At 38.6% G+C, this 576716-nt stretch overlaps 4 protein-coding genes and 1 pseudogene across 15 annotated transcripts; 3 read left to right on the top strand and 2 right to left on the bottom strand.

The window, feature by feature from the left end:
• Positions 1 to 40065: 40065 nt before the first annotated feature.
• On the top strand, positions 40066 to 91271 carry ASZ1 (ankyrin repeat, SAM and basic leucine zipper domain containing 1). The gene is made up of 13 exons (XM_047763319.1): positions 40066 to 40210; positions 40614 to 40713; positions 44467 to 44589; positions 46998 to 47109; positions 74142 to 74253; positions 74789 to 74923; positions 76881 to 77005; positions 78365 to 78440; positions 79450 to 79506; positions 80466 to 80575; positions 86847 to 86952; positions 87774 to 87887; positions 91087 to 91271. The coding sequence occupies exons 1-13, from the start codon at positions 40106 to 40108 to the stop codon at positions 91237 to 91239; spliced, it is 1428 nt and encodes a 475-aa protein (XP_047619275.1). The 5' UTR covers positions 40066 to 40105; the 3' UTR covers positions 91240 to 91271.
• A 35136-nt stretch (positions 91272 to 126407) lies between these two features.
• On the top strand, positions 126408 to 175091 carry WNT2 (Wnt family member 2). Of its 2 annotated transcripts, XM_047763631.1 has the most exons (6): positions 126408 to 127300; positions 129390 to 129616; positions 134929 to 135206; positions 151877 to 152141; positions 169693 to 169815; positions 174775 to 175091. In XM_047763631.1, exons 1-6 carry the CDS (start codon positions 127218 to 127220, stop codon positions 174777 to 174779), a joined length of 981 nt encoding a protein of 326 aa, XP_047619587.1. In that variant the 5' UTR covers positions 126408 to 127217; the 3' UTR covers positions 174780 to 175091. The 2 variants fall into 2 exon arrangements, with proteins under 2 accessions (XP_047619587.1, XP_047619586.1); XM_047763630.1 differs by lacking the exon at positions 174775 to 175091 and having other exon boundaries at positions 169693 to 170544.
• A 4386-nt stretch (positions 175092 to 179477) lies between these two features.
• LOC125117322 (heterogeneous nuclear ribonucleoprotein A1-like) lies at positions 179478 to 181530 on the top strand (annotated as a pseudogene).
• A 27663-nt stretch (positions 181531 to 209193) lies between these two features.
• On the bottom strand, positions 209194 to 468649 carry ST7 (suppression of tumorigenicity 7). 11 transcript variants are annotated; one of them, XM_047762918.1, is made up of 16 exons: positions 468277 to 468483; positions 323470 to 323552; positions 316122 to 316281; positions 306198 to 306252; positions 305454 to 305569; positions 303576 to 303651; positions 301478 to 301546; positions 299419 to 299573; positions 297142 to 297239; positions 265332 to 265446; positions 247831 to 247903; positions 246269 to 246371; positions 229616 to 229766; positions 220111 to 220203; positions 217103 to 217242; positions 209194 to 209541 (listed from the first exon to the last, which is right to left on the bottom strand). In XM_047762918.1, exons 1-16 carry the CDS (start codon positions 468425 to 468427, stop codon positions 209446 to 209448), a joined length of 1734 nt encoding a protein of 577 aa, XP_047618874.1. In that variant the 5' UTR covers positions 468428 to 468483; the 3' UTR covers positions 209194 to 209445. The 11 variants fall into 11 exon arrangements, with proteins under 11 accessions (XP_047618874.1, XP_047618878.1, XP_047618876.1 ...); XM_047762922.1 differs by lacking the exon at positions 468277 to 468483 and adding an exon at positions 409711 to 410112; XM_047762917.1 differs by lacking the exon at positions 209194 to 209541 and adding an exon at positions 215246 to 216297 and having other exon boundaries at positions 468277 to 468649.
• Positions 468650 to 498232: 29583 nt separating this feature from the next.
• Positions 498233 to 550336, bottom strand: CAPZA2 (capping actin protein of muscle Z-line subunit alpha 2). Its single transcript, XM_047763275.1, has 10 exons — positions 550090 to 550336; positions 522711 to 522774; positions 521145 to 521196; positions 516974 to 517037; positions 511392 to 511598; positions 509616 to 509695; positions 505905 to 505983; positions 503848 to 503919; positions 499907 to 499969; positions 498233 to 499175 (listed from the first exon to the last, which is right to left on the bottom strand). Exons 1-10 carry the CDS (start codon positions 550126 to 550128, stop codon positions 499035 to 499037), a joined length of 861 nt encoding a protein of 286 aa, XP_047619231.1. The 5' UTR covers positions 550129 to 550336; the 3' UTR covers positions 498233 to 499034.
• Positions 550337 to 576716: the final 26380 nt, after the last annotated feature.

The following is a 576716-nucleotide window of genomic DNA, read 5'->3' on the forward strand; positions in this document are numbered from 1 at the left end:
CGAAGGTAGCCTGTTAACTCCACCTGACTCGAGAAACGCCATCATCAACTCTTGGAGGGCATCTAAGCTTTCCCAGGTGTGGGCGCCCTAGCTTCCCTGAGTTTTTGCTGTGTGGATTGTGTGCCTGTCTCATGGTTTTTAAAGAGCCAAACCTTTAATTCCTGAATCCTAGTGTGTAAAAGCAAGGGCATATTGAATTTAAATTGAAAAATTCAAATGAAAGTAAAAATTTTGCTCTGATTACTTTAATGCCTCTACAACTAAGGCAAGGGTGTGTACTTGTGAATTACCGTATTGTTGACTTGTGGTCACCCAAACTGTGCTCTTCATAATAACAGGAAGAAAGGAACACATATTTAAATTAATGAATGGGTTCAGCAGTTCTTCAGAGCTCCCCTTTGCATTTCAATGTCACCTTTTTTTTTTAATCTTGAAGTGAGTTTTATAAGCATTTAAATTATATTACCCTAAATTTTAAAGGAGGGAAAATAATACCAAAGAGATGATCAGATTGCAGAAAGTTAGATACCAGGGGAGAACTTAAAACATTTCTAACTCAACGATCCCTTGCTTCAAATCCTGTGCCTGTGTTTTCCTTTCTCTGAATGGAGTACAAACCTAGGCTCTGCCGTCATTATTGACTTTTCCCAGGTATGGGATTGAATTTACTTCATCCACTCCCCCACCCCGACTCTACTGTTTGCTTTGTAACTGCTAATGCAAGCCATCAAATGTAATACACACATTTTTGAAATGAAGTGGTAATCAGTTGCTCTTTATTCTCAAAGAGCAAGTGACAATAAAGAGATTAAGAATTAAGTACCAAAGATCATAGAATCTGACCCAGTGATGTGCCTCAAAGAGACCCCAAATATTTGTCAATCTTTGTCCTTTGTCTGGAAAAAATAAATAAAATAGTGACTATTTCTTGAGTTCTTACTATTTTACTATCTTACATCAGGCATCACCTCATGTAAACCTTAAAATTATCATGTAAATAGATGTTCTCTCCAATTTTCAGTTCAAGAAAGAGACAAAAGAAGTAAAAAAATAATAAAAAAAAAAAAGCCTGTAATGGTAGAGCTAAGGCTTAAACTCGTGTCTAATTCCAAACTACCACTCCTATCTGTGTGTAAGGTTGCTTCTAATCAAATCATCCCCCATGTATTTATATACTATCACCTATCACTTACACGCCAAACCAGTCTTTCTTCTCACATTCGTCTCATGCAATCATAACTGCTAGACCTGTTCAAGAATGAGACAAGAAAGCAGAAATCTGCAAAACAAGAAAGAAGCTACTGGAATTATACATTTTAAATAATATCTAATTATAGTATTTCATTTTAAGAGTGTGTACACACATGTGCATAGGAAGACCCTAGACTTTTATCGTAAAAAATTGCATCCCAAGTTTGTTCCTGGCATAAGACTTCAGCCTTATTCAGAACATTAACACGGTTAGCTGACAGGAACACATGAACTAATTGAGTCATGATAAAGAAGGCTTGCAGCTAGGTACATACCTAATGTGGCAGTGTAGACACTCTCCAGGAAAATGTTCAAATATGGCTGAAGGTCATGACTGAAATCTTAAATGTGTCTCTGAGTGTCAGGAATAGGAAAGAAATCAAGAGGCCAGGACAAGACGAGAAGGCGGTAGTAAGAAACAGTGAAGCTCTTGGCTCCAAGCTGCTCAAACATCAACTCACAAAATTTTATAATATATTTAAAGGCTTATATTTGGTAAGCATTTACCATGTATGTAGGGTGCCCTGCCAAATACACAAAGTGTTTTCCCTTTTTCATCCTTATAACACCTTCACAAATCAGGTGCCTTCAGTATCCATATATACTATAGGTGAATAAACTGAGGTACAAAAAGTTTAGTCATTTTCCCAAGCAAGTTTCACAGGAAGTAGTAACAGAGAAAGCTGAGATTTGAACCTAAACAGTCTATTGCCTGAGCCCAAGCATTTAACCACTACACAAACTTCCCCTACAGAATTTCCTAATGTTTTAAGCAGAACTGACCTTTAGTACAGATTAGGTAGCCATTTATATGGGCTTTTTTTTAATTCTAAAGTACACATAACATAAAATTTGCTGTCTTACACCATTTTTAAGAGCACAGCTCAGTACTGCATTCGTATTATCATGCAACCATCACCACCATCACTGTAACCCTTTTTATCTTGTAAAACAAACACTATACCCATTACGCAATAATTCCCCATTCTCCCTTCCCCCCAAAAGTAGAGACAACCACCTTCCTACTTTCTTGTTTTTATAATTTTGACTCTAAGTACCTCATTTAAGTGGAATGATACAGCATTTGACTTTCTTCTGTGGCTGGCTTATTTCACTTAGCATAATGTCTTCAAGGTTTATTCATTTGTAGCATATTGCAGAATTTTTTTCCTTCTTAGGCTGAACAATATTGCATTATATATATATATATACATATATATATGTATATATATATATATATAAAACATTTGACTTATCCATTCATTTGTTGGTGGGCACTTGGGTTTTAGTATTGGGAATAATACTGCTGTGGATGTGGGTCTAATGGTGTGGCATCTTTTTAAAGGAATATTTTTAAAAAGGCAAGAAGAGGAGGAGGAGGAAAGGAAGTCAGCGTTTATTTAGTATCTGCTATGTGCTCAGCAACGTGTCATGTGCTTCCTCAAATGACCTCTATATATGAAAGCTTATGAGATAACTTTCATATGCTCCTATCATACATTACTCACTCTGCACTCAGACAACAGCCGAAGTTTTGCCACTAGGTACCACCAGAGAGAAACTGCACTCTACGTATCCATTATGTTCAATTTAGTTTGAGTGTGTTCCTCAGATTCTTCCCTGAGAATGATCTGTTTTGTTTTGTTTTGTTTTGTTTTGTTTTTTTGTTTTTGTTTTTTTTTTTTTAGGGCTGCACCTGTGGCATATGGAAATTCCCAGGCTAGGGGTCACACTGGAGCCTCAGTTGCCTGCCTATGCCACAGCCAGGGCCACACCAGATCCGAGCTGCATCTGCAACGTACGCCACAGCTTGCAGCAGCACAGGATCATTAACCCCATGAGAGAGGCCAGGGATCAAACCTGCATCCTCATGGATACTAGTTAGGTTCTTAACCCCCTGAGCCACAACAGGAAATCCAAGAACAGCCTTTAATAGTGTTAAATAGGTAGTGACCGTGAGTACGCTAAAACCTGGAAAAGTGTTAGGAGAAAGGAAAAACTTCACAGTGATGACCAAGGATGCAAATACATATTATAGTCTTACAAAGATGTTTCAGACCCAGAGAGAGGTGTCCTGGTACATGACTTGGCCAGATCATCATTTATTTTCACCACTTCCAACATGATGTTTGGTCTGACAATTCTGTTTATAAACACACAAGCACACATACTGCTGTTTACGTACATACATAACCTTTCTTCCCCACAACCTCCTTGGAGACAGGCATTGTGTCTTCTGTTTTCCTTTCAACTCATCTCTTATTTAGTAATATTGTGTATAATCAAACAATTTTCTTTTGGGGTCACTGACCTAATAGTATAAATGTCATCCTAAAGGGGAAATCTGAAGATGCTCAAGAGATGAATCATTACCATTAATCTCTCAGCAAGCAAGAGCTCAGTGCTAAGGCAGGGACACAGAGTAAAAGATTTCCAACCTTCAAAACTCAGAATCTACAAATGGTCATCAAAGTTCCCTGAAGTAGGTAGTAGATTATAGTGGAAAGGGCTTGGGCTTTGAAGTAATAAAAGAGCTAGCTCTTCAATCTTGGCACCACTGCTGACCTTACCTTGCTGTGTGGTCTTGGCTAAGTCACTTAACTTTTATGTGTTTCAGTTCCCTTTTCTGAAAATAAGAAGAATAATGCTATTCTCCAAATGTTGTTGAATGTATTAAGCCATGTGGAATTCCCTTGTGACACAGCAGGTTAAGGATCTGGCATTGCCACCACAGTGGCCTAGGTTGCTGCTGTGGTGCAGGTTCAATCCCTGGCCCAGGAACTTCCATATGCCACTCCCCCCCCCCCCAAAAAAAAAGAATTAAGTCATGGTCTTTCTACTTTAGCACTATTGACATTTGGGGCTGGCTAACTCTTTGATGTGGGGTGGGTAGTTGCCCTATGTATTGCCAGAGGTTTAGCAGCATCTCTAACTTCTATCCACTGGATGCCAGTAGAACCACCCCCTCCACCCAGTTGTGACACCCAAAACTGTCTCCAGAGATTGCCAAATACATTCTGGGGGGACAACTGCCTCAGGTTAAGACTCACTGAGTGAAACTAATACATAATGCCATTTGCAGCAGCATGGCCCTAGAGGTTATCATACTAAACAAAGTCAGAGAAACAGAAATAGAAACTTTTTCAAAAATTATACAAATGAACTTATTTACAAAACAGAAATAGGCCCACAGACATAGAAAACAAGCTTTTGGGTACCAAAGGGGAAGGGGGTGGATAAATTAGAAGTTTGGGGTTAACATATACATATTACTATACATAAAGTAGATAATCGATGAAGACCTACTCTATAGCACAAGGTACTATAGCCAAAATTTTTAATAGCCTATAAGGGAGGAATGGATAGGCAATGAGATTCTGCTGCATAGCACTGGGAACTATATCTAGTCACTTATGATGGAGAATGATAATGTGAGAGAAAAGAATGTATGCATGTATGTGTAACTGGATCATCTTGCTGTACAGTAGAAAATTGACAGAACACTGTAAGCCAGCTATAACGGAAAGAAAATCATTATTTAAAAATAAAAAAATAATAAAACAGAAAAAAAAAAACCTATAAGGGAAAAGAATCTGAAAAAGAATATACATATATATATATACACACACATATATATAACTGAATCACTTTGCTATAAACTTGAAACTAACACAAATTGTAAATCAACAATACTTCAACATAAATAAATAAATAATGTGATGTATACATAAAGGGCTTAGAACCTAATAAGCACTCCATAGATTTTAGAATTTATTGTTACATTAAATTTTAGAATTTATTGTTACATATCACTGATGATAAATCAAAAACCAGTGTAGCACTGCAAAATGGACAGCTACAGAAAAATGAAATGCCCAATGGCTATCAGAATTCTCAGGAACATTGGGCTGTCACATTCCCTCTGAAGTTACTTGCTTATATTTGGACTAGATGAAAGGGGGAAATTAAGGTACCCTTTCATCCGTAAGATAATTTTGGTTTAGAGCCAGAACTATGTTTTTTTTTTTATTTCATTTTATTTTTTTGCCTTCTAGGGCACCTGAAGCATATGGAAGTTCCCAGGCTAGGGGCTGAATCAGAGCTGCAGCTGCCAGCCTACACCACAGCCACAGCAACACCAGATCCAAGTCAAGTCTGCAACCTACACCACAGCAAACAGTGTTGGCAATGCAGGATCCTTAACCCACTGAGCAGGGTCAGGGATTGAACTAGATCTTCAAGGATACTTGCCAGGTTCCATCCCACTGAGCCACAAAGGGAACTCTCAGAACTGCATTTTCATTTCATGGAAACATTTTTACTCCTTTTGTATTGAAATGACATTTGAAAGCTCTAGTTTTCAGTTCCTCTAATTTTCAGCTCATTACCAGTGATATATTCTTAACTGTATCCAGATGGAATTTGGCACCCTGATGGGTCTTCTGTAACTTAAAAGTATTTCCTCGTAAGGGAAACCTTAATGATTCGATCTGCACAAAACAGGAGCTTCTTAATGCTACTAATGAACTAGGACAATTATGAATAATATTAAAAATATAACTTGAATGTATAACATGAATATAAAAACTAATAAATCAGAGATTTTTGAACACTGTTATTTACAGAATGTTTCAGTTATTTCTATTGGTGATATTTTCATTTTTCCTAATGAAGCTTTTTTAGAAACAAGAGGATTTACAACACCAGATTAAATTTTCATTGATAATATCATCCTAAAAGACAGATGTTCTCTATAGAATTAAAATTGTGGCTTAATATATTTAAACCCTAAGAAAAATATTCCTCAGATGAATTCATAGTGCTACATAAAGGAATTACATTTATAAAGACAGTGGAGCACGGTAACTATAACAGTAGGGTATTTGCTTCTTTGTAACTATTTCCCCAAAAATAGATAAGTTATAATTAAAAAAAAACTTGTAAATCAGGACAATGTTTGAAATTTGAAAAATAGGGGAGGTCCTGCTGCGGCACAATGGAATCAGCACATCTCTCTCTGCAGCTCCAGTCAGACACAGGTTCGATCCCCAACCCAGGACAGTTGAAAGATCCAGCTTTCTGCAGCTGCTGCATAGGTCACAACTGTGGCTTGGATCTGATCCCTGGCCTGGGGAACTCCAGATGCTGCAGGGCAGCCAAAAAAGACAAAAAAAAAAAAAAAAAAGGAAGACAAACTAAGTGGGAAATTATTATTGCATCTGGGAACTAAAAGTAAGTATGCATATCTTGGCTGTGTATTATTCTCACAGTCTGATATCTGACAGAAGTTGATATCCAACTTCACCTAGGGAAAAAAAAAAATCCTCCCCTTACCCCAATTTTGGAAGAGTTTGTCATTCAAAGGCTTATAGAATTATCATGGAAAAACATCATGGTTATTATTTTCAGGTATAATTTTTTTCAGAAACATTTATTTGTCATTTCTTATACCAATTCATGATTAAAGCCAAGGACACAACATGAAGTCAGTTACTCAAGGAAGGCTGTTCAGCCTGGGAAATCAGAAGAGAAGAATTCCCAGGTTCAGAGTTTCCTTTCTGTTTTGCTTTACCCTGTATAGACAGAGTCTATGAGGTTTTGTTGTTTTAAATACTGTGCTGGCTGCTTATTGATCTACAAGTTCACTGTGAATGGCGAAACTATGGTGATTAATCCATATGGTCAAAAGGACAACCAATTCCTGATTCAGTGACTCTGCCTCTTTGGTCTCCACAGCCTGCATCCCCGTGTCTCCCAGAGTGACTGGAACCTCCCTCTTCAGAGGCTATTGAGAGGCAGCTCTGCTGAAATGATGGTGAAATACTTTAGAATTCCTATTTACTTATGCAAAAATTATGTTTAGTGATAAGTATGAAAATCGTCTAAATCCTTTTCAGAATAAAGTGTCTCATGCTAACTAAAGAAAATCAAATTGGAAAATATGTATCATAGTTTTCATCTAAACAAATTTGACAGTTACAAAGTTTTACCTAAAACTAATTGAAAAATTTTATGGCAAATTAAGTTTAGCATGATCCTGTTTTGCAAGAAAAAATTGTGTGTTGTATGTACTTGTTAGCTCCAGAAATAATATTACATGCGTCAGAAAAATCCTATAAAGTTGGTAATTTTATTTTCACCATCATTCCATTTTACACATGAAAGAACTGAGGTACAGAAGGTTAAAGGCCAAGTTCAAGAAATAGAGCTAGAATTTGAAGGAACCTAGAGAATGACTCCAGAGCTGAGCATTTAATCGAGGGGCTCTGTGTATAACTGGACCACATAGAACTGTTTTGTTTGCTTAAGAGGATCTAACTTTCACAGTTTATCCACTTGCTTCACTGTTTAGGTTAAAACAGGGACTTGCCACAAAGGAGGTTTTGGGGTTTTTTTCCCTTCTTTTTCTTCATTTCTTCGGAATCCACTGAGTGGAATCTTCATTATAGGAATGTAAAGTAGGCAGGTATCCGTGGGGGAAAAGAGGAGAACAAAATTTTTCCTTCTTCTTTTTCTTTTGAGATTCAGCATAGTTAGAATCTATTTGATCAGTTGAGATGACTCCAACTGAAATGCTCCAATGTGGACACCATGGGTCTATGGAGAACTAGACACACCATGAGAGGAAAAGACGATGTCAAGGCCTTCTGCTTGGTGGGAGATGGGCCCCTTTGCAGCTGAATCTGGAAGGTTGCCTTTTCCCACCCACCATGAGACACTGGATGGGCTTTGGCAACTCCTGGAAAAACGCTGGAAGTGCAATTATAATGTACTCTTGGCTGAGACTAAGTAGGGGGATGAGTTTCATCTTCTGCAAACTGCTATGACGTGCAGAAATCTGATCCAAGGCAGCAGTGGGCATGGGTGCATCAGACTCCGACAGGACCTGTTTTCACCAGTGACACAACGTTGTGGTTACAGGGGCTCCAGCAGCAGAAAATGAGGTGGAATATGTGACAGCAGACTGGACAGATCCTCCATGTTCTCCATCTCTCTGGTGTGTGGAGACAGAAATAAGTGCTTTGGATGATGAAAACCCTGGGGTTCTTGGACATTTTGGTGGGGGGGGGAGGTTGGAGGAAGAAAAGCATCCTGTGAAGTAAAGTGACTTTCTGACTTCAATCCACAAATGTTTCTGGAAAGCCTATCTTGCTTCAGTCTTTTGCCAGCAAGGGGAAAAAAGTAAAGAAGACAGAATTCTGCTACAACTTTCAAAGGGCTTTTTAGATCTAAATTGTTACTTAACCTGACAAAACAAAGCATTAGTTGCCAAGCCCAAAGGAAGTCACCAGGGTCCATCACTTTCATTCCTTCTAGATTCTGCAAAATCTAAAATCTACAGCAACTCCTTAAATTCCCTTCAGCTCCCTTTCTTTTCCCCCCACTTCAGGGCTTCATTGTTCCCCCACTTCTAGTTTTAGGATATAGTTACAAAGAAAAATACTTCCATGGTATTAGTTTAAACAGTTGACCCACGAGTTTCCCCTACCACTAGTTCATTAGAAGGTAATATTCTGATATAAATCCTATGAGTGTTAACGTGTCTTATGTAAACACCCATTTATACAGCATTTCATTTTTTTGCATGTTAAGAGCAGTATTCTTTTTTTTTTTTTTTTTGGTCTTTTTGCAGCCACACCTGTGGCATGTGGAATTTCCCAGGCTAAGGGTTGAGTCAGAGCTGTAGCTACTGGCCTATGCCACAGCCACAGCAATAATAGATCCAAGCCGAGTCTGCAACCTGCACCACAGCTTGTGGCAATGTGGGATCCTTAACCCACTGAGCGAGGCCATGGATCGAACCCGCCTCTTCATGGAGTTGGGCTTGTTATCACTGAGCCATGACAGGAACTCCAAAATCAGTAATTTTTAAAATGTAAAAATGCAGGGTAAAACAAAATTGTTAGAGCTCTATTTTGGCAATTTTTTTCTTAAAAAAAAAAAAAAAACGCATAAAACCTCCAAAATATAAGTGTCTAGGTCCTGCTTGTCCAGAGGACCCTATAAACTCCTCAGTCCTCTTAGAGGCCAGGCAAAGGACACTGGCGAGGCAGCCGCAGTTCTCACAGCCCTGTCAATGCAGAGCCCTCCCCCTAAACAAAGCAGGACATCCACTTCCCATGTCCCTCAGGACCCATGGGGGTACTTCTCATGTTCCCTGTCAGATGACCTGCACGCCCTCAGCACTACCGAGGAACAGAAACCTTGACCCTTTCTGCACCTGCCAAGTGGTTGGCACTGTGGGAACCCAGTAACTGACAGGTCCCTGGAGGAGAGCCAGACCCAGGGAACACCCCGTCCCATGCCTCAGGCTCCTGGCCAACTCAGAGCCAGCCACCAGCTGCGATTGCACTGCTGTTTTTCAAGACCCAATTTGGTCATGATTCTAATTGTCTTTAGGAATTCTTTTTATTCATACCTATCAAATAATATAGCACATGACTCTTGGAAATTATCCGTCTGGTCCAAAACGGGGTAGGGAATAACAGCCTATTCAATTATTACATTGTATCTTTCTTGCTTTAGGGAAAGTGAAGATTTAAAAAACTGATGCAAAATAAATTTAGATTTAAAGATCTGGTAAAAAACGTGGGTTGAATAGTGATTCAGTCACCTGAACGTGTTCTCATACAAACCCAAACAAATTAGAGGCTTACAACCAATCTGGATAAATCAAGAAAAAAATGGAGGGGTTTTTTTGTTTTGTTTTGTTTTTTTCCTGGTATCTGCTTCTATGTTCACTGATAATTAAATTTAAAATATATTTTAATTTGTCTGTGTAAAAAAAGCAAATTTTAGATCCTCTCATTTCAAAGCTTATTGTCTATCAGACAGCATGGAATTAGGGGTTTAGAGCTTCTCCACTGGGAATTGAGAAGTGCTATTTTGTGAAATGGAGGAACAAGAGCTCTCATTCATTACATCAGGTTGTGAGAATTAAATGTGTTGATATAAGTTAAAAATGTAACAAATTATCTAACACAGGATAAGTGTGTGTGTGTGTGTTTCAAATTTCACATCCTTAAATTAGCAATTCACTGAAGGCTGAAGTGGTTTTTCCATGATTTTTTTCTCCATTAAAGAATGAAATGTGTATGGGATAATTCTTTTAATGTACATCTTCTCAACAAGTTTTTTTGTTTATTTACTTCCTTCAAAAGTACAGGAAAATAAAACTCAACAATAAGAAAACAAAGAGCCCAATTGAAAAAAAAAAAAAAAGCCAAACAGCTGAACAGACACTGTACCGAAGAAGAAGTGCAGATGGCAAATAAGCATATGAAAAGATGTTCATCGGCATTTGCCATTAGGGAATTGCAAATGAAAACCACAATGAGATACCACTGCCCATCTTTTAGAATGGCTAAAATCAAAAAAACTGATGATACCATTCACCGCTAAGGATTGCTGATACGATCGCAAAATGGTACAGCAACTTTGGAATACAATTTGGAAGTTTCTTAAAAAGCCAAGTATAGCCTTACTAGACAATCTAGCAATCACAGTTCTAGGTGTTTGTCCAACTGATTTGAAAATTTTTATCCACCTAAAAATCTGCACATGAATGTTTATAGTAGTTTCATCCATAAATGCCAAAACCTGAAGTAAACAAGATATATTTCAATTAGCAAATGGGTAAACAAACTGTGGTGCATCTAAACAATGGCATACTACTCAGTAACAAAAAGGAATGAACTATCAAGCCCTAAAAAGTCAGGGACAAATCTTAAATGCACAGTGCTAGTGAAAGAAGCCAGTATGGAAAGTCTATATACTGTATGATTTCAATTACATGCATTCTGGAAAAGGTACAACTATACAGAGATGTTACATGGGTTAGTGGTTGCCAAGAGTTTGGGGTAAGGAGAGGTTTATATTACTGAAGCCCAAGGAAAATTTTTAGGAAAATGAAGCTATTCATTGTAATACTGCAATGGTGGATATATGACACTACGCATTTCTCAAAACTCATGGAACTTTACAGCACAGAGTGAACCTTAATACCTGAGAATTTTTTTTTTTTTTAATTATGTAGGATGTCAGGAAGAGGGGAATGTCCCAGATGGAATACAGAATATAACAAAAGACTCTAACAGTATTACAAATGTATGAAAGAACCTCACCCAAAGGAGTCAGGGGTAGAGGCGTGTGGGAGAAGCTTCTGGACTAAAGGACTTTGGAAATAGCAGAGTCTGTAAATCTAAAGGTAAAAGAGTCTATATAAGCAATCCTCTAGTTGATAAAGTTTTATCCCACGGAGGTACAGGTTAACAATTCTGAAACCACTGTATATTTATACTGGAAATGAAGAGTTAAGGAAATAGATAGTGGATAGTGGAATTCAGGTTTCTCACTGTTAGAGTAGGAAGCTACAGTGGGAAAAGATTAGAATGATCCTTATGGTAATGGATTAGTATTAGAGCCACCAATATTAACTCATTATTAGTTTAATAAAGATACAGAAGGTTATATTTAGAATTATTTCTAGGCATGTATATACACAAGTTAGTATACACATATATATTTTCTTGTTCCGTCAGCTGAGATAGTCTAGAAACTATGACATCTCAATAGCAGCCACATATCCTAACACTCAAATCTTGGTATTAAATATTATCCCTCAATAAAAGGAATAGCTTCCTTTTAGGACTGGGAAAGAAAATATACAAAATGAGCTTGAAAAATCTTGCAGTGCCAGAAAGCAAGAAGTGCTTAAAAAAAAAAAAAGACAAAACAAAAACTGTAATTATGGGGTATTTCAAAGGAATCTAAGAGTCAGGTAGAAGCACACACCAATGGTCAAAGCCAAAAAATTAGAGCCATAAAATAATTAAAACTCAACGGAATTATGACTCAAGTATAAAATAAATATCCACAAGTCCATGCTGACATAAATAAATGATTGAGTAAATTTATGGAAGGGAATAGACACATTTTCTGCACAGAAGAATTCCACATAATTTCTGTAGATACTTCACTCTCAAGGAGATGGAGCTCAACTCCCAACTCAAGTGTGGGCTGTGCATACTGACTTCCTCCCAAAGAGTTCAGTATCAAGAGGAGAAAGAGTAATTTTATAGAGAAGGAGCCTGACAAACACTGTTTCAGCCAGGTGATCAAGGCCAGCATCAACAATGATAGGTCATGTGGATGGAATGTACCCTTGATATTAGGTGATGAAAATGGCACTTTATCTCTGCGGTCCTTCTCCCTAAAACTCACAGCCCTAGTTTTATTACGAAAAAGTATCAGACAAATATCAGACTAAGGTATGGACTTCAGTTAATAATGTATCAAGATTGGTTCATCAATTGTGATAAACGTACCCTATATTGGTAATAAAAGGGGAAAATGCATGTGGGATAGTATCCGTAGTATCTTCACAATATTTTTGTAAATCTAAAGCTATTTTAACACAAAATTTTTATTTAAAAAATAAGGAAAAAAATCACTGATTTTTGGCACATTTTCCATGCAACCACAAATTATAACAATTTGGACCTTTAATAATCTTTGATATTTAATAGTAATAGATCAAGACCAATCAGATCCTTTTATCTCTCATTGAGAATTTTCAAAATTAATGCTTCTGGGAGTTTCCATTGTGGCTCAGTGGTAATGAACCTGACTAGTATCCATGAGGATGTGGGTTCGATCCCCGGCCTAGCTCAGTGGGTTAAGGATCTGGTGTTGCTGTGAGCTGTGGTGTAGGTCATAGATGCAGCTCGGATCCCACATTGCTGTTGCTGTGGTGTAGAATGGTGGCTACAGTTCCGATTCAACCCCTAGCCTGGGAACCTCCATATGCCGCGGGAGCAGCCCAAGAAATAGCAACAACAACAACAAAAAAGACAAAAAAAAATTAAAAATAAAATAAAATAGTTTCTTTGTGAAACAACTAATATTTTAAGATGTTGAGGTTTAAAACATGCATCTTTGTTCCTCACTTGATCCTATTTTCATTTTCCAATCTGAATCAAACCCACTGTATTTCCAGGAAAAATGAAATGCAGGAAATCAATTAGCATTGACTTCCTAATGTGCTAAGACTTTCGTGTGTTTTCCCACATTTAATTCTTGTAATAACCTTATGAGATAATTATTCGTCTATCACTTTACTCTTCAGGAAAATAGGATTCAAAAGAATACTTAACATACTTATCTATATAGCCTTTTATCCAGTAGAGGTATACCTGGGTTAGATCACAAGCCCACTCTCTGACCACACGGCTGTGGGGTAAAATATCATGCAGTGAACTAAAATGATCAAGAATAGGAAACTGTTGAATTAATTCCCATTATATTTTAACATGATATAGTAATATATGATATATATTTCCATTATATTCACTGAGAAAAAAAAAATAAGTTTTTACTGTGTAGTATCAGCAAAATAATTTGTCCTGGAAAATTCGGCTGACTTCTTTCACATCACACAAATTTTCTGGTATTTATAAGAGGAGGTTTTGTGTGGTTGTTTCCTTGAGTCTCGGGAGGTCCACTATACAAAGCAAAGGGCAAGGAGAGAATTTCAGAGCAACACGCTCTTCTCACCCTTCCTACACTCAGGAGTAGCCCAGCTGCTAGGACACCGCTCATTCAACAGTTCAGGCCAGAGCTCAAACCAATGTCCAGAGTCTGTGGCTGGCAGAAAGGGTTAAGGTTAAACGATGTGTTTGAAGAGTAAAGAAAGTTTTGTTGTATTTGAACTTGAAATTCCATACGGTTATCTGTAAATAATGACACATACTGGGTTTTGTTTTGTAACATTGCACAGAAATATTTAAAATTACCTCTTTTTTTGGACTTTTGTCTTTTTTAGGGCAGCACCCACAGCATATAGAGGTTCCCAGGCTAGAGGTCTAATCTGAGCTGTAGCCACCGGCCTACGCCACAGCCACAGCAACCCGGGATCCGAGCTGCATCTGTGACCTACACCTCGGCAACGCCGCTGGAGATTTAACCCACTGAGGGAGGCCAGGGATAGAACCCACGTCCTCATGGACGCTAGTCGGGTTCGTTAACCACTGAGCCACGATGGGAACTCCTAAACTTACCATTTTTTAAAATCAGACAAATTTTAAATTCTTGTTTGAAATCATTCTTTGAACTAGTTGTGATTACACTGCCTGTTTCACAACTACGTAATTAACAAAGTTTTGCATACAAATAAATGTGCATTTTTGGATGCTTGTTGGCCAGCTGGAAAGGTCATTGTGAAACAATCCTTCACCCATGTTTTGGTATGTGCAAACCATCCTCTTGACCTTTGTCCTTAGTCATTAAAAAACTATCTTCACTTTTCCCCATACAATTCTACATTGATGAAAATTAGCATATTAATACTTAGTTTTCCTCAGTTCAGTTATACCGGAAAACATTTTAAAAGTTTTCATGTGCTATATACTTAAAAAAACTGTCAATTAGCAAAATGCTTTCAACTTTTGGTAAATTTTCAAAATTTACAGGTACAAAAGTGAGAATAAAAAGATGTATGGGTATGGGTTATTCGTATTGCAATTTACTTCCGGTCATTGAAAAACCTTTGGTGTTATTATAGATTTTAAATATTTGTAATGCATAATGAGGTTTAAATAAGTGTAAGTTAATATACTTAAATCAATTAATAAACGACAAATAAGTTTATCTTTCAAGTTTTCATGTATTTAGCTATGTATCTCAGGAATGATTCTCGTGGCGAGCATATCACAATCATTTGCAATTAGTATAAATTAATTAATTCTAACTTCACCAACCCTTGATTCCCAATCCTTCTCCACCTCTACTTCTTTTTTATTTTCCTTTTTCTTTTTATGGCCGCACCTGCAGGATATGGAAGTTCTTGGGCTAGGGGTCGAATAGAGTTGTAGCTGAGACCTACACCACAGCCACAGCAACGCCAGATCTGAGCTGCATCTGCAACCTACGCAGCAGCTTGCCACAATGCTGGGTCTTTAACCCCCTGACCGAGGCCAGGGATCAAACCCACATCCTCATAGATACTAGTTGGGCTCTTAACTTGCTGATCTGCAATGGGAACTCCCCACCTCTGCTTCTTAAACCCCCTGATATTTACAGGAATATGTCAAATCCCTAGGTATATGGGGGAAGGAGAAAATGTTGATACCTGAAGCTTAAATAACCAAATTGTCTTTCTTACTACTGAATTATCACAAGCAACTGGGTCTTCTTCAATTTCTTCTTCTCCTGCTCACACCACAGTAATTTTCTAGAAAAGATTGGGTTCATAGTAATTTAGCAAAGGAAAGCTGGAAATGCATCATTCTACTAGTCTAAGAAAATGTGATTATTTCAGAAAAGGAAACCTAAATGCATGCATTTCAAAAAATAAGCAATGGTAATTCTAATAATGAATTCCTACTTCCAGGTGTGCCTGATTTCTAAGCACTGTGTTAAAAAAGAATCACAGAGATAACACAATTCGTGTATTGATGCACCTCAGAGTGGTGATACAGATAAACTGGGCAAATGTAAGCTATATTGTCTAATAATAGCAGAGAATGATTTCGTACTGATATCAACTTTAACTCATATGGCAATGAATTCCAAATATTTTTGGAACCCTCATTATTTAACTAGCGTAGTTTCAAGAAATAAATTATGCTAATTCCTATCAAGCATTCACTTTTATTAAATCAGAAGAGTTGCAGAGAATGCTATGAGATACATGTTTTAAAAATCCTGATGTATCGGAGTTTCCGTGGTGACTCAGTGGTTAACGAATCCGACTAGGAACCATGGGATTGCAGGTTCGATCCCTGGCCTTGCTCAGTGGGTTAAGGATCCGGCGTTGCCGTGAGCTGTGGTGTAGGTCGCAGACGCGGCTCCGATCCCAGGTTGCTGTGGCTGTGGCATAGGCCAGCAGCTGCAGCTCCGATTAGACCCCTAGCCTGGGAAACTCCATATGTCACGGGAGTGGCCTAAGAAATGGCAAAAAGACAAAAAAATAAATAAATTAATAAATAATAATAATAATCATAATCCTGATGTATCTATGAACAGCACATTTACTTTGGGGATTATTATAGGCATGTATACATTTTACTTGGATCCATTCATCAGTGTAACATTTTTAAATACACCACAATTTTGTAATCCTGCCATTTCTTCTACTTCTAATACACGGAGAATCTCAAAAAATACAAAATGGCTCTGGCCTCTGCATAGCTGGCAGGCTCTGGCAGCTTCAAGGCACCATGCTATTCTCTGGGGACAAGAAGACACAGTCCTTGCTCTCAACAAGCTTCTCATTAGCAGAAAAAGGAACCCACTACAAAAATATCTATTACAGATAGCAGAATAAAATGAGGGCCATTCTAAAAAGGCAAATAGCCATGAGAGTCAATGGAACCCAAGAGCATTTCCAGTTAAGACTTTGAAAATGGTTAAGAGGAGATGTCATTGAAGATGGATCATGACAGACAAGGAACAGTCAGAAATGAGTGAAAAAGATATGAATGGAGAGGGACATGTTCAGAACAGCACCGTTTGGTTGTTGTGTAAAAAGTAGAGGAAGAAGTGAGCATGGAATATCAGGATGGGACAGAGGAACACACGGCAGGGTAAGGAGTCCACTCCTCCTGTCGATGGCAAAAGAAAGCGAGCATGGGGTTATGTTGCATTTTAGAAGGATAAAACTGAACTAAATATACACAGTAGCCTAGTGGAACAGGAAGAGGTGGTGGGAAATCAGTGAGGAGGTTGTCACGTGAACCTAAACCTGAAGATCCATCACTCTTTGCCTAACCAGAAGAATTTCCTTTTTCCTCAGTCCTGAAGACCGACCCTTTCTTGTTTTCTCCCCCCACTTTAGCTATAAACTTACATTCAGGGAGTGATCTGAAGACATTCTCTTTTGTTTAGTGTTTTGAAACACTCATTAAGTCTAGGGGTTTTTCATCAAAGGTAAGATTTTCCTTCCTTATCCAGCTTGATTTCTTTATAAAAACTAGATCTTATCCTACTATATGCTAATTACACCTAGTCAGGAAATTCAATACCAACTTACAATACCAGGAAGCATTTAGTCCAAGGCAACTAAGTGGCAAACGTGATTGCTTCCAGTTACCTCAATAAAGTTGGTGCTAAGAGTCCCTCAAATCAAAATATTTTTTTCCACTGAATAAATGAATAGGATTAGCTCTTCCAAGAATGAAGTTATATTTTTAGTTTTTCCTTTTATTGAAGAATTAATTTAAAAAAAATTCTTACAGATAAGGTTCACTAAGAGGAAGGAAGGAATTCCTAGCATTTGGGATAAGTAGTATGGAGATTTCTCTTCCCAAAGAGTTTCTCACTGTTCCTGTACTTCAGAACAATGGCATTATTCAAAAAGAGAAGGCAAAAATCCAAGCTGCCACTTGACTTTTTATTTAACAAAGGTTACCTGCAAGCTGTCCTGAGCTGTTAAATTTCAGTTTATCATACCATCTAATGTTTTGAAAGGATGTTTTATTATTGATTAAACAAAGTTAAAGGTGCAAGAGAAAACATCTTAATATACCTACAAAAACTGTATTTAAACATTCCCTCGAGGTACACTACAAAAAAGAAAGAAAAAAAAACCTGCTGCATTGCACTTGATTTTCCTTCAATTGTTTTAAAACCCAAATTGCTTTATTAATAAAGCTACAAACTATACTAAACAACCCTGTGTATTGAAGTAATGACCAAACAACTGGATTAAGGTATGTATGGAAAATAGACACATAAACATATTTACAATTGAATTAGAAACTCAGTATGAAAGGAGTCTAACTAATCAGCATTTCCCAAAATAAGAGGGAGCATTTTAGACATATAACCTCAAAATACAAATAAATTCATATTTTTCAATATAATCACTGATTCATAAACTTAAAAACTCAAAGTATTAATTCATTTGAAATTGATTAACTAAAGCAAACATACCTATAAAAAGTAAAATTTATACTTAGATAAATTAGTTCAAAGTAGAATAATCAAAGAGAAAACAAAATAACCCGCTTTGTAAACATTTCAGAGAAGAGTTTAGATAATTTGAATCAAGACCTGGATGCCTTTATTTTCATCTTTCTTCCTAGCCTGCCCTCTGCTGGCAAAAAAGAGAAAAGTGAAAAGTAAAGCCCCTTCACACAACATACTGAAATAAAACATTTTTAAACAAAAATGTATAGAGTTATACAATTTTTCATAGGATTAATTTGCCACCATATTTTTTACCACTCATATGTGAATTAGGGTTGGAGTAAAAAATGTTTGGAACTTGGAAATATTTCACTATTTTACATAGTTCAGATAAAGAATTGTTTTAAAATAAAAAAAATCTAAACATGTCAGAATGAGAGATATGTTGTATCATTTATATCCTAAGAGACAGAAACTTTCTGCTGCTCACAACAGATTTAATTTTGTATTGAGAAAGTCTGAAAATATTAAGAGCTTGTCATTTCCTAATCTCCTCCTTTCCCAGAAAAATAATGCTATTTTTTTTTTTTTTTTTTAAGAATGAGAGCTGGGCGATAAAGGGGCCAATCACAAACTCAAATTTTCATTTATGCTGGGGTTTTATAAAATATGTGAAGAGCTCCTTGTAGATCTGGCACCCAGTATGCACTCAATGATAACACATTGTTACCTTTTGGAGGGAAACTTGCATCACACACTGCAGACTTATTTTGACTTCACTAAATATGCAAGACTCTTTTGCAGCTGGTACTACTATGACCTCAGGTTTGTGCAACTTTTGGACCAATGTAGTACTTCCTGTTTTATTTTTCTGTGGTAGAATTGGTTCGATGTCCAGTCGACTGAGATCTTTTTGGGTTGGGATTCACTGTTTTTCATTCTCAACATTAATAGGAATGTTATTCAGGGGGAGTGCATGCAACCCTCATTAACCTCTGTCCTGGCTCACAGTGATCCACTAATCAGACTTCTCTGTATGCAGTCATTCAAACAATTACGAATACAGTTAATAATTAGACTGGATGTTTAACTACTGTGTAACTTGTCAGTAAGGATGTAAGGATATATATGACACAATGTATCTCTCATTCTGACATGTTCAGATGTTTCTATTTTTATTTTAACAAAGTCCTTTATCTGTGCTTATTATGAAAATTCAGACCCATTAAATACACAATAGGGCAGTCCTGTATTTTAGGTACCTGGAATTTTTAAACTTGTTTGTGGCCATTTTTTTTCCTTTTAAAGTTAACTTTTTTGAAATGCACATACATACATAAAGGTGCACAATTCAATATGTAGAGTTTGACGATATTTTTGCAAAGTGAATACACCCAAGTGATTCCCACCAGATCGAAAAATAGAGTATATACCAGCAAAACAGAATATTCCCTTCTGTCACTTTTTAACCTCATATCCTCCCTGCAAAAACTAATATTCTAACTTCTACCACCATAGACTGGTTTAACCGATTTTAAATTTCACATAATTGGAATTCTACAGTATATTCTCTTTAGAGTCTGGCTTCTTCGTTTCAAATTACGTTTCTGGGATTCATCCACATTGGATGTCCACTCGTTTTAATTGCTAAATAGTATCGCATCAAGTTTGTATATATTTGAAAATTTTATCCATTCTATTTTTAATGAATGATTGGATTTTGCAGCTTTTGCACTTCTTTTAGGAGTATCTAGGAGTAGAAAACCTGGGTTATGAGTTTTTCATATGCTCAGGTTTAGTAGAAATTGCCATAGTTTTCCAGTGTATTAGTATCAGTCCATGATTTACATTCTACTAACAGCATATGGGAGTTCCAGTTATTCCACATCAAAGATAGCACATGGCATAACCAGTTTTTTTTCTTTTCCTTTTTTTAATTTGGGTCATTTTGGTAAGGGAGTAGTGGTATCTTATTGTGGTTTTAAATCCTATTTTCTGATTACTGATTTTTGAGCCCACTTTTATAAGTTTATTGGCCAAATGAATGTGTTCTTTTGTTAAACTCATCTGCTCATTTTTTCACTAGATTATGTGTTCTCTATTTTATTGATTTTTTAGGAGTTCTTCACATATTCTGGGTATAAGACCTTCATCTGATATAATAAACATAGTGCAAAGATTCTCTTCCTTTCTGTGGTTGATTTTTTGTTCTCTTAATGACATCATTTGATGAAAGAAGTACCTAATTTTAATGAAGTCCAATTATTAATCTTTTCCTTTAGAGTTGAGTACATCTGTTAGAAATGCACATGTGTCTTCTGGGCAAAATCCAGGTTTACTTCTCCAAGCATTTTGGCTTCTCAAGTCCTGGCTGCTAATCATATTAAGCAAGGAAGGCAAGGAGTAGAAGATATACAATGTCTTCAAATATCTGAAAGGCTATCAGGAGGATGAAAAATTAGGCTTGCCCTGCATAGCGTTGTGAAAGAAATAAGACCTTGGGTTGGAAGTATCAACATAAAAATGTATATCTGACTAGTCTAGTAATAAAAAGTGTCACTGAAAGTGCTGACGTACAGATTGATGCGTAGTTTGCTGAAAATGTGAATTCTAACAGATAACATTTAAGCCCACCCATTGGGCTTTAAAAGTGTGGTTATAGCATGTGGTATAGAATAGAACAGTTGCCCTCTATACCACCAGCTTAACGAAATTAGGGTTGAGGGAATTCCCACTGTGGCGCAGTGGAAACGAATCCAACTAGGTATCCATGAGCATGCGATTTTGATCCCTGGCCTCACTCACTGGGTCAGGGATCCAGCATTGCCATGACCTGTGGTGTAGGTCACAGATGTGGCTCAGATCCCACGTTGCTGTGGCTGTGGTGTAGGCCAGCAGCTGTAACTCCAATTTGACCTCTAGCCTGGGAACCTCCATAGGCTGCAGGTGCAGCCCTAAAAAACAAAAAGAAAGAACTGAAGAGAGAAAGAGAGAAAGAAAGAAAGGAAGAGAGAGAGAGAGAAAGACAGGAACAGAAAAAGAAAGAAAGAAAGAAAGAAAGAAAGAAAGAAAGAAAGAAAGAAAGAAAGAAAGAAAGAAAGAAAGAAAGAAAGAAAGAAAGAAATTAGGATTGAACTTCCATAATACCCTTATTTTTCTCCTAACAGAACTCATAAATGTTTACAAATTGTTATTTACAATGATTTATATTTTCAGTCTCTAGGACCTCCACTTTTTAAAATAATACAGTAATTCCCTTTACCTTAAATTTTCATTTTGAAAGTTTATAAGGGAAAATCTCTGCTTCTAATAGTCCAGGATTTGTCAAATAAGATTCTATTTATACTAAGCATGGGCTTCAGAATTTAATTCCAGTCCTTTTCCCTTTCTATTTTCATCTACCAAGAAGGAAAAAAAAAATTTCCGTTAACTGATAACATGGTAGCAAATGTCCTTCCATCCTCTGTTTATTCTAAAATGCACCCCCCAACATATTCTCTACACATTCTCCTACAGTTCTATGAATCTCTCGAAGTTCAGTAATCAAAAATACACAAATATTTCAAGGGAGAACGTTCTACTAAAATAGTATACTCTCCTGCTTAGGCAGTTGGACCCTAGAAATAGACCTAGTTCAAATTCCACATCTATCCTATTCTAAACCATGTCACTTAATATTGGAGAGAGACAATAATATTATCTACCCTCTTGGTTGATGTAAAGATTAAATGAGATATTACCCATAAAATACTTAACATAGTGCGTGGCTGACAGCATATTCTTATTTTTTAAAAAAAGTATACACGTTTGATATTATTCAGCCTTAAAAAGAATAACATTCAGTACATGCTACAACTTGGGCGAAACCTGAAAACCTTATGCTAGTGAAATAAATCAGACACAAAAGGACAAATACTAATTCCATCTATAGGAGGTATCTGGAATATGCAAACCCATAGAAACAGAAACTAGAATAAAGGTTACCAGGGTGTGGGGGGAGAGGGAAGTAATGAGTTATTGTTAAATAAATGTAGAGCTTCTGTTTGGGATGATAAAAAATGTATGGAAATTGATGATAGGGATGATTGCACAACATTGTGAATGTATTTAGTGCCTCTGAATTACACCACTAAAATGGTTTAAATAGTAAGATTTATATTATGTATATTTTACCAAAATAAAGTTAATTAAATAGTTTTAAATGTGCCATAATTTTTACCTTTCCAAAATCTGGAAGGAAAGTCTATTGTGACTTTCATAAGATCACGTCCTTACAACGATAATTCGGATTCTTTCCCCCCTTACACTTTATCTTACACTTAGCATACCAAAGTTTAACTCTTCTTTCTGTCGTCCTTCTCAGCATTCTATATTTTAAAAATCTCTTTGTTAATTTTTTCCATATCTACAAATCATTTATTATGTGATTGTGAACTTAGATATTTTAAGGGCCTCATCTATGAAATTTTTAAATTAGCATCAGCACTTCACACAGAGAGAGCCAACTATCAAACGTTTCCTTTTTAAATAAGTAACTGTCCTGACCCTTGGCTGCTGGTTTCTAAGTCAGCTCCTAAATAAAGTAAAACTTTCCTTCTAACCCCATAGCCCCGTCGTGTGTGTGTGTGTGTGTGTGTGTGTGTGTGTGTTGCAACGTGTGTGGGCAATGGAATGGTGGGGCACAGCAAGAAGGAAGACTTTGTCAAAGGTATTTTTTTCTAACGTTAATAAGTTACGTCTATTTGTTCCTCTTTTTTCAGATAACTATGTATCATTCCTCTGAACTCAACTTGACTGGGTGGCATGATTTCCCATTACGTAAATCATACTGTTCATCTGCAAATAAATTGTGTTTGCTTAAATGTTCAACAATTATTCCATTCATTGCAAATTCTATCAGCTTCACTTACCTTGAAGTAAAAGTACGCAATCTGTAATCAAAAAGGACCTCCACTGGAATGCTTTGTAAGGATCAATCACACAGAAGTTATTTGTAATGATAAGATATATACTTAGTCAGCTAATAGTAACTGGTTAATGTGTGCTTGGAAAATGAAGTCCTTCATGAGCACCATCCAGCCAAACTATTTCAGATCTTAACATTTTTGAGCATTTCCTATTCCTAGTCAGATATTTTACAATAAATCCTTATTATTATCCTTGTTATGAATATGTATTTTAGAATCCTGAATGTTAACAGACTTTGCTTCACAAAAAGCTTACATATTACTAGTAGCACTTAAGGGGCACCTGAAAAACTAGAGACAAAAAACCATAATACTCTGAAATAGTAAAAATATATGCTCTTCCCCAAAACCTAGTTTTCTGTTACCAGAAAGTATTCCAATTTTTTTTTAGTTATATAACTTTAATTAACAGGAAAAAAAATACAAAACATTAAACTTAATTTTAGCTAAAGGATTACATTCTTCAAGTTTTACCAGACATCCTTGGGCTAGCAGTCCACATAAGAGATCATACACATTTATCCATATTCAGCTTTCAAATACTCTCAGTATAAAGACCGTATTATAAGAGCAACTAAGCCTGATCAAAAGATGCATTCATCATGGGAATTCAATCTATTGTCCTATCCATTTACATGAGTAATCAAGGAAATTTGCTTAATATAAGAATAACCTTATGTAATAGGAATATAAGGTTATTTATTATAACAAGAAGAATAACCTCCTTAGTATAAAAATGTATATTAAGGGAAAGAGAGGAGTAAACCCTATTGGTACAATTAAAAAAAAAAAAAAGGCAGTGTATTGCAGTAGTTAGAAAATGTGATCAGGGATCTTAGGTCAGGTTCCATAGAAGTGCCTGAGATGAGTTTGAGCTGGGTATATTCTCAAAGTGAAGGAAATAAGATAGGTCAGGGGATACAGGAAAGTCACTCAGAGAGAAGCTAGTTTCAGTCCCACCCCACAGGAAAGCTCTGGGGCACAAATTGCACCACAGAATTACCCTCACCTTGAGGTAAGTGGTTGGTCCTGTGTAACCCCTATAATCTAGTCATTCGTCAAGAGCTTTTGGTAGAGATGGGAGGAATCAGTCTTCCAGAAGAGAGGAATTCGCTGAGCTAGCAGCCCACAGTCATGTCAGCTGGAGGATGGGATAGCCAGCAGGGTAAAGTGGGTCCAGTTACACCATGAATACCTACTGCAGGTTCCAACTGATCAGGCTTTGAATCCCACCACATAGCTCTTAGCTATACAACAAACTTTCTAACCCTGGGGTTTTTTTATAAAATTGAGGAGAATAATACTTATCTCTCAAAGCTTTAATTTTTTGATTTTTTGGGGTTTTTTTTATTATTATTATTATTTTTTTTTGGTTTGTTTTTTGCCACACCCACAGCATGTGGAAGTTCCCTGGCCAGGGATTGAACCTTCATCACAGCAATGACTGGAGCCACTGCAGTGACAACGCTGGATCCTTAACCTGCTGTGCCACAAGAGAACCCAAGGTTGTTTTGAGAATTAAAATAAATAAATAAATAAATGTGTGTGTGTGTGTGTGTGTGTGTGTGTGTGTGTGTGTGTATAGTACTTGGTCTGGTCCTAATAAAAGTGCTCAATAAATAAATGCTTTTAAAAATGCTAAGGAGCTAGAAGGCAAGAGTATTGAAAGAATAAGCATGGTTTCTTTCAAATGGATACGGTGTTTGACAAACTACCAATAATAAAATAGTTTTATTCCAACAGAGCATTACACAGTAAAGGTGTTCTTACTTGTGTTTACAGATGTCCGTGTAAGCCTCAAGTCTCCAGTGACTCCGTGGTAGTTCTCAGTGAAAGAGCCAAAGTGGTGGGGTGAGTGGTGTGATTCTCAGGAGAGAAACAGCCTTGCTCAGAAGATATAAGATAATCAGCAGAAGTGGCAACATCCAGCAGAAGGGAAACAGAATAGGAAGGAAAGAGAAAACGGTTGGACCCATGCCATAGCTGAACCTAACTTGTTTGTGAGGACATAAGAAACATGGAGTAGGGTGGGGGTCACCTGGTATAAGCCTTAGGTTAGGACCTGAGAGGTAGGGTGGTAGCAGTAAGAGTTAGCTAAAGAAGAATAGCAATAGATCCCTAGGGACCACGGCTCTGTCATATGTATTGATGTTGGACATGTGTGACCAGCTTACTACTACAGAATCAGGGAAAATATTTGTGATTGGCATCAACTTCAGTAGGCTTGCCTGGAGCACTATTCTACAGTCTTAAGATATGTCAGGAAATAAAGCACAGAAGCCTGCTATAGGAGCTTATACTCTGGCAGGGAATAAACATAATAAAGAAGCAACTACTATACCACAGTATGTTGGTAGTAACTACTATGGAATTAAAAAAAACATGGAGCAAGGCAAGCCATGTCAGAGGGTGAAAGAGGAACTGGGAGTATTAAATAAAGTTATCATGTAAGGTACAGCATGGAATACAGTTAACAACACTGTATTGTATGTTTAAAAGTAGCTAAGAGAGTAGATGTTGAAAGTTCCCATCACAAGAAAAAAAAATGTGTAACTACCTATGTGTGGTGATGGATGTGACCTAGATGTATCATAATAATCATTCTTTATATATATATAATATATACATACACACACATATATATATTATATATATATACACATATATATAAAATCATATGTTAGACATCTAAAACTAATATATTCTATGTCAATTATACCTCAATTTTAAAAATATAGGATAGTTATGATAGATCTTAAGGAGAAGGTAAAATCTGAGCAAAGACATAAAGGAAGTGAAAGCATTACTTTCGTGGATATCTCAGGAGAGTTTTCAGACAGAAGAAAGAGCTACAGCAAAGAGCAGAAGAGAATCTAGTGTGTTTAATAAAAACAAGAGAGAAATGAGCAAGGAGGAGAGTGAAATGAGGTCACAAGTAAGAAGAAGCAATAGGTGCAGCAGGTATTCAAAGTGGAGGGACAATTTATAGGGTTGTTGCTGACCCTCTCTTTCGTGGCAGCACACCTGCCAGATTAGGAGAAGTTACTACCACTCAGTTGCTCTGCTGTTGAGTATCATCTCTTGCCTGCACTTGCCTTTGGTTACGTTTTGCCTGCTAGGTTAAACTCTCTCTCTCCTATGTCCTGGTGATAACTCTTCTCAAGCTTGTGACCTTGGGATTTTCCTCTAACTAGGACATTTTCCTCCTTAGCCTTTCCACCTCATGACTCTCCCACCACCATCCCCACCTCCATGCTTTTTCCAGGGCAAGTGCCTTTTCTATTGCATTCTTCACAGAGCTACTGAGAGGCCATTCACATTAAAACGTAAATGAGTTGGAGTTCCCGTCCTGTGGTGCAGTGGAAAAGAATCTGACTAGAAACAATGAGGTTGCAGGTTCGATCCCTAGACCCACTCAGTGGGTTAAGGATCTGGCATTGCTGTGGCTGTGGCATAGGCTGGCAGCTGTAGCTCTGATTTGACACCTAGCCTGGGAACCTCCATATGCCAAAGGTGCAGCCCTAAAAAGCTAAAGAAAGAAAGAAAGAAAGAAAAGAAAAATTATTAAAAATAAATTGATAAATAAATAAAATGTAAATGAGTGAAACAGGGCTTTTATGTGTACATTCAACCAGCAAGTAACAGTCATTTTGCTACCTGAAACTGGAGAATTTGTTGAAATGACTATAGTCTGATAGATGATTTGTTTTAAAGTACAGTAAATACATTTACAACATAATAGTAAAGACACCTTCTCTGTATTTCTCAAAGCCTATTTTGGTGTCAGGTAATATTTGGACAGCCATGGAACAAAAGAGACCTGGGTTCAAATCTAAACAGATTTAGTGATTTGGGTCAAGCTAATTAAACTTTCCAAGCTTCAGTTTTCTCAACTGAAAAATGGGACTGACATATCTTGCTCAGGGTGATTTTCAGATATAAATAAAATAGCAGGAAAAAGGCCCCACGTGTTGTAGGTGCTCCTGGTAATTCCATTTCCACCTTAAATATGTTTCCCTCTTTGTGTTGTTCCTTTCCATTTATCTTGCTCATAACATTTAGCATAAATCTATGAAGTGTCCGAACATTTATTTTTTAGCTCATTGCATATTAAAAATTCACATAGGTCTGGGAGCTCCCGTCGTGGCGCAGTGGTTAACGAATCCGACTAGGAACCATGAGGTTGCGGGTTCGGTCCCTGCCCTTGCTCAGTGGGTTAACGATCCGGCGTTGCCGTGAGCTGTGGTGTAGGTGGCAGACGTGGCTCGGATCCAGCGTTGCTGTTGCTCTGGCGTAGGCTGGCAGCTATAGCTCCGATTAGACCCCTAGCCTGGGAACCTCCATATGCCGAGGGAGCGGCACAAGAAATAGCAAAAAGACAAAAAAAAATTAAAAAAAAAATAAAAAATAAAAATTCACATAGGTCTGGTCAACTTTGATGCTATTAGCACATAAGTAAAGCAATGGTTCTAAAGCAGGTCAGAGCAAGGAAATAATTGTTTCTTTCTTCCAAAATATAATAAATACCATTCAAATAGCCCCTGGTGGAAGATCTGTTCTCTAAATAACAAATTATGAGCGGCAAGTTTATGAAATTTTTCTTTCAGGCTAAAAAATTTCTATCTGTATCACTGGTCTATTTCAAGGTGACAATTTCAAACATAGTTTTAAGCCAAACACATTCAGGTTATAATTTTCTTAAATTACTGTATATGTATAAACACCATTTTTTAATAAAAATATGTCCAGGAGATCATTTTCTTCAAGTTCATAAAAATTGTTTTATATTTATTCTATGGTAGCAATGATAGCATAAGTCCATCTTCTAGAATTAAATCGACATCTTCCATAGGAAAGTTATTTAATATGATAATATGTAAAGAAAAATTCTACTTAAGTGAAATAATCTTCTCAGTTTGGTTTATTTACAAAGCATTGTACTGAAATTATAAAACTCCTAAAAGAGAAGGTATACAGAACACTCTTTGATATAAATTGTAGCAATATTTTTTGGTTCTGTATCCTAAAGCAAAGAACATAAAAGAAAAACTAAACAAATTAAACTTAATTAAATTTAGAAGCTTTTGCACAGTGAAGGAAACTACTAACAAAACAAAAAGACAACCTACTGAATATTTGCAAATGATATGACTAAGGGGTTAATAGCCAAAATATGCAAATAACTTATACAACTCAATATCAAAAAACAGCAAAACCTAATTAAAATATGGGCAGACCTGAATAAACCTTTATCCAAAGAAGATGTACAGATGGTCAACAGGAAAATGAAAAATGCTCAGCATCATTAATATCAGAGAAATGCAAATCAAAACCACAATTAGACAGAGTTCCCAGCACTACAACTTAATGGGAGAAAAAAGAATGTATACATGTATGTGTAACTGGGTCACCATGCTGTACAGCAGAAAAAAAATATATATATAAATAAATGATAAAAAAAACCCAAACAACAATTAGATATCATCTCACATCTGTCAAAATAGCTGTCATCAAAAAGTATACAAATATATGCTGATGAGGATGTGGAGAAAAGCAAACCCTAGTACACTGTTGGTGGGAATGTAAATTGGTACTGCCACTTTGGACAACAGTTTGGATTTTCTCAAAACACTAAACATAGAATTATCATATCATCCAGCAATTCCACACTCCTGGGTACATATCTGAAGAATATGAAAATACTAATTTAAAAATATACATACACCTAAATATTCATATCAGCATTATTTACGACAGCCAAGATATGGAAGCAACCAAAGTGCCCATCAACAGATGAATGAATAAAGTGGTGATATATATAGTGAGTATATTTATATATATACATATGTATATATTTATGTATAAATATATGCAATGGAGTATTAGCCATAAAAAAAGAATGAAATTCTGCTATTTGAGACAATACGGATGGACCTAGAGAGTATTACGCTATCGAAATAAGTTAGACAAAGACAAATATTCTATGTTTTACGTTATCACATGTAGACTCTAAGAAATAAAACAAATGAATATATATAACAAAACAGAAAACAGACTCACAGAGAACAAACTAGTGATTATCGGTTAGAAAATACTTAGATTTCTTTGAAAGAGTGACTTGACAAATTTGAATTAACTGTTTATTAGTAGTAGTTAAATAAAATATAAGAACAATAGCAAACATTTATTTGATTTTTAGGTAATACTTTGTGTATTATAACAATGTGTCACCATAAGAATGTTAGGAAGTTATATGAAAGATCACTCAATCAAGAAGGCAGAATAGACTGGGAGTTGGGGTTAGTAGATGCACACTATTACATTTAGAATGGATAAGCAATGAGATCCTATGGATAGCATAGGGAACCATATCCAATCTATGGGATAGAACATGATGGAAGATAATATGAGAAAAAGAATTTATATAAAGTATGCTGGGTCACTTTATTGTACAGCAGAAATTGGCACAACATTGTAAATAAACTATAACAAAAAATAAAAGTAAAAAAAAATAACTTTCTTCTTCCATTAAAAAAAGAAGGTAGAATTTTAAATCTGTCCAAGGCTTAATTTCCATATGGTAGTAGAGTGGCTGAGAGGAGAGTAGACTCTGGGAACTGACCACCTGAGTTGACTCCTGGATCTATTATCTTTAATTATTTGACCTTGGTCAAGTTTTGTAACTTGTACGAGTTCCTCATTTATAAAACTGTAATAAATAACAGCACCAATTTGGTAGGGTTTTCATAAGGACAAAAAGGATCTGTAGCAGTCATTCTTAACTGCCTAACACAACACCCATTCTCAATCTTCTTTTCCTGTCCTCTGCTCCAGTATAAAGTCTGAAAGGTGTAAGAATTGATTTTCCAATTTCCCTTGCAAACTGGGGTGCTAGGTAACAGTGCCAGCAAAGGAAAGCAGAAATCTATTGGAGCTTCTAGGAAAGCTTTGGGTTCCCTGATTTAAAAAAGGCAGGTGTAGCTGGAGCCATTCTTTATATCTTTTTTCTTGCCTTCAACACAAACATGCTGAGGACAACTTACAACTTGAGAACAAGATCAAGAAAATGAGATGCTGTCAGAAACCATTGTGTCGCTGAAAGAACCAATTACAGTTTCCAGAACCTTTTTAATATGGAAAAATCAACTGTATGTTTCTAATTGACTGGTAATGAATATCATTACTTGCAGCCCAAAGGATTCATAACTGATACAGAGTTAATGCATGTGGAATGCTTGGAATAGTTCTTAGCCATGGTTAATGCTTAACAAATTTTAGCTGCAGGCATTATTTTCTAGTTGATCATGTGTTATAGGTCTTCAATTTGATATTCATTAATGTGTCATATGTATTTGTGTGGTTTATTTATCTTATAATTTCAACACTGAGTTATAATACTATTTAAAATTAATTGTATTTTCAACACGCGGTAAATTTGATCATTTCCTATAGCAATTACTGTAATCTAAAAATCCCCTTTTTAGCCATCTGTTTTAATTCAAAAGCCTGTTGAGCTTTTCTTGGTGTTCATTAACATATTACTAATTTTAAAGTTGTGGAAAAATGTTCTTGAATTTCATCATTTGCTCCTTTTTCACCCATTGTTAAAAACCTATTTTTTTGCAATATTTTTCACATAAAAATGTTCAGACATTTCTGAGCTTTTACTATTTCCTAGCAGTATACAACCATAATGTTTTGTTGGAAGTGAGGGTCAACATGCTTTTAAGACACTGTCTTCCACCAAACCTATCTGAACTGCAGTAGCTTTACAGATAGGCATTAAAAACCTAGGAAGAGGAGTTCCCATTGTGGCACAGTGGAAGTGAATCTGACTTGGAACCATGAGGTTGCAGGTTCGATCCCTGGCCTCACACAGTGGTTAATGATCCAGCCATGAGCTGTGGTGTAGGTGGTCATAGATGCAGCTTGGATCTGGCATTGCTCTGGCTGTGCTGTAGGCAGGCAGCTGTAGCTCCCATTAGACCCCTAGCAGACCCCTAGCCTGGGAACCTCTGTATGCTGCAGGGGCGGCCCAAAAAAGATAAAAAGCCCCCCCCCCCAAAAAAAAGAAAGAAAGAAAGAAAGAAAAACTAAGAATAAAAAGCAGAATTACAAGGTCAATAAAAATCTGCAAGTTCTAAAATTTACAAGTGAAGTAAATGATTGTGTAGATTTCCTAGTTAATGCAAACAAAAAATGGATATCAAGCCAAAGAAAATTATTCCAGGAAACTAATCACTCAATTGTGAACCTGTATCTAACTCTATTTAACATACACTTTAGAGTTCATTAGCACTCTACATCATGAAGAGTAAACCCACACTCTTGATTTCAATAACCCTCCCTCCAGGCCCCCTCCCGCCCCCGCACTCCCCTCCACCTCCAGTACACACATATATCCTCGCTTTTCCACACATTTCCCCCCACTGGAGTAAATTCAGCCCCCATTTACCCAATTTTTCAGGCTTAAAATTTTGATGCTATCCCTGACCCTGTCCCGAGATATGTTTCTACAATATTTTCTTAGCCTCTTTGCTGAAAACTTCATCTTGTCCTGCTTTACTTTATCCCATCTTCCTGCTTGAAAAACAGTCCCAGTGCTGGTAAATGACTTATGCTTAAGAACAAAGACCTAAAGGCATAAGCTATTCATAGGGTCAGCTGAATGAGGACATAATGTGTTTGTCTAGGCACTCCGGACCTGTGCAGATAGGCACGCCATTTGCACAAGCATGATAGGTCCTCTAAAGAATAAGAGAAAGAGGAACCTCATGGCCCCAAGTAGTGTATGAGGGGTCCTTAGCAGAATATGCATTAGCAAAGAGAACCAAGGTGCAATCCTAGGCATGCAGGGTTGCCGCAGACAGGCATGCTGTTTTTCGTAAACACAGTGAGGATTCTCTGGAATGCTATGCATAGATAGTTAAGGCCAAGCTTTCTCAAATGCTAACGAAATTGTTAAATGCCTAAAGGTCAGAGTAAAAGCTTAACCATCTACCAGCTATGTGACTTTTAAAATAATAAAAGAACTTATAAAATAATTTAAAAAAACACTATATACTGCACCTATAGCCCCCTCCTCACTTGACGTCATCCTAAAGAGCACAATAACAGCAGTGTGGTTTCTTGAGGCAGTGCTCTTGGTCCCTAAGACCTTGAGTCCCCAGGTTCCCACCATTACTTGAGATAAATGTCTCTGTGTCTTGTTTTATGTTAACTTTTTCCCCTAAGTTTCACAGCACCTGTTCTTCAGCCCCAACCTGCTGAGATGGTCTCGGCATGACCCCAGTCCCTTTCCTTCTCATCTCACTTCCCATCTATTAGCAGTTCTCATCTGCTATCTCTACAAAACATGTATATCCTGACTCTGGCATCTAGCAAGCTCCAAAAATAACTGCTCCTAACCTACTCTTCTATCATCACTTTCAAATTCGGGCTATATGTTAGAATATTTGAAGATGTAAACATTTTCATTAATCATTACTTCCTTGTATTGTATTGGTTAATGCTTCTTTTAACCAATACCCATTTTCATCAATATTTCCTGATGATTTTTTCCTCTTTGTTTAAAGATTGGTTTTGTTCTCTGATCTAACCATATTCCTTAAGGAAGAAAATAAATCCAAATAAGAATCCATTCCTGTTTTAACAGCATAACCTCATCACTCTGTTTTTTCACATTCTCCTACTGGATATTGATAACTGTTCTAGTCCTAGCCTCAGACATCTTTCTTATACGATTTATCTAAACCTGTCTACATATGAAAATCATCAGATGAGCCTTGAGAAATAGCAACTCCTCAGCCCCAGTCCCAGAGATTTTGATATAACTGGTTTAGACTGGAGCTGGCGAGAATCATCTCCAGAGAATTGTAATATCTACCTGGGGTTGAGAAACTAGAATACTGTAGCAAACTCTTAACTGGGGTTCCTGATTCTACTCCTCTCCCCTACATACAGTCTTTTCCCTGTGTAGCCAGATTGACCATTTAAAATGGGAAACAAATCCTTGTAATGCCCTAAAACATCAAGATAAACACTTTAGAGAGGCCTCCTCTGAAATCCCTACTTCAAATTCCCATTTGGGTCCACTAACCTCTCTTCCATTTATCTAATTAATTTTTCTTTATAGAAGTCATTCTTACCTGATATTTAATTATATATTTATTTGTTTTTCTTACTAGACCATAAACACTTTGAGATCAGGAATCTTGCCCGTGTTTCTTACAATTTCATCCCCCAGGCCTAGAAAGTATGGTAGAAGAACAGTAAATATTTGTAGAATCAATTAATGCTATATTTTTATGCTTATCCCTCCCCTTGACTGTCTTATGCACATTAATTTTTTCATTTCTTTTCTTTTTCTTTATGGCCACACCCGAGCCATATGGAAGTTCCTGGGCCAGGGACTGAATCCAAGCTCAGCTGTGACTTATGTCACATGTGTGGCAATACTGGATCCTTTAACCCAGTGTGCCAGGCCAGGGATTGAACTTGCACCTCCATAGTAACCAGAGCTGCTGCAGTCAGATTCTTAACCCACTGTGCCACAGCAGGAACTCCCACATGAATTTTAATCATTGAAAAAATTCTATTTACCATTTTTATGCATCTAAAACTATCTCTAAAAGAAGCAGTTACTCTAACTGGATCCCAGACACTGATTAAGAGTTAAGGATCTTAAGAGAATTTTTTCAAATGAGTTAAAGTAACACCACATATATTACTATAGAAAATAAGCGAGAATTATAAAAATGTGGTAACATTAAATTTAAAACAAGTTCCCCACAAATATAGCATCATCAGAGGCACTGGTAAAATAAACTGTGCTTGCTAATCATCACTAGTATCTGAGTCAAAGCTTAAAAGTTAAAACAAAGCAAAACAAAAGAAAAAAACCACCCAGGAACTAGGGAAAGCCTAAATTTGAGTAATATTTATTTCTGGGATACTGCTGGTTTCTTGCCTTCTTTGTTTTTCAGGTTCCTGTCATCAGTGAACCAAGCAGAACACTGTGGTCATTAACAAAGAGGGTAGGTGGCTTTCTGACCCACTCCAGGAAGTCACCCTGCGGGAATTCCCAAATCTTTTCCGACAAAACCAAATTACCCGTTTCTTATCTGGCCAGGAATAAAGCTTGTGATTAACCTATAAATGAGTCAAGATTTATTCTGAGTCTGGTTTACCAGTCAGAAGATGAAATCTGCTTTGGAGAGGAGGGCTTTAGAGACAGGGCTATAGTGTGAGAGTGAAACATGAAGGAAAAACAAGTATCTTTCTAGTGAGAGAGTGCTTGTGGGCATCAAACGTCCCAAATTAAAAGTGAGCTCACCTGGGAGTCAGAGAACCTGTTATAAATTCTTACCATCCTACCTAGCAGCTCTCTAAATAGTCTTGGGCTGTTTACCTAAACTTATGTACTTCAATTTCCTTATCTGTTAAACAGAGATAATAATAGCACTTACCTCAAAAAGTTATAGTGAGGATTACATGAATTAATGAATGTAAGGTGCTTAGAAGAGTGTTCGGGACACAGGAATATTCTACACATGTTTTAGAAAGTAATGACTAAAAGCGTGGATTTCAAAGATGTTTCCTGCGTATGAATCCCAGCACTGCCAAGGTAAGTGACCTTGGACAGATGACTTCACCTATCTGTGTCGCATATTGATCATATTGATTTAATATAGGTAAAGTCCAGAGAACAGTGACTGACATGTAGAAAGTACTATAAAATGAATTTAGTATCATTATTATTATCTTAGGTTATAATTTTTTTCAAGATTTTTGAGATGTTCATCTCTTCCAAGTCTTCTGCTTCTCTGATCACTATTTGTCAGGGCCCCTGGTTGCTTACTTTCTTTTGGCGGCCTTCTAAAAGAACAGGCATCCCACAAGAATGCATTTCTGGCACACTGATTTCTTCATTCTATCAATTCTCCAGTGGCAATATCATTGCTTTAATACGTTTTTGCTTTTGTTTTTTGCCTTTTGGGGGCGGCACCTGCGGCATATAGAAATTTCCAGCCTAGGGGTCGAATCAGAGCTACAGCTGCCAGCCACAGCCACAGCTACAGCAACACGGGATCTGAGTCACATTTGCGACCTACCCCACAGCTCAAGCAACGCCAGATCCTTAGCCCACTGAGTGAGGCCAGGGATCAAACCCACATCCTCATGGATACTAGTAGGGTTCGTTTCTGCTGAGCCACAACGGGAACTCCCTAATATGTTCATTATTACCTCTTAGGAAAATGGTTTCCAAAGTAGAATCAATAGCCCAGGCTTCTCTAGGGAGCTTGACACCTTATCTGGACATGGGTGTTCCTCAGAAATTTCAGACTGTCTCTGTGCAAAACAGAACTTACCTTTGTTATCTCAAAATGATGTCTTCTTCTAGGGAGTTCCCATTCTGGTTCAGCGATAATGAACCTGACTAGTATCCATGAGGATGCAGGTTTCATCCCTGACCTTGTTCATTGGGTTAAGGATCCAGCATTGCCGTGAGCTGTGGTGTAGGCTGAAGACGCAGCTTGGATCCCTCATTGCTGTGGTATAAGCCAGCAGCTGCAGCTCTGATTTCACCCCTAGCCTGGGAACTTCCATATGTTGCAGGTACAGCCATAAAAAGCAAAAAAAAAAAAAAAAAAAAGTTTTCTCTTCTAATGTTCTTGTCACATTAGGTTTGACTCTTCTGTACCCCATCCTTCATATACAGTCAGTAAAGCCAATTTATTATAATTCACAATAACTTTTAAATGCATCCTTTTCTTTCCATCTTTTCTGCCACTTCCCCAGTTCACAATTACAGCCTTTTTTTAATGGGTTCTGCCTCCTCCTGAAGTCACCTTCTAAAATCAATACCATACCTTATTCAACATAAAAGGGAATGAACTACAGATATATGTTACCATGTGGATCTTGAAAACATTATACTAAGTGATATATATGGTATTCTGGGTTGAATAGTGATCCCCCAAAATTCATGTCCACCCAAAATCTGTGAATGTGACTGTATTTGGAAATAAGATCTTTGCAGATATACGCAAGTGAAGGTGAGGTCACAGTGAATTAAGGTGAGTCCTAAATCCAACATGACTGATAAAAAGAGGGGAATTTAGATTCACAGACACTCAGAGATACAGACACACAGAAGAGAACACCTTGTAAGTACAAAGGCAGAGATTGCAGTAATGCATCTGCAAGCCGAAGAATGCCAAGGATTGTTAGCAACCACCAGAAGCTGTGAAGAGGGAAGGAGGGGTCCTCCTCCAGAGCCTCCTGAAGAACCATGGTGCTACTGATGCTTTGATTTCAGACTTTAACTTCCAGGATGGTCTGAGAATAAATATCTGCTTGTTAATAGCCACTCAATTTGTGGTAACTTGCTATGGTAGTCCTGGGAAATGAATACGTATAGTATGGATATACCACATCTTGTTCATCCATTCCTCAGTTTGGGTTGTTTCCACTTTTTGGCTAATAGCAGTAATGCTGCTCTGAACATTTATGAATACCTATGATCCATGTTGAGTTAATTTTTGAAAAGATATGAGAATCTGAAAAAAATGGATATGTGTATATATACATAACTGAGTCACTTTGTTGTACAGCAGAAATTATCACAACACTGGAAATCAATTATCATTCAGTAAAACTTTTTTAAAAAGAAATGAGGTTTTCAAAAAGATGTTCTTTTTTACAAAATCCTATGGCTATTCAGTTGATCCAGCATCATTTCTTGAAGACAATCCTTCCTCCATTGAATTACTTTTGCACCTTTGTCAAAACCCACTAGACCTTACTTGTAATGAGTGTATTTCCAGTTTCTCTGTTCTGTTCTATTGATCTAGTGTCTATCCCTTCTCCAGTACCACATAGTCCTAATTACTGTAGCCACACAATACATATTAAAATCAAGTAGAGTAATTCCTCCTACTTTATTCTTCTTTCTCAGACTTAAGTTATCTAGTTCCTTTGTCTTTCCACATAAGTTTTAGATTAATCTTACTTATTGTTAAAGTTTATTCAGCTTGCTGTAACAGAATACCATAGAGTAGGTGGTTTATAATAAATTTATTTCTCACAGATCTGGAGGCTGGGAAGTCCAAGACAAGATGCTGGCAGATTCAGTGTCTGGTGAGAGCTTGGCTCCTAGGGCGTCTTCTTGTTGTGTCCTCATATGGTGGATGGCACAAGAGAATTCTCAGGGGTCTCTTTCATAATGACATTAATCCCATTTATGAGGACTATGCCCCCAAATCATCTCCCAAAGGCCTCACTTCCAAATACCATCATTCTGGGGATCAGGTTTCAACATGTGAATTTTGCAGGGTGGCAAGGGAGGTGGGAGCAGGGAACACAAACATTCAGTCTATAGCATCTATATTTGCAAAAAAAAAAAAATAGGGCTAAATAAATTGATTATATGTAGATAACTCCCAAATTTATATCTCCAAGAGCAGCCTTTCTCCTGAGCTCCATATTTGAACATCCAACTACCCATGTGACAGCTACATTTGAGTGTTTGATTTTAAATATGTTAACTGAGGGATGCTCATTTCATCTTCAAGTTTATCCTCTGAACTGCCCCCATCTTCCTAAATGGCACCCTATTTAGCCAGATGGCAAACCCAAAACCTTCTCTACAAGAGTTTGAGTGTCTATAAACATTCACATATATGTACATGAACCTAAACCCCACAACACATCTTTTGTCAGTTTAAAAATATCTCAGTGTTCAATTGCTCTTAGAGTAAAAGCCAAAATCCTTCCTTAAGACCAACAGGTCCTCCCTCCGATCACATACCCCTTCCAATCACATACCCCTTCTGTCACAAAGCTCCAGCCTCAGGCCTCTCTGGTCTAAGCAGGTGAAAATTAAGTGAGACACCTCCGTTGCAAAATATAGGAACTTATCGGTCCCTGAGAGTGAGCGTCTCTTATATTTTGCTCCCTAGAGTTTGCGCTTGCACCATCCTAGACCCAGGCTTGGGTCCAAAGTCCTTCCTGTCTTAGGGCCTTCATATTAACCACCTCTTCCACCAAGAAAGCTCTCTTCTCCCACTTTTTATGCCTGGCTCCTTCTTATCATTCATGATACTGCTCAGCTAAGCTTTCTAAGCTATCTAAAATAATAATAACAATGTATTTCCAACTAAGCCATCTAAAATAATAATAATAATGTATTTCCAACTAAGCCACCTAAAATAATAATAACAATGGTAGCTAAGATTTATTCATCCCTTACATTGAGACTGGAGCAATTCCAAGTCCATTACTCCGTTTAATCCTTCAAACAATCCTATGTGGTAGATACTATTATAATCTCCATTTTGCAGATAAGGAAACTGACGCAGAAGAAAGAGGCTAAGTGAACTGCCCAACAGCATACAGGTACCGGTAGTAAGTGATTTGGCTGCGAAACAACCTAAGAGGTTTGATTCCAGAAACTGAGCACTTATTTCCTTTGGGTCACCTACAATCTGCAATAATCCTGTCTGTTCACTTGCATATTGTCTTTCCCCATTAAAATGTGAGTTTCGTGAGGCAGCTTGGTTTGTCTTTGATGTTGTCTTCTCAAACTTAGTTGTGTCTGCCTGTGCTCAATGATCCGTAACACTGATGAAATAAATGCATTTAGAAAGACAGGCCTGCCTCCCAAATCACCAAACTATTTTTAAAAACTTATCCGTGAAAATCTCTGAAGTAAATAATTCCAAAATCTTACATCGAAATTCCTTAAGAAAAATAAATATTGCAAAATTTTCTAAGAATTGGTGAACGGTGGCTTTCTTTTAAAATACATGTGCCTGGAGTTCCCGTCATTGCTCAGTGGTTAACGAATCCGACTAGGAACCATGAGGTTGCAGGTTCGATCCCTGGCCTCACTCAGTGGGTTAAGGATCTGGCATTGCCATGAGCTCTGGTGTAGGCCGCAGAGGTGGCTCAGATCCTAATTTGCTATGGCTCTGGCGTAGGCCTGCGGCTACAGCTCCAATTAGACCCCTAGCCTGGGATCCTCTATATGCCGTGGGTGTGATCCTAGAAAAGATAAATAAATAAATAAATAAATAAATAAATAAAATATATGTGCCCTATTCCTTGATAGGTCTACTTTTATGCGGTGGCAAAGATCATCACTGTGTTACCAATATCTCATTTAGAAGTTAGAGGCAGAAAATTGAGTTTGGGCCACTTTCACCTGGAGGTGTTTGTATTATTTACTCCGTGAAAATTTAAATCTTCTCTTCTCTCCAACTCTTGATCCATCCTCTCCCCCTTCCTCCCCTCTCTTGACTATTTCCTTTAGCGGACTGACCATCTGGCTGGGAAAGTGTTTTGAATTTCTGAAGTTTCTAAATCTACAATGAGAACTGACATTACATGCGACCTGAATTCTCCTGGCTCTTTTGTCAGCTCCCGTTTGACTGTTGGCTTCTTGAATGTATGGATAATGCTCCTCAGGGATTCATTCTGGGCAATAACACCGACCAGGGGACACATGTAAATGTGGCAGGGGGAGAGGTGAAAGCGATGAGAGTGAAAGCTTAGTCTTAAATCCTCATTCTGCTCCCGCTACCACTGGGCAATCCTTAAAGAGCAGGAACTCCATCAAGCAAATAACATAGAAAGAATGAAGGGTAAGTCACCAAATGGAATTGGAAGCACCAGCCAGAAGCACCAGTTTTCTCCTCCCTAGGTCTCAGGGTCACGGGAAAGGGTCCGAGCCTCTGTCTCGCGCCTGCGCCCGAGGGCCCAAGGCCTCAGCGCTTCCCGCGCAGCCCTTCCCGCGCAGCCCTTCCCGCGCAGCCCTTCCCGCGCAGCCCTTCCCGCGCAGCCCTTCCCGCGCAGCCCTTCCCGCGCAGCCCTTCCCGCGCACCCCAGTGCGCAGGCGCTGAGGCTGCGCGGAGGAAGCCCGGGAGGAGGAAGCCAGCGGGCGTGCGGCCCCTGCGGTGGGAAGTGGCCCGGTGGCCATGGCGGCAGGCCAGCTTCGCGGACCTGCAGTGGCCGGTGGAGGCGAGAGTAGCGAGAGCGAGGATGACGGCTGGGAGATGGGGTATCTCGACCGGGCAGCCCAGGTAGCAGAGGAAGCCTTGTCTTGACCATACCGGGATCGGCCTCCCCTGGCCACGAAACCTCTTTAATTCCTTGCCTGCGTTACCCTAAATTTTTTTTCCGGTGGAAATACAGGCATTTTTACAACAAACTCTCAAAGTTTCCCTCACGTTTCCTTACTGTACTTTTCATCAGATGTGCTGTAGATAGTCGATGTAGCTCTTTACTTGCGTTTGGTCCCACCGTCATTGCCCATTCCCTTTAAAAGAATTTTAGTTATGAAGTATTCACAAACTTTGTATGTAGCCTCCCTTCCCCCCACCCTCAAAAAGGGATGTACCTAAAACCAATCATTATCGTTTCCTGAGGCAGTGGAAATGAATATATGTGTAACAAGAAACCTTTTTAACTTTTTGCTTTTTTTAGAAATTAAAGGGCCCGTTGCCCGTGGAAGAAAAGAATGAAACGTTTAAGAAAGCTTTGGCCGCAGGAGATATTTCATTGGTGAAGGAGCTTCTAGATTCTGGTGAGAGTTAAGGGATAGTTTCCACCTAACATAATTTTCTCGGTTCACAAGGATTCCTTATTTTAAAAGGTTTCTGTAGCTTTTCTAACGGAAGCGCAGTGAATGTTACTGCATCGTGTCCTACATGGCTTGACTCAGTTCTGCCTTATTTTCTTCTAACCACAAATTTGGAATGTCATGCTGATTACCATCAGTTCTTGCACCTTCTTCAAAAGATCTACTCTGGAGTTCCCGTCGTGGCTCAGTGGTTAACGAATCCGACTAGGAACCATGAAGTTGCGGCTTCGATCCCTGGCCTTGCTCAGTGGGTTAAGGATCCAGCATTGCCAGTGAGCTGTGGTGTAGGTTGCAGACACAGCTCGGATCCTGCGTTGCTGTGGCTCTGGCGTAGGCCGGCGGCTACAGCTCCAATTAGACCCTTAGCCTGGGAAACTCCATATGCTGTGGGAGCGGCCCTAGAAAAAGCAAAAAGACAAAAAAAAAAATCACTACCTGGATGCCTATTCCAGCCTGTTGGCTACTCTGTGCTTCCTGGGGAAAGTCATTTAAACTTCTGAAGCATCAGTTTATGTAAAACATCATAATTCTGTCCTCTGTCCCCTATTATTTTTCTCTGTGTCAGATATTTTTAAAATTACCTTGACATGGAAATGTAAGTTGTTGACAATGATTGAAATTATCACGAGGAGTAAGAAGCATCAACCATTTTCTTGTAAATACAAAACAAAACATTAGTACACAAAATTACATATATAAAGCAAAATGTTTTTGTTTTATGCTAGAGCTGCTGCGTAATTTTTGTGGAAGGCAAGTCATTTTGGAAACGGTACAGTTCTGGATTTGATCACTAGTCCCACCATTTAATGGCTTTGTAATCTTGACTACCTTTGGAAACCTCCTAAGCTTCAATTTCCCCCTTTTTAAAACTGGGGTGCAATGGAGTTCCTGCGGTGGCACAGTGGGTTAAGGATCAATGTTGTCTCTGGTGATGCAGGTTTAATCCCTGGCCCAGGAATTTCTACATGCTGCAGGTACGACCAAAAAAGGATGCATTAAATCAAAGTTTTGTTTTTTTTTTGCGGGGGGGGGGTATTAAAATGAAAGAATACATATAGCTCTTAGAACATACAGGTATTATATAAATATTAGCTATTGTAACAAATAAGGACTGTGTGACTTTGTGTACAATAGAACTTGAGTTCGTAAGTGAAGAATTAAATCGAATAAAATTTGAATAATTAAAAGAGGACTAATACTAGGATATGCACACATGCAGGAGTGTGCGCAGTGTTGGATGGGATGGAATAGGTAGAAATTTATATTAGGAAAGAGAGTTTGCTTTGGGAGTAGTGGGACTAAGTGCAATGAAGTGGTGGAGGCTGCTGAAGGATTAGGACTTGAAAAGAGCCCACTGATAAAGTATTCAGTCAACCTTTTAAAATTAGTCTTTAATTACAAAAAAAAAGTTCATTTTAAAAATACAATATTAAATAGGTATAAGTAGAAAAATATCTTTGTCCTCACTTTCACATCCATTACCCTGAAGTCTCACTTTCACCGGTAACTAGGGCCTCCTGATTTCCTTCCAAAACACTTTAAAAAATATTTTTAATTTTTGGTTTTTCAAAGTCACACATATTTCTGTACCAGTTGAAAGGTTTAATAAAAATGAAAGCTCCTTTTGAGTCAGCCAAAAGGAGTTCAAAGAGGTCTTCAGTTTTTGATATTCTCCTATAAACTAACAGTTTCAGTTCTCTTTAAATTATTAAATATTTTAGATATTCAAAAAGATAAGGAGACTTATATTCCCCCCCTCCCCGGGGATTACCACTCTCCTACAGTTGATATTTATCATTCCTGCTTACTATATATGTATCTACTCCCCAAACAATAGAGTGTTATTTTGAATGTTTTTGAGCTATAAATATATTAGGTCAGTCCTTTTAAACTTATCTTTTTTTACACCAGGCTTAGAGCATAACATGTTCTTAATAATTTACTTTTTTTGCATTTAGAGGCGATGATTAGTAAATTTTATATTAAAGTACCATATTTGCCTATCTTTTCATATTTTTTTACTTTTGTTGTCACAGTTTGAGCAGTGATGTCAGTAAGGAAAGAAAAATGAGAAAACAAAATGATCTTTTCTCTGATCTCATTCATATGCTTTCAGTTGCAGCAGTTTAAAGAGGAAAGTTTTTTAGAGAAGACAGCTTGGGCTAGCAGTATATGTATGTACTAAGATGGTTTATGTTGTTTTCTCCCAGTAATTATCATGCACCTTATATCAATTAAAGTCAAACAATGGGGAATTTAACATATATAATTTTTCAGCTTATATCACTTAGTATTCCTACAGAAAAAAAAAAAAAAAAAGTGCCTCCTCCCCAAGTCTGTATTCCTTCAGTGATCTGGCCTTCATCTTTGCAGATGGAACTTGAGAGCCAAAGACTCTAAAACCTACAAAATGTTAAAGGCAAGCCTGTATTCATTGTTTTTTCATATACAGGTTTTCCTTGTTTGAAACAGAAAAGTGTTTTATTTTCTTTGTTTTCTTAAGATTAGCATATATTTCTTAGGTTGAAGAGATGGTTTGCTACTTAAATCTTGATCTCTTTATAGAAAAGTCCTTACTTAGATTTCATGGGTTTTATTTACTGCCTCATTGACTTCTTGTCCTTGTATCATATCTTCCTTGCTCCTCCCCAGTCTTAGATTCAAACCTAGATCATTTCCACCTTTTTTTGTTTCTTATGTGGCAAATCAATCAGTGCTATTGGGGAAAATCAGATGACTTCAAGGATTTGTGTTATTAATGATTTGAGAATTTTAAGGTCAGCTGACTCTCATCCCTTCCTTAGCAGTAATTATTCATTTCTTCCTGTCCCACTGGTAGCTATTTAAAAAACTTTACCCTATTCCTCAGGCCTGATATTTCATCTGTGCCTCTCCTTATTCTAGTTCCCTGTCATTCATTTGTCTAAGTCAGAACTTGATAGTTATTTTCTCTTTGTTGTTTTCCAACATTCCTCTACCTCAGAGTAATTTTAAATTCTAATAACCCCGCCTTTGAAGTGGCCTTTTGTATTCCTTCTTCTCTTTCTCCACTGCCTTTGCCCTGACTTTTACATAGACTTCTAGCTTCATAACTGGTTCTTCATGGCTCCTATCCCATTCTCAGCAGTGGTACCTATATTGTCTTTATGGTGTGTAGATCCCTGGATCACAAAGTTCAGTCTATATTTCTTAACAGAGCTTTTACAATTTAACTCTGACCTGACAGAGTTAGCCTCATATTTAGTCAGTCACCCATGTTTAAGTTTTGCATTGGGAAAGAAGTTAAGGGAGTTTAATAAGGAACATAGTTGGTATTTGCCACCGTAGAGATGTATGATAGTTTACTAACTAAAAAGACTTTTTGCATCTGTGAAACTTTTTCCAACTGCCCTACAGAGAAGAAGGTAGCACATAAAACCCTGTTCTAATGTAGATACTTAGTATAATATTATACAATTAAACATTTATCAGATCTAGTTTCTTGGAACAGAGTGAGACTTAAGTTAGCTATTTGATCAAAGTCTGTATATAAGTATTTTCTATTTTTCTGAAGCCATTATTACCAAGAAATTTGCTTCCCTTATTAAGTACGAGGTATTTGTCTCCACATGCAGTGCTTTAAGCTTATCAAGGTGACTGTTTTTGTTTGTGTTTTTTGGTGGGGAGACTTTTAAAAGCTTGTTTTTATATTGACAGGCATCAGTGTAGATTCCAGCTTTCGGTATGGGTGGACTCCCCTTATGTATGCTGCCAGCGTTTCCAATGTAGAGCTGGTTCGGGTCCTTTTGGATAGAGGTGCCAATGCAAGCTTTGATAAGGGTAAGATGTTTTAAGAATTTTAAATAGGTGAAAATTTACTTTGTATATTTTTCTGTTTGGAAGTCTAATTATATTCTGTCTGGGTTGGTGATCTGTACTTTCCATGATCTATTTTCATATATTCACTTTAAAGCCTTTGTCCTTGAAAATAAATGATAATAAGGGTAAGATGTTTGAGCTAACTTAACTGATTATGTTTACTGTGATTTTCTTGATTCTCAAGCAGCTATTATGCAAAGTGAAAAAAATATTAAAGCAATTAAAAAAAATCTTGGAGTTCCCATAGTGGCTCAGCGGGTTAAGAACCTGACTGTCTCTGTGAGGATGTAGTTTCTATCCCTAGCCTTGCTCAGTGGGTTAAGGATCCAGCGTTGCCAAAAGGTGCAGCTAGGTCACAGATGCAGCTCAGATTCAGCACGGCTGTGGCTGTAGCGTAAGCTGGCAACTACAGCTCTGATTTGACCTCTAGGCTGGAAACTTCTGTATGCCACAGGTGTGGCCATAAGTATAAAAAAAAATCTTATTAGTTATATAAATAACATACAAAACCAAATTAGAAAGCATGATATTTTGAAAAACTCTCCTGCCAAAGAGGTAGATTCCATTTATATTATTGTTATAACTGGTCATGTTATTACTATATGCCTTTAACTTGTATGCTAGAGAGTTTTGGTTATTTTTAAGGCAAAATTCATTGAAAGATAACATTGAAAAGCTAATAACTTAGTGAAAAATGGCTTGAAAATCATCTTTGGAATTTACAGCTCCGAATTATATCAGTTAAAGTTGTTTAAAGATAATTTATTAAATCCGTTTGATTCTGTCTTTGTTATTAAATAATTTCTACTCAGTAGTGCTCTGAGTCCTTCCGAAGAATAAGAATATGTGTGCAAATCCTATTTAATTATTATATTGAATTACTGATTATATTTAACATGCTTACAATAGATAAATTCATAATTCAGGTATAGGTTTCATTTTAGAATTAATTTTCATATTAATTTTGTACTACATCAGGTATTGTAAAACAATTTCTATTCTATTTTCTCATTTATATATTTTATATAAATTCCCATCTTATCCAGTTTAATTTTTAATCTCCTGCTGTGATAGATTTTTCTTTTTTTATTGTATCATTTCAAAATATCACCCAGTGAAAACTATAGTTAGGAATGCGATTTTTGAAATTATATAAAATAGTCTGTTCAAAAACTTGAGTTTTTTTTCTCTGCTTCTTGTAATCAGAGGAATACCTTACAGTTATAAAACACTTCCTATTTTTCCCAGCATGTTCACATGAATTATCTATGTATCCCACAATGGCTCCATCACTTAGAGGCCGGGTGCTAGGACTACTAAAATAATAAGCTATCACTGAAGACGCAGCTTGTCAGTGGCAGAACTAGGACTAGAATCTGTATTTCTATATTTGGTCAGTATTGAATCACTAATGTAAAGCATGGCTGCCATGTCTTTTTTTTTGTCTTTTTGGGCCATCCACATGGAGTTCCTGGGCCAGGGATCAGAGTCGAGCCACACTTGTGACCTATACCACAGCTGTAGGAACTCTGGATCCTTTAACCCACTCTTCCCAGCTGGGGATTGAACCTGCATCATGTGCTGCAAGATCCTGCCGATCCTTTTAGGCCACAGCGGGGACTCCAGTTTTTAATCCCCCAGTTCTTACTTGAGAATTGTTTTTGTTTTGTTTTTTAATTTAATCTGTATAGCAGAGATTAACACAACATTATAAATCAACTATACTTCAATAAAAAATAAATTAAGAAAATAAAATAAATGTAAAAAATAAATGACTAATGGGGGGGGCAGAGAGGAAAACAAACCTGATCTCCATTAATACTCTAGGAGCCAAGAGAAGTGTTTTAGGAAATGGGGCAAGCAAGAGAGATCAAGAATAAAAGGACTAAAAAGAAACCAGTAGGTGTGGCAGGTAGAACATCTTCATCAGGATGGCTTGAGCATAAGCCATATTTCATTGCGTTGCCAAAAGAGTGAAAAGAAGTGAAACCAGCAAATATCTATCACTGTTTTTAACCATGTGTTCAAGGCGAATTTTAATCAACCAAAAACTATTCAACTCCAGGCAGTATTTCTGCACACAGTCCATGCGCTGAACCACTTTCCTGTTCTCTTGAAGAAATGACAGTAGAGAAAAGAAGTTAGTAAATAAATGATCACTTTACTTAGGAAATTAAAGTGGTTCATCCCTGATCTCATTTTGGGGGAGAGGAGAACAAAGTTATCTGCTAAGAACAAGAGACTTGAGAATAGGTTATAGAATTTTAAGAATGCTAAAAAATATTTAGAATTTTTTGAATAAAAAATAAATTTTTTGAATAAAAATTCTAGATGTGTGTGGGGTTCTTCTGATTTTCTTTTCACTATAGATAAGCAAACTATTTTGATAACTGCATGTTCTGCTCGTGGCTCAGAGGAACAGATCTTGAAGTGTGTAGAGCTGCTACTTTCAAGAAATGCTGATCCAAATGTTGCTTGTAGGTAAGAACCTTACTCTTTGTTCAGAAATTATGAAGTTACTTTTCTTTGATTATCTGCCTGTTAAACATATGAAAGCATACTTTTTTAAAAATCATGAGCAATGTGTGTTTACTTGGCCATATAGCTAATGAATGAAAATAGATCCATAAGGTCATGGTTTTAGTTGTATAAGATTATCAAAGGAAGGGCATATCATCAAAGTAGTCTTTCTACTCTTAATTTCTAGAGGGATATCCTAAGAAGTTGAAAGAGAGGGAAAGTAGAACAATAAACTATATCATTTTCCTTTGAATTACACACTCAAAAGAATATGATGGTTGAGCTGTAATAGTAAAGCCTCTTAACTTAGTATTCTCTCTGTATAACACTTGCCCACTAAACAATTTTACACAAATACTAAGAGTTCCAGAATAATATATCAGAATGTTTCCACTTTCCTAAGACTTTTCCAATTAACTATGTTATATATCATATGTAAAACTGCCCAGATGCATAGACGATAAATGTAAATATATCTTGCATCTTTTGAAATGTTGATAATAAATTAGATTGTTGAGAATTTCTGCCACTGACTTCCTTCTTATCTGGCCCCATCTTTCTGTTAAATCTGTTTGTTTTATCTAATTTTCAAAATGAAGTAAGAAGTAGCCCATTCAACAGAAATATGTCTAGTATGAATGGAATTATTATTTATACTTCATTAATGAAAATAATAAAGATGTAATGCCTGATATGTAGAAATAGCTGGATTTGACTCTAGAAGTTTTTCTTTTTCCTAATTTAGCTTAGTTTCTGTAGTCTATACAGCAGCTTTGGAAGGTATTGTACAGCTTTAGATAATTCCCAGATCTTTTCTGAGATGAAGAGATTTTGATTTAGTAGAGTGGCTCCAGCAAGGTCTATTTGGTCTCCCAGTGGCTATTTGGCAATGTTTGGAAACATTTTTGATTGTCGCATCTGGGAGATGCTACTGGCATTTAATGGCTAGAGACCAGGGATGCTACTAAACAACCTGAGGACAAAGAATTGTCCATCCCAAAATTTCAAAAGTGCCAAGGTTGCAAAGCTTATAGAGTAGATAATCAGTATTTAACAAATAAAAATTTAAAAAGAACTGGGAAAGAGGCTACCTGCAAATTCTTAGCAAGTCAATCCACAGGCACTTTTAATCTGTCATTTATGGTATGATCCCTAGGTAGGTATAACTTTTGGATCTGATTAAACCTTAGAATTGGGAACTTCAGCATACCTTGCTAATGTAAACTTCAGTGGGCACTGTAATACTGATTTGTACTTTTAGAAGTGGCTTATGATAAGATCAGCCTTTCTGGAGTCATTGAAAATTGTTTTTTTGTTGGTGTTTTTCAGTTTTTTTCCTACTTCTATAAGACACAGATATTGAAGTCATTACCCTCCCAATCACTTACTATCTTGTAAACACACTAAAAGAGAATTCAAGCAAACCAGTATCATAGGTTCTAGACTATTCTGCTTCCTCAAGAACTAGAAGATGTCCTTTAGATACATAGGGAATACTTGGGAAAAAACATATTTCATTTGAATTAAAATAACACAAGGTTAGCATCTCAGGCTAAAATTAGAAGGCAACCACACAATTTCCAAACTGAAAACCCTAGAAAAGTTGATGAATTTGAAAGAGCGTAAGATTTAGATTGGTATGTACTCAACCAAAATAGAGAATTTTAAAACATGGTTGAAGAAAAGAGCAATCTGGAAGTTCGCTTCATGGCTCAGCAGTTAATGAACCCGACTAGGATTCATGAGATGCAGGTTCAATCCCTGGCCTCGCTCAGTGGGTTAAGGATCTGGCATTGCTGTGAGCTGTGGTGTAGGTTGAAGATGCAGCTTGGATCTGGTGTTGCTGTGGCTGTGGTGTAGGCCGGCAGCTATAGCTCTGATTTGACCCCTAGCCTGGGAACCTCCGTATGCCATAGGTGCAGCCCTAAAAAGCAAAAAAAGAGGAAAGAGAAGTCTGTATCTTATTAACAGATGTGAGAAATAGCTGATGAAACAAGCTGTTCAACTGTTTATTTTAATGCTTGAAGCATAAAGCAATAAAATGATTGAATTGTGTTTTCTTGTAGAAAATAAAGATCTTGATAGCGCTGAAGAGAGTAGGTCATGGCAAAAAGTGCTTTTAGGTTGCACATTTTATGAGGATAGCATTAGTGGACCTGTAGAGGTAGCATGCTGGCTGTATAAAAGAAAAAATCTCAGGACATAAGACGGTACAATGAAATTTGGGGAAATTTTATAGATAATTCACTAGCAGTGGCAAAAAATGAAACCTATTAGAAGTTCGGGAGTTTTAGTGTCATGTATCAAATGCCAGAAGATATAAGGTATACATGAGGGAACTATTATTCAAATATAAAAGAGCAAAACATATTTAGATGAATTTACATTCAAGCTGTTGATATAGCCTCTTTGGTTGAACAGTTCTTCTGCTGAGAAAAATTACCTCTCAAGAAAAAGAGAACAGAGGAAAGAGTAAACCGTGAAATATAAATGGATAATTTTCGTGACAGCTTGATGGTCATATACTTGCCAGCTGCAGAGGAAGTTGACCTGTAACTACTTCTTCTCTTTTTTAAACTAAAATAAGATCACTAGTCTTATTTCATGTAGTGAAAATAGTAGAAAAGTCTTAGAGGTCAACCTCTTAAACTAGAATGCAAAAGTCTCAGTTTTGGTATATCAGGTAGCCCAGAAGCCCTTCTGATTTCTGTGGATATAACTCAAAAGACAGTCTTAGTTTGCATATAATATGGAAAAAAGAAAAGGAGAGTTTTACCTGTATTAGGAAGATAATTCTAGATTTTATAATGGAGTGAGTCACTTAAATAAAATGTATGACTTGGTTTTGTATGCACCAAAAGTGAATAAAAGGATAAAAATTAAGAGAAAATTGTAGGATTCCCTATATACTTAAAGGTCTTACTGAATGGTACTGAGGAAATTCTGTAATAGTTAAAAATTTTTTATTGTGTATAATTTACATTCAGTGAAATATTCAGATTTTCAGTGCACAGTTGTATTCGTTTTGACAAATTCATTTGTGTAACTCACACCCCAAAATAGAACTTTTCTATCATCCCAGAAAGTATGCTGAAACTTATTTCTATCACTATAAGATTATTTTTGCTATTATAAAATGTTACATAAATATACAGAATTTTTGTGTGTATCTGAATTTTTTTCACTCAAGATAAGTGAGATTCCTCCATGTTGTGTGTATTAATCTTTTTTTAACTTTTTGCAGAGTGTTGCTCCACTGTATTGATAGTCTGTACTAATTTAAAGAGGTATGACAAAGTCTTTATGGCCTGACCAAAAATAACTGACCCAGTAGTTCAGAGAATCATCTTGGAAATTGAAAGAAAAGACAGAATAGTCTCTTTATTTATTTATTTATTTTTGGAGGAATTCCATTTATTGTGAATGCATTCACAATACATATTTATTGGAAGGCTCAATTATTCAGTGAGAAATACTGAGTGTTTATAAAATTTTTAGGAATGGCAGATTCACAGAACATGCTAGTAGAATAGTCTATTTAAAAAGCTGTTAAATTGTTAGAATACTTCAGCAGGTGGAACTGAAAGCCTGGTAATGCTTGCTCTGTGCTCAGGCAGCGTGAGTGCTGACAACATGGTACGTGTTTCTTTATCCCTAGCAGCTCTTGAAAGCAGGTCCAGGTGCCTAGAGCCAGTCCCTTAGCTTGGCTTCCACAGTCATCTTCATCTCACTCCTTTCTTGAACCCTTCCCAGATTCCCATCTTTTCCTCTAAAGTTTCCATAAAACTATTAATTCCTACCTTTCCCTTTTTTCTCCCCCCCCCCTTTTTCTGGAAAAAGCTTTTAAGTTGTAAAATATTTATAACATGAAATGTGCCTTTTTTAAATGTACAGTTCAGTGTATTTTTTGACTAAACTTTTGTCCCAGGCATCTGAGGCTTGCAGTTTTTTTTGAGTAATGCCTACTTTTCTAGGCTTAGTTCTTAGTTAAGCTAGAGACAAGCATTTTGTCACTTCAGGTAGCTCTGACTGAGCACTTTACGTAATGAATGCCTATTGGTGTTTGTTGTTTGATTTGCTTCAGCAAGCTGTTTATGTTTGTGGGTTGAACATCAGTATTAGTAATTGCTCTTATCATTTACAGCTTTTCTTTTACTCCCTTAGCCATTGTTATGGTGAGCACTTAATAATATTCAAATTTATTAAAGATTATTTAAAGGAGCAAATCTCAACTGCTTTGAAGTTATATGTTGTTCCCAAATTTTGTGTATGAGTAGCCTTTCAGATATGCTAGTACATTTAATTCCTACATGTCCACGTGTTTTGGCAACATTTTCTTAGTTTTTTCCAAATTTCTCTGTTTCATCTTAAAAATGTCTAATGAGGAAAACAATTGAATGTGGTAAGTATTACTGAGATATCTCCATTTGCCCCTTGAACCGTTATTATTACAAGCGTCTTAATTTTGGGTTGACACTTTGGTTCTGGAGAAGTATAATCCACTATCTCTTTAAATACTACCTCTCTCCTGTTCTTTTCTCTTTCTGGGTCTCTGATTATTTGTCTGTTAGATTTTGTCACTGTATCCACAATGTCTTTCGTCTTTATTTTCCATCTTTTTCTTTCACTATGCCACATTCTATATAAATAGCTTCTTATCTGCCTTCTAGGTCACTGAATCTCACTTCACTAGCTTCTAATTTAAACTCATCAATTGACTTTATAATTTCAGTTACTTTTTTATTTCTAGAAATTCTTTTTGATTCTTTTTAAAATTGGCAGTATAATGAAGTTATAAAGTGTTTAAAGAAGTTTATAGCCTTTTGTTCTTTAAAAATATTTTCAAGCTCTAATTCAGAACTTCTTTAATAAGATAAACATATGACCTAGATGAAACAGTTAAAAAATCTCAGTATCTGAGGTTTTTGTGGGTCTGTTTCTATTAGCAGTAGTTTCTCATGCTTCTCACTCATGACTGGGTGCTAGTCATTAGGTTTTAAAACTTACTCGTAGGAATAATATGAGGCTTAGGATGATCCATCAAAGAGGATTTTGTATATTTTTTAAAGGTGCATAAAGCACTGTTAGTCCAGGACTCATATAATTTGAGTTTAGGGGTTGAAGTTCCCTGGAACATTTTTGTGATGAAAACCTAAACAGCTGGTTTATTTCTGGTTCATCCTCAGCCTGAAGATGTAGTCCTTAGAGTCCCAGCTTAATGAGTCTTGAGTATAGTTTAGTAAACTCTACTTTGTAATGGCCCAGTGCTTTGAATTTTGTTCATTTTGAAGTCCGAAGCAACCAAAGTCACAGCTCAGTTTTACATTGGGTTCTCATGAACTGCCAAATGCCCTCAAGGTGAAAGCAACTGTTGAATGCTAGATTTGTTAATTTACCTCTAGATTTGCCACCTAGATTTTGGTTCAGTAGTTCTTTGATATCTTATAGTTCCTCAGTCTTTAAGAAATTAAAAAAATTTTTTCACCCAGCTATTGTAAATGTCTTCACAATTTTTTCATACAATTTTAATCCAAGTTATTTAGCTTGCCATTACTAGAAGTAGAAATCAGCATCTTCTAAATTTTTTGGTTTTTATTTATATATCTTTTGTCGTCTCTTTAACACTTTATATTCCATGTAGACTTTTTAAAAATCTTGTTGGAAATGGCATTGCTTTATTACTTAATAATCAGTTAGATGTTACTACACACAGTTCTACCTTGTTTTTTTATTACTTTTATTAATTAAAAAAATTTATTTTCCTTCCTGTGGAATACGAAAAAAAACTGACAACTTGAAAGCCATTTTTAAATTAACCACACTTCATTTTTTATGTTTCTCTTGGATCTTGCCACTGACAATACTAAGTGTACTGTGTCTAGCAAATATGGAAATTTAATTCTGATTTATTTATTTTGGCTTCAGAATTTGTTTCTGGGTTTAGGTTTTTTGTTTTAAAATAAAATATTTATTCAATGTTTCCTGTGTACCAGGCACTATGTTAATTGCTGTTAAATATGTTGTCTGATATAACCCTTACTGCTCCGTGGTAGATGGTTTGTTATTTTTGCAGAACAGAAAGTTGGCACTCAAGTATTTAAGCCTTTGAATGTGTCAAAGGTTTGGTAAGGAAATTTACAAGTTTGATATGAACAGGATCCACCATTGGAATATATGTATATTCCCTGTCTTATCTATGTTGAGGATTTTTTGACACAACCAGTTTAAATAGCATGTCTTTTCTAATTGTTGCCAAACACATGTTTTAAATTGCCTTATCTCTAGGCTTTTCCCTCTTTCCCTAAATTATTGTAGATACTTGAATATTTTCACTTGACAAACTCCACAGATTGCAAAGGGAAGTATGTGAATAGAAAAACATTATCACTTTAATTCAGTATAATTGTATTTAGCTCTGAAAACAAGATGACTTGTGACTAAATTAATTGAAAGTTGGCAGTTGTGCCATACTGTGGACTTTATTATTCCTTATTTTTTATATTAATGTAATAACAGATGATATATTAAAGTCTAAACGTTCCATATTAAACTATTAGATACATGATAAAATTTAAAACCCTCTTCAGTCTAGCCTTAAATTTGCAGCAATTTTTATTGTTGGAGTAATAATAAGCCTTTAAAAAGTATATATAATTAATTTCTACTTATAGGAATTGTGTGCTTTTTCCTCTAGTTTACTTACGTTTAAAAAGATATATTTTCTTTACATTTAGAAGGCAGTTTTTCTGGCAGACGAGTTTGTTATATTCAGAATGCTTAGTCATGAGATAAAAGTTTTGTAAAATGATGTGGCATTTTAATTTCAATAGATGTTTTATTACCATTGATAAGACAGCACACATTAACTAATGTCCAAAGTTTTGACGTAATCATTGTGTGATTGTTAACTTGTTGGATGTTATTGCCTTTACAGAAAATACTCTGGGAAAAATGTTGCTTTCTTTATCACAGTATAAATTTAGTTGTAAATGTCACTGGAACAGTTTGGTAGATAGAGGTGTAATTTTAGATTACAATATTAACTTGTTTTCTAGTTGTAAGTAATGATCTGACATATCTTTGCTCTGAAAACATAGGCAAAAGTAATAAAATATTTTCAGAAAAGAAATTTTAAATAGCTTATTTAGAAAACATTACTAGGAATTATCATTTCGTGATTTTTAAATTTTTAAATAGATTGCCTGTCCATATCCTGTGCTCATCTTTTTATTTACCTGTCTTTATCTGCATACAGGAGCTCTTCTTATATTTATCAGTTTCACATGTATGCAAATGGTAACCCATATCTTAGTGTTTGTTACCTTGCGTATATAGGGCATAGGAGTAATTGCTATAAACATACGTGAGATCTGCTTGGTCTTTTTGAAAGCACAGAATGGAGAGGATAGGGGTGAGAAAAGCTAGCAGATGAAAGCCCTTGGCCCTCATCTCTCAAAACACGTGCACAGAAACCCAGATTAAAGCAAAAACAAAAACCTTTCAAATTCTGATTTGACTTTGTCTTATTTGTGTCTGACTCCAGTGTTACATTGTGTGCTCAATACCAAAGCTTCTACCTGAAAGAAACCCATTCAGTTCTTCTGTTTAATTGTGGTCACATGGTCATATCTAACTTCAGTGGAGAGGGAAGTACAATCTTACTGTGTTCACAGAAGGAGAATCAATAATATTGTTGAGTGGACAGCCCTGGTGATTTACTATGTCACCCTACATGTATTTTATTCATGGCCGTAATAATTGTATTTCCTTTTTAATATATGCTTAAAGCAATAGTTAATTTTGAATTTTGAACATAAATTTATACCAAGAAAAATTGCTATTTATCTCACACTTTTTCCATTCACTTTTTATTACTTAATGAATTTTATTACATTTATAGGTATACAACAATCATCACAATCCGTTCACTTTTATATATAATGTATTCCTAATTTGTTCTTTCTTTGTTATATCTCTCAGATTTGTTGCAGTTTTGATATTTATCATCCCAACTTAGGGGTGACTTTAATAGCCTCCTAATTTATACACACACACACACACACATACATAGATATATATATATATTTTTTTTTTTTGGTCTTTTTGCTTTTTCTAGGGCTGCTCCCACGGCATATGGAAGTTCCCAGGCTAGGGGTCTAATCGGAGCTATAGCTGCCAGCCTACACCAGAGCCACAGCAATGCGATATCCGAGCCGCATCTGCAACCTACACCACAGCTCACGGCAACGCCAGATCCTTAACCCACTGAGCAAGGCCAGGGATCAAACCTGCAACCTCATGGTTCCTAGTCAGATTCGTTAACCACTGCGCCACGACGGGAACTCCCTAGTTGATATTTTTGATTGCACTCTCTACTTTAGTCAATCCTATATGCTGTTAGCTATAGAACCTACTTCCTTTAGTCTATTGGGTGAAATCCAAATCTCTCCATAATATGATTCCACCTTATTCTCGCTACTCCATACAATTTCAACTATGTTCTTTAGACATACAGTCTTTCCTGCCTCTTATGTTTTGTTTTTGTTATTCTTGAATTTGGAATATCCTTTCTTCCCCTCATTGTGCATTCAAATTATGCCTTCAAGGGCCAGATTAATAATAGTCTGTTAAGCTTCCCTATGTTGTTATAGCCTAAACAGTGCTTTTTGTTTAGAAGCTGTGATTTTGGGTGGGTGATTATCTTGTTTAGCACATGTTTATACATGTCATGTGTTGTCCTCTCATTGTTTCATGTATGAAAGTCTTAATTTTACTGTAAGTCACTTGACTACCATGGCACTATATGTATTTTTCAGCTCCTTCACAATTATTTCATGTAACATTTATCAGCTTTTTTATTGAATTTAATAGATTTGATACAGAATGATAATTTGTATAATTATGAAACTTAACTGAAACATATCATTTATGAAGTAGTTGATATATTAGTCCGTTTATACCGCAGAAAGTACGAACCATGACTTAGAGCCTGAAGATCTGGGTCTAAATACTATCTCAATGACTTGTCCAAGCTAATATGACTGTTAAGTCTTTTTGAAATCTTTGAGGCTCAGTTTCTTCTACCACTGAGAGATATGAACCTAGCCAGCTAGCATGATGTCTATGAAAATTTTTAAAAGGTAATGAATATGAATATTGCCTTTTCATAGTACTGGTGCTTAACTAAATGTTACATTTACTTAAATTGATAATATTTCCTGTGCTGTATTGAGAGCCATTATTTCCAAAATATTAATTTTTTATTGATTTATAAACTAAACTAATACAGATATATACTATTTTTCTTTAAACATTATCATTTTAATAAGATATACATAAATGTGTAAGTATATTAATTCTTACCTGTTGTGACTAAACATTTAAAAAAGATTATTTCAATATGACAGTAATATGGATTATCATTGCTGTGGGACAGGAATAAATAAACTAGAAGACACTGATGAAAGAAATAAAAGATGACACAAATAGATGGAAAGATATATCATGTACTTGGATTAGAAGAATTAATATTGTTAAAATGAACATACTGTCCAAGGCAGTATACAGATTCAGTGTTATCCCTGTCAAATTACTAATGGCATTTTTCACAGAGCCTGAACAAAAAAATTTTAAATTTGTATAGAAACACAAAAGATCCCAAACAGCCAAAGCAATCTTGAGAAAGAATGGAGTTGGAGGGATCAAGCTGCCCAACTTTAGACTATACTACAAGGGTACAGTAATCAAAACAGTATGGTACTAGAGCCAAAACAGATACTCAGATCAATGGAACAAGATAGAAAGTCCAGAAATAAAACCACATACTTATGGCCAGTTAATCTATGACAAGGGAGGCAAGAATATGCAACAGAGAAAAGACTGTCTCTTCAATAAGTGGTGCTGGGGAAACTGGACAGCCACATGTAAAAGAATGAAATTAGAACACTCTGTAATACCCCCCACAAAGATAAATTCAAAATAGATTAATATAAGACCAGATACTAATAAAACTCCTAGAGGAAAACATAGGCAAAACACTTTTTGAGTATAAATTATAGCACTATTTTTTGTATATATCTCCTAGAGTAATGAAAATAAAAATAAACAAATAGGACCTATTTAAAATTAAAAGCTTCTGTTTAGCTACTGCTGAAATTGGGCCTCTCCCTAGTGCCGCATAGAAACGCAAAGACAGTTTTGGATAAAAGACAAAAAAAATAGGTTTTATTGCTTTGCCATGTAAAAGAGGCCCAGAATGGTCAAAAGATCTAAACAGACATTTCTCCAAAGAAAACAGACAGATGGCCAAAAAGCACATGAAAAGATGCTCAACATCCCTAATTATTAGAGAAATGCAAATCAGAGCTACAGTAAGGTATCACCTCATACCAGTCAGAATGGTTATCATCAGAAAGTCTACAAATAATGAATGCTGGAGTAGATGTGGAGAAAAAGGAACCCTCCTATACTATTGGTAGGAATGTAAATTGGTTCAGCCGCTATGGATAACAACATGGAGGTTCTTTAAAAACTAAAAATAGGCATTGCCTGGCGGTTTAGCAGGTTGGGGATCCAGTGTTGTCACTGCTATGGTGCAGATTTGATTCCTGATGTTGGAACTTCCACATACCGCAGATATGGCCCAAAAAGATAAATAAATAGACCTAAAAGTAGAGTTACCATATGATCCAGTGATCCCACTTCTAAGCATATCCAGAGAAAACTCTTAATTCAAAAAGGTACATGCACCCAAGTGTTCATAGCAGCATTGTTTACAGTAGCCAAGACATGGAAGCAACCTAAATGCCCATCAACAAATGAATGAGTAAAGATGTGGTGTTTGTGTATATGTGTATACATACAAAAGGGAATATTGTTCAGTCATAAAAAGAGTGAAGTAAAGCCATTTACAACAACATGGATGGACCTAGAGATTATCATACTAAGTGAAGCAAGTCAGACAAATATCATATGATACCACTTATACATGGAATCTAAAAAAAAAATGATACACATGAACTTCTTTTAAAACAAATAGATTCACAGACATTGAAAACCAACTTAAGGTTACCAAAGGGGAAAGGTGGAGGGAGGGATAAATTAGGAGTTTGAGATTTACATATGCACAGTACTATATATAAGCTAGATAACCATCAAGGGCCTACTGTATAACACAGGTAACTGTACTCAGTATCTTATAATGGAAAAGATCTGAAAAGATTATATATATGTGTGTGTGTGTGTGTATAACTAAATCACTTTTATGTACACCTGAAACTAACACAACATTGTAAATTACACTTCAATTGGAAAAATAAAAAAAATTTTAAACATAAAGGATTGTTAAAAAGTTTAATAAAGTAAAATGTACTTAAATCTCAAAAATACCCAAATATATTTTATGTATTATGACAGATTTTTCTACATATTAGCATCTCTGAAATTGGTATGCCTCCAAAACTGATGGTGTCTTAGACCAAATGAAATATAGTAATTTGTTGCTTAACCTATTTTAGTAGTTTTGTCTTAATGTATATTTTTTGTATTCAGGAATGACCAGTGGTATTAGAAGTCCTAGGAGAAGTTAACAGTGTAAAAATAACATTTTAAGTTTTCTCTCGTAAGATCATAGCTTTCAAAAATTAAATTTTTTCTTATTTAAATATATTCTATTTTAGCATTTTCCCACCAGAATAGTTACTTTCTATATATTAATGGTCTGTGCTGAAGAATTTTAGTATGATTACTGATGCAAGCGAAGCATAAGATATAAATAATTAATATATTTTTCCATTATACTACCCTGTATACACATACAGATGATATTTTCATTAATAGGGAATATAGTGCTACAGTTATGTTTCCTTTTGGAAAATCTTCCCTCATGCCAGTGTTAAAGCAATAACCTTATGAATATATGGAAATGAATCCATTGCTGGGAAAGATTATATCACCTCTTAATACATGTCTGTGGAAATCTGCAATTATTAGGACCTTTTATTTAGTCAGGAATTTATTGGATCCTAATCTTGTGAAGATACTAATTTTTAATATCCATTGGCACTTATTAAAGCTAACAGAAGACATAAACATTAAGAGAAGCTATGCAAAACTCCATATCAAAGCTATAATTCATATAGTCTTTGAAAGTTATGTTTTGCCTAATGAATCTAATTTTGCTTTAAGTATGTTTTAAATAAAGTAATACAGGCTTTTTGTATCCCCCTCAGTCATACTCACTTTTCTCCCTACTTTCCCAGAGGTAACCAGTCTTATAATTTGCATGTGTGTGTATATTTCCTGCCCATGTTACAGTATATATTACATATATATATAGTCATCCATCCCTCTGTAAAAATTAGATAGTAAAATCTGGCATATCTTTTAATTCCACTTTTTTACTGAGATATGATTTATAAAGTATAATAGCATAGATCATAAATGTACCTTTTGAATTATATATTTCTACCCATGTAGCTCTCACATCTCTTTCAAAATACAGAACATTTTCCATTACCCTAGGAAGTTCCCTTAGGTCCTTTCGAAGACAATTGCTTGAACCCTAGAAGCAAAACTCTTATTTTTCTCTCTCCTGAGTTGGTGTTTTGGTTAGTACATCATACATTATATACATGCTTAGTATCTGAATTCTTTAATATAGCATTTTTTAGATTTGGCCATGTTTTATGTATCAGTAATTTATTTCTTTTTATTGCTAAGAAATAGTCCAATATATCAAAGTTTTTTTTAATTCTCCTAGTTTTCCTTTTTTATTGATTTCTAGTCCACACCTATCAGAGAACATATTCAGTATGATTTTAGATCTTTGAAATTTGTTTAGACTATGGCCCAGCCTGTGATCAGGTTTTGCACATGTTCCATGTACACTAGAAAAGAATGTAATATGGCAGTAGTTAGGTGTGAATGGTCTATGTGTATTAGTCAGACAACATTTATTAGTTTCATTGTTCATATCTTCTAAATGGCTAATAATTTTTTTCTGCTTGTTGTTCTACCAGTTAACTGTAATTTGTATTTTGTTGAACTTTTGCTTTTAAGGCCACCATACTCCTGATGCAGTAACCTTTTATTCTTATGAAGTGTGCTCCTCTGTATGCTTAGTAATTATTCTTTATTGTAATATACTCTAATACTAGTATAGTTATTATCAGTTTTCTAGTGTTTGTATGATATAGCTTTTTCCATTCTTTTGCTTTCAACCTTTCCATGTTTTTACCTAAGCAACATGTAGTTCTTTTATCTAGATTAATTAATAATTGCTTCCTTTTAATTGGAATATTTAGTCCATTTGCATTTAGGGTACATATTGATATATGTTCCATTTAATGAGTGTTCTTTTTTCTAAGATTGTTTCTACATTAACTTTTTTTTTTTTGTCTTTTTGCCATTTCTTGGGCCACTCCCGCGCATATGGAGGTTCCCAGGCTAGGGGTCTAATCGGAGCTGTTGCTGCCAGCCTACGCCAGAGCCACAGCAACGTGGGATCCAGGCTGCATCTGTGGCCTATACCACAGCTCACGGCAACGCCTGATTCTTAATCCACTGAGCAAGGCCAGGGATCAAACCCACAACCTCATGGTTCCTAGTCAGATTCATTAACCACTGCGCCACGACGGGAACTCCTGAATTAACTTTTTTATTATTCAGTTTTCTGTCTTGCTAGTTACTCATTCTTCTATTACTCTTTGAATGGCTACTCTAGAGATTATAACATGTATTCTCTACTTCTTAGAGTCTATTATAAATTAGTACTTTTACCAATTCCTGGAGAGTGGCAAGAATCTTAGAATATTTTAACTCCACTTGTCCATCCCACCTCTGTCTTGTGCTATTATTATCATATATTCCAGATCTATATGTATTTTAAACCTCATAATATATTATTAGTATCATTTTATGGCTGTCAATTACATTGTTATTATTTACTTTTATTTAGATTTACTCACATATTCATTCTGGTCCTCCATTTCATCCTATATTTTGATATTTCAGTCAGGTTATTTTTCTTCTGAAAACCTTTCTTCAGTGTATTTGCTGGTAACAGTCTTTTTGTTTGAAAATCTTTTTATTTCACTTTAATTTTGAAAGTTATTTTCATTGAACATAGATTTCTAGGTTAGAAGTTAACTTCCTTTGGTATTTTAAAGCTATTATTTTATCTCCTAGCCTCCATCATTTCTGTTGAAAAGCTGTTAGTCTTATTGTTGATCCTTTGAAGGTATTGTATTTTATCTTGTGATTGTTTTTAAGATTTTCCATCTGTCTCTTGTTTGGGGAAACTTAGCTATGATAACCCTAGGTATAGTTTTCTTTAAATCTGTTCAGCTTGGGTTTCATAGAACTTGAATCTGTCATTTGTACATTTCATCGTACTTCTGGTATTTCTTGCAGATACTACTCTTGCCTCATTCTCCCTCTTCTCTCTGACTGAGATTTAGACCATTATACCCATGTCACAATACATCTTGTAACATAGTTTCCTGGGTACTTCTTCCTGGCCTAGCTTCCAGGTTACTAATCTTCAACTGTAGCTAATCTGCTATTAAACCCATCTATTACCTTCTTAATCTCAATAATCCTATTTTTTAGTTCCAGAATTTCTACTTGCCTCTTTTTTCCCCTAAAATTCAGTTCTTTTTCTTCTGCTTTTTTTTTGGGGGGGGGAACGAGGGGGGCTGTACCCATGAAATGTGGAGGTACCCAGGCTAGGGGTTGAATTGGAGCTACAGCTACCAGCCTATGCCATAGCCACAGCAACTCCACAGGGTCCGAGCCCTGTCTCCCACCCACACCACAGCACATAGCAATTCCGGATCCCTGACCTGCTGAGCAAGGCCAGGGATTGAACCTGCATCCTCATGGACACTAGTCGGATTCGTTTCTCCTGCACCACAATGGGAACTCCCAATTCTTTAATTAAATTCTTTTTTTTTTTTTGCTTTATATTTTCTGGAACATATTAATCACATTTTAAAGTGTATCTGATACCATCTATAGATCTGTTTTTGGTATTTCTCTTTTCTTTTGGTCACTTGGTTCTGTCTCCTAAAATCCCTAGTAATTTTTGTTGAATACTGGATATTATGTATAAACATTTGTATGGTTCTCTTTCCTTCCAGAAAATATTTAATTTTCTTCTAACTGGTGGTAAGAAGCTTGATCTAATCAGGGATCACAGTGGTTCAGAGCTGGGTGTGTTGGGTTTTAGTCTGTTTCCCTTACAGCTTTTCAGTGGTCTCAGCACAAACTTGGGTGTTATCTTGAGCCACTCTCCCCTTAAAGGTCATGAAGGCCAAATTTTGTCTCCTTATTTTTATAGGAATGCTGAAAGTCCTTCTTAGCTTTTCAGCCTCTTAGCAATTTATAGTCTTTCTCTCTCCCTCCTCCATATATTTTGTGTATTTTTAGGACCTGCAGGTGCTTTAAAAGTAAACGCCCTTTTTTGCAGGGCCACTTTTCTGCTATTCCCTTTTTTCCAGACTCTTAATCCTTGAAGTTCTTGGTTGGTAGCCCATAACTCCAGTTTTTGTGTCTCTAGCCTTATAAGAAAGCCTAGAGGTATTTCTTTCTACTTACGCCACCCAGGGATTGGCAAATGTCTCAAGAGGAAAAGTGGCAGAGAATGTAGGATTCAATTCAACAAATGCTTCTTTTTTCTCCAGGACCTCAGCTTCTCATGTTATAGCTGCCTTGGTTTTACTACAGTGCCTTCAAACACATTTTATATTTTATCAGCTTTTACAGCCTTTGTTAGTGGAAGGGTTGATCTAATAAAACTACTCTAGTAGCTGAAAATGGATGTTCAATTCACAGCATTTTATCATTTTCAATATCTCCTTTATCACAGTTGTTTCATCAGTCTCCCAGCTAAAAGCTGATTGTTTAAAGCAGACTAAAAACAGTAGATAATAGTGAACTGTACAATAAAAATGTGAGATAAAGGCAAACTAGCCATTTTTTCCCTGGGTAGAGAGAAGTAATAAATACATTATTAAGAAGGTATATTTTTTTCCCCATCAATGAGAGTTTTGCTTCTACTTTTCTTTGTATGCCCTCTAGTGGAGGTTTTATTGAAATGACATAGCTAGAAAGATGACTAAAAGGCTCCATATCATTTAGAAAAAAAATTGTAATTGTGATCACATAATATACATAAATTTTATTCTTTTTAACCAACTCTAACAATCTTGAGGAAGTTTGGTAGATAAAGAAAAAAATATCACTAGTAAGTTCAACTGGGTTTTGTTAAATAATATATGCTGAGTGCTAGGAGATACAAGATAAAAGACCCAGTCCCTGCCTATACTATATTTGACAAAAATAGTAGAAAAATTATAATACTATAGGTGTAAACCAGCTATGATAGAAAAAATAAAAAATTTAAAAAATATAGCAGAAAAAAATAATAGAGATTTACAAGATAGTAACATTAGAGATAGTGGAGGGATTCCCTAGGAATAGAAATTAGAATTTAACTGAAATAAAGGTAAGTGAAAGCTTCCCAGAGGTTTAGTTTTTGAACTGAGGTTTGAAGAATGAACAGGATTTAGCCACCTGAAGATGGTAGAAAAGAATACTCAATGTAGAGGGAGGTGCGTGTGCAGGCAGAGGATGAGAGAGCACTTTTTTCTCTTTTTACGGCCACACCTGCATCAGATGGAAGTTCCCAGGCCAGGGGTCAAATTAGAGCACTAGTTGCATCCCATACCACGGCTACAACAACACCAGCTCTGAGTGGCATCAGTAACCTGTACCACAGCTTGCAGCAATTCCAGATCCTTAACCCACTGACCCAGGCCATGGATCAAACCCACATCCTCACAGAGACAACATCAGGTCTGTAAGCCGCTGAGCCACAACAGAACTCCTGAGACAGCACATTTCATTCATGCACTTACAAGTTAGGTAGCAAGATCATGGTATTAGAGTAGGAAATAAATCAGAATTCAGCCGTGGCTAGATAATTTGTATAATCCATGATAAAATATATGAATTTTATCCTAAAAGTTGCAAACAACCTTAAGAATAAACAAATTAGTATTATATGAAGGTTATTCTGACAGCAGTTTGAGGATGAATTAGAATCAAGAGGTCCAGTAAAAAGGCCTGCTCTTGGATGCAAATGGATAAACAACTAGTCTGCTATATAGCATAGGGAATTATATTAAGTATCCTATATAAACTGTAATGGAAAAGAATTTGAAAAAGAATATATTGTATATTATGTATATATATCTGAATCACTTCTGTGTACAGCAGCAATTAACACAACATAGTAAATCAACTGTACTTAAATAAAATTTTAAAACAAGGCTTGCTCTTGCCAAAACCAGGGACTGTATATTCAGAATTGGAACCAGTGAGTAATTTTGCCTGAATTTAAAGAACATTAGTTTCACTGTATCTCAAGATGGTTTTCAAATTTTATTTTTATTTAAAATTCTGGCCGTAAAAGTTTCCTAGTAAATTTTTTTAAATATGTAATTTAGGGAATGAAAAGTCTTCTCTTTTCCTTATAGTGTCATTGTTTGTTATTACATATTTTTGCACAAGTTCTTCCATGTGTTAGCATTTTTATTTTGTTTGTAAATAGGATTTTATGCTGTACTGTTGCAATTGGCATATTTAACTGAACAGTGTTTCATGGACACTATAACTGTTAGTATGTATAGATAGTTCTCTCTTTATAACAGCTGCATAATATTCCACTGTATGAATGTGATACCATTACTTAACCTAATATTTTATTGAAGAACATTTGGATTGTTTTCATGTTTTTAGTATTACAAAAGATGCTCCAGTGAACCTCTGTGGAAACTTGGATGGGTTTTCTATAGGATACAATCCAAAATAGAGTTTCTGACTCAAAAATATGTGTATATTTAGAATTATTATGGGTGCAGCTGAATTGTCTTCTGAAAAAGTGGAGTCACTTTTTACTACCTCCCACAGTATTTGAAAGAATCCACATAGTGATATCACTTGGTATTTTGATATCCTAAATTTTCTAATCTGATTTATAATTAATATTTTAGTTTGCATGCTTTTCAATAATGCTTAATTGATTAATCTTCTAAATTTTTGTTAGTGGTTTATACATACTTTTTCTATTAATTCCCTTTGATCTTTTTATCATTTTTGTATTTGTCGGTCCACATGTTTTAGCGATTTATAAGAACTTTTGGTATATTGGATCTTTTAGCTTTTAATTGTTACATGTGTTGGAAATGCTATTTCTGGTTTGTTTTTTGTTTATTTATGCTGGTTTTGGTGGTTTTTTTTTTTATGTTGATATTTTTGTCTCTTAAGAAAAACTGTCATAAAGCCAACTTCCCAAAAAAGTCTTGGACTCAGAAAGCTTAACAGGTCACTTCTTTTAAACTTCCAAAGAATAGATTCCATTAACAATTTGGATTGTTCCAATGCATAAGAGAGAGAGAGAAATCTTTTAGTGTTTTGTTTTTTTTTTTTTTACAAAGCAAAAAATTCTAATTTTGAAATCCAGTAAAAATTATACACTCCAACAAGTTTTATAAATATGTCTCAATTGTGACTATAAATATAAAAATCCCTTAATGAAGTATCAGCAAGATGCATGTTATATGCAAAATAAATGAACAATATACAATGATCAAATGAGATTCATGTCAGAATTTCTATTTCATTGGAAAATAGCTCAATATTATGGAAATAAAATAAATAAATTTTATAAAATTTCAAGAGATTTTTAAAAAGGAGGTTATCATTATAATAGATGCCAGAAGGGCATTTTTATAGAAGTTAAAAATCTTACTCCAGGAGTTCCCGTCGTGGCGCAGTGGTTAACGAATTCGACTAGGAACCATGAGGTTGCGGGTTCGGTCCCTTCCCTTGCTCAGTGGGTTAACGATCCGGCGTTGCCGTGAGCTGTGGTGTAGGTTGCAGACGCGGCTCGGATCCCGCGTTGCTGTGGCTCTGGTGTAGGCCGGTGGCTACAGCTCCGATTGGACCCCTAGCCTGGGAACCTCCATGTGCCGTGGGAGCGGCCCAAGAAATAGCAACAACAACAACAATAACAACAACAACAACAAAAAGACAAAAAAAAAATCTTACTCCAATTTTTGTAACCTTAGTAAAATTTGATTAGATGAATTGTTCTTTAATTTCATAAACATGTACCCGAAACCCAAACAAGTCATATGCTTAACAGAGGAGCACTAACAGCATTTTCATTAATGTCAAGAAAACAGGGATGCTTATTATAAGCTCTTTTTGTCTTTCATTGTTTTGGGAACTATAAGACAGTGCAGTCATGCAATAGAAGAAAATAAGATCTACAAATAATAATAAAAATAGCTAGTCACGACACTGCATTTACTTCATACCTAGTACTAGTCTAATTATTGAGCGTTATTATTTCATTCCCACAGATTTTGACAATATCACAAATAGGTACCACAAATGTAGAAACTATCTTATGCCCATATAAAGTGGTAGAAACTGAAGCGATGAGATTTTAAGAAACTTGCCTAACGTTACACAGGCAATAAATGCTGAAGACTAGATTTTAACTTAGGTAGACTACTTTATTATACTTTTAATTATATTACTTATAATCTGAACTAGGATTTTGCAAACCTTTAATGTTTGATTGGAACAGATTCATGCTCATTCCTTTATGTGTTGTTTATGGCTACTTTTGTGCTACAATAGCAGAGTTGAATGGCTCTGACATAGTCCTGTATGCCCCATTAAGCCTAAAATATTTACTTTCTTGCCCTTTACAGAAAAAAATTTGCCAACTACTGTTCTAAACCATTGAACTATATTACCTTTGATCAAACTACTAGGCATTCTTTATTAGGAAAGCGGACAAAATTATATTTTAGATTATATGAATATATGCTTAGTAAACTCAAGTTAATGAACTCGGAAACTTAGAAATAGTAATCATAAAGTGAGGTTATATATATATTTTTTTAGCTAATATGCGAAATTCACTTATTTCCAATTTACAAGTAATAGCCAGCTTGAGAATACAATGAGATAATGGATCCCAGTCTCAAGACCAAAAAAACATAAACATCTAAAGGTAAAAGTGCAAGAATAGTGAAGGACCCAAATGAAGAGAATTTTAAAACTATGCTGAGTAGAACAAAAGGAGATTGAATAAATAGATATGTCATGTTCTTGGCTGGGATGACTCAGCATTAAAAAGGACATTTGTTTTTTTATCTGAATTAGTTTGTAAAATTAAACATCACATTCAGAGTGCCAAGGGGGTATTTTAACTTGATGAAATGATTCTAAAAATTCTGAAGGAAAAACATGACCAGTTTTTTCAAAAACTAGGTTTATGACTTTAAGATGTTAAATTGAACATATGCTAAAGTTTTGCCCTTCCACAGCAAACTTTAGATACCCTTAAAGTTTAAGTTCTATTGGAAATAGGAAAGGGAGTTATCTTGGGAATGGAAAAGGAGTAACTCCCTAAAGAAAGAAATATATGGGAACCCTCTCTGCCTAACCCTAAGAACTACATTATTGATGGGCCAGGCCAGGGTTGCTGGCTTGAATCTTCAGTGTTTGACAGGTCTTTATATGCCAGAAGATGGATGCACAATCAAAAATTTCCAAAATCTGGAGAATGTAAGCATCATAAAATCAGGACAACAGATCCAACAAAAGAGTGACCTAGACTAGATAAAATGGAAAAAACAGAAGAATCTGAAAAAAAACTTTATTCCTCTGAGCAATCAAAGAGGGATTTGCTTCCACAAAATAACAATCAGGAATTATGAAACAAGTACAATGAATTATGAAAAAAATAAACTTACTGAATATTAAAACTAAAGTACATCTGAAGAATAGCAGATGGAACTCAGCTGAAGAGCTAATTAGTGGACTGGAAGATGGATGTGAGGAAATCTAGAATACAACAAAAAGAGTTACAAAGGAAAAGGTAAGAGACATGGAGAACCTTGCTGGAAGTTCTAACATCTGTCTAATAAGAGTTCTAGAAGGATAAAGTGGAAAATAGACTATATTGGAAGCAGTAATGGCAAAGAATGTTCCTAAACAGAACACACAAATATTTAGGATTGAAAGATTTACCAAGTGCAAAAAAGATTTATACACACAAAGTGATAAAGATATTTAACATTTTAAATTAATATAGACACATCACAATTAATTTCAAAATATCAAGAATAAAGGCAAAATTCCTGAACGTTATCTGTATAAATTACTTCATCAAGACAATTCTTATTAGGAAATGTCCTTCTAACATTAGACTTCTTAGTAACAACTGTGTATACTTAATAACAACTATGTATGGAAGATGAATAAACTTCGAACTGTAATTCTATATTTAACCATTCTGTCATTCAAGAGTGAAGGCCAACTAAAGACAATTTCATATATACAAGAACTTAAAACTTATCTTCAGCTAAAGTGCAGTTGACATTTTAACTGAGATTGTACTGTGTAGTGCAGGATATTTAGCAATTCCGGCCTTAATCCATTAAATGCCTATACCTCTGTCCATTTTGATAAATTAAAAATACTTCCCACATATTTCACAAAAAAGTGTTCCCAGTTAAGTAGTGCTATTCTTTTGACTCTTAAATATAACAGCTACAAAGTCTTCTACAAAAAGATAAACCCAAATGTAATGGGATGCAAGAAATAATGTTAAACAAAGAAGTAAGTAAACATATTGGTAAATCTAAATAATTATTGGCTGTTAAAGAAACTATGTTTATAAGATGATGATATACTAAATTTACATGATAACAAGTTGGAAATTTGGGTGGCTGAGGTAAGAATGAAGCAAAATAAAAGTGAACTCTTCAGATGAGACCATAGTTATTAACTGGGTAAGGTGGAAGTTGTTAGGAAGAAGGTGAAAAGGACTTAAAAGTAAGTATAGTAGTCCCCTTTACTGTTTTGTTTTCTGTAGTTACACTTAACCTCTGTCAGTTGCAGTCTGAAAATATTAAGTGGGAAATTCCAGAAATAAGCAATTCGTAAGTTTTAAATTGCATGACATTCTGTATAATGTTATTAAATCTTTCACCATCCTGCCCAAAACATGAATCATCCCTTTGTCCTGCATATCCAGGCCATATAGACTACCCACCCATTAGTATAGGAAAAAATGTAGTTAGTATATATAGGCTTCGGTACCATCCACGGTTGCAGGAATCTATTAAGGGGTTTTGGAATGTATCCCGGTAGATAAGAAGGACTGCTTACAAGAAGAAATAGTGTAATACTGCTGTACTAGAAGAAAATAAGGACATTAGAAGCTTTCAGATCAAGGGGCAGTACAGGGAGGTAGAGGGTGAACAGAACAAATAGAACTTAGACAACCTCACAGAACTAAAAAGGAGACATAAATGAATTTGTTTATCATGGAAGTGCGATAAATAAAAAGCAAAAATGTCAGAAATGAGCCTAATCATATTAATAAAAAGCTAAGGTAATTGCTAAAACTCACTGATTAAAATGCAGTAACTCACATACGACTAAAACCAAAATCCAATGAAATACACCTAAAGTAAAATAATGCATAATGGTTGAAAATAAATTAATTGAAAATATATCATTCATTTAGCAAGTAGATACCAAGTAGATACAAAGACAAAAAGAAACAAAACCCTCTCAGGTAATAAATTACTTAAGGGAACAAAGAGGAAGAGTTCTTTTGGAAAGATACCCAAATCTTTTTTTTTTTTTTTCCCATTTTTAGCTGCCCCACAGCTCCCGGGCCAGGGATCAGATCCCAGCAGCAGTCTTGACCTAAGCCACAGCTGTGGCAACAGCAGATCCTTAACCCACTGTGCCAGGCTGGGAATCGAACCCATGTCCCAGCACTCCTGAGATGCCGCTGTTCCCCTTGCACCACAGCAGGAGGAGCTCCCAGACACCCAATTCTTATCAGTAATTATCTGTAGTGTTCTAAGGAAAAAGTACATATGTACAAATTAAGTAATTTTTAAAAATCAATGTCTTTTTAAAGAGCAATGATAAATAATTTGACTTATATTAAAGATAAGTCACAGTAGTTAAAATTTGTGATATTAGTGGAAAGCTCTTGATTGCTTTTGTCCCTAGAAAACAAAAGAAAATGTAGGATGAAATCCAAGAATATATGACATTATCATCTGTGATTAATGTAGCATTTCAAACTAGCAGATAGAAAATGGATGATCCCTTTGGTGCCAGGGATTTGAATAGCTATTTGAAAGAGTAAAAAATGTTGGGTTCCAACCTCACACCAAAGCAATTTCCTATGTTTCACAATATTAAAATATTAAAAAATATAAAGTCACACAAATACATTACAAATAAAATTACTAGATGAAAATGGAGATGAATACATGTTGGATTGACAATGGCCCATAAATTATAAACATGACACAAGTGGGAACTTGGCTACCAGAACATCATTCACTTCCTCTTTGTTCTTAACCTCCAAGCTATGCCTTTCCCAACCTTGGGCTACTAAGACCTCTTAAGGGAGCTGAGTGCTGATGGAGAACTCAGGCTTTTGTTCCTTTCCCTGTAAAACACACGTTTCATTTCCCCAAGGGTAGGAAGTCATCAGGGCTAAACCCAGATGGAGAGCAGCTGATCTCACAAAAGTTTGACATTAGGAGATCTGTGGACCTTGGGTAAAGCTGGTCCCACATGAATGTTTTGGTTCCCAGACTCTTAAAGACTAGGAGCTAAACAAGTGGGCTGAGTTGTCTCTATCCATGAGGTTGGGAAAGTTCAGGAAGATAGGAAAGCAGAGATAATTCTCCAGGTACTTCTAACAGCCTGCCCTTAAACTGCATACTCACTGCATAAGAAATTTCTTTGATTTTCAAAATCTGAAGGATTTCTGCCATTAAGAATATTACAACTACTAGACCTGAGCCCTAAAGAGGCAACAGAAAATAAAAAACTTCCCAGCAGCTAGAGGAAAGACTGGTAAGTTAGAATATTTGCCTGGTACAATAAAATTGCTGATGGAGAAATATGAAAACTGAATTAAAAATTAAAAGCACACACAGATTTAAATGCAGCAGAAGAAAGAGCTCTTGGAACTTAAGGAATGTGGTATTTGAATTCAAAATTCAGAGAAGAAAAAGGAACATGGAAGATTGGTAACAATGAACACATTCTAGAAAAAAAAGAAGTGGTTCCTAAGCTGAAAAATTCTATCAGAACTGAGTATCGAAAAAAAGGCTTCATTCTGGAAAAGTTTCTGAACTTTAATTTGGACTGATGAGAAAGAGAAAAAAAAAAGATATTCCTAAACATAAATTATAGTTTAAAAAGTGTAAACTCTGAAAACAAAGAGGACATTTTTGAAAGCTTCCAAGCAGAAAGAATTACTTGCCAACAAAGGGAAGTAAAAAGACTAGAGTGGCATCAAACTGCTCATGCGCACAGCTGGAACTAGAAAAGAATTAAGTTACATTTTCGCTGAGAGAAAAGCCTGCAACCTAAAGATCTTATTCTCAACCAAGCCACGGTGTGCATTCAGGGTGAAAAGAAAGATGGTCAAGGATATGCAAGAACTTGGGGAAGGTAGCTAACCCAGGCCCCCAGCTGAGGAAAATACATAAGACAAGACTTAACCAAACAAAAAAAGAACCAGGACATCATGAAAGCAGAGGATGAAGAGAAAGCTGTAGAGGGATGAAGTTAGATAAATGTGTATTTAATGGATTGTATTAGACTGAAAATCTGAAATGTGAGTGTTAAGTATTCTGGAAATGGACAAGACAAAATCCAAGTAAAAATCTTATAAGTAATAAGTTACGCCAACAAAATCTAAGACCCATAGTTTACAGAGTTGGGGGGCACCTAAGAGAAGCAAAGAAGCTAAGAGTATTCAAAAGATCTTACACTGTTCAAGTGTAAATACAGAGAATTGTGGCATGATAGAGGAGGAAGGGGATAGGTCTTATCTTGCTTACATATAAGAGAGTCATATGCGTTTTACTGAGTAGAAAAACAAGATAATGTTTAATGGCACTTTTAGAAAAAGAAGGAAAAGCAGAGTCATCAGATTTTCATGAGGAAAAATGTAGTGAGTGGCAATTTTGTTGCGCTAGCAAAACAACAGGGAGGGCATATTGTCAGTTATATCAATCATTACAGTAAATGAGAATGGACTGAATTTTTCAGCTGATATACAAGCTTAAAGCACAAAAGATGGCTGAATGCTATTACACGAAAAGTTGAAGAAAAGTATGAAAGATTCCTTTTCAGGTCAAGGTGAACCCATGGAAATCAGAATTGTCAGTATCAAATATTGCTAATATTTTAAATGCAGTAAACAGAATGAAGAACTTTTTACTATGATAAAAGGCAAAATTAATGAAAATATAACAAGAACTAACCTGTACACACTAGACTACATGGCTGCTAAATCTGTAAATCAAAACCTATTAAAATTCAAGGATAAGTAGCTCAAAATACAATTGTAACAGGAAATTTCAACATGTATCTCTCATTAGGTTAGGTAGATCTAATATATGTAAAATAAGTAAGTACATAGATGCATTGTCTAACACAGTTGGTAAAGTTATGATATAATAGGTAAGAAAAAAACCCTACCTGTATTAAAAGTAAGCATGACACAAAAAACAGAAGCAGACCATTATTTTAGTTACTTCATGGATTAAGGGGTAGATAATGAGATAGAGAAAGGTCGGGATCAGTATCCTCAAAGAACTTACATTCTGATTGAGAAAATAGATGAACAAATACATTTTGGCCTGAAAGGTGAACAGAGAAAAATAAGCACAGAATGCTGTGAAAACACAGAGGAGAGGAGGATTGCTATGCAGGATGAGATGGGGCATCAGAAAATTGTGGGGCTTGTTTGCTTCTAATATAAAATACCAGTGGTAGGTTATACATATGTTTGAAAGACATTTCAACTAGAAATGATTAGTTGACTCAAGTAATTTTGTTCTGTTGTACATATTTGCCCTGTTTGCTAAAGCTGTCCAGAAATTCACTCTTCACTTTGTAAGGATTGTCTAATGAAGCCAACTGTGTAAACAATATTCAAGGTAGAAGTCAGTACTTAACAACTGCTTTAGTGTATGATTCCCAATAAGACATTGAAATTGTAATATACTAGGAAATAGAAGAAACAGATACATATGAAACTTTTTGTGCTAAAGACATTGGTGTGATCAGATTCAGGATATACCTTATATTAACCTTGCAGGGAAGTACTCCCTTTATAGGTAGTGTATGTAATGTGAGTAATCAAGATGAACTTCCTTAATGAGATCGAAACAGAGAATTCTGAAGTCATTTAATTTGTTCTTTTGAGAAGGTCTTTGTGTATAAATCAGATGTTTAAGGTGACTCAGGAAGGGAAACCTCTAGAGGGAAACCACTGTGTCCTCCCAGAACGTAATCTCAGTCTGGCTAAACTATTGCACTGATGTCTTTCTTGATTTAAAGTAACTATCCCAAGTCAGGGTAAAATTCTTTCAGTCCTAAAGTAGAACCATAATAGAACACACTAAGAAGTAAGTGTTACATAAAATATAATTTTAAAAATGTAATAAGCACTTATTTAGTATGAGCAGTTTTGAGAAGACAGGGGCCTTATTTGTATCATTCATCTGTATATTCCCAGCATAAGCATGGAAAGGGTACTCTGATATTTTTGTGTGAATATGTAAATTAATGAAACCTCGGAAAGTATGGTTTATTTAGTGGTTTTTTAAAAAAACACATTTCTTCACTAGAGGGTGCTGTGTGTAAGCATTCAATACTTCTAAGAGTGTCGTCTTCATATTTATTTATTCGCTGGGAAATTAGATTTTTAGATCCCCTGATTTACAAAAAGCTTTCATTTTTCTTTGCTTTCTAAACAATGCTGATGGTCTTGTGTATTGTAAAATTCATGGATTTGAATGACTGTTAAGGGCAGCACTGACACAAATGTTTCTTTTCTTTCTTCTCTTTAGGAGACTTATGACCCCGATCATGTATGCTGCCCGGGATGGCCACCCTCAGGTTGTTGCTCTTCTTGTTGCTCATGGAGCAGAAGTTAATACCCAGGATGAGAATGGTTATACTGTGAGAATCGATTGTACAGTGTCCCTTTTTATCACTAAGACCTTGCAATCTTATTGTCACTAGTCCACAAGGAAGGTTTTAAGAACTAAGAATTGCAGAAGGGTTGGATATAATTGCTGTTCAGTAAAGAAAAGCAACAGCTTATATGGAAAAAAAGAGATTATCGCCTCTCTTGTCCTCACACTTGACATAAGAAACTGTAACACAAAAAAAGAGCCTGGGCTCTGGAACATACCTAGAATTCTTTTCTATAGAAAATAATTGTGATTGGCAGATAAATTGTTTTATTCTATAACATCATTCGACTGCTAAAACATTTGATTTTATAAAATCAGTGCACACTGGCAGTCTGCTTTGTAATTTCCAAATTACAGCTTTAGAAATTAATGTTATATTGTGAAATGATGAGATTGCATCATTTCATTAATTAACTACATTCGCTTTTTTATTGTGCCATAAATACTGTTGAAAAGTTTTCCTCTCTATCTCATGTACACTCCCTCTTTAAACAATCTTCTTTTTCCTCCACTTACAGGCTTTAACATGGGCAGCACGTCAGGGCCATAAAAATGTAGTTTTGAAGTTGCTTGAACTGGGAGCTAATAAAATGCTACAAACCAAAGATGGAAAGACACCAAGTGAGATTGCAAAAAGAAATAAACATCTAGAGGTATCCTATATATCAAACTAATTTTTCTTAGCCTGCATGATCATTTGTAGAACCTTTGTATTATTTTGTTAGAATTCACACCTGTAGGAGTTCCCGTTGTGGCGCAGTGGTTAACGAATCCGACTAGGAACCATGAGGTTGCAGGTTCGGTCCCTGCCCTTGCTCAGTGGGTTAATGATCCAGCGTTGCCGTGAGCTGTGGTGTAGGTTGCAGACGCGGCTCGGATCCCGCGTTGCTGTGGCTCTGGTGTAGGCCGGTGGCTACAGCTCCGATTGGACCCCTAGCCTGGGAACCTCCATATGCCGCGGGAGCGGCCCAAGAAATAGCAACAACAAGACAAAAGACAAAAAAAAAATACAGCGGAAAAAAAAAGAATTCACACCTGTAATAGTAGTGTATCTGGCTGTTTTTTTGTTTTTGTTTTTTTGATTTTGTGGCTGCACCTATGGCATATGGAAGTTCCCAGGCCAGAGATTGACTCTGAACCACAGGTGTGACCTATGCCACAGTTGCAGCAACACTGGATCCTTAGCCTATTGGACCAGGCCAGGGATTGAACCTGTGCCTCCGCAGTGATCTAAGCTACTACAGTCAGATTCTTAACCCACCGTGCCAAGCAAGAATTCCCAAATTTTGTTTACATAGAGCTTACATATTTTTAATGACCACACCCATGGCATGTGGAAGTTCCTGGGCCAGGAATCAAACCCTCGCCTCTGCAGCAACACAAGCTGCTACAGTCAGATTCTTACCCCACTGCACCATAGTGGCAACTCCTGGCTGTTATTAAATGTTTAAATCTGTAATTTTTCTCCAGCCAGGTAATGAAAACTTTATTTTATGAGCATATTTATCTTTTACTAAATAAGAGGCATTTATAATGTAATTTAAAAGCCATGTAAAGAGATAATAAAGTCTTATCTGGTGGTAGAAATAAAATTGTAACAGACTAAACATTTCCAATTGGTTCAGATTTTCAAAAATTGATTAGTATATTGATAATTTTACAGCTAGTAAAATTTCAGGATTTGAGTACATAATTAAACTGTTGTTTTTACATATTAATTAGGTGTTTAGAAATTAAATCCTTTAAGCTACGTTTGCTCCTGTACATGTGACAAGATATATAATAAAGTGAAAACATTCTTGGGTATATGACTTACTGTCATTCAGATGTTAAAATAAATAATAAATATTGGCAGTATATTAAATTACTTTATTGATATAAACTTTTGGTCTGAATATTAAAGTTTTCAGCCACAGGTCTGTAATTTCTAAGCAAGGATCAAATATAGTTCAACTGTAAATCTAAGTTTTATATAGTTCAGGATCTTGTAAAAGTGAATTTCTGAATTTGAAACCTTGAGACATTCCAAAGTTTCCATCATATAATAACCATTTTTATTACATGTGAAATAACTTCTTCTGTTTTTTAAGTAGCCTATAAACATGCCTATCATTTTTCTAACTCAGATCTACATTCCCAAAATTATTCTAAATGCTAATCGCTGAAGTCCTGTGAAACTTCAAAAAGAAATTTACAGTTTTTCTTCTAAGTTTTGAATATTTGAAGACTTTTTATTAACATACTACATTATTAAATTTAGGGTAGAGTCTGGACACTGAATTTGACATATTAAGAAATTTAGGAACATCAGAGATTATTTTGAGTCATAAATTTTTTCTTGAAGTGACATTTGATTTTGTATCTTAGCTGATTATGTAACAACTTGACATACTAAAATATTAGCACTAAGAAGTTTTAAAACTAAGGAATTTCACATCTATTTAAGGTGTACAGTTTAGATTTATGTACATTAATCATGCTGTTACTTCTTCTACTTAATAATGTATTCAAAGTACTACCTTAAAAAAAATTCTACCTTAGAACTTACCAAAATCTTACTGAAAACATTCATTACTATCTTCCTTTAATTTTTACTATAACTTTTTTCAGATTTCCAATTTTCTTTCCTTGACTTTAAATCCTTTGGAAGGCAAGCTTCAACAGCTAATTAAAGAAGAGACTGTGTGTAAACTATTGAGAACAGATTCTGATAAAGAAAAAGATCACGTATTTAGGTAACATATGTGTTCAACGCAATACCTATAAATGCGTAAAAAAATTGTGCCTGTTTTTATTATAGTAAATGTGATGACCTATTTAAAATATATTTTAAACTTTTATAAGCATTTTAAAATACTGCTTAAAATGTCTAAATTTTAAGTGCCTTGTTCTCTAGAATTTTAGAAGTTTTATTTGCATGTACCAATAGTAATGAAAATAACTTTTTACTTTAAATATCAACAAAAGAGTCTAGGATTGTATTTTTATTATTCGTGTTCAAACTAGATTGCATCTTGCTTTCTAGTTCTTTATAGCAGATTTCTGGTTTTATAAGCTAAAATTAAAAATACCATTTTTCCCCTGAACACAGTTGTTCAGTACATGGCCACAACATTATCCTCTACTTAACCCACATTTATTAACTTTTTACTTTCTGCAGTTAAAGAGATTTTCATGTTCAGAGCTCTCACAAGGAATATAGTTGACCCTTGAACAGTTCTGGGGCTGGGGCACTGACACCCCCAATGGAAAATCTGTATCCAAGGTTCCTCCATATATGTGGTTCCACATCCGTGGATTCAGCCAACCACGATTGCACAGTAGTGTAGTAACTTAACATTGAAAAAAATTCATGTACAGGTGGACCTGCACAGTTCCAACCATGTTCAAGGGTCAGTTGTACACATGTTGACAAATATTTTCAGTCTTAGGAAAATAAACTTCATTTTATTATCACCATTTTCTCTGTTTACTTAAATCTTCATTAAAGAAAACCTCTTTCTCCTTTGATGTAACCTAAGTCTGGTATGTAAGTTTGTAAATATAGACATACTTCAGAGATACTGGGATTTGGTTCCAGACCACCACGATAAAGCAAATATCACAATAAAGTGTGAGTCACAAATTTAAAAGTTATGTTTGCACTATACTGTAGTCTTCTAAGTGTGCAATAGCATTCTGTGTATAAAAACAATGTAATTATCTTAATTAAAAATTACTTAATTGCTAAAAAATGGTAACCGTCATCTGAGCCTTCAGCAAGTTGTAGTAATAACATCGAATATCATCATAACTAATATAGTAATGATGAGAAATTTGAAATAGTTTGAGAATTCTCAAAGTGTGACGCGGAGACACAAAGTGAGCAAATGCTGTTGGAAAATGGCATTAAATGGACCTGGTGACACAAGGTTGCCATAAACCTTCAATTTGTAAAAAACACACTATCTACAAATAAAGCAATAAAACAAAACTCAAAAAATGAGGTATGATTGTATATTCTACGTAGATTCATTCTTATTCTCTCTGCATTATAAATATGTATTTGTGCATTTATAGTCTTCTAAAATTGACATTGTTATAAATATGTATAGTTCATATACAGCATTTGGAGATCTGGAAATATTTTTACATGGACTTGGACTTGAACATATGACAGATTTATTGAAGGTAAAGTTTTGTATAAGCTACAGTGAGTTATATATGCATGTTTATTTGTTGGTTAATGTAACATTAAATATTAATTTATTAGCATGCTTATGAAAGAGTGACATGCACTTTTCTCCATAGCTTGTAGTACATCCCATTTTAAACTTAACAAACATTTTGAAAATTTATTATTACAGAAATTTACATAAATTAGAATCTGGCTGGATTAAACACCTTTTACCCACTGCCTTAAGCTTCACAGAAATCCTTGTACACCTAGAACCTTAGTTTGTTTTCGCAGTTGCTGATCTTCTTGTATAGAATATTAAAAGAAGCATGATTTTAAACCAAACAAACCTGGTATCATATTCTTGCTGTAATGACTGTTAACTGAAATACGTAATTTAAATCTTTTCTTTCCATAAGGGTGGTAATACCTAGTGTAGGATTGTCTAAATGTTAACTTAGCTCATATGCCCAGCACTCTTGTAGGTATTTGAAGCATGCATTATGGGATTCAAGCAGATGACAATTATCAGCCATTTAGCTGATACTGAAGCAGTAAAGTACTATTTAATAGGCTCTCCTTAGGAATATGCACATTCTGTTTACATAGTTCAGAGTTGGGTTTCACTGTACAATCTTGATACACCCTGTTTGAGAAATATTGAGTAAAACTAAATGTTATTGATTAATATTATGTGATTAGAAATTTTAAATATTCATAAAACATAATTTCTGTCAGATTTTATAGAGCTATTTTTCTTTTTATGTAAGCAAATATTGTAATTATTTTTTTGAGTCTGAAAAACTAGCTGGTTTATACTTTTTAGGTAGTTACATATCTTATTCCTCATTACTGTCTACTCAATAATATAGTAGTACACCTGCATATCCTATCTCCTCTAGAAAGCTGAAAGTTGTGTAGGAGGGTAGCATATAACAGAGTAACTTACGTACACTAGCCTATTTCTCCTTTTACTATTTCCTTTATATTGAAAGGTGGCATTTTTTTTTCCCTTTTCTTCAGGAAAGGGATATAACTTTAAGACACCTTCTGACCATGAGGAAAGATGAGTTTACAAAGGTTAGTAGCAGTTTCAAAAACATCAGACATTATCTTTCATATTTTTAATATTTTGGATCCTTTTATTTTATATTTTTAAAAAATCCTACAGCTGCAGACTGTGAGTGATCTTTTGCTGAGTTCCACATTAGCTATGATTATGGAAGAACATACCTAAAATCTTCCATTACAATGTTAAATTACTTTAAGAATATTTAAAGACTTAGAGGTTTTTTTCTTTCTTCAGATTAGTTGTGACATCTCAACAAAAATTGATGCTTTATTTCTAAATATGAAAGATTTGGAAAACAGTAGACAATAGGCTACTTAGTAATAAGAGGTGTTTTTCTGTATATGTGGATATGAACAGGTGTTGTTCAAATATTGCCTTTTGCAAAATTCTCAAAATGATTAAGACCTACTTTGCCATATAGTATTAAGTAACAATCTGAAAATAGCTATAGGAAATATCAAATATACTTTCATAAATAGGATATATGTAAAAAGGAATGATCTTCCTGCATGAAACACATTGGAAACTTGAAGGCTTTAATAAATCAAACATACTACTTAGCTAAATCCACGATAGAAAATATAGTGAATAAATTTTAGTTCTTAAGGTAGAACACAGAAAGAAGGCTTAATTCTCACTTAATCATTGATAACACTTTAAATAATATTTTGAGGGAAAATTATTCTTGGTTTCTGGCAAGATTGTATATTAAAATCTAATAATTTGTTTTTAGAATCCATCAAAATTGTTATGTAATGAAAAATTAATTATAGGCACTATATATCTAAATACCTAATGATATAACCTTATCATTCTAGTTGTAAGCAAACTCGTGTGTTTCTCAGTATTTTTTCCAATATGTATCTATTTTTTCAAGATGTGAATTAAGTAGAAAAATTCTTCAGTAATTTTGAGTATTGTTAAAAGTATGACTACCTTATGGCACCTTAAAATTATTTCTGCTTAGAATGGAATTACCAGTAGAGATCAACAGAAAATTCTGGCTGCTCTTAAAGAACTAGAGGTAGAAGAGATAAAATTTGGAGAATTACCTGAAGTGGCAAAGTTGGAAATCAGGTAAAATTAACTTATTTGTTTACATTAATACCATTTAGAACCATCTTTCTTCCTTAGTTGAATTTTGATAATGTCTGAGTCATTTTACTTGATACCATCATTTTCCTAGGGATGGGGTAGTTCATTTTGCAATATACAGTGTTCTGAATGGAAAGTACTTTTATAAAGTCAGTTTTTACTGAGAAGCAAAATCATGCTTCTATCTTAATTCACATAGAAATTTTTTTTTGTTTTTTTATTGCATTTTGTTAAATGAGCTAATTAAAAGACACCATGCTTTTTATGGTATAGCTGTGACTCTCTTTAAATCATTTAAATATCAAATTGAAAATTCAAAGTATCGTTTTTTTTGCTTAGAGCAATAAGAAAGTGTTCATGTAGCTCAGCTCTATTTCCAGCCTTCTTTTTGAAATTATGTTATCAATAATATATACACAGTACAATGTATAAAATAGATAACCAACAAGGACCTACTGTATAGTACAGGAAACTATACTCTAATTTGTAAGGGAAAAGAATCTTAAAAAGAGTATACACACACATACACACATATGTATGTATGTATAACTGAATCACCCTGTGATACACCTGAAACACAACACTGTAAATCAGCTATACGTCAATTTAAAAAAATAAAATAATAAAAACATAGTTATCAGTAAAGTTCAGTTTCAACATTATAAACTTGTCAAGCACTGATTATTAGTAATCTAATCTCATAGCTTGATGATCTGTATTGAAAGTAATACTCTATCATTGTTTCAAAATAACATACAGCTCTTAAATACTTAAGTCCATTGTAAAGGATGTCAGTTGTGAGGATTTAGCAAACTTTGAAACTCTTCCTTTTCTTTACTTTTTAAATTTATTGCCTCTACGAAGGAATATTCTGGGTTCTACATGAATGAATTACAAATTAAATTTTTAAATATAATTTATTTGTATGATGGCAGAGATGCCTCTATGAATTTCTATCGTGAGAGTTAACAGACTGAAAGAATGTACAGAATCCTGGATGGTTCACTTATTAAATCTGTTGAATTTTTTAAAAAATAAAACTGGCAGACATATATTTCAGGAATTTGACCTTGTTATTAAATCACAGACTTTGTTTACATGCTGTTATAGAAAAGATTTTACTTCCCATTTGTTCAGTCATTCTTTAAAGAAGAAATTAGTCATTAAGTCATAAGAAAACTAACAGCAGGAAAAGTTAACTGATTGATTATAATCTTCTGGTAATGTGACTTCAACAATTTAGCTACTGATTTATTTTAAGATACTTTTGTTCTGTGTGCTCAATTTTATAAAATAGTTACAAGAACACACATGCACAGTACATTTTTTATACAGTTAGCCTTAGTATGTTTTCCGAATTAGAGAATGCAATTTAAAAATACTAATAACTATTTCATCACTACTTTGAGATATTTTGCACAGAACTATTTTCATCCAAGTCATTTTCATCAGTTCTGCCCAGATCTTTTCTCTTAGCCTGACATCCACTTAAATGTATAAAAGGTATCTCAAGATTATGTCAACTTAGGAAGTAACTTTTCCAAAAAAAATGTATCTGTATATATGCAGAATTTTGCATAAAAATACATTGTTCACATTTATTATTTCTAAGCATTCTAAACTTGGAAACTCAAAATATTTAGCTTCAGGTGAATGGTTGAATTATGTTTCATCAATGTAATTATTCTGTCAGTAAAATCATTTTGAGACTTATGTCATGGAAAAGTAATAATAAAAAAGGCAGATATAAAATGAAGTATAAGGTATAATGCCAGTTGTATATATGCATGTAAAAAATACTGGAAGAAAATGTGTACCATGAGAAAATGTTCTGGGAGAAAATCGTAACAGTTGTCTGTGGGTGATAAAAGTAGTGGTAATTTTACTTTTTTCAGAAAGTCTACAGTGATCACATAGTACTTCTATTTGGAGTATCTTTATTTAAAATACAAATTTTATCCTAATACTTAACTTCACATTTTAAAATATGGCCAGTTGTTTCAGTCAACTTACATGCTGTTATGCTTCAGTAACAAATAACTTCTCAACCTAAATGACTTAAGAGTTGCAAAGTTTATTTCTTGATCACCTATATCATGGACCAGCTGCAGTGAAACTCCTCCTTATTATTCTGAGAGCAGCCTGGAAAAACAGCACCACTTTGGACTTACTGCTCTTGTGGCAAAGGGAAAAGGGAGGTGACAAATCAGTTAGTGGCTCTTAAAGTTCTTTTCAAAAGTTACAGAGTCACTTTCAGTCATATTTTATTTGCCAAAACAAGTCATATGGCCAAGCCTCATGTCATCGGGGCATGAAATGTAATCCTCTGGCAGAGGCCTGGTGGCATTTGTCTTTGTAGAAAAGACATGACAATTTGATCAAATAACATAGTCTGTCATACCTATGCCATATCTGCTTATTCTGAATTATTTAATTAAGTATAAAATTATCAGAGCTGCCATGTTAAGAGTACATAAGTTGTACAGCTCTAGGGTCGGGGGTGGGCAGCCATTCATACAGTATATGTGAAAGGCACACTATAAATGTTTTTTTAACAGCCACACTGCAGCATATTGAAGTTCCCAGGCTAGGGGTCGAATTGGTGCTTCCCCTGCTGCCCTACACCTACACAGCCACAGCAATGCCAGATCCGAGCAGCCTCTGCGGCCTACACTGCATCTTGTAGCAATGCCAGATCTTTAACCCACTGAGCGAGGGCCAGGGATTGAACCCACATCCTCATGGACACTATGTCAGGTTCTTCACCCATGGAGCCACAACAGGAACCCCATAAAGTTGTTTTTTATCCATATTGAGTGGCCCCCAAAATTATACATCACAAGATAGGTGTCTGTTTTCCTTTCATTCATTAATACTGTGTAATTTTGTTAATAATAGTATTTGCTTATCTGAACTGAGTTAAAAGTCTCCTTTCAGAATTAGAGCTTTTAAGTTTATGTTTGACATATGGATATGTGCAAACTGTCTAAAATACTGTATCTGTCAGCAGTTGATATTTTGAATGTCATTTCTTTTTTTTTTTTTCTCTTTAGGGCCACACCTGCAGCATATGGAAGTTCCCAGGCTAAAGGTCGAATCAGAGCTACAGCTGCCAGCCTATACCACAGCCACAGCATTGAGGGATCTGCTACCTACACCACAGCTCACAGTAATGCTGGATCCCCGATCCACTGAGCGAGGCCAGGGATCAAACCCACATCCTCATGGACACTAGTTGGATTTGTTTCTGCTGCGCCACGCAGGGAACTCCCTTGAATGACATTTCTTAACGAATCTTAATTTCTTTAATAATCATTCTATAAAAAAATACATAGGGCATTAATGAATTACTCACCAAATAGTTATTCTTATATTGATAATAAATAAAATTTGATTAAGGAGCACTAAAATTTGAGTTTTAAATATACCTTGTATAAATATTACATGGAAACATAAAAATTAATACAAGTAATGACTGCTGTTGTTTTGACAGAAGTATATTCAAATTCTGTTCTTTCTAGAGCAAAGGGCAGAAAAAAATGGAATAAAAATTATATTTGGAAAATATTTTTATAAATACCACTTTTGCTAAATAGAACAACAGCTTATTTAATTTTTTATTTCAATTTGCTTTTATATAGTCATCAGATACTTTTCATTGTTGGTGACTTGATTAAATGTATTACATTTATAAAGTTTGAAGTCTATTTTGTATAAACTGCTTATTTTTCAGCTAAGAAAAAAGACATTTTAAATGAAAATACTATGTAAAAGTCATAGCAATGTGTCTTAGAGAAAAGTTTGCTATTAAATTTCACTGGAGGTTGATTTTGCTTACTTTTTAATCACCTTTCCTCCTAGAATCAGCATGGAAGAAACTTTGTACAGTGTAGAGTCAAAACTTGTACCTATAAGAATTTTAGTGGGTCTCAGAAGTACCTTTTGGACCCATAATACTAGTTTTTCTGTGAATTTTTATTATAGTAGACACTGTAAATCACTCTCCAGAAAGGTCATCTCACGAATTTGTCAACTCTTGACATTAATGATCTATTTTTTTTTGTCATTCCACTGGAACGTCTTATTTTTATCAAAATCCAATGTTTATTATCCATTTAAATTTTCTTTTCTCTTTTTCTCTGAGTCTTTTCCTTGGTCTTTTTCTATTAGGTGTATTAGTTGCTTTGTAGCTTTCAAAATAAATTGGCTTCTGTTACTGAAACTAATCTAGTCACAAGTCTCTTCATTGTCAGAATCAGTGGGCTAATCCTAGTTATTTAACATGCCTGGCTTTTTCCATCTTGACTCTATTCACTTCATTACCTTTCATAACAGACCATAACTCCTGATTTTCTTTTTCTCAGGCTACTTTGCCTTTGAAAAGTAGCTTTTTTCTTCGATCCCTTTCAACTCTCTCCTCATCACAGTATGTGTCTCTTTTTCTTCGTGGTCTTCTCCTCCATGACCACTGTTTTGATTTCTGTTGGTGAGCAAATTTTAGACACTTTCTGTGCTACTGTGGTTGGTGCCTGTATTCACAATTGAAGAAAAGACTGAAGTTCTATTAGAAGTTAGTGAAAATAAAGATGTAATTTTTCCTCATGTAAGTTCACCAACTCCCTGAATTCTCTGTAGCGTCATGGGTCTGTGGACCCCAGTATAAGTATCTACAAGACCTTTTTTAAGCTACTTACTGGTTCTTGCCACCTACCTGTCTCATATCATTGCCATCATCATCATAAAGTTTGTTTGAATGCCATCTCTGTACTGGACAAAATGCTTGGTAACATCATCTCCTTGCATTCTTCTGACAAACCTGTTGTCTCAATTCTAAAGATGTGGAAACATATGGCTGAATATTAGGTTTGCCCAGGATTATAAAGCTATGGAAGCTGAATTCAGACTCAGGTCTTCCTGTTGCTTGAGTCTGTGTGCTTAATTATTCTACCATGTTGTTTTCATCCTTCTTTCATCCCCAAAAATCTTAGAATCACCCTAGACTCTTTTCTTGTTTTTATTTTTTATTTATTTATTTATTTATTTATTTTTGCTGCACCTGCAGTATGTGGGAGTTCCTATGCCAGGAATCAAACCTGTACCATAGCAGCAACCCAGGGCACTGCAGTAATAATGCTGGACCCTTAACTCACTGCACCACTAGGGAACTTCCTCTTTCTTTCCTTTTACATGTACTCCATGACCAAGTTTTTCACTTTATTCTCCTAAACATTTCTTACACCAGTCTTCTAATTATTCTCTCTACTCCCACTTTTCTGTTCCTTTAGTCCACACCACACTACAAATAATCTTTCTCATCCAAAAATTGGATTTCTACCTTCCTGTTTAAAATCCTTTAATAATTGTACATTACCCAAAAGATTGTATTCAGTTTCTTAGCATGTCACAAAAGCTCCTTAAACAAATGGTAACATACAGCCTCTTTTCTTACTACTCTCTGATAATTGTATTTTAGTTATATCTTGGAGACCTCCTACTCCCATGCTTTTGCACCTGCTCTTCTCCATCCAGAATCTCTTCTCTTCCTTACATACCTTGTTTTTAATAAATTCCAGATTCAGTCAGTTCAAGTATGAACTCTGTAAAGCATTACTAAATCCTTAATCCCATTATACTAGGTTCATTATCTTTAAGTTTTAGATGTCTGAACTACAAACTAGTGTTTTGTTTTTTATCTTTTATTAGGGCCGCATCTGCAGCAAATGGACATTCCCAGGCTAGGGGTAGAATCGAAACTGCAGCTGCTGGCCTGTGCCACAGCCACAGCAGCGAGAGATCCAAGGCACCTCTGCAACCTACACCACCGCTCACAGCAATGCCAGATCCTCAACTCGCGTCCGCATGGATTGAGCCACCACGGGAACTCACTAAACTATGTTAATGGCCTCTACCTAACAGGAGTTGTTGGGAGGAATTTAAAAAATAATAAATGTAAATAACTAGAACAATGCCTTTGTGAAATACAGACACTCAAATAGTGGTCCCTTCTCCATATATCCCTGTGAATAACAATGTTATAATTGTATGTCTGCTTCTCATCCTGACCTTAGAGCTCTTCAACACTGGAAACTTGGTTTTCTTTGTATACTCAGTGTCCTATTTCAGTCGTTAATACAAATTAACTATTCTGTAAACATTTTTTAAGTATCTAATAAATGTTATGACTCAACATTGACTAACTAAGCATGGAGTGAATTCTTCATATTAGTGATTCCTGTTTATTTCCTCTCTTTAGTGGTGATGAGTTCCTCAACTTCCTTCTGAAATTAAACAAACAGTGTGGCCATTTAATAACAGCTGTACAGAACATTATTACTGAGTTGCCTGTAAATTCTCACAAGGTATTCTACAAAAGTTAAATCAAGAAAAGTATGAATGCTGAAGAATATTCCAGATAAGTTAACGATAATTCAGTAAACAGTAGTGGTCTGGTAAAACTATCTTCTACAAAATCACATAAGAAAGATCTAAATAAGTCAATTTAATATTATTTCTTTTTATACAAATTAATTGGAAAGATTTGTTCTATCCCTCAAGAAAAGGAAAGTGAGTCAGATCGAAAATTAAACTGATCTATGTATTGAACTTACTTTTTGTTCTTAAAGGCAATTAAATTGTTTAAAATATGAAGTTTTAGGAGACCCAAATGAAAGTTGAAACAAAACAGTGTGTTGAGTGTTATTAAAAACCACATAAAGGTTTTTTAATGAAATAAATTTTAAATATAGAAAGTATAAGTACCTATAAAAGTAAACTTATTTTGTAAAGTTTTTCACATTATTTGGTTTCAGCTATTTGTGTGTATGTTTGTATATAGTGAAAAATATTTAATGTACTTGTTTTCCCATGATTTTTATGTAACACTAATATGGCAATCGTGTTATTCTTAAAATCTTCATGATTTTATTTATTCACAATAAATATTATTATTACTAATATTAGTCTTCAATGTTTTATATATATATATATAGAAAATGTATTCATAAACCTGATTTGTCTGTTTATATAAAATTACTGAGTTCTTCTGGTGTCAGGATTTGTCCTGAACAAAAAATGCTTTTCATATATTTAATGTTTGAGAATGTTGTATAATTTTGTGCATATAAAGTTGTGAAAAGTTGTTTCCCATTCTTTAAAATGTAACTTTTGAAAATATTAACAGATAGTACTAGAATGGGCTTCTCCACGGAATTTTACTTCAGTTTGTGAAGAACTGGTTAGTAATGTTGAAGATTTGAGCGAAGAGGTCTGCAAACTAAAGGACTTAATTCAGAAGGTATAAATTTAAAATAAAAAAGGAAAATTATTTACAGCCTAATATGTTAGACAGTGAAGCAGTTCTGACAGAGCAACTTAAGTTCCCACTAGACAAGTAGAAAAGGACAGTTTCCCAAAGAAGAAATATATATAGGAAACAAACTTTTTTGGTCATTAATGAAGTGCATACTGAAAAAACAATGATAGATCATTTTCATCGTGTAAATTAGCAGGGAATGTATTACCCTACCCTTTACTGGCTGTAGTTCACCAAACTGATATTTTCACGTGAGACTGTTATCATAAGCACTATCAGAAATAGTCTGGCAAGATGTGCCAAGAACCAGTGAAATATTTGTATCCTTCAGTAGTACTCATTTAATGATTCCAGATTTGTGTGTACCAGAAATGTCCTGTACCAAGAGAATGATTTAGTAGATTATGGTTTAACCATTTGTTATAATGATATGTGGCCATTTTAAAAAGTAATGAAAAGGAAATATCGATTTGTTAAAGATAAGTTATATTTATAATTTTTATTTATGTGTAACTGTGAAGATAAAAAGTTGTTACCAAAAATGAAATGTTTATTAGCTTTGTTAATGAGATAGAGTTGTGGATGAAATTTCCTTCTGTTTTCTAGACTTTTTATAGTATCTTTCATAATTTAAAAGACTATGGGCTTTTTTGGTTCTTGTTTCTATACTCATATGAAGTATATGTCTCAGTTTAAGGCCAGGTGATTTTCCCCCTTTTAAGAAAATCGGCTATAACAAAGTCTAAGCTGCTGGAATAGAGAACTCTGTTGAAGATAGATAATAAAGGAAAATACTTTAGCTTGACTAGAGAACTCACTTCTGAGTTCTAATAAATATATTTGATATCTCTGAAGTCTTTGCAAAAAATTGAATGTGAACATTATGCATAAAATTTTTATAGCATCAACCCATTATTTTCATTATTTGATCAAAAAGTTACTTTCCTCAAACTTTTTTTGATAAAATAATAATGAAAATGAAATAGAGTCTTTTAAAAAATTGAGCAGAAAATTGTGCCCCAAATTGTGAAGCAAAACAAAATTATGGGGCAATAAAGATATTTAAAATAGGGCAAATGAGCAATATATTTCAAAAGTTTTGTAGATAATAACTCCTTTCCAGAGAAGGGCATCTTAGAAGTGATATTATCTCTGACATTTATTCATTCAACAAACATAAGAGAGCCTGCTGTATGTCAGGCAGCTGTGCTACACATTAGTGTCCTAATTATTCTCTCTACTTCATTTTTGTGTTCCTTTAATCCACATCACTCCCAAAATAAACTTTCTTGTGCAAAAATGTGATTTTATACTTTCTGAACTCGCCAACAACATAAAAATTAAAGCACCATTCATCTTCACTGTATCTGTCATTTAGAAGAATTGAGGGGAAATGGTATTGATTTTACTTATAAGCATGGTGTTTTTCATGAGAATCCGAGGGAAATTTGGAAGGATTTATATGAAGATACTTCCTGCAAAGTATCAACCTTTAATGTTTAGCATAAGAAATTCCCTAAGACATCTTTGTGGCAGAATTGGTAATTATTTGTTTTCACCAAGATAAACTAAAAAAATTTGGGGGGTAAGGTGAGGGATTAAAATGTAATTAGAGAAAGAGACCAGATTTTTCTTAAAGGGATGAAATTAAACACTACTTTACGTGTAAGTTTGGCTCTAAAACGTAATTCTATCAGGTACTATAATATTTATTTTAATATTATATTCCTATAGAGAAAAATTTCAGCTTTCTTTAGCTAAATGGCAAGTCTTTTTTTCTTTGGTCTTTTCTACCTTGAATCTAAACATTTCTATATAAGGACTAGCCTTGAAAACATATTTATTGGTTAATAATAGCAACAGATACAGTTCTCTGGGCAGAAAAGTCTTAATTTTGCAGCAACATGCATTGGTTTTGTGGAGTAGTCTTAAACAAGTAATAATCACCAAAATGAGATTTCATTTAGAGAACTATGAGGGCTTTCAGATTCGGGAGTATGCTATCATGCCTGTTAAGCGTATAATGTTTCACAGATTACCAATAGTAACAGAAGGGCTTTTTTTTTTAAGGAAACATGAGTTTTCATAGATAAGTATATAGAGGTAACAACGAGGGAGGGTGGGAGAGGTCAAGGCCAGGCTCTAACACCACATCATTCTCTTTCAAACCAGTACCCTGACAGGCTCCTGTCGGGGTCATTCTAAGTAATTGGTTAATAAAGGGAATGACTGTCTCAGGATTCAGTAAATGGAGCATCAGTGTCAAAAAGGAATCTGTTACTGAATGAAGCCATTTGGAAGTTAGACCAAGAATACAGTATTAATGAGATTGGCATTGAAGTCCATTTTCTATTGTAAATTTAAAATTAATTTTGTAGGGTTTTTTAATTAAATATTTACACTGTAGATTTGAGAAGTAGTTATTCTTGCTAATGTTGAAAGTATTTATGTCACCACTCCAGCACAGGATGTTTCTAGTAAATATCACTCCATAAATGTGCCTGATTCTTTTTATCTTTGAAGGATCTTATGGTTTCTGCTTATTCTCCCTCTTCTGCCCCTCCCCCAACAACTATCTTCTCTCTCTCTCTGTCTCTGCCCTGTGCCCCCCCCCCACCAACGAGTTGGGAGGGCTTTCTTTAGCAAGAAAGTTCTATATATGGGAATTTAGAAACTGCCTGGGTCATATACCTTCATTGCTGAGAAATGCTGAAAGAACCACTGAAGTTTTTGTTAATATTTGTTCCTGCAAATATACTTAAAGGATTGGACTTCTAGAGTTAGCATCGAATCTTCCAGTTTGGGTTGAATTTCGTGTAGGTATGCTATTATAGGAAAGGTTCGCTTTTTTCTAAGAAGTCAGTTAATACAGAAGAAAAAATGATTGTCATTCCTGTAGGTAGAAACGGAACTTTTATCTCCTGACATAAAAAAATGATTTTTAAAATAATCTATATAATTATTTATTTTTAATCTAAAACTAATAGCTTCCTATAAGGGAATGCTGGTTGAAAGAAAGACTTTTTTAAGACTGAAAATCTCTAAGTGTTCCATGGGAATCTTTCACTGGCTACATTTAAATCAAATGAATTAACATGAATATTTTGATACGTCTTAAAAGATTTTTTGTTTTCAGTTTATTGTATATTAACTCTTTTCTTTTTCCCATACTAAACATTAGTTGCAAAATGAACGAGAAAATGATCCAACTCATATACCATTAATGGAAGAAGTATCTACATGGAAGAGTAGAATTTTGAAGAGGACAGCTATTACAGTATGTGGATTTGGGCTGCTGCTTTTCATCTGCAAGCTCACTTTTCAGAGAAAATAACCCTAATATTTGTTTTGAGTAATATATGTATGTCTGACTCAAATTATCTAAAAATGTTGCTTTTAACTATTTGTGGCACAATATAACTACATTCTTTGCCAATAATCCATAGGAAAAAATTATGGTAGCATAGAGCAGATTGTTCCTTTAGAAAGTGGTTTGTCAGTTTGAGTTAAAAATATAATTTATTGTATTTTTCTGTTACTTGTGATCAAGCAGTAAATTATAAGTGATTCTTAAGTTTGATCCTATTGTATGAATCTAAATTACATTCAAAATAAAAATTTTAGCTAATATTATTTGACATTTTAAAAAGTGTGTTCATTCTGTCACAGTGAATCTTACAGAATTTTTAAATATTCATAAGCCAACAGCTTTCTTTCAGTTCTTATTTTTCCCTTCCATTATTAATAAGAAATTTCTTATTTAATTTTTAGTCATATATCATTATGAGGAAATTATTAACTTCAGAGTGTTTTATTATATATACTGAGTATAAAGGTAAAATGTAAAGATTTTGAATTATGGATTAAAAATCCTAGGAAAAATTTTGTAAATGTAAATTTTAAGAAGCAGAAAATTTAGGAGTTCCTGTTGTGGCTCAGCAGGTTAAGAACCCAACTAGTATCCATGAGGATGCAGGTTTGATCCCTGACCTCACTCAGTGGGTTAAGAATCCAGTGTTGCTGCAAGCTGCAGCATAGGTCACACATGCAGTTTGGATCTTGCATTGCTGTGGCACAGGCCGGCAGCTACAGCTCTGATTCAACCCCTAGCCCTGGAACTTCCATATGCACAAGTGCAGCCATAAAAAGAAAAAGAAAATTTAGAGAATAATGTAGAAATCCCAAATCACATTCAAATTTTTTTATGTAATGTACTTATGGGAACATATGACATGTACTGTGTGTAACATTCTTGAAGATGTTATGAAAGTAAAGAGCATTTGGCTTATAATTTCTCATATCAACCTTAAGAAGTAATGGACAATTTCTCTATTTTTTTTCAAAATCAAAATGATACTTGGATTTTAAAAGTAAAGATAATAAAAGAACAGGCCTAATTTAGCAGGCAGTGTAGTAGGTTAAATCTTGCTTGACTGAGTACTATACTTAGAACAGGAGGAACCATCAAAGACCCAGAATTGCCAAAACAATCATGGGGGGGGGGGAAGCAGGAGATTTAACTCTCTCAGACTTCAGACAATATTACAAAGATACAGTAATCAAGACAGTGTCGTACTGATATAAAAGCAGACATTCGGATCAGTGGAACAGAGCAGAGTGCCCAGAAATAAACCCAGACACCTATGGTCAGTTACTCTGACAGAGGAGGCAAGAATATAAAATGAGAAAAAGATGGTGTCTTAGCAAGTGGTGCTGGGAAAATTAGCTGCATGTAAATCAGTGAAACTAGAACACCGTCTCACATCATGCACAAAAATAAAATGGCTTAAAGACTTAAACATAAGACATGCCACCGTAAAACTAGAAGAGAACATAGGCAAAACATCTTTGACATCAACCATATGAATTTTTTTTATGTCAGTCTCCAAGGCAATAAAAATAAAAACAAAAACAAGTGCATTGGACCCAATCAAACTTAAAAAGTTTTTGCACAGAAAAGGAAATCAAAATGAAAAGCAGTCTACACAATGGAAGAAAATATTTGCAAACGATGCAACCAACAAGGGCTTAATCTCCAAAATATAAAAACAACTCCTACAACTCAACACCACCACCAAAAATAAACATACAACTCAACTGAAATGTGGGCAGAAGACCAAAATAGACATTTCCCCAAAGAAGACATATGGATGGCCAGTAGATACATGAAAGGATGTTCAACATTGCTAATTATTAGAGAAATCAAATCAAAACAACAACACAGGTCAGAATGACCATCATTAACAAGTCTACAAATAAATGCTGGAGAGGGTGTGGAGAAAAGGGAACCCTCCTATTGATGGGAATGTAAATTGGTACAACCACTATGGAAAACAGTATGGAGGTTCCTCAGAAAACTAAATATGGAACTACCGTATGATCTAGCAATCCCACTCCTGGGCATTGCTAGATCATATGGACAAAACCATAATTTGAAAAGATACATGCGCTCATGTGTTTGTTGCAGCACTATTCACAGTAGCCAAGACATGGTAACAACCTAAATGTCCATCAACAGATAAATGGATTGAGAAAATGTGGTATATTTATATAATGAAACACTACTCAGCCATAAAAAAGAATGAAATAATGTCTTGCAATAACATGGATACAACTAGAAATTATCCTACTAAGTGGAGTAAGTCAGAAAGAGAAGGACAAATACCATATGATATCACTTGTGGAATCTAAAATGTGTGCAAATGAACCTATATACAAAACAGAAACAGACTCAGTCATAGAGAATAGACTTGTGGTTGCTAAGGGGGTGGGGGAGTGGATGGACTGGGAGTTGGGGGTTAGCAGATGCAAACTATTGCATTTAGAAGGTAAACAACAAGGTCTTATTGTATACCACAAGGAAACCATATCCAACCTCCTGGGACTGACCATGATGGAAAATAATATTTTAAAAAGAATATACATATGTATGTATGTATGACTGAGTCACTTTGATGTACAGGAGAAATGGGCAAAACATAATAAATCAACTATAATAAAAAAGAATAAAATAAAGTGATTTAAAAGGAAATGTAAAGGTTTAAGACATAGAAATAAATTGGACTATGGAAGGAAAATAGGTACATATTTTAACATAAATCATGTTTCACTACTAGCCCAGTGCTCAAGCCAACTAAAGGTATTTAATAAATCTTAGTTTCCTTTAAAAAAAAAAACTGTAGGAAAGAGACATACTACCTGATTATCTCTTTACAGTAGTCTTTCACATCAGTTCATCTTAGAGATGATGATATTGCCTCTGTTGGCTGGATGGGTTGCTAATTTTTTCTCTAACCAAACCAAAATATAAGCATCTCTCAAATATTAGTACAGGCTATGAAAATACAAATTGATAAAATATTTGCTTTCCAAAAGGATTTATCACGGAATTCCTTAAAATAGTGAACTGTCCCAGTGTACTTCAAATATAATTAGCTATTCAGGGAAAAGAAATATGCAAAGTTTCACTGCATCTGCATTTTCTGAGTATATTTTAACTCCCCTTGACAAATACAGTATAATTTTTCCATTAGAGACTTAGAAATAGGAGGGCAGAATTTGCTGTGATTAATTCAATTGTTTCTTCCTAGGTAGAATAAGTAAGACTTTCCTCCTGGTTTAAAATTGGTTATTTTATCTAGAGCACAATTCTCTTCTTACTCTATGATTATTTGACTTGATTACAGTGCTTTCCTATGAGGGAGTCAAGGTATAACTTCTGGAATATTCATTCTTTTACAAGATAGCTCAGTACAAATCCTTTTTCTTCCTTTTATAAAACAAGCTCGGTGGAGACCTCCCCAAAACCACAGACTAAAGGTTGTAAACCGAGTTTTAATTCTATGCCCTTGAAAGTAGTCGTAAAACTTTACTTTTTATTAATTGGTATTTAATTTTTCATTAGTTGGGATTGGAAAAATGTTCCTATATCTTTGGAATCAACTTTGAAACTCAGATAATCCATTATAAGCACCTGTTGGAATGCAGGTATCTTTGAGAGACGCATGCTTGCTTGCTATTATTCTCCAGTGGAGTGCTTAGCGCAGTCTAACTCTGTTACATTTCTCTGGCATAGTCATTAACCTTTCACTAGATAACTATTTGACACTGCTCTATCCTCAAACTTGTAAGACCTTTTCCTCATCTCACTCTTAAAGGATGGCCTTGCTTCTTACTGTCCTGGGAAATAGAATCAGCTGAAGAATAACTTGCATACCTGCTTTCCTTTGATTAAGACTTTTTTTTGTAAAGAAAAAGATACTGAATATTTTAGGCTTTGCAGGTTATATTGTCTATGTCACAACTTCTTAACACTGCTACTGTAGTGCAATAGCACCTGTAGACAATACATTAATGAATAGGTGTGGCTATATTACAATAAAACTTTATTTATGAAAACTGGTGGTCGCCCAAGTTTAGCCCATCAAGCCATAGTTTGCCAATCCTAGTTTAATACCACACAATTACAACTATGAATTATTTTTATTTTTATTCAGTCTGACAATCTCTGCCTTTTGACTGAATTGTTTAATCCACTCACATTCACTGTTATTACTATTTTATGGACATATTAGAAACAGCCATCACTTTTATTTTCTGTAAGTCTCATATAGAAAAATCTCTTCAATGATTATTCACATATTTTTGAGTTATTTTCACAGGATTTCTCAGTTATTTGCTCTAGGGTTTACTATATGTACTTTAAATTATAAGAATCCACCTCAGATTTATACTAAAGTCCAGTGAGATATAGTAACATTATTCTTCTATAGCTCTATTCCATTGTCTTCCATCATTTTGTACTCATTATCACTCATATTACTCCTATACATGTTACAAACTCAACAATACAGTGCTGTAATTATTGCTTTATGTAATTTAATGTCTGTTAAAGAAAAACTGTCAAGTTTATACTTAAAGACTGTGTTATATTTACATTCTTATTTACCATTTCTGGTTCTCTTCATTTGTTCCTATGTGTTCAAGTTACCATCGGGTGTTATTTCTTTACTCCAGTACAATTCTGCTCCCACCTACCTTTGTGCTCTCATTTTCAAATACAACACATTTCTATTTGTTATAAACTCAACAATACAATTATGTACATATTTCTTTAAACAACTGCTTTTTTAAATTGCAAAAAAAGAAAGATATTATAAGTATCTTTATCAATACTTTCGGGTTTTTCTTACAGATTTAGATTCCCATTTGGGTTTACTTGTTTTCAGTTTGAAGAACTTTATATAGTATTTCTTATGAGGTGGGTCTCCTAGCAATTAATTAAGTTTTGTTTATCTGGAATAGTTTTTGTTTTGCCTGTATTTTTTTAAAAAAGTTTTCTTAGCTATATAAGATTGTAGATTAATGGGGCTTTTTTTTTCCTTTCAAAAATTTGAATATGTCATCCCACTGCTCTCAAGTCTTCTTTTTTTTTTTTTTTTGTAATGAGAACTCAGCTTTTGACATTTTGGGGACTTCTGTGTACAAGTCATTTTGTTGCTTTCCAGATTTTCTCACTGTCTTTGTCTTTCAGCATTCTTACAATGATGTATCTGGATATGAGTCACTGTATTTATCCTACTTGTACTTCATTGAATTTCTTGCATGTGTTGATTAATGCTTTTCATCAAATGTGGGAAATTTTCAGCCATTATATCTGGGAATATTTTTTTCTATTCCTTTCTCTCAGTTTCTGGTATTCCCATTATGCCTGTATTGGTGGATCCAAGTGTCCCATATTTTTCTGTTTATTTTTCTTCATTCTATTTTCTATCTGTTCTTTGAATTGCATAACATCCTTTTATGTTCAGTGATTCTTCTCCCAGTTCAAATCAACTACTGAATCACTGTAATTTTTTATTTCAGTTATTGTACTTCTTAAATTCAGAATTTCTGTTTGGCTCCTTTGGTTCTTTTTTAATGATTTCTACCTCTTTATTGATATTCTCTGCGATGAGACATTTTCTTTATACCTTCCTTTACTTCTTTAAGCATATTTATAATGACTTATTTGAAAGTGTTTATTAAAAATAACATCTGGTGCCTCTCACAGTTTCTGTTGTAGGTTCTTTTTCTTATGGGAGGGTCGTACTTTCCTGTTTCTTTGCAGGTCTCATAATTTTTTGTTAAAAAATGGATATTTTGGGTAGTGTAGCAATTCTGAGAAGTGATTCCTTTCTCCTCTCCCCCAAGGAATTGTTGTTGTTGTTGCTCTTTGCTTGTTCATTTGTTTAGTGACTTGGCTGGACTATTTTAGTGAAGTTTGTTTCCCCCAAAGTGTGAAGCCACTGATGTCACTTCTCAGAGGTTACAGCCTTGGGCAGGTACACACTCGCCCTGGGATAACGTTTGTTTTAGCAAGGCTCTTGTCGACTGTCTCATTTTCTCATTTCTTTGATAGGCTGTCTCCCTCAGTTGGTATTACACTGAACCCTGGACTCCACTAACCCCTGGTCGAATGCTCCATTGTTTTTTGACATGCCCTGGGGCATAAATTGCTCAGCAGTCTTAGAGAATTAAATTTGGGCAGCAAGTTTTTTTGTTTTTTTGTTTTTGTCTTTTTGCCATTTCTTGGGCCACTCCTGTGGCATATGGAGGTTCCCCAGCTAGGGGTCGAATCGGAGCTGCAGCTGCCAGCCTACACCAGAGCCATAGCAACGCAGGATCCGAGCCGCGTCTGCGACCTACACCACAGCTCACGGCAACACCGGAACCTTGACCCACTGAGCAAGGGCAGGGATCGAACCCTCAATCTCATGGTTCCTAGTCAGATTCGTTAACCACTGCGCCACGACGGGAACTCCTGGGCAGCAAGTTTTTGAGGCCAGTTTTTGAGGCTTATTCTGAGCAGGGGCTGGTCCTTCTTAGCTGCCTCTTTCCCTGGTTCTATCTTTTTTTTTCTTTTTTTTTTCCTTTTTTTTTTTCTTTTTTTGGCCACCACATGGTATATGGAGTTCTCAGGCAAGGGAGCAGATTCCAACTGCAGTTGCAACCTATGCAGCAGCTGCTGTAGCAATGTCAGATCCTTAACCCACTGTGCTGGGCAAGAGATGGAACCTGCAGACCAGCGCTTCAAAGATGCAGATCTCACTGCTTCAGTGAGAACTCCTCCCCCGTTCTTTCTGATGAACTAGCTGGCCTAAATTTAGCTTGTTGCTCCTAATTAAGAGGAGCTGTTGTCAGAGTTCTCCTGTGGCACAGCGGGTTATGGACCTAGCGTTTTTACTACAGCAGCTTGGGTGGCTGCTGTGAGCACAGGTTTGATTCCCACTGAGAACTTCCACATACCATTGGCGCACACCCCGCAAAGTTAAATTTAATTAATTAATTAAAAGAAGAGCTGCTGTCTTAAGAGAGTGCCCTTAGGCTTGATTCTCTGCACATTCTCTTTCAAATAAACTCAGTTCCTTTGGGGAGAAGTTTAAAACTCTTCTTTAGCACTGCTTCACGGCCCCTCCCACCCCCCATTCCCCAGACAAAATCTCTGATCCACTCCTCTGAGTGCTGAGTAGGGCAGCAGCCTCTGGTCTTCTGGGTTTGCCTCGTAGAGCTCTCTCCTCTGAGTGAGCTGGCATAAGGAAGATCAGGGCCTTGCTATTCTTGCAGTAAAGTCCTCATCTTATAGGTCTCATTGGAAGGCGAGAGCCCTCCTTCTCTCAGCCACACTCTTCAGAATTTAGCCACTTAAGCTTGGAGTTGGAAGGCATTAGAAAAGCTGGAGGCTTGCCCTTCAGATGAGATAGGATAATCCCTATTTGGGAGCTGAGGGGGAGAGGGGGCCTCATCTTCTTGGCCACATCCACCCAGAGTGGAGCTTTTGCCAAGCTGAGCTGACTTGGGATTTCGGAAGCAGGTGGTAAGGGAGGGAATGGATCAATGGCTCAATGTTCTTACTAAGTTTTAGTAGGTTTTCTGGAATAAATATTTCCTCATTTGTTCTGAAGACTCTTTCCAAAGACTTTAATAAAGGTGTTATTTTTATAGCCTTCTCTGGCTTTGTGTGTTTCTTTATGGAGTTATGTCCATGCTGCTCCTCACACTTTCGTCCTGTCAGTGGAACTCCTTAACTGGTATTTCTAGGGTATCTGCCATGCCCTTTAATACAGCCCTTGACCCAGAACAGTGTGAAGGATTTTTTTTTAAGTCAGGAACATTAGCTAAATACTTTTCATGTAAGCTTTACATAGCTCTAGGTTAATACCACAGGATGCAAAAAAGTCTAAGAGACCTAAAGAACACTTCTGTTGGAAGCAAAAGGGGAAGACCTCCTTGGTTTGACCAGGACACATTAGGACAAGGTAAATTATGGTTAAAGCAAGGTTACACTCTCAATTTTGAAAGCTTCCCTGTGGAAAAGTATTTAAGCTAATACCTAACTTAAATTAATTATATTTATTAAATGTGGGAAACAGGATCTATAAAAGTCTAATGAAACCAGTTACAATTTCAAGCACCAGAATCAAAGTTTAGTTGATTTTTTAAATGGGGCTTTTTATATTACCAATTTTTAAAATCTTAACATTATATAAAATTTAATTTTTAAGAACACAGATAACTATGATGACTTCTGTTTTGCACTCCAGTTCGCTCTGTCACTGCTTAATAAATAATCATTTGTAAGTTCTGTGGGGGTGGAAGTAGGGTGGGGATTTTCTCTTGGGCACATCCACTAGTGAGTAATACATTTATTTCAAGTGCCAATAAAAATGTTATACTGGACTTAGGTTGGACACATTTGTTTGTTATTACAGAATCTAATTCTAAACTATTTGAGCAATGCTCTATTATATTTCTCTACCTATAAATTCAGGTCATCTTATCACTATTCTAAACAAAACAAATTTTTAATACTGCATAAAAATTCTGGAGAGAGTAAATGACATTTTCAGAAATATCACCACCTCTGGACTTATCTCTGTAAGAAAATATTATTCACCTTCTCTTCTCAACTGATCTTTCATAATCGTTTCCATGAATGTTCTTCCTTCCAGGACTCCAACACATTAACCTTCTTTATTTGCTTTCTTTTGAAGTCTGTGTCTACTGTTACATGCTGCCTCTTCCCTCTCAACCCTGCTCCTTCAATAAAGCAGAAGGTAGCCTAGGTTCCCAGCTCTGTTGCATTATCTTGTACACTGTCTGAGTCTTGGTTTCCTCATCTGTAAAATACACTCTCTCTAAAGACTAAATGAATCAGAATAATGCCTTCTTGTTAATGGATCCAATTTGGAGTTCTGAAATTAGACCAAATTGTAGGGGCTTTTTGTAAGAGAATCAGTGCTTCTTAGATGAACTGAACCCTTCATAAGTAGTTTTGCTTTTGATCTCATATCCAGAGATGTGATATGAGAATTAATCTTAATATTTGGTTCTTGCCTGTATTTTATAGTATTTTGGGGGAAATTACTGGTAATGATATTTCAATTCAAATAATTACTGAATGTTTAGTATGTGTAAGACAATATACCTATACATAATATATATTTATATATCACAAAACCTGAATACTTTTGCTATTATTAAAAGAGATAATGAGTTTATTATTGTTTCAGGATGTAAACAAAAAACAAACAAAAAAACACTTTGTAAGACTCTCATAGAAAAGGGTGTGATTGAGTTTTTTTTTTTTAATTTTCGCAGTTAAGAATGTGGTTTTAAGTTCGCTTTAGCTTTCCTTATGTTAGAAAGTCTCAATCCATAAAAAACAGCTATATAGGGAATATCAATAAAGTCCCAATGTGTGAAATGTTTTAGAATAGATTTAGACTAGATTTAAATTAAACTTCTACTCATCGTGAATTTATGTTGTATATGTACAATTTCCCCTGCCCTCACTGTAAGGTATTAAACTAAGACACCCAGAATTTTCAGTAGTAATACTATTAACTATCCAGTTAGTGGTAATATAACAATTAACAAGTGGTAGAACTACAATTGTCAGGGTAGTGGCAATAACAGATTGACACTTGTGGTTAGCTGTGGCAAACGAAATTTGACCTTAAAATGTGTAAATGAAAGATTAGTGTTATTATGCAGTTCTTAAATCAGTTTCTAGATAAAATAGGTATAGATAGCATCACAGAGTGAAAGAAAATTTTTTCTTAGTAAAGTTTTGTTTCCAGAGGTATATGCTATGATGTGGCTCCCAGATCTCCATTTAGGAATAAAGAACTTATCCCCTGGAAGTGCAGCTAGCAGAAAGGCCTCTTCAGAAATTTTCTTGACTAAAGAAAGCTCCCTTCTCAAAAGCATATCTTACTCCCAGTAATGACTAATCAAGGGGTTTAAAGGCCCCAATTTCAAGAGCCCTCATCCCAAATCAGGATACCTCTGTAGGACCATCCCACTTTCAGAGCTCCTGGTGGGGTTGGCCGAGGCCTTTACTGAGACTGTATCATAGCCCATCTTCTCCCTCTGCCCAGTTCCACTTTGGTCCCTTCCCTTGCACAGGTGTTCCTCTCCAGAGTCCTCCCTAATAAATGTCCCATGTGCTAATTTCCACCTCAGTGTTCACTTTCTAGGGGACCCATTTCTGTCATGGACCAGCAGAGCCTTGGATAAGTGATGAAATATATGATCATTATTAAAAATTATTGTTTCAGGAACTTAGTTTCCCATCTGAAAAATAAAAATCATCCCAAACTAGGGCTGTTGTTGGAGTGTTCAATGGAGTATCATACAAGTGATTGGGAGAGTTTTATAATTAATGCAGACTTGTGGTCAAATAGACCTGAGTTCCAGTTTCAGCTCTGCTTCTTACTAGCTGAGCAACTTTTAGAACACTACCAAAGCTCTCCAAGTCTCTGCCTCTTCATCTATAACATGAGAATAACAGTAATAATCAAACTAAAAATAATTGTCCTTGATTGGGCATTTACTATAAGCCAGTCATTTAGCTAATTTTTAAAAACCTATATTTTAATACACAAGGTTTTTATAAAGGTTAAATGAACTAAGACATGTAAAGTGTTTTCTATAATGCATAATATATAGCATATATCAGATAAATGGTAGCCAGTATAATTTCTACTGTTACTATGTTTATGCATCATAAAGCATTTATTACAGTGACTTGTGCCAAAAATCAGATTTTTGTATTGTTAGGACCTTATTTTTATTTGAGAGAAATATTCTCTATCATGTAGTGGCATATAATTAAAAATACTTAAATTGTCTAACGCTGATGTATTCACAATACACAGGACAACAGTTAATAGGTCAAGCAAATGATAAGTTATCTTAGAAGACTCCCTCTATTTCCCCTCTCCCCTTTTTAACAGGTAGTACCATACTCAAAAGCAGAAACCATTTGTCTACAAAGCCAAACTTGTTAAGCCCTCTTGTGATCATGGAGAGAGCTGGAGTTTGCATTCTTTTCATTCCATAGATGAATACTGGTGGTGGTGTGAGGAAGTGTGTAATTCAGTACAGGTCAGAGTGTTAGTTTGATACTGACTCCCTAATGCGCTTTCACCTCCTCAAGCCACAGAGAGCACCTCTTCTCCCTGAAATGTTTTACACACCATGAGGAGGTGCCAGTTTGTCCATTTGAAATGTACACATTTTCTCAGCTTTTTATTTATTAAATTCACCTGGGAAAAATATTTACCCACTTGATGTGTACTTGAAAACGAATATTAAGGACATGGGAAAATCTGGGTTAACTGAATTGATAAATAATGGGCAATGATTACGTTTTAAGCACTGATATGGGGCTGTAACCAAATACCTGAAAGCCATAAGATGGAGCCCTACACTCAGAACAGTGCAATAACCCTCTTTGTGCATGTCCTGGAGCAGCTGCATCAGCTCTGGCTGGTCAAATATTGCATCATGAGAAAAATAAACCCATCTTTGATTAAACCACTGTGGTTGAGTTTTATGCTAATGATGCCAAAGACATTTGCAGCTAATATAGGGTTATGTCTATGTTGCCTGATTCTACAATTTTCTTTTTCCATCAGCACTGTTTTCAGACACATCCATGTTAAAAAGTGAAGATGTAATATGGAACCATAAATGATCCAGGATTTCCAAAGAAATCCTGATGAAAAAGAACAAAGTAGCAGGCATAACCTTCCCAGACTTAAGACAATACTACAAAGCTACAGTAATCAAAACAGTGTTGTGTTGGTACAAAAACAGACATATGGATCAAAGGAACAGAACAGAGAGCCCAGAAATAAATCCATACAACTACATACAATTAATCTTTAACAAAGGAGGCAAGAACATAGAATGGGAAAAAGTGTCTTCAGCAAGTGGTGCTAGTAAAGTTGGACAGCCAAATGTAAATCAATGAAGTTAGAGTCCACCCTTGCAGCATACACAAAAACACAAAATGGCATTAAGACTTAAATAAAGACATGGCACCACAAAACTCCTAGAAGAGAATCTAGGCAAAATATTGTCTGATATAAGTCGTACAAATGTTTTCTAAGGTCAGCCTCCTGAGGCAATAGAAATAAAAGCAAAAATAAACAAATGGGACCTAGTCAACTTAAAACCTTTTGTACAGCAAAAGAAACCATAAGCAACATGGAAAGACAGACTAGGGTCCTGAAATGTTCTATTTCAGGAAAGAGCCTGAGTACATCACCGCTGTACTGCTCTTCAGGGGGCCTATATTAATTTACAGCAGTGCATGAAAATGTCCATTACCCCATAGCCAGACCAACGCTTAATATTAACTGACTTACATTTTCTCCTATCAGATGGAGTCAATAAAATTGGTTGTTTTTATTTTGTGATTTTCTGATTACTAGTGAAATTGAGCATCTCTTTAGGTTGGTAGGCCATTTTTTTTTTTCTCCCTGTAAACTTCTTTCTACTAGAATTTGCTTATCTTTCTACTGGACTGCCTTTTTCTTGTTGGCGTTTAGTCCTTTAAATATTTGAAATATTGATCCTTTACCTGTAACATGTGCTGGACTTTCTTCTATTGACTGCTTAACTTTTGTTTATGATGTTCTTCGTTGTCCAAACATTTGAAAAGTCTACCTACATTTTCTTCTGTTTTAAAAGTTTTACTTTTCATGTTTTGGACTTTAACATAAAATTATTTTTGTACGTAGTGTGAAATAGAAATGTAATAGAGTGAGCCAATTTTCATAGCATCATTATTAAATAATCTGTCTTTTCCTCCTTGATTTGAAATGGTGCCTATTTCCATACCTAATTTCTAATGTTTTATGGGTCTGAGTCTTATGTTTTATTCCATTCATTTACTTGCTGCCAATACCACACTGTTTTAAGTACTAAAACTTTATACTATGTCTCAGTATAAAGTTGAGACTATCTACTATCTAGTCGCACGATAGTAATTTGCTATTATATTTTAATTTGTTTACTGCTGGATGTGAAATGTAGGTTACTCCTTTATTTGATCTTGAATCCAAACTGAACTGTCTTATTGATCCTAATAGTTTTGTCCATTGATAGTTTTAGATTTTCCATATAGATCTGCAAATAAGGAAAGCTTTACTTCTTGTTTTCTATTTCTTACACTTATTTTATCTTATCAGAACATTTTAGGACCTCAATCCCATGGTTAATAACGGTGTGATGATGGATGTACTTATTACTTTGGGGACTACTTCTAATTTTAATTATTAAATATGATATCTTTGATGTAAGTCTGGTAAATTCCTTTTAATTAATTAAGAAAATTTCCTCCTGGTGCCCTTGTATAAAAAGTTTTTTCAATATAATTCATGTCAACAATTGTATTTTATCAAAATTTTTTCTGTTTATTTTGGGATAATCATGTTTTTTGCCTTTTTGTGAGTTTTATGATAAATAACATTGACTATTACTTAAAATACTGACATCTTGCATTTATTGGTCATTATTTATATACACACATAGCATGATATTTATAATATTTATGTCTAAATTAAAAGTAATATTATTTCCTTTGTCTAGTTTTTTCTTAATCAAGATTAGAGCTGCGTCCTAAAAATGAGTTATAGTTCTCTATTTTTTTAAATCTTGCTAAATCTGTAGTTCCTTTTTTTCTAAATAGTGTATGTTTTTGGCTTTTTCTCTAGATATATTTTGAAAAAGACTTGTCTATTTCATTATCTTTTCATAGAACAAGCATTTGCTTCTATTAAACCTTTCTAATGAATGTTTCCTATTCCTATTTCATTAATTTCTGTTATTTTTCATGTTTTCTAATTGTGGAGTACAAGTTCTCTATGTATCAATTATACAAAACTTCTGTGTTGTTCAAATCTTATAAATGTACTAATTTTTTTCTTGCTCTATCAGTGTATGGATTGTAAAAATTGGCCACAAAATCTTTTCTTCCCAGCACCCATGCCCTTTCAATGGGATAGCATGTGGAATCACTTTCCTAACCCTGTATCCAGATTGGCCATGTGACTTCTTCGGCCAATGGGACATTAGCAAAAGGGATGCAAGCAAAGGCTTTAATGGTGCTTGTGTAATAGGGTTTGCACTCCCACTGCTTTTCTGATCTTCCATCACATGAGCAAGTTCAGGATAATTTAATATAATGAGATAACCATAGTCCTGTTATCCTTCAGTCTAACAAACTCATGGACATGTGAGTGAGGCCATCAAATGTGTGTGACCCCAAGTGAGACCAGCAAAAAAATGCCCAGCTTAACGCTGTTTAAAAATCTGATTACAAAATAACTAATACATGGCTATTATTTTAAGCATTGAAATTTTGGTTGTTGTTTTATGCTGTGTGTTACATGGCAAAAGCAAATTGACATAGTCAATTAATGACAGAGATGGGTTTAAATCTCCAAGTCTTTCAGTTTAACCTAGTGTTAATTTTTTCTATAAAGATTTGAGACTAATGTTAACTTTAGAATTATTGTTAACTTTAAAATTTAACTTTAAAATTATTGTTGTCTTACAGGTGCACTATATCTTTTATCATTATGCAATCAACTTTTTTATTTATAACTTCCATTTCTGCCTTACAGTCTAATTTGTCTGATACTAATAGAGGTATACTTTTTAAAAAATATTATTTCCCTGATATGCCCTTTACTATCCTTATACTGTTATTCTTTCTGTGTCCTAAAAGGAAATAAATCTGGCAATCCTTGTCCTTAAAAAGAAATGGAAAGTTTAGCTAAATTCCATTTATTGTGATTATTAGTGTATTTGTGTTTATTTCCATCATCTGTTCAGCTTATATTAAGCTTTTGTCCTTTCCTACTTTCCACTGATTTATTAAGTTCTTTTATCTGCCTATTTTCCCCCACCATATTGTCAATTACATATTCTTTTATATTCTTTTTAGTGATTATCTTTAAATTTTTAATATAACAACAGATGGAAAGTCTAAGAACCAGAGCTCCTCTTTTCTCTTAAAATTATAGTACAGAAAACTTTATTCTCATTTCGTTTTACTTGGCCTTGTTCATATACTTGTCAGACATTTGAATATCTTCTTTGTGAAATGACTATTCAAGTTTTTTGCCCATTTTACAACAGGATTGTCTACCTTTTTCTTTTTTGACTGGTAGGAATTGTTTAACTATCCAGGAGAAATTTTCTTCATTAAATATATGTATTGCAAATATCTTCTCTCAATCTGGGGTTTGCGCTTCACTTTCTCAATGGTGTATTTTAATGAACAGAACTTCTTAATTTTAATTAAGTCCAATGTGTTTCTCTTTTCCCTCACACTTATGTCCTATTTAATAAATCTTTGCTTATATGGAGGTCACTGGGGCATTGTGCTGTGTTTTGTTCTTAAAATTTGATTATTTTTAGCTTTCAGATTGAGATTTATGATCTCAATATGGTTTTTTTGTATTATAGGAGTTAGGGCTAAAGATTAATTTTATTCATTCAGATATCCATTTGTCCTATTGCCAAATATCGAAAGAATTTTTCTTCCCCATTAAATGTCTTTGCACCTTTGCTGAAAATTAAGTTGTCGCTATAGGTAGGACCGGTTTGGGGACTATCTATTACATTTAATTTGTTTATTTGACTATTCTTGTACTATATTACCTTACTCTGGTTATTATAGCTTTATATTAACTAAGAATGATAGCTCATAGTGTAAATCTTTCAACTTGGTTCTTCTTAAAAATTTTCATGCCTTTTCTAAGCCTTTTGCATTTTCATATCCATTTTAGAATCATCACCTGAGTAGACTTATTTGTACTGGAACTGATTTAGATAACAAGGTCCTAGACATCAAGCCAATACCATAATGGAATAAGACAAGTGTAGGAGAGAGTGAGGTTTTGTGCATGTAGAAGGAATAAGAATTGTTGTGGCCAAGGGAAGACTGGAAGAGTATATTTTCCAGCGATGGCCATAACAATATCTCCTATGTCACATGCTCTGAAGTACCACCTTGTTCCTCTCAAGATGAGCCCCCAAGGCATCTAGATTTGAAAGCCAACAAGGCTTGCATCCATGATATTTATAAGACTATGGTGAACTAAGACACACTTCCTAAGGGTCTCATGAAAACTCACTGTGGCCACCCCTCAAAGCACAGGGCAGAGGAGGCAGAAATGCCAATTCCTTCCCTAAAAGAGACTTATTTGCTTATCTTAAAACATTCAGCCTGGGAGTTCCCATTATGGCCCAGTGGTAATGAACCCAACTAGTATCCATGAGGACATAGGTTCAATCCCAATCCTCACTCAGTGGGTTAAGGATCCAGTGTTGCTGTGAGCTGTGATGTAGGTCACAGACAAGGCTCAGATCCTAAGTTGTGGCTGTGGTGTAGGCTGGCAGCTATAGCTCTGACTCAATCTCTAGCCTGGGAATTTCCATATGCCCATATGCCATGGGTGCAGCCCTTAAAAAAAAAAAAAAAAAAAAAACCACTTCAGCCTGAGGTGTAGGCTTCTAATTCATCCATTAAGATGAGCATAAAGAGTAAAAATAATGCCGATATCTTAAGGTACTTGTGGGAAAACATCAAGAGCCCCAATATTTGCACTACAGGAATCTAAGAAGGAGAAATGAGAGAGAGAAGGCAGAACACTTTTTGAAGAAATATTTACTGAAAAGTTGCCTAACCAAGATAAGAAAACAGACATCCAGATTGAGGAAGCCTAGAATGTTCCAAAAGAGAGGAATCCAAAAATACCCATACCAAGATACAACTCAGTTATCTAAAGTTAAAGACAAGGTAAAAAATCTAAAAAGAAACATGAGAGGGACACTGCCAAGGCAACAGATTTGAAAGACCCTGAGTTCATTTCCTCTCATGAGCACACTGAAATTACAATTATTTACTGAACTGCTATGGACAAAAAAGACTGGAGCTTCCAGAAAAGATCTACAGCTAAAGATATAAAGAAGGAACTACAGTGAGATGGGTAGCAGGTAGAGTCACAGTATAGTTAAGACCCATACCCCCAGGTAGCTAACACAATCAATAGAATAATTACAATTGTAGAAGTTCTCCCCAAGGAGGGAGGGGTCTGAGCCCCACTTTGGGATCCTCAGCTTGGAGATCCCATGCTGGGGAGACAAGACACCAGAATGTTTGTCCTTGAAAGTCAGCAGGGCTTACCTTCAGGAGACCCAGAGGGCTGTGGGAAATAGAGACTCCGCTCTTAAAAGAGTGCACACACAAAATCTCACGTGCTCTGGAATGCAGGGCAGAAGCACTAATATGAAAGTAGCTTGGGTTATACCTACCTGCTGATCTTAGAAAGTCTCCCAAAGAAGCAGGAGGCAGCTGGAGCTTATCCTAGGGACACAGACACTGGCCATAGCCATTTTGGGGAGATTGTTCTACTACATGGACACTGGTGCTGGCATGTGCCATTTTGGAAACCTCCCTATAGCTTATTAGCCTCAGGACCCTGCCCTGTCTTAGACCGCCAGGCTGTAGGGACCAGTGTTGGGATACCTCGGGACAAGCAACTAACTGGGCAGGGAAATAGCCCCACCCACCAGCAGACAGGCTGCCTTAAGACCACCTGAGCCCAGAGCTGCCCCTGGACATGGCCCTATCCACCAGTGTGCGCAGGACTCTGCACTAGATTCCAGGACCCCAGGACCAAGTCCTGCCTGCCAATGGCCTGGCACCAGATCTAGGACCTAGCTTCACCCACCAGTGGGCAGGCACCAGCCCTGCGATCTCCTGGATGCTAAGTCTGCTACCAGTGAGTGAGGCCCCAAGGGTTCTGCAGCCAGATGCTTCATGACTTGGCCCTGCAAACCAGTGGCCATCAGCCTCCACATAAGGCATGGCCTGACAACCAACCAGACTGGGGACCGGGTGTGCCTACCACACTACCCACAGTAGACAGCTCATGACAACAGAAGGACCCACAAAGGGGCAACCTCTAGAGCACATAGCTCTATTTACAAGAAGGGATTGTATGTGCTTAGGACACTTCCTTTAAAAGGCCAATTCTTCAAGGTAAAGAAACATAACTGACCTACATAGAAATAAAAACAGCACGTTAGGCAAAAAGAGGCAATATATGAACATATTCCAAATGAAGGAACAATAGAAAACCCCAGAAGAAGAACTAAGTGAAGTGGAAATGGGCAATCCACTCAAGAAAGAGTTAAAGGTAATGATCGTAAAGATGATCAAAGAACTTAGGAGAGGATGGATGAACAGAGCGTGAATTAGAAGTTTTAACAGTTAGAAAATACAAAGAAAAAACAGAGATGAATACCATAACTGAAATTAAAAAATTATACCAGAAGATATCAATAGTATACTAAATGATACAGAGAAGAAGAAAAGCAAGCTGGAAGACAGAGTAGTGAAAATCATTGTAATTTATGAAAACAGAAAAAAAAAGAAAAAAGAAATGGGGACACCTTAAAAGACTTCTGAAACACTATCAAGAATACTAACATCCTGTCACAAAATAAAAAGAAAAAAAATACTAATATTCACATTATAGGGGTCCCAGAAGGAGGAGAAAGAGTGAGAGAAGGGGCAGGGGGATATATTTTTCCTGAATCTATCTCCTAAAGTAAAGGAACCGAAAGCAAAAATAAAGAAATGGGACCTAATTAAACATAAAGCTTTTGCATAGCAAAGGGAATCATCAACAAAACAAAAAGATAAACTGCTGAATGGGAGAAAATACTTGCAAATTGTATGATCGATAAGGAGTTAATATCCAAAATATACGAAAAGCTCATACAACTCAAAAAAAAATTTTAAATGTGCAGGATACATAAATAGATATTTTTCCAAAGAAGGTATACATATGGCCAATAGGCACATGAAAAGATGCTCCACATCACAACATCAGGGAAATATAAATTAAAAACCACAATGAGGTATCACCTCACACCTTCAGAATGGTTATCGTCAAAAAGACAACAAATAATAAATGTTGGTGAGTGTGTGGAGAAAATGAAATGCTAATTCATTGTTGGTGGAAATATAAATTGATGCAGCCATTGTAGAAAACAATATGGATGTTGCTGAAAAAACTGAAAATATAACTACCATATTATACAGCAATTCCACTCTTGAGTATACATCTGAAAAAACAAAAACACTAATTTGAAAAGACGCATGTACCCCAATGTTCATAGCAGCATTATTTACAACAGCCAAGATGTGCAAGCAACCTATTTGTCCATTAAGAGATGAATATACAAAGAAGATGTGTGTGTGTGTGTGTGTGTGATGGGATACTACTCAGCCATGAAAATGAATGAAGTTTTGCCATTTTGCAACAATGAGTGGACATGGAAGATATTGTGCTTAGTGAAGTAAGTCAGACAGAAAAATACAAATTATATTATCACATACATGGAATCTAAAAATAAAACAAACTAGTGAATACAACAAAAAAGAAACAGGGTCACAGATATAGAGCACAACCTATTGGTTGCCAGTGGTAAGGAGGAAGGGAGGGAATTAAAAGGTACAAACTGCTATGTATAAAATAAATAATACAAGGATATATTGTATAGCACAGAGAATATAGCCAATATTTTGTAATAACTATAAATGGTATACCTAACCTATAAAACTTTTGAATCATTATGTTTTATACCTATAATATAATAAATCAACTATACTTGGATAAAAATATATTTATCATAAAAAACAAACAAATAAATAAATAAATAGCAGCAAGAAAGAGAAAAACAATGTGTTATATACAAGGGGGCCCTCCTAAGACTATTGGCATATTTTTCAACAGAAACTCTGCAGGCCAGAAGGGAGTACAATACATTCAAAATGCTAAAAGAAAAACATTGCCAACCAAGATTATCTCCCTAGCAAAGTTGTCCTTCACAATTGGACGAGAGAGAAAGTTTTCCAAACAAGCAAATATGAAGGAGTTCTGTACCATGAGACTAGCCTTACAAGAAATGTTAGAGGGACTTCTTTAGGCTAAAATGAAAGGGTGCTAATTAGTAACAGGAAAACATGAAGGTATAAATATCACTGGTAAAGTTTAATATACAGTTAAATTTAGAATACTGTAATAGTGGTGGGCAAATTACTCATAAATCTAGTATGAAGGTTAAAAGCAAAGTAGTAAAAAATAACTAACTACGATTATGTATAATGGATGCACAAGAAAAAAGGCATAAACAGTGATATCAGAAACGTAAAACAGGAAGAGAGGAGAGTAAAAACATAGAGCTTTAGAATGAATTTGTACCTAAGTTGTTCTCAACTTAAAATAGACTGTTAAAATATAAGATGTATTATGTAAGCCTCATGGTCACCACAAAGCAAAAACCTACAGTAGATACACAAAAGAGAAAGAGAAAGGAATCTAAGCATATAACTTCCAAAAATCATTGTCACAAAAGAGGAGATCAAGAGAAGGAAACAAAGGAATTTTAAAACAGCCAGAAAACAATTAACAAAATGTCAATAAATACCTATCAATAATTACTTTTAATGTAAGCGGGCTAAATTTTTCAATCAAAAGAAACAGTAGATGAATGGATTTTTTAAAGAAACCCCACTGCCTAGAAAAAACTCACTTTAAGCTTAACGACATATGAAGACTAAAAATGAAAGAATGGAAAAAAGATACTCCATGCAAATGCAAACCAAAACAAACAAAAAAAGGCTGGGGTAGCTGTAGTTACATCAGACAAAACAGACGTTAAGACAAAACTGTAGGAGTTCCCCGTTGTGGCTCAGTGGGTTACCGACCAGTATGCATGAGAATATGAGTTCGATCCCTGGCTACACTCAGTGGGTTAAGGATCTGACATTGCTGTGATGTAGGTCTCAGAGGTGGCTCGGATCCTCCATTGCTGTGGCTGTGACATAGGCCAGAAGCTGCAGCTCCAATTCAAGCTTCCATATGCCACAGGGGCAGCTCTTAAAAAAAAAAAAAAAAAAAAAAGGACAAAATTGTAATAGAGACAAAGAAGGTCATTTTATAATGATAAAAGAGCCAATCCAATGGGATGTAACATCAATAAATGTTTATTTACCCATAATATGAGACCTACATATATAAATATTTACAGAGTTAAAGGGAGAAATAGCAATAGAACAATAGAAGATTTCAATTCCACACTTTCATCAGTAGGTAGATCATTCAGACATAAAGTTGATGAGGAAACTTTGGACTTAAATGACACATTAGACCAGATGAACTTACTTAATAGACATTTATATAAGATTCCATCCAAAAGAAGAATAATACACATTCTTCTTCAGCACACATGGAACATTTTCTAGCATAGATCATACATTAAGCCACAAATCTTAATAAATATAAGAAATCTGAGATCATATCAAGCATCTTTTCCAACCACAATGGCATAAAAGGAGAGATTAATGACAATGACAAAACTTGAAAATACACAAATATGTAGACAGTAAACATCGTTTTATTGAACAACTGATGGGTCAAAGAAGAAATTATAAGTAAAATAAATATCTTGGAATTCCCGTCGTGGCTCAGTGATTAACAAACCCGACTAGCATCCATGAGGACACGGTTCGATCTCTGGCCTCGCTCAGCGGGTTAAGGATCTGTCATTGCTATGAGCTGTGGTGTAGGTCGCAGATGTGGCTCAGATCCCACGTTGCTGTGGCTGTGGTGTAGGCCAGCAGCTGTAGTTCTGATTCGATCCCTAGCCTGGGAACCTCCATATGCCACTAGTGTAGCCCTAAAAGACAAAAAATAAATAAAAACAAAAATAAATATCTTGAGACAAAATGAAAATGGAAATACAATATATCAAAACTTATGGGATGTAGCAAAAGAAGTTCTGAGAGAAGATGAAGGTGATAAATGCTTACATTAAGAAATAAGAAATATCTCTGTAATGGTTTTATGGGGGTATACATGTCAAAACAAAAGTGTACATTTTAAGTATATGTAGTTTATTATATATCAACTATACCTCAATAAAACTGTTTAAAAAAAAAACCTTTAAAAGGAGTTTCCATCATGGTGCAGTGGAAATGAATCTGACTAGGAACCATGAGGTTGTGGGTTCAATCCCTGGCCTTGCTCAGTGGGTTAAGGATCCAGCATGGTCATGAGCTGTGGTGTAGGTCACAGACACGAATCAAATCTGGCATTGCTGTGGCTCTGGCGTAGGCTGGCAGCTACAGCTCTGATTAGAACCCTAGCCTGGGAGACTCCATATGCTGTGGGTGTGGCCCTAAAAAGACAAAAAACAACAAACATACAAAAAACCAATCTTTATAAAACAAGAAATATCTCAAATAGACAACATAACTTTATATACCTCAAGGAACTATAAGAAGAAAAACAAATAAAACCCAAAGTTAGTGGAAGGGAAGAAAAAATAAAGATCAAAGTGGAAATAAATGAATTGGAAACTAAAAAGACAACAGAAAAGATCAATGAAATTAAAGCTGCCTCTTTGGAAAGATAAACAAAATAGACAAACCTTTAGCTGGACTTACCAAGAATAAAAGAGAGAGAACTCAAATAAAATCAGAAATAAAAGAGGCACATTATAACTTATACTGCAGAAACATCAAAGATCATAAGAGACTTTATGAACAATTATAAACCAACAAATTGGACAACTTAGAAAAAAATGGATAAATTCCTAGAAGCATATAAACTACCAAGACTAAATGATGAAGAAATAGAAAATCTGAGTAGATCTATTACTAGGAAAGAGATTGAATTAGTAATTTAAAAAACATCTCCAAACAAAAGTCAGGACCAGATGGCTTCACGGGTGAATTCCACCAAACATTAATGAAGAATTAATAACAATCCCTCTCAAAATTCCCAAAAATTTTACAAGGCCAGCACTACTGTGTTATCAATACTAGACAAGAACACTACAATAAATTACAGGCCAATATCTTTGATAAACATAGATGCAAAAATCCTCAACAAAACATTAGCTAGCCAAATTCAACAATATATGATTAAGTATATTGTTACCATAAACTTATACCATGATCAAGTAGGATTTACCTAGGCATGGAATGATGGTTCAATGCCTGCAAATCAATCAATGTGTAACACACCACATTAACAAAATGAAGGATAAAATCATATGATCATCTCAATAGATGCAGAAAAAGCATTTGACAAAACTGAACATTCATCCCTAATAAAAAATCTCAAAAATGTATAGAGGGAATGTACCTCAACATAATAAAGGCCATATAGGATAAGCCCACAGCTAACATTGTACTTAACTGTTTTAAAAAAAAAAGGTAAACATTTCTTCTAAGATCAGAAAGACAAAGATGCCCACCCACTCTTGCCACTCTTATTCAACACTGGAAGTCCTAACCTGAGTAACAGCCAAGAAAAAAAGGCATCCAAATTGGAAAGGATGATGGTACTTGCATCTCTGTGCATATGATATGATATCATACACATAAAATCCTAAAAACTGCACCAAAAAAACTGTTAGAATAAATGAATTCAGTAAACTTGAAGGATATAAAATCAATATACACAAGTCAGTTGCATTTTTACTACACTAATAATGAACTATCAGAAAAAGAAATTAAGAAAATAGCCACATTAGCAGCTGTATCAAAAAATAAAATATCTGGGAATAAACTTAACCAAGGAGGTGAAAGACATGTACACTGAAAACTATAAGGCACTGATGAAAGAATTTGAAGAATACACAAATAAATGGAAATATATTCCATGCTCATTAACTGGAAGAATTAATAGTTAAAACATCTATACTACCCAAAGAAATCAATACATTAAATGTATTCCCTACCGTAATTCCAATGGCATTTTTCATAGAAGACACAATCCTAAAATTCCCAATGTGTATTTTCATAGAATACACAATCTTAAAATTTGTTTGAAACCACAAAGGCTCTGAATAACCAAAACAATACTGAGAAAGAAAAACAAAGCTGGAGGCATCACATTTCCTGATTGAAAACTATATTACCAAGCTAATCAAAACAGTATGGTTTTTGCATGAAAACTCACACATAGATCGATGGACTAGAAAGCCCAGAAATAAGCCCATGTACATATGATCAATTAATTTATGGCAGATAATCCAAGAATATTTGATAGGGAAAGGATCGTTCCTTCAATGATAGTGTTGGGGAAACTGGATAGCCACATGCAAAAGAATGAAACTAATCCACTATCTTACACCATTCACAAAAACCAACGTAAAATGGATTAGAGACATGAATGTATGACCTGAAACCATAAAACCCCTAGAAGGAAACATACGTGGTGAGCTCCTGGACATCAGTCATGGCAATGATTTTTTTGGATTTGACAGCAAAAGCAAAGGAAGCAAAAGAAAAAATAGACGAGTGGGACTACATAAATCTAAAAAGATTATTTACAGCAAAGGAAATGGTCAACAAAGTGAAAAGGTAACTTTTAGAATAAGAGAAAATATGTGCAAGTAATTTATCTGGCAAGGGGTTAATATCCATAATACATAAAGAACTAATACAACTCAATAGAAAAAAAATCAAATTAATAAATGGGAAAAATAAATGAATAATCATTCTCTCAAAGAAGACACAAAGGGCTAACAGGTTCAGGGAAAGGTGTTCAACATCACTAGTCAGAGAAATGCAAATCAAAACTACAAGGCCCCCTCACACCCATTAGAACAGCCATTATCAAAAAGACAAGCATTGATGAGGGTATGGAGAAAAGGGAACTCTGGTGTGCTGTTATTGGAAATGTAAATTGATAGAGCCACTATGGAAAACAAAATGTGGTTTTCTCAAAAATTAATAATTGAACTACTATATGATCCAGAAATTTGACTTTTTGGGAATTTATCTGAAGGAAATGAAATCACTAACTCAAAAAGATAACTGCACCCCTGTGTTTTTTAAAGCATTGTCCACAATAGCCAAAACACGGAAACAACCCAAGTGTCCACTGACAGATGAATAGGTGAAAAAAAAAATGTGGTGTGTACATATATGTGCAATGAAATACTCTTCGCCCATAAAAAAAGGAAATTCTACCTTTTGTAATAATATGTATAGACCTTGAGGACATTATGCTAAGTGAAATAAGCCAGAAAGAGAAAGACAAATACTGTACGATCACTTCTATAGTAGAATCTTTTTTTTTTCTTTTTTCTTTTTTTTCCTTTTCCTTTTATGGCCCCACCTGTGGCATATGGAAGTTCCTGGGCTAGGAGTTGAATTGGAGCTGCAGTTGCAGGTCTACACCACAGACACAGCAACACCGAATCTGAGCCTCATCTGTGACTTTTATGCTCCAGCTTGTGGCAATGCAAGAATCTTAACTCGCTGAGTGAGGGCCAGGGATGGAACCCACATTCTCATGAACACTATGTTGGGTTCTTAACCCACTGAGCCACAACAGGAACTCCTCTATGTAGAATCTTCAAAAACAAAAACGTAAACAAAACTCATAGATCAGAAATCTACGAGATTGGTGATTTCCAGTAGTGAGGAGTGGGGAGTGGCTATAATGGATGAAGGTATTTTAAAAGGCACAAACTTTCACTTATAATATAAATAAGTCTTAGGGATGGATATCATACACAGCATGATGACTTTAACTAACCATACTGTATTACATATTTGAAAGTTGATATTACAGCAAATTTAAAAGTCCTCGTCACAAGAGAGAAAAAAATTAACTACACGTGCTGATGAATGTTAACCAAACTTATTGTGGTAATTCATTTCACAATATATACATACATTAAATCATTATATTATGTACATAAACTATGTCATTTATATCTCAATTTTTAAAAAGCACTAATTTGAGGGTAGTTTGTAGCGATAACTGGAAAATTATTGTATTATTTCTTTAGTGGTTAACATAGATTACAATATGTATTTTTGACAGAATACATATTAAATATGGTTTCTTAATAATGCATTTTTATTTAGTTCAAAATACACTTGACACTTGAACAACACAGGTTTGATTTACATGGGTCCACTAATATGGAAATTTTTCTCAATAAATATGTACTACTGTATGACACAATCTGCACCTGGTTAACTTCATGGATGTGTAACTGTGGATACAGAGGGACAGTTGCAAAGATATACATGGATTTTTGACTGTGTAGGGATTGGCACCCCTAACTCCTGTGTTGTTCAAGGGTCAACTGTATTACCCTGGAGACTTCTTTTTTGACCCAGATTTTATTTTGAGGCATGTTGTCTAATTTCTAAGCATTTGGAGATTTTCTTGATTTCTTTTTCTTATTGATTTTCCATTTAATTTCATTATGAGCAAGGAACATATTTTGTATCACCTCAATTTTTAAAAATTTTCCAAGATTGTTTTATTATTGAGAATATGGTCTTAGTGAATGTTTCATGTTCATTTGGGGGGAAAAGAAGTATATTCTGTTGTTGTAGAGAAACATTCTATGAATGTTGACTAAATCTAGTTGGTGGTGGTGGTGTTGAGTTCTGTACCTGCTGGTTTTCATTTTCTTTTATTTGTTCTTTCTTTCGAGGTCTTGCTGATTTTCTGTTTATTTGTCGTATGAACTCCTGAGAGTGGTGTGTATAATTGTATGTTCCTGTTTTTTTTTTTTTCCAGTTCTGTCAATTTTTAATTCATACATTTTGAAAATCTATTGTTTGGTGCATGCACACTTAGGACTGTGTTTCCTCTTGGTGAATTGACCCTTTTGTCATTATGTCATATCCCTCCTCCCAGGGAAATGTATTTACTCAGATACCTACTTTGATATTAATATATTTATTTCAGCTTTCTTTTCATTACTGTTTACATGATTTATCTTTTTCTATCCTTCTTCTTTATACCTGTACTATATTTGAGATGAAATACTTATGTTTTTATTCATTCAGGCATTTTTTTTTAATTTTTGTGTTGGAACCACATATTTTATATAATTACTGAGATGTTTTATGTCTAAAATTTAATTATTTGTTTTCTGTAGTCTCTTTGTTTTTCATTCCTCTGGTTACCCTTTCCTGCCTGCTTTTGGATTAAATTTTTAATTTATTACTTTTTGCTGTACCTCTTCATGTTTTTGTCATGGTTGCTATCAAGATAATGTTAGTTACATATGATTTTTTTTGCAGGATACTTAGAAGCAACATTTTACAACTTTCAGTGGAAGGTAGAAAGTTACCACCATATAATTCCCTTTACCCTTCCTCCTTGATACTGTAGTTTTTGTATAAAGTATTATATCTACATACAGTGAAACCCCTATCAGATAATATTTATTATTTTTGCTTTCAACCATCAAATATATTTTAAAGAACTGAAGAGAAGTTCATAATATACACCTGTCTATTTACTATTTCTCTTGCCTTTTTTCATTCCAGATTTTCCAAAGTTTCCATGTTAGATCATTTTGTCTTAAAAACTTCCTTTAGCATTTCTTTTAAAGCAGGTCTCCTGAAAGTATATTTCACCTTCATTCAAAAAGGATATTTTCACTGGATACAGAATTCTGGGATGGGGGTTGTTTTCTTTCAGAACTTTAAAAAATAGTTTTACTCTCTTCTTTTTTGTGGGAGGTAAGCATAGGAGTTCCCACAAATAAATTCTCAGGAGAAACCTACGGTCATTCAAATAATCATTTTCCTTCATTCCCCATAAGTAATGCATCATCAGACTTTCAGACTGTGCTGTCAGTCTATAAGATTTTGTCTTTGCTTAGTTTTCCATAGTTTTATTATAATGTGTCCTGCATGGATTTCTTTGGATTTACCCTGTTTGGCATTTGTTGAGCTTTTTGAATCTCTAGGTTTATACCTTTGACAAAATTTAGGAAATTTTTAGCCATGAGTTCTGCAAATATTTTTTGTTGCAAGGGACTATGTCTCATCTCCTTCTGGGATGCATGACCCATTATACCTTTTGGAATTATTTCAGAGATTCCTGAGGTTTTGCTCATTTCTTTTTACATTTTTTTCTTCTGTTGTTCAAACTAGATAATTTGTACTGATTTGTCTTCAAACTTCTTCACATTTTTTCCCTGCCATCTCAATATTGCTACTGCCCTTACCCAGTAAGATAGTTCGCTGTCTCACTATGGAAGATAGTGCATGTATTTTCTAGTTCTAAAGCTTCTTAGTGGTTTCTTTTTCCATTTTTCTTTCTTTGCTGATATTTTCTATTGCCTATTTGTTTCCAAAGTATTCATCCTTACTTCTTGGAGCATTTTCATTGTAGCTGCTCTAAAAATCTTTGTCTGATCATTTCTGTACCTTTATCATAGAGGAATTAGTGTCTGCAGATTGTTTTTTTCTATTTGAGTTTGAACATCACAGGTTCTTTGTATGTCAAGTAATTTTGCTTGCATCCTGGATGTTTTGAACAGGATGCTAAGAGACTTGCTTAAATACTATGGAGAATGCTGATATTCTTGTTTTAGTATACAATCAGCCTCATTAGGTTTAGGCCAAAAATTCTGACCACCATTCTGTGGATTCCTATTCTGATGTTATTTCAGTTTTCAAAGCTTTTGCAATGCTAATCATGCCTGCCTCACATGTGTAAGACCCAGTGATTTTCCTGGGCCCTGGAGGAGCTCTATCTCATAGTTCTGTTCTCAAAGTACGATTTTTTGAGTCATGTGCACATGTGCACTGCTTGGGAGGTAAACACAGGAGTTCCCGAATATCTTTATGAGATCACTTTCCCTAGTTCCTCATTTGCCATGACTTCCTAGATACTTTCTGGTTCTTGAGGACTCCCCTTTTTGATGCTCTCACCAGAAACTATGGCTTTAGTTATTTCACTCTGTGTATATTTCATGTGACTACACCCTTCTGGAGCCACACGTCAGAAGAGAAAGAAAAAGGGGGAAAGAGCAATGAAATTTTGTCATTCCTTCTTGGGACCACAGCTCCTCTATTTAGAGAAGGACTTCCCCATCTCTTAGAGTTTTAGGCACATAGGGGTCCTCACTGCTGCCACTGTCATTACTGCCAACATCAACACAGGACTTCTCAGGGCACTGAGGTATGAAAGAAATGGAGTGTTGGGGGAACCTGCGGCGATTTTCCTTGCTTTCTCTGAGTATGTTAGGAGTCCCCTTTTGTGCTCCTTGAATCAAAACCAGAGGGTTTCTCTGGAGAAAGCTCCTGTAGGTTTTTCTGTCCATGAAGTTTCTCACTTCCAGGTTTTGGCTTCTTTGGGTCCAGGCTACATGATAGCAAAGGAGATACAAAATAAGAAACTCATCATCATTCAGTGGTACTTAAAATTTCATTCTTCCTTAATTCAGCTGTTACCATTCACTTTTCAGAGTCCTCAAATAGCTTCTCTATGCATTCTTTTCAAGTTATATAGCAGTATTCAGTGGGAGAGACAGGGCAGAGTGTACTTATTCTATCTTACATGGAATCAGAATCCCTTCCTGCTTTTTATGCTAGTGATGTCATATATTTTCCTTCTACATGTTTTAAACTGCGCAAGATATTATAAATTTTGTTTCAACAGTCAATATTATTTTATTTTCCCCCACAAACTTACCCTTCCCAGTGTTCATTCTCTCCTGAAATTTCATAATACCATCTGGTATAATTGTCCTTCAGCCTAAAGAATGGGCTTAATACTTATTTTCTTAACTTTTGTTTGAAGGCATCTTTGTCTTCATTTCTGAAGGTTCTTTACAATGATTATACAATTTCAGTTTGATAGTCCTGCATCTCCTTTTTAAGATGTCATTCTACTGTCTTCTGATTTCAGTAGTTTCTGCTGAAAAGTCAGCCATATATTATGATTTCTCCCAAGAAGCTATTGTGACAGTCTTTTGATGCAGCTTTAATATTTTCCTCCTAGTCTTTGCAAGCAATTTGTGTGATTTGTCAAAGTAAGTTTTTTCATGTATTCATTCTGCTTCAAGGTTGTAAATTTCTTGAATATGTGGTTTGATTTTTTTCAGCATTTTGAAAAATTCTCAGTAGGAAATACTTTTTTAGTCCCATTCTCTCTCTCCTCTTCTATATCTGTAATTACAACCAGGTTAGATATTCTTATACTATATCTTATTTTATTTTTTTGTATTTTATACTCTCTTAATTTTCTCTGTGCATTAACCTGAATACTTTTCCTTTACCTCTCGTCCGGTTTACTGTTCCACTGTTCTGCTCATTCTAAACAGTCCCTCAACCTATCTATCTAATTCTTAATTTCAATCATAGATTCCCTTCTCCCCTCATTTCTAGGATTTCTATTTATGTCTGCTCTATGGGTTCCAGTTCTCTGTTAAAATTATCTGTTACTTTTTGAACTTTTAAATTTTAGTTATTTTGTAGTCCTTAGATAAATCAGAACTCTAAATTACCTGTGGGTCTATCTCTCTTTTCTGTTGATTTGCTTGCTAGGCTTTTGCTTTTTGTAATTTTTACATTTGATGCTAGATATAACAGATGAAAATTTGTAGAGACCCTGAATGAAATTATGTTCTTCAAAGAAGGGTTGAGTTTGCTTTGGGCTTGCAAATCGAATACCAATGGCTCAATTTGATCCTGTCAAGAGGTGGCTTTAGACTTTATTGGGGCTGCTTTGTTTCGGTTTTGCCCTTGCTCATGGAATGTAGTCCTTATTCCCAAGAAAAGGGGAAGAACAGGAAACAAAAGAAGAGCTCCTCTTTCAATTCTGAAGCATATTTTCACTGATTACAAAATTAAGTGTGAACCATTTTTTCTTTTCAGCATTTTAAAGATATTGCTCCATTGTCTTCTGGCTTCCATTATTGCTAGTGGAAAGCCAGTTGAAATGCATGTTCTTGTTTTTCTATATTTAATGTACCTTTCTTCTCTGGCATCTTTAGAGACTTTTCTCCTCCTTTTTTGTTTTAATCTGTTTGATCATTTTTCAGCATTTTGAAAAATTCTCAGTAGGAAATACTTTTTTAGTCCCATTCTAGTATACATAGGTGTGATATGTATTATATTTATTTTTCTTGGCCTTTTCTGACCATCTTGGGTCTATAAATTGATGTGTTCACATATGGGACAAATTTGGTACAGTATTTCTTCAAATATTTTTGTCACATTTTTTTCTCTCATTTCTTTCGGGAACTCCAACTGCACCTGTATTTAAATTGCTTAGTCTTATCCCATGGATGTCTGATATCACTTTTCTTTAATTGTCCATAACTTCCTATTTTTCAGATTAGACAACTTCTATCTTTAAGTTCACTATCCCTTTCGCCTGCTAATTCCATTCTATTGTTATGCCCATTCAGTGAATTTTTCATTTCAGCTATTGTACTTTTTGTTCTAGATTCTCATTTGTTTCTAACGGCTTCCATTCCTCTATCAGGATTCCCCAATTAGTTGTTTGCTGTGACCTTTAAATACTTAAACATGGTCGTAAGGACTTACTTTAAAATTTTCTTTCCTGCCAGTTTCCTATATCTGGGCCATCTCAAAGTCATTTTTCTTTTGCCTGCTTTCTCTTAAGTATGCGTCACATTTTTTTTTCTGGTTTTCGGTTGCCTATTAATTTTTTATTGTATGCTTGACATTGTAAATGATACAATGTTGTCTTCCCTCAATGGGTATTGGTTTTATCCTTTAAATTCCCCTTGGCCTTCCTGACTTGTTTTTATTCTTTGTTAGAGCATATTATCTGGGGAAACGACATTTTGAATTTTGGCCTAAGACATGCTTTTCATATAAGGTATGATCCTTAAAAGGTAGCCTTTCTAGTATCTCAAGTGAATGCCTCAATGCTTAATGGGGTCTCTCTACCCCACTGAGTTGGGACTCTGATGTCTCTCAACACTGCATGACATGCAGCAGGCAATTTCTTCTAGGCCTTGCATAAGACTCTTATCATGGCCATATTCAGCCCAGCTCTTGGCCAAGGACCCATGGTTAATTCCCATGTAGACTTGTGGGGCCTCCTTTTTCACAGCTACCTATTTTCTGATATTCTGCCCTGTCAATTGCAGTTGCTTCAACAGCCCAGACCTCCAACCTTTCCCTCCTTAGCTGAGACTACTGCTCTGTTTCCACTTTCTTGTACCTCAGAAGAAGTGCCCTTCTGCAGAAAAACCAGAACAGTATGGGATCATTGTGGAGCACACGTGGTGTGTTCTCCTTCTCTCAAAGAACATAGCTGCCTATTACCCAATACACGAAAAGATTTGCCTTATAGTTTTGTCCAGTCTAAAGAGTTTTTTCCTAGGAGAACAGGTCAGGTATCTATTACTTTCTCACAGCTAGAAGTAAGTTTTTGGTGCACATTAATTTAAATGTACACTGATATTTAATCACTGATATTAGAATTTTTCCTAAAAGTAATTTCTGACAAAGAATAGCTAAGAATACGCTTAATCAAAATTTCAGTAGTAACTAAGTGGGACAGGGCATAATACACTTAAGGGCATTGAAAATTCACTTCAAATTTCAAACTTAACCTATGTTTTTATGTATATGGTACTCTTAACTGGGTAGACTGCAAGTAAAAAAGTTCTAATGATATATATTCTACATAAAAAAGTTCTAATCATATATATGTAAACTGTATACTGTTATTTGATAGATTACTTATGTTGTTACATATATATGATATGATTTCGAAGGTAAAAAAAAAAATACATTTTCTTTCTTTCCCATCCTTGACCTGTTCTGTTAATACACAATATTCTTTCTTATGTTCATTGATTCTAAGTTGGAAATACTAGACCTTTGAATCATTGGTTAGTGACTAGCTAAATTAGGAGTCACTTAGGAAGAAGCCAGTTCAGACTGAAACACAAATGACTATTTGGTTGAAGAAGTAACTGTCCATTTTTAAAGGGTGGAGATGGTTTGGTAGTAAATTAGCTTTCTCTCTGCCCTGGGAGATTAGACAAACAATGGATCTAACTAAGAAAATAGACTGACTCATTTGGCTACAATGCTATCCTGAAGTTACAAACAAACATTAATCTCCAGAGAAAGAAGTGGGCTCTGTATACTGTAAATGAATTTTACAGTAAATTATGAGATTTCTCATTGATGAAACCAAAAGGAAGATATTAAACTCACAGATCTAAAAGCATTCTGAACTCTGTCTTTCCTAAGTCATCAGCTGCTATAGCAAGGCTGAAGTCATGTGCAATTTACTTAAATATTTATCAGCTCTTCTTTCAGGTGGTAGTTTTTATTGGAAGAGAAGTGAGGTTTGTAATAACTTTCTTTCCTAATTTTCTTGAGCATTTCCCAACTCCTTTTAGTAGTGAACACGCTATCTTCAAAGTGAACAGGTACAGAGGAGAAGGAAGGAAAAGTTAGAGCAGCTGGGCAGGAACAGAAGTTGTACAGGGCAGATAATGGGTCCTAAGTGAATAGGGGTGGAGAACGGGAGGGAAGTGGAATCACAGATCTGGAAGGGACAAGTCATCTGGTCCAGACTGCCTCTAGACAGTTCGCGAAGGGGCATTTGGGTGGACCTTTTTCATGTCTGGATTTAACTTCTCCTGAACTTTTTCAGCCTTTGCCTTTCACCGGAACTGATTTCTTCTCTGCAAGTCATGAGGTACTTCTCCTGTCCCAAGATAAAGTCCTCTGGAGTGGATTTAATTAGTTTGGGGTGGGGGTGGGGGGTCCTGTTCTTATTCCAGGAGATCTGTTTCAGGTTTAGATCATTCCATTGGCCTCATCAACAACTAAAGGGCAGATCTCCTGGCCACTCAATAATTCCCTGGGCGGGGAGGAAGGGCCTCTAAACTGATGGTGACACTCCATGTATTTCCAACTCTCCTCAGCTGTGAGGACATGATTGCTGAGGTGGGCAGAGTTTTCAGTTGAGGTTTTTTTTTTTGTTTTTTTTTTTTTAAGGTAGTTTCAGGTCTTATTGACCTTGAGAGAAGCATACAGCTGCCTACCTTTCCCACATACACATCCACACCCCTACATTATTCACTGGTAGGAGTGAAATGTTGCCAATTTATGGTGGTTCGTCTGAGGCCACCCATCTCTTGTACGTGTCCCAAATGTGTGGACTCACTGTGAGAGACTGGACAAAGGAGAACGGTAATAAATTTCAACTTATTCTTCTGCTTCATCCAGGAAAGAGGTTTATGGGCATAAACACAGTGGTAAATGAGGTATTTCTTGCTGTTTGGTGCCTATCATATCACTCCCCCCCCCCCCCCCCCCCCCCCCACCTAACACACACACACACACACACACACACCAGCCTGTGCACACCCCCCTCCTGCCCCTCCCTCTCTCCCGGCACAGACTGATCAGAACTTCCCCTGGGTCGCGGCCCAGCGATATGAAGCGGCCCTGGCGCTCAGCCCTGCTCTTCCCGAGTCGTGGGTGGCGCGGTGCTTGTTTCCCTCCCCTCCCTTTCCGGACCCAAACGGGGATGTATCTGGGTCAGCCTGGGAGGGGCCGGACCTGCCAGGGACCGGCGGGGGGGGGGGGGGCGGGGGTAGTGGAAGGGGGTGGCGATGACAGCATCTTTCAGGTTTTTGGCCTTACAGAGATTCGCCCCGTCCAGCCTCTTGCTGCGCTCTCGCCCAGCAAGGGCTGATGCTCCGGCCAGACCAGGCTCTAGGAGTGGGTGGGGGAGAGCGTGTCCTTCCTATCTGGACCGTCACCCCTTCACGCCCTGTGAACAATACAGCGCCCACCCCACCCCCCACACGCATACACATTCCCCATTCCCCAAAGCAGGCTCCGCGGGCGGACGGCAGGTCCCTCCGCCCCAGGAAAAGAGCAATGGAACAGTTCAGGGCCGCCGCGAGTTCCTGGTCTTCCTTCCTTTCCGGTGATAAACGGCGGGGCTACAAGCCAGTTGCTGTTCAAGATGCTCCACCCGCGGGCTCGGGCCTCTCTTGGCCCTGCAGGGGCCCAGATCAGGAGCAAGTTCCAAAGGGAAAGTGTCCCTTTACCTTCGCAAAGGTTGAGCGCCCCGGCGGCAAGAGGCGCAACCAGTGCTGGGGCGCAGACCCTCGGCCAGTCTCCTCGCCGCCTCGGTTCCTCCCTGCTTGATTTTTTGCGCTCTGCAGCGCCGGGGAGGAGCTGGGTGTGCGTAAAAACCGCATCTTCCCCAGACGCTTTGGCTGAGGACGCCTGGGTGAGGTCCGGAGGGTCATGGACCTTCCCGGCTCCCCTCCCTTCGAGCTCTGTATATAAGCCCAGCACGGGGGAATCAAGGCCACAGGTCTTCCTTTCCCTGAGGCCTGGCCCCTCCCTCCCCAACCTTGCTCTGCTTAGACTAGGCAGTTCCAAATTTACAAGTGCTTGCTCTGCCTTTCCGTGTTAGGGAGAGAAGCGGAGGAATGAGTTGAGAATCATCTCTGGATTCTTGCCTCCTGTGCATAGCTATCTACTTATCCTCGCCCCTCGTCTCCCCACATCGCACGCTCGGGGACTTCTGTTTGCAGGAAGGTAGCCTCGCCTATCCAGAACGCTCGGTCCTGCGGCGGAGGCCCCACTGATGCTCTTGGGCCGGTGGCTCCTCGAAAGATGCCTGCTCCCGCGGGCGCTTGAGGCCACGCAGAGGTGTTTCTCCTCCCCAGTTTCACCTCACCCGCAGACTTCTCTTGCCATTATTTCATCCACCCTTATATAAAACCCTGCGCCCCCACCCCCAGCCCGGCGCAGCGCCCCCTCCCTCGGCTGCGCCTGGGCGGGAGGGAAGCTGAAGGGACCCGGGCGCGCGGGAGGCGCGCAGAGCTCTCCGGCTGCCCGTGTTCGCCGCCGCGCCTGGGGAATTGGCTGTGGGCGAGGCGGCCCCGGCCGGCCTTTATCGCTCGCCCCGCTGGTCGCTTGAAACTTTATCAGCGAGTCTCGCCACTCGCCGCAGACGCGAGCGGGGGGCGGGGGCGCGGCGAGGCGCCGGCGGCCGTGACGAGGCGCTCCCGGCGCTGGGCGCTTCTGCTCCGGGCACGCATGGCGCCCGCACACGGAGTCTGACCTGATGCGGATGCAAGGGGGTTAATATGAACGCCTGTCTCGGTGGAATCTGGCTCTGGCTCCCTCTGCTCTTGACCTGGCTCAGCCCTGAGGTCAGCTCTTCATGGTGGTAAGTCCACGAGGACGGGCGCGAGGGGATTTTGGAGATGGGAGTGGGGACCGCACTAGCCACATAGACCCTTCCAGGCGGCGCTTCCCCGAGGCCGTGGCAGACGCGGATTCTGGCCCGAACCCCAGCTGCTGCGCCCTCGTATCGCCCTTTTCCTCGGGAGACCATTCGAGTTTTGACAATTCTCCCCAAATCCCCCCATATTCCCACCTTAAATGAGAGCTCGGATGATTGGTTTATTGGGGTCCGGCAGAGCGACAGCAAAATCAGGATCGTTGAGACAAGCGCTAGCCGGGTCTCTAGCTCTACTGGCACACACGTCTGTGTGTGTGTGTGTGTGTGTGTGTGTATGCGCGCGCGCGCGCGCGTGTGAATTCATCTCCAAAACTACAAACGTATCCCCCTGCTTCCCCTCCCCCTAAAAAATGCCTCAAGATAAATGGACCGGGCCCATTCAGGCAGTCAGAAACGGTAGAACCCAAAGCATGTGATTTTTGCAGTATTTCCCATCCTTCCACGTTCCTAGTGCTTCACCCCAGTGGGGCGGAAGAACATTGTGCTGCCTCCAGGTAGAGACTATTGCCTTAATGAGAAGCTCCAGAGCCCAGGGGTTCCAAGATGGTACACTGTTCAAACCCTTTATATATTGATCTTTGATTTATTTTGCACAGTGGAGGAACCTTGAAATGTTAACAGGTCTTAGCATCCTTAAAAGTTCCAAAGGGAGAGAGTGTCTCCCCAGCCAGAAACTTCTCCATCTCCTTCTGATCTTGAGAGGAGATAAGAGGTGAGAGCTCTCTAAGGTTCTTGCACCTAAAAGTTTCCAAACAGATACTTAAAATGCCGATTCAGAAAGACCTGTTGTCTGTTATGACGGTTTTGTTTTTGTTTCTGTTTTAAGAATCTGGCAAAATGAGCCATCTCAGCCAAATGAAAGACTAGAGCAGGGAACTTTAGGAAGACCCTGGAGCTCTTCAAAGGAGCAAGGGAAAGCGTTGATGGGAAGTGGGGTTCAACTCCTTCCTAAGCTACTTTGAACAAAAAGGCGTTTAGCCTTGACACTGCTGACACAGGATCAAAGATTGATTTATCAGAGTGACCATTTTTCAATAAAATGACTATTTCTGTTTCCATGAACATATAAACATTATTTATTGCCCAGGCTTTTTGTCACATTGTCTCTCAGCTGTCACTTAAATATATTTTGGGGGAGTCACAGCTGTAACGATTTTATGATCATATAAAATAATGAAAATACAGGAAAAAGACATTCTCCTTGTTTGATCGCTTCAAAAGACACCTATGGCAGCTTGGGTTATATAAAAGTTACCTTTCTAAACATTTCACAACTAATAGAGAACATCTGGGTAGAGATGATGATGTAATTTTTTGTTAAAGTTTCTTTTCAAAAGTGCTTTATGGAGCTATAACACTGTTTGATTCTTCCAAACATTTAGTGTCCTTAATAACAATAGAAAGATTTTTTTCCCCCCAAGGTTCTCTATAAAAGCCAAAAAGAGCAGGAAAATGAAAATATTTAAAGGATTCTTTCATAGGAAAAGAATGGCATGTTTGTGAGGAGAGTGTAACATCAGATACCAGCAGGTGTTGATTAGATGGATATGGACAGTTTCTTTAAGACACGCAACCATTAGGTCAAATAAATGGGAGTGAGGAGCTTCTAAAGGTCGGCTTCCTCCAAAGCCAAGACATATTGTGTATTGAGATCAGAGCCTTCGTGGGAAAAGTCTTCGAAGTCTTCTTCCAAAACATACTGCCCCTTCCCCCCAGTCCCGTTCTTCCGCTGCAGACCTTGCCTCTCCCACTCTTCCTAAAGCATCATCTGGTGGCCTCAGCTTCAAGTCCAAGAAACAATCATCACTCTGTTTTGAGGTGGCTTCTACCAGATCACTCACACACCTGTGCTGCTATTCCAGTGAACGCAAATTAAAATGCCCTCTGCTTTCGGATAACCCCCAAAGGATAAGGAACTCCCACTTGAAATGGTGTCTTGAACTCTTCACTCTCCCGAGAAACACCGTGCCAGGCCTCGCCATTCAGTGTTCTCACTAATATTGCTCCTTCCCAGGTACATGAGAGCCACAGGCGGCTCCTCCAGGGTGATGTGTGACAACGTGCCAGGGCTGGTGAGCCGTCAGCGGCAGCTGTGCCACCGACATCCAGACGTGATGCGGGCCATCAGCCTGGGCGTGGCTGAGTGGACAGCTGAGTGCCAGCACCAATTCCGCCAGCACCGCTGGAACTGCAACACCCTGGACAGGGATCACAGCCTCTTCGGCAGGGTCCTGCTTCGAAGTAAGTCTCCCGCCTCCATGCAGCCCTCGGGTGCTCCCTTCACATACTCACACCCTTAATTTGGTCTTCAGAGTCCCTGCTCATCTTTTCTTGCCTTCTGTTCAGTCAGAAGCTTGTTGTGTTGGGTAGCACTGTCCCTGTTTCACAGTTGAGGACTCAAGAAATCCACAAACTTGTCTGAAGTTTAGGAAGAGACTGGTTACGGATTAGCACGCAGTGCTCCACGCTGATGTCTTTTTAATTCTTTGCTTTGTCCATCCCTGCCACGTCACAACCTTGCCTGCCTGTCTCTCCAGGTTCAGATTTTGTCTCTAGGAGAAGGGAAGCAGCAGCCACAGAGCACTTTTGACTTTTTCACTCTTTCTGGGACTTGAATCTTCTAGAAGGACTGAGCAGACGATCAAGATAGAATGACCCAATTTTTTATTGGCCGTAGATGGTCATTGTTATATTAACATGTCAGTGTTATTAAGTAGCAGAGACAATTCTCTGCTCATCACCTTTGACCTTCCATTCAGCCACTCAGCTTTGGGTCACTCTGTTCCTAAATGAAACATTTTTTTTTTCCCCCAGTAAGCTGTAAATTCTATAAGGCAGGGACTAATCTGCCTTCCGTGTACCTTACTTGGTAACTTGTGTGTGGCAGGCATCACTCATCCTGTGGGTGGGTGAGTGAATGAATGGATGAACTTGCAGTTGAGTGCCTATTTTCCAGGTACATTTTGGGTAGAAGGATATTTATGGAGGGTAGGAGTGGGAACCATAGAGGCAGACCTGGGAGATATTGCAGGTTTGGTTCCAGACCACCACAATAAAGCAAGTCACAGGAACTTTTTTGGCTTTCTAGTACATCTAAAAGTTATGTTTATACTACACTGTAGTCTATTGAGTGTTGAAAAAACAATGTATGTACCTTAATCTAAAAGTACTTTATTGCTAAAAAAAAAAAAAAAAAAAAAAAAGCCAACCGTCAGCTGACAACGAAGGGTTACCACAAAGCTTCAGTTTGTAAAAAAAAAAAAAAAAAAAAAAAAAAGCAGTATCTGTGAAGTGCAATAAAGCAAAGTACAGTAAAATGGGGGTATGCCTGTGGTTTTTTTCCATTTTTTAGAAAGAGCATTGAACATTATCTGATTACATAATGAACATCTTAAAAGTTCTGAACATGGAAAGTAGCTCACTAACTGATACACGATCAGAGAAAATGAGCTGAAAATCAGATTTTATTTTCAAAAATATCCATCCCTTAACCTGGCCTCCGTAACATTCTCCAAGGTAGCGCATTCCATTTGCTACTGGGAAATCTGACTGAAAACACAACAGTTTATGTGCGAACCCCAGAAACAGGAAACTTTCCACTTGTTTTTTGCCCGCCGCCCCCCACCCCCATTCCTAAGAAAATCATTTGGGCTCTGCACTTGGTAATGCTTAACAGAGGGTGTTTCTATCATGTAATCATCACAGCCCTAGGGTTTTATGAGGCCAAATGCATAACCGAATGTCTCTAAAATCCCCCAAGGGCGTAGTACTTTCACTCTTAGTGTATCCCTAAAGTTAATTTACTGCGATATTCTGCAATTTTATTCTCAAGTTTAAGAACTATATTCTTCTGCATTCCTTTTAGAGTTTCGATATGACATCGCAAAATTTTTGAAAGGATAATGATAAATTTCAGCTACATGGAATTTCAAGACTTCACCTAGATTAGCTCACCAGTGAATCAATTAAAGTGCTAGACCTTATCAAACAGTTTGCAAACATCCGGAACAAGAAATCTTTGCATATCTATTATGTAAGCTCTCGATGTTTAAGATGTGCCAGGATTTTTCCTTTTCAAAATTCTCACAACCGATTTTCCAATGATTACAAATTAAGTGTACTTTTCATTTATAAAATGATCACCTGTAGTTTATGAAAAATCCATTACGATGTCTCCATATTGAAAACAAAAACCAAAAACCCAACCATTTAGATCACAAATCAAAGGAAGCAGTTTTGACTACTGATCCTAAAGGTAGCATATCTGCCAAAGCTGGAGATTCATCCACAAAATACTTTAACTTGACTTGGCAATGTTTATTACTTCAGAGCTGTAGCGTGGCTTAGAGGGAAAAGAGTATAAATAGAGGAAGGAAAACAAGTTTGACATAGTCTAAGGCTTCAGGTAAATTAGAGGCTATAACTGTTACTTCCTTCAGATTTCTTTCAGATGAAGCTGAGTGCCTTGCCAAAGTACTCAAAACTTAAAACACTCATGATACACAATTTCTTTCCACTCTTCACAGAAGGCCAGATTTCTTCCTGGACATTTACGTAAACTCCTGTGACTGTCAGTGATGATTTTGTGTTGGTTATGGGAAGGCTGCATTTGGCCTAAGGTAGCTTATCCTGGACATAATCATGAAATTCCAATGAAGCTATCCAAGGAGTTTTACAATTAATTACTTGGAGGGAAATTCACATCTCAGAGTTGTAAAGAACTCGCCTTTGGAAACCTCAGCGTCCTTATAGATGAGTAGGAAATGCAAAGGCTATACCATATATAAGGAAAGCATAAAAGTTACCGACATATCCCGTGGTTATAGGGAAATGGAGGACATCTGCCTCTTTTGCTTCAGAGAGCTAGAGTAAGACAGAACGATTTTTAGGAACTTTGTAATTTGCTCATTCAACCGACTGTCCAGACCCAGGCAGAGCAATGTGAAGACTGAACTAGTAAACTCAAAAATAATCCTTCAAGAATCTGAATACACATCTAGAATTCTAGAATAGGCCTTAAACAAATAAAAATGATCAGTTTCGGTTTTGTTTAAAAAACAAACAAACAAACAAAAAGCAGGCATTTAAAAGAAAGGAGTTGAACAACCCACAACCTTTCAGGAAGCCTATTCTAGTGTCTGGCCCTCCCAGCCGCCTGTCCCAGCCTATGCACTTAGTAAACACTGCTTGGCTTATCTCAAGCCAAAAATCAGAGAAACTTCAATAGTAACACATCAGGAAGTCTAAATATCACCATGTAGATTTGGATTTTGTTTCATATTGCAATGGCTTTAAAAAGAATCAGTTTTTCTAAGAGAGGCCCAAGACCAAAATTTGTTTTGTTACAAAGCCAACTCTTGAAACGTGCTACTATTTCACACATAGCATTTTAGTGATTCATCTAAGACACTTAACTGAAAACATCTTAAGGCCCTATCTACATGATACCAAAACATCTGGAGGTAAAATGAAAAATTATTCAATGTGCTATTTTTTAATTTAAATAAACAAATATCCAGCTATTTAGTAATGCGTTTGAATGATACATGACAAGTATTTAGGAAGGTGATGGCTTTGCTTTGGAAATTATTTCTGAAATGCAGTAGATTTTAAATGAGTTTTTCCATTTCAGTCAACAAGTCAATCGTTTGCAAGTTAGGCCAGGATGCATTCGATGCCTGGACAATTTATTCCTCTACTAACTTTCGGAATACTGTCTGGTCACTGACGTGCCATCATCTGCATCTTCCATAGCTTTCCCCTAAAATGCTATCTCATGAAGTTTCTCTTCTCCCTCCTTAAAAAATAGGACTAAAGCAAAATATATTACGCATTCGGGAGTTTTCAGCCACGTGATCTCTAAATGTGAACTCCAAATCCAAAACCAGGCTCTAACAGATCAATGGGAAAACTATGGACAAGGTATTTTCCTAACAGTAAAATGGGCAAAATAAAAGTTTTATGTAATCGAAAGCCACGCCAGAGATTAAGCCACATTTGCATCTATTAGTCATCTTTCACAAAACGTCTCAATTCCACTTAGAAAATCTGTGATCCTTATAATCTGGAATTCTAAAACAGCTCCCATGACTATCACATTCTCTCTGGAGAGCACCACCTGCTACCTATGGCAAATATTCATATAATTGATTTTACCTGACTACAAGGCATGATTGATTCTTTTTTTTTTTTTTTTGATGATTAGAGGTTTCGGGGGAGATCTTTTTTGAAGGCTGAGGTAAGTGCCATTTAATATGGTGTAGATACGTTTTCCTGATTTTTAATAATGAGACTAGCAGAGCAAATATTGCAAGGGATGTATAATAAATTGTAGCACTGAATGACAAACAGAAACAAGCAGGGCTTCAATGCGAAAAGGTGGTTTGTGCTCCCAGCTGTGTGGTTCAAAAACCAAAAAAAAAAAAAAAATCACACTCGTCTTGACATACTGAATCACCACATGGCTCTCCATTTGCTGCCCTGCACTGGCATCAGCTTGTTCAGCCTCTATTTTGATTGTTGATATATTTGCTGCAGCAACCATTAATAAAAAGGCATGCTAATAACAATGAAATACAGCTCCACTTGAAAAATGAGGTGCACACAGACCCTAAAGAGCCTTATATCTGTCACTATACCACAATACCGTGTTATGAGTTACTACAGATTATTAAAATAATTTAATGTAGTTATTGCACTGAAATATGTACCTTTCAGCCTGTAAGTAAAAGTAGCCTGTGCTCTAATAAAGAACAATTCTAAGAAAGCACCCCAAAGGGTTCTTGCCCAAGTCTAATTATAGGCGGTAAATTTGTTTCCTTCCAGAAAAACCAAAGAAAAGCTTTTCACTGTCTTTTACCCAATCCCAGTGATTAGTGCAGGTGTTCCAGAAGAAAGTAAATTCTCCTTAATAGTCAGACATAGTATGTAACTCAAGGATATTGCATATTGCCTTCAACAATCTCTCGGTTACTTGTGAAAGTTGATGCCAAGCCAAAAAGCCCTCCAGAGTTAACAAAAGGGGCTGGTTCCTGCCTTGAACTGTCTTCCCACCTTAGAATTCAGTATTTCTGTCGCGATCAGATCATGTAAATGCATTCGAGTGGCTGCAGTAGCATGAATACCAAAATATACCGAGCAATGACAGAACTGTAGAAATCAGAGGGTGGCAGATGAGAAAATGAAGGGCTGGAGGTGTGACACTCCCCTCTTCTAGGACATGGAGGATTCTAGGTTAGAGCAAGCATGTGTGGGAGACTAATGCCAAGCCTGGAACTGGCTGGGCAGGGCAGGCTTGTGCTGCACTTTCTTTAAGACTCTACTTCCTTTAAGGAGCGTTGTCAAACAGTTACCTAAACTGATAAAAGCTTGCATTTGTGGAGATGATTCATATTAAAGAAGGGGCCTTGGCTCTAGGAAAGAATTCTTCAAGAAGACTTTGTCTAGCATCAAAGTATGTCAGAGGCAGAACAAGGATTCATCAGCCATCGTGTGAAAGTTCCTCAGAAGGAGCAAATTCCAAACCGCTTTTAAGAAAAGCCTTTTTGTTACAGGTAGCCGGGAATCTGCCTTTGTGTACGCCATCTCCTCAGCTGGAGTTGTATTTGCCATCACCAGGGCCTGTAGCCAAGGAGAATTAAAATCCTGTTCCTGTGACCCGAAGAAGAAGGGAACAGCCAAGGACAGCAAGGGCACCTTCGACTGGGGTGGCTGCAGTGACAACATTGACTATGGGATCAAGTTTGCCCGAGCATTTGTGGACGCCAAGGAAAGGAAAGGAAAGGATGCCAGAGCCCTGATGAATCTTCACAACAACAGAGCCGGCAGGAAGGTATGGGCTACAATGCAATGGTGCTCAGTGGGTAGACTGAGTGGCCTTAAAAGTCGCTTAAGCTGAGCTTACCTTAATCTCTCCCAGAGTGGATAGAATGGTCACAGCTTTCCACTGTTCCCCAGCCCAGGGCCGTTCCTTCTAAAGAATACCACCCCCTGGGCTAGAGTGGCCCTGCCACGCTCTACCCCCCATCCCACAGCTGAGCTGAAGCCCACGCACTGCTTCTGGCACTGTGCAGAGTCAAGAGCGTCATGGTCCCTCTGGATACCTTCCCATCTAGTGTGAGGACAGTGCTTCATCCCACAGACCAATGTGACACTGCAAGCTTGCATCTAAGACCCAGAACATCCTCTTCTCCAACTTAATATGAAGGCAACTTACCAGGCAAGCCTTGTTAGCTGCTTCTAGATTCAGGGAGGCTCTTTGTAGAACCAGATCCAGCTTTCACTCTTAAAAGCCCCAGCTTGGGGTTTCCGGTACTGGATGAGCAAGTGGACCAGGGGAAGACTTGCTCCAGAGGGTCACTCTGGCCCCTTAACCTCTGGTCCTGACTCAACTGGGCTGTGGGTCTCCGGTCAGTCCCTAGTTCCCATTTGTAAGATGAGGAAACAGGCCCTCCAAAGCTCAAGGTCATAAGGAGAAGCCGAGGAAAGCCAGGACTAGAATTCGGGTTTCAACTCCCAGCCCTGGGGTGCTTTGCCCTAGGATTAAACCACTGCAACGCCAGTGTTCAAATCCACTGATGAGCCATGTCTTTGGGCATGGTGGCCTGACCAGAACAACCAGAGAATCTCAATGCTGCACATTCTACCTCTATATGGAAAGCATAAACTGACTAGGGCAAGCAAACATTTCAGTCAGAACTATTCTAGAATCATCTAATTGCCAACAAGATAACCATAATTTGGCTTTTATCAACACAACATAAACATGTGCTTGATATTAATAAAGAAAGGTCACATGAAATTGAAAGGCCCCCAGGGGGGGCTTTTGTAGGAAAAAGAATAGAAAAGAACATAGATCTGTTTGGATGAAAACTCTTTTACTAGGCTCACAGAGAGAACAGATCTCATTTAGAGGAAGTTGGAAGGAAAGAAGTCTTGCTTAGCACATGGAGTAAGATGAGTGTGACCTGAACTGTTTACAAATAGTACCTTTCTTGAACTTTAAAAATCAACATTCCTTATTTTCATGAATTTATGAACTTATAGTGACTACTGCCAAGAATATAGACTATGGTTGTGCAATCCTGAAACTATTGGTAATTACTGTTTGTGCAATGCTTTAGATAAGGAAAAATTTACACTGACCTTTGTTTTGACATTGATACCACATGAATAGGTTATAAAATGTGGTGTCTCTGATAGGAGTATGCTGCTCGGTTATTCAAGCAGGGTATGCAGTTAGATCTCTCGGACAGTAAAGATAAAAGCGTATGGTCGTACACTGCGTCCAAAATAACATTCACTCATCAAAATAAATGTTAATTTTATTTAATAGGTCACTAAATATTGAACGATTCCACTCTTCGAGACAATAGATCTCAGCTATTATATTGTAGGCTCTGAATAACTATGACTCTTAATGTAAATCACATGATTCCTCGCTGTGTCGAGGTGAACAGCTGTCAGGCCTCAGATATTCTCCTGCCTACTCTGCAAAACTTAGGAGGCTACTTTTGATTGGAATAAAAGTGCACACACTGACTTTTTAAAATGTGGCTTTAATTAATGGTGGGTGGGCAGACTTTTTCAAGGAGATGCATGATGTCAGTGAATATGAACTTTAATGAGAGTAAATGTATCGAGATAAACATGCGTCTCTAATTCTGTTCTTGCGGTCATTAGACCCCCAGCCTCCACTCCCCCTTCGTACCAGCAGAAGGTCTGTGGAATCAAAATGAGAACAGGCTGGGCTTGTGTTTGAAGGCAGGCCTCCCAAGCTAAACCTCCGACTGGCCTGGTGCTAGAAAATCCTGGCCTCCAAGGCTGAGAGCAACATCCGTTCATTTTTCTTTCATCTTTGTGCTTTTCAGGATTGCCCAAATTGTCCAATACAATCATCTCTTACTTTTTAAAATGGGAGGGGGGGTGGAGTGGGAGCAATGTATTTTAAAAGAAAAACCATGTAGTCCAAGTTGTCACATAGCCAGCACTACAAATCAGAATTCAACACTGCCATTCACAAGAGGCCTTAATTCCCCCCTAATATTTGAGCAATTCAGTTCCTTTATTATAGCGGCTGGTTAGAGCACCCTCATGTGTCTCTAAACAGTAACATCATTTTAGATCTTCTGTGCGGTTATATCATTTTATCCTAAGCACAGCCTCAGCAGAATTTGTAATAACGTTTCTTTCCTTCATGTTTACTTGAAACTCATCTTGAGTTTAGTTTTCTACCTCCAAAGAGGACTATTAATGAGTCTTCAAAGGATCAATCTACCATGCTTACTTCAGCAGTTCTTTTTTAGAGCTCAAGAAGCCATGCTATGAACACTTCTAAATTATATTTTAAGACAGGTTAAGGTAAATTACAAGCTAGAGGTACTTGGTCGATAGCCACCATTTATTTTCTTTCAGGAGCTTGAAAATGGCTTTTAAATTAGTCCATTCTTTCCTCTGCGTGGAGTTATCGCAACTTCTTTTACCTTTCCTAAGAGAATTTGTCTCAAAATATTCCATGTACTCAGTCGAATACTGCCCTTCAATCACTGGACATTGCCATAAGAAGAATTCCATAAAAATACTTCCCCCCTAAAAAGTATTTCTTACCATGGTGAAGATGGAACACGGCATCTGAAGTGAAACTCACCTTCATCCTACCCCTGCAATGCCATTGGCTTAGATCTCTGAATTCAGGCTCTCTTGGGCGTAAAGGGAATTGCATGGCACTGTGGGATGACAAGGGCAAGGTGAATAGCTTAGAACCTGGCATGCAGTTGAGGCTCAGTAAGAGGTAGCTCCCTCCCCATGAGTGCTGTGAAGGTTCTTTGAACTCAGGGTTCAGAGTCAGGCACAAATCCAGTTTGAACTAGTGCTAAGGATTCAGTCTGATCTCTCCATGTACCCACAGACTTATCTTCAGCACAGTTTAACGTAGGAATAAGACACAGGAATATAGTATGGAATAAAAAACAGGAGTTAACATACAAAAGACTTCCAAAATGCTTTATAATTTGATTTCCCCAAAACTCTTGGAGTTCCCATCATGGCGCAGTGGTTAATGAATCCGGCTAGGAACCATGAGGTTGCAGGTTCGATCCCTGGTCTTGCTCAGTGGGTTAAGGATCCAGTGTTGCCATGAGCTGTGGTGTAGGTCGCAGACGTGGCTCAGATCTGGCATCGCTGTGGCTCTGGCATAGGCAGGTGGCTACAGCTCTGATTCGACCCCTAGCTTGGGAACCTCCACATGCCGCGAGTGCAGCCCTAGAAAAGACAGAAAGTCCAAAAAAAAACAAAAAAACAAAACAAAACAAAACCTCTTATAGGCATTAAAAATCAGTATTAGTATTTCTATTTTTCAGATGAGAAACTAGGCCTCAGAGGGATCAAGTGACTCATACAGGGTCACAAAATCATGAAGTGCTGGGCTTGGGGGTGCAAACCAACTGTGATCACCCTTTTGTTCTTATCTCCCTTTCTGTGTTGTCTCTGCTGAAAATTTCTGAGAAAGACAAATTGATGGTATTTCTAAATTAAAACAAAACAAAAATAGCAGCAGCAGCTGCCCTTGGAGGGGTAGTTTATTGATGATTTCTCCCCCTTTGTGTGTGTCTGTAATTTCACAAGTTTTCTAAAATGAGTAATGTATTATTTTTTTTAACAAAAGGGGAAACGTTGTTTCAAATGCTAAAAACATGACTTCTTCTCATAGTGAGCATGCCCAAAGCAACCCAGCCTTGTTTAGTGGCTTCCCCAAATTTCACCTTAAGGCACTGTAAGTTTGAGGGCGCTATTCCTCTGTGCCATTGGACTAAATTTTGTATTAAGTGGTATGCAGACAAGAAGAAGACAAAGTTCTGACCACCACACACTAATTTTAGTCAGGAAGACAAGTGAAATACAAGTGGAAGGCAAGCTCTCTGCTAGGTGGTATAACAGAAAAATCACAGAAAGGGCTGTTCAGCTGAGGAGAGAAAGGTTATGTCATAAAAGAACTGGGTGTTTAAGCTGGAGGTGAAGATTTCCCGAGGCTGAGACAGGGGAAATGCTTTCCAGGATGGAAGGATTATAAGACAAAGATACTAGAGCAGAAAGAACACCAAAGTGGAGGAATGACATAGGGTGGAGCTCATGACTGAGAATTAGTAGGAACTGAGCTGCACACTTGAGTCTGGAACCCGTAGCTGCCACGTGGAGATATCGGGATGCCACTTGAAGCAACAGGAAGGTATTGAACAATGTGGGAGATGCTAAATACAGAAGTTCCATGTTTATGCCCTGTTAATTTCTCTAGAATATACTTTAAAAGAATGACAGATTCCAAAATCCAAATCTTCTGTAATAGGTTTGAATGAATGACTTTAAAAAATAGACTTACCAGGAAAACTATGAGAAATTTCTACCTCCCTGAATTTTATTTTCAGCCTTAACCTATACATACCAGACTGATACAGATAGTAAGCTTCCTGATGGAGAGTAATTAGAAATTAGCATTTGGTAACTGTGTTGATATTTTTAGCATCATGTTTACACTATCATCAGCTCGCTAGGAGTTCTTAGCTATTGGCATCATCTTGACTGAGGCAGTATGAAGGCGGGGGCTCTAGGGTGGGAACCTTGATTCCAATACTCAAGCGTGACCTTGGATGGGTTACCTGCCAAGGACTGCTACATAAAATATGCACCAGGTTTTAAGCAAGCCTAGGAGGTGTGTACCATTATTATCCACATTTTGCACATGAAGAGACTAAGGTCTATAATAGGGTGGCCAGAAGTAGGAAACAATTTATTGAAGTTATTTGCTAGCTGAAATCCAAACTTAATTTCACCTCCCATATTTTACATTTATATACATTTAGATATCCAGTATTTTATACATGAGAAATTTGGAGGGCAAGAGCATCCAGAGTTTCGAGCTTCACACCCTGCCCAGTCAAGGTCAGTGCTGTAGAGCCCTGGGCCTGCCCCTGAGATCAGCCCACTGGGGCTCTGGTGCAAAGCAGATCCTTCCACGTTCCATCTATGGGAAACACCTCCAAAGTCAACCAAAATGGATATTGCACAAGATGTAAGCCCAGCCTTATAGGCAAGTAAATCTTGACCCAAATAAAACTTCCAAGAAGAGATCCTGAGATGGTAGTTAAGATAAATAATACACAATGGGTCTGAACAAAGAGAACTGGGCATGATTAAAAAAGAAATCACTCAAAAAGGAGTATCAATAGAAAAGAAAATGATAAAACTGAACTGAACCACAGAGCCAGACTGCTTTAAACTCCCGCACAGCCTCACCCTCCCTTCAAGAATGTTGAGCATCCTTACAACTTTTACAACTTTCATTTAGGACAGATTTATTTTGATTGGTCTCTCAGTTCAAAAATTTAACTCATTTTGAAAAACTACATCAGTTCTGCCAGCCTCAGCTCTGTCTGTGGGACCCAAAAACAGTATGTGCTTGATTCCATTGATCTGTTATCATGTATGAATGAAAAACTAACCAGAATTAAAGTCCTAAAGCAGAACATCTCTAAACAAAATTATTATGGTTCCAGGTAAAGTTCTATTATTCATAGAAAATGTTTTTTTAGGAGTGCCTGCTGTGGCACAGCAGAAAAAAATCCGACTAGTATCCATGAGGATGCCAGTTTGATCCCTGGCGTTGCCATGAGCTGTGGTATAGGTCGCAGATGCAGCTCAGATCCTGTGTTGCTGTGGCTGCGGTGTAGGCTGGCAGCTATAACTCCCATTCAGCACCTAGCCTGGGAACTTCCATATGCTACAAGCACAGCCCTAAAAGCCATGAAAAGAAAAGAAAAGAAAAGAGAAAAGAAAAGGAAGGGAAGGGAAGAAAGAAAAAAGAGAAGAGAAGAAAAGAAAGAAAATGTTTTTTAGACGAGCTTCAATAGGCAATAAGAATTATTATATATATGGTTAGTTAACGGTAATGTTCTTGAACTCCACAAATATAAATGCCACACTTTATATTTCCTAGCCAAGCCCACCCAGAGTCACTTTTTAAAGAATGACAGTACTCAAGAAATCACAATGTCTTATTTAAGGTAATAAACGATTGCATAACCAAATGAACTGCAGTTTGCTAATAAATATTCCTTGTTTTCCCAATTCCAGAGCATGTATGTTTGAAAGATATGTTGGTCTGATTTTCAGTAACTCTTAGAGATGTGGACCTGTCAGAAGGATTTAATTGTTAATAAATGTCCTTGGCTTTAAGCCAGCAACTGAAAAATTAAATAATATGCTTTCAATGTGTGTTTCCCTCAAGAAAACTGATAAAGAACCAGAAATATGGCAGTTGCTTTGTGGCATACACCCAACTAAAAAGTGAACTACTAACACTTCTTCAAATACTCAAGTTTAACTAAATAATTTAGTTGAAACATAGAATATAAAGACCTAAAATTAATTTTGAGTAGGATTTCTATGGAAAGGTCATTGGTTAAGTTGGCATACATTTCACATGGTATAAGGTGGTTTGCCCTTTTTCTAATTGGATGAGAATCAGAATGGCATGACGCAGGGGTCATAAACTCAGCCAAATGCAGGTACCTACAAAAAAAAAGTCTAATGTTCTGCAAAGAAGTCTTAAAAAGACACCCTGGCATTGTTTGGGCTCAATCTCCAAAAAAGCTAAGAAACTAAAATTCCACTCTCCCTGGGAGAAGTTTGTCTTTAAAACTAGCAAACTAATTCTTTCTAGGCTAATTAGATGTGCAAACACTAAGTGTAAAAACATTTGTAGAACCCACTGAACCCAGAGAACATGACCTCCCCCCCCAGGGGAATTCCCTGGCAGAGTGATTTAAAGTGTTGACCTGGTGTCAAGCTTGGGGTACATCCTGCCTCAGCCACACTGTCCGTAAGACTGAGGGTGAAGTCCTTAGCATCTAGGTGTCTCAATACCCTCATCTGTAAAATGAAGATGAAAGTTGTATACACTTTATAAGCTCTTAGGGATTAAATAAAATAGTGAAAATAAAGTGCTTAGTGTGGCTTAACATATGGTAAGGTCTTAATGAATATTATGCCTCGTTATTCTGCCTTGATCTTAAATTGGGATAGATTAATAGAAAATAGAATTATTCTAGTCTGCACAATGCATGTATTTCCCTCTTCCATACCTTTTAAAAAAAATTCAGACTTCTGTCTCTGTGATATAGAATACTAAATTTATAAGTTTCTTAAATTCTAAGAGTAGAAAGTACCTCTGCAAACCTGAGAGCTTAAAATGCTCAAAATCAAAGATTTAAGGGCCATCAAATATCTTCTAAGATTTTAGCACTGAAGCAATGATAAGCTTATTGAAGATTTTTTTAATTGAGAAAAGGTGTTAAGCTAAAAATGGTTTCTAGGGAGTCCCCTGTGTTCCTAGTGGTTAAGGATTTGGTGTTGTCACTGCTGTGGTGCAGGTTTGATTCCTGGCCTGAGAACTTTCATATGCCTGGGGCTCAGCCAAAGCAAAAAAAAAAAAAAAAAATTAGGCTAAATGCCCAAAGAGTAGTATTGTTCTTAGCAGTCAAATTTAGTCATCTTTTTTTTAAGCAGTCACGTCAAATGAGCAAGGGTTTAGAGATGAACTGCTACAGAGTAAACACCTATGATATTAAGCAAATGCTGAGGGAAGGGGGTTGATGAAGAATTGTGCTGGCCACCTTGGTGATATAAAAAGCCATGAGAGCTGTGAGATTATGCAAAGAGGAGCCTAAGAAGGTTGGAAATGGAACATTGACAGCAGCCCACATCAAGAATCAAAGAAGGAAGGAGTACTCTTTAGAAAAGATTCAAGACGAAATGGGACCTAAATGTGTCATGGGTTGTGGCCTAAGTTTCTGGAAGAAGCTTTCGGCACCGCACACTGGAGAGAGACAGCAAGTCACTGTAATTGATTCTTTCTTTGTTCTTTCTTTCTGTTATAAAAATAATATGCAAAAGTAGCAAACTGAGTTGGACAGGAGTGTATATCATAAAATGAGAACATTTCCTCCCCTCACAGCCCTTGTGTCCTTCCAGAACATATCAAAGTGCAAACGGACTCAAAGCTGTGGACTGAACATATACTATTTCACCCCTGCCTCCCTCAAACCTCATTAAAGTTATATAATGGAATAAAAATGGCTTACATCAACAATAAAGAGAATGGTCAAAGAAATGAGAGAACTCAACAAGTTTCTGGAAAGCAGAAAGCCAAGAAGAAAGTGTAACTGAAAAAGCAGGATGGCGAGGTCTAGAAGAAAAAGAGCAGATGGGGGAAACAATAACAAAGCAGATGAGGCAACAGCAAACGTGGAAACCAAGATGTCCTACTAAAATTTCAGACACCAGTGAGCTCTGGAGAGAAGCATAGGCCTGAAAATTAGGGTTAACTGAATAACCTGCTGGCGGCATGAGGAACCCCATCTCCACCCCTTCGTCTCTAAGCAGAACTCCCGGAAATCTAGTGTCCAACATCCCAGGCTTTCTGGAGTTAGAGTCTCCAGAATAGCCAGTGTCCTCCCTACTCACCAGAAAGTAAACCTCTGGTCCACAGGCCCCACTATATAACCAGGGTTCCTAAATATCTTTTATGACTTCATTCTTAAATATGAAGAGATTGTCCAAGAATGACCATATATTTGATTAAATTCAGAAGCACAAAAGAAAAAGCAGAAAAGAGGAAAAAAAGCCATAAGTTGGGGATGAAAAGAGAAATTTTTAAAATCCCAATTAGTCTCCTCACAGAGATCCAAGAAGATATTAATATCCATAAACAAGAATGGATGCTTTGCAAAAGTGACAACTAGAGAATAAAGAATTTGGAAGAGAAAGCCAAAGAAATCTCCCAGAGAGCCAAACAAAAAGCCCAAGAGACAAACGGAGAACCATAAACCTCACTTCTCTTTCACACTTGAGTTTGAAACCAACTGGAAAATGGACAGGGGAGGTGGACAGTAGAGCAGCAGCTGCACTACTGAAAAAAGACTGCCTTGGAGGATGCAGCTTCAAGGCTGTAACTCCACCCTGCACTGGGCAGACTTACTCAACCAGTCCCAGGCTGCACACTGGGGCCCTGCAGGCAGCCCCTTGCTGGAGGGTAGGAGCTGATTATAACTCATCTTCTCCACAGGCTGGCAGATGCCCAAAGAGAAAGAACCCAGGCCCACAAGCCCTGTTCCTTCCTCTAAACTTACTAGTTGGATAAGTCACTTCCCCTCCCCTGGGGAGAAATGAGTAAGGGGATGGAGAGAGCCAGGAGTGTTATCTAATGGAATTTTTTCCTCAAGAAGCCAGGAAGAAAGTATTAAAACTATAAAAGAGAAAATATAAGAGACATGGAGGATTGATTCAGAGGTTCGGCATAATTAGAACACCATAAAGAGACTAACAAAGTGTGGAGTGGAGGAAAATATGAAGAGAACATCTTAGTGCCGAAGTTTCCAAGTTGAAAGGGCCCACTGACAGCTGAGTAGAACTGATTTTTTTTTAAAACCCTAAATATGTCATTGTGATATTTCAGAACAAGGATAAAGGAAAGTTTCTAGAATCTTTCACTGATGGGGGGTGGATGGAGGAGGGATGGGGTGGGGTGCGTGAAATGAAAAAACACATCCGTTGCCAAAGAATCAGCCAGACATCAGATTTCCCATCTACACTAGAGGCCAAAGGCTGTGGGCACTGCCTTCAGTTTTGAGGGGAAGTTATTTTCAACTCAGAATTTTATAACCAGCCAAACTATTATTCGAGTGTAAAAACTGAACAAAGACAAATTAACACACAAGATTCAGAAAATGTATTGGTCATGCACCTTAAAGGAGTAACTCAAGAAGGGGCTGCAGCAAACAGAAGGAATAAACCAAAGAAAGAGAACCATTGCACCTGGCAGAGCGGCATGTACAGTCTTAGGAGGGCTAAGAAGATGCAGGACCATGCAACCCCCAGGAAATGAGGGGGAGCGACCCAAACAGGTGGAATGAGTATGAGAGTGGAAAACACTGGGTTACAGTAAATGCACTTGGTAGCAAGTTAAATGAGAAAACCCCAAACTTCACTCCAGAAACATTATTCTTTGGCATAGAGGTTGTGCTATTGGAATAGAGATGATACAATGCAGTCCTGGCGATGCCCTTGGCTGTGCAATTAAATGGATGACAACGATGTTTACAGTTTTTGGTTTTTAGGATTGACTTCTAGACACACTGTGTGAGACTTAACTATAGTTCCAGAACAGAACTTTAATGCTCTCATCTTTGTCCCTGTAAAAGGACAGGCCCTGCTGCCAAAGACTGGGAGGTAGAGGGGGAGGAAAAAGGAGGAGGTACAAATAGCCTCAGCTCAGGAGAGCCACACCAATGACTTTAGGAACTAGAAGGTGTAAAGTTGCTCCCTAGAGTTGTAGAGATCCCCAGAACCAAGGTGACAGAACCATGTTGGCAGTCGGGGGTGTGAAGTAAGACCTCACCCTCCATAATGTGAAGTCTATTAGGAACTGTCTAATGTTTATCAGTAGATAAATAGGGTGACAGGCAGAGCTGCCACTCTGCCAACAGTGCGCCACATCCCTCTCTGGAGGGCTCTGTTCACCGCATTGCAGATTTGTTTAGTTATTAAGGGAACTTGCTGGCAGATGTCCATGGAGTGTCTTGAGGCTGGGGTGCCCTTCTCTATTTCTCACAAAGCTGGCAGTCAGCTGGCACAGCATTGGTTGTATAGGCATTTGGGGAACCGCCAGGAAGGGCAGAATATATTAAAGGTGACCATGCTGGAGTTGTGCTGTGCAGACTGGGAGGGGAGAGAGGAGAGGATATTGCTTTTCACCTTCTTTTCTGGACTATGTGATTTTTTTAAAGTTATATGCACATGTTTCTTTAATTAAAAAAATGTAAAGTAATAATTACAAACACGAAAAGCCCTAGACCATCTGGCAGCCCCTAAGATGGCCCTAAGTCCTCAGCATCTTTCACTCCACCTTTTATGGTGTAAATACAAGGTCTGAAGCCGCTCCACCAGCGGCCTGCGTGGGAGGCCCGCCAGCCCCTCACCCAGCGCCTCCGGAGGCCCTCGGGGAGCGTCCCTCCGGGCAGCTTCCTCCACTGCAGCCTGTCCTCTAAAAGCACGTGCCTTTACGCCAGTGGTCGCCCCCCATCTTTCGTGCCGCCAAGGCAGCACTAGCGCAAAGGGCCGCTTGTGGCCAAATTTCCCTGGAGGTTAGAGTTTGGGAGACATAGGGCAGGCCACAACTTCCAATTTAGTCTTCAGATACCCCTGTTCCTAGAACGTAAGGCCGCCCCTCCACCAGCATCCCTCACCTTCTCGGCCCTCCGTGGGCCCGGCTCCGGCCACGGTGCGTGGTGCGCGGTGCGCGGGGCTCTTCCTTCGCTGCTGCTTTCCAGGATTTGGAAGTAACTCTCAACTTGGCTGAGTATTAGAGTCACCTGGGCCCCACCCCAGCCCAGGTTCTGGTATATTCGGGCTGGGAGGGCCGAGGCCAGCTAATCTGTGATGGAAATTGTGTCCAGGTGATTTTAATGTGTAACCAAAAGAAGAAACACTTGCTCTGCCCTCTCTAGGTGCCAGGGAACAATCCCCAAATTCCTGTTTTTTTCTTTTACTGTGAGGAGTAGTTTGACTGTTTTTCTGTCTCTTTCTGGATCATGCAGCCCCTCTGAAGGCAGCCAGATTGTAAAGAAACGTTCTTTCCCTTCCTTCTCTGTGTATGCACACATACGCAGGCCTTTAAAAAGTGGACTGTACCAAAAATACTGCTCTGCATTTTGCTTTTCCCTTGTTTTCCTTTCATGTCTCTAAGAATGACCTAACTTATTATTCAAATACCACATCATATTCCTTTATTAAGCACACTGTAATTTGCTAAACTATTGTTTTGTTGATGTCATTTGGGTTTTTTCCTAAATATTTGGCTATTGCTAATTAAGCTGTAATGAACACTCAAGTAGGTATGTATCTTTCAGAACTTGTGCAAATATTTCCAGAATGGAATCACCAAAGTCAAAGGATTTGACATTTAAAATGTTGACAGGTATTGCAAAAATGCTCTCCATTTAAATGGTGTATCAGTTCACTTTCTCACCAACAGTTTGTTAAAGCATCTCCTTTGAGTTCTCTTACCAACACCAAATTTTTTTTTTTTTTGTCTTTTGTCTTTTGAGGGTCGCACCCACAGCATATGAAGGTTCCCAGACTAAGGATCCAATCGGAGCTACAGCTGCCGGCCTACCACAGCCACAACAATGCTAGATCCGAGCTGCGTCTGCAACCTATATACACCACAGCTCATGGCAACGCAGGATCCTTAACCCACTGAGCGAGGCCAGGGATCGAACCCACAACCTCATGGTTCTTAGTCGGATTTGTTTCCACTGCGCCACAACTGGAACTCCACCAACACCAAATGTTATCAGTCTTTTTACTATTTGCTAATCTGTTAAGCAGAAAAACAACAACAACAACAAAAAAAAACCATGGTGTTGCATTGTTTCAGTTTGCATTTCTCTGATTACTAGTGAAGCTGAACATTTTTTGTCTCTTTGTTAGTACTTTGTATTTCTCCCATGAATGGCCTGTTTAATAGAATTTCGATGACAGTTTGGAAAATGCAATGTAATTCCTATTTCTCTCCCTACCTCTTTTTTGCCTCATTATATAGGTCTATAATATAATTCATTTGATTCTTGATTTATTCAGAAGAATAGAGGGAAGCAGAATAGGCACAATGTAAAATTTGAGAAAGGCACAATGCAATTTTATATAAAGATTTTAAATGTGTTTTCAGAAAGAGCACGGGTCTGGGAGTGAGACATATCTGATTCACATCCTGGTCGGCCTCTGTCTTGCTGGGTGACTAGGGATTTACTTCCCTCACTGAGCCCTGGTTTTCCTAACTGTAGAATGAGAGTAATCATTGACTTTATGCACCACGGTCATTAGGTAAGATAACGTGCAGAGTCTGGCACATAGTGCAGGACTCAATCCGTGGTGCTTATTATTAGAATGTTGTTATAACGTTTGACTCTCGGAGTTCTTCTAAACTAGGAATCCTTAGAGTGAGTTTCTCCATCCCATTTCTCACTCTCGTATCGACTACTCTATCAGGCCACCTAGGCTTCGCTCCCCTTCCCTCTGCCTCTCTGAGGGAGCAGGGTGTGGCCCTCTTCCAGGTTAAGAGCTTGCACTTGAAGGCTGAAAACCTGTTATTAGAAGCGGTGGAGGTAGCCCCGCTGGGATCCAGCACTGCCCCGATGTGTGTCGAGAATAAGGCCTGAAGATGCAAACAAACCCAGCAGCACAGAAGGCATCCCCCTCCCTCCCCCGCCAATGGTTAATCAGCAGATAGAGCTTATGATTAACCCACAATCAAGAACTCACCATGGTTCCAGTGGAAATACTTTCAGTTATAAGTAACAGAGCCTGGGGACAGTAAAAAACGAAGAAAACTTAGTATCTTGGGTCACGATACTGGAGGCAGGGCAGGGCCACAGTGGGTCATTCGAGCAGTTGGGCCACAGCCTCCAGAACCCAGTCCTTCCCTGCTTCCAGGACTGCCGTCTGCAGCTGGCGGCTGGTCCTGTGCTGGCTGCCTCATGTCCCAAGGGGGCTGCTGCAGAAGACAGCATCCAGAGACAGAGAAAAGGGGGTTCTCCCCTTTTGAAGTGTGAAGAAACCTTTCTTACAAGTCCCAGCACAGATAACTTCTTACATCACATTGGCCCAAATTGAATCACCACGTGCCCTCTGCGAAAAATAAATCAGTGGCAGGACAGTGAACTTACTGTTACTGATTTGGGCTGCTCTGGGTCAGAGAGAGGCTGGGCCACTTTGGAGGCACATGGCTGCCCAACACCTTAGCAAAATTTAGGCAGGATGGAGGGAGTGGCCACCGCCAGTCAATAGTGAATGGTGGTGGTGACCAACATTGGGTTCCATGGCCATGTGTATCTTTATAAGGGAAATACAGAAGGTGTATTTAAGTTCCACTTTTCCAATTAATATGCAAACCCTTCGGTTAATCATATAAAAATACCAAGTTTGAACTTTGCAACCTGGAAACGTAATATTACACAGAGAGGGAAGTAATATTTCCCGCCACTTTCAAAGTTAGGAGTATTACTTATAATAGTCCAGCTTTTAAAGGAACAAGCTCTGAGGAATGAGCATTTGTAATTGATGCCTAAGTGCTTGGCATAGGGTGAGTTCTGTGTGGCTCCCTCAAGATCTGAGGATAGAAAGTTCTGGACAGGTGACCCAGGTGGGGCAGAATGGGTTAGACAAGGTGACTCTCCTAGGGGTGTGCATGTGGCAGAGGCCAGCTGTGCGGGCCACCCAGGGAGCCTCATACCAAACACTTGGAGTATAAAGACAGAGCAGTGTGGGGGCACCCAGGGAATATAGTTCCAGAAAAAAGTGTTCATTACAAGACATCCTTGAAAGATGCCCAGATCCCCGTAACCTGGAGGACCAGACTGATGACATTTCATGGTTCAAGGCCTGAGTGGGGAAGGGTATGAGAGAATCCATGGCTTTGGAGCCACTGTGTGGTCTTGGCTCCTTTAGTGCTAGAAGGCTTTTGTGGAACTGACTTTCTGGAATGCTGAACATTTCTGCACACTTGATTCTATTATAGCCTTGATTGGAAACTGAGTCTGTGGAAGAGGCAAAACCAGCGGGGAGTTACCTGGGGTGAGGCCCTGGGGGGTGGGGGGGAGAGGCAGCCTGGAATAGTGGTTTCTGGGGACAGGGGGGTGATGGGGTAGAGGAAGGGGGAGCTAGGGTACTGCTGGGAGCTCCACCTGGGCTGCTGGCTGGAGCCACCCACCCATATCCCACACCTGGAATCTCAGGGAGTAGGCAGAGCAGGGTTCAAACCAGCACCTCCAAGCTCTTGAAATAGGTCTCTCAATGTGTTACCCTAAGAATTTTGTTCCCTGTACCACCTTGGAAAATGTCATCAAAGGGTTTCGCTCCCCCTCTGCCTGTGCCCCCCACTCCAGATACCCTCTGTCTGGGACAGGCAAATAGGATGGGCCCCTCAGAAGGCAGGTTTCTCCTCCTCCGCTCCATGATGGAGCTGAGGACAAAAAGAGTAGCCTTGGTGACATTTCCAAGGCTGGTCTCTCCCAAGCCTTTCTGAGCGTCGCAGATCTTTGGGTATCTGATTGGGGTGCAGGGGGGTGTGTTGGCTAATCATCAGTCATGACTTCCCATGAATAACCAAAAGCTCTTAAAAAATTATAACAATTTGGAAAATGGATTAACCTAACATGAGAATAGTTCAGCCTTTTGGCGGAAGGGAAAAAAATGACAATTGTGCAAATATTGAATCGTATGAAAAAGGGAAAACAGGTATGTTTTTAGTCAAGAAACATGTTCCTGGAAAATATTTCGAAGAAATCCATTGATGTGCAGGTCCTGTGCATGAGAAAGGCTTCAGAGTCTGGATTGACATCTGGGCATTCCACGCCCTGGCCCAGGAGCCTGGACAAATCATTTTACTTCACCGATCCTTAGTCTCCTCCTCTGTGAAATGGGAGAGCAGCAGCTTGGGATGAGTGCTGAGAATGCTCTTCCCTTGGGGACCCAAGGAGAACTGGGCCCAGGCAGAAGAACTCACAAAATCACTTTGGAGATGGCACAGGTGTACTGACTAATCCCCAAACTAAAGCAGAAGTTTCCCTGGACAGTTTTAGCATTCCCTGGAGCCCTTCCCTGTTCACGGGTTCACAGTCCATGCAAGAGGGACCACTGCGTTGGGAGCCGGCTGAGTCGGGCTTGTCCTGCCTGCCTTTGCTTCCTCTCCATGAAAGAATAGAGCCAGCTCAGCCCTGTTATCTAAGCAGAATAACCCGGCCAGAGTTGAGTGATAATCGCCCAAATTTAATGTCACCCTCGGGGTCACCAACTGACTTTCCAGTGTACCCTGACTCTGTCCCACACCAGCTTTAACCTCTGTGAGTCTTGCTCTTCAATCACCTGCAAAATAAATACTGTAGCACAGGACCGTTCTGAAGTTCGAGGTCATCCAGAGAGAGTGTAGAAAGCATCAGTTCAATGCCCGGAACACAGAAAGCTCCTCAGAGATAGGAACAGTTGCATTTCTGAAAGGAAATGGGCTTAGCAATTACTTTCTTAATTTGAGTGATAGGATACGTTTTCAATATAGTAAAGCTATATTTATTTTGAAAATACTCTACTTCATTCCCTCAATCTTCAAACTGGTCCCACCCCAATAAATTCAAATTAGTGAGGCTTTCCTTCCAGCCTTAGGGAAGCGGGATTCACAGTCAGGCGCCGCCCCTCCCCCTTCCCCTCACTGCCGCACCTGCTGCTGTCAGTGTTGTGTGGCCGAAGTGACCAGCAAGTGACCCTGACATCTCCCAGTCCTGAGCCCCAGGATCCTGGGTCTTCAGTCACTTCTGATTGCACAGAGGGAAGGAAAGTGGCAGCGTTTGTCACATTCTGGAGTCTGCCTGTCCTGAATTTGTCCATGTCCTCCCACAGGCTGTAAAGCGGTTCCTGAAACAGGAGTGCAAGTGCCACGGCGTGAGCGGCTCCTGTACCCTGAGGACCTGCTGGCTGGCCATGGCCGACTTCAGGAAAACAGGCGATTATCTCTGGAGGAAGTACAACGGGGCCATCCAGGTTGTCATGAATCAGGATGGCACGGGTTTCACTGTGGCTAACAAGAGGTTTAAAAGGCCCACGAAAAATGACCTCGTATATTTTGAGAATTCTCCAGACTACTGTATCAGGGACCGAGATGCAGGTAAGTGAAAACACTTTATTCACAGCACCCAATTCTTCTAACAATCAGCAGTCTGCAGTTTAAATGCAGTTCTGTATTTTCAGCCCACCAGTCCTGAAAGTGCAGCATGCTGCCTTCAGACTTAAAGCTCAGGTTCCTTATAATTCACATCGAAAATGCACAGAGTTCTCCTAAGCACCTGGAAAAACAGGTTGATAATGTCAGATTCTGGAGACACGGGAACCCAGCAAGAGTGTACATGATAACAAGTCAACATATGTAGCAAAACTCTTCAGCCTGGACAGAACTCTAGTTCGTGGGTTAATGCCCACAATGTGTATCAACCCTGCATCTTTCCTGTGATCCTGATGCTAAGAGGACAGCTTTGCAGTGTCTCTTCCCCCTTTAGGCCCCACCTCTGTGCCTACAGAAGAGGGTCCCAGGCTTTACAGTAACCCTCTTCTGAAATTCACCATACTTCACATTCCCTGGCTCTTTCCAATATGCTCAGAAGTTGCCAAATACTTGAAAGCAAGAATTCATCCCCACTGGCTCAGCTGTCGGCAAGCAGTGGATGAGGGCTGCGTAAGAGGCACTTCGTTTATTGCAACCACACCCTTCTCTTGCCCATGGCGCCTCCTCTGTCCTGAACTCACTCAAGGGGCAGCTTCATCAGCCCCAGCAGAGCTGTTGCCACCTGTGGGTTTGGTACATGTGCTTTTCTCTACCTCTCGCCCCTCCTGGTCAGCATTGAACTCCAGGCTTAGCAAGGCATGTGCAAAGACTGGTACACAATGAGAATGAGTACAAGTCTCAGTGGAGAGGAGGTGATGGGAAGCCCACAGCCACCTTGGCTCAAGCCAACTTCTCAGACTTAGTAGAAAGCAAGGGAATTCATTACCAGGAAAAACATCCTCAAATTCAAATTCTGAGTTTATTTTTCATTCCAAAGTAATTGCAAAGGAAGCAGTAAAACAGTACAGACATCAGCAGCTCCTAACAGGATTGACCGAGAGGCATGATGACCAGGGGATGTCACAAGAAGTTCAAAGCCTCTTCTTTGTCCCCAAGTGGTTGAACTTCCTTCCTGGTGTGATGAGCTAGTGCTTTGCAGCCCCGGAGCAAGTTTGTACATGCTGCCTCTGGATTCATAACTGCTGAGTGAAAGGGCCAGATGCTGTGCCCTGCTGCATTCCTCACGTGCTTTGTGACTTCTAACGAGTCATCCTACCTGTCAGGTCCACCGACTCCCCAAGAAACCTGTGCTTTGATACAGGATTGTTCCAGAGATCTGGGTCCCCCTCTGCCATTACCTGTCGGTTCCTCAGAAAGGCGTGGGGATAATGACATCAGGATCAGTTTGGGAACTATGTATTGACTCCTGTGTGCCAGGTACTGGGCTAAGACCATTGCACACATGGTCTTATTTAATCCTTAGAGCCGCCCTGTGACATCAGTGCATTGGAACTGATTACTGGGAAAAAAAAAAAAAATTAAGAGGAGGGTGGCTCCTTGTTGATCAACACCAAGCAAGAACCAAATTTGCATCTTATTTTTTGAGGTTAGATAAGCGGCCCGGGATATCGTCATCCCTGTTGTGCAGATGAGAGATGTGAATGACCAGCTCAAGATCTCACTGGTGGCGGAGGGGACATGGTGTCCAGCGGTCTAACCCCACAGTCTGCGCTTCTCATTCTGACACTAAAATCTGTCCCTACCTTTTCCCCAGGGCAGGCAAGTAAAAGGCCTGGGAAAAGCTGAAAGCTTTCAAATGTAAGAGAACCTGCTTCCCCATCTTTTCTAGTTTTTTTGGATTGAAGCAGTTTGCACAGTGAAGCAAACAGTTAGGCTCAATGATCATTTAACTGCCTCGTAGATAGTCACAAAAATAAAGACTTTACTTTCTTTTCCCCAAAGGGGAGATTCTGGTTTGAATCCCTGCTGCCTCTTCAGGAGACTAAGTTACTCTTGCATCTTTTGCTTTTTCTATCCCTATCTCAGAATGCAATTCTTTTCCTAGATCCTAATAGAGCAAATGCCTCTGCAGCACCTACCACATGTTTGGGCTTGATCTTCATTCTCGCATTGAGTAAGGGGGGGAATGCTGTTATCCCACTTCAATGGGAGAGGTAACTGGGGCTCTGCCAGACAGGTTATGGATTTTGCCTAAGGACTTTCAGTTGGTAAAAGGCAGAGCAGGCACTTGAATCCGAGTCTCTCCAGCCTTGTAACCATTTTACCCTGCCTCCAAATGCACCAGCCACAGAGCATACTGCTGTAGGCGTGGACTTTCTGAGAAGCTATATAATTTTTTAACTTTCTTAATTTATTTCTGTTCTATTTTATGCTCATTTTAGCTTTTCTGACTTAGATGTGAATTTGGTTCTGGGTTGGTGTTAATTAAACAGGAGCCGCCTTGTTTTTTCACTTTTTTAAGTTGCCAGTTCCATTGTTTTAGATCAGATTTCCACTGAAATTCCTAGATTATTCATAAACTGTGTGAACTATACTTAATGCTGTATTTAGCTGAGCCTAGAAAAATGCCAAAGTCACCCATAAAAACCTGCACTATTTCTTTTGAATTCTGCTTGCCATCAGATAATTATTTTAGTGAAAATAGGATTCAGGGCATTTGATATCATGTAGGCAAAAATTTGGATTGTTGACAGTATTTTTTTTCATTGTTCATGTTTGGACGAAATGGGCATGTATGAGATGCAGATTTTCCCTGGCACAGTCTCCTTCATCCCACCCAGCTGCCAGGGGCCTTGCGTTTATCTCCACCAAGACGGGGCTTTCTCCTGGGCACTTTCTACTGGAAACTTCTGCAGTATGCACGCTAGCGAGTCAGTCAAATTTTGTGGTTCTGAATCTTCCTAGAGTAGCTCCTAACTTCTGGCTGTGGAGGCTGGGACGTTTGACAGAATCTGAGGCCTGTGGGAAGGCGAGATTCCTGCATCTTCCTCAGTGGCGTTTTTTCTGGGTTCTGTGTCCTCACCTGGGTCAGTGCTAACATCCCCTGGTGTGTGTGAAAGAAGCACCCAGCAGGCACAGTTACACAGCCAGGACACCACTAAGGGAGGCTCTTCCTTCACTAGGATCAGGAAGGGCCTGTGGTCTGGTCAGTGGAACGTGCTCAGAATGGGTTCCCATCAGAGGTATTCAGGCTCTAAAATAAGTCTGAAGTTTGCAATAAAATTTAAATCAAGTAACACTTTTTTCCACTTTCTCTGTTAAACTCGATATTAGCTTTTCCCTAGATTGCATCTGAAACCACTCACTCTGCTGTGCTGTGGTTATTTTAGTTTTTGTTTTTTGGTTTTTTTAAATACATATCATGTACATTTACTATTCAACTGATTGGGTGCCTTCTCCTTGCCAGCACTTGGAAAAGCAGTGCTGGTGAGCAGTGGGGTCAAGCAGGAGATATTTGGAATTAACAGACTCTACTCTTGCTGGTCAGCACCTGCTTCCTATTCAGATTTGCTCATAATCTGACCAAAGTGAGCTGGCCTGTTTTGTCGATTCAGTTTGTGGAGTGGATAAAAGTTTACGGGTCTAGTCCTCTATTTTCCAAAGTGAAGGTCTCTTCAGAACTATTGAATGAGAATCAGAGGGGTTTTCCCTGAGATTCTGGATGCTGTTTAAACTCAAGTACATCATAGTTTGAAAGATCTATGATATACTAGTCTATGATTCTGGATTCTTCCATGAGCATTAGGTAAGAAGAAACCTAGAAAGTTTTTTTTTTTTAAATACCTGATCTCTAACAAAGAAAAAAAAAATATTTTGTTTAGTTTTTTAATTTGAGGAGCACATGCGGGTATTCTTGCACATTAAGGCCCCCAAACGCTCTGAAACCCTCTTTTACCTTGAGTAGCACAGGCACATGATTTCAGCCATCAGAGCTTCCACTGGAATTAGCTTGATGGACATCCTCAAGTCAGCCCTTCACAGAAGTCCTGAAATAATGATACCAGGACTAGTGAATTTTGGTGAGAAGAGTTGCAGAAGGATGAGTCAAGACCCTGGGGTATTCCTAGGTGAGGACAGACCTAGCAGACTCAGACCCTGGGCTATAAGCCTCTTGTGCATATTCTCTTCTCCACAAGCAGTAGCTTCCATTTATAGAGGAGGAAACTGAGGCTCTGAAAAGCTAACTTGCCCAAGATTTGTGTGGCCTGTAAAAGGGAAACCAAACAAATAATAATCAAACCAAAAATCTACACTTTTGGAGTTCCTGCCATAGCTCAGCGGTAGGAAACCCAACTAGTATCCAGGAGGACATGGGTTCGATCCGTGGCCTCGCTCAGTGAGTTAAGGATCTGACATTGCCCTGAACTGGGGTGTAGGTTACATTGGTGGCTCAGATCCCATAGAGTTCTGTGGCTGTGGCTGTGGCGTAGGCCAGCAGCTACAGCTCTGGTTCGACCCCTAGCCTGGGAACTTGCATATGCCACAGGTATGGCCTTAAAAATCAAAACAAAAACAAACTACACTTTTTCCTCACTTCTTGAAATAGGGGAAGGGTCATGACTGGGGGGCTGTGTAATAATGAGGCAGCACAATGATGCATAATGAATGGGATGAGGTGCCCACTAAGCAGAGAGGTGGAAGGTGAGAACACTCAGCTCAGGTTGCCTGGAAGCCCCTTTGAATTACAAGCCCTTCCAGTCTTCGAGAGTGTTCCTGTCTTGAATTGTTCCTAAGAAATGATAAGCTCAAAAACTGATTAAGGAAGATTTTCTTATGGCGACAACAACAACAAAAGACATTTTCCCCTAGACTTCAGCTGCAGAAGGTGCGTGCTCTGAGGTTCGGCTATAAATACTCCCCAGAGATTCGAATAGGTACAGCCCCCGTGTGATGCGGTGCATGTGACACTTTGCAGGCCAAACTGGAGGCCAGATCTAGGAAGGAGGCTTTCTAGGATGGGTGGTTCTGTGGTTATCTACTCTGGTTATTGCCCCAGGCATCTGTAAATCAAAGGAGCCCTTAAGTTAGAGATAGATGCATCTCTAAGGAAGGAATGCTGCTGTCCTCTGCAGAGAAGCGTCTGCACCTAATCACGGGCCACTCTCACTGGTTATTTTGTAAAACCCCTGACCTGGGCCAGAGGTCACCCTGGGGTCTCCCCTCCAACTGTAGAACACAAGCAACCCTCCACCTCTTCTCCAGTCAAGTTCAAAAAGCAAATGGAGTTCAACGGTTGTTTAGCTTAGTTGCTGAAAGCCTGGTACAGGTTTCCCTTGCAGTCTGGAAGCAGAGGTTTCCTATGAACCATTTCGTAAGCCGAAATGGCACGAAGCAAAGAAGCAATTACTTTAGGACACATCTTGCTAACGGATGCACAAAATAAATCAAGATAAAGCACAGATGCTCGCAGACCCTGTTCAAAGCGATGGCGCCTTGGTGCTGAGACGCTGAGTGTAGTTCCTGGCGAAGGAACTCGGCGGGGCCCCTCTTGCTGCTTAGGGTATGCGCTGCCTCCACAACGACTCCTGCAAAAACAAACACTGAACGCTATTTTCACTCTTCACCTTTTTTTGGGAAAGCAAAAATTCTCTTCGGATTTCTTCTAGTTAGCAAAAACAGGTACTAAAGCAGGTCTTTCGAAAAAGCGACATGCATAAAGTGAACTTTCTCAATCCGGGGATACCTGTCCCTGGCTGACAGCTGCAGGCTGTGGAGGACGTAAGTGTTCAGGTATTGTGCTTTTTACCACATAAATCACATTTAACAAACAGCTCAGAACCCATGGGAACATGACCCCAATCATGGTTTGCAGAGATTGGTGTTCTAGACCTGTCTGGTGGTGTGGTCTGGTTTGCAGAACCTCTGAATGCTGTGCTTGTGACTTGGCTGAAAACAGGGGAATATCATGTCCGCCAGTAGCCCTGGGTAGACCTTATTTTGATACGAAATGTGCACTTCCCACCAGACATCTTAGGTCCCTCATTTCTTCATGGAACAAATATTTATTAAGCCCCTTCTATATGCCAGAAACTACGATAAACCCCAGGAATGCAAAAATGAAGTAGACAGACTTGGTCCTTGCCCTGGTGGCCTCAGAGGCCTCCTGGTCCTTGTAGATGTGCTGGGTGGGGGGCAGGCGGTGGCACGCAGCTGGGGAACCCTGCCTGGACAGGAATGTGATTTTCTTAGCTTTCAGACTTCACTCCATTGCTCCATTATGAGGTCTCACCTTACATTTGTCACTGTGAAAATTAAAGAAGTTATGCATCTCTTTGTTGAGATATATAATAGAAATTTCAAGAACTGATGTCTTAAAAAGTGCTACAACAGGAGAGCATGATAGGAAGAATGCAGTGGTGAGGAATTTTAAGTCACCATTTTCATAGGTAATTATTGATTGTATTGTATAATTAACATGGATTATCCAGCAGATGCTCTTTTCAAGCTCTTAGGGGCATATCATGCAAATGAGCCTGTCCTCCTTGCTAAAACATTGTTTCCTTGACCTCTGAACCACCACATCCTCCCGACTTTTCTCCTGTCTCAAGAGCTAATCTTTCTCAATTTCAGTTGCTCGTGTCTCCTTGTCTACTTCTAACTTCTGAAGATCTTCTGTGCCCGATCCAGGCCCTCCTCTTGTCCCTCTGTGCTTTTTTCCCTGGGTAGCCTCCTCCATTGCTGTGGCTTTAACTGGCAGCCTCATCTCTGTCCTCTCTCCTCATCTGGATCTAACTCCCTGCCTAACAGCTCCACTTGGATGGCTCACATTTTTAGAAACCTGCATCTGTTCAAAACTGAGCTCTGGATTAATCCCATTCCCGAAACCTGCTTTCCTCAGGCTTTCCCTTCTCAGAAAATGGCACAGCCGTCTCCTCTCTTGGTCAAGCCAAAAAGCCACATGTCCTTTGTTACACCGCTTTCTCACTTCCCCATCTGGACCATCACCACCACGTCCTTTTAAAATGTATCAGAGGGAGTTCCCATTGTGGTGCAGTGGAAATGAAACTGACTAGGATCCATGAGGATGTGGGTTCGATCCCTGGCCTCACTTAGTGCATCGGGGATCCAGCTTTTTTTTTTTTTTTTTGTCTTTTTGCCATTTCTTGGGCCGCTCCCTCGGCACATGGAGGTTCCCAGGCTAGAGGTCCAATCGGAGCCATAGCCACCGGCCTACACCAGAGCCACAGCAACTCGGGATCCAAGCCGCGTCTGCAACCTACACCACAGCTCACGGCAACGCCGGATCGTCAACCCACTGAGCAAGGGCAGGGACCGAACCCACAACCTCATGGTTCCTAGTCAGATTCGTCAACCACTGCGCCACGACGGGAACTCCCCAGCTTTGCCATGAGCTGTGGTGTAGGTCGCAGACGCAGCTCGGATCTGTTGCTGTGGCTGTGTCGTAGACTGGCAGCTGTAGCTCCGATTCAACCCCTAGCTTGGGAACTTCCATTTGCCATGGGTGCAGCCCTAAAAAGCAAAATAAACAAACAAACAAATAAATAAAATATATCAAGGATCTCAGAAAGCCTTGTTCTTTCATTCACTGCACGTGCCACAAGTGGTAGTTAATTTGCTACTGGTCTGTCTCAGCAGATTCTGATTCCACGATGGTGGGAACTATATCTGTCTGTTCACCACTGATGCCCTAGCACCTGGTATTTAAACATGTGTTGAATTAATGGAAAGTTATAAACAACATAATGTTCATCATATTAGCTGGATTCTTATGTTGGTGCAGTGTCATAGCTTAAAAATAACTTAGTTTCTTTGGCAGGTAATTACTAAGCACGTCTTCACTCATCACTGACTGTAATACACAGCCTATGAAAATTCCCATTTAAGCTGAAGTGTTAAATGGAGTTTTTCCTCATATTCAAGTGCATTAGTGGGGCATTTACAGAGCTTAAGATGTTGCTGGCTGCCCATTTCCTTGGATGAGATAAAAGGTCTCAAATAAATGCAGCAGCAGACACTGTTGCTTTTAGCTGCCACAAAATGCTCAGTTCTTTTGCTCTTTGGGGGGTCTTTTTCATTTACTGTTATCAGTGGGATTACTGGGCAGTTCATCTGATTCCATTGGTAACATAAGCAAAATACTTTTTACCCCCAGTGCTATTTTATGTTACAGGCATGATCTGTAAATCTGCACTACCTTTTAGAATATAAACTTGCTAGAATTACTATACTTTTAGGATACACTAAAAAGAACGCTAATTTGAATTAATAGTGACAATCAGATTGAATCTGTGAGAATTTTTTAAAAAATTTTCTTCAAAACAATTCAGAAAAAAATTGTATTTTCTTATTTTGAAGTCTTTGACATGATTGTAACTACTGACAACAAAGAATTCACCAAATAGCATTTTTGTTTTTGTTTTTTTTCCCCCTTTGGAAATATAAAAAATTTATTTCTGGAATTCCAGTTGTGGCACAGCAGAAACGAATCTGACTAGTAACCATGAGGTTGTGGGTTCGATCCCTGGCGTCGCTCATTGGGTTAAGGATCTGGTGTTGCCATGAGCTGCGGTGTAGGTCCCAGACGTGGCCTGGATCCTGCATTGTGAGGCTGTGACGTAGGCTGGCAGCTGTAGCTCCGATTAGACCCCTAGCCTGGGAACGAACCTCCATATGCCACGGATGCAGCCCTAAAAAAGCAAAAAAAGAATTTCTAATTACTATGTCAATGTGTTGAAAACAAAGAATGTTAAAGTACTTCAAAAAAATGTATTTGCTTACTTCATTTAAGCTTTCCCTATAAAACCTATTTTGTGCTTGGCGTGGTAAATCTCCTTTTTAAAACGTGCAAACTTCACATTCCTAGGGAAAGTGGCCTTCCTTATAGATTAGGTAGCTTCAGTGTTATCTATTGCTAGCTATTATTGTTTCTGCTGATTACTAATTGGGTAGTCTTGGGAAAATTAACTTCTCTAGGTCTCTTAAGATGTGTGTTTCACCAAGAAATTCCTAAGGTTCCTGTGGTTCAATATATGGATGAATGAACTGCTAATTAATTTTACTCTGCTTGCAGTATTAGAACCTGAACTTTATGCCACAAATTCTCTTCAGTTGTCATTTTGAATTTCTATCATTTAAAACTGTGCCACATTCCTTGTACATGTTCTCTATATATCAAGGGAGATAATTTGAATAGAAACCAGGTTTTTAGTTGGTCTGTTCTCACCAGGGTATCTAGGAACTGGGTGACCCCTCCCTGAAGAAGTCTGCCCTCATTTGACAAGTGAAGGCTGATCTTAATTTTTAAGAAAGTCCTTTTAATATTTAATAAGTCAGGAACTATATGTTGACTGCCTGAGTGCTATGCAGTATATAGAAGGATTATAAGACTTAATCCTGCCCTTGAGGAGCAAGATGCATGAGAAATCATCCAACATTTCACAACAGTGTGTAAGCCCTACTGCCTGACGTGCTGACGTGGTAGGACTTGGGAAGGTGGTCCAGGTGGGCTTGGAGCAGTCAGGGAGCACGCTGTGAAAAGTGCTGAAGTTCAAATCTTGAAGAATGGGGAGACTTTCAGTCTAAAGGAGTGAGAGGACTGTAGGGCAGCAGGTGAGGGTAACTCTTAGGAACAAACAGTCTGCACAGCTGTGACATCAGAAAGTCACTTTGGTGGGACGGTAAGGAGGTGGCCTGATTAGAAGGTACAGGTGGAGGGCAGTGGGAGAGAAACTCAGGCTAGTTAGTGCCAGATATGGAAAGCCTAGAAGAGTCTGACTCCAACAACTTTGCTTCTGGGATAGGATTTGCTCATTTAATGGGACATGCTTTCCTGTGCCAGTCTAACCTTTGCGAGTTATTCATTATGAAAACATTGGAGAAAATCCTCTGCGGTAAGTGGAGAGACAGTCTTTCCTCGCTTCAGCTTTGCAATCCTTGACTCGAGGAAGGGGTGAGCCTTCCAAGCAGACGAATGTGCGGTCTCTAACATTTGCTCTTGAACATTCTTTTCTTCCTTCGATAAATCTGTGTCGTGAATGACAACGTGCAAGTCAACCAGAGGAGAAACAGCCTATTGGATGACGGGCTTAAGTGAATCTTGCTTTATGTCCTAATGGTCAACATATGGGCTTCTGTCAGCCTGGAGTGGCAGGAATTTCCAAAGATGCAGGGCCATCCATAGACAGAGAGAGAGAGAGAGAGAGAGAGAGAGAGAGAGAGAGCAAGCTCCCTTCCTCCAGGTCCCTGAGGTGTGGGTCTGGGAACTATTAGCAAAAGCCCTCCATCCTCCTCTGCTGTCAGGAAGATGCATGTTGGTGGAGACAGAAATGTTTTTGCACGGGGAACCCTGACTCCATTATTAATTTGATGGCTCTGGGGATGGGATGCTGGATTCTGTAAAGTTCCCTGAGCGTGGCCCCACCAAAGGTGCGTGATGTGGTCCCACACGTACACGATTTAGAAACCCCAATTCTTCATTCTTTTTCCCCGTGGATATGTGAGCTCTTGAGTGAGCTGGGGTGAGGAAACACCTGTGGGAGGAGAGAGGTAGATCCTGCTGGAGCCCACACCTTCCCACGGCTACGGACTGCCCAGGTCTTACGGACACTGACTCTAGGCTGATCTGAAGGCAGTGTGGTGTGAAGACGATAGAAGGTTGGGCCCCTGAGCCTGAGTCTGCCACACTCTGCCTGGTGACTGGGGTCTGTACCCAGTCAGGCCGCACATCTGGGCACACTTCACAAACCTAGAGCAAAGAGAAATCAGGGAAAAGAGCTTCCAACTTGTCACTTCTCTTGAGTAAACTGAGTAAATCCAAGTGTAGTAAGCAACAATGCTGTAAAGCACTATCAGGGATCTTTAAAATACACACGTTAGATCTGAGGCATGTTTATCTTTTCAACATATCAATTTGGGAGACTAATATTAGGGCCAATGATCAAAAATATTTTTTTAATTTCTCCTTTGGAGTATTTTTAGATCCAGCCACATAGGCTTTTGTAGACAGGGTATGATGCAAATATTTGACCCATAAAGATCAACTTGGTTTTTAGAAATGGCTCAGAGAATCTTAGAACAAAGTCTGGAGGAGAGATGGGTGAGCGATCAAACTATGTCGTTTCACTTTTGGTGAGATACAAATGAATGCTATGGGCTTTCTGGAACCAGAAAGTTCTGCTCAGAGAGGACTCTTCCCAGAGTCGTTTGTCATGGCCACATCAGTGACATACATTAGAACCCCCTTGAGGGCACACATGTCCTGGAGATGTGTTTCCTGGTATTACAAAGTAATGAGTCTATCTCATTGCTCAAAAGGGTGACGGGAATTCACCAGGAACATTAGTACAGGAAAAACGTGGCATCAGCCTACAAACACTTAATCAGCCTTGTTCACTTTCTCACATAACTTTAGGTGTCTTAATTGTCCACAGCATATCATGTGCTGGAGGAAAGATCTCCTCCAAAAGAGTTACATGTCAGGACCTTTGCAAATTCTTCATTGATAAAATAATGAAGGGAGAGCGAGGGAAATGTGCGAAAGCCCTGATCACGTCCTGTTACACGTGAGCCTGCTTTCGGCGGACAAGAGGCTGAATGTCGCAGCGGTCAGGAGCTCCGTCTCTGGAGTCAGACAAGCCTTCTCCAAATCTTGGCCCTGCCGCCTGCTTGCTGTGTGATCTTGGGCAAGTAACTTAACCTCCCTGACCTTCCATTTCCACATTTTCAAAACAGTACCTACTTTATTACAGCTTGTGAAAATTAAATGAGATAATGGAGGCAAAGGCCTATCACAGGCCTGGCCTGTGTAAGTGATCCATAAACATTGCCCGCCCCCCCCCCCCATGAACAAAAAGGAGAGAAAGAGGATGAAAAAGAAAGGAGAAGAGGAAAAAGAAAGAAGAAGAGGGGGGAAAAAGAGAAGCAAAAGGATGGATAAACTTCAGCTCTATCTGGCTTTGAAAATGTGAAAACTGGCTCTTCTGGGCTTAAGCCTGGTAGGCGTAGCTGGCTTTATTGCCCCAGGGGCTCTTATTGCGGCCTAGACAGTGTCATTAGATCATCTAATGAGTGATTCATTAATTAATAATTTGGTATATTATTTAGGTAAAAGATCTAAAAGTACATGCTCCAAATAGTCAGAACTAAACAAGGTGGCAGACCATAAAACTCAGTGGGTCCTTTTCATAAAGCACATGTGAGCACACACGCGCGCATACACACAGACACACACACACTAATAGTCTTGATTCTTTTGAAGAATAGTGGTGATGTTTTCTGTCTTGGAAAGGCTAATGGGAAGTCCCTGAGACAGTAGAGTCCTATTGCTATCAATAATAATGACTTCTTATTATAATTTTGGTAAAGGAAAGCAATACTAGCAATACTAACTTTTTTTTTTTTCTTTTTTGGTGGCTTCTGCACTCCGGAAAATGCTCTTTTCAGGGTTTTGATGAAATGGCTCTGTGTTCTGTTCAAATGACAAGCGTCAAAACTGCCCTTCTTCCTTAGTCTGTCATTAGATCTAATGAGATCCAAACCTCAAAGCAGGACCGACTTGCAGTCCATCCCACTACCCAGCTTCATCCTTCCCTTGAGTTGGCCCATCCTGGTGCCACTGGTAGCCTCAGAGGGGCCATTACTGATCCAGACAGCGACCTCACTGCTGTTGTCACATCAGTGGCCCTCAGCCTTTAAAACCCCATCTCTTCTTTTCTTCTGGGCCCTCGTTATGACCTGTTTGGGCAGCCCGTGGGGAGTGGTATGTTCAGATTCATCGTTATGTTCCGGCATTCTGTAACTGAACATTGAACTGCTGAGGCATCTCATGGCCGGAGCTTTTGTCTCCTTTCCTGAAACCACTTCTGAGTTAAGCTCTTGCCGGCGGCCACCCCTTAGTCTGCTCCCCTTAGAATCTGGACAAGGTTACAGTCACTTCACTGAGAAACCTTCTGCTCAGATGGAGTTCAGTTTAGTTTGTTCGCTTGGGACACAAAACCACTATGCCCATTATTCAAGGCCAAGTTAGGGTCACCAGCTTGGACCTCCTCGGGCTTATAAGCCACCAAGGAAAGACTGCCCAGTTCAATGTCAGTAAAAGGCCTGTCCTATTCAGGAATGAGGCGCTATGCCTCCCTATCCTGGCCCCTGTGCTCCACAGCCCCAAAAGGGATAAGGAATTCTAATCACATGAAGATGTATTTATATGCTGATAAATTCATATCAGTGTTTATTGGTGTGCAAGGTTTACAAACAAAAATGCATAAAAGGTAAAAATTCAGAGTCCCTCTGAGATGGCAGGTGAGAGCACTTTTCGCACCCCCTAGGGGTCTCATTTATACCCATGGCTTCAGCTGCCACCTCTGAACAAAAGACTTCCTGATCCTGCATCTCCATCCTGACCTCTGTCCTGCATCCCAGAAAAGGTTTTCAGTGATGACCCATGCTACGGCCAACTCAGCGTGTTGCTAATAAGCTCGTTATCTTTCCTTAAAGCCTGCCCCCCCACAAGGTGTCCCCACCTCAGGAACTGTCACCCGCAAACCCAGGCACTCACATCAGAAGGCTGGGAGCATTTCTTGACTCTCCTCATCCCAGCCACCCGTCTGATCAGTCATCATGTCCAGCGGTGTCACCTCCTCAGCTTCTCTCCCATCCCTACTCACACTGTCTCTGTCCAGACCACTCGCGTGCTGCCCAGAGTACTTTGCTGGTCTCTAACTTGTCTCCTTGCCTTCACCCTGGCCCCCTTCGATCCAGCCACCTATAGGGATCCCTCTGAAATGCAAATCAAATCATGTCACCATTTTGTGTAGAAACTCCTCATTGCTCTTGGGTTAAAATGTGAAGCCCTTAACCTGGTACACAAGTCCTTTCACAGGCAGCTCCCACCCACTGGTCCCACTCATCTCCTGCCACCATCTCCTTTGAGCACTACTTTCCAATTGTGGTGAACACTTTTCTGCTCCTCGTGTATTTCCAAGTCTTTGCATATGTGACCTCAGCTGCTGCCTCCTCATCCCCCTCTTCCACCCTTCCTCCTCTTCTTGTTATTAACTATAAAACGCATACAGCAAAGTTTGTGTATCACATGTGAATTGTCTCAAATGAGCACCCATAGGTAACACGTGCCCAGATCAAGAACCTGAAAAGGACAGTATCCCAGAGGCCTCCTTTGTGTCCCTTTTCATTAGCGCCCCCACCCCATAAAATCATTACCCTGATTTCTCACAGCACAGACTAGTTTTCCCCACTTTTGTTCTTTATATAAATAAAAACCTACCCTGTGTGTCAGGTATCTCCTACTTCATAACAAACCATCAATCAACCTAATGACCTGAAACACCTTAAAGTTCCACCTTTAGCCTCATCACTCCTTGTAGCTCTGCTCTTTTATCCACTTGATCATCAAGCTCCCTGAAAACTGCATACATTCAGTCACCACCTGGTCTCTTCTACTATTCACTCTTCAATCCACTCCATCCAACTCTATTGTCCCACTGAAGCCCCTCTCATCAAAGGGCACCAATTACCTTCTTATTGTTAAACCAAATAACACTTTTCAGTCTTTTCCTACTGACACTGTCCCCACCCCACCTCACCCTTTAATTCAGTGAGTCACCAAGTCCTAGTGATTCTTCCTCTTTAACCCATCATATGTTTGTCCTCCTTCTGTCTCTACTCATTATCTCTTGTCTGGACTAATCCAACAGTCTCAGGATACCTCCCTGCCCCAACCTACTCTTCCAGATTTATCATTTCAACATATTTTCTCTGAATAAAAATTTGGATAGGCTCACCTCCCACCGTGGAATAAAATCCATATTGCAGCAAGGCAGGAAGACTCTTTGACCTGTTGCTACAACCTCCCTTTCCATGCTCTTTGCCTAACACACACCATCTACTTTGGCTACATGGAATCTGCACTGTCTTGTGTGAACTTGACCTCTTAATTTCTTCTGGGAGATTCTCTTTTGCAAGAAATGCCTTTTGCCCCATTTCCCCCCTTCAAATCATCTGTTCATCTTTCATGTCATATCTCTAAGGCCACCTCCTCTACACAACCATTAGCAGCTCTTTTTTTGGTCCTATTTGCTACTACTCATATTAATGCTAATAAATATCATTATTATAATATGCTTGTCTCATTCCCCTTAGAACATAAACTCTTCAAGGCAGGCAGGATCTTTGTTTTTTGCACTGACACAGCCCAAGCTCCCAGAGCTGTGCCTAGTACATAGTAGCCACTCTTGTCAAACACTTGTTAAGTGAATAAATGGTTAACAATTACTTAGCTCTTATTATGCCAGGCACTTCCAGGCATTATCACATTCCATCCTCACCACAGTCTATGAGGAAGGAACTGTTTTTATCCCAATTTTTGCATAGGAGGAAACTGAAGCTTAATGAGATTAAGTAACTTGCCCAAGGTCATGCAGTTGATACTTAGTAAAGCTAGAATTTAAACCCTGATTTGTCCAAGCCCTAAATAACCTCACTGTACTGTCTTGAGCTTTGCAGTAGTATTTTCACAAAACTCTACTCTTGGTTATAGTAGGTCTTCAGCAAATGGAGCAGTTTTCTTGAACTAGTGGAGATACCTCTTCTATATATTTATCCCTTTGTTATGAGTTCCCTGAGAATAGGAACCAGACCCTAACTATTTTATTTCCTCACCACCACCAAAACCAAGTAGCCACACAGTGTCTTACACATGTTTGTGTTCACCAGTGTTTATTGAATTAAATAAACGGGTGTGCTGTTAAGAGGCAGCATTTGGCAGTGAGTCCTTTTTGCACAATCAGTAATTTTGAGCACTGTCCTGATGATTGCCACGATTTCAGGCCCAGCTGCTCTCTCCTATAACCCTTTGCTTCTTCAGCACGATGTAGGCTCAGAGCCATCCCTGGCTGACCCACCCCCGACCCTGACCCCGGCCCTTTGCCATCCTTCCTGTCCTTATGAAACTCCCCTGCCTGTCTTCCTGCCGTCAGTGCCCCTGATCACGCAGAGCAAGTCCTGCCCCCTCCCTCTACTCTTCTTGACCCCACGCCCTCCTTGAACCTGGCTGCTTCCCTGGTCATTCTTGACAGGCAGGGCAACATGACATTTATATAGATAATTGGAACACAGGGCGGATTGTGATAAACACAGAGGGAGTCACGAGGCACTGGAGGAATTATGAAGAGGGAGAAATTCCTAGTTAAATGATGGAGGAACGGAAAATGAAGTCACTGTCTTTTTCATCCTGATAAAAGTTGTTTTTTCTTTTAAATAAAAAGTTTAGCTTTTCTAGGTTTATCTTTTATTTAGGATTGTCAATTGCAAGTAATAGAAATTTGAGTGGTTTGAACTAAAGGGGGAAATTTATTATAAGGCTACACATTCTCTAGGAATCCAAAGATTGGAATGCAGCCCGACCTCAGAGAGAAATGTCCAGAAAATAGTCCAGGATCTGGGCAGCCTTCTCTTTCCATGTCTTATCCTCACTGATTCTATACTGACCTCCTCTAGTCCACAGACCTCTTCATGCTACATGGCCTCCATGGGCTACTGAGTTTATATTTGGAATGTATACTGCCTCCATCAGCGTCATAAATCCTCAGGGACATCTACCTGATTGGCCCAGCTCCAGTCAGGTGCTCACTCTGGTCTAATCACCTGCTGCCAACAGAGCAGAGTCATGTTGTTCAACACGGCTGCCAGGCTCCGGCTCTGTACAGGAGGAAACAGTAGAAAGGATCATTGTAAGCTGAGCAGACTCTCCAAAAATGTCCACTACACTTGATTCTGTTATCTGATAATGCTCTTGTGCAAGAATTCTGGGTGCTTCCCCAGGAAGAGAACAACTAAGAAGCTTCCTACTTTTGAAATTCTTTGAGAAACAAATACATAAATATGAATTGGTATTTAGCAAACATCATCCTAATTAAGACAATGTCCACTCATCATCATAACAGGCTTTTTATATCAGTTTTATTCATCAAAGACCTTAGAATCCTGGCTTCAATCAAATGCCTCACACACAACCACATCCAGATGGTTCATTAGACCAAAGCTCAAAAGATCAACCAAACTGGGCATCACTCCCTCTCAAAGGTCTTACACAAAGGATGCCCACACCTCCCCTCTAGCAACCAGAGTTCTCTTGTCTTATAAGCCAGTGTAGTCAGGTCCAGGGAGACAGAGTCCCCTTCCTTCAAAGTTTCCACACACCAGAAATTCTAAGACAGCTAACTTTAGCCACTGCTCCCTTAATGTGGTTTGACGTCGGGAAAGAGGGGACTAAGATAAAACCTTTCATTCTCATCTGACCTTGTCCATTGAGTGACCCATCAATCCAAGGCTGAGGGAGGATAACCTGAAAAGTTTAGTCAACTAGAAGTGGGAGTGCTGGAGTCAGGATAACCATGGCAGATCCAAAGCTTCACGTCTATCCTTCCTGGACTCAGCCCTTGCTGCAGGTGGCTCCCAGGGTTGACACACACTGCATGGGCCCACAGAATTGGTGGTAAGGCCTCCGGCCCTGGTGAGGTGGCATCAGGGGCCCGTGCAGGAGGATGACCTCACAACCCTTCCTCCCGAAGCATATCGTATTCCACTCACCATTTCAGTGACACCCCCCTGGCTTATTTTCCAGGCTCCCTGGGTACAGCAGGTCGTGTGTGCAACCTGACTTCCCGAGGCATGGACAGCTGTGAAGTCATGTGCTGTGGGAGAGGCTATGACACCTCCCGAGTCACTCGGATGACCAAGTGCGAGTGTAAGTTCCACTGGTGCTGTGCCGTGCGCTGCCAGGACTGCCTGGAGGCCCTGGATGTGCACACATGCAAGGCCCCAAAGAGCGCTGACTGGGCGGCTCCCACATGACCCCAGCAGAGGTGGCCATCCACCTTCCCTCCCACAAGGACGTCATAGGATCTGCAAGGATGCTGGGTCTTTGGGTTCTCACTGGGAGATATTTCCTAAGGCATGTGGCCTTCATCTCTATGGAAGCCCCTTCTCCCTCCCTTGGGACCCAGGACTGGGGCCACTCGCTGCACATTAAACCTGCCCTATTCTCTCTGACTTCCAGCATTCTGGGGCACATCTCTTGCTGGTCATGACAGGCTGTTAAAGGGGAAGGGGGATGGGCCTAGGTCACTGTCTCCACCCACCTAGACACCTCTTCTTTCTAGAGAAGTTGGCCAGAGGGAAAAAGAGTGTCTCAAAGGAGCTTCCTCTGTGTTTTTCAACAAATATTCACGGTTAAGAAATTCTATACTTCTCTCTGGAGGATAAAATAAAGACAGCAGGATCGACCCCCACAGAATTAACTTTAATTCTTGACAAGACCAAGCAGGGTTTTTGCTTGATCAAGTGATTTTCACAGCCACCACCTCTCGGGTAATTGGTAATTGGCTGGGAAAACAATGACTTTCAATAAAACTTGGGTTTCAAATGCAGTATTTCAAGGCAATTTTGCCATATTAAAATCTGGTGTGACAAGGTCGGTCGGTTGGTACAGTTTGGAATCTTTGCAATAGCAAAAGCCTCAGAAAGTGACTGCTTTGCATCACTGCCCACTTGATATAAAGAACCTTTTAGGGAATGAGATCACTTAGCATCTGAAGGGAGTTAAGACGACTGACAGTATTCTGACAGTACGTTCTAACTATTGAGGGAAGATGGAGGGAAGTAACCTAGTGAGTGGAAGCAGAAAATGTGTCTGTATAGATAAGGGAAAACAGGGAAAATAAAATTCCTATCTGGGTGATGCCTGTGGCTCATGGAATTTAGTAACTGAGAGGCTGTAAGAATGAAAACTTGGGGATGACAAGACCAGAGAACCAAAATGCTGACAGAGCGGTTTCCAGAGCAAAATCTTGCCTGGACAGTCTCTACCATAAGCGGATGTCTAAAAGAAGCTAGCCACATGTGACAAGAAGCATCAACTAGTAACCATCACCTTTCAAGCACAGTGTAAAGACCTGTCATATTTAATTGTGTTCATTGGATGCTTACAAGATAAGATACCATAGCCTAAAGCAAATGACACATAGCCCTGCTTATAAAGTTGGCAATCCTAGTGTATTATATTGCAAACAAATAGTAACTTGGAGAGTATATTTAAGGGACCCAGCTGTAATTACAGAAACATCAATATGCAAATTGTGGTCAGCTTTTGCCAGGAGCCAAAAGATGACATCCAGGGAAAATGGAGAGGCTGCCTGCCCCATTTAATGTATTAGATGAAAGAAAGGTGAAATGCATGCAGCTACTTCTCATCCCCTGCGCATTAGTTTCTTGTTCTAAATGTGATCTCTCCACAGAGCTGTATTAACAGGATGATTCATTCTGTACATCTGGTGTCAAATCACTGATGCTTGAACATCCTTTGATACTTTGGCTTCCAGGTTCTCTCTCTTTGCTTTAGAGTAGCATATTTAGACCAAGACTTAAGAAATCAACCTTCTGGAGTGATTTTCCATAATGATATTTGCCTCCTAGCTTTCTTAAAAATGACATCACCAAACCTCAAAATTAGTTGTCTGATTTTTCCAAAGCGGTCTTTCTTCTTTTTATTCCCCATGGAATAAAATTTTATTCCATGGAAATTTTATTCCCCATGGAAAAAATTCAGAGGATGGGAGGAGTGGAGCATGATGGTAGCGGCTCTGAGCCCAGTGTGGGTCCACAGGGAGAGTAGAGGGCCAAGCAGATAAGCTCAGTCTTGTGCTGAAGCTTGCGTGGGAGGATGGAGGCACTTTCTTGTGGGGAGGGGTGTCCCAAGCCACCAGCCTCTCTTCCTACTGGATGAACTGGGAAGTCAAAAATCCATAGATATATTTAGATGTGGAAAGGAACTTAGAGGACATCCTAGCTCCCCACAGCCTGTATCTGGGGAAACTGAGTCCAAGAGAGGTTGGGGGGTGGTGGTAAAGGGATTGGTACAAACACCAGCCATTGCTCCCACAAACAAGACCACACCCCAAGAGTCTTCAAGAAAGCTAAGCACTTTATCTATTAAATGAAACTAGTTTGCCTCAGAGTTAAGTTGGTAGACACTAAATAATTTTAGCATCATGAGGGGATGTTCATTGCTCATTTCTTTATTCCTGGGATGTTTAGATTGGACTTTCTTTTTAAACTGCAATGTATTCTTCCTGATAAGAAGGGGACAAGACATGTTCATGTCCCCTCGCTCATAAATTGCCCCTTGCTGCATAAATTGCCCTAATTTGTAAGAGAGACTATGGCAGCCATCTCAAGGGGCAATAGATGCAGCCACTGCGGAGGGCAAAATAAGAGAGTGAGAATTTTTGTCTGCTTTTATTCTGAAAGAGAAATCTCCATAATTGTGGAAAGAATCTCCAAATTTTTAAAAAGGGGAAGATAATTTCAAACTCATTTTCCTTAGGGCTTGGTAAAGGATCAATATTTCATGATTCTAAAAGATACTAAATTCTTGATTATCTGAGGATTTTAAGGGAATATATGGCATGCATCATCCAAAATAAAATGAGTGAACCCATTCAGGTCAAATTGCCTTATAAAGTCCCTCCCAATAAAAATCTTACAATAAACTGAAGTTTTCTAAGTGCAAGATGATGCCCATTGATTTTCTGCCATACCTGAAAACCTTCCACATAGTAGATGTTGACTAGTTCACTGGAGTTTTCTTCAACAAAGATATCATCTGCTCATGGTTCTGAGACTTAGCAGATGGGTTGTTTTCTTCAATAGGTTTGCCTCTAAATTGGTCTGCGCTGCGGACCAATCTTTGTATTCTGTGAACACGCTTTGTCAAGGTACATTCCAGTTACAGCCTTTGGTAGAGTCCCTCATGCTCTGAAAGTATTAACACCCTGCCCTGAGAGGCTAGCTTATCCCCTCAAATGGTCTAAACTCAAGCACAAATGCCCCCGCCTTTGTGCCATGACCACCCTCAGCTCTGGTTCTATGCCCCTCAGATGGGGGCCCTGGCATATTATCGGACCACAGCTGCTTCAGGATGGAGGTGGGAAAGGCACAGGGCACCCCTGAACACTACCTATCTGCTCTTCCTTATATGGGCATCACTGGATTGAAATGAGCAGCCCCAGAGGGATCCATCAAATGGCAATTTAATCTGCACGTGGCCTGGACCTGAGGGCGGGCGGGGGTGGGGGTGGGGTGGGGTGGGGGAGGGTGGTAGTAAGAGGGAAAGCCCTGGGTACCTGTTGCCAAGTGACCAGCTGAGTTTAATGATGGTGGAGAGTGGCTGTTTCAGCTTTTGTAGGTATCCCTCCACCCCTCCTTCTGCTGTTGCTTCCCTGTCCCCTCCCAGCACCTACTTCCAAGGCATCTGGAGGCCCCTGAGCCTCAGGGCCTCAGGCCTCTGCTCAGATGTCCATACCTGCTATGCAGCTCTGCTCCAGGCTGCCAAGGTTAATTTTAAGAGATGTTTTCAATTGTCACAATCATGGGCCTTTTTACAGGAGTTATTACAAAGCATGAAAACATCGGGTGTCACATTTCTCTTTCCAGGAAGGTAGCTTTAACATCAGAAAATCCAACTTCACGTTGACATTTCTAGGCCTTATTAACTTATTAAAGAATCTTACATCAACTCTGTGAGACCTACAGCAGGACTCCCTCTCTCAGAGGCAGCCAACATGACCGTGCATGTGCTTGGGTTTGACAGTATTTTCAAGCCAGGATATTGTTGTTACTTCTCATTTATTAAAGGCTGGCCCGGGGCCGGGGTTGTCTCGCTCAGCTAAAGAACATTCATCTCCCCTCTTGCCCACTCTCAAAATAAAGGCTCAGAGAGGTGTCTAGTGGACCAGAACCATTCTTTTGTGTCTATTTACTGTACTTCAACCCGAGTTTCCTTATCTTAAGAGCAAGAGTTGTACTCTCAACAAACAGACCTCCCAGTTCCAATGCTGGTAAATTGCTTTTGTCCGTCTGTGCTGACCTTGTGCAAAGCAGTCCACTGGTGTAAGCTGACAGCCAAGGCATGCTGATTTTGACCTTCTCCTTACCTAGGCGGCGAAAATTTTCACTCATCCATGAGAATGTTCTTTACATTTTTCTGGGGATCAACAAGGTGACAGGTGGTTTGCAAAGCCCAACATGATCATTATTTTTCTAAGTTGTAGTTGTTCCAGCTCTGGTTTTTTTCTCCCTGATATTCACATGGATTCTTGTTTAGCCAAACCTCCCACTTCCACAAGCTAATAAAAGTGTCATGCAGATTGTTATAAAGAACTATTGTTATTTACAAGTCTACATTTTCTGTGAAATCAGAACATAATAAAGTGAATTTTTGGTGTTGACTTTGTTATTTTAAACTTGTGATAGTCTTGTCAAACCCTCTGGTGAAAAGAAATCCCCGGAGGTTATGGAAATGATTCCCTTGCCTTTTTTAGGACCACACTTACCGCAACTTGAGGTGTCTTTCAAGTTTGTAAAGGTTTTCAGGGAAGGCATGACTTACTGACAACAACTCTTGTGAGTTCATGGGTGAGGTTTGTATCCCAGATTGAGAAATTATTCCAGATTTTCACCCGTGTTCTCCTGTGGTTGCCATCTAAGTGCTTATCCCCTTTCGGTGCCAAGCATGTTTGGCAGCGTTTATAAATCCGGTTTCTCTCCATAGCAGCTAGATCCAGCCCCGCTGACTTGTCTGTATTACTGTTTTCCGTATAAGTGCTTGCTCTCTGCTAAAATGCTTTTTTTTTTTTTTTTCTCTCAGCTTGATTAAAAACATACAAGATCCCTCACCTTTCACTGAGATCTGTGCATCCTGATCGAGCGTGCCTCTTACACACAAGTAGCAAAAACCCAGGATATGGGGATAAGCTCTCCTCCAGCAAGGGAAATTCACCCCCATTTTCTCTCCCCTGTGGAAATATGTTTGGGGGTGACCGAAGCAAGGCGCTGTCTGCATGTACTTCAAGCACCTCAAGGTGACCAGCGCCCCTGAGTCACGCTGCTCCCTGTCCCTCTAGAATCCCATCCTTCTTTCCAGAAATTCCCACACTTGAATGACCTGAAGAAAAAGTGACAACACAACGTGTCTGTGTTTTTCAAAGAGCATTTCCCCAGACATTTTTGCCCAGACGTTGTCCATGAAATTCCCCTTTTATCTCAGCTTTGTATGAGAGGCTGTTCTGCATGTTGTAGGATCTTGAGAAGCAACTCTGGTCTCTAATCACTGGATGCCAAAAACAACTCCCCTTCTCTTCAGTGTGACAACCAAAAGTGTCACAAACATTGCCAGATGGGGGCACGGGGCGACAATGACACTGTTCCTGGTTGAGAGCCTAACACTTATTTTCTTTTTCTTTTTTGGCTTTTTAGGGCCATACCCTCGGCCTACAAAGGTTCCCAGACTAGGGGTTGAATCAGAGCTGTAGCCTCTGGCCTCCTCCACAGCCACAGCAACAAAGGATCTGAGCTGTGTCTGCAACCTGCACCACAGCTCACCACCACGCTGGATCCTTAACCTGCCAAGCAAGGCCAAGGATCGAACCTGCATCCTTGCGGATACTAGTCAGATTCGTTTCCGCTGAGCCACAGCAGGAACTCTGAGACCCTAACACTTTAAGTCTTCTATTAAAAAAGCAATCCGTATATACTCCTGCCATTTTCAGTTAGAACACCTTACTGGGAGTATTTGTTGAATGGGATTAATTCTCAGGATTACTATAACAGACCAGCTGGGAAGGCATTTTTCAGAAAGGGTGTGGTGTGGAACCCGTCAGCAGCACGGGCCAGAAAGAGCCAGGCTGAGACTGAAGGGTCCCTTAGGCCTACGCTGTGTCCTGGGAGGGCGGAAAAGCACACGGGGCTCCAGAGTTTCTGAGGACGGCAGTCAAAAAAAAGGATGAAATGTCAGCAAGGGGAAACAACAATGTGGTTTTAGAAGCGGGAGGCAGAATTCTTCTGAGGAACTACTCCATTTCACAACACTCTGTAGGGGATAAAAGGCCCAAGGATATGGCCTGGAAGGTGGAGCAGTGAGAACATTCTAGCTCTGCCTAAAATAGTTAAGTAATTTTTGAGTTTCTCAGGGCAGAAAGGGTAAGAGTCAAGAGGGGGCACTGCCAATGGGCAAAGTTTGAGTTTCAAGCAAAGAGAGAGTTTCCAGGTGAAGGCCAGGGTGGGTATCAGCTGCAGGTTGTGCATACACACACACCGCCAGTTGTCCCTATCGCAGGTACTCCAGCCTCATACAGGTGGTATTTCGGTGAGTGAAGGAACTTAGAGAGCTGTCCAACATGTGCCAACCAAGGTGGGAAAGGGCCAGCCTGTGCTGGACACGAGGTGGGGTCGGGTGGGAAACGGAAGAAGCTGGGTGACAAACAAAATGAGCGGTCACCCCAGCTGACAGGAGAACTTGGAGCGGATAACTGGCTGAAAGAAGGAAACGGAAAGCCTGTCTTCTTTTACTTGACAATTTTTCACGAGCCAAACTGGATTTCTATGTAGGTTCTTTACCCAAAGAAGAGCAGAGGAGAACCACTTGGATGAACAGAAGAACCCTTCATCTGTCCCTTCACACTGCGATCCAGTTCTAGATAATAAAGCATGATTCAAATCCGATCAGCACGCTCAACTAACCATGTAGACTATTTTTGAACTTAACTAGATTTTGTCATTTCCCAGTACTGACTAACCCTGTGAAAGCCCCTGTAATTGAATCACAGGCTCTGGATTTCCCCAGGCGGTCTACACGATCCTATCTTAACAGCATCGCAGGCTTTCCTAAGTTCCACAGATGAGAGGAATCACATTACTGCCTGTAAACCCAATTCAAATGATTCTGTGATGAAGATGCAGCCAGTATCCACTCAGCCGGCTTGCTCATGCTGGGCACTTGGGCAGAGGCTGGGGAGCTCGGCAAACCCATCTGCAAATGTTTAGGGGCCTCGTGTTACAGGTGGAGGTTGCACACCAGCCGAACAAATCGCGGGAAATACAGACAACGAAATCTGAATGGGAGTCTCTGAAAGTCAACCCACCCATATATAAACTTTGGCATCTGCCCCTTGATCATTATTCTCCAACAGCAATGAAGACTTCATGAAAGGCCTTGAACTCTGAGTTGTCATTATGGAATTGTGCTTAATCAAGACAAATATTCCCAGCCTAAAGAGTACAACTAGGAGAAAGGAGTACGGGTTTAATTTTCTTATATATTGCTGTAACTATAAACAGTGCCTTATCTTCTCAACAACGCTCATGAAATAATAAGCACTCGTGTTCTTTAAAGTATTTACACCAGCCCTTGGAGATTTTATTACAATCATGATTCACAGATGAGAAATTTTCCTCCTCTACAGTGTTTATTAACTGGAGTAGAGTTACTCAGTAGACGGTCTATACAGACAAATAAATCTGAATACATCTTCTGGCTATTAATCATTCATTCATTGGTGATTTTCATTTATTTTTCCAGAACTGAGTGATTGTATCAAGGTGATCCTTGATAAATTAGAAGTCTGGGATGTATGTATTCATACTACCATATATAAAATAGATAACCAACAAGACCTGCTCTATAGTATATAGCACAGGGAACTATATTCAATATTCTATAACAGCCTATAAGGGAAAATAATTTGAAAGAGATATATATATAGGTACACACACACACACACACACACACGTACCGAATCTCTTTGCTGTGCTTCTGAAACACAGCATGCAGATCAACTATACTTCAATTAAAAAAAAAAAAAAGATGATCCCTCTGGTTTGCAGATTGTACACTTGTAATTTAAGAGTTTCTGAAAATTCTGTTGTTCTGTCATAGGAAAAGGACTTCCACATGAGGATCCTTCCAGGATCCTGAGAGTGAGGATTCATGGAATCATAGAAGGTAACATTTGGAAGGAACAATACACATAATTTATTCCCACCTCTGCATTTTATTCATGGGAAAAAAAAAGAAATCTCATTGTTTAGACTGTGATGTAAGCAAGAGACTCTGAATCATCTTCAGGGAAGAACAGTTATTATTCATTCCATCAGTCTGTATTGAGCATCTTCTATGAGTCAATGCTGTGCTACATACTGGAAATGCAGCAGTGACTAAGGCAGACATGCCCTTTCCCAGAGCCTTCTGGGGGGGCTACACGGGACACGTGTATTTTACCTCTTTAGAAGCACTTTCACATGCATGGCTGAATCTACTCCTTAGACCCACCCTTAGATATAGACATGAATATTCTTTTTTTTTTTTGGCTGTGCCCATGGCACACAGAAGTTCCCAGGCCAGGGAATGAACATAAGCCACAGCAGTGACAAAGATGAATACTTAACTTATAGGCCACAGGATACTCCAATTCTCTTTTTTAATATGAGATATGCTTCAGAGATTTAGTAATTTTCCCAAGACCATAAAAAGGCCTAGAAGAGGCAGAGCCTGGACTCAAATGTTCATTTTCTAACTCACTCCAGGTACTTCTCTATTATAACAGAGTGCTCTCTGCTTAAAACTCAATGAGAAGTATTCTGTCCAATGGGCTAGTGAAAAGGACTTACCTGGTTCCATGACCATATTTTTCAAACAAAAATGAGGACGTATGGACTGCCAAAGGATTTCTAATTTCATTTATGTGTAATCCAGACAGAAAATCATTGTAGAGGCACATGTAAAAAAAGCTCTACTAGGAAGTGCCTTTTAGTTATACATTTAACTTTTATTTAAAATAAAATCATTTTGAGATTTTTCTAGAAAATCTGGTAATTTCTGGTAATAAAAAATCTACTCTGTCATGTGAAATAATCCACAATTGAAGAGGGTTCAAAAATATGTATCAATTCAAATATGGTATGACTTATATTCCACAATATTACCCAAATTCCTATCTAATGCTTGATTACTCAGGTTAAATTAACATGCCAATTTTTTTTTATTATTATTATCTTTTTAGGGCTGCACTTGCGGTGTAAGGAAGTTCTCAGGCTAGGGGTCAAATTGGAGCTACAGCTGCCAGCCTAAGCCACAGCCACAGTAACGCTAGATCCGAGCCACATCTGCAACCTACACCACAGCTCACAGCAATGCCAGATACTTAACCCACTGATCGAGGTCAGGGATCAAACCCATGTCCTCATAAATACTAGTCGGGTTCCTTACTGCTGAGCCATGACGGGAACACTCAACATGTCAATAATTTTTAAAAATACTTTTCATAATACTCTTGGGTCCTTACCCTGAAGAAGGAGACTGTTAAAATTTTCTTAGCAACAATGCCCAAGAAAAAAAATTCAGAATCATATTCAAATATAAGAATGTATTTTAAAATATTTTAAAGGCACAGTGTTCATAAATATATTAGCATCTATTAGCAATAATATTTTTACCTTGTGTAACATGACGTATGGGTGGTCTTTCTCTCCATAAGGCAATTTGGGAAGATTTGTATAATCCTGGATTATTAGGTAATGTTTCTAGGAACAATAGGAGATCTCACGTCTACCTTCTGTCTAGAAATAATCCATTACGGCTGGGGTAATACACACACTGGCACTGACCTCCAATTGCTTTTTTTTTTTTTTTAATACAATTTGTACATGGGGGTAGAAAGTAAGGAGTTTATTTATTTATTTAGTCTTTTTAGGGCCACACCTGAGGCATATGAAGGTTCCTAGCCTAGGTGTTGAATTGGAACTGTATTTACTGGCCTACACCACAGCCACAGCAATACTAGATCCGAGCCTCATTTGCGACCTACACCACAGCTCACGCCAAGGCCGGATCCTTAACCCACTGAGTGAGGCCAGGGATCACACTTGGATACTAGTCAGGTTCTTTTCAGCTGAGCCACAACAGGAACTCCTCTGATTGATTTCTAATCTACAGCTTGCTTAGTCCAGCCTTCTGGTTGGGGTTACTTGTGGTGGTGGCCAAATTAGCAAAAGAGTCTCTTCAGAATGTAAAGGAATCAAGGGTACGTCCTTAACATGAATTTCTGAGACATGTAGACAAGAGAGAGAGAATCTTTGTCCAAATGGAATCTTAAAAAGTGGGTCAGGGGAGAGGGTGGAGAATTTTTTTTTACAATTATTCTAAAAGTGTATGGAATAGATTTACACTCATGTTTATTCATGATGAAAAAAAAAAAAACTGTCCCTAGATATGCATTTTAATTTGTGAGAAAACTGCTAAGAAATGTGAGCTCATGGAGAAAGTGGTCCTTAAAATAAATAAGTAAATAAAATCTAGGGAGTATAATCCTGCCTAGAATGTGATTCATTCTTTTGGAGCAATAAAGAGTAAGATGATGTCCAAAAGCAATTTTCATATTTCTTGGACATGTAAGCATTTTTCCTTATAACAACTATAGCAGAATCAGATCCCTAGGTAGATTATATAGACAACCATGAAGGGAAACAGCTCACCCTCACATGTCATTTTCCTTTCATTGTACTTGAAAGGAATTTAAAGGAATATCTAGAAATTAAAAATATAACCATTGATATTAAAAACCAAGTGATTTTCTACCTGTGGCCACAGCTGAGGGAGCATTCTTAAAGTCTTCCTTCTGCTGCTATCATGTCTAATTCAGTCTTCCAAAGAGCTCAAAGTTGTATAAGCTCTTTATTATAGATTAGAACTTAAAAAAAAAAAAAAAAACAGCAAGAGACTGAGCAGCCAGGGGAAACAACCACAGATTGTGTGGTAATGTGGTAACAGAAGATTCAAACATTGAACACTCCACAAGCTTTGGATTTTGACATAGGCCACTGTGGTGCAGGCAGATGCATCATGAAAACAAGGCCACACAGGTGTATGGAAGAGTTGTGAACCAAAGAAGCCTGTCTCAAGAGAAAGTGTTCAAAGACCAGGTGCCCAGTTACCTGTGAAAAAGACCTTTGTCAGTAGCAATGAAGAAGGCACTGAAGAACATCATGTAAGAGATTATTCTGAGCAGTATAAGAAGAATGAAATGATTGAAATCATTACTGACTAGGGCAGTGATGAGAAGAGAGCCTTTGCTTTTGTAACCTTTGGTGACCTCAACTCCATTAATAAGACTGTCATTCAGAAATGCCATATATAAATAGCTATAACTGTGAAATAAAGAGAGCCTTGAATAAGCAAGAGAAGGACAGTGCCTCATCCAGTTCAAAATGGTTCTGAAAACTTTGGCAGTTGCTGTGGACATTATTTTAGAGGAAATGACAACTCTGGTCATGAAGGAAAATTCAGTGTTCTGATGGCTTTGCTGGCAGCCATGTTGGTGGAGAATTTGATGGCAATAGTGGATTGGGTAATACTGGAAAGTAGTTTTGGAGGTAATGGAATCTACAGTGACTTTGTCAATTACAACAATCAATCTTCAAATTCTAGACCCATTAAGGAAGAAAGGCAGAAGACTTTGGAGGCAGAAGCTCTGGTCCTTAAGTTGGTGGAGACCAATAATTTGCCAAACAACAAAACTAAGATGGTTATGGGTGTTCCAGCAACACAGGTAGTTACAGCAGAAGATTTTAATTATAGCCAAGAAAAAAAAAGTGCTTAGCAGAAAAGAGCCAAAGGGAGTTCCCGTCGTGGCGCAGTGGTTAACGAATCCAACTAGGAACCATGAGGTTGCGGGTTCGATCCCTGCCCTTGCTCAGTGGGTTAACGATCCGGCATTGCCGTGAGCTGTGGTGTAGGTTGCAGACGCGGCTCGGATCCCGTGTTGCTGTGGCTCTGGCGTAGGCTGGTGGCTACAGCTCCAATTGGACCCCTAGCCTGGGAATCTCCATATGCTGCGGGAGTGGCCCAAGAAATAGCAAAAAGACCAAAAAATAAATAAATAAATAAATAAATTTCTAAAAAAAAAAAAAAGAAAAAAGAAAAGAGCCAGAGAAGTGACAGAAAAGCTAGAAGTTACAATAGGTTTGTGAACTTAACCAATTACAGCAGGAGGGCCTAACTGCTAACAGAAAAGAAAAAAAAAAACTATATTTGTGACTGCATAACAAGTATTTTAGTTCTGTTCTGTGGAAAGTACAAAGCATTCCAGCAAAAAATTTTAATGTAGGCATTTCTGTTGTTGTTCACATTTAGAGTGCTAAATGTAATAGTCTGATCATGATGCTGATTAAATGTGCTTTAAAAACAAAAAAAACTCAAGAGTTCCCATTGTGTCTCAGCGGGTTAAGGACACTATATCATCTCTGTGAGGATGCAAATTTGACCCCTGGCTTCACTCAGAGAGTTGAGGATCTGACTTTACAATAAGCTGTGGTGTGGGTCACAGATGCAGCTTGGATCTTGTGTTTCTATGGCTGTAGTACAGGCCTCAGCTGCAGCTCTGATTCAACCCCTGGCCTGGGAACTTCCATATACTGTGGATGCAGCCATAAAAATAAAAAGAAAAGAAGAAAAAGTGAATATAGTGAATAGAGGAATAGATATAGCTAAAGAGAGAATTGGCAAAGCAGAAGACAGACCTAAGGAAATTATCCAGAATTCTATCCATATAAAGAAATGGAAAATGTCAAAAAAGTTAAGAGACATGGAAAGTACAATGAAAATTTCCATTATATATCTTATAGTAGGAATTTCAGAAACAAAGAAGAGAGAAAATGAGAAAGACGTTGCATTTTCCAGAATGGAAAACTAAAACCTTCAGTTTTAAGAAGCATAAATTCCAAGTAGTAAAAACAAAATAAATCCACACTAAAACATATGGTAGAGAGATTTCAGAGAATAGAAGAAAGATATTAAAAGCTACCAGAGAGAAAAGACAAGTTGCTTACAAAATAAAATCATACCAAAAGCTTACAAAATCAGACCAAAAGCAGACTTTTCCAAAGCAGTGATGGAAGCAAGAAGGCAATGGAATATTTTCCAAGCCCTGAAAGAAAATAAATTTCAATCTATAGCTTTATATCCAGCTGAACTATCATTAAGGAAAAAGAATAAAATAAAGGCATTTTCAAAGAAACAAAATCTTCTAAGAACAGATCCTATCTAAAGGAACGTCAGGAAAAAGGAAATATATTCTAAAAGGAATGCAAGTGGAAATGTTAAGCAAAGAAATTTGCACATAAGCAGTTAAATTTCCAATAATGGATATATTTTTTAAAATAAGTAATTACTAATCTCTGGTAACAAATCAAACTAAAATGACTATTGGCAACAATATCAATATGGGGATTAGACATATTTTAATTTTTTAATATTTTTGAAGGTTAGAAATATTAATACACTTGATCTTAGCCAAAAGGCTGAGAAGAAATTAGAAATTTTTTTTTTGTCTTTTTTTGCCTTTTCTAGGGCTGCTTCCCACAGCATATGGAGGTTCCCAGGATAGGGGTCTAATCGGAGCTCTAGCTGCTGGCCTACACCAGAGCCACAGCAACTCGGGATCCAAACCGTGTATACCACAGCTCATGGCAACACCAGATCCTTAACCCACTGAGCAAGGCCAGGGATCGAACCCGCAACCTCATGGTTCCTAGTCGGATTTGTTAACCACTGAGCCACGATGGGAACTCCCAAGAAATTAGAAATATTAATAGATAATAGACATTGTTAAGTAAGCATGTTAAAATTTTAAAGATAACCATTAAAACAAAAAATGCATAATTTCCTATCTAGTAAAGAGATAAAACTAATTTTTAAAACTCTTCACTAAAACTAAAAGGAGAACAGATTTATAGATGTAGAAATGGGAAGGATTTAGACTGAAAGCAGGGAAATTAGGATTCTATTGCTTGTAATAACAATATTTAGGTATAAAAATAATGACTGTACAGAACTATAAGGAAAAAAATCTACAAATCTGTAGTAGTGGAAATAGATACTTTGAATTTATGGAGGGATTATGATAGAATATTGTAAAATGTCAACTTTTTACCAAACTTAATCTACAAAAGTACAACTCTTTGGAAAAGCCAAGGATGACTACGATTGTTTTCTTTAGGCAGGCTCTCTGCCTCCTCCCTTTCCTTGCACAAGTTTCCTTTCTCCCTTCTCACTCTTGATTCCACCACAGAGCACCAGATATTCAGCAGATATTCAATAAACCAATATTCTTTTAAAATAAATAAATGAATAAATGAATGATTCAATTGTTCTGCAAGCAATATCTGATTTACGTTCTCAAGAATGTTTCCATCAAGCATGGTATACAATACATGTCAAAAGAATACCCAACTTTGAATCTCTGCATAAGTATGCATACCAACTCCTTGCCAAGGACATTTCGTGGGTTGAGTACAATTAGAAAATTACTGTAGGAGTTCCCGTCGTGGCGCAGCAGGAAACAAATCTGACTAAGAACCATGAGGTTGCAGGTTTGATCCCTGGCCTTGCTCAGTGGGTTAAGGATCCGGCATTGCTGTGAGCTGTGGTGTGGTCACAGATGACATGGCTCGGATCTGGTATTGCTGTGGCTGTGGCATAGGCTGGCAGCTACAGCTCTGATTAGACCCCTAGTTTGGGAACCTCTATATGCTGCTGGTGCGGCCCTACAGAAGACAAAAAACAAAACACAAAAAACAAAAATAAAGAATATTACCGTAGAAGTTTTCCTGAGAGACACAAATAGAGATGACAATAGTGACTTCTTAGTGTTAATCTTATGAAAAACAACCCACACTAATTAAAAGGTAAGAACAGAAAACCATTAATTACTTCATAAACACTTCTTAATGTCAACAAAATTCTCATTTTATACATTTATTGTGTGGCTTAGGACGTGTCTTCAACTAAATCTTCAGGTACATAAATATAATGACCCACTCATGCTCATGAAAGCATCAGAAATTTACAATCCAATGATTTTCCTATAGATAATCTAAAAGATTGAAACATAAACATTAGCATGTTGGTGAGAACTGTATTCTCCCATACTCTTTGTCCCTACTCCAATTATAAATGAATACCTGAAATGTGAAAGCTAGTATGACTTGTATAACCCTCTTTACCAGTTTTACACTCTTGGTTATCAACGTATCCTAATTAGCAGAAATTCGGGATCTTTCTCTTGGAGTTCCCACTTCAAATTGTCCAAGAATTGGAGGGACTCACTGCTAAGCTCATGTGGGTCAGTACTTCTAAACAGCATAACTGGAAAGTCTCTTCGGTCTAGGCATCATTGATTGTGTGACTTTTATAGGTAAGGTCCCTCACTGAACATCACCTGGAGCTGCAATGACTCTAGCTCAAGGATCAGATGATATCCTTGCTGTCAGATCCCTGTACCATGCAAAGTTCGTACTTGCATTTCAAGGGTATAGCTCTTTGCATTTTCACTCATATATTCAGCCATTGTTCTCAAAGAGTGACAACACATCTTGGTGGCTAGGTCCAGAGGGTTTTGTTAGAACCCTTCTTTGAGCCTTTATCACCTCATAAGGAATTCCCCCTTGGGCTCTTGAAGTTTTCTCATGACAGCAGAGACACTTGTTAGTGCCACACTCGTAAAAACAGGTTTCTCTAATTTCAACTCTCAGAAAGAAGAGCATGGAGTCTGGCATCCTCTCCCTACCAGAAGCCTCCAGGGCTTTTTTTTTCTTTTCTTTTCTTTTTTTTTTTTTTTTTTTTGCAAACTGATAAGCCACAGGAATTTTTAAAAGATCCTGTTATATCCTCTCCCTTGGGCAAGGAGAGTCTAATGCCCTCACATTAGTAGCTCATCATCATGAAATTCCGCTCCAAACTGATTTGTGTCTTCATTTCTATACCTAGTAATTACAGTACTCAGATACATGAGCTTATAATGCGAACCTGTGCCCTCTGCCTTCAGGTGAGGTGCATAAGGTAGGAGCTGGCTAAGCCTCTCACTGTGACAACTTTGAAAAACTCCCTTCATTCAGCTTCTTTGTCTCTAGACCACAGTCTCTCTCAATTTGACCTTCTCAGCCCTCTAGGTGGGAATTTTGTCTTAAAGATATATTTTTAGGTACAAATGGCCTTTTTAAACACACACCAACCATCCCTTAAGGGCCCAAGGAAGAAGCAGCGATCCACTTCAACACTAGACAAAAAGCTGTGTTGAACTGTGTGAGCAGAGCTCCGCTATCTTCATGCATTTTTAAGAGAATTTCAAGGGTAGTTTTAATTACCCTTCAGTCCCTACCCTCTGGGTGAACTGGGGCTCTACTGGGCTTGAACAACTTAGATGTAATATGCTGCCCTTCTAAGAATGGTAGCCATGCACAGAACCTGTCCCTCTCAGAGAGCCCTATCGTACCCACATAACATTAGAAAATAGAGTGACAGATTCTTGCTCTTCTTATCTAAGTCCAGCGGAAATTTTAAATGTGTTTTCATTGGTTGAGGCTATGAAAAGCCAAAATGCCTACTGGGCTGTGTCTCTACTGGCAAGCAGAGATCATGTCCTCTCTGGGCTCTATCTTGGCAAGGTGCTCACCACCTTCCTTAATGGGGCAAACCAGTTCCTGGTGAGTTTTCTTGACAGCCTGACCTTTGCATTAGTGAAACACTCTGAGGTCAGTAGAGAATGCACATGAGGGAGCCTTCAAATAGTAGATAACCAGAGATGCTAATTTATTTTTGGTGTGGGATGGGCTGCAGGTATGGCATATGGAAGTTCCCAGAGTAGGGGTCAAATTGCTGGCCTATGCCTCAGGCACAGCAATGCCAGATCGGAGCTACATCTGCAAGCTACACTACAACTCAAGGCAATGCTGTGTCCTTAACCCACTGAGCAGGGCCAGGGATCAAACCCACATCCTCATGGATACTAAGTAGGATTTGTTTCTGCTGAGCCACAATGCGGAACTCCAAGATGCTGATTTAAAAAAAAAAAAAAAATACTAGGTCCCGGCCATGCCCTCTACCTCACCCAGCCCCCACCTCCTGGACCTCCATCTCTTAGGGGCCCCACCCCATAGAGGTCCCGCCCTCAGCAAAAAATACTATCAGGTCCTTTTCCAGGTTCATTGAATCAGACACTCTGAACATGGGTCCAGGTATTGTATTTTTAAAAGCTCCCCCAGGTGATTATGATAAATATAGAAGTTAGAGAACCACTGATATCCATTATCCCAATAAGTCCTTCTAGCCACACTATGAAATAACTCAGAAAAAGTAAAACACATAGCAAATAACAGCAGACTGAAAGTATAATCCATTTCCTTATCTCTAACCTAATATTTTCCCTAACTTTACAGTAAGTAGTTATGTCTCAAATCTAAATTATCAACTTTACTATTATAATCCAGGTGAAATGGCAGAACACTGGGAATTCTATGCTGTCCACCCAACCGTGGTGTGTTGGAGGAATGGGAGCAGCGCAAGGAGGCAAAAGTCATATTCCAAAGAGAAAAACATTCCAGAATTCACAGAATTTCTTTCTTTTTCTTTTTTTGCTTTTTAGGACCACACCCATGGCATATGGAAATTTCCAGGCTAGGGGTCGAACTGGAGCTACAGCTGCTGGCCTACACCAGATCTGAGCTGCCTCTGTGACCTACACCACAGCTCACAGCAACGCTGGATCCTTAACCCACTGAGGGAGGCAAGGGATAGAACCTGCATCCTCATGGATACTAGTTTTGCTCCTTAGCACTGAGCCACAATGGGAATGCCAGAATTTCTATTTCTGAAGGCAGAAATAGAAATTCTATCCTTTTAGATTTCTAGACCTCAAAACTTAATTATCTTTGGGCCCTACTTTTCAAAAATATGTCCAGCCATTCCTATTCTTTCTTCAAAAAATTTCTCCTCTTCCTTTTCTTTTTTTTTTTCCTTTTGTCTTTTTTTAGGGCTGCACTTGTGGCATATGGAGGTTCCCAGGCTAGGAGCTGAATGGGAGCTGTAGCCTCTGGCCTACGCCACGGCAACACCAGATCCAAGCTGCGTCTGTGACCTACACCACGGCTCACAGAAACGCTGGATCCTTAGCCCACTGAGCAAGGTCAGGGATTGAACCTGCATCCTCATGGATGCTAGTCAGATTTGTTTCCGCTGAGCCACGATGGAATTCTTCCCTTTTTTCTCATTGCCCCCACCCAAACCAAAATTATTGTAACTAGTTCATAATGAAGCTCACTGGCACCAGACTCCTCTCTCTTCAAACCCTCTTGCTCACTCTTTCCAAATAAATCTCTCTAAAATATGTTTCCGCTATTTCACTGCCATTTTCCAAAATTTGCATTGATTCCCATTGCCTATAGGGCCCAAATCCCTTACCCTTCACAAAGTTGCCAAAACTCACCTTTCCAAATAATCCACACCTTTCTAGTCAAACCCCTCATGGCTTCTTGGATGCACAAGGTACTTTTCTAGCACACACTGCAAACTGTGAAGGGAAGAACTTTGCAAGGAGACAGTCCTGTGTCCAGGTCCCTACTCCGCCCCTCACACCACTGGGTGAGGGTTGAGAGGTTAGTTAACCTTTCTGACTCAGCACTTCCTTTGCCACAGGAAAATAACAATACTGGCTTCCTAAGCTTGTTAAAAGGGTTAATGACTCCATGGGTAAAATGACACAAAGTAGATGCATGGAGGCGGTAGATGTTACTCCTGATTTGACTGCAGCTGTCCTTATTCCCACTCCCTCCAGCGCTGGTTATTGACTGTCATTTCTCAAATCTTCACCCACCCCGCCTTGCCCCACTCAGGGCTCAGGGCTGAGGCTACAACCTACGTTTCTGCTTTGCCAGCTGCTCCTTGGTAGCCTCTCCCAGAAGGAGGCGCTAGAGGGAGGCTGCTCTTGCTGTTAGGCATTCCCATGGGTGTTCCAGAAATAGTTTCTCCTGAAGCAGCAGCGATTTCCAGTTTGCAGTTTCGCCCACACTCCAGAACCAGCCTCACTGTGGCTCTAAGAGGCACCAGCCCCACGTGGGCAGGACCCCTGCTTCAGCTCCAGAATTTCTTCTCCAAAACCCAACTTTTTCCCTTTGTCCTTCTATCCCTATGGGTGGTAGCTGCTTCCCGCACCTCCTATCTCTGTAATGCCTCACAATTTCCTTTATGTTTTCCAGAATCCAGTTAGGAATTCTTTATATTAAACTGCTTGTTAAAATAACTGGTGTGGCTGACATCCTTCCCAACATTTCACCTCTTCCAAGTTGAGCATACACCTCACTGCCCGGAGGCCACCAGGGCCAGCCCACGCCCGTGAACTCTCACAGACCCTCAGACTCACCACAGATGAGAGCCGGGATGACCCTGGAAATAAACTTCCAAGCCCACGCTCTTGCTTCCACAATCAAAGAAACGCAGGCTCGACAGTTAAAGACAGCAGCACCACCTAGACCCAGCCACTCAGGCTTTCTGCGAGGAAACACCCACCTGAACAGCTCACTTAGCGCTCAGGCGTTGGAGACCCTGCAGCATCTCCTTCATTACTGCCTTAGGACATCATTTAACTGAGACTATTTAACTTCGCATTAACCATCCTTATAAAAGAACACTCCTGTGTGAGTCACTGGGCAGCGAATGGGAGCTGGCTCTGTATTATAGACTATGTTTTTGTGTGGACATCTAGAGAGGACTCCAGATAAAGTTTGGTGAATTAATTATGTAGATAATCCAGACCTTTCAGCATACAGAAAGGACGTCCATACCTCTCATGTGTTCTAGATTATGGCTAGCAATGACCAACATCTGAACCGGATAACATCTGAGAAGAACAGTTTTCTTACCTTCATAGATGCTGAAAGATCTTCTGAGGTTTTTTGCTTCTCACATGCAGCAAAACAGAGGCTTTAATAGAATTTTATAAGAATGCATATTCTGCTCATTAGAAACTTCATGTAAAGTCACAGCTCAATTTTATCAGGTGATGCTTCCTCATTGATAGAATTTAATAAAAAATTATAAATAAAGTCCTAAATGGGACAAACATTCTAAAGAGGTAGTCTGGTTTTCAAATTTCCTTCCATAACTGGCTGTAATAATATCAAATTATCAGAAGGGAAAAGTAAACGCAGCAGGAGAAGTGAGTGACTCAATGAGAGTTTTTAAAAATTTTAAGTCTAATTTATTGATCTCTGTGTCTTGTATAGATAAGCTGGAGACATGAAAGCACAAATAGAACATCACAAAATATTGTTTGGTCCCATAAAAATGTCATTCTGGATTAACATTCACATTATAAATGATTATTAGAGGATTCTTTTGGGCACCATGCTGTTCTTCTAATGAAAAGACAAATACAGAATGAACAGTCTGCTCATTACATTTCCAATGAGATGATTTTTTCTTTCTGGCGACTTCTGAGACAGGGCATGGCCGTGACAGCCTGCCATAGGAACACCCTCTAGGACTCAGAGGGTGACCTGACTGTTGCCAAGGTGCACACATACTATACATGCTTCTCCTGCACATCTCAATGTCTCTTCCCAAGGAGGTGGGCTCTGCCTTGGGATCAGTCTGCAAGGACAAGTCATGTCAACATGCAGCTGCTGGAGGGATGAAAAAGAGGAGGGGCTGGAGGATGTTAAGGAGGCAGGCTTCTCTTGCCAAAAAAAAAGCAACTGAGGATTAATTAGTTAAAACTTTGGCCTATGCATCCTAATTTCTTTATATGGATTTGGAAATTTCATTGGAAATGAATTTGGGGCTCATATTGGCCAGATAAGTAATTTCTTTCTCTGCTTGGTTTTGCATTTGAATCTTTGCCAACCTTAGAATTTAGAATTTAGGGATAAAGCATCCAGTGGACCAGAAAAGCATTTGGACACAAGATTCAGTGCAAACATGTATTAAGCACACTACATGCTGAATAGTGGAGGCGGGGGTCAGGGGCACCGAACAGCCTAGGGCAGTTGTTCCCAAATGATGCTGCACTTAGAATCACCTGAGCAACTTCACAAATAACACACCCTGAGACCTGGGTTATACTCCACACCAGTTCAATCAGAATGTCTGCATGGATGAACAAGTTTTAAAGATTTGCCAAGGTGATTTCCATGTGCAGTAATGATTGAGAATAATTTGCTCTGGGGAAAAGAGACTGAGCTTTGGAGTAAACCAGACCCAGGCTGATGTTCTTGTTCTTCTGCTTCACCAGCTGCGTGTCCTTAAAAGAAACTCGAGCTCTTTGAGGCCCAATTTTCCTCCTTGGCAAAGGGAGCTTCCAACACTACTTTAAAGAGTTGTGGTAAATATCAAATGAGGTGATAAGAACAAAGAGCACATGTTACTCAGTAAAGGGTTGTTAGTAAAGAACTTAGAGCAGAAATTAAAAGAACCAATCATAATTCAAGACAAAGTCAACTAGGTGCTAAAAGTAATGTGGGAAGGGAGACAAGAGCAACTGCTAGATGGCCATTGATCTGAGTTTGTTTTTCGGTTTTCTTTTTTCTTTTCTTTTTTTTTTTTTTTTTTTGCTTTTTAGGGCCACACCTGTGGCATATGGAGGTTCCCAGGCTAGGGGTCCAATCAGAGCTACAGCTGCCAGCCTACACCACAGCCATGGCAACGCCAGATCCGAGCTGCATCTGCAACCTACACCATAGCTCATGGCAATGCCAGATCCTTAACCCACTAAGCAAGGCCAGGGATCGAACCCACAACATCATGGTTCCTAGTCAGATTCGTTTCCGCTGTGCTACGATGGGAACTCCAGATCTGAGTTTTGACTTATGGGACCATTTGAGTTGGCTAAAATTAAGGTAAATATTTTCCTAAATGAAGGAACAGAAAGTGGAGGCATGAAATATAGAATAGCAGGTTCTGGAGTTCCCTCTGTGGTGCAATGAGATTGGTGATGTCTCTGGAGCCCTGGGACAAAGGTTCGATCCTTGGCCCCACACAGTAGGTTAAGAATCTGGCATTGCTGCAGCTGTGGTATAGGTTGCAACAATGGCTTGGATCCAATCCCTGGCCCAGGAACTCCATGTGCCTCGGGGCAGCCAAAAAAGAGGAAAAAAAAAAAAGAATTGTAAGTTCATGAATCATCAAGAAGACACATATGGCAGCATCGAGGGGCACAAAGGGTGCGGTGGGAAGCGAGCCAGGGATGCCATAGAGGGCCCTGAATGCCCTTCCAGAGAGTCTGAGCCTTTTTCTGCCCACAATGAGGAATCGGTGTGATCTCTGAGATGGAAATGGTATGATGAAACTTTTGTTTTAAGCTTGAGAAGAGAGAGGTTTAGAGGCAGACAAACCAAACAGAAGGTAATAAAAATAGACTTGGGGTGGGGGCATTAAGCCCTGAGTTATGGGATGGACACAAAACCATACGGCACCCGGCAGTATGAGCACCTGATTAACTGTAGCAATTCACCCACCAGAGTTTTCAGGGTTTTCATATGCGTGGCTGGTTAGTGGCGTCATGTGCACAAGATGAGGGATTTTCAGGGTAAAGACGCTGAGTTCTGCTTCAGACATGCCAAGTTTCAAGAGAGACATCCCACAGGCAGTTGGAAATGTAGGTCAGGAGCTCAGAAGAGATGGGCTGGAGTCATGGTGGGTCGGGAGGGAGGGCAGCACATGGGTGAAGCCGTGTGAGAGAATGAGATGGCCTTGGAAGAGAAGTCAAGCAAGAAGGCCCTCCAGGACAAGGTGGGAACTTTGAGAGAGGCTGCATTTACATAGTGACAAAGGAGAGAACCTCAAGGAGAATCTGGAAAAAATAGTGTCTTGAAGGGCAAAGGAGGCAAGTTCCCAGGGCTCCGTGGTCGCATTGGAATCAGGAATTAGGCAGTCAGTGCCTCCCTTTGAAAAGGTAGGTTCTGTCAGGACAGAGTTTGGAGGGTTGAAGAAGGAATGTGTGCCAGAAACAGAGTGCTGAGTCTGAACCCTAAAGAAGCAAGTCTGAAGAGGGGTGGGTTTCTGTAAAAATATTTGACCATTCACTTAGGTCAATAAAAAGGGGACCTGAAATGGAGACATAGAGAAAGAGAGGGACATTGATGTGGTAACATCCTGGGAGAGAGTAAGAGGGCAGGTGAGAAGAACTGAGACTTGGAAGAAGAAACTAGAAGTCAAGAGTTAATGAAGGATTAATAAAATATTATTAAATGGTGTTGAGGCCACCTGAGATATGAGAGAGAGAGGGAGAGAGGGAGAGAGGGAAAGAGGGAGAGAGGGAGGGAGGGAGGTGTCCGATGATGAGAGCTTGAGCTACAAGAGAAGGTGTTGTGATAAGGATGGACAAGGTGAGTGCAGTGGAGACTGAAAGACAAGATGCTGTGGTGCTGCCCAACGAGGGTTCCCATGGCCCAGCACGGGATGGGATGCTGGCTGGACTGGGGAGGAAACCTGAAGTGAGCTGGGGCTTATGAGATGAGGTAAAGGTAAGGACAAAGGGTCTTGATGAATCTTAAGAGCAGGTTTACTGGGAGAAACTGAAGGGGAAAAAAAGGAGCCTGAGAAATTGTCTTAATGGAAGGAAAATTAAGACATCTTGCTTTTGGAAATGAGCCATTTATAAGAGGATGAGTCTATGATTTGTCTTTGGGAGTGGAGTTCAAAAATCAAAACAAAGTAAGATGATGACTGGGAAAATAATTCCTAGCCTGTAAAATACGAATCACATTTTATATATTGTTTTTGTTATTTTGGAGAGGATAGGGTGAGGAACAGCAGAGCTAACCTGGTGCATGAATCATTCATGTGGACACTGAGGTCACCTAGGATGATGGCAAGGAAAGGGAATGGAGGGGAACGTTCTATCTATATTTATTAGGGAACATGGGGAATTGTCCATATATCAATAGATGACAGAAAAGAGGATGGTACCTTCTTGTCTGGACATGGACCTAAAATGGAGGATGATTTGTTTAACAAAGGTGTTGCAGAAACATCTTGGAAATGGCACCGTGGGGTCAGAGGAATATAACTCTTCTCCCAGGGTGGATACTGATAGGTAGATCTCAACTTCATAGATGTCTCCACTGGATAGATCTTGAAGGCAAGGAAGTCATCAAGAATGTTCAAGAAAGGTCTTTTCATGGCAACAAATAAAAACCCACGCATAACAGCACACACAAAAAGTGGGGGCAGTTTACTGTAAGACTATGAAGATCTGACAGAATCCTGAACAGGAAGCAAAGTGCATTTGGGCTTTAAATGAACCAACATTTGTTTCTAGAAAGATGTTGGAGACCAAGGAGCCATCTCCACTTTCCATTCATGTTAATAGCGCTTCTGCTTCTCTCTGTGGCTCAGCTTCCTCATCCTCTCCCTTAGTCTTTTCCTTCATTTGTTTAAATTTCACACAGCCCAGCATGACAACTGGCTCCAACTCTTCATCCCCTCTCGTGCTTCTTCCCACGCAATGGTCTCTCCTCCTCTCTTCCCCAGTTCAGTGCAAGAAAGAAACGAAGCTCTCTGACCGGATATGTCAATGGTCTCTTGCTGGCCTCTGGGTTGGCTGCCCAGAGGTCAGTGTCTCTCCTTCGGGGCAGCCTCATAGGGTTCAAAAATCTGCTCAGGAGAGGCTGGAGTAGAGCACAGCAATGCTGGGCATGTACAGCTCAAGGGGATGTCAAGACTCCATAAAATCCAGGGATGGAGGGGGTACAAGAAGTCATGTTTGAGAAGTCTTCAGTGAAAAAGACCTAAGGGAAAGTTGGCAAAGGCCAGAGAGGCCAGGAAGGAGGATAAACGTATCGGTGTTGGGGGCCACATCTTACTGTCATGGCCAATCAAGGAGGCAGGAGTTGGGTATAGGCTGGAAAGACCAGGTAAACTGTGCATGGGCTCTGTGGGGCTCCATTCATAGTCTTAAGGAAACCAGCTGGCCTCACCCCAATGGCATAGTCTGGGTGAAAATTCTCGAGCTGAGCAGAAGCCAGGATGGCCGGATTAGTTAGACTTTTCCATTTTTCCTTCTTAGAGGGGAAAGGATGCCAGATAGGGGAGACCAGGCAACAACACTCAAAATTCAGAGTCTGGGGAATCAACCCTGGGAAAAGCTGAACTAAGGCAAAAGGAGAAATCCGTTGTCCTCCCAGTGGGAAATGGCAAGTGAGCCCCTGGGCTTGATCCTTGCTCGTGCTTGATCCTTGCACAAATCCAGATGTTCAAGCTCACGGAGGCTACCTGCCTAGAAGTCCTCAAGCCAAATTTCTCCAACCAGGGCCAGTGAGTTGCCTAGCGCACCTGCTGACAACAGGCCGGCCTTTCCCACGGCATGGGGTTACTTTGTAAAGCTGCTGGTTTCACAGAGTTAGGGTTCCCAAGCATCAACACAGAGACAGAATCGGTGATGTGGGGACAGAGCTGGGGAGGGAGGGTGGGGGAGACACGCTGGTGATAAAAACACGGCATGTGGAAGGAATGAGGAGAGAAGCAGCAGAGAGAAACTGTCACAACAACAGTCTGGAAAACGCACAAGAGCAAACACGTTTCTCAAAACACTGTTCATTTTCCACTGAAAGGAACCAGAGCTCCTTTTAGGGGCAACGAAATTACAAAATAAGCTTAGAATATCTTATCTTGTGCCAGAAAGCAAGGAAGTGATCCCAGAATGACGGGACATGTCAAAAAGACACAAAGCCAGACTACGCGGGTTCCTTTTAGCCAAATGTGGCACAACAGTAACACATTTGAGCCTCAAAAGTAGCAATAATCCTAAGAGATTATAACCTGTTGAATCAAATAGGAATTATGAATCCTTTCAGATACAAATAAATACACTAATAAATCCAAAGTTGGGAATAGGCTATTTACATGGTGTCAAAGTCCTCTTTACAAAATACTTACTAATTATAAGGTGGGGGGAGAGTTGCCTGGCAGACACACTTTAATCAAATGATCAAAATCTTCATTGCCAGTAATCATCCAAATCGAAACGTGATATTGAGTAGGATGCAATGAGAAGAGCACAGCATTACTTTGGGGGTAACTTTTGCTCCTGAGCAAGATGCATGTCCTGAATCTAAGCAAGAGGACATATCAGCCCAAACTGAAGGACGTTCTGCAAAATAACTGACCTTCCATCTTCAAAAGTGTTAAGGATTTGAAAAAAAAAAAAAAAAAAAAAAAAGCGGGGGTAGGAGAGGGTTGCTGAGGATCTGTTTCCAAATGAAGAAACCTGAAGGGGCAGAATAACTACATGCTATGTGTGATTCTGAAGCAGATCCCATTGTTATAAGATCAGTATTAGGACAACTGGGGGAACCTGGATGGGCTTGTTGACATGGAGGAGTGAAATTTTTCTGTGTCAGTGTCAGTTTCCTGGTTTTGATAGTCAATCTGTGGTTAAATAGAGGAATATCTTGGAGTTCCCTCTGTGGCACAGTGGATTAAGAATCCAACTGCAGCAGCTTGGGTCACTACAGAGGTGCAGGTTCAATCCCTGGCCCAGTGCAGTGGGTTAAAGGCTACGGCATTGCATTGCCGCAGCTGTGAATTCAGTCCCTGGCCTGGGAACTTCCATGTGCTACGGGTGCAGCCATAAAATTAAAAAAAAAAAAAAATAGAGGGGCATCTTTGTTTATAGGAAACACACACTGAAGTATTTGGGGGCAGCAGGGCATCATGTCAGCCACTACATCTCAAAACAAGGGTTTTCTACTACAATTTCAACTTTTCTGTATGTTTTTGTTTTAAATGTTTTTTTAAAAAACACAAAATACATAATAAATCAGTCTCTTATGTCTAAAAAAAAAAAAAAATCCAGCTTTGTTTCAGAGTATGTAATGGATAAATAGGGGGCTCGCACAAAGGATACCCACATCCCAGAACCTGTAAATGCGGCTTATTTAGAAAAAGGATCTTTACAGATGCGATTAAGGTAAGGATCTCAAGATGGGGGCATCCTGGATCATCCTGGGCCCTAAGTCCAAAGACAGGTGTCCTTACAAGAGACACAGTGAGGGCAGACACACGGAGGGGAAGTTCCTGTGAAGGTGGAGGCACAGATTGGAGTGATGCAGCTACAAACCCAGGGATGCCTTCAGCCACCAGAGACAGGAAAAGGCAAGGGGGGCTCTCCCCCTTCTCTGGAGGGAGCATGGCACTGCCAAGGCCTTGATTCAACATTTCTGACCTCCAGAACCATAAGAGAACACATTTTTGTTGTTTCAAGCCACCCAGTTTGTGGTAATTTGTTACGGCAGCCCTAGGAATCCAACACAGAGTGCTTTTTTTCTTTTATTTTGTTGGATATAGAAAACTAAGTAAAGACGGAAAGCAGAATGGCCTTGGCTGTCCTCACCAATTTAGGCTGTAGGAGCCAGAAGGCGGACACTCACCCTCTAGATAGGACATAATGAACTTCTGAGAAAAATGACTTTTCCACATCACAATCCCACCAAATATTGCATCTGACCTTCACCATTGACGCCTTGGATGCCAAAGCTCGAGTCCGGTTGGGATTCTTCTGGTTGGGCAGTAGTCCTCAATCAGGAGTGATTTTGGCCCCCAGGGGACATTTAACAATTTCTGGCCACAGTTTTGGCTGTCTGAACTGTGAGATGCAGGTTGCTACCAGCATCTAGTGGGTAGAGGCTGGGGAAGCTGCTAAATATCCCACAAGCACAGGACAGTTCCTCAGCACAAAGAATTATATGACTTAAAATTTCAATAGTGATGAAGTTGAGAAGCCCCATTCTAAAGGCACATCTTCTGTCTTTGTTTTAAAAACAATACTCACATTCTCTGTCAGGGTAAAAACTGGAGAAGAAAGGAGGAGGCATTCTACACACCCTTTAGACTAATTCTATTTTTTTTCTTGAGAAGAAAAAGGTATGTTGCAGGGCCATGCAAGGAGAATGGGTGGTTCAGGCTCCAAAACCCCCTGAGCTCCAGGACTAGTTTTTTTCCTTGTGGTAAGAACAGATAATATGAAATCTACCCTCTTGGCAAAGTTTTTGGTGTACGGTACAACACTGCTAACCACAAACACAGCAGATCTCTGAAACATACTCCTCTTAAATGACTAAACTCTACACCCATTGAACTACAACTCCCCAACTCCCTTCGCCCAGCTCCTGATGACTACTGCTCTACTTTTCCTTCCATGAGTTTGAGTACCCAGCTACTTCATATAATAGACTCATACCATGACAAGCTTATTTCACTTAGCAGAATGTCCTCAAGGTTCATTCATATTGTCACATAGGACAGGATTTCTTTCTTGTTTATGGCTGAACATTACATGTCCATTATGTATCTATACTGCATTTTCTTTACACATTTATCCACTGATGGACATTTAGGTTATTTCTACCTCTTGCCTACTGTGAATAATGCTACAATGATTATGAGTCCAGATGCCTTTTCAGGATCCTAATTTCAATTCTCTTGGCTTAATATCCAGAAGTGGGATCTCTGGATCATGAGGTAGTACTATTTTTGATTTTTTGAGGAATCTCTGTGCTGTTTTATATAGTCGCTATACCATTTTACATTTCTACCAACAGTGAATGACAGTTTCAGTTTCTCTATGTCCTCTCCTATACTTGCTATCCTTTGTTGTTTTTGTTTGTTTGGTTGGTTGGTTGCTCATTTTTTACAATGGCCATCCTGTGAGATGATACTTGTTGTGGGGTTTTATTTTGTTTTATAGTTCATTGGTTTTGAACTGCATTTATATGATGATTAATGATGCTGAACATTTTTTCATATACTTGTTAGCCATCTGTATGTCTTCTTTGGAGAAAGTCTATTCAAGTCCTTTGCCCATTTTCAAGTCATTTGTTTTTTGTTTGTTTTTTGCTATTGAGTTGTATGAGTTCCTTATATATTTTGGATATTAACCCATTTTGGGTTATATCATTTGCAAATATTTTCTCCCATTCCACAGGTTGCCTTTTCACTTTGTTGATTGTTTCCTTTGCAGAGAAAAAGCTTTTTGGTTTATGTAGTCACACTTGTCCATTTTTGCTTGTCTTGCTTATGATTTTGATATCGAGTCCTAGAAATTATTGCTGAGACCAATGTCATGAAAATGTCCCATATGTTTTCTTCTAAGAGGTTTGCAGTATCAAGTTTTACTTTTAAGTCTGTAATCCATCGTGAGTTGACTATTGTGTATGGTGTAAGATGAGTCCAGTTTAATCCTTTTGCATGTAGATATTCAGTTCTCCCAACACCATTTGTTGAAGAGACTATCTTTTCCTCATTGTGTATCCTTGGCTCACCTGGAGATTATCAGTGGACTGTGTATGTATGGGTTGATTTCTGGGCTCTTTATTCAGTTCAATTAGCCCATATGTTTTTATGCCACTATCATACTATTTTAATTACTGTAGCTTTGTAATATATTTTAATATCAGGAAGGGTAATGCCTCCAGTTTTATCCTGTCTCAAGAATGTTTTGGATGTTCAGGGTCCTTTGTAATTCCATACAAATTTTAGGATTGTTTTTTAATTTCTGTTAAAAATGCCATTGGAATTTTGATAGGGATTGCACTAAATCTGTAAATCACTTTGGATAGCATGCACATTTTAACAATATTAAATCTTCCAATTCATGAATATGGGATGTCTTTCTATTTATTTGTGTCTTCTTTAATTTTTTTCCATCAATGTTTTGTAATTTGCAGTCACAAGTCTTTAATCTCCCTCATTAAGTTTCTTCCTAAATCTTTTCTTATGCTAAGTGGGATAGTTTCTTAATTTCTCTTTTGGACAGTTCAGCTTAGCCTTCTATACTCTTTACATATCTTCCAGTTCCAGAAGCTTGTGGTTTCCAATAGGACATGGGCTTTAGATGAGATGTGGGGATCAAACAGAGGATCTAGGAGTGCTCAGGAATCCCAGCCTCACACCTTTGTTTTGGCTGGTCTTGCTCTTTAATACTTACACGTGGAGAGGGTGACTCCTCCACAGGTGACTACTGTACATTGGTTCTGAACACACCTGATAAAACATTTCAATTCCAGCTACCAAATTGCATTGCACAAGGAGTGCTAGTGCCCCATCCATGACCCATGTTCTGAAGTTTTAATATGATACAGCTTGCAACCCTAACCATCACCTCCTCCCTGCCTCCTTCCTTCTGCTCAGCATTAATTCACCAGCACCAAGGCAAACACTGTGCTAAACACCAGGAATACATAGATGAATAATTTAACAATCTGACAGGAGGATAGAGAGAGATACATTAAAACCTGAAGTTCTGAATGCAGTCATAACGGTATCAATAGAGGGAAATTTTTTGAAAAAGCTTTCTATACATGACAAGCAAATCAGGATTCAGGTATTTCATAGGAGAGATGGAGCATCCTGGAGAGATTAAATTGAAACTAATATCTCAAAGCCTTGTTCAGTTCTTTCTGTGGCAGAAAATTGGCTGTGGGATGTGAGAGCCCCTAATTTTTTAAAATCCAGTGTGCTTTTCAAGTATCTGGTGAGACCTTTCTGCACTGAAACACATCTAGATATATTTTTGAAGGCAAATATATGCATAAGTCCTGAAAATCGACCTGTATGGAAACATTTCCTACTGAGACCCAAACAGAGCTTGTTAATGTTGTTATGGATGCTGAGGGGGCCCTTGGGTGCAAGGCTGTCAGTGGATATAATGGCAGTGGAGCAAGACAGAGAAATGAGGGCCTGGGGCAGCTGTCATGACTCACATTCTCTATTCTTATTTGGATGCTGTTAGAAAAGCAGGCGGATTACCTGAAAGATCCTTTAAGACATGCCTGTGGCTGGGGTGAGGGATTGTTGAGCAATTTCACTTGACACTTTGATTAAAGTGGGTGATTAAAACACCTACTTACCTATAGCTTGGCTATTTTTTTTTTTCCTTTCTTGACCACCTTGCAGCATATGGAGTTCCTGGTCCAGGGATCAGATCTGAGCTGCAGTTGCAACCTAAGCCACAGTTGTGGCAATGCCGGATACTTAACCCACCGTGCAGGGCTGGGAATTGAACCTTCATCCCAGCACTCCCAATCCCGTTGTGCCATAGCAGGAAACTGACTTTTTTTTTTAATGTCTGCACCCATGGCATAGGGAAGTTCCTGGGCCAGGGATTGAATCCAAGCCTCAGCTGTGACCTACACTGCAGTTGCAGCAACGCCACAGCCATTAACCCACTGTGCCCAGCTGGGATGAAAACCATACCTCCGCAATGACCTGAGCTGTTGCAGTCGGTGTCTTAACCCACTGTGCCACAGGAAGTCCAGCTTGGCTACTTTTAGACTTTAATATTTTCTGGAGTCCAAGACCCTGTTCAAATATGGGTAATGATGCTCAAAGGAGTTGAGGAGAAAGGGTCCTTCATAGCCTTTGCATATGAAACGTCAGCAGCAATGCCATTGATTCCTCCCCCCCACCCCACCCCGGCAACCATGACAGCTGCAGGCACATCAGAGTGGAACCAGGCACCGCTCAGCTAACTGAAGTGCCCTATAGGTTCTCTAGGACCTTTCTGATAAATGGCTCTTGACCAGCTCCTTATATGGCTACATACAGTCCCAAGAGCTTCAGATGTATTTTGGACACAGTCTGATTCTCATTTCTCAAGGGTCTCAGGCCTTGGCCTTTGTAGCCGAGGGAGACGGCAGTGGCCTCCAGAGTCTCTTGTGCCCTAGCCCCGTGGCAGTCACTTTTCCTCTGGAGATTCCCCTTATCTTGGAGAAGAGAGGTGCCTGGCGCTCATCACACTGTGTTGGGCAGCGGCTAAGATAGTTTGAAAGAAGGCATGTGGGGAAATCAGAACTGGCCAAGTTGCACAAGAGAAAAGTGGCTCTTGACTTGTTCACCTTTTGAGAGCCTTTGGGGGCCCACTGAGAACTGTCTCATTAGCCCTCTTGGTAGGACATACCGGCTGTCCAATTATATCCGTTTATTCTCAGAAGAGCCACACCCGAGAGGAGGGCTATTGGTGTTGCCTGGCATCCAGTCCCACATGAGGACCCAACCCAGAGACTGCATGTGAAGACTTTTTCCCCAGGGGACTGTGGCTCTGGCCATAGGCTACAAGCATGAGCACAATAGACTTTTCCCTTGTTCATTGAGGGGACTCAATGCATAATGCAGTTGAATAAATGAACAAATGGAGCAAAGAAAGAAGCCGGTGGCTCAGAACTTTGTGTTTGGATCCCAAATCAGACAGAATAAAAATAGATTGTCATTGTGGATTCATTGAAGTGATTTAAAAGATTACATCCTGCGAAATTCTGAAAAAAAAAAAAAACCCTCTATTAATGATGCTGCAACATCAGAGGCTTAAGAGCATGCTAGCCACAGAAGACAAAAACTTGATGGCTATAGAGAACAAAAAGTCATTTTGATGTTAAAGTTGCAGAAGGAAAGATATTGTGGCTTACGTCAATGATCTTGATGGGGTCTGGCACCACCAACTCCTGCCTCCCCTAATCAGCATGGCCACTCATGTTCCAAATAGTCACTGGCCTCCACGGAAGGCCATCAGCTCTCTATCACAAACAGCTATCACTTTCTAATCTCCTCTCCAGAAAATTCTAGAGAAAAATACTTTCCACCTTCCCCAGGCAGACTTTTCTTAGTGGAAGGCACAGCTTCCCTGAGGAGTAGAAAATAGAAGGAGAAGACAACTTCCAGGAAAAACAAGGAGCCAGGAATAAACAGACAACACTCTCAGGCTTCACTCATGACAGCCCATTTTTAATGCAGAGCTGTAACTGCGGAGTGAGAGCTATTCAGAAATGTATACCCAGGAGTGTAACGAGCTGTAATATATGAACTGATTTTGGAGTAACATGTAATATGCTTAACATAACACTGCAACCAGGGGAGCCATTTTTTAGGAATAAAACAACGAGGGAGAGTAAATATCATTAATACAGAATGAGTGACATGGGATTTCCCAGGGAATGGGATTTTCTCACTCTGCCATCAGATTCTAATTGCGGAGGGACAATCTTAGCTGTCACTAGCCAGCTTAAAAAAAAAGTAATGGAAAACATAATTTGTTAGATATAAGACCCACAGACCTTGTGGTTGGTGAAAAGGCCCAGTTGCTGGAAACCCCAGGAGAGTGACAATTACGGACGGACTGTTCACCACAGCCAAAAAGCCCGTTCTTAACAGGCTCTCTCAGGTACCACCACTGGGCTTTTCTTGGATAACTGGAGAGAAAATGGAACACTTGAATTAGGGCAGCTGCCCCATTCCTTGATGTCTCCCCTTTGTTTGGCTGTGTTGATTGCGATAGACAGCTAAAGGGCCCTAGGACGCCCCTGGGGGTCCATGGCCAACACTCACGGCCAGCACCACGATGGCTCAGGAGGGGACACAGAGCACTTGAGGCCTAGTTAGGGGCTTCGTAAATGCCTGGCTGCATGTGGCCTGGATTCCCCCCTAATTCTGTCTGGCCGGACCCACCTTTCAGGACAGTGAGATTCCCAGAGGACCACACACTTTGTCTACAGGATCCACCTTTTCTTTCAGCACTGTTCTTGTCCAGTGTTTTGCAAGATGAAGACTGCGAAATGTTCATAAGGATTCTTGATGAAAGAGGAGGGTGACCTCTGATCTCATGAGGAGAAGCCATGCTGGGTTAAACAGATTTCTTTCTTGTGGGACTCCTCAGGGCTTATGACACCGTGACTATCCAAGGAAACAGTAAGTGCTGTGATGTTTTCCTAAAAAGCTCGTCACCGGACTAACGTTTCTCAGAATCCATCGTGGGAAATAGTGGTCAATACTCGTTACAGGCTTCCTCTTCCTGCTTCAGGTCCACACTCAGCATTCTGCTTGTTTTTAGGGTCAGAGCATCTACCCTAGAAACACGCGTTCCCTGTCTCCGATCGTAACGTATGTGGCTGGAATGTGAAGAAAAACATGAAGTCCACCTTGTTTGCAGAGATCTGCTCAGTCTCTGCCTCTTTCTGGGGTGTCTGAGCAGCAGTGTCTCCAGGGCACGTTTCCACTGGCCTGAAGGTCAGCTGACAGCACTTGGCCTCCAGCTGAGAGGCCAGGTGGGCAGGCAGTTAGAGGCAGGAAAGCAAGCACCCTCTGGCCACACCGTGCCCAGGCCAGGCCAGTGCCTCGATGCTTGGGGCTCAGACCCAGCCCCCTGCCTCAGCAGCTGCTCAGTAAGGGGAAATGACTTTAGCGTCCACTTGAGAGTGGTTCGAGAACACAAAGAGGTCCTGCATGTCAAGGACTGGGTGTGGTATCAGATACAGGATAAACAGGTGCAATCACGCGAGGAACAAGGGAGATGAAGAAATAATACGTCTCAAAGAAAGTGATAATTGGGCAAAGTTTTCACAAAAGCTCTTCATTAAGCTGCTATCCTAAGAATAGAATACATTGTATTTCATTTTATGAATTTTTTCCTGGCCTTCTGAAAAAGGATACTCAGTTCTGGTTAAGCATGATCCTCTCGTCTACGCTGTCTGTCTCACCTTCCCACCAGCATTTATTGAGTTCTCACACTCTAGAAGGTAGTACATCCAGTTCTTGGTCCTGAGGGTGTGAAGGTGAGTGACATAATGTGGAACCTGAGATCCCTGTGGTCCAGCCAGTGAGACAGGCAAGTGAGCGCACAGATAGAGCAGTGGAGCTCAAGGGACAGTGCGGAGAGCTGCTTAAAGGAGACAACAAAGGAGTAATTTGTACTGGATGTGACGGAGGTTATCTCTGACTTGAGGGGCAAACTATCTTTGAGACATTATTCTGTATTTTCTCCCTGCATTCTCCCTCCTGGCATTTCAATCAGGAGTACGGATTTTGCAGTTCTTTGCCCCAGAAGACTGTCAGGGAAGCAGCTGAAGGTGCCCTGCCTTTGGAAGGATGGGCTCGCTCCCAAGGCAGAGACTGTTCCCGGTGACCCGAGGGAGAGTGGACAAGCTGAGAGGCACCAGAGGGTGGACTGTGGGCCTGCGAGGAGCACCCAGAAAAGAGGCAGTGAGGCTCGTTTGGGGAGCTGGAGGCGGGGAGGGGCCTCAGGTCCTGCGGCCCACATGTGCACAGAAGCAGAGAGCATCAGACCTCAGGGACACTGCAGGCTCAGATACCAGCGTGTCAGAGGCACAGGACACAGGCCTTCAGAATGCATATTTTGCAGTATAGGGGCTCAGAGGGGGAGGTAGGTGGTTAAAATGTTTTTAAAAATGATATTACTTACATATCCTCTAAAATTGTAACCTATTGCCCATTCCCTGCACACACACACACCCACTTGAAGTTTGCTTGCCTTTTGCTGATGGTCAATTACAGTTTTCAATTCCAGAGTTTTTCTTCCTAAGATTGGCCACAAACATACCTGCTTTGAGGCTGGGGATCCAAGTGACTGTGACACGGACTTGAGCTGGACAGGACCGGAGACAAGCTGGAGAAAGAGAAGAGAACCTGCTTCCTTTCTGCCCTTGGCTCCTGCTGGAGAATCATAGCTCTTGCCCTGAAGGAGGTACAGATGCCCCCTGCAGCCCTCCAGAGCATTCCTGGCAGAGGCCCATCCCCCTCCGCTTGGACACTCCCATTTCAGACAATGCCTGTCGGTTTGGCTTCAGCCGTTCTTGACCCTCAAAAGCCAGAACTTCAGGATTAGTTCCTTCAAGCCCATGTCTGGCGCCCACCGCCTCCTTTTACATTTCTATTCCTCATGCGGCCCAAGCCATCACTAAGCAGGGCAGAAGCCAAATATGTGATGTGCAAGTCTAAGAGGCGCCCATATCCTCAAGTTCAGCACTTGGCAGGGGGTCCCATGTCCTTAGCTCCCTGGTGGCTCAGCACACAGGTCTGTTTCTGCTGGTGAAGGGCAAGGCCATGGGGCCGGAGGAACAAGAGCCATAGGAACAGTGGAAGGGACATAAGCACAGTTTAAACATAATCTCGCCCCTGAAGGTTCACCTTGAAGAAAGATGTAATTTTTTTTTTTTTAAAGAATGATGGAAATAGAGATAGTAAGTTTACCTAGAAGTAGTTTGTGAGTGTGAGGTGTCAGGGTTTACTGTACTCAGGGGCTGGTAGTTGAACATCTTTGATGTTTTCATGAGATATTTCAGTATTATCTTAAAATAAATCCCTTAAAGGCAGTAATAGAGAACCAGTTATTAGGAAATGCCCCCAAAGTAATCATTCCTGGATAAAAAGAAACCAAAACATAAATTTCTAGAGAAGAGTGGAGAACCCTTCGTAGCATAATCTATGGCACAAGAAAGCTACACTTAGAGGAAAATATATAGCCTTAAATACCTCCTTCTTAAAATAAAATCAAAATGAACTAGGTACTCACTTAAGGAAATCAGGAGAATCACAATTCTTATAAATAAGAGAAACCAGTAAAAAATAATAAAATACAGAGCAAAAAGTATGGTCGAATGCACCAGCAAATCTAAAACTTTAAGATAAACTTGTGAAGCTTATTAACGAGGGGAAAAAAGAAAGATAGCAAAAAAAAATATGTAAAATTAGAAGTGAGAAAAGATAAATTACCACAGATACAGAAGAGATTAAAGCTATAAATGTGATATATCCATATAGGTTTGTGGTAACACATTTTAATGCCTAGAGAAAGCAGTCATTTCCTAGGAAAACATGCAATCAACTAAACCTAAGAAGCAGAATATTTGCACAGACCAATCTCTATTGCAGGGAGTAAAAAGGTGACCAAAGATCTACCATTAACAGAGCATTCAATCAGATGTTTCATGTCTAAGTTTTATCTAATCCTTGAAGAACAGGTGATAATAATAATTAAACAGGTGTTTAATTATTCCGAGCCATATAAAAATATGGAAGTCTCTCCAATTCTCCTAAAGACAGAATGACTTTTATACTTACATGCTGATAAAAGTTTAAAAAAAAAAGCCTTCCCACTTGGTCATACTGTATTGTTTCCAGTATATATTGCTAGATTCAATCTATATTTAGCAATATATAATTGCTAATATTTAATTTAGAATGTTTGCATTCGTATTCCAACAAACACAGATAAGTTGAGGCTACGGGACACTTACTGTCCTGCTTGGAGGGTCTTTACAGCGGAAAGCCTATCAGAACAGATTTTGATGTCCTCTCATGCAGAAATAAAAGCAGAAGGCAGAAATGAAACTGGGATCCCAGTTGCCATCTTATTAAGAAGTCAGGAACTGTGGACCTTAAGCAAGAAATATAAGAATTATGTAAAATTGATCATCTTAAAAATTGATATGTTATGTTGGTTGCTCTGGTTCTGTCTCTTCACAGATTTGCATAAAACCCTTAAAAAGGCCTGAAATGCTTGTCCTCAGGGGCCACAATGCAAGGCGGGAGCTGGGAAATCAACAACCTTCCTTGGCACCTAGGCCCAGGAAGGTCAGAACGGCAAGAGTGAGTCATGGTTGCTCTCAGAGTTGAGCAGAGTAGCCAAAGACAGAGGAGGAAGAAAGGGAGGATTGGGGTTCGAGGCTCTGCCTGAAGAGTGACTCTGGGAAGTCTTCACACAGGTTTAGAGATGATTAGCCCCTCTACTGGCCACAGACTCGCTCCCTCCCACAGCCTGTTATCTGCCTTGTGTCTTTTTATTCTGTCACCCTCTTTTCTCCACTTTAAACTCTCCCATTCACTCCCTTTACCCCTCGACGTCCACCTTCAGTCTCCCCTGTCCATAGCACAGCTCTAAAGTCCTATTATTATTTTTTTTCTTTTTAGGGCCGCACCTGTGGCATATGGAAGTTCCAAGGCTAGGAGTCAAATCAGAGCCATAGCCGCTGGCCTACACCACAGCCACAGCAAGGCTAGATCCAAGCCACATCTGTGACCTACCCTGCAGCTTGTGACAATGCTGGATCCTTAACCCACTGAGTGAGGCGAGGGATCAAACCCACATCCTCATGGATACTAGTTGGGTTCTTAACCTGCTGAGCCACAACGGGAACTCCTAAAGTCTGAATTATTAAACTTACAAGGTGCTTTTAAATCCTTGTGTGATATTTCTTGGCTGCACTTCCTGCAACTGGGGTTTCTAACAACTCATGTTGGGCCATTTCAACTTGCCGTTGCCTAGGGCTCTGGCAAAATAGCCCTAACTTGGACAGGTCAAAATCTCTTTGGCCTCTGGTTTCCCCATCTGCTAACTCAAATAATTGTATCAGATAAGTATTACTTTCTCTTCCAGCTCCAAATTACAATTCTAAGGCTTCCTTGGTCCTTCTCTGCTGGAACCAATCTATTCTGAACACAAATAAAAGTTTATTTGTACCTATCATGTACTGCATTGATTTATTCAACAGATCATTTGAGCATCCACTCCAGGTTAAGAGTTGTGTTGGGGGAAGAAGAGGGAAAGAGGCAAACAAAGAGGACACAGACCCTGCCTCCAAGAGCAGGACCACTGATGAAAACACAGGGGTTCAACCTCTTCCAAGATAGTTTCCTAAGAGCAGGAGCCAGCTACATACCCGCCTCAGAGCTTTGCACAAAGGAGAAAGAAAAGCTTGCCAAAAGCATGAAAAGCCCTGTGCACCTAAGCATTATCTGCCTGCTTGGCTTTGCTTCTGGATGAAGACCTGGAGCTGGCAGGAAGTCCAGCTCTGAAGGGGGTGTGGTGTGGTGCTCCCCGAAAGCTGCCTATTTGATTGTTCAGGGGAAAGAGTCGGGATTCTAAACAAAGGGAAACAAACTATGTAAAGGACAGTCCTTTTTTTTAAAGCACTAGATTGAGATTTTGAATAGAGGTACTTTTCACTTCAGATAGAGGATTCAAGGTTATTTATTTTTCTCTTTTGCTTAAGTAAAGCCAGATGCTCAGCAGGTGTGACTCATGGAGAAGGCTTTCAAAGATGGTGAAGACAAATGACCATTTTGGGTCAGATCAGTAAAACACTCAAAGAACGCTCACATTTAAGCATCAAGAATGCAAACACGATTAAAAAAAAAAAAATAGCCCTTACGAAAAAACATTTTAAAAATGGCAATGTTAAAAAGCAGTCAGGTTCTACAATAGACTGTTGGGTCTGTAGCTGCTCATCAGAAGTTTTTTTCTCACAACAAATTTTCAGAAAGCAGAACCAAAATGATTCCTAGAACCACAGTGCTGGGTTCTAGGCAGCAAGCAGAGAGAGTCTCAAGCTGTGACTGCATTTAAGTTCCATTTCCTTCAAGCTTCCTGTCATTCATTTTTTAAGTTTCTTTTGTGCACTTGGCTTATGAGAACATACAGTTTGGGGCTAAAAGAGATGGTACTTTTTAGCCAAAGAGAGTCTATTTTCTAAGCCACGCGCCTGCTGAAATGAGTTCCATCAGCACAGAACACCAGCATGTTGCATTCAGCAGATCTGGGGCCTTATAAATAAGTAAATTAAATGTAACCTGTAGTAGTTTTATTTGGATACCAACACTTTTGGAGTTGGAAGACACAACTGGTTGCTGCAATACACAAAAGTTTATTTTTGACTTTTTTCTTTTCTGAAGGCAAAATATAATAGAACTGAACATCAATGAATTTTGTACAACAAAAACAGCTTTTAATATGGAACGAACAGTCCACGAAGGTTTTAAAATCTCGGAATGGCTTCCCTTTTTCAAAGTCATGCTTTCTTGCGGTCCACGAGGAGTTGGCACAAAGAGACGGTGGCGGCCCGCTGGGTGAGGCGAGAGGAAGGACGGTGGGCTTCTCTAGATCCTCGTCAGCTGGTGCCACAGACTGGATGGGAGGATGCTTTCCACTTTCTCCATGACGAAGTTTAAGGGGGCAAACAAAGTGCTGAGGAACTGCGAACAGACCAGAAAAGCACAGAAGTCAGGAGAGATCTTGCTCGAGACTCTAAAACGGACCTATCCAACCCATGCTGCCTCGTCCGTCTCTGCGTGACCAAAAGTCTCCACAGGCCACGATTTCATATTGGTGTTTATAGGAAACATCAGTTGACGAACAAACCTACGTTCCAGCTCCTGCCCCCCAGCTCTGCTGGAAAAGAGGGGAGAAGTATTGCTGACTCTCCTCTGACAGCTGCCCACAGTTCTGAGGCCTCCCAACTCGTCTTCAGGATCTGAGCGCTGCCCATGAAGATGACCAGTGCCATCCACAGGGACTGACAGACGGGTGGCGTGGCAAGTGAGCAGAAGAGTTAGAAAAGGGTGGCACCTTTTTCACCTGCTTGCCTGGTTAGGTACGGAAGTGGAAAAGGCAACAGTGAAAAAACTCAAGTTTGTTGTAATAGGCCATGAATTGCTCTGGGATCCCGTTGTCTCCCAAACACCTGTGTGGCCCAGGCTCCTTTCCCAACTACCCGCTTAGCCGTGAGCACCAGGGGAGGCTGGGGGAGGGCAGCAAGCTGGCCAGTCCATGGATGGCTCGTCCTTGTGAAAGAGGTGCTGCTCAGAGGAGAACCTCGGGATCTCTTGTATTTGGTTACTAAACTCCTGCTTTTCATGGAAGCAATAGTGCTAATGAACTGCGCCTTTTAAGAAAGCCAGGTACGTCACATGAGGCTCACTCAACAGAATCTCAAATTCGTTCTGATCATGTTCTCCTGAGGAACTGACCTCCTTCTACCAGCCATTGGGCATCTGGCAGAAGAGACACCCTCACGCCACCAGGTACAAGAGGGTGTTTTGGATGAGCTCCGTGGTCCCTGTTCAAAACCAGTGTATCGTCTTGCTAAGGTTCAATACCTGGTTCTTGTGCTGGGAAGTCTCAAGCCCTCGTCCAGAGCACAGCACAGTCTATGCTACCAAGAACTTCCCACTGAAGTATAGCATCGGATGAAAGTGCATATGCAGATGGGGAATGTGGTCCTGAGGCCAGGCAAATGAGTAGACATGCATTTAATGAAGTTAAAACAGGCTCCTCTGCTGGTCATGGTTCTACGGATTGTGGGTCTCCAAGGACGGGTGTGGTAGACAAGTTTCCCAAATACATTTGACCTCAGAATCTTTCCTTCTTCTTTTCGTCTTTTTTTAAAGAACCAGTGGAATGCCAGCTGGGAAGGCCTATAATGCATTATGGCAGGACCATCAAGTGTGAACTTTGTGTAAAGAAAACTCAAGAGAGTATAACATTTGGAATCTTTCCCTATGTTGCATTTTTTACATCAATTGAATATATTTACTCAGCAAGGCAGTTAACTACTGGGTGAGATAAAAAAGTGTCTAGAACGAAATTCACACTGTCAGGAAGCTCAGAGCTGAGGGGGTGGGGAAGGGAGTCGCATGGCCCTGCACGCAGCAAAGTAATAACAACAGAGAGACCATGACAGAGCAGAAGATAGAAGCATGAACAGAGCAGCAGCGAGGTTCAGAAAATGGAGAGAAGCCATTCTGTGGAAAAGAAGAGGAGAAACTGAAAATGAGGCAACTGAAATCGACCCCAGGGGAGGGCTGGGATATGAAAAGGCAGAGATGGGGTGAGGATGGTAGGAAAGCAACATGAGCCGGTGGGCCCTCCAGGCTCAATGAAAAGCTGGAACAGAAGTGGGAAAGTAGCTGGTATGACCAGAATTTAGTAAACAGTTCAGCTTAGCTGGAGAGAGAGAGGCAGAGTTCAAAAGTGACTGGAAGGCCTTGACGCCAGGCTGGACTTGCAGTAAAAAAAAAAATGAGGTCGTGTTAGTACTTGAGTGAAAGTAGGGTGGCTCTTTCCTCAAGCGGGTGTTAGAGACAGGGCAAGTTCTAGCAACCTTCTGAAATTATCCTTTGTTGGGTACATGGTACCACATAGGGTGCTCACCCTACAGAATAGACTGCCTGCCTTTTCAGTTAGAGCTAAACGCAGAGGAAGGACCTGTGGGAGATTCTAGGCACAGGGATGAGTGATGCTGCCTAAGATGCTTCTGAAAGAGTTTGTGAAATCCTAGTTCTGAGAGGATGATACGAAACAAGTCAACTGATTGCACAGACAGACCCAATGACACTGCAGAATTAAAAAAATATTTATACGTAACATTTGTTCATTTGTTTGTAATCAGAGACAGTCAAGGCTCCATGACATAGAGCACTGGGCTATACTACTCAGTTCCATAAAGAGGAGCTAGGTGCTAATGTGGTCTGGGTTAACCAGGGATCCTGCTAAGGGTTGGAAGATGGAGTCCAATGATTTTGCTGGTGAAGTTATTGTATCCTGAAGACCTGAACAAAACCAGATCTATAGCCACCAAAGTTGTCATTGTGGCAGACATTAGCCTGGGCCAGTGCAGTTACATGAAAGGCATCCCTCAAAGTCTGCGCTGGGGGATGTCATGCACTAAATGGCAGGGGCACCAGGAAGCCTCAGCTTGGGGAGCAGAGGTTATTACAAAGCTAGTTCAAAACCAAGGCCTGTGTGTTTGCTTTGTTTTGCGCACTGACCTGACTTGGATAAAAAGCATAGAAAGGAGGCCTCTGGACATTAACGGGTGAGCCCCGCCTAGTTTGAGGCCCATAAATGCCCTTCTCCCCGTACTGTGCAGCGAGATGCAGTGGGCCCTGCCTCCCTGCATCTTCAGTCAGGTTCCACAAGAGAATTAAGTCCTAATGCCTCCAAAGCATGGAATCACTTACTGCTCTCCCTCATATCTGGGATGTTCCATCTTGGAGGAACTGAGGAAAGAATCCCTTGAATCTTTCTCTGTAGACCGAATTCTCTGGAGATGTGCGCCCTTTTTACCAGGCTACCTTCCTCCTTCGCAGCTCTCCCTGCATCCTCCTGTCATCCCTCACCCACAAGCAAGAAGCAGCAATGAGGCATCTGAAACCACTAAGCCCTTTTCATTTAGTAACCAGACAGGTCAGTGGCTTTCGTTAAGAGGTATTGGGAAGAAAGCTTGGCGGAACATGCCTTACTTACTTAGGATGCTCATTTATATTTCTTTACATGTTTGAAAATTGGTCAACAACATTTTGACCAAAGACTCAACCAATGCACATAGAGAAACAGCAGTTTCACTTAGGGACTTGGGAAATTTTATTGCCTGTAAAGTCTGAATGAGCAACACCAGGCAACCCTGGAACAGCTCATCTATCTCAATGTCCAAAACTTCTGTCCCGAGGGCAGAGATACACAGTCCAAAACGCACCATAATTCAATCAGTGTCCTGTGGTGAGAAAAAGCAACTGAACTAATAAAAAAGAGAGAGTGACACTTCAATCGCCTGATCCTCCTTTTCCTGAGACACCATTATTTAGAAGAAGGTCATGGCTCCCAACATGATTCGTTAACATTTGAAACGCCTCTGCTTATCTGAATAAGTTCCAGGTGCCCTATTGCAATCAGACAATTGACATTTCACTGTAATCAATATCAGACTTCAAAGAGGTTAGGGCCTATAAGTGAAGATGAGAGTCAGAAGTCAGGGGGCTGGGTCTCAGGGAAAGAGAGCGACCAGGGGAGTACAGACAGGGCCCTTCAAACAGAAGGGGTCAGAATGCTGACCTTCCCACATTCTCCTCAGGGCTGGCTTTGGAACCATCGCTTATTTATATGAGCAACCTTATCTTGGTAACCAAACATTCTAGGAAGAGTTAGTCCTAAGTCATTGAGGTAGATTAGATTAGGCGGGGAGAGCCAGTTGAAGCCTCTTATTTTACTATTTTCCAGTGGCTCACACTTGGCTGTGGGCTTCCTTACTGGCTGTGTATCAACATGTAAACACACTGAAGAGTTCCCAAGCTGCACACAGCCTGGGGGATGGCAGTGCAATCTCTCTCCATCTACTGAGAGTCATTATCCCAGGGACATTATCTCAGGCGAGGGCTGAGAAAATCATTTTCACAAGCTGCAAATGGTTGCAGGCAGCCTATAGGGCGGCTGTGATAACCTGCGGAGGGAGCTTCAGGAGGGGCCTGATGAAGCGACAAGAGTGAAAATGTGGAGAAGACTCTGGGGGCGGGGTGGGGGAAGGGGGCTTGTCTCCTTCGGGCCATCCATCTTCCTTCCCCTCAAAATCTCTCCAGACATTTTGGAAACTGCTAAACCTTAATGAAGGGCAAGACAAATGTGATCCTCCAGACAGAGGTTTAAAAGCATATTTATCTAAACTACACTTGAGAACTATGAGTAGCTGACCAAACTACCACACCTTGGCAGAATATAAAATATGAGGACATACAGGCAAATTTACATTTTATTTAATCATTTGGTCCTTAACTCAAAGCCAAAGCTTTGGAAACGTTCAATGAGGAAAGTGGCCCTTGGTCCACCGTCCATAATGAACACATCTTCTTGCCATGTTCTGGAGGCTACACAAACTTAGGTGGAGAACACCCAGTCATATTCTGGGAACTACCCTCCGTCCCTCCATCCTCTCCCTACTTAACGCAGTTGCAGGCAGTCACTTCCTTCAACACAGTGGCTCTCATCCTGGCTGGACACCCAAGTGGCTCTCATCCTGGCTGGACACCCAAGTCACCCAGGGGGAATACGAAAACTCCGTGCCCAGGCTGCACCCCAGACCAATGAAGTGAGAGTCCCCTGCGTTGGGAGGGGCAGGTGTCAGCAATTTTTAAGCTTCCTAGATGACTTCAAGGTACAGCCAGGGTGAAACCACTGGTGCCTAGAAACCTGTCCCCTCAACAGCTCTGACGCGCCACCACACAGCACACACCTACAAATGGCTGCTCAAAGACTGGCTTTCTTGAGATCAGTGTTGAAAGGAAATGAGGTCCTCAACACCCATCTTGAGAATTGGGGGGGGGGGAGTTGTGGGGAGAGGTCCTTGTTACAGCACAGATTCCTGGGGGCTAACACTCAAGACTCTGAACTTGCAGTGATGGGGCCAGGTGAAGTCTGTGCACACTAGAAGCTGAGAATTACTGTCCTGATCCCAAACTCCCATGAAGAGCTGTTTGTTAGCTCAGTGAAGAATGCTGGGCTAATGGCACTATCTAATGCTGCAAATAAATTTTTATTTTAAATTTTACTCTATTACTCTCTAATCTACTTATAGTTTCGGCAGCTACTTTTACTCAGAGGTTGGCTTGAGAATAGAAGTAAATAATGAATAGCATAGGCCCATAAGCTAGGGAAGATCCATGGAGGCAGCTTAGGTGCACTGGGTTCAGAAATCATATCATGTTCAGAAGATTTAAGGAATTTAAAATATTCTGCCTAGAGAAAAGAGAAGGTAGTAAGTTAGAGATGAGAGGTGGCCACGAATGTATTAGCTGCCTCAAGAATTTGCAAGAGGAAGTAGAGTTGTTCATAGTTTTGAAGAGTAGAATAGGAACCTAAGTGGAAATTAAAGAAAGATAGATTTTATTAGTATAAAGAAGAGTTCTGAGTGACCCAATAATGAAATGGGCTTCTATATTGAATAGGTAAGGCCCATTACTAAAAGTATTTAGGATGAGTCTAGACAACCTCCATCAAATTATCGCTGAAGGCAATTTGTTTAAGGCCCTTTCAAGTCTAAATATCTATGATTATAATTGTAAAAGAAGGGCAGAAATGCTAAGCTGTATCTGATTTTTACATTGATTCTTTCTGCAGAAACCACTACCATTTATTTATTTGATAATCATTTATTGAAAACCTACTATGTGCAAGACACTGTGCAAAGCTTTGGGGATACAGAGATGAGGAAGATACACTCCTGCTCACAAGGAGCTCACATTCTAAAAGGGAATCAGACAAGTTTTTAACAATTATAATATAGTACAATCAATGTGATAATATAGGTATGCATGGAATACTGTGGATCAGAGAGGAGAGACATCTAACTCAGCTCAGGAGAAACTCAGAAAGGAAGTGCATATAAAAGAATGAAGAGACATTAGTAGCCAGGACAAGTGCTGATGGTAACAGGGAAGGGCACTTCATGCAGAGCAAACAGCATGTGCAAAGGCACCGAGGTATACAAGAGCCTGGTGCAGCTGGGAACCATAAGTAACTCACTGGGGCCCAAGAGCAGTGTCTGTGCAAGAGATGGGAGAGAGATGAGGCTGAAGAGGCAAGCAAGGGCCAGAGCGTCAAGGACCTCATATCCCACGCAGGGACTTTAACCTGAAGTAGGTGGGAAACTACTGGAGAAATTCAAGCAGAGAAGTGACATGCTCAGACTTGCAATTTAGAAAGATCATTCTTGTGTCAGTTTTAATACAATACTGGCAGAGGGTAAGACTGGAAGAAAGGAGACGAGTTGAGACTCTTTGCAGGTGTCCAGGCAAGAAATCACAAAGATCTAAACTAAAAGAGAGACCCATGGGGGAAGAAGTGGTGAATTACATGTACTGAATGCCTTGTGGCTCAGAAGGTTAGATCCACAGACTGCGGAAGCCGAGGCAGATGGGATGTAAGGAGTGAGAGAGCGAAGAGTCTGGGAGGGCTGCAGAGTTTCTGGCTTGAGTAACTGTGTGGATGTCAGTGCCACTGGCGGAGATCAGGAATACAGTAGGAGGAGCAGTTTTGGTGTGTGTGGGGGGAGCATGAGGAGTTCAGTTTTGGAAATGTTGAGATTGAGGTGCCGGTGGAATTTCCAGTTCATCTTCAACACGCATGAAAATACTCTTGCAATTCCAGTCCCTGAACTCTGCCGAGCAGAAAATGTCAATCATCTGGAAAGGGATTAAATCAACCCAGCCAAGTTAGAAATCATCCTTTCTAACTCCACTCGCCTTGAAATGAGAATGGAGTTCCGACGAAACAACTGATTCTCTTTTCCTTATTCCTTCTGTTTGAAACTCCTTTGCAGCAAAATTGGTCAACGTATCCTCACTGCATGTGCAGGTTGAAATGGTCAGTTTTCAACAAGGAAACTATGATTCTTGGATGTCTATGCAGATGGCTTTTCTTATTCAAGTTCCTCTCCATAACCCTCTTTAAAGACTCTTAATGGATTTCCATATTTCTAAACGTCATATCTGTATACTTCTTAATACTATACACCCTTTATGCTCTCTCAGTTCATTCCCCAAACGAGCCATTTAACTTACAGACATCAAAACTTTAAAAATTTAAATCATCTTTGAAAATGTAAATTCCATCCTTCTTGAAGGAAAGACCCACAATATCTAAAGATTAGAAATAATGTCATTCAATTTATACAAAACTGAATGATCTCTCATTTGCTAGGATTCCCTTATTTATTTAATCTTTTTAGACCTCATGCATTTTGGGAGAATGGCTGAGACCTTTTTGTGTGTGAAATGAGGCAAGGAGGCACACGTTAACAAACAAGCTACACTTTTCCCATTTTGACTCTCAACCCTTGATTCCACTGATGCCGATAAGAACTAAACAGTGAACAAAGGATCAATACAGGCATATCCCTTGTACACAGCACTCCCCCACTTCTCTTATGCTGCTTCTCTTGACTTTCCCTGCTCCTTCCCTCAGGTCTCCCTCTCGGCAAATACTCACAGCCTTTGCAAAGACTCCCATAAGTTCCGGGAACTGATGCGTCAGGAGGGCCAGCATGGCTGTGAAGGAACACAATCCGGCAGTAAAGAGAATAAAGAAGGGAAGCTCCTTTTTTGGGTAAACTGAGACTTCATGGAAAGCTGTGGAGAAGATCAAAAGGGAAGTATTAGAACTGGAGTCAAATGCATTATCAGGGACTTTCTATAGGTAGGACTGCCTCTTCCGAGCTTTGGCTGACACCAGTTGGAAATGAAGAGGGTAGGGCACTCAAACAGGAAGACCCAACATCTCAGCCAGCCTTTGGCGGCCTATGCGCTTCTCCCAAGTCCATGTTCAACCTTTAGCACTCTGTCTAGGGCATGTCACACGTTCATGGACAGCGACAGTCACACTATCTATGCCTAATGTATATGTACATATGTATGTATATCCCTATATATAATATATATAGTCTTCCTTTATGAAAAGCAAATAGGAGTTTCCTTGTGATGCAGTAATTTAAGGATCTTCCATTGCCACTGCAGGGGCTCTGGTCACTGCTGTGGCATGGGTTCAATACCTGGCCCGGAACCTTCCACATGCTGCAGGTGTACTGCCAACCCAACCCCCCACCAAAAAAAAGCAAACAAAATAAAACAAAACTTCATTCAAATGATAAAGCACATGTTAATTGAACAAAACCTGGAAAATCCAAAGTCAAGTGTAATGAAATAAAAAATTCTCTCTAGCTTTTCAAATCAATATGATAGGGTAATATTAGTTAATCTTGCATTTTTTTCCTGGTACCTATGTCAGCAAAGGGTGCCACTCTGACAGAGACACATTCAGCAAGGACCTCACAGGCTGGCCCCTTCAGTCTGAGAGGGTTGGGGATCAAGGCTGCAAAGGTCATCTGGCTCGACTGTGAGAGGCTCTTAATGATGAAGAGACTCCATCCCTCCGTCCATCCATCCATCCCTCCATCCACAATGGGGGATTTTTAGAGTGATTTTTATAACTTTTAAATTTTGAGTGTTAGGTTTGGGGAAAACAAAAGCCAAGCATGGGCTTCCTTGGCTTCTCCTCCCTGCGTGGCTGCCTGTAACCTGGGTCGGTAGACGTGCTGGCCTGGGGTGGCAGAGACTGGCCTGCACAGAGAGAGAAGCACTGAATGCTGGCCCAGTGGAGGGGAGCTGTGTGGCTGCGCATGAGCACTACTGCCACTTAAACCAAAAGGACCCAGGGGCTCCATCTCCCTCAGGAAATCCAAGGTCTCAAGGCCTCTCCTTGACCTTTCAGCTCCAGTTACTTATAGCCCTAAGCGTAATCCACTCTGCTGAAACTGAGGGTGCAGAGGGCCAGGGAGGGACAAAGCACAAACGAGCATGTGCAACTGAGTCCAGGGCGTCAACCTGCTAGGCTTCTGCACAGGTGGACATGTGCTCAGGGCCCATGGACAGGACACCGTTCATGACAGAATGCAGGTAGGACATAGAACCACCTACCCTCTCCCCACCCGCACCCTCAGCATCCAGTGATTTTGAGGGGAGATCAGACTTGAACCACTGCATTCAATTTAATAAGTGTGAGCCATGATTTTCTGTTCCAGGCCTGAAAGATTATTCCCATACAGTCTCTTTTAAGAACGCCAATCTTGTTCTAACAGTGAATCTATCCCCGTGGAAACTCGACTGGACTCAAATCATCTTAAACAGTGTACTTTTCGGAAAGCTGCCTTTCATAACAGAAATTGGAAATGTAAACAGGGATCTCCCTGAAGGAGGATCAAAGGGTAAAGTGCTGGCCCATGGCAGGGATTTCTGAAGTCACATCGAATGCAGAGTGAAGCCCGCTTTTTCACAATAAACCCGGGTGGTGAGGAACAACGCATGGCTGAGATCTCCTGGCTCCCGAGGTAACACGTCTCCCAGCAGGTCCGGCCAACAAAGACACAAGAGAGCTGCCTCCTGCTACTTCAGCCTAAGATGGCAACTCCTTATGCACCCCAACCCCACCCACCACAGTGGAGATTGATGGCCAGCTCAAAAATGTGGGCATTAGGCAATTTACCAGCACCCAGGCCTCCAAAGCGATACTAGTCCGCTGGGCAAAGCACTTAAATACGTTACAGCTATGAGACAGGATATAACTGGCGCAAGGTGAGGGTGGCAGGAGAAAGCATAGGGAAGAGAGAGTAGCCAAAATTTGGAGCGTCTTATCTAAGGAAGAAAAATATGTCCCAAGTCAGGGCCACATGAAGAGCCTGGATTTGATCCTTATACACAGTATAATTTGATAACAACTATTTAGCTGGGATTGTGGAAATAACGTTACATTACAGTGACCCAAATCATACTTTCCACACGTTGTATGGCCCTGGCACTGCTAGCCTGTAAGGCCCTCGAGGATGGGGTTTGCACTCCATGTGCTATACACAGCGCTGAGGCTGCACATGTGCTCTGCACACGTTACACCAGCTCCCCCAAGTGCCCTTGGGAGATGCTCATGGGAAACCCCACCAGCTCAGAGCGCCACCTCACACACCGCCCTGTCCCATGACTCCGCCTCTGGCAACCATGCCAGTGTTGTGGTGCCGCCCTCCCATCCATGACTCATCTGCACTCCCTCTGATGTCAGTGCTTCCCCTTCAGATTCCAGGCTGTGTGGACTACATCTGAGCAGCCAGACAGCCCAGGCAGAGCCCTGCGCCATGGATCAGCCCAGGAGGAGCACCTGCCCCAAACAAGGGGTCTCTGTGCTCAGATCAAACAGTACATGCTGCCTCTTCATCTCAGTTTCAGCCCTCAAGAGTCTTTCCCTTTGATGAATCTGGAGAGATACAGAGGAGCAGGAAGCCAAACCTATATGCGTAACTCACTTTAATGCTCACGCTATCAAACAAGGACAGGGTTTTGCAGAAGAGCAATAAAAGACAAGGACCATCATAACCATGTGTCATTTCCATCTCTTCCCGTCCCTCGGGCACACCACCCTCACTGGCCGCAGACGGAATACAGAGGGAGACTTACACGGGAGCAGCTCACGGTCTGCCGTCTCTGTACAGATGGGGTAAGGATAAAACAGATGCCCCTTTTCCAAGGGATATGGGATCATCCGAAAAGCTGAAAAGGAGCGATAATATGTTAGAGGTGTGATACTTGTCTCATACGTTACAACTTCAAAAAGGGACCTTTAAGCATCTTCATAATGGTGAACACACAAATAACTTCCAGAAAGGATGCAGGACTTGCCCAAACCCTGAATCATGCCAGATAAACTGTCAGAGATGCATTATGATGTATGACTCATACATTAGTCTCACACTATATATTCTGGACAAACCTCACAAAACTGGGTGGGGATGGGGGTGCAGAGGAGTAGGGAAAGCCATCAATTCCAATGCCGAGGGTTTCCTCATCTACAAAATATTATTAAAATGCCATAAGCATTAATTCAGTATAGTTCAACTGATGGTAATAACGCAAGCCTGGATTGAAATGCTTCCCTAAGAAGCAAATGTGGACTGACTTGCTGGAGCACATTAGAGATGCACAAATATGAGAGGCACTCTACCATGTCTAGTTTAAAAAAGTGTCTAGGTGGATTAGAATTCCAACCAAGATGGATAAAAACAAAAACCTAAAAATGCATGACTTGGGAGGTATTTCTAAACTTTATGAAACTTTTAAATCTTCAGTATCATGTGGGGGGGGGGTTAGAATCTGGAAAGATTGATTATCTGCATTTTGATGATGTCAGGCCACGTAAATTCTGCTTTTGTGGCATCAGATAACATTAGGTCTCACACTGAATTATGACTTTCCAATCAATCCATCTCTTCTCATTATCACGTGTGTTACTCTCCCTGTTACGATGTCATCAGCATGTTAGTCTCACTGTTCCTATGAACAGTACTCAAGGAGGAATTTCTCTTCAACAGATGTCCAGTAACTACAGCATGCCGTAGATATAAAACATAGAACTACACCCTACACTGGGAATGTCAGCTCACAATCCTTGCCTTCATGTGTGTTAAAAAGGGGTGGTAGCAACAGAGCAATCTTTTCGGTCTTAAATGCTATATTTCAAGCTACATCCTCAGCTGTGTAATTACCTAAGCCTTCTCAAAATGCTGTCAATGTACATATTTATATTTTGCATACTTATTTCAAACAGAAATCAGAAACAAAGAATGTTCTCCCTCACAAGAAATGACAAGGTTCCATTGTAACCAGCATCAGTGCACATATGGTATTTATTCTGGTGTCTGAATATTATTTAAAAGTAAAAACATTATGTATGTGATTCCAGCATTTGGAATGCAGTCAATCTACACCACAGTGGTATCACTCTGAGGTTACAGCACATTGCCACGAAGAATATAAATCACTATAAACGTGGGATTAGAGCAGAGCCAGTTTGCTGGCAGTTGGCTGAGGTAAAACTGTTATCAATTTTCCTCTCGTAACAGAAACCTCTTAAACAGAGATTAAAACATTACAAACATCCCAGACTTTAACTCTTCTTAAAACGAAAGGCTCACTCTAGTTCAATCGGACCTTTTCTTTCATGCAAACAAGGAGTTTGCACTGTTGTAAGTGACAGAGGAGCTCTCTGCACAGGTTGCTAACACACAAAGCCTACTCAAAGGAACCAGCGTCTCTTTCAGTAGAACTAGGCTTGCAAGAGGGAGAAAAAAATTACAAACCCCTAATCACTTAGTGCCTTTATAGGATACACTAAACTCTCTTCTGGGAAGCAGTGCATTTAAATGTAAACTGCAATATGGCAGGATGTGAATACCATTTCCCATAAATGATGGCTGCTAGGAAAGCATCCCAAAAATGTAGAAAAACCTATGAGCAAGGTTTTTTTTTTTTTTTAAATCCAGAGCCTCCATGTACAACAGGGCTGCTGTAATTAAGAATCTGTTCAGGTTCATATGATATACATAAACCCTCAGTTTTCAAGTGGCTATAGATTTGAATGCTAAATTTTATTCAAAATTGAAGTCAGTTTGCACTTCAGGGAGCAATTTTTTAAATGAAATATAGGAGTGCAAGATCTTGAGAATGTTCAACCATAGAAATCAAATGCCAAATCAGATGCCAAATGTTTTTCACACCAGTATCTGGCATGTGTACAGAATTTTGTGCATCAAGTTCATCTTTTTCTTCTTCTAATCATTTCTGATCTTTTTGGAGAGGGTTAAAACAGTGATCACCTATGATTTAAAAAAGAATACACACATGCACGCGCGCGCGTGCGCGCACACACACACACACACACACTTTCTGTATTGTCCTCTCCCTCTAACCCCCGTGATTGTAAAGATGTGTTCTTAAAATTTCTCTCTTTCTCATGTCAGTTGTCATTTACATTGAGTTCATAAAATAATATTGAGACTTCTGGCTTCACTAAACAAAAGCAAACACAATTTTTGTTTGCAATTCTATCCTTTATCCACCCTGCTGTGCAGGGTCCAGCAAAGTGTGAGATAAGCAGTGGAGGTCTGGAAAGGGCAGCAAGAGGCACTGCATAAGCCTTGCCAGCTCTGCCCCACCACCTCCTGTTCCTTTCACTGCAAACATATGTAACTGCTGCACAAGAACCTCATGGTTTTAACCAAATGTCCAGAACTTTGCAAGTGCAAGGAGTAACACACTGAATTGACAGGGCAAGAAAGAATTAAAAAAAATGTCATTTGATCTCTTTTATGAATTTGATCTACTTTTAAAAACTTCCTAAAAAAATCTTCATCCAAAAAAAAAAAACATTTCAGGGGAATTAAAAATATATGGATATTTAAAAAAAAAAAAAAAACCCAAGTTGGACCACTTAGAATTAATACATGGGACACAAGTGGTATTTCTGCATTTTCCTTTTGCACCCCCTCTCCTCCTTCTTCCAGAAGAGGCAAAATGAAACTGGGAACTACTTAATGAATACATTGGGCCCCGCACAACAGCGTGTGAAGCACTATAGTGCCGCCTCTGACCACTGTCCAGACATGTTTTCTAGGCTCCAAGGCTATTACCACTGTACTCATGAGAGACTCTGCCAAGACTGGAGAAAGACTCCACAGAACCAAAGAATGGGCAGAGGGATGAATCCATGAACAAATTAATTCCTGATTTTCCCAGTGATTTCTAACAACCTCTCATCCTATCCATAATGTAGACAAGAACAGAAGGTGATGTTTGATACTTTGTCTATGTTGCCTTTTCAAAGAGGATCTCAGAGAACTTTATACAGGCTGCTTGTAACAGCAAGAACTGAGTTTGAATCCCAGCTCTACGTTGTCAAAGGGTGAGCCAAGCATGTGCTGTCTCTGAACTGATGCTGCTGACCGCCTAGGGTAGGAACGGGATAATCCGACAATCACAAAACAAGCATGAAAGTTCCCCTGCGATAGAGCACACCTAATGGGGGAGCGGTGAGGGTGACATCTAAGGATGGGTCGAACTTGACAGGCTAATAACTGTGTGTCATTAATCTGTGTCCCACGAAGATGAGAACACCACAGAACTCAGGAGGCTGTAAAGGGACTAAGTGTGACAACAGCAGTCAACATGTCTGTACGTGGTGCCTGACTGCTCAGTGAAAGGTAGATTCCTCTGCCCTTTCCCTTTCCACTCACCTAAAGCTCCTACTTTCTCTACCAGGTCATACTCTAGCTCGAAAGTGAAAATGCTGCTTGGTTGTGAACAATGACAAGTGCAAACATTAGAAGAAAAATTGTCATCGATATGCAAATTGTATGTTCTCACTTTTGACAGCAATGTAGGTAACTAGCCAGGCCATAAAGGCTCTCTTTTTTGTGAGGCTCTGGGCACAGCAATAAAGAAAATTCAAAAGTCAAAAGCCTGAGTTCTGATCCACATTTTTTCCCTATCTAGTTATATGGCCTTGGGAAAACCACATTCCTTTAGTTAGATTACAGGATGTTCCATTCCAGTTGTGAAGAAAAATTCTAGTTTCACAGCAGATTCACTAACTTGTTAGTGATCCTCAATATTCTAACACTCTGTTCCTGCTTCCATGATAGTACTGCTTGTATCCACACTATATACCGGTGTATATGTATACATGGGCACACACACACACACACACACGAATGTTTCTCTCAAAGAATTTCAGAGTCTCATGCATCTTGGCATCCCCCAGAGAACGTCCTGCACAAATGAGGGACTCAATAAATATTAGTTGAATAAAGGAATAAATAAATTAATGTACAATAGGGAGAAGACATAATTTTCTCTTTAAAAACCTCAGTGGATTCAAATTATGGTCAGTTACCCAAAACTGAATAACTGAAAGGAGCCAGCCGGTTCCTCGGGGGGGTAGGCGGCGAAGTGTCGTACAGTATCTGGACACTGCCTAGCTATAAGGTAAGTTGGCCGTGGCCAGGGACTTCAGCTGGCCATTATTTTCCCCCCAGTTTTAAAATTTACCCTTAGATCTATGGGGTGAGGGGTGGGAGAATCTCTTTAGCAGTCCCAAAGGTGGCAGGCTTTTGGAGGAAAGGTTGGGTTAGAGGAAATGCCCTAAGGACTACATCTTACAGCAAGGAGCATTTACCAACAGGTTCAAAGAGAATAAATTAGAATCAGAATCTCATCCTTTGCTTCAACAATGGACCATATTCTCCTCTCAAAGGAAATACTTTGCCTTAGTCCTCCTAAAAAACACCACCTTCAAATCTTATACATTATTTAGTGAATTCTTTGGAAAAAATCTCCAAAAAGAAAATAAAGAGTCTTACTTGATCAAGTGGAAAAAATGGAAACAAAGAAAAGTTAAGTGATTTACCCCATGGCATTCTACTCTTCTGATATACAGAACTTGAAAATTAACCTAAAGCTCACAGTTGTGGTCAAGAGACTATCTTGCTTTATGAAATAAAAGCAGCCAAACAGAGCCTTGAAAAGATTAAGGTAGGAGGGAGACAAGGCCACATCAGTATTTAATGCAGGTAAAATAGAAGATGTGCCACTTAAAACAGGGCCCCATAAGGTGCAATACCACTGTAAATAAGACACAGTTCAAACGAGATCCCTCATTCATTTATGTTTTTTCACATTCGACTCATACTTGCAGTCGTGTGTGTGTGTGTGTGTGTGTGTGTGTGTGTGAAGATAACCAGAACCTACAGTGTTTAAAATAAGTATAATTCAGATAAGATGGCAGCTGTGTAATGAACTAAGAAGCATGTTTTTAAATCTTACGAATTAAAGCTTTTCCCCTTTCTTGATTATCTTGACTTTGAGGAACATAATTGTGTAATTTCAGGGGCTGAGACAGTGATGAATCAAACATTTTACAAACCTATGAAATGCTGATGTATTTGTGGTTGAGGATTTAGTTGTTGTTGTTTCTTTAAAAAAAAAAAAAAAAAAACCGTATGTTTCAAACCCAAACAATCTCTGCCATGTATCAGCTGGACTTTGGGGTTTTATAAAAAATGTGAATTATTTCAGCCTGATTGGTGGGAAAATCAATTCCACAGGATGACTAATGCTCCAACATAATACACTCATTAAAAATCAAAGAAAAATATACCTCTATCCCTAACCCTAACCAACACTTTCGGCATAAATAAAGGAGTAGGGGAGTTTTTGTTGTTTTTATTTTATTTTACTATTTTAAAAGTCTTTTTAGGGCTGCATATCCTTGCGGCATATGGAGGTTCTCAGGCTAGATGTTGAATCAGAGCTACAGCTGCCAGCCTACACCACAGCCACAGCAATGCGGGATCCGACATGTGTCTGAGACCTACACCACGGCTCATGGCAACACGGGATCCATAACCCACTGAGCAAGGCCAGGGATCAAACCTGCATCCTAATGGATACCAGTCAGATTCATTTCCACTGAGCCGCGACAGGAACTCCATGTTATTTTCTGTTTTTTAATTTCTGAAAGCTAAACTGACTTTTAAGATGGAACCTAGTGAAATTAGGTATTTTTACCTTCCTCCCTGAATTCTCCTTTTAATAAAAAGGGGAATCCCGAAGGGAGTTGGGGAATGGCCTTAACTTTTAGAATGAAAGAAAAAATGATTTCAGGAGAAAACCTAGACAGGAGGCTGGAGATGTCAAAAGGCGCCACCCAGTGGAGAACTGCAGGAAGTTCAGTCTCCTGCACACAGGCACAGATTGTCTGGAGGAGGCCCACTGACCTCAGACAGGGAGAGGGAGTTGCTCCAGTATTGTGGCTGCCCCCTGGACAACTGCCCGGAAGCCCAGGAACTTGGGTGGGGTGATGGCATTCAATATCATCAGTGCTTCACAGTTTTCAAAAAATGGGTAAGTTAATACCACTATAGGTAGCTGAGTCATAATATTTTTCTTTTGCTTTTTAGGGCCGCGCCCGCAGCATATGGAAGTTCCCAGGCAAGGGGTCCAATCTGAGCTGCAGCCACTGGCCTACACCACAATCACAGCAACGTGGGATCCGAGTCGAGCTGTGTTTGCAACCTACACCGCAGCTCACTCAACACCAGATCCTTAACCTACTGATGGAGGCAAGAGATGGACCCACATCCTCATGGATACCAATCGGGTTTATAACAGCTGAGCCACAACAGGAACACCCTGAATCAGAATTCTAATCCAAGTCCTTTGATTTAAAATCCGGATCTCTGATGCCTCCATTTAACTTAGAATGGAGCAGATCTAGACGTCACGTCAAATAATTACATGCAATTGTCTGAGGTTGCGTGATAATTCTTTCTTCTAAGTTGCATGACAGATTTATAGCTTTGCTTTTTTAAAAAGATCAAAGCTGTTTGTAATGAACGATTATTTTTCTAAATATGTTTGTAGAAAATATATATGCCATTGTAGAAATTTTGAGATGTACAAATGTGAAGGAAAAAAGAAATCACTTAAAACCTACTTAAAGATGTATTTATTTCCAGTCTCTTACCTTTGTTTATATACAGAATTTTTAGAAAACTAAAATTGGGCTCACTCTATATTTAAAATGTTTAAGTCCATATTTAACAAAAAATATAATTTTATATAGAATGATTAACTTTCAAAATACTAGAAAGGGCATAGTTACACCTCAGAATGTAACCAGTGGTATAAGCAAATGTTTCAGAGATGGCTGATTCCCTTATCCTGAGTCTATTCACCAAAGGCCTAACTAGACAGTAATACAGAGAAGAGCGGTGAAGAGGAGGTAAACCTGGCTCTACCAACAAGGACGTTCACCAGGACATTCATATGTTACTCATTTCGGTGAACCTGTTCCTCTCCTGGACAGCTAAGCTGGCCACCTCTGTCCTGCCTAACGCAGAACTTTATCAAGAGCCCGTGAAATCACGGAAATTCAAACCCTCTGTGAACTACACTGTTACACAAACACTCTTCAAGGCTCTTGGGATCCTCCAAGGCGGTCAGCATCTGGAGCGCACGCTCATGGTTCTCTTTTCTAAAACTGAATGGCATGGCTCTCTTTCTGAAAACTGAACAGCAGTGTAACTTCCTGGGTTAATTCTTAATTACTATAAGGATCAAATGCAGAATTTCCCTTTCCTATAGGTCTCTGACTGCCTTGCCATGCTTTTTATGTCTAAAAACGCACTCCTTTTTATTCTAATAAAATGTTCTGCCCACCAAATTTGAAGTGATTACACTCCCCCAACAGCACTACCCTGCTTGATGTGGGGGCCACCACGTCACTTCACATTTCTCACAATCTCACCATCCTTCCCAGTCGTTTCAGAGCACCTCCCACTGTCATCTGATTATATGGGCAACTAACTTATAAACAGAATTTCCTCACAGGGTTTTTCCATGGTTATGCTATTCCTAACACCATATCTTTATCACTTCTCATCCCTCTTTTGATCCTTTCTATAGGACTGTTAACTTTCTTATCCATCAGGTACAATCGATAACTTCTATTACTATGTTTCCAAGATACCAATCTATCAATATGGTTTTATACTGGGTAAGCCAAAGTGTCGATTTAATTTTACCACAACTAACATTAGGTGAGGCGTCTCATGTTCAGTCTTGCTGGGCTTTCTCTGCCTCTCTCTTAAGTTTAAGTGAAAGTTCCTTTTGTCTCATCTGGATAGAACAGTTTATATGCAACAATAAGCCCAAGCCAGAGAGGACTGTTCACATGTCCGCACATGCCCTGAGCAGAGGGCTGTCTTAACATATCCAAATACCAGGTCCAGGACAGCTGGAGGGTGGTATTACACTTCCAGAGTAGGGGTAGAAACATCGATCAAGTTAACATCCCTTAAGTTGTAAATAGTTAACTGGACCTGCGACTGATGCGCCAAAGAAATATTTTCTAAACAACTAAACAAAAGACTGTCCCTTCTCTGTCAAGTTACTTTTACTCCATCCCATTTAGCTGTCCCTCCTCCCTTCCTGTACCAGTTTGGATTCCTGCTGGGTTACAGAAGGGCAGGAAAAGGGAAGAGCAGCAGATTAGCAAAATGAAAATGGAAGGAGCAAAGATAAACAGTGAAAGGGATTACAAAGACATTCGTTTGTGAGGCTGATCAGAGTAGGGGCGAACTAAGGAACAATTATCAGAAGGCTCTACTATTTATTTTCCCCATGAAGGGGGGGAATCCCTAGCTGCAGATTATGCTGTTTCTGCTTAAATTAACAATAACAGAGTGTCAACATACATGTTGTCCAATAATCACAATCTTAAGCCTTTTTCCTTAAATCACCTTCTCCCAAACAGCCCCATCACTTGGCATTTCTCCACACAATGTTTTTGCTTCTAATACCGTGCTAGTGCTTCAAGGCTTGGTTCAAATCTCCTATGACCCGTAAGGTTAGCCATGCTCCAACCCATAGGGCTCCCCCTTCTGAAAATGACTGCTGCTGGTTACTCCTCCCAGCTGGATGAGCTGCCTCTCCAGGGCATGGAGCAGTCTCACTCACCACTGCAGTCTCTTCTCCTGTCACAGAATGATGGTCCCTAGCATGTGCTCAACTTATTCCTCATCCGTCTAACAGGCGTTTACCCCTTATCCACAATGCTACACTTGCCACCAAATATCAGGGTCCAGTGGCCATTGTTTTGTTCTAAAGCATAACTGCTATTCATCTGTTTGGCCCATGCAGCTCTCTAGGAGGATAACTGTGGCTCTTTAGCCAAGCCTCCCAGAAAGGCCATCCAGGAGTGGTCATCAGAGCCCAATCCAAGGCCTAATCCCATATCGAAGATTCCCATGATGCCGAGGGGCTCTCCAGGTCTCCAAAGAGGGATTTCTGGGTATAGAGTAAATCTCTGCCAGAACAACCCAGACTCATCCCATCTAGCCTAAGAACTTGCCTTTCCGAGCTACAGAGATGGCTTCACCACAGTTACACCAACCACCACTGGGGACCTGGATAGCCTAAGTCATTAACCATCTCTCAGTGAAGGGATATCACAGAGAAGGAGAGCTATAGATATGCAAATCTTCATCATTCATCACCAACACTCAGGGTAAAACAGCTTTAGCATCTTTTCATGCTTTAGCAAAATGTTTCAAAGAAAGTTACTTACTGCCTTCCCATGTACAGTGCAGAAGATTCAAAGCCCCTTCTACCCTCTTCCAGTGTGCCAGATGAAAGAACGCATATGCAATTGCTTCACTGTCCCCTCTCTTCAGGATGTGTTCTGGGGGCAGGATCAAGCTTTTCATTTCTAGTAAATACTGAAATTAAAAAGGCAGGAGATGGATGTGTTAATACAGAGTGATTTGGAATTCAATGTTGAAAACAGAGCGGTTTGATTTCCCTAAAGCTGCTGCTCATAAGCATTTCATCAAACCTGCAAACTCACTGCTACATTTGAAGGCAATTACTGAAACATCCAGCAATCCAAAGTCTGCTGACAGATAATTAGCCTTGTACTAGTTTCCTACAGTTAAGATCAGAGGCTTTCAGGCGAAGATATTCTAATCAAAGAAATACATACAGACTCAAACAGCATAAAGGAAAATTTAGAAGACACAATAATTTGGCATAATTTTGTAGCCAGAATGAAAAGACATACAACAAACACATGAAGGTTAAGAAGCCATGTGACTAAGCCAACCGCACTAGAGAGACTTGAGAATGACTAGCACTGCCCATTAGTCTAGCTGCACAGATCCATCCAGAAGACCTAGATCTGCAGAAGGGTCAACCCATGGCTGCTCAGACGCTGGAGGAGGAAGGGGCGGCTGGAGACCGGGAAGACCCAAGGCAGGGGAGCAGTACAGACCCCAAACCACAATGTTCTTTTGGCTCTTTGCCTCAACACGCAGGAGTCTCAGCTTATGCCTCTCTGTCCCGATTTTGCACGAAGGAGGTGGGAGCACAGGGCAAGGGGTGGATATTCCTCCTGGGGGCTCTGAGAAGATTAAGTTTCCATTTGCGTTCTTTCATGTTTCCTATAGACTAGAAAGGGAAGCATATTCAGGGTGGTATTTTATATCTGCAAACGTTCACTTGACTTTGCTGACTCATGTCCCCTGGTGCCCCACTCCTCATCACCTCCATTAGCAGACCGTGGAGGGATGTGCTTCACCGAAAGGACACAAGCACAGCGAAAGGCGGTGTTAAGAGGAGAGATGTCCAAGGATTTTAACGTCATAAACAACTGTCTGGATTTATCTGTTGGAGGAAATTGATGAAAGAGGGTGAAGAGTGGAAGAATCCTGACACACAGAGTGGAGGTCATGAGACTCCCATCATGTTTCGCTATGGCTTCCTATACTCTGGGCACACTGGGTGAAGTGGCCTTTTAGCTTCCTCTCCCTGTGGCACACTCAGTGTCAGGGGGCACTGCCCAGCAGGAGCCAGGTGGACACATATTGGACTCTTGGTTTCAGTAAGTGAAACTTCCTTGCTCGGGATCTGCTACTTAAAGAAAACTCCAAGCTTCAAGCCTCAAAGCAAGAGGGGGCTATGAGAGAGCCCACCCAGGGGGCAGTGCACTGTGGAAGCAGCAGCACACCTGAGGAGCTCTGGGGTGGAAGGCCCTCCCCCACAGAAAGACTCTCGCCAGCCTGGTCCATGAAAGTGTTTGTTATTTGGGTGGGAGCCCCTCAAGCATGAGTTTATGTGCCTTTTCGAATTTTACATGTACTGCTTTCCGCCTTCACCTTGTTTTAAAACAGTGCAGGACAAACATCTTTCAGGAAAACTAATGATTTTTTGAACTACCTAGTAGTCCAACTTGCATTATATTTATAATGAATAGCAAACATAACAAACTACAAAGGTGAATTTTATGTTCAGAGATATCTGGCTATTGCCTTGTGATACTACCTTAACACAAGCCGTTACACCATATGTTGCTACTGCCCATGATGAACTTCAAAGGCCCCAGCGGTCATAAGATATACCATTTCTAAAGTACTATGAACTTTATTAATTGGTTCGAAGTAAGTCAGAAAAGGAAGACTATTTAGTTTCTCTTAATAATCATCAGGACAGGAGTTCCCATTGTGGCGTGGTGGTTAACAAATCCGACTAGGAACCATGAGGTTGTGGGTTCAATCCTTGGCCTCGCTCAGTGGGTTAAGGATCCGGCATTTCTGTGAGCTGTGGTGTAGGTTGCAGACGCGGCTCGGATCCCGCATTGCTGTGGCTCTGGCGTAGGCTGGTAGCTACGGCTCCAATTAGACCCCTAGCCTGGGAATCTCCATATGCCGTGAGAGGGGCCCTAGAAGTGGCAAAAAGACCAAAAAAAAAAAAAAAAAATTAGCAGGAAAACAAAGGAAAGGGAAAACGTCTTGCCTAAGGAGAGCCCTAGAATAAGATTTTGATTTCTGAGTTTCTAATAATTATTTGTAACCTACCAAAGAGTCAACTTCTAAAGCAGGATCATGTTATGTGAACCTGAAACAAAATAACTATGAAAACAGAAACCTCTTCAAGTCCTGAGGATCAGATGGTGGCTGAAAGAAAAGTGTTCATTACCATTCCTTTTTATTCCTATGATTAGGAAAGGCTTTCAAAGTCATTTCATTATGTGTCTAAGAAAGAACTCTCCTCTTGGGCTAAGAAACCTTCAGGAACGGGGCACCTGAGAAGAAGGGGGCCTGGTAGCCACCCCCACGTGTGGGTAGGGGTGTGGGAAGGAGGGGATGTTTAGACAACTATCTGCAAAGGCACCTAACAGATCTGTCCTCTCTAATGCGGCAGCCTCTCTTTAATGTGTGGCTACTTCAATGTTAATCCGCTGACACCAAGTACAATTAACAACTCGGTGCCTCAGTCCCGCTAGTCATACTTCAAGTCCTCAAGTGCTATATGTAGTTAATGGCTACCAGACTGGACAATGCAGGGACATTTCCACAATCACAGAAAGTCTCAGTGGACAGCGTTGCTGCAGATAACAGAAGTTTCTAATTTTCAAGTAACGGGAACAATTTTTAACATGAAAAAATTTCACACATGACCATGGTAGAAATTATAAGTGCAGAGACTACTGATCAAAAATACACAATATGGCAACAGGTTAAAATAAATAGTAACAATACAAGAATTCACTTAAAAGCATTGTTGGCCACCAGGGCATCTACATAATATTTGGAAAATAGCCGTGCGCATGTGTGTGAGACAGATGGTGTACGCAGCCTGCAGGCTGAGTGTGGTGCATATGGCTTCAAGGACAGCGTCCACAGCCACCCGTGTGAGGCGGTGAGGTAATGCTCTGTTTCTCCTCTAAGCTCTCTCTGATCTTTGGGCATGTGTACTTTTCCCACAGCGCCTTAGATTAGGCATCCGTCTTTCCCCTCAGCTCAGTCGTAAGCTCCTCAAGAGCATGAATCGCTCTTCCCAAGACGACTATACATGAGCATCCCTGGCCCATCAGCTTCGGGAGGCCAACCAGAGCAACTCACCCAGGAAACTCAGTGCCTTCTCATTGCACTGACTTTACGGCAGAGACAGGCTATGTCTATAAAGGAGATTTATACCCCAGCATAGTTCCAAACAAAATGTTGGCTCTATCCAGATAATGAAGGCTAATAACAACAATGTGTTATGTTTTTGGCCAGGCTTGAAATGGCTGGCAAGATAGGTTCCCAACATGTGCAACATTTAAATTAGAAAGGCATGAAACAACATTTCACATCTTACTTGTCAAGAGAAAAATAAATGGGAGAGGGCAGATCCCTATCCACAAGTATGCAGAAATCAATTAGAATAACTGTAGCTTGCAAATCAGAGAACACACTCTGCCTGTCTGTAATGGTTACTTGGCTTCTCTTAGCTAAGCCAGCATTCTGTGCTGTCCTGCCTGCCATCCTGCCTCTAACTTCCTTTCCAGATATTCAAACCCCATTGATTTTGAAGCATTGGCTTCTAAAGGTTTCGGAAACAACTTTTCAAAATCTATTTGTGTCAGAAGCTAGTTCCTGTGCCCAATACAGGAACATGTCGCGTTAGGACATATAAAGAGAAGCAGAAGAGTGCCTGCTTATGGAGGTCTGTGAGCAGAGGCTGGCTCACCTGCAGGAAAGCTGAGGGAGAGATGTGCCCTGTCGGAGGCCACCCCAGGCAACCGCTCAGGTCGCCTCTGTTGAGGTTTTAAAATTCTATAATAATTAGAGTGAACATGGTCCCAAAGTTCTCCTTTACACAGATATTAATGCCAAAAAAATCCATGCTTCCTTTTTGGATTTTCAATACCAACAAAAGCAGAAGTCACATGAAAATCATTAGCAAAAACATGGGAATAAACAAATTGAGAAAGAATAGATGAATTAAACTCCAGTACATTTAGATGATGGCTACCTAACTGCTTCCCAAAATCAGGTAGTGGAAGAATGTTTATTAGCATGGGAAATGTTCAAGATATATTACTAAGTGAAATAAAAAAACAAGTGTATCATACAGGTTATGACTTTGGTAATACAAATGTACTTGTAGGCATTAAAAGTATTAGAGGTCACAGATTGAATGTTAATGGTGGCAAAATATCTGGTTTTACGGAGATTAATTTCTTTTGTACTTTTTCTGTGCTTTCCAAGTTTTCTCTAATAAGTATTCTAATTTATTTTCTCTCTATATATATAGATGTATGTGCATGTACGTGTGTGTATGTAATATAAAATTACTTTCTAGTCTTGCATTCAGAACAGAAAAAGCAAACCACAAAAACAAACAAGATAAGCAGAGAAAACAGTTTTTCTATGTCTACAGTGCTTTGGTGCAACTGGGAATAAAAGAGACTGTGAGGAGTTCCCACAGTAGTACAGTAGGTTAAGAATCTGATTGCAGCAGCTCAGGCCACGGCAGAAGTGCAGGTTTGAACCCTTGCCTGGCACAGTGGGTTAAAGGATCTGACATTGCCAAGGCTGTGGCATAGGTTGCAGCTCTGGCTCAGATTCAATCCCTGGACTGGGAACTTCCATAATGTGGGTGCAGCCATTTAAAAAAAACAAAAAACAAAAAAAACAGAGGCTGTGAACCCAGAAAGAATGCTTTAAGAACATCAGTAAAGAGTTCAGAGAGGAGTTCACATCGTGGCTCAGCAGAAATGAATCTGACTAGTATCCATGAGGACACAGGTTCAATCCCTGGCCTCACTCTGGCCTCGCTCAGTGGGTTAAGGATCTGGCATTGCAGTGAGCTGTGATGTAGGTGGCAGACACAACTTGGATCTGGCGTTGCTGTGGCTCCAATTCGACCCCTAGCCTTGGAACCTCCATATGCTGCGGTGTGGCCCTAAAAAGACAAAAAAAAAAAAAAAAAGGATTTCAGAGAATACAACTAGAGTTACTTAGAAGACATGCTACATATTCTGAGTTTCAATGCTGTCTGCTCCCTGGACTTGATAAGCCACATGCTGGAATAGGACAAAAATGCCACAAGGAATGAAGACTCCGTGGCACAGGCCATGTTGTGCTGGCCCACAGCCCCCCAGCCCCTGCCCCCTCCCCTCATCTGCCCTCTGCCCTGCTGAACCACTGCCTCTACTATTCACCTATGAGACCTTGAACAAGTGATTTAATTTCTTTCAACCTCATCTTGCTCATCTTTAAAATAGAATAATAGAAATACACACCTTGCTGTTTTTACTTTTGAATTACATAGGACAATATTTGTAAAACATTCACAAAGTTCCTGGCACATAAATGTTCACTAAATAGCAGCTATTTTTGCTAACAACAACAAAAATGAGGTATTCATATTACTGTGGAGGGAAACTATATTTCTTGTGTGTGTCTCACAGGAGACTCTTTCTAGGGAAACTTCAGGAGTTATATGGTAGTAGCAGATCAGCTGAAGAGAACTGACTGCCAGAGGTCACCAACTGACCGATACGAAAACCAGCACAAAGCAAAGGTGACATGCCAAATTTAGCCCAGTGCTCAGGGGTCCCCTTTGCAAGATTTCTGCTTCTTGCTGGTTCACTCATCTATTCATCAGTTACTTTGCCTCATTCAGAAAATATGGGGGTGTCCAGCGTGTATCCCAAGGAAAGGTATGGGGGTGCCATAGTGTCACCCAAGGGCACAGATAGAGCAGTGCCCACAGAGTTCTCTAGTGACATGCCTAGGGAAGCACCCGAAGTCTCCTCCAAGGCCACAGATACAGGAGCATCTGCAAGTCAACTCAAGGGCATGATCAGGTCAGGTCCCTACCCTGCTGGTCCCTAACCTTTGTAGGACTGTGTGTGTGTGTACAAAGAAATGATAAAATTCAACATTATGGAGTTCCCGTTGTGGCTCAGTGGGTAACAAACCTGACTAGTATCCATGAGGATATGGGTTTGAGCCCTAATCTCGCTCAGTGGGTTAAGGATACGGCATTGCTGTGAGCTGTGGTATGGGTCATAGATGCAGTTCGTATTTCACATTGCTGTGGCTGTGGGGTAGGCAGCAGCTGCAGCTCTGATTTGACCCCTAGCATGGAAACTTCCAAATGCTACAGATGCAATCTTAAAAAGCAAAAAAATAAAAATTAAAAAAAAATGCAACATGATAACTGCCTTAGGAAGAAGTATATAATTAGTGCTAAGGAAGCAAAGAAAAATAAGAGTCAGTCTTATTAAATAAACAAGTGTCTATCTGTAAAGATGAGGGGAGGCAGAAGCTACTGCAAGGCTGGTACCATTAGGGGCAAAATGGGCTTGGATGCTAACACGATAGGAAATGCCAGCACTGCCAAAGCCCTAACACGTGCCAACATTATCATCTCAGGTATTCCTTACAACAACTCCGTGAGGGAGCTATTATTATTGTGCCTATTTTACAGATGGGAAAATGGATGCTTTGGGAAGTTAGGTAGCTTGTCCAGGGTTGTGCAAGTTGCAGGTGACAGACCCTGCAGCAGAACTCTCTCACGGGAATGAAGCGGGAAAAGTGGTTGTAAAGGCCTCTCAGGATATGCTCCACAGTGTGACCTTTGCCCTGAGTTATTCGGTGGTTTTCAAACTTTGAGACACAGAAAAATTTGTTTGAAGGATGAAAAAGGAAACTTAAAGCAGGACATGTGAAACTGATGTTAAAACTAATCTGTGGGGGACTTTAGGGGAGGGACCCAAGAGCAGACTGAACCCCACGGCTCCCAGGGAGACCATCTGAAAACCGCTGCAGTAGGTGACTGTAAAGTAAGTTGGTATCGTTTATGTTTTGCAAAGAAATAGGCAAGTCATATGTGCAAGAAACTGGACAGGGAAGAGATTAAAGTCAGCCAAGTCTTTAAAAGCTCCTGCCATGTCCAAGTGATGAGACTAAGGAGGGGGCTTCCCTAGGACCCCGTGATTGGCTGAATCTGAGGGCAAGAGAAGAATCAAAGATGATTGTGACATTTCTAGTTTTGAGACTAGAATAATGGGAGATCACTAGCCAAGATGACGACAGCAGAGGAAAAAAAGAGGCTTCGCAGTGGGAAGGTAACAAAAGCAGCTGAAGTGCATGAACAGCATCCACGGAGTGGTGGCCTGAAGTGAGGAGTGGAGGTGTGCAGGTCGGGGCTTGGGAGAGCAGCTGGAGACTCGGGTCTGGGTGCGCGGGGAGAGGCAGAGGGGAAGGAATCTGGGCCATAGGAGGTCTCCGGGGGCTTCCAATGAGGAAGGAGAGGGCAGTGAGAACCAACCTGAGGGGTGGGCAGTGGGAGGGAGGGAGTGCCATGGGAGAAGAGTGCTCAGAGCTGCAGGGCTGGAACAGGGAGAGGGTGGCAAGGAGCCCAGATAGCCTTGAGATGGACAAGTGGTCAGTGGGACCAAAGGCTGAGGAGACATGAGAAATCGGAGGAGTTGGGGGTGGCCTTGGTGGGAGCGGCTACAGTGCTTTTTGTTAAAGAAAGAGACCTCTTCGAAACTGTCTATTCTGGAGAAATGTGACTAAAAACTGGTTTCTGCTCATTTTTCTCTGGGTCCTATTTCCACAATACATTCTCCTTACTCTAAACCAAAAAAGCTTTGGGACAAAATATGACTCAATTCAAAGGAACATATATTGAAATAATAATATTTCTGAAATGTACCACTGACATATAATATCATAGACAATCTGCCAGGGTATTTTGAGTTTCTGCTTCCACGCTTCAAGCATTTTTAAATGCTAAAACCCACTACACATTTTGTTTCCTAAATTGGATTAAAAAGCAATTTTATACTCTGTCAATCAGCTTTACCAAGATATAAAGGGAGGATTGCATTAGTGTTTGCAAGAAACAGAATTTCCATCACTCCTATAACAAGGTCCTATGGACACCCATTAGTATATACAATTACCAGGATGCCTCTTGAAATCTCCATGAAATTTTAGATTGACATTAGATGAGCTTTTTATTAAAAAATGCAAATTTTTAATAGGAATTCATTTCTGTCATTATGGGCTTCATTCTTTTCTCTATGTTTTCTCATGACTACCCTTTCACACTCCTGCATAATTTAAAAACTAGATCTTCACCTCAGTATTCCATCAAGCCCAGGCTGCTCTGCAAGTAAATGAGCTTTAGGAACATGGGGAGCCCTCTTCCCCCAGCGCCCTCAGGGACTGCCCGGTGCACCTCCTGCAGGCCCCTGGGTGGGCCCAGTAAAAGGAGATCAAGGTTCACTAATACTGGGATTTTAGGCCAGAGGAAGAGGAAAGCTTTTCCTCATCAGTGCCTGTGATTTTTCTTGATTTTTCTTCCAATAGCTCTACCCACGACATCCAAGCAGCCCAAGCAGTTGAGTCTCAGAACAGGTGCACAACCTGTGGATGGGACCTTCAAAGCTTGGGGTCTTCCTGTGGTGGTGGTTGACCGCTCCCAGGCATCTGCTATTTTTTAAACTGGATGCAGAGGTGCCTTGGGGTTTCAGAGCTACCAGTCTTCTCAGCCCAGTTTCAACCAGAGTGGTTCTACTTTTAATTACCTGTTCATCGAGGTTTCACATAAGATTGCATTAGGTGGAAAAAATGTTTACTGCTTTTAAAAATAATAAATCATTATTAATTAGTTTGTTATTGCTGTTGGGTTCTTTGTTTTTGTGGTGACAGGGAGCAGGAATGGCTGTGCCAGACAAGAATACAAGGCAGAGGTCAGAAGTGGGTGATTCTTAGTCAAGCACAAGCAGAGGACTTGGCCAGCAGTTACAAACTGGGAATCCCTGGAGACAACAGTTACAGGGAGAACATGCCAGAGCCTCCTCTCAAATCTGGAGGCCTGAGGAGAATCTGTGGGTCTTTCAGGTCAGGGGCACAGTGGTATCACTGTTACACTCTGATTGTCCTTCTTCAGAGAAGGGTGGTCCAAGAAGGCATGTTTCTAGGCAGCCTCTATTTCCACCCAGCCTGCAAGTGCAGAAGCAGAGCTGGAGGTACAAGGGGAGAGATGATGAAGGCACCAACACGCATTGTGCATGGACAATGCACTGAATGAGTTACACAGCGTGACTCCACTTACTTTTCATCATCCTTTTGAAGCCTTTATTCTTTTCCTTATTTTACCAAAAAGTAAATAGGCAGGGAGCTAATCAACCCCTCCTTCCCATACTTCACTCTGGTCCCATGGACAGGAAGTGAGAGCCCTTATTTCAAACACTTTCGAACTCTTCCAAGGATAACTGATGGGTCTGTCTACCTTTACGTAGGCACCCCTTGCTCCATCATTGTAATTGATGTTTTCTTAGTAATAATATGAACACTACATAATGGGCCTGGCAATTCAGAAAAGACTCAATGCACATGGCTGACGTTGTTCCACGTCACTAAAAGTAGCAAAGAGATGCAGACTGAAAGGACAGAATTCCATCTGTAATTAATAGAATCATGTGTTTTGTTCTCCTTTTTTTCTTTCTTTTTTTAGTTTTAAACAAACTGGTCAGTGCTGGGAGGGTGGGATGAAATAAAAAAGGAGTCACAGCTGATGGAACTGTAAATAGCTACATTTTTTTTTTTTGTAAATAAATATCAAGAACCCTCACATGTTTCTATATGTTACCAATAACTCCTATTCTGTAAATTTATCCTAAGAAAATAACTCTAAACAACAAAAAAAATCTTTATCCCCAAAGAGGTTCACTATTAGAATTGACCACAACCGGATGTCCACAACAGAGGACACAAGAACCAAATCATTTTCAACAAATGGTATTGGAAAAAACTGGATATCCACATGCCAAAGAATAAAATCATCCTTATCTTACACCATACACAAAATTTAACTCAAAATGCTTTAAAGACTTAAATGTAAAACCTGAAACTATAAAACTCCTGGAAAAAAACATAGGGAAAAAATTCCTAGCATTGGTCTTGGCAGTTATGGCTTGGATATGATACCCAAAGCACTAGCAATTAAAGCAAAAGTAGACAAGTGGGACTACATCAAAATAAAAAGCTTTTGCACAGCAAAGGAAACTACAAGGTAGAAAGGCAACCTATGTAATGGGAGAAAATATTTGTAAGCCATATCTGAAAAGAATTTAATATCCAAATAAATAAAGAACTGGTACAGTTCCATTTTAAAAAATACTTGAATTAAGAATGGGCAAAGGACTTGCACAGTCATTTCTCCAAAAAAGACATACGATCATCAACAAGTACACAAAAAGGTACTTAACATCACAGATGTTACCACAGATCATCAGGGAACTGCAAATAAAAACCACAGTGAGATATCACCTCATACATGTTAGGATGGCCACTATCAAAAAATAGAAAATGTTGCGTGTGAGCAAGGAAGTGGAGAATTTGGAATTGGAATTCCTGTGCACTGTTAGGGAGAATGTAAAATGGTGCAGCCAATACAGAAAGCAGTATTAAGACCCCTCAAAAAATTAAAAATATGATCCAGCAATCACACTTCTGGGGATTCATCTAAAGGAACTAAAAACAGAATCTTGAAGAGACATCTGCTCTCTGACGTTCACTGCGGCATTATTCACAATAGCCAAGAAGTGGGAACAAACTAAATTTCCATTAATAAATGCATGAATAAAGAAAATGTGGTGTGCGTGCACACACACACACACACACACACACACACACACACTGGAATATTATTCAGCCTTAAAAAAGCAGGAAATCCTGCCTTGTGCTACAAATGAATAAACTTGGAGGACATTATGCTAAGCGAAATAAGTCCGTCACAGAAGGACAAACACTGTGTGATTCCACCTAAAGGAGGAAGCTAAAGTAGTAAAACTCATAGAGGCAGAATGTAGAGTGGTGGTTCCCAGGGCCTGAGAGGAGGGAGACGTGGGGAGCTGCTGTTCAACTGGTATAAAGTATCAGTCATGCAAGATGGAAAGGTACTAGAGATGTGCTGTACAACAACGTGCTTACAGCTAACAGTACTGTGCTGTGCATTTAAAAACTGGTTAAGACAGTAGATCTTATGTTGTGAGCTTTTTATACAAAAAAGGAAGTAAATTATCCAGAGAACACTTTAAGGTATTTGAAGATACATAGCTAAAAGACTTGGACTTTAATGTTAAGTTAGAAGATACCTTTTTTAAGGTCAAAGAACTCTGAAAATCTGATGATCCTCACCTGGAGGAATAAATATATCCCCAATTTTCAAACATAGAGTCCAAGAGAAGAGTCCATATTAATTTTTATTTAATTTTTTTTTTTTTTTTGGCTATGCCGAGGAACACAGAAGTTCCCAGGCCAGGGATCAAACCCATGCAGAAGGGACCCAAGCCACAGTAGTGACAACAATGGATCCTTAACCTACTGTGCCACTAGGGAACTTCTGGTGTTAATTTTTAAAAATACGGATATGCTATGTTATTATGATTCCTAAGAATTAAAAATGTGACCCAGCAATCCCACTCTTGGGCATATATCCAGACAAAACTTTCCTTGAAAAAGACACATGCACCTGCATGTTCACTGCAGCTCTAGTCACAATAGCCAAGACATGGAAACAACCTAAATGTCCATCAACAAATGAATGGATTAAGAAGATATGGTATATATACACAATGAAATACTACTCAGCTATAAAAAAGAACAAAATAATGCCATTTGCAGCAACATGGATGGAACTAGAGACTCTCATACTAAGTGAAGTAAGTCAGAAAGAGAAAGACAAACACCATATGATATCACTTATGTCTAGAACATAATATATGGCACAAATGAACCCTTCTAGAGAAAAGAAAATCATGGACTTGGAGAACAGACTTGTGGTTGTCAAGGGGGAGGGGGAGGGAGTGGGATGGACTGGGAATTTGGGGTTAATAGATGCAAACTACTGTCCTTGGAATGGATAAGCAATGAGATCCTGCTGTTTAGCACTGGGAACTATATCCAGTCACTTATGATGGTGCATGATAATGTGAGAAAAAAATGTATATATGTATGTGTGAATGGGTTGTTTTGCTGTACAGTAGAAAATTGACAGAACACTGTAAACCAGCTATGAGGGAAAAAATAAAAATCATTAAAAAAAGAATTAAAAATGTATAGAAAAACGACATGACATATGACTAGATATAAAGGGATTATAAATGATTTCTTTATGCTTTTCTCTAATATAAAACTTACTTTTATGATACCACTACAAAGGAAAGAAAACATATCTAATACTGCTTGTAACAAACCAATAATTTAGTCTTTTTTCAAAATCTGTCAAAATGAAATTTATCTTTAACATTGTGAAGGAGTTAATGCAATATCCTTCAAACCAAAAATGTGTCTCTTCACAGGGGAGGCCTTGCCATGTAGGCGGAGCATATGCTAAGAGTACACAAGCCCTCATTAACTTAGATCTGTTAAGAAATGAATCACTGATAGACATGTGTCTCTCCATGACAAACCTTGTCGTTGCTGAGCAGGAGCAGGGCAGGTGGGCAAGTACATTTGCAGGGAAAGAAGAAGAAAAAAACTAAAGCTGAAAATCCAGTCAGCTTTGGTTTAAAATAAAATACAGCGAAAGACAGTAACACAGAGAGGAAGACACAGAACCAAGCTGAGCTTAGGCCTTCATTTGTCCACCATCGCATGCATGACGTTTTCTTTAAAAGATGGAGAAACTCTCTTTCAATTCAAAACTCCTGTTTTAATCACTTTAAACAGTAAACTCCTCTAATGGTTTAAAGATTTGCCTTTTTTTTTAAACTGTGTAGCCAGTCCTTGAAAATCCCCAGCATGATTGAGATCCTAACCTCCCTAGTCATCCTCAAAAGGAGGTGAACAGTAAGTACCTAATCAAAGCACAGCAGTGAGAGACCAAAGGGGGAAGACTGATGCTGGGATGAGGAGGGTACAGCTTGCTGGTGGTGACTTGGAATGGTGGTGAAGGATGAGCAGGACTGCCTCAGAGGAAGCAAAGAGGAGAGAGGAGAAGAATGTTTCTGGAACAGTAAGTTAAAAGAAGCTGAGGGGAAATGGAAAACCACTTGGGTTAGATTATGAGAGGTCCTGAAGAACCGTCCGAGGAGATGGCAGCGGCCGCAGGGCTGACGACACAGCTGCGCTTCCTCAGGAGGGAGTAACAAGCTGATTTGCAACATGAGCTTATGGGCTGCTTCCTCCTTCTAACCTCATGCGATCTAAAGTTTCAGAAATCCTCATGTTTAGAGACCCCCCTTCAGAGCAGAGATCCATGGCTTGTTACTGCGGTTTTTTATTTCCCAGCCCTGTGGTATGGTTAGAAGCAACACTGTCTGCTTCTCGTGTTCGCAGGTGAAGAGTTCCTAAGAATAACCCTCCTAGGAGAAATAGCTAGTATTTATCATTCGATGTTGAAATACAAACTATGCTTACTGGGATGCCAGTTGGAACTAGGCTGAAAATTTATGGAAGGCAGTTCATATTATTATATCTGGTATTTTTTCTCCTTTCACACAGAATATAATTGGGTAAAATAGCACGTATATACTGAAAATTCCTGTGGTAGGCCACTGACAACATCCTGTGAAAGAGAAAAAGAAGCTATGGAAGTGTTTAAGACATGATAATATCCTGAAGAAATCTGAATTGCCCACAAAGAATGGAGGGCCTTGGGAAGCTATGTGTCCACCATCATTTGAAGGCTCCAGCCTCGGCTGGTCTGCCCCCTGGTGGGATCTAGGGGGCAGTGGAGGGAGATGCTTAAGAGCTGAGTAACCAAATTAGTTTGAGCTCTGTCATTTACTTACTGTGTGACATGAGCAGATGGCTTAAGCTCTCCAAACCCGCAGCGCCCTCATCTATGTAGCAGGGATAATAATGTGGTTGAGAGACCTCACAGTGTTGTTATGAAAAGTAAAGGCGATGCATAGGTAGCTCAGTTAGCACTGTGCCTGCCACACAGTAAACACCGATAGAAACAATAATCGGAACAATTATCACACTATCACTAAGAGGAGAGATGACAGCTTAAAATGGGAGGATGTCTTATACAATGTTTAAGGTCCCTTCTTCCACCAAGAGTCTAGATATTTATATTAGCCATTGATATCTCACTAGAATTAAGGCTGTTCTCTGCCTGAAAAGCCACCAATACATATACACATGCAAGCATGTGGGCGTGCACAGGCATGTGCAAGTGTGCCTGTATGCACATGTGTGTGCATGTACATGTCTACTAAAGTATTAATAAGCAGTCCAATAAATAGCAGAATGTGTAGAAAAGATGTTTATAGCAGCCTGCATATGACGCACGTGCACCAGAGGTTTGTGATTCATTTTGAACATATGAGGGCAGTGACTCACCGGTCCTGTTCCCCACAGAAATGTCAAGAGAAGATGAGGATCTGAAAACAAGCGCCCCTCTCGGCATAATCACCAACAAAGCAAAGTAGTGGAGAATCAGTTTACTTACATGCGCTATTTTCTCTACTGAATAATTAGAAAGTAGAATGAAAGAAAATTATCTCAACTTTTTCATACTATTTCTCTTTTTAGAAGACTTCTATTTTGTAAGTAGAATACTGGTTGACTGAGTCAAATTCTTCCCTGGCAGCTTTAAACTATTCCTTAGGGCTTTTACTAATCTTCTGGAGGCTGAACCACTTAAGACCATTATCTAAAATTAAATGACAGCTTCAATTAAAATTTCTAACCAAAATATATTACTCCAGTTTACTATCTTGTTTCCCAGGATTACAAGGCTCAGGTTGGAATAACTGTAAAAGTTAAGACTAAGGTCCCACACTGGAGGAGCTGCCAACAAGCCAAATATCAATAATTTTAATAATTTATAAACATACAGTGCTTGAGAATTTTCAAAAAACTTGGAATATATTATGTCACTTGATCTTTATCACAGGAAATAGATGAGGCTTACATTTTTATCTTCATTTGGAAGATGAGGGAAAACGGAGTCAGAGAGGCTAAGGCCAAGATTCCCACAGCTAGTACATGACAGAGCCAGAACTGAAACCCAAGTTTTCGTCTCAAAATCTAGGACTCTACTGCCCAAAACCACTTTTAAAAGAGCCTTATTTATGTTCATAGAATAGGTCTGTGGTTAGAGAATGGCATTTGATAAACATTAATCGATGACCTAAGTTTACTGTAATTCAGGACAATATTTTCATGATTAGTTTTAAATTTTAATCAAATGTGAACAAGTATTTTAACTTAGCTGAGCAAATATTAAATAAAGAGATATATTTTATATCACCTTATATAAAATACCTAAGTCTCCAAATACTATGTTGGTCACTATTCACTGAAACTAGAGTGGATAAATACATTCTTCTGCAAATGTGGCACTGTGTACCACTCTTCAATTTCCTGTTTTGTGAAAAGATGACCATGACCTGAGTAAAACTTCAGGAATGATATTAGACCACTTATCTCTGTCACTCTGGATATCAACAAAATAAATCAAAGTAGGTAACTTGTACACACGCACGCAGGCACATAAGCACGCACGCACGTACAAGTGCACGCACCCAACCCCACCCTTTTGATACAGTGCTGGAACAAAACAAGAAAACAGTCTTCTCTTGTCATTTTTCACCAGTGAGTCTTCATTAGACATTCTGCCAAGAAAACTGCCTTTGAGGACCTGATGTAAATTGTAGGAATACTTTCAAAATGTGCTTTATAATATCAAGAAATTGAAAATTTCCCTCAATGATATATCTATCATGTAGCAGGGACTCAAATACAGGTAAGCCATGAATACACATTCCTCTTCTGAGTAAAAGATTATACACCTATCCTCTGCCATGATTTCACTCCATTAAAATCAAACTCATAAAAAATATGGGTAACACTGCATATTTATAAATTGTTAAGTCATGTGCTTAATGAGTAAGACAAATATTTCCTACTATATATACACCTATTAAAATGGCACTCACAAGTCAAAAGAAAACTATTTCTTCATACTTTGAGGTTTTCCTCATTATTTGCTGGCCAATACTGATTATCATTTACTTATGGAGACACAGAATGTCATATTAGTATTTTTACCACTTTTATTCACAACAGGTCCATTTCTCAAGTTGGATCTATGTGGGACTATAACACATAGATAGTGATAGGTGTGAAAATCCTGGCATCTCCATGTTTTGCCACTTTAAGACTTCCCAACCCGGCCTGCCTAAGTGAGGTCTATCAATTTACCCTTACTATTTGAAGCCCAAAAATGGGCCCCAAAGCCTTTTGAATGTACCTTTTACTTAAAAATGAGGCTAATAAGCATAGAATCTTTAGGGCCTCGACGTTCATCAGATGCAATTCTTTTTTTATAACTGGGTGTATGCAAGACATGACATTGTGGTCACTGAACACCTTCTCTGTTATCATAATGAGTTCCTATGGGGATCCCACAGACTCACTTTTGGCACATGCGGATTGAATTCCACAGCTCTATGAATGGCCTCTACCGCATTCATCTCTGCTGTGCTCAGCCCCCGCCGAGATGCAGCCTCAGGAGAGAATCTGAAAAGCAGAAAGACAAACACCATCTAGTTGGGACCACTGTTTAGGTATTAACCCAGAAAGGCATCTACATATCAAGGGCCCAGGAAACCACAGCGAGCCAAAGGCATGAGCTCTCCAAACCTCCGCTACACAGAACCTCTGGGTGACCCCTCAGACAGAGGCCAACAAAAACCCCAGCAGAAGCAGAAAGCGTGCTTGCATCTAATTGCGGCAGGAATTAAATTCAGCTGTCAAGTCTCTCTGCCTAAAGAGCTAATCTAAGTTTTCTACGAGATACCTGCTTAGGTCAGGGGAGGGGGTAGGACTGACAGTGTAGGAAAAAGAGAAAACTAGGTTACAGAAGAGCATACTTGGTTAAAAACAGAACTGGGGAGAATTTCAAAGGAGGCTCCCAACCCAATGTCAGTGCTGCGATGGAGGGTTAAGTCTTGCACCTTCAGCAGCAGGCGAGCCTGCTTGGGGCCGATCCGGCAGGGGAGTGTGCATGCCCAAACAGCGGGCGAGACACCTGCCCGAGTGAATGAAAAAAACCAGACCATGCAATCTCTTTCTCACCTCACACCCAGGGCTAACTCCAGAGCTGTGCTTGGCAGGCAGACACCACAGGGGAAGCTGTGACAACCCTGGCCCTGCCCTCCCAAGCTGGAGTCGCTGTGTAGGGAGAAAAGATGTTGCAGTAGGTACTGGCGATCTACAGGATAAAAAAGAACGAAAGAAAATTACTTCGGTCTTAAAGTGCACATACACTTCACAGCAAACCTGTCTGACATAGCAGAGGCTGTTTTCTTTTCCTGTTATCTGCTTTTCAGTGCTACATAGGGAGTGTGCTGGGGAAGTGGAAGCGTTTAGGAACTCAAAACCGGTTAAGCCATCCATTCTCTTTCACCTGCCAGTCACCTTGTGTGTTTATGGAAATTCTGTATGCCATAGTCACCTGCCTGAATAAAATGGGCAAATGTCCTATTGAGATGGTGACTCCAGGTAAATGGACCCTGGATGGGGAGTTAGTTTGGAGTTGATGAGGTAAAGAATGGGAGATGATCATCCCCTTTTGCCATATTCCATGTGGGTTAATGGCTACTACCCCACCCTAGACTGCTGGAGGAAAAGGAATACAAAAAAAAAAAAAGAATAAAAGAAGTCATTTTGCATAAGTCCCAAGCAGGCCTTTTGGTATCTACTGTTTGGCAAAAAAAAAAAAAAAAAAAAGTCACCTCAGAGGCATAGAATTTCAAATAAATCCCTTTTTTGGGGACCCATATACCCTTAGAATACCTGGGGATATACATTCCCTCCTTCTAGTAGTGAAAGAAAAGATCAGCGAGTTTTAGGAAAATGCATGCTCATAAGCGGGGCTCTCGTAGACTCAGAAAATTTCCAGAGAAAGCCCTCAGAGACAATACACCTCCTTGGGTCCAGGCGGCATCTAGCACCACACAAGTTACCATGCACTTACTTGTCAGAGACAGCTCTTGCTTTGAGCAAGGCAGCTGTGTAGCATATTGTTGCTGACTTTGGTAAGCTTATATCTGTTAGAGAGAAAAAAAATAGGGACTCTTGTAAGTTTGCAGAAACAAAGAGCAATGATTTTTAATACACTAGCATGTTAATCATGGAAGCCTAATAAAACACAGTTTAGAATATTTTAATGTATACAGTACATAACTGTTCCTTATGTATCCAGGTGGTATGCAGAACTAAGGGCAATTCATATTTTTGTGAATAACTCATGTTTAAAATTCACCAGACTGACTGTTCAGCAATCATCTTCCATTTTAAAATATGGATTTTCATATGTTGAGTTTACTTAAGCAGAGAATAGCTATAAATACATAAATTTGAATATTACATGAATAAGCCTTGATATCAAGAAAGGCAAATAGGACCTCTTTGTTACTTACAAAATTTCTCAACAGGCATATAAAATACTGACAAGAAGAAAAATATTAACTGGATATTTTTAAAAAACAAGTTTTTTGAGTGATAAATTTATTTTAAAAATTATTCTTTAATGATCGGATTTAAACCAGATTTCCTCTGTATTAAGCTTTAAGGAATTTATATTCAGTTTTCTGTTTAAAAACGTCAAGAGAAATCATTATATACATATTTTATGGATACATACATTTATGAAATCTTTAGAAAACTACAATTTTTGTTCATTCAAACCCATGATAAAGCCCCTTTCATAGAAGCCTAGTTTGTTGTCCAGAAGAATAGCACTTATCAGTTTTTATAGAAAATTTCAGATGCAGGGTTGGGGATGGGTACCAGATTCAGAGAAAGAGTTTATAGGAAATAACAGTACAGAGTAAAACTGAGGGTAGATAAACTCAAAAGAAGGTAGACCCGTTGGGGTGGAAATTTCTTTTTAAATTATGATCCTATTTCATACCAGAACTGTATTTCTTTAACACTCATAGTAATTTATGCTATGACATAGAAATACTTCCTTAATTCAGACCAGGTAAAAATATGCCATTTCCAGGTGCTGCAAAATTCACTCTCGGTTAGCTCTTTTTAACACCTGGAATGCCCTCCAAGTTTCTTGCAGGCCTGTCTTCAACATAAGAAGAATTACAGTAGGAAAGAAAAGAAAAGTCTATAACTAGGCAAAAGATAGCAGCAGAAGAAAATGACTTCATAAAGAAAAAAAATCTCCCATTCAATAAGAAGTCTTTACCATCAATTCCAGCATTCCAGCATGAGGAAGTTCTCTTTGAGGGAAAGTTCAGTGACAATGATAAAAATACAAATAATCAGAGAAAATACCAAGACAGAATTGAAAGGGAAAGAGTTTTTGTAATCCTGATCTCATAAATTACATTCAAACAAAATTTCAGTACCATATGCATAATATAAAATGGTGTGCTTATGATTAAGAAGGAAAAAAAGAGAATGTCAGATACTCATGGATTTCTCTTGTTGCTTTTCCAACATCTAAACATTTAACCACTTCCCAGTGTGGGAAATCAATCCAGGAATCAAATATCTTGTTTGCTAGGGTCCCCTCATTGATTGTCATTGGAAGATGACAAAAAAATTGCAGATAATATGCATTCTTCTCAAAAGCGCAGCCCCCCCCTTTTTATTTCAAACCTTTCATTTTGAAATTATCCAAGCCCTGTTTCCACCCTTCCTGGTGTGATCTGTTTTCCTTTTGTGTCAACCTAGTACTTTTCTACAAAGTGGGAACAAAGGATTAGTCCTAGAAAGGAGCTGAAACTGAAAACAACAGCAGAAATTATTTGACGATGGCCAGACAAGATGGAGCCTCATTTGATTCACTAAAGAAAATCTGCTGTTAAGGATTTAGCTTCTCAATGAGAAAGATCAGGCTGTTTTGAAGATCACCTAATCAAGCAAAGGAACACTTTACTCAGTTGGAAATGCAGAAAAAGATACAACTGAGATGTTCCAACAGAATATGAGACATGCCTAATCAAAGGTGATCTTTAATTCAGTGTCAGACCCCCTCACACTCAGAGAAAGGACATTCACAACTATGCAACTTTACAACTACTATGGTATATTTTCCCAATTAAAAATTTTTTTTTACCCCTATTCCTTCATTGTATGTAAAGATGCTGGTATATGTGCACAGTCATACTGCTTAAAAAGTAAATAACAAAATATATTTTAATCAATATCAAGTAGGAAAAAAAATACAAATACCCCATTTCCCACTGGTGGCACTTTCATTCCATGTGTTATCTTTTTACTGTAGTAAATTATTTTGCTCTCACTGTTAAAGATTTAAAAGAAAAAATTCTTAAATAACATATATTTTCAATATTTTTCTTTTTATTTTGTCAAAGTATACATTTACTTGGTAATGGCAATTTGTCTCTAAGGAAGACAAATTATAAAGAAACTGAGCCTAAATTTCTGTTCAGGTGCATCTTGTTCAAATAAGGTTTTTGTTTACAACATATTTTTTTAAGTGACACATCTTTGGTGCTATATAAATATATACATATATATTTTTAGGGCCACACTTGCAGCATATGGGGGTTCCCAGGCTAGGGGTCTAATCAGAGCTACAGCTGCCAGCCTACACCACAGCCACAGCAATGCCAGAACCAAGCAGCGTCTGCGACCTACACCACAGCTCCTGGCAACGATGGATCCTTAACCCACTGAGCGAGGCCAGGGATCGAACCCACAACCTCATGGTTCCTGGTCAGATTCGTTTCTGCTGTACCATGACGGGAACGCCACATCTTTGTCAATATAAATCGAAAGCTTTAACATTTTGCTCACCCAGCAATTCTACTTCTGAGACTTTATCCTAAGGGAAATTATCACCATCGTGCATAAAGATTTGGCCTTAAGAATGTTGATCACGAGTGTTTCTAATGGTGGAAAACTGCACACAGCCTAATTGTCCAGTCATGGGAGAATGGCTAAGGTGCTACACATCCACAGAGTGCAATTCTGTGCAGCCATTAAATCATGCGCTGGAAATCAGTCATTCAATGACCTGGGGAAATGTTGCACTGCTCTGCATACGTCAGAAAGTAAAACAAGTTTACAAAAATTATGATTTGACGCTTTTTTAAAAAGCATTTATATATACAGAGATAAAAAGACTGAAATTACATATGCCAAATAAACAGTTTTTATTTTCGGGTGGTGAGATTGTAGAAAATTTTTTCTACTGTTTACCTGCATTTCCAAACCTTTCTGTGACATACATGTAATAAGCAAATTTTTAAAAGATAACAATGATGTTAAGTGCAAGAATTCTGTTCTACAAATAGTCTGAATCAAGCTCATGGGCAAATATTTTGGCAGAACCAGACTTAGATGGCATAGACAGACAAAGGTAGAATTTACACAAAGTGCTGTCAGCCTGCAGATCTAGAGGATGTATTTTCATACCTTTATGAAAGTAAATGCATTCCTTTTGCAGTGTGCAACTGTTAACCATATTTTAATCTAAGAACTGCCTAACACCTACATCAAAGGCAGGAACTGCATATTTTGGCTCACTTTTAAGAAAATGCATACACACTATCTTTAGGCGAGAGCTACTTATTATGGGCTAATTGTCCCATGAGACCCTTTCTTTATTTAAAAGAAAAAAAAAAGAGAGAAAGAAAAAGAGGGAGTTCCTGTTGTGGCTCAGTGGAAACAAACCCAACTAGCATCCATGAGCTTGCAGGTCTGATCCCTGCCCCCATTCAGAGGGTTAAGGATGCAGCATTGCTGTGGCATATGCCGGTGGCTGCAGCTCCAATTCGACCCATAGCCTGGGACCCTCCATATGCCATGGGTGCGGCCCTAAAGAAAAAAAAATGGCTGACACTTGGTTGCTGTTGCCTATTATAATCTTGAAATTTATTATTTTGAAATAATTATAGGGTCATAGGAAGTTGTGAATATAGCACACAGAGTTCTGTGACACTTCCCTCGGCTCCCCTCAAATGGGGACAACTCATATAACTGCAGTATAATCAAAAAACCAAGAAAGAGATATTTCTACTGTATCATTAAGTCAATTACAGACCTTATTCAGTTTTCATCATTTTTTACATGCATTCCTGTGTGTGTGTGTGCGGTTCTATGCAATTTTATCCCATGGCTAGATTCATATAACCATCACTACCATCAAACTACACAACTTTTCCAAAAGAACTCTCTCATCCGACCCCTTTATTTATACCCTCTTCACCCATACCTATCCCCTAGTGACTACAAATCTGTTCTCCCTCTCCACAGATTTTTGTCTGCTATGATTTTATGCTTTACCACCAGGGAAATAGACAAATTGGTATAGGGAACAGGATAACTAAGAATAGTGATGAAGGGAGTTCCCGTCGTGGCGCAGTGGTTAACGAATCCGACTAGGAACCATGAGGTTTCGGGTTCGGTCCCTGCCCTTGCTCAGTGGGTTAACGATCCGGCGTTGCCCGTGAGCTGTGGTGTAGGTTGCAGATGCGGCTTGGATCCTGTGTTGCTGTGGCTCTGGCTTAGGCTGGGGGCTACAGCTCCGATTCGACCCCTAGCCTGGGAACCTCCATATGCCGGGGAAGCGGCCCAAAGAAATAGCAAAAAAAAAAAAGACAAAAAAAAAGAATAGTGATGAAGATAGTAGTATCAGAAGTTTTAAGTAGGAAATAACAACAAATAAACTACTTTCCAATATTGCTTGTAATTCATTCAGAAATTTTTGAAGAAGAGATTTTAAAAATCATTCTAATTCTGTATGAACAGATTTTAACTACACCGTGCCTTTCTGCCTTTTGTAAATGGCATGTAGCTACCACTACTGCCTGAAAGTTCCCTTAAGAATTAGAATCCAGGAGTTCCCGTCGTGGCACAGTGGTTAACGAATCCGACTAGGAACCATGAGGTTGCGGGTTTGATCCCTGGCCTTGCTCCGTGGGTTAAGGATCCGGCATTGTTGTGAGCTGTGGTGTAGGTCGCAGACGCAGCTCGGATCCCATGTTGCTTTGGCTCTGGCGTAGGCCGGTGGCTACAGCTCCGATTTGACCCATAGCCTGGGAACCTCCATATGCCATGAGATGTCAAAAAGACAAAAAAAAAAAAGAATTAAAATCCAAAGAAGAAATGAAAAAAAAAAATGAGACACCACATAATTGCATTACTTACTGCAGAGACAGGAATACTGAATGAATGTGTCTCACTTAAGCAAGCTGAGCTGCTGGCATTCATTTCATTTTCCTTCCACTTCTTTGCCATTTTGTGTTTCATATAAGTCCTTTTATGAAAGGAGAAGAACTTTCTCCAAGCATCTTAGGTATGCAAAATCAAATTGTCATGAAAGTCTTTCCTTAAAATCTACAATCTTGAACTTCATAAAATGAGAATCATAGTGTATGTATTTTTATGTCTGGCTTCTTTCACTCTGCATGGTATTTCTGAGATCCATTTGTGTTGTAACATGTATCAGTACTTCATTTCTTTTTATTGCCAGGTAGTATTTCATTGTGTGGATATACCACAATATATTTACTCTCTTCCTAATGGCTATTTGGATTGTTTTCCAATTTTAGACTATTATGAAGAAAGCTGTTGCAACCATTCTTGTGCATATTTTTTATTACAAGAAAATAACAACAAAATTAATTTCTATTGGATATATGACTGGGAATGGAATCAAGTCAGAAGGCAGATATATGTTTAAACTGGCAAAACGGTGCCCCAGAGTAGTTGTATGAAGTTGGCAAAACTAATCTTTGCTTATAGAGTTCAGAAAAATGGCTTCTCTGGATTGGAGGGACAACCTTCTGAGACAAAGGAAAGCTCTATGATCCTGGGTGGTGATCACAGAGATGTATACAAAAGCGAAAAGTCACCCAACTCTACATTTAAGATTGGTGCATATTACAATACCTAATTTATACCTCAATAAAAAAGATGGAAGAAAAAGCCAAATCTACAATCCTGTGCCACATGAAGCTGTCTTCTCTGACTTGCCTTTCATCATTCTGCCCCCTCCACTCTCTGTATGCATCCTTATCTAAAAATTACTCCCCAGTTTTGTCTTCTATAACAAAATAGAATCTGATTATTTAAGTTGGCCTGTCATATATTAAGATGGTTAAAATATCTCCTCTATACCTAATCTTTTCCAGAATAAATACTTCTGGCTCCTAAACTGACATATTCTTCAGAACTTCTCACTTATTTTTGTTATGGAACCCAGGGTAATTTCAAAATATGAGAATCAGAAGTGGAAATAATCCTCCAAATCCCTGATCATTACAGAGCGCAGGGAAACATGCAGTCTGGGAGGCATGGCCACTACCCCTCGATGAACACTGGCCAGGAAGGCCCTGAAGTTGAGCAGCTGGAACTCTTCGTTTGTTCCTATGATTGTTGTGGTCGACAAAATCACCCAGATTCTATTCAAACCAATTTCAGCCAAAGTGAGGCCTTTTTTTCCTCTTTTACTTCAGCAATGAGAATTTGTGAACCTATGAGTAGGATTTCATATTTGACTGTTACAATTTACATCTTGAAATAAAATCTAAACTACTAAATCTTAATGGTTTCAGCATATCATTACAGCCTATTAGTCACCATTATGACTCAAGCTACCACCCACTGCTTTGCTCCATATACCTCACAAGTATACCTTCCTCCCCACAGCATCGTCGTCATCATCAAAATTACTGCTAACATGTATCAAGGGCTTATTAAGTGCCAGGCACTAGTATTAATCCCTTATACACATTATCCGATTAATCCTCAGAGTAACCCTGTGAGAGAGGACCTACTGCTATCCCTGTTTTATGCATGAGGAAAGTGAGGCATAGAATGGTTAAGAAATACGCCAACATCACATACTTAGAACAAGTATGAACACCCCGCACAGCACATGCTTTTTAAATGTGCTATGTTGAAAAGGTTTGATTTTAAAACATACTGACCATGGCAATACCAAGGAGAGAATCCAAAAAATAGTATTCTATAGATCACTCTAAATTTGCAATGGTCTGCAATGATTTATGTGCAACCCATTCATAATGGTTATGATAGGTATATTTACCAATTATACTATTAAGTTATCCATTTATTAATTATATAATGGGTATTATGGCCACATTGCTCTGTGTTACTTAAAAAGACAGCACTAAAAACATTATCAAATATTTTATTTAAAAAGAAGTTCCTGCTGTGGTGCAAGGGGATTGGCAGCCTCTCTAAAGCATTGCAATAGGTTTGATCTCTGACCTGGCACAGTGGGTTAAGGATCCGGGGTTGCTGCAACTGCACTGAAGGATGCAACTGTGACTCAGATCTGACCCCTGGCCCAGAAACTCCATATGCCGCCAGGTGGCCAAAAAAGAAAAAAAAAATTTTTTAAATAAAGATATAAATACTTCAATGTCATGTCTCTAATTCAGAAATATAAATAAAAATGGTCATTTAAACTAAGAAACATTTAAATACTATTATATAGACCATAAATATTTTCACATCCACTATCTCATCTGTTTTTATGTTGCACAACTTCCTCAGTAAATCCATCTTGCATCTTCAATCACCTCTTTCTTAAGTGTTCATAAACCGCATATTCATTTTCTCTAGAATTTTGCTGGGATTGACTTATTTGTTGAAATTCTTAAAAAGAAAAGCATTCAGGGGAAATAGAGAAATGGAATGAATAACTGTATATTTTATTAACTTATTAATACATTACTTTCTTATCCACATAGTGGTACTGTAAGATAGATCAAAGAATTGGACAATAGCACAGGACTGTGAAGGTCGTCCCTCAAAAATCTTTTATTGTACAGACGAAAAAATACAGACCCAGAGGAGATGAATGATATACTTAAGAGCCACCGAACTAATTAGCGACAGAGCTGGTCTTGCAATATCATGTCCTTGTCACTGCCCCATACTGCCCGTGTGGAAGTTGCTTTTTATTTTTCTTCTCATCCTCTTACACTTTATCATTTTGCTTGCAAAATGGCTTCCCAAGTACAGTCTTGAGACTTTTACTTCTTTTGAACTTTAGCCACCCTGAACATCTGCTGACAGGTTTCTACCTTATTTGTATATACTTACTTAGCTATTTGTCATTCTGATATTTTCATAAACTTCATTCATTTGTGTTTAATTTTCCTTTTTTTCCCATTGAGAGTAAGTATAATCTGATCTTTTAAAGTCTCCCATCCTTCTTGAAACCATTTTCCACTTAAAAAAAAAAAACCTCTATATCTCCTGTGTCTAATAGTGTCAGCACAAAGTAAGTTATTGAACCTCCATTTATAGGTTTATATTTCTTTCCCCCCAAATTAAGAAAAAAGTGTGACTTTTTGTTGTTGTTATTTGTTTGTTTATAGGTTTACGGAATATGTCTGTACCTGATGTTGCCTTCATTTACTCTTATAAGTTATAATGTGCTCTCCTCTGCAGTTCTTCCTTCTTGGTAAGAATTAAATCCAGGGTATTAATTATGTTCAGGCTTAGTCATAATTAAAGTATCAGCTAGGCAAGAATTTGTCAGATGCTTTGCTTTTAGCAAATGAGACCTGAAGATTGACATGTGCTGGCATTTACATCCCCTGCTCCACATTCACAACCTCTAGAGACAAGGTGGACTTTCCACCTGTTCCCCACATCGTGCTTTTTTTCTCCTAGGTCAGCGTTATGACTCAGCAGAAGTAGGGAGGTGCTGATGGGTTATGTGAATCCTGGCAGGCTCTTCATAACTCTCCTGAAAGACAGACTATCTAAGGGTTATGCTGGACCTACACAGGCCTCGACTTCTTGTAGTTAAGAGATCACCAGAGAGCAAATGAAATTAAGTGGTTATGGCTTAAAATAGAAGATTTTGATCACCCATGAAATTAAAAGGAAAAAAAAAAACCTCTCTGCTCTGGGATTCCCATCTGCTGTTTAATGAAGACAAATCAATTTCTAATAACTCTTCCATACATCTTGGTTGAAAAACCTAGCAAACATCCCCCTGAAGGATAGAATTCTGCTTCTTTGCAATGTCTGAAGTCACCTCACATTCCTCTCCAGCTGCACGCTACTCCTTCATGACTTTATGGCTTCCATACTGTGTTCATCTCTTAACTACCTCAAGTCAAAAAAAAGGGCAGCATGTGAATTGACTGTGCCGTTCTCTTTGCAGGCAGAGTGAAGCTCTTCCTCTGCTGAATTTTCCCCCAGGTCTCCCCGTGGTCTTTAGAATAAAATCCAACCTGGATCCAAAGCTCTCTGAGGCCTGGCCCCAACTCACCGAGTACACTGCAGCCCTTTGTTGCAGCCCTCCTCCAGCCCTCTGCTCTGTGGGACACACAGAGTTCTTCACATGAGCCGTGTCGATCCTGCCCAAACCTTTCCATTCGGGCTCTTTGCCTCCAGCACCTTCACTGTCTGGCTCAGTTCAGAGCCCACCTTCACGAGGGCAGCATCCCTCATTTCGGTCCCTGGGTGACGTGTCCCTTCTAGCTTGGGTTAAACTATATACTTTACAGCAATTATCTGTTCTCTTATTTCATTCTCCTACTTACATGGTGTGCTTTAGGGGTAAAAGCTGTGTTTGTTCATCACTTTGTGCCCACACCATAAAACAATGTTTGTAACATAGTTAGTGGTCAGTGTTTGCGGAACAAAATCCTAAATTAATGTACTAACATCACAAATCACTTGATATTAGCTTTCTTCGACATGCAAATATTTATTTCTAATTCAGCTTCTGGGAGTCAAAAGTGATCAGTGTTGAAGAGTGTTTTCAGAGGGAGTCAGAAGCTTATTTCTCAACATGTATACTTCATTTATCTTTGCTCATGGCGTTCCAGCAGAATGCATGACATTGGACTGCTGCTCTAAATCTAGAGTCTACTTGAAATGGCAGCAGAATGAAAACGGGGGGCAGGAAGAAAGCAACAGGAAAAGCTGAAACAAGGTTGAAGCAGAATTTTTGTCCAGAAACAAGGAAAGCAAACCACACCTCTTCTGGCTCCCAGGGATCCTTTACGAGAACGATGCTGCCGAAAGAAAAGGTCATCTCAGGGAGGCTGACTCTTAAGTTTTCAAAAGTCATAAATGGCTCATAAGAGCAAACTTGAAATCCAGTGAAATAATCTTGGGCAAATTTAAGTAATTTTGAGTAAAACTGTCAATTGGATGTGCCTCAGAAAACCCAGGGGGCAAAACTGTAGATAGGATAGAATTTTTCCAGTGATCATCTTTTCGTCTCGTTTCCTTTTGTTCATCTACAGTAACAATCAAGATGTGATTTAAAAAGGATCACTGCTGTGCCTATGCGTCAGACTGGTCAATTGAGGGTCAATTTTACATCTGTAATTTTAAAACAATGTTTCAAGGGAGCAGTCAGCAAAGTGTCAAAGCATCTCACAAGTAAGATGCACTATATCACAGTGCATCTTCATCTAAAACGTCATTAGTTCACCACAGATGCCTGAACATCTAGCCCAGTACATAAGTGTCCAAGAAGAAGAGGACACAGGCCTCACCTCAAAGAGTTTCTTTCTCTGCACTTCCCACATCATGTTTCCTCCAACTGGACTGAGCACAGATTCATCCTGCCTCGACTCACCATGGGTTGTTTTTTGCTTTTAACACCTTTTCCTATTCGACTGTAAGCTTCTTGATGACAAAGAACCAATTACATTCAACTCCAAATCAGGAAGCACCTAAAAGTTAGTATTTTCAACATAAAGGTTTGATAGGTCCTTGCTGAATTAACTTGAAAAATTAACTTAGTTACTCTCTGCAACCATTTAAGATCACAAAGCATCAGCATCATTTTTCTTGGTCAGATCACAAATTGATATACTTGAAGTTTGTATAGCCTTGACAGATGCTTTTGGAGAGCATCTGTCAAACTAATGAAAATGCAGTCCATTTCTCCTTCCTGTGTGTGGGCTGTGATATCTTTTTACTGTACCACTATGCGATGCTGTCCTTCATGTGACTATCTTCCATAAAATTTTTCAGTTTACTCCTGCTCATGATATGATGCAAACAAAACAACAGATATGTAGAATTCTGTCCTTATATTTTTATTTTTGGTTCCAGACAATGTGAAGCCTTTTTGTTTCAGCTTCAAAAAGCCAATCTAAGGTCCCCTTTAAACCAAAGGGGAAAATTTTACTGAGGAAATGAAAAGAACTGATTTACTAAAACCCAAAAGATGTGTCACCTGGGAGGTCAGTGATTCAATGAGGAAATGCTACATGACTTCAGTAATTTGGAGTATGGAGAAGGGTAGGCATAGGTAACAGGGATTCAACTACGTGCAGAAAATTTTCTTATGCTACAAAGCCAAACACGAGCATGTTACCTGCAATTTTTGGACTGAGTTACCCCAGAGGGTCTGGGTCAGAGGCTCTTCTGTGGCTGGTGCCTTGGAGCCAAACAAGGCAGTTTATGTGATAGTGATGGACAGCTAGGGAGTGATGTTACCCTGGTAAAATATGATAACTGGGCAATAAGGATTACTAAGGCCAACATAAATTGAGAGGCTTTGTTCACATGCCAACTCTGTGGATTACAGGTGTAGGTGTAAGATCACAAACTGTCTTCTATCATCAGAGACAGTGGAAGTTTTTCACACATACAGTCTTTACCTAAATAACATCTATTATCAGAATTCCTGCTCATTGCATGTATAGTATGAGAGCCAATCATTTTGTAACCTCAAAGGCCTAGTCCTCTTGACAGATGCTTGGTTTCCAAGTCAGCAGAGCACCCAGTGCAAAGCTATACAGGGCCACCACTTCTCAGGGACTCATGCTTAACAGCCTGAAGACACAGCTCAGAGTGTCAGTATTGCTGATTTTTTTTTCCTTGGAAGCAGCAGTGTGATCATTTGCCCATCTTTCACACAAGGACCCTCTTCCTTGATCTTTTCCACAAAAGCCAGGCCAGGAAAGGGAGCGGGACTGGGCTCAGAGTCTGTCACTAGAGGCTGACAGCACTTCAGACCCTCTTTGTTGAATGCAGTCTAATTTTGCAGAGGATATGTCTCAGAAGCTGCTTGTGCCTATGGCATCATATCTACACATACACTTGACTAAAAAGCATCATTTTGGAGGTCTGGAAAGTCTGTCACTGATGGGCTGAGGCTGACAGCCTGAATAAAGATTTTATTCACGGGTCCTCCTGGCATCTCCAATCCCTCTTATTCTTGCCTATTCCACAAACACAAATGGAAAACAGCCTAACCCAAAAGATAGGGTATCCAGTAACCATTTCGGAAAAGGAAAATGTTTCAGAGGAACTGAGATAATAGTTGAGAAACTTGTACTATTTATAAGGCCTTGAGCAATGAACAAAGTGTACAAAATTTTTACTTATAACTACATGCTGACTCTGCAAAACAATGGTCAGCAGAAAGCTTATTCTCTGAGAAGTCTCAACATTGAGTGATTCCCTCATGCTTTCTGTAGAATTTCTGTTTTCAATCTACTGAGATGAAAGTATTTCCTCCAATGTTACAAACATGTCCTGCTCTTGAAAGCATACCCTCTGTACACTACCAGATGGTAGATAATAATGCTAATTTAGGATAGGCTTGATGGCACCAGTAAAAATGGTCTTGATATAATTATTACATTTTATATAACATTTGTGACTATAAAAAAGGCCAGCTGTCCCTCACAGAGAACTTTCTACCCCCAAATTTAGGACAACCATTAAATGATCTAATGGAGTAAATATCCAAAAGAACTTGGGTTTATATTTCCATTGGTGCAAACTGCCCAAGGGCTGAAACAATTTGTCTTTTGATCTGGAGCAAAAATCTCTGGTATTTTTTTTTTTTTCAGTTTTCCAAATGTTTAAGAATTGTTGATAGATAAAACTAAGCATTTCTATTTTTATCAAATACCTATACATATGTCCTATTAGATCCATAACTAATTTTAATAACAGTCCACAACACTTTTGGGGGGCACAAGACTGGGCTCTTATGCTCATTTTAACTGACCTTAAATATGTTTTTTTTCCATTTGAACAAAACGGATTGGGAAGAGTGATGAAGTTCGAGTGGTCATTTTGACTCCATAATGGTTAACAGTTACTGGATTCTTACTGTGTGCCCTACACTGTCCTAAACACTTACTGTGGAATAAACTGCTTTAATCATCACAACAAATTCCCAGCTGTGTGATCTTGGGCACGTTACTTAGGCTTTCTAAGCCTCGATTTCTTTCCAAAGGAATGGAAGCTGAGAAGATTAAGTGATTTGCTGAAGTTCACTCAGCCACTGAAAGGCAGAGCTGGGGCTTGACCTCAGCAGGCTGGCACCAGGGCTGGTCCTATTCGCTACCACCAGCACTGCCTTTGGTATCCCCAGGGGTCACTAACTACAGACAGAACTAGATACTCCCAGAAGATTCTCACAAAAGTAGCACCCACATTCATGCTCACTTGCTGTATGAGATTCTTCTAAAATCAAAATCCACAAAATGATAATAAATGAGAAATGCATGAATTCTTTTCCCCATTACCACCCTAATCTTTGAGATTTAAGCTTTCAACTTAGGTGGCCTATAAACTTCTTTGAAAGGCAATCCAAGACTTACAGCAACTTTTCTCAATGGCTTCTAAAAGAAGATTCTGATGACTTAATGATCTTAAAAACATTTGTCTTTATAGCTAATGAATGACTGAAAAAAAAAAGATAAATTCAAAATTAAATGAAGAGCATACATCAAATCTCCTATGTGACTAGGGAAATCAGGTACAGTTGATTGAAGATGGAAAGCCGTAGTTTAAGAAAGATAAGCAAATATAGATACACCCAATTCTTAAAGAATGATTTAAAAAGAATCTAAAAGACAACTTGGCATCACTGAATTCTGCACCATGACTCCAGTCTGCCTAATTCATGCCTTTGTAAGAGGAGTGAGAGAGGGAGAGAAAGTCCCTTGAGCAAGGCTTACATTTATGAAAAACACATGGGCTTTTAGAGCTAGCTAGACCAGAATCTGCATCTTAGTTCTGCAGTTTTCAAGGAATGTGATCTTGAAAGTTACTTAAATTTACATGCCTCAGTTTCCATATCTGCTAAAAAGGAAATAACTACCTCCTTGCAAGGACATTGTAATGGTTATAGGTAATGTGTATAATGTGCTTGGCACATGGTTAGGTTCTCAACAAATTGTAGCTAATGATAACACCACCAATAGTGTTAATAAAAACAACTAAAAAAAGAAAAGAAAAGAAAAAACCCCTGCCAACAGCAGAGACAGTGGAAGTGTGATGGTTAAGAGCATGGGCCTGGAATCAGACTACCTCTGGTTTTATCTTGGCTTTCCATTTCTTGTAGAATTTATATCCTATTGAACAAAAACTGTTCTCAGATTATCTCTTTTCTCTCACCATGCAGCATCAACATAGCTTTACTTTGACATCTTAGTCTCTTCATTTGAGCAAGGTACGTAACTTCTCTCTATAGACGTTACCATAACTATAAAATGGGGCCAATTAGAGTGTATACCTCACATGCTTGTGGTGAGAATAAATGAGTTCATCCTTGTAGAGCTTAGAATCATGTCTGACCCTGACACATTACAAAAACTCAATTCTAAGAGTTGCTGCTGTTTTTTGGTTATTGTGTGAAGGACATTCCAAAACTAGGCCCAAACACCCAGATAAAAATCACCCACCCACAAGGCTGGTTAACGAACTGAAAACAGAAGAGCATGAAAATTCCTGAGGATGGCAAGACAGCATTTCAGACTAACAGCTGGAATAATCCGAAATCAGAAGTTATCTCAAGGGAAAAATCAAAATCAGACTGCAGCTTATAAGAAGGTGTGACCAAATAACTCGCAATCTTACTAAGAATACAGGGTTTTCGAAGGGCTTCACTGTAAAAGAACTTGGTGAACGTTGCTTTTAGAAAGTCAAAGCAAAAATAAAAAGCGAAGAAGAGTAAGAATGAGGCAAAGGGAATACATGTTGCCTTCCTCCTTTCCTCAGAACATGTTGTGTTTTTTCCCTCCGTGTTTTGCCATATTTCTAAATCCTCTTTGCAAAGGTCAGAAAAGCAGCCCTAATCCTATTGTGTCACTTTCCAACATACTACTTAAAAAAATTCAGCCACCTAGCAAGTGTAATAAAGAAGGATTGCTGTACCCATAAACCATCCAAGAAAGAGCTACCCAACGAGAGCATTCCAATTTGCAAAGATAACATATAATCCTGCTGCTCTGGGTGTGGCTCCACAGCGGAGGGATGGAGAGGCTGAGATTCAAAGTCCTGTCTCCAAGCATCTCATGGATTAGAATGATGACATCTGAACCAGGGTGAAGAACAGGGCGCCCCAACTGCTGTCTGAACTCCAGGCCCTCTGAAGCACCTATTTCCTTGCACAGGGCCAGAAAATGGGGCAAGAACTGGGTCGAGGTCCTTTGAGTCTCTGGGAAAAGCAGCAGGGATGAACTTGCAAGAGGCTGTTTTATGGTATGGGGTGAGGAACAAGAAGCATGTTTTTAATAGTCTTGTGTGGTTGCTGCTCACTCCTCAAGAATAGTAACTTCAGCAGCCACTTCATTACATCTCTACTGTAAATGACACAGACCTAAGCCAAGTCTGCACCAAAACACCCTCCAGAATTCAGCTGGGGTTAGGTCATCTGCAGTCTATTGACAACTGCTGAACTCAAAACCCCTAACGAGGCATCTCAGCAACAGTATGTGTCCTGCCACTAATGAGCCTCTTTTTCCATGAATAATGAATAAGGACATCATCTCTGTTGCCAGGTACAAACATAAACAAAGCTCAACACAAGGGCCTTGGTATGGTGAGTTTGTCTATTTGCAACAAAGGAATTTTGCAAAGTGAGAGCCAAGTTTCAGCAGAGGGTGGGACAGGCTGTTGTAACAAATAATGTGAACATATGTTATCAGAATCTAATAAATCAGCTCTTGGTTGTTGTGGAACTGAGGCTATGCAATGGGATAGAAAGAGACCACAGAAAGCTCCAAATGAGTTCATTTCTTTATTTTACAGTCTCGTAACACAAAGCTGATGATTTCTGTAATGAACTGAGATCTTCATGAAAGGAGACTTAGGAGATTTAAAATCCCAAAGGCTCTGTTGGTTAAATCTTTTCTTAAGCCTTGATGTATCAGGCCAAATGCAGGTCACACTTGGGATGAGAACACTGGAACCTTGCTGTGACATGCCACCATGGCTAGAGATGACAACTGGAAAAGTACATGGCCACTTGAACCCATGTGCTGGCTTCCTTTGGCACTAAAAGGGCCTCAATGTATGAGCATTTTGCCTCTAAGATAGTCTCCTGGTTTAGACTCCCAGAGTCAGCCCAACAGTGAGATTCCAGCACATCAACAGAGAACAAAAGTGAGCTGACATGAAGGCCAAAGAGTCTTCATTTTGTTTACTATAAAGTGCACCACAAATGCCTTTCTCTCTGTCTAAAATCACTTCCATACTAGGTAGACTATATCCTGTTACACAGGGTGCTCATGTGTACGCAGGCCAAGTGATGCCATCTCTGGCTGAGGGCTTTTAGTTTCTATCAATGTGAGCAATAACTAACAACAAAACAAAACAAAAACAGTCTCATCATGCCTCAGTTCCTCCCAATGTAGGGGTAACAATTCTGACCTGTCTCAGAGATGTCTTATGAAGAATGGTATGTCAAAAATAGGACTCAAATAGTATAGTTTGCTCTATATGTTTGATGAATTCCTGGCAATTTTTACCTGAACAATTCTTTAAACACACTAAAGACATTTACCTAAGAAAGAATATTTTATAAAGTAAAAAATGATAGTGGAATATAAGTACTCACTCGCTAAGATCCATTTAATAAGTAAAATATTTATTTTAAGGAGAAAGTTAATGAAATATGGCAGAATAGCATGAAGTTCTGTAGAGATTCCAATAGCAAGGTTGTATTAATTTTTGTACAATTAATCAAATAGAAAATTCACAGACAATGGCAATATAAACAGAAGAGTTTTCAAATATCTAGGAGGTGTCAGCTTATTTTTCTGGTGTATTAAGAATAGGAAAATTAGAACAAGCTTGTGAGTAACCAAAATGGCAAAGGCACTGCAAAGCCTTTCATGTGAAGAAATGGGGGTTATTCTGCTAATAAGAACACCTAGGATTAAGGGAACATGATTTAATCTTCAAATATTTACTGAACTGTCGTAAGGTTGGTAGCAAGAGCTACCAATTGTTCTATATTGTTTCAAAAGATCAACATGACCAATAGGTAGTGGCCACAGTCAACCAATGTGGGGTCACAGCCAGAGCTTGAACAGCCATGCGGTTCCAAGAGGGTATGTGCTGCCTGCAGAGGTTCTGAGTGACTCCTCACCATAGAAATGAGCAGGAAATTCCATAAAAGAATAGTTATCACAGTGTCATGCTATCTGAAATGATCCTTCTGACCGAATCATTGAAATACATCAGGAGAGGAATACTCAAGTAGATAAAAAATACCCAAGGACTTACCGTCATACTTTGCTAAGACTGCCTGAACATCAGCATATGCTTGTAGTTCCAGGAGGGCTTCTAAAAGGTTTTCATGGATGTTGAACATGCTCAGGAGGGGGAACTCCTTCATTAACTAGGAAAGACGAAAACAAGGAATAATTAATATGTTTCTTACTTTTTAGTATAATTCTGAATTATACTCATATATTATAAAAGTATAATAATTTTAGAAGTATAATTAATACTGATTTATAAGCATTCATATCAATCATATGTTGTAAAACATTAAATGCTTAAATTTTTTCCTGCTATTTTGGAAAAATGGCAACTTTGAATTTGTGAGAACCTAAAGAGGGAGAAAATCTAAAAGTGAGGAGTTTTCATGAACACTGAGGAAGATGCTTAGAGGTAGCAATGAATAATGTTTAGATGCCTGAAAGGCCAAATAAGGTGAAAGTTGAAAACTATTTCATAGGTGTTAGCAGTTTGGGTAGAAGCCAGAGAATAGAAGGGAAAGCAAAAGACACCATTCTTTTGAGCAGCCTGGTGACCAGGTTTAGGAGAAAAAGTAGGAAAATCACCAGCTGGTGACATAGGTTGAGAAGATTTGTAGGTAGTGACAGAGAATGGTAGTAAGAGAAGAGGAAGTTCAGTAATTCCTCCGTGGCAATCTGAATAAAACAGAGTCAAGATTATTTTCTGAGACCTAGGGAACAGGTGGCAGGGAGGAAGTAGGAAGACAGGGATGAAAGTGCAGAACAATCAAGGGCTGCAGAGGCCATCTAGGGGCCTAATAGAGTGGAGACCATGAACTTGAAGAGGCTAAAATTGGTATGGTTGTCAAGCTTCAGCTAACAGTGCTCAGCAGCCCAGGTACAGTGGCAAAGACGTTAAATGATGAGGCTGAGTCTGGGAAGACTGAATTTGATTTAATGAAAACTTAAGGAGGAAGAGAGCTGTCTAGAATGGTCAAAGAATGATTAAAGGAATGGCCTCAAGGTTCTAGACAGCGTGGGTAGGAAGAGAGGTCCAAAGGGAGTTAAAAGATATAATATTGAATTTCACTGGAAAGCAAAGAGAAAGAAGAAATGACCAAGAATTTCAGAATAAAATATCTTTGAGAAAGGTAAATCTCATCTTAAGAAGAAGATAATTAGGTTCTCTCTAAAGCAAAATCACACACATATACCCACACGTATTTATATATATACGTGATATATGTATGGACGTATATGTTTATGTCCTCTATTTAATCTCCGAAATGGATAACTGTTTTCTATTATAACACGATGACCTTTAGAAAAATGATACCTGTTTTTTTTGACATCAACATCTTTAAAGCAATTGGGCTGAGTGCTCAAAAATAGGCTAATTTACTGTTAAGCAAGAAACCAGTGGGTACTTTCCAATTTCTTCCAAGTTAGAAACCTTTGCCATACTGTTTCATTTTTTAACGCCAATAATTATTTAGCATATCTCTAAAAATAAATAATTGTATGCAGCTCCAAAGCATCATATTCCCAACAAATAACACCTATCAAAATGATTATGTGCTCAATAAGCTTGTCTGAACCCCCTAGAGACAGCCCATAGTATTTTCATTGCTAGAGAAGGAAGTGAATAAGACCTTATCACACACCGTTGATGTTCTGTAACCAATAAAAGTATTTCGTGTTCTGGTTCATTTTGATTCTGGTCGACATCACTTTTCAATTTTTTTTTCTCTGTCTAATTAGAGCTCGTTGGAATTAAATCTCTCTGTCATTCAGCATTTGGCAACACAATAAAGACATTCTCTAAACTGCAGCATTTAAACATGTACCATCTTTGACCAATTTTTCAGGTAAAGGTCAAACTTCAAGGACACAAGTCATATTCTGTAATTAAAAAAAAAAGCCCAGCAATTCCAAATATCAACATGCTGAACTTAAAAACTGAGAGGGGAATCTGATTAAAATCCAATGAGACTATGAGCAAACATGGAGGTCTCAGCTTCTTTAAACAGAACTTGAAGTAAGATGCTAAGAGTCTGGGCAGCAGTGCTTTCACTGGAAGCTTGGACGAAGTAGACCATGTCCAAAAAATAATCACAAATAAAAGGATTTTAAAGATGGCAAACAGCAAATGCTGGAGCGGTAACTGAAGTCATAAGACAATTTGGAAATCTAGCTTTGTTTCTTTAATACAAACAAGAAGAAAAAATGAACCTTCCACTGCCCCATCTCCCTCCAGCTATTACCTGGCTCTCTCCAGCCCCTCACAACAAGCTCCCTAGAAAAAAAGCCATGAACACTCTACTCCCTCAGCTCCCTGTACTCTGCACCGCAAGCTACAACCTGGCTTCCAGCCTTACAATTCCTCTGAATCTGCTCATCCCACACTTTCAGGTGACTTAAATTGCTTCTGTGGATGCCATCCAGTCCTTTTCTTGCTTGACTTCTGCAACATTTGACAGTTTGATGACTTTTTCCTTGAAACTCTTGTCTCTCTTGGCTTCCCAATACCGTTCTCTTCTGGTTTTTTTCATATTTATCTCCTAGCTCCTTCTCTAGTTTCCCCTTTGTCTGCTACTTAGAACTAAGTAGTCTCCCTGGTTATGTCCCAAGTACTCTTCGCACAAACACCCTGATTTCTAGGACTGCTTTGTGTCCTGGGTCTCGATACCACCATCTTTGTGGGGATGGCTCCCACATCCTCACACACTGCTATGACCTCTCTCCTAAGCCACTACATCAGTTTATAAACTATCTCCCTGACAGTTTCACCCCATTCCCTAATACTGGGCTCATAAATTCCTCCTCCTCAAGCTAACCCTTCAAACATGTTCTTCCCCCTTGGTATTTTCCTATCTCAGAAAAGGGAACCATTAAGCCCTGCTAACCACTTCACCCTACCTACCCACTATAGACACCTTACAGGTCCCTAAACCCGTGAATTAATATGTAAAAAATGCTGGTAGCGTTTATCAAGTTTGAATAAACCTGTCATGCAAACAAACATAAAACAAGCAAACACCTTAAGAATCATTACCATTTCCTCTTTTCTCTGATCTTCTTGCCAATAATTTAGTTTATGCCCTCATATTTGGCCTAAATTGCTCTGCTTGCTCCTGGATCACCTTTTTCTAATCTACTCTTCACACTGCCATCATAACAGCTTTTAAAAAAACACACTTGAGTTCACTGCAACCCTACTTAAAAGGCAACCTCAGACATTGCTGGACCCATCCCAAAGAAATAGATAGATATGAACATAAATTTACAAACAAGGCTGTTTTTCACAACATTATTTATAACAGTGAAAAATGCAAGCAACTTAAAATTTAACCCCCTAGAAGGCAATTAAGTCTAATAAGATATAGTCATCTTTTGGGCTATGATACATAGTTATCATAGTATTAGTTATTAGTAGTTAAATTCTCAAATAATTATTAATGGCATGGCCTGGGAAATGCTGGCATATAACATTACATCAGAAAAAGCAAGATAGAAACAATATTTTATAATAAGACCAAGCTTTTCTTCCATATATATGCACAGTAACATACTTGGTTAGAAATACACCAAAATGTTTTAAATAGTGGTTGCTTCTGGTTAGTGAGATTAAAGATGATTTTTATTTCTTCCTTCATTTTTGCCATAAGTGCTAAATTTTTAAAGGAGTATATGTACATTCTATAAATGGGGGAAGAAAAACTTTTTAAGAATATAGACTTCTCTGAGAACTACGAAACATTGATAAAGGAAACTGAAGGCAATTCAAAGAAATGGAAAGATATCCCATGCTCTTAGACTGAAAGAATTAATATTGTTAAAATAGCCATACTACTCAAAGCAATCTACCTATTTAATGCTATCTCATCAAATTACAGCATGCCATTTTCACAGAACAAGAAAGAATCCTAGGAGTTCTCATCGTGGTTCAGTGATTAACGAACCCGACTAGTATCTATGAGGATGTGGGTCCCATCCCTGGCCTTGCTCAGGGGTTAAGGATCTGGCATTGCTGTGAGCTGTGGTGTAGGTCATAGACATGGCTTGGATCCAGCATTGCTGTGGCTGTGGTGTAGGCCAGCAGCTACAGCTCCAATTCGACCCCTAGCCTGGAAACCTCCATGTGCCATGGGTGCAGCCCTAAAAAGACAAAAGAAAAAAAAAAAAGAAAGAAAGAATCCTAAAATTTATATGGAACCACAAAAGACCCAGAATTGCCAAAGCAATCCTGAGGAAAAAAACAAACCTGGAGATATAACCTTCCCAGACTTCAGACAATACTACAACACTATAGTAATCAAAAAGTGTGGTTCTGGCACAGAAACAGACAGATCATTGGAACAGAACAGACAGCCCAGAAGTAAACCCATACAATTATGGCCAATTAATCTTCAACAAAAGAGGCAAGAATGTACAATGAGGAAAAGACAGTCTCTTCAGCAAATGGTGTTGGGAAAGCTGGACAGCTGCATGTAAATTAATGAAGTTAGAACACTCCCTTACACTACATACAAAAATAAATTCAAAATGGCTTGGAGACTTAGACATAAGGTATGTCACCATAAAACTCCTAGAAGAGAACACAAAATTTTCTGTTATGTTTTCTTAGGTCGATCTCTCAAGGCAAAAGAAATAAAAGCAAAAATAAACAAATGGGGCCTAGTCAAACTTATAAGCTTTGGCACAGCAAAGGAAACCATCCACAAAATGAAAAGACAACCTATGGAATGGGAGAAAATATTTGCAAATCGTGTGACCAACAAGGGGTTAATATTCAAAATATACAAACATTTCTTACAGCTCTATATCAAAAAAGCAAACAACTCAATCGAAAAGTGGGCAAAGACCTAAATAAACATTTCTCCAAAGAAAACATACAGATGGCAAACAGGCACAGGAAAACATGCTCAACATCGCTAATTATTAGAGAAATGCAAATCAAAACTACAATGAGGTATAACCTCATACAGCTCAGAATGAACATCATCAAAAAGTCTATAAATCATAAATCCTGGAGAGGGTGTGGAGAAAGGGGAACCCTCCTATACTGTTGGTGGAAATGTAAATTGGTGCAGCAATTATGGAGAGATGTAACGAAGTGCCTTAAAAAACTAAAAATAGGTTACCATATGATTAGCAATGTCACTCTTGGGCATATATCCAGAAAAGATGAAAAGATACATGCACCCCAATGTTCATAACAGCACTATTTACAAGAGCCATGACATGAAAGCAACCTAAATGTCCACTGACAGATGAACGGATAAAAAAGATGTAGTATATATACAGCGGACTATTACTCAACCATAAAAAAATGAAATAATGCCATTTGCAGCAACATGGACAGACCTAAAGATTATCATATCAAGTGAAGTAAGCCAGACAGAGAAAGAGAAATATCATTACCACTCTTATGTGGAATCTAAAAAAAATGATATAAAAATGATATAAAAAATGATATAAACTTATGAAACAGACTCACAGACATAGAAAACCAACTTATGGTTACCAAAGGGGACTAGGAGGAGGAGGGATGGAATTAACATATATACACACTACTATATATAAAATAAACAAAAAGGACCTACTGTATAGCACAAGTAACTATACTCAATATCTTGAAATAACCTACAACAGAAAAGAATATGAAAACAAATATATATAAAATACGTAACTGAATCACTATGCTATATACCAGAAATTAACACAACATTGTAAATTAACTATAACAAAAAGAAAAAAGAATACTGACTTCTCATCAAATTCAGAATATAAATTCCTTACCATGGCAAACACAGCCTCTCATGGCCAGTCCCTGCCTACTGGGCCAGCCTCACTTCTAGCCATTCACTGCACGCACACGCACACACACACATACACACACACACTCCATATCTCACCATAGAATGGCTTTCAGTTCTTTACACAGGCCGCATCCACTCATGTTTCTACCTCTGCACCCCCTCTTCCTCAGTGCTCTCCCTTTGGCTTCTTGGGTCAATCTGGCCAGGTTCTCAACTTCCAGGAATCCTTACCTGACTTCCCCCTGATTCCTGACCTCTTATCCTCCATCTTCTAGATTAAGTATTCCTGCCTCAAATTCCCAGGGTCCTTGTCACAGTGGTCTACTATTCCATCTTCCCCATGAGCCTGGGAAGAGTGTGAGAGCAGAAACTCTGGTTATCACTGTTTTTGGTCACTGACTGACTATGATAGCTGCTCAATACATACATATTTGATGAACAGGATGCTTTTTAGAGGCTTTAAAAGTACTCTTCCTTTGGGGTACATATCATATGTGTGCTGCTTCAGGCTTACTTCAAGCCCTTGGGTCACATATCCCTGAACATGTTCCTCTATTTAAAAATCTCCCAATAACTTTCCATTAACTGCATCTTGGAAAAGGTATAACTAGATCCCATAAGCTTTGACTCAATGTAAAGAAGAATTTTCTTACATTTAGAGCTGTCTCAAAATAAAATTGATCATTTATAGACATCTTGTCACTGGAACTGTTCATAGAGAGAGGGGCCAGTCACTGGACAGGGATGCTCAAGAAAAGATGGAGGACATTTTAAATCTTCTAATTCCAAGGAAAAACATCCCAACTCCTGAGCATGATTTCAGGCCCTCCCTCAGCTCAGTGCCAGATGTCCCCTGCCTCTGCCATCTTCTACAGGACTAAATTCTAGGCTTCTCAGACCAGACCATTATACACCATCCACAGAATTCTTTCTATGGTTACTAGCCACTGTGTTTTCACTCAAACTGTTCTCACCACCTGGAATACCTTTTCCCTTCATTTACAAGGCAGCCTGTCAAAATCACCCCACCCTCCAAGGCCCAGATCAAATGCCACCTCCTAAAGTCGCAGCATCATAGAAAGTGAGAGCCAGAAGAGCCCGCGGAGATCATCCAAACACCCTCCTCGGTTTACAGACAGCTCCCTTCCCACCCCCGCCCCACCAGAAAACAATGAAGGCTGCAAATGTAAGTGATTCAGCCAAGTTAGTGCTGGGACTATGATTCAAACCCAGTCATCAGTATCAATTCCAAATTTCAACACATCAGATCCCTGCCTCCGGCCTGCCAAGTCCAGGCAAACTAAACTTTTTGCTCATGCTTCTCTGCTACAACACTTTACCTAGCCGCCTGGTATTGTGTTAGCACAAATATATGAAGACAGCTGTATTACAGAGGAAAGGGCCCTCTATGTTTGGAGTTATTTCTGGGTTTAAATATCACTTCTACCCTTACTACCTGTTTGACTTTATACAAATTACATAACCTCTCTGAGCCTTGGTTTTCTTATCTCCTGGGTCTTAGCCCATAGGGAATCTTCCCAGACTCTCTCTGCCACCTAGTAGTCATCACCTCACTCACGTCACCATTCTCCATTGCTTCTATCACACTCTGAAATCATTTATTTATTTATGTAGCTGAATATTAGCTAATTTAAAAGCAAAAGAGTAGATATAGTGACAATACCATAATTTCAGAGGTCAGCAATTTTTTTTTCTGTAAAGGTCCAGAGAGCAGGGATTTCCTGTCATGGCTCAGTGGAAGTGAATCTGCCTAGTACCCACGAGGATGCAGGATCGATTCCTGGCCTCGCTCAGTGGGTTAAGGATCTGGCATTGCCATGAGCTGTGGAGTAGGTCACAGATAAGGCTCAGATCCCACGCTGCTATGGCTGTGGTGTAGGCCAGCGGCTATAGCTCCGATTTGACCCCTAGCCTGGGAACCTCCATATGCCATGGGTACAGCACCCCCTCCCCCCCAAAAAAAAGGAAGAAAAAAATCAGAGAGTAACTACTTTAGGCTTTGTAAGCCATATGGTCTCTGTTGTGACTACTCACCTCTGACATTACAGGATGAAAGCAGCCATGGACAGTATATAAATGAATGAGTGAGGATAGGCTTCAATAAAACTTAACTTTCGAAAACAGGCAGAAGACCAGAGTCGACCCACAGGCCTTAAATTGCCAACCCCTAGTTAACAGGAATAAGTTTCAAAAAACAAAAGGTCTTCATAAAATAAGTTTCATAGTGATATAACATTTGAAAAACATAGCATCTCTTACGCACAGCTGGCTTGGCAGACCACTGTAAAATGGAAAAAGGCCTACTCTACAGCCCGACACTTCTTACAGCTCTGTTTCTTGGAGGCCTTTCATACATGTTTCTGAGGAGTCACATACTGAGTTATTCACATAGAATGAGGAGCACTGTCATAAACAGTAGAATGGATAGATCAAATAGGTATACTCATGACAAACTGCTAGTCAGTAGGCAAAAGGAATGAGTTAAACTTAATATACCTTTTTCGGGGGGGGGGTGCTCTTGGACATGTGGAGATTCCCAGGTCAGGAATTGAACCTGTGCCATAGCAGTGCATTACAGTGACAACACTGGATTCTTAACCCACTGAGCCACCAGGGAACTCCTACCTTATTATATCTTAATGTAGACAAACATCAAGGTGTTTTGAGGTTCCTAGAAATATTTCAAAGAAACAGCCTATAGAACATATCATTTAGTTAAATATTTATGCTCACATGGCTCAGTGGTTAAAGAATCCGACTAGGAACCATGAGGTTATGGGTTCGATCCCTAGCCTCACTCAATGGCTTAAGGATCCGGCATTGCCGTGAGCTGTGGTGTAGGTTGCAGACGTGGCTTGGATCCCGCATTGCTGAGGCTCTGGTGTAGGCCAGCAGCTACAGCTCCGATTTGACCCCTAGCCTGAGAACCTCTATATGCTGCAGGTGTGACCCTAGAAAAGACAAAAAGACCAAAAAAAAAAGTATGTACACAAAACAATTCTACATATTGTTTACAGCTATGTATTACGGAAATGTATGAAAGCAAACCAAAAAAATGAAGTTGCTGGTGCCTCTGGGGAGGTACATAGGAGGCTTTATACAGCTTTAGATTGTTTTATGATAAAAATGTTTAATTATTAACTTACTACTATTTATTATTTATAATTAATTCTGGTAGTAAGGTTGTTTTTAATATACTATTAATTTTTCAATATATTTTTAAAGTTGCTTCCTCAAACACAGAAAGCTCATTAGATGTACTTTTCATTTGTAATTCCTCAAGTCATGAACAGTTCAGTTTTCATCATTTAGACTTTAACTTGTTTTCTTATTTTCTAATTGCCCTTTGAAGCAAAATTATTTCTTCCTTTTGGGGATTTGACTTGATAGCTCCTTAAAGTATTAAAGTATTGCTAGCATTTTAAAAAAGGCCAATGTCTGATTAAACAACATTTAGAAAATTTCCTCAAAAAGCAATATGATCTAATAGATTTTAATATACTGCACTTGAATGTGATAACGATGACAAAATAATAATTGCTAATCTCAGATGAACCATACCTTAGAGTCCCACTTCTTAATTCTCCTCCACCTGAATTCCAGAGAGTAAGGCCACTGACAGATACGGCATGAGGAACTATAAGAATTTTTATTTTATCTTGAACAGTGCTTCAAAGTTATATCAACTATAAATTCCTTCCCGCTCTAACCCTCAGGGTTGGGATTGGGGTTGGGGTTGGATATAGGATTAGGCTCTGATGAGACTACCTAACAAGAAAACTCTTCTCTCATAAAATTCTTTCCAATTTCCTCTCTAGAAGCACAAAGATTCCCATGACATACTGGTTACAAGATAAAGAACATGGCAGTGGGGCTACTGGAAAGGGTCCAACATGGGAGAAGTGGTGCATCACAAAAGTCAAGAGCACCACTGCCTTTTTGTTTGTTTGTTTGGTTGGTTGGTTTTTTGTCTTTTGTCTTTCTAGGGCTGCACCTGCAGCATATGGAGGTTCCCAGGCTAGGGGTCTAATTGGAGCTGCTGACGCCAGCCTACGCCAGAGCGACAGCAACACCAGATCCGAGCCACGTCTGTGACCTACACCACAGGTCATGGAAATGCTGAATCCTTAACCCACTGAGCAAGGCCAGGGATCGAACCCACAACCTTATGGCTCCTAGTCGGATTCTTTTCCGCTGTGCCATGACGGGAACTCCACCACTGCCTTTGGAATCAAATTTGGGTTCCCATCAGGAAAACTGGCCTTTCTTAGCACTAGGTAAGCTGGGTTTTCTCATCTGCAAGATAGGACAATACATAGCTCACTTAGAGAGAATGCAGGATGTGATAAATGACAACTATTGCCCTTGCATAATGTCAACACCAGGTATATTGCATTTTCAAAGTGCCATTTGTTTTTCTGTGTGTGACTATGTTTCCTTTTGGGGTTCTGGGTTTAACTACCTAATATAACATTCTAATTTATTATTTATGTTAAAATAGTGTACAAAAAATAGCTTGGTGATATAATTAGACTTTATACTAAGAAAGTTGACTGAAGGCATATGATAAATATAAAGGCCTGTTTTCTATAAGCTCAGTCATTCGAAATAAATCTTTAAACTCAACTATCTAACACAGTTCTGTTTATTTATTGCCAGCTATCTTCTATGTGCTGGTAATTGCTTTCTCCTGGCAGTAAGAAATGTATATGCCCTGTTTTGCCCAAATATTACAGTCCACATACAATGAAAACACTAGCTCTCCTATGATTTCTCTAATACCTAGGGGGAAGAACATGGGATGGGCCAAGGATAGAATTTCAGTTTCAATTTTACATCATCTGGCTATTGTCAGTTCAAGTTTATTTCAATGGAAGAATTTGAGGCACTTCTGAGGTTAACATTTATGAGCTCGAAGAGGGAAAAAAAAGGAGAGTTAATTCACTGGATTTGAAATACTCTACGGATATAATTTAGAACTACAGTCTGTATGCTTTTTCTCAGCTGATTTACAAGATGAAAACAACAGTTTAAACCTTTCAAATTTGGTTTGTATCTATTTAAACATTTTATTAGTTTAGCTCTCCATGTATTGTTCTTTGAGTGAGGAAAGTAATGTGAAAATTCTTACATATTTTAAGGCAGAGGTAATTAAAAGAGATCCTCAGCCAGATTCCTACTGAGGTCAATGCAAGCTTGGCCTAATTAAAGTTTATAGAATTTGGCCTGTATTATATTCAAATAGCAGATACTATTTTCTTATAGTTGCAAGTTTGACATTATTTAATTAAAGTTTCAAATAAAGGCATAAACAGAAAATAGAAAAGACACTCTGTACTGCATGGTTATTATTTTGTCAGTGATTTTTACTGACACTAAGGGTCATGAAAGGAAAAAATGAATTGTTTACCAATGTCCTCAGAAGCCTATGAGAGTTCCATTTACACAGACCACTATAAAATGCAGTCCTAAGAGGCTTAAACACACACTAATAAGAAAATGCCATTTTCAGAGCTTATCTAAAGGAAAATATTAAGCTGCATTTATTGGGAAGCAACACGACCAATACATGACATGCACGGGAAGTTATTTAAATCACCAGTTAACTAATTCTTGACTGAACTGAGAACAGGATGTAAATACACCCATCACAGAGAACTGGAGAGGGAAGTAACAGTTGTGGTCATGCAGGTGAATCATCCAATGACCACTCTGTAGGATACCCAAAGTCAAAGCACCAGAAGGTTACCTAAAGAATTATCTACTTTTCTTGTCAAAATTATGCTCAGTTCATTTCAGACAGGGAAGTTTTCCTTAAAAATGTCTAGCGAATGAGACAAACTTTGCATTTATACAGATCCCAACAAAAATATTTTCAGTATAAAACTTCCTCTTCCATTAGGTCCTCAGTAAGTTAAAGATAAAACAAACACGGCCCTGGCCAGAACTTAGGAAACGTCAAAGATTCTCTTCTTCAACGTTTACCTTCCTCAGTGACTTTTTTTTAACTTCACTTTAAGACAGCTCAGGAACAATCCTTTCCAAAACAAAGGGTCTGATAGCGCTGTTTTATCTATGTTATGCATATATGTAAAATTCCCATACTCTAAATTCTGGTAAACTGCAGTTTTAAGGTGAAGTTGGAGAAGAGGGCAGGGAAGAAGTCAGCCATACCCTGTCTGGGGGAGAAGAACGATTTATACCACCCTCAAAACTGACAGGTAACACTTTGAGTAAAACATTATCATCTTAAACTGCTTCGAACAGGGCTGTGCCCTAGTCCTGAAATCATGAACACATCTGGACAATGTGATGCATAGTTCAAATGGCTTGGAAGCAGGCCCAGTAAGGGAAAATGGGACGATAAGCATCCTTCCCTCTGTGATGACATGGCACTGCTCTCCTGTTCCAGGAGTGGCCTCAAGGAGCAGCTAAACATACAGGCCAACAATTACTGACAGAAATGACTTTTTAGGCCAAAACCACAATAACTGTGTTTGGCAGACACTCTTCCACATTCACATGGGTAATGGTAAATAACTCTATTCAGAAGATTAACTCATTTGGTTTTCTGAGGCAGGGTTAACAAACACTCGCCCTGGCATGCATCTCGCAACAGTTATGCTGGAAGTTAACTATTATGAAAGATTCTTCTTCAGCAACAGGCAGAAGGTCGGTACCTCCACCTTCGACACTCGTCCCCGCAATGCTCTGTAATCGCTTTGCCTTCTAGCGTTCATTTTCCTCAACAGATCTTCCCACTCTACCCTCCTGAAATCCGAGTCCATGATACACAGATTCCCCAACACATCCATAAGCTATTTACAGAACACGAGCCTGAGTTCATTGCTTCTGTTAATTCCCCACAAAACTTGGGTCTATCAGCAGGACAGGACACAGGGCTGGCTTCTGCCTGTTCCCCAAAGCGCATCTAGACCCTTACTGCTCAGCCCTGGGGCAAGAGTTTCTGCTCCTCTGAGGCCGATGCCATAATGCTCCAATGCCTGCTACCATCCTTTGATCGTGTTTTTCTACCAGGTATCAGACCCTTATACACTAAAGATTTTGACACCTGGCTCCATAGTCTTACTCTTAACCTCAAGCCCTATCCCCAGTAGATGAGTACAGTCCATGTAAACATCTAATATCCTAGACTCTCAATTGTTTCACTGTCTCCAAGGAAAAACTGTCCTCTACTGTAATTAAGAAACCACAGTCATAGCCAACTCCAGCCCTTGACATCTGGATGTGTCCCATCTAAAACATGCAGCTCTGACCAGAAAGTACCGATCTCCAGTTACTTACAGCATTACTCACACTAAACTTCCTCTTCAATTTCTCTAAGACCACTAGTTCCTTATTCTGTCCACTTATTTTTTTGTCCTTATCTTTCACAGGTCACCAATTACTCATATTGTTTTTCTTCTCATAGTGTCCACTGTATCACACTCTCAGGTTTTCCTCCATATTTCCAGGTGCTCCTTCTCAGAAGCCACTGGCTGCTTCTCTCCTACACAGGTTGTCAGTGTTGGGGACCACTGGCCTCACTTCTGAACCTCCTTTCTTCTCTATCTATATACAGGATCTTACTTAATACCAAGGCTTTAAGTCCTACATATATGCTGACAACTCTCAAATCCCTCACCCCTGAGTTCCAGACACAGATCCAATTATCCCCCTGATATCCCTACCCGGAGGTAAAATAGGCCATTTTAAACCTAACATGGCTAACACAGAATCCCTGCTTTACTCTGAAAAATCTGCTCCTCTCCTAGTTGTCCCCCTTTTCATAAATGCTAAGACCATCACAAAGTTTCTCAGGCTAAAAACCTGTGGACTCCTAGGTTTTCTTTGATTATACATCCAAGCCATTCGGTGACCAATTTTTTTTGTTTTTTCTTTTTATGGCTGCACCCGCAGCAATGGAAGTTCCCAGGCTAGGGGTCAGACTGGAGCTGGAGCTGCTAGCCTACATCATAGCCACAGCAATGCCAGACCCTTAATCCACTGAGTGGGGCCAGGGATTGAACCTGCATCCTCATGGATCCTAGTCGGGTTCATTACTGCTGAGCCACAACAGGAACTCCCTGATTTTTCAACTGATTACTGAGAGGCTACTATGTGCCAGGCACTGTTCTACTGGGATATAGAAGAAAACAGATTTTTAAAATCCCTGCCTCCTAACAGTGATATTTTAGTGAAGGGAGATTGAAAATATGCAGATAAATATAGAGAAAGACTATAAGGTGGTGATATATTCTAAAGAGAATGAATAAAGCAAGGAAGGATGTTAGGGAATGCTGTCATGGTAGGCAAATGAAACTTTAAATAAAGCAGGGAAGATGGAATTGTGAAGGTGACATTTAAGCAGAAACTGAAGCAGGTGGGGGAGCTAGTTGTCAGACTAGAAAAGGAGAATTTCAAGGATGGGTTCCAGCAGCAGAGAACCTGAGGTGACATGTTTAACACTCCAGTGTGGCTGGAGTGCCACAAAAACAGACCAGAAATGAGGGCTGGATTATGTAGCGCCTTCTAGGCCACTTGGAGAATTTAAATTCCAAATGAGCTAAGAGCCAGAGAATGACATGGGCTAATTTATGTTCTGAAAGGTTCATTCCAAGCTACTGTGTGGACCATAGATGCAAGAGGACCAGAGTGGAGGCAGAACGACCAGTTGGGAGGAAGGCCTTATAATCCACTGTGAGATGATGATGATTTAGATTAGGAGGACGGCTGTAGATACAGTAAGAAGTGGTCGAGTTCTAAACATATTTTAAAGGAAGAGCCAACAAGATTTGCCAACAGTCAAATCCTGTTGATTGTCTGTCCAAATGTACTTCAACTCCTTCCATTTCTCCACTGCAACCCCCAGTTCCAAACCCTCATCAGCTCTTGTCTAGACTATTATTGTAACTGCTTACCTGGACTCCCTGCTTCCTCTCTTGTTCTCCCTTCTAAACAGTGTACCCAGAAATCTTACAAAATCACCAGTAACATCACCTCCTTCCTCTGTTTTACACACTAAAGTTGTACATACTGTACTGACAGTGAAAACTAGATACTTTACTATTTCACGCATAGCCCTGAAAGACACAGTTCCTGTCTGCCTTCTCAAATTCACCTCATTCCACCCTTCCCTTCACTCACCTTACTGCTTTTTCATTCTTGCCAAACTCTTTCCAGTCTCAGGGTCTCTGCATTAGTTTTTCCTCTATAATGTCTTCCCCCAAATCGATACATGGCTGGCTTGCTCTCACCTTTGAGGCCTCAGCAATAATGTTACCTCCTGGGGACAGCTTCCTTCAGCAATTATCTCAATTAGCCTCTCCCCAGTTGCCCTTTATCACAGCGGCATATTATTTCCTTTATAGCATTTACCACAACCTGTAACTGCCTTTATCATCAGGTCCTTCTCCTCATCACACTGTCCCATCAGAGTTGTAACTGTTGTCTGTCTTGTTGTCCACTATGCACTTTGTGTCTAGAACTGGGGCTGGCACCTTTGTTGGGCACTCAGTAGATACTTGTCTCTAGAAAAAAACAAATCCATCATCCCTTCTTCCCTCCCACCTCCTCTCTCTGACCTAAAGCCCATGGCTGATCTCCTTACCACTTCCTTGACAATCCCTCAAGTTCCAGACTTCCTTGTCTTTCTATTTCACTCACCCAACAACACCTGACCTCTGATCAACCCAGATGTCCAATTCTCCCCCCCACATTCAGGCCAAAGGACACAACTGTGAGGTTTGGAGGAACAACTAAAACATAACGACCTCCAACCTCTTCTGGGCTGATACTGCCTAGTAATCCTCAGAATTTCCCTGGTGACCTCTCCCCCCTTCCACAACTCTCTCCTTAGTTCTGACCCAGCTCCTCCCAGTGAACTCTTAGCGGAAGATCTTGTCATCCAATAATCAAGAAAACAAAAGCCAATAGGCCGACCCCGCTTCAATTCTTCAGCCCTAAGCCTCCACTACAACTTCCATTTACATGCAGATGCACCAATGTATTCCTATCAGCCACAAGTGAGGTCCCTCCTTCAGCCACCCTTCCCTCCAGGGTCTGGAACTCATCACCAGGCATTCCTCAGGACCTCACTGTGCAAACGACCTCCTCTCTTATAGGTTCAACTTTTGCCTTTCCTCTCAGTCTTTTTCTACCATCATTTGAACATGCTTAAGTCTTCTACTACTTACATTTCCCTTCTAGATACCATCACCTCTCTTTACCTTTTATATATAAGCTTATTGAAGGTGTTGCCTCTAGGAGACACATTACCTCACATTCAGGAGCCAGCGCAATGCAATCTATTTTATACCCTTTATATCCCACAGATCTTGCTTTTGCCAAATTACCAACCACTTCTTTGGAGTAAAATGCAACAAATATTTTATCCACAATAAATAAATATTTACCAGATACTTAAAGTGTGACAAGTAGTGCATTAAGAACTGTTTAGATCTCATATTCATTTTCCTCTCTTGCTATGGTTTTCATAGCATATATTCTCCTAGATTTTCTTCCTATTTCACTGGTCACTTCTTTTCATGCCTTCTTGGATCAAACTATTCTGCACCCCTCTTCAATCCTCTTTTTAATTATTTTTATTTCATTCACTCTTCCCTAAATGATCTCATACCCATTTATGGTTCTAATCACCTTCCATACTGACCACTGCCAGAACTTCCTCCAGCCCAGGTCTTTCTCCTGAGCTTAAGGTCTATATACTCCGAAACCTACTAGGTATTTCTATCTGGCGGACCTATAAGTATTGCAAAATAGCATATCTATAATTGAAGTAATTCCATCTATCTTCACCATCCACCCCTAAAACCACCTACTAATACCACAATCTCAGTCTCCATGATGGCACACTGTCTCCCCAGCTTTCCAACAAAGAAATCAAGAAATCATCCACGACCTCTCAGTGTTCTCTCCCTCATACAACACCTGATGTCCTGAAAATAAAAACAAATACCAAACAAATCCCATCCAATTAGCCTCTAACATCTCTCAACTCTGCCTCTTAAATCTCTCAAACTGGGCCTAGAATCCACTTGGGGCTGTTCTACCAGGACCCATTAAATTAAACCCAGAGCATCTGGATGTGTCTCTCCATTACTGTAGGATAGAAGGCAAAGTTTTAAAAGGAAACTATACAAGACAGGAGCGACATTTCTCTTCTTCTGGAAGGGATATATTCTCAGAAGCAACAAAACAAATTCTTACTTTTTAGAGAAAGGTCTAAATAAATCTCCCTGTCTTCAGTCAGAGATGTATTAGAGAAACAGAGAGAATTATTTATTAACATAAATTCCAATTCTACTTGGTAAGTCATTATACATCCCACATCACTACAGTAAAAGAACTCAGGCAAGGGACTTACAAATTGAAACAGAAGACTGAACAAACAGGTCTACCTACTTTCTCTCCCACAAATCTATTGAAATGATGGTAGAGGGGTAGAAAAGGAGACAAACCCATGCCTGTGATGAAAACAGCAAAGGTAGTAGGAGGAATGACTCACAGTCACTGAATAAGAGAATCTAACAAATTTCTCCAAGACAAACTGCAACTAGGTCTTGATTAAACTACAGCAGAGGAAGCAGAGGAAGTCACAGCTGTTGTTCTAAGAGAAGACACAGAGAAGCTCCAAATTCGGAGTTGGCAGAGACAGAGAGCAGGAGTGGGTCACCTGCTGTTTCTATACTTGACTAAACACCTGACCACAGAAGGGGATAGCCCTTCTCATATCCCCCTGAGTTTAATGGAGATGAAATGACTGCCTAATCTGTAATCAGACAAGTGCTCACTAAAGAAACTGAATATTGGAGTTCCCATCGTGACGCAGTGATTAACGAATCCGACTACGGACCATGATGTTGCGGGTTCAGTCCCTGCTCTTTCTCAGTGGGTTAAGGATCCGACGTAGCCGTGAGCTGTGGTGTAGGTCGCAGACGTGGCTCGGATCCTGTGATGCTGTGGCTCTGGCGTAGGCTGGCGGCTATAGCTCCTATTGGACCCCTAGCCTGGGAACCTCCATATGCCACGGGAGCGGCCCAAGAAATGGCAAAAAGACAGAAAAAAAAAAGAAACTGAATATTTGTTTAGAGTAGAAAAGAGCTTGTAATGTGGGGGTTGTAAGATCTCAGTCAAGTTCTCTTGCTTTTGCATTTGGTGGGATGTGGTTGGGAAGTGAGCCTGTGTACTCACCACTCAGGCATCCATTCATCTATCCATCCATTCAATGAAAATTAAATGAGTGGCTATCATGTGTCAGGGAACATGATGAAGTTCCTGCCCTTGTGGAGTTACTTTCTAGTGGAGATGAGGGAGAAGGACAACAAAAAAGTAAACAAATAAATAAATGAGATGATTTCAAAAGTGAAAGGGCAATAAAAATACAGCAGTAATATGACTGAGAATGATAGGGTGCGTGAGTATGAATGTGTGTGTTTGTGAACACGTAAGTGTGTGTTGAGCTCCTTCAGCTGGTATCACAGAAAGGCCTTCAAATGTGATGTTTCAGTTGGACTTAAATGACTAGCCAAGTGAGGATCTGGAAGAGAGTATTCCAAGCAAAGAGAAAATATATTTGCAAAGGCCCAAAGGAAGGAACAAGCGAGCCTGGTATACTCAAAAATTCTGGAAGAATAAAGAGAGAGCAGATCCTGAAGAGCCTTGCAGGCCATGTAAAAGCATTATGTAATGGCAAATTATTGGAGGCTGTTAAGCAAGGAAGTGACAAGTTACGCTGAGTTTCTAAAACTTACTTGGTTACTTTCTGCAGAAGGGACTCTAGAAGGACAAGAGCAGAAGCCTGGAGACAACTGCATTGTACAGATGAAAGATAATGGTGACCTGAATGAGGATAACAGGAGTGCAGTTGAAAAGAGGTGAACAGACTGTGTACAGATTTGGGCCGTAAAGCCAACTGGACTTGTATACATTAACTGAATGTTGAAGGTGAAGCAAAGAGAGGAGTCCAGGATGTCTGGGAGTAGAAAAAGAGGAGGTAACTTCTTTTACCATACCTATGCAGCACAAATTTTTCTAATAGGAGAGTATAGCAAGATGCCTTACTAGCGACTTTTTGCTTGCATTCAGTAGGCTCAACGAGACTCAGGTCTCAGAAAGGAGTCGTGTACCAGTGCACTCTTGACTCATAAAGGCATTGTCTGCAAGCTCATGGAGAGGGAGAAGACTCTTAACAAGTGGGCAGACAACTGTCCAGGAAGAAAATATATCCAATGCTTTTGTGTTGACTATTTCAAAAGGAAACCCAAGAGACACAATTCATTGGTCTCCCTGGTCATCACATGCACTTCTGGCTTTGTCTGCCTTATAGTTTCTGTTCCTTCTGGCCCAGGTCAGCCAAAATGTCTGTTTCTGGTAATCACTTCTCTGGTCACCCCAGAAATCAATAGCTTCACTGGCTCTTGGTCAAAGTAGTAGCCTGGCCAAGCCAGCAGAGACTCAGGCATCAGTCTGAACATCTCACAGAAGGAAAAAACTGCTTATAACTTTCCTTGGTTGTTGTGTGAGCTAGAGACGATTAACAGGCACTGCCTAAGTTAACTGTATTATTTGGGAAAAAGACATAGATATTGATAAGCTTAATAGCCAAACAAGAAGCATAAATGTAAGTATGGATTATAGTTAGTAGGGACTATAATAAAAAAGCTTTTAAAATACCGAACCAGAGATCTATTCAATGGAAGAAAAGAAAGGAAGAGGGAAAGTATGACAGATACAAAATATGAAAGATAGCAAAAATGACTCTAAACAGAATAATGATGACAATAAACACAAACAGGAAAAACTTACCAACTAAAATAGAAAACTGTCAAATTTGAATAAAGACAATATCCCACAAAACTTTTATAGATCCAAATGGTCCATCAAAAAGTTACAGAAAACTTGGTTATAAAATATAGAAATAAAAAAACAGGGCAAAGACAAATCCAAAAAAGCTAGAGCAGCACATCGTATTACAAGTCAAAAAGAAAATCAATACAGAATAATTATCAATATAAATGCATTTAACAATATAGTCTTGAAATATATATAGAAAAATCTATACATTCACTGAACATGGAAAAAAAGCAGGTAAATAATTAGAGATGAATACTCTATCATATCATTCTCGGAAACCAATGGAACATCCAGACAAAATAAGCTAAAATACAGAGGATTTGAATAACTTGGTTATCAATAAGTTCAATCTAGCCAATACATACAGACTTTTGTAACGAAGAGAAATATACTGCTTTCAAACAGATATAATATTTATAACAACTAACCATATATTAGGCCCTAGAGGAGGCCCCCATTAAAATTTCCCCAAATCAATATCCTATGGTCCCTGTTCTCTAAACAGAATGTAAAAAAATTATAAATCAGTGACAAGGGGCTAAAAACATACTATATGGAACAAGATGAAATTTTAAGGGAATAAAGGAATATCTAGAATCAAATGGAGATAAGTGTTCAACTTAAGAAACTGGTAAAAAGGTGCCAAACACAAGAGGATGAGGGAGGGAGAGGAAGAGAAATAAAACAGAACAAACATGGACAGAAAAACTGGAATAAAGACAAAAATGTTGAGAAAATAAACAGAACCAAATCCTAGTTCTTTTGGAAAGATTAATAAAAAAGACACACTTCAGTCAAGACTAATCAAGAAAAAAAAAAGTAAAATGAGGCAAATAAACAGAATATAAAATTTAAAAAGGGGCAGCAACCACAGATACGGGATTTTTTTAATTATGAAATAATATTATAAAAAGTTACATACAATCAATTTGAAATACATAATAACATATATAGTGCTTAAAACAGCCTTGAGATATATGGGCGTAGTCATGTATTACTGATGAGAATTTAAACAATCACAGGCAGCTATTCTGGGAAGTGTACTGGCAGGACATGCTGAAATCAAACATTCACAGCCTAACATCCAGCAATCCCACTCCTGGGTATACACCCTAGTGAAAGTTTCTCACATGTCTATAAGGGTATTCACCGTACCACTGCTATGATAATTCGGGGAAAGTGAGGGACCCCCACTTTGGGCTACTTAACAAAGGTTAAGTAAAATAGAGTAGGAGCATAACAGGGAATATGACGCAGCAGTTAGAAACTGCAAACATATACTAGAGGTACATGAAGTAAAAATGGACAGACCTGGAAAATAGTGCTGGGTAAAAACGATAAGAAAAAGAAAATCTACAGACAGGTAAATTAAACACACACTGAACTGCAATACTGCAATACTGCTGTGGTCTTGGTCTTTCTAAAATAATTAGGTTTTACCTTTCTTGGCTTTTTAAAAATAAGTGGTACTATAATTGGAGTTCCTCATTATTTACATTTTAGAAGAGATTCCATCAAACTCAAAGGTCTCATTATTTTTCCTCTACTTAACTGTTTCCTCACCTCAACAAAGCAAAAATTTGTTATGATCCACAAAGGATCAAGAAGCCAGTATTTATGATAAAAATGAGTAACATACTCTCTCAAATACAGCATATTCAAAATTGAACTCATAACCTTTCCCCCAAAACCTGTTCCAGGAGTTCCTCTGTGGCTCAATGGGTTAAGAATCCAGCGTTGTCACTGTTGCGGCTCAGGTTGTTGCTGTGGCATGGGTTCGATCCCCGGCCTGGGAACTTCCAGGCACAGCCAAAAAGAAAAAAACTGAGCAAGACAAAAAGCTGTTCCACCTGCATATTTCCACATCTTAGCTAAGAGGAACTCCTCTCCTTCCAAGGCAAAATTCTGAGAATCATCCTTGACTGCTCTCTTTTTTCCACACTACACACCGATAGATTAGCAAATTCTGCTGGTCCTATTTTCAAAACTTATTTATAATCTAACCACTTCTCACATCTCCTCTGCTACCACTTTGGCCTGAGCCACCATCATCTCTTGCCAAGATTAATATAACAGCCTTCCTCATTGACCTCTTTGCTTCTCCCTTGCCACACAGCAGTGGGTGAAAGTTAAGACTGGTCATGTCACTTCTCTGCTCAAAACCTTTCACCTCCGTTTCACCCAGGGTAAAAGCTGAAGCACTTACTATGGTCCACAAAGCTTACATCACCTGTAACCTCCACCCCTCCCCTGGAATTACTCTGTTCCACCCAGAACTCTTTTGCTCACCAGTATACTCCTGATTTAGGCTCTTTGATGAAATGTCACTTCCTATTATTACACGTACCTGATCATTCTATTAGAACTGCAACTTCCATGGCCTCTACTCTCTGCCCACTGCCTTTCTTTATCTTCTTTATCCTGGTTTACTCTGTCATTTTTCCATAGTGTTTATCAATTTCTAATATGCTATGAAAATACATGCTTATTATGTTTATTACTTTTTGTCTCTTCTCTCTGCTGGAATACAGAATGTGTAAGGTCAGTGGTCTTTGTCTTGTTCCTTGGTTGTACCAATCACCTAGAACAGGGACTGGCATGGAATGAAGGTTCAATACTTTCTCGCTGAGTGAATGAATAATCGGATGGTTTAGTGCAATGTGGGTACAGCAAGACCAAAATCAAGGCTGCAGTGTAAAAGTGAGAGAGGAGATGTGGAACCAGAAAAACAGTGGGCATGACTGGAGTCACTGAATGAAGTCACTGAATGAAACCAGGAAGGTTTCATTCCACCTGGGAAAGTGAAATGCAGAACAGCAGGAATCCAAGAGAAGACCTGTTTGTAGACATCGCAGAGAAGCAGCAGCCAAAGACCAATACCCTGGGAAGGGTGGTCAAGAATGGGAGATTGGAGGAGGGAAGCTAAATCACTCTCCCAGACGACAGGCCTCTGTCTAGAACTGCTCAGGGGCCAGACACAGGCATTGGAGGCTCTACTCAGTAGTAGACAGTGCTCACCACATGGGAAAATGTGGGCCCAGAGTATGAAAATCCCTGACAGTGACAGCTGGCTTATCAGTCATGCATTTATTAGGGCAAAAGTAAGACTTCCAGGTAAATGACAACACCCAATGTAAATAAAATAATATTCTCATCTGTCTCAGGGATTATTTGCCACCTGCTCTTCACTTTATATAGTGATTACAGAGTACAACGCTGATGAAACTATTCTTCATCATTACTGATGCAAAAAGGTAAGTCAATATCAATAAATCTATTATTTGATCTTACTAGTTATACCTTTTCCTTTCTATATAAATCATCAGTTGCCAATAATTTATTAAATAAGTCAACTTAATATGTCAGGCAAATCCGGAAAAGCAAATCATGATTAAAAAAAGAAAGCAAGATTGATATAAAGTCTTCAAAGTCATATAAACTTTGAAGATTAGGGTTATTATTTAAAGCATTTGCCTTCAAGACTCACTTTTTCTTTAATTGTAAGTATAGCAAAATTAAGACTCTAAAAAACATGTCAACAAATATTTGAGAACACTTACTATGAATTAACATATCTCTCTGTACACTTTGTCTTTAGTTCAAGGGATATATCTGGTTGTCTTAAAAGCTCGAAAGTGTGTTCAAGTGATACTTGATTGCCTGAATGTATTAAAATGCTACTCTTCTCATGCCCTATGCCCTCATAATAGTACTTGACTTCTTTCAACAATCAACATCTTTTTTTTTTCACCCTTTGACAGCCACACCTGTAGCACATGGAAGTTACTGGGCTAGGGGTGGGACTGGAGCTGCAGCTGCTGACCTATGCCACAGAAACGCCAGATCTGAGCTGCATCTGCAACCTACGCCACAGCTTGGGGCAACACTGGATCCTTAACCTGCTGAGCAAGGCCAGGGATTGAACCTGCAGTCTCATAAATACTACTCAGGTTCTTAATCCACTGAGCCACAATGGGAACTCCAACAATCAACATCTTCTAAATCAACCACGTTATTCATAGTAAGCCAAGACAAATTTAAAGGGAAAAAAAAGAAATATTGATAAAAGGGAAATAATGTGACCTGTGAATGGAAAGGTGAAGGAAAGAAAGGAATGAAACTACAGGATTTAAGAGTAAGGAAAAGGAGATAAAAGGGAATAGAAATTAACCCCCAAAATATTCATTAGAATACTACTCCTAAAAATATCCTTATCTGTGCAATAAAAACAGAATTTCTTTTACAGAATATTCCCTAAATTTTTAAAAACAATTTGGGAAGGGTATACTAGTTCTTTTTTATAAATCACTGATGTCAAGAAGATTTTTCTTCATGAACATTAGCAGGCAAAATCACAAATCAAGAGTCCTTAATGTTCCACAGACTTTGATTAATCCCAGAGATGTGTGCTTTTTCTAAAGTTTGCTTTCATTGGAAATGCTCCTCTTCACAAGTCATTTAAAGGGCATTCTCTTGCTATTAATACTACTAAGTCAATTGCACATACCTTAGGATACCTTTAATGACCTAAAAGGGATGATATATAATCAACATCTATAAAATTTTTGTAAATAGAACTCATTTTAATTTACATGCATTTATGAAGAAATGTAGAAAATCAGTAGAATTAAAAGAGTAACAAAAAGGCGGGGTTCTTTTGTTTGTAATGGGTTTTTTTTTTTTTTTAATCACACTCATGGCATATGGAAGTTCCCAGGCCAGGGACTGAACCCTCACCTCAGCAGCAACCCTAGCCACTGCAGAGACAATGACAGATCCTTAATCCACTGTGTCATGGCAGGAACTCCCACAAAGAAGTATCTTAATCAATAAGGGCTAGGAATCAAGGGTCTCAGGTATAAAGCACAAGCTGGGAATTTGTACCCCACAGCTCTGATTCACAAACTCAAATATTTTATTGATTGCCCATCTACAAGATACCATGCAGTATGCTAGGAGGGACACACAAGAAAAACCAATACCATGCCAGCACTCAAAAAGCTCAAAATCTAATGAGCTTCATTTATCCTTTTGTATACTTTTAAAATTTGGCTCAAAAGAACTGTCTCTCTCTGTTCAGTGGCCCTAATCTCTCCTTAATGAAAGGATTACCTGAATAAGTGATCTGAGTTAAAAATTGGGAACAGGAATAAAATAATTGTGAAAAAAAGAAGTCAGAGGTTATGGCACTGTATTATTATCTCAAAACTTGTATGTTTTCTTTAGTGAGGGAACCCCCAAGGAAAAAGTTCAGAAATTGAGTATCCCTATGCAGGCTTAATTTTCATATGGAAATTTGGTTAAGATACACATGAACTCTTCTCAAAATCCTTACATAATCAGGTAAGTATAGGAGCAAAGAAAAGGGGGTGCAAAGATGTACGCTGGATCATGAATGTTGGTTACCTCAGTGAGATGACACTGCAGGAGTGGAAGAGACATCATAACCTCCTTTTTCTTTGACTCTCTACAATGAGTACAAATTATTTTTGCAATTTAATAGGACACCCACGTGAATTAAATGAGATGGTACATGTAAACTTCTTAGCAAAACTTCTGGTACATAGTAATACTCATTATGTAACTTATATGACAAGAATGGAAAACTCTCCAGTTCTCAACTGGGAATCATGGAGATGATGCTGAAAATGCAGGAAGGATACAAGTCCAGGGATGAGGTAACTGCAGTTTCCTCTGACTATTTTTTTCATAAAGAGCCCTGACTAAGAACAAAAGGAGGTTTAGCAGTTATAACCTTTACCAGCTAGGCTGAGAAAGGGTTGAATGCGGCCAAGGTCATATAAAACATGCCTTCCACTAATCGAAGTAGTGAAATTTAGAAAGTATTTACAGAGTATCTATATTTTGCTTTTATATATAACCTGGTGTTATAGATTGAATTGTGTTCTTCAAGAAAAAAAATACTGAAGTCCTAACCCTTATTTGCAAAGAGAGTCTTTGTGGATGTAAGTTTCAGTTTTAGTTTTCAAAATGGTAACTATCTATAGATAAACCCACTCAAACAAAAGTTTTGAGGGCCTTAGTAAATTTAAAGGAGTTCTGAGACCAAAAAGTTTGAGAACTTCTGGTTCATATTAGCCTCTATTATTAATTGAAAAAAAGAGAATCAAACTATATCTGATATTTACTTTTTCACTTAATATATCTTAGATAATAATTATAAGAAGAGCAACACTGAGTATTTACTATTCGTGAAGTCCTGTGATAAGTGCTTTGCATGGATTACTCCATTTAATTCCCATACCAACCCTATGAAGCAGGTGCTCAACTAGCACCTTGGATATTTCTGGTGCAGGTGACTGAGAGATCACATTATCAGAAATACTCATTAGCTACATAAAGTTGAATAAACACCTATGTCAAGGGCTGCTATGAAATTAAGTGATTTATATTTGTAAAGCACTTAAAATAATGCCAGAACATAATAAACACTTAGAATAAACATAACAAAATATAATAAACACTTTAAAGTTTGTCAGTTTTTAGATGGCATTTAGAACTCCACCCAGAGTTACAGATAGAAATCAAAAAGAAGACAGGCCAGGGACACTTCAAATTTGGGAAGTTACAAAGAGGACATGAACTTTGAAATTTTAGGAGAACTAAGAGATCAAAGTTTCCTAAAATAAATGTTTCCAGAAGGCTGTGATGACATGCGTCAAATGAAAGGCCAGGATAGTGAAAGTAGTAGTATTGCAGGGAGAAGAGTGAAACAAGAATCAGGGAGAATGATCCAGAGATCTGCAGAAGACAACCAAAAGGTGAGGAAATAGATGGTAAAGTCTGAGAGCTTAAGGTCAACTTTCAAAGAAGTTGTAGACTTTAGGGAAGAGAAGCAGACAATTATCTGGGGGCACTGAGACCAAGGAAGACCTCTACCCGACGTCCAGTCTTTACCTTCCCCTCTCTCCTCATCCCTCCAACGAGGACCCCACTAAAACCTTTACGTTCATTTATTCTTCATACACATACTTCTTCAAGAAATCCTATTTAAGACAAAACAGTTCTCCAAATTGGCCTGGTCCTAGGTAAAAGCATACTATTAGGAACTGATCAACTCTGGGGATGCCTTCTAGACTTGCACCCACCAGAGGGGAAGCTCAGGCTACTACCAAGTAGAGTGAAGAAAAACCTGATGTCTGCCCTAAAACAGTTCTACTCACTGTAGGATTTTCCAGGTCAGTGGTTAATGGGGAATGATTTTGCATACCCCCTCCCCCAGGGGACAAACGTCTAGAGACATTTTTGGTTATCACACTGGGGAGTAACAAGGGGGTGGGCTTCTACTACATCTAGTGAGTGGAAGCCAGGGATGCTGCTAAACATCCTCCAATGCACAGGACACTCCCAAAAAAGCCTTATGGCCTAAAATGTCACTAGTGCCAAGACTGGGAAACCCTACCCTAGACCAAAAGACTGGGGCAAGAGGAGCTTTTGGGTTCTCCTCAGCTGCATGCTATACCTAATTCTATTCACAATCTACTCAAATAGGGCCAGGGAAAGTTAGAGGAAAATTTTGAGGTTAGCTAAAGTGTAAAAGCTAAAAAGAGAAAATAAATTGTGTCATGATATCAAATTTAAAGAGGCAAAATTCCTAAAAAAGAAGAAGTAAATACTTTAAATCTGAGAAAGTGGAAATCACAACTCTTCATTTTGAATAATAAGTAATAGCTTATGGTGAACTTTAAAACCCACCATGCTAGACAAAAAAATAAAAAAATAAAAGAGGAATTCCCGTCGTGGCGCAGTGGTTAACGAATCCGACTAGGAACCATGAGGTTGCGGGTTCGGTCCCTGCCCTTGCTCAGTGGGTTAAGGATCCGGCGTTGCCATGAGCTGTGGTGTAGGTTGCAGACGCAGCTCGGATCCCGCGTTGCTGTGGCTCTGGCGTAGGCCAGTGGCTACAGCTCCGATTAGACCCCTAGCCTGGGAACCTCCATATGCCGTGGGAGCAGCCCAAAGAAATAGCAAAAAGACAAAAAAATTAAAAAAAATAAAACCCACCATGCTCTCTTAGCTCTATTTGTGGCCAAAACACCCCTTCAGTAAGGTGCTTTCATATTCTTGATTGCAAAAGGAAGCTAATTAAAATGAGGTTTTTTTGTTTGTTTGTTTGTTTCTTTCTTTTCTTTTTTGGAATTCCCTTGTGGTTTAGCAGGTTAAGGATCCAGCGCTGTCACTGCAGCAGCTCACTACTGTGGTGTGTGGTGCGGGTTCAATCCCTGGCCCAGGAACTTCCACATGTCTCCAGTACAGTGCCCCCCCTCACCCCCCACCCCCCCACCCCCCAAAAGAAGAGAGTTTTTTGAGAAAACATCCTGGAAATTCAAAATTATTAATGTGTTTCTTTAGAAATGAGAAGCCATGAATCCTGACATTAAGGAGCCTATGTGTTCTTACCTCATCAATATTTCACTTACGGTATCACTATTTTGATCCATAACCATCAACAGCTCGCCCTCCAAGAATTCCCATTCATTTTCTTTCAGGATATCTCATCAATTAACAATTTTCCCTTCTTTAAGGGATCTCCAGAGAAATGTTTTAAAGAGTCTACTTTCTACATGGAAGACAGTCTAACTGTAGCATTTCTATTTCTACTTTAAAATCTGCTCTAGGTAAGTCTCAACCAATGCGTATGGGATAGGATGGCTGTCATTTTTTGTTTTTTGCTTTTCTTTTTACCGCTGTACCTGCGGCATATGGAAGTTGCCAGGTCAAGGGTCAAATCGGAACTGAAACTTCAGGCCTACACCATGGCCACAGCAATACCAGATCCAAGCCGCATCTGCAACCTACAAGACAGTTTATGGAAATGCAAGACCCTTAACCCACTAAGACAGGCCACACACCTAACCAAAATCCTCAGAGACAACAGTGGGTCCTTAACTTGCTGAGCCACTATGGGAACTCCAGGATGACTGTGTCTTAATGAAAAATTAGATCCTCCTGCCCTAACGCTTTATCAGCAGGCTTCCTGGAATCCGGTGTGCAGTTTTATCAGAGGAAGTTTTCCAGTAAGACGGTTTATGCACATGTTGTTAAAAGAGTGAACCCCTTAAGGAAGTCTCCTTTATGCATGACCTGTGACCTGAGGGGAGTCAGGACTGACCAACTGTCTCCTGCAAGGCTGGGACCAGCTACAGCTTTACCGGGGGTGGGGGTGGGGGGGTGGGGGGGGCCTCAACCTCCCCTCCTTTTAGGGTTCCAGGAGTTTCTGAAGGAAAGGGCACTTTGAATATTTCTTTTCAAAACACATATCCACATGTCTAACAGTGTCCCCCACAGGGCTGTTGCAACAGTAGAACACACATCCACTGGATGCTCCATAAACCCAATCAAAAGGCAATATGTAGAGTTCCAGTTGTATCACAGTGGAAACCAATTCGACTAGGAACCATGAGGATGCAGGTTCAATCCATGGCTCTGCTCAGTGGGTTAAGGATCCAGCATTGCCATGAGCTGTGATGCAGGCTGCAGACACCACTTGGATCCCGCATTGCTGTGGCTGTGGTGTAGGCCAGAAGCTACAGCTCCAATTTGACTCCTAGTCTGGGAACCTCCATGTGCCACAGGTGCAGCCCTAAAAAGCAAAAAAGCAAAAAAGCAAAAAAAAAAAAGCAACATGTATTATCATTCAAATAATATGAGACTTTTTTTTTCTGAATAGTAAGCCAAGAAACTATACATATAAACATAGATACACACATGAAGAGACTGCTTGACTGATTGATTCAGTCATTCAAGCAAAAGAAATCAGAAATATCCCAAAACATCCATCAGTGAACGGCCCAGAAAATTAAGACCTAACTATATAATGGAGAAAAAATAGAGGAAAATGTAAGCATATCTACTATATGCTGGGTGTTTTCACATTATCTCATTTTATTCTCCCCAACACTCCCTCGCTTACCCTTTTATGTAGGAATTATCCCCAACTTACAGAAGCCAAATAAAAAGCCCATGAAAGTAAAAGAAGTTGCCATGGGTCACAAAGCTAGTGAAGAGCAAAGCTGAGATTCATATCCAGATTTTCTTACTCTCTGCCCAGCATTTATTCTACCGGATTTCAGATTTTCTCCCAAGACCTATTTGTGGACTAAGTCAATAAACTGAATTATAAACATAATCTTAAACAAAACTCATAGCATAGATATACAGGTTTTAATTGTGTGAAATTTTATATGCATATACTAAAAATTATGACAATCAGAATGAGGCTGATTACAAAAAAATGGAATGAATATCATCTTCCTATGAAGTTGCATACATGTATAATAAAGAAAATCACCAAAATCTATTCTTCCACGCATGCCTGTTCCAGGCTACCTGAGGTTAGGAAACGGCAATAAATATAAAACACCTGTTAAAGGCTGACTGTGACTAGGCCAATTTATGCTTTTTTTTTTTTTTTGTCCTTTTTAGGGCCGCACCCATGGCGTATGGAGGTTCCCAGGCTAGGGGTCCAATCGGAGCTACAGCTGCAGGCCTACACCACATACAGCTGCCAGCCTACGCCAGATCCAAGCCGTATCTGCGACCTACACCACAGCACACAGCAATGCCAGATCCTTAACCCACTGAGGGAGGCCAGGGATCGAACCCGCAACCTCATGGTTCCTAGTCGGATTTGCTTCCGCTGTGCCACGACAGGAACTCCAGGCCAGTTTAAGATAAAAAAATACCCTATCCTTCATAAAATGCTCAGCTCTTTCAAGGAAGGGTATAGTTTCTTCCTTATACCAAGGGATGGAATTCTGGAAGTTAAAAAGCTTTAAGAGTAAGACATGTCTCTATAGAAATATCCTTTTCTAAAATATACTACTTATACCATATAACAAACATTCTTTAAATTCTTCCTTCAACCAAAAGAATTTGGTCTTAGAGCCCTGCTGCAGTGGCTTTGCCGAAGGAGCATCTATCACCCTTAGTCAAATTAGAATTATCTTGGAATCTCCCTCCTCTGCTCCTCTCCTCAGGTCTGGTGGCTACACTGCTGCATAATGAGTAGCCAGAACCCAAATCAGAAACAAGGGTCTCACTTGGGCCTTCACATTCTGCTAACTTGCAGAAATAACCAGAGGTGCAGCTGGAGTGCAGGTCCCTACCGCCAAAGAGTAACTGAGATTACACAAATAACTGCCCTTCCAGGGACAAACTGGGGAAAGGCTCACTAGGTTTACACAGTCCAGTTCTCCAACTCAAAAGCTGAGAGCTGAGCAAGACGCCACTTTTATCTTACTCCTTGGTTCTTTCGTTTTTATAATGGGCAGTTACCTGTGTCTCCTAATTTAGGAAGATGTGGAAGAATCACATGTTAAAAAAGGTTTTCTGAGATTGTTTTTTAAAAGAAAATGGTTTATAAATACAATTCCTAGTGGTGTCCATTTCTTTATAAAAACTATTTTTTATTTTAAAAAAATGTGGAAGTAAAAGTTCCTCAATTGGATTCCCTTAAAACCACTGTTTTTATTTAAAGTTATATAATAATAACCTCCTTTGGTTCTCTTTTGTTTTAAAATTCTCACCTATTTTCTCTCTTCTTCTGTTGACCACTCCTAAGAAAATATTCTGATTCAAGAACCTAGGAAAATACTTGAAATGACTACAAAAACATTAGATCATAATATCATTAAATTTGAGGGTAGCAATTTGACCCATAGTTTATTCAAATCTTCCTAACAACTAAACACAGAAAAGTCAGTCAGCTAAAATGGCTGATCTCATTCTTGGCTTCTGGCTACAGCTCCAAAGGTTTAATAATAGGGATATCTATGGAGATTTCTTTAATAGGCTAGTCTTTCTATTAAAAGCTTTGCATGCTTTATTTAATTTAATCTTGACAACAGTCCTAAGTAGTAATCATTATTATTAATGCAGTGTTATTCTTAAAGTTACTGTTATCCCCATTTTACGGATGAGGAAACAGGGCACAGAGAAGCTGAGTAACTTTTCCAAGACCACTCATCTACTAAGTTGGGAGCTAGAGCAGAACCCCAGCCCCATGGGACTACCACACCATCAGTGGGACCATGTGCTATGGCCATTCCGTGGGCTCCTCCTTCTCTAAGCCAGGTGCACTGCCACTGTTTCCAAACACAAATTCAAACTCACATCTCTCATCATTTTCACTGCTTCCCTGGTCCTCCCAAGTCTTCTGGCACACATTGCCAGCCTTCTTTTGATGTAGACCAAGACGTTGGTGTCTCGTCCTGAAGAGGGAGATATAAAATACCAGAACTTAACAAAACAAGAGCTTTCTGCAGAGCATCAAGAAAAAATACAGAGGTGCATTTTTTTAGGCTCTTCAAGGAAAACCTCAGAGAGAACAATCTGCTCCCTTGATGTTTTCTTACTGCCAGGAGCACTGACAACTGTGCTAACAGCAGAGTACATACAGAGTAGAGTCAAAGTGCTTAGACTTGCAAAGGTCAACTCATGTGACTGATTATTAATCCATGCTTTTGAGTCACGATGTTGAATATTTGATAAACAAAATCATCTGCCACAAAGTGCTGGGAAAATGACTGTACCCACATTGCATGTGGTTTACAAGCAAGAACACATTCTTCTAGTGTGCATGCTTTTGGGGAAGATGCGAAGAGGTGACTCTCAGGTTGCATCCTGATGAACCATTTTTTTTTCCTTCTTGACATTAAGTTTGGAGAAGCCTCATCTTGAACTTCTGTTTTACATTATTCCTTCCCTAACACTAGTGACATCATAATCATCTCCAGGTCCCCAAAGCAGTCGATTTTAGATGGCAAAATAACACATTCCAGATATGACAATAGACTATGCAACAAAATGAAAACTACCCTAGTGTTAGAGAAGGCATTGACAGGCCAAATAGTTGTAATAATAGTCACTTCAATGACTCTAAAAAAGTACATTAACAACTTCTCATCTTAATCTCTTATTTAATTATATGTCTTTTTGGATATGTTTCCAGACCAGTGAGAACATGCTTGTGCTTAATCCTCAATAAAATTACCATGTTTTAGAAAAATATGACACACCTGTTATAGATTAAGTATATGTATAATATGCAGCTATTAAAAGATGTTAAGACCAAAGTCCTAACATTTCAAGTTTTAAACAATGAGAACAAGATGTGGCTGAAAATTTGCCAAGTACCTTCAAATTATTTTAAAGATGTGATTATATTTTTTGGATAGAGCTAGACAACAGGTTAAAAGGATTTTATTTACAGAATAAAAGAAATAAAGAAAACTTCTTAAGTTATATATTATGTAATTTTATGTATTAATATTCATTTAGTTAAAACAGACATTTACTATACGTCTTCAAAATTTATTGTGTTGTACATAATCTTTTCAAAAAAGTAAGATACAGATGGTGATTACAGACTTGATTAACATATATACTACTACAGAATAAAAATAAAAACCTGTGTATTGATGGGTTGTGAGGACAGACATATAGATAGGCTACGATGCAAAGATCTCACTGTACCTTAGTCACAGGGAGTAAGGCACTCAGTTTCTGCACCAAATCCAAGTTTAATACTAATATTCAATTTTATACTCTCAAATATGAAGATACACTCCTACTCTCCAAGATGCATGAGAGAGAAATGATTTGAGAGAAATTCCACTTTAAGGAAACAGCTGAAGTTTGCTTAAATAATAAAAACATTCCCTCTCACAAGAATCACTAAATTTTTGCTTAAACAACCAACAAACTGACAAGTCAAAGCTCAGGGAATTCCAGAAATTATTTTGTTGTCTTGTTTTTATACCATTCCCCCCAAATATAACTTTCAGTTTAGTGTACTAAAGTGAAAGGTCTTATTTTAAGGAGTTTTGCTAAATAAAATAAGCCGTTATTTTAAACATAAAAAAATAATTAGAAACTTATGGCTTTTACTCTCTGGAAGCAAACACCAGTGCTTCCTAAATAATTGCAAAAGACAATCTGAGATAATCAACAATAATTTTTATATTCTTAGCTGTCCTACTTTAACCTGTGCTGTAGAAAACCCGTAAGATAAAACTTTTCATAGCATTAACACTAATTTAAGTCCTGTTTCCCAATTAGGGCTTAAAATTATGGGGTAAATAAGCAACAGATAAACAAAAATATGTAAGAATTCTGAGGCGGAAAAAGATTACCATTAAAGGTTATTACCATTTATTTCTGGAGTTAAGAATCTACACAGGAAAGAAAACATGAGCAGTAATGAAGCTATAAGTTAATTATGGACTGTGTTCTTATGGGGAGGAAAAATTAATTAAAAAAAGAAAAGCAAAAACCAATACTTATTCTAATCTAGGGGAAAATCACATTTTGAACTGGCCTGAACATTTTCTCTGACTAATCATGTTAAAATTCTGATCCCCCAACATGTCAACCTAGAGGAAACCTTACTATGTTGGGCTTCATACTGGGATCCATGATGCTGTAGCTGCTGAGAACGCCGGTAACAGCCATCTCCAGCTTTCAGAGCCTGCTTAAACAGCTTTTCTGCTTCAGCAATTGTTGTTGCTTCCTCTTCCGCCAAGAGAATATAAGCAGTTGCACACCTGTCCATTCAGATAATAGCCGCCATCAATGACAAATCCAAGGACATTGTAATAGCTGCAGGAGTGCATGCAGAAGGGCAGGAGTTATGCCAAAACATGCAGAGTGGCCAACTGGTTCATGCATCCCTGTTTGTCGTTTTGACACAAAATAATGGTGCAAAAGAAACGTCTGTATTTTAGCTTGAGAGATAAGATGAGTAGTGTTAGGAGCATGGGGCTCACATGTGGACTCCGCCCCTTATTAGTGCGTCACTTTGGGCAAGTTATTACTCTGCCTCCCTGATGGAGATCAACATGGAATCTATTTTTCACAGTGTTGTTGTGAAGGTTAAGTAAGGTGATGCATGAAAAGTGCTCAGTACAGTAGTAGCCAGCATGTGGTCCATGCTCAATAATGTCAGCTAACAATGGCAATGATAATAGCTGTTATTAAACATCTCCTTCTGACACTCAAAGTTAGAGATACCATAAAGTTTACTTCTATTTATTAAACACAGATTCTCTTTAAGGATTTCTTCAGAATGAGAAATTCATTAAAGCAAGTAAGTTATTCATTTAAAAGCAGTGCTTCAACATCTCGTTATAGTTAGCACTGGTTATCTGTCAGAGAAGAATACTGGAAGAACCTACAGGCAGAGTTATTTCTAAAGAGCTCAAAATCAAAAGTAGCAAGCAAGAGTTAAATCTCACACCTTTAACAATAAAAGCTATCACCTGTTGCTTAGTATATATTAAGCACTGTACCAGGCACTTAACATATATCATCTCATTTAATCCTTTCAACAACTTCTTAATGTAGGAAGTCAGAGAGGATAAACAATCAACCAACGAACAAGGGGAACTCTTTGAAAATTTAAACCTTCCAAATCATAGAACAACAACCCAACTGTCAAAGAAAGGACTATAATAAGGAAACGGTGAAGCCAGAGCAGACCACGCAGGTCCTGATCTGTACAGATCCCTTGGCTTGCTTTCTCCGCTGTCTCTCTTATGGTCATTTCCATATTTATCAGAACCTCCATCAGACCACAAGAGAGAAAACAAACAGAAAGTGAAACCAAATGTTACTTTTACTACAACCGATTGTTACTTTTACTGCAATAGCCAGCTAGGAAAAGGAGGCTGAATTTACAGCTAAAGTGAGATTTGGGGTTACTAGTTAATCTTAGCCATGAGGAGGGGTCTTAAAAGTTTCTTAGGCAATCCTTCTAATTTCAGGCAGGACTGGTCAATAGAGCTTTAAACTGAAAGCAGTGAGATAGGGAGGAAAATGCCCAGAAAAAAAGCTGTAAAACCAATCACTGTGGAGGGCAGTAGCCATGGCTTGGAAAGAAAAATGATGCCGAAACTGCCCGGTGATTCGCTAGAGAAAAAAAGTGGGTTGGGTATCAAGAAGCAATACTTAAGGCTTCAGGTGCAGACACATAAATATGGGTCCAGGGAAATGAAGTGAAAATTGAGATTATAATACTGAGTAGTGGACATAGCATCAGAGGAATTAGCTACACAATTACAGTTGGTGGACTGGGAACTGAAGACAGGTTGGGGTAGCTTGCTTGCTTTGTTTATTTATATTACAAATAGCATTCATAGGAGGAGAGGCAGAGTAGCACTACTGGCCAAGAAAACATACATCTATGTGGAAACTCATGAGTCTGGGGTAGAAACATGCTAAGAGCTTATGAGTGAAGGAGAAAGGAAAGAGCAATAGAAGTGCTAATGGTTGGGGGCAGGGTACAGAACAGACTGCTCAGCTCAATGGAAGATATAGATGATGCATCCTTGTCACAACACAATACACATACAGAAGCCAGAAAGTATGGTGATGGGGTGTCAACCATCCAGATGTCTGCTAGAAGTCTCATTTGGTTAAAAGTAGGGCCCCCAACAGGTTCTCGACTTACTTTGGTAATAATTTTATCTCCCAGATGGTAGAGGAAGCAATTAGGGGAACTTCAACTCTGGACCTAATTCTGACCAAGAAGAAAAAAATAGTTGGTGAAATGAAAATTGATAGGAACATTCAGAGAGAGTTACTATGTCATTTTGGAGTTCAGGATAATCAAAGAAGGTAAGGTGGACTTCAAAAAATTCAAAGAAAAGAGGCATGATTCAATGGCATGAGACTCAGAAGGAAAAATGGTTTGAGAGGGTTGAGCAACTTCCAAATGTCTAATCATAACTACAATCATAAATGACCCTCTCAGGAAGAAAAGAGGGGTGACATTTAAGTTACCACTATGGCTGTACAGAGATCTCTCACAAGGTTTCTCTAAAGGACATGTAAAAAAAGACGGAAAGAGGGCATGTAATGAAGGACTGTAAGAGAGTGAAATGAGCTTATAAGAGTAATGTCGGGAGAGCTACAACTCCAAATTAGCAGAAGCTTACAAAACAAAACAAAGACAAAAAAAAAATGCTAAAGACAACCAACTATTCTCTGTTTTTAAATTATGTTTAAGGCCCCCTTGGTCTCACTTCTCCAAAACCACGATAAAAACAAATAAGCAAAAAAGACAGACACACAACAACATCAAAACAAGGAACATTTATAATTAGTAGCAGCGAATAATAAAGAGAAAGCAAAATTCTCTAATTTCTGTTTTGTTCCTGGTTTCTCCATCAGGGAGAATGATTGACAAAGGGAGGAGAAATAAACTATAAATGGATACAAAGATGTTAAGGTAGCAAATAACTGATCTATTCTAAATGAATGACTGTACTGGGATATGCAGATCCCAGGAAGCCAACAGATCTTGTAGGCAGGCCATGGAACTGCTCTCTGTGGATGGTTAAGGAATAACAAAGAATGGAGAGGTACTAGAAGATGAGATGACAAATGTAGTAAAAATGTTCAAAAAGGGGAAGAAGGTAGACTTCCCAAATTACAGAACATTGATTTCGAAAGATATTCTAATGGATTATTAAAGGAATAGTTTCAGGTTGTGCTAGCTTAACATATTCTAAGGGATTTTATTGTACCTTAAAGATGCATAGCTACAACTGGCATTTTTAAGATCAAAATGCAGATATATGGGCTGAATCACAGTGTAATTAGGTGGCTTAGTAATTGGTTGAACAATAAATACCAAAGGATGATGATTCATGAAGACATGACCCTGGAGGGTGGTTTCTGTATGACATGACATAGGGTTCTATCCCTAATCCTAATACTTTTATCAGGAACATAGATGACACACAGAAGGCAGGCATATCAAATTTGTAGATGACAAGAAACTGAAAAATAAATATGTTGCATGACAGAATCAGAAACCAAACAGATCAACAGGTTACCCTGGCAGGATTTCCAACTCTCAAGTGAATCTTTTCACTAAGACCTCCAAAGATTCTCTTTCTTCAGAAAAATCATAAAATAGTTTAACAATGACCACTTGGCAAGGACAGTGTCGAGGTGATTCAAGCACCAGATGGGTGTTTGAGCTAAATGACCTTTAAGGTCTCTGCCAACCCTGAGCTTTTATGACTCCAACTTTAAGGATCTTTCTCACTTTCTGAGATCTCCAGATGAGACTCCCCAGCCTCCCTTGGTGGCCCACAGAATGTTCAACAGCACTAAGGACAGCATTTCCTCTTATCTTTGCCTTAATCTTGAAATATTTTTAAAGTGTACTTTCTTCACTTTATGTTTTTATTATGTTTTCCCACTAGCACAAGTTCTACCTAGAAAATGCGATGGCACAGATGAGCATTCTATATCTGGAAAATTTTCCTCGTCAAGATGTTTTAGATATGTAAAGCACTTACTTATTTTATGTCCTCACAATATTCCATGACTGGCCCTTGAAGAATTTAATTTAGGGTCATAGAAAAGGTGCTAAATTGTTCTAGAAAATGACTAAAACTACCTTCGTGTGGAAGTCCCTTATAAAAATACTTTTAATTAGTTAATACTTCCTCAGAATAATCCTCAAGTTTGAATGCATAGTATCCTATGAATGGCAACTGTAAACATTCAGCAAAGCAAGATTTTTCCCCACTTACTCATTTATCTCTAAGGCTTCATGAGCTGCAGAAATCCTAGCTTGGGGGTTTCTCTCTCTCCAGGCTTTCTGCATTACTATTTTAGAAGAAGAGAAAAAAAAAATAAGTCAATAATTAGGAAGACTCAGTACAGGACAATACCTAAGTGAATAGCTTCCAGCTTGAATTACAAGAGAATATTTCACTTAACCAAGAGGGTCAGCCCAAATCTCCAAAGTCACATAAATATATTCTAATTTGTTATTCCATTGCCCTTCAGTTGCTGATATCAAATCTTTCTTATGCCCATCAAATCAGAGATCTAATATTTCATAGACTAACCCATAATCTATAATCACAAAGATTTAATTTTTTTTAATTTTATGACCAAACCTGCAGCATGTGGAAGTTCCCAGGCCAGGGATTGAATCCCAAGCAGGAGCTGTGACCTACACTTCAACTGTGGCAATACCAGATCCTTTTAACCCACTGTGCTGGGCCAGGGATCAAACCTGAGCCTCCGTAGCATCCTAAGCTGCTGCAGTCGGATTCTTAACCCACTGTGTCATGGTGGGAACTCCATAGAGACTTAATCTTGATTAGGATTTCTTAGTCAAGAAAAGGCATTCTAACAGAGGTTTGATATTTCTTTTGCTCATTAATATCTTTGTTGTTAGAAATATATATATTATTTTATACATTTTGGGATACACGGCTACTAATTTCTTATTTCTACTTAGATCCAACGCAATTTTTACTGGTCATTTTCCCAAACACTTGCTGCAGGCTCTGGATATAAGAACATTCTAAAACCATTTGAAGAATTATGAGTTTGATCAGAAAAAAGTGCTTTAGGCTCTTGCTTAACATGTGTACCTATTCCTAAGCAGGTGCTGCAAAGCCAGTTTTTACATAGAAGAGCAGTTTGTGAATATGTTGTTGGAAGCTCAACACTTAGAATATTTATTGTACCATGTATCCACCATGGCAAAGAGTGCCTTTTTAAAACGGGTAACAAACTCCTTATCTAAAATGATTTATTAATTAGTTTATTAGGAGCTTGAACATATTGCTTTTTTTTTACTTTTTTTTTTTTTTTTGGAGTTCCCGTCATGGCTCAGTGGTTAACGAATCCGACTAGGAACCATGAGGTTGCACATTTGATCCCTGGCCTCACACAGTGGGTTAAGGATCCAGCTTTGCCATGGGCGGTGGTGTAGGTCGCAGACACAGCTTGGATCTGGCATTGCAGTGCCGTAGGCTGGCGGCTACAGCTCCCATTAGACCCCTAGCCTGGGAACCTCCATATGCCGTGAGTGCAGTCCCAGAAAAGACAAAAAAAAAAAAAGTTTTTTTTTAATCTATTTAAGTTTGGTAAGCTAAAAAATATCAGTAGGATTACATGGTACTCAAGCTGTGTGAAATGCATGCTAAACAAAGTCTTTTCCAGGATGGAAAACAAGTCTGGATTTCAATGACAAAGACCATGTCCTCATTCAATACTCTTGAACCTAAAAACATGCATATAAATCACTACAATATACTCATTAATCATTTGGGTTCACTGAATTTATAACTAGAATATCATCAAGAAGACATGACATTTCATTCTATCTCAATCAAGGATTTAGTTAGCTTCATGTAAGATTTATATTTCTTCAAGTAAATCCAACTTTGGTATATTTTTTAATATTATAACAGGATTTATTTCTGTATTAATACTTCATTGTGATAAAGACTTTAAGTATCAAAATTCTGGTTCCTATTAGTCAATCTCCAATTTAATATTTTATTCACTACGGTTTTTGTAGAGCAGATATTCTAAAAGCAGTAATCTTGATAGTTAGAACAAACGAAAAAGCCCTCCCGCTCAATAACTATCTAAAGGATTTTCCATACTTGCATCCGCGGGACGCAGATGGTCTGAGTCACAAGTGAAGAATGTCTGGTGGTCCTGGGCAGAGAGATTCATGTCATAGTAAGTCAGAGGCTCCCGTCCTGTCACCCATGTATACCTGTAAAAGGGAGATAAGATGGTCATACACTTTTGAGAGAGGAAAGCAAGACTTACAAAATAGTAAGCTGCAGAGCTGTTGAATTATAACCCATTAACTGAGTCCTGTTACCAATAACTAAAAAACTTATCATCCTGTTCTCCCTTTAGGAAGTGTATCAGCAGAAAGGAAGTAAAAAATTTACACTATATTTTTGCTTTAAAATTTTAGTAGAACTAGCTAATAAAAACATTCCCTAATTAGTAGGATGAAGAGAGATTTCCCAAAAGCTGTGGAAATTCTGATTTCCCTAATTACTCTGCAAAATTAAATTCTAACATTACTTCTGTGGCATCTTTATAACCATGTTCCAGGTAAGCTTCAAAATATTTTGACTATACAACATATAATGCAAAGAATAACAGTAACAGAAAATCTCTAAAAAATAACACACTTTTGTATGTTATCTCAATTCCAGTGCTAAAATATTTCTAAAACAGAAAAATCAAAACATTTGAGGATAGCAATCAAAAAATGGAAGCATTAAACAGACTGCTACAATGACCCCTAAATGAACCTACAAAAACATTTGCTGCTTCTTGCTCTCTGAACTACACCCATTTGTTTCCCAAGCTGTCAAAATGCTTACCGATTATATTCAGCGCCCCTAAATAAATTTAGTGGATTTCGCCACACTTTACATTCTGCAACAAAGAGAAATGCAAAAATGTTACACCTAAATTCAGAGACACCACAAGCTAATTAATTCAGCAAAACACCCTTCCTGGCCATTCGATAAGATAATTTTATTCTCTATCTTCTACATGGGAAACAATGTGGAAAAACTCTGGGTAGTTAGTCAGGAAATGTAGCACAGGCACCAGGACTTCGGAAAGTTTCACCCAATCTCTCAGGATCCAAGTTTCCTCATTTGTTAAATCAAGGCACATGCCAAAATCATCCATTTGTTAAATCAAGGCACATGCCAAATCATAACTTTTATAGTGATTTCAAAAGGTCTAGATAGATTCTAAAATTTTATTTCTAAATTACGGGTAAAAGGAATATAGGTAGAGGTAACACTATTTTCTAAAATATATCTTACAATGACTACCTACATGGCAAGCTAAATTAAGCTCTAGAGTACCATATGCAATCAACCTTAGACTCTAAATTAGGATCTATGCTAATACTGATTTTGTGATAATTCACCACTTTTACACTGCTGTGAAAGAGTGACAAAAAAATTAATACTGAAGTTACCATTATTGTAAGGAGAAATGCTATGACAATAAATTGTTTTCAAGCACTTTTACATTGTTTACATATGCAGACACACATAATCAGTCATCATAATAATACCATAATTTAATATATACTGATAGATTATACATCTTATTATACAAGGACCACAGACATTTAGAACCACAGGACTTGGATAAGTCAACCATTAGCTTTTAAGACTGTGTTATAGTAAATGTGTGACTCATAAGCTACAATTCTTTTTAAAAAGTCTATGATTAAGACTTTCTACTGATTCAGAAGACTACATTTCTCTGGATGAATAATTTTTATTAGAAAATAAAATCAGTCAACAGTATTTAAAAATCCACGTGTGTTGTCAGCCAAAAAACACACCCAAAGACACAGACACACAAGAGTGAGCAATTACTGCAGAAATCGAAAGAACATTAAAGGCCATGGATGACTCATTAAGATTCTACCCTTAGTCGTATTACATTCAACTTCCATTAGTCCACCCACTGATCCATCTATCCATCCATCCAGTATGCATTAATTGAGCATACAAGTGGGGGGAAACAAACAAGTAAAGCATTATTTATAATACAGCATGAAAACAGAGGAAAACATAAAGCGCTATGGGAATACTATATAATCTCAATAAATTTTTGTTGAAATAGTGAATGAAGAGTGTACACATAAGAAGAAGTTATGTCTTTATTTAAAGAAGAGGAACTTTATCTTAGGGCAAAATCCTATCTGAAATTTACTTAATGTTTATAAACAATGGCCCTAAATCTTTTGTCACGCAGCTTAACCTACCATTTAGGAAATTATCTTTGCTCAGTCAGTTCAGCATCTTTGAGTTTTATTCTTGAGAAACTGAGATTTGACGGCTTTCATTTCAAATTATGCTTCTCTTAAGTAAATACTTTTTTTCCAGACATAAAGCTCCTCAGTGGGGAGTCAATAACACACTCCACACAGTGGCTTGAAACAACAACTGGTGACCCAAACAACCATGTTCTCAGTCCTTATAGCTTTTATAACCCATTGGTTCTCACCATTTGCAACAGTTTCCAAGAGGGTGTCTTTCAAATTTCCAAGTGCTCTTCTTAGAGCTTCATGGATATTGCAAGGTTTATATTTAACATATAAGAAACATGCACACAAATTTATGTGCAATGATGGTCACTTTAGTATTATTTACAATAAAACAGACATTCAGAGAGAAGCCTGTTTTATTTGAAATATTAGTAAAAACGTTATGGTAAATAATCTATCTCCAACAAATAAATTATTATATTACCTGGAAGGATAATAGGCGCCATTCAAATACCAGTTGACAAAATATAAAGACAACTGCCTTCAATTAAAATTTTAACTCTATTATGTACTGGACACAAATTAAATTATTTCTAAATAAAAATAATCCCAAAGAGAAATGGTGTGTATACCTAAAATATTACTGAGCAGTATCTGGATGCCATCTTTATTTAGGAAGTGCCATGATATAGCCAGCAGGGGGTGCTGCAAACATTTTGAAATATTGTTTTTATGACTTCTACTAGAGAACTGAACTTTAAAAAAATCACTCATAACATTTATTACAACATATGAAAAGTTTTAAAAAATCATTGTTAATATTAGTATCATACATGTGGTCTGTACTGTTAATTCAACTATTCCTAAAACTTAGAAGTAAGTAATCGTAACAGATATAAAATATTCTGAATGAGAAAAAAAAATGTGATTAAAAAATACATAAATGTCTTTATGAGCTATATCCTTTAAGATGAAGGTGCAAAGCAGGTACAGTTTTCCTTTAAGAAATAGACAATCTAGAGGTCAAATATAAACATGTAAAAATTTCACTTCAAATTAGGTCATAGCTATATAATTTCTTCTTTGCTGCTATGTTTCATAATCTTATCTTTACTACAAAAACTCTCTTGGTCTGGAATTCCTCTAGAGAACAAACTCCATAAATATCAGGACTACCTGATGGTTTCACGACATGGACATAGGTTGTAAATGCCAAAAGTATCAGAATATGAAGATTAGGTCTCCAGAGGGTAAAAGTTTTTCTACATGAGGTCCAGTTTTTTATCTTACTTGCACCTTTGAGAAATACATTTATTTAAATCTGAATTAAAATTTAACCTCCAAAAGGTATTTTCCATTCTCCATCAATATCAACAATTTTTGTGCTCTTTAGAAACACTAATAGTGACTGGGACTCATTACAGGTACATGATACTTGCTAATATCATCAATAGTTCAAGTTAAAAATATGCCCCTGATACAACTGACATGCTCTCTCTGGTTCCATCTAAAGCAGCCCACAATAAAGTCTCTAGACACAACTGCTAATAGAAATGTTCAGACCTCCCCATGCATGCAAGAATACAATTCAAGAGAAAGAAAAGCAGTAAATCTTGGAATAGCACTTGTTTAGTCCCAAAGTCTCGAGAACAGATTCCATTCATCCAAGGGATGATTATAACTTTCCATGTAGGAGATAAAGAACATAAAAAATAATGCTTACCTACTATCAGAACTTCTAAAATCAGACTCCAACCTTTTCTTCAGTCTTCCCTCTCACTATTCCCTACCAAAACTTTCCATTTAGGTGAAACTTGTTTCTTGCCTTTTCCTCAGTTACTCCTCTAGAATGGCTATTATTATGCATTTAGCCCTGCACAAGGCCCTGGATTGCAAAAAAAGATATAGTTTATGACCTAGAGGAGCTTATATGCTAGGGCATTGAACCAGTATCCAAATGAAGCAGCTCTAGAGAAGGAATAAATGTGCTGAGAGAACCACAGACTTTCCCTTTGTCCCGGTCCTCAAGGAAAAAGAGAACTTAATTCTCAGAAAAACCAGAAGGCTCTAAAGTCAGAGGGCTTTTAATCACATGGAAGAAAATATTTTTCTACATCCAACTTACTTAATTCTGAAAACTTTTCTCCTAAAATTAAAAATAAATAGACTTTGCTGTATAGCAGAAATTGGCACAACACCTATAAATCAACTAATCTTTAATAAATATATTGAAAGAATAAAAAATAAATAAAAATTAAAATTAAAAAATAGAGGGCGTTCCCATTGTGGCTAAGCAGTAACAAACCTGACCAGTATCCATGAGGTTGCAGGCTCAATCCCTGGCCTCACTCAGGGGGTGAAGGATCTGTCATTGACATGAGCTGTGGTATAGGTTGCAGATGGAGCATGGAACTGGCATTGCTGTGGCTGTAGTGTATGGTGACAGCTGCAGCTCTGATTTGACCCCTAGCCTGGGAACTTCCACATGACACAGGTGTGGCCCTAAAAGGCAAAAAATAGAGCGAGAATCCCCACTTCTAGGGCATTTAAATATGTAAATTACTAACTTATAGCCTAGGAAGATGTAGTATGCCAAAAAGTTACCACCTCTTCCCAGAATCTCAAATGTAATAATGACAGTGGTACTATTACAAGTAGCAGCAACAGTAACTTGTCATAGCTATAAGCCTGGTTTTGATTGAGCCTTTCTATAAAAAGGCTTAAAGCTCAAGTCATCTGTATTTCTTACATAAGTTAGTGAGGGTCACAGAACAGGCCCTTTTTATACAAGTAAAAGTAAGGCACAGAAAAGCCACATAATTTCCCCAAGGTTAAAATAAATGAGATTAAGTTCTGATGTCCAGATTGCCTAACAATCACCCATGATATACAATAGACCTGTTACCCTGCAATGCCATGTTTTTCAAATCCTGTGATTTCATCAATTAAATCTTCTCCTAAAAAAACAATTTTGAAATCTCCTCTGAGGAAATGTTAGGCACTTTTAAATAATACTTTTAAACATTTTAGTTCTGAAGCACAACAGAAAAGGACCCTCTAATGTTTCATTAGATGTATTGTAACAATTAAGATTAACCCCAAGCTAATCAATTCCTGGCCTGTGATTCCACATACATCTATTAGTTTTTCCATCTCAGAAATGAATACCCAATTCTCTACATCATACAGGTAATATTAAGCAATCATTAAGAGTAACAAAATATCCATTTTCTTAAATAATTAAGCTTTGCTTTCATAACTCTTTGAAATAATTATTAAAATAATAGAAATAAGGCACAAAGTAACACGTAGGTAGCTTTCAAGTCAACAAATGTTGCTTCCTCAAGTTCTTTTATGGAATGAGAAAAGATGTAAATAATTATGAGTTTAAGACTATTTTTATTGATCTGCTTTATTCAAGATAGTATACAACTTTCTTCAAGAATATTACTAAAATGGCCAAATCTTTGTGTCTCTCATTGGTCATTTCTGACCTAAGTCAATCAACTCTACCAAAGAAAATTGTGAAATAAGTTTATGAAATGAATGTTCACCAGGGACCAAAACTGTTTTAGGTTATTTTCACCATTCAGCTGGAGAGCTAATCTCCACGAGAACAAAAACTTTAGTGGCAAAAGACTTTAAAAGATGTAATAAGCATTGGCTAATAGAATCATTTTCAACCCATAAACAGATTTGGCAAGTATAAATTGAGATTCCCCTGACCGAGACAATAAGAGAGCAACTCCAAAGGTCCTAGGCATACAGCAATTTGCAATTTTGTGGACGGTTATATTGAAATGTAAGCTCTGAGGGCCTGGGTATAAAAGTGAGTCACTGAGCCAGTGAGTTAGCCAACTAAATCCCTAGCCCTATTTCCACATGGCTGTGCCATCCTTGCCAGCATGTTCACAGAGAAGTCAGTTTGCCTGGAGGACACTACCAAATGGTTGTCCTCTGACTTGAAATTTCTGCGTCATCCCATTTAAGCCTCAACTACTCTATGAAGTAGATAATGTTGTTATTCTCCTGTGTGCAAATTAAAATGCGGAGGATGGTTAACTGACTTGTCCAAGGACATACACTGTAGGCAAAAGGCCAAGATTAGGATCACACTTATCTGACCCCAAAGCCTGAGCTCTCACCCACCACTGAGAAATTTCTGAAGTTAGGCTAATGTCACCTAACTTACTTTAATACAATTGTTTATATTAATTGCTTAATAATTATATTAGTCTTGAGGTTACAGACCTCATGAAAGGTCTATACTAAATTTTTTAGTTAGTGCTTAAGATCTTTGACTATAAAGTGAGACTACCCACGTTATATGGAAGTTCCCAGGCTAGGGGTTGAATCAGAGCTGCAGCTGCCGGCCTACACCACAGCCACAGCAACATAGGATCCAAGCCACATGTGTGACCTATGCCACTGCTCATGGCAATATCAAATCCCCAAACCACTGAGCGAGGCCAAGGATCGAACCTGCATCCTCATGAATACTAGTCAGAGTCATTTCTGCTGCACCACAACAGGAACTCCCCCCCACCACTTTTCTTTAATTTGTTACCTGTATTTAATCAGTGTTTGAACTGCCTCTAGTGATGTAATGAACCTTAATTTAGAACCCTAGGTGAAATTCTTACTAAAAGTTTATATATAAAATATGCATGTGATATATATTTATCTTATATAGATTAAATGAGATTAAAATGAGACAATTTGTAACAGGAAGCCAAGTGACTATAATGGAGTTTGTCTAAAGATCTAGTTCTATGCAAGAGGCTATTAAAGTGTCTCAGAATTTAAATATCTTGAAGAAGGTGAACACTGCAAACCTTTGTCTTTATGGCATCTTATCTGAGAACAGGGCAAATTACCAAACAGATGTTTCCACAAACCCAAATTCAGAATGGACCCCTGAGAACCCCTTCCTATAAGACAGGGAGAAGTTAGACACATTCTAAATCCCTCTGCATCATTAGTTCATAAATTAAGTTGATTAAGAAATGGCAGTAAGAAATATGGTGACATGGAAAATACATCAGTGGGGTTTATCAGAAACTGTGTATTTGTGAGAAATATAGCCATTTAACTCCCAAATAAAGCAAGGCAAGTAATATGCTCATAAATGTTAACCTAAACCAGCCAACATGAAATCTGCCCAGATTAAGAAACTGTGTAATTAATTACATTTCTCCTCTGGCCCACTGATAAAGATCACTGCAAATTTTGAGAAGGTCTATACCCAGGCCAATTTGCACAGATCCAAACATTAAATAACATATGAATAGTCTGCCCTGTAACAATCTCAACTTTCTCACTCCCCATTTCCCCACCCCAGGTTATTCTTTGGTAGGCCAGGTCTTTTAGCTTTTAATCAAACCAAAAGATTCTTTAAGGAAGGAGCCACACTATGAGTTTTCAGATAGTGTTTATATGAAAGTATAACTAGTTTATAACTAGTATTTTCTGTTGGTTTTTAGCTTTTTCAATGATTTTGTCAAATAAACAAACAGTGTCATCTAAACAACTTTCACCAATGTCCATGGGACTTCGTTAGCCATGTTTTATTTCACATAATATTCAGCAAATGGCTGTTTTATGATGCTTCTATTATTAAGGCAATAATCATTTTATTATTATCAAGGCAATATAAATTATTAAACAAATTCCTCTGTTTTAAGAATATCTATTGATAACCCTCAGCTTTGGACCTTCTTTTTCCTTTATATTTAGCTGAACCCAGACAATGATAGAGAAAGTGATTAAGGTAAAGATAAAAAAGAGACATTGTACTTTTATATTTTTCTCATGCAAAAATAAAAATCACTACAAGAAAAGTGAAGTAGAAAATGGTATCGGAGTTCCCGTTGTGGCGCAGTGGTTAACGAATCTGACTAGGAACCATGAGGTTGCGGGTTCAATCCCTGCCCTTGCTCAGTGGGTTAAGGATCCAGTGTTGCCGTGAGCTGTGGTGTAGGTTGCAGACGCAGCTCGGATCCCGAGTTGCTGTGGCTCTGGCGTAGGCCGGCGGCTACAGCTCCAATTAGACCCCTAGCCTGGGAACCTCCATATGCCACAGGAGCGGCCCAAGAAATGGCAAAAAAACAAAAAAAAAGAAAAGAAAAGAAAGTGGTATCAGTCTCATGGTATCTGGCGCTTCCATATCAACACACATGTTTGTTGAGCTGAATTAGCCAAATATTAAAACACAAATGTCAAAGAGAAATGGGCAGACTGAGCCCTAAATATACTTGGACAAGGTAATTTCCATTTTCCTAAATCTAACTACTTGAACTCTGTTATAAAATAAGATAATAAATGCTGTATCTATTATAAGAACTAAATAGAAATTATTAGCAGTAAATATTCAGCAAATACTATTGTAATTGAATTAATAATGTTTAAAAGGTTAGTTTTAGTGAGGTTAGAAACTCAGTACAAATAAAACTGGGAATTTCCATGCACTACTGTTGAATGTATTTTTATAAAGGACTTCAATTCTCCCTTTGAAAACTACTGTATAAGCACTAAGAATAGCATCAATATTTACACAACACGTAAGGATTATTCAAGGCATCCACAAAGAGAAGTAACAAAACAATAGTGACAGTAAGCAGAATATGAACTCTTTACTGCATTAAGGAATGATGTCAAAAAATTTAAATTGGGTAAAGAGAAAGAATTTTTTTTTTTTTTGGCTGTACAATGGCATGTGGAAGTCCCAGAGATTGAACCTGTGCCACAGCAAGGACCCGAGCCACAGTAGTGACAATCCAGATCCTTCACCACTAGGCCACCAGAGAATTCTGTAAGAATTTTAATGAAAATAAGAATGAATTCATAATTTTTAAAATGGCCTTAAATGAGGCTGCTTTCTGTTACTCAATCTATTAATTTTCTACAATATTCTGTGTCATCCGAAGACTAGTAACTTGGATCAGAAAGAGCACATCTAATCTGTGAGATGCAAAGTGATGGCAATCATCCACTACCTATGTGATGATGACTGAATGATCAAGATTCCTCATTAGAGCAACATGCCACATGTGTCAGAGTAGCTGGTTAAAGTAATGTTTTGCTTTGCTCAGGTCTGTTTCTTTCACAAAGTGGATGAGTTTATAAAGTCCTAGACAATTTTGTTTCCTGAGAGGTACCATTCTCTTACACTTGTACTCTCTAGAATGAAATAAGTGTGTACCCAGGGGTGCCCATTTCCACTCATGGCTGGCTGGCAGAGGGTCCATTAAAAGAGTATTGAATCAATATCAGGAATAAAATACATATGCAACACTCTTTGATGCCTATCACCTGGCTAGACAGTTATGAAATATGGACTGAATTACTCTAGATGGGGAAGAAAAAAGATCTAACCTAGCTCTTTAGTTTCTTCCTCTTTGCCCTTCAAGTCTCAGAACTGGTGCCCTCTTCTTCAAAAAGCAAACTTCTTCCCCTACTTTGGATCAGGAACCACTCTTTTATACTTCATAGCATTGCATGTTTCCCTCATGTAATCAGAGCACCCAACACTTTATCTCCTTCAATAGACACAAGAGTTCAATGGGGACAAGAACTTTGAAATTTTTTAAAATCATAATATTCTTAAGAATTTGTACAAGGCCAGAGTCATAATAGGGGTTTTAGAAATGTTTACTAATTTGATGAAGAGCCCAAGCTAAGAAATTATATTCATCCTTCTTTTATGAGTGGAAAAGTTATAGGTCTTGCATGCCCTCATTAATTCATTCACTGGGTTTCAATGGACACTGTGCAAAATGCTAGAGATACTGAAATAATTAAGTAAGTTTAAGAATTATAGTACAACTTAATAAATGTTGCTATAGATAAAAATATTATGAGTTAATGAAGGCAGAGAGATATTGTATCAAGGAGGGCATCCTAGGAGGTAACATTTATGTTGGGCTGGGAAAGATGAACAAGTACAGGGGAAGGAAGACACACTTCTGGGCAGAGGGACATGAGAAAACATGCCATATTCAAGAAATGAAAAGGAGGGGAACAAGATCATGCCTGATGTCAAGGTTAGCAAGACAGATTAGAAGCAGCTTATGCTATGTTAAGTAACCTGAAACCTGGGCTTTATCTTCAGTGGAATGGGAACCAATGAAGACTTTTAAGCAAAGGAGTGATGTAATCAGATCTAGTTAGACATAAGATGCTGCAATTAGCATGGAAGAAACTGGGTACATGAAATGAAGTTCAAGAAACTAAGGACAAGGAGGCTAGAGACTCAGGTTGGAACCACTGATCTAAATGATCATTAGTTAAATCAAATGGAAAGAAGTAAAATTAAACAAGGTAAACATTTTCTTTCCCACAAATGCTTATATGCTACTTCTCTAGTAGAAGTTGTCAACTCCTTGGGAAAATAAACTACATTTTTATTTGATGTCTAATGTTTAAAATATTATTCTTGCTGTATTATAGGCATAATAATTTACTAAAAGTAAGTAAATAATGTTTCAAACTGAAGGACTTTCCTTACCTGAGACACTTTGCCTGTTGGAATCTGAGTCCCCATTACTGGAGTTAGAATTGTTGGAGGAGTTGTTGTCAACCCCTCCCAGAAGGGGGCGCAAGTGGCTCACTGAGACTTGTTCAATGAATGATGTCCCATACTTGCGAAAATACCACCATTCAAATATCTAGAACAGAAAAAAATAAGCATGATTATGGCCTTGTTACCATTGATTTTTGCACATGCCCATAAAATTTATTGCATTTACTTATTATTATAGCCTGAAGCCCCAGCTCCATGCCACTAATCTTACTTGGGTTCTAAAACACAACACCTTTTTATAACTCTCTTGCTCATTTAAAAAAACACAGATAGATGTAGCCTATCATTGCCCTTTTCAGATCTTAACTTCTGAATGCCCTCCAGCTCCACTGTCTCTTTTTGCTTTCTCAGCTATCAAAACCAATCCAGAAGTAGTCTATCAAATGAGACTGGATAATTCATCCCAGGTATAAATGGCTCATATCAACAGGGTATTTGCATTATAATAGGAGACTAGACCTTCCACCTAGTATTTCTAATGCAAAAATAGTAGATCTCAATAAACACTGGGTTATTCATACACCTGTTTGGGAGGCAAAGGAGGGTCTTCTCCATCCTATCCTATCACAGCAGCAGATGGCTTCTTACTCAACACAGTCCTTTATAACAGTATACCCAATACTCTGGGGCAGATACTTCAATACGAATTAAATGAACTACTACAAAAAGAAAGTAGGCAAGGACTTGAAGCCTTCTTAAACTTTGAAGTGAATATTCTAATTTGAACTATAATCTGTCCCGTATCCTGAAACATGACAGGTTTTGGGCCAGCACCTCACAATTTTTTTCAAGAGCTGTGCAGACCCAAATGGGCAGATGGTGTTATTTAATACGCACATATTTGGTGTCACTTTGAATTATTCTCCCTGATGCATAACCTTCAATGTAAACAGCAGAGTTCTCATAAACAAATTCAGATTTTAAAATTAGCCCTTAGACATGCTAGTAGCTTAGTGGAGTTGAAACAGTGGAATGAAGCAGTTTGTTTTTAATCTGACAAATAACCATAAAATTAAAATATAAATTTACACATTTAATGGTCTTTAAAAACCTCATCTCTCTACCTTAAGAATTACACAGATCAAGTAAGATGAAAACTAAAAAGCGTCATTAGGTTTGTCATTTAGGGAGTCAAAAATAACCCTACTACCTAACTGAAAAGTAAAGACCCTAATATATTTCATGGTAGCTGAGTTGGGTGCATTGGTTAGTACTTTTAATTGTTGGGGCTTGGTTACATAATGTGTAAAATAAGGTCACTCAGTTAATGTTGGATGGATGGATGGATGGACAGATGGATGAATGGATGGATGAAAAGATGGATGGGGTGAAGAATGAATGGATGGACAGTTGGAAGATTGGACAGATGGATGATAAGGGCTAGCCTGGTGATTTAATGGGGTATTGTCTAAATAAATAGTAGGATGAATGAAAAGTTTTGTGTTTATTTTGTTTAAAAGGGGAGGTTTTATATATATATATATAAAGAAGAAATCAGAAGAGGAAAAAATCTAGTGGAAAAAGAAACTGAAGTACAAAAGAGTACAAACAACCAAGAGGCATGACACCAAGAGCCCAGAAGAACATTTACTCTGCCTCAAAAAGGTAACTTGCCATTTCTTGCGCTAAGGCAGAATGAAAGGAAAGCATGAATGAAGAGAAGAATATATTCTATTTTGGAAAAGAGAGTGTGATGTCAGCTGTTTCACAGGTAGGAAGACAACAAAGGGATAAAAAGTAGATGACATTAATCTCAGTGGAGAAGCAGGTAAGTATCATCTAAGAAAAAGGGAAGTGAAGATGGAATTGGAAATGTCAGGGTTGAAGAAGTGGTTTGGATTTATAACTTGCAGGACAGAAGGGCCATACACTACACTCAGGACCCAGGTCACATTTAAAACAAAGACTTGTCAAGAACCCAGTTACCTGGGCCTTGTAACCTTCTCTATCACTATATGACAGAAGCAAAGAGGATGATCAAGGAGCATGGGGGCTGCAGGCTGGGAGTGGAGATCAGGTTTGCAGCTGGCCTAAGGTCCAAACTTACCTTCACCTTCAGGGAAGGAAAAAAATCTGGCAAAGGGTTAACAATCAAGGCGCTTCCAGCTATCCTGCAGACCTAAAAGCTGAATCTTTCCTAAGATGCCTAGGTTCTTCCTATCTAATAAGACCTCCTCTTCTTGAATTACATGTTCTACATATAAAACACTTATCTTCATGAATCAGGGACTTCCCTATACCCTATATCACACTGAGTGCTTCACAACTTCCATGCAGAAGCACCACTGCAATTCCACACCATTCCAACAAACCCATGGGAAACACAAAGATGTCACAGCCTGGAACTGGCTATGTTTTCCAAGGACTAAAGTAGACGATGATATCACAGGATAGATACAGCGATGGTGGAGACTGAAGACAAAATAGGCAAGTCTGGCACTCTCCTTCCAAATAGACTGCCAAACTGACACCTGCTCTAAGTCTTCAAAAATACATCTGGTGGTAAACAATTTTTGGCAAGAGGGGATCCTCTAGGCTTAAAGATGATAAATCAAGACAGTTGGCATGAGTTATAACTCATGCCTTTTTAGTTTCCTGCTAGAATTCTCAAGTATATTCTTTTCTACATACCACTGACTCTTTCAAAGTCCCTCCCAATTCCTCATGACAGAATCATTTTTCTCTCCTGGTTCCTGCCAGTTTTGTTGAGGAACACTTAAGAGCTATGGGGTGGGCCTCCTGCCTCCTTAGTCTCAGCCAATCCCACCTCAGCCATCTGTTCCCTTACCAGTTGAGTGGGCTGTGTAAAGAACTGGTGTTCATGTCCTTTCACCCCCTTTCCTGGCCAACTATTGCCAAGGCTTTAAGAAAAGAGAGGAGACAGAAAAGTGAGATTCTTGTCAAGGTCAAGAGCCAGTGATCCATTCCAACCTCAGTGTCTGCATTTTCACAGGATTCAGTTTTCCACGGCAGCACTAATGACTATGGCCAGGATGGGAGGGTCACTCTCCTGGGGTGAAGTCATGGAGACCACTGACAACTGGGAGAGCCAGCCTATGCCATATACCCCAAGCTCTATCAGCTCATTTGGGGAGGCAGCTTTCCTCTAGACTCTCCTCCTAGAAATTCTGATTCAGGTGGTCTCGGGTGGTACTCAGAATCCATCACCTTAAACAAGCTCCCCAGATCATTTTGACACAGTCAGTTAATTCATTCACTCATTGGATTTACGTGCATTCAACGTATTTCTTTAAAGTTTATTCAGATAGTATACAATTGTACACAAAACACAGCTATGTTTCCAGCCTTTGTGAAGCTTCTATTACATACAGGATAAGACCATAAATGTCACAAATGAAATTATAAGTTGTGGCGAGTGCTGGTCCACATTCTAGACTGGCCAAATCTGACCTAATCCATGGCTGATTGGAAAAAGAAAAAAAATGTTTCCTCCAGAGACATTTGTAGCCTCCTTTCCTCCCCCTTTTTCTTTTCCTTCTCTTCACTTCTTTATCTACCTGACCCATTTCTGTGGGTCTGTTAAAAGGAAAATATCAATCACTAGACACTGTTGCTACCCATCTTCTTAGCCAATATGTTTTTGAAGGGTAGAATGATGCTGAGACAGAGCAGTGGAAATTTTAAATCTAGTCTTCACTATATCCTTACCTAGCAAGGTGACCTCCAAGTCATAAGCTTTCTGGGTGCCTATTCCTTAGGTAGTTACTGACTGAAACTGTATGGCTTCTGAGAGTTCCTTCCTCCATCCCAGCAAGTGCATGATTTTCAAGACAAGTACAGTTCAAGTTCTTTAGATGAATGAAAGGAGTTGAAAGGAGAAATGACAATTTTCTAGTCCCACTCCCCTACTCTTGAAGAGGATGGGATCGAGGGCATGATCAGAGAGATCCGAATTCAAATCTCACCATCTGTCTGCTGTATAAACGTGGCTAAATTATTTAAATTCTATCTGTTTATACTCAGAGCATAAAGACACTGGTTATATCAACCAATTAGAACTTCAATGATATTAGAATTAGAATTCACTTAGAATTAAATGAAATAACATATTCAAAGTGCTTAAAACAGTACTTAGCAAAGAGCAGAAAACATAATAAAAGGACCTTTTGTTACAACAGATTCCTATCTATTGTCATCTCATCCACTTACCTGAAAACAATTCTTTTACACCTAATCTATGAATTAATTACTTTATTTAACATTTTAACTTTTTTATTCTTTATTCTTACTTTTAAAAATTATGCACTGGATGCCTTTTCCTCTACTCTCTATTTAATGCGTATGTGTGACATGTAGGTGTAGGAGCATGTCTATGTACCTGTTAATGGGGATATAGGGATCTATATATACAAACGCCAATATCGCATACAGCATTTTCTCCATTTTACTAACATTTGCAGAAAATTAAAGGGAGTATGTTCTTCACATAGCCAACTTAACACTCTCAAAAACAAAAACCAGAGGTTTTTTTCCATTGAAATAAATATTGCCCACAGAGCCTACGTCAGGCAGACCTGGCATGACCTTGTTAGAACAGATAAAAGACCAAGTTGGTGGGTTTGGACTGTGATAACAGGTGCAGCTCCTGCGGCTGGAACTTAGCTGAGATGAGAAGGCTTGTGCCAAGTGGCAAAAGGACAGCTTGAAAGTAAGCAAGGGAGAGAGGTGCCTGGAGGAGATGTGGGCACAGGAACCATAAGGGAAGAGTGAGAAGTAGGTGGCATGACAAACTCATTGCTGGCTTTCAACTTGTGAAATTAAGAATGAGCAGTGATATCTAGTAAAATACACATTGCTGAGTCCTCACTTACTTTTAAACACATTAGTATAAAAGCATTTAAAACACATTTTATTTCTATGTATGTTTGTTCAGTTAATTGATATTTCCTTCAAAAGTGAAATAGTAGGGGTTTTTTTTCTCTTTGCGTCATAATTATTAGAATCATAGTCAAGTGTCATTAAAATGGTTCAGACATCACATTGCATCATAATTTCAGACTCCAGTGTGGGAATCTTGAGGTCCCCAAACAACCAATTTCCTCAGGGACAGTCCTGCACTTTCAATGTTCACAGCTTGGCTCTCTGGACATTGCTCAGGGAACACCAGTTAGGTAATTGTCTCTCCAGTGCCAGGAAACGAACCACTAAGCAGTTCTATACACACAGCTATTTTGCAAAAAGTATCTTATCGTTTACCAATGCTGCCTCTCCATGAAATGCACACGGCATAAAAGAACAGAGTCTAAATAGAAACCTCAACTCTTGAGTGCATTTCAAGGGCTAGCAAAGCTGAACCCCCCAAGGCTGGATAATACCAGTGTCAATAATAATATCTAAAGCAGAAACCTAAAGCTATCAAGAGCTATTCCCATATTGCAGTGACTTCGCTCTCAGTACAGACCAAGCATTTTTGAGAAGACCTTCCAAAATCTTCACACATCAGAGGTTTTCCTTTCCTCAAAGTTTTACGTCAGTCAGAAGTATCCTTTGCTTCCTAAGAATGCTGCTGGATAACATCAAATAACACATCAGGCTTCAGCAGCTGCGCTCCACACACAGGAGAAAGCCTTGCCAGCCTGGATCTGCAAAGGTGGTCATGGTCTAAGGAAATCCCTTCATTTGGAGGGTAAGAGAAGTAAGCTGATGGGATGTCACCATCCCTGACTGAGAAGGGAAAATGACTGTTGGTCCTAGAAAACCAGAGTGAAAGGAAATAACCCACTTTCTGGTAATTTATTTATAGCCTAGTGAACCCATACCAAGATACTACTAGAATAAAATCCAGACCTGCCACTTATTCAGCAAGCTAGAAAAACAGCCGAGGAGTTCCCATAGTGGCTCAGCGGTTAGCAACCTGACTAAGATTCATGAGGATGCGGGTTCAATTCCTGACCTTGCTCAGTGGGTTAAGGATCTGGCCTTGCCATGGGCTGTGGTGTAGGTCTCAGACACAGCTCAGATCTGGTGTGGCTGTGGCTGTGGTGTAGGCCAGCAGCTGTAGCTCTGATTCGACCCCTAGCCTGGGAACCTCCATGTGCTGCCAGTGAGCCCTAAAAAGAAAAAAAAAAAAAAAAAACAGCTGAGAACTTAACCAGAGAGGCAGGAAAATGAGTGACAAAAGCACAGGCTCTGGTTCAAGACAGTCTGGGCTGAAATCCTGCTCCACCATTTGTCAGTATGTGACCTAAGGCAAGTTTTGTATGAGTACAATGGAAACAACACTAGCAATTACGTCATTATGTTTGTTGTCCCTGTCTCTATAGTAATAGGTAATCACAGCATTATGTGTAGAGGAAAAAAAAAAAAAGCTTTCTAAAACCTTTCTCCTTAAAGGTCCTTAATATACTTACATTAGACTGATTCCACTATTTTAGATGGCCCCTTTTAAGGTTATTTAAATTAAAGAAAATGACTGCAGATGTTATAACTTATTATACCTATAACTATTTTAGAGCATAAGGTAATGGAGCCTGAGCAATATCATTATCATATTGCTTTTTGCCCATGTGGGATATTTTTAAGGGGGCAATAGGGAAATATACGTAAATTTTAAAAGAAAAAGAGATGAAGGAGAAAAAAGCTTAGAATTTCCACATCCACATTAGTACATTTAAAGAAACTGAGCTATATTTCTACTGACCTTATGTCCAATAATCAATTTGGAAAAGGGTGATGAAAAACATTTTAGTTTAAGTCACACTTATTTTATAGCATCTTAGACACTGGAGTTTGACACAAATTATGTCTTCCTTTATTTTCCATTTTGTTTTGCCCTTCAACAAAAGTAAAATATGATTGTTTAAATTTTTTTCGAATATTTTAAAAACATATAACCTGGAGAGTAAAAGGCCTCTATCGGTCCCCCCATCCAACACATACACACACACAATCACTGTAAGATGCTGGTGTATATTCTTCCAGAATTTTTTCATATTACATATTAATAGTCAGCAGGTGTTTTGTTTTGTTTTGTTGGCCTTTTCTAGGGCCGTGCCCACGGCATATGGAGGTTCCCAGGCTAGGGGTCTAACAGGAGCTGTAGCCGCTGGCCTACGCCAGAGCCACAGCAACGCGGGATCCGAGCTGCGTCTGCGACCTACACCACAGCTCACGGCAACGCCGGATCCTTAATCCACTGAGCAAGGCCAGGGATCAAACCCGCAACTTCATGGTTCCTAGTCAGATTCATTAACCACTGCGCCACGACGGGAACTCCAGGTTTTTTTTAAATAGGAAGAAGTCCACCACTTACCAAAATAAGCCCTGATATTAGTGAGGAAGTGCCTGTCAGGGCCACGTAGAACTTCGGTGTCAGTGTGTTCAAAAACATGCTTACTGAAAAAAAAAAGAGAGAGGGAAAGAACAGGGAACATATGAATACATCATCAATAAAACCAACTCACATTTTTCTTTCTGGTGTAATTCTTAGAATTATAGTCAAGTGCCATTAAAATGGTTCAGCATTATACAGTCTTGGAATAGTAGGTTCAACTTATATATTCTAAAAGACAACAACTACATACAAAGAGAAGGAGCAGCTTTTTCATTTCTACCTCCCAAAACTATCATTGTGAAGATTTTCAGATTCACAGCCAGTGAGGAGTCAAATCAAAGCTGGTTACTAAACTGTTAGGCAAGAATAGAAGATGTCCTAACATGTTTGTGGGACCCACACATCAGAGTCCTTGACGAGCTAACAAGTAGCATTTCAACCTTGGAATAAATGCAAAAATAACTATATTAAAGTTATTAAAGATTCTAATACCAAAGTTACCCCTTAAAAAGAAAGGACAAGTTGATAAAATTAACATATACTTGTAAAAGTTTTTTTCCTGTTTTTTATTTACAAGGTCATTAGACTGCTCATCAAAGTAACTGGATACAGTAAAGATGGAAAATAAGCCACTAAAAATGAATATGTACTGTCAGGGACCTTCCTGACCAGCTCCTGCTGCTCTGTTCATATCAACTACATAGTTCATCTGGTTGTTCATTATGTAACGTCACTTATACATTTTATTAGTATATCTGAAGTCGTTATTTATATCTAGACATTACACAGAACTTAGACTATTAACAACAACTGACCTAAAGGGTTTTTGCATACATATTCACATTTTCTTTACTAAATTTGTTTGTGGAAGGGGATCACATTCAGTCCCAATTTAAAATGAAGGATGTTAAACGTAGGACTTTTATGTCATTAGGGGAAACGGCCTTAGCATTTGTCCTGAGCTCAGCCCAGAAGGCAAAGTCACCAACATGAATGGAGATCCCATGCTCTCTCATTCAACAAATGCTTCTCTCTGTTTATGAATGAGACTGTGGACAAAGAATGGAAGCATGAACCAATCACAGATCTCACCCTCTGGAAGGCCAAAGTCTAGCTGGGAAACAGACAAGAAAACAAGAAGTCACCAGACAGCTTGAATAAGTGCATAGAAGGGCCCTGTGAACAGGATTTTATAAGAATACATAAAGGGTATGCGTCTCAGGCTAGGGGTCAGGAAGATGTCCAGGAGACATAAGCAGGAGTTACAAGACCAAAGTGGGCAGGAGGAGGAAAGGAAGGCAATGTGAGCCGAGGGCAGGGCCTGTTTTTTGGCGCTGAGGAAAGAGCACAGGCTTGCACGGGTTGAGGAGGGAAGGGGCTTAAGCTATGGACCCTTTGCAAAGGCACAGACAAGGAAGGGCGCACTGATTCCATCCTTCCTGGCTACTGGGCATGCTGCCAATAAACACCCCTTCCCCCACACTCACTTTAAATGAACGGGTTGGACAAGACTCAAGACTCATGGTCTGTCACCTGCAGTCACAAGAATCGGAACTACCACAATGTGCTCAGTCAATAGTCACAACTTGACTAAGTGCACTCTTGTGGGGAGGCAGGGAAAGGCAGAGAAGGAGTGGTCAAGCTAGGGCAAAGGCAAGACGAGGTGCAGTTGAGGCAGTTCTGTGTGGCCAATAAAAAATACAAAATTGTGATTTGTCATTTCCCTGTAAAAGCCAGTAGAAGGAGGTAGATTTCTAAAAAGGAAAAATCAATCAAACAAATAACCCTAGAGCTTGTAACTGCCAGTCTGATTCTGAGGAACCTAAAATTCTCAAATTCCTCTCCTCATACTATGAATGATACTATATTTTACCATTATTTTTTTTTTAAAAGTCACCAAGCAGAGTATTCACTTGGTTATTCTGCAGTTATAAACATTCTTATTTGTACCATATATTTTTCAGTTAAATTCTGGGGACAATGTGAACATAGAATTCAATGAAATCCATTTCTAAAAGAAAGAGGGAAAGATTTGCCTGAAGTTGAAGTGCTTAGGCATCCGTGCTAACTCCCCAGCAACAAACGCATAAAAGAATAGAGGGAAAAGATTTTCTACTGAAAATCGCTGAGCCACTGGAGACAAAAGAATCAAGAATTAATTAAAAAGTGAAAAAAAAAGCGATTTCTTTTCAAAGTGAGAAACATAAACATTCCATACTGTTAGTTTTATTTAAGATTGTATAGCAACCATAATTAATAATTAAAACATGCTTCTCTACTATACTCATATAGAAAGGTACTAGAGTTAGAAGAGTGAATGGTGGGCATTAAAAGAAATAGAGACACAAAGAGAGAATGAGGTAAGTAGAAATAAAAGCATTTAGAGAGTGGGAGGTATTCATTTAATAACGTATTTTATAGTCCTGCTGGATATTCTAGCTAATAATCATCCAGACATAACTTTTGACAAATCTGAGCATAAACATCAACAATTAGTACTTGCCAATTCAATCTATCTTTCTACGTATTTAAAGTTTATAACAAAGTACTTTTACATATTAGAGAACTTAATGTTCACTTCAAACTCCATGAGGTCAATGTTATTATTCACAGTTTCACAGCTGGAGGCTGACAAAGCCCTGAACACCAGTTGTCCGGCCCCAGAGCTCAGGCTCATGGCATCACAGGGTGCACATGAAGATATCACTGAAAAGCATTAAGGAACAAAATAGCAAAAGAATAACAGCAGTCTTTCACTAGAAAAGAAGAGGAAGCACTAAATAAATGACAGTAAAAGATGGATGTTTTTAATACTGAACTTATTTTACCACTGACTCTTAAAAGTAAGTCCATTGTAATCTTATCATCAGTGTACGCAGCCCCAGGGTAGAAAGGCAGGAAGCCACCCTGAAAGGGGGCACCCAGTTAAAGATTCCCTTGTTACTTAAGAGGGTGCACCCTGAAAACTGGACTGCCTTAAACCTAGGAATACCTTGCCTCGTTTCATCAGGGTCACTTAGCAATTATTTTTGAAAATACATGAGGGCCTGGATAAAGTACCTAAAAACTGGGCCAGAAAACTGTGGAATGTGTGGTTTGAAACATAAACTGTATTTTCCTGAAATCTACACACACATCAATATTATTTACCCTCTAGCAGCTGGGGCTAAGGCAAAACAAATAAAAAACAAACAGGTAAAGACTTATCTAGCTTTGGCAAGAACAAATTCATAAAATTATACCAATGTCCTATACCAACCCAGAAACTAAAATTAATGAGTTAGAAGGCTCTTCATTTGATCCAACTGGGCACTCTACCAGGAGACTGTTCAAAGAATACTGCATCAGTTATTTGAGGGCAGCATCAGTGACTGTTTCAGGAGATGTTCTGAAGATGCTGAACTTTAACTTGGCATAGTCTTCTCATTTAATTAATGAGTAAATGGGAAGGAATTACATACAGGCCTGAGAAGAAACTAGGTGGGAGGGGTGGGTAAATGGACTGAAAACTGAATGACTTTTCTAGGTCACAGAAGACAGGAGGTAAGAAGATAATACAACAGGTCAACTGTGGGAAGTGAAGAATCACTCCTGGGAGAAGCAAACTGGAAGACCAGAGGGCTTACTCAAGAGTCACACTGAACAGCCTTATGAGGCCTGGTCCTTAAGGAGCCAGCCACGTTTCTGGCCCTTGTGACAGTAAGATTCTGCAGAGCACAAACAATTCCCAAATTACATTCCTGGAAAAGACATTCTGTAAAACAGAGTGAGCACATATGGAGTGTCTGACTCCTTGAGATGTATTTCGCCTTCACCTGGTACAGGTCCTTGAAAGAATAGGTTCAAGCAGCATCAAAGACTTGGAGGTCCTGACTATATGGAATTGACTATGCAGTGTGACAAAGTCTAGGACACTCAAAAAATATCGGTCTGCTTTGTCCTGTGTTCTGTTTAGTGCTTTGCTAAAATACAGTATATGTAAAAGAAAAAATTAGAAAGTTATAACAATCAGCAATCATTGAAATGATTAGGAATAAAGTCCCTAGGAAGAAAAGTTAAAGAAACTAAGTCTAGGGGTTCCTGCTGTGGCTCAACTGAATCGGCGGTGAGTGCTGGTACACAGGTTCAACCCCCAGCCCAGCACAGCAGGTTAAGGATCCGGATCTGGCATTGCCACAGCAGCTGTCGCTTGCAGGATCTGATCCCTGGCCTGGGAACTCCATATGCTGAGGAGCAGCCAAAAAAGAAGGAGAAAAAGAAAGAAAGAGAAAGAGGGAGAGGGAGAGGCAGAGGGAGAGGGAGGAAGGGAGGAAGGAAGGAAGGAAGGAAGGAAGGAAGGAAGGAAGGAAGGGAGGGAGGGAGGGAGGGAGGAAGGAAGGAAGGAAGGAAGGAAGGAAGGAAGGAAGGAAGGAAGGAAGGGAGGAAGGAAGGAAGGAAGGAAAGAAAAGAAATTTACTTAAGCTGGATGAAAAAAATATGAAGAGATTTTGTGTAAAAGCATTATGCCTGGGAAAGAGCAGGGTTAGAAACCATGGTCTCTAAACATGAAATAACTGCAGTGGGGTGGCCCTGGGGAAATCCCACCCGCTCCCAGAGCTGCTCTGAGGCTCTAGGGAAACAGGCATTCCCTCAGGCCTTCAGTCCATACTTGCTGAGCCCGCCCTGGGCCAGATGCTGGGGATACACTAGCAAGCAGAGCACTGTCCCTGTCCCCAAGAGACTCACAATCCAAGAGGTGAGAGAGGGAAGTAAAGCAAGGAGCGAATGCATATCAAAGAGGACACAAGCGGGAGTTATGAGGACAGCACCCAAAAGGGGTTAGGCGATCAAGAAAAATTTCTGCAAAGAAAAGCATCCCATCTGAGACTTCTAGCACAAATCAAGAGTTATCCTGCTGTGGCGCAATGGGATCAGTGGCATCTCGGGAGCGCTGGTACCCAGGTTCGATTCCTGGCCTAGCACAGCAGGTTAAGGATCTGGCATTGCAGCATAGGTCTCAACCTCAGATTGGATCTGATCCCTAGCCCAAGGACTCACATGCCAGGGGGGTGGCCAAAAAAAAAAAAAAAGAAGAAGAGTTAAAAGGTGGAATTACCTGTGGCTGCACAGGCGAGGGGACAGAGAGCCTGAAGGTGCATGCCTGTGGGAGCAGAGGGAAGGGCAGTGCAGGTGTTCATGGGTATGCTGAGGCACAGGAGGGGAATTACATTAGATATGTGCACTGGCTTCCTGTGATGCCTGGTATCCAAATACACAGAATACTGACTGAGTAGTGAATGACTATTCCCAGATGAAGCAAATTAAAATGAGTCCAAATTGTATTCCTAAAAATCAAAGGTGTTAGCTGCTATTTGGTACTCTCCAAAATTATTTATGGAGGATTTCTCTCAAATGATTTTCTGCAGTGAGTACACTACAATACGGCCTAACTGAAAGAACACTTAGGAAATAGGGAACTCTTGTATCCTTACTTTTCTTAGTAAATAAATGTAAGTAATACATATCTCAACACTAGTGGAAATCTATAATTTTGAGGCTGTTTCACTATCTATAACATAAGAATAATATGTATAATACAGGGTTATTGTGAGAACTAAACATGATAGTGTTGGTAAAATACCTAACACAGTAGACCCCATCAAATAATATTATTGTTTTTTAAGTTTATCTTACAGCTCCCTTTGGGACTGGGCATCTTATATTATCACAGCATAGAAAGCAGAGGAGACTGAGCTAACGTATAAACGATAGCAGTAATAGTCACTTAGCTTTACCGACCACCTTCTATGTGCCTAGCACTGTGGTACAAACCATGGCCTAAGAAGCAAATCACCTGTACTGTGATCTGTCTTTGTGTTAAACATGGATGCCCTACAAGACACATGAAGAGTCAGTTAATAGAAGAGTCCTTTTAACTGGATTCTAGCTGCTTGAGATGGAACTAAACTTCAGGATAAGTTTGAAGGCAGTCATTTTAGAAGTCAAAGAAATTACTGAATCCCTGACATCTACCATGTGACCCTAAATTTCTGATCTCTGCCTTACTAGATGCTATGGGAACAATCAATTCAGCCACAAGTTACGTGGGAACCACCTGCAGTCCTGTTTCTTAGTTTCTTCAAGTCCCTTTGGGATTCAGGACGTACGCTATATTAAAGCCTAAACCACATCCTAAGCATTCTGGTTTACAAATGTTATAACAGCAGGGGATCAATAATAAAGGCCACAAGACTTTCCAGGCCCTGAGATAAGGACATCAAGGTAGAGTAGGAACTGTCTGCTTCATGCAAAATCACTATGTCTGATTTAGTTACAGAAAGTACAGAGTTCTATATCTATAGCACACATTAAGGCACATGTTATTCTAGAAGGAACCCTCTATCAGACTGTTTTTTTCAGACCTCCAAAGTGGTTAGGGAACACACTGGAATAGTTTAATCCAATCCATAACTTGCATGGATTAAAGGATGCAAGTTCTCTTCTTTCATTTCATTATTCTTTCAACCCTCCTATCCTTTTTCTTCTTTCCTGTCAGCTTCCACAAAGTAAGGTTACAACATCACTTCTGCTCTTTCTAAGTCACCAAAGGGCAAGAGAGTGAAAAATGTAAGCTTAATAGCTTACTTACACACATGCTACTTTTGAAAATTTTTCCAGATTGCGCAGCTTTTAAAATTAAAGAACTTACCCTTTTTCCCAAAACAACACTGTGATGGACAAACCCAAGCATAATCCTCACTGACCCCTGCTTTCTGGTGTTCATATCTTCATGCAACTCCCTCCCCATGAATGGGGGTGGGGTACGTGACTTGCTTCTAACAAACAGATACGTAAGATACCATTTTGATAGCAGACATGCCAGACATTCTCCCTGCTAGTTCAAGGAAGTAAGTGGCCATGATGGGAAGCCCCTGTGACAGTGGACTCCAAGCAGCCTCTAGTGGGTGGCCTCTGTCCAACAGCCAATACTAAACAGAAGTCCTCAGTTCCACAGCAATGATTTCTGCCAACAGCCTGAGTGAGCTTAGAGGTAGAGTGTCCCTCAGTTGAGCTTGCAGATAAGATCACAGCCTGGTAGACATCCTGATCATAGCCTGGTAAGACCCACTGTAACTGTGACCCACCAAACTGGGCCTGTAACTCCAGACCCACAGAAACCATGAGATAATAAGTGTGTGCTGTTAGGCTGCTATTCCTGTGGTCATTTTTATGCAGGAATATAAAACTGACACAATAATGTATAATTCATGAAAGTGAAAATCCATGTGGACATCTGATAACTCTGGCTACATGCAGTAAGCCCAGAGAGGGTGTTAGGATAAGCCAACTCAATCTGTCCCAAGAACTTCTCAACTGTTCATAAATAAAATGTAACTTTAAACTCTGCTGCCATGACAGTACATTATTCCACATGCTGATCTGTGATTGTCTTTGCAAATCCACTAATGTTAGAGGAAAAGCTCAGAGGAATTTTTTAAAATACGGAAATCAAGTATCTTTATTTTACCCTAGTAAATGATCTTTTCTTAAAAAGGGCACATTTTAAATATACAACACTTGCGCATTTAAAAAAAATCATTTTTACATCTGTAAAATGGCATCAATTCAACATGATTAAAAGCACACCAGGAACATGTTTTCTCATTTGTTGCTTCTACTTCCCCTCTCCTTGCCCTTCACCGCTAGTCTATTCGGGCTCTGATAAGGTCTCAAGCTTTTAAGCATCACAATTCCCTGAATAAATCCTGGGGCATTCATCCTTGAGAGGAAAAAGACATGGAAGTATATTTTTAGACCTGTTCTTATGGCAAGAAACCCTCATAAATCATTCTGTCTACTATTCCCTCTACTCTTGACGTTGCCTTGGCAACTTTACAGGTATAATGTTTCTGCTTTACTGGGCATCTGGCTCCACTGAGAAGTAGAACCGAACACATTCTTTCTTTCCTCAGCTGTGATCTGGGAAACTATATCAGAGCAGTGTTCAATCTTCACGGCTCCCTGTCCCTTGCTGGAGGGAGGCCATCTGTCAAGCCATGAGGGACTGTCCAAAGCCAGGTCACATACAAACCTCGGTAAGCCAAAATGACAAGTGAAGCAAGATCTCAGATGATCTGCTCTCTTTTATTTACGAGGCTGACAGTGAGGAACTATAGTCAAGAACAAGAGAGAGGCTTGTACAAGTCTTTTACATTTTTAGCCATTTAAAACTTGCTTTAATTTAGGATTGAAGATTTAGGAAACTTTTTGTTTCTCATAAACTATTTAATATCAGGAAGGAGAAAAAGACATATTAGCTCCTAATGGGAGAAATCTTCCCCATACTTATTCTGCAGAGAGACAGAAGCCTTGAGGAGACATGGTCCTCCAGGCTCTGGGCATCTCTATTCTAGAAGCACTCACAGTGCCTCTATCACCCAGCACCCAGCACAGAGCCTGGGCCATGGGCAATGAATGCTACGTGCCTGCATAAGGGCAGAGTATTAGGTGATAAAAGTTATAATGATCATTCCCCAGGAATTCTTATTTAAAAAAGACAAAAAAACAACTTCCTGTATCTTGAAAAACTGAAAGTCTTTGGTGGCTGTGACCTCATCTTTTGGTATGTGTGCATGCATGCATGCATGCATGTGTGTTGTGTGTATGTTTATAACCACTACTCACTGATAACTCAGGAAGGTTCAGACATACTTATATTATCCTCACAAAACAAGACGTTGGCGATGGAGAGTCCTCAGAAATGAGTTATCTGGGGGTAGTTAAGGACCTATTCTATTAAAAAACAGACATTTGCTTTTTAAAGAAATTTTACTAGGAAATCTTTTTAAAATGTATTAATGCTTGACTGCATCTTTACACAGAATATCCAGAAAATATTTCAATCTTTAATTGATGGTCCTAAGTCATCAAAATAAACTATAGTACTGTGCTAGCATTCTGCAATATTTTTAGAAAGTATTCAAGTACTCTATGCTTTTTCCCTCCAAAATGAAGTGACACCAGACTAGTGTGGGTTTTTTTTTTTTTTCAGTTTTTCTCATACCATTTTTGTCACCTGATATGCAATTATTTGTTGTTCCTGTGTGCCTTCTTCAAACTGCTTCCTCTCCTTCTTTTTAATATGCCACTTTAAAATCCATTGTTCTTTCAAAGACAGGTAAACAACTTTGATCATTCAATAAATATTGATGTTTAATATATGTTGAATATTGTAAAATGCTGGGGATACAGAGATATATAATACACAGTTCTTGTCCTCAAGGTGCTCCAAATTTTATAAAAGGGGCAGACATGGAAACAAATTAACAGGCAATTATTATTCTGAGTATTACACTGGAAATAGAAAGTCGGTACTCCTAACTCAGCCTTGGGCTAGGATGGGGGACAGGATGTGCATCAAAGAGTGCCCCTTTGAGAAGACAGTTAGGAGACCCAAAGGATGGGCACTGAAACTGTGTAAAAGACCTGTGGTCTCCCACTGGTAACGCTTGGATGGTTATCTATATGTGCTATATACACTGGCCTTCTTTTCTGAGAGTATACTGGTTTGAGGAGTTGAAATGACAGGATTGCTGCATTCTAGAAAGGTGTAGTATCACTGTAGTGAGCTCTAGTACATACTTTTATAGGATGGCTGTAATCAGGGTTGTATAAGAACATTCTTTCCATGGTTCCTGTGTTCACACTGGAGGGTTGTAAAACGCTCCTCACAGAATCAGCCATGCAAAATGTGCTTGGACTTTTCCATCATCTTGAAAAGAATTTGGTCATCAACTTCTCGTCTACCCTCCCTTTACTGGGATTTTTTTTTTTTAAGTAAAAGAAGCCTTAATGGTTTGATGCTACAAAGTTCATTACTAGAGGGCTAGAATAGAGATAACTACCTAAAGGGTTCAAAATACTCGTGGCCATCAGCTGTCTGAACATATAATTGTTAAATCTAAGATGTGTGAAAATAACTAAGAAAGGTATTCATATTAGCAAGAGGAATGGAATAGTCATCTATAACATAAAGCATCTTTCAGGAAGTGCTCTATATTTATTAATATTAGCTAGTTCATTCATTTATCCAAAATGTATTTAGCTTATACAAAGTACAAGACACTAAACTAGACCCTAGGGTTGTGAAATCAAATAATAAAGATTGACCTTGAGAAAAGAAAATAAGATGCCCATACAAATAACACAGGACAGAATATGAAACATATCAGAAGAGAGGTAAGATAAAATCTAGAGAAAGAAAAAGAAAATATTGCTTCTGGATAGAAGGATCAGAGAAAGCATAATGAATGAGATGTCCTTCCTTTTGGGCTTTGAAAGAAAGATAAGAAGAGCACAAGGCTGGAGTGGAGAAAAGAGAGTGTACAGACTCCAGACAGATATTACAACACATACAAAGGAACTGGGTTGGAGCACAAGGCAGACGAGGAGAAGCTGTGGAAGAGAATGTTGGCCCAAATGCCAGGCCAAGAAAATCAGACTTGACATAGCAGACAGTGAGAAAATACTCACCATTCATGAACAGAGATATGAACAAGACAGATACGTCTGGTAGTAATAAAGCAGTATGTACACTGCATGGCTTGAGGAGCTACTGCAGAGGGGAGCTCCTATAATACCACTAGGATGGGCAGTTGGGCGTAACAGATGTGGCAGAGATAAATTCAACAGGATTTGGCTCTTAACAATAAGATAAAAAGGGTAAGAGTTTAGAGAATGTTGGCAAAGTGGGGCCAAAGTCAAATTGCAAAGGATTAAAGACATTTAGTAAGCGGTAAGGAAATTACAGCAATAAGCACAGGCTACTTCTACAGGAAGTCTGACAGGAAAGAAAAGAAGCAAGTTTATCATTAAGTGTGACTTAAGTGAAAAGAAAATATAAATAGCACCTTATGAGTTAGCAAGTGAATTAGGAATAAAACTCAAACCTTTATTCCACTGCAACAAGATTAGCCCTTCTAAGAAATCCAATACTGGTTTATTCTTATACCAAACTTTTAAAGATATATGGTTCATCATTAGAAATGTGTTTACTTTCTCTGAGATTCTTCTCTCTATATGTCTTAAAGAATAATTATAAGAGAGAAGTACTTTAATTGACATGATTTTGAGCATAACACATACGTACATTCCTATTTTATCCATTGGGATTAAATGACAAAGCAAAAATAAATTTTTCTATTCTGTTTATCTGATTTTTGTACTATGTAAAAATTTCTTTGCTCTGTACTGTAATCTTCTGCTAACTTACAGCTGAAGAGTTTGCTCAAAGGAAGATAATAGTTTGGGCCAGAGAAGTAACTAAATTTGACTTTAAGTTAGATATTTCTTTTTATTATATTCTCTAGAAGTTCAATGACTAAGCTTCTTTTCTTTCGAGTGAAAAGCTGCTTCACAACAGAAGGTCTGCTGGAAGCTGTGTTAAGGCTATTTCCTTTTGGGTAAGAATGCATAACCCACAGAGTTAAGAAGCCATCAGGGAAACCACTGGACAGGCCAATAGTTTAGTATTCAACTGCTCCAACTGCCTAGTTGTCCAAAATAAGCTCTTGATCTTTTATAGTATCCGGTCTAAATATAAGGCCGGATACTACAAAACTCTTGGAGGAAAACATAGGCAGAACACTCTCTGACATAAACCGCAGCAATGTCTTTTCAGATCCACCTCCTAGAGTAAAACAAAAATGAAATGAAAGTAAAAACAAATTAAATGAAAATAAAAACAAAAATAAAAAAATGGAGCCTCATTAAACTTAAAAGCTTTTGCACAGCAAAGGAAATCACAAACAAAACAAAAAGACAACCTACAGAACTGGAGAAAATATTTGCAAATTAAGTGACTAACAAAGGATTAATCTCCAAGATACACAAACAACACATGCAGCTCAATATCAAAGAAAAACTACAACCCAATCAAAAAATAAGCAGATCTAAAGAGACATTTCTCCAAAGAAGGCATATGGATGGCCAAAAAACACATGAAAAGATGCTCAGCATTGTTAATTTTTAGAGAAATGCAAATCGAAACTACTATGAGGTACCACTTTACATCAGCCAGAATGGCCATCATCAAAAAGTCCACAAACAGTAAATGCTGGAAAGGGTGAGGAGAAAAGGGAACCTCTCATGCCATTGGTAGGAATGTAAATTAGTACAGCCGCCATGGAAAACAGTATGGAGGTTCTTCAAAAAACTAAAAACAAAACTGCCATATAATCCAGCAACCCTACTCCTGGGCATCTATCCAGAGAAAACCATAATTCGAAAATGTACATGCACCCCAATGTTCACTGCAGCACTATTTATAATAGCCAAGACATGGAAGCAACCTAAATGTCTATCAACAGAGAAATGGATAGAGATGCGGTACACATATACAATGGAATACTATTCAGCTATAAAAAAGAATGAAATAATGCCATTTGCAGCAACATGGATGGACCTAGAGATTATCATACTAAGCGAAGTTAGTTTAGACAAACATTATATGATATCACTTATATGTGGAATCTTTTTAAAAAGGATACAAATGAATGTATTTGCAGAACAGAAACAGACTCACAGCCTTTGAAAACAAACTTACGGTTACCAAAGGGGACAGGTTGGGGGAGTAGGGATCAAGTGTGGGGATTGGGATTGGCATGTGCACACTGTGGTATAGGGAATGTCTGGACAATGGGGACCTGTTGTATAGCACAGGGAATTCTACCCAATGTTCTGTGATAATCTATATGAGAAAAGAATCTGAAAAAGAATGAATCGTGTATATGTATAACTGAATCATTTCATTGTACAGAAGAAGTTATCACAACATTGTAAGTCAACTATACTTTACTAAAACCTAAAAAAAAATTTAAAAATAAGCCCTTGGATTCATTATTTTCAATTCCAGTAACTAGATTTGGCTTTGCATTTGCATCAATGACTGGTTACTATTCTAGAGGGCACTTAAAATTATTTCCCCAGGTCCAAAATTGGAAAAAAAATTATAAGTAATAAATCACAAATGAAACCAGCTTTAAGTAACATCTAGAAGTGACAGTCAGTGGAAACCAGAGCACTGCTATTTTCAAATATTGGTAAGACAATCTTTTTTAAAAATCTATTAAAAGATGTGTCTACATTCCAGATCCCCTGTGTCGTCCTTAATACAAATGCTCCCAATGCCTGTGGATAGTCTTTTTCTCCCTTTCAAATCTATTTTTATTGTCTCAAATAGTTTTCAGACATTGTCATCCTTCACTGTGAATGACCCATTCACCTGCAATATAGAAAGAAAGAAAGAAAGAAAGAAAAAGAAAGAAAGAAAGAAGAAAGAAAGAAAGAAAGAAAGAAAGAAAGAAAGGAAAGAAAGGAAAGAAAGGAAAGAAAGGAAAGAAAGGAAGAAAGGAAGAAAGAAGAAAGAAAGAAAGAACGAAAGAAAGAAGAAGAAAGAAGAAAGAAAGGAAGGAAGGAAGGAAGGAAGAAGGAAGGAAGGAAGGAGGAAAGAAGGAAAGAAGGAAGGAAGGAGGAAGGAAGGAAGGAAGGAAGGAAGGAAGGAAGGAAGGAAGGAAAGGAAAGGAAAGGAAAAGAAAGGAAAGGAAAAGAAAGGAAAGGAAGAATGAAGGAGAGGGAGGGAAGAAGGGAGGAAGGAAGGAAGAAAAGTTATATGTTTTAAGTAGCAATTGCCCAATGCCTAGTTGCTTAGAAAACAGTTTACCTAAAAGTGGATCAGTAGTTGGTTAAAACCCAGAGTTAATGAGGCCACAGTCCTGGGTCTGAATGAGTCAGTAAACCTCATACCAAGAAATCCTATGCCACAAACTCAGAAAGCACCTCTGGCCAGCTGTATTTTAAATAGGTATTACCACTCAGAGGCCAACTATCACATTACTACAAGACACCTGCATTTTAAAATTTTTTTAGAAGTGGGTTAAATTGCAAGCTTATTTTTTTCCCAAAACTTTCTAAAAAACACAAAGTGTTTTAAAAAACTTTCCCCTATGCCCACTGAAAGAAAGAGAAAGAGAGAGACAGAGAAAGAAAGGGAGGAAGGAAGGAAGGAAAGAAAGAAGAAAAAACTTCACACACAGCACTGCTAATGATAATCTGCACAGGCTAAGTTGTCCCTAGGAATAACTGCTGCGATAAAATCAGGCAAGCTGACAGATATAGAAACTAAAGCACAAAGAAATATTTAACATAACTACTTAGTAAGCAAGTACAGTAAGTATTTGCAAAAATGTCACTTTCAATATAATTCAGGTCATTATCTGTAAAATGTCTAACACCATAATTATGGGGACAAAAAAGTGTCTTATCAAACCATGCTTTTAAATAGTTATTTCAGTTCAACACACTGTAGACAGAAAAGCTGACTAATATTTATTCAGTAGATGTTACTGCAGGCTATTACATGTCAGGCACTATTGTAGATGTTTAACGTATATCCTTAATCATCTGATCCCCACCACAGCCCTGTAAAGTACAATATTACTCCCATTCTTCTACATAGTTAGATGAATCTTGAATTGAACATGACTCAGCTGGACCCTAAGGCTTGTGCTCCTTCCTCTTAGGGACATAGCTCTATTTGGGGTAAGTGATATCACATTTGGGGAGATAAAACAGAAACCCCAAGTTTCCAGTTGCTGTTTGAGGTTTCCAGTGTTACTGCCTCTTTCGAAATGGCAACATGAGACCTGGTTTAGGGGGGGCCCTCTGGGATCCGAGTGCCACTCTTTATCACACAAACCTCAGGTGAAATGTCTCTGACTCTCCCTCAAGAATATGGTTAGCAATGAAGGATGACGTCTGTACATTCTGATGCATTTTATTCTGTATTCTACCTTATTCTGTATCTTGTCCATTTATCTTACTGTGGGTAAGATAAAAATCCAGAACCAGATATTTCACACAGAAAGAGGCAGCACTAGTAAAACGGATATTGGACTATGGCTCCTTTCTCTGATTCTTTGTTAGGAACCATTGATTCTTCTGTATTTAAAATTATAGTGTGAACATTTCTGAATATTATTAAACATTCTTCGAAAACACAATTTTAATGGCTGCATAATAATATTCCCTCCTGAAGTGTTTGTTTTATAAATTATGTAACCACTTCTATCATTGGGAAGTTAAGCTGTCTCTGAAGGTTTTGATGTTTCCAATGCTATTACAAATGAAAGTGACTATCCTTGTATTTAATGCTTTGATGGACATCTCTAATGATTTCCTTAGAATGGATTCCTAGAAGTAATATTAATGACCTAAAGGGTACAGCATTTTAAAGTCTTAATTCAAACTGTTCAAATTACTTTCCAAAATGGTTGTGACACTTTCCACTCCAAAAGTGTTTGAGAGCACCTGCCTCATCAAATTAAGTATTATTATGTGTTTCCAAATGAGTAGGGAGGTAAGAAAGGAGGGAGGGATAGAGCAAAAGAAAAAGATTAAGAGAGAAAGAGAGGAAAGGGAAGAGGGAGGGATAGAGAGAGGGAGAAAGGGAGGGAGGAAGGAAATTATTTCTTTGATTATTAGCTAAGGTAAAAATTTTTCTTGTTTGTCTTCTCTAGTTTTTATTCTTTTTGGAACTATTGATGTATATTGTTTGCTTATTTTTCTTTTTTTTTTTTGTCTTTTTGACTTTTCTAGGGCTGCACCCATGGCATATGGAGGTTCCCAGGCTAGGCATCTAATCAGAGCTGAAGCCGCTGGCCTGCGCCACAGCCACATCAATGCAGGATCCAAGCCGTGTCTGTGACCTACAGCACCGTTCACTGAAATGCTGAATCCTTAACCCACTGAGCAAGGCCAGGAATTGAACCCACAACCTCATAGTTCCTAGTCAGATTCATTAACCAGTGAGCCACGACGGGAGCTCCTGCTTATTTTTCTATTGGAAGGTCAGAGATTTATAGATGCTCCTTCTTTATAAGTATGCTAATCTTTTATTGTCAAAGTTGATGCAATTTTTCCCTAAATTATTTTTTAGATTTGAGTTTTATTTTATTTTTAGAATTTTGACAGAATATCTTATATTTTAAATAATTGAGGACTTGGGAGGAAAACATAACTGCAGGGGGTGGAGTAGGGGGAAATGACTACATAACAGCTTACTAGAAAGTAAAACTGACTGGAAAGCTCCTTTCTATTTTCTAGTTGTCTTTGATCCAGAATGTGGAAAGGACATTTCAGCAGTATTCGATGACATGTGGAAAAAAAACAAAAAGTAACCACTCTGGAGATTACATTGAGCTTCACAGTGCTCTAGGCAAGCACAGAGCAAACAGTTTAGCAGACTCTCACACACACAAACCATAAATACTGCTCACTAACAGAAGGGAGGATATGCTCAGAGGCATGTAATCACATGAGAAAGGCATGACTATTGGCTTAAGTGACTCCCAAAGAAATGAAAAACAGACCCAAAACATAGAAACCATTAAAATGAGCTATTTCTCAGACTTCAGCACAGACAAAGCAAGATTTAAAAACAGTGGGAATATAACATGAGAGAAATCAACATCTGCAGAGAAAAGCAAATAATTTCTCAAAATAGGGAGGCAAGGGACCTACCTGCTGAAAGAAAATATTCAGGAAAAAAAATTTCAATTGCAGAGTACGGGGGTTGAAAACACTCCATGCTATCTACCTCAGTTTAGTATGAAACAGCAGCTCTTTCTCTTCTTGTCACAGAGCACTAGTGACTTGATGTACACCTCTTTTTTCTTTTGGAGTTTTCCCCCTTTCTTTCTTCTTTGTCTTGCACAGAATTGCTATGTACTCAACTCTTATTTCCTCTTTCTTAAGAATAGTCACCATGACCAATTTGAACATGACAAAGATGGACACATCCATATTACAGAAAACAGGTATTTATGTTCTTAACCACGGTTCTAAGGGCATCTTCTACTGGAGGGACCTGAGAGCAGCTCTCCTCAGTGCTCTAGTTGGAGCATTCCTTTCCACCCACACTCCTCTCAGTGGTCCAATACTCCTTTCCCTTCCCTAGACTATCATCCCTCTAATCTGTATCCTTGCTGCTACCTCTCAGCATTCAGTCTAACCCATCCCCTACGCTGAGGTCTGAGTCACCTTTTTAACACACAGGAGCTAATAGCCTCCAGCTTGAAAATCACTAACATAAGGCATGGCTAAAAACAGATGAAGAAATGAATGCCAAAGACGGTCAAGTGTCATTCCCTCCTTAGGTCATGTCTCCAGGTACTAGCAAAATCTCCTGATTCCTTATCCTGTGCCTAAACTATAACTTACTACATAATGTTAGAACAAAAAGTATCATTTCTAAATTTAGAATCTCAGACTTAAGTATTTGGATGCCTGTGATATTTACCAAATGCCTATATCATCTACATACATGCTTAGATAAATTCTTGAGCTTCCTTCTTCATTATCATCATTATTATTACAATCTTTTTTATGGTCACATACTTGTATAATAGAGAAAACAATATCTAATGTTATACAATCATATATTTTAAATATATATCATACAGACCTCTATTAGTACATATTGCTTGCTAATACTTCTATATATAATAATCTTAATTCCCTAAAAGGATTGGGCTCTGACCCATTCCTATGCCTATACTTGTTCTGAATCTTCCATGGTTCTTAATAAAATAGCAGAATATAGAAGGTATTTATAAGCAGTTGATGACTTCCTAATGTCTAAATTGTCACTAGATATGTACAGTATTACAAGCAGGGTAAGTGATTATATTAAGCAACATATGAGACCATCTACTTAAGAGGCTGGCAAATTAGAGCCCGTAGGCAAAATCTAGCCTGCCATCTCTGTTAGCAAATAAAGTCTTATGGAACACAGCCATCCATACTCATTGGTTTACAGATGGCCTCAGGCTGCTTTTGTGCTTACAACAGCGAGTTGAACAGTTGTGACTTTGAGGCCTGTAAAGCTGAAAATATGCACTGTTTGGCCTTTTGCTGACCCTTGGTCTACTTTAAATAAAAGCAGTGTTTCTCTGATATTTTCTAATGTAACCCTTAATGGCAAAAGAAAACTAATGGAGTCATGAACCCCAGTTTGAGAAGCACAGATTTAAATGATCATTTCCCCCTTCAAATCTCATTGGGACACCATCAGTGTTCCAATGACGCTGCCATTCCTCAAAACTTTTTAAAAACTGTAATTGTATCCTGATGTACTGTCTTTCAACAATATCAACTCTGGTAAATATTAGTACTTTGAAGGTAGATTTTATTTTTCATAACGAACAAAATTTCATATGGGCCAAAGTAGTACCTGAGTTAGGTAATCAAATTGGGTATTTCTGGTTTTTATCGCAAAGTATGATTGCATATTAACAAAACTGGTTCTTTTCTATGACCTATGCACTGATTCAGATGTCAAATATTATTTTGTGTGTGTCAACCTGTCTAGGCTACAGTGTTCGTTATTTAATCAAACACCAATCTTAAGTACTATTATAAAGGTATTCTGTAGATGTGATTAAAGTACACAATTGGTTAACTTTAAGTAAGGAAGATTATCCTAGATAATCCAGATGGACTGGATTCAAACAGTCAACAGAACTGAGGTCCTCTGACAAAGAAGAAATTCTGCCTATGGATAGTAGCTTTAGCTTGTTCCCAAGAGTTCCACCCTGCCCTTCTTAACAGCCTGCCCTAGGGATTTCAGACTTACTTAGCCAGCCCACAATCATCTAAACCAACTTCTTACTTCTCCCTTTCCCTCTCTCTCTTTCTCTCTCCCCTCCCCACCCCACCTCACCCCCTGCATGTATAAACGTATATGTACCTTAAAAACTCCCACTGGTTACTAGTAGAATCTGATATATCAAGTCTGAAAATATTTCAAAATAATTTAATCATATCTTTATAGTTATCATTTTAGAGAACACCAATCCCTTGGATAAATATAGCCACCTAGAAATGAAACTCAGTACCTAATAGTCACATTATTGTATCATTACCCTATTACATCTGAATTTCTCACTTCCCTCTGGCAAACCATAAATTCGAGAAGAGTAAAATCAAGCTAAACAAAAACTACTTGGGAGCATAAAGTACTGAATTTTCATGTAAAGTGTAAAAGTATTACGTCTTAGATAAATTATGGTAGTAAGATGGACAAAATAATTAAAACTTCTGCTACAGGTTATACCAAATCACACCTGAAACAGCATCTATAGAAATGCCATGGTCTAAAGGAAATTTTAATTCACTGAAAAAGTCTAACATACTGCAGAGAGATTCCCAAATGGCTCCTGGATCCAAAACATCAAAAAGATGAATAATTTGAGGAGCATTTCAAATCAAAACACTCAAGCCTGTCACAAAATACATTATTATCCTGGCCTTTGTGAAGATTAATAAGAGCGGCAAGGAGCTCCTAGGTCTGTGTTGGGCACCTAATATGAACTCTCTACACAGTAGTTATTACAGTTGCTACATTCACAAAATTTAGTTTTATTCTAATCATATAATCATTGATTTAGTCAACACTTGAGGAAGCATCCTTTTATATTTTTCAAGTTAATGATAATTATTTTTATTTTTATTGTGAAACAAAAATAAATTAACACAATTTATTTTCTCCTCCTAGAGTAAGATCTGCTAAAGCAAAAAAAGAAATTTAAAGCATCCTGGAAAGTCACTGTATCTTTTCTTCTCAAGAAATCTTATTATATTTGTTAATAAGCATCCATAAAACCTATGCTTAACTGTTTTTCACTTTGGATTTGGATTTTGATGTGACATGCACAACTTCAAACATTCAATGGATATAGAACTCTGTGATATAAGAGCATATTAAAAAATACACACAATAGGCTTCCCTTGCACAAATGCAGTGCTTATACATTCAAACATAACATTTAAATACCTAAATCCAGAATATTTGAATCTAGAAGATTTATATAAAGTAAGGGTTTGAAATTTAGAATTTTCAAATTCATGCACTGAAATTATTCTAAAAATATGATAAGATCTTGACTCATGCACTTGTCAATCCCAAAGTTTGTACATGTGAATTGAGCATATTTTTGTTGTTTTTTTAAATCACTATACACATCGGAATTTATCCTAAGGAAATAATCATGGATTTCTGCATATATTTATCTTCAAGGATATTCTGAAAAATATACTTATAAATATATTATTTGTAGAAGCAAAATAAAAAGCCATAAATATCCAACAAGCGAAATGGTTAGATATTACATATCACTATAAAAAATAGAATGCAGCCATTAAAAATCATGTTATAAAATCATATGATGGGGAAATGATCACCACATTTTAGTTTAAAAAGCAGATTATATAACTTTGTACAGTTTTACACCTTTTGTAAAAAAAATTCATGGATTACACACTTACAATCTGTGTAGGTACATAAGCCTCTGAACAGTTTCTGAGCACACAAAGAAAAGATGAAGGATACAAGTCAATACTGCTTGCCTCTGAGTGGTAGAATTATGTATGAATTTTTTTTCCTTCACTATAGACCTGAGATTTTCTATGTCTGTTGTCTATTTTAACCAGGGGGAAAAGAGATTTTCAAAGCATGGCATAAAAGTACAAACCATACAGTGTAGTAATATTTGGAGGGTGAGATAACATGGAACTTTCATTTTTCACATTATCTATAGCCTTTAATTTTTACGTATGTGTGTATTCTTCTAGTAATCAATAAAAGTATATGTAGTTTTTTAAAACAATCAATACATGCTTTTTTATTTCAATGAATAGGACATTTCCAAAGCAGGAATTTAAGGAAATTTTTTAAAAGAATATTTCTATTTCAGTTTAAAATAAACTATTTAAGGATAAGTTAACAGATTAATATCAACAACAACAAAATGCTATTATTAATAAGTTTTCAAGGAGAACTGCATAGGAAAAGCTATACATGTCTATATGTATCTGAATTCATATTTCATAAAGAGGGTACATGAACAGTGAACAATTTTTAATGATTACAATGCTATAGGAACAAAATCTTGTATGGATTTATTTCAGTACACTTATAAATGCATATCTATAGCACACAGATTTCTTTAAGAACATGAAAGACTGTTCCTAAGACAGAGAAGGAAAGCCACTTAGGAAGCCAGCAATTCTGATTTAATATGGTCTGAACCAAGCAGTGTCACTCACCCAAAGCACTATCTTCATCCTTCAGTGTCACAGTGGGCTGGTAACATGACTTAATTGCTGAGCTACAGCTAATTATAAGGCAAATTAAACAACAAGAAAGAATTCACCCCAATTAACTAAAAGAGTAGATATTGTCTTAGAACGTCCGACATATGCTAATTCAAACTTTATCACCCACAAAGGCATCCATATAACCATGAATCTTTTTTGTTCCATTCTTTTTCAAGCTTTGGAATAGTAGGAATGACCCTGATGCAGAGCATCTATCTTGTTACCATGTAGCTGGCAATCAGCTTTTTCCAGCCAGACATGAATTTCTATGCTTCACTCTGGACTTTAAGCAGCATTGTTTAAATAATGCAAGTTACTGAATGGTAATAAATTCATAATAGCATAATAACTCCATTAGAAAGAATGAAAATAAGATAACTTGGATTCACAATGTTCATATTACAACGCAATAAGTATAACTAATTTGTGTCCCCAGATGGCTAGATTAATTAATACATCTAATCTGGGGAAATGGGTAGAAGAACTAAATAGATATTTTTCCAAAGAAGAAATGCAGGTGGCCAACAGGCACATGAAAAGATGTTCAACATCGCTAATCAAAGGGAAGTGCAAATTAAAACCACAATGAGATATCACCTCACACCTGTCAGAATGACTATCATCAAAAAGAACACAAATAACAAATGTTGGCAAGATGTGGAGAAAAGGCACACTTGTGTACTGTTGGTGGGAATGTAAATTAGTATAGCCGCTATGGAGGACAGTGTGAAGGTTCCTTAAAAAACTAAAAACAGAGTTATTATATGATCCAGCAATCTCACTCCTGGACATATATTCAGATAAAACAAAAATACTAATTCAAAAAGATTCATGTATTTCAATGTTCATAGCAGAATTATTTATGCCAAGATACGGAAGTAATCTAAGTGTCTATCAACAGAAGGAGAAAATGTTATAGAAAATAATGAGATAATACTCATAAATCACTCAGCATTTCCAACAAGAAATACCTATACTAGGAGTTCCCATTGTAATGCAGTGGGTTAAGAATCCAACTGCAGCAGCTCAGGTTGCTGCAGAGGCACAGGTTCAATCCCTGGCCCAGTACAGAGGGTTAAAAAGGATCTCTCATTGCTGCAGCTGTGGCTTGGATTCAATCCCTGACCTGGGAACTTCCACAGGCCATGGAAAGAAAGAAAAGAAAGAAAAGAAAGAAAGAAAGAAAGAAAGAAAGAAAGAAAGAAAGAAAGAAAGAAAGAAAGAGAAAGACAGAGAGAAAGAAAGAAAACCTATACTAAAGGAGTTTTGTGTATATGTTATACACACACACATATATTAGGTTAGTTAAATCCTGACTTGATAGTCTGGAAATGAAAAATATTACTTTCAGTTTTACTACAGATTTATCAATACCTTTTCCACATGTTTGCTTTATAATTCATTTTTAAAATGGGATCTTCTTCTAAACCCACAGCAAATATAATACTCAATGGGGAAAAACTGAAAGCCTTCTCACTCAAATCTGGAACAAGACAGGGATGCCCACTCTCACCACTGCTCTTCAACATAGTTTTGGAAGTCCTAGCCACAGCAATTAGACAAACAAAAGAAAAGGCATCCATATAGGAAGAGAAGAGATCAAACTGTCACTGTATGCAGATGACATGATACTATACATAGAAAACCCGAAGGACTCAACCCCAAAACTCCTTGAACTGATTCATAAATTCAGCAAAGTAGCAGGATATAAGATTAACATTCAGAAGTCAGTTGCATTTCTGTATACCAGCAATGAAATATTAGAAAAGGAATACAAAAATACGATACCTTTTAAAATTGCACCTCACAAAATCAAATACCTCGGAATACACCTGACCAAGGAGGTAAAGGACCTATATGCCGAGAACTATAAAACTTTCATCAAAGAAATCAAAGAAGATGTAAAGAAATGGAAAGATATTCCATGTTCCTGGATTGGGAAAATCAATATTGTAAAAATGGCCATACTACCCAAAGCAATCTACAGATTCGATGCAATCCCTATCAAATTACCCAGGACATTTTTCACAGAACTAGAACAAACAATCCAAACATTTATATGGAACCACAAAAGACCCAGAATCGCCAAAGCAATCCTGAGAAACAAAAACCAAGCAGGAGGCATAACTCTCCCAGACTTCAAGAAATACTACAAAGCCACAGTCATCAAAACAGTGTGGTACTGGTATCAAAACAGACAGACAGACCAATGGAACAGAATAGAGAACCCGGAAATAAACCCTGACACCTATGGTCAACTAATCTTTGACAAGGGAGGCAAGAACATAAAATGGGAAAAAGACAGTCTATTCAGCAAGCATTGCTGGGAAACCTGGATAGCTGCATGCAAAGCAATGACACTAGAACACACCCTCACACCATGCACCAAAATAAACTCCAAATGGCTGAAAGACTTAAATATACGACAGGACACCATCAAACTCCTAGAAGAAAACATAGGCAAAACACTCTCTGACATCAACATCATGAATATTTTCTCAGGTCAGTCTCCCAAAGCAATAGAAATTAGAGCAAAATAAACCCATGGGACCTCATCAAACTGAAAAGCTTTTGCACAGCAAAGGAAACCCAAAAGAAAACAAAAAGACAACTTTCAGAATGGGAGAAAACAGTTTCAAATGATGCAACTGACAAGGGCTTAATCTCTAGAATATATAAACAACTTATACAACCCAACAGCAAAAAAGCCAATCAATCAATGGAAAAATGGGCAAAAGACCTGAATAGACATTTCTCCAAAGAAGATATACAGATGGCCAACAAACACATAAAAAAATGCTCAACATCGCTGATTATAAGAGAAATGCAAATCAAAACTACCATGAGATATCACCTCACACCAGTCAGAATGGCCATCATTAATAAATCCACAAATAACAAGTACTGGAGGGGCTGTGGAGAAAAGGGAACCCTCCTGCACTGTTGGTGGGAATGTAAACTGGTACAGCCACTATGGAGAACAGTTTGGAGATACCTTAGAAATCTATCCATAGAACTTCCATATGACCCCGCAATCCCACTCTTGGGCATCTATCCGGACAAAACTCTTCTTAAAAGAGGCACGTGCACCCTCATGTTCATTGCAGCACTATTCACAATAGCCAACACATGGAAACAACCCAAATGTCCATCGACAGATGATTGGATTCGGAAGATGTGGTATCTATACACAATGGAATACTACTCAGCCATAAAAAAGAATGACATAATGCCATTTGCAGCAACATAGATGGAACTAGAGAATCTCATACTGAGTGAAATGAGCCAGAAAGACAAAGACAAATACCATATGATATCACTTATAACTGGAATCTAATATCCAGCACAAATGAACATCTCCTCAGAAAAGAAAATCATGGACTTGGAGAAGAGACTTGTGGCTGCCTGATGGGAGGGGGAGGAAATGGGAGGGGTCGGGAGCTTGGGCTTATCAGACACAACTTAGAATAGATTTACAAGGAGATCCTGCTGAATAGCATTGAGAACTTTATCTAGATACTCATGTTACAACAGAACAAAGGGTGGGGGAAAAATGTAATTGTAATGTATACATGTAAGGATAACCTGACCCCCTTGCTATACAGTGGGAAAATAAAAAAAAAAAATTAAAAAAATAAATAAATAAATAAATAAAATGGGATCTTCTGAAATTCCCTCATTATTTCTAAAGAAGATGAAGAGAAATTATTTAGCTATAGGAATCTCTTGCAACTTCTGGAGGAACTGTTCTAGAAAACTCTAAAGACCGGGAAATGTGAGGACATGTGTCCTTCTCCAGCTCTCTTTTCACACTGGCTCAGGTCCAGCAGACAGACCTGGGAACAGGAGACAGTACACAGCAGAGGGAAGCACAGAATACACCTTTCCCTACTTCTTCCTGATGTCCAGGGGAGTGGCTACGGGGGACAAGAGTGGGCGGCATAGAGAGACTCAACTTCTCAGTCTTCCCATTAGTCCAAATGTTTTAATTTGGGAGCAAAAAAATGCCTAGTCCCTACGTTATCTAGCTCCCATTTGTTCCATGGCCTCACGACTTAACTGGTAAACAAACATGTCAGCTAAACACAGCTCACTGTCCTAGAAGGAGCCAAATTTCCAAATTTTTGAGGGGGTTCTAACTAGAACACCATTATTTATTTATTACCTATTGGTGGTTTCCTTAACTTTACCAGATGGCATTATAAAGGTTTAAGAAGTTTAGTCTCTCAAACTTCTTAAAACAAAAGCCTATTACTCTACCTCATTATCTGAAGTCTCAGTGTATAGAATGACTTTTCTTTTTCATGTTAACGATGGAAACATGTCAGGCCAGGCCATTCACAGTGTGTAAACTGGATTACCTTCTGTCAGACTAAGTCCTGGTATATATGTGGAAGGAGCCCAGAAACATTTCCGGGTGATACTTTTCCTAACTATTAGAGTGTGTGATACTCTTCCTAACTATCAGAGCACTACCTATAAGAGGAAAAAGACTAGCCATCTAAACTAGATACCAGATTAATTGTATGTAAGAAACATGTAACAGTATCTACTTAGAAAACCATTAGAGTGCCAATGCATAGAACAGCTAGTTTAAAGGAACTAGTATGATTTTTTCTTAATTTAAGAAGGATTAAGGTCAAAATTCCATCCAGTAATTTGCTAACAATAATTTTAACTCTATTGTTTCCATAGTGTTTGAAACACTTTTTAAGACATTTAACGTCCTAAGAGAAAGATGTCTACATGATATGGAAAGTAAAGCCTGAAGTTAGCTTCTGGCTGATTCCTGAAAGGTGAGACAGTATATATTTTTTTTAATTTGCTTAATAACCATTTGTATAGAGCTTACTATGGCCAGATACCGTTCTACCTATTTTACAAACATTAACTCATTTAATCCTCATAAATACCATATGAAGTTAAGTACTATTGTCCCCACTTTACTGATGGGGAAATAGGCACTGATAAGTAACTTAATCACAGTCATGCAAGTAGTGAGTGATAGAAGCAATACTTAAAGCCAGGTAGTTTGGATCTTGATTTGGTGCCCCTAACCACTAATACACTGTCCTCCCACTATGATATGTTGCCTTGCTTCAGGAGGATCAGAGACATTGGGTGCTTTAGGCAATTTTACTCAATAATTGTGGACATTCCTGGGGGGATAGAGGATGAAAACAAAAAGGAAAACCAACTTATGTGTCTCCCTTAAAGCATAAGATTTTCATATTATTCATCTGAAAAGATTTCTACCTTACCATTTCTTACTTTACCATGTACCAAGTTTCTTCTCACTGGGATTGCACATTTTTTTTCTCCCAAAACACATGTTATATAATAAACTAAAATTTGTATTTTCACTTAATATATCATGGATAGTTTCCTATTTCAGATCATCCAGACCTACTTAATTTATTTAAAATGCTGCAACACTCAACATAATAAAAGTTGTTTATGATAAACCCATAGCCAACATACTATTCAACTGTGAAAAGCTGAAATCCTTCCTGCTACATTCTGGAACAAGATAAAGACGTCTATTCTCACCTCTTCTTTTTTTTTTTTTTTTGTCTTTTGTCTTTTTAGGGCCACACCCGAGGCATATGGAGGATCCAGGTAGAGGTCAATTTGGAGCTACAGCTGCTGGCCTGCACCACAGCCACAATAAGGTGAGATCCAAGCCACGTCTTCGACCTACACCACAGCTCGAGGCAACACTTGGTCCTTAATCCACTGAGCAAGGCCAGGGATTGAACCTGCAACCTCACGGTTACTAGTATGGTTTATTAACCACTGAGCCATGATGGGAACTCCTACTCTCACCACTTCTATTCAACATAGTATTGGAAGTTCTAGCCATAGCAATCAGGCAAGAAAAGGAAATAAAAGGTATCCAAGTTGGAAGGAAGAGGTAAAACTGTTATTATATGCAGATGACAAGTACTCTACCTCAGAAAACCCTAAAGGCTCCACACAAAAACTGTTAGAACTAATAAATGAACACAGCAAGGTAAGGAAGGATACAAAATCAATATATAGAGATCTGTTGCATTTCTTTATACTAACAATGAAATAACAGAAAGAGAAATTTTTTTAAAAATCCCATTTAAAATAATGTCATACTGTGATAATCTATGTGGGAAAAGAATCTGAAAGAGAATGGATATGTGTATATGTATGCCTGAGTCACTTTGTTGTACAGCAGAAATTATCACAACTTTGTAAATCAACTGTACATCAACAAAACTTTAAAAAGAGGTAAAAAAAATTGTGTTAAAAAAAAAATCTAGGAATAAACCTAGCCATGGAGGTGAAAGACCCAGATGCTCAGAACTATAAAGCACTGATAAAGGAAACTGAAGATGATTCAAAGAAATGGAAAGACATCTGATGCTCTTGGATTGAAAAAATTAATACTGCCAAAAGAGCCATACTACCGAAAGCAATCTGCAGATTTAAAGCAATCACTATCAAATTACCCATGACATTTTCCACATAACTAGAAAAAAAATTCTAAAATTTTTATAAAGCCATAAAAGACCCAGAATTGCCAAAGCAATCCTGAGGAAAAAGAACCAAGATGGAGTATAACTCCCCCAGACTTCAAATAATAATGTAAAGCTCCAGTAATCAAACCAGCATGGGATTGGCACAAAAACAGACAGATATATCAGTGGAATAGAATGGAGAGCCCAATAGAATAGAACCGGAGAAAATATTTGCAAATGGTGTGACTGACAAGGGATTAATACCTAAAATACACAAACAGCTCACACAGTTGAATATATATACATAAAATCAAAAAGTAGACAGAAGACCTAAACAGACATTTCTCCAAAAAAGACATACAGATGGCCAACAGGCATGTGCAAACATGTTCCAACATAGCTAATTATTAGAAAAATGCAAATCAAAACTACAATGAGGTATCACCACACACTGTTCAGAATGGCCATCATCAAGAAATCTATAAATAATAAATGCTGGAGAAGGTGTGGATAAAAGGGAACCCTCTGACACTATGGGTGAGAATGTAAATTGGTGTAGCCACTACAGAGAATAGCGTGCAGGTTACTTTTAAAAACTAAAAATAGAGTTTCCATATGATGCAGCAAACGCACTCTGGGCATATACCTGGAAAAGATGAAAAACTCTAATTTGAAAAGATGCACGCATCCCAGTATTCATAGTAGCACTTTTTATAAGAGCCAAAACATGGAAGCTGCCTAAGTGTTCATCAACAGATGAAGGACTAAGGATGTAAAATGGAATATTACTCAGCCATAAAAAAGAATGAAATATTGCCATTTGTAGCAATATAAATGGACCTAGAGAATATCATACTAAGTGAAGTCAGAGAAACACAAATACTATATCACTTATATACAGAATCTAAAAAATAATACAAATGAATTAATTTACAAGATAGAAACAGACTCTCAGATGCAAAGCCAAAGAAAATAAACTTATGGTTGCCAAAGGGGAAAGAGAGTGGGGGAAGGGGTAAATTAAGAGTGTAGCAGTAACAGATATACACTACGATATATAAAAGGATATATAAAAGAGATATGCAATAAGGATTTAGTATCTAGCACAGTATCTTATAACAACTTATAATGGAAAAGAATATTAATATATAACTGAATCACTTAGCTGTACATCTGAAACTAACACAAACTATAAATCAACTAAACTTCAATTAAAAATAAATCAATTTAATTAAATGCTGCAACAGCATTAGATTGTATGGAAGCCAACGGATGTTAAGTTAAATAGCCTATTGATTTCTCTGAGGTTTTTGTTTTTCTGAGTTTCTTTTGCTTTTTTTTTTTTTTTTTTTTTTTTTTTGGTCTAATTCCAGTAACCTGCTTAATATCCCACCCTTTTTCAGTCCTGTCCTTCAAAAATTGAACCTCAGCCTCAATGCTCCCTAGTGGGTTCCAGCATAGTTTCCTGTACTTCTGAGAACTGTAAGCCTGAGATTTTGAATTACTATGCTCCCCTTTTCTTTGACTCAAAATCCCTTTTATAATTGCCTACCATGTGCCCTTACTTCTAGAGCACCTCTTAGGTCTCTGGTCTTGATCTGACACACTTCACTTTCTTCATCCACACCTGAAGCTGGACCAGTTGCAGTGGCTGCATCTCTTTCCCAATTCTGGCTCCTGCCCACATGCCTTGATCTGCTAGAAAGAATTAGTTCTGCCTGGCCAGATGCCAAGAAGTGACAAATCAAGCTCAATCAATAGTGGTAATTAAATTTTTGCCTCAAAAGCTCAGCAGAGGTTGTCAATGGGATTTCTCAGTGGATCCTTGACACTAAGCAAGGATGTAATTTTGTTTAGTTTTAAAACTTGAACTTTCTCCAATAGGATTCTTAGAGAAAACAAAAAAGAGTGAATAAAGGCAATAGTAAGAGTTGTTTTGGGGGGAAAAAGGACAATAAGTATAAAACTAATCTGGGAGGACCTGGCATTTACAAAATCAAAATGCCTATCACTAAATAGATTATAACTAATTTTTGTTTATAGGTGAGCTGGATAGAAACACTGACTGGACAGTGATGTGGCCACCTTCAAATCTAATCTATTCTTATTTTTGTTTTCAGTCTAGAATCTTTAGGCAAGCCATTCAGAATATATAAAATTACAGAATGACACCAATTGAGGAGTTAGGGTGAAGTGTGAAGGCTGGGGAGGACTTCCATGGCCTTAAGTGTGAAAAGTGCTGCTTTCACTCACTGATCTATACTTTGCTTCTTTTCAGAATGCATTAATATGAATACACTTTTCTCCCCCACATCCAATCTTTATCACTGCCCCAAATAATTATTCCCCTAGGAAATGTGAGGTTTAAAAAAAAGTCTCCCATAAATGAGAACTACTCTGCTAATAACATTAGTACATATGCTCTCACTTTAAAAATAAGAGGGTGTTGCATTAATACTTAAGTATATTGAACAAATTGTGGAAGGGTATTATCTTGCTGGAAATTTCTCACATCTCACTCTCACACGACCTTTGGAGATTTCCAGTTAAGCCTAATGACCAGTAATAACTGGAGTCATACCAACAGTCAGAAGAATTGCGTTGTTTTTTTCTTTCTTTCTTTTTTTTTTTATAGCTGCACCTTCGGCATGTGGAAGTTCCCAGGCTAGGGATGCAATCAGAACTGCATCTGAGGCCTACACCCTAGCCAGAACCACATCATATTCGAACCACATCTGCAACCTATGCCGTAGCTTGTGACAATGCTGGATCCTGTATCCACTAAATAAGGCCAGGGATCCAACCCACATCCTCACAGACTCTATGTTGGGTTCTCAACCCACTGAGCCACAACGGGAACTCAAGGAGAGTTTCTGATTTAACTAAAGTGGAAAATTATTGCCAAGAAAAAGCAAATGTAACACAGAGCTTAGCATGTTCTGCCTCTAATGCCTTTCTCAGGCTGAACATGACATCTGAAGAGCATGACATTTCATTCAGCTTACTCAATGATGACTTTTTATTTATTTTTTTTTATTTTTTATTTTTTGTCTTTTGTCTTTTTTTTTTTGTTGTTGTTGTTGCTATTTCTTGGGCCGCTCCCGTGGCATATGGAGGTTCCCAGGCTAGGGGTCGAATCGGAGCTGTAGCCACCGGCCTACGCCAGAGCCACAGCAACGCGGGATCCGAGCCGCGTCTGCAACCTACACCACAGCTCACGGCAACCCACTGAGCAAGGGCAGGGACCGAACCCGCAACCTCATGGTTCCTAGTCGGGTTCGTTAACCACTGCACCACAACGGGAACTCCAATGATGACTTTTTAAAGATCTTACTACCAGATCTTTTACCCAACTGATGTGCTGATTATATTTCTGTGCTCCTAGCCCTTGAGCCAACTTATCTGTTTATCCCCATGTGCCATTCAAATATTATTACTTTCTATAGCTGCCATAATGTGGAAAAGGTTGAGAAGCCCTGAATTAATCTTTGTCATCTAGGTTGTATTCTGGCATAGCCTATATTATCATATGGTGTCTGTGAAGAATGATTAACATATTTGAGCTGGAAAAGACTTCAAATCACTTCTTCTAAATGTGGCTTCTCCAAATTTAAGTTCCATGGCATACTAAGAGTTGTTAGTTTAATTGGGGGAGAGGCATTCTGAGAAACACTGGGATAAAGTTAAGCAGGTATTTTTATTTTCTTAGTGCACGATGCCTCAGAAACTTCTATATGCTAAATACGCTATGACGCTCCAGGACGGGTATCTAACACAGAATTTGTTTACTTAAGGGTGGAACCCTGAGAATATTTTTTGTTCAACTGCAGTAAAATACACATAAAAATGTACTATCTTAATCAGTTTTAAGTGTACAGTTCTGTAGTGTTACGTATACTCACACTGTTGTGCAACCAATCTCTAGAACTTTTCACCTTGCAAAACTGAAACTCTATACCCACTAACCCACAACTCCCCATTTCTCCTCCCCTAGCAATCACTTTTACAATATCTCTAGCAAGTAATAATTCACAAAACACACTTTGGAAAAGGATGCTTTATCTCTTTTAGTTCATCCCCTCATTTTATAGATGAGAAAATGGGCTTAAAGATGTTAAGGAATTTGTTCAAGATCACAAGTCAATAGTGAGCCAGGTCTAGAACTCAGGCTGCTGGAATTTCAGTCTGATCTCTTTTCACAACATGAAGAATAAACCACTGAAATAAGCTAATAATTATCCAAATTCTACCACTACCTACTCTGAAAATACTGGTTGCTTCCAGATCCATTCCAAATAAAAAACAATTAGGTAAAAGAATTCTCATTAAAGTCACATTAAGTTCATGATATTCCAAAGTGAAGTACACACAACATCAGAAAGCCTCAACTTAAACATGCTATCTTGGGAGTTCCCATTGTGCCCGAACAGGTAGCAAACCCAACTAGTATCCATGACGATGCAGGTTCAATCCCTGGCCTTGCTCACTGGGTTAAGGATCTGGCATTGCCGTGAGCTGCAGTGTAGGTAGAAGACGTGGCTCGGATCTGGCATTGCTGTGGCTGTGGCGTAGGCCAGCAGCTGAAGCTCCAATTCTACCCCTACCCTGGGAACTTCCACATGCAGCCCTAAAAAGCAAAATGAACAAAAAACATGCTACATCTATCTGCAGCATCAGTTGTACTTGATGATTAAATGATAAATTTGATATTAAAATAGTCATGGATATAGAACAAGGCAGGATGTAAAAGTAACCAATTTTCAAAGGACTTCAAGGAGATCCCATTTCAGCAGTGAGCTATATTGGCCCATGACTATCTCAGCTGCCTATCCTTTCGCATCTCTCTCTAGGGCTTCTGACAGGGAGGCAGGAGAAGCTCTGTACACAGGGGAAGAGCCTAAAATCTATAGCAAGACTTAGCATACAGCCCAGGCAGATCACCCTGGTAACCCATGAACCAAACTGTACGTTCACAGGCACCTGGACAGTTTGTATAAATTCTGATGCTCTTTAGTACCTGCGTCTCTCAATGAGCATCCTAAGGCTCCAGAGAAGGAGCACATTAGGAGAGTCTTCCATAATAATAAATCATCAAAAGAACACAAAAAGGAGTGATGTTGTTTGTTGCTAGATATCAAGACTAGGATGAAATGGGGGAGTGGGTAGCAGAAGAAGAGGGTTGAGTTATACATATATCAAACTCATAGTCAGAAGATCCATTGTGGGACAGTATTTAAATTCCAGCAAGTTCCTCCTTCTGAAGAATCTAACTCCATAAAACTTAAAATGGTTATCCTGTAAGCCCATCCATTTTTGTAATGTGTACTTACTAAAATTCAATTATATCAAATCCCATTATAGGAGTGAAAATGAAAAAATGCTTTTCCCCTTTCTTCTGAAAATTATCCAAAGCAAGAAGGTACAACCTTTAAAAATAATTCTGGCATGGCTGTGGCTCTGGCGTAGGCTGGCAGCTACAGCTCCGATTAGACCCCTAGCCTGGGAACCTCCATGTGCCGCGGGAGCGGCCCAAGAAATGGCAAAAAGACAAAAAATAATAATAACAATTAAAAAATTAAAAAAAGTTTTAAAAAATAAAAATAATTCTGCAGAGGGAGGAAGGACAAACTATTTTCCTTTTTGATCTCTAAGTTTTTAGTTTTCTTCCATATGCGACTGCCAACACTCTAAGCTTTAGAAATTACTGGCAGATTTTCAAATATAAGATATATAGTGATAACTTTCTTGCCTTTATTCTAGCTGTGCCCAAGCAGCTGGCTTGAAGCAGCTGGCAACTCACAAGTGAAATAAAGCAGACTGAAGCCAATTGCCTCCTTGACTAGCATCACGTGCCAGGGCAAGGTCGGCTTCGGTTCCCCTTGGCATTTCCTTTCAACCTGTCTCAAAAGATGCCTTCTCAGAATATTCGCATCAGTATGTTAATCCTGGCACTGGGTATTCATTCTTCCCCCAGCTGCTCTCTGCTTCACGTCCTCTAAAATCATGGTTCCCCACGCCAAAATGAAATGCAAACTGGTACATTAGTCAAAGACACAGAGAAAGTGCCACGTAAGGTGAGAGGCATGTGCCATGAATATTAATGTAACCCAAGCAATTATAATCATTACAATGGGAGCTGGCACACGTTAGTTACTAACTGCACAGAAGAGGCTGCACTTAACCTTGGTGAAGGTTAGTGAGTTCTGCTGTAGTCACTCAGAAGAAGCCTGATTTTTTCCAACTGCGTAACAACTCTGGAGTCTCAACTTCCCAAGACAGTCATTAATTTTCAGGAGCACAACTAAATTCTCAAAATAAATTTGAATTTGTGTTAATTGAAGATACATGACATACTGAGATGGGTGGTGGTGAAGAAGAAAAAAAGGGGATGAAACAGTTCGTGAGAAAGTTAAAATCACTCTTCACTCTTGACAGTTGCTGGTGAATTTATAAACGAGCTACTCTAACAGCATTTCAGTAAGTGGGATAAAATAATAATGGCAATAAAAACAATTTAGTACTAGACAACTGGATTGGTGCCACCGCCCACCCTGAGGCAGAGGAAAAACATGCTTTTTATAAAAGAAAAGGATAGTAAAAAAGGAGAAAGAAGGAAAAAAAGATATACATTATGCTTAAAACATGTATTTAGGATGGGAATAGTTATTTACTTACATAGAATCGATGTCTTAAAACTATGAAACCCACAATAATATATCATGTTTCTCTCCCTCTTTACAGCATAAACTATTAGACCTGCTAAATTTTCTAAAGATGAAACAAAAATACTAATTTATAAGCATGAAATAAAAAACAAAGCAGCTTTACCACCTTAAAGAAAATAACTCTATACTCTGCATCCCAGCTCAGCCAATACCATGCCAATAAGCATCTGACATGCAGTGCTGGATGCTGAATGAAATGTCACTGCGTAAAATGTAAGGGAGTTTAAGAGACTTTATTAGAAGCCTCCTTGCTAAGACAATTGAAGAAAAGCACTGGAAGGGTAACATCTGAATTATCTGCTCTGGGTATAACAAAGAGTCTCTCTTTGACCAACCTTAAGTCAGGTTCCTCAGAATCTTCTTTCTGAGTAGGGCTCCATTTTTAGACTGGCATGTTTTGCCTTTACATCATCCAACTTGAGCAAGAATCCTACTAAGTAGATTCAGAATCCCCCACCCTTGATATCTGATCACCCTAAATATCTGACCAAATTCTTCATCCTCCATCATCCCCCAGATGATAGCTGATTACCCTGATCAGTCTTTAGCAAGAATCCTTTAGGTCAGTTCAGCAAAAAATTACCCTCCCTTCTTAGTGATTTTTCTAACTACCAACTGTCCCCTTACCCTCAACCTATTCCTTGGCTATACACCCCCACTTTTCCTTGTTGTGATCAGAGCTGGGCCCAGTTCTGTACTGCGGTCTCTTTCTCCCTACTGCAATAGTCCTAAATAAAATCTGTTTTTACCAATTTAACTCTTGACCAGCTCTGTTTTTTGAAGCTTTGTTTGTTTTGTCTTTGACATCTTAGTCATTGTGCCACTCTGGAAAATAGTTTGGCAATTGTTCAAAATGTCAAAGATAGAGTTACCACAAGACCCACCAGTTCCACTCTTAGGCATATATCCATAAGAACTGAAAAGATATGTCCTTGCAAAAACTATAGTCAAATGTCCATAGCAGTATTATTCATAAAGCCAGAAACTAGAAACAACCCAAATCCCCATCAAACGATGAATAGATAATGAAATGTGGTATCGCCATAAAAAAGAATAATATTCAGCAATAGAAAGGAATGGAAGGTCCATTCCTACTACATGGATGGACCTTAAAAACATTACACAAAATTAAAACAGGTAGTCACAAAAGACGATATATTGTATAATTCCATTTACATGAAATTTCCAGAATAAGAAAATCCATGGAGACATAAAGTAGGTTAGTGGTTTTCAGAGGATGGGAGGAGAAGAAATGAGAAGTGACTGTAATGGGTACTGAGTTTCTTTTGGGGGTGATGCAAACATTCTAAAATTAGATAGTGATGATGGTTGCACAATGCTAGATATACCAAACACCACTGATTGCACACTTTAAAGGCAGAGATTTTACTCTATGTGAATTATATTTCAGTAAAGTTGTTTTTAAAAAAAACAAGTCATTGCCACATGGAGTTCCCGTCATGGCTCAAGAGTGCCCGTTGTGGCTCAGCAGAAACAAATCTGACTATCATCCATGAGGATGCAGGTTTGATCTGGGCCTCGCTCAGCAGGTTGAGGATCTGGTGTTACCATGAGCTGTGGTGTAGGTCTCAGATGAGGCTCAGATCTGGCATTTCTGTGGCTGTGACATAGGCTGGTGACTACAGCTCCAATTTGACCCCTCGCCTAGGAACCTCCACATGCTGTGGGGGAGGCCCTAAAAAGACACACACACACACACACACACACACAAAAGTCATTGTCACATTTGTTTGTTCAGTAGGTATTTGTTGAGGGCCTACTATATGCAAGGCACTGGGAAAATAACAATACACTGACATGGTTCCTGCCCTCCCAAAGCTTATAGCCTGTGGAAGAAGTCTGGATTTAAACCACAGTCTACCACAATCTGGGAAAGTACCTTACTTCCTCATCTATAAACAGGGTGAAAGGCAGTACTCAGTGGCTGACACACTGAAAGAGCTCCCTAAATATTAGATATTATTAAGTGACTATAAGGGCAAATTATAAATACTGGAGAGAGAAAAAAAATTAGAGGACTTGTTCAAATAGATAAATAAAACAAGAGGGCTTAGGTTGGGAGGTTAGAGAGGGTATCTCTTCAGGAAATGACATTGGGATTGAAACTTGAAGGATCAGCTAGAGGTAGAAAGACAAAGAACTGCAGACAAAGGAAAGCACAAGTACAAAGGTCTTGAGGCACAGGAGAGCTTGAGGCGTTCCAGGAACTTTGTGTGATCAGCAGACACTAAGCAAGTGAAGGAAAGATAAGCAGGAACCAGAATGTGCTGGGTCTTGTAATCCAAAAGAAGTATATATTTCCAAAATAAGGTCAATGGAAAATCACTGAAGGCTTTTAAGCAGAAGGATGACATGTTCCAAACTGCATTTAAAAAGATCCCTGGCTGCTATGACAGGGAAGAGCATGCAGTCAGAAGGCTACCACTGTGTTCCAGGGGAGAGAGAACGGTGACTTGGATTACACTGGGGTAGAGATCTGAATGACCTTAGCTGGGCTGAGGCACACAGAAATGAAAACAAGGATTTACAGCAGAATCCCTTCCACTCTGTTCTAAGCACACAGCCTGTACTGGATGGAACACCAAAGGAAAAGTGAACAAGACTTAGAAGCAAGTGTACCACACCAGACTTGAACCCAAAGGCCCTCAAAGCCCTAGTTCAACTGCCAACCAGCTATGCAATCTTGGCAAAAACGTCCTCCTTGAGCCTCAGTCCCTTATCAGTATAATTTGAATAGCATCTCTACCTCATAGGGTTACTCTAAGACTTAACTGATTTATGGGACAGTACCTGCAGAGACTCGGGCAGTGTGCCCTCTAAGTGCTAGTCAATTTAAGAGATAAACCCAAAACAAAAGCAAAACAAAAAAGACTATGATTAGTTATTTGCTTCTCTTTAAGGTCAAGCTGGTTTTTGTTTTGCTCTGTTTTGTTTCATCAAGTACCCATTAAGCTTCTTCAATATACTGGGGCCTATAGAAAATAAGGCAGAATTCAAGGCACTTACTTGCTGGAAACCCACACAATTGCAGAAAAGTCTTTTCCCAAAGACAGATCTCTGAGAAGCAAAGTTTTTTTTTGTTTTTTTGTTTTTTGTCTTTTTGCCTTTTTAGGGCTGCACCTGGGGTATATGGAGGTTCCCAGGCTAGGGGTCCAATCGCAGCTATAGTTGCAGGCCTATGCCACAGCCACAGCAATGCCAGATCCAAGCCGCGTCTGCGACCTACAGTGTTGCTGACAGCAACACCAGATTCCTAACCCACTGAGCGAGGCCAAGGATCAAACCCGCAACCTCACGGTTCCTAGTTGGATTCATTTCCACTGCGCCACAATGGGAACTACCACAAATGTTATTTAAAGAAAGCTCTTCCCTAAAAAAGCCCAGGCCAGGGACTGCACAGACATGGAGAAAGCAGTAAACATTTTGCTATACAACAGGCTTATAAAGCAACCAATATAAGGGTTGATGTTAAGAGATATGTAGCAAAGTTCATGACAAAATTATCCTGTTTTATGTTTAAATCTCTGCTGAAAAGGTTATACCTGAAATTTTACTTGAAAATCACAATACTTTGGTCTTGCTACCGGTGAGGACATCCCTGTATACATTAGAGTCTGCACCTTTTCTGAAGTATATACTGTAGTAAGGGTACACCTGGGATTTTTCTCAAGTTAATTAACTGGTTATTAAAACAAAAAAAAAAGAAAGAGAAAAAAAGTGAATTCTTCCGAGACTCTTCTGGAAGCCCCTGATAGAAGCACGTAGGGAAATAGTTTTTTAATTACCTTGATAGTTCATTAATGTTTTTGCTGACTTATAATAATTATATCACATTCATTCTTAAAATTCTTCTAAGAAAGCATTAACTAAAGGAAAAGCAAAGGGCTTTGTGTTTATTTACCAGTATGTTAAACCAGAAAAAGAAAAAAAAAACCTTTCTCATGTATGTTGTCCCATAAATTTTTACCTTCAACGGAAAAATATTTGTTTTATGGTATAATAAAATACCTTATTAAAAAGCCAAAGGTAGCAAAACAAAAAACATCTTGAAATAAATGTCATACTATGTTACAGCTATATTAATTACTGAATAAATAGTAGGAAATCTAATAATTTCTCTGAATAGAGATTTAATGTTCTAAAAATTATTGTACTTCAAGTCCTCCACACAGACACTGATAAATATTAGATTAACATAAATAATGCCTGTTGGAAATCGCTATAAATGGCACACATTGGCATAAAATCCTGTCCCCCAGATGAAGAGGACACTGGGGGATAACAGTACCACAGATATTTTCGGAGTTTCTGTGTGTTTTTAGAATCCAGCTTCCTTCAAAGAAGCAAAGAAACTATGCTTCTGTGAAAAAAAGAGAGGAAACCAAGAAAGCAGTAGATGTAAGTATTTTATACAAATGCAAACTTAAAAAGTTTTTCTCTCAACTGAAGGATGAGCATGAATGGAAATAAAAGCTTTATCATTCTGAAAATCTTTTATCTTGCCCTGGCTTTACACACACACACACACACACACACACACACACACGCACGCACACACAAAAGATGAGTTGGAATTTATTTTTTATCATTTACATAAAATTATCAGTCATATTATAAAAAGAACCTAACCACTCAGATTTTCTTTCTAATTTAATTCTGCCTAGACTTTCAAAAGAGAACTGAGTGAAATTAAAAAACAAAAGCAAACAAACTAAACAAGCAAACACTTAAGGTCCTATTTCCAGTTATTTTTAATTCTGATTGAGATATGTTTCCATGTACAGGATAAAACCCCTATCACATTATGCTAAAAAAAATCAGTACTTTAAAATATCATTGGATATAAATTAAGGAGAGAGTCTGGGCAAAAGTCAAAACCAAGGGATTTCTTAACTTTGATTTTTCTTCCTCTTGAAAGATGAAAAAACCAAAAATTTCCATCATTTTGTGCTCCACTCTGACCATCTAAGTGGGGGATTAAGACACCAATAATTCTAACTGAAGTGACAGAACTAACCCATTATTTGGGGCACAGAATGGATACACTAGTTTGGTCACAGGATTTGCTGGCCAAGCTCAGGATGTACCATTTCTTCCTTTGTCTCTTGTCCCAAAGTCTACCCAATGTTCAATATACAGAGTACATAAACTTTCACATTTTGCATACAAAGAATATAAATTTGATTTAATTTACTTACGATAAATTTGTAGAATAACATCTTTTGATGAGATTTCACAGATTTTTTTTGTATCCTAGAAAATTTAGCACATATAAAACATGCTAGAAAAGGAAAGAAAATAATTAAACACACGAAGTTAGCTGCTATTGTTGCTCAGCATTCTAACAAAAGGCTAACTCTTCGAAATAAATTCCATAGATTACTATGGAATTGTGATGGAATTTCATATCACAATGAGCAAAAGATTAAAAAACTACCACCTTTAATTAACTAATACTGATTCTGATCTCCATGGCAGCACATGTGCAACTCAATCAGCTCTCTGCCTGCAGATTTAAAAAGTGTAAGATAGTGTCCCTGCCGGCAAGATTACTTACTATTTGGAATATGGACTGAACTGTGTCTTCCCTGTGAAGCCCTAACCCCAAAGTATTTGGATGTTGGGCCTTTGGGGAGGTGATTAGGTTTAGATGAGGTAAAAAGGGTGCAGCCTTCATGATGAAATTGGTACTCTAATAAGAAGAGACATCAGCTTTCTCGTGTGTGTGTGTGTGTGTGTGTGTGTGTGCGTGTGTGTGTGTGTGTGTGTGTGTGTGTGTGTGTGCGCGCGCGCGCACGCACCATGCGAAGATATAGCAAGAAAGCGGTTGTCTCCAAGCCAGGGAGTGTGCTCTCACCAGAGAATGAATCACCAGCACTTTGATCTTGGAATTCCTAGCCTCCAAATTCTGAGAAATAAATTTCTGTTATTTAAGCCACTCAGTCTATGGTATTTTGTTATGGCAGCCCAAGATGACTAATATTCTGTGAACTCAGTGACAAATAAGTATCCTTTAGAATAGAGGGCAAACTACAAACATAATCTGCAAACAGGCCTGGATTCCTAAGCATTGTCCTATATATTGATTTTCCAAGTAACAACTAGTATAACAATTATTTTCTTTTTCTGTCATAACAATGGCTACACATTTTATTTCAATGTCAGTGTCACTCTCCAGTACCCACTCATAATTAATCTTCCATCTTTGCTAATGCCTCTGGAGCCAGACCTGCCACTTGCAATACTACTTCGACTTATGTTCTTGCTCTTTGATGTACAGAAGCAAAATTCAAACTCTCTGACTAATGATTTCTGGAAAGTAGAGCATTTACAATCATTCTTTTCTTATCATTAAATCTGAGATTCAGATCATTTATATAAATTGTCCTTTAGGTACCTAATTATTTTAGATAATAAATTATTTGCATCTAATAACCTCTAAAAAGCATCATACCTTGCTTCTACTACCCCTTCCCTCTTCAACCTCACCACATTCACATAAAAGTTTTAGAAAGTAAGTTCAAATAAATTTCAGCAAGATGGCCAGCAAAAAGGCTGGGCTAATGGCCTTGAATCTTGAGAAACCTGCCCTCCCTGCTTCTCCTGTTAATTAAAGAATCTTTAGAGCCAAATTGCATGACTGGGAAAGTAAGAAAAAAGCCAAATGGTGGATCCATCTCTTCCCTACCAACCACTGACTTCAGAGAGCTGAAACTCCACGTCCACAAGTTTCTATTCCATGACTTATAATTGACTTCACAAGAAAGGAATTAGATTTCTTTTTCTATTTATTTATAGGAAAGGCAATATTACATTAAACATTATTCCAACAATTTTAAAATATCCTGTAAACTATCATTTTGTTAGAATTACTTTCATTATTGCCTATTAGCTTTCACACACACTTATTTTTTTGTTGAAATCATAGGTTCTATCCCATTTAACATTATACTTAAATGTATATTAAATATTTAGTCTTCACACTTTTCATCGCAGTTAATTGATGAGCTTCTGTTGTAATGTTGTAGCATCGCTAATATACCAATTCCATTTTGATGAACATTGAGGTTATTTCAAATCATTTGCTATTTCGGGAACCAGAAGGGTCTGATCACGGTGTGAATACACATTTCCTTGGGATAGATTTCTAAGGATAAGATTACTAGCCCAAAGAGTTTTATCAATTTTTCTACTACTTTTCCTGTAGTTTGTCTTTTTTCCCCCCAAGAGGAAATGTGTCAATTTCTTCACCAGCCCAATGAACAAGTTCCTAATTTCTTTTTAAAATAAAAACACGCAATTTTTTTTTTTTTTTTTTTTTGCTTTTTAGGGCTGCACTCAGGGCATATGGAAATTCCCAGGCAAGGGGTCAAATTGGAGCTACAGCTGTTGGCCTACACCATAGCCACAGCAACATGGGATCTGAGCCACGTCCATGACCTACATCACAGCTCATGGCAATGCAGGATCCCTGACACACTGAGGGAGGCCAGAGATCAAACCTGCATCCTCATGGATTCTAGTTGGATTCATTTCTGCTGCACCAAAATGGAAATTCCCCAAAACGTACAAATTTTGCAGCAAATTTGCTAACGAGATGTTCTCTTTAGCAATGAGAAGAGGAATTACCTCAATAATTACAAAATGATATCTATATGCTATAAATTTAAACAAGACCTTTGATAGTGAATTATGATAAACTTTTTTTTCATGTTCATTTTACTAATTATATTTCCCTTTGTGTGAATTATCTGTTTCGTCCACTCACCTATAGAAGTCTCAATGTTTGAGGGATAAAAGCAAACAAGCACTTTATACTAACAGCCCTCCATATCCTCAGGTTTCCCATCTGTGGATTCAACCAACCACAATTGAACATATTTAAAAGAAAATTTCCAGAAAGTTCCAAAAAAGCAAAATTTGAATTTGCTGAGTGCTGGCAACAATTTACATAGTATTTACATTGTATTTACAACACTGTATTAAGTATTATAAGTAGTCTAGAAATGATTTAAAGTATACAGGAAAATGTGCATAGGTTAAATGCAAATATAATGCTATTTTATATAAAGTACTTAAGCATCTACAGATGTTAGTATCTGCAAGGGTCCTAGAACCAATCCCCTGTAGATAGCAAGGGATGGCTGTACTTTACAGATATTCTTTATCAGTCACATTGGTGCAGACAGATCTATTTGCCCACTCCATTACTGTTCCATTAACAGCTGTTACTGCATATGCATTTTAAATATTTTTCAAATCTATCTTTTTCTTTGTTTTTCTATTTATTATTTAAACACAAAGAAGATATACTCTCACAGTTCTATTATATATTCTATTTTCGTTTAGCCTTCCTATGACATGATTTTTTTCCTTTAATTTCATTAATTCATTAAGATCACTAATTTATTTCAATTTTATGTTGGTATATTGTAAAAGATGTTGATGTAAATATTTTTTTAAAAACTGCTACTCAGCTCCCAACAGCACTATAATCCTTCCTTTTAGGGAGAAAACATATTTTATTTTTTACATATTGCTGAATCTACTTCTAGACAAGTATCATCCCACAGATCTGTGTTTATACTTTTTCATCATTGTTACTCATTGCTCTTCTATTTGGAAAGTTCCTTGGAAGGCTCCCAAGTTCATTTTTCCTTTGGATTATTCTTTTAAGTTCCCTCCCAGAAACCGAGAGTGATTTTTTTTTTTGTCTTTTTGCTATTTCTTTGGGCCGCTCCCTCGGCATATGGAGGTTCCCAGGCTAGGGGTGGAATCGGAGCTGTAGCCACCGGCCTACGCCAGAGCCACTGCAACGCGGGATCCAAGCCGCGTCTGCAACCTACACCACAGCTCACGGCAACGCCGGATCGTTAACCCACTGAGCAAGGGCAGGGACCGAACCCGCAACCTCATGGTTCCTAGTCGGATTCGTTAACCACTGCGCCACAACGGGAACTCCCCAGAGTGATTTTGACTGAAATCATAATATATGCATAAATTACCTTGGAAAAGTCAGTGACCAGATTTAGAAATTAAAATGCTGCACACACATAGAATGCTTTGGCTTTCTAATTACTTGTTCCTCATTTCTCTCAAAGTGAAGAAGCTTCATGCCTATTTCTTGAGATGGTTGTTGTATATAACAAGGCCTCCGTAATTCAATTATTACGCCCCAACCTTTACTTAGCTCAAAACGTACTTGAAGGTCCACCATCTGTTCTAGCTACAAAACACCGGAAAGAGACAAGGTTTTCCACTTAGCTGGAATCATGAAAGAGGCAGAGGAAAATTAGTTCAGCACTGTAATTAGAAACCTTTCCCTTATACATGGTGTTGCAATCATGAATTACCTGATACTCTGCTTGCCTTGTTTGCATTTCCTGCTTCAACTGACTCCATACCTTTCAGACTCATCACTTCTTCACTGTCCAGCCAGAGAGTGTCTAGCCCCACCCACAGCCTTTGCCTAGTGGAGCATTCCTCTCCTCTCCAGGCTGCTTTGAACATCCTCAGTCCTTTCTTCCAAAGGATGTACCACATATGTATCAACTAGTTACAATGATCAAACGGATTTGAAATTTCAAAATTAAATTTTAACATTTAAGTAAACAAATCCTGTAAACTGGCGGGGGCCTAAGACCCAAGGGCAGAAATAAATTAAAATACAACTAATAAGTTAGTATATAAGAATTTGAGCTAGTAACAAGAGTACTTCTGTACTTCACAATACTTTTGACCAGAGGCACTACTTTCATGAAGTGAAAGACCTGAGGAATTCCATTATTTTCAATTCCAGAATAGATCTAGATCTACATGTTTCAAATTAGCAGGAATTTCACACATATACATATATGTGCCAGAAATACTATATACCTATGCACATACATACAACTTTGCCATAATCTGTGTTCATTCTAGTATATGTTAGATAAACAAATATATACATATTTTTTTTGTCTTTTTAGGGCTACATCTGTGGCACATGGAGTTTCCCAGGCTAGGGGTTGAACTGGAGCTGTAGCCGCCAGCCTAAGTCACAATCACTTCAACATGGGATCTGAGCCACGTATGTAACCTATACTACAGCTCTCAGCAACGCCGGATCCTTTAACCCACTGAGCGAGGCCAGGGATCGAACCAGTGTCCTCATGGATGCTAGTCGGATTCATTAAATGCTGACCCACGACGGGAACTCCAATAAAGAAATATTTTTCAACTTGAACAGTCCTCTTTTCCCTTTAAAAAATAATTTCTATTCAAGAGCAGAAATTATATTTGCTCTTTCTTTGATACCATCACACAGTATTTTTATAAACATAGTTAATAATTATAAAAGCTGAGGAGTTCCCGTCGTGGCGCAGTGGTTAACGAATCCGACTAGGAACCATGAGGTTGCGGGTTCGGTCCCTGCCCTTGCTCAGGGGGTTAACAATCCGGCGTTGCCGTGAGCTGTGGTGTAGGTTGCAGATGCGGCTTGGATCCCGCGTTGCTGTGGCTCTGGCGTAGGCCGGTGGCTACAGCTCCGATTCCACCCCTAGCCTGGGAACCTCCATATGCCGTGAGAGCGGCCCAAGAAATAGCAACAACAACAACAACAAAAGACAAAAGACAAAAAATAAAAAAAAATAAAAAAATAATTATAAAAGCTGAATTAAAAATTTACTAGATTGTAATTTCTCATAAAATGAGACAGCTATGAAAATATGATTTCTAATTCTACCTCATTTCTCTTAAACAGTACTTGGTTTCCTCTTCAGAATTATGGTACACAACTCACCACACTGAACCAAGAAATCAAAGCAAATTCAGACTTTGAGTAAAGAAACACAATGTTCCTTCATGAAAAAGAGGTCTCCACAAACAACCAGAAGAAAAGTTGCATAACAATGGGTATTAAATAGAACACATTTTAAGTTTTCCACATTAACATTTTTATGCAAATTTATCATTAATTTCTGATAACAGATAAAGTTAAGAAAGTTTGTTTTACTTGGAAATAAAAACAAAACTTCATCATGCAAACTTTATGGGAAATAACTGCTGTTCTGCAAAAAGAAAATGTGTTATTGGTTTCCCTGTCTTATTTAAATAGATAACCTGACTAGCTGGAGAATAATCTATTCTCAAAACACAAAAGCAGATGTGTTTCCAATCACTTACACAAATTAGGCAATATTCTTGCTACTCTTGACACTCACAGATACGATTTATAAAGAATTTAAAAATAAAAACTCATGAGAAATGAGTGTGCTTTCTAATGACAGCTTACATAAATCCCGGAATCTGTGGCCCACACACAAGAAACAGCTGTTATCCTAAGTCAGAGGAGTCAGAGGCACTGTCTCAAACCAACTGGAGTTCTGCAAAACATCCCACTTTGATAGGATTACTGTAGCTGCCAGACTCTACAGATGGTAAAAGGACCTGAAAAAGAATCTCAAGGGATCTTGATTTTTAACAGCACAAATACTTGGTCCCAACAAGTGACAGGCCACATCCAAAGTGACAAAGTTCAGGTCTCTTGAGTCTTTCTACTATACCACTTTTTTCAAAGGCATCCTATTAAAAGGAAAAATAAGTCCCAATAAGGAAGTTCCTTATACTATATTCAAACTGATGATTTAGTAGGTTCTGAAATAACACGATAACTAGTTGATGTCAGAGGTCTTTGTTGGGCTATTACTTGCTATGTTTAGGCATTTGACAACAAATAATCAAGTCCAGACATGTTAGTACATAACTCAATCAATCTCCAATTAGGAAGAGCCCTGATGCAAAGCATGTATTCAGTATTTTACAACTCCCTAAGGCTCAGTTCTTACTTTTAAAAAATTCACATCAAATCGACACTATGAGAATAACATCAGTTATAGCCAAAATATCATGTTGAGAATTGTATGAAAAACAAAGTAGAAGAAACAGTCCTTGGCCTAACAAATTGATTGATTGATTGATTGGTCTTTTTAGGGCCACACCCGTAGCATATGGAGGTTCCCAGGCTAGGCGTCTGATCAGAGTTGTTGCTGCTGGCCTACACCACAGCCACAGCAATGCCAGATCGGAGCCGCCTCTGCGACCTACACCACAGCACTCACGGCAACGCTGGATCCTTAACCCACTGAGCGAGGCCAGGGATGGAACCCACAACTTCATGGTTCCCAGTCGGATTCTTTTCCACTGTACCAAGACGGGAACTCCTATTTTTTTTTCTTTGAAAATTTAAAATTCTAGTTTTAGTTTTGTCCTGTCCAGTTTTCATTCACAGGTATGGCAAAAGAAAGGCACTTTTAGAGATATTAAGAATGAATGAATTTGGAAATACACCAAATCATTATGTTGTGTACCTAAAATTAGTACAAGTTATATGTCAATTATACCTCATTTTAAAAAATAGTGAATACATAAGTCAAATATGATAAATAGTAAAATACAGCTCTAAGCATGTTTATGAAAAGCTTTAAATTGGCCACAATTCAAAGTCATTTTAAAAGGTTTGCCTTTCAAATCATTAGAAAAAATAAAACATAATCAATGAAAACTTAATCTACAACTTTAGATCATCCACAAGTTGATGATAAGCAGCATCTATTTTCTTCATCCCAAGAACTGATATGGTATCGAAATGGACAGGAACAAAGTTAGAACCCCACAGGACACCACCAGCATCCTCCCCCACAGTGACTCTGATGTAAAAGCATCCCTTGTGTGTATTAAGCTCCTTCCAATTTACACTTTCTTTTATTTTATCTCTTTTAATATCACATAACTCACAACTCTGAGAAAGAAATACACTCTTCAGCAGTGCACTGAAATTCTTTTTTCACCTGACACAAATCAATATTCCCATCTCATATGGATCATTTAGCTGGAAAAAATGTCCTACTGACAATTTGAACAGAAAGAAGGAAGAGTACCAGAAAGGTATCTGCAATTTACTAAAATATGAACACCAACAGCATCTGATATTTTATCAGATAAATTCCCACTACTCCACAGAGCAAAGTGGGACTTAGGTATGTTAGGTACAGCATAGCAGTTGGTGCATGTCATAACGATCTGAGTGCAAATTCCAGATGCACATGACTAAAAAGAGGTGTTAACTCAGGACCTGTGCATACGCATCTCTAGGGTTCCTTGTTCTACATCATCACTAAATATAAGACCTAACATTCCTAATTCATCTGCTTTTCCTTTTAACTGCCCATATTTCTTCATCTCTGCAAAGGAACATGAGATGGATGTACTGCTAAAATCTAAATTTATTTCTCTGCTGCACTTCCTGATATGTCCAGTAAATTTCACAAAGATTGCATGCATTAGAAATGCTGGTTGTTTTTAAAAAATAATTAATGTGTTGGGAAAATGTTCACAAAGGACATCTTGTTCCTTACCTATAAAAATATATTTGCCAAATTACCAAATAAACTAAACAGGAAAGCACAACATGTTACCCTGCCCTCCAGCACAGCACAGTTATAGCACAGACCAAGCGTGATAAAGGAATAACCAAAGGCATAGTGTGCTTATATTCTAGTTCAAGGTGTCTTTTTAAGAAGAGGAAGGAAATGAAAACAGAATAAATGTCACCCTCTAGGAAGACTTCAAGTCTGGCTCTTCTCACCACCACTTTTAACATGGGGCATGTGTACATGTTACAGATGACATGTGTCACAGGCACAGCAAGGAAGAGTAGTTCCTGATCCCCGAAGGACTATGATAGACTTGCATTATGGCACCTGAGGATCTAGCCTGACAATTCCAATAATAGAAAAGGCCAGCAGAGACACACAGCATTATCAAGCAATGCCTCTGTTTCACTGTGTTCTTTTATCTCATTTTATAGTCTTAACAGATGCAGCTCACACCTAAATGAGTATGTGCACAGGTTTTAAAACACAATATATAAAGAGTAATCTATACTAGCTATTCTAACCAAGGTCAGAACTCTCTAGAACACTGATATATCACTCTCCCAAGCCATAGTAACAATCTATCCTCCATCAGTGTAGTTGCCTCCCATCAAGCATGAACTATGAGGGTGGCTGCATCTGTCTCGCCATTGTTCCCCAATATCTAGTCCAGGAACTTGATGGGGCTCAAAAACAGTTGTTGAGTATATGGATGGCTAGAAGGAGGTGACTTGCTAAGACTTGAGGGACTGCCATACAGGAAGGCTGGGTGAGGATGAAGCCGTGCAAATCTGGCAGCCCAAAACTGTGGTAAGAGAGCTGTGCCTCTAGCTCCCTTGTTCTAGCTGGTGCTGCAGGTGATAGTCCTAAGTGCCAGCTACAAATGGACCCAGGTGAAGATTGCAGAGAGTAGCGATGCTAAGGAGCCTGACAAAGGGAGTCCGTATTTATCTCTGGTACCTCCAGGACACAGAAAAGCACTGCAAGAACAGAGAGCCCAAAACTAGGACTTTTACTGTTATTGTTCAGATGCCCCAATCATTTTTCTAAAACTGCCTGGAAAAGATGGTGGTTTTTACAGGTTATTTTGGTTTGAGTAGAAGATGGTTTCTTTTGTTAAAACTCTGTGCTCTGTAAAAATTGTCTGACTTTTTTCCTTCATTTAAAAGTTCTCTACAAAAAAACAGCAAATAACCTAAATGCTCAACAACAGGAAAATGATTAAATGCTCCATGCCACGGAATGGTACAGAGCCATTTAAAATGTCATCTTTCAATAACAGTAATAAGATATAGAAAGGATTCACAACAGAATGTTAGGTGGAAAAAAAATGGATGATACAAAACTAGTATGAAGCATCACAGTGATTAGATTTTTTTTTAAAGATTAGGAAAATTTTTTGCTTCTTAGTATTGAAATTACAGATGATTATATAACTTTTTGTATTTTCCAAACTATCTTCACCAAAGATATTTTATTTTAATAAGAAAAGTTATTATTAAAAGAATAAAAATGGATGAGAATAACTGCTTTCCTGAAAAAGTAACTGCCAATGTCAGATGGAGGGCTACAAAATTATACCTCTAAAAGCCTTTCTGGTGGTTTAGATGGGGAAAAAAATCAACTGAAAGCAAAACATACCAATCAACCTGTTTAGTTTCCAATAAACAGAGTGCAGGTGTTAGTACAACAGGCCCTAGAAGAATGGCAACCTTTATACATACCTAGGGAAGGAGAGTGACTCTGGGCAAAATTTAATCATGGCCCTTTAAATTGCACCATATTAATAAACGATGGCATTTTTGTTTTTAAATCTTGCCTTTCATATCTACTCTGTGAAATATTCTGGGAAACCAGATCAGAATCACAAGGCCTTGGACACTAGGGCTTTTACTTGAGAACAGTGCATAAATTATTGATGACACAGAGGCTGTACTGTGTTCAAAGAGTCTGCATCAGATGAAAAGCTTTTATTTTGGTAAAGAGCAAGAGAATGGGAATAAAAACATGTGGGTGGCTAGACTCTACTAAGGGTTGCCAATCTTCATATTTCCTTTGGCCTTTGTTGTGTGTCCTTCTCTATTTCCTTCAGATAACTTCCTATAACAGTTAATGGCACTCCCATCCACTCAGTTCCTCAGAATAGGAACTTGGGAGTCATCCTTGATTTCTCCATCTAACCTCATTTACCACCCTATCCAACAAGCCCCGCTAGTTCTACTCTTCAAATACATGCTGAACACATCATCTTGCTCTCTCTCCACCATGACCACCTCGATCCAGAACAGCATTTTTAGTATCTTATTCAATAGCTTCCTAATTGGTTTCCCACTTCCACTCCTGCTCCACTGGCATCTTTTCTGCACCAGCAAGACTCAGGCTCTTTCCCCTGTCAGAGCCTTTACATGTGCTGAGCCCCTCTGCCTGAAAGGCAATTCTTCATAAGGCTGATTTCCTAGAATCCTGCACCTTAATTCTCAACTCCTCAGAAAAGCTTTCTCTGACTACCTTAACTGTTGCAGGAGCTCAATTATCCCTGACCTCTGCCCCCTCTTTGGTAAACACGGATGCACTGCGTATTTATTTGATATCTGCTTTATCCATCAAACCATAAGCTTCATGAAGGAGGGACTATCCTCATCTTGTTCATCCTGTTCACTGCTGCATCTCTAGCAGCTAAACACAACATGTTTTAATGAATTGAAGAATACTTTGTTTCATATGTAATTGGTGTTATTTCTACAAGCACAGTACAGTGGGACAGGAAAATAAATCCCTGACTTCCAAACTGATTTCTTATGCCATTGTTTACGTCTTGATTTATTTTCTCAGCATATGCTCTCACACTAAATAAAAATTTGGCACGGAGACTTATAACCATGAAAAACATTCCCAGCCTCCAAACACCTGGTATTAAGCTGGCTAACCTACCCTTAGATGTCACAGACTTCATAATACATCTATGTAATACAAATCCTTTAATTATTGCCAGCCTAGGAAGTTTTCTGACAGTGCACAAAGAGTATAAAGTGCCAGACACTGAATCATTTAAAATCATATTGCAGCTGGACATACACATTTGCATGGTTTTAATTTTTTTTTCTTTTTAGGGCCACACCTGGGGCATATGAAGGTTCCCAAGCTAAAGGGTCAATATGGAGCTGTAGCTGCTGGTCTATGTCACAGCCATAGCAACGCGGGATCTAAGCCGTGTCTTCAACCTACACCACAGTTCACGGCAACACCAGATCCTTAAACCACTGAGCAAGGCCAGGGATCGAACCCAAAAACTCATGGTTACTAGTCGGGTTCACTAACCACTGAGCCACAACAGGAACTCCAGTTTTAAATTTTTAATAGAAGACTTTATAAACAAAGTTCAATCATATAGACACCATGTCACAGGGACCATCACACAAATTCTGGGTGAGCTTCAGTTCTTGCAATCAAATGCTCCACTTGGTAAAACATCTCCCTAACCCACCTCATAAACAACACTAAGATTGTCACATGCCTGTAATTAAATTGTTCTGATGAAACATACAGCTCTCAGGTTACAACTGCTTCCCCTGCAATAATAATTTCTAAACCCTCTTCATTTAAATGTTTAAAATATTCAATTCATCACTTCAAATGAGGGCTCTATATAATAAAAAGATGAGTGTCAGAAATAATTCTGAAGGATGAACACACAAAGCAACAAAAAGTGTTTTTTAAAAAACGACTGATGTCCTTAATTAGCATTTTGCTCAATCTATTCAATGCAATTTAAATATAAGATCACACAATACAAATATTAACTCCTCCAGAAAGCTTCACTGCAATTTTATTTATTTATGTATTTAGTGCTTAATATAGGCAGTCCCGTTATACACATTGCTATCAAATCCTCCCAACAACACTATTAGGTAGGCACCAATATTATCCCCCATTTCATAGACCAGGTGGGGAGGTTTAGAAAGACAAGTCATTTGGTGAAGTTAAGCCTGACGTAAGTGGCAGGGCTAGGTGTTGAACCCATTAAGTCCATACACTTAATAACTATCCTGGGGCAATGAATATATGAATGAATGCTTCATCCACAGAGCATTTATGAGGTGTCTTCCAAACTTTTCTCAGATTACAACTGTCGTTCTTCTATTTTTAAATTCAAAATCCCTAGATATTTCCATTACTCGTTATAGCTCATGTCATCATTAAGTGGCTGAAGAAAGATTTACTTAGTATATGGTATAATCTAGGCCCTGTGTGAGCTATTGGTAAAGCAAAGTAGACCAGAAGAAAGCCCCATTTCAGAGGATCTAAAGAGAACATAGTGGAAAGTATAAGTAAATACCACATGATTGGTGGCATTCTGGGAAGCAGTATGCAGTGACCAACTACCTCCCCAAGAGAAGCTAAAAAAGGCCTCACAAAGGAAGTAACACATGAGCTGGGATTCTCCAAATTCTAAGGGAAGAAAAACCATTTGAGTTAGTGAAAAACACTTTACAAAGGTGTGAAACTACAAATATGGCCTATTAGGTAAAAAGCAGGATTTTAAACAGAAGCCAGAGTTTGCAGTGCCCCAGAAGAGAAAAAAAAAAACTAAGGCTCACCACACAGAGTGACTGCAGACTGAAAGGGTCTGAAACGCCATGCTTGGGAAATGGGGCTCGCCCACAGGTGATGGGAAGGTGTTAGAGAAGCAGTGGGCAGAGCCGGAAAAGCAGAGACAGAGAGACATGGGTTTGATTCTTCCTTGTGACACTTATGGGGTAGCTGGATTTTAGTAGAGTGCATAACATCCCAAACACAGTTTCCTGTAAAACACAGGCAGCATATTTCTTGTTGTAAAAGAATGCATTCTATCCATCTATATGAAACGTCTCTCACAAACAACCGCTGAACACATGCTGGTTCCTTTCACAACTGAGAATTATAACCTCTGTAGAACATGGTTTCCCTTTAACTGAAAGGGAGAAATCCTACAAGAATGGGATCAATTAAGAGTTTGAGAGCCAGGGAAGGCCTCTGTAGTTCTCACTCTTAGCACAGAGCCTGATACATGTTTGTTAATAAATTTATTCATTCCATACCAACAATGTGCCAGGCCTTGAGATAATTGTTGGGCATACAAAATTAACCAAGCAGACCAAAAAAAAAAAAAAAAAATCCCTTTCATTTACAGAACTTCCAACTGGGGGTGGGAGACCAGAGGGTAGGGAGATAGAAAATACACATTAATAAATAAATTACATAATTTATTACAAGGAGGTAAGTGCAAAGGAGGAAATTAAAACAGGGTAAGGGAGTGGAGAGTACCAGCCAATGGAGCAGCAAGAGTAGTCCTTGTTGACAAAAATTCAATTAACTATCAATTTAAGGGGAAAAAAGGGAATTTTCAGCCAAAATGAGGATTATAACCCAGAAAACAGATTCTCAGAAAGCTCTGAGGGGAGTTCCCATTGTGGCTCATTGGGTTACGAACCCAACTAGTATCCATGAGGACTCAAGTTCGATCCCTGGCCTTGCTTAATGGGTTAAGGATCTGGTGTTGCTGTGAGCTGCTGTGCAGGTTGCAGATGTGGCTTGGATTGGGCGCTGCAGTGCCTGTGGTGTAGGCTGGCAGCTGAAGCTGCGATTCAACCCCTAGCCTGGGAACTTCCATATACCACAAGTGTGGCCCTAAAAATCAAAAAAAGAAAAAAGCTCTGAGAATTGTTCTGCCTATTAGAAGTCAAAGGCTCAGTCATATACATTTTCCAGACAAAGGATAGTACATCAAAACGATACACTGACATTTTATATAAAATTCACCAAGGATGCATAGTTCACGTGAACATGCATAAAGGAAGCAGCAAGTCACCGTGACCCCATAAAGAGTTGAGAAATAAAGCTTTCTTCTAAGAAGTTATATTGTTAGCATCAGAAGGGAAAAAATAGGTCCTTACAGTCAAGCAGGCTCTCTTTGAGGAGCTCTGGTTAATGCGTAATGCAGATGCACACTGCACCTAAGGCCCAAACAAACAGAGAATTTTAATGTCTAATTTTTCTTGTCCTGCCTAAAAATTATAAAAGTTATTTCATTAGCCTCACTGAAAAAGAACCATTTGCTCAAAGACCTGAAGGAAGTGAAGGAGTGAGCCCTGCAGATGTCTGGAGAGAAATGATTCCAGGAAGAAGGAACCTGAGGTGCGGAAACCATAAGGCAGCAGTGTGTCTGGTGGCTCAAGAGATAGCGAGAAGGTCTGTGTGGCTAAAGCAGGTCCCCAGGAAGGGGCATAAGAGGAGACAAGATCAGAGAGGTAATGGGGCCAGACCCTGTAGGCCTTTAACTCTGAGGGTGAAGGAAAGCTGCTGGAGGGTTTAAGCAGGAGAGAGGTCTGACTGGAAAGGCTTTCTAGCTAAAGTGTTTAGAATAAACTTGGAAATCAAGGGTGAAAGTAGGGTCACTAATCCAGAGACCTCTGCAGTAATCCAGGCAGAAATGGCGTCCGAAATTTTAAAGTAAAGCAGACTTATTGAAAGAGTATATATGCAAAGTATAAGAAAGGGGTCATGGATGACTTCCAAAAGTTTCTGCCCTGAGCAACTAGAAGGATGGAGCAATCAAGATCTCAGAAGGAGGGAGGTCCCCTCGTGGCTCAGTGGTTAACGAACCCAACAAGCATCCATGAGGACTCGGCTTTGATCCCTGGCCTCATTCAGTGGGTTAAGGATCCAGCGTTGCCGTCAGCTATGGTGTAGGTGAAAGATGCAGCTCAGATCCTGTGTTGCTGTGGCTCTGGCATAGGCTGGCAGTTACAGCTCTGATTGACCCCTAGCCTGGGAACCTCCATATGTTGCCAGTGCCACCCTAAAAGACAAAAAGACAAAAAAGAAAAAAAAAAAGAGAGATCTCAGAAGGAAATAACTGGATGAGTGGTAGGTAAAGAAGGTGCTAGAAATCAGGATGAGTTTGATGTATTTATGGGGCATCCAAATGGACAGGCTGATTAGCCCATCCAATGAACAAACTTGGAGTTCACAAGAGAGGCTGAGACTAGACTAGAGGGCTAGACTACAGCAGTCCAGACTAGATCGAGGATCTAGAGATAGAAATTCAAGAGATGTCTGAATATGAGTGATATTTAGAGATATAAGAAATAGATGAACATTTAATTTGGAGTCAAAAAGTTCTGAATTTGATTCTTGGCTCTAAAATTATGTGACTAGGAGTTCCCGTGGTGGCTCAGTGGTTAACAAATCCGACTAGGAACCATGAGGTTGCGGGTTTGATCCCTGGCCTCGCTCAGTGGGTTAAGGATCCCGTGTTGCTGTGGCGGTGGTGTAGGCCGGTGGCTGCAGCCTGGGAACCCAAGAAATGGCAAAAAAAAAAAAAAAAGACAAAAAAATAAATAAATAAAATTATATGACTATAGCCATGTTTCCTTTTTTTTTTGTCTTTTCTGGGGCCACATCCACAGCATATGGAGGTTCCCAGGCTAGGGGTCTATCAGAGCTGTAACTGCTGGCCTACACCAGAGCCACAGCAACGCAGGATCCAAGGCCATGTCTTCGACCTACACCACAGCTCACAGCAATGCCAGATCCTTAACCCACTGAGCAAGGCTGGGGATCGAACCGGCAACATCATGGTTCCTAGTCGGATTCTTTAACCACTGAGCCACAACGGGAACTCCTAGCCAGGTTTTTTTAAGATTTCTCTGAATTCATTTCTTCCTGTGTGAAATGGATAATAAAACCTACCCTAGGGATTAAATGAATTAAGAACACAAAGTTCCTGAATGATGCCTGGTACATGTCAAGCCCTCAAATGGTACTGGGTTCATCAAGTTTTTAAGCAAATGAGTGATGTTATTTAATTTGTTCTGTTAGAAAGAAAAAATTCTTCTTTCACTCTTTCTATCTCCCTCATGTATGCTTATCCCCTCCCCTAAAATGAAAGATCCTATCAGATATGCAAATCAAAACTCCAACAATCCCCTTTCTTTCTTTATGAAGCCAAGGTGAAAAGACATCTGGAAGAAAAGAAAAGGGAAAAGGTAGAAATTTAAACACCCATACCAGGGTTGCACACTGTGACAGAACAATACAGGCTGAAAACTTAAGACAAGAGGCAGGGTGGACAAGAGGCAGGGTGGTCCAGAGGCAGAACACTGCAAAGTTCTTTCTTCAGAGTTGCTGCTGTCACTGATAAGAATGTGGTTTTCTCTCCAAAGCTCTTTTAATCTGAGAAATGCAGACCTTGAGAAATGTAAATGTAATTAAGGAAAACTGATTAGAAATCTTCATTCTCAGGCAAAGCAGGCACTACTACTCTACTGGAATCTCTGCAGCTATTGAATGGGAATAATATTTACTATCTCACAAGGATGTGGTGATGTTAATTTTTCGAGTTTGGACTTTTAAAAAGTAATAGCACTAATTAAAATCTGAAAACTGAAAAAACAGTTATGGAATATTCTGAAGGACTCCAATAAATAACAATATTTATATTATAATGATGGTATAGACAAACACTTTCTCATCTTGGGAGGTGAGGTCAGGCTCCCTTTAGCCTGACCTCATGACAAGCCTTCATTGGCTAAAGGTAATTAAACACAGGAAACTCCGTGGCCTCTTCTGAGAGTCCTGTTGACCTGGGCATATAAGGCAGTTATCACAGAAGAAATATATGTTTAATCAGTAAAATATTTCTTGACCTAAAAAGTTAATTTGTCTCACACTCATGACTTCTTCAGGTGGAACAGAATTTTGCCAGACCACAATGGGAAAAACTGAAAAAGAATAGTCTCAAATACCCCAGCAATGCATACCAATGCTTGCTTCATTAGTCACTATTTTTATCAATACCAATTTCAAACAACAACTCTAAGAGGATAAGACATAAATAATTCATCTTTATTCCCCCACAGAGAAGCTTAAGTCAAAACAAAAAATCACTAAGACTGAATACATTTTCCTCCCCCAAACTGCTATAATCAAACATAAAAAAGTAGAGTTAGAAAACAGCAAGGTGTTCCAAAGATTGATTATGAGAACCATGTGTTTTGTGATGTTCAATGATAACTCATTCTTGAATGTCTAATTTTTATGGATTACTATGACAATTTAAAAAAAAAAAAGGCAACTTGTTTTATGTGTTGCAATTATGACTTAAAACATAACTTACCCCTCCTAGTTATAATGAAAACTTCAAAAGTAAAAAACATTTATTATTTATTAGTAATGAAAGAATATATACTAAGCAGTACCACTCTGTTAAAATATATATATTTTATTTAACATAAAGGCCTACAAATCTCACTCTAGTATTTAGTTGCATCAATTTTTCCTTGAAAAAAGAAAAAGTCTGTTGGATCAAAGATTCAAAAGTAAAAAAAGAAAAGTATAAAGTCCTAGAAGGAAATACGGGAGGTTTTAATAATTTTTTTAAAATCTTATAGAAGGGGAGTTCCTGTCGTGGCACAGTGGAAACGAATCCAACTAGGAACCATGAGGTTGCAGGTTCCATCCCTGGCCTCACTCAGTGGGTTAAGGACCCAGGGTTGCCGTGAGCTGTAGTGTAGGTCACAGATGCGGCCCGGATCTGGCATTGCTGTGGCTGTGGCATTGGTCAGCAACTGTATCTCCGATTAGACCCCCTGCCTGAGAATCTCCATATACCACAGATGCGGCCCTAAAAAAAAAAGGCAAAAAAAAAAATCTCGTAGAAGGGAAGGCCTTTGTAGGCAAGACACAAAGTAAAAGGTATTAATTGTAAATCTGACCATATAAATATTTAAAATATTTGCATGAGAGAAGAATACCATGAATAAAGGCAAAAGATAAATGACAAACTGGAAAAATTTATTTGAAAAACATATGGCAGAAAAATTATTAACTTCCTAATATAAAATAACAATTATATATCAATAAAAAACAATTTATATACATATTTAACAATGTTCAGTCCCATTCATAAAGAGACAGTTAAATAAAATATTATTTTCACTCATCAGATTGACAAAGATTAACAGTAATAATAATCATAAAAATGATCATACTTCCTATGTACTATCATCCTCATTTTATAGATGAGAAAATTATGTAATCATCTAATATCACAGAGCTAGGAAGTATTAGAACTATTAATTTTTTTTTTTAGAATTGTCATTTTTAAAAGTTTGTTCACATACACTTAAGTTGATAAAGGGGGGCACTCAGATATTTTCATACATTATTGCTGATGATGTCTCATGGAAGACTCTTGGCAGAAAATATCCTATACTCCATGTCCATGGTTTTTCCCACAAGTGCTACATGATTTTTCCAGCTTGTGAGGCAAACATTTTATGTGTCATTGAAAAACCAAAGGCTTGTGCCCCTTCTAGAGACAGGCTGCTTATTTCCAAAAGAGAAGAACTAAACTCAGGAGTCATGCATGCTAGCAAAATATTGCATTTTTTTATGTAGATCAGTATCCCAAATAAGGGAAAAGACAAAGTTGGATGTCAGATCACCTTCCTTTCCCTGCTGGAGTTGCCCAATCATCCCACAGGAACCAGGCGGGACCTGGGCACTCCAATGACTGTCCCACTATCATCACTGCCAAAGGAACCACACTGGCCCTAAGACCCAGAAAAGTTGCATAGTGGAAGCCTGGAAATCAGGAAAGAGTGTTTGACATTATGTTTAAGAGGGAATAGAGAGATAATCTGTCTGATCTCTGTCTCTTAGTGTTTTCCACTTTTCACATCATATGCTCTAGCCCAGACAAAGGCTATAAAACAGAGTATACCTTAGAGAGCCTCTTTGGAGAGTAATTTGGCAATAACCATCAACACCTGATTTAAGAAACAATAACTAGGGAGACGAGATTAAGATGGTGGAATAGGAGGACTGGAGCTCACCTTCTCTCATAAAAACAACAAAATTACAACCAAATTCTGAACAACCTTCAACCAAATGGACTAGAAACTTTCAAAAAGATATCCTACTCCAGAAGACAAAGAAGTAGGAGGGGCGATTATGCAATATAAGCAACCCCATACCAGCTGGATGGGAAGCCCACAGACTGCAAAGTAACTGTATCACAGAGATTGACCTACAGGAGTGGGAATTCCGAGCCCCACATCATGTCCCCACACTTGGGGATCTGGCACTGGGAGAAAGAGCCCCCAGAGTATCTGGCATTAAAGGCCACTGGGGCTTGTGCAAGGGAGCACCATGAGACTGAGGGAAATGGAGACCCCATTCTTGAAAGGTGCACGTGGGCTTTCGTGTGCGCTGGGTCTCAGGGCAAAGCAGAAGCTCCATGGGAATCTGGGTTGGACCTGACTGCAGTTCTTGGAGGATCTCCTGGGAAAACAGGGGGTGACTGTGTCTTGTTGTGGGGCAAAGACACTGGAAGCAAAGCTCTTGGAAATACTCATCAGCACGTGTTCCTCTGGAAGCAGCTATTTTGGGAAAGTCAGGCCCCACCCATCAGCTCTGAGAAGCCCCACATCAAATAATAATCCATGTGGGATCACAGACCCACTCATCAGTAAATAGGCTGCCTAAAGATCCCCCCAGGCACACAGGCACCTCTAATCACACCCAGAGACAAAACCCCACCCACCAGAGGGATAGGAATCAGCCCCACCTACCAGTGGGCAGGCACCAGTCCCTCCCATCAGGAAGTTTACAGCAAGCCCCCATACCAACTTCAGCCACAAGGGTAGGAGACAGCAGAAGTAAGAGAGGCTGTTGTTGTCTGCAAAAATGACATGACACCAAAAACATATAAAAATGAAAAGGCAGGAGTTCCCATTGTGGCACAGTGGTTAATGAATCCGACTAGGAACCATGAGGTTGCGGGTTTGGTCCCTGCCCTTGCTCAGTGGGTTAACGATCTGGCGTTGCCGTGAGCTGTGGTATAGGTTGCAGATGTGGCTTGGATCCCGCGTTGCTGTGGCTCTGGCGTAGGCCGGTGGCTACAGCTCCGATTCGACCCCTAGCCTGGGAACCTCCATATGCCGTGGGAGCAGCCCAAGAAATAGCAAAAAGACAAGAAAAAAAAAGAAAAAAAAGAAAAGGCAGGAGTTCCCATCTTGGCCCAGTGGAAACAAATCCAACTAGGAACTATGAGGTTGCAGGTTTGATCCCTGGCCTCTCTCAGTGGGTTAAGGATCTGCCGTTGCTGTGAGCTGTGGTGTAGGTCAGATGCAGCTCAGATCTGGCATTGTGGTGGCTCTGGCATAGGCCAGCAGCAACAGCTCCAATTAGACCCCTAGCCTGGGAACCTCCATATACTGCGGGTGCAGCCCTAAAAAAAAAAAAAGACAAAAGACAAAAAAAAGAAAAGGCAGAAAACTATAACTCAGATAAGGGAGAAAGAAAAAATGCCAGAAAAACAGCTAAGTGATCAGGATTTTATCAGCCTCTAGGAAAAATATGTTAGACTGATGATAGTAAAGATGACACAGGACAATGGAAACAGACTGGAGGCAAAGATTGATAATTTAGAGCAAACATTGAGCAAAGAAATACAAGACTTAAGACTTATGCAAGCAGAGATACAAAATACAATAACTGACATAAAAAATTCATTAGAAGCAACCAATAGCAGAATATAGGAGGCAGAAGAATGAATAAGCAAGGTGGAGGACAGACTAGTGGAAATCATTGATGCAAACAGAAAGGAAAAAAAAGATTGAAAAGAAATGAAGACAGTCTCTGAGAACTCCAGGAAAATGTCAAATGCACTAACATCCGTATTATAGAGGTGCCAGAAGGAGAAGAGAGAGAGAAAGGGACAGAAAATATATTCCAAGAGATAATAGCCAAAAACTTCCCTAACATGGGAAAGGAACCACTCACTCAAAACCAGGAAGCACAATGAGTACCATATAAAACAAACCCAAGAAGGAACACCCCGAGTCACATATTAATCAAACTGACCAAAATTAAAGACAAAGAGAAAATACTGAAAGCAGCTAGGGAAAAGAAGCAAACAACATACTAGGGAACCCCAATAAGGCCGTTGGAAGAAACTCTTCAAGCCAGAAGGGAGTGGCATGATATACTTAGCATGAGAAGAGGGAAAAAACCTCCAATCAAGATTACATTAGCCAGCAAGGCTCTCATTCAAATTAGGAGAAATCAAAAGCTTTACAGATAAGCAAAAGCTAAGAGAATTCAGCAACACCAGGCCGGCTTTACAACAAATACTAAAGGAACTTCTCTAGGCAGAAAAGAAAAGGCCACAACTAGAAACAAAAATACCACAAATGACAAGGCTCACCAGTAAAAGCATATACACAGTAAAGGTAGGAAATCACCCATGTGAAAATATGCTACCAAAATCGGAAATTGTGAGAAGAGGAGAGTACAAATGCAGAACACTGGAGATGCACTTCACAACTTAAAACAATCTCATATATATATATATATATATATATATTTATATTTATATATATATATATATATAAACTTCAATATATATATATATAAACTTCAGGGTAACTGCAAACCAAAAATCTACAATTGAAACACACACAAATAAGAAAAATCAACTCAAATACAACACTAAAGATAGTCATCAAATCACAAGAGGAGAGGACAAGAGAAGAAGGCAAGAAACAAAAGCAACAAAAACAAACCCAAAACAATTAATAAAATGGCAATAAGAACATACATATCGATAACTACCTTAAATGTTAATGGATTAAATGTCAACCAAAAGACACAGACTGGCTGAATGGTTACAAAAACAAGATCCATATACATGCTGTCTTCAAGAGACCCACTTCAGTTCTAGGGACACACACAAATTGAAAGTGAGAGGATGAAAAAAAATATTGCATGCAAACAGGAGTCAAAATAAAGCTGGAGTAGCAATACTCACATCACACAAAATAGACCTTAAAAGAATATTATAAGAGACAAAGAAGGCCATTATGTAATGATCAAAGGATCAATCCTAGAAGAAGATATAACAATGGTAAATATATATGCACCCAACATAGGATCACCTCAATATATAAGACAACTGCTAACAACCTTAAAAGGAGAAATTGACAATAACACAATAATAGCGGGGGACTTTACCTCCCCACTTACAGCAATGGACAGATCATCCAGACAGAAAATCAGCAAGGAAACACAGGTCCTGAATGAAGCATTAGACCAGATGGACTTAACAGAAATTTATAGGACATTCCATCCAAAAGCAACAGAATACACATTCTTCTCAAGTGCACACGGAACATTCTTTAGGACTGATCACATTGTGGGCCACAAATCAAGCCTCAGTAACCTTAAGAAAAGTGAAATCATATCAAGTATCTTCTCTGACCACAACACTATAGCACTGGAAATCAACAACAAGAAAAAAACTAAAAAACACAAACATGTGGAGACAACAACATGTTACTAAACAAATAATGGATCACTGAAGAAATCAAAGAGGAAATTAAAAAATGCCTAGAAGCAAATGACAGCAAAGATATGACACTCCAAAACCTATGGGATACAGCAAAAGCCATCCTAAGAGGAAAGTTTATAGCAATACAAGCCTACCTCAGGAAATAAGAAAAAGCTCAAATAAACAACCTAACTTTACATCTAAAGCAGCCAGAGAGAGAAGAACTGACAAGACCTAAAGCTAGCAGAAGGAAATAAATCAAAGGATCAGAGCAGAAATCAGTGAAATAGAAACCATAGTAAAGATCAAAGAAACTAAAAGCTGGATCTTTGAAAAGATCAACAAAATTGATAAACCCTTAGCCAGACTTATCAAGAAAAAAAGAGGGAGGCCTCAAATCAATAAAATTAGAAATGAAAAAGGAGAACTAACAATGGACATCACAGAAATACAATGGATCATAAGAGACCACTACATGCAATTATATGCCAATAACACAGAAAACCTAGAAGAAATGGACAAATTCTTAGAAAAGTACAATCTTCCAAGATTAAACCAAGAGAAAATAGAAAAGATAAACAGACCAATCACAAGTACTGAAATTGAAACTGTGATTTAAAAACTTCCAACAAACAAAAGTCCAGGACCAGACGGCTTCACAGGTGAATTCTATCAAACATTTAAAGAAGAGCTAACACCTATCCTTCTGAAACCATTCCAAAAAAATTGCAGAGGAAGGAACACTCCCAAACTCATTCTATGAGGCCACCATCACCCTGATACCAAAACCAGACAAAGATACCACAAAAAAAAGAAAATTACAGGCCAATTTCACTGATGAACATGGCAAAAATCCTCCACAAAATACTAGCAAAGTGAATCCAACAATACATTAAAAGGACTGTACATCACGATCAAGTGGGATTTATCCCAGTGATACAAGGATTCTTCAATATTCACAAATCAATCAGTGTGATACACCACATTAAGAAACTGAAGAATAAAAACCATATGATCCTCTCAATAGATGCAGAAAGAGCCTTTGACAAAATCCAACACCCATTTCTGATAAAAAACCCTTCAGAAAGTGGGCATAGTAGGAACCTACCTCAACATAATAAAAGTCATATATGAAAACCCAGAGCTAACATCATTCTCAATAGTGAAAAGCTGAAAGAATTCCTGCTGAGATCAGGAACAAGACAAGGATGTCCACTTTTGCCACAACTATTCAACATAGATTTGGAGGTCCTAGCCACAGCAATTAGAGAAGAAAAAGAAATAAAAGGAATCCAAATTGGAAAGGAAGAAGTAAAACTATCACTATTTGCAGATGACATGATACTATACCTAGAGAATCCTAAAGTCACTACCAGAAAACTGTTAGAACGCATCAATAAATTTGGCAAAGTCACAGGATACAAAATTAACACACAGAAATTGACTGTATTTCTATATACTAACAACAAAAGATCAGAAAGTGAGATTAGGGGAACAATCCCATTTACCATCACATCAAAAAGGATAAAATACTTAGGAATAAACCTACCCAAAGAGACAAAAGATCTGTACTCTGAAAACTATAAGACACTGATGAAAGAAATCAAAGATGATGCAAACAGATGGAAAAACATACCATGCTCTTGGATTGGAAGAATAAATATCATCAAAATGAATATACCACCCAAGGCAATCTACAGATTCAATGCAATCCCTATCAAATTACCAAGGACATTTTTCACAGCACTAGAACAAAATATTTTAAAGTTTGTTTGGAAGCAAAACAGACCCAGAATAGCCAAAGACATCCTGAAAAAGAAAAATGAAGCTGGAGGAATCAGGCTCCCTGACTTCAGACCATATTACAAAGCTACAGTCACCAAAACTATATGGTACTGTCACAAAGACAGAAATGGAGATCAGTGGAACAGGATAGAAAGCCCAGAATTAAACTGACGCACCTACAGCTAACTAATCTACGACAAATGAGGCAAGGATATACTGTGGAGAAAAGACAGCCCCTTCAATAAGTGGTGCTGGGTAAACTGCACAGCCACACATAAAAGAATGAAATTAGAACTCTTCCTAACACCATACACAAAAATAAACTCAAAATGGATTAAAGACCTAAATATGAGACCAGATTCTATAAAACTCTTTGAGGAAAACATAAGCCAAACACTCTCTGACATAAACAACAACAATCCATCTCCTGGAGTAATGACGATAAAAACAAAAATAAACAAATGGGACTTAATTAAACTTAAAAGTTTCTGCACAGCCAAGGAAACCCTAATAATTAAACTTAAAAGTTTCTGCACAGCCAAGGAAACCCTAAACAAAACAAAAAGACAACCCACAGAATGGGAGAAAATCTTTGCAAATGAATCGACTGACAAGGGATTAATCTCCAAGATTTATAAACACCTTCTGCAGCTCAATACCAAAAAAAAAACCCCATCAAAAAATGGGCAGAAGATCTAAACAGACAATTCTCCAAAGAAGATATACAGATGGCCAAAAAACACATGAAAAGATGTTCAACATCTCTCATTATTAGAAAAACGTAAATCAAATCTACTATGAGGTACCACTTCACACCAGCCAAAATGGCCATCATCAAAATGTCTTGTCAAGGGGGAGGAGGAGGGAGGGGGATACATTGGGAGCTTGGGGTTAATAGATGCAGACTATTGCCTTTGGAATGGATTGGCAATGAGATCCTGCTGTGTAGCACTTGGGAACTATGTCTAGTCGCTTATGATGGAGCATGATAATGTAAGAAAAAAGAATATACACATTTATGTATAACTGGGTCACCATGCTGTACAACAGAAAATTGACAGAACACTGGAAACCAGCTATAATGGAAAAAAATAAAAATCATTATATATTTAAAAAATAGTCTACAAACAATAAATGCTGAAGAGGGTATGGAGAAAAGGGAACTCTATTACAGTGTTGGGAATGTAAATTGGTGCAACCACTATGGAAAACAGTATGGAGATTCCTCAGAAAACTAAAAACAGAATAACCATTTGATTCAGCAGTCCTACTCCAGAGAAAACCACAACTCAAAAAATACTCCAATGTTCACTGCAGCACTATATACAATAGCCAAGGCATGGAAACAACCTAAATGCCCACTGACAGAGGAATGGATAAAGAAGATGTGGTATATATATATATATATACACACAAGGGAATGTTATTCAGGCATTTAAAGGAAAGAAATAACGGCATTTGCAGCAACATGGATGGACCTAGAAATTATCATGCTAAGTGAAGTCTGCCAGACAATGAGACACCAACATCAAATGCTATCACTTATGTGGAATTTAAAAAATGACACAATGAACTTCTTTGAGAACAGATACTGACTCCAGACTTTGAAAAACATGGTTTCCAAATGAGACAGGTTGGGGGGTGGGAGGATCTGCTGGGGGTTTGAGTTGGAAAGGCTATAAAATTTGGTTGTAATGATCATTGTACAATTATAAATGTAATTGAGTAATAAAAAAATGCTATAATTTTTTTTGAAAAGTTAAAAAAAGAAGGAATAACTCAAGGAATATAAAAGTATAGATTAAAAAAAAAACTCCCATTTGTTCAAAATAAAAGGAGAAGACATCTGCACATCATTTATTATACAAGAATATTTCTGGAAGGTTACATATGGCCACCCATATTCAATGGCTTGTGGTCCTTTTCCTCTTATCTTCAAAGCCAGCGACAGCGTTACTCTGGCCCCTTCTGCCTCCCCTTTCCACATTAAAGGACTTTTGTGAATATACTAGGACCACCTAGACACTAAGGATAATCTCTGTATTTTATAGTCAGCTCATTAACACCCTTAATTCCAATGACACCTTAATTTTCCATTGGCATTTAATACAATATATCTACAGGATCCAGGAACTAGGACGTGGACATCTCTGGAGCCCCTTATTCTGTTTACAAATATGGGCATGCTGTTTGGAGAAAAGGACTTTCTCCTTTCTCTCTAAAGAAAAATATGCTTTGCTGAAATAGGCAATACAACTATTTTTGGAAAACAGGACCACAGATATGCAGGCAGAAGGGGAATTTATGTGAGAAAAGTCATCTTATTAAAAGATAATATATATGGATACACAGTAATAATGCAAGAGAAATAACACAGAGGAAAATGTAAAAAAAAAAAAAAAAAGAGGGAAACATTCCAGTTAGCATCAAGCATTAACCAAACTCTCCCTATAGCAACCGCTTTGCAGATCTTCATTCTTTGCTAATACTAATTTGTTAAAAGTGTCCATACCACTATCTTACAGCTCTGGCTAATTTAGTTACCATAACATGATTCCTTGGCACACAAACATCTCTAGGCTTCGCTGAAGAAGAAAAGCAGAACTCTCCAGCAACCGCAGAACTTGCAACTAATAACCAGTCTGCTCACTTAACCTACAAAAATTATATTCATCCTCAGGGTATAAAAAAATGAATATATAGTTTTAAAAATCTCATCTTGCATTTTAGAATGGCACATTTCTAAACACTTTAAATAGAAATTAGCTGATACACTTGTACACACATCACCCAAGCTTTCTTGATCATGTTCAGAGCCTTCACACCACAAAGCAGATATAGTTCTTAAAGTCTTCCCTAGAGAAATCCTTGAATGTTCGGAAAGGTAACTGACTCAATCCAGAGAAAACGGGTAGAGTAGATAGTGGAGCAAGACGGGAAGAGGAGGAAAACAAACAAACAAACAAACAAAAAAACACTGAATAAGGTTCGATGGGCTGTGTGTGTGTGTGTGTGTGTGTGTGTGTGTGTGTGTGTGTGTGTGTAATCCCATGAACTATGTTTTACGGCATGAAATAAGAAAAATATTGTTCAAGACACTAGTTCAATTCTGAGCTAATTGTAGACCTTCTGGCAATGATATTATTACATAGGTTATATTAATGCAAATATGGAAGTCTAAATGACTACCTACCAGTCATGGCTTTCCAAAAGAAACTCGTATCTGTCAACACTCCATAGTGACAAACAGGTACATCCAGATCCATTGGTAAAGAAATGAACTGGATCAGCATATTTAGACTCCAATCTTTAAAATAAAATTTAGCTATAATCACTTTCTAAAGACTTGTTGTAAAGCAACTTGTTTAATTTAAGTGTGCTGCTCAGAGAAGGGATTTACTGTACATAGAGTAAATGCATTCTTACCAACTGACAGTGTCTGAATTTCTTAAAATGAACTATCTTCATGTGCAAGCATGTTATTAATGAAACTTCTTGAGCTCTTCTAGCTCCCATAGCAGATTATTTCCCTTGAGACTGCTGTCCAAGTTTTGCAAGATAACTGGCCAGGATAGGCAGTGCAATCTGGGACTATAAAGAGGTGGGCCAATTGCACCAAACTGAGCTCAAGCCAGACATATCACGATCACAACCTAACCAAGGGTACCAAACACCTGCTGGGACCTGTACAGAGAGGAGGGTTACACTACAGCCACCTTTCTTTCATACAAAAAAAAAAAAAACCCATAAATTTTAAACAATAAAGTTAAAAGTATTCTTTTATACAAAAGGGAAAAAGATAAATAGTACATTGCATTCTTCCATAACCTAATAACTTCTGAGTTTACATAAAGATATTTTTAAATACATACCAAAGGAGTACAGATTCCCAGGGTAATCTGATAATAGGAAACAAGGGTTTTAAACTCTTGCATGCCTTGTGTCCTCAAATTTTACTTCTAGAAATTTACCCTAAGAAAAAGAGCATCACTGTGTGCAAAGATTTAACCACAAGAATGTTTACCACATATGTTTATAGGAGATAAAATGAAAAGAAAAATAAACTAAATAACCATTAGTAAAGGGTTAGTTTAAAAATATGTTTCAACCTACCACAAAATAATCTGTGGCTTAAATTTGGCATTGTGGCAAGACATTTATAAAATAGCGTTAAGTGAAAAAAAAAGTAGAATACAAAGTAGTATCCAAAAAATGATATTCACATATCATATATATATGTGTATCATTCAAAGACTATTTTATGTTAAAACAGATTTAGAGAAATTATCACCAAAAGAGAATATTTGGGATGTTATTAATAATTATAAAACTTCCCATTGATTGAGCAGGGCACTCTGCTTTAAAGACAGAGGTGAAGACAGATGTTCACTAGATTTTTACACATACATGTGCGCACACACACATTTATATACATATATAGCTGTACATCTATATAGAGTGTAAATCCATCAGTACACCAACCTACTAGTACTCAATATATGTTTATTTGCATTTATACTTGTATAAGTGCATAATTAATACCAACTATACATGAAGCACTGTTTTAAGCTATTTACATATAGTATCTCATTAATCCTTTCAGTATGGCTGGGTGTTGTTCTCTGTTGAAATATTATGACATTACCAAAGAGCACTGCATAATAAAGGGCAGAACTAAAATTCAGTCCCAAATCCACCCGGCCCCAAAGCTCAGTGCCTTCTTTTTCTTCTCTTCTCTCTCATTATTTGTATTATTTAAGATGTCTACAATGAAAACATACTTTGGTGTGCCAAGGAAACAGTATATTATTTTAGATATACACTAAAAAGATTTAAATGGTTTTGTGTTTTAAAAAGAGCTCTCACCCTTGCCTTGAGTAATAAAAATGTCACTTGGTATCAATCAATACTCACTGGAGGGAAATCTTATTTATAAGGAGGACTGAAACTGGCCAGCACTGGTGAACACAGGAACCAAAGTGAACAAGCCTTTCCTAGAGTAGGAACTGCCCAACTCGGGCCAATTGCTGTTGTCCCCCTTTGCAAACTGGGATTCCTTTCCAATTAGCTTAGAAATGATCATTAGCAATGAAGAGGACTCCAAGTAAGTTACAGAACAGTTATCATATTAGATCCACCTATAATTATCCCTTTAAAAAGTTGTCACATTAGATTATCTTTCTAGCACCTAGCATCTATCAGATATTTTTCACTTAAGGCTGTAGTGATAGAAAGTCTACTCTTCTCCTTCCCCCATCACCCCCTTAAAGAACATAAGGCAATCAGAGTTTTTATTAAAAGGAACTCCCTTCAACATCTCTACATGCCAAGCACAAATATCTGAAACAACTGTTTCAAGGCAGTCTTCTTTCTATATGGACAGACGCTAAAATTCCCCCAAAGCCTGCTACTGTAAATTATTTCTCAAAGCATCCATTTACCATTGGCTAAACATCTTAAATGTTGGTAAGTGATGAGCTAAACTATAATGTCAGATATTGGATTTAACTATATCTAGAAATAATTTCATGAAATTCAAGATTATGCTTTTTACTATTTAATTAAACGAAGTCTCATTTGATCCCTCCCCCTTATACATTTCAAAAACACGGGCTAGTGGCAAAAGCCCTTGGGAACAAGAGAACAATTTCAAAAAAATTTAAGTGCAACACAGTGTGCTGAACATGTAATGGATAATTTTAAGTTTCATGAAAACTGAATATAACATTCTCTTCATCTCTAACAGGAGATTTGAAAAGATCAAAGCACTTCAATTACCTTGACTGAAAGAAACTGTCTATTGGTAACTCAGGTCCAATCAATGCAAGAGGTCATGGTCAGAGGCACATCAATCTTTTGGATCTGTCTTACCATAGGATTGTCTGTTTTCTACCTTATTCTAATGCATTACATTTGAAAGCCTTGCTCAGTTTAAATGACATCATAAAAACTTGTCCTCGTCAGCCTGAATGAAATTGGCTCTCCTCAGGAAGCTTTTATGGTAGCACTGTATATTAAGGCTATAATATAAAAATGCAATGCTGTGCATTTTCATACAAAATACAAGGCCATTAAGACCTTGCTCCCAAATGCCAAAGTCTTCTAATCATCAGCATAGAATACCAATGTTTAAGGGGAAGGCTGCCTCATAAAACATGGCACAGGCAAATGTTCCATCTGCCCGTGTGGCTTCCATGGCAGCTGTTCACAGCAGAGCTGTTTTCTCCACCTGTATTAAAAGCATTCCTAGAGCCCGAATCCTGAGTCCAACCAACAGCTTTTAAATCTGGTTATTATGAACTCCTGAATTTTGAAAGTATATAATGAATTTTAGGCTTAAGTTCTGAAAAATGGCATGGAAAAAAAAAGTCTGACACTGATATCACACCTACTCCCACCCCTTCAAGGAAAATTTTAAACTGAAGAATGGATTGGGATATTCCAAAAATTGTGTTTCCACAAAATGTAGGGCATTTTATTATTATGCAATTACTTTTTCAAAATACAAAATGGGAGGCCAAACCCAGAAGTGAATGAATAAGATATATGGTTGCCCCAGCAAAAGGCATAATTGCTACCTAAACACTCCTGCCCTCACTTCTTTTTTCTGTTCCACACGGTTCTCCAAAAAGACAGCTCAAAAGATCATGTCTCATTTTCACAGTGACCAAGAAGGAAACTTAGAGTATAAAACCTAGCACAGCTGATACTTAGCCTTATAACTGCTACCAATTTTCAAAAGCAAAAAAATTAAAAGCCCGTTGGCTTAATGAGTAAAATACCAAGGAATTTCCTATCCAGGTTCTTCGATTCACGATACATGTCATGCTGTCTATTATTTCAGACATAATTTGGGGGGCCCTACACAACCAAAGTGATAAAATAAAATATGCTGCATCATTTGGCCTGGCATCCAATCATTGATAATGTGATCTGATTATCACAGAGGACTAGTCACTAATAGGGATGTGGCTCAGCTGCATGAAAGGCAAAGCACAAAGTTTAGTACTTCAGGAGAAAGGAGTTCTAATAAAACATGGGAAAGTCAAGTCTTAATGCATGGAATGAGCTTCCCAAACCATAATAAACAATTCCCAGAGACATTAAACAGCAAGGAACTATTTTATTTGTCAGCCTGAGACCACCGTAAACGCAGTCCAGGTCAGAAAAAGAAAAATCAGTATCTCGGGCTTTTAATGTCCATACCCTAAGAAATCTCCAGAATGATTTTTAATATGTGCATTAAGCTATATATTTCTCTGTATGCTTCTGGAGAATTCCCAATCATCTAGTTGTTCATATTAGTTAGCAGAAACGATCTCTTGATTCATATTTGATCCTGAACTAACAAATTATTTGAGGACTATCTAGCCTACAAAGAATTTACTCAGGATTTAAAAAAAAAAAAAAACTAGCCTATCCTTAATTTTTTTGGAGCTAAAAATTAGAGTATAGTCAATGTCAAAGGAAAGGGAAAATTAACTCTGTAAACGTAATCAGTTTTATCTACTTTAAAATGTCAGATAGAGGGAGTTCTCTGCTGGCCTAGAGGTTAAGGATTCAGCATTGTCACTGCTGTGGCTTGATTTCCATCCCTGGCTTGGGAACTTCCACATGCTGTGAGCATGGCCAAAAGATTCAGAGAAAATCCTGAAAATATTCGTTAAAAAACCACCCTCATGCTGGCAACAGTAGCTAGGTTGGAGATACTTCCTTTAAACAATGAAAAAGCCTTAAAAAAAAGCTTTAATCAAGTTGCTGTGAAGAGAAAGACCACCATAACACTGAAGACAGTTAAAATTTCTCCTATATACATGTGTTTCACTTTAAACAAATTAGATGTACTGAATAAAATTTGAATTTTCAAATTATTTGCTTTTTAAAGAAGTCTACCCCTCCCCCAAAAAATTAAAAATAGAAAATATTGCTTTCATTCATTTGAAATATTCTAGTGACAAAAGAAATCAATGCACAATTTCAGGAAACAAAGGCGAGGCATATTCTGTATCCCTGAATTATTGTTTCATTCTGACACCACACACAGCTGGTGTTATGGAGACTTCGACTTCCTCAACAAGAGAGCCTGGAAAAGGTCAATTTAATATTGAAAACAAACGGATGGCAGTCAGGTGTGCAGCAACGACTCAGAGTTTTGAGTATTTTATAATCTAAAAAACCCAACTTTTCAATCTTCTGTATGAAATCAAATGAAAGCACAGACTGTATCTACTTAGTGAAAGCTTGAAGGGAAGGGGGGCAGTTGTAACACTAGAGTAAAAGTCTTTCATAATATCCATAAATACTGGGAAGAGGAGTAATGCTGCTGCCTATTCCGCCTTCCACAAAAACATCTCTGATATTTTTGTGTCTATGATGATGATCATGAGATGAAGGTTTTTTTTTAAAGTAGTTGAGAACCATCACATTAGGAGAACCAGGAAAATGGAGTAACTGGTACATGAGATAAACTTCAAAGAGAGAGAGAATGTTTAAGATTTGAATAGCTGGAAATAGAGGTAAGATCCAAATAGAAGGTCTTGCATAAGAAAAGGCACTGAGGAAAAAACAATACATACAGAGCAATAGTGGGAGTTAAGTAAGAAGAGGAAGGTGGGACTCATAAAGTGGCTAGCTTTGAATACCCAGGCAAAAAGTTCATATTTACTTTAAAAAGCAATGAAGAGGAGTTCTTGTTGTAGCTCAAAGGAAATGAATCTGACTAGTATCCATGAGGACACAGGTTCGATCCTTGGCCTTGCTCAGTGGGTTAAGAACCCAGCATTGCTGTGAGCTGTAGTGTAGGTCGCAGACATGGTTTGGATCTGGTATTGCTGTGGTTGTGGCCTAGGCTGGCAGCTATAGCTCTGATTCGACCCCTAGCCTTATGCCATGGGTGTGGCCCTAAAAAGACAAAAAAAAAAAAAGGAAAAGAAAGAAAGAAAAAAGAAAAGCAATGAAGAGTCATTGAGAGTGTTTTGAACAGATATTGGACACTGGAAAACATGACCAGCAAGCTAGCTAACATAAAAGAATATAACCTGTGTAATTTCACAAATATTTAGTCCAAGGCAAAACTAATCTTGAATTATAAAAATTGGAAAATGACTGCCTAGTGAAGAGGAAAGGACACAGAATAACTTTCTGAAGTGATTCTAAGTCTTACCTGAGCCGTGCTTATAGGTGTATATAAAATTGTTAAAATTCATAAAACAGAATACTTAATATTTGTGCATTTTATGGTAGATTAGTTATATCTCAATTTTTTTTAAAGGCAAAAAAAATTCACCAAAATGATGAAATGAACCTAGGTCTGGCAGAAGGGGAGCTATGAAGACAAGTTAAGGGGACTATTACAGAAACTCATGAGAATATTGGAAGCAAGGAGACTGTGGATATAAAGAAGCCAGAAGACTGATCAGAGATAAATGTACATGTGTGAAAACACTTCTACAAATCAATATTAAAATAAAGAAAGTTAACAGACCTAAACTATTGCCTTTGGAATGCATAAGGAGTGAGATCCTGCTGTATAGCACTGGGAACTATATCTAGTCACTTATGATGGAGCATGATGAAGGATAATGTGAGAAAAAGGATGTATACATGTATGTGTGACTGGGTCACTTTGCTGTACAGTAGAAAATTAAGAGAACACTGTAAATCAGCCATAATGGAAAAAATAAAAATCATTTTAAAAAATAAAGTACACATGCATGAATTATTATTTCATTCATCTTGTCCCCTGAGAATGTAGGCTGCCAGATGGCAGGGACCAAATAATAACTTTTCCATTTAAAATTATTTTTTTCTCATTCTTTTCCATTTGTCTATGTTTGATGCTGCCATTCTTATACTCAGTTTTACTCAATCTCATAAACAATATACATGTACTATGTAGTATTTCTGGTATGGAAAACCTTAAAAATAATTACACTATTAATTGCTTATCATGTACCATTAAAGGCTTGTCCCCCTACCTACCTATTTCATTTAAGCATGATAATAATCCCATGAGGTTACCCATTTTATTACATCCATTTTACAAATGAACTAACTAAGGTTGAGATAAGATGCCCATAGCAACATAGTTAAAGCAGGCCCCCTTGTCTGTCTGTCTATCTGTCTCAAAGCCCAGGTTCTGAAGCACTGTGCCATATACTTACACCAACAATAACTAACAAAGTGGGGCTACCTGGAACCAACTCAGAAAAAAAATAAGGAAGTCAGTACAGTTGAATTCATAATCCATTAAGTATATTCATTCCCACAGTTTTCACGAGAGTATATTAGTTAACTGGGAGTTATTACAGGACTGTTGTTTTATAACCCACCTAAAACAAGAGAAGAGGGGATTTAATGTTAGTTACTTTAGGTATTAGATAAATATTTATAGATTCTTATTTATAACACATACACATGATATGTTATATCAGGTCAGTTCAAGCTCTATCAGATGTGACTTCATGAAGTTTCAAGTTTTGGAAATTATCACAACTAATATCAAATAATTAGAAAACATTCTTTAAAAAATAAAGTCAGTTCAAATTCAATTTAATTTTTAAAAGTGATAAATGCCATCTTGAATTTATTTTTAGAGAGAGGTTAGCTTCAAATCTCTTGAAATCATAAGATCCATAGTGGGGTTTTTTTGGTTTTTGTTTTTATTTTTTTTTTTGGGGGGGGAGGTTGCAGGGGATGGCTGCACCCATGGCAATGTGGAAGTTCCTGGGTCAGGGATCAAACCCAAGCCACAACAGGGACATGAGCCCCAGCAGTTACCATGTCGAGTCTTTAACCACCAGGCAACCAAGGAACTCCAAGGATCTACAGATTTAATAGATTCTTTAAAAAGCTGGTAACCCAATGGGTCTATAGGACCAATTTCATAAGAAGAGGGATCCTGTCTCTAAATACAAAAATTCATAAGTTCAGGGGAGTTCCCATCATGGCTCAGCAGAAACAAATCTGATTAGCATCCATGGGGACACAGGTTCAATCCCTGGCCTTGCTCAGCGGGTTAAGGATCCAGCATTGCTGTGAGCTGTGGTGTGTGTCGCAGATGCAGCTCGGATCTGGTGTTGCTGTGGCTATGGTGTAGGCCAGCATCTACAGACCCAATTCGACCTCTAGGCTGGGAACCTCCATATGTCATGGGTGAGGCCCTAAAAAGACAAAAAAATAAAAAATAAGTTAGAATTCACAAGTTCAGATCTTTCTAATTAAAGAAATGTGAATATTTAGACAAAAACTGGAGTAAAGTTACTTCTAAAAAATAATAAAGTGATTTCCTAAGATAAACAAGAAGAAACACTCTTATTGAGATAGCAAATGTTTTAAGGGCCATAAAAATAGTATTTTACATAAACATACAAACCCTTCTTATCTACTCGTTAAAACTTAAGCCCTAAAAGACTTCTACATGGCAACATTTGTTTAGTAAAATCTCATTTTTCAGGCTCTTTAAGACTTCTCACAAGTTCAAGGAAGTCTTTCAAATTCAAATTAATGAGATTTTACTAATACTACCAACTTTTGCTTTTTACTATACTTTCCCTAGAAACATATATTTGGTGGGTGAGATATTACTCTACTCTAGATAAAGTATTATATTATTAGTGAAAAAAATGCTAATTATTTCTTTAATTTATTTTTTCCTTTTTTTTTTTTTGCTTTTTGCTTTTTCTAGGGCTGCTCCTGTGGCATATGGAGGTTCCCAGGCTAGGGGTCTAATGGGAGCTATAGCCACCGGCCCACGCCAAAGCCACAGCAACGCAAGATCCGAGCCATGTCTGCAAGCTACACCACAGCTCATGGCAACACTGGATCCTTAACCCACTGAGCAAGGCCAGGGATTGAACCGGCAACCTCATGGGTCCTAGTCAGATTCGTTAACCACTGCGCCACAACGGGAACTCCTCCTTTAATTTCATAACTCATCTTACCATTGCTAGGAGAAATTAAAGAAGACTTAACTGAAAAGAAAGATATACTATGATCATGAATCAGAAGACTCAAAACTGTTAAACCATCAACTCTCTCCCCAAACTGCTTTATAGATTAAACACACTCAATCAAAATACCAGAATGCCTTTTTGTAGAAATTGAAAAGCAAATTTAAAATTTTCTATCTAGCCAAAACAATTTTGAAAAAGAACAGACCTGGAGGGCTTACACTACCTGATTTCCAAAAGGATCATAAAGCTATACCAATCCAAACTATGATACGGCCTAAGGATAAATACACAGATCTCTAGAATAAAATAGAGAGACCAGAAATACAGGGTCAATTGCTTTTTTATAAAGGTGTCAATTCAGTGGGGAAAGGATTGTATTTTCAAGAAATGGTGCTGAAACAACTGAGTTTTGGTCAAAACAATGTCCATCATTACCACACACAAAAAAATTTACTGTGATCCATTTTAAATGAAGCACAGCATACAAGATTTGGGAGAAAATACAAGGAAAAAAAACGTATGAATTTAGGGTAGGCAAAAAAAATTATTGGACACAAGAAACTGAAAATCTAGATGTTATCAAAATTAAAAACTTAAATCATTAAGAAAACAAAAAGTTACAAACCATAAGAAAATGTTATCAAGACATATCTAATAAAAGATTGTATCAAAATATACAGAATTCTCAAAGAATTATAAGATAAACTACTCGCTTTTTAAAACAGACAAAATATTTGAATAGACACTTCATCAATGAGGATATACCAGTAGTCAATAAGCAAATGAAAAGATGTTCAACATCTTTACTAATGAGGGAAATGCAAGTTGAAATCATAATATACCACTACACACCCACTAAATTAGTCAAAGTTAAGAAGACTGACAATATCAAGTGTTGACAAGGACATGAAGCTTTTGAACTCCCATATAGTGCTGATGAAAATGCAACAAAGTATAACCATTTTGAAAAATAGCTTGGCACTTCTCAACAATCGCATTTCTAGGTTAATCATACATGAGTAATTATATTAGCTTTGTTCATAAGAACCAAAAACAGGAAACAACTCAGTATCCACACGCAAATGGTTGAGCCAAATATAGTATTTCTACTACTCAGTAATAAAAAGAAATTAATTACTGATAGCCACAGCAATGTGGCTGAAAACATTACGCTGAATAAAAGAAGTTATACACAAAAGTAGTATACACTGTATGATCTCATTTATAGGAAATTCCAGAAACATGGAGATTCACTGCAAAGTGGCACAAGAGAATTTTTGGGGGGTGATAGGTATGTTCTATATCTTGATTGTAATGATAATATGGTTACACATAGGTATACATTTGTCAAAATTCACTAAACTGTACTTTTTGTTTGTTTGGTTTTTGTCTTTTTGCCATTTCTTGGGCTGCTCCCGCAGCATATGGAGGTTCCCAGGCTGGGGGTCTAATCGGAGCTGTAGCCACCGGCCTACTCCAGAGCCACAGCAACGAGGGATCCGAGCTGAGCCGAGTCTGCGACCTACAGCACAGCTCACGGCAACGCCTGATCCTTGACCCACTGAGCAAGGCCAGGGATCGAACCTGCAACGTCATGGGGTACTAGTAACAAAAATAATCTCATCCACACTGCTTTAACTGAAAGAGAAAAATATAGTTTTAATGTTATTACCCTGTTCCATCTCCTCTCATTGCCTTACCCCCCATACCCAGCTGAACTTTAAGTTTCTTGAAAGCTTTTTTTCTCTTTTATCTCTTACCACACGCTACTCCTCTGTATTCAATAAATATTTGTGAAACTGAATCAAACAGAAGTTTTCCATATTCTGTCTTACCTAATGTGATTCTGAGAACAAACTAGAAATTAAGCCTTCAAATGTCCTACAATTTTGTTTTATTTCTTTCACTCATTTTAACACAACCTTTTTCAAACAAAATATGCTAGTGCCTAATGTGTAAAATGGATATACATTTATAAATTCAAATTTATAAAATTTAATAATAAAGTCAACCAATGAGAAACTACGTTCATCGATCGTAGTATTTAATATAACAAAATTAGTTATTTTTAACATGTGAATGTAATTGTTCTTTTAGTTTTTTGACAACTAAAAATGAAATTCAAATTAAATGTTAAGAGGTCAGCAAACTAAGGCCCATGGGCTAAAGCCTGCCTACCACCTAGTTTTGAATGGCCCTTGATCTAAGAATGTTTTTTTACAGTTTTTAAGAGTTGGAAAAAAGAAGAATATTAACATGTGAAAATTACATAAAATTCATTTCCATGTCCACAAATAAAGTTTTATTGGAACACATCCATACTCATTTGTTTATGGCCACTTCTGTGCTACAATAGCAGAGCTGTATAGTTGCAAAAGAGACTGAATGGTCCATAAATTTAAAGGATTCACATCTGGCTTTTTTTTTTTTGTCTTTTTTTGTTGTTGTTGTTGTTGTTATTTCTTGGGCCGCTCCTGCGGCATATGGAGGTTCCCAGGCTAGGGGTTGAATCGGAGCTGTAGCCACTGGCCTACGCCAGAGCCACAGCAACGCGGGATCTGAGCCGCGTCTGCAACCTACACCACAGCTCACGGCAACGCCGGATCGTTAACCCACTGAGCAAGGGCAGGGACCGAACCCGCCACCTCATGGTTCCTAGTCGGATTCGTTAACCACTGCGCCACGACGGGAACTCCTCCACATCTGGCTTTTTATAGAAAAGAGTGGTTTGCAGACCACTGATTTACAAATCCCCAAAGCACCAACTTCATGGTGTAGAGTTTGGAAATTACTTGCGACAAACTTTTTTCCAAAGACAGCCACTACAATATTTTCTGTTCTACTTGCTCTTCTACAGTTTCACTCTTGCCACTCCCTCACCAAGAAGAGTCTAAATCTCTTCCCTTTGAGTCTGGGCTCATCTTAGCGACTTGCTTGGCCATTATAATGTGGTAGAAGTGACTTCTAAGGCTTCCAAGATTAGGTCACAAGAAATCTTGCAGCTTCTTCCTATTTTTCTTGGATGCTCTGTCATGGGTCGCTTCCTCTGAGAACCTAGGCCATGATGTGATAAATGTGACCTCCATGGAGAGGCTAAATATATGCATTCCTTCCTACAACCCAAGCTAAGTCCCAAGTCAACAGCCTACCTCAACTGATATCCATGTGGGCAAGCTATCCTGGACCTCAAACTCAGATGAGCCTTTAGATGACTGCAACCACATAAGAAACTCTACATGAGAACAACCAGAGGCTCCAACCAGTCAATTTATAGAACTGTGAAATATAATAATAAGTGCTTATTTTAAGCCACTATATTTTGGAGTAGTTTGTTATATAGCAATAGATAACTGAAACACCGTTATACTAAAACAAATCTAGGAAAGTTTCAGATAAGAAATTCTAGACTTCTGAGTCAAGCCCATGCTTGGACTACTCATGTGTATAACCAAGCCAAACACTATTAAAGCTTCCTGCTAAGCCTATGTGTTCTAATAGCCACTGGTGAAGAAGTGGTAAATAATACTCTAATGGAGTCACTGTGGTTTCTTAATCTGCATGCATTCCAATCAGACTCACCATTCCCCAAAACAGGCCAACAAGCTTGAATCTTACTCTGTAATTCTCACAAAGAAATGTAAAATAATTTTTCTAATTTCTAAAATGGCATCAGGACGGACAAATAAATACTTCTCAATTTTCATGCTTAAATGAACTAATGGTTATACCTTATTGTTTTTACCTAATAATATTAAAAAATGATAAGCGAACTTAGATGAGATACAGTTAAGTTACCAGTATATAGCAAAGTATCAGTAAATGGTAGTTTACCTCTAACAAATTTGGGCTTAGTAATAAAGTCCACATTGTCACCTACTCCTGCACTGAAGAGTGACAGGTAAGAGTTGTTCATGACATATTTCTAATATGTGCCAATTATGTAATAAAATCCTTAGCTGGAAAATTTTAAACTCAGTAATCAATCCCTATAAAGCCCACACATCATATTTTCAGTATTAAATTAAGCCCCAGCTTAAGGTAACTTTTAAAGAATGAGTGCTTAGTATATGTTTTGTACACTGCTACACTCTGGGGTTGTATCTTCAAATTGATACATTTTACAATTACACCTTCAATTTGTGTAAATTTTATTCAAAAGAGAGTAGTGTCTGAATTACTTTGACATTACTGAGAATCATAATGTGACACAGAATGGTAAATTTGTTTTATATCAAAATGGAGATTACCAGGACACTTAAGATTCCTATTTTTTTTCTTAATTTAGTAATTGTTTTCATGTTTATTTAAATATTTATATAACTATTATTCATACCAGCATATAAAACACTTCCACAGATAAGGATTTTAAGAGGAAAACATTTCAACCCTTAGTGGCTTACGGCAATCCTACAAAAGTGCTACAACCAATTAGTGATGCCTATCACAGGGGTGACTGCTGGAGAGAAATACTCTGGGTATTTGCCAGCCCTTACCTATTTCATCCAGTTTCATGCAGTCTCCTCCCTTCAGATCTCCTACTGGGTCCCTTCAATGATCCCCATGATGGAACTTCCCCCCAGTCTTTGGACGTGACTTTCCCTTTCTTCAGCCAGTTTTTCCCACTTCTGGAGTCTAATATCCACAATGACCCTGATAAGTCATTACTCTGGTGCACATGTCCTAGCCCAAAAAGGCAGATTCCCCTAACATCAAGAGTTCATTGGATAAGCCACTCTTTGAGCCAGAAGAGCTTAGATGTACCATGGTAGAACATGGCAGAGCCATGACTTGCATCCAGGCATAGAGCACCAGAGTCCCTGCACTTAGTCACTGCATCCGGCACAAGGCTGCTGCTATTTCTACAACATGTATTAAACTATATTGTCTTTGAGTTCACAATTATTTGAATCTATTATTAATACAAGCAAAATCTCTACAGAGAAAATATTATAATTTACTATTCTAGCCCAGCAAATGAGACCACATTTCAGGACTTTTAAATAATTCAAAACTGGTATTTCCTAATTAAAAACACACTAATAAGCATGTTAATGAGTGTTTTACACTTATTAGGGGGAAAAATGGTGGGATTAAATACACTTTGAAAAGCAATTTAAAATGACCATGCAATTCATATTCTTGTGTTCCACGTGGTCTTACATTGAAAGTTTAATAGTATTTTAATACAATTGAATGTGGTAACTACGATTAATGTTAAAAATACACAAAATCAGTGACTCTTCCAACACACAATCCACAACAATTCTATTCACATCCTGTGTAACTCCATGGGGATTCTATGAGGAAAGTTTCCATATATGGTAATTTTTCCCCGTAGACTCCCCACAGTTTATACAGGATATGAATCTGGTCCATTGTGACAATGAAAACAAGAATCACTGAAAACTCATGTGTAATTTCTGCTGAACAAACCAGACTAACAATTAGGGAAATAATACTCAAGTGAAAATAAGAAATCTGACAATTTTAAAGTAATCACTGAGTATTTTTATTCCACTTCGGTACTAGCAGAATTAGTGTATAAATATCTAGAAGAAAAAAAGTCTTATCTTTATTTAGTTTCAAAATATTCCCTTGATATTAAAAAATACTATGTCAACTACTAACAGGCAAGAAAGTCAAAAGCAAATTTCACATCAGAACTTACAGGGTCAGAAGGAAAGAAAAAATATAGTAAGACAACTCAAAAATGTTATATAAGCTTTAGTTTCCCAGGCTCCTGTATGACCATGCCCCACTGTAAATCTCTGTGGAATATAATTATTTTTCCATATTTGTGACTTTTAGCAGTGTGTGGTGTTTTATTTATCTAAAGTCATGTAATAATATTTCTTATTCAATGTTCTAAGTGCAGAGTTAGGGTTCAGAATTAGTTCCTGTGTATATACTTAAGTACTTGTATTTTGCTTTAAGTAAGATGAAAGCATCTAAAATTCAATACAGCTAAATACTAACAGCCAGATTAAAGATGTAGGAAAGGAAAACGGCTGTGTTTCTAAATCACCTAGTTTCATATGACAAAAACCAATAAAAGGGAAAAAATACAGTACTAAAATGTCAAACATAATAACAGTAAAAACATCAGTCTCATACAATCATTTAACAAGAACCACGGCTTATATTGCACAAGGGTCCAGTTGTGAATAGCCATTTTTGAATGACCATACTTGCTATTAACATCTCAACAGATTCACAGAAATTACACTGAAACAATAGACCCAAGTTTGATCTCACATATGACTGGTTGTCAGGAATGGTCCTGAAATGCACATAAAAAGGGAGTGTGACTCACTTATTTCTCTATCAAAGAGGTGCCTATTTAATTATATAGTTTCTTAATGACCTAATATTCGTCGAGTATATTCATTTAACTATCTCCCGCACAATGGCTCAAAATTTGAGATAATTACATTGTTCTTTGAAACATGGTACCATACTCACTATTAAATCTGAGAAGCTGTCAGTTCCAAATTAATGCATTCATCAGTAATGAAAATAAAAAGCAACAGCTGTACTTTCGGTACCCATCGAAGAACATCATATGGGGCATCACAAGTATCCCAAATCCTCAGCATCTAGCTACCTACCCAAGGTGATGTGGCATGCAGAGAATGGCAGGGAAGACTCATGGTCCAGTCATACCAGAGCGTAAAAGACTACTGCTCTCTTGGGACTTGGGTGAATTCCCTCTCCTTTTCACAGGCAGATGAGGTGTTCTTTTTAATATATTACAACTGTAACAAAATGTTGGGAGGAGGGATTAAATGACACTGTTTGCCCCAAGGGCACATTGTTTCTCAGAAGGTAAGATGTTGCTCTCTTCACTGGACTAATAAGGCAGGTGCTTTAGAAGACACATTAATGTGTTAAATCAGGGCACAATTCCCACCACAGTACATCTTAAATGGTACCCTTGAGGCCTGAAAAAGTTAAACATGGGAGAGGGGACAGGAAGAGGACTGAGCTGGATAAATGTTAACTGAATAAATGTCCATGTACTTGAAGCATTTATTCTTTGGAGAATAACTAGCTTTATGAGGAAGGATGTAACCAAATGGCAGCAGTGAAAAACCAATCTTCCTTATTTCACCAAAAAGAAAAGATGAAATTTTTCTCCATTTATAAAATTTTAATAGGAAATGAACATTTTTTATTTTTTGTAGGATTCAACTTATTGATTTTCAAATATGAACTAGCATTAAATCAAGTACCCAAAATATGCATTTTAATGACCCTTCCCCTCAACAAAACTTTATTTTTAGTACTTTCTTCTTAAACCTAAATTATTCTGACCACAGACTAAAATTGCATTTCCTTGAAACAGATAAAGAACAGACATACTACTCCCATTTTTAGACATGGGAAATTTCAGTAAAGGAAAAGCTCAGTGAAATACATCAAGATGGTAACAGAGTTATAGAAGCTATACTTCCTGCTTTGTACTAATGATTAATCTACACATGAACACTTTCATTTCAAAGTGGGCTGAAAATAGATGTGGCAAATGTACACAGCTAAGGAAGATTCAGATACAGTTAAGTCATAAAAAATGAGACCAGCACTGTTGGAGGTATTCACTAAAGTGATATCAGAAGATATTCACTAAAACAAGGTCAGACAGCAGTTATTACATTTGTTGCCAAATTTGGGGTGTGACTTTGATAAACAAGGTCCACTCTTCCAGGTGAAGTGGGAGGGGGGCTGAGGGATTTTTTTTTGATATTCAAATTAAGCAATATTATTTCAGTGAGACAAAACGTGTTATAACGTGATACCCAGGTTACCTCAAATCCCTGAAACTCAAAGGTCTGAAACATAAAGGCAGCGTAATCAGTCCGGTACTTGAAAATGAAGACATGGACATTTCTATTGACATTTCCTTCTCTAACAGGCAAAGAACAAGGGAAGAAAATTTTAAAGAGCCATTTTCAAATGACTATGATAACAGAGTTCAGAATAGTGATACTTTTTGATGAGGAGGACAAATAATATTGACTGGGAAGGGTCATCATAAGGGAACTTTCTGGAGTAATAGGAACGTTTTTTACCTCAAACTAAATACGGGTTCCACAGGTGTAAACAAATAGGTAAAAATTTACTGAGCTACACATTTTGACTTATGCATTTTACCACATGTAAGCCACACCTCAATTTAAAAAATAAAAGCAACCAAGTAAGGTACTGCAACCAGGAAACCAGAATATGTCAGGAAAAAAAAAAAATGACCTTTCTAGGATCTAGCACAGAACTATACATAGGGTAGACAAGTATTTATTATAAAATTTTAGTAAGACTATCCTAGGTGGTTTGGAAGATCCCTTCTGAACTAATTAGAGCTTCTACTGTGACTATTTTTCTGAATATTCTAAATATAGATAGTCTTAGCCTATAAAATAGCCTCCAAAAGATAGAAATTAAAGGCTTAAAAAGCTATGCCTCAAAACACAAAGAAAATACACTTGTCCCAACTCTGAGTATAGATTTAAGGAATTTCCATTCTCAACGGTTTACAACCCATTACAGTACAAATCTATCTACAGTCTTCTAGTGACAAGCAGGAAGCTAAACTTAATACTCAGTAAAGTAAAAAAAAAAAAAAAAAAAATGCCAAAAACCTATATGATGATATTTAGTCTTCTAAACGGTATTCTTCTGTGCAGTAATCTGGTAGCTATGGAGACCAAAAGCAACCAGCAGTTTTCAAACATAGCACATAGCACATGGGTGATACTATCAAAAGATCAGGTTTAATGATCAATAAAGGCTGCATCTGCTTGGTAAACCTGGCCAGACAGTGTTAGAGTCCCTATGCCAAGAACCCCAAAGAATCCCACACTGAGTTTCAACTTCCATTTTCAGCTAAAAACAAGTAATAAGACTAGTTTTTCTTTAGTAGATAAATATTTCTGACCATCCCCAGGTTCCTACATAAACAAAACTCCATGACTATAATAAAACTGGAAGGTCTTTGCCACTAAACAATCTATTTCTATTTCTTTGGTGACAACAATTCCCAATGTATCATTAAGCGAATAAAAATATTTTTAAATTATTAGAAAATAAAATTGTCACATGCTGAATGGGATATTACACCTCATTGTTATTCTATTCAGACTGATAGTACAATGTGGTAATTTCAGAAATGGGAAACTTCTCATAAAAACAACAAAAATAATCCACCCTTTAAAAAAGCCAATCAAGAAACAAAAGAACTGAGGATTATTAGCTCTCTTGAAATATTACCATTCTAGAATAAGCATCAGCTGCATGCAAATAGTCATACTCATCTATTACCTGAGATAAGAAAGAAAATGTTGGATATATATTCCTAAGAATTATGATTCCTTAATTCCTGCCCTAACCCCCTCACCCCACAAAGACAGTGTTTTGCCAACGTTTAGCGTTCTAGCCCAGCAGGTTGAATCTCTTCAGAAATTCTTAACTGTCACCTTTGCTTATAGATAATGACAAAATATTCTGCAGAGCCTGTACAACTGCATTGACAGGTTATATTATTCTACAACCAACATTAAATAATCCTCATCACTTAGGCTGGTCATCATTTTTCAGATATCCATTTTAGCTGTCTACAAGTGCCAGCCAGCCCAGCCCCTTGTGCAGGGCCTGCTCTGCACCAAAGCAATTTCATTGTATAAGTTTTAAGCAGATATGATGCTATGATGCTGCTGGACTGTGACGCTAGCCAGCATATCAAAATTAAAGCCATTGTTTAAAAAAAAAAAATCCGTCTTTAAAAATAAAGCTTATTTCTTATTCTTTAAATCTACATATATCTACCCCTCTGCTTCTGTGAAAATATGGATGAAAAGAATATAATTCTTTCTCCTTTTAGATAAAAAATGTTAAGTTCTTTTTTCCTTCCTAATAAGCACTGTCATATCAGATCCTCCCAGTATCTATTTTAGGGTTTTAGGACCATTACAGAATCCACAACAATAGATCAGTGACAGACTTGATCCCATCAATTAACACGTTCTGGGAGGCTGCCTGGATTCCTGTCTCCCTCCCTCCTGGAGGCCTGGTTTTGACCACAGTGACATCCCTGGCCTTAAGGATGAATAACCCAGTTAAGGGGGAGTCCCTTCCCTGAGACCAATTCCTTTGTAATTAGAGCCAAAATAGAAAGGCTGTTAATGATCTAAAGCAAAGTGATATGAACTCCAAGCCATGAAACCATGACAGCAAGCAGATTTCCAAATAGCAAAGTGAGATCCATTTACTTACATGAAGATTCAGTGCCAAACATGGCTGGCTCCAGAGGCTGCTTTTAAAAATTAGAAAAAAGAAAGGAAGGAAAGAAAAATCGAGGAGAGTGTACGTGTAAGAGTGGAGAGATGAGCTGCTACACAGCAGAGGTCATGAAGACAGACAATGCAGTCCAAGCTGTGTCCAGCTGCCAGATTCTCCTCTTACAAGCTTCAGTGTTCTCCCGTGTGACTGAAAAGCAAGGTCTCCTACAGCACCAAAAACCGAAGAGCTGCTTTTGAAAATCCAACAGGGAAAGGCAGGCCGACGTGGTTCTTCTGGGATGCAGTGAGACAGGACTAGGTAGCAGCAGGGGCAAGAGTGGGAGCAGCAGCAACAGCGGATACTGCAATCCCCAGCCCTGTTATAGCAGTAAGACAATAGCAGGGCTTATGCATACACTGGTGACGTCAGAGACACTGCACAGACTGACTGTGCTGCTTGAGCCAGAGGCTCCAGGGGCTTCAGGGGAGCAGGCAATTCAAAGGGGAATTCCTTTGTCACAAAAAGCACAAAACCAAGAGCCACACACACACATATATATATATTCACCCTCCTAACAAAATCGTCATCCCATGATACTATGCATTGAAAGAGACCTCAAAAAAATTTAAATACTGGCTTTATAGCAACCAAGCACAAAGGTATGCAAATCAGGGTTCTTGCTTTTATGCAGCAAGTAGAACTTTTCAGGGGAATTAAGAATATCAGAAATAAGGGAAATAACCCACCTTTTAACTCCAGAATTCATGGGGGGTTTTTTTTCACTAGGCTTATAGTAGACTGACAGATCAGGGATTTTACACTCGATCACATTTATGAAAATATATACACTATTCTACACACATTCTGGGCATATAAATTCACAAGTAAATGTAACAGTAAAATAACCTTATAAGTGCTTAGAACAGTGATTGGCACACAGCATTCAAATGCTAGTGAATATACTATTAGTTATTTTGCAACTATTATTCAAATGCGAAAAACACCACTCTAGGAATATATTTATGTATACATGTTTCTCCTACCCCACTTCTTTTTTTGCCCATTTCATTTATTTTATTTAATTTTTATTTTATATTGGCGTATAGTTGAGTTACATGTTGTGTTCCGCCCCCGTTTCTTTTGCCTTATTTTTCTTCATTTTGCCTTATGAGAAATCCTGTCATTTTCTAGAGTAACTTAGTCATGTTAAGGCTACATGCACACATCTATGTACACCATGTGCAAGTGGGCATTTATGACCAATAAATATATTTCTTTTTCACACAACACAAAGAAGATACTGTCTCTTGATTCACCTGACAAACAAAAGTCTTGCTTCACTCTTAGAAATCTTTTTTTAAAGCTAGAAGTGTACAGACATTCATTAGAATGTCTATCCAACACAAGCAAAGTTTTTTTCAAATATTTCAAAAATACTGAAATACTCAAAAAGTGTGCATGTGTGTATTTTTCAATAATCCCACTTTTAACATCATGTAAAATAGAAAGTTCAAGAGCTCAAGTTTACTCTCCATCCATTCATCTAAGGTATATACATTTTCTCAATATTTTCTTAAATTTAAAAGACAAGTCTTTATATAACATTTTTTAAACAGTGAATTCTGATATGACTGTGGAACTGCAAATTATTATCTAAAAATATGATTAATAGTTCTTCCAGTCATTATATGTAGGTCCATCCCATCCTTTAAAAGGTTACATAATATTTCACTGTATGAGTGTAGCATACTTCATGCAAGTAATCTGACCTTTATCTTACTGAAAATGGTGAGCCATTATGAAGAAACTGCAATGATGCCACATAAGAACGAATATTTTGTTGTAGGAAAGAATAATAATAACTAATATTTACTGAGTATTTACTCTGTGCCAGGTATTATTTTGGGAACTTCATATCTATTAGCTTATTTAATCATCATAATGTCTTACAAGGTAGATACAATTATTATCTATAATTGAGAGATGGTGGTCATGCAAGTTACTAAACAACTAGCTAGGATGAAAACACAGGCAGTTTGGTTCCAAAGTATATGCTCTTAACTATTTTCCATAATGCCTCTCAAAGAAAAAAAATTCTCAAAATTATATTTTAAGAATTCAATTGAAATGGAAGGAAAATAGAAACAAATTGGAAATGTGCAGAAGAAAATTCTTAAAATAGAAAGGTCACCATAAAAACTAAAAAATGACAGAAAGGACTACACCAAAAACTGCAAAAATTAAGAAAAATGCATCTCTCCCAAAATAAGTGGTCCAGGACAACAACCAGTGGAGAATACAGGCATACCTTAGAGATAGTATGGGTTTGGTTCTAGATCACCACAATAAAGCAAGTGACACATTTTTCTTTTTTTGGTTTCCTGGTGCATATAAAAGTTATATTTACAGTGTACTGTAGTCTATTAAGTGGGCCACCGTATTATGTCTTTAAAAAATGTTTGGATTGGATAAGCAATGAAATCCTGCTGTATGGCACAGGGAACTCTTATCTAGTCACTTGTGATAGAACATGATGGAGGATAATGTGAGAAAAAGAATGTATACATATGGGTATGACTGGATCATTTTGCTGTCCAGCAGAAACTGACAGAACATTGTAAATCAACTATATTTAAAATATTAAAAAATGTTAATTTAAAAATATTTTATTGCCAAAAAATGCTAACCATCATCTGATCCTTCAGCGAGCTGTAGCAGTTACATCACTGATTGCATGCACCATAACAAATATAACAATAATTTTAAAAGCTTGAAATATTGTGAGAATTACCAAAATGTGACACAGACACACAAAGTAAGCAAATTTGTTGGAAAAATAATGCTGATAGATTTGCTCAAGGCAGGGTTGCCACAAACTTACAATCATAAAAAAAAAATGCAATTTCTGCAAAGAGCAATAAAGAGAAGCTCAATAAAATGAGATATGCCTATATCAATAATGGAATTGAGATATAACTGTAGGAAGTGGGAAAGGGCAATACACTTTAAAGGGGTTGACACAACAATATCACCTTACATAAGATCTATTTTAAATTGCATGCCACATATTGCACATGAATAGTCATACAAATGAGGGTGGATGTGGCCTGTGGCCAGCAGAAAGGCAAGAGGAAAAGCAGAATGAGAAAATGATCCCTGGGTGAGAGATACTGGCAGCCCTCTGTATCCACGAGTTTTGCATTTCAACCAATCGTGAATCAAAATATTAGGGGGAAAAAAATCCAGAAAGTTCCAAATGTAAAACTTGAATTTGATGCACATTATTAACATAGCATTTACACTGTATTTACAATTTACTTAAAGATTACATTGGATTAGGTATTATAAGTAATCTCAAGATGATTTAAAATATGCAGAGGAGGTGTATATAGGTTACATGCAAATAGTACACCATTTTATATAAGAGATTTGGGCATCCTTGGATTTGGGGGTGGGGGCAGTACTGGAACCAATCTCCCACAGATACCTAGGGACCACTGTACTTTCCATCAGAGGCCACAGTCTATATGCAACAAGTGTTTTCCAACTCATTGATGTAACTTTCTTCAGCTCATACATGAGGGTATAAGTATGCATATATAAATAGATTCTTCTGAGTGCCTATATTTATTTCTTGGCACAGACTTCTAAGAGTAAGTTAAAACTGCAATATTTTTAAAAATGAAATCTACATTTTCGATAACTACAGCAGGATCAGTATGTTAAAAACATCAGGTCTCACTTGCCAGCAAAACTGGACGTATGACAACCTCTCACTCCTATCAAGGGTTCTATAACCTCTGGAAACCTAAGGCATTTCTAAACACTTTAGAAGATTGTGATCCATATCATTGACGACCCATATTTGACAAAATATATACCAAAATTTTAGTCTGCTCCCATTTTCTCCTCTGGGCAGCTGGCATGAACTCAGAGAATAAAAACAAATGTAAATTGCTGCCTTAGGAAAAGATAACAAAGGAAAATAAAGGAAGAAGGAATGACTGATGTCCTCCATGCCCCTCCAAAAAAAAAATCACATAATACATTCCAAAACTAAAGCGATCTTACAATTATCAACTATATCTAATAATGCTTGCCTGCTTGCCAGCCAGCCTGGGACCCTGCCCTTCCATTAGTAAAGTGAGTATTGAAATTTCAGGGTAAAATTAGCAATGAAAGAAGGATGGATATTCAAAATAATTTAATGGTCAAATAATTATTGTTAAATTAGAATGTTGCTAGTAAAGATAATAGCGAAAAAATCTGAAAGTCAATAGTAACTTTTAAAAGAAGTCCCATTCATAAACTGACTCAACAACTATCTCCTGGGAGCCTATTGTTCTGCATTCTAGGGGTAAACTATGAACCAATTCTCTCCTCCACAGAGCTTACATTCTGTGGGTGAGATGGACAAATATGCAATATATCAAGTGATGGTATGTGTTATAAAGAAAGATAAAAGCAATCTGAAGATGAGGAGTGATTGAATGTGAAGATTATTTTAAGTAAAACTGTCAGGTAATGCCACCCTAAAAAGATGACATTTCAACAGAAACGTGAAAAAACTGAAGGGAAACCACATGGGGGAAGCGCTTTCCAGAAAAATAAAACAAATCTATTCTTGAATCATCAAAACTGGGTTTTCTATTAGAAGATACCGCCTTCAGTGCTACGATGCTGTCATTCTATAAAAGTGGTCGTGCTGAACTGTGCTGACAGCAAAATAAATTCTCTTTTCTAATGCAAAAGAATTTACTCTCCCATGAACTGAAAACATATGTGTTCTTCTCTTCAAAGTTTAATAAACTAAATATACCTATATTTGCAAATATGTAAATGTTTATAAAGACCACCATAGAAGACGGCACTCAAAATAGCTTCCTACCACATCAGATAACTAATTAATGTTATCTATAAATGCAGTAAGAACTTAAACCACATATTCTCTCCAGAGTACATACAATAACTAATTTTCAAAGTTTCATAGCTAGAATTTCTCTGGAATGGTCACCTTTGTTCACATGAAAGTTTTACTCTCTTAGTATTCCTCCTGGTGTCTATTTAGCATGTTGAAGTTGTGTCTTTTAAAATGCCATCCATATGTTTAAAAAGTATTTCTTTAGGGGTTCCCGTCGTGGCGCAGTGGTTAACGAATCCGACTAGGAACCATGAGGTTGCGGGTTCGGTCCCTGCCCTTGCTCAGTGGGTTAACGATCCGGCGTTGCCGTGAGCTGCTCGGATCCAGCGTTGCTATGGCTCTGGCGTAGGCCGGTGGCTACAGCTCCGATTCCACCCCTAGCCTGGGAACCTCCATGTGCCGTGGGAGCGGCCCAAGAAATAGCAACAACAACAACAACAACAACAAAAAGATAAAAAGTATTACTTTAAAATAGCAGAGAGTGTTTTAATGGCAATATATAAACTATAGATAAATGAAAAAAAAATCAATGATTCTGCTCTTTGGGAAAAAGGTACACATTTATAATTAAAAACATACCTCTTAGTAAAGCTCCCTGGTAGGATTTTAGAAATTGGATTTCTTTGTATATGTCTATAAAGAGTATTCCATTCTACTTCAACACAATGCCACACATATAGTTAGACTTCTAACTGGTAAGTATATTCTATCTCAGAGCCCTAGAACAAAATCCTGGTACACTAATGCAATATGGAAAAAAAATTCAAAATCCAGAGAGAAAAAGAAAGAGAGACTACTATACCACATGCTTTAAAAGAACTCTAAAATAGGAAAATACGGATTTAGAGAAAAAAGATATTTGGGGTAATTAATTACTTTAAAATGTGTGGGGGTTTTTTTTGTTTGTTTGCTTGCTTTTGTCTTTTGTCTTTTTAAGGCTGCACCCGCAGCATGTGGAGGTTCTCAGGCTGGGGGTCTGATCAGAGCTGCCGTCCTACACCACAGCCACAGCAACGAGGGATCCGTGCCCTGTTTTCGACCTATACCACAGGTCACAGCAACATGGGATCCTTAACCCACTGAGCGAGGCCAGGGGTTGAACTCGAAACCTCATGGTTCCTAGCAGGATTCGTTTCTGCTATGCCACAACTGGAACTCCTTAAATGTTTTAGCTTCCAAAAATATTCACCATGGAAGTCCTTTGCATAACAAGTTCATAAAACTGCATTTTAAATGAACACTTCACAAAAATTTGATTTTCCCACCATACTTAATTATCTTGCCATAGATCAAAAGATGTCATTTATAAAGGAACATACTGTAAGTAGTGTTAATTTAAATGCACACTGGGATTTTGTCATTATTTGGGGTATGGAAAGCAGGTCTCTGCCCTGGTGGAAAAATCTTCCAAAAATCTCTGTTGTTTAGTTTAAAAAGAATCTGCCAGAAAACAGTGCCACCATTACCCAAAAGTTAAAAATTAGGGTAATATAATTTTGAATTAGTTGCACAAATTTGGGGCAAAGACCTATGTCCTTATCTCCTTATCACCACCTCACCTCCCTAACCCGCCTTCACTTCATCCAAGCTAAGTGAATCCCCCACTTACTCATCAAGAAACACCACAGAAATCGGTACGACATTGTGAATCAACTGTAATTTAAAAAAAGATTTTAAAAAAGAAATACCACCCATGGTTAACTTAACTTTATTCTTGTACCAATTTACCATTCAGTGAAACTAGAAACTAAGAACAGGCTCAGCAGTTTAAAAAGGAAACAGGCTAGTTAAACTCAAAAAATTTAAGATAAAAACTGAAATTCTCCAATTCACTTCCTTATATCGACTCCATCTAAAAGACTGGGCTACATACATGAACAAAACTACCACAATGCCAAAAATGTTTTACAGACTCTGTAGACTGGGTGTATATTTTATTCTATGACATCATTTGAACTCAGATGTTTGCACTCTAAAACTTCTAAGCCAGAGGGCAGAAATGCAGATTAATTATGGGTTGCAGTTTAAGTCTGTTTGAGTATGACTCAAAATGAAATAGAATAAATAATAAAGGTATGTATGAGAAATTCCCTTAAATGTTTCCCTTAAGAAATTCACTTAATCGCAATCAGATTGTTATGATCATTATACAACTACAGATGTGATAAATTCATTTGAGTAATAAAAAAAAAACAAATTCACTTAATTGCAATTTGTATAAAATAAATTCATACATACCCAGGAATAAACTCATGCACAATTTTTAAAATACATTCATGTACAAATATAACCAATGTTAATTTTAAGATATTAATTCAAAATAGTGTGTTTTAAGTAACTCTACATGGCTGAAAAATAGTTTAAATTTAACTTTACCTGTATAATCCATAATGAAGCAATAGGCAGGGAACTGGGGATTTTCCAAAGTAAAATTCTATCAGACACAAAATGAAACAGCTCCCTGGACAGGCAGACTGCTCTGGGGGAAGCCTCCTGCCATGTGACATGGAGCACACACATACTTCTGCTTATCTCGATTCAAGTTGCAACGGCCATGGTCTCCTTTGCCTGTTTTTGGTTTTTGGTTTGTTTTTTTTTTTTTTTTTTTTGGCCTTCCCTGTGGCACATGGAAGTTCCTAGGACAGGGATAAAACCCGTGCCACAGAAGAAGCGACTCAGGCTGCTACAGTAACAACACCAGATCCTTAATTACAAGGGAATTCTTGCCTTTTCTTTAAAAGTCATCCCTACAAAAGTCTTTCTTCTATTATTTCTTTCCATTTCATTCCTGTATTTAGCTTAAAACCAGGGAAAAAAATTCTCTTCTTTCTCTAAGTGAAAAGAACACAAGATATCTATACTTCATCCTAGGACTCAATGTTACAAATCCACAGAACCTAAAAGGAATCAACATCCAAATTTTTAGGAAAAATACAATTTTGTTAGTATGCACATTTGATCCATTTGAAACATATCTGATTTGTAAACAAACCTAATACAGGTGATGAAGGAACACTCTTTTAAAGCATATCCAAAACCTTTAATTCATTTCCTTGAGTCCTGAAACAGACATCAGATGGAAAGGACATATGGTCATTCCGAGACAGACTGTATCTGATGTAATCTTTAATGTCATATTGCCACATGCCCTGAGCCATCTTTTCCTTCACTGCCAATTGTTTTGATCTTCACTCTGCCCTGGCTAAAACTTTAAAGAAACCCTAATAATGGCTGCTTCATACAACAATTCTTTACACCTTGCCAGAGACAAGATAGAAATGGCTTAATTGCCATTAAAATTTATTAAAATTTTTAACAGCTTTTTTTTTTTCTGAGTAACCTGGATGGTTGGACAATTTTCAATTTACAGACAGATTAATATTTCCCTAAATTGCAGCTATTTTGAAAAAGATAAGGAATTGGTTGTTTCAAGTGGTTTTACTAGAGTAGTGGGATGTTTTGTTTTGCTTTTATTCTGCTACTTTCCTTTCCAGTGAATAAGTTTCTCCATAAGATAATTACAAAGCTGACAATACACAATATGAGTCTATAAAATAAAATTTTATAGAATATTTTAAATATTTATATTTTAATAAAATATCAAAAGTATGAATATTACAGAAATCTAAACATTCTGAGCTAAATATCATTAATAATTTTATGAAATAAATGAGAAAGCATCATTTCATTCAGCCAGCTAGTCAATGCTTTATTACCATAAGCCGATCTCATTACACCACCATTCTGCTAACAGTCAAAAGCTGTTAATTCTCATCAACCTCACCTGTCACTGTTGCTAAGCAGCCCTGTCTGACTTCTCAGGCCTTAATTCTCTTTATTTCAATCTAGGGTAGGGACTGGGGAGCTTTCTATCAGCTATAAAAATTTGATATAGTTTCTTCCTGGTAATTAAAATGTGCGAATGGTTAAAACATTAATGCCATGATTGTTTTAAAATGATAGGCTTAAAATGCTTAATAATAACTGTCAATTTCCACACAACTTACCAGTGTGTGGAAACCCAGATAGCCATTATCACATGTCACATGAAATGACATTTTAGCCTTTCACAATTTATAACTGTTAGCATGGATTTTTACAGTTCTTATCTAATATTTGAGTAACATTATTTTAAGAGCAATTTAAAAAATTTTTATCTTGTATATTTTATAATTCTTAAGTCACAGATATTTTTAAGGAAATGTATTTATTAGTAAAATGAGAACATAAAGAAAAATCCAAATTTGTAAATAGAAGATATATGTATAGTTGGGTAGATGGGTAGATAGCTGTAAAACCTGCAATCTATAGTTAGCTGATCTAGCACACCTCAGAAAGAGTGGTTGAGAGTTAGGCCTTGCATCAGATAAAGAAGGTTTAAGACATACCTTAGCCACTTCTTAGCTGGATGATCTTAAGTTTTTAAAACCATCTGAGCCTCAACTACCTTATAAGTTGTATGATAAATGGCTTAGATCAACCTCTTGGGACGTGATAACAGCTAATTTGTAAACATCAGTTAATGTAGACTGGGCATTGTTCTAACTCATGTATTAACTTATTTAACCCTCACAACAACTCTGTGAGTTATTATCCTTATTTTAAACTGAGGCATGGAGGGTAATAATTTAAATAAAATTACACACTATACATAAAAGAGCCAGGATTCAACCCAAGTAGCTTCACTCAGAGTCCTTATGCTTATTAACCACTACACAAACCACCTCCATAGAGCAAATGCAAGTAGAACAAGAAAAATCATTTCCAAAAACTAGGTTCATTTTTTCCAATAAAACCAACCCTGCAGTTTGCCCAATATTTCAGTCAGAGTTTAAAAAAATTCTTTTTATAGTGTATGTTCAAACCCAACATATGGAAAAATTAAAAAGATAAATAAATGAAAGGGATAGTGTGTAGAGTTATTGTGCTAGCTTAAAATGAGAGTTGCACTAGTCAGTTAAGCAGAAATAAGTACTCAAGTGCAGAATGCTATAACCATAAAAGGACCTGTACTATGTACTACCCCCACCCTCCCAGCAACCACTGAGGCCCTCCATCTCTACTTTCCAGTTTCCAAATGCCACAGTAGATAACTACTTGTCTGGCCTCTAAAAGAGTCTGAGCAGGTTCTTCTGACTGCAGCTTCAGGATGAGTACATCTTCAACTAGATCCCGCTGCCTTCCTCCCCAAAAATCTTCTCTAGCCCCATCTACCCTCAGCAAAGAAGACTCACTAGTATACCTAGGTGCACCCCTCAGACAAAGAAATAATCACATCACAGTCCTCTTCAACACACAGTTACAAGTCACAGGAGTCAGAGGTTCTTTGTAGGTCACCTGTTCTAGCCTATGGCCAAGGGACTACTGTCCTAAGTGCAACTTACTGACTTATGAGCAGGCCACAATGCACCCCCAAATCCCATCCCAGATCCATGTTACAATTTATCCCTTCACAGTCCAAGCCAGAAGAAGCATAGTTATTGAATCAACAGACCTGGGGTCTAGCCTCAACACTGCCGCTCATTACCTTTCTAGCCTGGGATAAGTCCTGGACCAGCAAAATGAGGAGGATGAATTGGATGATTCCCAAAATCCAGTCCAACTCTAAGGATCTAGGATCCTACCTTAAACCAGTTACAGCTGCCTGAGAAAACTCATGTAACTCCCAGAAGGTAGCTCTTCTTGCTTCTCTAGCCCACACCATCCCCTCTTTCATCCTAGGGCTTTGGGAACAGTCCCACCTCAAGGGTGGGAAACCAGGGAGTCAGCATGTATTGTCCAAATCCAGTGCATTTACATTGAATGGCTGATTTCTCCAACTGCTCAAGCACTGTTCCTCTCGAGATAGGCCCCATTAACTCAGCCTAGGGGTGAACAGACCAACACTCATAAAACACAAGAGAAATAACTGTTGGAGGCCCTTCCTACTGGATGCTTCATGGCCTGGTGGGTCCTACCTCTTAGGTCAACAAGGCCTGAGTGCCAGCTATAAAGCTTCTGAAGGTGACCCCTCCTTTCAAAACATGATTGAGACAGCCTGGACCGGGAGTGCCAAGTTTTCTGCAGATGACAGCTCAGGGACTGAGATAGATCTCTTCTCTTTCCCTGTCATGGCTATGCTACCTAGAGTAGTTCCTGCTGGGTGTGTCCACAGCCCTTCACCCTCCTCAGAGAAGGAGAACGAACTTAGCTCCCATTTCACCCTTTCCTCTTAAACCTGAAACCATTTACCATAATACATATTTCCGACCCATACAATAACTCACTTATTGCACATTTTAAAACCCTGACCCAGGGTTAGATTATAAAAGCTCATCCTGGAGTTCCCGTCGTGGCGCAGTGGTTAATGAGTCCGACTAGGAACCATGATGCTGTGGGTTCGATCCCTGCCCTTGCTGAGTGGGTTAACGATCCGGCGTTGCCGTGAGCTGTGGTGTAGGTCGCAGACGCGGCTCGGATCCCAAGTTGCTGTGGCTCTGGCATAGGCTGACAGCTACAGCTCTGATTGGACCCCTAACCTAGGAGCCTCCATATGCCATGGGAGTGGCCCAAGAAATGGCAAAAAACAAAAAAAAAAAGAAAAAAAAAACAAAAAAAAACTCATCCTGTTATTTCAGAAATGAAAATATGGAGTTTTCCCTCCAGTTTCTATTCTCACCTTCCTCACCAACAAGTCAGTTAAGTCCAAATGTCTTAATGAGTCAGTTTACTCTCAGTCAGAATAACTTCCCTTTACTCTCAGTCTTACTAAAGAAGTCAAGTTGCTGCTCTCCCATGCTTCTTACCACCTACTCCAGCCTGCCTCTGCCTATTTCTTTTTCACATTCCTTCCACTTTCATTGGCTTTGCTTACAGAACTGCACAATTACCCTATGACCTATTCCATTATGTGAGACCACTCCACTGCAAAAAGGGTTCTCTGCCCAAAGAAGTCTCTAACAGCATGAGCCCAAAACTTTTAAGTAAGCTAACAGAGAAGCATCAAGGTAACAAAACAGGTTTATGATATAAGAAGGCAACTGTTCAGCTCAATACCATGACCCAGAACCATGCTATACATTTTCCAAGACAAAGTTAAAAATCATCCTCACCATGCACAAAAGCTCAACCATGACCAAAGGCAAGGTGAAACAGGATAGAAGATCTGCTTTACTTAAATCCAAACTCTCAGAGAAAGCTGATTTCTAGATAGAAAACACCTGTTTGCTATGCTTGAAAAGAATGGTGGCAATGGTGGCAGGACCCAAAGCTCTCAGTGGCTGCAAGGCTAGGACTTCTTACAAAGTAGTAGGGCCACCCCCTTCTTATACAAGCCCCAAGTGAACGACATCAAGTAACCACAGCTGCAAAGATGGGGGAAATAACTTTTATAAGAGATAGAACAGCACTGATGTGTTTATTCTATCAAAAAGATTAATGTAAAAAGAGACATTGGTTTAAATATTTAAGGCTAACCAATAAAGAATATACATCAGCTAACTTTGATATAAAATTAAAAGTCATGAGAAACATAACTAGCATTATTAAAATGCCTGGCAAAAATATGAAAGATTAAGATTTTCCTCACACAAGCATGGATCTAACAATAATTGTGTTTGTTCATTTTAACTTGGAAAGTGAGGATCATATTATATGTATCTGAATCAAAGCTCTAGTGTAAAGACCAAAGCAAAATCCAGGTTTCTACAACTAGAGAGGTACCCAAGCCAAACACATCCATCTGTAGAAAGCTTCTTTAGAAAAGCCACAGACCTTCCTGTGTGGTTTTGGTCTGTTCATCTATCTGGCAAAAGGAACCACTGGAAAATAAGCAAAGGAAGTCATGAAAAGCAGTCATGAATGAACTATTGTGGGTTGTCCTAGAGGCAAAAAACAGTGGAGAATCTTTCAATAAATGTAGTAGTAATCAGCTAGAGATTTTAGTAAGCAAAAAATCCATAAATTGCCATAGTACTCCAACACATAAGCTAATCTTGATGTTTTATAACAGGGCCTGGCACTCTGACTATAAAGATCCAAATACTACATATTTTAGATTCTGTGGGACCATCCAGCCTATGTAACAACTACTCAATTCTGGCTTTTTTGTGCATAAACAATACATAAACGAGTGAGTATATGTAGCTGTGTTTCAATAAAACTTTATTTATAGACTGTGAAATTGGATTTTTTATAATTTTCATCTATCATAAAGTATTTTTCTTTTGATTTTTTTCAACCATTTAACTTTTAAAAAAGTCATCATTAGCAATTTATGGTTACCAAAGGGGACAGGTTGGGGGAGGGATGGACTAGGGGTTTGAGACTGGTATATGCTCACTGTGATATATATGGAATGACTGACCAACAAGAAATTGCTGTATAGCACAGGAAACTCTGCCCAATATTCTGTGATAATCTATACAGGAAAAGAATATGAAAAAAATGGATGTGTATATATGAATAACTGAATCAATTTGCTGTACAGCGGAAATTATCACAACATTGTAGATCAACTATACTTCACTAAAATTTAAAAAAAAAGAAAGAAAGAAAGAAAGAAAGAAAGAAAGAAAAGAAAAACCAGTGTTAGCTTGCAAAAACCAGTGGGCTTCAGACTATAGTCAGCCAACCCTTGCTCCATAATCTTTACTGTAGTTGACTTGATCTTTCTCCAAAAGAACTCTGATTTTCAACTAGGTCTCTGCCTTTAACAAGACACAAAGGTAATGAATTTCATCAACAACTGCTTGATGGATCAGGGCCAGAAACTCAAGAAAACTTTTACCCTAATTCCCTTCATTTTTAATGCCACTATGAGCAACACCTAGTCTTGATAGCCCGCGCTACCTTGTTTACTCCCTAACACATTAGAATTAGTGGTAAATGCTGAATCGATTTGTGAGAAATCAGCCCCTTTCACAGGTAACAAAGACATTTCCAACTTACATACATCTACAGGCCTCAAAAATTCTATAAAAATGTAAATCATAAGATTTCCAAATCATCTCAATTATAAGCCAGGAAATGTTATACAAGTACACTTAGAGGATAAAATACAAGTAACAGCTAGTTTGGTACGAGAACATCTGACTCCATTCAGCAATAGCAGCTGCAAGAGAGTTCTTGAGATACAGATTTGAAGCCTCACTGCATAGCTGACTAATTTGGGTAGCCATTTCACAACAGTACCTCATTTATGAAATTCAAAAGTAGGTTTAAGAGTTCTCTGGTGGCCTGGACATTACAGATTCAGCATTGTCACATCTGTAGCTTGGGTTCCATCCCTGGCCTAAGAACTTTGGTATGCTTCAGGCTCAGCCAAAAAAAGAAAAAAGAAAGAAAGAAAGAAAAAGAGGTTTAGATTATTTCTGTGCTCTATTTTAGCTCTAAAATGCTTATAATGAGCTACACTAATTATGACATCTGGCCTAGCTCACTGAGAGTGTCATCATTCTTCACTTTTCATTATCCTTCAGATAAGAAGCAGATAATTTCCTCTCTGCTCTTTTATCTCTGGCTTTTTGAAAGGCCACTTAAAATATATTTCTGATCAGGACAATTGCCACCTCCTTAGAAATATCCAATATTAACACAGACATAAGTGATTCAAGAGAAAAGGTAATGCAGTATTAGACTTGGAAGATGTTTCCAGAGACAGTTAATTGTATCTGCTGCAACCATAAAATCCAAGTTGGGAGGTTTCCCATAACAAACACATACAATCAGGTCCTTTAGCTCCCACAAAAATCAGTCTTTAAATTGCTTCATCTTTCCACAACAATCACATCCTTGACTTATAAAAACCACACTGCAGTCTGCCTCTAGAATAAGTAGACCTGGAAGTTACTCACCTCCAAGCCTCCTTTTCCTCAAATGTAGAACAGGAATGCTGTTCTTCATAGCAATAAAAATGATATATACACATTGGTGTATAAATACTGATATATTGGTGAAGACATCTGCAATATGTTGTTAGGTTTGAAAAAGAATAACTTACAAAGCAATAGGAACAATATGGTAAAACTTTAGAGAGTTTTTTGAAAAGTATACAGTGGGAAAAGGGAAGGAAATTCTAACAAATACTACAACATGAATGAATCTTGAGGTAAAATAAGCCAGTCATGGAAAGACAGATACCATATGATTCCACTTACATGTGGTATCGAGAGAAGATAAATTCATAAAGAAAAAAAAGTAGAAGGGTGGTTGCCAGAGGCTGGGGGAGGGGAAAGGGGAAGTATAATGGGCATATAGAAGTTCAGCAAGATGAAAAGAGGTCTAAAGATCAGTTGCACAACAATGTGAATGTACCTAACACTACTAAACTGTACACTACTAAACTGTACTTAAAAACTAGTTAAGATGGTAACTTTTATGTTAGGTCCATGTTATCACAATTTTAAAAATTTTTAGTAAATTTTTAAAATAAATTTAAAACATTTAAAAAACATACAGTGGATACTTCTGACAATAAAATTACTGAAAATTTTCCCTTTCTATTTTATAAGTTTTGTCACCACTGCAAAAGTAGAATGAGTTCACCATGAAAAACATACAATCCAGAAAAAAAAAGAGGCATTTTCATTTTATACAAAAAGTAAGCCTAAACCTGAGAGGTGTGAAATCTACCAGATAAGGACCCAATTAGTCTTTTTTTTAAATTGAAGTTTACTTGATTTACAATGTTATGTAAATGTTATGTACTTGATTTACAATGATATGTTATGTTAGTCTCAAGTGTAAAAGTTATTGAGTTATAAATATATATGTGTATTATATATAGTATATTCTTTTTCAGGTTCTTTTCCATTACAAATTATTACAAGATAAAAGAAAATTACAGGCCATGAGTTCCCTTCATGGCTCAGCATTTAACGAACCCGACTAGATCCATGAGGATGCAGGTTCGATCCCTGGCCTCGCTCAGTGGGTTAAGGATCCAGAGCTGCCGTGAGCTGTGGTATAGGTCACAGACATGGCCTGGATCCTTATTGCTGTGGCTGTGGCATAGGCCAGCAGCTGTAGCTCCAATTCTTCCCCTAGCCTGGGAACTTCCATCCGCCAAAGGTGTGCCCCACCCCCAAAAAAAGAAAAAGAAAAGAAAAATTATAGGACAACATCACTGAGGAATATAGTTGCCAAAAAAAAAAAAAACTCAACCAAATATTAGCAAACTAAATCCAACAATACATTAAAAGGATCATATACCATGATCAGGTGGGATTTATCCTAGGGATGCAAGGATGTTTCAATATCTGCAAATTAATCAAATGATATGCCACATTAACAAACTGAGGATTAAAGACTTTATGATCATCTTGATACAAGCAGAAAAAGCTTTTGAGAAAATTCAACATCTATTTATGATAAAAATTCTCCAGATAGTGGACATAGAGGAAATGTAACTCAACATAATAAAGGCCATATATAATAAACCCACAGCTAATATCATACACAATGGTAAAAGGCTGAAAGCATTTTCTCTAAGATCGTGAACAAAAGAATGCCCACTTTCGCCACTTTTACTCAACATAGTACTTGAAGTCCCAGCCACAGCAATCAGACAAGAAAAAGAAATAAAAAGTATTCAAATTGGAAAGGAAGAAGTAAAACGTTAACTCTTTGAAGATGACATACTATACACAGAAAATCCTAAAGATGCCATCAGAAAACCACTAGGGCTCATCAATGAATTCAGTAAAGTTGCAGGATACAAAATTAATACAGAGAAATCTGTTGCATTTCTATCTAACTGTCAGAAAGAGAAATTAAGGAAACAATCCTATTTACCATTGCATCAGAAGAATAAAATACCAAGGAATAAACCTACCTAAGGAGGTAAAACACCTGTACTCTATAAGACACTGATAAAAGAAACTGAAGATGCCACAAACAGATGAAAAGATATACTGTGTTCCCGGACTAGAAGAATTATTATTGTTAAAATGATCATACTACCCAAGGCAATCTACAAATTCAATACAATCCCTACCAAATTACCAATGGCACTTTTCACAAAACTAAGACAAAAAATGTTTTCATTTGTATGGAAACACAAAAGACCTTGAATAGCCAAAACAATACTGAGAAAGAAGAATGAAGCTGGAGGAATCAGGCCCCCTGACTTCAGACTATACAGCAAAGCTGACACTGTCAGAGAGAAAGTCCTCAAAATAGTGTATAGCACTGGCACAAAAATACACACATAGGTCAAATAATAAAGGATAGAAATCTCGAAAATAAACCCATGCACTTATGGTCAATTAATCAATGACAAAGGAAGCAAGAATATACAATGGAGAACAGTCTTCAATAAGTGATGCTGGGAAAACTAGATAGCTACATGTAAAAGAATGAAATTAGAACATTCTCAGAATACCACATACACAAACTCAAAATGGATTGAAGATCTAAATGTAAGACCAGATACTCTAAAAATCCTAGAGGAAAACATAGGCAGAACACTTTTTGATATAAATTGTAGCTATTTTTTTGGATCCCTCTCTGAGAATAATGGAAATAAAAGCAAAAATAAACAATAAGACATAATTAAACTTAAAAGTTTTTGCACAGCGAAGAAAACTATAAACAAAATAAAAAGACTACCTGTGGAAGGAGAGAAACTATTTGCAAATGATACAACCGACACGGACTTAATTTCTGGAATATACAAAGAGCTCAATATTAAAAAGCAAACAACCCAATCAAAAAACAGACAGAAGACCTAAACAGCTATTCCAAAAATGCCATACCAAAGGCCAACAGGCACATGAAAAAAAGGTACAACATCATTAATTATTACAGAAATGTAAATCAAAACTACAATGAGGTGTATCACCTCACACCAGTCAGAATGGCCATTATCAAAAGTCTACAAATAATAAATACTGGAGAGGGTATGGAGAAAAGGGAACTCCCTGACACTGTCAGAGAGAATGTAAATTGGAACAGCCACTGTGGAGAATAGCAAGGAAGTTCATTAAAAAAAGCCAAAAATAGAGTTGCCATATGATCCAGCAATCCTACTCCTGGGCTTATATAGCTGGACAAAAACATAATTCAAAAAGATACATGCACCCAAATGTTCACTGCAGCACTATTTACAATAGCCAAAACATGGAAGTGACCTAAAGGTCCATCAACAGAGGAATGGGTAAAGAAGACGAATAGAATGGGATATTACTCAGCCATAAAAAAGAATGAAATAATGCCATTTGCAACAACATGGATGGACCTAAAGGTTATCATACTAAGTGAATTAAGTCAGACAAAGAAAGACGAATATTATATGATATCACTTATATGTGGAATCTAAAAAAAGATACAAGTGAACTTATTATATACAAAATAGAAGCAGACTCACATACATAGAAAATAAACTTATAGTTACCAAAGGGGAAAGAAGGGGGAGGGATAAATTAGGAGTGCAGGACCAACAGATTAAAAACTACTATATATAAAATCGATACACAACAAGGACTTACTCTACAACACAGGGAACTGTATTCCATTAGTCTTGAAATTGACTAATTGACAGTATTAACATTAAATACTGCCACGAGAAAATATATATATAAATAGGATCAGAATAACTGGCTAAAAGAATGATAGAATTGTTAAAAAAAAAAAAGGACCTATATTTCTGTTCTTAAATTTGTAGAGAAATACTTTAAATGGCATTTATGCAGAGTTTGTTTAAATTTTAAATCTGAACAAAACAGCATACAGAATGAAAATTTCACTGTTAACTCCAGTGCATACCAATTCTTGTTGAATGAATAAAAAGACACACTTGAATAGAAAGCAACTCCTTGAACCTCAGATGTACAACACCATTCAGAATAGATAATTATATTACACAGCTACCAACTGGTCACAGCATTCCTAAAACACAAGGACAACAGGAAAGGAAAGGGTTCATTCTGAAACTTTAAGAGACGTAAACATGAGAGTGATAGATAGACTTACAACTTTTTTCCTTTGAAAATTTTACTATTTTCAATAAAATATGGACACTGTCCTTTAAAAAGGCACATCAACTCTGCTATAAATCAATGATGAAAAAGGTATAAGGGAGGTGGGATCAAGATGGCAGAGGAATAGGACATGGAGCTCACCTTCTCCCACAAACACAGCAAACAACAACAAAAACCGACATGTAGAACAATTTGCACAAAACATCTACTGAATGCTGGCAGAAGACCTCAGACTTCCAGAAAAAGCAAGAAACCCTCCACATAACTGAGTAGAGAAAAGCACACGGCGGGGGGGGGGGGGCGGCGAGAGAGAGAGAGAGAGAGAGAGAGAGAGAGAGAGAGAGAGAGAGAGAGAGAGAGAGAGAGAGAGAGAAAAGAGAGGTAAAAAGGAATCAGGAAGGGAACAGCACTGCTAGAGAAGGCTGTGAGAGAGTAAAGAAACTCTGGGAGGCCACCAAACTGAAAGGGAGATTACTTGGGATGGAGGGGGAGCTCAAAGCACAGCAGCCAGTCTGAGGAGGGCAAAGCAGAGAGAGCCTCAGAGTACACCACACCCTGAGATGCTGTGGGGGGAAGTTGGCTTTGAGATTCAGGCTACTGAGGTCAGTTCTGTTGATTAGGACCAGGGTTGGCTATGTGGAAACAGCCTGAGGGGTCTAGGGAATGGTGCGCCATAGGGAGAGGGGTGCAGGAGGAGGCCTGGGCCTGCCAGGGAAGCAAGGTGCCATTGTTGGGGAATGCAAGAGGAGGGTAGGGGTGGGACCACCAAAAGAACTTCTCTGTGCAGATCTGCGCTCTCAGGCCACAGGGGCCCTCTTGTTGCCTCCACCCACAGGAAATGCACAGACTCCACTGCTGCCAGTACCAAGAGCTCTGGGTGCCAACCCCACCTCACTGAGGGTCAATGACACTGCTTAGGGCCCTGCAATGAGGAGCTGCCTGAAGCCCCCACCTCCCTGTGGGTCCCTACCACTGTCAAAGGTCACAGTGAGCAGGCACCCCCTATTGCCCCCATCTCCCTGGAAGCTCAAATAGGACATACACCTGCCCATCCCCTATCAAGGGGATAAAGGCCTGCACACACTGAGTAAAGAGACAGCAAGCATCCAAACCAAAAGGAGCCCACACGTCAAAAATACACTAATCCCTCACAAGCTACCCAGGGATGCTCCCCCATATAAATAGCCCTCCAGGGCTACAATACATAATTGTTTTCCCAAAACTCACAGATCAGGAAAATATAAGCAAAATAAAGAAGCACAGGAATCATTCTCAGTTAAAAGAACAAGAGAATTCCCCTGAAGGAGCTAACAATGAAACAGACCTCTGCAGTCTAACAGACATAGAGTTCAAAAAAAGAGGTAATGAAAAAATACCGAAGAAATTAAGAACTGATATCAACAGTAATGCAGATTACTTTAAAAGGGAACTAGAAACCATAAGGAGGAACCAAGAAAAATTTGAAAATTCATTTTCAAGACAAAAGCTGAGCTGAAGACATTAAACAGCAGAATGGGAATAATGCAGAGGAATGAATAAGTGACTTGGAATTTAGAATAATGGAAATCACCCAATCAGGACAGCAGGCAGCCAAATGAAGAAAAACAAAGAAAGAAAAAAAAGAAAGAAAGAAAGCTATATAAGAGATCTATGGAATAATATAAGGTGTGCCGATCTACACATAATAGGGATTCCAGAAGAAGAAAAAGAAAAAAGGATTGAAAATGTATTTGAAGAAATTATGGCTGAAAACTTTCCAAATCTAAAGAAAAAAAAACAAATATCCAGATACAGTAAGTACAGAGGGCCCCAAACAGACCTACACCAAGATATATTGTTGGATCTCCTGTCATGGCTCAGTAGTAACAAACCCAACTAGTAACCATGAGGACTTGGTTTGGATTCCTGGCCTCACTCAGTGGGTTAAATGATCTGGAGTATCCATGAGCTGTGGTGAAGGTCACAGACATGGCTTGGATCTGGCATTGCTGTGGCTGTGGCTTAGGCCAGCAGCTACAGCTCTGATTCGACCCCTAGTCTGGGAACTTCCAATACGCTGCAGACGAGGCCCTAAAAAGACAAAAAAAAAAAAACCGTTAAAAAATAAAAATAGGAGTTCCCTTCATGGCTCAGCAGAAACAAATCTGACTAATAACCATGAGGATGCAGATTCAATCCCTGGCCTCACTCAGTAGGTTAAGGATCTGGCATTGCTGAGCTGTGGTGTAGGTCATAGACGCAGTTCGGATCCCAAGTTGCTATGGCCATGGCATAGGTAAGCAGCTACAGCTCCAATTCGACCCCTGGCCTGGGAACCTCCATATGCTGTGGGTGCGGCCCTAAAAAGGCAAAAAAATAAAAATGAAATATAAAAAATAAATAAAAATAATAAAAATAAACAAACGGAACCTAATCAAACTTACAAGCTTTTGCATGGCAAAAGAAATCATGAACAAAATGAAAAGACAACCTATGGAATGGGACAAAATTGTTGCAAATGATGCAAATGACAAGTGCTTAATTTCCAAAATATACAAACTTGTACAACTCAAACTAAAAAATAAACAACCCAATCAAAAAATGGGCATAAGCCCTAAACAGACATTTCTCCAAAGAAGACATACAGATGGCCAACAGGCACATGAAAAAATGCTCAACATCACTAATTATTAGAAAAATGCAAATCAAAACTACATTGGGGTTCCACCTCACACAAGTCAGAATAGCCATCATCAAAAAGTCTACAAATAACAAATGCTAGAGAGGGTATCGAGAAAAGGGGAACTTCCTACACTGTTCGTGGGAATGTAAATTGATACAACCACTATGGAAAACAGTATGGCGGTTCCTCAGAAAACTAAATATAGAACTACCATATGATCCAGCAATTCCACTTCTGGGCATATATCTGGACAAAACCATAATTTGAAAAGATACATGCACCCGTATGTTCACAGAAGCACTATTCACAACAGCCAAGATGTGGAAACAACCTAAATGTCCATCAAAAGATGAATGAGTTGAGAAAATATTCTACATATATACAATGGTATATTATTCAGCCATAAAAAAGAATGAAATAATGCCAATTGCAGCAATCTGGATGGACCTAGATATTATCATACCAAGTGAAGTCAGAAAGAGAAAGACAAATACTATATGATATCAGTTACATGTGGAACCTAAAGTATGGCACAAATGAACCTACCTACAAATCAGAAAAAGACTCACAGACATAGAGAACAGACTTGTGGTTTCCAAGGAGGAAAGGGTAGGGAGTGGGATGGACTGGGAGTTTGGGATTACCACACTCAAACTATTATATTTAGAATGGAGAGAAAAGAATAGATAAGCAATGAGGTCCTATTGTATAGCACAGGGACCTATATTCAATTTCTTGGGATAGACATAATGGAAGCTAATATAAGGAAAGGAGTGTGTGTGTGTGTGTGTGTGTGTGTGTAAACATATATATACATACATGATTGGGTCACTTTGCTGTAAGCACAAATTGGCACAACATTGTAAATCAGCTCTACTTTTTTTTTAAAATGGTATGAGGTGGGAAAATTACTTGGAATTAGAGCAAGATTCACTTTTGAATCCTGCTGTAGGCAACACTGCAAGTTTTCTCAAACATGAAATATGTGAAACTCTCAGCAACCTATTGCACATATTTCATGTGTGAGAACACTCTGAAATGGTAAAATGTCAGGAGTTAGTATTTATTACTATTAATTAAATTACCATCACTGACTTTTTTGCTTAAATAATAAAACATCTCTGAAACATTTCTATTTATGATATGTATATTCTGTTTAACAAAATGCATCAGCTTTTTTAAATACGCTAAATGACTACAGATAAAAAAATAACAAATATCTGTCCTTCGAGTCTTCTTTATATGGTACTCCATCTTCTCAATGCAATTCAGATTTTTTTTCCCAGGGCTTTTTTTTTTTTAAGCAGAAACATGCCCTACATACCTTTCATGAGCATAATTTATTTTTAAATTGATGTCTGGGAATCCAGTACACTCTATCTTAAAACAGTGTTCCATGTTAGTCATTGTTTCCATAGCCCATCAGCACTTAGGCAGGAAGGGTAATACGCAGTGAAGGAACTGAATCTCTTGTAGTCTACCAGTAAGTCCCTCAGCATTTCATCAAAATCTGATGCATATAACTAACCATGAAAACTGGAAATGTTCTTATATCAACGGTAACAACCAATGTGAAGACAAAGAGGAAAAACAGGGACCATTTATGACTCATTACCACAGGAGACAACTGAAGATAAAATAGACTGGACTGGGGCTAGACATTGGACCAACAGCTTTTAGATTTTCCACTCTGTACAATGTTAAAATAATATATTTCATACTTACATGATATGAATTACTAACATCAAAAATTTGTCCTTATAACAAATTATAAGTAAATAACGATCAAATAAAATGGGAGAAAATTTTAAGTTACTTTGTCAATATTATAATGCATTAACAAATATACTCTGCCTCAGTGAAATTAGATTCAACAGACTTATTCTTGGCATTTCATTGAGAATGTAGATTCTAGGAATGTGGGTGTTTTCATACATACACACACACACTGAGGATGGATGGTATTACAATGAACAAAATATAGAGGCCAGTGAATTTTAGGCATTACACAGTAGCAAAGCACTTAAATATAGCCGTATTTCAAAAATATCTGAGGAAATTAAAAACCTGTTAGGTCCCCATACATTACTTACCTAAAATAACTCCTAATTATACTTGAATCAAGTCTTCACAGAAATACAGATTAAAATATTGCAAATGTTTTCTTCTACCCAAAATAGCCCATGGAAAATGTCATATTTTTCACTGTTTACTAACTTATATATTCTTTTAAATTAGGTACTGTTTTTAAGTTATTCTAAAGCACCTATCTCTAAAGCATTACAGGATTAAAAAAAAGGCTCAGAGATTTCTTAATACTAGAATCAATGCCTATCTGAAGACAGATTTTTTTTTTTTTTTCCCTTTTTAGGGCCGCACCAAGGGCATATGGAAATTCCAAGTTAGGGGATCCGAGCCATGTCTGAGACCTACACCACAGCTCACAGCAATGCTGGATCCCCTAACCCACTGAGCAAGGCCAGGGATCGAACCTGCATCCTCATGGATACTAGCATGATTCATTTCCACTGTACCACAACAGGAACTCCCTGAAAACAGATTTCTTAAAGACTACTTATGTCATTTGGGGGATGGTTCAATGACAACTTCTACATTTTTTCTCCCTGAACACAGAACAAGAACAGTTACACAAGTTGTCTAGACCGAGAATTAGGGGAAGAGTATGTAGGAGGCGTGGAGCTTTTGAACTTGGATTTAATCCCTGAGGACTGAGGCTTTTTTTCCCTTTTTGGTAGAATGCAAATGTTTTTCGTGAATTGTGACAAAAAATATAACTGTAGAAATTATGTAATATTATCCTAGGAGTGCTTGTTTCACATTTTCAACAAAAGACAAGGTTTTCAAAGAAAAAAAAAGACAGGAACTAACATTTATTGAGTTCTTTGGTATGTGTTAGAGACACTGAAAAACTATGATAGAAACGTCCACACATTATCACAATTATTTTCTCCACCTTTACTACAATGGACTCTATGTTAAAAGGAATAAAATAGAATCCACCAACAGCTTTAAATTACTGAAATGCCTATCTTGCCAGACATTTTAAAATTTTCTATAGACTGTTCATTTCCTTTAAACACACAACATATTAAGAGATTCAACGAGCTAAATATTTCATCCTTTCTCTCCAGAGACCATGGGCAACATGACAAAATGGTAAAATTCTGAGCCAAATGGATAAGGCAAAAACAAGGTCCAAGAACTTTTAGCTTTCTCCCTAGAACTCTGATTATCACTGTCAAAGAAATCATTTTCAGGATACTAGGTTTTTTCCTCTTAAACAATTTTATTGCTATACACCCAAAAGGCAATCATTGTCCATCTTGATCAAGTCATCCCATCAAAAAACATCATCTATACCATTCAATATTCATCCACGTGAATGTAAAGAAACTTTTAAAAAGGAAGAAACAAACAAGGAACCTAAACAGAATTTAAAATAGGATACCATAAAAGTCAGTCTTCTCAATTTAAAAAGTGGACAATAGATAATGCCCATATCATTTTAAGAGACCCTCACCTTAGATTTGGAGAAAACACTAAAAGTGGACATGAAGTCTCTAAAGGCTGTGGTCACTCTGCAAAGACACTTTCCATGTGACGTGAATCAAAGCAATTATGACCTATGGATAACTCAATTATAACCTCTTCATAAAAAAAAAAAAACATTGTTTTAAAAAAGGCACATTCTGGGAGTTCCCGTTGTGGTGCAGTGGTTAACGAATCCGACTAGGAACCATGAGGTTGCGGGTTCAATCCCTGGCCTTGCTCAGTGGGTCGAGGATCTGGAGTTGCCATGAGCTGTGGTGTAGGTCACAGACGTGGTTCAGATCCCGCGTTGCTATGGCTCTGGCATAGGCTGGTGGCTACAACTCCGATTAGACCCCTAGCCTGGGAATCTCCATATGCCACGGGAGTGGCCCTAGAAAAGGCAAAAAGACAAAAAAAAATAAAAAATAAAATAAAAAAGGCACATTCTAGAAAACGAAGTACATGTGGCACTATAGGAAAAAAAGAATATATTTTGTTATTATTAACTTGCACAATTTTTTCATTCAAGCGATACTATCTTTAACACACACACACACACACACACCACACACACACTGCAACCCTAAGGTAACAGCAGGAATTCTATGTACCTGATCAATTTCAAACAGCTTGCATTAAAAATAAATCATGCTCTTAACTGAAGGTAATTAATAAGCTGGTAAATAAACCAAATGCTATATAAAATTGAAATCTTCCCCCTAAAATAGATATTCTTGCTTGATCTCCAGCTAAATTACTTAGAGAAAGTTCAACATTTAAGAAAGTACGTTCATAAACATGATGTCTTTTCAGGATTCTATATGCTTTTATTATATTTGCCTTTAACCTAAATAGAGATATCAGATTATATTTTGCTAGAACAAGATAAGAATCTTGCCATTACTACGGCACTGAGGGGAAAAATAAGGAAAAGTAGTCATCTTTTCCTTTTTTAATACCATATATATACTGACATTAATGCAATTATCAGCCTATCATCCACAGTTCCAAAAACAAAAACAAAACATTGTAACAACAGACTATATAAGAAATGGTCTCTGGTTACTACGGCAGTTACATAAGACCTATCTTTTCCCAAGCTTGGCCCAGAAACAATCTTGAAGGTTTGTAGGCTCTGTTAACAGCCTACATGTATTGCTTCTGAAAGCATCATTACCTGATCCCTGCAATTTTATCACCTTTACTACAGTCCTTTCTGTAAGTCACATGGATATAAAAGTCTCTCTTTCCAGCTCATTTATCAAGTGAAAGTTCCTTTCCAGGAAAAGAGACACCTGAACTCCAGGAACCATAACAGAAAACAGCAGTAAAACCATGCAACTGCACTTCACACTGGTAGTTTTCTTTTCTACTTTGCTCTTTCAGGAAGAAGGTAGCTTTTAAATTTGGAAATACATTCTGCAAATACAGACATTTTTCCACATATTACTGCAAATGGTTGGACTGATTTATCTTTTAAAGTGGAGAAAGGTGAATACTTTTTGCATGAGGACTCAACCTCCAATGATTAGACCTCCTGTTGCTTCCATTCTTTTGCAGCAGAACAGTTTTTCAATCATCTCTGGATTTTTATGCACACTAGATAAGGTTCTAGTTTCATTTCTTCTGTGCTAAACAAATGATGTTCGGCATTTTCCAACATCAATATTCAAATGTTCTACTAATTGGTTGGTACTGAAAAGGAGTCCTAGATTCATACCTTACACTAAGGTGTGAATCTAGGACAGAAAAACCTCATAGCCAGAAGCTTTAGGGAATGTCTTCCAGATGTCTGAGTTTTTCAGGAAAAGACATAACCCTTTGGATACTAGGATTTCTCAATTGTCATATTAACTCTTACTATCGAAAAGATTCAACAGTACTTCTCAGTAAGGGTGCTATGATTATTCCAGGCAAGATAATACTACAGTCAACATCCCTGGCCCCCAGACATTAAAGGCCAGTGGCACTGAGCAGTCACTGTGACAACACAAAGCCCACACACATATTTCCACATGGCCCCTACTGGGACAGCACTGCCCTCCCAACCTTAACACTGTATTTCCCTGCCATCTTAAGTTACACAATGCTCACAATAAGCTTTTCTTAATAACACAGTTATTTTGTTAGGTTAAAGAAGTAACTGGAGGAGTTCCCATTGTGGCTCAGCAGGTTAAGGACCCCACATTGTCTCTGTGAGGATGCAGGTTCAATCCCTGGCATCACTCAGTGGGTTAAGATTTCGGCATTGCCGGAAGCTCCCGCATAGGATACAAATGTGGCTCGGATCTGGTGATGCAGTGGTTGTGGCATAGGCCTCAGCTGTAGCTCCAGTTTGACCCCTACCATGGGATCGTCCACATGCCACAGATGCAGCCATAATTAAAAAAAAAAAGGGGGGGGGGGACTAGAGACCCAGCTCCTTCTCAGTCTTTAGGTCTCAGCTTAAATGTCACCCCGTTAGAAAGGCCCTACCTACCACTCAAGTTCAATACATGCCCTTGTTATTCTCTATCATAGTTTCCTCTTTAGTTCTTTCCTGGTACTTCTCACAATCTATTAAGAATTAGTATCTATTCTTTATTATCAGTTTTTGTCACCAGAACATAAATTCTATGAGGACAGTGTATCTTGGGGGTAAGCAGATTCTCAATAAGTAGTTTATAGAAAAATGAACAAATATTTGGATTAAACAAAATGAACTACTTCATTCCTACAGGACTTCTTCCCCCAAACAAATACACATTGTAACTCTTCTAGAGGGCTACAGGATACGCAGTATTTACCCAACGTACTGGACACAGAACCTTTTTCTTGAAGAACATCTTCATATCTCCTAGAGCCAATGTTTTAAAGGACACAGATGGGAAAAAACATCAGTCATGCAGTCGTGTACTAGAAAGTGTAAATAATACCCAAATGTCATCTAGTGATTTTATCCACCTAGCTTGGCAAAAGGGAGTTACACATTTGCACCATGAGAAAACACCATAATAACTGCATCATACCAAGTAGTATTCTGATCTCTGCAGACTGATAAAGAATAATAGATCCATTCATAAAATATCAACTAATGGGCTAGAGAGAAAACATAATAAATATTTTATATCTGCCTGGTTAAGAAGAGACTGTATCTACATAAACGAACCTGATATGATGAAGTAGCCCTAACAAGTCCACATAATCTATCCAGATCAATTGCTATAGAAGTTGGCAGAAATTTTAGCTCAATTTTCTAGGTAGTTTTCCCAAGATGCATTACTGCATTTACACATGTTAAGTATCAAAGATAAACAATAAGGAACATGCAGAGTTAATAACAGAAACCAAAAAGTGGAAGACACATCAGTCTATTATGGAGGTAGGAAGAAAGGGGTAGGAGTTCCAGACTAATTCAAGAAGGTCCTTAGAAAATCCAAGATTGCCACATATCAGAGATCAAAATTGGCAGCCCATAGGTCATACCTAGTTCACAGATGTGTTTTTTATTGGAATACAGTTGACTTACAATGCTGTGTTAGTTTCTGGTATACAACAAAGTGAATCAGTTATACATACACATATAGCCAATCCTTTCAGATTCTTTTCCCATGTAGGTCACTATAGAGCACTGAGTAAATTTCCCTGTGCTGTAGAGTAAGTCCTTGTTACTCACCCATTTCATATATAGCAGTATGTATATGTCAATCCCAACCTCCCATTTTATCCCTCACCCCAATGTTTCCCCTTTGATAACCACAAGTTTGGTTTCAAAATTTCTGAGTCTGTGTCTGGATTGTGAATGAGTTCTTTTGTATCATTTTTTACTAGATTCCGCATATTAGTGATTTCATATGATAATTGTCTTTATATGACTGACTTCACTTAGTACGATAATTTCTATGTCCATCCATGTTGCTGCAATTGGCATTATTTTGTTCTTTTCATGGCTGAGCAATATTCCATTGTATATATGTACCACATCTTCTTTATCCATTCCTTATACATTTCTTAGAAAGTTAGAAGATACAATCCAATGATAATTAACATTCACAAAGAACAACAACTTGCTAGAATATATAACTCGCTACCCCTTTTATTTTACCTCCCTAACCACTACTGAAGGCATCAGAGACCAAAAACTGGCAGCCCACAGGTCATACCTAGCTCACAGATATGTGTGTGTGTGTGTGTGTGTGTGTGTGTGTGTGTGTGTGTGTGTGTGTGTGTGTGTGAGACAGAGAGAACACAGCTGACTTACAATGTTGTGTCAGTTTCTGGTGTACAGCAAAGTGAATTGGTTATACATACACGTATATGCAATCCAAAGAGTCACCAGAACTAAGAGAGTGAAAATCATCTGGAGAGTAGAAATCATATAAAGATGTTACGGCTTTCATGGACAGGTACAGCCAGAAAATTCTCCCCAGGACCTCTGACTGGAAAAGTCTATGAGTCACCTCCCAAGACAGAATATACAGGTATGGAAGGCTAAAAGTGAATGTGGAGGAGAAAACAGAAAATGTCTAGTCTATCATGCTATCTCCAACCATTTATTCATGTAGAAAAAAGAAGATATCACATATATTTCCAGCATAAATTTCCCAACAGAAGGATCACTTTAGCACTTCATGTTCCAGAAGCATATATATTTTTCTTTTTTATTGTTATCTGTAAGACAGATCTCCTTCACATCAAAGTACTCCTTCTAATGAATTCATTTTTAATAGTCTTTGGTATAAAAATATCACCAAAATTTTCTCTTAATCTACAAACATTGTGTTTACTTGTTTTCCCTTGTTTGGAAGTAATACACTTTCTCATTTAGGAGATTCTATTATAAAAATCAGGTTATCTTTCCCCAAAGAATTACAGCTGCTTCCTTAGTCAATCATTCTATTATTTATTATGTTCAAAAATTACCAGTCAATTAGAGATCATATTTTTTGGCAAATAATTATGTCCTTAAGTTTCTTTGACACTTCTGAGAAGATGTCTTTAAATCCCAAAAGTTAAGTATATTTATTAATCAACTCCAAAACATCCTCCTTTCTTTTAAATTGAAGTACAGTTGATTTACAATATTGTGTTAGTTTCAGTTATACAGCAAAATGATTGTTACATATATGTTCAGATTCTTTTCCATTATAGGTTATTATAAGATATTGAACACAGTTACCTGTGCTATACAGTAAATCCCTATTGTTTATTCATTTCATATATAGTCGTGTGTATCTGTTAACCTAATACTCCTAATTTATCCCTCCTCCTCATTTCCCCTTTGGTAACCATTAGTTTGTTATCTATGTCTATGAGTCTGTTTCTGTATTATAAATAAGTTCATTTGTATCATTTTTTAGATTCCACATATAAGTGAGATCATATAATATTTTCTTTGTCTGACTTACTTAACTTAGTATAATATTCTCTAGGTCCATCCAAGTTGCTGCAAATGGCAATATTTCATTCGTTTTATGGGTGAGTAGTGTTCCTGTGTGTGTGTGTGTGTGAGAGAGAGCATGTGCGCGCGCACGCGCACGTGTGGCATAGGAGTAACCTGGTGACTCTATGAGTTAAGGATCTGGTGCTGTCACCAGATATAAATGCTTTATAATTTATTTCATATTAGGTTCCTCAAGTAGTCAAATTCATAGAGGCAGAAAGTAGAATGGAGGTATGGGAAGGGATTTACCGTTTCCAAGGGTCAAGGAAGCCTGAACTGAGAAGGTAACATTTGGCTACAAAGCTCAAAAAGTGAGGATGTGAGCCACATGCAGCTTTCTAGGGGACAGTGCCTAGAACAGATAGTTCAACCTATGTTTATTAACTGCAGTTTATATAACATAGAGAAACTTATTCATCAATTTTCTACTTTCCTTTCTTATTTTGCGTAATTATAACATCGATCATTGTAATTATTTTAAAAGTTGCTTCCCCACGTATCCCCACAACTGAACAAAACAAGACTAAATCCTTAGAAAAAGGGGGTTCTTCAGCATAGACACAGCTAGTATGACAAACAAAAGTCAAAGGCATGAGTTTATTAAACTAGAAACTTGTCCAAACTGGAGAAAAAAGAGGGTTGAAGGAAAAATTACACATTCTCACTTATTCTACAGTGAAGTCAAAAGTTAAACAATCACCAGCCTCTCCATACCCTTGAAAACACCACACACACACATACACACACACACACGCATACATAGTTTTCCATCAGCCAAGGATCTCCAAATATATGAAGAAAAATTCTAACAGAATGGACAGTGGCAAAAGCAACAAAAGTACTTTTTTTAAAGGAGTATATGGAAGAAACAGAGACAATAAAAATAGATTTCCTAAGTTCTTGGGTTTGGAAATCTCTGTGACCATAGCTATTGAAATAATTGAGAATGATTAAAGTGCTCATTGTATTCTAATAGTGTATGGGAAGAATAAATTTTGATCTATAAAGTATATCAAAAATACTTAAAATAATCAATATAAGACAATAGACAATTCTCATCTTTTAAAGCCTGCCCTCTATCATATTATTAGAATAAATGCATTTGCCCAGAAGAATCAACTTGCTTTATAATAAAATTTACTGTAAATTTAACTGTGAAATCTGCACATAGAAGTATGTTAAAAGATTCAGAAAAACACAGTAAAAAAATAATTATAGTGAATAGCTAAAAAATTGGCCTCAAATGAACCCATTTAATGGAAGGAAGTTGAAGAAAAAAATATCCTTCAGTGTCATTTTTTTAAATATCAATAAATATTCAATTTTATAAAGCAGGCAAGTTTGCAACCTAATTTCCCATCAATATCACTTTGATGTGCTGCCTACTTCACTGAGGCCGGTCAATATCACTTTAAATATATGCAAATAAACACTCTAGGATTCATCAAAGTAACTAATGAAATTGGGATATGAACTGATACAGGAAAATACTTATGAGTCATTTTACTGAGTTATAAAAATGTCTCAAGCTCTTTGGATTTTTAAGGTCAAAACAGGAGCTAAACAGCCAATACCCCTAAGCCAGCAAAGGGGGAAATAATGTATAATAACAGGACTAGCTACGGAGTTTTTGAAAAATAAGAGGAGTGTGGTCATGGTGGTGATTCCCACTCCAGAGAGAAAACGACTCCAGATGTGGGAACAAAAGAAGTCCCTGGGTGATAGACTTCCTGTGAGGTCTGTCCGAGCAAGTGGTAAGAACAGTAAGGAATCTGCAGAACTGACTGCCAAGAGCAATCTTATGGGAAATAACGTGTATGAAGTTCAAGGGGGTGGTGTAGAGTCAAGAACCAGAGCAGGGGCCAGTTTTCAATAACAAGAATATGGGACTGGGCTTAGAAAATCCGAGTTGGAGCAGTTTTCTTGCTATAGCCTTGAGCAGCCAAGCCAGTGATCCTAGGGCAAGCCCAAAGGCCTGGAGGAAGATGTACACACCCAGTGATGCACTCTTGGCCATGGCGCCCTGTCCCTCAACCACATCCTAGTTTCATGGGGTCTTCCCTGGAACCCAGTTAGATGCCTAAGGATGAAAAATACCAAAATTTGCCAAGGACTTGAAAGGAGTAATATAAAGGATTGGTGGCTAGGAGGTTGAAGATTAGAGAATGTAGACCATTTAAAGGGGCTCAGAGGATGAAAACATACACACAAATTCTCAGTAAAAAGGCCCAGTGGCAAGAGAAACTCTTAAATATACTTCTTGGTCTCCTCTGCTCGTTCCTCCTCATTTTTCCAACCTCTTAGAACTGGAAAGCCCCAGAGTGCAATCTAGAGCTTTTTCTCTTCTCTATATTCACTCTCTCAATAATCTTATCTAGTCTCATGGCTTTAAATACTATCTGAAATCTCTTTCTCCCTTTGTTCAGACTCAAATACACAACTACCTACTGACATCTCCATTTGAATGTCTGAATATCTCCAACTTAACACACCCAAAACTAGGGAGAGAATCTAATATTTGACAGTGAGGAAGGAAGGAAGGAAGGGAGGGAGGGACAGACTAAAGTAGCTGAAATTCACTCATTCTGATAGTAGCACCTGAGACAACTATCCATTAGTTCCTGCTACCTAAATCCCTGGTGATGCTCTATATTTTGTTCTTCTTAAAATCTAATTCTTCAGCTTTTCATTAGATTCTAAACATTTTCACTTTCCCTTAAATTTGTCAAGAACAATTTCTGTGGCTTGTAAATAAAACCCATTACTGGGGTATAACCACCAACTCTCAGCTCACTGATTCTGCTTTTCGACCACCAACTTCCAATTTGCCACCAAGTCCTATCCTCTCCACTCCTTTCTACTTATAGTTAAGATGAAAAAGCAAAGTTAGTCCACCCTTAATTATAACATATTCTAATCGCACATGCCCAGAACCATTCTCTGTTACCTGAGAAATTCTAAAAATTAAAATTACCTTTCACCAATGTATTTTTTTCCAAAATGGTTATGTCCAGCTATTCATGAAAAACACAATGAGTAGGAAATCTCTAACATGAATGTCCCTGCAGCTCATTTTAAAAAGTCCTGTGCTACAAATTCTGATAATCCTTTCCTCTGATCCCACACAATGTCTATTACATGAGCTAACCTCAACCAAACATAATTAATTATTTATGACTTCATGAAAGGAAGGGACTATGGGTCTCCTCATTTTTGGATCTCCATGTGAGGCAGGCTAAATGAATTTTTGTTGAATTTGATCAGAAAGTAATACAGAAAATGCTTCACATTTTATTAAAACAATCACCATACTTCAAATAATATGCACTCTGAGCTAAATATGATGTAAATTATCTGCTACCAATATATCTAGGCATGAACTGTCTTTCTGATCATATTGAAAAATCAAGAGAGAATTATGCACAGTCCTGTAAAGTGCTTATTATCTTGATATTTCTAACTAATTCATGAATTAGCTCAGGCCAAATTTTAAATACATCTCAAAAATGATAATAACATATTTACTCACATAATTCCTCTCATCTCATTATTTTTAAAATAAATGCCTTATGTTTAAATTTGGGTACTACACAGATAAACAGAATGATCTAAAAGAATGTTTAAACTCATAATAATTTTTGCCCCAACCTCAGTTTAACCTTAAAATACCTAATTAAGAGGTTGAACATGAGTATCAATACCATATATACAAGTGTCAAAGGTAACAAGATGTGTTCCCCCCAAATAAAATAACTTTATATACAAAAGCCTCACAAATGCATAGACAAGCACCACCTAGTGGCAAAAAAAAATTACTCCAGATAAAGAGTTATCACCAACAGCAGGTCTAAATTAAATTACTACCAAAATCTAAATCATGGGCATTTGTTGTTTAGGATTCAATTTTGCCAAAATGTTTAATAACTATGTGGCTACTAAGTCAAGGGTAATACCAGTTTTAAGAAGACTAAATGGTCATTTGAACAGTCTGGGTTCACCTGCTTTAACATCCTTGAATGACCCTCTGAAACTGAAAGTAAAGGAAATGAACTGAGCACCCACTCTTCGATGTGTTGGGCATATTTACATATGCTACATCTCATTTAATCCCCACAACAGCCCACTAAGGAAGTTATTAAAGTCTCTCCTGTGCAAATGAGGAAACAGAACTTCAGGTATTAAGTAATTTATCTTTAAGTCATACAAGCATAAGTGATGAAGTCACCTCTCTATCTGTTGCTCATCTAACTGGGTCCTTAGGAGGAATATGAAGTAATACAACAGACAAAACGTATACAAACTCACTTAGTCACATATAACTGACTCCAACATAGAAAAGACAGATGTGCTATTGGGTGACAGATACTCCCTCAGACTTTTGAGATTAATCAGACTCTAGCTAAAAGGGGATAAAGATCGTCTTAACCTAAACACAGTAAAGTGTAGTAGACGGTTCATGGACTTTGGTGTCAGGCCTAAGTGGAAACCAATGCTACAAACTAACATTAACAGAGTGCCTCCTATGCAGATGAGCATAGCTCTGGGGCTGGGGACACAAAGATGTCCCAAGAGACATGACCTGTTCTCACAAAGCCTACAGTTCCGCACTTGAATAACTTTCAGTCTAGAAGAGAAGATGACAGACAAGTAGGTCTTTTCAGTACACTGGGAGTGGCTTCTTAATCCATAACCTGGTTTGGGGCAAAAGCAGGAGTTTCTTCAAAAAATTTTTTTATTAAAGTATAGTTGATTTATAACATTGTGCCAATTTCTGCTGTATAGCAAAGTGACCCAGTCATAAGTATATACAATTCTCCTTCTTATATTATATTCCATCATGGTCTGTCACAGGTGACTGGATATAGTTCCCTGTGCTATACAGCAGGACCTCATTGCTTACCCATTCCAAATGTAATAGTTTCCATCCACTATCCCCTAACTCCCAGTCTATCCCACTCCCATCTCCTTCCCCCTTGTCAACCACAGGTCTGTTCTCTGTGTCTGTGAGTCTGTTTCTGTTTTGTAAATAGGTTCATTTGTGCCATAGTTTAGATTCCACATATAAGTAATATCATATGGTATTTGTTTTTCTCTTTCTGACTTATTTCACTGAGTATGATAATCTCTAGTTGTATCCATGTTGCTGCAAATGGGGCATTATTTCATTCTTTTTTATGGCTGAGTAGTATTCTATTGTATATATGTACCACATCTACTTAATCCATTCATCTGCTGATGAGCATTTATGTTGCTTCCATGTCTTGGATACTGTGAATCAGAATTTTTTTAATTGCTTAAAAATTGGCCCCTTCACAGCAGAAGCCTTTAAACACTATTCATTATAACTTTCAATTTTTTCTTCTCTTTCTTTCTTCCCCTCTCCTTTCCTCTCTCCTTCCCCTCCCACCTATTCCCATTCTCTCTCTCACCTGAACATGTGCAAACTGAGGCTTGAACTCAAACTTCTGCTTTCCAGCAGACATATCCTTTGCAACAAGGTTCAACACTCCAGGGCCTTAGATCATCACAGATTTAGATCAAGTGCATTTTGAGAACTGAAGGATATACAAATAGTTGATGGCATAGCTTAATGGCAGAGGACAAGACTATGGAGCCAGGTCTATTGAAATTCCAGATCTGCTGTAACTAACAGATTATTTGGATTTTTTTAAGGTAGGAAGAAGAGGAGTGAACAACTGTAAGGGTGGGTCCACCTCTTCTTTTTCTTCCTAAGTAATTCCATTCTAAATGCATAAGGAGGGTAGGCCTCTATGCTGGGGTGGTGACACACAGTGGGGGGAGGGGGGCCAGAGCAGGGTGAGGAGAACATCCAAGCATAGGAGCACCTCTGCTTGGACTGTCAGAGCCCAAGCTGAATAAAGAGGGTAGAATAATAGAGAGTGGCCCCAAATGTGGTATAAGAGCTGAATGGTGAGAGGAAGACACCCCCTTGGAGGAAGTGGGGAGGGATGCAGAGGTATGGGGTGTTAGAATCCCAATAGGATGAGCAGGGCCTCTGAGGCACACTGCTCAGCATGTAGTTTCAGAACCCAAGTATGTCACAAAGTTAGGTGAGAAGAAATGTTAAGAGCTACTGGTTTCATACAGATATACTAAGCAAACAGTAAGTATATTAAGAATAATGAGAACTAGGTTTTTCACTGTCAGTGAAGAAATAAATGTGGAAAGGAAGAAAACTGGAATGAACCCTGAAGGGATTAGACTGGAATTTGAGGTATTAAGGTGAACTCATGATTTCAAAAGAGATAGGGAATAAATAGATATTTTAAAAATACAGGTAAACATGCATATATCTATATATGTATATATACCTATGGTCCCTTGCTCTGTTATCTGAGAGGACTAGGAGCAGCAAAACCCCAACAGCAATAATCACACCTTGAACTCAGACTTTGGCTTCTAATTATTTTTCTCCACTAAAAGAAAAAGGTGGGGGTGGGTGGGAAAGGAGTTCCTACTGTGGCAGAGCAGAAACAAATCCAACTAGCATCCATGAGGATGCAGATTCAATCCCTGGCCTCACTCAGTGGGTTAAGCATCCTGCATTGGGCTGTGGCGTAGGCCAGAAGATGTAGCTCCAGTTTGACCCCAAGCCTGGGAACTTCCACATACAACAGGTGTGGCCCTAAGACAGCCAAAAAAAAAAAAAAAGGAAAAAGGGAAAGGGGGGAGTCTTAGAGAATCTTCTGATTCCAGGGCTGGAGAAGATAAAATACAAGTTGACACTGGAACATATCAGAAAGTAATCAAGTCCCCAAGGAATGAAAGGGACATTCAAGAGAATACAGAAGCCAGCTTGAAGGGGCTCACACAGGCCAAATCTAGGACAGTTTGAGTATCAAAATAATAATGACAGTAACAAATTATAGCTCATTGAATAAAAGCAGAAATCAGGAATCCACACCGGTATAAAGAAATGAAGAGACTGAAAGTCTGATGAAGAATTTCTGAAGTTTCAAAACTCTTCTCTAAAAAATACTAACTACAAAAGAACGAAGATTAACTTTACAGTAACAAACCCTTATAGATACAAGGATTCAAAAGACCAAAATGAGCATCATCAGTAATGGGACAAATGAAAATCATGAGCTACCTGATAGGATGCAATGAGAAAAACACAGCATTGCTACTGCCATTTTCTGGCTAAGGTATACCTACTCGCTGAACTTAATCATAAAAAACCACTGGGAAAACCCAAATTGAAGGGCATTCTACCAAATAACTAGCATGTATTCATCAAAAGTATCCAGGTCATGAAAGTCAAGGAAAAACTGAGGAACTGTTCTAAAGAAGACTGGTGAGACTTGAATAATCTGAGAACTAGATGGTGGCACTGTACCAAGTACTGATCAAAATAATGATCAAAATCAATTTACTGTGGGATGTTTTTACCGTGGTTATGTAGGAGAACACCTTGTTTGTAGAAGATAAACACTAAAGTCTAAGAAATCACATCAGCAATGTCTTCTCTGGTGGTTCTGGAAGAAAAAAAAAAAAAAACCTGTACTGATTGTTAACTTCTGTGTAAATTTGAGATTATATTAAAGTATGAGAAAAAGAATGTATAAATATATGTATCACTGGATCACTATGCTATACAGCAGAAATTGGCACAACACTGTAAACCAACTCTACCTTAATAAAAAAGTTAAAAATAAAATAAAAATTTTAGTTTAGAAAAAAGTGAATCAGGAGTGCCAGAGGGGCTTCCATATTCACGGTCACTTGTTCCTTGTGACCATCATCAAACAGAAGAGCTTGGCTTCTAAAGGAAGATGCATGAAGGGGAGAAGATAGGGCTCACAGAGTTCAGGGGCTAAAAGGCCTGAATATACCATGATGTAGGGGTAAAAATCTGGAAGATAAGGCCAAGGTCCTCCGGAAACAGGAGTTCCTGTCATGGCTCAGCAGAAACGAATCTGACTGGGAACCATGAGGTTGCAGGTTTGATCCCTGGCCTCACTCAGTGGGTTAAGGATCCGGCATTGCCATGAGCTGTGGTGTAGGTCACAGACTCACCTCAGATCTGGTGTTGCTGTGGCTCTGGTGTAGGGCAGCAGTAAAAGCTCCAATTGGACCCCTGGCCTGGGAATCTCCACTTGCTGCAGGTGTGACCCTAAAAAGACAAAAGATCAAAAAAAAAAAAAAAAAGTCCTCTGGAAACAGAGAATATGGAGATTAAGGAACTAATAGTATATTATAGGTTATGCGGGGCATTTAGAATTTGGGGGTTTGTGAACCATTTGGAATCAGGTAAACTAGAGGTATTTGCCTTACAGATGAATCTCTGGCCTCTATGATAAGAAAAGTAGGGGAATGTTTAAGTGATTAAGAATATACTGCAGGGAGTTCCCGTCGTGGCGCAGTGGTTAACGAATCCGACTAGGAACCATGAGGTTGCGGGTTCGGTCCCTGCCCTTGCTCAGTGGGTTAACGAACCGGCATTGCCGTGAGCTGTGGTGTAGGTCGCAGACGCGGCTCGGATCCCGCGTTGCTGTGGCTCTGGCGTAGGCCAGTGGCTACAGCTCCGATTCAACCCCTAGCCTGGGAATCTCCATATGCCGCGGGAGCGGCCCAAGAAATAGCAACAACAACAACAACAACAACAATAAAAACAACAAAAGACAAAAAAAAAAAGAATATACTGCAGCAGAGTTCCCACTGTGGCTCAGCAGAAATGAATCTGACCAGTGTCCATGAGGATGCAGGTTGGATCCCTGGCCTTGCTCAGTGGGTCAGAAATCCAGTGCTGCCGTGAGCTGTAGTGTGGGTCACAGATGCAGCTCAGACCCCATGTTGCTGTAGCTGTGGCCTAGGCCAGCAACTGTAGCTCTGATTCAACCCCTAGCCCAGGAACATCCATATGCCACAGGTGTGGCCCCAAAAAGAAAAAAAAAAAAATACACACATATATACATTGTGGCACAGTGGGTTAAGGATCTGCATTGTCTCTGTAGGTCAGCTCAGGCTCAGGTTCAATCCCTGGCCTGGCAACTTCTATATGCCAAGGGTGTGGCCATAAAAAAGAAAAAGAAAGAAATAAAAGGAGTAGGGAAGGGAGGGAGGGAGGGGAGGAGGGAAAATAAACAACCAGTCTAAAAACTGACTCAAGAAAAAAAACTGATAGAGTCAGGGACTGAGAATTATAGAACAAGGTCAATATTATAGTAGCAGCAACAACAGCTACAAGTAAACACCTAAAACGTATTAAGCATTTAGATTGTGCAAGGCACTGTGCTAAGGTTTACTCATTAAATCTATATAACAATCCTATTATCCTCAGTTATAAATGAGGTAACTAGTGTTATAATCACAAAACGGGTAAATAAGTCGAACCCATATTAACCTTGTGATAAAATGTGGTAAGGGTACAATCAAACTTCATGGTGGTCAGTAATTCAGGAGTGGCAAGGCTGGACACAGTGAGCAGAAAGACCTGATGGGCCTCCTATAACACTGACTGTACCTGCTGAAACCTGTAGACCTGCCCCTACGATGACAATTTATACAGGCAGCCTGACCAAAGGTACTCCTTAATGTCCTCAACAATGGGTGCCAGTGACAAGAGAAGAAGGGAAAGTGGTCCTGAGCACAAGGAGCCAGAAGTAACAATAGCCCTCTGGAGCACTCACGGGCAGAAGTGGACATTAACAACCATCACTAAGCGCACAGGAGCCCTGATGGAGGCTGTGGACTCAGAACTGTTACTACCTATTCACACCAACACACCCTTAGTCCTACTCTTACATGGGAGTATAGCCTGAGACATTCAGGTTTACTTGAGTTACTTTGTAATCAGAGGCAAAAAGGAAATAGGAATGATGCAAACCTTTGCAAAGTAGCAAAGTGAATCCCTTGATATTTTGCAACACTTTATCACTCATTACTAAATGTAACAAATGATACATTAATTTTTCATTGATTTGAGAATTTTACCACCACATTTTGGATAATTTGCTGCATCCTGAGGTAAGAAAATGAGGATAAGTAAACATGGGCACACAACCTCTTGTTGCAAGCAATAGTTACTTGTTCTCTGGTGCTTTTAAGAAGAAAAGGGTGAAAGCACTGTGCCAGGATTGCAAGAGAGTAGTTTTCATTTAAATGCAAAGTGAAAATAATGTCATTTCACAAATACGGTTGAGCTTCCTAAGAGTGCATGTGAACTTTGTCTAAACTACTTAAAAGAAAAGCAATTTGAAAGGATTGCTACCACTAGCCAATGATAAAAAAAAAAAAATTGTAAAGCGAAGCATCAACAACATCCACATATCAATAGTACATTTTAAATGAAATATAACACATTTTACCAAAATAATAAATTATTATAACAAAGGAATGTAATTCACTAATAAAATATTGTCTTAATGTCTAAATATTTTTATATCCTCTTGTTTTTGAAAGTGTTACAAACAGAATAACATACATTAAAAGGGGCTTTATATTTTACTTCTAGATCATGTTTGTTCCTAGAAAGTGAGCTAGACATGAAAAAAATAGATGGCCATAATATTCAAGACATGGTACAGAAAAAGCCCTAGCCTGTGACCACTCCACCCAACTCCATTTCCCTGGCTAGTCCCAGTTTGCCAATCACAGTACTTAATAATAATTATCATTTAGGTTTTCCCTTTGGACTAAATAATACTAAATATTTATTTTATCTTAGCAGCTGGATAGTTTTCACTCAAACTTTTAATTTAGATCCTCTTCAGCCTGAAGAGACACATGTTTGGTCTTATCTTTTTTAAATATTTGAATTACTCTTCTCCATCACATATATTTTCATAATTAAAACGTTAAAATGATCATTTTTAAGAATTATAGTTCCTTTAACTGTTTTTAAAATATACTAAAAACTGTTACATTGTTTTCTGTGGGCAAACAATAAAAAAAAATAACTTGGGAGTTCCCATCATGGCTCAGCAGAAACAAATCTGACTAGTATCCAGGAGGACACAGGTTCGTCCCTGGCCTCACTCAGTAGGTTAAGGATCCGGTGTTGCCTTGAACTGTGGTGTAGGTGGCAGAGGTGGCTCAGATTCTGTGTTGCTGTTGTATAAGTTGGCAGCTCTAGCTCCGATTTGACCCCTAGCCTGCAAACCTCTGTATGCCGCAGGCATGGCCCTAAAAAATAAAATAAAGTAAAATAAAATAACTTGATGTAAAAAGCAAACATTTTTAGGAATACTTCTATAGCTAAAACTAACTAATGTCTGCATTATCTTTGCTCAAACTTAATTAATGTTATGTTGTCATTACTTCTGTACTTTTCCTCAAATAAATAGATTGTTTAAATAAAGTAAAAGACAACCTATGCAATGGGAGAAAATAGTTTCAAATGATGCAACTGACAAGGGCTTAATCTCTAAAATATACAAACAATTTATATAACTCAACAGCAAAAAAACCCAACAACCCAATTGAAAAATGGCATAAGTCCTGAATAGACATTTATCCGAAGAAGATATACAGATGGCCAACAGGCACATTAAAAAATGCTCAACATCACTAATTATTAGAGAAATGCAAATCAAAACTACCAGGAGATACCACCTCACACCTGTCAGAATGGCCATCATTAACAAGTCAACAAATAACAAATGCTGGAGAGGGTGTAGAGAAAAGTGAACCCTCCTACACTGTTGGTGGGAAGGTAAACTGGTACAAACACTATGGAAAACATTATGGAGCTACCTCAGAAAACTAATTATAGAACTACCACATGACCCAACAATTCCACTCTTGGGCATATATCCAGACAAAACTTTCCTTGGAAAAGATGCATGTACCTGTAAGCTCTATTCAAAATACCCAAGACATGGAAACGACCTAAATGTCCATCAATAGATGAATGGATTAAGAAGATGTGGTATATGCACACAACAGAATACTACTCAGCCATAAAAAAGAACAAAAAAATGCCATTTACAGCAACCCGGGTGGAACTAGAGACTCTCATACTAAGTGAAGTAAATCAGAAAGAGAAAGACAAATACCATATGATATCACTTATATCTGGAATCTAATATATGACACAAATGAACCTTTCCACAGAAAAGAAACTTATGAACTTGGAGAACAGACTTGTGGTTGCTAAGGAGGAGGCGGAGGGAGTGGGGGTTAATAGACTGGGAGGTTGGGGGTTAACAGATGCAAACTATTGAATTTGGAGTGGATAAGCAATGAGATCCTGCTGTATAGCACTGGGAACTATATCTAGTCACTTATGATGGAGCATGAGGGAGAATAATGTGAGAAAAAGAAAAAAAATATATATATAGGGTGTGTGTGTGTGTGTGACTGGGTCATTCTACTGTAGAGTAGAAATTGACAGAACACTGTAAACCAACTATAATGGAAAAAAAATAATCATTTTAAAAATAAAAGAAAAAGTTTATGACTTTCTTCAACTGATTAGATTTGCTATAAGGTTTTTTTGTTTGTTTGCTTGTTTTTTGCTTTTTAGGGCTGTACCCACAGCATATGGAGGTTCCCAGGCTAGGGGTGGAATCAGAGCTATGGCTGCCAGTCTACACCACAGCCACAGCAACATGGGATCCAAGCCACCTCTGTGACCTACACCACAGCTCACGGCAATGCCGGATTCCTAACCCACCAAGTGAGGCCAGGGATCAAATCCACACCCTCATGGATATTAATCAGATTAGTTTCTACTGCGCCACAACAGGAACTCCCTAAATTGTTTTTTTTTTTTTTTTCAGACTTTCACTGAATGATAATGTACATACAACTTCCAGGATGAAGAAAACACAATTGAGAAGCAAGTTTATAATACTGAAAAACAGTAATTTAGCCTCTTCATCTCTCAAATATAAGGGTACAATTTAAAACACACTCTTTGCTAAAAGAGCCAAATAAGCTATGAAAAAAGTTTTCCTCTAAACCATAATGTCAAGTACTATGAGTCTGAACTAAGAAAAGCGTAATTTGGGAGTTCCCTTCATGGCTCAATGGTTAACAAACCCGAACTAGAATCCATGAGGATGCATATTCAATCCCTGGCCTTGCTCAGTGAGTTAAGGATCTGGCGTTGCTGTGAGCTTTGGTGTAGACCAAAGACACGGCTCAGATCCCACGTTGCTGTGGCTCTGGCGTAGACCGGTGGCTACAGCTCCAATTCGACCCTTAGCCTGGGAACCTCCATATGCCGCAGGTGCAGCCCTAAAAAGCGGGGGGAAAAAAAAGAAAAAAGAAAAGAAAAGCGTAATTTGTTTTACTTTAAATAAAAGACGTCAATGATAGAAGATAGCAATCCCCCCCTCCCCCGCCCCTTCTACCAAAGTCCGGGGAGAAAAGTACAAACCAAATCACACCAGTACTTACTATATAACACTACAGGAATCTAAATGTGTGTTATGCACCAAGTCAAGTGGGTGCGATAAATTGCAAATACCCAAGAGCATTATTTGTTAGTTCTATTAGTAACGCCCAATAAACAGAACCAATCAAATAATGAAAAAAATCGATTTGGTAGGGAAGTAAACTTCATTCTCTCATTTGCAAGAGGAGACTAGAAACTGAAAAAGGTTAACAGATGGAAGAACTGTAAGCATTCTACTATTACCTCCTAATGCTAATAAAATAACATTTTAGAATGGTGTAACAACTGACTTCAAAACAAAGCACAGGAGTTCCCATCATGGCGCAGCTGAAACGAATCCAACTAGGAACGATGATGCTTCAGGTTCAATTCCTAGCCTCGCTCAGTGGGTCAAGAATCTGGTGTTGCCGTAGGCTGTGGTGTAGGTTGCGGACTTGGCTAGAATCCTGCATTGCTGTCTGTGGCTGTGGCATAGGCCAGCAGCTGTAGCTCCAATTTGACCCTGGCCTGGGAACTTCTATATGCTGCAAGTGTGGCCCTAAAAAGCAAAAATAATAACAAAAACAAAACCTAACAAAAAAAACCCTCTAACTAAAGATCACACGTACATTCAGATGCAAATTGCTTATGTTTAAAAATATAATTATTTATAAAAATAAATAATTTGCCTCAGAGCATATCAACTGTTTGTGCTATTATAAATTGCTAAGTTTATGGAGTTCCTGTCCTGGCTCAGCAGAAAGGAATCTGATTAGGAACCATGAGGTTGCGGGTTCTATCCCTGGCCTCACTCAGTGGGTTAGGGATCTGGTGTTGCCATGAGCTGTGGTGTAGGTCACAGACATGGATCGGATCTGGCATTGCTGTGGCTGTGGTGTGGGCTAGCAGCTGCAGCTCTGATTAGACCCCTAGCCTGGGAACCTCCATATTCTGTGGCTGTGGCCCTAAAAAGACCAAAAAAATAATAATAATAAAATAAATTGCTAAGTTTTCTATTAAAAAAAAAAATCCTTGCTCACTGACCTAAGAGATCTCTTTAAAGTTCTCTATAGGCTTGCTCAAAATTTCAAAAAGACTGATACTCAACCAAGATCCTTTATTAGAGCTGAAAGTCAACCTACAAAACAAAGTTAGAGTTCTCCACAGGGTACAGTCATTACTAGTACACATTCAGTTTCCTAAAATTCAAAAGAAATGCTCCCTCAGATAAGTACTGCCTTATTTTGCTGAGAGATTCAGTAACCTCAACTAAATGGTAACTCCTCTGGCCCCAGCCGCAGCTAATATGACATACTTCTAGAGCTAAATGACCCTGTCAGTTTCTTATTTTAGCACAGAAGGTAGCGTAGGAAAGTCTATATGAATAACTGCTAGCAGTAACACATGATCAACTGTCCTGCTCATTGGAACATAAAAAATGAATTTCATTATATATTCCCCCTCATCCAGGAAATTCAAAACCCTTTATAGATATCTCTACAATGACATCTCAAATACAACAATGGGGGAGTTCCCGTCGTGGCGCAGTGGTTAAGGAATCCGACTAGGAACCATGAGGTGGCAGGTTCGGTCCCTGCCCTTGCTCAGGGGGTTAACGATCCAGCGTTGCCGTGAGCTGTGCTGTAGGTGCAGACGCGGCTCGGATCCTGCGTTGCTGTGGCTCTGGCGTAGGCCGGTGGCTACAGCTCCGATTTGACCCCTAGCCTGGGAACCTCCATATGCTGCGGGAGCGGCCCAAAGAAATAGCAAAAAGACAAAAAAAAATAAAAAATAAAAATAAAAAAATTAAAAAATTTTTAAAAAAATCAAATACAACAATGCTGGCAGATAATATTTCATGTTTACAACGAACAGGCATTCAGTAGTGTGACTACTAATAATCCAATAATCCATTACCCTATTTAGTACAATTCTTGGACTTTTTTATTAATTTATTTTTAATAAAATTGCTAAAGGTTACTTTCCATCTATGGTTATTACAAAATCTTGGTTATAGTCCCCTTGTTGAACAATATATCCTTGAACCTATATGACACCCAATAGTTTGTACCTCTTAATCACCTACCCCTATATTTCCCCTCTCCCCTCTCCCCACTAGTAACAACTAGTTTGTTCTCTATACCTGTGAGTCTGCTTCTTTTCTATTATATTCACTAGTTCATTGTATTTCTTGGATTCCATGTATAAGTGCTGTCATACAGTATCTGTATTTCTCTGACTTATTTCACTTAGCATAATACCCTCCAAGAACATCCATGATGCTGCAAATGGCAACATCTCATTTTTTTTGTGGATGAGTAGTATTCCGTTGTATATACATACCACATCTTCATCCATTCTTCTGTTGATGGACACTTAGGATGCTTCCATACTTTGGCAATTGTAAATACAATTGTAAATAAGACTGCTATGAACATTGGGTGCATGTATATTTTTGATTTAGAGTATTTGTTTTTGTTTTTGGATACATACACAGAAGTGGAATTGCTGGGTCACATGGTATTTCTATTTTTAGTTTTCTGGGAAACCTCTGTACTGCTTTCCACAGTGGCTGCACCAATTTACATTCTCACCAGCAGTGTATGCTGTTCTCCGCATCCTTGCCAACATTTGTTGTTTGTGTTCTTTTGGATGATAGCCATTCTAACAGGTGTGAGGTGATACCTCATTTTGGTTTTGATTCACATTTCCCAGATGATTAGTGATGCTGATCATCTTTTCATGTGCCTGTTCTCCATCTACATTTCTTCTTTGGAAATATGTCTAATGTATTTATTCTTTAGAAAGAATATCCAGGATAAATGAGATCCCACTATATATTTTAACCTGTCATTTCACTATGAGAGACAAAGCCTACAGAATATAAACTTTTAAGAAACAACCTACTATGATGCCTTGGACTGTAGTAGTTTACAGTTTACAAAGCACTTTCTCATTCATTTTACCATCTCATGGGAAGGTGCATTCCCATCCTTCACCAATCTGGAAATCCAAAGACAACTATCTAAACCACATGAATATTCATAGAATGCTAAGGGTTGTGCCTATTACAATCTATTTAAGAAGTATAAGTTCCTGTGTTGCTCAGTGGGTTAAGGATCCAGTGTTGTCATCGCTGTGGTGAGAGTTGCTGCTGTGGCACAGGTTCGATCCCTGGCCCAGGGAACTTCTGCAGCCTCCAAAAAAAGCTTGTTGGAGTTCCCATTGTGGCTCAGTAGGTTAAGAATCTGACTAGTGTCCATGAGTATGCGGGTTAGATCCCTTGCCTTGCTCAGTGGGTTAAACGGTCTGGCATTGCTGCAAGCTGCAGTGTAGGTCACAAATGCAGCTCGTATCTAGCGTTGCTGTGGCTGTGGAGAAGGCCTGCAGCTGCAGCTCCGATTCGACCCCTAGCCTGGGAACGTCCATATACCACAGGTGCAGCCACAAAAAGAAAAAGAAGGCGGGGAAGGGGGAGGAAGAAGAGAAGGAGGGGGAGAAGGAGGAGAAGCACTCCTTATGTTGTGGTATTTGCCCGGTTGCACACTTTCTGTCAACCCCATTCCAGCCCCACATCTGGACAATCACTGAGCTGTTCTGACCCATCTGACCAGCCATGCTTACACCACACTATCCCCTTAGTGTTCTCCGGCTCTAAATTTCTCCATTGGTTCCACCTAAGGCAATCACCTCCTCTGAATACACAGGATCACTCTTTTTCCTCCCGCGTTTTCAAACTTTTGCTCCAGGAATCTTAGAAGAATCCTTCTATCTCTCTGAGTTTCATTTGTAAGCCAAATAATAATCCCTCCTTGAGTGCTGCGTATTAGCAACATACCCCTGAACCAAGAGAAAGAAAACGTCAGGCAATGAAATGAACTAAGAAAAGGACCACCAGTGCCATCAATCTTGGAAAACCTCAGAAACACCCAAAGTCATTCATGCATTCATCTTTTTGTGTATCATCATGAGCAATGCCTATATGATGGAAACACAAAGATGATAGTCATAATCCCTGCCCTCAAGATTTTCCGAGTATACTAGAGAAACTGTCCCTTCCAAAAGTCTTCATCAAGTTCTCATTCTTATTCATAAATCAAGCTGCTTTCTCATCAAAACATCTTTTTAAATGGGTTCACTTGTGTAGCTTCCTTTAACAGGACAACTAGTATTATAACTAATACTTGTTCTGCTTTGAACAATTTTCATTCCACATGTACAAAGAGAATACCAGCTATGTAGCTATTTATATGGGATAGAACCAGACTCATAGACAAGCCCGGGGAGCCTAACATCCAATGATAAAGCAGGCAGCATGGTGCCTGGTTCATGTAATAACTCAATAAAGGTTAGTTCCTCATCCTTTCCTAGTTCTAGCAACAGATTTATACTTGATTTTATTTTTAAGATTTGACTTCCACCATGCATGATCCTTGATCACAGGGAACAAAATATACCTAAAAGCAGTACTGAACAAGGCAATATACTAGAGGATGTTAATTGCTCAGCACTGAAAACAAGTGCAGAAACTGGGAGAACTATAACTCATATGAGACTGTGTCCAAATAACAAGAATAACGTAACTTCAATTTTATAGGCATGTGCCACTCCAAATGAATTCACAAACAAACAAGTGGATGAATGAATTAACCAATGAATGACCACAAATCAAAGTCAGTGAAATGGACTAGAACAGCCAGGTATACAATACATGGCTGCTAATGCTATTTATGTGTTATGCTCAATGCTAAAGGCTCTCATTTAGAGTTCAAAATAAAACTTACTGTCCTCACCTAATAAACAAGGAAAGAATCTTATAATTAGTCCAAATTACCCAAAAATTCGGCAATCTGAAATTTGAAACAAAATCTTCTAAATCCAATGCTCCCCTCGTCTCATCACAGCTGGTATTTCCTTATTTCAAAAGATATACAGTACTTTATGGAAAAAGAAGCATTTCAGTAAAATTGGCAATAATGCAAATTTCTATAATGCTAACAATATTTTCACTTTGGCTTTCCATATAAGCTCAGATATGGTTTCTATTGTTAGAGGAGGGTATATGCAAATATATGAACTAAATTAATTTTGCTTGAGTATTTCTAACAATTGCAAATTATGTTTCTGTAAATTTAATAATGTCTGACAATATTGTTCTAAAAACTGTCCCAGGAAGCACCCATGTGGTACAGCAGGTTAAGGATCTGGCATTGCCACAGCTGTGCCGCAGGTTGCATCTGCAGCAGGAATTTGATCCCTGACCTAGGAATTTCCACGTGCTAAGAATGTGGGGGAAAAAAATGTCCCAACCAACTTTTTCTCCTATTACTCTATTCTTCCCTACAGACAAAAACTTTTATCACGTCGGCAGAACCCCAAGCTCCATTCTTACAGATAAAATGAGGCATTTAACTCTGCAAATTTCTTCGTTTGAAGTTCCAGGTTATATTACACAAATTGGCTCCCAATGCAATCAATTTTTTACTTTCAACATTCTTTGTATTAAATTTACTTTACAGTATGGACCAGAAGGATAGCCTCCTTTAAATTCTACCCCTAAATAACAGGTCAACATGTATTAGTATTTTGGAACATCACTAAACATTTCAAAGTAATCTTTATAACTTGGAGTCAGTAAACACAATTCTAAATCTTATAAGAAATTACTATATGATATATTCCAAAATTATTTCCTAAAGGAGACTTTTACTTCTGAGTCACCACAACCAACAGAGTTTTTCATTCATTCAACAAATACATACAAGCATATGTTAGGCCCAAATTCTCACTGTTCAAGATCCCAAAGATCCACAATGAGACAGATAAAACATAACAAATGAGGTTCTTACTCTCATGGAGTTTATAGTCACACAGCTGTAAACTGGTGGACAACTATGAGAATCCAATAAATAAATAAACAAGAACTGCTAAAACAGTGCTGAGTGCTATACAGAGAATTCAAATTTGGTGATATTATGGTGACTGAATGGTCACTGTAGATTGGGTCATTAAGGGAAAGCCTCTCAAAAAAAGTGAATTTAAGCAGAGATGTGAATAGCAAAAATATTATCGCACAAAAATCAAGTAGGAAAACATTCTGGGTAGAGGACACAGCTATTCAAAGGCCACAAGGCAAGAACAAGGAAGGTAGGTTTAAGAAAAAGAATCACAACTGTTTGGAGGATAGTGATCATGGGAAAGGGTAGCAAAGTTCAGATGGAAAGGGTAGGAAGGGGTCAGGTCGTCAGACTTTGTAAGTCAGGGTAACATATTTGGATTTTATTTTCAGTGAAATGGAAAGCCATTTTGAAAGAAGCTACATAACATGGATTCTAAGAATTAGAATCCAATTTGGAAAAATATGTATGTTCACTGAGTTTATGTATTTCCTTGGTTATAGACTCTGCACTTAATGAAACTTACCCCATGGCACTGAAGCAGAATTCTGGGGCTAAAAAGAATCTTAAGGAATATAAAGCTATCATTGTACACATACAAAAACTGAAAGCCTAAGAAAAAAGCATCATTCAGCTTCACTAATAGCTGAGAGAAATGTCTCCAAAAATAAGTAAGGGAAACTAAGATGTCTGGAACATATCCTCAACTCAAAGCTGACAATCATAAAACTGTCCTTTTATGTGTTTATAAAGTGGATGACCATGGATTAGATTCATCTGACCCGCCAAAGAACTTAAGTTTCTGTGACAGTTTCTGACCTCGGTTTAAAGCTAAAAGCTTAAATAGGGCGCATGCCCCATAATGTGTTCTATCAATTCCATGTTCCATTCCCAACTCACTGGTTACACCACAACTTGGAGACTGATTCATCCAATGAATGAAAAGGAACTATTATGTTCAAGGACGTACACTGGAAAATGAAGAACTAGAGTCTAGTAGAAGCTATAAATCACGTATACAGAAAGAAAGACACATATACCCAAACACTGATGTACATGTATCATACACACACAACTATAATTCATGCAAGATAAAAACTGCCAACATGTTTCTCAGACAACATACAATGAAAGTTATAGGAATTTCACTTTTAGTTGAAAGAATCAGAAGACAACATACAAAACTAGTCACTGAAGGATGTGTGGGATTTATAGATGGGGAAAACATTTTAGACAACAAACACAGCAGGGGCAAAAACCTAGGTTTAGTAAACTGCAACAGGGCCTTGAGAGAAGAAATTCAAAGTGCTAATTAAGTTTAGAGCAACTATTTCCAATATGAAAATACTCAAATCTGAGCTGCGCCTAAAGTTGTGCATATTGCCATTCAGTAATGTAAGAGTCTTCTATCTGCATTTATCATCTAAATTAACACAAAAAGTTTTATAACATAATCCAAAATCTAGGTCAGATTATTATATTTGTTTTCCGAAAGGAATGAAATGGGCTTAAAAGATCTTGGAAACTTGCTTTTCAGGAAACAGAAAAGGAGCTGGAAAATCACTTTCTCTGCTTGTTGCAAAAGTGGCAAAAGTACATGTAAGAAAAGGTGTTATCATGCAAAATGTTTTAATCCAGCATCTAAAACCTCAGAATAGGATAGATGAGAAAGTGGTATCAACACCACAATATAAAGTAAATTACAGTGTTACTCTTTAAAGGGTAATCTATGTTCCTGTTTTTCTTGAAAAATATCCTGCATTACTGCTCCTATCTACAATAATTTTCCGTGCTTTTCAAAAAGCATTGTTTTAGGATATTAACTCACTTGAAAACTGACAAGTAATAATGTAATTTGGGTTTTTTAAGTCTTGTTAAACATTCATTCTATTTTCAGCAAGTCATAGAATTATTTTAACACTCTCCTATCCAAGTCAAGGGCAGAACATCAAAAATTAATTATTAAAGCTAACCACTGTGTGCTGTTCCTGATATGTTTGTTTTCAACTTTGCTTTTATTAAAATTTATTTTTCATTCTAAGATTTGAATTAAAAAACTCCCAACAAACAAAAGCCAGGACCAGATGGCTTCACAGGTGGAATTCTAACAAATATTTAGAGAAGAGTTAACACCTATCCTCCTCAAACTGCCCCCCAAAATTGCAAAGGAACACTCAGAATTCATCCTATGAGCCCAGCATCATCCTGATACCAAAACCACACAAAGATATCACACACACACACACACACACACACACACACAAACTACAAGCCCATATCACTGAAGAATATAGATGAAAAAATCCTTAACAAAATGTTAGCCAATTAATTCCAACAATACATTAATAGGATCATATACCATGGTCAAGCAGGATTTATCCCAGGGATGCAAGGATTTTTCAATATCCACAAATCGATCAATGTGATATGGTAACAAACTGAAGAATATGATCACCTCAATAGATGCAGAAAAAGCTTTTAATAAAATCCAACATCCATTTGTGATTAAGAAAAAAAACCTCTCCAAAAAAGTGGGCATAGAGGGGAACATACCTGAACATAATAAAGGCCACATATGACAAACCCACAGCTAACACCATACTCAGTGGTGAAAAGCTAAAGCATTTTCTCTAAGATCAAGAAAAAGACAAGGATGACACTCTCATCACTTTTATTCATAGTATTGAAAGTCCTAGCCATACAATCAGACAAGAAAAAAATAAAAGGAATCCAAATTAAAAAGGAAAAAGCAAAACTGTCTCTGTTTGCAGATGACATGATACTATACATAGAAAATCCTAAAGATGTCATCAGAAAACTATTAGAGGAGTTCCCACTGTGGTATAAGAGCATCAGAGGTGTCTCTGCAGTGCCAGGATACAGGTTCAATCCCCAGCCAGGCACAGTGGGTTAAAAGGATCCAGCATCGATGCAGCTGCAGCATAGGCCACAATGTGGCTCAGATCTGATCCTTGGCCCAGGAAGGAAGGAAGAAGGGAAGGAAGGTGGGAGGGAAGGAAGGAGAGAAAAAAGAAAACTACTAGAGCTCATCAATGAATTTGGTAAAGTTGCAGGATACAAAATTAATATACAGAAATCTGTTGCATTTCTACACAATAACAACCACCAGAAAAGGAAATTAAGGAGACAATCCTATTTACCACTGCATCAAAAGAATAAAACACTGAGGAAAAAACCTATCTATGAGGTAAAACACCTGTACTATGAAAACTATAAGATATTAATGAAAGAAACTGAAGATGATACAAACAGATGGAAAGATTACCATGTTCTTGGACTGGAAGAATCAATATTGTGGAGTTCCCATTGTAGCTCAGTAGGTTAAGAACCCAACATAGTGTCCATGAGGATGTAGGTTCAATCCCTGGCCTCATTCAATGGGTTAAGTTTCCAGCATTGCCACAAGCTATAATGTAGGTCACAGATGCAGCTCGGATCTGGCATTGTTGTGACTGTGGCATAGATCAGCAGCTGCAGCTCCAATTCAACCCCTAGACCAAGAACTTCCATATGCCACAGTGTGGCTATAAAAGGAAAAAAAACAAAGAATCAATATTGTTAAAATAATCATAAGGCAATCTGCAGACTCAATGTAATCACTATAAAATTATCAATGGCATTTTTTACAGAACTAAAATTAATTTTACAAGTATGAAAACACAAAAGATCCTAAATAGCCAAAATAATCTTGAGAAAGAAGAACAGAACTGGAGGAATTGCACACCCTGACTTCAGACTATACTACAAAGCTACAGTAACCAAAAAGTATGGGACTGGCACCACAAAAAAGACATATAGATCAATGGAACACAACAGTAAGCCCAGAAATAAGCCCACATGCTTATGATCAGTTAATCTACAACAAAAGAGGCAAGAATATACAATGGGTAAAAAATACTCTCTTCAATAAACAGTGCTGGGCAAACAGAACAGCTACATGCAAAAGAATGAAATTAGAACATTCTCTAAAACCATATACAAAACCACGTACAAGTTAAAAATGGATTAAAGACCTAAATGTAAGACCAAAACCATAAAATTCCTAGAGAAAAATACAGGTAGAACACTCTTTGATATAAACTATAGCAATATTTTTTTGGATCTTACTCCTAAAGCAAAGGAAATAAAAACAAACATAAACAAATGGGACCTAATTAAATTCAAAAGCTTTTGCACAGCACAGGAAACCATCAACAAAACAAAAAGACAATCAATTGAATAGGACTAAATATTTGCAAATGATATGACAGATAATTAATGTCGAAAACATAAAAACAACTTATACACTTAACATCAAAGAAATGATTAAAAAATGGTCAACAGACCTGTACAGACATTTTTCCAAAGAAGAAATGCAGAGAGCAAACAGGCACATGAAAAGATTCTCAACATCACTAATCATCAGGAAAATGCAAATCAAAACCACAACGAGATCTCACCTCACACCTTCAGAATGGCTATTATCAAAAAGAACAAATAACAAATGTTGGCAAGGACGTGGAGAAAAGGGAGCTCTTGTACACTGCTGATGCGAATGTAAGTTGGTACAACCACGCTATGGAAAACAGTACAAAGATTCCTCAAAAAACTAAAAATAAAACTACCACGTGATCCAGCAATTCCATACATCCGAAAAAAACAAAGATACTAATTCAAAAATATATGTGTAACCCAATGTTCATACCAGTATTATTTACAATTGCCAAGATATGGAAGCAACCTAAGTGTCCATCAACACATGAATGGATTAAGAAGATGTGGTTTATATATATACAATGAAATACTACTCAGCCACACAAAAAATGACATTTTTCAATTAGCAACAACATGGAAGGACTTGGAAGGTACTATGCTAAGTGAAATAAGTCAGAAAGAGAAAGACAAGTACTGTATGATAGCACTTATATGTAGAATCTAAAAAATACAAAAAAATAGTGAATACAACAAAAAAAAGAAGTAGGGTTGGAGTTTTCTTTTGGCACAGAGGGTTAAGGATCCGGCACTGTCACTGCAGGAGGCTGGGTCACTGCTGTGGCTCAGGTTCAGTCCCTGGCCTAGGAACTTCAGCATGTCTCAGATGCAGAAAAAAAAAAAAAAAAAAAAAAAAAAAAAAAAGGCAGACTCACAGATAGAACAAAGCAGTGGTTACCAGTTGGGGGCAGTGAGGAGCAAGATACAGGTAGGGAATTAAGAGGTACAAACTATTACGTATAAAGTAAGCCATAAGGATATATTATACAACACAGGGAATATAGCCAAGTTTTTTATAACTATAAACAGAGTATGACCTTTAAAAATTGTGAATCACTATATTGTACACCTATAACATATATATCAAGTTTACCTTAATTTAAAAAATTAAAAAATTAAAATTTTAAATTAAAAAAAAAAGATTTGGCTGCCCACATAAAGTTTTCTCAGTGTAGTCTAACAGAATACCGTGAATGTTTTGAACTTTATCCCTAAATGGCACAGGCTCAATTTAATGACAGTCAAGTAAACCCAGATGGTAGGGAAGTAGAACAATGAAACCAAGGAATACCATTAAAGGCATTTTTACTTGGAAAACTATATATATGGTACAAGAGCTGCAAAGATATCATTGTTAAAGTCTTTCTCTTCTTTTGTTTTTTTTTTTAATTCTACTTGATTCACAGTTTTCTAAATCTGACCTTCACTTGCACATGTTCCGTCACTTGTGAGGTTTGCCCTTCTATGTCCTCAACTCAGACTATACCCTAAGACCCAGTTCACTTTGCATCTGGGGAAGTTGGACCATGTTGTAAACTCCCTATTTAGCCTGAGTTTACCAAACCTGTATATGTTTTCCATCCTAGCACCAGTCACAGTGCCCCATGCATAGAAGACATTCAAGAATATTATGGGGGGAGTTTCCCTTGCAGTGCAGCAGAAACGAATCTGACTAGGAACCACGACACTGCAGGTTTGATCTCTGACCTTGCTCAGTGGGTTAAGGATCTGGCGTTGCCGTGAGCTGTGGTGTAGGTCGCAAAAGCGGCTCGGATCCTGTGTTGCTGTGGCTGTGGTGTAGGCTGGAAGCAGTAGCTACAATTCGACCCCTAGCCTGGGAACCTCCATATGCTGCAGGGGCGGCCCTAAAAAAACAAACAAATAAACAAAGAGTATTTTTTTGTATGGGATTAAACACATTTACCACAAAATATGATCAAATGAGGCTAGAAATATTAAAGTTGTTCACAGGTAATCAAGCTATTGAGAACATGCCAAGTAGACACCCAAAACAACTCAGGAACATTTTTACTAGATTTTCACAACCTTAAAGGTACAGAGCTGGGCCCGTGACATGGAAGCCCTGGCTCCTGGCTGCCTCACAGATCTCCTCGCTGTGATTATGTCCTTGGCTTCCCTGAGGAAGGAGGTCTCTGCCACCCACAGCTCCTGCAAAGTAGCTTTAGATTCAGTAGCCTCTCCAGAGACTTGTGCTTTCACCATCACAGGAAGAACAGGCACCACAGGGCTTAGGAACAGCAAAATTAATCCCATTAGAACCCATTGAGATTTCCCTGCAAGGGCAAGTCCTACCACAGGTGGGTCCGATGTCCCCCTCTCCCCCTACCTTCTCACAGAAACAGCAGAGAGGCAAGGGCTCTCTGTAAGCTTCTCCTTTATGACTAAAATGTACACAAAACCACACTGAAAAGAGAAGTCCTGCCTCACCGGAGTAAGTAATCTCAGGTTCCCTCTATCACGTGTCTGATGAAATTCAGTCCAGATGGCCTGCTCATCTTCATATTTTCCCTATACTTAAAATCCCAAATGAGAAATGACACTGTGCAAATTAACAGAGGTGCTTGTAAGAAGTGCTAGATTTAAAGTTGCTGGGAGAGGACCTAACAATTTTCTTCCTTAAAAACTACAAAATTCCAATAGGAATTTCGTTTCTGCCTGTTCTGTAGAAAGCATTGGTATGTGGCACTTATGCGAACATGCGCACCTATCTACACACAGATGATTATTTAACCTACGTTAAGAAAATGTAGTATTATAAAGGTGTGTTCTTAAATAAAATTTTTAATGTGTATTAAATGAGAAACAGTCACATTTTAAAAAAATGTGATGATGAATTTTTGGGGAGAAAAAACAACCACTTAACAAGAAATATGATTCCATTGCCACATATATTCAAGGACCTTCTTAAAATTACAGGACTTTGGGACTAGGAGGTATCTTGGAGATATATTTGCCAAAAGCAAGGAAGACAGTATTTTGATAAGCAGCCACTCTAAAAGATGAAAAGCAGAAAGCCATTAACTGGGATGACTGAATCCAAGGGCTGTGCATCTCCTCTAAAAATGATAAGATGATTCTAAGGTACAGGATCCTATCTGGGCCCCAGGAATACCACAGCAAAGGACACTATGAAACAAATATAAATATAAACATGAGTTCGAGTTAGAGTAATCGAGGCGTCTGAGGTTTTGTATTAAAAAGCACAAGTACCTAACCAAATGAGTACACTATCTCAAGTGTTCTAAAAATTGTGGTAAGAGCAGTTAACAACACACAGGAAAAATGCATTTCCAGACCCCAATCCTCAAGAGTATGTAAATCACATACTGGGTAAAATGTGTATGTGTGTGCGTGCGCTCGCATATACATACCCTTCAAGACTAATCATTTCCCAAACTACTGTGAAATTTTTAAAAAGAAAAAGACCTTTCTAACGAGATCCACAACCATGTCCAGATTTCGAGAGGAACTATAACCCTTCCTGCAAAATAGACTTTGGGTTTTTGATTTGTCTCTGGAGCGTTACTATTGGTGTGAGTTTTCTTTGTGGTTGCTTTTTAATGATTCAGCTGGCTGCAAGTTTAAGATCCCTTTCCAATTACCTTCTGCACTTACAACACTGGATACGAGACGTGCGGGGCTCGCTTCTCAGCACAAGGACCTTTATCTAAGATTCTGGACATATTACCAAAGCCTCAGGGAGGTGGGGAGAAAGGAAAAAGACGGGTAGAGACAGACCATTTAAAACCATCACACATTCCAGATTTCCTTTCTCTCCGTTTGTCCCTTTGACATTCCCTCTGGTAACCTGACACGTCATCCCTAACCCTGATAGTACCTTCGAGAATCCCTCTCCCAGACTAAAGGAGAGCGACGCCACTCCCCACGCCACTCCCAGCGCCCAAATCCCGGCCCCCGGAGGGCGCCCGCCGAGACAGCGCTGGCCCCTTTTGGGGGCTTCGCCGCTGGGAACCCCCGGGCAGCACCCTCATGGGGGCGCCCGCGACCGATCGGCCGGGCCGAGCCGCGCCGCGCGGGGATGGGGAGGGACGCCTCGTCCGACTACACTTCGGACGTTGGGCACCCGCGGCCGACAGCGTGTGAGGAAGGACGCGGTCCAACTCTGAAGAGCCCTGGGGTTCACGCGCAGACCGCCGAGGCGGCGTCCGAAGGGACTCCCTGGCTGAGGATCTCCGTCTCCTCCGTCGCCCGCCGACGAGCACCTCCGGCCGGGGAGCCATCGCCGCGGGCCAGGCCCACCTCCGCGGGGTCGCGGGGCCGCGAAGGCCGCCGGCCACCCCCGCATACCCCGTCGATTCCGCAGCCCAAACCGGCCGGCTGAGGCGCCGTGTCCTCGGCGGGTGGCCCCTGGAGTCCCGTGCGCGGGCCCCGGCGCGTCCCCGAGCGCGCGCCCGGCCGTCTCCTGCCGGCCGCGGCCCCGAGCGAGTTGCACAAACTTTCCGGGGCGGGGGAGGGGCAAGCGCCGCGGGCCCGGCCGCCCGGGCCTTACCTGTGCTCAAGTTGTCGTTGATTTTCAAGGGCACCCGCAGGATGTAGACGAGGAAGAGGACGATGAAGAACCACACAGTCCAGAGATAAGTCCAAGACCAAACTATGCAGGACTTGAGCTGCTCCAGAAAGCCCGTGCCCGCTTCAGCCATTTTTCGGCGCTGCTCTCTGCTGCCGCGGCTCTCGGTGTCTGCCGGGATGATTCACCGGCCCGGAGGCGCCGCTCGCGCCGCCGCCGCCGCCGCCGCCGCCGCCGCGGCCCGGGCGCCCCCGAAGCCCGCCCGCCGCCAGGACGCGGGAGCGGCGGGAAATCGCGCGCCGACCGCGGGCGCGCTTGCCTTCCTTTTCCAGCCGTATTTGCTAACTCCCTGAGGAGTCCTGCAAGTGGGTCTCCTGGCAGAATCCTACAAGTGGCCCCTGCCCTTCACATTCTGATGCCATTTATGTTATGCTAATATTTAGACAGAGAGGCCAAGTGACACCCTGAGGGAAACTCACATATGTGGCGGATTTCCTATATGTCAGGCACTGTTCCAAAGTCTATATAATCTCACCTAATCCCTTCACCAGCCCTCACTACAGAGATAAGGAAAACTGAGGCACAAAGGGATTGAGTGGTTTAACTTCAGTTTGAGCCAAAATTCATCTGTAGTGTGATGACTGCCAGCGTCTGAGGTCTTAAACTCAACGTTCTACTCCTTTCAGAATTTAGGATCAGAGAGAAGAATAAACCTAGAGCAACTAGAAAAAAACAGATGTGCTCCTGTCACCCGTTAGTAGGCCTGAAATATCTATCTATATATAGATATAGATATAGTTTGGTTTTTTGGGGGGGTTTTTTTGTTTTTTTGTTTTTTTTTGTTTTTTTTTGTTTTTTTTTTTTGTCTTTCTGGGGCTGCACCCGAGGCACATGGAAGTTCCCAGGCTAGGGGTCTAATTGGAACTGTAGCCGTCAGCCTACACCACAGCTCAGGGCAATGCTGGATTCTTAACCCACTGAGTAGGGCCAGGATGGAACCTGCCGCCTCATGTACTAGTCAAGTTCTTTATGTGCTGAGCGACAATGGAAATTCCGTGAAGATAAATCATTCTGTTAAGCAAGATTTGGGTTGCACACTGTTTACTTTCCTCTTCCTTGAAAAAGAAATCTTGACAAGAAGAATGTTTATCTTCCAATTCAGGGGGTGATGACAGTTCAAATAACAGCCTATTTTTAAACAACTCTCTGGGATAATTTTGGCTTATTCTGAACTGGCTACTTAAACAAGAAGTAAATTATAAATGTTTTTGGTCCATCCTGAATAAAAAGTTGCCTTTACCAAATGACATTTTAAAGTCTATTTCTGCCCATAAGTAATTTCACTTTGTATGTATTGGATGGTGATGAAGCAATTGCAGATAATCCAATCTACAGCCAAGACATTTTTAGAATTCTGAGCATAAAGCAGAATATTTTATTATACATTTTGTTTTCCTTACTTATAGTTTCCTTCATAATAAAGCTCCTTTAACTTTTTACATATATATTTTATGTATTATGGGGTACATAATAGAACTACTCTTATATTTCCACTAATTCCAGTCTCACTCTCTGCTACTGGTTGCTCCATACATCTAGTCTACTAGAGTAGTGTGATACAGGCAAGAACAAGAGAAACTGACACACAGATACTTTTTCATAAATATTTATTGCAACATTCTACCAAACAGTTTTTTATTTAACAATGATGCCTCAATTCTCAGTAGGATAAAACAACAGGAGTACTTGAAACATCTATCTTAATGTAATGATTAAGTAACCCACCAGATTCTCTGCAATAGGATTGCTAACTTAATTTAAATGAGTATCCTGGGACCTGGTTTTTGCTGTCAGTAAACCTCAAAGAAGGGACATAAAGATGACTAGTTGAGCCACAATTTTCTGATTGTCTACTAGCTACTCCTGGAAGGTCAGTCTTGTCTTACTCATCATTGCCTCTCCCTGGTGTGCAGCCAGAGATGAGAGTTGGGGTTGGAGACATGTCTTTGTGCTTGGATGCAGAATCAAGAGAGAACACAATCTCTTGGGAACTGCAGCTGCTTCCATATGGCTGGAGTGTAGGCTCTACATGGAGTAGTGTCTAGAGGGATAAAGCTGAAGAATGTCTGGTTTTGAGGGGCCTTGTAGAAGTGCTAAGGTGTTCACAGATATTTGGCATTGTACTACTAATCCAAATGACCAATCCAGAGATTTACATAAATGAAATTAAAGAAATATTAAGGAGGTAGAATTGACAGGGCTTGGTGACTTACAGGCAAGGCAGGGTAAGGACAAAAAGTAAAGGGTGGCTATTGAGTGAAACCATTCATGAAATAGTGACATCCCAGCTATGCTCCCCCACCACTTGACGGTCTCGCAGTGGCCTGACTCGCAGTCACCCCAAGCTCATCACATCTGAAACTGAATTCATTACTTCTCCATCCCCGATTGCTCCTTCTCCTAGAGTCCCATCAGGGAATGGGCATCCCCCTTCCTACTCCCTAATTTAAGAGTCTGAGGATTATTCCATCCAGATTCCTCCCTCTCACTCACCTCCTTTCCTCTCCACATTCAAATGGCATCAATATTTTAAGGTATGTCTCATATCTGTCCGATCTCTCTACTCCCCTTCTGTAGCTTTTAGTCTCTCATTTTCTGACCCTCTCAGAGAACAAGGCAGTGGGCTCCCTGCCTCCAGTTTCCCTACAACCAGCACAACCACCACCACCAGCCCTCACCACCCACCCTCCAATCCAACTTCTTCCAAATCTCTTTGACAGAGTTACCTCTTAAAGGACAAATCTGACAGCTCACTCTGCTTAAAACCCCTTAAGGCCTTTCCACTCCACTCCTAAAGGATAGACTCTAAATAGGACACAAGACCCCTGCAGGGCACACCGACCAACCTATGTAGCATCATATCCCACCCTAGGCATTCTTCTTACCATCAGCATTTCAGCAAACATACCGTTTTCTTTCACATCTTTGGACCTGCTCCACAGGACCTGCCTATGACATACTTAATTGTGCTATCCCTCTACCCAACCTTTTCTCCCTGCCACAACTGCCTGAACACAGCTTATTTGGAGATGCACTTGAAATGTCACCTCCTTTGTGACACCAACTCCCATGCCACCCTGAGTTGCAGCACCAGAATCTTTTAGTGGGCTATTAAAGCACAGGCCAAAAGCCATGCAATGAAGGGCTCTATTCCTGGTCCCGCCATTCACTAATTGGGTGCGCTTCACAAGTTACTGAGTTTCCCTGAGCCAGTTTCTTCACCTGTGCTAAGGGTTACCTATTGCATAGATTGTCGCAAAGATTCAATGAGATGTGTATCAAAAATGCTTAGCACAACACCCAGTTGATACCTTTCTTCTCCGTTAGTAAACTGAAGCCTTTAAGCAATTGGTTGTTGTTTAGTTCAGACCTCTTTACCTCTATTATAAATAGTCCTGAGTTTGGCACACAGTGCCTAGGCAGTAAATATCTATTGAGTATTGTGTGAAAGTATAAAAAATCAATTATACCAAAAGAAATTCCAAATCTTACAAAGATACTGTCCTTGAATTTACTTCAGAGATAAGAGTTTAAAGATTTGGTCTTCCACCATCTGGTGAGCTTCCTTGAAAGTTTGTTTCAGGAAGTGTAACCACCTGTGGATTGTATAATAGGAGTTAAATGACCATTTATGGGAATCATGTCAAAAACAATTTACTTCTAAATTCCTGTTAAATTGGTTCATATGTTTTGTTAAAATATGTACATCTTAGTCTGATAAAATATCTGAACTGAATTAAGAAACCAGAATATTAATCATGAACTTTAAGTTTCTTTAAAATGACTTATCTATTGCTTATTTTGTTTTGTAATTGGTATTTGGAAGTATAGCTGCATATATTGGCTGTCATAGTCTTTAGTTTTATACTTTGCTACAAGTTTAAGAATATATTTTTGTGAATGATTTACAGAGTTCATCTGAGATTTAAATGTAAGAAATAACTGTTCTGATGGAGGGGTTATTTAAAATAAAAAAATCTCACCCACATTCACTGGTTGAATTTATGAATTAGTCAATACATATGTTCATGAATAACATCCTGATTAATCTTATCTAGTGATTTTCCTAGAACTGAATAAGCGAAAATCAACCTAGTTTAGTTTTGAAAACCAGTAGAACAGACTTAGATTTGAAAGGGAATTTGCCATTTCTAACTGGTTTGTTTGGCCTCACCTGAGGCATGCTCCTGGGTCAGGAATCAAATCCATGCCACAGCATTAATCAGAGCCAGAGCAGTGACAATGCTGGATCCTTAACCCATTGCACAACCAGGGAACTCCTGCCATTTCTAATTTTTAAGACAATATACTTTCTCGGAGTTCCCTTCGTGGCACAGTGATTAACGAATCCGACTAGGAACCATGAGGTTGCAGGGTTGATCCCTGGCCTTGCTCAGTGGGTTAATGATCCGGCATAGCCGTGAGCTGTGGTGTAGGTCGCAGGTATGGCTTGAATCCAGCTTGCTGTGGCTCTGGTGTAAGCCGGTGGCTACAGCTCGGATTCGACCCCTAGCCTGGGAACCTCCATATGCTGTGAGTGTGGCCCTAAAAAAAAAAAAGTAATTAAAAAAATAAAATTAAAAAAAAAACCCTGAAGGCAACCTGTCCATATCTTCTTCCTAAAATCTTGCTTTAGCTTGTGGAGATTAGTTTTTCATTTTCAACAAAAAAGAAAAAAATTAAATTCCTCTGAAAAGAAGTAGAGAAACAACACAGTCTTCTCAATTACAGTATTGAAATATAATTAAGAACGAAGTCCGAAGAGAGATAAATGAGGTTGTTTGTTTGTTTGCTTTTGTCTTCTTAATTTTACCAGTTCCCTGGTAGCCTAGCAGTTAGGATCCAACATCGTCACTGCTGTGGCTCAGGTTCCATTCTTGGCCTAAGAATTTCGGCATGCCACAGGAATGGCAAAAAAGAAAAAAGGAAACAAAATTCTGAGGAATAACAGAGATCAGATGTATTCAACAAAAACAAGACCAGAAGTATAAATTAAGCATTCCTCAGAAGTTCTGTCTGATCCTTTATTTCCCAGGCTAACCAATCATAAGAGGTAACATTACCTACTCTCTTTACTTAGTCTAGTTATTCTTTTTTTTAACCTGTTCTATTGGTTGTTTTTTTTTTTTTTTTTTTTTTGGTACCTGTGGCATATGGAACTTCTCAGGGATCAACAGAGACAATAATGGATCCTTAACCCAATGCACCACAGTGAGAACTCCTCTCAATTTTAAGATACAATTGACATACAGGATTGTATTTTTAAGGTGTACCGCATAATGATTTGATTTACATACATCTTGAAATGACTATCACAATAAATTTAGTGAACAGCTATAATCTCATATAGATACAAAATTTTTAAAAATAGAAAAAAATTTTCTGTGTGTGATAACTCTCAGGATTTACTCTCATAACAACTTTCACATATACAACAGTGTTTGTATATTATATGTGAAATTATACTTACGTTGTGCATTACATTCCTAGTTCTTATTTACCTTAAAACTTATTACTCTATTAATTCTTGACTATGTTATTCACTATCTTTACTCTTAAAAAGATACTGTAAGATAGGCTGGTTTTGATTTTTTCCTTTGTAGCACAGCAGGTGAAGGATCTGGCATTGTCACTACAGCAGCTCAGGTTGCTGCTGTGAGGTGGGTTTGATCCCTGGCCTGGGAACTTCCACATGCTGCGGGGGCAGCCAAACTATTAAAAAAAAAAAAATGAGAGGATGGTTTTTCTGGTGCACTGTAAATAGCGTAGAAATGATAATAGTATGCTTTTTTAAAAAAAATTCTCGATACTCAAACCAAGAGGTATTTTTTAAAAATTAAAGCACTTTTAGTCAAAATAAAAATCCATTGTTTGAAATGTTCTGTATATGTAAAACATCATGTTATCCCAATTTTATTATTTTATTTTAAAACTGCATATAATTTGGTCCATGATTGGCTAGAATTTCAGGAACCAGAGTCACATCTAGATATATCTTTGCTAAAAATTACAGGATTTCAAAAATACCCAGCGCTAGTGATAACCGTCATATAAAATAATTCCAAGACAAGCACAAAATTAATTAATATGCTATTTACTGGCTATTTACTGTGCATGACGTGTTATTTTGCGGGTTTTGGCTTCGAATTTCAAGTTAATGCACACAAATTTCCAAAGCACCTGATAAATTTAGACTCATCAGTTAAACAATCTGTTACATTGAAAAAAATCCAAAAATTGGGTTAAATTTATGTTATAAAACTATTGGTAGAATTAAGAAAAATCTGATAGTCATGATATAAGCTTAAATTTATTTTTATTGACACAGAGCATTTATTCTTTAATTTCTGATCATTAATTTCATTCTTTAACCAAGATATACTCCCTTACACTTTATCAGTTACATTTCATTTTGTTCTCATTTCTAATGCGGAACTATACTTAGGCATGCAAATTAAAGTGAAAATTTCGCAATCATCTGGTGTATTTGGGCTGTGTAGAAACCTAATCTAAAAAAGGAGGGGAAAGAAAAATCATATTATTTTTATCTTAAAGCACATTCCAGGCTAGTATTAAGTAATGCGCTTGCTCGTTCCAACTAAATCAATTGTATTTCCAATATTAATTCTAACCTCTCTTCTTTACTTCGTCTTGCAAAAATTATTCCAGGTTTCCCTTTTATTCTGTGTTGCAATACTATTTCAGAGCTACTAAATTTAGCACCTTTTATGCACATTTAACTATAATGGGATTTATCTCCTTATTAATAATGACAGTTAGTGAATATGGATTATAATTGAAACTGTGGCTTCCCTTGAGTTTTTCCTCCCCCTCGAAATTATCTTTATAATACTATTTTTTATGGTATAATTTTTTCTCTTTGATCAAAGTTTGTCATTGAATCTTTGAGCTAAAGAGATCCACATAATCAAGCCAATTTGAATTAACTTGTCAAGTCTGACTGATCGGACACACCATAGGAAATAACTTGCTATAGCCTAGATTTAATTATCTGTACTCCTATTTCTCACATGCCATTTCATATTACACTTTTATTCCAACAGAGACTCTTATCTTGGACTACCATGTTTAGATACATTTATCAAATATTCTTCATAGACTTGTTCATTGGCTCGTGTTCCTTTATCATATCCCCTTGGGAGCTTAACACCGGTCTTAAATGCTGGGTTGATTGAAATGATTATGTATATTGAGCTGAAGAGTGAATGGATAGGGTTATTTGATTTTTGATCTCTCAAGCAAGTTGGTTTCCTAGACTTAAACAATGTGAGTGCTGTATGATTTTCACATAAGGAACAACGCATGTAAATGATGGAAAATATTTCCGTTGCAGAAAGAGGTCTCCACCAGACCCATTAGCTAGCTTCCCATCACTGAGATCACTGAGAGTATTCTAACAGATATTTAGCTGACACAAGCCTCATCTGTAAAGTGGGAACAATAATAGCTTTTGCTTGTCATGTAGGAAGGGACCATACAGAAGGTGGGAGTTTGCATGAGGTATGCTGGGACTTTCCTAGTTTTAAAACTGAAAGTCCTATGTCCTGGCTACCCCCACCCTGCCCTAGTCACAGTTTTGCTAAATGACCCCGAGTTTTCTTTCAACTTGTGTAAGGCAAGCTGGGAGGTAGAAGGACTGCCACACCTCCTAGCAGGCCATCTCTCTTCCTCAACTGCCTACAGCCATTATTTCCTTCCCTTGTCTACTCTCAAAATCTGCTCTTACAGCTATCAATTTCTTTACATATAAACAAAATTTATGTCAGCTGAAAAAGTTACTCTTCCAAGTGCTATTAAAAGATACTAGGAGTTCCCATTTTGGCTCAGTGGAAACCAATCCAACTAGTATCCATGAGGCTGTGGGTTTGATCCCTGGCCTCACTCAGTGGGTTAAGGATCCAGCGTTGCCATGAGCTGTGGTGTAGGTCGAAGATGTGGCTTGGATCTCGCATTGCTGTGGCTGTGGTACAGGCCCCAGCAGCTATAACTCCAGTTTGACCCCCTAGCCTGGGAACTTCTACATGCTGCTGGTGAGGCCCTAAAAAGAAAAAAAAAAAAAAAAAGATACCAGCTATCAAAGCCATAAAACAAAATGAGGCTTCTCAAGTGTTTCCAGGCATCAGCATATCTTGGGAGTCCAGTGCCCTTAAGGAACTTTACTATGCTGATAAGTTTAATTCCATCATACAAGGAAAGAATAAATAAATATATATTATAAAGCTGCGGTTTTTAAAAAATCATAGCTAAGAGCATGTATCTATTAAAAAACCAAGACAAGCTAAATAAAACCTATACCTTATGGCTCCTTCTTACTAATTTTCTACTTACCTATTCATCTGTTTTATTATTTACTAAGACTCTGGAAAACAAATAACAGCAATAGGTAGGATTATTTAATAAAAATGTCCAATAGAAAGACATCTAAATTTGAGAAAACCGTCTTTTCTCTTTTTTGAAAATTATGATTGTCACTTTACTCTAGTTCAGAAAATACCTGGGTTCCAAAAAATTACAGATGGAGAAAACTGAGGTAAGCAAATGAAACTTCAAATCCAGATATGAACCAGCTGTGGTGGGATTTGAATCATGAAAGAGCAGAAGCAACCTGTTGTTTAATGAATGAAGATGTAGGCTTAGAGAAATGGTCTCCAAAATTTGGGCCAACAATTAAAAAAAAACCAACAAACAAACTTAAACCCACCCCCAAACTACATATATCTATTTACAAGTGTGTATGTTCCACATACCAATACCAATACCCTATGTACATGATAAAAATAGATATACATGCTTCTCAAAGATGAGTTGAATGTAAGTTTTAGCATTCCCTTCCTAAAACTCAACAGACTGTATATGTCCTCCTGGACTGCCTGCACCCTACTTTAAGGACCAGTGGTTTGGAGAATGTATATATTGACTGATATTTTAGTATTGCCACATTGCCTTAAATCACCTAACAACATTGCTGCCTATTGCAGCAGGTTGTACTAAAATAATTCGGGATGGAGATCTCTCTCTGCTGCCTCATCTGAGCACTCTCAGCAGTATCACTCTCCTTGAAGCTTCATCCTGTCTCTGCCCAGCTTCCTTACAATTGCTTCAGTTCATTATTATATAACTGCTTATATCTGAACCTCCACTATAGCTATGTTTCTAGAAGGTTCTTAGCCTGTGTATCAATCCCTGGATGCAAATATATACCACAAGTGGGGGAGATTGTTATTTAACTCCATAAAGTTTTATCTTTTCTATCTAGGCTCACATCCAGCAGGAATTTTTTAAAATATAATGCTGTTATGATAATGGCAATCTACTTTTAGAATTTTTATTTTATTCTTTGTTTAGATTCCAATTCTTTAAATGAGTAACAAATTTTTCTTTATATCAATATCATTTTCTCTGTTTTTGATATACTATCAAAGTTATTTTAAAGTCTGTATCTGTTAACTTTAATATCTGGATCACCTGTGGATGGCACAATTGGAACTCCAAACATCACTTTAATCATACTCTAAATTTGTTGTTGCAGACTGCTCTTACATATTATTAAAAGATTATTCAATGTTAATATAGTCTTCATAAGTACCACATTTTAGGAGTTTCCATTGTGGCTCAGTGGTTAATGAACCCAGCTAGTATCCATGAGGATGCAGGTTTGATCCCTGGCCTCGTGCAGTGGTTAAGGATTCGGCATTGCCATGAGCTGTGGTGTAGGTCAAAGACATGGCTCAGATCCTGTGTTGCTGTGGCTGTGGCTTAGGCCAGCAGCTGTAACTATGATTTGACCCCTAGCCTGGGAACTTCCATATGCTATAGGTTCGACACAAAAAAAAAAGTATCACATTCTATTTAGTGATTGCATGATATTCCATATGACATAGAATTTTTAAACCATTCCATAACTAAAGTTATTAATAATATGCCATAATATGTAATTTAAGTAACTCCATAATGAATATCATTGCATTTATAACTTTTTATTTTTAAAATTAGGGTTATTTTATTGGGATGGATATACAGAGGTGGATTCAGTGGTCAAAGTTAAGGACACTTTAAAGTTCCTTGATATGTGCTGCCCAGTTGCTCTTCAAAAGCAATTCTTAAAAACACCATTCACCTGATGTATAAAACCCTAAATAACCACAATTTTAAGTTATAGCATGGTTAAAAATAATAGTGCAACAGGCATTGTGAGTTTTGCCCTGTAATTCAGGTAAATCAGATCTGTGGCATAAGGAGTCCTACTTGTCAAATAGTTGCCTAAATTTCATTGTAACTAAATTTTCTTTTCCACTTATTAACTCAAAACTATATAATAGACATTGTGGAGAACTGGAGAAATCTGATTGTGGGCTTGATAAGAGGAACAAGTTTCCATTTCTCGTAAACTGTTACAGAAAATAATTGAATCCTCAGGGAACAAAAATAATCATCAATCAATCCATTAGAAAAATTCCAAAATTTTCAAACTTAAACCACTATACACTGCAGGCAATACTTAACTCTGCCTCAACAAAATGACATATCATCCCTTGAAAATTAAATTTTACTCTCAAGAGTTTTCATCTATTCATTAGCTAGGAAAGAGTCAGCGAAAATTCCCTCTGAGGAGCAACCCTTAAGAGAAACAAGTTTTACTGGTTAAACTGCACCCTATCTGTGTTAATTCTAGGACTGCCTTAACAAATGACCACCAACTTTGTGGGTTAAAACAATCAAATTGATTCTCTCACAGTTCTGGTGGAAGCCTGAAATCAAGGCATCAGTATGGCTGAGTTTCTTCTGAAGGCTCTAGGGGAGAATTCTTCCTCGCCTCTTCCAGCTTCTGGAGGCTCTCCTTGGTTTGTGGCAGCCTAATTCCATTTCTGCCTCCATCACCATATGGCCTTCTCCTCTGTGTCCTCTCTTTTGTCTGTGTTAAATACCCCTGGACTTTTTCTTAGAAGGATACTTGTCATTGGATTTAGAGTATACTCAGATAATCCAGGGCGATCTCCTCAAGGTCCTTATTTTAATTACATCTGCAAAGACTATTTTTCTAAATAAATTAATACCCATAGGTTCTTGGGATTTAATGAGGACATATCTTTGAGGGGGAGGAGTAGCCACCATTCAACCCACCATACCATCCAACCTCCATTTAATGAGTAAGAAATTATATTTGCCCTGCACACTCCTGTCCTTTATTTCTGAATCATGAACAGTCTCAAGATGTGGCATCTGTTTGTATTAAAGAGTTATTATCCTTGGTTTGATTTTATGGCAACTAAAGTTAGGTTATTCTTTTTTTTAGTGGCCACACTCACAGCATACGGAGGTTCTCAGGCTAGGTGTCAAATCAGAGCTGCAGCTGCCGGCCTCAGCCACAGCCACAGCAACACAGGATCTGAGCCTGTCTGTGACCTACACCACAGCTCATGGCAATGCAGGATCTATAAACCCACTGAGCAAGGCCAGGGATGCATCCAGCATCCTCATGGTTCCTAGTTGGATTCATTTCCACTGCACCACAAGGGGAACTCCAGATGTTAGGTTATTCTAAACAAAAACCAATTTATATTTTTTTCAGTTTGGTCCTTTCAAAAGCTCATCAAATATTTAGCAGCCACAAATAATGAATTTCAAATTAACAGAGAAATATGATGCAAGACTAATGTTTATTTTCGTTACATTAATTCTGATATTGCCTTTGAGTTTTCCTTTTAAGTATGACTAAGAGAACTTCTGATTTCAAAAAATGTTTTGCTTTCCTTAAATGAAAAAATAAAACATTCAAGGCAATTATGCATAACAGACTGTTGTTTCTCCTTCCTTCCTGAGGAGTTGGTTGTATGGGTCCATATGAATTAGCTAGTGCTTTTCTTTAATGGCTTCTTTCTGCTGTTTTGCCCATTTCCACAGTTTTAGATTTTGGATTTGCCAGCAGACTCAGACAAGCAAATAAGTCAGGGCACTGGTCAAAGCAGATGTTTGCTGAAAACAGTTTTTTTCCTCAGACATGCAAAAGCACTAAATTCCATGTAGTTGGCTCTTTCACCCCTCAATCACTTGCCTATAAGACAAATTGGCATTAAGGAATCTTGTCTGCAGAGGCCAGGTTATCTCATTGTATATTAGATTATCTTATATCACATAATCTTTAAAAATAAATGAAGATACTAACATAAACGGATTATACTCTAAGTCTAATAGGAAAGATAATTCAGATACAAAAATAGATATAAGAATACAGGGACCTTAAAATAGTACATTCATATTTTTCTTCTGTCTTCATGCTCTTGATGGCATAAATTTTACTTTATATATGGTATAAATCTGTTATAAACCCCTTTACTACATCATTATTATTTTTGTGTATTCAATTATATATATATTTTTTTTCTTTGTCTTTTTGCCATTTCTTGGGCCGCTCCCTCGGCATATGGAGGTTCCCAGGCTAGAGGTCGAATCAGAGCTGTAGCCACCAGCCTACACCAGAGCCACAGCAACGCGGGATCCGAGCTGTATCTGCAACCTACACCACAGCTCACAGCAAGGGCAGGGATCGAACCCGCAACCTCATGGTTCCTAGTCGGATTCGTTAACCACTGCACCGCAACAGGAACTCCCCTTCAATTATATTTTAAAGAGAGTTAAATAGTAAGTCTAAACCCCAAAACCCTTGTGTATTGATCCATGTAGCTACCACTTCCAGTGTTTTTCATTCGTTTGAACAGATCTATTGTCTTCAACTGGTGTCACTATCCTTTTGCCTAAACATACTTTTAACAGTTCTTGTAATGCTGACTGGCTGATGATGAACTCCTTTGACTTTTTTATCTGAAAAAATTCTTATTTCACCTTCATTTTGGAAAGATGTTTGTACTGGATATAGAATTATAGGTTGGTAAATTTTTTTTTCAGTATTTTAAAGATGTTTTTCCACTGACTTCTCATTCATTGTTTTTAATGAGAAATCTGACGTTATCCTTACCTTAGTTTTACGATACTTAACATTGCCTTCTCTTTCACTGCTTTTAAAACTTTCTCATCATGAAGTAATTTGGTTTGAAGTGCCATAGTATTTGTTTTCTTCCTATTTGATTTGGGGTTCATCGAGATTCTTGGATCTATAGGTTTATAGTTTTCATCAAATTTGGAATATGTTTGCCCATTATTTCCTCAAATGCTATTTCTACTGCCCTCTCTCTCTCTCTCTCTTCTCTCCTTTGGGCAGTTGAAGTTTTTCCATAGCTCACTGAGGCTCTGTTAATTTTTTTCACTTGAGTTCCATTTCAGCTATTTTCTACAGCTATGGCTTTAAGTCCACTGAGCCCATCTAGTATATTTTTCATTCTAGACAATATAGTTTTCCTCTCTAGAAGTTTGATTTGGCTCTTTACCAAATCTTCCATGTCTTTAATTAACCTTTTCAGCATATGGAGTACAGTTATAACAGTTGTTTTAAAGTCCCTGTCTGCTCTTCTAACACATGCATTAGTTTCAGGTCTGTTTTACTGATTGGCTATAATCCTCATTAAGGGTCACATTTTTTTGCTTCTCTGCATGCCTCCTAAGTTTCCACTGGATGCCAGACCTTGTGAATTTTACTTTTATCCTGTTCTTAAGGTTTGTTCTGGAATACAGTTATGCTACTTGGAAACAATTTGATCCTCTTGGGTCTTGCTTTTAAGATTTGTTAAATGGGACCCAGAGCTGTGCTCAATTGAGGGCTAATTAATTATTTCCCAAGTAAAGCCCCTTCTGAGTGGTCTAGCCAATACTCTGTGAATTATGAGGGTTTCCAGTTTGGCTGAGGGGAACAGGCAGTTTCCCAGCCCTGAGTCAGCACAGAGAACTGGTTTCTCTAATCCTAAGTTTAGGGCTCCTGTCCCCAACACAGGGTAGTTCCCTTACACATGCACTGATCTCTCTGAATCGCTCCCCCTGCAGATCTCCAGGGCTTTCTTTTTGTGTAGCTCTCTCCTCTCCAGCACTTTGCTGTGGCTCTAGCTGTCCTTGTCTCTCCAGACTCTCAGCAATGTCTCCTCAGTTCAGGATGTCTGTCAGGCTCTGCATTGGTCTCCCCTCTGCGCACTGTGGCCTAGAAACTCTCAGGAGGCAGTCAACTGGGTTAATATTATTTGCTTCCCAACCCTTGGGGATCACTGTCCTTTACTGTCTCATGTTCTTTTAAAAAAATTGTTCATGTGTTTTATTCATTTTGTTGTTGTTGTTTCAAGTGTTAGGGTAAACAGACTCATAGTCCATTGAAATATCCCCCAAATAACTGTAATTGGACTTATAATAGGATGAGTCTTTTAAGATAAGTACAAACTAAATATTATACGGATTCAAAAAGAGAGAGAGAGAAAGTAGTTGCAGTCTTTTTTGGAGGGATAGCCCTGTGTCAAGCCTTAAGGTGTCAGTGGATGTGGACCTGCATGGGTGAAAGTGAACCGTAAAGCATGCATAGTTTTGTGAAAATGTTTCCAGCATTAATTCTATATATTTCATGATTCATAATAGAAAGTATTCAGTTCTATGGAAGAGAGTCTATGCTTACGTCTCAAACAACAATTCTTTATAGATTGCTGTTTCAGCATGATACAGCTATGCTACCTCTTGTTTAGTTTGTTCATTCATTCATCATGAAGTATTTACTGAGTGCTGGTCAATGTTCTAGGTGTGTAGGCTATGCTGGTGAGCAAAACAAAGACCCCTGCCCTTGCGGAGTTTACATCCGAGCACAAGGGGGCTGTAGGAGAGCGGGAAGAAAGATAAACAATTACCTAATTGTACACTCTTCCCACACACTTTATTTTCTTTCATTTAACTCTGTAAGGTAAATGATTTAACTCATTGAGTGACTTGGGTACCAGCCTGTTTCTTGCAAATATTCATAGGTGCCCTAAGGGGGTGGAAAGAATTGCTTTTAAAGACTACCTAATAAAAATAACCCATACACTTGTAGGCCTATGTTTAGAATTCAAAAATAGCTTTATGTTTTACTGCAGATGAACAGGGCTTTATGAGTGAATAAATAGGCTGTGCTAATTTAATAGGCAGGTAGCTATGGCTGAAAGAAGAGCGCATTTCTACTCTGTACACGAAACTGCTGGCTTCTAACTTGGAAGTTGCTGAACATTTGGTAAGGCCAGGCACACATGGGCATGCTTCTTTTTCTGTCTCTTGAAGTTACACAATGAGAAGATAGCCAAATCATGCCTACAGCTACCAATAAAATATGCTAAAAGGAGGCACCTACCTACCATGGGTTATGTGGCCTCCACTTTGTGACTGAAAATCTCAGAGCCACATTGTCTTTCTGGACATTATATCTCAGACCGGGATATTCTTGGAGATCTGTGAGTTTTTAAAGAACTTTGGCAAGAACTTTTAAATTAAGTTTTTTCACTGATGTGATGATCATGAAAAGCTGATGTATGTGCATGTGGGGTGATCTGGACAGTGTCCCCCCACTGCATCATTCCTGGGGCAGTGTCTACCCTGTGCTATTCAGGCTCCAGGAGAGCTGTTCACAAAGACAGTGACGTGAGGGGCCTCCGGAGCAGTGTCGTTCTCTGGTTCTGCATCTTGTTACCACCTTCAAACCATAAATTGCACAAGGTTTTAGTGCTGCATTTGGACTTGATTCATTCATTCTACAAATGATTCATGAGAATCCTCTAAGGGAGCCCCATTGTACGAGCTGGGGATCCAGGTTTGTTCTCCTTAAGATTGTGTTCAGCTGATAGAACAGATAATCTAACAAATATAGTTAAACCAAACACAGTGTTTCTTTTCCTCACATAACATGAAATTCAGAGTCCAGGGCTTACGAATCTGCTCAAGGAAGGCATCAAAGTCCAGGTTTCTTTCATAGGTCTACTGTTGCCAGTACAGGGTGCAGCTTATATTCCCACGGCTACAAGGTCTCCAGAAAACAGGTCCACATTCCAGGGAGGAAGAAGCACCAAAGACAGGGAATCAGAAGAGTCATTTAAAGAGCATTTCCTGGGGCTCCACCTGGCTACTGCTAATCACATGGCCACCTCTGACTGCAAAGGAAGCTGGGCAAATGTATGTTTTAACAAGACATAGTTCCACGCCTAACATAGTTTGAGGTCTGTTAATTAAAAAAAAAAAAAAGAAAGAAAAGAAAGAAAGAAGGGGGGGAGGAAGGAAAGTAGGAAGGAAGGTAGAAAAGAGAATAGAGAGGACAGAAGAAGGAAAAAAGGGAAAAGAAGAAAGCATTTGAGTGGTACCCAGAAGTATTTGCCACAGCAGTGAAGATGGGTAAGATGAGATATCTGTCTTCAAGCAGCTGACACTCTATTAGGGGAGACAGATGACACATTTTAAAAATTATCTTTAGCAACTTATGTTCTATTATATCCATATTAATATCTAGTCATATCCACATTAACTTGATCACGTTCAGAATTTTTCCCCTTGTTTCTCACTAGTGTTAAATCTAAACCCTGGGATTAGGCTGTGCTTTACCATTAAATAGTGAGATAGTATCTATCTTGAAGTTTCTATTTGGTCTGTGCTGGCCTTGGCAGTACTGTGCAACTCTCCAATCCTGGTCTTCTGTTGTCAGCAACTACTCCACACTGGCTGGGATGCCTCTGATTTCTAAATGCAGTCTAGGCCTCTTTCTCTTTATCAGCTGCAAAGCTTGGAGGTGCAGCAGCCATTTTGTAACCATGAGAAGAACAAACATACAGAAACAACAACAACAACAACAAAAACTGCCATATGCTATGAGTAGTTAAGTAAAAAAAAAAAAAAAATTGAGAAGATGACTCCTCATTGCCATCACTGAGTGGCTGAACTAACCCTGGAATCACCTGCTTCTGAATTTCTTAAATAAACAATAAAAGTGTTCTTGGTATAAGCCAGGGTTCTACAAACTTTTCCAGTAAAGGATCAGACAGTAAATATTTTAGGCTTTGTGAGCCAAGATGCAAAATAGAAGGTATTCTGAAAGTACTTACAAGTGAAGAAATAAAACAAGTTTCCACAATTTTTTTAACTGACATTTAAAATATAATATAATAACTGAGTACAATCAGGCCTCCTAATGAGACGAATGAAACTCTTTTGTGGGGAGGCAGATAACATTCACTTAATTGGGGTTAAAGTTAGTCTTCCCTATCATCCTGATAGAAACACGGTCTCACTGGCCTGCAGAGTCGTCCCTTACCTTCAGAAACACAACTCGCCAGAAAGTGCTGTCTACATCTTTTGCCACTCATAGAATATCTTCATTATGCTGGATACCTTTTCATGAGGGGAAGTTAAGAACTGATTGAACTACCATTAGCTCTATGATCTTACTTACTAAACCCATCCAGAAATGTCAGTTTTCTCATCTACAAAATGCATAAAAATATCTACTTCATAGGGCTGCTGTAATAACTAAATAAGCTTACAAGTGCAAAGAAAGCATCTGATATATACACTATTTACCTTCCCCCCCCAACCATTTAACAATGCAAAAACTTTTCTTAGCATTCCAGCTATATAACAACAAAGCAATGGGTTGGATCTGGGCCACAGGCCATATTGTGTGGACCCCTGGTTTGAGCACTGTTTGGTGACTTGCTGCTGAAAGCATAACGGTACAAGAGTAAAAAGGTAGAGTGCAGGACCCTCCACGTAGCATTTAAATCTCTTGTTTTATTTAGAGTTCTCTCTCCCTCCACCAATGTGCCCTTATCTTACACTTACACACACACACACATGCATGCACACAGTTTATAGGTCTTATTTGGTACCAAGAGCATGAAGAAAGCCTAGCTAAGCTAATATTCTTTCAATACAATCTCAAGATCTAGACTTTGAATGTGAAAATTCAAGGCTTTATTTGTCCTTGTTCCCAATTTCCTCTCCTTCCCCTTAGGCAATTATAGCTTTGTGCCTTTTGGTCTGAATAAGATTTGGGGAAGGAGGGATGAAGGAACATGAAGAAACAAAGTCATCAATACTTCAAATTGGGAGTTCCCATTGTGGCTCAATGGAAACAAATCCGACTAGTATCCATGAGGATGCAGGTTTGATCCGTGGTCTCGTTCAGTGAGTCAGGGATCCAGTGTTGCCCTGAACTGTGGTGTAGGTCACAGATGCGGCTAGGATCCCCGTGGCTGTGGCTGGGACTACGACTGTGGCGAGGCTGGCAGCTGTAGCTCCGACTGGACCCCTAGCCTGGGAAGCTCCATATGCCTCGGATACAGCCCTAAAAAGTAAAACAAAAAACAAACAAAAAAAACCTTCAAATTGATTCACCACAGAAAGGAACAAGGTAACACGAGACTGTTGTAGGTAACATGAATGGAATAAGCGCCTTGGTTGGAGAGGGGCAGGGAGGACCACTTTAGCTAGGTTGTTTGGGAAAGATGTCTCTGAGGAGGTGAGATTTGTTCTGAGACTTGAGGAGAAAATGGAGGCCATGTGACGGCTGAAGCAGGGGAAGTGGGGGTGAGCTGAGAACCAGGGGAGAAAGAACAGCATGTACAATGGCCCAGAGTTAGAGAGCACTGAATACATTCCAGGAACAGAAAGGAGGCCAGTGTAGAGGGGCCAGGAGGGAAAGAAAGAAGTGGTACAATGCCTGAGGAGGCAGACAGAGGTCCTGTTAATAAGAGGGTGCTAAAGACCTTTAGTGAGGAAGGGAAACGACAAGATATGCATCATAAAAAAGACCACTCTGCTGTGGCAATATAGGAAATAGATTGGAGAGAAATAAAAGTAGAAGCCAAAAACCAGAAAGGTTGTTTCCACAGTCTAGGTGCTTTGCATTAGTGTGATGACATTGGGAGCAGAAGTGTTTCCTTTATACACATCACTAACTGGCATTTTCTTATTTACTTGCTTAGTGCCTCTCTCTCCCCTAGCTAGTAAGGAGTTTTATTGTCTAACCCTCTACTGCTTTGCCAAATACCTAAACAGTGTCTGCCAATGGGAGGAGTTGGAGAAAAATGTGTTAAACGAAAGAATTAAGATTTAAAAAAATAATTTAACCCTAACGGGGTTCTGCAAAATTTTTTTTCTATAACATATGTTGAAACATTACTCAGATCAGGAAACAATAGATTATAGGGAACATGAACTCTCTTAAATTGTATGATATGAAGTATGCATATGTTGAGAGAGCAAGAGAGAGAGATATGGATGTACAGACACACATGCATTTTTCTGAGAAGAGGGATCATGCTTTCCTAAGACTTTTAAGTGAGTCCTTGATGTCAAAGACAGGAAAGGCTGTACTCTGGCTTAAATATCTCAAACAAATTTTTTTACAAGCATTAGTAGGCAATCCCCTAATTTATTACTAAGCATTTCCACATCATAAGTGTCCTTTCCTTAGATGGTAACTGAAACATTTATTTCCTAGAACTAGCACTATCCTGATGAGTAACAGCCAAGTCATGACAAGCCCAGGTGCTCCACGTGGTCTGACAAAGCACATGGTAGCTTGACTTCCGCCTTTTCAATATCTCTGGGAACTATTTGCCTGAAATGAGAACAGCGACACCTGCTGGTTTGCCTCAGGAACTGCCGCCTTAACCACTGGTGAAACATTCAGAAATATCCCACTCAAACACATGTTCAGAAACATAAACTGCTTTTCCTTTCAAGTAGAATTTTGAAACCTCAGCGACAGCATTTTTGACTAAAAAATATGCCAAATATATAATTAAAAGGGAAAAAGCAGAGAGAGAGAAAAGTGCTTGTAACCATTAGTAATGGTTTCTTACGTGGTCAAAAATGTTATAAGTTTTGGTATCGGAAATGGCAGTCTTTCCCTTCATGACTTCTGAGAGCTTTTTGTTTGTTTGTTTGTTTTGGTAAGGTTTTCTTTAACTTAAGACTATTAGTTCCAAAAACATTCACCACTTGATCTGGCTAGATCTTTAGCCCCTTTGGAATTATTATTATTACTTATATATCAGATGGGATGGGAATAGGAGTAGGTCTCCACCTTTTAGTATTAGGTTAAACTGTACCTAAGAAGAAACAACAGCAGTGGCTTAAATAAGATAGGGGTTTATTTCTCTGTTAGGTAAAAGACTACATAGACGGTTCAAGCTGGTTATGGTAAAGAGTGAAAAATAGGGTTTATACACCATGTGTGCTTGGACTCAATGGCCCAAAGGGGTGGTAGTAAAGTTTCAGGGAAGAGGAAGAAGGAAAAAAGGGAGTACAGAGGCTCAGATCAGTTGGGAAGTTCCCAGAAGTTATCCTACAAGACTTTCACTTAACCAATTAGCCAACATTTAGTCACATAGCTCTTAGGGAAGCTGGGAAAAGTAGTCTTTACCTGCAAGAGCAGCTGAGCCACTAAAAAAAGGTTATTAGGGGGAAACTAGCTATTTCTGCCACATTTTATCCCTATGACCTATGCAAATGCACCTTTCTTATCATGCAGAGTAATATATCCCTCACCAAGGTAGACACCCCAAATACCCATCCGCTCAGTGCAGTCAAACTATAAACTGAAAGATGTTATCTGCTCCAATACACCCACTGTGAAATGGAGACACAGGAACAGAATAATTACAATTCAAAAAATAGAACACACACACACAGGAGTTCCCATCGTGGCGCAGCGGCAATGAATCAGATTAGGAACCATGAGGTTGTGGGTTGGATTCCTGGCCTCACTCAGTGGGCTAAGGACCCAGCGTTGCCGTGAGCTGTGGTGTAGGTTGCAAACATGGCTCAGATCTGGTGCTGCTGTGGCTGTGGCATAGGCCAGCAGCTACAGCTCCAATTAGACCCCTAGCCTGGGACTCTCCATATGCCACGGGTGTGGCCCTCAAAAAGACAAAAGAAAAAAAAAAAGGAACAAAACGGAAAATACATACTGCCATTGCTTATCAAATATCACTCTGAGGAAATTTCAAGGTGTCGTCACGCTGCCTGTAGGATTTGATCCTTGGTTAGTCCATGGGGCATCCCCTGATTCTGCTCTTTGGGAAGAACTTACCCATTCTCCCCAGGAAGGATTTTCATTTTCCGTCATCCTTCTTGGCTACAACTGGGATTGCACAGCTTTCAAAGCTCACTGTAGTTGACCAGGGTGACCACACATAGCAGTTTGCCTGGAATAGAACCTGGTTACACATGATATCAATGTAATTATTAGTTTCCCTTTCTCCCTCAAAAGTATTCTGGTTTGGGTAATAAATTACATAATCACTTAATTCTTGAATTCAAATGACGAGGAACTGAATTCTGCCAACCACAAGTTTCAGATGAGGTCGCTGCCCCAGACTTCACCTTGAGCTTAGCCAGGTGAAATCCTGAACAGACCACCCAGCTAACATGTACCTGGACACCTGACCCGTGGAAACTGAGAGACAATGAACTCTAATTGTTTTTAGATGCTAACTTTGTGATAATCTGTTACACAGCAACGGCAAAACTAATATAATTTCTTTAACAGTGGGCTTATCTCTGTCTTCACTCTTGTCTGACTGATGTCATCACTTTGTACCTGCAATCTAAATTACAATGAGAGAATGAATGATCCTGACAATGGACGTGGGAACATTTTTGGATCAGTAATTAGTAAACCGCAATCCTGGCAAGATTTGATTGTTGCAAGAAATTTAACTGGGCTTGGCTCTACAAGCATCTCATACTTGGCAGGAAGGATTGAGTACAGTTGTTAAGCTCTTCCTTCTGTCTTCCATCTCAGCTGGTAAAGGAGCTATCGTCAGCCTGAAGAAACAGGTCACCATTGGGAATCTTCCCTCTCATCTTGTCTACTATTAAAGCCATGCCATTCCACTTTCCTAACATATTGGAGGCAAGAATTTCAATGTTCTGTCATGGCCTAATAAGAGTCACCTTTCCAGCTTGCAATATCTCTACCCTACAGAATTCACTTAGCAAGTGGCGCAATATTCCCTTCCTCCAGGAAGTTATGTCACAAGGGTTAGGAGGTGTCACTGGCATTTGGTGCCTATAGGCAGAGCTGATAAATGCACCAAAGAGTGGCATTTGATACCTATAGGGAGAGATGATAAATGCACCAGAGTGCAGCGTGCAAATCAGTAGAAACCCTGTTGGCATACACTGCCTCTAGCCAATACCATGTTTTAGGTTTTGTGAATTGTAGGACTCTACTTCCACTACCAAATTCTGTGTAGGATGAGCAGAAACGAGTGACTTTAAAAATGCCTCAAATGACAAACAGTAGTAGCCTTAACAAGTTTCTTTCTTAATGAAAGTCCAATTAAGCAGAGCAAGACTGGCAAGTCTTTCTATGCCAGAGACTCACACTTCAGAGGATTTGCTTTTCAATTTTCTGTTGGACTCTTCTTTTAATTGCTGTATTGGTACTCATTAGACATTAAGAAAATTAACCATTTGTCAAGTAAGTTGCAAATATCTTTTCTCCTATGGGTAATTTGTTTTTTGACATTGCTTAGAGCATTTTAAGTCATACAAAAAATCCTGATTTTTATGACTTCGAATACATTACTTTTTTCCCCCCTTTTTCTGTGGCCAGGGATCAGATCTGAGCTGCAGTTAAAACCTATGCAGTGGTTGCAGCAATGCCAGATCCTTAACCCACTGTGTCAGACCAGGGACAGAACCTGCATCCCAGCACCCTATAGACGCCTGCTGACCTGTATGTCCCACAGCAGGAACTTTTTTTTTTTTTTTGAAAATACATTTTGATTGTATATATTCTGAGGGTTTTGTCTTAGAAAGATCTTCTAACACTCTATTATTCTGAATTTGTTTAAAAATTATTACCATGATCTATTCAAGAAATTTTATGATAACTTATACCAATAAATCTTTGATCCAATTTTAACTTGATTTACGATGAGAAGGGTATGGATCAAATTTTTCTTCTACCAGCTAGCCACCTTGTTGTTCCAAATCATTTATGGAGTAATCCATCTTTACCCCATTGACTTGAGATACTGCCATTATTATTATTATTATTATTGGGGCATTACCTGCAGCATATGGAAGTTCCTGGGCTAGGGGTTGAATTGAAGCTGCAGCTGCTGGCCTACACCACAGCAACATGGGATCCAAGCCACATCTGTGATCTACACTGTGGCTTGCAGCAACACTGGATCCTTAACCCACTGAGAGGCCAGGGATCAAACCCACATCGTCATGAATACTAGTTGGGTTTTTAACCCACTGAGCCACAATGGGAAATCCAAGATGCTGCCTTTAAAATCAGGACTGAGTACATACTTTATAAAATGTCTTACTGAGAAGACGATGTGTTTTTCCCCTTTAGTATGTTAACACAGTGAGCTCTATTACTAAATTTGCTAACAAGGAACAATAATTGCATTCCAGTAATAAACACTCCTTGGTAATAATGTGGTATGTTTTTTTATACTGTATTAAGGAATTTTGCTTTTAACTTTATGGAGAAATTTTATCAATAGTTCTTTCTTGGTGCCTTTTTAAAGATTATGCCAGGCCCATAAAATAGATGTCCCTCTATTTCTACATCTGAATATGTAAAGTTTGATGGACTTGACTATAAAATATAGATCTAATGACTTTTAACAGAGGTAAAATTAAACTTTGTATTCAATTTTTCTATGGTTATGACCTTTGCCATTTTATGACCTTCACCTGAGTCCTTTCAGAGTTCCAAATGTGTCAACATAAGTTGCATAATATTTTAGATTACAAAATATCAGATAAAAAACTGATAACGTTGTAGTGAACACCTGTCTGAGAACTACTGAGTTTAAGAAACAAATTCTTACTGATACAACTGAATCTCTCTATACAATTGCCCAATCCCATTCCTCTATGTTCCTCCCCATACATACATTATCCTGATTTGGTTTTTTTACTTCATTGAATGTTTTTAGACATTTACTGTACATAAAAGAATATATATGTGTGTGTATATACACATACACACAGATACATACACACGCATTTATGCAGTTTTAGAAGTTTTCAACTTACACTCAAAACTGTACTTACCTTTTTGCATCTTGCTTTTTTCCCTCGACATTTATAGTTTGTTGTATATGAAGCTCTGGCTCATAAATTTTTAAAAGCTGTATGCTATTTCAATGTTATCAAACCGTGGTTTCTGTATTCATTCTCTGTTACTGTATTTAGACTGGAGTTAAGGTTTTGCCAATGCAAGACTCTGAGATTTCCTTTTAATTTTTCTTTCTCCTTTGTAAAAGGTATACATCAGCAGGATTTCCCCCTTTTTTTTTCTTTCAAAATTTGTTTTTCCCTTATTTGAGATACTTTCAGTGTCCTGAACACACTGATCTCCTACATTTTTTTGTGCAATCTAAAAGAACTAAAGTCTTACTGTTCACTATGCATAAGAAACCTATAGCTCCTTGATATTTCTCTTTAGCATTCTTTTGGGGAACACCGGGGAAGACTTCATTTTCAGGTAGAAGTGTGAAAGAGATCTGCATCAGCATTCAGATTCTGCTAAATTAGCAAGTTACAACACAAAACTTGAAGCGACAAAAAAAAAAAAAAAAGAGTGGAGTTCCCGTTGTGGTGCAGTGGTTAACGAATCCGACTAGGAACCATGAGGTTGCGGGTTAGGTCCCTGTCCTTGCTCAGTGGGTTGACGATCCGGCGTTGCCGTGAGCTGTGGCGTAGGTCGCAGACGCGGCTCGGATCCCGCGTTGCTGTGGCTCTGGTGTAGGCTGGTGGCTACGGCTCCGATTAGACCCCTAGCCTGGGAATCTCCATATGCCGCGGGAGCGGCCCAAGAAATAGCAAAAAGACAAAAAAACAAAACAAAACCAAAAAAAACACACACAAAACTTGAAGCCATGGAAGAAGACAGTGCTTTTTACTCTTTAGTCAACAAGACCTTTCGGGGTATCTTTTAGTAAGAGAATTCCTTAGATATTTATTAGTTTAAGAGCTGAGCATTTTACGAATTTCCCCAAGAAATCATCTTCTAAGACATGTGTCCTTAACAGTTTTCTATTCGTGAGAGAGCTTGATGTTCATGTAGTGAAGGTCTACTATTACAATGAACGGCTGATTTGACACCCATGACATGTGTGCTCTCTGGTCAGTTTATGAGAAAAAAAATGTTAGTTCTCTGATACACAAGAAAGGAAGGCAGGAAGGTTGGAAGGGAGGGAGGAAGGGAAAGGAATGAAACGTGGGGAAGGGAGGGATGGATGGAGGAAGGACAGAAAAAGTAAACTTATAGTTTTCAACACATGTTACAACTGTTATGACATTAAACTATTATGATTGTCTTAAGTTACACTAAAACTAGGGATAAAAATGCTTTAGTATCTTCTTAGTCACATTCCAGTTTTATAAGAATACATTTAAAATTTTACCCTTTGTGTTGATTTCATTTTGTACTGGGATATGTGTAAAAAAAGATATAAAGTCAGATTTAAATTTTAACTGGTTAACACCGTTTGACCCATGACATATCAGCTCTTACATGTATTTCGATGCTGTCCTGAGATAAAAGAGGATTTCCTGCCTACCAGTTACATGCATACTTAACAAAAAGTATTAGTGTGCTGAAGTAGAGTTTAAACTCACCCTTTCCAGGAACCTTCTTTGGCTTGACATCCTTTTAAAAGCTACTCTTGAAATTAGCATAACATTGTAAATCAACTATACTTTAAAAATACAAATAAATAGATAAATAATAATAAAAGCTACCTTTGCTAAGGGTAGGCTTTAAGTTTATCTTGCAAACAGTCTTAAAGTATTTTATACACCTTCATAGGTTCAAGGTATATCAAAGTTCTGATCCCTTCAATCCCTTCAATAGTCGGCTGGCGGCCTCATTCATTTCTTCCAGAATGGCGCAGAAAGATCACCGTTTTCCATATATGTTACAATGTGAAAAAATTAGAAAAGACTGCTATAGTCCCATTACTACTTTGTAGACACCTCTAAGAAATAGTTTTCTATTTTCTTGATTCTACAATACGTAGGACACAGTCCTCTGAACACAGGTGATTAATCTTGAATGACCTGATATTAATTTCTAATACTAATTAGGCCTTCAATGTTTAAGTGGTTATTTTAATTGGTAAATAGTTTGCATATTCTCGAACAGCTAGCACTACTGGCCAATCTACAATAAAGCTTTTTCATAATATGCAGAAATCAGATTTGAAGGCGTCTATACAAAGAGTCTTGCCTTGAAAAAGCTATCAGTTTCAGGCCCAAAACACTACAATTTAGAAACAGCACATACATTGCATTTCTGTTCTTAAATAATCTACCGCGGAGAAGTGAACAGAAATACACTTTCTTTCTAAGGACGTTTCATTAACAAACATCTATGTTTGGCAAAATATGCCTTTCTATTTTACACCCACTAGCTGGCAAAGGCATACACTGATGATCAATACAGAAGATCTTTTCAAGGGATCCTACATTATCCCCAAGCTTCTGCTGTGATTAAGTAAAAAATGATTTTAATCACAGAAAGACCATGCAAATGCTGTAGAATTATCTATAATTGTTCTTTTTTGCTTCTTAGGGCCACAACATGACAGATGGAAATTCCCAAGCAAGGGGTTGAATGGGAACTACAGCTCCTGGCCCATACCACAGCTACAGGAACACCAGATCCAAGACACATCTGTGATCTACACCACAGCTCACCACAATGCCAGAACCTTTAACCCACTGAGGGAGGGCAGGGATCAAACCCAAGTCCTCATGGATACTAGTCAGATTCGTTTCCTTTGAGCCACGACAGGAACTACCCATAATTCTTAATTACTTTCCTAAGAATTTCACTTTCCAAAAACATTTGTGATGAACGAGAACTTCTAGGACACCCTTTTGAAAAAAGTTTTTTTGTTTTGTCTTTTTATTTTTAGGGCCACATGCCCAGCATATGGAATTTGGCATATGAAAGTTCCCAGGGTTGGGGTTCTAATAGAGCTGAAGTCACAGCCACAGCCATGCCAGATCCAAGTGGCATCTGAGACCTACACTGTGGCTTGCGGCAACACCTCCTTAAGCCCCTGAGCGAGGCCAGGGATCAAACCCACATCCTCATGGATACTAGCCACGTTCTTAATCTGCTGAGCCACAATGGGAATTCCTCCAGGAAAACCTTTCAATGCTCCTATCTCCATTTTAGTTTCTGAAATCTCAAATGAGGAAAAACCTCTTAAGTATCTGTCTCATATAATCTAACTCAAATGCATTATAAATGTATATCCAAGCAAAGACTGGAAAAACAGCACTGGTGTCCCAACCCCTCATTGTATCAGAATTCTAGACTACAATATAATAGCAAAAGGGCCTTCACAGTTCCTGAACTCCTCTCCTCTCTCTCTTCAGTCAGTCACTCTCTTGATATAATACCTGTCATGACAGATAAGGGTAACTCCTCAAATTCTTAATTTTAAACACAGCACTCTAACCCCACTTCCTATATTTTCAGATCATCCCTTCTAAGCATATCTATAAGCCATTAACCGTGCCACATTTTTGCTACCCCTCTCCACCTCTTATGCTCTCACTGACGCACTTACAGATCTTAAGTTCCCAGGCTATCATTACAGTCAGACTCTCTGGCAAAAATACTCCTTTTCATGGGGTCAGTCACACTCTCTGGGCAAAACTACAATCTTGGTTAAGTTCAGTTCATCTACTCTACGCCTGCCCTCATGCAGTTTTGCACGGCTGAAGAAAAACATACAGCCATTATCACTGATCTCACTTTAAATTCATTATCACTAACCTCAAGTAGTCTTCATTTTACCTGCCTGTCAAATTGTGTTTCCCAGTTCCATTACTCTCCCATTCCTCTGGTCTAGAGCACTCTTCTACCTCCTATCTCTAGCACTTACCTGCTACATGGTAATTCCCTGTTGCAATCTAAAATTGAGCTCTCAGGAATTCCCGTCGTGGCGCAGTGGTTAACGAATCCGACTAGGAACCATGAGGTTGCGGGTTCAATCCCTGCCCTTGCTCAGTGGGTTAACGATCCGGCGTTGCCGTGAGCTGTGGTGTAGGTTGCAGATCTGGCGTAGGCCGGTGGCTACAGCTCCGATTCAACCCCTATCCTGGGAACCTCAATATGCCACGGGAGTGGCCCAGAAATGGCAAAAAGACAAAAAAATAAAAAATAAATAAAATAAAATTGAGCTCCCAGCCCTTCCCCAACCCTGAATCTTCCTCAATTTCTCAAGCCGGACTGTCCTTGACATTTCTCTCTCTCTCTTTTTTTTTGCTTTTTCAGGGCCATACCCATGGCATATGGAGGTTCCCAGGCTAGGGGCTGAAACGGAGCTGCGGCTGCTGGGCTACACCACAGCTCATGGCAACGCTGGATCCTTATAACCCACTGAGCGAGGCCAGGGATAGAACCTGAAATCTCATGGTTCCTAGTCAGATTCGTTTCCGCTGCGCCACAACAGGAACTCCAGACATTTCTCTATATCTCACACTTCACAAACAATTTTGGTAAACCCAACTGATTTTATCTTTAACTAAAATACAGAAATACCACTTCTACACTTACAGATACCACCTCAGGCCAAGGCAGCTTTCTCTCTCCACCAGATTAATGCAATAGCCTCCTAATAGTTCTAATTCTGCCTTTACCTCCATACTTCGGCCTAGTCAACACAGCAGACATTATGACTCCTATAAAAATGACATCCTTGAATTTTGGATAGTTTGTGTCTATACATATACAGACTTTTTTTTTTTTTGGTCTTTTTAAGGTCTATGCCACAAACACAGAAATGCCCGATCTTAGCTGCCTCTGTGACCTACGCCGCAGCTTGGGGCAACACAAAGGATCCTTTAACCCACTAAGTGAGGCCAGGAATCAAACCCGCATCCTCATGGATCCTAATTGGGTTTTTAACACTCTGAGCCACTATGGGGAACTCCTTGTGTTTCTATTTTTCTTCCACTTTAAATAAAATGCTATTCTTAGACTATAAAAGACTACTCTATTGCACAACCATATTTTTAGGCTGCACATTACATTATCTTGATAAATATTACCTTTTATAGACACATCATCTTAAAAACAATTACATATATTTTTAACAAAGTATTCTAGGCCATACAATAAAGTAACTGACCTCAGGGGATAAAAACCCACAGCCCAGTTAATATGACTAAGCTAATCAATTAAAGATTTGCCTAGTGTTTAATTCAGAATCATTAACGATTTTTGAAAATGTCTCTTTGAAAAGGGAGTAGATAATTAACATGCTAATTCATTGTCTTCAGAAATCTCAACGTGACAAAACTTGTATCTTAAATCTATAAAAACCAATTTAGCCAAAAATGTCATAATTTCATATTATATTCCCAATGCTTTCAAAGCTCACCATGATTTCTAAAAAGAAATTAAACATGCTTTCATTAAATTTTAAAAGTCTATACAATTCAAGCTACTGAAATATTTTATTGTGCATAATAAAAGTGGTATTTTTAAAAAAACATTTCCAGGCCCAGACATCTGCAGGAGCATGTGAGAAAAGGATTCCACCAGAGTATAATAAGCAATACTCAATTGAATGAAACCATAAATCCACCCTCCCTACAGTAAAGTACTAGCATTCACCACAGGCTTAAAACTCCTGTAGCATCAGTAAATGTATATTTTTTAAATATTACAAACATGCTTATGATGCACAGGAAGATGGAAAAATTTAGACTTAACTGCATACCATATGTACTCCCAGCTTTTCTAATTTATAACCAGGTAAGAATCACAAACATCCAAAGAAAGTATTTTAAAATAGCATATGATTCACTGGTAAGTGATTTTTATACTCGAATAAATAGGAAAATTTTCATTTTAATGTCACATTGAATTTTTAGTACTTTTCAATCGAGAAAAAAATAAACTGAGACATGGTCATGAGTTCAGGATTATATATATTACAATTTGCCTTGTTATAATACATTTGTGGCTTTATGATAAAAATAACTCAGGGACATATGGAATTCAAGCTAATTTGCATAACTGTCACAAGAAAAAAAGCATTAAATGCATTTCTGAAATAAGTATTTTCATTTAATTCAGAAATCTCAAAACAGCATTAGACCTTGGCCTTGTTTAAAAAAAGTTTAGTTATCCACTAAGCTAGCTAAATAACCTTCCTGAAAGGTTTAAACACAATTGGTATAGAAAACGCTTTCCCTCTAATCTCAATCTTACATAAATCAAAGAGGTGAGGGGAAAAAGGTAGACAATTTCTTTAGCAGCATATATGGCTAAATCCATCAACCACCTTAAACTAGAATGTCCATTATTGACCTCATTAAAAAGAACTGGGCAAATATCAAAAATTACCCACTTCATAAACTGAAGACAACAATTTCAGGGTTATGGTAAGTAAAATATTTTTGAAACACTTCAAAAACTTTTGACATTAAACTAGAGGAATCATCTCTTCATTGTAAGAAAGAAAGGCATAACAGAAAGTAAAAGATTTAAACTAAAATGATTTTCAGTTTTCTTTGAAGAAAAGAAATAAAAAATAATGGTTGATTAGCTAAGCTTTGTGCTCTAACCAAACTAATTAATTACAGTGATTTTTAAATGGCAACAGCCCATCTGACTGGGTAGCTTGACAGTTCTGAATACTTCTGCAATGATTTTTTTTTTTTTTTAAAACGCAAAGACACTAAAATAATCCGGTCATGCAATGTTGATCTTATGCATTCTGCATCTCTTTGCCAATCTTGTAGCTAAGGATCTTGTTCCAATCAATCTTAGTGCGTGTAACTGGCAACTGTCGACGTAAGGCTTTGAAAGTAGTGTCCGACATTGTCTGATAATTCTCACTGATGGCAGTCTATGAAAAACAGTAGTTACAAGTTTAAAGAAATAAAAGGAACAAAACAATTTATAAAAACACATAGATGTTTTAGGAAAAATCTTTATTTAAGCAGCCTGTTTCACTGCTTTTAAAAAGTCAAATAAAAACCTTAATGTGGTTTTAAAAGCTGTTTAAAAGCATCTAAAAGAAAAAGCTTATAATCATTTTGAATAACTAAATAAAATTAAATTATAAATTAAATTTATTAGCTGTGTGTCATCATTTTGGATCTATTTAACTATTTCTCTCAGAACAATTTTACAAATTACTGTTTGCAAAGAGTAGAAACGTGTCCAACCCACAAATTAAATGCTTAAATTCAAGAGTGCAGTTTAGAAGCTCATAAAGAATGTAAAAAGCAAGTACAAAATCAAATATGATCTAAGCAGATCACACATAATCCAAATGCTTTGAGAAACACCTCCTAAATTAAAATTTCCAATTAGAAACAAAATAAAATTTAAATTTAGATTTAAAATCTTGGTCTATTTTGATCAATACTCAGAAATTATAGTTAGCTAAAACTGAGTTTTAACTACACTTTCACAGGCTTACCCTTGAATAAAAACAACAAAAACACACAAAAAGATTGTATTTTATTACAGTGAAACAATGAAAAAAATCTAGGCTTATGACTGAAATTAAAATTGCAGTGCCATTACTTATAAGCAAATATAGATTATATATAATATCTTTTAAAATCATACCTGATATTCATTTTCTGCAGCCTCTACAATCTTTATAAATTCTTTTGCTGTTTGCACCTCATTCTGAATGAAAAACAAAACCAAAAGTAAATAAAATAGTAATTTAAAAACTATATCATTATTATTTTAAAATAGGTATATCACTATATGTACAGTTAATGATTTGTTACAATTTAATAGAGAACACAGATGGGAAATTATGACAAAGGGAAAATACTTTAAGATCAATTATTCTAAATTCAAGAGGAAACTAGGTAAAAATGTTTTAAAACTCTACAGAATAAGCATGGTCTCAGTGTTTTAATGGTTAAGGAAATCTTAACATACATTGATGAAAATTTCAATCATAACATTTAACAAGCATTACAATAGGTTATTTTTATAGGTAAGAAGTTAATCATAGATTTCTAATGAATGACTACACTGCTAAATATTTATTGAGACATATTTACCACAACAATAATACATTTAAAAAATATTACCAATGACAAAAAGTATATTTTAGAATTTGAGGTGAATTTTAAGTGTTTAAATATTTTCTGGAAAAAATAATTAACATTCTAATATAATGCATCTCTTTGCTTTTTTCCTAAGAGCAAAAGTTAATGGAAACTGAGGCTTTACATATTATTTATATACATTTACATATGTTTATATTTATGTAACAGGTGTATTTTTTTCTCTGTCCAAAACCAATACAATAGCAGTGAAAATCCTCTAAGATAGGAGTTCTTATCATGGCTCAGCAATAACAAACCCAAATGGTATCCCTGAGGACTCAGGTTCGACTCCTGGCCTTCCTGAGTGGGTTAAGGATCTAGTGCTGCTGTGACCTGCGGTGTAAGTGGTAGATGCAGCTCAGCTCCCATGTCGCTGTGGCTGTGGTGTAGGCTAGCAACTGCAGTTCTATTCAACCCATAGTCTGGGAACATCCATATGTCACTAATGCAGTCCTCCAAAAAAAAAAAAAAAAGAAAAGAAAAGAAAAAAATCCTCTAAGATAAACTGGAAAGGTACTCTAAAATGTTAAACCCAAATTGGCATATTAGTCAAGTTTAATTACTGTGACCATTATCTCACAACTCCACAGTCTATAATTTTGTAGACAAATCTTTCTTAGGGAGAAATTTTACTCAATTTCGAACTCCTCAAAGAAGACAGTACCAAGTACCATAGATATACAAATAATATTACATATATATATTCATGATATAGAACTAAATTGAATTCAGTGTCTCATGGAAAACCAGACATTAGTAACTATCGTTACTGGCAAATTTTACAAGAAGGGTACCACTTAGCAAGAAAGAAGAAATCATCTAAGTTCTAATGAAAAACTGGAAAAAGCCAAAACAAAAAGAAAAAAGAAAAGGAAAAGAAAATTTAAAAAAAACTAGTTTTATTTTCATGTAGCATGTGGCCTAACACATTCATACTAGTTTTTGTTGTTGTTGTTGTTGTTGTTGTTGCTATTTCTTGGGCCGCTCCCGCGGCATATGGAGGTTCCCAGGCTAGGGGTCGAATCGGAGCTGTAGCCACCGGCCTACGCCAGAGCCACAGCAACTCGGGATCCGAGCCGCGTCTGCAACCTACACCACAGCTCACGGCAACGCCGGATCGTTAACCCACTGAGCAAGGGCAGGGATTGAACCCGCAACCTCATGGTTCCTAGTCGGATTCGTCAACCACTGCGCCACGACGGGAACTCCACATTCATACTAGTTTTTTTTAAATATAAATCAAATGCTTTCTTAAATTGAAAATAAACTTTTAAAAAATTTATGTTAGCTAATTTTGAATATTAGCAGTTGGTATTTATAATATACTAGTGCTTTTAGGTATATAACATAACTATTTACCAGAAATATCATTGTAAACATGTTGTATTATTTTTTTATTATTATTATTTTTTTGTCTTTTTGCCTTTTCTAGGGCCACTCCCACGGCATATGGAGGTTCCTAGGCTAGGGGTCGAATCAGAGCTGTAGCCGCTGGCCTACGCCAGAGCCACAGCAATGCAGGATCCGAGCCACGTCTGCGATCTATACCACAGCTCACGGCAACGCTGGAACCTCAACCCACTGAGCAAGGGCAGGGATTGAACCTGCAACCCATGGTTCCTAGTCGGATTCATTAACCACTGAGCCACAACGGGAACTCCCATGTTGTATTATTAATACCCTTGGGGCAAAAAAAATTCCACAAAGAAATAGTTGCATATGCAATGAAAATGCTATGTGAAAGATCTCTGCAGAGAAATAAAACCAAGTCCAAAATTTCTTGAATTTGAAAGCTGAACTTCAGAAAAACATCATTAAATCATAATCCAAATATAGAAAAATATACAGTAAGGTCTAAAAGTTAAGTACAAGATAAAAGACCTAAATTTAAGAGCTGGAATTATAAAATTCTTAGAAGAAAACACTAGAGTGTATTTTTATGATCTTGGGTCAGGTAATGGTTTCTACTAATATTCCAAAAGCCCAAGTAAGAAAAAATAAATTGGATACATCAAAACTGAAATTTTTTGTTCTGCACATGATACTACCAAGAAAGTGAAAAGACATACAGAATGGCAGAAAATATTTGCAAATTATATATCTGATATAGAACCTGTATTCAGAACATATAAACAACAATTATAACAACATTATATAAAAACACAAATAACCTATTAAGAAATCAATAAAGGATATGAAAAGACATTTATAGGGCTGTACCTGCAGCATATGGAAGTTCCCAGGCTAGGGGTCAAATGAGATCTGTAGCTGCTGGCCCACGCCATAGCCAGAGCAACACCAGACCCAAGACGCACCTGTGACCTACACTACAGCTCATGGCAATGCAGGATCCTTAGCCCACAAGCAAGGCCAGGAATCGAACCTACATCCTCATGGTTACTAGTCGGGTTTGTTACCACTAGTCGGGTTTGTTACCACTGAGCCATGACGGGAACTCTATGGAAAGACATTTTTCTGAAGAAGATATTCAAATGACCAATAAACACAAAAAAAGATGCTCATTCGCCATCAGGAAAATATAAATGAAAACCACAATAAGATACCACTTAATACCAACTAGTATGGCTATAATAAAAAAAGGGAGATAGACGTTTTGGTGAGGCTGTGAAGAAACTAGAACCCTCATATACAACTGATGGGAATGTAAAACAGTGCAGCCACTTTGGAAGCAGTGTGGCAGTTCTTCAAAATGTTTAACACAGAACTATCATACAACCTAGCAATGCCACTGCTATGGATATATCACAGAGAAATTAAAACGATGTCTACACAAAAAATAGTACATGAAGGTTCATAGGAGCATAAAGCAGAAAACAACACAAATGTCCATTAACTGATAAATACACAAATAGAATGTAGTATATGGGTTATTACTTGGCAATAAAAAGGAATAAAGTATTGATACATGCTCCAACATGGATTAACCATGAAAATACTATGCTAAGTGAAAAAAGCTTGTCACAAAAAAGTCACATATTGTAGGATTCCATTTATTTAAACCGTCCAAAACAGAAAAATCCAGAGTCAGAAAGTAGATTCATGGTTGCCTAGGGCTGAGAGGGGTTTGAGGGAAGGACTGGTGGAGGGGAATGCAGAGTGACTGCTAATGGGTACAGGGTTTTTAGAGAATGAAAACATTTTAAATTAGATTGTGGTGACTGTTGTATGTACAATCCTGTTAATATACAAAAAAAAATTTTTTTACACCTCAAAAGGCTGAGTTGAATGGTATATGAATTAAATTTCTTAAATAAAGCTCTAAAAAAAGTTAGGTACCAATTTCCAATTACTTACCATCTTTAATCTATTTGAAAACACTTTAATTTGAAGCAGAAAGACTACTTAAAAGGTAATTCCAAAGTTGTTCTGGTTTTATAAAGTATCAGGTTCATTAATTTAATTTTGTAATCAATTACTTACAGACACTGTTAGGGAATCTTGTATATCTTTATGACTCACTAGCTGAACATTACCATCTTCATAATAATGAACCTATTAGAAAAAGAAATCACAGAAGTCATATTACAGGAATTATCAAGATCCTTATGGATTCAATAATCACATCAATACAGATGGCTACCAATTTCAGCTCTAACCTGGACTTTTCTGCTCAGCTCCTGACCTTTTAAACTCCAGCAAGCCTCTTCCTTCTCTCAGTCTAATGGGGACTTAGGTAGTAGTTCCTGAGGCAAGTCCAATTGCTGGACATTTTTACTTTGTAGACATTTTACTGGTAATCCAAATCCAAGATTTCCAAAATCAAATTCAGAATATTCTTCCCAGCTCCACATTTTTTTGTGGGTGTAGGTCTACTAACCGTTTAATTTCTTAAGTTTAAAGACATGAATTTACTCAATAAACATTGGGTGATTACTATATATGTCTGCTACTACAGAAGGTTCTAGAGATACAAAGCCTTTAAAAAGATAGTTCCTGATCTCATATTTCAACATAGCAGAGTAAGAGATACATACAAAGTACATCAGCAAATACTCTAGACCCTGCGACTCAGAGAGGCAACACTAACTGAGTTTAGTAAAAGAATGTGATAACAACTAAAACTAGGGAAGATGAGGCAACTGAACTTAGAGAAAGAGTATACTTTACAAAGGCCTGCAGGTACTTAGAGGTGGAAAGTGTGTGAGGTTGGGTAGGAAGAGGAGTGGCTAACGAAATATACAGGTAGGGGACAAGTCAACGTTAGGCCCTGTGTGCCATACAAATATGTCCGGACTATCTACTAGGTGAGTGTACCACTAAAATGGCCTCAAGTGGCAAGGAATATGTCCAGATTCAAATTTTAAAAAATCAACTTTCTTGATGGCAAAGTGAAAATGGATTAGGAGATGGCAAAGGGTCCAACAATTCAACAAAATAAAGTAACCATTATATGCTAGGCATCATGTTAATACTAAAGATAGAAGAGAACTACTGAGAGCTACTGAGGCCTAACTAAAGGAAAAAGTAGTGTCAACAGTGGCTACCATTCATTAAGCCCTTTATGTCTGGCTCTGTTTTCATCATTTTGCCCACATTATCTTCAAGCAATCATATTAGCTGTTTCATTATTGTTCTTTTCTTTTTTTTTAACTGATGAGGAAATAAACAAAATGAGCTTAAATGACTTCCTGATGTCACACAACTAAAAACCAGCAGAGCTGGGATTCAAACTCAGGCAGTTAGGTTTCAGAATCCATGATCATAACCTCTATTCACTAGCCCTTAAGGGACAGGCACACCAAGACAGGAAAGTAATAGGCTATAAGACTAGAAATAAATATAATGGAGTCAGATGATAAAGCAGCAACATCTGATTCATCTATTTTATGACTCTTAGCACAATACCTTTCATGATAGTTGAGCAACAAATGTACTGAATAAATAAGTGAACCAAGACAAAAAGATTGGCTATTTTTCTTTTACTTATTTATTAATATTTATATTCAAATCCTCTTAGTTATAAATTTTCTTCTATATAAATTTGAGCTCACAATGAGTCAAATAATTCAATTTCAGTGGGTTTCATATAAGAGCGCAAATATGAGCACAGAAGATATTTATGATATATGTAATAGCGTATGTATTAACACACAAATATACTTATAGATCTATACACACACATATTAATACTGTACTTCACTCAACTCTCCCCCCCCAATTCAAAAGACAGAAGAGCACAACTCAAACTCAGAAGATGCTTGGATGAACAAATTGTATGAAAAGCAGATCAAATGGTAGCATCTAATGTCAGCTGTGTTTTTAGAATCTTTCAGCTATCCTGGAATATTTCTGATGACTAGGGAAATGAACTGCAAGGTTATTTAAAGGATGAAATCAGCACGACTTATGTTTCCCATTATCTCAAAACAAAGATCTGGAAAAGAAATGTTTACTGTGTACTATGAAAATGTAAACCTATGAACTAGTTTCTCTACTTAGAATCATTTAGAGATCAGCAAACAAACTTTTTTCCTTACCTGAATTTTCAAGATGCCAACCACTTGAGTGGTTGAAGGAGTGATTGTAAACTTCCACTCTGACCTCCAACGACCATTCCTTAAAAATAAAAACAGCAGCTGTAAATAAGGCAGGGGAAATAATTTGAAATTCCAGGTTTAAATTTAATGCTACAGTTATGACAGAGTGTGGGGGATGGATGCTAGACATTCTTTTTTTGGCTGCAGCGTGCAGCAGCTTGATGTAGGATCTCAGTTCCTCTCAGACCAGGAGGAACCAAACCCAGGCTGCAGTAGTGGAAACACTGAGTCCTAACCACTAGACCACCAGGGAACTCTCACGACATTCATTTTTGGAGTTACTGAAATAGTTAAAAGAATCAACAGATTTAAGTTTAGTTAAGAGCTACATTTACCGTAATTTTCACCTATTGGTAAAAACGGACCTACGTAACAAAGGCAACTTCAGAATTCTCAAGTTAAGGTTTAAAATACAGTTCAAAACTATATCAATTTTTTTCACTTATACTTGAAGGAAAAACTGAATAAATAAAACTCAGATTATAAATGATTTATACAAGTACAGTCAATTCAGCGTACCATCTACTTGAGCGACACAAAGTAGCAAGTAGTTTTAAAAGAATGGATAGTAAGATAACACTCTTTTTTTTTTCCTTCTTTTTACTGTCACACCTGCAGCATATGGAAGTTCCCAGGCCAATGGTCGAATTGGAGCTGCAGCTGGGGCCTACGTCACAGACACATCAACAAGGGATCCAAGCTGCATCTGTGACCTATGCCACAACTTTCGACAACACTGGATCCTTAACCCACTGAATGAGGCCAGGGATAGAACCCACATCTTCACAGAGACAACATCATGTCATTAACCCACTGAGCCATAACGGGAATTCCTATTACAACATTCTTAAGAAGATTTTGATATCTAGAAAAAGAAAGGCTATAAAGGGTTATAAACATCAAGCTTTTTTTTTTTCCTGTCTTCCAATTTTAGGTTTAAAGTTTCTACATAAAAGGAACACACATCCTCTTCCTAGACCCCCAAATGATTAATACAGAGTAAGTTCCCACTGTGCTGCAATGGGATTGATGGTGTCTCTGTAGAGGCAGGGTGATGAGTTCAATTCCCAGTCCAGCTCAGTGGGTTAAAGTGGGTTAAAGGCATTGCCACACTTGTGGTATAGGTTAGAGCTCCAGCTTGGATTCGATCCCTGGCGCAGGAACTTCACATGCCATGAGGTGGCCAAAAAAGAAAAAATTTAAAAAGACTGATACAGGTTCATGGTAGGAAACTGTGACATTATAAATAAGCAACAGGTATGCTATTTTTGTCTCCCAGATAATGAATATTATCCTACTTTTTTCTGACCGTCTTTTCATAGCAACTCCTTTGCTTTCAATCTTTATTTGCTCTTTGCATGCTAAAGACATATTCTGATGTGTAAACTTATACTTGACCATTTTTTTAACCATGTATATTTCTGAAAATTTAGTCACAGAGCTAATGGCTCACTATATTGGCTTTACTATAAAATTATTTTTGGGTTCCCTTAAAAATTTTTGCAGTCTGCCCAATCATTAAAACCTGCTGAATGACAGCATTCTCATACCTATCATTTGAAAAGTACTATTATTAGAACAATGTATATGTTCTATGAAAGAAAAGAGAATTTTATAACATGTTTAGATTTTGAATGACTCATCCCAAATTATCCATTGAAGTTTGGTTGGAAAAAAAACCTTAGATCTACTCATTTTTATTTCATGATTCCAAAAGGAGTTATTTCCTTTATTTAGGTATTAGTATCCAAGCACTAATGAGTTCCAAGCACACACACTTCTGATTTATAATAACAATATGCACATATCACCAATGACTGTGAAAAGGAAAAAAAAGGAATTCTATATAAAGTAATGGTACCAATTTGAGAACTATTTATAGTAATGCCTTCCCAAGGTGTTACTTACAGTAACAGTAAAGGGCACTGGTCAGATAGTGGAGTAAACCATTAGAAGGTCCTAGCCTTTAGTTACATTCTTTCCCTCTCTTCTATTAACGCTTTAATGACAAATGTATATTTATTCAACAAACGTTTACTAAGCCCCCAATATGGCTAGATGTGGGGGAAATAGTAGAGACCAAGAAGAGAATGTCCCTAGTGAAATCTAAGAAATGTCCATGATTAGTATCTTCTGATTTTTATTCTGTTTTTGAGGTAAACCAAAATAATTTTTTTTATACCAAAATACTTAGATTTTACTGAGGTTACTGTGATAATGTGATGCCTAGCACTTTGGAATGTAAAAGAAAATTATCTTTTCCAAAAAATGGAAGTGATTTTTAGCTTCAATGATAAAAGGTTCATTGTGGTAGCCTGAGGAAGAAAAATTCAGATATGCAAAGTGAAATAATGAGAGACTAGAAAACTCAAGAACATCAGTTTCATTTTATTTATGCTAACACTCAAACTGTATTTCTGAATACTAGTAAATTTACTCTATCTCCCAATACGTTTTAAGCTAAAACTTAGTAATGAGTTCAGTCTCAACAAGATTTTATTATCTGCATCCTGGCAGAGACAGCATAAATTAATAGCAATTTTGTGTAGATTTATTTATTAGAATACTGGTAAATTAATGCTACAGGTTTTTAGGCCTAAAATGGAGAAACTACATTTATATTAAGTTCATACAAGTAACTTAGTACAACAGGGAAATTGCACCTTGTCATTGAGGTATATATTTACAAATAGAATTGATTTTTCTTCAGTAATAATGGATATTTATTCCTCCAAATGTCCTTGTAACCTTGCATTTATTTCTGAGGTAGTTAAGTGGTGGGGCAACCTTGGGCCACAGGCTAAACTAGTCCATAAGGGTTAGTCCTTAAGAGCACAACCAACTGGGCTAACACATTAAAGACTAATAAAACTAAAAGGTAAATATCACGACCATACTTACTCTGATGGCCTTAGCATGTACTATCCAAAAAGGGGGATAAAAGTAAAGATTTCATTCAATTCTTAACTTATAAAGTCTTGGAGAGCTTCAGAATTTTTTAACAGAAGATATCCCAGAAATAATCTTGCCTAGGAATAAAAAGGCCCAACAACCTACTAAAGGTTCAAGATTAAGAGTGCAAATCAGTACTTTGGGGTGGCTGGACTTTTATAACGGATGATCAAATAATTTGTACAAAAATTATAAGGCATGGTTGTAATTTGCCTCCCTGTACAAAACATGTCATTACTTCCTCACACTGGCCAACCAAGCACAAAGCAATCCACAAGAATATATCTATTTCAGAGTCACCAAGTTCACACACAGAAAACTGATCATTCTTCACTTTATAAAACCCTCTGTCCTTCTCCCCCATGTAAGTCTCACTTAGGAACAACCCCTTCTCAGAGTTAACATATGGGCCTGCCAACCGGTCTGTTCACAGGCACACATGTTCCCTTAGGATGCTGCTTGCTAGTTTAAAAACACTCCATGCTCTCCCACGTTTTTTTCAATGGATTTACTGCTACTTTTAAATGATTAGAATAATAATGGAACAGACACCTTTCTTATTTCAAAAGGCTAAAGTTTTATATTATGTTGTTTTTAGTCAATTATACACAAACGATGTATAGGCCCAATCAATAAAGCGAGAACTACAAAGAATCTAAGCAATGTCAAAATTCCCCAATACATGAAATTTTAACTTACCAAAAGTTTTTTGCTTGAAACTGATGGCTTTCTATGCATGCAATAATGGTTTGCTGCCCATCTATTTTTTTACCATATACCTTATTGGCAAGGAAAATAAATACAAGAGTCAATTTAAGGCCACAAGAATATTCAACATTAAACATCTATAAAATACTGAAAATTGTATAGCATTTTGGCAAGAACATATTAAAAAAAACAAAAAACAAAAAACAAAGCAGGTCATCATTCCAACATAGTAACTAGAAAAATAAGTACTTAAATATGTATACCTAATTACAGATCCTTAGTGAATCATAAAAAAAGCTCACAATTAATGAAGTACAACTTACTGAAAAAATTAAATGTACTCTCAAATATTCATAAATATCCAACAATCTCAGAGGTTGCTGTCTCTCTCTTACTTTATTTAAAATAAAAAAATACTGAGACAGAGGTGAGAAAGTTAATTTGTTATAACTAAGAAGGTTCTTTAAGAGAATGCCTATCATGGTATGATGATATTATTTCACCTCTTGCATGCTGCTTTAAAGTAATGAATATTTTGTGACTTTCAATCTCCCAGGAACAAGCAAGGGGTTTTGAATTTAACTTTACCACCTTAATCTTGAGTTACTCCTTCCAAAATAATCCTAATCAACATGCTTCTAATTCAAAGAACCTGCAAGGTATTTTAGGTTTTGCTGCATACTTTGCAAATAATTATTAGAACGAGATACTTAAGGGGACCATATGAATTTCTGTCCTAACCAGGAATCTTCTGATAGTGAAATAGAGTGGCTACTGGAAATAATAATAATTATGCTGAAACAGCAAGTATAAACCAAGATGTATGGTCACCTAAGGTTGGAGAGGTAGGCAAAGGCCAGATTCACAGAGCCTTGAAAGCTGTGTTCAAAGGCCTGGACTCTATGCCAAGCGCAATGCAAAATCTTTGAAGGATTTCAAGCAGGGGATTTTATGATCTGATTTGCATTTCAAAAGATCACTAGCTAAGAAGATCACAGAAGCACAAATGTGGGGGGATTAAAAAGCATTTCTAGGTACAAATAATCTTATGAAAGAAAAAAAGTACTCCTACTTTATATCGTATTTTATCCTGAATATAAACCTATGAAAGAACCACATTTAAAAACTTAAGAAATTTGACAAGATTCCATTTCCAAATAATTTTATTTGTTCTAAGATCTTGTAATTTAATGAAAAGAAGTCTGATGTAAACTTATGAAAATGAATCTTGAATATGAGATTAAAGAATCTCATCACATTTCATCAGATCATGCTTCTCTAACCAATGTACTTATATTGATTTCCCCATTTTTGGCTATAATAATATATTTACTTTTTAAGGTTTCTTTAAAAAAAAAAGTAAACATTCTTAGAACTCTCTACTTCCCCACGCAAGAAATGCTAAATTATAAAATGTCAGTTCTAGTAGTTCCCACTGTGGCTGAGCAGGTTATAAACCCAACTGGCATCAATGAAGATGCGGGTTCGAGCCCCGGCCTTGCTCAGTGATCCAGCATTGTTGTGAGCTGTGGTGTAGGTCACAGACGTGGCTTGGATCCTGCATTGCTATGGCTGTGGCATAGGCCAGCAGCTGTAGCTCCAATCTGACCCCTAGTCTGGGAACTTCCATATGCTGAGAGTACAGCCCTAAAAATCAAAAAAATAAAAAAATTTCAGTTCTGTAAGTTACCATAAATTTCAAGAAATCACAAAAACCCTGTCATATTTACATAAGACCAAAGCAAAGATGCACAAGGGATGACTTACAGTGCAGACTCCATTCGGATAATGTTCTTTTACATAAGCTCGCAGAGCAGTTTCTACTGAAGTTCTCCATGATTCAACTGCATTTTCTGCTTCATAGGGTCTTGGATCAGTTGCTTCCTTTCTTAAGTGATCAAATTTGAAACAGATTCTGTTTTTTGGATCCAAAAACTTTCCATTTCCCAAGTCACCATGTTCTGTTATCAATACCTTCAATAACGCAATGAATTTTTAGGGGGGAAAAGTAGCATTTAAGTAATGACATATATTTATATAAGTTTACATAAGCTTTTTCCTTAAAATGATAAAGTAATTCTACTCCAAGCAAATGGCTTAACTACATGGCACAAGTATAATACTTTAAATGAGTAGGCTATAAGATAAGGAAGCTACTCTCATTCAGCTTAGATCAGTGGATCTGATTTTCTCCCAGTGCAACATCTAGCTATATCTTCTAATACCCTAATAGAGTAAGGGGGGTTTGTTTGTTTGTTTGTTTGGCTGCCCTGGCCCAGGATGTGGAAGTTCCTAGGGCCAGGGCTGGACTCAAGCCACAGCAGCCAGCTTCAACTGCTGAGTTACCAGGGAACTCCCTTGTTTGTCTTGGGAACGATTTCTGTTCTTCAATATGAAGGAACTGGTATTAAACTTCAGTGAGAATGGTTACAAGGGAATGACTTTAATCCAGTGAGCATTCTCTTCAGTATGTCCTACATTACTCCTGGGCCCACAATCTCATTTACAATTAAGTGCCTGCTGCTTGTTTTTATTAAGCTAATCAATGGCCACTGTTTTCAAATGACTTCCAAATTTAAAAAATGCGCAAGTTCCTGTTGTGGTTTGGCAGAAATGAACCCGACTAGTATCCATGAGGACGTAGGTTTGATCCCTGACCCCACTCAGTAGGTTAAAGGATCCAGCACTGCCATGAGCTCTGTGGTGTAGGTTGCAGATGAGGCTTGCATCTGATGTGGCTGTGGCTGTGGTGTAGGCCAGCAGCTATAGCTCCAAATCAATCCCTAGCCTGGGAACTTCCATATGCCTCAGGTATAGCCATAACAAGCAAAAAAAAAGTAACTTCTTATGTGCATTTAAACTATGCATACAAGAATTTGTCATTCTGTGCTTTATTTTTAAAAATTTCCCTCTTCTTCCTTTCCATGCAAGTCTCTCAATCTTTGACTCCATACCTATGTCCACACTCCCCCATCCCTTTGACATAAATTATGCAAACACAGGATGTATCCTCCTAAATTTTTTTCAGTCATATTTCCTGGACAGATAAATATATATATGTATACACACACAGGTTTTTTTGGTCACTGTTTTATAAGAATGGAATGAAAATCCATATATATTTTTCTGCATCTGCTTTTTTCAACAACAAAACTTTATAGAAATCCTTCAAAGTCAACTGATCAATCTCTCAACATTCTTTTTAATGGCTGCATAATATCCCATGATATGGATATAACATATTTTATTCTTCTATTCTACTACTGATATACCATCTCTTTACTTCCAGGCTGTTTTCTTTTAGCAGGGAGGGACAGAAATTTAAAATGCAAAGTACGACTGTACATCTATTCTAACATACCAATATTTTTATTTCCACTGGATGCTTCTATTTCTCTTAAACAGATCCCTAGCAGTGAGGACAGAAGGTAAAGGGTTTACGTATTTTTAATTTTAATACATAGTTAGATTTCTTTCCAAAGGCTATGATAATCTCAATTTCTACAAATACATGAGGTTATTTCCCTTCACATTATCATCACCAAAAGGCATACAAATCTTTTTTCAGTCTGATGAGCATAAAATTTATCTCATTATTTACATTTCTCTGACAGATCTAAATAGCTTTTAGGCCCCAAGTCTGTGGGCCATTTTTCTCTTCTGTAAGCAAATATCTTTTAATTGTTCCACCTGTTTTTTTGCTTATTAATTTTTAAGAGTCCTTTGTTTCAGGTATTTGTTTTATTCTACAGTTAAAATAATGGATATGTAGTAAAATGTCCATCTTTTCTTTTATGGTTTCTAGGTTTCCAGTCTTATATAAGAGGGTTTCCACTGCCCTTAAATTATATACATAGACTCTCTTCTCTGAAAATTCTGGTCATCTTAATAAATTTTTAATCCAGCTGAAATTTATTTCTACATATTGTGTAAAACACAGGACTGGTTTAATTACATGGACACATAGTTGTTTGAAACCAGTGGCGCATATATATATATATATATATATTTTTTTTTTTTTTGTCTTTTTAGGGCCGCACCTGTGGTGTATGAAGGTCCCCAGGCTAGCGGTCAAATCAGAGCTGTGCTCCAAGCCATGTCTGCAACCTACACCATGGGTCCTTAACCCACTGAGCAAGGCCAGGGATTGAATCCACATCCTCATGGATACCAGTCAGGTTTATTAACCACTGAGCCACGACAGGAACTCCACCAATATCTTTTATTACAGGTCTAAATGATAACCTTGTCGCACATAAAAATTTTCATATTTTGGCATTAAACTCTGGCTTGATACCCTACTTTACTGATCTGTTTGTCTACTATACATAATACCCACCCAGATTTGACTTTACATTGGTTGTAAAGCATCTTCTGCAACCTAGCAAGGCAACTGTCTCACTGTTCTTACATTTTTCTTGTGTTTTTTCAAGCATGCTTTTCACAGAAAATTTATGAAAAATATGACCAATCAAAAAACTATCAGGGGAATTCCTGCTGTGGCATAGTGGGTCAAGGATACAGTGTTGTCTCTATGGCAGTGCAGGTTCAGTCCCAGGCCTAGGAAATTCCACATGCTGAAGGTGCAGCCAAAAAACAAAACCATGAAACTATCAGGGAGTTCTGTGGTACAACAGGTTAAGGATCCAACACTGTCATTGCAGTGGCTTGGGTTGCTGCTGTAATGTGGGTTTGATCCTTTGCTTGGGAACTTCCATGTGAACTATCAGGATTTTAATCAAACTGCATTAAATTAATACTTTAGTTTTTTTGGGGGGGCTGTGCCTGAGGCATGTGGAAGTTCCCAAGCCAGGGATCAAACCCACGCCTCAGCAGTCCCAATGCCGAATCCTTAAACCACTGAGCCAGCAGGAAACCTCCACATTTTAGTTTTAAATAATTTAACTTTCTATCTCAAAATGGAATTCACTGTGCTTTTAAATTTGTTCAAATCCTGTTTTATGTGTTTCAAGAAGATAACCACCATTTTCTTCACAACCTTCTGCATTTCTTATTAAGGTTATTCCTAGGTTAATGTTCAATTGTATCTCTTTTTAAAGTTAAAATCCTTCCTCTCCAACCACTTCTAGTGTAAAGTACCTACTCTTTATCACCAAACAGGAAGTTAACATATTTTGTATACTTAAAATAATAGTCTAGTAGGTTTCTTGGGGGGGTTGAAGGTTAACTTATGAGAAGTTCCCACTATATCTAAACATATAAATCATGTCACCTAAGACTTGTCTCTTCTTTTCCAAACCTTTAAGAGTTCTCATTCTCGGAGTTCCCGACATGGTGCAGTGGTTAATGAATCCAACTAGGAACCATGAGGTTGCGGGTTTGATCCTTGGCCTTGCTCAGTGGGTTAAGGGTCTGGCGTTGCCATGAGCTGTGGTGTAGGTTCACAAACGCGACTCGGATCCCGTGTTGCTGTGCATCTGGGGTAGGCCAGTAGCTACAACACTGATTAGACCCCTACCCTGAGAATCTCCATATGCCATGGGAGCAGCCCTAGAAAAGGCCAAAAAAAGACCAAAAAAAAAGAGTTCTCATTCTCTTATTTGTATACTTTCACTTATGATAAATAATGATGATTAGCTAACATATCTGGCTAACTATGTTAACTAAAATTAGTGTCTGTAGTTTATGATATTTACTATGGTTTTTGTTCAACAGTCTATATAATATTTAAGAAGTTTTCTTCTATCCCTATTTTACTTAGGGGTTTTGTAATGAGGATTAGCTACTGGATTCTTCAAATTCCTTTTCCCTGTCTATTGATACATCATAAGGTTTTCCTTTTTGTTGGTTAAGCAGTAAGATCAACACATTGCCTTAATGGAACTACTCTTGAATTCCTGTAATAAATTCTATTTAGTCTTGGCATATTATTCTTTCGATATAGTTCTGGATTCTATTTGTTAGTTCTATTTAAAGTTTTAAAATCTATAGTCATGAGTGAGATTAGTGTAGTTTGCTTTTTTGTTTTTTATTAGGTTTAACTACTAAAATTATGGTAGGTACATAAAATGAATTTGAGAGCTATCCAATATTTTAAAAAAGATGCATTCTCTGGACCCAGCAAATCTTTTAGGGATTTACCGTAACAAAACAGTGGTCAGGAGTTCCTGTCGTGGCTCAGTGGTTAACAAATCCGACTAGGAACCATGAGGTTTCAGGTTTGATCCCTGGCCTTGCTCAGTGGGTTAAGGGTCTGGCGTTGCCATGAGCTGTGGTGTAGGTTGCAGACATGGCTTAGATCCCGTGTTGCTGTGGCTCTGGTGTAGGCCATCAACTACAGCTCCAATTAGACCTCTACCCTGGGAACCTCCATATGCCATGGGAGCTGCCCTAGAAAAGGCAAAAAGATGACCAAAAAAAAAAAAAAAACCCAAAAGTCAATGTGCCCAGAGGTACAATGATGTCTAATACAGCATTGTTTTTAATGGTTTAAATAGAAAAAACAAACAAACAAACAAACAAAACAAATAAAAAAAAAAAACTCCCAAGAAAATAAAATAGATTCAAAAATGAAACACTACATAGCTTTATATATATATATATGCACATGCATATATCTGTCTATCTATCTACCTACTAATCTACCTACCTACCTATGTTTATGTTTTCCCTTCAGTTAAATGTCATCTTCTGTCTAGTTTCTCTTTTTCCCCTGTAACAAGACTATATATTACAGAATGAATAATATAAATGCAAGCTTTGATATAGTCACTGAGAACTAATAGCTACTATTCTCTCCCATGTGCTACCTACCAGTTCCTTCTTCATATTGTTTTATATAAATCGTGCTTCATGTAAGCATGATATGAGTATAATCACTGCTCTAATATCAGTAACTTTAAACTAAAAAATAAAAAATAAGAATGCTAGTGACTTTTTGTGGCTTTTCAGTGCTTAGCAATTCCAATTTGAACTTTGGAAAGAAAAGGTTTAATAATTACTAGATGCTAAGTTACTCACATGAAGAACTGTAGAATTCCAGAGCAACCAAATTATGACATAAATCTTACTAATATATATTCTAGATTTTTGGATTAATATAGGATTGATTTTTTTTCCTACAAAAAACAAGAAAGTAGATTTAAAGGAACTGTCTTCTAAAATCCTAAAATTACATTTGAATATTTCTAGAAAGGACTTTTTGCTAATAGAATTACTGGTCTCAGCAAAAGAAACTATATTTTCAATTACTTTGCCCCAAGTGGCTATGATTAAAATGAACACTTTTAAAAAAACTTTAAACATACCACTTCACAATTCTTTTAGGATATATTAACTATTATAAATGAAATAAAAATAGCCAGATGCTGTGTTTATATGAAACATACCTGATCTTCATAACCTTCAATTTTTACTGGAGTAAACTGGTCCAGGTTATACTGTGCAAATGCACTAAAAAAGAAAAGGACAATTATTTAAACTTACATATTTAATGTTCACATGGTTAAATAAAACTGTGATTCTCCATTGTCGATCTTATGAAAATTATAAATATTACACTGATACAGCTTTTTAAAAACTGATGAATGACATCCAGCTTTCAATGTTTAGCCAAAAAAATCTTATCAGTAAATATAATCAATCTTTTCCTTCAAAACCCTGAAAGTAAAGGTTAGCCACCTATAAGATACATACGCAATTATTCAAGAATATATTTAGTATACAACATACTAGGAAACACAGTAGGTGACACAAAGAGTAATTAGATCAAAAGGCTTACAGCTGAATAGGGTATATGATAAACATAATCATAACAGGAGGTAGGAAGTACTGAAGGAAAATGATTAATAAAACATCACTGAGAATATTTATTTTTAAAAATTACATTCTGCTGAGACAAGAGTAAGAAGAAAAGACAATTAGAGGTAATTTCATAATGGATGTGATACCTGAAATGGCCTTGAAATATTGGGTAGGGTCTCTGTTCTTGCAGAAATTGAAAGGATGAGAAGAAAAGAATATTTCAATTAGAGGGACCATGATAAATGAAATACATGAGGAGAAGATAGGATAGGTCCAACAACACAGAAAGCACCAAGCTCAATGCCTGGCACACTGAGGATGTTGAGTAATATTTACTGAATTGAAATGAAAGGCCTTGCATGATGGAAAAATTACTTCATCTGGGAGGCAAAGCAGAATTAAAGAAGCTTTTTTTAAAAAAGAAAACCAAGAACTATTTCCAAAGAAGACTGATTTGGCAGCAATGTATATGACAATTAGGCGGTGGAGCAACTACAGCCAGAAAAAGCAGTCAGGCTATAGCAGTTAGGAAAACGTCCATGTTAGAATAGCTGAGAGTCTGAACTAGGAAATGGTGATGAGATGGATTCAAGAATAAAGCCTCACTCTACTGTCATATGACTAAAGAATAATATATCATGTAATTACATAATACATTAGAAGAAAAAACTCTCAGAGCAAAAAAATTTATCTAAAAAATATATAAAGATCACACTATATTTATTAAATCTATAACCTGGGAAATTTCTTCCACTTAATAAGACAGCGAGAATTTTTTTTTTGTCTTTTGTCTTTTTGTTGTTGTTGTTGTTGCTATTTCTTGGGCCGCTCCCGCGGCATATGGAGGTTCCCAGGCTAGGGGTCTAATCGGAGCTGTAGCCACTGGCCTACGCCAGAGCCACAGCAACGCGGGATCGAGCCGCGTCTGCAACCTACACCACAGCTCACGGCAACGCCGGATCGTTAACCCACTGAGCAAGGGCAGGGACCGAACCCACAACCTCATGGTTCCTAGTCGGATTCGTTAACCACTGCGCCACGACGGGAACTCCGCGAGAATTTTTAAATTGAGGAACACATCTCTAAATCTAATTTCCTTGGAAGCTTTTCAGATTACTTTGGATGGCAAGATGTCCACTGAATTTTGAGGTGATAGCTATTCAACCTCCTCTAGAAAAGAATATTTGGTTGAGCAAGCATTACTGATGAGTTAACAGGAGACTGACTAGTAAATGAAAAACAGCAAAGGAGGATTAAATTACTGGCTGTCAAATTCCTGACACTGCATGTTAAAAAAAGATGAGGGTAAATACAGCATTGCATTGAGGGAAAGGAAGACTTTCTTAATTCATTAAAATTGTAATTTTCTTAGGAATAGCCTCAACATAGCCAGGCAATTACTAACCGATTAATGAATTTATCTTAAAAGTATATTTGAGATTTTTTTTAAAGTATTCTAAATAATTTCAAATTGAGGATTTACTTTCCAGTAAAAGACATATTTGAATAATAAATTTAGATAATAACTGGGTCCTGGGCCCTTTACTACTCATATCAAACTCCATCCATCTATAATTTGGAGTGGGAGGAAAAAATAGGAAATCTGAAAGGAGACAATAAATATGAAATAGGTAAAATTGTAACTTAAATGTAAATTGTGAAGACAGGGAAGCAACCTAAATGCCCATCATAGGTGAATAGACAAAGAAGATGTGGTATATATACACAGTGGAATACTACTCAGCCATAAAAAATAATGAAATTTTGCCATTTGTAACAACATAGTTGAACTTGGAGAGTATCATGCTAAGTGAGATAAATCAAACAGAGAAAGATAAAAAGAATCAGATTCACAGATATAGAGAATAAACTAGTGGTTACTACTGGGGAGAGTGAATGGCGGGGAAGGGCGGAGGGGTAAAGTATGTGTAGAGGATTAAGAGGTACAACTATTATGTATAAAATAAATAAGCTGCAAGGATTTAGAGCACAACACAAGGAATATAGATAGCCAGTATTTTGTAGTAACTATTAATGCAATATAACTTTCAAAAATTGTGAATCACTATGTCATACACTTGTAACTTCTATAATATTATATATCAACTATACTTCAATTTTTCTAATGGGAAAATTAGGAATTTAAATCAGAAATGTGCAGAAGTGGCATTGCTGTGGGTGTGGCATAGGCCAGCAGCTACAGCTCCGATGCAATCCCTAGCCAGGGACTTTCACAGACCACAGATACGTCCTTAAAAAGCTAGAAAGGAAAAAAAGAAATGTGCAGAAGACTACTGAACCTCTACCTTCATTAGGATTAACTGTAAAGAACAAATTTAGTTAATAAAGCCTTCAAACATTACAAAAATAGAATTAGGGCAAATTTCTTCCATTAGTCAGGATTTCAAATATTAAGTAGCATATACCTAGATGAAAGTAGATGACAGGATGGATACTAAACACTCTTTGTAAGGCACCTAAAAATCTGTTTAATTTCATCATTTTCACATGAGTAATGGAGTTAGCCTGAAATATGGGTCCCAAGACCTTATTTAGGGAGGTGGAAATGGGAAAGAGAACCTATTATTTCCCTAAAATCTTAAGATAGTTGTGGCAAGTCATAATTGTGATTACTGGTCCAAAGATGATGTACTAGGATTTAGAACTGTCTAGTTCTTTGAATTACTCATAAATCTAGTAAATATTTATTAAGTAAATATGTATCAGATATTATGTTAGGTGATTTTTTTTGTTTGTTTTTTGTTTTTGGCTGACGTGTGCAATGGCTTGACATGGGATCTCAGTTCCCAGAGTAGGTATCAAAAGTGGGCCACAGCCTCTGGCATATGCCAGAGGCTACAGCTCCGATTGGACCTCTATCCTGGGAACTCCAAATGCTGTGGGTACATCCCTGAAAAGACAAAAAAAAAAAAAAAAGTGGGGCACGGTAGTGAAAGTGCTGATTTCTAACCACTGGACCAGCAGGCAACTCCTCTATGTTAGGTTTCTTGTTTGTTTGTTCTTAATTTTTATGGCTGCACCTACAGCATATGGAAGTTCCCAGGCCAGGGACTGAATCTGAGATAAAGCTATGACTATCTGCAGGTGGGGCAGCACCAGATCCTATAACCACTGCACTGGGCCAGAGGTCGAACCCAAGCATCAGCAGCAACCCAAGCCACTGCAGTTAGATTCTTAACCTACTGCACCACAGTAGGAATTCCTATATTAGGTATTTTGGGGTGAATAAAATAAGCTCCTAACCCTCAAAAATCTATTTTTTAATTGAAGAGTAGTTGATTTACAATGATTCAGGTGTACAGCAAAGTGATTAAGGCATACCTATTCTTCTCAAAAATCTACTAGGATCAAACATTTAACAAAAAGTAAAAACCTGTATAAAATTTAAAGTATCAATTTCAAAAATCAAAGTTTCTAAAATAATTTTATCCAACTTTGCAAATGTCAAAATATAAGTACTGAGTACATAAGCCATGCCAAACACACAAATGATGAATAGAGAATCTCATGTTATAATTGTATCCCTATACCCTCGGTGATCAAAAATATCTTTCGACCCAGTAATATATCTTACATATATCTTATATATATTACTGGGTAATGTATCTTATATATATATATATATTTGAACTTGATGTGCAAATATCTGTTTCATGGATTAGTGCTTAAAAATCACTTTTAAAATATTTTTTTCCTATGTCACTTAGTTATGTTAATATAATATATAATACTTACTGGGCTGCTCCTTCCCTGAGAAGATTATCATTATTAAGCAGTAACCGAACATCTGCAAAACAAACATTACGTTTTCTATATTATTATTTTTCTATGTTTGATTTCTGTGTAATGAATGCAAGTTATTTTGGTCATGTATTAGCACCCTATCCATCCCTTATAACATATAAAGGAAATCAAAATATCACTGTGATGACTAAAATAACTACGAAAACACATCATGGTATTAATTTTTAAAAATAGAAAAAAAGATTTTGGTTGGGAAATGAGAGGAAATTAAATAAAAATATGTTTTTTCATACTCTTAATAGTCAATGGAGATAGACTGTAACTTACCTCCAAAGAACTAAAATGGAGATAAGTTACAGCAAGAAGATGGTGTGATAAGATCTGCAGAAGACTGAGCACTATGCCTTTTGGTGTAACAACACTACCATGAGTTTCACATGAATCTGCTCTATGGAAAAAGTGATTAAAAAAGAAACCGCTTGTGAACACAGTATAGATCTAAGCATTTTGTTTCTCAGCTCATCTTCAACAACAGATGAATGTATTTAGTTAGATATGGATAACCATTTTATTTGATTTCGTAACCTCACTTTGGTTGTAGATTCTTCATTCTGTCCTAATTTTAGACTCAACTATGTAGACATGTGCACAGACATGTGTCTATTAATCATTAAAAATGAAGCTTTAAAAACAACTTTTAAATGGATAAGAAATCACATAGTTTCTCCAGAAAACAAAATTCTATTATAGTATTGATGTATTTTCTTTTGTTATTTTTCTATACACTTGGCTATTTTATAAAATTGTTTATATAAAGTACATATAACTAAGTATCCTAATTTTTTCATTAAATGAAAAGAACACAAATAACAAATACCTCCTTTAAGGTTAAATACAACATAAACGGAAAATAGTTCTTATAAACAGTGTAAAACTGGGCCTCCACTAGAAATAATATGGATATTTTATTTATTAAAATGGAAATACATATATAAATTAATAAACAGGAAGGAGAAAACTCAGCATGTATAGTACATTTATGTAATGTTATATACATGTGTCTAAATTGAATAACATTGGAAGTATTTCATTCAAACAGTGGAGAAGAGATGGCCGAATTTTGTGTGATTTTTAGGTTCTAAGCTAAGGGGAGTGTGTAGAAAAATCTGTATTTTCTTAATTACAATAATAATTTTTGTCCATCTGGATTTTGTAATGTCTAGAATACATTTATGACATATGATAATTATGTTTGATTAAATTAACTCAAAAGAATAATATTAAATTATTTAAAAAGACAAGAAAATTATTTATTTAAATTTATTTAAAAAGACAAGAAAAAAGTCAAAAAATGAGGCAAAAATTGTTTAAAGTGAAAATATCCTTGAAAATCCCTTAAATCATCCATAAACTATATTAATATATGACTTAGTACATACAGTTAATTAAGAAAATACAGATTTTTTTCTACACACTCCCCTTAGCTTAGTTATTTCACTTATATAATTTATTCTGGCTTGATATATCATGCCTTAGTGTTATGAATTAAACACTCACCATTAAACACCTCATTAAATTCTCCAGGAGGGGCATGAATGATGAATTTCGCTGCTATACGTACCTAAAACAAAAAGGAAGATATAAGTGTTCCATAGTATAGGCCTCTGCTAAGACAACCAAAAATATGCAATATTATACTACTACAAAATTGTAGTGAAAATGGCTTAAGAAGATTTCAAAGATATTGTCATGTTTTCCAAACACCCTAAGTTTACTACTGTTTTAATCACTTAATATAATCAAAATAAACAGGCTGAATGCAGATTAAAATATATAATTAATGAACATATAAACGTTTTCTTGTAAGCAAATTTTTCTTTTAAACTAGAATGGAAAAAAACTGATCCAGAAAACTTGTATGTATATGGAAATAAGACACAGTTAGGTACAATGAAGAAAATATATTTGTGTGTCTATACAAAGTCACAAATTTGTGTGTCTATAAAGTCACAAACTAGTAATAATAATATAGAATCAAAGAGGGGATAAATTCAAAATGTTTTTAATACAAGACCTGATTGGATCTTTAGGAAATTTTAGTTTGAAAACAAGTGAGAGGAGAAATGTCTATTTAGATCTTTGGCCAATTTCTTAATTTTTTTTTAATATTGAACTGCAGGAAAGTGTTTATATATTTTGGAGATTAATCCCTTGTCAGTCGCTTAACTGCAAATATTTTCTCCCATTCTGTGGGGTGTCTTTTCATTTTATTTAGGGTTTCTTCTGCTGTGCGAAAACTTTTAAGTTTAATTAGGTCCTACTTGTTTTTATTTTTATTGTCATTACTGTAGGAGATGGATATGAGAAGATACTGCTGCCGTTTAAGTCAGAGAGTGTCCAGCCTATGTTTTCCTCTAGGAGTTTTACAGTATCCAGCCTTACAATTAGGTCTTTAATCCATTTTGAGTTTATTTTTGTGTATTTTTGTAAACAAGCATTTAAGGAAGAAATAATACTAATTCTACACAAAATACTCCAGAAAAGAGAACTGAACTTCCAATTTAAGAGATCAGCAGTATCCTACAGAAAGACTGAAATATCACAAGAAACACAAATCATAGACCAAAATCTGTCATGAACAGAGATGCAAAAATCCTCAATAATATATTAGCAAATTGAACCCAGCCATACAGAGAAAGGATAACAATCATGACCAAGTAGGGTCTACCCTGGAAATGTAGGGCTGTTTCAATATTTGGAAATTAATGATAGCAATTCATAGTATCAATTGATTAAAAATCAAAAAATATATCACCTCAATAGAAGCAGGAAAATTATTCAGTAACATCCAACAACCAATCGTGATACATACACATACACATATTCGACCCCTAGCCTAGGAACTTCCATATGTCACAGGCGTGGACCCAAAAAGAAAAAAATATATATGTGTGTGTATATACACACACCCACATATACATGGCCAAATGATTTCTGACAAAGGAGCAAAGGCAATTCAATGCAGAAAGTGTTTCTTCTCAACAAATGATATCCAAACAATTAGATATCCATGAGCAAAAAAATGAACAACAATCTAAAGCCAACTCCTTAGCAAAAAATTACTTCAAAATGGATCACAGCTCTAAATGTAAAATATAGAACTTAAAAAAAATAATAGAAGAAAATCTTCATGACTTAGAGCTAGGCAAAAAGTTATTAGACCTCACAATTAAGCCAAGATCCACTAAGAAAAACTGATAAACTAGAGTTTATCAAATTAAAAACCTATGTTCTGCTATAGACATTGTTAAGAAAATGAAAAGACAAGCTGCAAACTGGAGAAAATATCAGCAAATCACATATCCAATACAGAATTTATACTCAAAACATATACTATCAAAACTCAACAGTAAGGAAACAATGAACAGAAGACATGAACACACTTCACCAAAGAGTACATACGGAAGACAGATAAATGCACAAAAGAATGAGCAATGTCATTAACCATTACAAAAATGAATATTAAAATCATGAAATACTATTATATACCTAATAGAATGGCTAAAGTAGATTTTTTTTTTTTTTTGGTCTTTTCAGGGCCATACCCAGAGCATATGGAAGTTCCCAGTCTAGGGGTCAAATTGGAGGTGCAGCTTCTGGCCTATGCCACAGCAGCAACGTGGGATCTGAGCAGTGTCCTCGACCTACACCACAGATCACAGGAACACCAGATCGTTAACTGGCGAGGCCAAGGATCAAACCAGTGTCTTCGTGGATGCTAGTCAGGTTCATTATGGCTGAGCCATGACAGGAACTTTTAGAATGGCTAAAATAAAAAAGACTAATGATAATACCAAGCGCTGATGAAGATGCAGAACACCTGGAGCCCTAATATATTGCTGTGGCAATGCAAAATGGTACCATCAGTATGGAAAACAGTTTAGCAATTTCTTGGAAACACATGCCATATGATACAACAATCCCACTGCCAAGTATTTACCCTATGCTCCCACAAAAATCTATTCAAAATTGCTTGAAACTAGAAACAATCCACAGCCTAAATGTCCACAAATGGGTGAGTAGATAAATGATAGTGCATCTACACAATGGAATACTACCTAGCAATGAAAATGAACAAATTACGAACACACGTAACAACTTGGATTAATCTCAGAAGTCTCATGCTGAATGAAAGAAACCAATCTCAAAAGGTTACATGGTAATAACATATAATTCCACTTACAGGACATTCTCAAATAAACAATATTTTATAGCAATGGAGAACAGATCAATGGCTGCCAGGGACTAGGAAGAGTGCATAAGGGTGTGAACACAATGGAAGAAATGAGGGAAAGGAAGAAAATAAGCAAGTTTTTTGAGATGATGGAATCAAACTATATTTCAACTTTGGTAATGGTGACATGAATGTATTGAAAGTAAAAAACAAAAAGGAAGTACTTTTGCTATATGTTAAATATCCATATTTCATGCATTTCCAAAATTATTTTATTCTAAACTATTTTAAAGTATTATTAGAATCAAAAGGCAAAATATAAAAAATAGCTAATTTTAAACAGGCAAGAGTGGAGTGAGTATAGAAGACAATGCATCCCAAATGTACATTGGAATCTATTATGATTATGTAAATGCTTTAGTTTCCCCTTGTTCCCTCTTCCTCCCTCTCTTCTATTGGGGTAAAATGCTTGTACTTAAAGTCTTAATCATCAACATAGGTAACAAATAAAATTTCTGGTAAGCTGTTGATGAATTTTTCAAATTATTTTCGAAACTTTCAGAATTTTGAGGAAATTGCTTTTAATACTTCTAATGATTTACACACTATCAATAAAACCGACAAAATTAAAATACTGACATATATATATCTGGCATATTTAGTGATATGATTAATTGTTTAGCTTTAGAAATTTTAGTTCTTTCAAAAAAAGGATTTATATAATTTAGATTAGTTAGTTCTACTTTGCGTTTTCAACCAGAAGGCAAAAATGTGCTATACTTTTATCCTACAGACTTATTTGCCCTTACTATTGTGCTACATGTAGTAGCCAAAGAAGTTAATGGGCACCCATAATATTCAAAATGAATAGTGGGTCAAAAGAAGTGCCAGTGAGGACTGAGTGGTCTTGGGAGCGATTTGCTTGAGAATCCAAAACACAGCTTACATTATAGCAGCTATGCCTGAAGTATCTTAATCTGGTTACTGTGAATTTCAAAGAATCTGATTTTTTGATTTCTCAGTTGCTAAAGAAAGTGTTTCCACCATAGTAAAGGCTTAATTGTCTTCCTAAGACATTGTTCAATCATCAGGGTATTTTCTAAACACTGCTACAAACTGAACATTCCTTTATATCCAGCCTTCCTAGCCAATTCTGTTTTTAATTTTAAAAATTATTTATTCTAGCCCACTTCCAAATCCAAGAAAGCAAAAAGTTCATATAAGTTAACAAGAAGACGTCCCCAAGAGTAGAATGAATTTCTGAAAGTAATCAAAAACATTTTTCCTCAAAGGCTTTCTAACACACATGGAACAAAACTCAATTTACCCTTGGGAATATTATAGTTTTTCTGGAGGAGCCCAGTGAATTATTAGATATATTCCTAAGGCCCACTGCTAAATCTCCTGCATTAACCACCATCTTCCTCCAAACGATATTATTCAAAGTCAAATCCTTCTAAATTGGAGTAGGATTCAGGAAAGAGTTATTTTTACTGTATTTCTAAACTACAATTCTAGATTGAAGGAAGAGAGATGCCTTGTTTTTGTTGGGAAGATCTGGCCATATGGGATATTAACTCTTAATCTATGTAATAGTCACTGATGGCTTGACAGGCATAGCTCATAAATGACACCAAGTAAAACGGTTTAAAAAACTTAACCGGAGTTCCTGTCGTGGCGCAGTGGTTAACGAATCTGACTAGGAACCATGAGGTTGTGGGTTCGGTCCCTGCCCTTGCTCAGTGGGTTAACGATCCGGCGTTGCCATGAGCTGTGGTGTAGGTTGCAGACGCGGCTCGGATCCTGCGTTGCTGTGGCTCTGGCGTAGGCCGGTGGCTACAGCTCCGATTAGACCCCTAGCCTGGGAACCTCCATATGCCATGGGAGCGGCCCAAGAAATAGCAAAAAGACAAAAAAATAAAAAATAAAAAAAATAAAAAAATAAAAAACTTAACCTACTAATATATAGCTTAACCTGAGCTAAAAGCTAAAAGGGCTATATTTTTTCTTTGCTCTCTCCAGGATCCAAACATTATTTTGCATAAAACATATAAAAAGATAAATATAAAAAATATGCTCCACTCTGTTATGCTCCTTATAAAAAAGTAGATACTATAAAGTCACACAGAAGACAAAGTAGCATATTCAAAACAATATACAAACTGTTAGTATATATTACCTCTGAGAAAAAAATGACTTCGGCCCAACCACTATCTCAGATAACACAAAAATATTACTCAATATTAAACATTTTTTTTTTAGGGCCACACCAGTGGCATATGGAAGTTCCCAGACTAGGGGTTGAATCAGAGCTGGAGCTGCTGGCCTATGCCACAGCCACAGCAACGCCAAATCCGAGCCACGTCTGTGACCCTACACCACAGCTCAAAGCCATGCCAGATCCTTAACCCACTGAGTGAGGCCAGGGATCGAACCCACGTCCTCATGACACTAGTTGGGTTTGTTACCACTGAGCAGTGACGGGAACTCCTTGTATTTTGTTTTTCTTATAGACTACATTTCAAGCAACAAATTATATAACTGTAATGGATAGTAACCCACAAAATTAAATAAGAAGCCATGAGTCCATATTGACATAAAGAAATGAAGAGCAAATGGGGGGAAAGCACCTCATTATTGCAGAATTTCAATTAATAAATGTAGAAGGAATGAATGACTGAATTAGAAAATCGCCTGGGGTGACCAACAATGGCAAAAATTATCAACAGATGCTAAAATTGGTGAGTGTAAGACAACAGGCTATTTACACGTGTGAAATACTACATGATACTTTAAAAGGAATAGTAATTTTATATTAAGAAAACCTGCTACACATAATCTTTACCAAATGATCCAAAATATCATAATACAGACTGATGTCATGTGCCTCCTAATAGGATGAACTGAGAACACAACATCACTTTTGTTATACTCCTGCCAAAAATTCATAGGTTGATCTAATCATGACACATCATCAAGTATGTGGAAATTAAGTCTACAAATAACTATTCTGCACTCTTTTAAAATGGTAAGGTCATGAAGGAAAAACAATGCTGAAAAACTGCTCCATATTAAAGACCAAAGAAACACTACAACAAAACTCAGTGTGATCCTGGATTAGATCCGAGACCAGCAACTGGCAAAGTATGAATAGAATCTGTAGATGAGCTAACTGCAATGTATCAATATGTAACTCCTTGGAGTTCTCTTGTGATACAACATGTTAAGGATCCAGCACTGTCAATGCAGTGGCTCAGGTCAGTGTTGTGGTGAGAGTTCAATCCCTGGCACGTGAACTTCCACATGGCAGGTGCAGTTGAAATCTATATATATTAATTATCTATATATATATAAAATAGATAAAATTTCTTCATTTTGATAACCATACTGTGGTGATATAAGAGAAAGCCCTAAACACAGTGAAGTATAGAGAAGTGGGGGAAAAAAAGTTCCTTTTCTACTCTTATATTATGGAGGTTTTCTCTTACATTTTTTTCTAACTTTAAAGTTTTGCTCTTTGCATTTAGGCCATTAATCCACCTGGGACTGATTTTTATCTATGGTGTGGGATGGGATCCACTTTTAATTACACTGTCACAAGGATAAATAAAACATCCTAATGTTATCTGTTAAAATGTACTTCTTTTCCCCACTGGACCAAATAAACAAATAAAAGAAAGGAAAAAGAAAAAGTAACTATTTTCAGCACTATTTTTAAAATGTGAGCTACTTCTTTTCAGTCAGGGATATGAAAAACACATCATAATTTTTAGATTTCAAAGAAAAACACATCATAATTTTTAGATTTCAAAGATTCTTCCAAAAAGTGTCTAACAAATTTAGCAGTCATCATTCAGATAGTAACTGCAAAGGGTTAACTCCCAAGGAACTTCTGACTATTCAATAATAGCAGGGAGCAAGAAGAAATATTATTCTATTATAACTAGAGGCACTGGTTAACACTAAGAAAATATTACGTAAGTAACATTAAATGAATATCCAATTCCTTTTTACAAAGAACTTATTTTGTTTAAAGACTTCCAATGGCTATCCCTGGAAACAAAGAATAATTCATTTTTATAAACAAAAACTCTTGTAGGGTTATTTAGGCATTGGTAGAGCTCACGATGAACTTAAAATCAAGTTAAGCAATTTTAGGTTAAGTAGAAAATTCTAATTATTTGAATTCTTTGAGTTCTAAGATATGATATAATCCTATCTACCATTTTTGTTTGTTTACAGTTGTTTGACCCAACTTATGACTTTAGAGACTCAAAAACAAACTATTCTAGTTTAGACTTGATAAAAACAAAGTGAATGGGTGCTTTCTGATGTTCCATATATGGTTAAACATATATTAAAAATTTTTTTATTATTGTTTATATAGTTGATATACAATGTTATTCCAATTTCTGCTATACAGCAAAGTAACCCAGTCAAACATACACATGCATTCCCTTTATTATATTATCTTCCAGCCTGGTCTATCCTGAGATTGGATGTAGTTCCCTGGGCTATACAGTAGAATTTAACGTCACTTAAATTTTCACTGAACATCTACACAAACTGTGTTTGAGGAATGCTCTAACTGTTCAATATGAAATTTTCAAATAATAAAAAACTTTTTTTTATGTAACCTACCAAAATTGTTTACTTCAAAAGTTCTCTCTCTCATGACCCAGAAATTTCTAAGTATTTAATAAGACAAATGAATGCATATATCCACAAAAAGAATGCACAACAACGTTCACAGCCTTATTCATAACAGTCTGAAATGTCCACCAAGAGGAAAATGGACAAATAAACTGGGGTACTCATTCAAGCAATACCATGAATAACTCTCAAAAACAGGCTGAATATAACGAAGCCAGACCCAGACACACACACACAAAATAAATCTTATATGATTTCATTTACATGACATCCAAAGCCAGGGAAAACTAATCTATAGTGAGAAAACTTATGGGTATGGTTGGGAAATGGGTGAATATACTGATCAGAAAGAATAAGGAACTTTCTGAAATGATGAAAATTTTTCTTTATCTTATTTTGAGTGATTGGTGATTGCTTGAGTGTATATATGAAAATTCACTGAAATGAAAATTTATGATTTGTGCATTTTATGGCAGGAAATTATATCTCAACTAAAAGTAATACAAAAAATTCTCTCAAATATGCAGCATATCTTACTATTTTTCATACTTATGTATAAAGTTAATTTTAAAACAGTACCCATAATTAAGGAATGAAATATTACTATTAGCTTACTTTCTAACTGACAATCACAAACCTTTGAATATTAATTTTTAAGGCTAAAAATTCACTACAATATATTTATCCAAACTTTTGCTTTTAATGGAAAACACAAAAATTAAAGGTAAAATTTAGGCCTTCATTCTGAATTACTAAAAGTAATACACTGGCATAAGTGTATACTATCTAGGGTATTTGCCTCACTCTCCTTAAAAAATATTGAGACACTTTTGCTTAAATTGAGGCCTCTAGTCAGATGTTTTTACTCTAGCAACCAGCTTCTTTTGCAGGTGCACAATTTATAAGAAGGAAATCTTGGTGCCCACAATGAATAAACTGAAGCTGACCATTTTAAAAGTCCCCTTCCTAAGAAATCCCACAGAAATGAAATTTCTATATTTTGAACTATACAGAGTTTTCATCAACTAGCATATCTGCAGGAAGACTCAGATAAGAACTGTCTCAGGATGATATTTGAGGAAGAGGTCAGACCAACTAAGCAATATAGGATATAATGGATAAAAATCCTTACACTTCAGCTCTAATAAATCACTGTACCAAACTACAAAATTTGAAGTGAAGGGGCCATTTCATTAGTTCTCCTTATGAAAAGCACTGCTGAAAGAATTACTTAATACAAAATTCCTATAAATATTTTACTCATATTTATCATCGTATAGGCAAGAATCTTAGAATTCATTTTCAGAAAATTATGTTAAAATCTACTATTGGACTTACTTTCAAAAATTTGCTAACTTTCCATCTCCTTTGAGTCCAAAATCTTAATACCTAGCACTGTTTTAGTCTGGCAAGAAAAAGACATTTAGATAAAAAGAAAATCAAAGGAAGAGACTTCAGCCTATATGTATACTGCTGTATTTAAGTGCTTAGACAGTACCTGGCAAATAGCAGGCTTTCAAATATTTGTTGGATAAACAAACATTCAATCTCCCTTCAAGGAAGGATCCCTGTTGCCTTTGCCCTATCCTGGTAGGTAGCTACTTCACACTATAAATCTATGAGCAAGAGTAAACTCTCATTTACTTACAATGGACAGGGACTGTAGTATTTCAATGAAATGAACGTTCTAACATCTATACTAATGTAATTCTGGATGTAGACAGCTAATTTTCCAATAATGCATATTCAAAACCACGAAAAAACTTACGCTGATATGAAGAAGCAGTAGAGTGTGTGATCTCTGGAGCCAGACTGAATGAGATGGATTTTAATTTCTACTACTCATTAGCTATGTAAACTTGGATAAATACATAATAATATTAGTATTAGCAGTTATAGTAGTAGGGAATAAATATACTTGCATTAGTATAATTTAGTATTCTTAACACTAGCTCTGGAATACAGGCATTTTCATATCACATGTGAAATGTTTCTTTGTGCCCTACAGTAGTACAAATGGTTTACACCCATGCATTTCTGTGTTTTCTGCAGTGCATTCACTTCCTACACACCAATGTCCTCTCTCCTCACTTGGAAATTACCCCTTTTCTCTTTACTTGACTCTGCTTACCTCAAAAACCAGTGCTAGCAACACAGGAGTAAAAGCTAGTTCCCAGTTCTGTGGTGGCAATGTCCAGTTAAGATCTGGGTTTTCATCTAAGCTAAAACAAATGATCTGTACCCAGGTTTTGATTAAACGTCCATAAATTTCCTTTTTTTTTTTTTACAGGTAAATTAAGGGAGATGAAATACACCATTATTTCTTAACCTTTTAAGTCCCTGTGTCTGTTAGATAAAATAAAGTATTATCTACAGTTACTCTCTGAGATGATTATTACTTTTAATTCTTGAAAAGAGAAAACAGAGATCCGGAACTGGGATGTGAATGAAGTCTTCAGATGAATTCCAAAGCTTTTCACAGAGCTGCCTCCCAATTCAACATAATTTTTCTATGATGGTTCGGAAGATAGGTTGGAAACAAACAAACAAAATCTCTGGGTAGGAGTTCCCACTGTGGTATAGTAGGTTAAGAATCCGACTGCAACTGCTTGGGCCATTGTGGAGGCTTGGGTTCGATCCCCAGCCTGGTACAGTGGGTTAAAGGATCCAGTGTTGCCACCGCTGCAGCTTGGATTCAATCCCTGGCCTGGGAACTTTCATATGCTGTGGATGCAGCCATTAAAAAAGAAGAAAGTAATCTCAGCTACTTCTACTGCTATCACCAAATAACAACAGCTTTCAAATCTATACACCTTTCAAAACCTCTCTCGAGACCAAGAAGGATTTTTCTAAAATATTATTTATTTATTAGAAACCCCCATTAAATGCCTCAAAGATACCTCAGAGGCATGTCTCACCCAAGCCTACTCCCTCTGTTCTTCATACAGTTACTGGCACCACCTAGACACCATTCCACATCTTTCCCTTTATCCTAGTCGAGTGTCTATCTCTCTTGCTCAAATGCAATCCCCTTTTCTTTGATTCCATTTCATTCAGACCCAGTCATTTTGTTTCTGGAATGTTACAATAACTGCCCTGACTCTGGTCCCACATTTTTTCAAAAGTCATGTTCCACTCTGTCACCAGATTGATATTTTTCAATAAAAATTCGGATTATGTTTTTATTTTTTTTCCTGCTTAAAATCATCTAATGGTTCCCCACTGCCAAAAAGTTCAAAGTCCTTGGCATGACATATAATGTTTTCCATATCTGAAGGTTATAAAATGTACTGTTAACAGCATAAACCCTAAATAAGACTATATGTACTTAGACTACATCTGTACTGCCTCCTACCTATATGACCATAAGCAAATTAAATTCAGCTTCCTCACTTGCAGTAAATGAGATAATACATTTAGAAAAGTGCTTGGGGAGTTCCTGTTGTGGCTCAGTGAGCAAGAACACAACTGGTATCCATGAGGATGTGGGTTCAATCCCTGGCCTCACTCAGTGGGTTAACGATCCAGCATTGTTGCATCCCTACTGCTGCGTAGGGAGCAGATGCCACTCAGATCTCTTGTTGCTGCAGCTGTGGCATAAGCTCCTATTCAATCCTTAGCCTGGAAACCTCTACATGCCCCAGGTGCAGCAGTAAAAAGAGAAAAGTGCCTGGCACAAAGTAAGCAATCAAATAATAGCTACTACCTTTTTACTCTTGCCATTACTTTCTAGCTCCTACAACCTACCCACTCTTTTTATCATTCCACATATACACAGTACTGGAGCCTCACCACTCCATTCAGTCTTTCAAACAAGAACTCTTGTCTTTCATGCCTCCAAGTCACTGCATATATATTCTGGCCGCATTTTATCTACTGTGATTAAATCGTACACAGCAGCAGAATATGTTTTAAATTTTGCAAATTATCAAAAATTCACATGGAAAAGAAAACATAAAAGATCAAATTATGCTATTAAAAACTTATGTACTTTTTGGTACAGTAATCATTAGCATATACTTTTGATAAAGGGTTAGAACTACTGCTGAGAAATGTAGTATAAGGTCTAAAATTAAGCCAAGTATTATGTGTGCCTTGACATCTGGGGAAAAACAGGAGGACCCTGAATGGCCTAACTGCAAGTACCAATCCTCAATCTGCTCCTGCAGATAAGGTCCCAGCAGACAACCCTCTTTATCAGAGAGAAAAGGCATAGTTCCTTCCTATCCCTGAGTAGTAGGCTTCAGTTCCCTGCCAGCCTGCAGGATTATGTAGACTAGCCAAAGACATCCTCACGCTGGAACCAGGGCTCATCTACCCTCTTGATACTACAAAGATTACCTCCCATGGCCTCTGCTTGTTCACTCTGTTCCTGAAAGCAACCCCCATGTGGCCCTCTACTGTGTGCTCATCTCCTGGGCTGTTGTGACTGATAGGCTGTTTTCATTGCATCTCTCCAACAGCATGTGTTTTGTTCAGCCATCCTTAAAACCCTATGGCAGGAATCCCTTTCTCAACAACAGAGTGAAGAGGAGGCATATAAAACAAGATCTCACTTATCTGGGAAACTCAAATTTAAGATATAATTGGGGACCAGGAAGCAAGGGACTCAATTATTTAATATATATTTTAAGCAAGCAAATAAGCTGATATATAGTCCCAACATTAGAAGGACATAAGAGAGATTCTTCATAGATCTTTTCTATTTTTATTTTAGACATAAATTTATAAGTGTGCTTATTTAGCTTCCTATCCTCCATGGACTTAAAGGGAGGAGAGGAAAGTTGGACAGTTATATTTACAACATTAAAAAAAAAAAAAAAAGGGAAGGATTTGAGCCAATCTGACAAAGACTGCAGAAAACAAAGTTCTTTTATAGGAACAACAACAACAAAAATTTACAAATAAAATCTCTTGAAAAGAGGGCCCTGAAATTCTTAGGAAATGAATTTTATTTAAGAATAACTACAGTTTACATCAAAAAACTTTTCAGATGAAAATAAAGATCAGGATTTTGAATCACTGGATGACATAGATCAAACATTTTAAAACCTCCAGACTTACTGCAACTCTACTGAGTTAAGTAACTTGGAAAAATCTTATGTATGTGGCCTGTGGAGTGGAAGATGAATTACAGGCTCTTCCACAATTTTAAGCAAACTTCCTCCATTCTTTACTCCATGGCCTATAAAGAACTCCTTGCTAGTTCACAAATTAGAAGATGAAGTGAATTTATTAAATAGTGAGAAAGGTCTTTGATGGAGAAATTAGAAGACCTGAAAGCGAGGACTTCCTCAAATTGAACTACGTGCCACTCCGGCAGTTTGCGACTGCTCAAACTACTTTGGATCAGAATCCCCACAAATATCTGAAGAAAGTGGACAGAATTCAGTTGTAAACCACTAAATCGTTCAAACAAGGGAAAGGCAGGGATACTCATCTTTCAATATCAGATACAATTGATTCCAACATTCTTAAAGAGAACTTCCCAAATACCTTCCCTAGGAAAGGATGAATGCTATCTTTTCCTTTGAGTAAAAATACAGTTCGTTTTGATAAATCTTATAGGAAATTGTCTCCTGCTTTCTACCAGACATTACTTTCTTTTTGTGAACATCAGGAGATAGTCACCTAGGATCAGAGGTATCTCAAATTGCAGACAGTGATAAAAATAGTGTTTTTTGCTTTTTAGGGCCACACCCGCAGCATATGGAGGTTCACAGGCTAGGGGCCAATCGGAGCTGCATGCCACAGCGACGCAGGATCTGAGCCTTGTCTGTGACCTACACCACAGCTCACAGCAACGCCAGATCCTTAACCCACTGAGTGAGGCCAGGGATCGAACCTGAAACCTCATGGTTCCTAGTCAGATTCATTTCTGCTGTGCCATGACAGGAACTCCGAAAAATAGTATGTTAATGCTACCTGCCACAAATGATTCCTTCTGTGCTGCAGGCAAGAAAGAGCAGTTGACGCCCCCTCATATTATCTAAAGCATTCTATAGCCTGAGCCTACAGATAGAAATCCGTTTCTCTACACATTTTTCAATTTGGTGATGAGCAAAGCAAATAATAGTGATGAATTATGTGGCATTTGCACATCATGTTGGACCAACATGTACAGAAGTCAAACTACCACAGTGATGGGAAGAGATGAGTCACAATACCCAGAAAGACAACTACTTGTGGCTAAATCCAGTGCCTCACTTTTCTAAAGAAGTTCCCAATTCCTTGGTTTTTTCAGTATTGCAACAGATAGCGATGGAAGATAAACATATTTGGTATAAGAAGTTGTGATCAAAATCTTTGGTATCATTATGGCAGAGAGTGATGATCCAGACAAGTATCAGTAAAGTACTCACTTGCTGTTTTTGGTCTTAGGTGATCCCTCAGGACACTATAATATAACAAGTGTTTTTACCATCCTATGCTACCTGGACCACAGATCTGGAAACTTACAATTTTATACCTACACGGCTGAATAAGACTGAAAAATTTCTCAGAGAAGAACAAAGGGAGGGAGAGCTGAATGCAAATAAACTCCACGTGCAGCTTTCTGCCTTGCAGTTCTTGATTCTGACAGTCTTTGCATTAGCGTATGGAAAGCATCTTTCTCAAGTAAAGCCAAGCTTTGTGGTGATATGCCACAGATAAAAGTAACAAAATTCTCTTGGCCCACACTGCCTCCTTAAGATGTGTCTATTACTGGAAGAAGTGAGCATCTGGCAGTGCTACTTCAACTTTATGATCACCAGCTAGTACAGGAAAGCACAAGGTGGAGAGGTTTATCAGAGGTTGTCAATCAATTGCCAGCATATTTTATAGAAGCTGTAGGCAAAATTAATGTTACTTCAATTACCTGTGCCTATGAATTCTCCAGATTTTTCTGATGCTTTTGCTGGGCACTGTAAATTGGCAAAAATTTTTATAAATACTAAGGGAAAATCCAGGAGATTCTGTCTGTAGGAAACATTAATTCTTCAGAAAGAAATGCAGTCATGCACCAAAGTGTATATATAGTAAGCTGACAAAAAAGTTTTAAAAATTTTAAAACGCTTTGGGCAACTGAAAAAAAAGAGGTGAAAGTATAAAAAGCAGATGATGCATGTCACGAAAGCACTTACACATCACAAAAAATAGCTGCATGGAACCATTAAATTTAGAGGCAAATAGCCTTGTACTCCACAGTAGCTCAAAAATATAATGCATGGGAAATATTTATACAAAAAACTAGTCGTTGCTTATCTTAAATTCAATTTAACCAGGCATCCTATATTTTATCTTAAAACTCTGCTAATAGGAGTTCCCACTGTGGTGCAATGGAAACGAATCTGAACTAGGAATTGTGAGGTTGCAGGTTCGATCCCTGGCCTCACTCAGTGGGTTAAGGATCTGGCCTTGCCGTGAGCTCGTCTGAGCAGAAGCAGCTCGGATCTGGCATTGCTGTGGCTGTGGTATAGGCCAGCAGCTGTGGCTCCAATTCAACCCCTAGTCTGGGAACCTCCATATACCCCAAGTGCAGCCTCAAAAAGCAAAACAAACAAACAACTGTGCTGACAACCCTTTTATTTTCCATATATTGGACATTTTCTGACATAGTTATCTCCTCTTTGACCAAGGCAGGAGACACTAGGGTAGAGATTTCCCAAATCTGGTCTAGTTAATTTGCTGGGAAAGCTTTTGAAAAATATACAAATTCCTATGTTTCATTCCAGACCTACTGAACCAATCTCTACAGGATTAAAACCTCTGTATTTTTGAAAATCTCGCCCAAGTGCTTCTGATGGACTGCCAGATATTGTACCCAATTCCCTATAAGAGATTGTATATGCAAAATCTGAGGCATTTGATCTTCTGAAGAATCACAGGTTTCATCTGATTCTCAAAGAATGCAATACTAAAAAAGGTCACCGACTTAGGCACCAGCAGTAAAGTTAAAAAGAGCTATCATGAATTTTTCTACTTCAACTGCAAGAATTATCTGACATTGTTTCCCATAATTCCCTAAAAATTGCCTATGCCTTTTTGAGAGTTAAAAGTAAAATAAGAATGGAAAAAAATGCTTTCTTAAACTCTATTATTATTTAAACAGTTTATGATCAAGTGATCACTAAATGCATGTCTGTAGTATAAACCAATTTATTCTGAGTATATGTGAGAGGTAATTCGTTTTGATAAGTTTTCCTTAAGAATTTTTTCCTTTATAATTATCATTTTGAATGGTAATTAAAAACAAGGCCCATATCACTTAATCTAAAACTAGGCCATCCACTGAATTCAACATTAATTTCTTTAAATATCTTTTACCATTATTTAAAGTAGTAAGAAACCTACAAATCCAATGTAGGCACTCATTAACTGAAAAAGTTACAAAAACTACTATCTATCTTAGATTTTCATTTTCTTTCTTGCCTCTGAATCACTTCTCTCAGCCCATAAACACTTATAAAATTTTTCTATTTTAGAAAAAAAGTATCCCGAAAATGAGATAGTAGGAAAAAATGAAGTGGTACTTGTTCTTTCTCTCCTGCTTCACTACTGATAGCTTCACTACTGATACTTTGATTTAAGGAATAAGAGAGGAAAGGAGAGAAACTAGAATTTGAGACTTCGAAGTAGAATTATACACCTGAAATTAACAGCACTTATGACTTGAACCCAGCCAAAACTCAGACTGGGACTTGAACCCACAGTTTTTAAATTAGAATCACTCACCCAGTGTCTGGATTACTGAGGTTCAGGTTCTTTGTGCTTCAGCACAGGAGGAATTCAGCCAGAGAAAAAGTGATATGCAAGAACTAGATTTATTAAGATAAGATGCTTGTGAGAAATGGAAGCAGGCAGGCAAGGAGGCTCTGCCCTGAGGATTAGGGCTACAGTTTTATAATCATGGGGAGTGGGAAAAGACCACCTCTTCCTCTTAGTAATTTAGTAACTCCTTTTTGGTATCTGTTAAGAGAGTATTTGACCCTATGAGGTCAAACTAGGACTGTCAAGGTGCTTATTCAAATCAGCAGAAGGGTGGTCCTTAAACCCCTGCCCTTCAATGTGAACTTGAATGCAGGCCTCATTTTATTTTTCATTTAATGAACTGAGGCACATTTCTTGCTTTGTTCTGGTGGTTTTCTTGAGCAATCGTTAACTTACAGCGATGTCCCCATGTCTCCTAGGTTTCCCTCTCTATCTGTGGTCCCTATACAACTACCTGTATAACTATCCTACTCCATCCCTATCATACCTAGAACAGAGTAGGTCCTCTTCTCACAGAACTTATTTCCCAAAGGAGCAGTGCAATGTTGCAGAGAGATTACAAAGGAATATAGAATTGATAAAAGCCTTTGGCTTTAAAAGAAAGAGATGAGAAATTATATCTACCATATTTACATTAATGTATTAATTGTCAGAACAACCTTGCTATTATCCCCATTTTACACACTATAAAACCAGCGCAGATGAAGCCGACTATTTTAAGTGGTGGGCCAAGGATGATTGGTGACCTCTAAGAGAGCAGTTTAATTAGAATTGGGAGCAAGGAATGGAGAGAGAAAAGCCAGATTATCAGCATCTAAAAAGTATGCATATGTTTTCCTTTTCCAGAAATGGCCTTTCAGTCTTGGCTACATAGTACTTCAGTAATCAGACTCAAAGACTTCACTCATCTTCATTTGCATCCTGGCCTATCTCTGCTTCCTTAGCAATTTCTTTTTTTTTTTTTTGTCTTTTTGCTATTTCTTTGGGCCGCTCCCACGGCATATGGAGGTTCCCAGGCTAGGGGTCCAATTGGAGCTGTAGCCACCGGCCTACGCCAGAGCCACAGCAACGCAGGGTCCGAGCCGCGTCTGCGACCTACACCACAGCTCACGGCAACGCCGGATCCTTAACCCACTGAGCAAGGGCAGGGACCGAACCCACAACCTCATGATTCGTTAACCACTGCGCCACGACGGGAACTTCAGCAATTTCTTATTTCTTGTGTTCTTCAGGGGCAGGTCCTATGTTTTTTTCACCTGTGTAATTCCAGCAGATTGCCTTGAATATATTAGATCAGTGATTTCAATTAGCTGCACATTAGAATCAACTGGAGAGTTTATAAACAAACATGGATGCATAGGCTTCACTCATGGATGAAGCCTGGAGCCGCTGCGCATTTTTCAAAAAAAGCTTCCCAGATGAGTTGAATGTGCACCAGGTTGAGTTTCACTGTATTACATGCTGGATCAGTGTTCGCCAAAGATAAGAGTAGAGATTGGAATTATAAATTGCTCTCCCCCTCATATTTGTCTTTTAATTAATTTTTAAGCTTTTTAAAATTGAAGTATAATTGATTCATAATACTATATTCATTTGGGGTGTACCGTTTGTACACTGAAAAGTAGTAATTTGTTACTTTTATACATTACAAAATAATCACCATGACAAATCCAGTTACCATTTGTCACTACACAAAGTTATTATGATTATTTTTGACTATTCCCTATGCTACACATTATGTTCCTGTGACTCAATTATTTTACAACTAGAAATTAGTATGTCTTAATCTCCTTCCCTATTTAAGAGTTACTAAATTACTAAGAGGAAGAGGTGGTCTTTTCCCACTCCCCATGATTATAAAACTGTAGCCCTAATCCTCAGGGCAGAGCCTCCTTGCCTGCCTGCTTCCATTTCTCACAAGCATCTTATCTTAATAAATCTAATTCTTGCGTATCACTTTTTCTCTGGCTGAATTCTTCCTGTGCTGAAGCACAAAGAACCTGAACCTCAGTAATCCAGACACTGGGTGAGTGATTCTAATTTAAAAACTGTGGGTTCAAGTCATAAGTGCTCTCAGTTCAGGTATATAATTCTACTTCAAAGGTTTACCTTCTAGTTTCTCTCCTTCTCTCTCTTATTCCTTAAATGAAAATATCCAAAAGTATATGCTCTCTGCCCTCTCCTCTTTGCTATGTCTGAACTTGCTCTCCTGAAAGGCTATTCCCACCTTGCAGCTTTAACCCACAAAGAGGATTTTCAAATCTACATAAAATCTCTGAGCCTGATCCTTTTCCAAGCTCCATGTCTACATTTCTATATCTGTTAGGCGTGTTCGCATGGACATTCTGCCAGCATCTCAAATTCAGCAGAACCCAAACTAAATTCACCATTATTCCCCGAGATGTGCATTCTCTCTCCATGGTTCTTTAGTTGTCAGTTGTCATACCTCTTCCGAGACAATCAAATGTTAATATTCACAGTTATCTGAGTTTTCCTTTTCTCTACATTCACTTACCATGTTTTGATTCCAACTATGAAATGTTAGCAATCATTTTTTTCTTCTGCATCTTGTGAAACCACTTTAAATCAGGTCCTAACATTTAACTCAGTTTCCCAACTAGTCTCACTAGCTTCAGTCTGTCTAGACCTATAGTTCTCAACCAGAGGCAATTCTGTCCTACAGGAGACATTTCTGACTGTCATGAATGGCTGGTGCTACTGGCACCATGAGGGCCAAAGATGCTATTAAACATCCTAAAATGCATGACAGCCTCCACAACAAAGAGTTACCTAAGCCCAAATGCCAACAGTGCTCAGGCTGAGAAAATCTGTGCTATTTAATAGCACAAGTCATCTTTATAATATACTTCCTGCTCATTCCCACTTGCCTATTTTTTCTTCCTATGTTGTGCTCTCTGGAATAAGCTTGTATCCCAAATGATGTCCACCCTCCTCCTAAGCAGAATTAATTTTTCCATCTTCTGAATTTCCATGAACTTACTGCCTTTTGACCTTGTAGAGTATATACATTATATATGTCTGATTCATCTTTGTATCTATATTTTTGCATTGTGTCTACCAAACAGGTAATCAAATTACCAACCTTCCATGAGTCTAAAACTTGATCTAATGTGTCATTACCACTACTTACAAACATGGCATTTCTCTTCTTCTGTCTCCTCTGAAATTAGGTTTATAGATAAAACTTGCTTTAGCTAACTAAAATCTGAATAGGGAATTCCTGTCGTGGCGCAGTGGTTAACAAATCCGACTAGGAACCATGAGGTTGCGGGTTCGGTCCCTGCCCTTGCTCAGTGGGTTAACGATCCGGCGTTGCCATGAGCTGTGGTGTAGGTTGCAGACGCAGCTCGGATCCAGCGTTGCTGTGGCTCTGGCGTAGGCCGGTGGCTACAGCTCCGATTGGACCCCTAGCCTGGGAACCTCCATATGCCGCGGGAGCAGCCCAAGAAATAGCAACAACAACAACAACAACAACAACAAAAGACAAAAAGACAAAAAAAAAATCTGAATAGAAGTTCAGTAAGTATCTAAGTGTGTGTTTCTAAGTGTGTGTACAGTAAGGGGAGGGGGAAGTTTTGAAAACTAATATGGAATTCACTGCATTTCTTGCCCACTGCTGTGGGAACAGTGATAAAAAACAAACAAACACATTTTTAAAAAATAATTTCACATGCTACATTTTGTGAATTTAAGGTGTATAGTCTGTTACTTTGATACATTTATACACTGTAATATGACTGGTACTAAAGCAATATTTATCCCAGTACATCATCATACTACAATAGTAGTGTCTACATTCATTACACTGTGCATCCAATCTTTATTTTTTATTTACTTCTCATTACAGGTTTGTACCCTTAAACACCATGAATCTTATCCCCTCACAATCCACTCTCTGGTAACCACCATTTTACTGTTGTTCTTTTTTAAAAACAAGTTGGACTTTTTAAGATTCCACATGTTATGTGATATAGTACCACACTTGTCTTTCTCAAGTTATCTCACTCAGCACAAGGTGCTCAAGGTCCATCTATATTGTCAGAAATGGCAAAATATCCTTTCTCATGGCTGACTAACACTACATTGCATTGTGCACATGCACCATATCAAAGGCCTATATTTAGACTGAAGTCCTCCAACAGCCTGAAACTAAATGACTTCAGTGAGCAGGGGCCCTTCTGCTGCTGACCCATAGCAGACATACACAGGATGAATGGGGAGATGCCAGGCAAAGCCCCCACCACCAATGTCCTCATGCTGAGATTTTTGTTTGTTATTGTATATATCCTTGCACACCCTGATTCATTACCAGTGTAAGATACATAATTCCATGACCACTACAAAAGGAAAAATGCTACCAGTTATCATCAGCCATGATTGTACAATGCAGCCTTATTTCAGAGACCTTAAAATATGGAAAATTATGAGTAGTGGAAATCAATGTAATATGGTATATTTGGTAAATAAATAAACACAGAGGTAGTTTTCAAAAATTATTTCCATTAGCTGTGAGTAGAAACATTGTGAACTGAAATGTGCAAGAAAAGTTCTCAGCTACAGTTTCACTGTGGAACATGTACATAAATATCTTAAGAGGGAGAATATGAAGATTTCATGTCTAACCTTAAAAACAAAACTTATGAAATTCTCCTTTTTTGACAACTGTAAGTGGTTCTACAAAACCCCTATTTTCTTTGATATGCATGAATTTCCTGCATTCAATTACCACTTCAAGCAAGTAAGCTTTTCAGTCAGAGCACAGAACCACAGGTCAATTTGTCCCCTCATGCTTGTCAACCTTAAAAATTACTTTATATTCGCTGATCAACCATGTTTTTACACTAAGACGCAATGCTCAACACTCTATTTTATGTAGAAATGGCTCCCGACTGCACTGAAAATGTGATATAGTACCACTAATGTACAACTGATTTGCTTTCATGAGCAAAGTCTGAAAAACGCCACTAATGCTACAGCAGCTATCAAGTTTCTGCTTGCTGTAGGAATTTTTATATCTTATTGGTACAATGACAGAACTCACACATCTAAAAAAGAAATTAGGAATGAATACTTTCTACATTAATAGCTTACTGGTTCAGTTTACTTTTTGGTTAATAAAAACAATACTGATTTAGCATTAATTATGATGGAATATAATGGTAGCTTACATTGTTTTACATATAAGCAAAATTTCTGAAGCCAAATTATGACTGTATATAGGGGAGAAGAATATAAACTGCTTATAAATATTTAGCATGTGTAAATGACTTGAACTGTAGCCAGTATCACCACCTGCACCTCAAAGAGCACCAGGAATTTCATTTATCTAAATCTTTAAAATCCATAGCACTATTTAGAAAAAAAATATATAAGCATACTAGATTTTCCCTCAAAAACTTGCCTTTATGAGCTACTTCCTTTCATAAAACTGTTCTTTTTCTTTCTTTTTTTTGGTCTTTTTGCCTTTTCTAGGGCCGCTTCCCACCGCATATGGAGGTTCGCAGGCTAGGGGTCTAATTGGAGTTGTAGCTTCTGGCCTAAGCCAGAGCCACAGCAACACCAGATCCGAGTCGAGTCTGCGACCTACACCCCAGCTCACAGCAACGCCGGATCCTTAACCCACTGAGCAAGGCCAGGGATCAAATCCGCAACCTCATAGTTCCTAGTCAGATTCATTAACCACTGCGCCACGACGGGAACTCCATAAAATTGTTATTTTTCTTTATTTTGTGAATTCATGACTTTTTTCCGTTCACTCATTAAACCACTGTATTCATCACATATATTGTACTGACAGGTGCTGAAGATGACATTATTTTTGCACTAAAGAATTCCAGTAGAATACAGGAAAAAAAGGTAAACAAGTAACGACTATGCAAAACTGAATTGGAGTTCCCGTCGTGGCGCAGTGGTTAACGAATCCGACTAGGAACCATGAGGTTGCGGGTTCAGTCCCTGCCCTTGCTCAGTGGGTTAACGATCCGGCGTTGCCATGAGCTGTGGTGTAGGTTGCAGACGCAGCTCGGATCCAGCGTTGCTGTGGCTCTGGTGTAGGCCAGTGGCTACAGCTCCGATTCGACCCCTAGCCTGGGAACCTCCATATGCCGCGGGAGCGGCCCAAGAAATAGCAAAAAAAGACAAAAAAAAAACTGAATTGAATACCAGTGATGTGTTACAGCATTGAGAAGAGAGAGAAAACTAGACATCTAGCTAGTGATCTGAGCTAAATCTTAAAGTAATATTTTCATCTTTCAGAAAAGGGGACGATCAAAGAACATACCAATGTTCAAACCAGATAAGCCACAAGCAGAGAAAAATAACTACAACTTACTGTGTTACTACATGCCAGGTACCATTTACACTTATAGAAACTTAATGGAGAATATACTTTCTATTCTATCCCCACATTTTAGAGGAAACTGAGCCTGAGGCAGTAAATAATTTACATGAGGTACTAGGCATGGACTAGCATCCATGACTAAGTAACAGTACATACTGGAAATACCAGAGCTATTTAGGTTAGAATGAAACACAAGGACATGAACACAACTCTCAAAAGTTGGGCTTCCTTGTAAAGGCAATGGAGAACCCAGCAACCAAAACTTTGGAAGTAGAAAAATGTCAGGAAGTTGGGGAGATTAGTCTAGAAAGTTTATAATAAAAGCCCAGCAGTGGCAAATAAAACAGATATGAGACGTTCTTCTAACCCTACTTTTCCTCCCTTAGCTTTATTCACAGAACAAACACAATCAATTTTCATTCTGTTGGTACAGTAAATTTGTTACTAAACAAGAGTAGTTCATAACATAAATACAACTGTTAACAGTCTGCTCTAAGAGTAATAAGTCAAATATTAATATAAATGGATTAACTTTTCAAGCAAGAAATAATCTGTATAAGTCATATTTTGATGGAAGTGACAAGATCTGGAAATTGTAAGGTACAGAGAGCACAAGAAAAAAGTTAAAATAGAGCTGAAGTTAAAAACGTGGAATAACTGGAAAAAATGGGAACAGAGTCATAAAGAGAAAAATGAGCATCAAGAGGTGGTTATCTAGTCTGCTTTGTGTGGGAGGAGGGAAGGGGAGCTTTTTAATTTACTTTTAGGCAGGTTCCTCTTGAACATATTTCATTAACTGTCTTCTGTGAAAAGGACGGGCAGTTAAAAATGAATTTCTGTGCTCAAGAGGAAAGCAGGGCTGAACTATGTACTTGAGACACATCTACAAAGACACAAAGTTGATGCTATGGGCTATGGGAGTAGATCACTACTCACTGGGGTAAGGTGGGAGGGGTTCAGGGTGGGGATGATTCTTTCCAACGAATAACTAAGTGTCTTCCTTCCACAGCTTGGAGTGACTTCCTGGTCTTCTCATCTAGAGAGGGGTCTGGGAATGGTTCTTCTCATTTCAGCCTTACACCACAATTCCATATAAAAAATTTCAAAATCACAAAAATGCTTTACAGTACAATGTACAATACAGCTGACCCAGGAATGAAACCATGAACTGTTCTGCCCTAGAGTTTCTGAAACTATGTAAAAAGTTCTGCAGGACACATGGCAACAAATGAATAACTTTGAAGAACTTCACTGTGCTTTTTCAGATAATTTTATTTCCTATGAACCCAGTGGCCAAAGATGCAAAAGTTACCACATTTCATAGTGGTCTCCTCAAAAACAACTGTACATGATTGAAAAAAAAAAAAAAAAGCAAATATATTATTCCATATTAATTTAAAAAATGCTTCCTACCACAGAGCATATATGAAACTAAACCAGCAGCAGAAAACTTTTAAATGTATCAAAAAATAATAAACTTTATTCTAAAATGACCAAAATCTAAATTTAAAACCCAACGCTATCTAATATTTGGTATTTATGGCTTTTATTAAAAAAAAAGTTTCTTCTTTTTCAAGTTAAACTGTCAAATTAAAAACAGATAAACCCAGGAGTTCCTGTTGTGGTGCAGTGGTAAACGAATCCGACTAGGAACCATGAGGTTACGGGTTCGATCCCTGGCCTTGCTCAGTGGGTTGAGGATCCGGCATTGCAGTGAGCTATGGTGTAGGTCGCAGACGTGGCTCGGATCTGGTGTGGCTGTGCCTGTGGCATAGGCCGGTGGCTACAGTTCCGATTAGACCCCCAGCCCGAGAACCTCCATATGCCACAGGAAGCAGCCCAAGAAATGGCAAAAAGACAAAAAGACAAAAAAAATAAAAAATAAAAATAAACCCAAAAAATGGTTCTATCTTTTTTTTGTCTTTTTAGGGCCACACCTGCCACATATGGATGTTCCTAGACTAGGGATCAAATCAGAGCTGTAGCCACTGGCCTACACCATAGCCTCTGGCCTACACCATAGCCACAACAACGCCAGATCTGAGCTGCCTCTGTAATCTACACCACAGCTCATGGCAATGCCAGATCCTTAATCCATTGAGCAAGGCTAGGTATTGAACCTGGGTCCTCATGGACACTAGTCAGATTCATTTGCACTGAGCCACAATGGGAACTCCATTATCATTAATTGTTAAGGAAGCATAATGTCATGAGAGTATCAACTTTGGATTCAGACAAACCCAGGTTTAAATACCACCTTTGCCACTTCCTACTTAGGTGTCCTTCTGTGAACTGTTTAAAACTTCTGAAACCTTATTTTACTTATTTGTGAAATGGTAGTAATAAAACCTATCTCAAACTTACAACAAATTAACTAACATATGGTCTAGCTGAGCCAGACATATATATACAAGTGTGGTGCTACATAAGTCTTAACAGCTTCCATTCCTTATATCTGCAATCAGTAATGGAATTTCAAGAGCCTAAAAGTATTTAAATCTTATTTTTAACAACTACAAACAAGGTTACAGAAAAAGTAACATGATTTAAATATTAGTGTAAAAATATCACTTTTAAATCCAATTTCTGATTCTATATCCAAGGTCCTCCTCCCAAAAGATTAAAAAGAACATTTAGGAGTTCCTGTGGTGGCGCAGTGGTTAACGAATCCGACTAGGAACCCTGAGGTTGTGGGTTCGGTCCCTGCCCTTGCTCAGTGGGTTAACGATCCGGCGTTGCCGTGAGCTGTGGTGTAGGTTGCAGACGCGGCTCGGATCCTGCGTTGCTGTGGCTCTGGTGTAGGCCAGAGGCTACAGCTCTGATTCGACCCCTAGCCTGGGAACCTCCATATGCCGCGGGAGTGGCCCAAGAAATAGCAAAAAGACAAAAAACAAAAAAACAAAAACAAAAACAAAAAGAAAATTTAAATAACTGAATTAACAAGAATGTTAGACAGTTTACCAGTTACTTGAATGTAGTCCCACAGTTTGGTTAATATTTATCTTAAATTACTAAAAAAATGTAATTGGAAATCCATGTGTAAAATATCTACAGAATAGTCTTACAAAATTGGAAATAAAAACAAAAGCACCAATTTCCTTCAAATTAGAATTTTCTTTCACTTACTCTTAAAACATAGTATTGGGCAAGCATAGAGAATAAGACACCTCCCCCCCAACACCCACGCACACCTTTATGGAAGCTAGTGGCCTGCAAGTGCTTGATAATAAGAAATCTTGTTATTTCATTTTGAAAAAAATTCGCTATTTCAGGCCTTTACAGTACATTGGCAGGTCTATATTAACTCCCACACTGAGTACTCGCTCCTCAGCTAAATTCCTAGCCACTTGAGCTACTAATCACTACTTACAAACAGCAGAATAAAAACAATGAAAACATGACAATCCCTTTAAAAAATTTCCTAGCCCTGCTTAATTTTAAAAGTGTGTGCCCGTCGGCATACATTTTCAGTTAGTTACTTATGGTTATTTACCAATACTACACATGTGAATACTGCACAGCAACTTTTGTGTATATAGGGGTCTGCCTACCAGACCTGTGGAATATGGAAAATCTTGGCTCTCCCCATTTTGTCGTTTTATTATCACTTTTCACCAAAGAGCACAGAGGGAAGAAAGATTTCCGAAATCGAAGGTAAGGCTGACTGCTGCACATTCACACTGGGAAGAAGGTGGAACATCACATTTCGGTGCAAGCACACAAGATAGAAAAACACTTGGAGCAGAGTGTTCCAACAGAAAATATCCTTAGACTTACAAGAGGATTTCTTAAACACCAGTATGTTTTTGTGTTTCAGACATGGCTGTAATGCTTGGGAACTTAAAAAAAGAAAATGAGCCTTGTTAAATTAAGAGTGAAAACTTCGAACACTCGATTTTATTCACAGTTACGTCAGTTACTTCCAAGTTTGAGAAACATCAAGGTCCTTTCCAGGAAATCCTCAAAATTAGTAGGGTACCCCCCCACCACCACACTAGGGAATGGGGCCTCAGAGTGGCCAAAGGAAACCGCCAATAAGAGAACCAGTTCAATGATCAGATTTCTGACTTCAAATGCCTCAGAACTTAAGTCGTTCATCCAGTTCCAATGCTGTCACAGCATCTAAGATACAGTAAAAGGAGTTGCACAACCTCCCCTTTTCGGAAGAAGTCCTAGCAGGACTATGGGGCGCCACCAAATCTGTCCCCAGGGGGCTGCTGCCAGCAGGCGCGGCAAACAACTGGGGCGGGGGGGGGGGCTTTCTTTTTGGGAGCAACTTAGTTGTCTTCAGGGGAATGTGGGAACTGCAAAGCCTACAGCTAAAACTGGAAAAAGAAAACAAGAAAAAAAAAAAAGGGAGAGAGATTTCCACCGGTAAAAGCGAGAAACGGAGAACCCAGGAAAGAACACAATTTGCTTGCGGGAGGAGGGAGTAGAAGCGAGAAGTGAAGGTCTGCTTTCTAAGCGATTTCCCCCTCCTTCCCCCTCACCCCAGCCACACTCTTCGGCCAGGCCTTCGGGCTGGCTACTACCCTTGAGCCGCTCCCGGGAGGGGACCCAGACCCCTCCGCAGTCCGCAGACCCCAGCGCAGGGCCCCGCGGCCCTGGCGCGGGGAGAGGGTCCCCGGCGGCCGCCGCCCTCCGCGCCCCCCACCCCCGCCCGCCGCGCCAGGCGGCGCCGCCGCCCAGCTCCCGCTTCCTATTTTCGGAGCACACACCCTACAAGGAGAGGAGCGAGCAGGCCCGGCTGAGACCTGCCCCCGCGCCGGGCCTCGGGTGACTGACAGGAGCAGGCACTTGGGCGCAGCAAGGATGGGAAGGAAGGGCAGCCGAGGGCACTGACCAATGCCCTTCCCCGGCTGCCAGACTCTGGGCTGAGACCAAGGGGCTCTGCTGGCTCCGCGACCGACGGGTTCCGCCGCCTCCGCGGCCCTTACCTTCTCCTCATCAGACAACTGCTCTTCCAGATCCGCCATTTTCCTTCCGGCGACAGATCGCGGCGCGGCGGCAGCGGTGGCAGCCACCTGACTTCCCCCTTCCCGTGCGGTCCTCCGCGCCGCGCGCCCCCGCCAAGGGAGGGGCCGCAGCCCAGGCCGTCGCGCACGCGCCCCGCAGCCCCGCCTCCCTCCTCCCGGCCGGCGGAGCCCAAGCACGGCTATGCGCGTGCGCAGATCTCTCGGCGGCCGGGAGTGGGAAGCAGTTGCTTGCTGCCGCCTGCTGCAGGCTTGTCAGCATCCTGAGTTTAGGATTCTCTCCCCACCAGTGACCATATGGACCCAGTCTGGGACGAGTACATCCTGAGCCCTTGATTATGTTCCCATCAAGTCCTGAACAATGCCGGCTAAAATGTGAAAAAGTGCATAAATAGAAGCTTTTAAATATTCTGGTTTTAAAAATTAAGAGGAAAATATTCAGCTGTCATTAAAAATGCACATACAACCTGGAACATAATTGGAAAATGTTCGGGATATATTTGTTAAAAAATGTTTATTGGTCCTTTATTGTGTGGGGGTATTGTGTTAGTCTCTGAAGATATGCCATGTTAAGCAAAAACTAGAGAAACCTCAGTTTTGAAGAAACTCATCGTCTGTTCTTTAAACATGTATTGAGTTAGGGAAGCCCCTGTACTATTGCAGGGGAACACAAAGTTATGGAAGTTCCAACGCTAGGGGTTCAATAGGAGCTGCAACTGCTGGCCTATGCCACAGCCACAGCAATGCCAAATCCAAGCCACGTCTGAGACCTATGCCACCTCTGGCAACAAGGACAGATTGTTAACCCACAGAGTGAGGCCAGGAATCAAACCTGCATCCTCATGAATACTAGTTGGGTTCCTAACCCCATGAGCCACCAGGGGAAGTGCATTCTAACAAGCTCCCAGATGACGCCAGCGCTACTGGTCTGGAGACTACAGATTGCGTAGCAAGGTCTTGGAGTTCAGATAGAGTTTAAGACTTTAATCATTATGTCCTACACCTAAAACTAATACAATGTTACATGTCAGTTATATCTCAATTAAAAAGTATATTAAAAAGACATTACAGTAGAAAATGAGACACCGTTGACAACTTTTGAATAGTGACATGACATCATCAAAAATGTGTCTAGCAAGATGAATCTGACAGCTGAAAGTAAATGACACATGTGAAATTACCTTAAAGAACTCAAATAAGTGTGTCTATGCAAAACTCTATTATTTAAAGTAATTTACTGAATGGTCATGGTATGCAAATCATAGTTTCTTGCATTTGGAAAGCAAATAGAAGCCATGCTACTAAAAAGCTCATAGTCCATTTGAGGAGAGAACAGGAAGCAGAAGCTTGCTGACTCATGCAGAGAAGAGGTGATAAAGAATAAACCACACGGTTTGGTCAGGGACCTCACTGGATGTAAATAACATTTACTCTTTTACAGTTTACAAGTCATTTCTTCATTGATTTCTCACTGAGCTTCGTGAAGGAAAGTATTTATCAGTATTACTACGCACATTTTATAGGAGCAGAATTTGCCCAAGGTTGCACATAGGTGGTGAAATTGGGATTAGAACCCAAGCATCATATCCTTCCTTTATTCTTCCCACTTTGAGATCTTTCTCTCTCTCTCTAAAACCTAGGCACTCTCCACCAAACAAAACTTAATGAAGGCAATTGAGCTCCTATCTCATCAGTTATATTCACTATCACCTATTTCATAAACAATGTTTCCAGGGATTTTTTTTCTTTCTTTCTTTCCTTTTGTTTTCTGTTTACTCAGCAACACCCAATATTGATAATTTGTACACAGTGGGTACTCAGTAAATGTGCTGCTTGGTTAGCGTGCTTTCTTACTCCAGAATAATCTGAGTCAGACTCTGGTTATTATTGTAACCTTGGTAATACCTTACATGTGGTTCCCCAAAGTGACACAACCAGCAATTATGCATAATTTCTGATAATACTTTCAAAAACCTCGCAGTATCACTCTCTTAAAAGGAATTACACAATTCACATAACATAGGAATTCTGGGAAGATTTCAAGTCATCATACAAAATAGGTATACATATGGAAAGACCATTATATGAATGCAAGTAGAATTGCTCTGGTATTTTTGATAATCAGTTATTTTATGATGAAGAAAAAGGAAAAAAACACTCTTTTCATTAAGAATCCTACATTGAATCCTTTAGCTAAAGCTAGTGATTTCTTCATCTAGAGCCCTATAGAACATTTTTCCATGGAGTTTTGCCATGTACTCTAGTGGTAAGGTGTACAGACTTTATAATTAGTAAATCCTGTAGTTTGATCTTGGTTCTAGCTCTAGTTAACTGAGCAACTTACTCTGGAAGCCTCAATTTCTTCATCTATATATTGGGCATAACAATGGTACCTCCTTCATAGGGTGGTTTAGAGGATTTAATGAATAATATAGGCAATGTGCTTAGCACCCAGCACTTGCATTAGCAGAGGTTTCAATAAGTGTTAGCTATAATCATATTATAATATTAATCCACTCCTTGACAATATAGCCTGTCTTAACTAGCTGTCTTAACTCTGACTTAACTAGAGTCTGGCACATAAGTGCTTAAAAATTGTTATTGGAATGCATATATAACCTGAATCTAGTGTTCATCATTCCCACACATGTTGATTCTCTTTCACCACAGGACTGTTTCTTTTTTATCTTTTTAATCCATTTAATGTGGTACCTAATTCAAACAGTATTTATGGAATGAATTAGTAGATATTTCTTTCATGATCTAGAAAACAACATGTATAAAGAATATTAGACAAATTTCTCTCTTAAAAAAAACCTCCCTATATGACAAATGTAAATTATGGGGTATGAGTAAAAATTAAGGCAGATTCTTGACCTGGAAAGATGAAACGCAATGAATGGATTTGCTAGCAGTAAGTGAAAGCATAGATCCAACATCTTTGATTTTTTTTACCTTTAATGTCTGATAATACTTTTAACTCTTATTTGGACTCGGTAACAGTAGAATAGCAGGACAGTAGAAAAGGAAATCTGTCGTTTGCATTTCCCCATGCCACACCAGTCTACAATAAGACTGTACTCTAACTCAGGTCTAATCCAAAGAATTGCAGGAGTACTTGCCCAAATTCCTTCCTCTTGGTTTTTTGAGGGTCCCACAGTGATTCATGTGCATACAGAAATGTTTACTCTGCCATTTTCCTCTGTCTTTTGACTTTGGCCTTTATCATCTCTGCTGCTTTCTATCTCATCAAACCTCTCCCAATGTTTAGCTCTGGCATCGTTCCTGGGCTGTCTCCATGTAACAGACGGTTCCATGCTCATGTCACCTGGTCTTCATCTTCCTGTGACTTTAGCTGCATCTGTTGCAGGAGGATATTAGATGATCCTTAACCATGATCCTAGGCTGTGTGGTAGGGAACTCAATCATCTGTACTTTTCTCTGGTCAGCTGCTTTTGATGGATAGGGCTGTAGCAGACACTGTAAGTGCTCTGACCAGATACCCTCAGATTGCTTTAACTATTTCTGTGCTTCGATGTTCTATTGCCTCCACTGCATAGAACCTGCTGCCATTCTTTGGGGGACTGCTCTTGTGCTACCATGGCTGCTGTGAAACAGCTTTTAACCAATGGTTATCATATGATGTCCTAAGAGAACCCAGCTCCCTAGCCGCAGGTCAGAACAACCTGAGGTATAATTTACATTCCAGAGTATCCCTGAGGGAGAAAGCCAAATCTCAACTTGCCTTTTCCCCCTTTCCTGGGAGTGGACTGAGGTATTACAGAAAGTTATCTGATTAGGAACAGGAGAACAGCAATAGAATTAAAGGTGGGTTTTGCACACAAGGGCATGTTAGGGCTACAGATTGGTGGTGGGAGACCAGTCATCAAACTTAGAACATCTCACCAGGGTTGGTATAGTCTTGAGCACGAACCCCAAACTACTGATTTGAGAAGACTTTAATCTACTCTTGCCTCAGTAAGATTAGCCCTGGGAATATAGTAGGACTAGTTTTGCAGATGACTTTATCTTTTTTTTTTTTTTTTTTTGCTATTTCTTGGGCCGCTCCCGAGGCATATGGAGGTTCCCAGGCTAGGGGTGGAATCGGAGCTGCAGCCACCGGCCTACGCCAGAGCCACAGCAACGCTGGATCCAAGCCGCGTCTGCAACCTACACCACAGCTCACGGCAACGCCGGATCGTTAACCCACTGAGCAAGGGCAGGGACCGAACCCGCAACCTCATGGTTCCTAGTCAGATTCGTTAACCACTGCGCCACGATGGGAACTCCTAATTTTGCAGATGACTTTAAATGAGGAGAGTAATAGAGCAAAATCAGGAACTCACCAGAATCAGGTATGACACTATGCAAAACAGAGAGGTAGAGAGGAGAGAATTTTATACTGCAGAACATAATCCATGTCCTAAAGTAACTTACATTCAGGTTGTGAAAAGCTAGACTTCAATATATAAAAATATAAGCCTACAATGCAATGTGGTAAGTGCAAAATAAATGGCACGAATGAGATTGTTTTCCTATATGTATAAGATTGGATGTTAAACATATTAAAACAATAGATAAAAGGAGGAAATAGAGACTACTACTCCATTCTTCTTTGTGTGTCAATCTGCTACACTGCTTATCTCATGACTGAAGTATGAATTTAAGGCATATTATAATGTCAAGCTATTAATAGTTATTTTTAACCCAAGTCTTAATGCCTCCAGAGAAGGTCTAGATTCTAAAGATGTGTGCATGTGATTGCTACTATGAGTTTATATACCAACCACTTCTTAGCTGAGTGGGCTTATTTTAGAAAGTTTTCCTAATTTCACAATATTTGACATAGTAAGTCAAAGTAAGAGATTAATATATAGCAGAACATATTAGAACGAACTGTTCTGAGTGGTATTGAAGAAAGGAATGTCTGCATCTTGGGAAAATAATTTCCTTTTATAAGGAAATTTGTGGGCTTTTTTTAAGTCAGAAAACCAGTTTTTTTGCTTTTGTTTTTAATTTTTAAAGCTCTTCCATATTCCTAGCAGTGCCAATCGTTATTGAGGGATCAACAAAAGCTATATCATAGGAAGCCTTTAAAGCAATGATAAACTTTGGGAACTTTTTCTAAGGGCAATGAAAATTTTAGTAGGGGAGTTACATACTCCAGATATTATGCGAGGAATGGATTGGAAATGGCAAAAGTGGATAAAGGGAGGACAGTTAAAAGGGTATTGCTCAAGTCTAGGCAAAGCTTGATGGCTTAGACTGGGGAAAGGGTAGTAAAGATGGAGAGACATATCAAAGGATTTAGAAGGCACTACATTTGATGATGGATTAAAGTTGGGAATGAAGAAAATAGAACTGTCAAAAGTGACATTCATGTTTCTGGGCTGAGCAACCAGGTGAACAGGGGAACCACTTATTAAGGTGAGAAAGATTAGTAGGGAACAGATTTCGGGAGGAAGAGGAGAATATCAGTTTTGAATACTTTGAGGTGCTTGTGAGCTGTTGACCTAAAACCATAAAACAATCAGTTTTTCTTTTTTTTTTTGGCTTTTTAGGGCCATACCCATGGCATATGGAAGTTCCCAGGCTAGGGGTCTAATCAGAGCCACAGCAAGGCCAGATCCGAGTCGTGTCTTCGACCTACAACCACAGCTCACAGCAACGCAGGATCCTTAACCCATTGAGCGAGGCCAGGAATCGAACCTGCAACCTCATGGTTCCTAGTCAGATTCATTTCCGCTGTACCACAAGGGGAACTCCAACAATCAGTTATTTTATCAGCAAAATGGGTTTATTCGGGAATGGTCAAGAATTGCAGTTCAGGACATGCAATCTATGGAGAACCACAGGCAGTTCTGGAGAATAAAGAGGAACGGTCTTTTATGGAGCAGAAGGGAGGGTTGTGAGGGGCTGTTGTGAACAGAATCTATTGGAGGGAACTGGGAGTTCCAAGTGAAGCTGCTTTTCATTGGCTGAGTTGTGACAGTCTCATTGGCTGAGCAAGGAGAAAGTCTTCCTTTCTCCTGCTGAATAATAAAGCGCAGGTGATTCTTGAACAATACAGGGGGTTAGGGGTAACAACCTTCAGCCCAGTTGAAAATCCAAATGTAACTTTACAGTCAGCTCTTCCCATCTGTGAGTTTTGCATTCACAGATTCCACTAACTTTGTAATGATTGTACGTATTTATTGGAAAAAAAAATCTACATGTAAGTGAACTTGTGCAGTTCAAATCTGTGTTGTTCAAGGGTACCTTTCTTCCTGCTGGTCCTGCAATTGATGGCCAGTGGAAGGATGTGAAAACTTTCCCTTCTGCCTTCCCAACTCCATATTAAAGAGATTTCTGTTTATGAATTAAACAGAGCTATTTCAGAAGATATGTTGAGAAAACGACTGAACATACAAGTCTGGAGCTCAAAAGAAAGGTCTGGATTGGAGGTATAAATTTTGGGATTGTTGTCACATGGTTATATTTAAACCACCGTGGTAGTTGAGCTTATCAACATAGAAAGTGAAGGGAGAAGATAATTGGCTTGAAGATAACCAACAACCAACCTAAAAAAGACGCTAAAATAATAGGATACTGCATCCCACACTGGTGTCTATGTTAGAGGTTTGGGGGTTTTTCTGTCTTTTTTTTTTTTTCCCTTTTCTAGGGCCACTCCCATAGCATATGGAGGTTCTCAGGCTAGGGGTCCAATTGGAGCTGTAGCCACCAGCCTACACCACAGCCATAGCAACACCAGATCCGAGCCACGTCTGCGACCTACACCACAGCTCACTGCAACGCTGGATCCTTAACCCACTGAGCAAGGCCAGGGATCGAAACCGTAACCTCATGGTTCCTAGTCGGATTTGTTTACCACTGCACCACAACGGGAACTCCTACATTAGTGGTTTTGATGTGGGAAGAGGAGTGAGGGCAGAAGCAGACAAAACTTGAGCTGGGTATGATTTTAATGATAAGGTGATTGTGCTGCACTGAAGTCAGTTATAATGACGTTAACTGGGTGAGAAGGTCAAGATATTGAACAGTCATTTAGTGAACACTAAATAGATTAGGTTAATGACCAGAATTAGGGATGAAGACTGAGAGCCAGGTGCTACAGACTTCAGGAATGGAAAGGAGTAACCAAGTTAGCAGGTAATGGTCAAAAGGATGGGGGAGGGGATAAAACAGGATGAATGTCAAGTTAAAGAACCTTGTACTTTTTCAGGCAGCAATAAGGTATTTACATTAAGTTTTACAAATAAAAGCCAAAAAATGAACAAACAGAAACTAAAAAAACAAACCAACAAACAAACACAATTAAAAAAACAAACTAAGCTAAAAACAAAGTTTATTGCAATGATTTGCCTGGTTATTTAAGCATTCAGGCTTTTTGTTTAGTGTGTAGCAACAATAAGCAAACATCACATGCTATATAAAGTAATACAGTAAAATATAGTAATGCCAGAATGTGAAAATATCAGAGTTTCTGTTGAGGCTCAACATGTTAAGAACCTGACTAGTATCTATCCATGAGGATTCCAGTTCAATCCCTGGCCTCACTCAGTGGGTTAAGGATCTGGCGTTTCTACAAGCTGCAGTGTAGGTCACAGATGTGGTTTGGATCTGGCATTACTGTGACTGTGGTGCAGGCAGGCAGCTACAGCTCCAATTTGACCCCTAGCCTGGGAACTTCCATATGCCCTGGCCCTAAACAAACAAAAAAAAATAAAAAATAAAAAGTTTGAAATATTGAAAGAATTACCAGAATGTGATAGAGACACAAAGTGAGCAAATGCTATTGGAAAAAATGGCTCCAACAGACTTGATGTGTTTACCACAAACCATCAATTTGTAAAAAAGCACAATAAAATGAGGTATGCCTGTATTCTGGGAGTCACCCTCAGTAAGACAGACTCACTGCAATATATGTTAAATTGCACTGTTATTAATATTGTAGTTCTATCATATTACATAAACTTAAGATATGAGTACTTTGACTAATAGAATGCTTATCTTTGTAACAATTCATACACACACACAATTGTCACACATCTATTAGCACAAATAACAAACTTGAAACATGATATATAAAAATAGGCTCTGTGGAGTTCCTGTTGTGGCTCAGTAGGCTAAGAACCTGATGTCTCTATGAGGATGTGGGTTTGATTCCTGGTCTGTCTCAGTGGATTAAGGATCCAGCATTGCCACAAGCTGCAGCAGAGGTCAGAAGTGGGGCTCAGATCTGCATTGCTGTGGCCGATTTGACCCCAGCCTGGGAATTTCCATATGTCACAGATGTGGCCATAAAAAGAATAAAAATAAAAATAGGCTCTGTAACCAGTTACATAAAATTCTTCCATACCTTCCCTTCTAAACATCAACGAAACTGGTTTTATGCATTACAAACATTCAGAACTTTAAGGGGTCACATTTTGACAAGGGAAACTCCTAAAAGTGTCTCATCTGTGGTTAACTTTATCCCATTGATAAAGAGCACACTTACTGCATTAGTGATTACAACAGAAGATAGGATTAAAAATTTTTTTTAGGAGTTCCCGTCGTGGCGCAGTGGTTAACGAATCCGACTAGGAACCATGAGGTTGCAGGTTCGGTCCCTGCCCTTGCTCAGTGGGTTAAGGGTCCGGCGTTGCCGTGAGTTGTGGTGTAGGTTGCAGACGCGGCTCGGATCCCGCGTTGCTGTGGCTCTGGCATAGGCCGGTGGCTACAGCTCCGATTCAACCCCTAGCCTGGGAACCTCCATATGCCTCGGGAGCAGCCCAAGACATAGCAAAAAGACAAAAAAAAAAAAATTTTTTTTTACATTATCACCTAAAACACAGCACTTTTCTTAAAAAAAAAAAAAGAAAAAAGTGATCTTGAGTGCTAAGAGTTTCTCGTTTGTTTTCATGGTTGATAAACACTCACCATGGCAAAAACTAAAGTTAATTTCTATTGCTCATTATAAATTATAAAGAAAAAGTTGTGAAGTATTTGTTACAAGAAAACTGGGGAATTGAGGAAGACAGGATCTCAGTCAGGTAATGAGACTTCAAACAGGGACTCCCCCAGTTCTAGTTAGAAAAATAGGAATCTGCAGGTCTCTCAGCCTCCTAGAGATCAGACCTCCTTCCAAACCTGGAAGATCATTCCAGACTGGAGCAGGGATGCTCTGGCATATAGGTTATCTGCTCATCTCATCAATCCCTATTCTGTTCTTAGCCATTCGTATGACTCAACTCCTTTCCTGCTGCTGCAGCTACCATTTCCAAAGTTATAAATCAATCAACATATTCTGACACCTCCCTACCCCTCAAGGTGTCTGAAAAAGCAAAAATAAATTTTAAAATAAGCCAAAGAGGATGTGGTTGGAGGAAGACAAGTGCCACTCCTTTGTCTCCACTTCTCCAAGGGGTTGCTGGTTACTCAAAGTTTTGCTCCCTCAAAATCCCATTGGTTAATTATTCTCTGTGTCTCCTGTTCAAGGTGGCAGGGAGTACCTGACTGGTGGTATCTGTCATCTCTTCTGGGTTAAAGATCTCATTCCAAATGGCCTCTTTTTCTAAAAGAGACATTTCTGGCCAGATAGCAGTCAAAATACTATTTCTGGTTGTGTCAGTGAAGGGCCCCTGGAAGAGATGAGCATTTGAATCAGTAGACTAGGTAAAGATCTCCCTTGCTAATGCAGGTGGGTATCATTCAATCCATTAAGGGCCTAAACAGGACAAAAAGGGAAAGGGGAGGAAGGGCAAACTCTCTCCATGATTGGGCCGAGACATCCATTTTTTTTTTCTTTTTTTCTTTTTAGGGCTGCACCCACCTATATAGGGGTTGAATCAGAGCTACAGTCGCTGGCCTATGCCACAACCACAGCAACATGGAATCAGAGCTGAGTCTGCAGCCTACACCACAGCTCATGGTAACACTGGATCCTTAGCTGACTGAGTGAGGCCAGGGATCAAACCCGCAACCTCATGGTCCCCAGTTGGATTTGTTTCCGCTGCGCCTTGACAGGAACTCCAAGACATCCATCTTTTGCCCTTGGATATTTGGGCATTCAGACGCAGAGTCAAATACCACTGCCCCTCTTCCCCTTCCACTGAGGCATTTGGACTGAATTACACCACAGGCTGGCCTGGTTCTCTAACTTAGATTTGGCAGATCAGCAGATGGTGAGACTTCTTGGCCTCCATAACCACATAAACCAATTGGTATAATAAATAAATATATATATGTGTATATATAAAATATATCTATGTAGTCCATTGGTACTGATTCTCTGGGAACCCTAATACAGTAACATTTAAAAGTTCCTTTCATTGATAAAGGATAATGGTGATTTTCCTCTTGGGTAATAATCAACTTTTTATTATTTTGTTTTTTTGCTTTTTTAGGGCCACACCAACCGCATATGGAAGTTCCCCGGCAAGGGGTTGAATCGGAGCTGCAGCTGTCAGCCTACGCCACAGCCACAGCCATATCTGTAGCCTATACCACAGCTCATGGCAATGCCGGATCCCCAATGCCAGGGATTGAACCTGCATCCTCATGTATATGACTCAGATTCATTTCTGCTGCGCCACAAAGGGAACTCCATTTTTTGTTTTTAATCACATGCAAGGCTTATTCTTTAAAATGTAATAGTAATTCTTTAGTTTTTTAGTACCATTCTGTTAAAGTAATTCCTAGGATTAGACTTCTGATTAAATCCAGTACTCATGAGATGTAAAGAATGTATAAAGTTGCAAGGCATATTTTAATCACGTTTGGTCTTCCCTTCCCCCTAGTAGCCATCTTATCCTAGAGTTAAAAAGAAAGCTTAAGATTCACTTTCACTTCTCTTGAGAAGATGGTGATGAGTGCAAAAGAAAGAAAAAAAAAGTACTTGAGCATTTGCACAATTTAAGTTGTGTAAACAAACCCTGGAATGTTCACATCTTCTACTTAAGCAAAATACTAAATTTATTTTTAATTTTAGTGAAGAAATAAGAATATATTTAAAAAGTTATGAAACTCATACTGGCACCAGATTAAGCAAGCACTGTAAACTAAGGCAACAGCTTCACTGTGTTGAAGCATCTTGCAGTTTGCGTGTGTAACCGGGACTGCTCTGGGGACCAAGGCAATAGTTCGCCTGAACAGCCTCAGAAGAATTTGCTGCAACTTAATTTTGTATGCAAATCAAACAGGCAAACTCAGCAGATCTGAGATGGGAACAAACAATTATATTTCTACCCTTACAAGTCACAAGGAGGTTACATTTCAAAAATATTATTCTGCATTTTACTGTGCTTATTTTTCCATATAAAAGCCTTTTGTGAGGTAAACAGAGAATGTTGAGGAAGCTGAGACTCTATGTAATTAGAATTTTCTTCTGGATTTTTTGACTGCAAATTCAAAATTGTTTTCACTTGAGTCTAGAGCTTACTGGGAGACAAGAAAGGCCTTCTGAGGCTTTCTCTGGCTGGGCAGGAGGAGGCTGAAGCCAGGGGTGTGAGACTCTGGGGGTACAGAGAGGAGAGAAAATCAAGCAGAAAGAAAGACGAGTTCTTTTTTTTCCCTTCTGTGGCTCACAGAAAATGGGAAACTGCAGGGGAACCAGAACCTCTGTGGTTAAAGGAAGTGAGTGCAGGCAGAAACACCAGCAGCCTGAAAGATCTTTAACCCTAACTTGACAAAAGTCCCAGAGACCAGGAAATCCATGCCCAGGCCTTGGGAGAGGTGTCTGTACACAAATCCACAATGCAGAGTGAAGGGTGGTGGGGCACTAGAAGCAACATGATTGAAATGAAGAGTTGGTGAAGCATTCGAGAGAATACCCAGTTGTGTTTTAAAATGCTTTTACAATATTTTTTCTCTACAAGTGCTATAAAAGGAAATAAACTGGAATGAGATGGTAACTAGGGGAGACCACTCAGGTGGCCAGGGAAAGCCTCTCTGAGGAATGGCTTATGAGCTGAGGCCTGATGGGTGAAAATCTGCCAGCTAAGTAAATGGAGATGAAGAGGGAAAGAAACACAAGGGGAAGAAATGGGTCAGTGCTGGTTTGCACTCTAATAGCACTACGTAGTCTTGCCTCGTAGCTAACTGTACAAGAGGAAGGGTGAACAGCTATAATCATGTTGGAGAAACATGTTAGAGAAATGGGTAGTATTCAATTTACAGGGACCAAAACATGTAATAAGGTCCCTTATGACCTTGTCTTAGTCAACAGTTAATGATATTTTCTTATCCCTTACCTTGCTTGATTTGTACCAAACATACTTCTGACACCTTCTTTCAAATTCTCCTTTCCCAAACACTGCTTTGTCTTATAAGGAGCCTTAAAAATTATCTATATCGGCTGTTTCCAAAGCTGATGGCAATTCAGAATTACTTGAGGGGGAAGTTCCTAGGTAGCCCAGTGGGTTAAAGATCCAGCATCAACACTGCTGTGGCACAGGTTCTACCTCTCGCCCCTGGGAAGTTTCAGCTGCGGTGGGCGTGGCAAAGAAAGCGAGCGCTAGCGAGCCAGAGAGAATTGCCTGGGGGATCTTGTTACAGATTCTTCAGGTCATGGGTGGAGTGCAGGCATCTGCATTTTGATTCTGATGCAGGTTTAGTACCCTGATCTTGATCTGTAATTTCCAAATGATTCAGCAAAACATTAGTTCTAGGAGATGTTATCAGCACTCCAAGAATAAAGGATTCACTTGTCAAATAAGCATGAGAGACTTAGATTCTTTTCTCAGCGTTTCATTAACCAGCCTAGGACAAAGGTTCTAGGATATACTGAAGTGCCTAACAGCTAAATAATAGAATCATATTAGATACTTTTTAACTTCACCCAGAAAGTTCTCCCTAAACAAAAGTATGGAAAACACTGATCTAGAAAAGGTCTTATTTTAATTTCCAAAAATACATGTGTGTGCATGTGTGTATTTATTATAATATAAATTCTATTAAGTGTAACTGGGGAAAATGCTTCTTCAGTTAGGAAAGCAGTCCCAAAGAAGGTATCTAGTCCTAGTTGCAGGTAAAGCTCTGACCAGCTCAGAAGCTGATCCCAAATGCATTTCCCTCACTTCTGCTCTCATCCTTTCCCAGGCTCAGTCTAAAACCTCTATGCTGTCTCTCAAAATTATACTTCTACCTGTTAATAAAGCATCTCCACCTGGATGTCCTAGGCTTACTCTCTCTGATTCTGACTACCAATTTCAATTATTTTTTCCACACTACTAGGCAATTCTTCAATACTAGCTGAGTATCTTGCCATTCAACTCAGCTCTGACAGTCTCTACCCAAAGATGGCATCAGATTCCAAAGGTTAAGTGCTTAGTCTCACAAGATACCCCCGGACCCCACCCTACACACCTCAGATGCCAATTGCAATTCCAGGTTGTTACCCCTGGCTCTGACTGATTAGGCATAAATTAGAAGTTCCCACAACACTTTCCTTGAGTTCAATTATTCTGCATAGTAACTTAGGAAACCAGTTTACTCATTACATTACCAATTTATTAGAAAGGATATTAAAAAAAAAAATTAGGCATTCCCGTTGTGGCGCAGTGGTTAATGAATCCGACTAGGAACCATGAGGTTGCAGGTTCAGTCCCTGCCCTTGCTCAGTGGGTTAACGATCCGGCGTTGCAGTGAGCTGTGGTGTAGGTTGCAGACGCGGCTGGGATCCCACGTTGCTGTGGCTCTGGCATAGGCCGGAGGCTACAGCTCCGATTTGACCCTTAGCCTGGGAACCTCCATATGCCGCGGGAGTGGCCCAAGAAACAGCAAAAAGACCAAAAAAAAAAAAAAAAAAGAAAGTATATTAAAGGTTACGAATCAACAGCCAAATGAAGAAATAAGTAGGGAGAGTTTCCAAAAAAAAAGAGCTGTGTCCTTCTGGAGTTTGGGACCCAGTACCACCATGGCCCATGGTTGTGAGGCAGGAGATAGATGGGCTCAGGATAGACAACTGCAACGAACCTTGTATTTACACTTCCTGAGGCAGGAGATGGGTGGACTCTAGGATAGACATTTACAACCAGCCACCTATCTATACTACAGCAGGATAGATAGAAATAACAGCAGGCACAAGGCAAATAACTGGTACCTGTCTTCTGTGAACTTGTTAAACAATGGGGATGATAGGACCAGAAGAGGGGCTGAGCCCTGCTTGGGCAAAAGAACAAAGAGGTCATGTACTTCCCATCCTCAGGATCAGGGAGACCCCAACTACACATGTGCGGAGAGACCCTTTGGGTCAAAAAGGGAGGGGGTAACCAGGCCACAATAAGTCTGGATAATCTTCTTCCCATGCTTTGCTTTGGAATCCATCCTGGCCAAAAGATGCACATGCAGCTCAGGGGAGGGCCCTAGATCTGGTCAGATGTGAAAGATAAAACAATTGGCCAAAGACAGACAAAAACCCGGAAGAACTGTCCTATATAAGTAGTTTAAATCACCTTTCTGGTGTGCTCCTCATTCTGAGGGGGTGCTTGCTCAGCTGCCTGTGGCTTGAGACCTCCTCCTGGCTTTATCCTGACTCTTTCTCCTGCTGTCTTAAGTACTCCTTGCTCTCAATCTCTGCCTTGTTTCCTTTCTAAGACCCACAGGGCATAAACTGGGTCCACACACTGTGTTACGGCTCCCCTTAAAGCTTGAGGGTGGCAGGGGTTAATTTCCAGGTCTTGCAGATCCAAGTAACACTTGGGTGGCAGGTGATGTTCTTGGGACCTTGTGGAAACCTGATTTCCAACCGTGCAGGAGCCCAAAGTGTCTCTCTCTCTCTGCTTCTCTCTCTCGGTCTCATATGGGGTCATCTTCTGCAGCTTTCTTTCCCACTTTGCTTGCACAGCAAGGTTTCTTTTTCATCTCATATTTTCATGCATTTTTGGGAAAGGATTTTCTGGATCTCACTCCTAAACTAAGGCCCCATAGCTGCAGGAGTTATTGCTGTCAGCATCAAAGGAAGTCCTTAAGTCCTTTTCAACTTTATCTTAGCAGCCACCAAGAGAACTGGGAAATGGACTTGGGGTTCTTTTGTTGTTTAATCTCTCACCTTATTTTATGTCCAAAATTCTCTTATGGTACTTCTACCTCTCGGCCCTCAGTCCCTGACCCCTGTGCCACTTTTCATTGTACCCAACTCCATTTCCTCTAGGAGTTCCTTTACACACCTCTGAGACCCCCTTTACTTCAGGCTTCAGCAACCCATATGATGTTATGAACTATTTATTGTGCTGGTCACTTCCATGCAGCCCATATCTTGTTTTATAGATGCTCTTTTATAGATGTTCAGTGCATGCAAGGAATACACCCAGCATAGGGAAACATTATAGGACATAAGCTTTATAGACAACAGATCCCCACGCCCCAAGAACATGACAGTGGCTCTGCATTGGCCTGAATATCCTCCTCAGGCAGAATGAGCAAGGTGTCAAGGACAAGGGCGACCAGAGACGTCTAGTCAGGTACAGATGGGGGAGTAGAGGACGCTCCAAACCCCATCTGCAACTAGAATCTGGGAGGGAATTCAGGGGACACCCCAATTACTCTTCAGGCATCTTCTAGGTAGTATTTCTAGGGCGTTGGACTTCATTTCTAGGAGGAATATTTATTCTCGGTTGCAGGTTACTCAGTATGGGAGGATCTCCTTCTAAGTCAGCAGAAACACCTCTGGAATTCATCCTTAAAAACTGGAAATTCTTTAAGATAGATGGGCTGAAAAAGGAAAAAGTTAAAAAGTATTCTAACACCATCTGGCCTTTATACAAACTGGGAAATGGAAAAAAATGGCCTGAAAATGGGTCTCTAAATTATAACACCATCTTGCAATTGGATCTTTATTGTCATAAGATGAAAAAGTGGGATGAAATTCCCTAGGTCTAAACCTTCATGGTCCCTTATCAAAATCCTACTTTATGCAATCAAAAGCCTGAGGACATGTAAATGATAGATTAATACGTAGCCCTTCCATAGAGTTCTCAGATCAAAATACTTCTGAAGTCCTTAATTTCCTTGGGCCTGAGGCTACAGAATCTCCCAGAAAAAGGCACACATTTCAAACTAACAGGTTAAATATCTGGGATATATTATAAACCCTGGAAGTAAGTAACTCCAGATAGAAAACAAGCTATACTATCCCTAGATGCCCTAAAGACAAAGAAACATCTTCACACCTTTTTGGGTACGGCGGCAGGTTTCTGTAGAATCTGGATCCCAGGATTTGGGCTAATGGCTAAGCCTCTATATGAAACCACCAAAGGCCCAGATATAGAACCATTACTTTGGACAGGAGAACAAGAAAGGGCTTTTCACAATATCAAACAAACCCTCACCAGTTCTCCTGCTCTGCGTCTCCCCAACTTAAAAAAGCCATTCTTCTTACATGGAGCCGAAAAGCAGGGGATGGCTCTGGGAGTCCTTATACAAAAACTAGGAGAAGTGCATCAACTATAGGCTATTTTTCTAAACTAGATTCCACGGCCCAAGGTTGGCTTGGATGCCTCTAGGCAGTAGCTGCCACTGCTTTATTAGTGGAAGAAGCTAACGAACTCACCTTTGGGCAGCCACTAGAAGTCCGGACCCCTCATCAAGTACAAGGGATTCTGGAGATAAAAGGCTACCACTGGCTAACTGGAGGCTGTCTTACTAAGCAGCAGGCCTTACTCCTCTATGCTCCAGAGGTAACTCTCAAAACATGCCATATCCTCAATCCAGCTACACTAATGCCTTCTGAAAGCCCAAAGCTAATACATTCTTGCCTTGAAACCCTTGACCAGGTTTATGGCTATAGACCTGACCTAACAGATCAGGCCATAGACAACCCTGAGGAGGAATGGTTTACTGATGGCAGTAGTTTCATTAAGGATGGAGTCAGGAGAGCAGGATATGCTATTGTGAGCACTCATGGTGTTGGTAGAAGCGAAGACTTTGCCAGCTAACACTTTAGCCCAGAAGGCTGAACTGATAGCCTTAACTTGAGCCTTAGTCTTAGGAGAAGGAAAAATGATAAGTATACATACAGACTCTAAATATGCCTTTCTTATTTTACATGACCATGCAGCTATCTAGAAGGATACAAATACAAAAAATTCTCCCATAAAACATGGAGCTGAGATTCTATATTTTATAGAAGCAGCTCAAAAACCAAAACAAGTAGCAGTCACTCACTGCCATGGCCACCAAAAAGGAATTTCTCTGATTCCTCAAGAAAACAGCCAGATGGGGAAGCAAAGAAAGCAGCCCTGATGCCCATAACAGAAATGGCTTTAATTCCATCCTTTATCCCTCCTGATGTTATACCCAGGTACTTAGCTTCTGAAGAGACCCAGGTGCAAGACAGAGGAGGAACTAAGGGAATGGATGGCTGGTGGCATGTAGACCAGAAATTGCTTGTACCTCTTTCTGACCAATGGAAAATCACTAAAGGGCTACATGAGTCTCTCCATCTGGGGAGAGATGCATTATCTACAATTGACTTTCCACTTTTTATAGGAAAAGTGCTTCTGGATACAATCAAGAGGATCACTCGAGACTGTACCCTCTGTGCCACCCATAATCCATGAGGCAACCTCAAGCCTCTCCCTTTTGTTAGCCCAGTCCAGTAACGTAGGGTTTACACAGGAAAGGACTGGCAAATAGATTTCACTCAGATGCCCTCTATCCAGGGCCTCAAGTACTTACTGGTTTTTATAGATACTTTTCACCGGATAGGTGGAGGCCTTTTCCACCAGAACAGAAAGGACAACAGAAGTGGCTAAGTCACTTCTGAAGGAGATTATTGCTAGGTTTGGGTTGTCTCTTCACCTCCAAGGTGACAATAGACCTTCGTTCATAGTAAGGGTCAACCAACAGCTCTCACAGGCTCTAGGAATTAAACAACACCTCCATTCGTCCTGGAGACCTCAGTCTTCAGGAAAAGTGCAACAGGCTAATCACACTCTAAAGAAAACCCTGAGCAAACTCTGCCAGGAAACATCAGAGCCATGGTATCGTTTGCTGCCAATAGCCCTCTCTAGGGTTAGGGTGGCCCCTAAAATGACTACTAAGTTGAGCCCCTTTGAAATGATATATGGAAGGCCATTCCTCACTGTGGACATGCTAACTGACCCAGAAACCCAAGTTCATCTTAAATACATTATAGACCTAAGCCAGGTCCAGAGGGCTATATAAGAATATGGCAACCAAGTTCAGCCTTCTCCAGACGACAGCCCCAGCCAGCCTATTATAAACCCTGGGGACTCGGTGATCTTAAAGACCCAGGAAAAATGAGTCTTCTGGTGACCAGCTGCTCCCAAAATGGAGGGGTCCTTATCAAATCCCGCTAAGCACTGCTACAGCAGTTAAACTCCATGGAGTGACTAGCTGGTTACATCTGTCCAGAATTAAACCCGTCTCTCTTGATATGTTATAGAAACCTGAAGACACACAGTCCAGCCAAACCTGTGGATCTACCTCGTCTCTTGTTCTTCATCAGACACAGAGTACTTTGAACAGCCTGAAACGTTTAGGTGGATAAGCGAGCCTCTCCAAGACCTGAAGCTCCTATTCAAGAAAGACAGAAAAACTTCATAAACCCAGGCTGAGTATCCACAGCCACTATTTTTCTTTTAGCCTCCCAGTGCTCTGGTCTACTTACAAAATAACTAATATGCACTGGTAAATTTGGGTAATTATTGTCCTTTTTGGTCTCCTTGCTGCTGGAATTTTCTATGAGTGCTGCAATAGCCCAGCACCCATACCTGAGAGAGATCTTCTCTGCCCATGCTGGGTGATTTAATGTAACTCACCTAAGACTCAAAACTCCATACTTGATTCACTTCAACATTTCTTTTACCATTTCTTTGCCACCTGCCTTCAAGATCAAAACTCTGATTGGTACCATAATGAAACTATTAAGTGCTTCAGCTTTTCTTTGTCTCCCCCCTTTGTCTATAGGACGGACAGACAACTTATTAGCTCACATTTCTCAAACTTTTGCTTCCTCCACTCAGCTGAGTGCTGGATTTGCTTGCCCCACTCCAAGTCTCTTGTTGACCATAGTTACCCCTTTGTCCATCCTGAAGAGATTTCAGCCAAGTTCCCGAGGGAAACTGGACTTCTACCAAAGACCCAGACTCAGGATGGTAATGTACAGTCAGAATTGCTCGTTTTTCTACTGAAGAAAGTACTAATGTCTCTTGCCTTACTCTTCCCTTAGCGGCCAAAGGAAAATATAAAATCAAACTTTGTGGATGGCAAATTATTATAGCACCCCAGCGTTGTACAATGGTTCTCCCTAAGCCAGAATTCCAGCTGCCTGTTTGTTCTCAAACTCTAACTTGTCATCCAATAGAAGAAGGATCCAATCTGGGTTTTGGCCTGGTTAATACTGTCAGTTTTAGTTGGAGAACATTTCCGTAACAATAGGATTGGATGGTTAGGTATATAAGACCTTGGGCAAATTAGTCTATTGTGTCCTATCAGGCTACATTTTTTTCATATGCCAGGTAGATAAAAAACTATGGGCTACTAATTGCCTATGAAATAATTTTACATCCACACAGTGAATGGTGGGAACTTTAATTACCCCTTTCTCAAGTCATTCTGTAAATGAATCCAAGAACTGGGCTAGTTCATTAAAGCTGTTCACCGATTAACTCAAATTTCCTGATGGAATCCCAGATGGAGATGTCTATTTTTTTGGATGTATGTTGTTAGCATGATGGCAGATAGCTGGCACCAACATGTCCTTCAGAACTTGTACTCTCCTTAGCACAGCCAGTGAGACTGCTAACTCTCTTACTAATTTACAGAGGTCTCTAGATTCCCTGGACAAGGTGGGACTTGTCAACTGCTGGCTCTTGACAGAACAAGGAGGGGTATGTGCAATTGCCAGTACACCTTGTTGTACATACATTAATACCTCTGCCCAGGTAGAAACCAACAGTGGAAAAAATCCAACAATAAGCCACCTGGCTTCAGCTGACATTTAATCTTCAATCCCCTCTATTTGGGCTGAGGAATTGAAAATTGGTTCTCTAGTTTATTCTCCTGGATCCCATAAGGTATAAAAACTTTCTGACAGGAAGTTATCAGTTTCTCATAGCCATTCTCTTTTCAGTCATACTGGTTTATGCTGTATTTCGCCTAGGGCTTTGTTGTCTTCCTTACTGTTACAAATCTGTGACTAAGACTTATCAATCCATAAGAAGAATCTGGGACCATCAGGTTCAAATCTTCCATTTTGAAAATAGAGAGAACCATGTTAAACTTTAGGACTAACAAAGTTATACTAACCACACATGATAAAACCTGATTATACTAATTATAATATCTTTACTAATCCTTAACTCTTGCCTCATTTAATTTACTTATATCTAGGGCACAGCATTTTTTTCCTTAGACAAGATGACAGTGATGCAGAGACGCTACCAGAACAGATCCTGCTGAAATAACTACAGAAGTCATCCTGGGGCCTCTGATAAGATACTGCGAGAGCTCCATGGCCCCAGTTAGGCAGGGTCTACAAGCCTCTAGCTAGCCTGAAGAAACTACAGAAGATGGACCTTGGCCCTTCATCTCCCCAATAAAAATTTTTGGGGTCCATGTCTCTCAGGGGGGATTTGAGGCAGGAGATAAATGGGCTCCAGGATAGACAACTGCAACGAACCTTGTATTTACACTTCCTGAGGCAGGAGATGGGTGGACTCTAGGATAGACATTTACAACCAGCCACCTATCTATACTACAGCAGGATAGATAGAAATAACAGCAGGCACAAGGCAAATAACTGGTACCTGTCTTCTGTGAACTTGTTAAACAATGGGGATGATAGGACCAGAAGAGGGGCTGAGCCCTGCTTGGGCAAAAGAACAAAGAGGTCATGTACTTCCCATCCTCAGGATCAGGGAGACCCCAACTACACATGTGCGGAGAGACCCGTCTGGGTCAGAAAGGAAAGGGGTGCCAGGCCACAATAAGTCTGGATAATCTTCTCCCCATGCTTTGCTTTGGAATCCATCCTGGCCAAAAGATGCACATGCAGATCAGGGGAGGGCCCTGAGTCTGGTCAGGTGTGAAACATAAAACAAGTTAATTGGGCAAAAGAAGATAAAGACCCAGAAAAACTGTCCCATATAAACAGTTTAAATCACTCCTCTGGTGCACTCCTCATTCAGGGGAACCCCCACACCCTTATTCCTTTGGGTGTGTATTACTGCTTTACTTCCACCTTTGATAAACAGACATTCTCTGTGTGCTCTCCCACATGTTGTACTGTGGTTCTAACAATAAACTTTACACCTATTTTTACAGTCTTTGCCTCCTTGAAACATTCTTGCTTTCAACAGGGGGCAAGAATCAGAGCAATTTTGCTTTTAGCCTCTAGCTGATCTAGTGGCTAGGATTCCTTGTTTTCATCCAGGCTGCCCAGGTTTGATTCCTGAGCAGAGAATTAAGATCTCACTTTTAGCCGTCACACACTGCTGTCTCTCTAAAATCAGTTTTAATAGCCTTTATTTCCTACTCCATTGGAAATTCAAATTCTGTTGCCCATAATCCTTGAGTCCCTCAATGTCATTTTTTCCTTCCAATTTTTCACTAACGACTGTGCTTTTTGTCCTCCTTACTTTATGCTTAGATGATTTCAATAATCTGTTGGAATTTTCACTGCATGTTGTCTCCCCTCCCCTGCCGTATTTTACCTTGCTCCTCTGCCAGTTATTTAAGAAACTGTACTGCTCCTAATGGCCTACTGGATCAGAAAAGAACATTAAAAAAATAAAATCCTATAGTAAATAGTCCCATTTGCTAAACAAGTTACTCACTTTTCTCCAAGCTGCACTCTGTTCATGATATATTTGCTTTGATTTCTGACACTGCTATGTTTTCTTCCCTTTCTCCAAGTCTTTCTTACTCTCAAGTGAAATTGACTTACACCAATCATTCTCAAATTTTAATGTCTATCAGAATCACCTGGAGGGCTTATTAAACCCAAGTCTCCAGGCTCTTCCTGCCTCAGATTTCCTGATTCAGTAGGAATCAATAATTTGCCTTTTTAACAATCACTCGGGTGACGCTGATGCTGATGGTCAGGCACCATGCTTTGGGAACCACTGACCAATAGCTCTCAGCCCTGAGTTCCACAATAGAATCTTCAGGTTTAGTGGATGTTGTGATGCTCTGCCCACATCTCCCTTCCAGGACTCAGACTCATTTCCCCCAGGTGGTGGGTGTGTTAGTTGCTGATGATTCACAACTGAATCCCCGTCTAACTGTCCTTGTACACATTCTGTGTAACTGCCACCCAGATCAGGATTTAATAACAAACAAACATCATCCAGGTGCTCCCTCCAAAGAAATTAAAAAACAAAGCCAAAAACAAACATCTCTAGTTCCCTAGAGAGCTCTGCTTGTCTCTTCACAGTTATCAAAAGATGACTTGGATTGCCATAAATTAGTTTTATCTGTACTTAACATTTTAGCAATTGAATTATTCAGCATATACTATTGTCTCTGGCTTCTTCCACTCAGTAAAATGTGAGATTCACCCATTTTATTCCATGTGACAATAGTTTATTCTTTTTTATTGTGTGTACTATGCCACTGTATCAACACACCACAGTTTATTCATTCTCTATTGAGGGACATTTGTATCATTTCTGGTTGTTAATATCTTTACCCAGACTGTGGCTTGTCTTTTCACTCTCCTGATGATGTCTTTTAAGGATCAGAAAATCTAATGTTAATAAAGTCCAAATTATTTTTTCTGTTGTAGTAATTTTTTTAAGAGATGCTGGCTTATCTTTGTTTATATACCACAGCACCCACTGCCTAACACAGATGGTGCTTGATAAACACCTGATCATATTTGATGAATGAATCCATCTTTCCCAGGTCATCTCAAATTCTTTCTTTTCTTTGAAATCTTTCCTCACTATATTATTCCCAATAACATTGTTTTTCTTGGAATATTTTGCCCTATAAGTGTTTCTCAATTATTTTATTTATATCTTCTGACCATAACCAGTTTGCAAAGCTGTTAGTACAGAGAATGTTTAGGGGGAGGGACCCTATATTCTCTTCTTCCTATTTCTGTGAGGAGATTAGCCTCCTATCTCTTGAAGAAATAATTTTGGAGTATTATTTCTACCCCTCTCTCCATTCTCTTGTTTGCCTTCTTCCCTGTGCTCCTTTCCCTAAGTAACTCATACGCTTGGTGAGATGGGGAGAGTCCAGGGGACATCCCTCTTCCTGGACAGCTGGACAGTAAAAGCCAGTATTCCTTTAGTATATCTCTTATTTCTCTTCCTCTAGCTGATGCACACATTGGTAAGAATCCTAATTCTTACCAATGGCCTCTTTCTCTATGTAGGTAGCCAACTAAACTCCACCTGCAACTGGTTGGGGTCAATATATTCATATAGATCCCTAGGTTCAGGGTGTTAAAGAATGATGTGACTCTCACTTAATAAGTGAAATAAAACTTCAACACTGAATTGATGGCTAACCACAGTAAAGGAGGCACAGTCTCTCTGAGCAGATGGCTGATAAATCTGCTGATAGGGTTTTACAGTGAAAACAGAGTTCGGGGATTGGTGGATTTGCAGAAGTTTAAGAGTGAAGAGATTGTCTGCAGAAGCCTGGCTACTGAGTTGTGGCAGTTGTTGATTGCTGCCACTGTGGTGTATTTATAGGGGTGAGTCTGTGACTGGCTGACTTTCGAGTAAGGGGCTGACACTGATTGGCTGGTTTGTAAAGGCTGTTCACCCAGGTGAGGTGAGTTGCTAATGGCTTGAACAGATTGCAAGCAGGTCCTCTGTGTTATTCATTACCTTGTTATAAGACAATCAGGGCCTTTCTTAGGGGTGTGGGAATTTGTTTTTATTTTCCTATTCAGTTTCACCAGTAATAAAATTGATATTGTCCTTGTATCATCTTCAGGCTCCCTGTGTACATTTTTTCAACTGTTTAGAAGCAGGAGAGAGGAAGGCAGTGACTAATGCCCCTGAACCTTCTCAGACAGAGAGGAGTGGGGTGAAACAGGCCACATTTCAGCTGGAAGGAACTTGAGAGTTCATGCCCTTTAGAAAGCTTTTGAACATTTTAAAATAATGCAAGTACTTCTTTAAGAAGAAAACTTAGATGCAACCTAATATGACTTACAGGCTAGTATCCACCTCCCCTTTGTCTGAGACACAGGGGAAAGGCAGACGTTTTGGTCTTACAAACCTCTTACGTGGTTATTTAGTTACGTGGAAGCTGGTCTTTGGTTTCTCTTGATCTTCTGTGTTGATTCTGGGTCCGCCGAGAACCGCAGCTCCCTTTGCTGATGGTCAACTCCTGGAACCTCTGGGCATAGGCCCTGGTGGGATGCAGTGCCCTAGCCTGGGCCCAGGTCAAGAAGGAGAATGTGGTGATGTTCACTGTTGAATCTTACTGTGCTGTGCCTCCGTAGCACTGTTATGCCAAGTGGTCAGCTGTTCAGACTTTCAACAGACAGGAGAAGTTCCAGAGTCCAGTGGGAAAAGCAGTGAAAAGGTAAGCCCTTTCCTTATGGTTCCCTTGAATTCCATTCCAGCTTCCTTCCTGGCTCCCCTGCCCCTCAGCATTACCTCCTACTAAGGAGGTACCCTTAGTGCTGATACCCTCTTTCTAAGGAAATCTCCAGTGACCCTTGAACATTGATCTCACTCCAGGGTGAGATTTTTCTCTCTGCAGCCCTCAGTTCACCACAACTGAACCCTCTGGCCTTGTCCTGTGTTTCACATATTTCAGTGTGCTTATAACTCACTCAGAATCTTGTGAAAATGTGGATTCTGATTCACTAGGTCTTGAGTGGGGCTTGAGAGAATGCATGTCTAACAAGTCCCCAGGGGATGCTATTCCTGTTGATTTCCCACCCCCGTTTGAATGGGGAGGTTCTTGTAACAAGCTGGGCAGGGATTCATCAGGACAAACAGGGAAGCGGGTGGCTAACAAGATCAGGTTCCATATGTCTCGGGAGCTTTGGACCTTCAAGGGGAATCTGGGCTGGGCTGGGGCTCTGCACATTTTGTCCTCTTTGTGACCTGTTTCTATGAGCTGTAGATGTCAGGGCCGCATTATATTAGCGGGCTACAAACATGTTTGCCTTTGTGGACTCCTTTGTTAAAAAAAATGTTAAAAATTATATTTTATGATTGTATTGGTACAAAGATGAATATCATCCAGGCTGAATTTATAATGTAAAATGAATAAACAGAAACCTCAACTAAATAGTGTTGGGAGACCAGAAGGGGAAGCTTTCCACCCTTGACCCAGCTGAATACCCCTGGAAGAAGAAAGACTCCTTTCCTGGCAAGGACTCATCCAATGAAAAGCCGGGGACTTTTTCTTTACTATGGCCCTCCCAACTTCCTTTTCCTCTCTCTAAATGTGCTCTCCTTCCCTTGCCTTGTGGGAACTTGCATGTGGCTTGCCACGGCTGCAGATCCTGAATTGCAATTCTCCACGGATTTCAAATAAATCCATTTTTGCTGGAGAAGTAACTGGCAGACTATTTGTATATGGTCAATAATAGTAATATACATATGTTTCTGTTCTGATTTTAAAATAAATGAAAATTAAAACATTTTGGTGAGGCTTTAAAAGTATCATGGGCCCTAGGCACTGTGTCTAATGTGTAAGTCATTCGTTGTGGGTCTGCCTGTTGGACCAACCACACACATCTGTCATGAGAAAAGTACTTCTTAGACATGGAGCTGTCTAAATTCCTAAGAAGGATAAAAATATTTTCTGCCTTGAATTTGCAAAGCATCTCCCTTTCTCTGGTACTACGTTAACATTCAGCACAGGAATTAATTCAATTTGTTCATTCCCCTCCCTGCTGCTTTCCAAATTGTGCTCATTTGGATTAGTCATGAATTAAAGAAAAGGGTATAATATTTTAATGGCTGTGCCCTTAATTACAAAAAAAGGAGCCTTGAGACTCTTACTCTGGGAAGAACTTGATTACATTTTTAGTCAAGGGCCTATAGTTCTACAGGTATTTTGTTCTTACAGTTACAATAATATATAAAACAGATGTAAGTGGAGCCACTTTGGCTGACATGAGGACTGGGATCTTGCCTGCACAGTTTCTTCTCTGTAACCCTCACCCCACCCCTGAGCCTCCAAAACCTCTGAGGAATATCACAACTCTGCAGAAACCAATTTGGAAGCCAGCAGTTGAACCCATAACCTCCACCACACTTCACATACAAGGAACAAGAGGGCCAGAGGGTGTGATTATGTCTTCTGTTTTTTAAATCATAAACTTCGATGTGTTTCCAGGTATTAGAACTAGGTTTCTTATTCTAGAATTAGAATAGAATTAGCCTGCTTATTAGCTTGGATACTTGCCTTCCTTCCAGACAGAATGGTTAGTCACTTTGTTACTCTGAATGCTTTTGATCCCAGAACCACACCCTGATTTCCTGGAGAAAAAAAGACCGGAATGGAATTGTCAAGGAAAACAATGCCCTACTACCCAGGAAGAGATAATAATAGCAAATAGGTACTTAGAACATCTTGGGTCAAGTCCTGTTCTAAACACTTGACTTGGGTTAGTTCTATCGGTTTTTCATGGTAGTGCTCTGAGGTGGGTGCCATCTTTT

The sequence above is a fragment of the Phacochoerus africanus genome, chromosome 16, assembly GCF_016906955.1.
Source record: "Phacochoerus africanus isolate WHEZ1 chromosome 16, ROS_Pafr_v1, whole genome shotgun sequence".
Lineage (NCBI taxonomy): Eukaryota > Metazoa > Chordata > Mammalia > Artiodactyla > Suidae > Phacochoerus > Phacochoerus africanus.

Coding starts and splice junctions, on each gene's coding strand:
- ASZ1 (XM_047763319.1), top strand. CDS start 40,106: ATGGCGGCAGGCCAGCTTCGCGGACCTGCAGTGGCCGGTGGAGGCGAG. Junction 77,006..78,364: donor GAAAAAGATCACGTATTTAG/GTAACATATGTG, acceptor AAATATGTATAG/TTCATATACAGCATTTGGAG. Junction 80,576..86,846: donor GTGGCAAAGTTGGAAATCAG/GTAAAATTAACT, acceptor TCCTCTCTTTAG/TGGTGATGAGTTCCTCAACT.
- WNT2 (XM_047763630.1), top strand. CDS start 127,218: ATGAACGCCTGTCTCGGTGGAATCTGGCTCTGGCTCCCTCTGCTCTTG. Junction 135,207..151,876: donor ACAACAGAGCCGGCAGGAAG/GTATGGGCTACA, acceptor GTCCTCCCACAG/GCTGTAAAGCGGTTCCTGAA. Junction 152,142..169,692: donor TATCAGGGACCGAGATGCAG/GTAAGTGAAAAC, acceptor CTTATTTTCCAG/GCTCCCTGGGTACAGCAGGT.
- ST7 (XM_047762917.1), bottom strand. CDS start 468,427: ATGGCTGAAGCGGGCACGGGCTTTCTGGAGCAGCTCAAGTCCTGCATA. Junction 220,204..229,615: donor GCACTGTACATGGGAAGGCA/GTAAGTAACTTT, acceptor GCTCCTTTTCAG/CTTTTCGGATGATCCCATAT. Junction 216,298..217,102: donor TGGGAGTCTTTGCAAAGGCT/GTGAGTATTTGC, acceptor ATCCCTTTCCAG/ATGATTGACATTTTCTGCTC.
- CAPZA2 (XM_047763275.1), bottom strand. CDS start 550,128: ATGGCGGATCTGGAAGAGCAGTTGTCTGATGAGGAGAAG. Junction 505,984..509,615: donor TTTCAAGCAAAAAACTTTTG/GTAAGTTAAAAT, acceptor TTTATTTTTAAG/GAATGGTCGTTGGAGGTCAG. Junction 499,970..503,847: donor AAGATTCCCTAACAGTGTCT/GTAAGTAATTGA, acceptor TTTTTCATTCAG/AATGAGGTGCAAACAGCAAA.